The following is a 544,278-nucleotide window of genomic DNA, read 5'->3' on the forward strand; positions in this document are numbered from 1 at the left end:
GATGAGGTGGTTGGATGGCATCACCGACTCAATGGACATGGGTTTGGGTGGACTCCGGGAGTTGGTGATGGACACGGAGGCCTAGCGTGCTGCGATTCATGGGGCTGCAAACAGTCAGACATGACTAGCGACTGAACTGAATTGACGTGAACTGCTGGTTGAACAACACTATGTACTCGAAGTCACTGAACTGTACGTTTTTAATGACTAAAATGGTAGGTGTTATATTATGCTTATTTTACCTCAATAAAAAAATGTAAAGTGTAAATAATTTTTTTTTAAATAAGGATATCTGGGTCCCTTCCATCTCTCTGGGCTTCCCTGGTAGCTCAGTTGGTAAAGAATCCACCTGCAGTGCAGGGAACCCTGGTTCAATTCCTGGGTTGCGAAGATCTGCTGGAGAAGCGATAGGCTACCCACTCCAGTGTTCTTGGGCTTCCCTTGTGGCTCAGCTGGTAAAGTATCCACCTGCAATGCAGGAGACCTGGGTTTGATCCCTGGGTTGGGAAGATCCCCTGGAGAAGGAAAGGCTACCGACTCCAGTATTCTGGCCTGGAGAATTCCATGGACTGCAGTCCATGGGGTCGCCAAAAGTCAGACACGACTGAGCGACTTCCACTTTCCATCTCTCACCGCCACAGTCATCTTCCCAGTTGCTCAGCCAGTGGCGTCGACTACCTCGTGACTGCCCCCTGCAGCTTTGACCACGTCGCAGCTGCCCGCGGCTCCTCTGTGGTTTCCTGGGGCACTGGCCCTGCCACTCTGGGCTCACTGCTCATCTGACATCAGCCCTGTGGCCCACAGGCCCCTCAAAGGTGCCACCTGCTGTCCCCGAGCCCGACAGATGCGTCCACCCAGCAGATATAAGCCAGAGCCCACTCACCGGTGACCCCCGGCACTCACTGGCCTGCACTGGGCTCCCCCTGCCCTCACCCCATGGGGCACTCGTGGTGCCTGCCGCCCCATTTCAGTCATGGGGCTGCAGGCAGCACTTCGCTGCCAAGCGCTGCTGAGGGCCCACGGCCACCCCAGGCTGTGACGCCGCCTCTCTCTCCAGACCTGCAGGCGTCCGGGGCAGAGTCAGCCCCGCTAAGGGTCGCTCTATCCAGGTAGCTCCCAAACCTCGTCTCCAGGGCAGATGTCTCTCCTGAGCGCCAGACCTGGGGGTCCAACTGTTTTCTAGACATTTTCCCAGGAGAAATGGGAGTCTGAAAGGATGAAGGAAGGACACTGACAAATACGTAACAAAAGTTAATCTACAAGTGTGAATAAATAAAATGAGGACAAAGAATAAAAGAACAGTCCCAACAACACAAAAATGGACAATAAGTAGCCTGCACTGGGGAAGGCAATGGCAGCCCACTCCAGTGCTCTTGCCTGGAGAATCCCAGGGACGGGGGAGCCTGGTGGGCTGCTGTCTATGGGGTCACACAGAGGTGGACACGACTGAAGCGACTTAGCAGCCTATACAGCCCTGAAAGGAAGTTGTAGATACACTGATGTGAATACAAACCACCAGGAGAGCAAACACGGCTTTCGACCTTCGAGTGCAGGGACACCCACCGGGAAGCTGCGTGTGGCCGACAGCAGGGTCATCTGGAGACGACTCGCCAGCAACACTGCGTGGCCACGGGCTGAGAACTACAGACTCAAAGGAAAATGCTGCTAAACCAGACTGCAGAAGACAATGAAATTCTAGTAAGGCAGAAGCAATAAAGAACCTACAAGCTGATATACATTTTTTAAATAACCCATCATAAACAAAGTAAATAAACACATTTAGAAAATGTTATCGGACTTCCCTGCTGAACCAGTGGTTAGGAATCCACCTCCAACACTCTCCAACAGTAACTGCATCAATATCTTTTTTGATCCGTCTCCTAGAATAATGGAAATAAAACCAAAAATAAACAAATGGGACTTAAATTCAAAAGCTTTTGCACAGCAAAGGAAACAACACACAAAACAAAAAGACAAGGCACAGAGTCGGAGAAATATTTGCAAATGATGTGACCGACTAGGCATTAGTCACCAAAATTTACAAACAATTCCTGATGCTTAATAGCATCAAAGCGAACAACCTAATCAACAAATGGTCATAGGATCTAAATAGACATTTCTCCATAGAAAGAAATACAGATGGCCAAGAGGCACTTAAAAAGATGTTCAACATCACCAATTATTACGGAAACGCAAATCAAAACTACAATGAGACATCACCTCACATCAGCCAGAAAGGCTAAGATCAAAGAATCCACTAACAATAAATGCTGGAGAGAGTGTGAGAGGAAGGGAAGCCTCTTAAAACTATTGGTGGGAATGTAAGTTGGTACAGCCACTATGGAGACCAGTATGGAGGTTCCTTAAAAAAGTAAAAACAGAGCTACCATATGGCCCTGCAATACCACTCCTGGGCACATATCTGGAGAAATACCTGATCGGAAAGGGTGCATGTACCCCAGTGTTCACTGCAGCACTGTTTACGACAGCCAAGACACGGAAGCAACCTGAACATCCAATGGCAGAGGAATGGATAAAGAAGGTGTGGTCGGTCAGTCAGTCAGTCACTCAGTCATGTCCAACTCTTTGCAACCCCGTGAACCGCAGCACGCCAGGCTGCCCTGTCCATTACCAACTCCCGGAGTCCACCCAAACCCATGCCCATCGAGTCGGTGATGCCATCCAGCCATCTCATCATCTGTCGTCCCCTTCTCCTCCTGCCCTCAATCTTTCCCAGCATCAGGGTGGGAGTCAGTTCTTCGCATCAGGTGGCCAAAGTATTGGAGTTTCAGCTTCAACATCAGTCCCTCCAATGAACACCTAGGACTGATCTCCTTTAGGATGGACTGGTTGGATCTCCTTGCAGTCCAAGGGACTCTCAAGAGTCTTCTCCAACACCACAGTTCAAAAGCATCAATTCTTCAGCACTCAGCTTTCTTCCCAGTCCAACTCTCACATCCATACATGACCACTGGAAACCATAGCCTTGACTAGATGGACCTTTGTTGGCAAAGTAATGTCTCTGCTTTTTAATATGCTGTCGAGGTTGGTCATAATTTTCCTCCCAAGGAGTAAGCATCCTTTAATTTCATGGGTGCAGTCACCATCTGCAGTGATTTTGGAGCCCCCCAAAATAAAGTCAGCCCCTGTTTCCACTGTTTCCCCATCTATTTGCCAAGAAGTGTTGGGACCGGATGCCATGATCTTAGTTTTCTGAATGTTGAGCTTTAAGCCAACTTTGTCACTCTCCTCTTTCACTTTCGTCAAGAGGCTCTTTAGTTCTTCTTCACTTTCTGCCATAAGGGTGGTGTCATCTGCATATCGGAGAAGGCAATGGCACCCCACTCCGGTACTCTTGCCTGGAAAATCCCATGGATGGAGGAGCCTGGTGGGCTGCAGTCCATGGGATCGCTAAGACTCAGACATGACTGAGCGACTTCACTTTCACTTTTCACTTTCATACATTGGAGAAGGAAATGACAAGCCACTCCAGTGCTCTTGCCTGGAGAATCCCATGGACGGGGGAGCCTGGTGGGCTGCAGTCCATGGGTTCGCTCAGAGTGGGACACGACTGAGCGACTTCACTTTCACTTCTCACTTTAATGCATTGGAGAAGGAAATAGCAACGCACCCCAGTGTTCTTGCCTGGAGAATGCCAGGGATGGGGAAGCCTGGTGGGCTGCTGTCTATGGGGTCGCACAGAGTCGGCCATGACTGAAGCGACTTAGCAGCAGCAGCAGCAGCAGCAGCAGCAGCAGCCTGGGCCATGAGGCCCAGGGCAGGGCCCTTACTGTCTGTCTCATCATCTATTTTAGTTGGGGCGTGGGGACAACTCCCACCATATAGAATTCTCATGAATTAAATGGTCATGTATGTAAAGTACTTTAGAACAGTACCTGGACATAATAAGTGCTGTTTGTTTAAAAAACAGTAAGAGGTTTAAAAATATTATATATTATCATCACTACATTCTTTACATAAAATATCTGCAACAATATTCATGAAACTGTTAACAGTGATTAATCTGAGAAAGACACTGGAAGTGAGTTGAGTTTTAACTTTTCTCCTTTCCGTACTGTATCTATAATTGACTTTTTCTATTTAAAAGCATAAAATCATAAGGAAATAATACATCCATGAACAGAATAACATAACGGAACAATATAACGATAAAAAGGAGTGTGTGTGTGTGTGTGTGAACATAAATCTAGTGCATGAGATTTAAGATTTATGAGAAAGGAAAGACTAGTCAATAAATGATATTAAAATAATTTGGTATAGTTAAAGCTATGGTTTTTCCAGTAGTCAGGTATGGATGTGAGAGCTGGACACTAAATAAGGCTGAGTGCTGAAGAACTGATGCCTTCAAACTGTGGTCCTGGAGAAGACTCTTGAGAGTCCTTGGACAGCAAGGAGATCAAACCAGTCAATCCTAAAGGAAGTCAACCTTGACTATTCATCAGAAGGATTGATGCTGAAGCTCCAATAATTTGGCCACCTGATGGGACGAGCTGACTCACTGGAAAAGGCCCTGATGCTGGGAAAGACTGAAGGTGGGAGGAGAAGGGGGTGACAGAGGATGAGATGGTTGGGTGGCATCACCGACTCAATGGACATGAGTTTGAGTAAGCTCCGGGAGTTGGTGAAGGACAGGGAGGCCCGGCGTGCTGCAGTCCATGGGGACACAAAGAGTCAGACACGACTGAGTGACTGAATAACAAAAATAATTTGCTTTCAAGTTGGAAGAAAATATAATTCTATTATTCCTTTGCTTCTGGCCACAGTGAAATAGCGGGTACTAGATAACCATCCTGTCATAAAAACTGTAAAAATGAGCAAATGAGTGTGGAACTATTTTCAGGCATTGGACACCAGAGAGTCCGGGATACTGATTCCTGGAAAAAGGAAGACACGGCATGCAGCCCACGCTTGCCCTGGCCCAGCTGAAGGGGGCAACTTCCCGCCACAGCACAAGGAGCGGACCAAGCAGAGTCACGCTCTCCAGGCGAGACTACGAGACAGGAGTCAGAGTCTGGGGACCAGTGGGGCGGACACCAGAGGTGCAGGAGTGAGCGGATAAGGAGCTCCAGACATGCACACAGGGGGTCCGGGACCTCGGGCCGACAGACGCCCTGCACAGCACAGGCTCCACGTGACGGGGCGGCGCTCAGCAGCTGTGCCTGCACCACGCCCCACGCACCCCAGACCGCGGCCGTCCGAGTCCCAACACAAGCGGAAACCCGGCCTCCGCGCTCTGCAGAGGCCGAGAGCACGGAGCCACTCTTGCCCTAAATTAAAGGCCACTTTAGACCTTCCTCCAAAAAAGATGTAAAATAAAGACTTGAGATGATCAAGCTTATCTAAAAGTAAAGCCACCATTTGCTAATGCTTCCCAGAGAAAGACAACAAACTCCAGACCCTTACCACAGGATTCACACTGCCCATCATCCAATTAAAAAGTATCACCCACGAGAAGCAGTGTAGGAATATGACTAGGAGAAAGATCAGCCAACAGAGACAAACAGAAATGACAGGCTTAATGCAGACACACTGAAAAAGCCATCGTGAGCACTTTCCGAGAGTAGGGAAAACACGGGTACAATGAAGTCACAGAGAGTGAACCTCAAAAGAGAAACTGAGGCCATGAAGGAACCAAATGCCACCTCCAGAATGGGAGATCATGAGAAAGTCACGGACGGGTTCAACAGATGTGCCACTGCACAGCAGCCACGAACGTCTCATCAGAAACAAGGCAGGCCAGAAGGGAATGAAACGCATCCTTTCTGAAAAGGGAGAATGAACTTTCAACCTAGGACTTTAGGCCCACAGAAACCACCTTTAAAATTGAGATGAAACAAAGATACTTTGGACAAAGAAAAGATGAAAAAATTCTTTGCTAGGAAAATCTATGCTAAAATTTTTTTTAGATTTTTTCAGGCTAAAGACAATGACAGTAGCTGGAAATCTGGATTTGCAAAGAAAAGAAGAGCACTGGAAACTGTAAATGTATATGATGAAAAACACCTTTTCTCTCAGTTTTAAATTTCTTTAAAAGACACCGCACTTCCAGTTCCAGGTCTGACATGTAGACTTCTTAAGTGAACACTCCCAACATTACAGCAAGAAAAAGGCTGAAAAAACTGAAACCATTGGCTTTCCCTGAGAGGTCACAGCATGAACCACCTCCTGGATTCTGGACACAGGCAGGTGTAGACAGCCCTGGCCAAGACCCATCACTGGACCCGAAACCGCTGGAGCCATAAACTGGCGGGAACACCAAGTAACTCGGAAACGTCACAGTGGCAGGGAGTGCGCTTGGCTGGGAGTGGGAGGCTCTGGGGGCGGCGTCTTGGGGGCCTCACTCTCGGGGGCACCTCTGGGGGCTCCACCAGGCTCTCACAGCAAGGAACCAAGAGCACCCCTCACACTTCTCCTGGATGAAGGGGAAAGCAACCACCTGAAATACACACGGCGTGCTCCTCATAACAGCTCGGGAAGCTCAGAGAACACAACAAACAGATGCCAAAAAGCCACGTTTAGGCAGAAAACTAAAACCAAAGAGAAAACTTTGAGAGTAGCCAGGGGAGTTGGGGAGAGCACCGTAGCTACACAGGAACTAAGATAAGAATCACACCCAGCTTCTACTCTGAAACCACGCAAGTAAGAAGAGAGTGGAACAAAGAAGTGTTGAGAGTAAACTCCCTGCCAACCCAGAATTCTATTTTTGCTGTTGTTCAGTCGCTCGGTCGTGTCCGACTGAGCGACCCCATGGACTGCAGCACGCCAGGCTTGCCTGTCCTTTACCATCTCCCAGAGCTTGCTCAAACTCATGTCCATTGCGTCGGTGATGCCATCCAGCCATCACATCCTCTGCCGTGAAATAATCATTCAAAAGTGATGGAACGGGACTCCCCTGGTGGTCCAGGGGTTAAGAATCCATCTGCCAAAGCAGGGGACACGGGTTCAGTCCTTGACCCAGGAGGATCCCACGTCACAGAGCAACTAAGCCTGAGCACCGCAACTACTGAACCTGTGCTCTAGAGCCAGCGCTCTGCAACAAGAAGCCCACGCCCCACAACTAGAGGGGTGCCCCCACTCGACACTGGAGGAAAGCCTAGAGGGGCACCCCCACTCGACACTGGAGAAAAGCCTAGAGGGGTGCCCCCACTCGACACTGGAGGAAAGCCTAGAGAGGCACCCCAACTCGACACTAGAGAAAAGCGCTTGAGCAGCAAGAAGAGCCAGCACAGCCAAAAATACATCAATATTTTCTTAAAAACTGGAGAAATTAAGACTCCCATATGAATAAAACCAGAATTCGCCACCAGCAAGCCTTTGTGCCCTCTGATGGGTGAGGGTGAGAGGCTTGTGGAAGCTTCCTGATGGGAGGGATTGGCTGTGGAGGAAACTGGGACTTGCTCTGGTGGGCAAGGCCATGCTCAGTACATCGTTCATGCCATTTCCTGCTCACCGGTGGGGCTGTGTTCCCGCCCTGTAGCTTGCCCTGAGGCCAAACTACGGTAGGGGTAATGGCAACGTCCTCCAAAGGACCTACGCCAGCACGCATGCCTCCCAGGACTTCTGCAGTCAGTGCCCCTGACCCCGCGGCAGGCTACTGTCAACCACGCCTCCGCCAGAGACCCCAAACACGCCCAGGTGAGTCCGGCTCAGTCTCCCGTGGGGTCACTGCTCCTCTCTCTTGGGTGCTGCTGCACAAAATGTTTTTTTTGTGCCTCTTATCCTATCCATCAGAGGGAAGACAGAATGAAAACCACAATCACAGAAAACTAACCAAACTGATCACACGGACCACAGCCTCGTCTAACTCAATGAACCATGAGCCATGCCGTGTAGGGCCACCTACACGGGTGGGCCGTGGCGGAGGCTTCTGACAAAACGTGGTCCGCAGGGAAGGGAATGGCAAACCACTTCAGCGTCTTTGCCTGGAGGACAGCGTGAACTGTATGAAAAGGCGAAAGGGCATGACACTGCAGATGAACTCCCAGGCCTGTAGGCGCCCAACGTGCTACTGGAGGCGAGTGGAGAAACAGCCCCAGAAGGAACGGAGAGGAGCGGAGCGAAAACAATGCCCAGCTGTGGATGCATCTGCTCATGAAAGTAAAGCTCAATGCTGTAAAGAACAACATTGCCTAGGAACCCGGAATGTTACGTCCAGGAATCAAGGTAAATTGGAAGTGGTCAAACAGGAGATGCCAAGGCTGAACACCGACAGTTTAGGAATCAGTGAACTAAAATGGACGGGAATGGGAGAATGTAACTCAACGACCATTATATTACTGGTGGGCAAGAATCCCTTAGAAGAAATGGAGGAGCCCTCATAGTCAACAGAAGAATCCAAAATGCAGTACTTAGAGGCAACCTCAAAAATGACAGAATGATCTCCGTTTGTTTCCAAGGCAAACCATCCTATATCACAGTAATCAAAGTCTATGCCCCAACCACTAATACCGAAAAAGCTGAAGTTGAACGGTTCTGTGAAGACCTACAAGACCTTCTAGAACTAACACCCAAAAAACGTGTCCTTTTCATCATATGGGACTGGAATGCAAAAAAGTAGAAGTCAAGAAACACCTGGAGTAACAGGCAAATTTGGCCTTGGAGAACAGAATGAAGCAGGACAAAAGAGAATGCACTGGTCATAGCAAGCACCCTCTTCCAACAACACAAGACAAGACTACACATGAACGTCACCAGATGGTCCACACTGAAATCAGGCTGATTGTATTCTTTGCAGCCAAAGATGGAGAAGCTCTATACAGTCAACAAAAACAAGACCAGGAGCCGACTGTGGCTCAGATCATGAACTCCTTATTGCCAAATTCAGACTTAAATTGTAGAAAGTAGGGAAAATCACTAGGCCATTCAGGTATGACCTAAATCAAATCCCTTAGGATTATACAGTGGAAGTGAGAAATAGATTGAAGGGATTAGATCTGATAGAGTGCCTGAAGAACTATGGATAGAGGTTTGTAACACTGAAGAGGAGGTGGTGATCAAAACCATCCCCAAGAAAAAGAAATGCAAAAAGGCAAAATGGTTGTCTGAGGAGGCCTTACAAATAGCTGAGGAAAGCAGAGAAGTGAAAATCAAAGGAGAAAAAAAAAAGATAAACCCCTCTGAATGCAGAGGTTCAAAGAATAGCAAGGAGAGATAAGAAAGCCTTCCTAAGTGAACGCTGCAAAGAAATAGAGAAAAACAATAGAATGGGAAAGACTACTAGAGATCTCTTCAAGAAAATCGGAGATACCAAGGGAACATTTCATCCAAAAATAAGAATAAAGGACAGAAATGGTGAGGACCTAACAGAAGAAGAAGATATTAAGAAGAGGTCGCAGGAATACACAGAACCATACAAAAAAGATCTTAATGACCCAGATAACCACGATGGTGTGATCACTCACCTAGAGCCAGACATCCTGGAGTGCGAAATCAAGTGGGCCTTAGGAAGCATCACTACGAACAAAGCTAGTGGAAGTGATAGAATTCCAGTTGAGCTATTTCAAGTCCTAAGAAGTGATGCTGTGAAAGTGCTGCACTCAATATGCCAGCAAATTTGGAAAACTCAGCAGTGGCCACACGACTGGAAAATGTCAGTTTTCATTCCAATCCCAAAGAAAGGCAATGCCAAAGAATGCTCAAACGACCGCACAACTGCATGCATTTCACAATTCAGCAAGGTAATGTTCAAAATCTTTCCAGTTAGGCTTCAGCAGTATGTGAACTGAGAACTTCCAGATGTACAAACTGGATTTAGAAAAGGCAGAAGAACCAGAGATCAAATTGTCAACATTTGTTGGATCATAGAAAAAGTAAGAGAATTCCAGAAAAATATCTACTACTGCTTCATTGACTATACTAAAGCCTTTGACTGTGTGAATCACACAGAACTATGGAAAATTCTTCAAGAGACGGGAATACCAGACCACCTGACCTGCCTCCTGAGAAACCTGCCATGTGTATAAGGTGAGGAAGCAACAGTTAGAACTGGACATGGAACAAAGGACTGGCTCCGAATTGGGAAAGGAGTACGTCAAGGCTGTATGTTGTCATCCTGCTTATTTAACTTGTATGCGGAGTACACCATGTGAAATCCTGGGCTGGATGAAGCACAAGCTAGAATCAAGATTGTCAGGAGAAATAACAATAACCTCAGATATGCAGACGACACCACCCTCACAGCAGAAAGTGAAGAAGAACTAAGGAGCCTCTTGGTAAAAGTGAAAGAGGAGAATGAAGAAGCTGGCTTAAAACTCAACATTCAAAACTCTAAGATCATGGCATCCGGTTCCATCACTTCATAGCAAATAGATGGGGAAACAATGAAAAAAGTGACAGACTTTATTTTCTTGGGCTTCAAAAATCACTGCAGACGGTGACTGCAGCCATGAAATTAAAAGACGCTTGCCCCTTGGAAGAAAAGCTATGACAATCTTAGACAGTGTATTCAAAAGCAAAGACATTACTTTGTGGACAAAGGTCCATATAGTCGAAGCTCTGGTTTTTCCAGTAGTCGTGTATGGATGTGAGATTTGGACCATAAAGAAGGCTGAGTGCCAAAGAACTGATGCTTCTGAACTGTGGTGCTGGAGAAGACTCTTGAGAGTCCCTTGGACTGCACAGAGATGAAACCAGTCCATCCTGAAGGAGATCAACTCTGAATATTCATGGGAAAGACGGATACTGAAGCTGAATCTCCAGTACTTTGGCCACCTGATTTGACGAGCTGACTCACTGGAAAAGACCCTGATGCTGGGATAGACTGAAGGCAGGAGAAGGGGATGAGAGAGGATGAGATGGCTGGATGGCATCACCGACTCGATGGACACGAGTTTGGGTGAGCTCTGGGAGTTGGAGATGGACAGGGAGGCCTGGCGTGCTGCAGTCCATGGGGTCACAAAAAGTCAGATGTGACTGAGTGACTGAACAACAAAACTTTGTGCAATAAATGTTAAACGAAATTCTTCAGAGAAAAGAAAAATAGGACTAACTAGAAGGTCAAATCTACAGGATGAGAGTCAGAGAAGGAATAAATTAAGCGAAAGCACAAAACTGTAATTTTCTTAATCTTAGTTGTGATTTAACCGTGTAGTGGTGACTGCAGTACATGGAGACAGGAGATGAATGAGGACAGCAGTGCTGTGATAGGCGGGAGACGCGCGTGAGGATGCTCTGTCGTAAGGGGCGGGGGCTGGGGCAGCGGGGGCTGGGGTTCTTCCTGGGCGATGACAGCGTTAATACTGTGATGATGGCTGCATGCTGAGAACATGCTAAAACCCACTGGAAGGCAGACTGTGAAGGGCACGGGCTGCACGGAATGTCCTCATGTGTCCAAGAAGCTGTTACAGGGACAGCAACTGGCTAGCAGAGCAGGACCACCGCGACACCCAGGGTGCACTCGAGGGGCCGCAGTGAGCGACGCGGGGCAGCGGGCCTGTCCCGCTGGGAGGAGAGCCCGCACGCGAGCGGCGGCCTGGGTGACGCCGCCGGAGAGCGGGCTGCGGGCGCCCAAGCGTGACCCCGAGTGCAGCAAGAGACGGGGCAGAAGGGCCGTGGGCAGGGCCGACCACAGAACACTCAACCAAGAGGCAGCCTGCGAAGCAGGGACGGCTCAAAGAGAGGGCTAGACACGCAACGAACAGCGAACGGCAGGCTGGAGCGCGAGAAGACCAGCGGGATCGGACGCGGCAGGGAAGGCGCCAGCGAGCCCGGGGCGCCTCACGCCGGAAAGCGAGATGTGCTCCGCAGAGACATCTTGAGAGGGTGCCACCACATCCAACCGCTGACATTTCAGCTACTGAATGATGAGAGACGGACTGTGACCCACTGGATGTCACAGGAACGCCTGCATGTGCACCCCCAGGAGTAGCCGCAAAGCCTGATGAAGGATGGGATCTTTCTCCCACAAAGCATTTATGAATTACAACAAAACAGAAACTGTGGAGAAGGCTGAATCTCAGGCCAGTGATCTCAAGCTTCCATATCAATAAATGGACCAAACCCAACTCGTGGGCCACCCGGGATCCCGACCAAACCAGGACCCAGTACCATGTCTGATGTGTCCCTGCCAAGACGCAGCCCCAAACCCGGCCCCGAGGAGACAGGAACAGACTGAGGACTTTTGACGAGAGCACCAACCCATCCTCTTCACGGTCAAGTCCACGAAAACAGGCCGATGGGCCTGCTCTGGCTAAAATGACGGGAGGTCAGACAGCCAGAGAATGGCGGCTGAACAGGCAGGGGCTGCCCAGGGCCTGAGGGTCGCCAAGGGGAAGGAGCATCATCACCCAGGTACCGGCGGCACTGGGGCATCGAGGAGGAGGAAATCTGTTCCCTGACGACTCAGAGAGAAAACGTTGTCTGTATTATGCTCGCAGTTCTCCATAAATTTGAGATGGTTTCAAAAGTTTAAAGTATACATGAAGCCAAGGAAGATAGATACAATGGAACCCAAGGTGTATGATTCCAATTCTAGAAAGGTCTAGAGCAGGAGACATTGGTCTGAAGGGTCAGGGCAGGCAGGTGGACGACGAAGGGGCAGGAGGGAAGCCTGAGGCAACAAAGACAGTCAGCATGTCCTGACCGTGGACACGGCCATACAAGCACAGACGCTTGCCAGAACTCACGAAGCATACAGGGCTTCCCTGGTAGCTCAGCGGACAAAGAATCTGCCTGCGACACAGGAGGAAGTGAAAGTGAAGTCACTCAGTCGTGTCCGACTCTTTGGGACCCCGTGGACTGTAGCCCACCAGGCTCCTCCATCCATGGGATTCTCCAGGAGAGAATACTGGAGTGGGTTGCCATCTCCTTCTCCAGGGGAGCTTCCCAACCCAGGGATCAAACCCAGGTCTCCCACATTGCAGGCAGACGCTTTACCCTCTGAGCCACCAGGGACGCAGGAGACCCCAGTTCAATTCCTGGGTCAGGAAGATCCCCTGGACAAGGGATAGGCTACCCACTCCAGTATTCTTGGACTTCCCTGGTGGCTCAGATGGTAAATTCACCTGCAGCGTGGGAGACCTGGGTTCGATCCCTGGGGTGGGTAGATCCACATGGACAAAGGAGCCTGGCAGGGTACAGTCCACGGGGTCACAAAGAGTCAGACATGACTGAGCGACTTTCACTTTCAAGCAACACTTAAAATGGGTGCATTTTCTGATACGTCAACATATGCCAATAGACTGTTGAAGTTTAAAAAGAGGTTTCCAGGTGGCACAGTAGTAAAGAGTCTGCCCACCAGTGTAGGGGACCTGGGCTCAATCCCTGGTTCAGGAAGATCCCCTGGGAGCAGGACACGGCAACCCATTCTAGTACTCTCATCTGGGAAATCCCAAGGACAGAGGAGCAGTCCACGGGGTCACAAGAGTCAGACAGGACTGAGCGCCTAGACAGCAACCATGCGACAGAGGATGTGTACTGGGCCACGGAAGTGACCCCCACACTCGGTAATGGACAGACAGTCTGGTCACTCAGTCGTGTCTGACTCTGCAACCCCATGAATCAGAGCACGGCAGGCCTCCCTGTCCACCACCAACTCCCAGAGTCCAGCCAAACCCATGTCCATCGAGTTGGTGATGCCATCCAGCCATCTCATCCTGTCGTCCCCTTCTCCTCCTGCCCCCAATCCCTCCCAGCATCAGGGTCTTTTCCAGTGAGTCAACTCTTCGCATGAGGTGGCCAAAATACTGGAGTTTCAGCTTCAACATCAGACCTTCCAATGAGCACCCAGGGCTGATCTCCTTTAGGATGGACTGGTTGGGTCTCCTTGCAGTCCAAGGGACTCTCAAGAGTCTTCTAAAGCATCAATTCTTCGGAGCTCAGCTTTCTTCACCGTCCAACTCTCACATCCATACATGACCACTGGAAAAACCACAGCCTTGACTAGAGGCCAATTAAAAACATACACAAGACTTAACAGACACTTGGCAAAGGAAAACACACAGGCGGCAACAAGCTTCTGGAAAGTGCCCAGCATCACGAGTCAGCAGCAGATGCCAATCCAAACCACAGTGAGATCCTCAGGACAGGCAGACTCAAAGACCAGCATCAGGCTGACCCAACAAGCCCATTTCCAGATTCACCTGAGACACACGGAAGGCACAAGGATGCTCGCAGCGGCTGTAGCGACAAAAGCCTCCAAATGGAAATAGACAGGCGTGCACGCACAGGTGAAGGGCAGACAGCCTTGGTGATTCCTACTGCGGATACGCCTCAGGAAGAGAGAGACAGCTGAGCCAGTGCTTTATGAAACTCACTGGAAACCAGCTGAGCAGAGAAGCTTGACAGAAAGAGCAACCTGCAAGTCCGCAGATGTGAGGCTTAGAACAGGGAGTGCGTCTCAGAGGCGGGAGGAGGACGGGGAAGGGGAGGAGATCTCTGCACCTCCACAGGAGAGGGTCACTTGGGCAAAGGCACGGGTCAAAGCTTGCTCGGCCGTACACAAGAAAGCCACGTGCCTCACTGTACAGAGGTTAAGTGTGTCAGCCCCTCGTCGCATCTGAACCTTTGCAGCCCCGGGGACTGCAGCCCGCCGGGCTCCTCTGCCCATGCAATTCTCCAGGCAAGAACACTGGAGTGGGCTGTCAATCCCTTCTTCCGGGGCTCTTCCTGACCTAGGGATCAAACTCAGCTCTCCTACACGGGCAGGCAGATTCTTTACTCCCTGAATCGCCTGGGAAGATTATCCCTCCATATTCATACTTAAGATTTTTCACACCACATACCAAATAAATTCCACCTGGATTCAAGAGTTAAACTTGCATTAAAATACTGAACAGGTATTGGAGAATACTTTTATAATTTTTTTTTGGCTACACCACAGGCATGAAGGATCTTCCGACGGGTCATCAAACGTATACCCTGCAGCGGGTCATCAAACGTATACCCTGCAGTGGAAACACAGGCTCTTAACCACTGGACTGCTAGAGAAGTGGTAACATTTTTGCAATTTGGAGATGAAACTCTTTCTAAATATGGTACAAAATCGGAAATCACAACAGATTTTACCATATAAAAACGTAGGTTCACCATGAGTAAAAGGATACAATATATAAAGTGAAGTGAAAGTCGCTCAGTCGTGTCCGACTCCTTGCGACCCCATGGGCTACACAGTCCGTGGAATTCTCCAGGCCAGAATACTGGAGTGGGTAGCCTTTCCCTTCTCCAGCAGATCTTCCCAACCCAGCGATCAAACCAGGGTTTCCTGCATTGCAGGCAGATTTTTTACCAACTGAGCTACGAGGGAAGCCCTTACAATATATAAAGAGACAACACAAATCAATGAGAGAAATATAAACGACACAATTAAACGTTACAAGGCAACTCACACAGGAGGGAAGGCCCATCTGTCATTAATGAGATGTTCGGTATATCAGCAGCGAAGCTGCAGCTCTCAGGTCCTTTTCTTCTGACAGTCAGAGGGCGGTGCGGGTGGAGGGTAACTGCACAGGCAGAGAAAGATGAGGCTTGGAAGCCTCCTTTCTGCCCGTCTACATCAGTGGAAATGGGAGCAGCTGTCGGGAAGCGTGGAGGATGTCGCGGTCTGGACCTGGGCAGGGGCAGCCGCAGAGCTGGGCAGGCCAGGGCACAGGGACCCCCCAGGCAGGCGGGGGACTGACAGCTCTGCCTTGAAGAGTGAGTGGCCAGGTGAGCCCCTCACAGTCCACCCATGTGCCCCCCACCCCACGGGAGGCCTCTGGCCTGCCCCCATGCCCTGGGCAGCCCCTCACGGAGGCGTCTTGGTGGTGGGGGCACCGAGGGGCGGTGCAGACCCCACAGGACCAAGGAACACACACAGCTGCCCGGCACCCGCTGCCAGAACGCCCCGTGGGGAAGCCCGCCCCACAGGCCTCCCTTACACCCCAAAGTTTGTGACTGGACTGCATCTCGGGTCAACAAAGCTGTCTGGGCACTGGCCCTGCCCCAGCACAGAACCAGCAGACACCTCTGGCCCCCGGGTTCGGAGCCTGATCCGAGGGGCAAAGAAGGCTGTGATCTCAGCCTGAGGCCCAGCTGCAGGTAGGCCCTCCAGCCGGCACAGCCCCTGCTGGGGTCCAGGCGCCCCCAGAAGAGAAAGGCAGCAAGTCCCCAGGGAGGAGAGGGCTTCTCACACAGACCAGTCCCAGCTCAGTCCCCCGGCTCCACACACAGGGCCTCGGTCCCCGTCCACAGGGAAAACACCTTGCTTGGACTGTCTGCAAAATGCAAATTCTGGACAAATGTCTGAAAACGTCTTTCTGAATGATTTCTTTTTTGTTTATATTTTATTTTTTAACTTTACAACATTGTATTGGTTTTGCCATATATCGACATGAATCTATCTAAATGATTTCTGTGTATAAAAGGCAGAGCATTCAAGCTGCTTCCTGAGTTAGAAGGTGAGGTTTGGGACCAGAGGTTCCGTAGAAGCCGGCGTGCCCAGTAGGAGGGGGACAAGCCCAGCTCTGCCATCTCCAGCCTCCCCGCGCCCGTCCCCTGCCTCCCCGCGTCTGACTCCAGCGTCACCGCATCCGGAGATCCACTCCCAGCCTCTGGAGCGCTGGACACACACAGACGCCCCCACACACATGCACAGGGACACACCCCCCGTGAGGGCTGCCTGGGGAGGGGCGGCCGCATCCTCCTCCAGGGACGGGGTGCTGCAGGCCCACCTGCTCGGAGGCGGCTCAGCGCTGGGCCTGCCCGCTGGTCCCCAGGGCTGCGTGGGAACAAGCGCGCGTGACACTCACAGGAAGCGTGGGTGTCTCGCAGAAACCAGCTGAAACATGATACCATGATAAAGCCTCATTTAAAGTACTTCTTTTTTTTTTTTTTATTGATTTCATTGAAAACAGAACAAGAAATGGTCTGAGCCAAAAGACTGCTCTTAGAACTGTCAAAAACATTTTAACAGAAAAAATAAACATGACTGCATTATGAATGTTTTAGAAGAGTTGCACAAAAAAACCCACTGTTACTGCACTAATTACAGTATTTAAAAAAGTATATGCCAAAAAAAAGTATATGACCTGGCAGGCCATCACTCAAAAGGTGACGGCAATTTTATTCACACAAGACTAACGTTTTAAAAAAAGCTTTTCCTGCGTTTTATTCTAAAATCACTTTGTTCTCTTTATACAGTTGATAGTTTATTTTCACATGGTGAGTAGAAACCACACCAGAATCAGCACCGTTGTCTGTGTTTTTGTGTTTATTTTTTGTTTGTCCTAATGTCCAATAATGGCAGAAAATAAACCAGTTTGTTCATCATCATAGCATGTGGCTTAGAAATCAATAGGACGTGCGGTGCTCCGGGGCCATGGCCGTCCTGCGCCCCAAACCGCATCCTCGGAAAGAAGCACGTGAGAGGTCTGGTGTATAGGACTAGATATAGGATTTCTTTAAAAAGCAAACCCACGTTTTCTCCAAAGTCAGCAGTGGCTCGGCCCTGACCTCGCAGGGGCGGTGGGCACGGGGTCTGTGCCGCCCAGAGCCAGCACCGGCCATGCGGGCCGCGGCGGGCCACACGGAGAGTCCGGGCCGACAGGACGCAGCCCCCAGCCCGGCGGTGAGCCGGGAGCGACGACACGCGAGGGGAGACGAGAAACGTGGAGCAGAAAGACCTCCGTCGGGAACTCACAGCGAGGCCGGCAAGGAGCCCAGGCGTCCCCGCGCAGCCGGGCCCCGCCCCCGCGGCCCTGGGCAGGCCAGCCGGTCTCCTGCACGCCTCCGCGTCCTCCCCAAACCACAGCGAACGGCGTCCACTTGGGCGCCGGGCAGCGCTCTCATAGCGGGTCAGCGGGCGAGGAGCTGGTGTCGGGCAGCCCGTCCTCCTGGGCACCGGCCTGCCGCTGGGCCAGCGCGGCCCCGGAGTGCCGGCACTTGGGGGAGCCGCAGCGGCAGCTGAACAGCTTGCCCTTGATGTCCCAGAAGCGCTGCCCATAGTCGAAGCTGCGGAGAGAGAGCCGGGGTCTGGGCCTGCGCCCCCGGGGCCGCCCCCCACCCGCCCCCGCCCGGGCACCTACCCCAGCTGCTCCCCGGCCTCAATCAGGCGGGTGCTGAAGAAGGCGATCCGCGGGAAGCGCAGGTCCTGGTGGGACATGAACACACGCACGGGCACCAGATTGGGCTCGCAGTGGTGGTTGATGAAGCGGCTGACGTTGCCATAGAAACGCGCGTCGATGCAGTACAGCTCTCCGTCCTAGGGGAGAGACGCGACGCGCTGAGCATCGGGGGCAGGCGCGGGTGCCGCCCCTGCCCCCCCACCCAGCCCCGGGGCTCCCACTCGGTGAAAACGAGCACAGACCTGGGATTCACGTGGACGGCTCCGCAGACACCCAGAGAGGGGTCGGGGTCCATGGGGACCACGAGGCAGCATAGCCCCTCAGGGACCCAGTGACGGAGGGGGAGGAACACCACCCGAGAGGCAGGGCCAAGGGGCACTGGGCAGAGGGACAGACAGACAGGGAGACAGGGGGAAAGAGACGGGGGGACAGGGCAGAGGGACGTGGGGACGGGGAAAGAGGGACGAGGGGAGAGGGACGGGGGGACAGGGCAGAGGGACGTGGGGACGGGGAAAGAGGGTGGGGGGAGAGGGCGGGGGGACGGGGGAGAGGGACACAGGGGAGCGGGGGGAGAGGGCGGGGGGCTGCCAGGTCCCTCCTGAGGGGACTTAGCCAACAGCAGCCTTCAGGGCGGTGGTGACCCCGTGGGCAGACAGTGGCCAGGACCCAGGCCTGACCTGACCCTGAGAAGAGGTCTGGCCTCACTGCTGAGGCCTGAGAAAGCCGCATTTCCCCTGTAAAGACCCAGAAGGCAAGAGCGACGCTGCCCCGGGGACGGCCACGTGGCAAGGGCCCCCGGGGAGGGGCAGGGGCCCCGAGCACCGCCGTGTCTGCGGGCCCTGACCTCCCACAGCGGGTGCGGGCCACAACTGGGACAATTCTCCCCCCTTTCCTGTGGCTTTGTCCACAGAGGCAACAGACGGGAATCCTTGCGGGAAGGAAGCTTCCTGAGCTAAACCAGAGGCTCCGGGGCCACAGAAGGGGTCCTCACCCCAGGTGTGGGAGGAAGCAGCGCGGGCTCCGCAGACGCGGCATCCACCCCGGGACACGAGGCGGCCAGGCCCGCCTGAGCCTGCAGGACCTGGGCGGTCCCCAGGGACGCAGGACTCCTTGGGGACAAGCGGGGGTTCCTCTGCCCACCGGTCCCCAGTTCCAGCCCCGACACCCCCCACGCTTCCCACAAGGTGCATCCTGGGCGCTTGACCGCCCGTCCTGAAGGCCAGACTGCACGTCGGGTCCTGTAAATTCCCTCCACAAGAACCACCGTGGCCCTCCTGCAACAAACATTGCTCAGGTCTTTAAAACACGCCTTTTCAGATGAATGTATTGCTCTGCTCTTTCAAAGCGTCTCTGATCAAAAACCACCCACACCTGGTTCTGCAGCACAAACGTGGTGGGGAGGGAGCCTGTGCCCACTTGAACCCCTTGCATCACAGCTCTGAGGTGCTGGGTGTGGGCACCCAGGGAGCCAGGTGATGTGGGCAGAGGACAGGTGGGTGGACGCTTGGAAGGTTCCAGAACAGCAAGGAGATGGGCAGATCCGCAGCAGGAGGACCAGTGTTGTGACCCAGGAAACACCTGGATAGCAAGGCCAGAAAGTGCCCTGCTGCCTCGGACGACGGGGAGTGGGGTGGCGGTGGGTGTCCAGCAGGGGCAGGCATCCTGTACACCAGAGCTCCAGAACGCAGGCGCCCAGCGGGGCGGGCACTCAACACCAGCATTCGGGGACGCAGGCGCCCAGCGGGGCGGGCACTCTGAACGCCAGTGCTCGGGGACGCATGCGCCCAGCGGGGCGGGCACTCTGAACGTCAGTGCTCGGGGACACAGGCGCCCAGCGGGGCGGGCATTCTGTACACCAGCACTCCAGGATGCAGGCACCCAGCGGGGCGGGCACTCTGAACGCCAGTGCTCGGGGTCTCGGGCCTGAGCTGGAGCAGCGGGGACTGTGAGTGCATCCGTGCCCTGTCACATGCCCAGAATGAATGTGTCATAGGACCAAACACCCGGGCCCACACGGGCTAGGCGGAACAAGGAAGAGACCTCCGGGCGTGAGCATGGAGGGCCTGCAGGGCAGCCAGTCTCTCTGAGGGGCGCTCTGCCAGGAGCCACTGGGGCACCCAGATAGGCCCTCCTCCCATCTCCCGACAGTGACCACACACCCGCCTGCCAAGTGCTGTGACAATCAGACCAGCAGCCTGGTCAGCAGAGACAGAAGCAGCAGCAGACAGAGAACCCCAGGGGGTCGAGCTCCTGGCTGTGCCGTGGGCCAGGCGGCCAGGCTGGGCTCACCGCAGGGGCAGCTGAGCCAGACTCAGAGGGGGCAGCTGCACCTCGGTCCCCACAATGCAACCACGCGCTCCCAGAAGAGGGAGCCTACGCCCTGATGCCCTTCAGGCAGGTTTGGAACCCGAACTAAAACTAATCAGGATCAGGCGGCGACAGGCAAGCAGGATGAAGACCAGGAGGAACCCCTGACGCCAGACAGACCACAGGGACCCCAGACACAGACCCACCACAGGGACTCCAGACAGCGGACGGACCACAGGCAGGTGGGGGTGGTGCCCGGAAGTCATGCTGGGGCACGCGTGAGCCACTGCAGGCGACCATCGCAGCTAAGACGCACCGAGGAAGCGGTGTGAGAGTACAACCCAGGTGTGATGGCCCACAAAGTGGAAGTACCCTCTGTATTACTCCAGCAAGTACGGGACAGACTGCAGCAGCAGCAGGATTTCAACAGATGCAGAAAAGCACCGAATACGACCTCTAGCCAATCACATGACTCCTGGTGAACTTGCAGCAGAGCCCTGAGCACCCACAGCCCATGGGAGTCTGGGGTCTAAAAGCTTCCTTCATCCACGGCGGGAACAGTGACCCAGCCGGGAGGGGACCGTCTACTGATGAGGAGACCGTGTCCATTCAGCAGGGCGCTCGGAAGACACAGCCACGCTGGGCGGGCGTGGGAGTGAGTGCCTGGCTTCACCCGGACCCACAGAGCGGGGCTCAGAGGCTCAGGCTGCCGGGAAGGACCAAGCACTTGAGGGGCCCCGCTGGCAGCACCTGTGCGCTCCAGCAAGTTCCCAGGTCAGCCTTGACGAACCAAGGAGCAACTCGAGCCAGGGCAAGGCAGAGGGCAGCTGCGCCAGATCAGAAACCCCTGGAAACCAGGGCCCAGAGACGAGAAGCTGGAGTCCAGCGACCCCGCCAGCCCCTGAGAGGGAGCCGGGACACGGAGGACCGCCCTCCGGTCACGCTCGTGATCCTCGGTGCACACGGAAGCTCCTCCCGCGCACGGGGCCTCCACCCTTGCTGAGAGGCGGGCTCAGGCTACAGAGCTGCATCCCAGCCCCACGCTCAGTAGGCTGGCAGGACAGGCAAAGGGCCTCTGGGCCCGGTGACCCCACTGCACACGCCTGAGCCCAGCAGAAGCGCCAGCACCAGCCAGGGCAGCCGAGCCTCCGCACCGCCCGACCTTGCCTGTGGGCACCGCCACACCACAGTCCCACTGGCGCCACGCCCTACCCCTAGGGCTGCATTACCTTGTTGTCAAGATCAAAGAGATAAGAGTCTTCTTCCCGCACATCAGCTTCCGAGTCAGAGATAAGCTCCCCAACGTACCTGTGGGTCAGGGCAGGGCGGTGAGAACATGGCACCAGAGGACCTGAAGGAGCCCCACTCGAGGACGACCCGCTGTGGCTCAACAAGGACTGAGCCTGGGCCTCAGGATACGACACAGAAACCCTGTGACCAGGGGTCCAAAGTGATCATCCCTGGGAATCATGAGACCCTGACAGACCTTCTGAAACGAGCTCCAAGCTGGGGAGGAAGTGCAGGCCAAAGAGCAGATGGAGCAGGGGCTGCCCGCTGCATGTGCCACATGGTCAGCCTGGGCAGCCCCGCCTGGAGAGTCTGGGCCACAACGGCAGTAGACTCTCCTGGCGCCCCTCCCCGATGCTGCCCCACCCCCGAGACCGCAGGGGCAAGGCCCGGGAGATGTCCCCCCACGCACCCCGTGACCACGGAGGCAGGGCCAGAGAGACGCCCCCCCATCCACCCCGAGACCGCAGGGGCAGGGCCCGGGAGATGCACCCCCACCCACCCCGTGACCACGGGGGCAGGGCCAGAGAGATGCCCCCCATCCACCCCGAGACCACAGGGGCAAGGCCCGGGAGATGCGCCCCCACGCACCCCGTGACCACGGGGGCAGGGCCAGAGAGATGACCCCCCATCCACCCCGAGACCGCAGGGGCAGGGCCCGGGAGATGCACCCCCACCCACCCCGAGACCGCAGGGGCAGGGCCCGGGAGATGCCCCCCTACCCACTCCAAGACCGTGAGGGCAGGGCCTGGGAGAACAGCACTCACTTACTCGCAAACAAAGGTGCCCAGTGGGATGTCCTGCAGGGACCGGACGCCCCAGCCCATGTTCTGTGTCCGATAGAGCTGCAGCCTCGCCCTGGAAAACATGGGTACGTCCCAGGTCACTCCACTCACAAGTGACACTCGAGGTTCAGGAGTAAAGGACAGAGAAGACCACCTTCGTGTCTGGAGACGCTTCAGCGCCGGGTGAGGGAGCAACAGAGGCTCCGAGCGACCCCAGGCCCCGCCGCACCGCCCTTCACGCCCTCAGGACGCAGGGGACCTCAGCCCCGCCCGCTCGCCCTGTGACCCCAGCACCCACCACGGGACCAGGCTGGCCAAACCTCAGCTGTGACAAGGACCAGGCGGGTGAGCAGCCTGCTGGCCCCGACTGGAATGCAGCTAGGCGCAGGCGGCGTGCCAACGGCAAGGCTGAGCTGACCTCTGAGGGGCAGGGGGTACCCTCCCAGCCCCGAGAGTCAGGGCATCCGCCTACTGTCTGTGTTCCAGGGCCCTCGAGGGAGACGGGTATGTCTGTCCCCTCCCCAAGGACTTCCAGCCACACACAAGGACACAGAAGCGTGGGCTGCTCACAAGGTGCAGCCAAGTTACTTACTGTTAACAGGCCCCAAAACACTGAGCTCATTACGAAAATCTGCCCTTATGATCTTAGACTTTTCAACTCTTGAGCATTTCACAGAAAAAGCTCCATGACCACAGGCCCACAGTCTGGCTCTGGGTGGTCAGCAGACCAAACACACACATATCTAAGCGACAACAGGTGTTACACCCGACAGCACCTCCACGACACCCAGGGTGCAGCGCCAGGGGACCCAAGTGTGCACACAGCTCAAACTCGCGAGCCTGGACGGGCGGCTCATGGGAGGCCTGGCTCTCGCCTTCAGGCTGTGTGACCTGAACCCACATCTGAGCTGGGGGGCGACACGGCTTCTGCTCTTTACATCAGCGTGTAACACAGGCCGCGGCGCCAAAGAACACGCACATACACACGCACGCAGGCGCGCACACATACACACACACACACATACACAGCTTCTGCTCTTTACATCAACCTGAAACACAGGCCAAGGTGCCAAGGAACATGCACGCACACGCTAAACACACGTTCTCCCATCTGTGGACACACGGGGCGCCCCTGAACTGCCTGGGGCCCAGCCCTGCGCCCTTGGCTGCTGCAGGGGCTCACCTGAGGCCATTCTGCACCACGCGGTTGCGGCACGTCCTCCAGCAGGAGCAGGCGTGGTTGCACTCGAACAGCAGGGGCGGCTCTGCCATGTTGAACTCTGGCAGCAGCCGGCCGTCCTGGGGCAGACACGAGAAGCAGTCGCCACCCACAGCAAGGCCTCCACAGATGAGCACGCCCCCAGAACACTGGCTTCCGCCCGGGAGGACAGGGAAGGCCAGGGGAAGCCTCTGGCCAGGAGTCCACGTGGCTGGTTCTCCTGGTCCCTGCCTGGCACCCCTGCCCACCTTCCCGGCACCCTCTCAGCCTCCCGAGGCCCGTGCAGCCTGCCCTGTGGCCTCCTGCCAGGACCGCCAGCCCACACCTCCTGCCCCTCTGCAAATCCCCATTCTGGAGGGAGCCAGCATGCCATGAGCTGCTGGGCTACACCAGGCAGAGTCTGGGGCCCTGGCAACTTCAGAGACCATTCTGAGAGGTCTTCCCTAATGACGACCCTGTGCCAGCAGCCTCCATGTGGGGCCTATGTGCCCTCCCCACCCAGGACACCCCACTCCTGCCCCCAAACCAAAGTCGGGGGGTTCCTGCCTCAGCAGCGCCCTCCCAGCCCCACAGCTGCCTCCAGCCAGGCTGGGGATGCCGCCCTGGCCCCAGCCGCACCACCCCCTGCCCCGCCAGGACACAGGCTCCACCCTGCCCCCGGCCCTGGCTTCCGGTCGGCACCCTCTGAACCCCCGTCCCCAGCCTGCGGACTCACCTTGTCGTACCAGCAGCGCATGCTGAGCTGGCCACACATGCAGTTGCTGGAGGAGCAGTCGTCGATGCACACGCAGTACTGTGGGGAGAGTGTGTCAGACAGAGCCCCATCCCGCAGCCCCACGCTGTTCCCAGCCCCAGGGACCGTCCTCAGGACCCAGGGCCTGCAGCCTCCCCCAAGGGAGGTGGAGAGGACACCAGGGCCCCCACATGGGGCTTGCAGGAGAGGGGGAGGGCTGGGGGCCTGGGCACACGGGCCCAAGAGCGCAGGGAAGCGGGGCCGACGCTGGGGGGAGTGGCCACAGCCGAGCCAGCAGAGCCAATGGCAGCCCGAGCCTGGGCCCGAGCCTCCTGCCACCCAGCAACCCCTCCCACCACCCAGCAACTGCCCAGACCAGGGCCCCCTGCTGACCTGCAGGTGGGTGATGTTCCTATCGATGTTCATGGGGGACGTCACACAGTTCTGAGACACGTACTTGTAGTTGCTGGGGCACGGCTCGCCGTCCACACCATTGACGCAGGGGATGGGAATCCGCTCGTAGCCCCGAGCAATGTCCCTGCCGCAGGGGGCGCACGTCAGCTCTGGGCAAGCCCAGCTCCCTCCCGCGCCAGTGCCGCTCGCCCGGGCTGGTCCCAGCCGCTTCTCGCTCCTCACCTGCTCACCGTCTTCTCCACCGGGGTGGGCCTGTCAGGGGCCGCGTCCCGCAGCGCCTGGCTCACCTGCAGGGCGCTCCACACCTGTGAGTTGAGGCTGGCGCACTGCAGGGGAGTCTCCCCCTCCTTGTTCTTCAGAGTGACATCCGAGTCCCGGGACAGGAAGAGGCTGCACGGACAGCAAGTGCACAGGACACTCAGCCCTTCTGTCCCAGACTCAAGGACGAGACGCACGCAGCACGCCCACCCGTGAAAACAGGACCCGCCGTGCACTTCAAGACAGCACAGCCCGCAGACGGACGCCTCCAGCCACCATGCAGACGCAGCCGCCTCCCCACGAGCACGGTCCTTCGCAGGACGAGCACGGAAACTAGGGACAGCTCTCAACTTTGCTCAGCTCTTCCGTTCAAGGGCCCTCGGGATCAAAGGACAGCGACGCCTCTTGGCCACAAGCTCAGTCAGCACGTGGCAGGCGATGCCGTGGCCTGACCCAGGGAGGGGCCGACATGGCGCCAGAGCTCGGCGCCCCCAGGGACCCCATCCTAGAGGGCGCAGGCCCCGCAGCAGGGGCACCCCTCATCCCAGGCCCCCGTGCAGGGAGGACGGGGCTGCACGGCCCTGAGCTTCCGCCTGGAGCAGAGCAAAGGCTCTGGCAAGTGGGGCTCCCAGTAGCCCGTGTGCCCTCGTGAGGGTGCCGCTCCCGTGGCCCCGAGCTGGGAGCCACCAGGACGGCGGATTTTCACCGCAATCCTCCCAAGCTACACTGACCACAGGCCTGACGGGAGAGGCCCGTCCGCCGCAGGAAGTCCCCAGCGCCCCGGAGCCACTCACACGACACAGGCGTAGCGGTCCTCCCGGGCCGCGATGTGCAGGGGCGAGTCCCCGTGGATGTTCACCGCGTGCAGGTCGCACCTGGCGGCCAGCAGGATCTCGGCGATGTCCACACAGCCTGAGAAGGCCGCCCAGTGCAGGCAGATGTTTTCCTCCTGAGCGGGGGACACGGGGGTGAGCCCCAGGGCCCTGCGGCCACCCAACAAAGGCTTCCTGCCATTCTGTCTTGTTTTTATTAAAACGTACGTCGATATAGTGCAGAGTAGGTTAAAACAGAAAACATCCTCCTGAATTGGGCTACACCCTGCACGACATGCCATCGAGGGCCAATTTACCTGCTTTTTGAAATTACGTTCCTTTTGAAACACAGTTAGTTATGACTGTAGAATAGAGTGATGCTTGTATAAGATTTGAAAAAGGCAAATCTGACTAATTAAAACTTTATTTCACAAAAGACTAAAAACTCTACACGATGGAGTATTACTCAGCCATTAAAAAGAATACATTTGAATCAGTTCTAATGAGGTGGATGAAACTGGAGCCTATTATACAGAGTGAAGTAAGCCAGAAGGAAAAACATAAATACAGTATACTAACACATATATATGGAATTTAGAAAGATGGTAACAATAACCCAGTGTACGAGACAGCAAAAGAGACACTGATGTATAGAACAGTCTTATGGACTCTGTGGGAGAGGGAGAGGGTGGGAAGATTTGGGAGAATGACATTGAAACATGTAAAATATCATGTAAGAAACGAGATGCCAGTCCAGGTTCAATGCACGATACTGGATGCTTGGGGCTAGTGCACTGGGACGACCCAGAGGGATGGTAGGGGAGGGAGGAGGGAGGAGGGTTCAGGTTGGGAAATACATGTATACCTGTGGCGGATTCATTTTGATATTTGGCAAAACTAATACAATTATGTAAAGTTTAAAAATAAAGTTAAATTAAATTTTTTAAAAAAAGAAAAATAAATAAAAACAACTGAAAAAAAAAAAAAAAAAAACTCCAAATGAGGCAAAGAAAAATTTTGAAGTACCTGTGCCATATGTAAAATACACAATTTATCACATATAGATTATACATGTGATATAATCTACCATGTTGAGTCTGTTAGAAGACTACAATCTTAAAAAAAACACAAATGTGAAAAGGAAAGGTAAATAAAAAACAACATAGGGTAACAATGAGGAGCAAACCTAAAAGTCAAGACAACGTCTAAATGAGAACCACAGAACATCCGACCTGCCGCACATGGGCCCAGGCACAGAGAGCCGGCCACAGAGGCCCGAGCAGGCTCCCAGAGCAGGGCGCCCTGGCCCCGGCTGCGCCCCGGCCCCGCCTCCCTTGCAGACTCGCCCAGCGATGCTCCCGCTGCCCTTTCTGGCCACTGGCCTCAGGGCTGTGGCCTCCGCTCTCTGCTGTGTGGGCGGAGGGCGCAGCACGTCCTGGAGGCCGGGCCGTGCCCCCCAGCGCCCACCCCACAGCTTGGGCGCCCTAGGCCTCCGGCTCAGCCGCCTCAAGAGGACAGCAGTGGAGCAGGAGCTGAGGCCGGGCCTGCCCGCCTCGCTGAGTCCACAGAGGAAGCGAAGCGCCGACCCACTGTCTGTCCCAGGTTCCTCTCCCCACGTCGCTCTCAGAGGCCCCAGCCCCAGGGTCTACCCGCCGCACACCTGTGGGCTCCTCAGTGAATCGGAGCCGCCCAGGGGCCTATAGCGCCCACGACCTTATCAGCAGAACTGAGCCTGTCCCAGCTCCGAGGCCTGTGGTCAGAGAAGGTGCCCGGGCCCTGCTACCTTACGACAGGTCCACACGTCTGGTGGGTGTTTAGTGAACGAGGGGCAAGAGGGGCCACAACAGGTTTACCCCCACCCACACCTCGGTGGAAATGCGGCTGAACAGTTTTCAGGAGCTGGACATCAGGCAGTGAAGGGCTGCACCCAGAGCGGGGAGCGAAGTGGCCACTGGCTCACCGTCCGTCTCAGCTCCAGATCAGGCGGCCCCAGGCCAAGGCAGCTGGGGGTGAGGGCCAGCCGTGGGCTGAGAGGCCTCTGGAGGGCTGCACATTCCAAGCCCGGGCCTCCAGAAGGACATACCGGTGCACAAGGCTCAGTGCTGGCCCCACAGGGTAGGGATGACCAGCCTCAGCTGAGACCTGCTCGGACCACCTGACAAACTTAGAAAGCAAGGCCCCACGTGATCGGGCCATTCCCAGTAACACCGCTGCACTGGGAACGCGGCTAAAGACAGATTCCCAGCAGGGTGAGCTCATACGTCCTGCGTCGGGTCTCAGCTTACCATACGGGCAAAGGCTCGGGAAACCAGACCCATGAGCAGCAAAGCCAACTAACTACCCAAAGCCAGAAACGGCACACGGGGCAGACCAGCAAGCTCAGAGAAGCTGGACAACTGCGTTCAGGAGACACGCCTCAGGAAGTACCGAGAAGGCCCTGCAGAGGGTTCCAAGCTTCGGCCACAGTGCGCGAGGGGAGAGCACGCTGGGCAGAACCGACGCACAGCACAGTGGAGGAGGCCAGTGAGCTCGACACAGCCCAAGACCAGCGAGGCACACGTCCAGGGTGAAAAATAATCACAGCAAATGAGAAGCGCTTCAGTGAGCACTGCGACAGATTCTCAAACACACGGAACCAGACCCTCCCCAAGGGGGGTGGGGCAGAGGCAGCTCTGAAAGAAGTGAGCGGGAAGCTTCCAGGTTGGTAAAGCCCCCTACAACAGACCCAGGGGGGTCCATGAACCCTGAATGCACACTTGCATGCACACACCACCAGGCACCTTGTAGTAAGATCACCAAATCCCGGTAACAAAGAGACAACCTTAAAAAACCCGAGAGTAGAGAGGCACATGACACACGGAGAAACCAAGAACAGCCGCCAGCAAGGCCTTCCCGCTGGAGACAAGTGGAGCCAGGACTCAGGGAAGCGCTGAGACCAACCGCCATTGACAACTCTTCACCCAGAACACCTTTCAAAAGCGAGGGAAAGGACTCTGCAGGCATTAAGAAGCTGAGACTTCACCACCAGCCACCCAGCATGGCGGGAAATGCTGACGGACCTCAGACACACAGAAGGAAATGGCAGTGGACACACGGGCCTGAGGGAGAGGAGACTCCGGGAGCTGCACACCAGGCTCATCGCCACAGCCTCTCCCAGAGCCCACCGCTGCCTAAACAAAATTTAGTAAAGTACATGAGAGGAACAGCAGGAAGCTGGGGAGGGAGAAACGGAAGCGGCTCCTGGGAGGTTCTCCTCACAGGCCCTGAAGCGACGTTCGTCAGGAGGGCGCGGCCCAGAGCTCGGACAGGGCCCAGGCCCGGGGGGCCCAGCGCGGCCACAGGGCAGAGCCCATCGAGGAGGAAAGGCCGCTTCCTACGCACACTGCCGCAACAGTGAGACCCCCGCAAGCCAAGAAGAGAGCCCAACCCCACCTCCTACCCTGCACTAGCGTTAACACCCAACCTACAGAGTGTCTGGGTGGGGCAGGGATTTCACATGTGATAAAGAACCCACCCGCCAACGCAGGCGACATAAGAGACGTAGGTTCCATTCCCGGCAAGGAAAGATCCCCCGGAGAAGGAAATGGCAACCCACTCCAAGATCTTTGCCTGGGAAATCACACGGACAGAGGAGCCTGGTGGGCTATGGTCCACAGGGTCGCAGAGAGTCAACACAACTGAAGCAACTCAGCACACAGAGAAAATGACTGATAAACTGAACTGAGAGGGACAGAACGTACTATCTGACAAAGGACTTCCACCTAGAACATACAGAAACTCTCCAAACTTGAGAGTAAGACAAACAATCCAGTAAAAAATGATCAAAAGACCTGAAACGAAGAGAAAGACCCAGCATGTTGAGGAGAGCGTGGAGCAGTCACAGTCACCCACCAGGAAACACTCCCCCTGCAGGGCTGGCAGCGTCCGAGAGAGGCCGCAGCCCCACCAGGAGCCTGGCTGCGGCCCATACGCAGGACGGACGAGCAGGCAGCTCCATTCAGCCAGAGAGGCAGCCAGGCCGGCACCCGGGCGGGACTGCAAGGAGCAAGGCTGAGAGGCCCACTCGGGAACAGAAGGCAGAAGCCTGGCTGTGTCCGGTTTGGGGGCTGGTTATGTATCCCAGACAGAGGAGCCTGGAAGGCCGCAGGCCATGGGGTCGCAAAGAGTCGGACACGACTGAGCGTCTTCACTTTCACTTTCACGTCTGGTTAAGAAGAACCAGTTAAGTCTGCTAAAGACGGCTGGTTCTCAGGTATCTGGTATGTCTGGTTAAGAGCACTGGTTATGTCTGTGTATATTTTGTCTGTGTGGGTATTTCCAGTTAAAGGCGTATCTCTGGTCCTGGGGCCCAGCTCTGTGGAGCTGGCAGACACCCCCAGCCAGCACTGCCCTTGGTGGGGGTTACTGCTCCCAGTCTCTGTGGGGAGGGTCTTCTTGCAAAGCAGCCACCGCTCCCATCCTGTCTTCACATGGTCCACTCGGGGCTCTGAGCAGAGAAGTGGGTGAGCCTTCCTGCCTTAATCCATCATTAAAGCCATGAGCTTGTGGCCAGCTTCCTACTTACGGCTCTGGTAACTCTGCAAAGGTGGACACAGCTCCAGGAGTACAGCCCGTCCGTGTCCCGGGAACCCTGTCCCTCGCCTGGGAGGCAGCACACAGGTTCATGCCAGAACAGCCCCCCAGCTCTGCCAGCCCCACCACCCACTGCTCCTAGGACCCCCGAAGCCTTCCGGAGATCAGACTCCCCTTCAACTTCATCACAAGTGCCCGGTGCTGCCCGCAAGCAAACTGCCCCACCAACACACAGCCCAAGGCTATTTCCAGAGAGGCCGGTGCCTCAGCACCTCGGCCCAGGGGTGGCATGCCTTGGCCCGCCATCCCCACCACACACACAGGAGTCAGTGTCTCTACACCTCTGGAAACACGGCTCCACCCAGGGCGGGTCTCAGGGCCTATGCCGCTTGGGTCACACCTAACTCCTGACCGACACAGGAGGCCGCGCTGGGTCAGCACACGCTGGCGACTGGATGGGAAGAGGTCAGGGCAGGCGCTAGAACGAGGCCTCCACGAAGTGCCTGCAGCCACCCTGCGTCCGCCCCTCCTCCAGGGCCTCTGCCGGGGAGACTCACGTTGTCCCGGATGTTGATGTCAGACCCCTTGGAGAGCAACAGCTTCACGAGGTCCACGTGCTTGTACTCAGTGGCCCAGATCATGGGCGTCCAGCCACCATCATCCTAGTTTCAAAGAAAAAGGAAAACCTGTCACAGCCCCTGGATGTGTGAGGAGACACAGAGCCACCACTCAGGACCTGAGAAGTGGCCCCGGGGAGGGGGCAGGAGTGGGGGCCCCAACCCGAGGCCCCGTCCTGCTAAAGGAAACCGAGATTCACAGCACTGCCCGGGGACCCTGGTGAGTGCAGGCAGGCCACACACCTGCCCACCTGGTGGTCCCAGGACAGACCACGCATGAGGCATGAACTACAGACACCAGATCAGGGACCGAGGAGGCCGTGAGGAACGCAGGGGGCAGAAGCCCACCCAGCTGACCCTGCCCACCAGCGAGGCCACGGTCCTGCCCAGCCCGCTGCCCCTCTACCCTGCCCCCACCCCACTCGGTGGTCCTGGGGGTTTATTTAAACCAGGAGCGGCTCTGAGCCAACAAGGACCAAGTGGCCAATTCCTCCTCTGGTGGCCAGAGGCTGAGTTCCTGCCAACACAACTTGCCGCCTGCTCCAGTTGCCACGTCTTCCTGTGGACGCACTCGGCCTCCACGACTGAAGTGAGACGGTGCCCACAGGCCTGCGGCGGGACTGGGGACACGGCAGGGCAGCACAGCCCAGCCTGCCGGGCGGGAGACGGACCTGAGCCAGGGAACGGGGCCTGCAGGGGCACAAGCCGCACTTCGGGGAGCCGCGCCCACGGGCAGGGTCCCAGGGGTGGGAAGACGCCCCTGAGAGCTGGGAGGACCCTTCCCTGCACCCTCGCCTTCTCCCCCAGCCCCTCACAGGTCAGGAGACATACACGGGACCTGCTCTGTGCTGAGCACTGCAGGACACCCCAAGGTCCTGAGAGCAGCTGGACAGACAGACAGACGCAAAGCAAACACACGGGAAGAGACAGAACGTCCAACAACAGCCAGCGCTGGGAGGGAAGGCGAGAAGCCACAGGGCAGCTCGGCCCACGGAGGCTGGGCCCCGCTCGAGCAGCACTGCCTGAAGACGGGCCTCTAGGCGGCCGGGGAGCAGGCCAGGAGGCGGACGGGGCTGGGGAGAAGCGGCCAGGTCTCCAGGCCCTGCAGAGGTGGCCCCAGAGGACAGGCGGGGCCAGGACCACCTCGAGGCCTCGCCTTGGGTCCCGGGGCGGCATCACGAGCGGACGGGGTGCGCACCTGACAGTTGACGTCCATCTGTCCGTTTGAGAGCAAGTACTGAACCACGTCGTAGTGGCCTTTCTTGGCAGCCAGGTGCAAACAGGTCGAGCCCTCTGCGTCCTGTAACACGAGAGCCGCTGAGGTCCCAGGAGCCCCAGGGCGCTGAGTTCGCCCTGCCTGACGCCCCACGGCGACTGAGCTCAGAGCACGTCAGCCGGCGCGGCTGCTGGCTGGCCTTTGTCTCCACCTCCCAAGAACCTAAATCTACCTCAGCCACGGAACACCCAGCACCAGAGCCACCGCCCACCCCCCCACCCCACCCCCCGAGTTAAGGCAGACCGGGGGGAGCACCGGCCTGATCTACACTCGCAGGTGGGAGCCACCCGAGGCTCTCACTACACATGGCCGCCCTCCACCTGCAGGAGGCCCTCCACACTGCAGTCCCTCCCACCTCTCTGCATCTTCTGTCCCACAGAAATGTGGAAATCTCTTTTTCATTTTTTGCTATGGACCATTTTTAAAAGTCCTTATTGAATTCACTGCAACACTGCCTCTGTGTTACCGTCTCGTGGTTATGAGGTATGTGGGATCTCAGCTCCCTGACCAGGGGCTGGACCTGCACCCCTGCACTGGCAGGTCGAATCTTAACCACCGCACCTCCAGGGAAGGCCTGGAGATCCTGAATTCTAACGTTCTCAGCAGTGTCAGTCTCTTCTGTACTTTTTTGTGTCCTGCTGAAGAAACCGTTCCCAACACTAGAAACAAAGGCAACATCCCCTCTTGGCCTCTGAGTGCTCTGCGCCCTCGCCTGCCACGCCTGACTCCCGTTCACCACACGCCTGCCGCGCCCTCACCCTGCTCGCTCCCGCCTGGTGCGTGTGCTCTCCACGTGTTCACATGTGCTCTCCACATTAGCGTGTGGCCTACATGGTCACTGTGCTGTTAGGGTGTGCTCTCCATGTGTTCATGGGTTCTGTATTACTGTGTGCTCTCCGTGTGTTCACATGTGCTCTCCATGTTAGTGTGTGGCCTACATGGTCACTGTGCTGTGTCAGGGTGTGTTCATGGGTTCTGTGTTCACACGTGCTCTCCGTGTGTTCGCATGTGCTCTCCGTGTGTGTCAGTGTGTGCTCTCTGTGGAGGCAGGACTCGCTCTCATCTGTTCACCGGCTCAAACGTCTCCTCGGGCTGCAGGCCTTCATCCTCCGACGCTGGACGCAACTACGACGTGGTCAGGGTCAGACAACCATCTTGCTGTGGCCCCACCTGTTTTCACTCCTCTTTTCCTGCTTTCTAGTTACAAAAGTACTTTCTAAGATTCCATTTTACTTCCTCTACTACCTTTAAAAAATTTGTCCTTAAAGCTATGCCTCTTTTAAGTTACTCCCCAGTATTGTGCAAGATCACGACTTTCGACTGTCCACAGCTCAGAGCAGCACTGACCCCTCCCAGGACTGACCGCGAGGGCCATGCTCACGCCCCTCCGCTGTCCCCCAGCTCCTGCTGTCGTGTCGACATCCCCATCTGTGTAAACTCCATCTCACAATATTCTTCTTCCTTTAAACAGGCTTCACCTTTTAATAAATTTACAGAAAACAAGTTCTTCTAATTCACCATTTCTGGTATTTCCATTATTTCCAAGGATGAGATTTTCCTCCTGGCTTTACTATAAATCTGCTATTACGTTCCATCAGTTTTTGTACACCTGAAAATGTTTTATTTCACAATTGCTTCAGAAGGACACTTTTACTGGCTGTAGCATTCTGGGCGGACGTGTTTTTGGAGTTTTTCCCCTTTCAGCACAGTAAGAAAACCACTCCACGGCCTCCTGGCCCTGCGGCTTCAGATGGGGAGCTGGCGAGCACAGCACTGCTCACCTGCAGGTGCTACACCAGGACAGGCTGCTCCTCCTGGGCGCACGAGGCTCCCTGCAGTCTAACATGATGTGTTCTGGCGCAGCAGCCTGTGCATCTGTCCAGCTTGGGGCTTGCTGAGATTCTTGAACCTGGAGGTTATTTTTCATCAAATGTGGAAAATTTATGACCACTTTTCCTTCAATATATTTTCTTCCACTGGGTCTCCCTCCTCTCTGGGACTCTAACCACACAGACAGCTCAGTGTTATCCTACAGTCTTTCTCAGACAGAGTGTCTTCTGTGACTGGTCTTGGATTCAGCCCTTCTTTCCATGGCACCCAGAGTGCAGCTAGGCTCACCGGTGACCTGCCCACTCCAGACCTGCGCCAACCACTTGTTCTGCTGGTACAGCTACTCCTACAAAGCCCTCAACCCTGACCTGCCTCTGCAGCAGTGCTTTGCTTAGGCACTGGCTCCCGTGACAGGGCCATGAAACTGCTCCCTGGCCAAGCACTGGGCAGAACTCACGCGCCCGCCCTGATGGGGACTCTCACCTGCAGGTGTTTACAGAGCAGCTACCGGTGCCAGACCGCAAAGCCCACCAACGCAAAGGACCAGACGCTGCCCTGAAAACACCTCCACGGCTCACGCAACTGAGCTGCTGCTGTTTAGCTGTGGAGTCGTGCCCGACTCTGCGGCCCCATAAACTAGAGCACCCCAGGCTTCCCTGTCCTCCACCATCTCCCGGAGCTCAAGCTCATCTCCATCGGTTGGGTGGTGCCATCCAACCATCTCGTCCTCTGTTGTCCCCTTCTCCTCTTGCCCTCCATCTTTTCTAGCATCAGGGTCTTTTCTAACGGGTCAGCTCTTCACATCAGGTGGCCAAAGTATTGGGGCTTCAGCTTCAACATCAGTCCTTCCAATGAATATTCAGAGTTGATTTCCTTTAGGACTGACTGGTTGCATCTCCTTGCTGTCCAAGGACTCCCAAGAGTCTTCTCCAACACCAGAGTTTGAAAGCATCAATTCTTCAGCACTCAGCCTTCTTTTTGGTTCAACTCTCACATCTGTACATGACTACTGGAAAAACCATAGCTTTGACTATTCAGACCCTTGCTGGCAAAGGGATGTCTCTGCTTTTTACTATGTTCTCCAGGTTTGTCGTAGCTTTCCTTCCAAGGAGCAGGTGTCGTTTAACCTCATGACTGCAGTCACCCTCCACAGTGATTCTGGAGCCCAAGAAAATAAAACCTGCCCCTGCTTCCACTTTGTCCCCTTCTATTTGCCATGAAGCGATACAACTGGATGCCATGATCTTAGTTTTTTGAATGTTGAGTTTCAAGCCACATCTTTCACTCTCCTCTTTCACCTTCATCAAAAGGCTCTTTAGTTCCTCTTCACTTTCAGCCCTTACCGTGGTATCATCTGCATATCTGAAGTTATTGATATTTTTCCCAGTAATCTTGATTCCAGCTTGTGATTCATCCAGCTCAGCATTTCACATGGTGTACTCTGCATATGTAAATAACTATATACAAAAAACTATTTCTTTGACAGAAGCAAATTAAAATAGTAAAAAAAAAAACCCATTTTTGCAATCGAATTGTGTTTTTTTAACTGTAATGGTTGGTGTTGGTAAGAGTGCAGGGAAATGAGCGCTCACAAACTTCCAGATGCATTTAAAAAAGAGGGATCAAAAGCCTTAAAAAATCATTATATATCTTGATCCCCAAAATCCCTGTCCAGAAAAATCTGTCTTAAAACAAACATGTGAAAGACTTAGCTATGAAATGCCTGCTGAAGTACTGTGTATAATAAAAATTGATCATCCACATACTAAACTAGTGAATCTGGCAAAAATGATACAAATTATATCATGACATATAACACAGCCACTTGAAATAATGTTATAGAATAACATTTACATAGAAAAACAGAATTTGATGGGAAAAAGGAGTTCATAAATCAGTATGAACTGTGTGATGACTTTTTCAGGGGAAAAAAATGTGTATTAATGTGCAACGCTCTAAGATTTAACACTTTTATTGTTACTGTGTGTGTGTACCTGACCTAAAACTTGCCATTCTAACCATTTTCGAGCCACTCCGAGCCACACAACCGTCACCACTCTGTTCTCAGGACCTCCCAGCAGCCCAGCAGGAGCTCGGGCGGCACCACTCAGCCTGTGCCTGCCCGCACACCAGGGGGCCTCATCTCTAAACCTGCCTGGTCAGCTCCCTCTGGGGAGTGGAGTCACACACTATTGGTCCTGCGTCAGCTCCCTCTGGGAAGTGGAATTCCACAGGGGAGTGGAGTCCCATGCTATCCGTCCTGCGTCAGGTTCCTCAGGGGAGTGGAGTCACACAGTGCCCGTCCTCTGGCGTCACTCCCTCCTCTCAGTGTCGCGTTCCCAAGTTCACCCGTGTCGCAGCGTGTGCTGGACGCTCCTTCCCTTTTGAAGACGGAACAACACTCCGCCTCAGGGGTGGGTCACGTCTGGCTTACCCACCACGCGCCGCTGGAGCCTGGGCTGCTGCCCCTCTGGGAGCTGTAAGGTAACACGCCTGCAACGCAGAGAAGCAGGTGTGTGCACAGCTGTCTGTGTCCTTGCTTCCTGTCCCCTTGGGTACACACCCTGGACTGGAATCACTGGCTCATACAGTTAAAACTAAATACTTGATTTTTGAGGAACCACCAGACTGTCCCCACCAATACCGTATGGGAACCCCGACCTGCGCACACCTCTGCTGGCGCTTGTTTTCTGATCGTAGACAGCAGTGGTCCTCTGGGGTCTTGCTACAGCTTTGAATGCATTTCCCCAATGACTAATGATGTTGAGCATCTTTTTATGTGCCAACTGGCCATTCAATATAAGTATCTTCTCTGCAGAAATGTCTGCTCAAACTCCGCCCACTTCTGAGCTGGGCTACAGTCTAGCAGCAGGACATGTCTGTATGATTTGGAGAGTGAGGCCCAGCAGATACAGTACTGATGAATATTTCCCTCTCCTGGCGGGTGGTTTCTTCATTCTCCTTTAATGGACCAAAGTTTTAATTCTGATAAAGTTTAAGTTACCTACTTTCTTCTTATGGTCTGTGCTTTTGGTGTCGTGTCCAAGAAGCCACTGCAAGTCCCGTGTCACACAGATCTCCCTGCTTCCTGTCAGGTGCTTACAGTCTTAGCTCCTGGATGCAGGCCTTCGATCCCCTTGGGTTAACTTGTGAATACACAGTAAGGAAGGGGCCCAGACTCACTCTCCTGTGTGTGGAGTGCACTCTTCCCAGCACTTTCCTGCCACTGGCTGGTCTGGGCCCGTAACAGAAGTCATCCGATCGTGTCTGCAGGGTGCACTTCAGGCTCTCTCGGCGCCAGCCCACACGTCTGCCTCTGCACGGCTCTCCATCTGCTGCTTCATGCGTCCGTCTCCAGGCAGGTACCACACTCTTTGGATTACTGCAGCTCTGTCCTAAGTTTTGAAGTCAGCAAGTGTGAGGCCTCCAGGTTGCTCTTCGGCAAGACTATTTTGACTGTTCAGGTTTCTCTGTGGAGAACAGCGCTGGGACTCTGACGGGGGCTGCACTGACCTGTAGGTGGTTCTGGGCAGTAAGACTTTCCGGCAATACACTCAGCACTCGGCAGCCACAGACGCAGAGCCACAACACGGGGCTGACGGCCGCACGGTCGCGTCAGGGCACTGCAGCACTGGTGGGCTGGGATCTGCGGGGGTCCTGGAATCCAGCCCCTGCAGATAACAAGGGATCAAAGTACTGCCTGCTTCTACTCGATGAACACAGGATAATTTCCACTTATCAGTGCCTTTTTAAATTTCTTTCAGCATTGTTTTACTGTACAAATATTTTACCTCCTTGGTTAAGCTTATTCCAAAGTATTTTTTTCTTCTTGACGCTACTACGAATGGAACTGTATTCTTAATTTGCTTCTTGGATTGTTCACAAGCGTAGAAATACAACTGACACGTCTGTACTGACTTGATATATTAAACATTCTCAAACGTACTTATCAGTGCTGGCAAGTCCCCGTGTGGACTCTTCATGACTTTCTGCGTGTCGTCTGTGCACAGACGACTTTGCTTCCCCTTTCCAACATGGAGGCCTCTCTTCCTCGTTTTCCAGTTGTTGTCACTGTTCAGTTGCCAAGTCACGTCTGATTCTTTGTGACCCCATGGACGGCAGCACACCAGGCCCTGCCCCTCACCATCTCCCGGAGTCTGTCCAAGTTCATGTCCATTGAATCAGTGATGTCATCCAACCGTCTCATCCTCTGTTGTCCCCTTCTCATCCTGCCTTCAATCTTTCCCAGCATCAGGGTCTTTTCCAATGAGTTGGTTCTTCGCATCAGGTTGCCAAAGCATTAGAGTTTCAGCATCAGTCCTTCCAATGAATATTCAGGATTGATATCCTTTAAGATTAACTGGTTTGATCTCCTTGTTGTCCAAGGACTCTCAAGAGTCTTCTCCAGCACCACAATTCAAAAGCGTCAATTCTTTGGCGCTCAGCCCTCTTTACGGTCCAACTCTCACATCCATACACGACTACTGGAAAGACCATAGCCTTAACTATATGGGCCTTTGTCGGCAAAGTGATGTCTTTGCCTTTTAATACACTGTCTAGGTTTGTTATAGGCAATGGCAACCCACTCCAGTACTCTTGCCTGGAAAATCCCATGGACTGAGGAGCCTGGTAGGCTGTGGTCCATGGGGTCACTATGAGTCAGACACGACTGAGCGACTTCACTTTCACTTCCGTGCACTGGAGAAGGAAATGGAAATCCACTCCAGTGTTCTTGCCTGAGAATCCGAGCGATGGAGAGCCTGGTGGGCTGCCGTCTGTGAGGTCCCACAGAGTCGGACAGGACTGAAGCGCCTCAGCAGCAGCAGCAGGTTACAGCTTTCCTTCCAAGAAGCAACCCTCTTCTAACCCCAAGGCTGCAGTCGCCAAGCACAGTGGTTCCGGAGCCCAAGAGGAGACCTGCCACTGCTCCCACCTTTTCTCCTTCTATCTGCCATGCAGTGATGGGACCGTGTGACAGGATCTCAGTTTTTTTAACATTGAGTTTTAAGCCAGCTTTCTCACTCTCCGCTTTCACTCTCATTAAAAGGCTATTTAGTTCCTTTTCACTTTCTGCCCTTACAGTGGTATCATCTGCATAACTTGAGGTTGTTGATATTTGTCCCGGCAATCTTGATTCTAGCCTGTGCTTCGTCCAGCCTGGCACTTTGCATGATGACAACTTTCTTGAGTAAGGGCTCTGAACAGCACACGGAAGAGGGGAGGTGCTCACCATGAAGGGTGGAGCCGGACCCTCCACACACAAACCCTCGTGGGTGCTTGTCCGTGTCAGGCTCTGTGGAGCCAGTACTCACAGTGCTTCCCACGAGTAAACCGCCGCCAGGCAGGCTGCACTGCCTACTTCTAGACACCTGTGGGTGCCCAGTAGCCGCCAATCCCTAAAGGCGTCCCAGGGAAGCGGCTCTGCTCCTCCTCACAAGGAGTGCTACGGGGATCAGGGTGTGTGCGCCGAGTACCTTGGGATCCACGAGGGCCCCGGCCTTGATAAGGTACTTCACCGCATCCAAGTGGTTGTTCTCCGCGGCCTCCATCAGCGGGGTCCTCTGGTCCTCGGAGCAGGTGTCAATGTTGGCGCCCGCCTGGTGAGAAGAGGGACAGACACTCAGCCTGCAGCCACACCCAGGGAGGAAAGCCCCCGGACTCAGACAGCAGAGACCCCGGGAGGTCTCTCTGCCGTCTCCAAAGTGATGGTTCTATTTTCTGTCAAGAAGAGCGTTTCACTTTTCAGTTAACTTGGTAAAGATAGCAACATCACTGACAACCCCTCAGAAGTAAGAAAGTGAGACCCCAGCGCAGACAGAGAAGTGAGGAGAGGGTCTCCGCAAGGCGGGGCCAGGAGGCAAGGGGACCAGCTTGCAGTGACCTCAGAGCTCTTTCTGGGCTGTTCTAATGCTTGCTGAAATTAACTGAACAAAAATTCATCTCCAGCATTTTTTTTTCTAGTAGTGGGTGTACTTAAAAACTAATGAGCGAGCAGGAGGCCTTGGGTAAATTCTGCCTAAAACTGCAGACGCCCAAGGTGAGTTGTCCACTCAGAGCAAAGTGACTATTTGGCAGCTGAACCTTTTCTGTGTTTTGGGGGAGAAACTAATGTAGACTAATGCACAAAGAGCTAACACCTGCAAGATTGTTTTAATTATTAGCAATTAAAACATAAGAGTAACAGTTTAGTGAGAAACTTAAAAAGCACACAAAGAAGGGCCCACGGAAGCCAGGGGCTGAGCAGCAGGGGCTGGAAAGAGACCCGCTGGCCTCCAGGCGGAGCGGGGGCAGTGGGTGGGAAACGCGAGGGACACCGGTCCGAGCCCACCTGAGGGCGAGGTGGAGTCGGGACCCCACAGCAACCTGGAAGAGCACACAGGTGAGGGGCAGGCAGGGCGGAGGCAGCACAGAGCCCAGAATGCCAGCATGGGGCCAGCCACTCTGCCCGGGTGCACAGGCAGGATGAGCCTCTGCCGGCAGAAGGCCAGGCAGTGCCTGTGACTGGGGGCACGCACCTGGCAAGACTCCCCCAGACCCCCATCCACCCTGAGCCCTCAGGGGGTGGGCAGCCTCAAAGGGAGGGCCCAGGTCTGAGAGGGCTGCACAGGCTGATGGCCAAGAGTGGAGGCAGGGGCCACGCTGCAGAGGGTCAGGGTCAGAGGAACATCTCCCCCGCCCAACGCCAAAACCCCGGGACCGCGAGGACTGGTGCTCCATGCGCTTGTCTGAAACCCGAGCTAGTCAGTGACCCACCCAACCGGCGGAACGGAAGCCCCGCACAAGGACGTGTGGGCAGCCCTGGACCACAGCAGGGAAGCCAGCCGGAAGGTGAATGACCATCCCAGGGAGAGGTGGGGCACCCAGGAGATGACGCCAAGCCATCTGAGACTTGGGAGGAGGGGGACGGAGGGTGAGCCCCCAGAGAACAGGGCGGCACATGTCAGGGCAACGGCCACTGCTCTGCCCTTCCCTGGGCCCTGAGGCTGCGAGGACAGGCACCTTTCTAATCGGCCCACAGCCAGCACCAGATCAGAGCAGAGCAGGCTGGAGGACCTGATCAAACCTCCTAGAGGGACGGACGGGGACAGAACCAGGACAGACAGACGTGCAGGAGAGACGGAGGACCAGCAGGAGAGGCCAGAACAGGGGCCGGTGTGGGGACAACCGGGCGCGGCCAGAGGCTGGGACTGGCCCAGCCCGCGGCAGCGCGTGGGAGGCGGCCCATGCTTGGGCCTCGTTTAGTTCAATGGCCACAGTGCTGCAGCTGCCTAGTTGGAGCTGCTTCTACGGAGACCTCGGCATGGAAACGAGTCAGGCCAGGAATGACCAAAAACGCTCTTCACAGGCGGCCCCCACCCTGACCACATGGTAAGTAAGGGCGATTCCTGGCTGCCTGGGGCCAGGAGAGGGCACAGGGCCAGGGCCAGGGCCAGGGCCTGCCGGGAGGAGGGCACAGGAAGCAGGCACCCAGGAGAGCAGGGCCTCCAAGAAGCAGCACCGTGGGATCCAGGGCGAAGCAGAGTGAGCCCGCCCACCGCGCACACCGGGGCTCTGGGGAAGGGCGGCCCGCCTCGGGAGTGCACAGCCCTGGACACCACTCAACTGCGCGCTTGAGAACCTCACCTGAGAGGTGCCCAGCCGTCACACCCCCAGGCTCGGACAGACATGCAGAGTCGTAAAGATCGCCAACGTGTGAAGTGTTGTTTTTTCTAAACCAACACGTCACATTTTATTCTGCTACAGTTTATGACTCCAGAGAGGCTGCGAAACAGAACGCAACGCCTGTGCTCCCTCCAGGAATGGACAGTGAGTCACGAGTGGCCCCCAGGCCATGCTGGGCCCCCTGGGTCTGAACGACTCCTTATGTTGTTGCTGTTTGAACGAAAGAAGGCAAACAAGTCACACCGTGTGGAGTTAGAGGTGGACAGAGCTCAGCCGTGTGGCCGAGGATGCCTGCAGGGCAGTGAGCCCATAGAGACACACACATGGTCATGATGACGTCAACTTCAGAGCTGCTCAAGGAGGGGATACAGTGCTTCAGGGGAGAAGTAGCCCAGGCCAGTTCCCTCCAGAGCGATTAAAATGAACCAAGATGCTTACATTTTAGACTCTTCTTTATTAATCACACGGGCTTTCCTGGTGGCTCAGCGGTAAAGAATCCATCTGCCAATGCAGGACTCTTTACACGCTGGGTCAGAAAGATGCCCTGGAGAAGAAAATGGCAACCCGCTCCAGTATTTGTGCCTGGGAAACCTCATGGACAGAAAGGCCTGGTGGGTTACAGACCATGGGATCACAAAGACTGAAACACGACTTAGCAACTAAACAACAACAAACGTGTGCACGTGCACATACTCTAATGTTAGGGAAACAGTGGGGTCTTCCCCGGTGGCCGAGTGGTGGAGAATGCATCTGCCAGTGCAGGAGACACGGGTTCACCCCTCATCTGGGAAGATTCCGCACGCCACGGAGCCACTAAGCCCGGATGAGGCAACTGCTGAGCCTGAGCTCGAGAGCCCGGGAGCTGCAACGGCGGAGCCCACGCACCCAACTACCGAGGCCCGAACACTCAGAGCTCACGCTCCACGGTAAGAGGCCACCGCAGAGACACCTGAGCACCGCGACTAGAGAAAAGCCAGAGCAGCAGTGAAAACCCAGCTCAGCTCAGTGCAGTCTCGCTCAGTCGTGTCCGACTCTTTGCGACCCCGTGGACTGCAGCACGCCAGGCCTCCCTGTCCATCACCAACTCCCGGAGCTTACTCAGACTCACATCCATTGAGTCAGTACTGCCAAAACAAAAGATAAATAAATTTTTTCAAAAAGGTGGAATTTCCCTGGTGGTTCAAACGGTAAAGCATCTGCCTGCAGTGTGGGAGACCCGGGTTTGATCCCTGGGTCGGGAAGATCCCTTGGAGAAGCAAATGGCAACCCACTCCAGTATTCTTGCTTGGAAAATCCCCATGGACAGAGGAGCCTGGTTGGGCTACAGTCCCCGGGATCACAAAGAGTCGGACACAACTGAGCAAATTCACTTTCTTTTCTTTCTTTCAAAAAGGTTGGAGGAAATACGTCTTTTCAAAGGAGTGCAGAGCCACCTCCTCTAAAGGAAGAAGGAAGTCAGAAGAGGCGGCAGCAGAACCCGGCTGCACGCTATTTAAACAGGTCCGTCCAAACGAGCCTCTGTCGTGCCCAAGCCAAAGCTGAGAGGGATCTGACAAGCGGGTCTCAGGCGTCAGAAATCTAAGCCAACACGTAAACCTACTATAAACGTCGATGCAGAAGCTTCACCCTGACACACAACCCTACCCTGTGTGTGCAGCACCGGTGAGGGCAAGCAGACAGGACGGAGCCGCTGAGACCACACCCTGGAGGCCAGCGGGCAGCGACAGGGGCCCCGAGGCCCCGGCAGAGGCACACTGTGCTACCAGGCCCAGAGCCCTCCTGCGGCCCCCAGCACGAAAACTGCCAGGCCACAGGCCCAACCAAGAGCCCACCTCCGGCACTGCAGCCCTTTCCTTTTCACACAAACAAGCCAGCACCAGGCATCTGGGTAAAGCCTGAAATGAGAAAGACTGGAGCACAGCGTCCAACTGCAGGGAGACGCAGAGGCCACTGAGAAGGAGCTCTAGGGGAGCAAGAGAGGACCCAGGGATTCAAATGAGGCAGCACCTGTGAGCCCCCAAAAGGAGCTGAGGGTCACGTGGAGCAGCGCCTAAGAAGGTGGACTCGAAGGACGCAGAGCTGGAGAGAAGGTGCGCCAGGGAAACACAGGGTGGGCGCTCAGGGAGGGCCCCAGAGCCCAGACAGAAAACCCCCCAGACTGAGCTGGGGGCTGAGCAGCAAGTCTAGACCCACGAGCGAAAGGAGATTTCCTGAAGGATCCAGAGTTGAAGAACCAGCTGCAAGGTGGCCTCCAAAGAATAGAGGTCCCACAGGGGCCTGGGTTGGGGAGACCTCCCAGAGAGACAGTGCTGAGAGTGGGCGACGCACTTTCAGATAACACAGAGGCCAGTGTGCCTGCTGGGTGGGGGGTGCCCCTCATACAACCATGGAATATTCACAGGACCACAGGACATAAGCTCTCATTGCAGGAGGTGGGCAGAGTGGCACGTGTGCATGCCTCGGCTGGACCCCCAGCCTGGGAAGTCGGCAACATGAAAACCCAAAGTGAACAAGAACCAATCGGGAAACACCGAGAGGCACACAACCCTCAGGACAGCAGCGGCTAGGCCCTGGGCCCTCGCTGCCACCCACGGCCCACGGCCGACCTGGATCAGCATGTGGCAGATGTCCACGTGGCCAGCCTCCGCCGCGGCGTGCAGGGGCGAGCGCTTGTTCTGATGCTCCATCTTGAAGTTGGGGTCGATCCCGTCAACTGCAAACAAACAAGAGGTGCCACTCACTCATCAGGCACGACCCCAGCACCCAGGCGGGCCGGTCCGGGGTGGGGAGGCCCCGGGGGACGGCAGGCAGGCTGCAATCAAGGCCCCAGCAGCACTCCTAACTCTGGGCCCCTGGCCCTCCTGTGTCCCCCAGCCGGCCTCTGCCCCAACATGAGGCTGGAGGGGCCCCAGGATGGACACTCCATGGGAGCAGGACCCCCAGGCCAGGCCCGAAGGGGAGGCAATTACTGAGCGCAGCTCCCAGCCTGGCATGGACACGGATCATGAGTTAACCCCAGAACAGTGAGGCGACCTCAGTACTGCACAAGGTCTAACAGAAAAATGATAAAAATTGCCACCTTGGTCAACATAAAACCTTTTTTACCCCAGGACAAACTGCTACACTTGTTTCTTAACTTCCTATCAAGTAAAGAGATTCTGCGTCCACCTTCTCCAGCCCAAAAGTCAAGCCTAAGCTGTGAGCTCAGAAGCAAAGCGCTGCCTGCTCCTCAGCACCCGGCGGGTCAGAACCACAGCGGCAGGAGGCCGCTGACAGCACGGGTGTCCCGGGCTGCTCTCTGCACAGAAGACGCAGGCAGGTCCAAACGGCACGAGCCCGGCTCCTGACCATGCCCCTACTGACTCCACAGCACCTCTTAACCATCACACACCTCATTCCTGCTAATTCCAAGCAAGCACACCCACCGCCTTGACTGAGCGTGAACGTGACGAACAGGCTGAACCCCAGGAGCGGCCTGTATGCACCGACCAGAGCAATGGGACAGGGCGGGACACGGCGGGCCCTGCGACAACAGAGGCGTGCTCGCCCACCTACCCAACATGAGCAGCACCTTCTGCAGCTCCCCTTGCCGCGCCGAGAAGTACAGCTGCTTCGGGTGGAAGCGGAGCTTCTTGGGTCTGTGGAGAGAACACGGGTCAGCGGTAAGCACAGCTCCCCTACCACACACGTTCACGCGGACACACACACACGCACGCGTGCATGTACACACCCACACCCACACACACCACCTGCAGGCTGGGGAGGTCTGGGTGAGGCCCTTATGGCCAGCCTTCAAGGTGAAAGATGCCACATCCACCAGGCATCTCACAATAAAAACACTAAAAACACATGACCATCTCCTTCACCTACACATGGGAACGGTCCCTGAGGCCTCGGCATTCCACACGGGGCATAGAGGGACCCCTGAGGTGGTGGGGCAGGGTATCCCACCCAGCTACACCCACCCTGCTCAAGTAGAGTCTGGGCCTAATGAAGGGACAGGGCACCCAATAGTCACTGTGAGACCAGGATCAGAGACCAGGCTGGAGGCCAAAAGAGAGCCGTGGGGACTCGGGACCATGTCCCACAACACAACTACCCAAGAACAAGACAGGACCCTGATGCTCCAGGGAGGAGCCACACAGCCTGGCTGCAGCCCTGACCACAAGACCCTGTGCGCAGGGTCACCTGCACGCAGGGTCACTTGTGCGGCGGGTCACCCGTGCGGTCACGGGTCAGGGGCGCCAGGCCCTCCTGCAGACTCCCAGGTGGTGCAGGCAAGACCAAGAGGGTGCCTGCTCCAGACCCGCCCTCACAGACGAGCAGCGTCAGAGCAGTGGCGGCCCTCCGGTCCTGAGGTCAGAGCTCTGGCCGGCAGCGTCTGGGAAGCCTCACCGGCTTCCGGGACTACCCTCACCATGCCATCAGGGGGTGTGCCACGACAAGCTGCGACTGGTTTCCATGGCTTCCAGACTAACGAGGAGGTGTGTCAACAGCCGTCAGAGCGGCTTCAGCGACGCCTGGGAGCACCCGCGCCCCGGGGGAGCACATGGAGGGCACATGTGGCCTCGGTGCGCACAGACGCTGGCGGACGGGGACACCCAGCAACGCAGTGGGGGCCTTGTGCAGGAGGACAGGGGGGTGGAGGCTGCAAGAAGGGCTTACTTCTCGGAATCCAGGGCGATGAGTGCGCTCTCCAGGGTCTCCTTCCCAGGGCCCTGGGAGAGGCCTGGCGCCGGCTTCCCCAGCCCAGCCGGCCCTGTGGGGTCGAAGCCCTCCGGCACCTGGGGGGCCAGGCTCTGCGGCTTGTCCTCCTCTGAGAGCAGGGGGCCAGCAGCGCTTCGGGGAGGAGGAAATAAGTGGAATTCTGAGTTTTAGAGACATGCAAACTCCCCCTCTTACGGAAACCAATGAATACACAACACAGGACCCGCAGCCCCCCAGCTGTGCTGCTCCTCCGAGACGGAAAACGACCTCGGGCTCACTGTCTGTTCCGGCCCAGAGGGCAGTGCCCAGACGCAGACCAAGTCCCAGGGAGCACTCAGAAGTGAGGGCAGCCTTTCCTAGGCTTCTGGACCAGTGTTCAAATTTGCTTTAGAATCCACTCCAGGTTGAATCTCAAGTCCACTGCCTGACCAATACAAGAACACCTTGGAATTTTGACTCAAAGAGCATTAAACTTATAGACTAACATAATTAATTCACAAAAATATGATGGCATCAACACCATCCCCATACTAAGTTCTGAATGTTTACAATTTGAGCCTCTTAACCTTCAGCGGATTTTCAGTCACGGGTTAGGGTAGGTCGTGAGTTTGCTGCTGTTTTGAAGGCTCTCCTTCACCCTGGCTTCCAGCTGGACAGGCTGGTGAGGACAAGGCTTCTGACACCTTTTCTTAACTGATCATCTGGACGACTAATTCCAATTAGCTCTATGAGTTCTTCAGCTATTTCCACCTAATTCTCTTAGGAAGAAAACTATATGTTTGCAATACAAATCCTTCTCTTGTAGACTGTTTCTTGTGTATTCAGCTAGGGCGTCCTAAACATAGCACAGTAACAGCAGACCATACAGCAGCTGATGCTGACGCTCCACGTCATACACATACACACAGGTGCACGCAGGCAGGGACAGGCACGCACAGGCACCGCAGGCTCAGGGAGCACTGTGCTTCAACACAGAGCGCGGACAAACATCACGGAGGACGGTGTGACACAGGTCCACACACAGATGAATGAGTGTGCAGAGGAGACACGTGCACAGCGCAGCGAGCAAACACAAGTCACCGTGCCTCCCAGCCTCACGGGTCAGAGCTCATGGCGCGTGCGCCAGCAGGGAGACCCCTGGCGGCTGGGGGCACATACCTGCCCGTGGTGGTGTCGGCCCTGCCCTCTGCTGCACAGCTCTTCTCCTGCCCAGGGGCCAGGGTCACCGTGGACGTCGTGTCTGCCTTTGCAATGGTCACCTCTTTAGCCTTGGAGGTCTCCTCCCCACAGTGGGGACAGTAGCTGGCATTATTGACTCGAGAGGCACAGGCTTTGTGGAAACGATGAGAAATGCTGCTCTCAGGCTGACATTCCATAAAATTACCCTAAAGATGGGAAGGCAACAAGTCATTCTCACTGGGACTAAAATGCAGAAAAGCAAGTGAACCCGAGGTGCAGGCACATGTGGGGCAGGAAGCCGGCGTGGGGAGGAGAGAAGGCCTGTGGCCCTGCGCCCTGCTTGAAGCGGAGGGCATCCCCACCCCCGCGCCTCGCTCTGCGCCACGCTGCTCAGTGGGTGAGCCATGTATAAGACCAGGTCGACAGGAGACCCACGGAGGACGCACCCGGGAAGCAGACTCACAGCCCTGAGAGCCGGCAACAGCCCTCAGCAGAGTCCCCCAGCCGCAGGCGGGGCTCTGGGGCAGAAAGTGGGACCCGGGGCCATCTTTCAGCAGAGGTATGGAAGGATGTGGAGGACTGGGAGGACACAGAGCCGTGGCATCCGGAGAAGCCCCAGGAGAGAGGCTCTCGGCTGGGAGCACGAAGGGCCACGTGGAGCCCGTGAGCCCAGGAGAGGGCCTGGGAGCACCTGTGGCTGAGCCACCGAGGAGGACGGCCCGGGGCTCTGCAGGTGGCAACACGGGGCAGGCGGTCCTGCCGGGCAGCGCCAGGAGCAGTGGGGAGGGGCTGGGCGTGCCCGGGAGGCGGGCGGCACTCACGGCCGTGCAGAAGTAGCCGCAGCCGGGGCAGCACTGGTGCTTCACCATCCGGCCCCGGTGGTCCTCACACAGCACCAGCAGCGGCGCCTTGCTGGACGGACGCATCAGCTCATGCTTCACCACGCTGTTCGTGCACCTGCCCAGCTGCAATCGGGAGAGACCGGGTCAGCGCGCCACACCCAGCACGGGAGGGGGTCAGGAAAGCAAAGGGTGCAGGCGGTGCGGTCCTCCACATCCACCAGCCCACCAGAAGAAATAGGTCCAGTGAGAGTCGATGCCCCCCCACCCCCGCACAGAAATCAGGAGTGTGCTGACTGCACGACTGTGTGTGTCTGTCACACGTGTGACAGAGACGCATGCTGAGAGGCAACCTCAAGCACGTGGACGATGCCTCGGTAAAGTTCACGGGATGGAGATGAGGGAACCGGCTCTGAGGGCGTCAGCCGCTGAGGCCGAGGTGGCCTGGGTATTCAAAGAGAAGAAATATTTTTGGGAAAGTAACAGCAGCTTAAGAATTCGATGGAATCCCACAAAAAAACCAGAGCAATTAGACAGCAAAACCAAAACCAGAGATGACACTTAAAACCAAAGGCCACAGGATGCAGGTGGGTGGGGTGGGCCTTGAGACACCAGGGTGCGGGCAGTGACAGGGCAGTACCCTATGGACCCGGGACAGGTGGGAGCCAGACACCAGAAGGGCCTCCCTGTACCCCAGAAGAGCGGGCAGCCTGGGAGACGCTGCCCAACCCCAGCGGGTCCAGCTTGGGACCTGGGGCCAGCACAGGCCAGCTACAAGGAGCCCTCAAACCCAACCTCCAGTCAGGGCACAAGGAAACCTGGACAAAGCTGAGCTGAGAGAGAGCAGGACAGGGAGAGAGAGAGAGAGCAGAGGATGGAGAGCAGTGTCCTCAGAGTCCCCGCCTTCAGCATTCTTGTTCACTCTTAACAACGGCTGAAGGCCCAAAGAGCTTTGCCCAAGTACAGTACACCCATTCATACTGACCATGTTAGAATTTAAGAGAGAATTTAAATTTAATTTAAAATAACAATTAAACCTATCACATAAAGAACATATTTTACATACTAAGTAAAAAAACAGTCACTAAAGACCACATAATGTATGTTCCCATTTATATAGGCAAATCTATAGAGAAAGCAGAAAGTAGAGCTGGGGGGATGGGAGAATTTGGGCCTGACGCTAACATGTTAAGGGGATGTGGTTATTTTGGGGTGATGAAAATGTTGTAAAATTGATTGTAGTGATAGTTGCACAACTCTGACTTACTAAAAAACATTGAATTTTACTCTTTAAATGAAAAAAAAAAAAGATCATATTTTAAATAAAAATTATTTTTAAACTATTTAATGAGCAATGTGTCATTGTTTTGTTTTATATTGTTCACAAAATTCTTTAACATCTGGTTTAATAAGACAGCCCGGTCGTACATCTGCTTCTGCATTCGGAGCAGACGAGTGTGGACATTCTTCTCTGGCTCCACAAGGGGGTTCCTTAAAAGATCTGCTGCGATGTGCATGTCTCAGTCCACCACCCACTCATCTCGTACCCCTACCCCGAGACCATCCAGGTGTCCTGACTGTGAGTGACTCTGTAACACCATGGAAATCACTCGTGCAAACATACAAACGCTCCTGTGTGCTCTGTGAAGCAGCAAAGAGAGGCAGTTCACTTTCTGAGAATCATTTCAAAAATGGTCTTCATAATGGCATTTCAGTATCACTGTGAAATGATGCTCTGAGGCCAAGATGAATAGGGCCCTGCAGGCCCAGGGGTGCGGGGAAGCTGCAATAATACCAATAACACAAAGACTAAAACCTGCTGAATCTGTTTAAACACTTGAGTTCGTAATATCTTAGAAGCAGAACTGGTCAACCTCCAAAAAACAGAGAACAAACCCACGGCCTCAACGACCAGGAAATGAAGAGAAGGCTCTTCCTCTGGGGCTGTGCTGTGTAACGTGACGAGGTGAAATGACAAGTCCTCATGAAACCATCAGCTGCCAAGTGAACAGTGAGCAGCACAGATGCACACTGAAACTCTGAGGGGGTGCCAAGCACAGGCAGTGAGACCCCACAGCTCCAGCGTCAGAAGAAGAACCCAGAGACCACGCCTTGGCTGGGGTGCACCCCCGCCACTGAGCCAGGTCCACCTGTGTCTAAACTGCAGACAAGTGGGCTGGACGCCCTGCGCGTCTGGGAGCCGCTGACTCCAATCACAGGGTCCAACGGTCCTGCCGTTCCAGAGAGAAGCACAGAGGATGAATGGGCGGCGGAACACAGAAGCCAGGTGGCGGCTACCCGGGGCCAATCCTGCTTTCTGCCCCTGGTGTGGTTACTGGCGTGCCCGCCACCTGAGACAGACTCATCAAGCCCAACATCTGACCTGCATTGTTTTCTGGATCAATTTCCCAGGAAAAGACCCTGAGTCACTAAGACGAACTGCAGGGAATGGCAGTGGGGAGAGACAGCCGAAGCACCGGCTCATTACTCGGAAAAGCAGGAAGAGACGTCACTACTTGCTCTACGAACACAGGACGGGCCCGCTTCAGGGCCCAGCAGCCCTGCGGGTGAGGGGGGTGCCTGTCCCAGCAACACTTCAGTCGTGGCAGGAAGTATGGGAAGCTGCCCAACTGCTCACCGGGCAGCATTCGGCAGAGCTCTGAAGGCACAACTGCCCTGCAGGGAGCCTTAAGGAGCTGTGGGCAACGGGACCGACGCGTCCCTGAAGGCGCTCTGGCCAAACCAAGCTGGACGCAGGGACCGCCGCATAGCCCGGACGAGTGCCGGCCTCCAGCCCCGTGACCCAAGATAAAGGGGACCAACCGGCCGGGAACACCAGGCCACACGGACGCAGGGCCACAGGCGGTGGCGGAAGCTGCCTGCGTGTGGCCAGAGCAAAGGACACACACATCCAACCGTCCGCGACGTGTCACGTGACAGCAGGAGCCACTGCTGTTTCTGCTCCACGAGACATGCCGTGACCACTGGCTCAAAGCCAAGAGTGGCGGCGGCTGGCCCCGAGCAGCAGGGTCAGCAGTCAGCTGCGAGACTCTCTGTATGGGAAGCTCCTCTAAAGAAGGTGGGTGGGGCCTCAGCCTCTGCCATCCACGTTCAAGTGCACAGCCAAGCAGGAAAGCCTCTGGGAAGCGTGGCCTCAGCAGAGCAGTACCCACGGCCATGTCCGCCCCCAGCCTCAGCATGGCCACACAAACAGCCCGCCTCCCCAGGCAGCCTGGCGCCGCCGGGCAGGGCACCCCCCGACGCAGATGCGGCGGCTCACCTGGTGGTCCACACTCTCTGTGGCCATGCACTGGTTGTTGGCCAGAGTGGTGATCTCCCGGCTCTTTGGGGTCTCCATCCGGCAGCTGCAGAGGGGCACCTCCTGGAGGCCATCCGTCTCGCCTGCATCAGGACCGTTGGCCAGCCCTGCAGTCACAGCAGATGCGTTGAGTGTCACCGCCATGCCACCCGCCCAGACGCTCCGCTACACTTGGGTCACCGGCGACAGGGTCCCTGCAGACACGCTCACGGCAGCACACAGGGAACCCAGGCCAAGACTGCACTCCCCACGAGGGGAGCGCTCGTCCTCCCTGCTCCGCTCAGAGCTGCAGCCACAAATTAAATGCTTGGGCCACTCAGAAGGGGGGCTTCCCTGGTGGCTCAGGTGGTGGAGAACCTGCCTGCGACGCAGGAGACTGGGCTCCATCCCTGAGTTGGGAAGATCCCTTGGGGAAGGGAATGGCAACCCACTCCAGTGTTCTTGCCTGGAGAACTCCATGGACAGAGGAGCTTGGCAGGCTACAGTCCATGGGGTCACAAACAGTCTGACATGACGGAGCGTGATTCCTTTGCCTTCGAGACACTTGGTAGTATCTGGAGACATTTTGGGTTTTCCAGGTGGCGCTAAGTGGTAAAGAACCCGTCTGCCAATGCAGGAGACATAGAGACATGGGTTCAGTCCCTGGGTCAGGAGATTCCCCTGGAGGAGGGCATGGCAACCCACTCCAGTGTTCTTGCCTGGAGAATCCCATGGGCAGACGAGCCCGGTGGGCTACTGTCTATGGGGTTACCAAGAGTGGGACATGACTGAAGCAAGTTAGCACCACCTGGAAGGGTTTAGAGGCAGCCTGTTCAGTGATGACCCACTATAACCGCACAGAGAGCTTGCTTCTCCAGCTGAATGACGGACGTGTGGAGGAAAACAAAGAAGAAAACCAGGATCATGGCAAGCCTTTCGGGCACAGCAACATCACCCCGACCTGCCTGCAGGCAGGCGAGGGAGCAGCGCCAGGGAAAGGGGGCCCACGGTCAGGCTGGCTCCTGGTGGGGACACAGGCCAGTGGCCAGAAACAGCCCTCAACCCAGCTACGGCTTCCAAAGGAAGGCAAGTCCCTGTTCCTTCTCACAGCACAGTCCCATGGCCCACTCCCCTCCCTGCGCGGGAGCCAGGCTGGGCCCAGGACACTCGGGACCCAGACCCAGCCGTGCCCTGGCGGCAGGAGCAGCCGGCTCATGCGAGAACCAGACTGGAGGGCAACCCTGAGACCCCAGGGATCCCGCCCTCGCTGCCTCCCAAGAGCAAACGGAGGGGTGTGACCCACCTGCACTAACCCCGATGCTGCTCAGCTGACTGACTCTGAGCCCAGGACACGGGCCGCAAGGCCAGGGCGAGGGAAGGGCCGGCCAGCAGGCCAGGCAGAGGAGCTACAGGGCGCCAGACGGACAGGTCCCAGTGGACCCTGTACATGCCCCCCGGCTGTGGCCATCTGCCCACAGCCCCAGCCAGCCACCGGGGTCAGAGCAGCACCCAACCCCGGCTCGGCAGACCCGGGGGCACGGATGAGGGCCACTGCCCATCCCAACGCAAACGCTCTCTGGGCTGGAGCCGGGACCCCGTGACCAGGTCGGTCCTCGCCTTCCCGAGGGTCCAGGTCACAGGGCTCGCTGCCAAGGATCCCAGGCCGCTGCCCTCTCTCGAGGGTCTGAAACTCCAGGACTGAATACATACACCTGGAGACCCCGACTTGTCCCTGCAAAGAGCTGGCTCTCCAGATACCGCGTGACTGGGCGGCCCTGGCAGGGCTGGCACCGTGAGAAACACCCTCAGAGAAGCATCTCGCCCCGCGCCCGGCGGCTGCCTCTCCTCCTAATGCAGGGCTCCCACCAGCGTGGCCCTTACTTAGAGGAGCTGAACAGAAGCACGCGAAGGCAGAGGCCACCGCCCCTCAGCCCGGGGCTCAGCCTAGACAGGCACCCCCGCCGCACTGCCCTCACACCACCGACCATGCGCAATTTGGTAAAATAAGCACTACTTCCCGCAGGCGTCCAAGTCAGCACACTCCTGAGACAAAGCTAAGAACGTTTGGAAGCAGAGAACACACACGTCACGTCACTGGGAAGGAGGGCGTGAGGGGTCACTGGATGGTTTCTGCTAATTTGCAGCAAGAAGAAAAGCTGCTGTTTCTCTGATGGAGAAGCCTGTGACTTCCTTCCCAAGCTACAGATGTAGTTTCCTGAGGTGAACAAGCACCCAAACTCCCCTAGTGCTCACAGCCAAAGGCCATCCATCTATCCTTTCCACAACGTCTGGCTAAACCCTGCCGGAAGCCATACCCTTCAGCCACCAAAGTCCATGAGACAAAGTTAACAGGGGTTTTACATCATCCCCAGATTTCAAACTGATTTCCCACAAGGGCCAAATAGCTGTTAGCTCCTTTTCCAGATAAAGGTTTTTGGATGGTGGGAGTACACAGCCCCAGTGCCAGGACCCCAGCACCGTGGAGCAAGGACCTCGGTGAAGGGCCCAGCCCCAGACACGCACCACGGGGCATCTGAACACCAGCAGCTCAACCCCGACGTGGGCACACGTTTCTGCCAACACTGCTGGAGTCCAAGGCCATGAAACAGTCAGGTTACGCAGAACACTGCCACCTGCGGGCAGAGGCACCTCCCGCGGGGAGCCGACAAGAGCTCGTGTGGCCTGTGGGACCGCCACCCCAGCAGGTGTCTGCACCCAACCTCTGGGGCACGGTGACCGGCACCGTGTCCTGCCCACGCAGCATCCAATGTGCCCTCCCCCCACTGGCCCCACCACGCACGCGTTCACCTTCTGTGTCAGAGGTCAGCGCACCCTGGACATGGAGATTCAAGGAGTCCAGCGGCACCTCCATGTACCCCCCGCCGTCGCCAGGCGCCGTTGGCTCCACACTGCCCGAAGATGACGCAGAGGCTTCAGAACCTGCAACCAAAGGTGCCCTCATCAAACGGGGGGCTGGGGCCGCACCGCCACCTGCAGGCACAGAGCCTCGCCAGCCACGCAGATCCCACACATGCGCGTGCAGACCATACAGACGCTCGCAGGTACACAGATCGCACACACATGCACACGAGACACGTAGACACTTGCCAGACACAGATCACACACATGTACACGAGAGACATACAGATGCTAGCCAGCAACAAACATCTCACACACGCATGCGTGTCATACAGATGCTCGCCAGCAACAAAGATCACACACGCGCGCGAGAGACAGACGCTCACCAGCAACAAAGATCACACACGCGCGTGAGAGAGAGACAGACGCTTGCCAGGCACACGGATCACACACGCACGCCAAGTGTCATACAGACATGTGCAAGACATACAGACGCTCACCAGCAACAAACATCTCACACACACGCGTGTCATACAGATGCTCGCCGACAACAAAGATCACACACGCACGTTAGACACACGGATGCTCGCCAGCCACACAAATCACACACGCGCACATGCGAGACATACACTCACCAGCCGTGCGGATCACACACACACACCCGCCCACACTTCTCCTGCCTGGTCCCATTTCCACTCGGGCTCCCCGGGGATGGGGCAGCCTCGTCAAGGAGAGCAAAGGCACAGACACATGAAAACACCTTTCTCTACACCCTCGTGAGCTGGATTAAAGCTGATAAAACGATCTGAGGACACAAGTAGAAACACTGTACACACATTCCATGTTAAAGTAAGAGAAAAATCGAATGGCAGGTTTGAAAGACTAGCTGTTGTGCGGCAGCTAAAGACGCCTCAGACACACAGCATCACTGGGAACCTGTCCAGCTCAGGCAGTGGGCTCCAGGATCCACAGGGAAAGGCTGGAGGGAATGTCCATCCATGAGAACGGGGTTTAAGGAGCCCCTCACCCGCCAGAGGGTAACACACTCTGAACATGCCAACGAGAGGCGAGTATACAAGTGAGGAGCCATCACGGGGTGAGGAGCCATCACGGGGTGAGAGGTTCCTATCTACATGACCCAGGAAGCCACCTGGGTATCAGTCATCGTAAGGGCATCTCACTGAAGAAGCCTGTGAAAACGGGCGTTTACACAGCATAGTTAACACCTCCAGCAAAGGGCAAATGCCCACACTTCACAGACAAGCCACTGATGTTATTTCAATGATGGGAATTGAACAGGTATAATACAGAAGTTTGGTATCCAAAGACCCTGAGTCCAGGCCAGTCTGCACCCAAATCTCAGGCAGGAAGGAGCTGACCGCCTGCAGAAATCACCACCCACCTGAGGAACCCCAGTAGACTGTACAATTTTAAACACTTTACAAAGGGAATACAATTCAAAGTCCTGCTTGAATAAATATTCCGGCAGGCATTCTGCATGCTATACCCAAGATGGTGGCGATCAAGCTTTCATCCCAGGACCGGTGACTTTTAGTCTTGGGTCTACGACGGCTTGTCAGCCGACAACAGAAACACAGGGTGTGTGACCTCGGGTGATGATTCGAGGCAGAGAGACGAGGAACCGTGAGTGAAGGAGAGGAGCTTCAGGGACAACATGGTGCCTGGTGGGCCAACAAGCCCCACGCACCACCTGACCCAGACCCGAGCGCCCGCCACGCGGGGCCGCCAGCGGCCCTCTGCACTTCGAGGGCAGCTCCATGACCTGCTTCTCTATCAGAGAACTAAAGCTGTGCAGCACTGCCCACCAGCAACGACATGGGTGACCCAGTGACGCGTGGAGAAGCCAAAGAGAGGTGCCCTCCGTGAGTGGGCCCCACGGCGCCGGCCCCAGGCGAGGACCCGCAGAGCAGCTCGAGGGCTGACTAGGGAGGGGTCTCGGCCAGGCAAAGGGCGTGGCAGGACCTCCTGTCACAGGCGTGAGGGGGGCTCACCAGCCCTGCTCCAGAGTACTGCACACCCCCTGCGGCGTTCAGTCCTCCACAGCAAAGCTGCAGACAAGGGCTGGGCCCTTGAGCCTGAGGCCATTCCGCTCCCAGTCTGCCTGGGACAGAACCACCCCCGGATCAAGGGGACTGACCAAAGCACTGAGCAGCGCTTTGTGGCCCAGGGCCTGGCCCCAGGACACTGAGGGCAGGGCACAGGGTGTGTGGGGGTGCGGGCCGCGGGCAGGAGACCGCCGGGCAGCCCTTGCTAAAGCAGCTCCGATTAAGTCCCTTCTGGGGTGTTTGCTGTCCTAACAGTGGAGTCCTCCAGGTGAACGCAGCCCTGCACAGACCCCAGTGCCGAGGCACGCTCCCGCCCAGGCGTCGCGCGGCTCCGTGCCTACCTAACACAGAGCAGGGCTTCTTTTTGCTTCTCCGCCTCCTCTTCCTCGCTGGCTTGATCCAAGGGCTGTCAGGCTTCCCCTTCCTCTTGAGGAACTTCTTCTTGACGCTGGACTCAGAACTCTGGGGAGTGGGGAGAGGGCAGAAAGGCAGAGCCTGGGCTCCGGGCGCAGAGGCTCCAGCTCCTGCCCTATGGCCACCACTCACCCGCAAGACCCCGCTCACTCCCAGACGGTCCCTTCTAGGTCACATTCGTAAAGATGCCCATGCTTGTCCCTAAACACACTCCAAGCCGTTACTTGAGTTTCAGCACACACACAAAAAAATACATGGGAGAGTTCTACCAGACACTAAAGCAGCTCAGTAAGCGAGTCCACTTTCAATCACACGCACCCATTCACCGTGCTCAAAGGAAAAGGAGCAAAGCTTCAGTCTGCTTCAAGTCTACATCCAGGTTAGCCAGAGCCCAGAGAGCAAGAGGCTGTCACCGCTCATGACACGCCACGATTCGAGTGTCCGCATCTCACACCTCCACGCAGGCAGGGTCTAACTGCCTTGAGCCAGACAGACAGAAAGCCAGCCCACAGACCACGCTGCCAAGTCTGACACAAGGGTCTCGCAGCCTCGCTGGCCGTGGGTGAGAAGACACTTAAGGGCCTATAATTGCGAGACCCTCAGATACCGGGGCGGCTCAGCGCCTGCGCGAGAGCCGCCTGGGAGCCTGGGCCTGGAGCTGGGCCCCAGCGCCCTGTGCCCTCGCGCAGAGAAGGGAGCAGCGCAAGCTACACTGCACCAGGGCCAGGCCCCGGGGAGACACGCGCCTCGCCACAGCGCTGACCTCGCGCCCTCCTCTCAGCCCCCACGTGGCCACCGTCTCCCTCTCAGAGACCTGCTCTGGCTGGACGGACACGGCCACGAGCTCACCGAGCCCCGCCGCCCCGCCGCCCACCAGCCGAGCCTCCGACCCCGCCCTCAGCTCTGAGCCCCGCCCCGCTGGCCCGGAGGCCCCTCCCACTCTGCACGCAGGACCCAGGGATCCGCGCACGCCGGGGTTACCAGGTCGGACTCGTCCCCGTCCTCCTCCTCGTCCGCGGTGCCGGCCGACTCCTGCTCCTCTTCAGACTCGCCGTCCACCTAAGCGGCCACGCGGGGGCCCAAAAGAGAAGAGAAGCCAGTGACCCTCTGGGGGCAGGCACCCGGACCCCCGTGCTGAGGGGCTGCTGGGGGCGCCCGCGTTCCCGCTCCACACCAAGGGCCCACCTGGAGGGCGGCCCTGGCGTGGAGGAGGGCATCAACTGTACACAGATCAACGTGCGTGGCAGACAGCAATTAGGAAGGACCAGCGCACACGGCACAAACACAAAGTGTAAAACCGACCCGCCCCTGCCGAGGGCCCAGGCCGGCCCAGGCTGCAGCGAACACTCAGACCCCTTCCAGGTGGGCACGCGTGCCCAGCCTCCCAGCAGCAGCACCCTGCACACTTCTCTGAGTCACCTCCTTCTAACGAGAAGTGTGTTGCAGAACCCTCCCGTCACATAACAGAGGTGCCCGTGCTCACCGCCCCTACCTGCACAGTGACCCTGAAGCCCGTGTGCACCCGTGCCCTCCTCTGCCCTGCACACATGCCCACTGTGGCTCCTCCAGGGGCTACAAACCTCCACGATCGCACAGGATAGCTAAGACCACCCCCCCTCCACGGGAAACAGCAGACACGGGCTCCCACCGCGGCCGGCGCTGGGGGTGGGGGTGCCCACAGCCCCAAGCTCCCCCAGCCCTGCCCCTGTTTCTCCCTCTGAGTCCGGGAGACCACACCCCTGGCCCTTATCTCCCCTGGGTCCCTGCTTTCTAGTAACTGTGGGAGCTACACACCCACAGGAGAGATCTCCTCTGCCTGCTAAACATGTTACCAACATTTTCCTACCAAGTCTTATGAGCTTAGCTTCTCCTCTTTCTTTTTATATAAAACTTCTGAGATTCCAACCGGACGAGTCAAACCTCTCCACTTCCCACTTCACAGCTTCTGGGTTCATGTCTTACACCAGCAAGCCTTCATCGGAGATTAGAAGAAATGGTTTCCAAAGCTTTTTTCCCACAGTTGAGTATTTTGTGTTAACTCTTTCTAACTTCTGGCTGCACTACACGGCATGTGGTGTCTTAGTTCCCAGCTGAGGAATGAACCCTCGTCCCCACCCTGGAAGCACAGTCTTAACTACTGGACCACCAGGGAAGCCCCTGTGTGGACATTTTACATCTTCGTGTTTAACTCTTCGTGACCCCATGGACTGTAGCCCACCAGGCTCCTCTAGCCATGGGATTTCCCAGGCAAGAATACTGGAGTGGGCAGCCATTCCCTTCTCCGGGGTTCTTCCTGACCTGGGGGTCACACTGGGGTCTCCTGCGTCAGCAGGTGGGTCCTTTCATCACTGAGCTGCCAGGGAGGCCCTGACAGTGGCTATCCGCATCTTCTCTTCACTCGTGTTTGTGATGGTTTAAAACTTCCACCAACACATACAACTTTCTCCTGGTATCTTTAGTCAGCTTTATTTAAATATCTTTAAATTTCACTGGATAGTTTTTTATTTTAAAAACAGCGAGCAATGGAACTACCCACTAAAACAGGCAGATTAACACCTTCTGAAACTCCTGCCACATGACTGTCAAGGGAGGCGTAGGGGTCAGTGGACGAGAATGCACATGGCAGCCGCAGGGACCAGCTGAGGCCTGGGGACGGGCGGTGAGGGCAGCAGCGTGGCAGCGTCCAGGACGCAGATCGATGGACACCTGCGGGACCGCAGCAGGCAGAGGCCGCACGGGGCAGGGGCCCAGCCAGCAGGCCGGAGTGCGGGGGACAGCCGCACCCTCCCGCCCCATCCACCCAGTGCTAAGACCAGGGTGCCGAGCGTCGGTCACCAGTGAGAAGCAGGGGCAGCATGCTGGCCGCGTGCACAGGGGCTCCTTTCCTACAGATCGCTCTTTTAAGAAGACCAACAACCACACAGATGAACAGCTGAGTTCCCAGCAGGCATTTCACAAGAGAAGGCATCACGTGGCAAACGCTCCAGGACGCCCCCAACCTTCTCGGAGGCCAGGAAACGCGAGCCAGAACTGCAGCGTGGATGCGCTCGGCCCGAGGCACACGTGGGGCGCACAGCCCCCGGCAGATGCAGAGCACAGTGACAGCCAGGCTGGAGGGGGCAGCCCCACGTCACCCCCAGCGCCCCTCCTCCCCCAGAGACTCATCAGAACAGCCAAGGGCTTGGGGACAGCTGGCCGGGAACACATGTGCAGCGAGGCTTCCGCAGAGGAGAATGAGAAAGGCAAGCGAGTCCCAGAGCCATGACGACCCCAGAGGGGCTCAGGGACCCCAGAAAGCCCCAGGCAGAGCCGTTATGGCCCCGGAGGGGCTCAGGGACCCCAGTAAGCCCCAGCCAGAGCCGTGATGGCCCCGGAAGGGCTCGGGGACCCCGGTAAGCCCCAGAGCCGTAATGGCCCCGGAGGGGCTCAGGGACCCTGGTAAGCCCCAGCCAGAGCCGTGACAGCCCCAGAGGGGCTCGGGGACTCTGGTAAGCCCCAGCCAGAGCCATGACGGCCCCGGAGGAGCTCGGGGATCCCGGGCCACCTTCAGATGCCATCACACAATAGAAATGAACCAACAGCACGAGTGAAGCCCACAGTCACAACTGAGCCGCCAGCTCCTCAGAAACAGGGGCTGCAGCCCAGAGCAAGGCCGGAGCGGCCCCACCTGCAGGCTGGCCTGCACCCTGGCCCATCCACGCAGCAGCCAGCCAGACCCCAGCACACGGCCTCCAGCTCCCTCCCACCCGGGACGCCCGCAGGTCCTGGGAAGGCCCCCACCCCAGCCCTCTGAGGCGTGGCTGTGACTGACAGACGGGCAGTGGACTCGGTGTTTAAGCGCGCTCCGTCTCAGGCCCGGCCCGTGTGCCTCGCGTGCCTTGCGCCTCCCGAATCTGAGGAGCCGCGCGCGAGCCCACCGCAGTCTGTTTCCATCGCTGACCCGTGCAGGCCTGCTCCCACCAACTTACTGCACTTTCCACATTTTCGTCTCGATTCTGCTTTTATTTGTCTTCCCGATTCTTCCGTTAGCTTGATACTCATTTGACTTTTTCCCCTTTGTATTAACATCTAAACAGTGTTATTGAGTGTTAGATTCTTTCTGGAGGAGGAGAACTTCCATCAACACTGAGAATCCAGAGACAGACCCGAATTCAAGCGCGGTGCGCGTGTGACACAGGCGGTCTCGTCACCAGGGAAGCAACGGCAGTCCGCGGCCTCTGCCGGCCCCAGAGCCCAGCCTCGCGCCCGCCCGCCCAGAACCGCCTCACGGGGACGTGGCCCCCGGCCACGCGCCCGCCCACGCTGGCTCTACCCCACATTTTACCATGAGTTCTATACGAGTCAAACAATTACACATAAAATACAAAGCAATGAAAAAACAAGAGCTAGCTTACATCAACTTATTCAAAATTGCCAAGGACAAAGGCCTGTATGTTGTACTTAGAATCCAGAACCCAGAAATCACGCAGAAGCAGCCTAGTGTCCCTGAGCTCTGGTATCACAGCCAAGGCTGACAGCAGAGTCCTTCAAGCCATCGGTCAGCAATGCACTCACATCACACTGCCCAGGTCACAGGCCAGCAGAGAGGGGGTCACAGAATAAATCCTGATGGCTAGTGACCGTCAAGGGCTGCCTGGCCCGCCTGGAACAAAACACAGAGGTGCAGGGACACGCAGACGCAAATCCGCGCCTTCCCACGCACCGCAGCCAGCGCCCTGGTGACGCCACGTCCCACCGAAGGGGCGATCTGCCGAGTGTCCCCTGTGACACCAGGGAATGGCTCGGGGAGGGGAGCAGGGGGCAGACAACACCTGCTGAAGGGCCCAGAGTGGCACACGGTGCCACGAGGAGGAGCCTGGGCACCCAGGGTTCAATCCCACTGCGGGCAGCGGCGAACGCAGGCCTGAGAGCGCACCCTCCAAATACCGTTCTAGGGGCCAGGAGGGCTTCCCTGGTGGCTCAGCTGGTAAAGAATCCGCCTGCAATGCGGGAGACCTGGGTTCAGTCCCTGGGTCGGGAAGATCCCTTGGAGAAGGGAAAGGCTACCCACTCCAGCATTTTGGCCTGGAGAATTCCATGGACTATGTCCATAGGGTCACAAACAGTCGGACATGATTGAGAGACTTTCTCTCTCTCTCTCTCTCTCTCTCTCTCTCACACACACACACACACACACAAACAGGCTAGGAAACTGCTTCCTCCTATGCTTCTACAGGAGTGGGAGAAAATAACAAAAGATATCTTAAATGATTTTAAAATTTCCTTTAAATCTCTAGTGTTACCATTTTCTACCAATTTATTTTTGAATAATTACACCTCAGGGGCTGGGACAACATTTAAAATTTTGCCCCCAAAACTCCTAGACAAGTAGAACTGGCATAAGTGGCTACGATGATTCTGAAATTTAACAAACACTAGAAAAAGACAAGGGGCCGTCCCCTTCTGCTCACTGACTCCACTAAGGCCTTTGACTGTCTGGATCACAAGAAACCGAAACATTCTTCAAGAGATGGGAACACCAGACCACCTGACCTGCCTCCTGAGAAACCTGTAGCAGGTCAAGAAGCAACAGTTAGAACGGGACATGGGACAATGGACTGGTGCAAAATTGGGAAAGGAGTGCATTAAGGCTGTATATCATCATCCTGCTTATTTAAGTTATGTGTAGAGTACATCGTGCTTGGCTAGATGACTCACAAGCTAGAATCAAGAATGCTGGGAGAAATACCAACAACCTCAGATATGCAGATGATACCACTCAAATGGCAGAAAGCAAAGAGGATCTGAAGAGTCTCTTGATGAGGGTAAAAGAGGAGACTAAAAACACTGGCTTAAAACTAAGATCACGGCACCTGATCCCATCACTTCACAGAAAATAGACGGGGAAAAGTGGAAACAGCGGCAGACTTTACTGTCTTGAACTCCCAAATCACTGTGGGTGCTGACTGCAGCCGTGGAATTAAAAGACGCTTACTCCTTGGAAGAAAAGCTATAACAAATCTAGGCTGAGTATTAAAAAGCAGAGATATCACTTTGCTGACAAAGGTCCATAAAGTCAAAGGTATGGTTTTCCCTGTAGTCATGTATGGATGTGAGCATTGGACCATCAAGACGGCTGAGCGCTGAAGAATTGATGCTTTCGAACTGTGGTGCTGGAGAAGACTCTTGAAAGTCCCTTGGACTGCAAGGAGATCAGTCAGTCCTAAAGGAAATCAATCCCAAATATGCATTGGAACGACTGATGCTGAAGCTAAAACTCCCATACTTTGGCCACCTGATGCGAAGAGCCGACACACGGGAAAAGACCCTGATGCTGGGAAATTCTGAGGGCAACATGAGAAGTGGGCGACAGAGGATAAGATGGCACCATCGACTCCACAGACATGAATGTGAACAAACTCGGGGAGACAGTGGAAGACAGAAGAGCCTGGCTTGCAGCAGTCCATAAGGTTGCACAGAACTGGATACGACTGAGTGTCTAAACAATAAGACACTCCCGAACTCCAGAGGCTGGAAGAAAATCCTTTACACACATCAAAATCTATACCCACAGGGCTACTGCAAAGTGCAAAAGGCTAATCAACAAAATCATACACTTCCAAAAAGTCACTGCTGCAAGAAACTCACCACATCGTCTCTGCCCACCCTTAGTTCAGAGTAACTCGTCAAATATGGCATCTGTTTCACGCAAAGATGGCCCAGGGTTTCCTCAAACGGATCTGACACATGGCGGTGACGGCAAAACCACGGCTCTGCATCTGGCTGACTCTCAGCCACGGCTGCTGCTCCTCCTCCAATTCATCCGTCCCCCAGCTAGAAGGCCCAAACACCAAGAGCCGCTCTGCCCAGGTCTGCTCCCGCTGCCCCTGTGGGGACCCCCACACCACCCCGGACGGTGCACCGCCAGGACCACCACACGGCACACCCGAGCTTGTCAAGCACTCCCGCACACATAACCGCCCCACAGGCCTGTCACAGCTGGGCACTCGCCCCTCCGGGAGAACGGGGTCCTGGCTTGCAGGAAGACTGCACCCGGGGCAGGAGCCCAGGACACCAAGCCAGGGCCAAGGGCAGGCTACACAGGCACTGGTCAGCACAGCTGGCAGAGCAGTTCTTGACGACACTGTTCCTGTTACTCCACTGCCTAGAGACAAGACATTTACTCCAGGGAGCACTGCCCAGAAAGACAAGCACTGCTCTGATGAAAACAGACGGTCCAAAGACCCAAGGGAGATGAAACCCAAGAACCGCAGCCAGAAGCCAGCAGGGCTTTCTTAGGGCCCAAAAGTGCAGACGTCCTCCAGCCCCTCGCCCGGGACTGAGGTTGGGTGTACATGCCACCCACCTTCTGGCTGCAGTCAGGCGCCAACACGCCATCCTTGGAGGCCCTGCCATCCTCAGTAGGGAACGCAGCTGCTGGTGGGCCGCCCTGGTCCTCATCCTCGTCCAGCTCCTCCGAGTCATCCTCCTCCGAGTCCAGATCCAGGCTCTCACCGTTCACATGGAGGGAGCCATCGCTCAGATCCTTCTCACCCTGGAAGAGGGCAGACGCAGCGTCGGGACCCCCTGACTCCTCCCAGTGGGCATGGCAGGGGCTGCCCTGGAGCAGAGCAGAGAGGCAGAGGGCCCCCCCACAGCCTGGCACACCCCTTACCTTGGAACCCCCCGTGGAATGAGTTATGCTCTTAAACATCTCAATCACCGTCCTCTGCTTTAACACTTTGGTCTTTTTCTTAGGAACCAGGCTATAGGTTCCCATTCTTCGCTTTTTCTTCCGAGATACTGCAGCTGCTAAAACAAAAGGCAAGCAAGCTAAAAAGAAAAAAAAAGTCAAAAGGGGACAAGAGAAGAAAAGAAATGCCATTCAAACGTTTTTAAAGGCAGGCTGATCACCAAAGTACCATCAGCACCCACAATAGTGTCGCAAGTTGCACAGAGAAAGCAGAAAACCCACCATGGACCATGCGATCTGCTCACAAGGAAACACCAAGCTGCGCAGAAGGCACACCAAGCCGGCGGTGCCAGACAGGCCGTGGCCACCAGGACCCTCCGCCCTCGGCCAGAAGCCCACGACTGCTCAGCGCCCTGGCCCTGCACACGAGGGCGGGTGGGCGGTCCGGGAGCAGAGCTTCCAGGCAAGTGCAGCGGTCACGGGACCAAGCCAGGGCAGGGAGGGCTTGTGGCCACTGACGCTGTTCTGGGCAAGGCAGCCCCAGGTTCACTGCTTTGGAATGAGGGTTCCTATGATGTTTTCTTTTGTAAGAAGTTTCAAGAATTGTTTTCTAAAAAAACCTGAAAACCATTGCTTTCACATGGAGGAACTCCTCCAAAGGACTGAGAGAAATGCCTTATGTTTAAGTTCTATGAAACACGGGAAGGGGACACTGGAGAAACAGACGGCTGTGTACATGGGCGCCAGGACACAAGAGCCGTCGGCACGTGGGCCTGCAGGGGAGCACGTGGAGATACGATGCCACCCACACGCAGGACGGGCACAGGCAAGCCCCGAGCAGGCCTCCCGGCGATCTTGGGAGGCAGGCGGGTTGTGCACTTCGGGCAAATCTGGAGTTTGCCCAGCCTGTGCTGAGGCTGAATGGCACGCCCAGGCCCTCCAGGGTTCGCACCACCACGACTTAAAGTGGGAACAAGAAGGGACGAAGTGAAACCGTGAGTGTCCCGAGACAAGTCGAACACGGACAGGAGGCGGCACAGAGGAAGGAGGGGAGGCAGGTTTGAAGGACCAGGTGGACAGAGGCCGCGCGCTCCCAGGCCACACAGGCGCCGTCACAATCAGCCAGGGCCACGCGGCAGAAAAGCCACGGGAAGAGCAGGGGAGACCTGTACCCCCCGAGGAGCAGGGCCGCAGGCCGTGGGAGGGTCTGGGCGCCAGGACACATTTGTAATCCCAAGCCTGTGGGACCCCATCTTCAGCCTGCAGAGAAGGCAGGAAGGACTCCCGTGGGAAACCAGTACAGTCTAAGTGTTTCTGTTTAGAGAGCTTGTCCTGAACGGATGAGGAAATGACAGAGCTCAAACGAAAACAATCTGAACTCTTCCCACCCCTACCGCTCTCGCCCTCCCCACCAGCACCAATGGGCTTGCAGGATCTTACTTCCCTGACCAGGGATTGAACCCGTGCCCTCAGCAGTGAAAGCATCAAATCCTAACCACTGGACCATGAGGAAGTCCCCGATCTTAACTTTTCAACAGAAGCACCAGCTCCTGACATTGTCGCCGAGCCCTACACACACACGGGGGCCGTTTCACAGAGAGCTGCCAGTCTGTCTGGCTGAGACTCTATTATTATTTAACAATAGTACCAAGAAGTGGTGGGAAGACAGACTGACCCTGTTTTCTAACCAACCACTGCATTTCGACAAACAGAACATGAGCTCCCTGGAGATAAGGCTGGGCCCAGGACCAGGAAGGACAACACGCGACAGGTCCACCTGGAGAAGGCAGGGAGTCCTCAGAAGCGAGGGGGTCGTGTCGGAGGACTCAGGAGCCAGCCTAAAAGGCAGACCCGGGACAACGCAGGCATAACGGTGATGGACGGAGACGCACAGGAGGGCCCACGAGCTGAGACAGAGGCACGGCTGGAGAGGGAAGCCCTTCACTGCAGCAGAAGCGCCAAGAGAAGGCGGGAGGGGACGACGGAGGGGAAGCCACCCTGGCGGTCAGTCCCGGCGGATGTCCCCAGACACCTACGCTGCAAGTGGGAGGAGCAGACCACACAGTCCTTTAGGCCCCACCTCCCAAGACACACAGGACAGTGACCCGGGGGTCCCCAGCCCCCGGGGGACGCAGCGAGGACATGGGCCTCGGGGGCGGTCCAGAAGACAGCTGAGACCCCAGGGGCGCTCCAGATTGACCACATGCTCCAGGGGATGGCAGGAAACGCCTGGCCAGAAGCACCTCCCAGGCGACACGTGAGAGGGCGCCACGCGTGGCAAGCGCACGCCCAGGGGCCCAGGTCTGCAACCGCCACGAGGGGCAGAGGCGAGTGCCCCTCGCTGGGTGACTGCGCCCGTGGTGAAACGGGGGGTCCTCCACAGAGACTCGGGTCTGAAATCCAACTCCTGACAGGCACCAAGAGAGCGCCCCATCCCGCACCAGGGCCTCTCGCAGTCTGCGTCCCGCCTCGCGCGAACCCAGGGCCTGGCGGAGAGCCCATCTGTCCTGAGAAATCCAGTCTCCATAGGGAGCGGGCTCCACGGCTCTCCCCCCACAGCCCCCCAGGAGCCACCCCCTCTCCAGAAAGGCCCACCAGGGACCTGGTGTGCCCCGCTCCGATGCAGGAGGGGCCGTCCCATGCGCCAGGCCCTGGCACTCAGCCCCTGAACTGACCGCCACCCGAGACCTACATTGCCCACCCCACCGAACCACGGCCTCAGACCGTCAGACTGAAAGCGACCTTCGTCTGGGAGCTGGAGGCCAGCAGAGGCAGCGACACGGGCTGGGCGAGGGCGGAGCCGGCGGACACCCCGGAGCGCGGCGGGCCCCTTTTACCTGTCTGGGCCTTCGCGGTGGCCACGTAGCATTGGTTCTGAGGTAGCGACTGGTGAAGGGACGGGAAGGGGGGTGAAAGCTGCTGGCGTGCGAACTCCGAGGCGCCCCTGCTCAGCTCCTCCTTCGGCTCCTCGTGGTCGCGGGCGTCCCGGCCTTCCCTGGGGTCCTTACTCGCCGCGTGCTTCAAAACAGAGACAGCCGACAATGACACACAGGCGGCACTGACGCACAACCGACAGACGCACACCTGACAAGACACACAGGCGGCCCCAACACACAGCCGACACTGACGCACAAGCACAGAACCCGCTGCCCCGCCCCCCAGCCCCCAAGGACGGGCGGGCCGGGCGGAGCGCGGTGGCGACGCGAGGGGAGCAGGGCCTGCGTCTCCAGGGGAAGCGGCAGGGAGCTGGCCAGCCTGTGGCTCGGGTGCCGCGTGTGACCCGCGAGAGACGCCCAGGAAGCTCTGAGGAAGCGCCTTCCACTCGGGGCACCCCCAGCGGGTTTCACACCATGGCATCACCACGCCACGTCTTTAAGATTCTTTTGCTGAGTTTTACCCACTTGCTCGGTGTCCTGGCCTCAGCCTTCCCGGGCGACGAGGTCAACACCGGCAGCAACTGGCACCCCCACCTTCGCTCCAGACGCCACTCACGCGCCCCCACCGCACGCTCCCCGAGTCGCCAACAGCCTTCGGAGGCGCGCCCTTGGCCCGGCGCGGCTGCACCGCACGCGCCTGCACACGCAGCAGGCACTCTCCCTCAACACACAGGGCTGGGAAACGCGGGAGGACCCTCGCCTGACACCATTGGCAGAGGTGAACTCAGCGCATCAGAGGCCTCAGCGAGCCAAAGTGTAGGAAAAAGCAAAGTGCAGGCGTCACAACACTGGACTTGGTGATGACCCCTTCGATATTACAAGGGCACAAGCAACAAAAGAAAAAAAAAGATGAATTAGACTCTATTACGAATAAAATTTACTTATAGATCAAAACTACAATGAGATAGCCCCTCATGTCTGTCAGGATGGCCGTTATCAAAAGATGGCAACTCATACATGCTGGAGAGGACGTGTAGAAAATGGAACCCTAGGGCCCATCGACGGGAACGCCAACTGGTGCAACACTATGGGGATTCCTCAAAAAATTAAAAACAGAACTACAGTATGACCCAGAAATTCCACTCCTGGGTATTTATCCAAAAAACCCAAAAACAACAGTTCATGAAGGTAAATGCACCGCATGCTCACTGCAGCGCTAGTTACAACAGCAAGACGCGCAGGCAGCCCAGGCGCCACCAGCGGACGGACGGGTGAGGACACGGGGGTTCAGCACACACGGTGGAACTGCGCTTGGCGGTAAAGGAGAATGAAACCTCGCTGTCGGTGACAATACCGACAACACCTCTGGATCCAGAGGCACTCCCCTAAATGAAGAAGGGAAAAAGACAAATACCATGACTTCACTCATACGTAGAATCTAAAAAACAAAAACAACGAACAAACACAACAAAACAGACGCAGAGACGCAGAGAATAAACAGAGGGGAGGGGTGGGGGACAGACAAGACACGTGAAGGGGATTACGGGGCACAAACCTCCAGTTACGTAACAGGTAAACCATGGAGGCGTAATGTACAGCATGCAGAATACAGTCAACAGTAGTGTACAACAACTCTGCATGGTGACTGTGACTAGACTTACCCTGGTGATCATTTTGTAACATATAAAAACATTTAATCACTATGCTGTATACTTGAAACTAATATAATAATCACACGTCAATTATACTTCAATTAAGACTTTTTTAATTTCTGTGCCTCAAAAGACAACCAACAAAATGAAAAGGCAACCTACAGAAAGGGAGAAAACATTTCCAAAGCATGTATCTGATAGAGGATTCACATCTAGAATATATAATAACTCTACATCCCAACACAGAACTGAATTTAAAAACGGGCAAAGCACGTGAACAGAGATTTCTCCAAAGAAGACACACACAGGGTCAAAAAGCAGACGAAACGACACTCAGCATCACTGACCATCAGGAAAACAACTCAGAACTGCAGTAGGACCACCTCGCACTCCTGGGATGGCTGCTACCGAACGACAGAGAACACCACGTGCTGGCAAGGACCTCTGCGCGCTCTGCCTCCAGCGCACAGACACCACAGACAGCAGCCTGGCGGTTTCTCCAGAGGGAACAGAACTACCACACGATCCTGCGATCCCACTTCTGGGAGCACACTCTCAAGAACCGAAAGCAGAGGCCAGAAGAGCTCTTTGTACAAGTGGGTTCACAGCAGGTGAGGGAGGCGGCAGCCCAAGTGCCTGATATGGGAGAGTGGATAAACCAAGTGTGTATGTGTGGTGTGTACATGGACGCTCGTGCAGTGGAATATCACTCAGCCTTGAAAAGGAGGGATGCTCTGAGATAGTGTGGACGACTCTCGAAGACCCTGTACGGCATGGAATAAGCCAGACACAAAGGACAGACCCTTGTCTGAAGGACCTTTGTCCCACCGCTTCCTGGCAAACAGATGGAGAAGCAGTACAAACAGTGACAGACTCTTCTCGGCTCCAAACTCACTGCAGGTGGTGATCGCAGCCATGAAATTAAAGGACGCTCGCTCCTTGGAAGGAAACCTATGACCAACCTAGACAGCATATTCAAAAGCAGAGACATGACTTTGCCAACAAAGGTCCATCTAGTCAAAGCTAAGGTTTTTCCAGTAGTCATGTAGTCATGTATGGATGTGAGAGTTGGACTATAAAGAAAGCTGAGTGCCAAAGAACTGATGCTTTTGAACTGTGGTGCTGGAGAAGACTCTTGAGTCCCTTGGACTGCAAGGAGATCCAACCAGTCAATCCTAAAGGAAACCAGTCCTGAATATTCACTGGAAGGACTGATGTTGAAGCTGAAACTCTTAATACTTTGGCCATCTGATAACAAGAGCTGACTCATTGGAAAAGACTCTGATGCTGGGAAAGATTGAAGGCAAGAGGAGAAGGAGACGACAGAGGATGAGATGACTGGATGGCATCACCGACTCAATGGACATGAGTTGGAGCAAGCTCCGGGAGTTGGTGATAGACAGGGAAGCCTGGCATGCTGCAGTCCATGGGGTTGCAAAGAGTTGGACATAACTGAGCGACTGAACTTGAACTTGCTTGTATGAAGGACCAAGCACTGATTCTGTCAATCGGAGAGTACAGAGGTGTGTGTGTGTGTGGAGTGGGGGTGGGGCAGAGACAGAGCTGGAGGAAAGGAGGGGAGGGAAGTGAGTCTAGCAGGGACAGAGGGTCCATTTGGGGAGACGAGCAAGCTCTGGGATGACAGGGTGATGGCTGGGCACTTAAACATGGCTACGATGGTAAATTATATGTTATGTGCATTTTAATACTGTTTTAAAAAAGGCGCCCTCATCTCCTGGAGTCAACATCCAGGAGAGGTTGACAGGCCTGCCTGGGGGCAGCCCGGGACCCAGCTCCATGCCATGGCTCCTCGCAGCAGGACCGAGCATGCTCCGCCCTCTGGCTTCTCCAAAAGTTCCCCACCTGCCTGGGGGCCCCGCACAGGGCTCCTTTTGAAATATCTAAAAAATAAAGCTAAGAAGTGCTAAACTTGAATGAAGACTCTACATCTGGATAGGGCTCTATCCTCCGACCAAGCAAACCCACCGAGGCAGAGCAGCTAGGGCGGACTTTCAGGCGGTGCCCCTGCCAGGGCCGGGCCAGTCCCCCACGCGGGGAGAGGACTCGTACCCACATCTGCAGTCCCTGCACACGCCCGCACGGCCACCTATGACCAAAGTACCTGCGGACAACTGCCATCTGCCCCAGCCCAGCCTCTGCTCGCCACTCCCCACTCGATGCCCAGGCCAAGCCAGGTGCCCCCAGGGCAAGTTCTCACAGACCGGTGCCCCCCCTCCAGGGGAAGCAAACACCCACCCTACCTGGCCCACCTTCCTCTCCTGAACCCAGAGACCAAGACTGCTGTCGGGACACAGACACCCAAGGAGACAGCCAGGCCCACGCAGCACCTCCAAGAGCAAACACGAGTCAGTCAGGGAGCCAGTCTACACAGCGTGCCAGCGCGGGACACGAGGGCCTCCCTCACTTCCTTCGTGTGAACAAGGGCTGATGTAACCCTGAGCCGGGGAGTCTGATGGTGTGGACACCACCATCCAAGAGACAAGCTGGTTCTGCCTTGCGTGGGGACGAGAGGCCACCCGGCTGTGAAAAACCCTGCATTTTTAAACTTTTAATGGAAGATAGATTTCTTGTCATAAACATGCAACACGTTTGTTCTCAAAACTCAATTTTCAATACAACATGCTTTCCTAAGAAAATCGAACAAGACTGAGCAGGGTCTGGGGAGCAGAAAAGCCAGCAGTCAGGAGAGGCCAGGTCTGGGTCTAGGAGCCAGGAGGGCCCCCAGTCTCCACATCTCCAGTCCCCTCCTCTCGCAGGGGTCTGGGAAGCAGACTGAGTTACCAGTGTGCGAAGAAGGCGAGCATGGTCTTCAGCAAATCAGCTTCTGAAGCCTCAAAACCCTTCTCTCTCCTTTCCCTGCAACAGCCTGAGTGTGCTCAGTAATTGCCAACAGAATGATGAGCATTGCAACTGACTGTGTACTAATAACAATCATAGCAACTCCACCAGAACAAAGTTAACCCTTAGATAAATGTTACGGTCAGAGACATTTCTTGAAATTAAATTCCAAATTGCTTTTTTTTCCCTAGAGGAATACAACAGTGACAGTAAAAAACTTTCAAGAATAAACTATGTTAGAGCAGAATTCTAGAAGTGGGAATGGAGTGAAAGTGTAATTTCAATGAGATAAAGAAATAACGTAAAATTTTCTGACATGCATTTAAAAATCGATAATGGTGGTCCAAAAAATGGTAGGCAAATAAATAAACTTCACCTTAACCCTCAAGTCTAATACAAAAATTAATTCACAACAGGTCATATATTTAAGGCTTCCCTGGTGGCTCAGTTTGGTAAACAATCTGTCTGCAATTGGGAGACCCAGGTTCAATCCCTGGGTTGGAAGAGTCCCCTGGAAAAGGGAATGGCAATCTACTCCAGTATACTTGCCTGGAGAATCCCATGGACACAGGAGCCTGGCAGGCTATAGCCCATGGGGTCACAAAGAGTCGGACACAGTTGAGTGACTAACACACAACCCATATATTTAAAGTTCACATAAAACTAAAAAACTATGAAAATCAGAGAAAATCTTCAGGATTTAGGGCTGGCCAAAGAGCTTTTAGGCATGATACCAAAAGCACGGTCTTAATAGAAAAATACTGTATAAGTTCTATTTCTGCTTTATTGACTATGCCAAAGCTTTTGACTGTGTGGATCACAATAAACTGTGGAAAATTCTGAAATAGACGGGAATACCAGACCACCTGACCTGCCTCTTGAGAAATCTGTATGCAGGTCAGGAAACAACAGTTAGAACTGGACATGGAACAACAGACTGGTTCCAAATAGGAAAAGGAGCACATCAAGGCTGTACATTGTCACCCCGCTTATTTAACTTATACGCTGAGTACATCATGAGAAACACTGGGCTGGAGGAAGCACAAGCTGAAATGAAGACTGCCAGGAGAAATATCAATAACTTCAGATATGCAGATGACACCACCCTTATGGCAGAAAGTGAAGGAGAACTAAAGAGCCTCTTGATGAAAGTGAAAGAGGAGAGTGACAAAGTTGGCTTAAAGCTCAACGTTCAGAAAACTAAGATCGTGTCATCCAGTCCCATCACTTCATGGCAAATAGATGGGAAACAGTGGAAACAGTCACAGACTTTATTTTGGGGGGCTCCAAAATTACCACCACCATGAAATTGAAAGATGCTTACTACTTGGAAGGAAAGTTATGACCAACCTAGACAGCATATTAAAAGCAAAGACATTACTTTGCAAAGAAATGTCCATCTAGTCAAGGCTATGGTTTTTCCAGTGAGAGTTGGACTGTAAAGAAAGTTGAGTGCCAAAGAACTGATGCGTTTGAGCTGTGGTGTTGGAGAAGACTCTTGAGAGTCCCTTGAACTGCAAGGAGATCCAGCCAGTTCATCCTAAAGGAAATCAGTCCTAAGTGTTCATTGCAAAGACTGATATTGAAGCTGAAACTCCACTACTTTGGCCACCTGATGAGAAGAGCTGACTCATCTGAAAAGACCCTGATGCTGGGAAAGATTGAAGGGAGGAGGAAAAGGGGACGTCAGAGGATGAGATGGTTGGATGGATGGCATCACTGACTCAATGGACATGAGTTTGAGTGAACTCCAGGAGTTGGTGATGGACAGGCAGTCCATGGGGTCGTAAATAGTTGGACACAACTGAGCTGAACTGAACTGTATAAGTTAAACTTCATCAAAATGAACAACTTTTCCTTAAAGAGACCATAGGTCTTCGGAAGCGCAAGGATGAAGCCTGGCTGCAAGCCAGCACCTGACAAGGGAGCACACCCGAAACCCCCAGAGCAAGGGCTGCAGCCCAGACACAACACATACGAGGCGCAGCGAGGCTGTGACGGAGCAGCCCAGAACCGAGGGCCCCCCAAACACCCCGGGATGGGCAAGCGTTGCCACACACACACAACTTGTCAACGTGCAAAGGAGGGCCCTGCAGACACAGCCTGCCAAGGTTGGGGGTGCAGAGTGAGAAAAGAAAGCCCCAAATTCCATAACCCCGTGTTATGGACCATCTGAAATGATGCTCAACAGACATGCAGGATGGGGATGGTGGGGTGACCACAGAGGGGGCCTCATGGTGCCAGGCGGGCACATAAACCCACCGTGCTGTGCCCTGGGTAGGGGTCATGGGGTCTCTCTGCACCACCTGTGTGGCTTCCCATGAATAGTTATTTAAAAGTTTTTTAAGTTTTGGCACATACAAAAAGTACTGCAAAAAGTAGAAGCCATGCCAGGGCCAGCCACTGCATGGGTAGTGGTCCAGCTCCCAGCACCTCCGGCCCCAGGGGATGGGTCAGGCGACAGGGAGCCGTAGCACAAAGATGAGCACAATCCTGGCGGAAAGGTATTTCAGAGGAAAATCACCCGAATAAGAGGTGCCCAGTCCAAAGAGAACCCCATGTGAAGAAACCGCAGTTTCAACCCAGACTACAGAAGATTTGTAACTATCTTTTGAAGGATAAAACAAAAATGTAACTGAGAACACAGAGATTCTTAACTTAAAATCTAATCATATACACTGGATATGAAAAAAAAAAACTGTCAAAATGGAAAATATCAACGCGTGAAAGGACCAGCAAGACTGAAGCGCTGGGGACACAGGAGGGAGATGGACGGGGTAATGAGCTGCTGCAGAGGCGGGGCTCGGGGAGGAGCTGGGGGCGGGGCTCGGGGAGGAGCTGGGGGCGGGGCTCGGGGAGGAGGGATAGAGGGGGTGGAGCTCGGGGAAGAGGTGATGGAGGGGGCGGGGCTCAGGCGGAGGTGTTGGAAGGGGTGGGAGTTTCAGGAGAAGGTGCTGGGGCAGTGGATCTGGGGACCCCGCAGAACCCTCAGCCTCAGGTGTGCGTCAGGCCGCGGGGGCCCAGGGAAGGCCCTCAGGCACCAGCAGGCAACACGCCCAAGAAACTCCGGGGTGTAACTGCACACCTGGGAGCAGAGAGCTCAGCAGCTCCAGGCCTAACTGCCCTCCCCAATGCTTGCTCCCCAATGAGACGGGTGGGTGCTGAGCCTCCTAAGAAAGTGACTCCCAAAGAGGGGGAGGAGCAACCCGTGGGCTGGGCACACCAAGGGAAGCCTCAAAGACAGGCTGGCAATCACCCGCCAGGACCCAGCTGGCAACCCTGGCGAATGACCCCCTCTTCCCGGCCTCTCCCCTCCACGCAGAGAAGTCCACCTGCCGTCCAAACACGAAACCAACAGCAGACAGACAGGAGAGGCCCTCCCAACAGGGACGTGTTACCAGGCCCGGGATGGACTTCGGCATGGTCTTCCGAGCCCTGTGGACCTTGACGTCGGCGCCTGGGGCCGGGGCCTTCTTGTCCTCTGTGTCCTTGCTGCCCTCCCCAGGCTTGGCCGGCACAGCAGCCAGCGGCTGGGGAAAAGCACCGGGAGTCCTCCCTTTGCCAGCCCCGCCAGGGAGGGTCTTCGCCGCGTGGCCAGGCAGGGAGGAAGCCAGGGCGCTGGCCACCCGCAGTGGTGGCTCAGACAAGGGGGCCTTGCCAAGGAAGTAGCCGTTGCTCCCAATGACAGGATTCTGGGGGAAGCCATCAGAGCGGATGTGGTTCTGCTTCCCCACCTCGGGGTCTCTGTCCAAAATCCCATTTTCCGCTATCCGGGACCCCGGGCCGGCCCCTTCCTGAGGGCTGCCTCGTGTGCTCTCCTGAGGGTGCTTCACAGCAGCCGCGTGGCCACTGGCATCGCTCTGGTCACAGGACCCGTTGGTCTCCCCGTCTGCAGCCACCGGGGCCTCCCCTCCCTGCTGTTCTGCTGAGCCGTCATCAGCAGCCATGGGTGACCCTGCAGAAAGAGAACAAGAGTCAGGGGTGCCCACCTGAGACCCCAACAGAGTCCCACTGCTATGCTCACAGGAAACTGTCTTTACTTCATGACAAACATCTGACTTCAGATGGACTAAATACAAAGCACATCACAGTCACTGTGTCAACAGGGACTTGATGAAGTGGGGGACAACCTGTCCCCGGGAGGGAAGGCAGTCTGCCCTGAGCCCCAGCTGAGGAGTGGGTGGGGCCGTGGTCCTTGAAACAAACACCCAATTGTCTGTGAATTACTTCTTAAAAGGCTTCAAACACATGACACAGATTTAGTATCCTCCAGGAACAAAGTCACTGCTAGAAAACAAAACTGGGGAGGATTCAGACAGAAAACAAGGTCTCCGGAGCAGCTGCTCAAGAACAGACATAAAGAAAACAGGATGCGTTCAGTCTGTCAGTCAGGAGCTTAACAAACCTCTGGTCTCTGAAGCTCCTCTCCTCCACAACTCGATAAACAAAGAAACACACTTGCCACCGCAGGAGAAAGCCCACAGTTACAGCGCTGGGTGCAGGGGACAGTGGTCATGTCCAGGAGCCCAGCATCCACCAGCCCAGTCCCCGGGTAATAGCACAGCACCTCCACAACTCTGTCACGGCAGCACTGGCCCCTGGGCGAGGCCCGCAGTCACCACTATAGCCTGAGCACAGAAAGCTTGTAAGTGCAGCAAGTACGATCTCAATCGATAAATGGCTATTAATTTTTTTAAATCCTCAGCAAAACAGAATAGGTGAGAAACCTTCTCAGCTTGGAGAGGCCCGTGTGCCAATCTATGCAAACGTGTACTTACTCAGAAACGTTACACGAATTCCATGTAGGATCAGAAACAACGTCAGGACATCTAATCTATTAACACCACTAAGGTTCACACAAGAGTGAGGTCCCAGGCAGCCCCACAGGAGTAGAGATGAAGTGAGAGGCCTGGCAACAAGGGGTGAGCTCTCCCGCACCCCTGGGGCGCAGAGGCACGTCAATCAGGGGTGCAGAGAGGCTGCCAGACGTGAAATCAAGTGCAAATAACAAGGACATTTTTCTACGCCAGCCTTAACTTTGGGGAAGAAAACACGAGAAAAAATAAGATAGTATTCACAAAAGCAGAAAACTATAAAATAGGATATAAAATTTAACCGAGATCATGCAAAGCCTCTATGGAGATGGCAAAGATACAAAGATGCGTGTCACCTCAAATTAACTCTCTGAGTCCAATGATGCCCTAACTGGAGCTCCAATCAGTATATGGAGGAACTCCATAACCTTACTCTAAAATGCACAGGGCAAGTAACTTAAAGAAGGAAGTTGGACCCTTGACTCACACCATATACAAAAATTAACTGAAAAGGTATCCAAGATCTAACTATAAGATGAAAAACAGGCATAAATCTTTATGACTTTCTATTAAGCGATGGTTTCTTAGATGCTGTAACAAAAGCATAAGCAACAGAAGAAAAACAGATAAACTGGACTTTACTTTGTGCTTCCAAGAACACAGTCAAGAAAGTGAAAAGACAACCTATAGACTATTGTTGCTGTTCAGTCGCGAAGTCGTGTCTGACTCTTTGCGACCCCATGGACTACAGCACACCAGGCTCCCCTGTCCTTTACTATCTCCCAGAGTTTGCTCAAACGCACGCCCACTGAGTTGATGATGCTATCTAACCATTTTCTCCTCTGCGCATCAGGTGGCCAAAGTACAGACTGGAAGGCCGTGTTTGCAAATCATGCATTTGATAAGGAGCTTGTATTTTAAATGTATTTTGAAAAACCTCTGACAATTCATCAATAAAAATCAATAACCCACCATATGACCCAGCAACCCCACTCCTAATCAAGTACCTGAGGAAACCAAAACTGAAAAAGACACACATACCCCACTGCTCGCTGCAGCACTATTTACAACAGCTGGAGCATGGAAGCGCCCGACATGTCCATCGGCAGAGGAGCGGGTACAGAAGCCGCGGCACAGATGCACCACGGGGTATTCCTCAGCCATGAAAAGGGACACTCTCGAGTCAGGCCTAATGAGGTGGACGGACCCAGAGTGAAGTTACATCCGAAACAGAAATTCTAACACGTATATACGGAATCTAGAAAAATGGTACTAAAGAATTTATTTACAGGGCAGCAATGGAGAAACAGACATAGAGAACAGACTTACGGACATGGGGAAGGGGGGAGAGGGTGAGATGAATGGAAAGAGTAACGTGGAAACTTACATTAAGTATTAGTGTTAGTCGCTCAGTCGTGCCCGACTCTTTGCAACCCCATGGACTGCAGCCGACCAGGCTCCACTGTCCATGAGATTTTCCAGGCAAGGATACTGGAGTGGGTTGCCATTTCCTTCTCCAGGGGATCTTCCCAACCCAGGGTTCAAACCCGGGTCTTCTGCACTGCAGGCAGATTCTTTACTGACTGAGCTACAAGGGAATGGAAACTTACATTACCATATACAAAATAGATAGCCAACGGGAATTTGCTGTATGTCTCAGGGAACTCAAACAGGGGCTCTGTATCAACGTAGAGGGGTGGGGTGGGGTGGGGAGGGAGATGGGAGGCAGGTTCAAGAGGGAGGGGATATATGTATATCTATGGCTGATGCGTGTTGAAGTTTGACAGAAAACAACAACATTCTGTAAAGCAATTATCCTTCAATTAAAAAATAAATTTAAAAAAAATCAATAACCAATTTTATGGGCAAAGGATCTGAACTGACATTTCTGCCAAGAAGATATACAGAAGGCTAAGAAGCACACAAAGAAATGCTCAGTGTCAGCAGTCAGCAGAGAGACACACTAAACCCAGATGACTCTGACCAGAAAGACGGGGCCCACGAGCCGGTGCTGTGGGATGGGTGCGGGGCAGCCGCCTCGTCAACCAGTCTGGAGGCCCAGGGCTGGGCTCAGGGCCACACGTGTGGAGGAGCCCCGCACCTGGCAGCACTCACCCTCAGGCTCTTTATGAAAAGGCCTAGGAGGGTGGCGGGAGGGAGGAGCCCATGAACGGCAGCATGCCGGGGAGAGGAAAGCACAGCGCCAGAGGAGAGCGCCGAGGCAGGGCTTCAGGGGTCCCGCACGGGAGGAGAGGGGCAGCAGGACAGTGTGTAGGTGGCCGGGGACAGCAGAGAGGGGCTCTAGGCTGCACCCCTAGGCACGAGTGAGGCAGTAAGCAAGTCAGGGCCACGGACGTCCGTCCATCAGCGCATGGGACCGAAGGCAGACATGAACTGGCCCCCAGGACGGGCTTCCGACCTGGGAAGGGGTGGGGCTCCAGGAGAGTCTTGGGCAGCAAGGGCCCTCAAACCCCCAACCAGCCCCATAGGCTCTCCTGGGATCGGACGCGCTTCGATCATGTGCCACCGCCCACACGACCCCGCCCTGTGGCCTGTGCCCCGGGTCCTTCATCCCAGCGTGAGGCTGCCTGCCGCCAGCCCCGGCCCAGGGCCCACACTCTGCATCCCCAACAGGCACCCTCAGGCATGCACGCGTGGTCACAAAAGAGGACCCCATGGATGTGAAAGCTGACAGAGATGCTGCCCAGGAGGGAGCAGAGCCACCGGAGTCCCCATCACAGCTCAGGACACACATGAACGTGGCCACCAGCCTGGAGCACGAGGTGTTCCCTGCCAGCAGGCCACCTGAGGCCTCGTCCTGGGAGGCTCAGCCACCGGACCAGGCGCCCGGGCCCCGTCTCCCAGCACATCTGCCAAGATGGCCCAGCCTGCACCTGGCGGAGCGGCTGCCCACACGCAGCAGGCTCGACCCGGCATCTGCGTGCCCTCAGAGGCCAGGGCCCAGCTGGGCGTCTACAGCCGCAAGCTCGGCTGACCTCGGCCCCGACCTGGTCTCATCCCCAGCTGAGAGGCGGGCAGATGTGCGGGGCAGGAGTGCAGCGGGCCCCGGGTGGTGCCGTCCAGCCAGGATGCTGCTCTCAGGAGGACCACCGGCAGGCTCGGGTGGGACAGTGGGCTCACCTCCCACGGTCGTTCCCAGCGCGGCCCCACACAGGGCGGCCAGAGGCTCCCTGGGCACCAGGCCCTCACCAGCCTCGCTCCACCGCCGGGCAACTCGGGGGGCTTCCAAGCCCAGACACCTCACACAGCCGCCCCTGCTGGCCCCAGCGCCCTGGGGACCAGGACCTCTGCCTCCCAGCGGGCCGGGAGCCCGGGGCCCCGCTCACGGGACCACCCTGCAGGCCCGCAGCCCCGGCGCCCTTACCTTCGCTCGGCAGCTCAGCTCCCAGGCCGCAGTCCTGCTTGGTCTCCCCCTTCGCCGGAACCGCCTGCAGAAGAGAAGCAGTCGTCAGTCACACTCCACCAGAGGACCCCAGCCCATGGGCATCACACCCAGATGAAAACCAGCCCACCAAGGACGGCAGACCAGGCCCCTCAGGCCCGTGAGGACGCCCGTGACACAGGCTGCAGGGCGAGAGGCCGGTGCTCACACAGGCCCGGGAAACTCTGCGGCAACGGAGGGCCCCGCCCTCGCACTCCCAGGCTCCCTGTGTGTGGCCTGACCAGCGGTCTGAAACCCAGGGGTTTTCAAAGTGGGGGACTCTGGGGTCCCTGAGGACCCCCAAGGACCTAGGACCAACTGTTTTGAGTCACGTGCACACACATGGAGGGGCCGGCAGCACTACTGAGTCCTGGCCCCCAGATCACAGCTGCTGGCACCGGGGTGGTCAGCCGCTCCCATGGGACGCCCCATTACAGGGGCGAGCTCAGTCCACGGGCACAGGGCCCTGAAGGCCGGCCCCGTTCCCGAGCGCCTGTCCTGTGCCAGGGACGCCAGTCCAGGGGGCGCACTGCACAGCAGGGCCCAGGTGACAGGACCAGGGACAGCGGGTGTGACACCCCCCAGAGCCAGCAAACAGCAACAGGCGGCAAAGAGACCTCTGCGCTCGAAGCCACAGGGGCCTTTCTCAGCAAAGTCCTGGGAGCTGAGTTCCAGTCGGGGCTGAAGAGACAGACACATGAACTTCAGCAAGAGTGTGGGGGGCCGTGAGAGTGTGACAGAGGAGGGGCCGTGAGGGTGTGACAGAGGGGGGCTGTGAGGGTGTGACGGGTTGGAGGGGCCGTGAGGGTGTGACAGAGAGGGGGGCCGTGAGGGTGTGACAGAGAGGGGGGCCGTGAGGGTGTGACGGGTTGGAGGGGCTGTGAGGGTGTGACAGAGAGGGGGCCGTGAGGGTGTGACAGAGTGAGGCTGTGAGGGTGTCACAGAGTCGGGGGGGCTGTGAGGGTGACGGGTGGGGGCCGTGAGGGTGTGGGGGGGGGGCTGTGACGGTGTGAGGGGGGCTGTGAGGGTGTGACAGAGGGGGGCCGTGAGGGTGTGACAGAGGAGGGGCCGTGAGGGTGTGACGGGCGGGGGGGGGGTGCTGTGAGGGTGTCACCAAGGGGGTGGGGGCTGTGAGGGTATGACAGAGCAGGGGGCTGTGAGGGTGAGAGAGGGGGGCTTTGAGGGTGTCATAGAGTGGGGGGCTGTGAGGACAGAAGTAGGGGTGCACAGCTGTGGTGTCTTCCCCAGCCCTCTCAATAGCCTGCATTCACCCCATTCCGGGCCTGGATGACAGCCTGGTCTGCTGTCGCTGGCCAGCCGCACGGCCCCGCCGCAGTTAGGAAGTCGGAGCATGGCCAGGCACCAAGGAAAGCCGAGCAGCCCCAGACAGGCCTGACAGGCTCTCCTCATCAGGAGAACCAGCCTTCAGGGTGAACAGCCAACAGCCCCCTGCTCCGCACCCTGAGGCTGCCCCCAACCCACCCCCGCCACCTGCTACCAGCAGGAGGCCCAGCCACACCCCCTCAGGCGGCTGTACCTGTGTCCCCACCCGGCACACCGCCAGCACTCTGCCCCCAGCACCTGCACTCAGGGAACACAAACCGTAACAAAACCCAAACCACGCAACGTGGGCTGAGACCTGAGGCCTGCCTGCGACCCTCCAGGCAGAGGCTGTGACAATCCCCACGGGGAGAACTGGCTGGTAAGCCCGGCCCTGCTCTGCAGAAGGAGCCTCAGCACTGCAGCACGCTGGGCCTCCATGCCCATCACCAAGCCCTGGAGCTTGCTCAGACTCATGTCCATCAAGTGAACAGCAGCAGCAGTAGCTGACAGTCCAACAGGGACGCACCTCCTTAGCCGAGATTCCACCCACTGATGGCAGAGCACGCTGGAGGGGGAAGCCGTCACTACAATTCGTACAAGAGCTTCACGAGAAACACGACCTTTACAGAATCTCCCAGTATGTCCCGCAAGACTGTCCTCAGGTACCAGGGACACTTTCAGGCTCTCCTCACGCTGGGTTGTCATGGACAAAGGGGCAGGTCTCTGGTCTCCTGACACCCAACCCTGCTGCTGCTGCTGCTGCTAAGTCACTTCAGTCGTGTCTGACTCTGTGACCCCACAGACGGCAGCCCACCAGGCTCCCCCATCTCTGGGATTCTCCAGGCAAGAACACTGGAGTGGGTTGCCATTTCCCTCTCCAATGCATGAAAGTGAAAAGTGAAAGTGAAGGCGCTCAGTCGTGTCTGACCCTCAGCGACCCCATGGACTCCAGCCTTCCCAGCTCCTCCATCCATGGGATTTTCCAGGCAAGAGTACTGGAGTGGGGTGCCATTGCCTTCTCCGACACCCAACCCTAGGCTTCTGGAAAGCAGTGCAGGCCCTTGGATCAGGAAGACCAGGGAGCTGGAGACCAGAGGAGCCAGGAGTCCCCGCAAGTCCCTGGCCAGAGTGCAAAAGCACCCTGAGAGATTACCATGATGACTGTACACCCAGCAACCAGACACCATCTCTGTGTGCGACCACGCGACGGCTGTGCACACCCGGGACCGGGCACCATCTCTGCGTGACCACGCGACAGCCATGCACATGGCAACCAGACGCCGTGGCCACGTGACCACTGTGTATGCAATGAGTGGGGTGCTGTGTCCGGGGTGACCACGTGTGACCACGTGATGCCTGTACATACACTGACAGGTACTGTGTCCATGTCACGTGACTGTACACACAGTGACCACGTGCCGCATTCACAAGTAACCACGTGTGACCACGAGACTATACACACAGTGACCGGGTGCCCCATCCACGTGTAAGCACGTGTGGCGATGTAACAGCTGACTGGGGGCTGTGTCCTCGTGTGACCACGTGACAATACGACTGAATGTGCACACAGTGACCAGCATCGTGTCCACATGTAACCACGTGTGACGAGATGACTGTAAGCACAGCAACGACCAGACACCATGAACGTGTCCGCGTGTGACCACACGGCTGCACACACAGTGAACGGGTGCGGGGTCCATGTGCGATTAACGTGACAGTTGGGTGCAGACCAGACACCTGTGCCATCACCTTCTGACGCTTATTCAGGAGGACTGTCCTTGTCTGCGTAAGAGTCGACCTGACTCCGAGCGGTGCAGAGGAGACACGCTGCGCACATGTGCCTGTGGGTGTGTTCACATAGGGGCACATGTGAAGGACAGAGTGGAGGTTGGTGAAGACAGACGGGCATCACTGTGCTAACCTTGGAACTTTCTGCATGTTTGAAGTTATTTCAAAATAAACTGTTGTAAGAAGCAGCTAGAAAAGCCTTCAGACGAGAAGCAGGCCGTGCACTGCAGGCTCAGAGGCCAGAGCCGAGCATGAGGGCAGAGACGGCAGCGAGGACACGTGGCAGGAGCGCAGGCCCTGTCCCGAGGACCCTGGCGCACTGGGCAGCGGCTCCTGCGGCTGAGGGTGGGGCCCCGCCCCGGGCGGCCGGGGGTGAAAGGCCTGGCGCCCGACACAGGGCCAGCAGAGGGCGGGACCCGTGCCCCTGGGGCGGCCAGGGGTGAAGGGCCTGGCGCCCGACACAGGGCCAGCAGAGGGCGGGACCCGTGCCCCTGGGGCGGCCAGGGGTGAAGGGCCTGGCGCCTGACGCGGGGCCCACAGCCCAGGGTGCTCAGCGCTCACGCCACACCCACGTGCGTGGGGCTCCTCCGGCTTCTGCGCCTGCACCCCGTGTGCACGGGGGCTGGGACTGCAGGCACACACACAGGCCCCAGCGTGGCTGAGGGACCCGTGTCCCAGAAAGTGCAAGACCAGGACGTAGAGACGGGTGGGGCAGCAGGCCCAGGAGCCAGAAGCCATGGCTGTGTCCACCTCAGTCAGCACGGGGGTCTCAAAGTCTGCCTTTCCAGAGTCGGGAAGACGAGAAGCTTGGGCGACCCTGGGCTGGGGGAGGTGGCGCCCAGTCAGGCCCCTGGGGGGAGCTGGCCTCCAGACACCCAGGACCAGCACTGAGTCCGCACGTGGGTCCCGACCCACAAGATCTGGGCCATGAGCAACGCTCACACAGCTCACCCACCTGCCTCGACATCGGCACCTGACTTCAGGCGTCACCTCCCGGGAGCGTCCTTGGCTGCCCCTCTAAGTAACGCCACCATGACCCACCCCACCAGGTAGGGCGGGGGGCCAGCTGCCTCAGCCCAGGACACCAAAGTCCCACTGTCCACTGAGGGCGGGGTGGGCCACGCCTCGTCTCCAACCGTGGCCCCACATGGATGGACCCCGGCACCCCTCAGCCCATCACAGCTGCACCCCACCACCCACCACCCACACCCGTCAACCCTCCCTGCAACAGGAGGCCTTGGGGTCCCAAGGCCCTTCTAAGAGGTCCTTCCAGGACCTCGGCCGGCAGTTTCACCGATGCTGCCAGAGCTGTGCTGTCGGCGCCTGCGCAGGAGTCAGGACGGTGGCGCCGAGTGGCCGTCAGTGACCGAGCGCACCCCACTGCAGGCCCACCACTGACACCGCCTCTGGGCCCCGGGTTCTCGCTGGCGAGAAAGGGGCGTCTGGAGACGAACCAGAGTGGGCACAGCTGCACAGCCCAGCACTCCCACGAACTCAGCAAAAACCACCGACCTCCCATCACCACTACCAGCCACGTCTGCCCACAAAATTAAGGTTCATAACTCCCCCCGAAAAAGGTCTGTTTTAAGAATATCATGTAACACGCCTTCTAACAATGTCAGAGTGAGCACGTTTTATCCTGCATCTACCCGAGGGCACTCAGGAGCCACCGACACACAAAATGTGCCGGGCCCGGGCGAGCGCGAATCTCAGCTACACCCGTCCCCACTTAAAGCCCAAGCACTGCTGCTGGGGGCACGGGGCGGAAGGGGCACGCACGGGGGACGGGGGAGAGGACGGACAGGCAGGTGGGCAGGACGTGGCTACGAGAGGGCGAGGGTCCTCACGGGGCTGGAGCCTGAGGTGCTGGTGGGTCTCCAACGAAGGACAACCTAGCTCGTCAGATGAATAGAAAGAGACGCTCCAGAGAAAACGAATACTCTCTGGGCCTGAAATGTCTGCACAAGCCTCTACCTAACAAAGCCTGTTCTGAGCCTCTCCTCTAATGCCGCTGTGCCTTTAAAACTCAAGCCACCAGCGGCCAGTTTTGCATAAAAAGGAAGAGCAGCACTTAGTCACAAGCTCACAGAAAAGAAATGATTTCACTTCTCTCAACGTCCTCTAGCCTGGCAGGTTATCCTCTGTCCCAGATCGAAGCAAAACAAAATGATGGGTTAAAACAAAGTTTTCAGCTATGATCTGACTTTAAATTAGGACTTCTCCATTTATAATCATCTACCTGATTGACCTAACAGAAGCAGAAGATTTTAAGAAAAGGTGGCAAGAATATACAGAAGAACTATACAAAAAAGATCTTAATGATCCAGATAACCACGAAGGCATGATCACTCACAGACCCCAGACATCCTGGAGTGCAAAGTCAAGTGGGCCTTAGAAAGAATCACTACAAATAAAGCTAGTGGAGGTGATAGAATTCCACTTAAGCTATTTCAAATCCTTAAAGATCATTCTGTGAAACTACTGCACTCAATATGCCAGCAAATTTGGAAAACTCAGCAGCGGCCACAGGACTAAAAAAGGTCAGTTTTCACTCCAATCCCAAAAAAAGGCAATACCAAAGAATGTTCAAACTACCACACAACTGCACTCATCTCACATGCTATTAAAGTAATGCTCAAAATTCTCCAAGTGAGGCTCCAACAGTACATGAACCAAGAACTTCCAGATGTTAAGCTGGATTTAGAAAAGGCAGAGGAACAACAGATCAAATTGCCAACATCTGATGGATCATCAAAAAAGCAAGAGAGTTCCAGAAAAACATCTGCTTTCTTGACTACGCCAAAGCCTTTGACTGTGTGGATCACAACAAACTGTGGAAAATTCTTAAAGAGATGGGAATACCAGACCACCTTACCAACCTCCCGAAAAATCTGTAGGCAGGTCAAGAAGCAACAGTTAGAGTCAGACATGGAACAATGGACTGGTTCCAAACTGGGAAGAGAGTATGTCAAGACTGTATAATGTCACCCTGCTTATTTAATTTACATGCAGAGTATATCGTGCGAAATGTCGGGCTGGATAAAGTACAAGCTGGAATCAAGACTGCTGACAGAAATATCGATAACCTCAGATATGAAGACAACACCATCCTTATGGCAGAAAGCGAAGAGGAACTAAAGAGCCTCTTGATGAAATTGACAGAGGAGAGTGAAAAAGCTGGCTTAAAACTCAACATTCAAAAAACTAAGATCATGGCATCCGGTCCCATCACTTCATGCAAACAGATGGGGAAACAGTGGCAACAGTGACAGGCTTTACTCTCTCGGGCTCCAACGTCACTGCAGATGGCGACTGCAGCATGAAATTAAAAGACGCTTGCTCCTTGGAAGAAAAGCTATGACCATAAAAAGCAGAAACATTACTCTGCCGACAAAAGTCCATCTAGTCAAAGCTATGGTTTTTCCAGTAGTCATGTATGGATGTGAGGTATTGTCACTCAGTCATATCTGACTCTTTGCGACCCCATGGACTATAGCCCACTAGGCTCCTCTGTCCATGGGATTCTCCAGGCAAGAATACTGGAGTGGGTTGCCATTTCCTTCTCCATGGATGGGAGAGTTGGACCATAAAGAAAGCTGAGCGCCAAAGAATTGATGCTTTTGAAGTGTGGTGTTGCAGAAGACTCTTGAGAATCCCTTGGACTGCAAGATCAAACCAGTCAATCCTAAAAGAAATCAACCTTGAATATTCATTGGAAGGACTGATGCTGAAGCTACAATACTTTGGCCACCTGATGTGAAGAGCTGACTCACTGAAAAAGACCCTGATGCTGGGGAAGACTGAGGGCAAGAGAAGGGGGCAACATAGGATGAGATGGTTGGATGGCATCACCGACTCAATGGACATGGTTTGAGCAGACTCTGGAAGATGATGAAGGACAGGGAGGCCTGGCATGCTGCAGTCCATGGGGTGAGAAAGAGTGGGACACGACTGAGCGCCTGCACTGAACTGACGGAGTTGGCCGTAAGCGAGTGAAGCACGCTCACACATGTGAAGCACCAGCCGGCAGTGCAGGCTGTGACCATGTCACCATGGCCACAGACGCCAGGGCCCGAAAGGCCGCTCTCTCCGTGCAGAGACCACAAAACCAACACGGGTGGGGGCCTGCCGGCACTTCCCTTGTTTCCCAAAGCCTGGCCTTTTTCCTGGAAGAACCTCCAATGAAATGCTCTAAAGTCTCCCTCAGGCCTCGTCACTGACGGGTCACGGCTGCCCTACAGGCCTGTGACCCCGGCCCCATGGGCCCGGAAGCCCAGTGCCCCCGCCTCGGAAGGAGAGGCGCCCCCACTGGGGACAAGCCCTCCACTCTCCTCCCTTCCTTCCGCACCTGCTCACCTGTCCCACCTCCAGCCAAGACCCACGTGTCCCAAGAAAGAGGGGCCCTAGCTCCTTCACCTCCTCCCCGGGAGACAGACACAACCCAGAGTCAAACCCGCACAACCACCGGGAGCCCAGACCTGTGAGGCGTCTGCAGCATCAGACCTTCCGGTTGGCAAAGCACAAGCCTGAGCACAGTTAAGAGTGCACCGCACACAGCGGGAGCAGGCGGCCGTGTGCTCACTGGGTGTGCGCTCAGCACACACGCCGCTCGGCTCTCGTGCAGCACACCACCAAGACACGGCAGTCCCAGAAAGACAGCTCCCCCAAGGTCTGCTCACCGCCACCCACAGCACCCTGCCCAGACTCCAGGAACTCTGCGAGCAGACCTCCCCTCTAACTCCCAAGCCCAGACTGAAAACGGGATCTTCTCAGGGCCTGGGACTTGCGAGACTCTGGGGCTGCTTTCGGTCAAAGAGCCTTTTACACACAAACTTCCAAACAAGCAGACAGCTACAGGGTGGGAGCAGCGGAGAGCCTGAAAGGGTGACCGGGGTCCTGAGGGCGGGGTGCAGCGCCGCACCAACGACGCAGAGCTCACAGAGGCAGGGTCTCGGAGAAGGCAGGACTCCGCGGACAGCGCACCCGCTCTGGGCCACGGGAGAGCAGGCGGGCCCCGGCCTCATCCTCGGTCAAGCGCCGCAGGCTCAGCCCCGCACCTGGCTCCCACACAGTGACCCCCCGCTTCTGACAGTGAAACTGGAGCTGGCGCCCACGATGCCTGAACTGGCCTGGCAAGAGCCCCTCCACCAGCCTATCCAGACCCTCATTCAACCTCTTCACGCCTCCAACACAACTCCTATCAGACCTGGCTGAAAGGCACGGGGGAGGGGGACAAAGTCCGCCCAGGAGGGACCAGCGCAGACAGGGAGCAGAAGCGCACCCCTGGGGAAGGGCGCAGAGCCACCCCACACACGCCCGCCCCGCGCTGGGCCTGATGTCCTCTCCCAGGAGACCACACTCCACGCTTTGGAACATCCGCGTCAAATCCTATCTAAGGCACTGATGTGGCTGGAGAAAAAAAGACAGAAAGCTCTGTGAAGTTTCTTACTTGAATGCCAACGGGCAGATTTCGATATACACAAGCCTTTTCAGTTGGTAAGTCATGTCCAACTCTTTGCAACCCCATGGACCACAGCACACCAGGCTTCCCTGTCTTTCACTAGAAGCCCTTCACTATCTCCCAGGGTTTGCTCAAGCTCATGTCCATCGAGTCGGTGATGTCCTCCAAGCATCTCATCCTGTGTCGCCCTCTTCTCCTCCTGTCTTCAAGCTTTCCCATCAGGGTCTTTTTCAATGAGTTGGCTCTTTGCATCAGGTGGCCAAAGTACTGGAGCTTCAGCCTCAGCATCAGTCCTTCCAATGAATATTCAGGACTGATTTCCTTTAGGATGGACTGGTAGGATCTCCTTGCAGTCCAAGGGACTCTCAAGAGTCTTCTCCAACACCACAGTTCAAAAGCATCAATTCTTTGGCACTCAGCCTTCTTTATGGTCCAGCTCTCACATCCATACACGACTACTGGAAAAACCAAACCCTAAGGGGTTTGACATCACCAGATGGTCAACACCGAAATCAGACTGATTATATTCTTTGCAGCCAAAGATGGAGAAGCTCTATACAGTCAACAAAAATAAGACCAGGAGCTGACTGTGGCTCAGATCATGAACTCCTTATTGCCAAATTCAGACTTAAATTGAAGGAAGCAGGCCATTCAGGTATGACCTAAATCAAATCCCTTATGATTATACAGTGGAAGTGAGAAATAGATTTAAGGGCCTAGATCTGACAGATAGAGTGCCTGATGAACTATGGAATGAGGTTCGTGACATTGTACAGGAGACAGGGATCAAGACCATCCCCATGGAAAAGAAATGCAAAAAAGTAAAATGGCTGTCTGGGGAGGCCTTACAAATAGCTGAGAAAAGAAGAGAAGCAAAAGTCAAAGGAGAAAAGTAAAGATATAAGCATCTATATGCAAAGTTCCAAAGAATAGCAAGAAGAGATACGAAAGCTTTCCTCAGCGATCAATGCAAAGATATAGAGGAAAACAACAGAATGGGAAAGACTAGAGATCTCTTCAAGAAAATGAGATACCAAGGGAACATTTCATGCAAAGATGGGCTCGATAAAGGACAGAAATGGTATGGACCTAACAGAAGCAGAAGATATTAAGAAGAGGCGGCAAGAATACACAGAAGAACTGTACAAAAAAGATCTTCATGACCAAGATAATCACGACGGTGTGATCACTCACCTAGAGCCAGACATCCTGGAATGTGAAGTCAAGTGAGCCTTAGAAAGCATCACTACGAACAAAGCTAGTGGAGGTGATGAAATTCCAGTTGAGCTATTCCAAATCCTGAAAGATGATGCTGTGAAAGTGCTGCACTCAATATGCCAGCACATTTGGAAAACTCAGCAGTGGCCACAGGACTGGAAAAGGTCAGTTTTCATTCTGATCCCAAAGAAAGGCAATGCCAAAGAATGCTCAAACTACCACACAATTGCACTGATCTCACACGCTAGTCAAGTAATGCTCAAAATTCTCCAAGCCAGGCTTCAGCAATACATGAACCGTGAACTTCCTGATGTTCAAGCTGGTTTTAGAAAAGGCAAAGGAACCAGAGATCAAATTGCCAACATCCGCTGGATCATGGAAAAAGCAAGAGAGTTCCAGAAAAACATCTATTTCTGCTTTATTGACTATGCCAAAGCCTTTGACTGTGTGGATCACAATAAACTGTGGAAAATTCTGAGAGACAGGAATACTAGACCACCTGACCTGCCTCTTGAGAAACCTGTATGCAGGTCAGGAAGCAACAGTTAGAACTGGACATGGAACAGACTGGTTCCAAATAGGAAAAGGAGTACGTCAAGGCTGTATATTGTCACCCTGTTTATTTAACTTATATGCAGAGTAAATCATGCGAAACGTTGGGCTGGAAGAAGCACAAGCTGGAATCAAGATTGCCAGGGGAAACGTCAATAACCTCAGATATGCAGATGACACCACCCTTATGACAGAAAGTGAAGAGGAACTAAAAGGCCTCTTGATGAAAGTGAAAATGGAGAGTGAAAAAGTTGGCTTAAAGTTCAACATTCAGAAAATGCAGATCATGGCATCCAGTCCCATCACTTCATGGGAAATAGATGGGGAAACAGTGGAAACAGTGTCAGACTTTATTTTTTGGGGCTCCAAAATCACTGCAGATGGTGATTGCAGCCATCAAAATAAAAGACGCTTACTCCTTGGAAGAAAAGTTATGACCAACCTAGATAGCATATTCAAAAGCAGAGACATTACTTTGCCAACAAAGGTCCGTCTAGTCAAGGCTATGGTTTTTCCAGTGGTCATGTATGGATGTGAGAGTTGGACTGTGAAGAAGGCTGAGCGCCGAAGAATTGCTGCTTTTGAACTGTGGTGTTGGAGAAGACTCTTGAGAGTCCCTTGGACTGCAAGGAGATCCAACCAGTCCATTCTAAAGGAGATCAGCCCTGGGTGCTCTTTGGAAGGAATGATGCTAAAGGTGAAACTCCAGTACTTTGGCCACCTCATGCGAAGAGTTGACTCATTGGAAAAGACTCTGATGCTGGGAGGGACTGGGGGCAGGAGGAGAAGGGGATGACAGAGGATGAGATGGCTGGATGGCATCACTGACTCGATGGACGTGAGTCTCAGTAAACTCCGGGAGTTGGTGATGGACAGGGAGGCCTGGCGTGCTGCGATTCATGGGGTTGCAAAGAGTGGGACACGACTGAGCGACTGAACTGAACTGAACTGAAGGGGAAAAAAGCATCCCAGGAGGTGAGACAGAATCCAATCCCATGCTTGACGTGTAAATCCAACTGCAGGTCCAGCCACCAGGGCAACAGGCACTACCAGCTGCCCAACACAGGGACGTCCAGCGGTATCTGAAGGTTGGATAAGTGACAAGTCATGTTTCAGCATTAATAAGTGCACCTGAACTTCTAATGTAACTGGGCACCCTGTATCCTTACTTCCTGAACCCGGTAACCCTCCACTGAGTCTGTGAGAATCAGCAAGAGACAGAAGGACCCTGGGTTTCTGATATTCTGAGATGGTGATTTACATTTTCAAAAGGCAATATTCTCTGCCCTATAAAATCATACTCCTAAAACAAAAAGAGAAATATTAATCAAATAATTTCTTCATAAGAGAACAGAACACAGAAGAAAATAAAATTCAGAGAAAAAAAAAACAAAGGAATTATAAAGTCCTGCTCTAAGGTTGTCAGGTACCCTTACGTAAAACAAAGAACAGGCCCAGTCCGAGGTCCCTGCACAGGGTCCAGCCCAGCGGTGGCCTCTCCCCCGAGAACCATGCGGGCGCCAATGCCAGCTGGGCTGTGAGCACCAGACGGGTTTTCAAAGCTGGAGGCTTCTAGAGTGCTCCCCACCCACCCGCACTCCCTGATTTTAAACTATTTACCACATATCAATTTCACAAGCCAATTACCAAGACAGTTGGGAAAGAAAGAATGAATCCTTTCAACATCTCACATATTTTTTTCCCCTCTTTTGTCTGTTCTTCCCCTTGACAGAAAAAAAAGAGAGTTCCTAAATTTGGAGAACACAATTAATACCCAATGTGGCCGCATACAATGCGTATCAGTGACTCTGAAACAGACAGGCTCCTTGTTGTCTGCGGTTTCTCCTCAGCCGGCCTCTCTGCAAAGAGGCAATGGCAGCAGACGGCCGCTCTCCCGATGCCCGCTCTCCCGGTGCCCGCTCTCCCGGCCGCCCGCTCTCCCGGCCGCCTGCTCTCTCGATGCCCGCTCTCCCGGCCGCCCGCTCTCCCGGCTGCCCGCTCTCCCGATGCCCGCTCTCCCGATGCCTGCTCTCCTGATGCCCGCTCTCGGGGCTGCTCGCTCTCCCGGCTATGCATCTTCATCCGTCCTCCGCACCCTGCAAAGCCTCCGACCCAGGCTCCTCCCCAAGCCAACGCTTTGGACTGAACAGAACCCTCACCCGTGCACGGCAAGTACAGGCTGTGTTGGGACGCTGATCTGAACCAATCATCCATAAAGTGACATTCCGACAAGACTGGAGGAAAATCTTAAAATGGTTAGATGATGTGAATTACTGGAATTTTGTTAGGTCTCAGACAGCAAAGAACCTGCCTGCAATGTGGGAGACCCAGGTTCAATCCCTGGTTGGGGAAGATCCCCTGGAGGAGGGCGTGGCTACCCACTCCAGTGTTCTAGCCTGGAGAATCCCATGGACGGAGGAGCCTGGCGGGATACAGTCCATGGGGTCGCAAAGAGTCAGACACGACTGACCGACTAATATTTTCACATTCTCTCAGTAAATGACATGCAGTTACGTTTAAAATGCCTGCATTTAATAAAAAACAAAACACGCTCCAAGTACAGAGGTGGAAATTTCATGACCCCTAACGCATGTTGCCGAGACCTGCCCAGCCGCAGAAAGCAAGGGAGGCGCAGGCCGTGTGGTGAGGTCACTTTTGTCAGAGGTGGGAACTCGCTCTTCACGGGAGTCCGGAGCAACAGCAGAGACCCGCATAGAAGCAGAACTGCACGTGCCCCTTCACAGGGTCCAGCAACACCCCAGAACCCGGCCCTGCCCAGGCCCTGTGCCGTGGGATCGCCTACACCCTCCACCAGCCCAAGGAGACTGAGGAACGCCTGAAGCCAGGGGACACAAGCATGCCTGACAGACCCCAGCCAGTCTCACTGTTTAACACACACAAGTGCATCACAGACACATCTGCAGAGTCTGCTGTGAGCCAGACCAGTTCAGTCGCTCAGTCATGTCCGACTCTTTGCGACCCCCTGAACCGCAACACGCCAGGCCTCCCTGTCCATCACCAACTCCTGGAGTCCACCCAAATCCACGTCCATTGAGTCTGTGATGCCATCCAACCACCTCATCCTCTGTCATCCCCTTCTCCTGCCCTCAATCTTTCCCAGCATCAGGGTCTTTTCCAATGAGTCAACTCTTCACATGAGGTGGCCAAAGGACTGGAGTTTCAGCTTCAACATCAGTCCTTCCCATGAACACCCAGGACTGATCTCCTTTAGAATAGACTGGTTGGATCTCCTTGCAGTCCAAGGGACCCTCAAGAGTCTTCTCCAACACCACAGTTCAAAAGCAGCAATTCTTCGGCCCTCAGCTTTATAGACCAACTCTCACATCCATACACGACTACTGGAAAAACCATATCCTTGACTAGATGGACCTTTGTTGGCAAAGTAACGTCTCTGCTTTTTAATATGCTGTCTAGCTTGGTCATAACTTTCCTTCCAAGGAGTAAGCGTCTTTTAATTTCATGGCTGCAGTCACCATCTGCAGTGATTTTGGAGCCCAGAAAAATAAAGTCAGCCACTGTTTCCACTGTTTCCCCATCTATTTGCCATGAAGTGATGAGACCAGATGCCATGATCTTAGTCTTCTGAATGTTGAGCTTTAAGCCAGCTTTTTCATTCTCCTCTTTCACTTTCATCAAGAGGCTCTTTAGTTCTTCTTCACTTTCTGCCAGAAGGGTGGTATCATCTGCGTATCTGAGGTTATTGATATTTCTCCTGGCAATCTTGATTCCAGCTTGTGTTTCTTCCAGCCCAGCGTTTCTCATGATGTACTCTGCATGTAAGTTAAACAAGCCGGGTGACAATATACAGCCTTGACGTACTCCTTTCCCAATTTGGAACCAGTCTGTTGTTCCATGTCCAGTTCTAACTGTTGCTTCCTGACCTGCATACAGGTTTCTCAAGAGGCAGGTCAGGTGGTCTGGTATTCCCATCTCTTTCAGAATTTTCCACAGTTTATTGTGATCCACACAGTCAAAGGCTTTGGCATAGTCAATAAACCAGAGCCAGACAATCACCCCCAAATCCAGCTGTGCAAAGGCGAGGTCCCGCCACAGCCTGGCCCCAAGCCGCGGCTGGCCCAGGTGCCCGCCACTGCCCCCGCTTCTCCCGACCCTGACAGCAGCAGCAGCACTACATCTCTGTTAAAGCCCCGTCTCTGCCCCCTCCCACCCCGGCTGGCCCCACTCCTGAAGGCACGTGCAGGCCGGAGCCAGGTCCCGCCCCACCCCACCCTGCCGAGGCCACCAACTCGCAAACTTCAGACTGTCCTGGAGCTGCACACCCGTGTCCGCTTCGGAAAGCCACCTGGCCCTGTCCACACACACCCAGTCCCTCCCTCAGCGCCTCAGCCGCCACGAGGGCCCGAAGGCATGGCAGCCAGCAGCCACACCCCCGGCGCAGGAGCCCAGGCTTGACGCACACACACCTCACAGCAAGCATGCCCTGCGCACAGCCAGAGAGCCTGCAGCCACAGCTAAAACCCAACACGGCCAGAGAGGCACTCTTTAAACAGGAGTCTCGTTCAGGCTTCACTCCTGCGCACCATCAGCAAGCTCGACGCCTCCTCACCAAGCACACACACGACACTGCTCCCTTCCTGTTTCAACCCCTGAGGTCACGAGTAGCAGGAGCTGCCCATTAACTCCTGTTCACACTCCAGTCTCGCCCCTCTTCAACCTTCACGTCTGCCCTGCAGTTCAAAAGCCATCTTCTACAACTGTGCCTGCCCTGCATCTTCTCACAACACCCAGCGCCACCCCGTCCACGAGCTCACGCCCACATCTAGCAGCACGGAGAATCCCAAAGCAGCCACCGGCCAGCTCCAGACCCAGCCCATCCATGTGCTTCCAGCAGCTAAGAATGGCTTTCGTATGTGTAAGGTGTAAAAGTAAGAAAGTGTATGTATCAGAAACCGTGAGGAGCACGCACAGATGGCCTTGCCAGAAGAAGTTTGCTGACCCCTAATCCAGCGCCAACAATTTTCAGGTCCAAGTCAGCCTGCCAAACACCCTGAGGTGCCAACCTATGGCATCAAGCTACTCAGCACCCCCAGGTCAGAGCCTTGGTCTTGGGCTGCATGCCCTCCGCTCAGCTTTCACCCCGAAGGTCCAGCTCTGCACTGAGCCCCACAAGGAAGTACAACTCTGCCAACCTCACTGGACAGGGAGACCCCAGGAAACGCGGTGGACTGACTCCCCTGGGTAAGCCCTAACACCCAGCCTAACAATGCCCCAAGATACGTGTTCCCTGCCACGTGTCCCAAGACCGTTTGATGAACACATTTCAAGGAATGATGGACCACAAAGTGCAGTCCTGTAACATCAAGAGAGAAGTCACGCGGTCACACAAAGACTGCAGAAAGGAGAGCCCACCGCATCACACTGACCTGCACCTGCTCTTTGAGACGAAACAGGAAAACAAAGGAACAAAAAGAGATGCTCTGCAATGGGGGCAGGGAGCATTCTGGGCTCTCTGCCAAGGAAGATACTGCGTCTTGTGCAATGAGGGGCCTGGACGCGAGACGCTGGCGAGCGGCGAGGGGCCTGGACGTGAGATGCTGGTGAGCGGCGAGGGGCCTGGACCAGAGGCCCGGGAGGGTGGCACCACCACCACATGCTCTCTGACAGACGCCTGTCAAGACTGCACTCCTGCCTGCTGTCAGAAGACACTCAGAAGCTGCTTCCTAAACTGGCTCTGTAAAGAGACGGCACACAAAGCCCGTCCACCACGGCTCTGCTGCCTCCAGGGCCTGCACCTCTGCTCCAGGACGGGCACTGTGTCCTCAGAGGGGGGCCAGTGCGCCAGGACTCTCCCAGCGGGTGCCCCCCTGTGGCCACTGCTTCTTACAGCCCAAGCAAGGTCTCACGCTGGACCAATGGCACCTCCGGGAACAGTCACCAGGGACCCGCACTGGCCCGGGCCCCACGGCTGCCGTGGACACCAGGTGGGCGGTGCCGCCTCACTCGAGAGATGCTCCTTCCCACGGGCACAGCGAGAGTCCCAGGAACGGGGTCATTTTCTCTCCTCTCACCGGTGCATGCTTCTCCCCATTACTAACGTGACAGGAACGGCCTTCAAGTGTTTTAATGAGAAGAAAGTTTTCAATCCACTGAACAGCGGGCAGCACGAGCGTCCAGTAACTGACCACCTCCCCGGGCCAGGGCTCCGCAGCCCAGCTCCACACTCCCTGTAGAACAGGGGAAGGAAAACAAAGCTGGATGGAACTGATACATCAAGGAGGAGGAGACACCGGCTCCCCTCCGCAGACCTGAAGCACCTCCCACGAGACACCGGCGGGGAGGGGCACTATCCACCCCGGAGGGCCCTGCAGGGTGGCCAGGCAGACGGAGGTGGGCCGAGCCTCTGACGGGCAGGAGAGCCCCGAGCTTCCTGGGAGGAGGACCGGCCCCTGCTGAGCACTGACTCAGAGGGGGCCAGGGACCAGGGCCGGCGCCACCCACAGGAAGGCGGCGGACGTCCAACAGAGCCCCGGCTCGGCGGGACGGGCCGCCATCTGGTGGTGAGCAGCGGAAGTGCAGGCTATGTGCAGAACACCAGAGAAATTCACTACGTTTTCCTTCATCAGAAAGGTTCTTGCAAGAAGACTATGTTCCTAATCTGATTCGAGATTTTTTTCTAACCTTCCCACAATACTGCTCTATAATGGGACAGAAATAACATGGGAAAAACAAACACATTCACGGCTGAATTTCCTTCACAATCCCCATCTGACACAAGGATGGAGCACAGTGGAGACAGTAAACCAAGGCGGTGGCGCTGTGCAGCCGCGCGCAGCAGACACACGGAGCCCGCTCCCGTCAGAAGGAGCGCCTGCGAGACGGGTTCTGCGGGGTCCAGGCCCCTGCTGGCCCAGCACGCCCCCCAGCAACGCTGAGCGGCTCGGCCCGGGCCAGCTGACACCCGCTTGGGGCAGCCACAGACGGTCTCTCCCTGTGTCTCTGGTTACAGCCACTCCCTCCTACATCAGAAATCGGAACTGGGACAGTCCGCCACTGTCTTTCAAAATAACAAGAAACCCACATTAACATAAAATATATTTATGAAAAATAAAGTTAAGTCGCTCAGTCGTGTCCAACTCTTTGCGACCCCGTGGACTGTAACCTATCAGGCTCCTCTGTCCATGGGATTTTCCAGGCAAGTGTACTGGAGTGCGCTGCCATTTCCTTCTCCAAGGGATCTTCTCGACCCAGGGATCGAACCCCGGTCTCGCGCGTTGGACGCTAGGGAAGTCTACCACTTTTCAAAACAAAAGCACAGTTTTTTCAAAACAAAAACTCTACTCACTATCTTATAATAACCTGGAAAAGAACCGAAGAAGAATGAATAGATAACTGAACCATTTTGCTGTAAAAACAAAAACAGTAGAGACAAGAGCGGTGTCGCTTCACCTGCATGTTTACAACTTGCCCTCCTGGCTTCACAGAGCACACGCGCCTCCTGCACACTCGCCGCCTCTGCACACTCATCTCCTGCATGTTCATCTGCACACTCGTCTACTCAGCACACTCATCTGCACTCTCCTGCAAGCTCATCTCCTGTCCTCTCTCCTGCACACTCACCTCCTCTACAAGCTCATCTCCTGCATGTTCATCTGCACACTCGTCTACTCAGCACGCTCATCTCCTGCACTCTCTTCTGCACACTCGCCTCCTCTACAAGCTCATCTCCTGCACACTCGTCTGCATGCTCATCTCCTGCATGTTCATCTGCACACTCGTCTACTCAGCACGCTCATCTGCACTCTCGTCTACTCAGCACATTCATCTGCACTCTCCTGCATGCTCATCTCCTGCAGTCCCTTCTGCACACTCGCCTCCTCTACAAGCTCATCTCCCGCACACTCGTCTCCTGCACACTCATCACCCACAGGCCGCCGCCCTCAGAACCCGCGTTCTGTGCTCAGCACCGGGCAAGAGGGGAAGGCAGGTGACAGTGGGCCTGCGGCTGTGGCGGGCCCTGGGCCTCTGCTCTCACTACACAGGGCTGTGGACGGTGCTTCCTGCGTGGACGGACGGTGACCGAGCGGGGCTGGCGCTGAGGAGCCAGTGAAGGAAGGGTGGCTGGTGCAGCCTGATTGGGAGGAGGGGTGAGACCTGTGCCCGCACACAGCAGGGGTGACCTGATGCATCTCCTGGGGCAGCTCTGTTTCCACAGAGCATTATTCAACTCAGGGTCATCGTTCTATTAATTTCTTTTTCTACTATAAAACTAATAAATGTTCATTGTTTTTAAAAAAAACTTATATTCCAAAAAATATTTTTAAAACCACTATCAATCCCAATCCCATAATTCAAATACCTACGTTAACTATTGGTATAGTTCCATCTGTTTTTTTCCCCAAATTTCATAAGAAATTTAAATTTGGGTTCACCTGTAATGTACACAAAATACTAAAATCCTGTATGTAGGTCAAGAAGCAACAGTAAGAACCGGACATGGAACAATGGACTGGTTCCAAATTAGGAAAAGAGTAGGTCAAAGCTGTATATTGTCACCCTGCTTATTTAACTTCTATGCAGAGGACATCATGAGAAACGCTGGGCTGGAAGAAGCACAAGCTGGAATCAAGATTGCCGGGAGAAATATCAATAACCTCAGACATGCAGATGACACCACCCTTATGGCAGAAAGTGAAGAAGAACTAAAGAGCCTCTTGATGAAAGTGAAAGAGGAGAGTGAAAAAGTTGGCTTAAAGCTCAACATTCAGAAGACTAAGATCATGGCATCCGGTCCCATCACTTCATGGAAAATAGATGGGGAAACAGTGGAAACAGTGACAGACTTTGTTTTCTTGGGCTCCAAAATCACTGTGGACAGAGACTGCAGTCATGAAATTAGACGTGCTCCTCAGATGGAAAGCTATGACCAACCTAGACAGCACATTAAAAAACAAAGATAACACTTTGCCGACAAAGGTCCACATAGTCAAAGCTATGGTTTTCCAGTAGTCACATATGGATGTGAGAGGTGGACCATAAAGAAGGTTGAGCACCAAAGAATTGATGCCTTTGGACTGTGGTGTTAGAGAAGACTCTTGAGAGTCCCTTGGACTGCAGGGAGATCCAACCAGTCCATCCGAAAGGAAATCAGTCCTGACTGATGCTGAAGCTGAAACTCCAATACTCTGGCCACCTGATGTGAAGGGCTGACTCATTGGAAAAGACCCTGATGCTGGGAAAGATTGAAGGCAGAAGGAGAAGGGGATGACAGAGGATGAGATGGTTGGAAAGCATCACCAACTCAGTGGACATGAGTTTGAGCAAGCTCCAGGAGATTGTGAAGGACAGGGAACCCTGGCACACTTCAGTCCAAGGGGTTGCAAAGAGTCAGACATGACTGAGCAACTGAACATAATCACTCCTTCCTTGTTGAATGTGAATGTCACGTGCTATTGAGAGGCCAGTAAAGAAGGCTGAGGACCAACCAGGGGGGTTGGCAACACTCAGGTCAATGGTGTCCTGCTTGAACAGGTTCAAAGGGCAGGTATGGGAGGTCCTGGAAACAGCAAAGCGTTTCCAGGACGTCTAAGAAACTGGGATTTCATTTACAGGAAGGTCAAGAGAGTTGGACCATGAAGAATGCTGAGCACCAAAGAATTAATGCTTTCAAACTGTGGTGCTGGAGAAGACTTTTGAGAGTTTCTTTGACAGCACGGAGATCAAACCAGCCAACCCTAAAGGAAATCAACCCTGAATATTCATCAGAAGGACTGATGCTGAAGCTAAAGCTCCAATATTTTGGCCACCTGATTGATGCAAAAAGTCGACTCATTGGAAAAAACCCTGACGCTAGGAAAGATTGAAGGCAAAAGGAGAAGAGGGTGACGGTTAGGTAGCATCACGAACTCAATGGACATGAATTTGAGCAAACTCTGGGAGACAGTGAAGGACAGGGGCGCCTGCTGGGCCGCAGTCCACAGGGTTGCAGAGTCAGATGCGCCTTAAGGACTAAACAACAGCAAGAAGCACGTGTGCACAGACACCCGCGTCTCAAAGCCGGGGTGATGGGCGTTCAGGCTAAAAAGCAGCACAGGCCTCTGTGCTGGAGTCAGAAAGCAGAGCCGGAAGCCGCCATCCCCAGCACACGCACCGGGCAGGGCTGCAGACACAGACGGGAGCGTCTCACACGCCCCGCGGCTCTCAAGTTCCAACCCAGGCAGGTGGCACCAGCCCGCGTCCCAGCTGCCACCTCCTGTGCAAACTGGGCCCCTCACCTGCAGGCGCGCGGGCCCGCCGTCCACTAGGAGCCCTTCCTTTCTGGCCCTCTCCCTGGAGAATTAGCCTGTCTTTCTCCCACAGGCTGCAGGATTCTTTTCCAAGATGGACCAGAGTCAAGACAAACGTGAAAGGGTTTCAGCCCAGGGCAGCACTGTGCACAGTGATAGCAGGGCCAGCAGGAGCAGCTTTAAACTCTCCAGCAGCCCTGTTAGAGAGTGCGAAGAGGAGTGATTACTTTAAATAAACGTTATTTAACCCAATACACGTCCAAAATGTTACCAGTACAACACGTAACTAAGATTAAAAAAAAAAATAGTACCCTGCAAAAGCACAAAATGTCTCAATAAGCCTCTGAAATCCAATGTATACTTCACACATAAAGGGCATCTCAGTTGGGGTGGACCGATTTCAGATGTTCAAACATCACTTGGGGCTCACGGAAGGGAGTGGCAGCCAGCTCTCCACTCCAGCCTGAACAAGTGCACAGGCCAGCCCACCCCAAGATTCCACCTGCCTCCTGGAGTCGGAGCACTGGGTCTCCACCGGCAGCAGGAGGGGGCACCAGAAGCCTCCTCCAGCCGCCCCAACGGGCAGGCGCCTCCCCAGGGCTGCTTCCACACCTTCTCTCTCCGTTAACAGCAAGCGATTAAAACTAATAAAGCTAATAAAGCTGTGTAACCGTGAGACTTGCTCAAACTAGAACACAAGGACACCTTGACAGAGACAAGGCACCATATTCATTCCCCCCGACCCTCCGTCAGAAGCTGACACACAGAGGGAGTGAAATGCCTGCTACCAAAACCACCACAGGAACAAGGGACTGAATGCAGGGCTCCTGCCTGCACTCGAGGCCTGCAGGACTCAGCCTCGGCCACCATGGTCAAATTCACATACATATAAATAAGCCACCCAGTCTATCCATCCATAGGCCAGTTACACCTCCTCCTCCTATTATATGTTGTTATACAACAGAAATCACCTACAATTCTGCTGTGTAAAGTTAAGGTATTGGGAAACCAAGAAAACCTACAGTCCCAGCTTCGAAAAGTTTACAGTCCCATCAGTGAGACAATGATAAAGAAAGCTTGCATAAAGAAACCAGTAATCAAAATACAAAGTAAGTGTTCTGACACAGGACAGGGAGCCCGGGCTCAGTCAGCGGCCACAGACCCAGCGCACCGCCTGCTTCTGGAGAGCCTGCACGCCAAGGGTGGCTCCATGTTCTTAAATGCAGAAAAGGCCACGTGAGACTCCAACCCAGGAGCCACACGCAGCAGCGCACAGCCGGGCTCCCAGGCCCACACGCACCCGGGCTGCCTTCACGCCGCAGGCAGAGCTCAGCAACACCAGGCAAACGCCTCTCACCGAGCGCCACCTGGTCACCACGCCAGCTGAACTCGTCACGTAAACACGAGGAGAGGTGTGGCTTCAAACACTGAGCGCCAGGCTCCAACCCCTTGATCGCTGTGTGTATCTTCCAAAGACACTGGCCAGGGTAAAAGAGGGCGATGCGCTCTGCAGACAAAGCACTCGCCACAAAATTCACAACTCAAAGGAAAACAGCAATCAGAACTCAGAAAATTCTGAGAAGCTCAACAAACTCTAAGATAAACTCAAAGAGATCCTCACTTAGACACATGATCTAACTGCTGAAAGCCAAGGCAGAGAACCCCAAATGCAGCAAGACAGAAGCAACTCGTTGCGTACAGGGGGCCTCCCCAAGGCTGACCACTGACTGTATACAGGGGGCCCCACAAGGCTGCCATTGACTTCTCAACAAAGCCAAGAAGGCCAGAAGGCGGTGAAATGACTTCTAAAGTATCAAAAGAAAAAGACTGTCAACCAAGGCTTCTAGACACACCAAAGTATCTTCATAAATGAAACAGAAAATAAAGCATGCCAAGAAAAACAAGAGAGACTCGTCACCAGCAGACACAGCCTCCATGAAACATTAAGGAATCCCTTCATACTAAACGAAAGGACTTAGGCAGCAACACAAATCCACATGAAGAAACAAAGACCACCAGAAAAGGCGACCACACAGGGAAACATTAACGACAGTGACTTGCATTTCGGGGCATCACTCTTTGTCCTCCCACACGACTCAAAAGACAAGGGCACAGCGCAGCCACTGCCGGGCGGCGCGGACGGGACGCGGCGGCAGGGCTGTGACGTGTGTGGCGATGACAAAGCGAGCACGCATGCAGCGGGGCTGGAGGAAGGGATCCAAGTTTTCAAGTCGCTCAGTCGTGGCTGACTCTTTGGGTCCCCAGGGACAATACAGTTCACGGAGTTCTCCAGGTCAGAATACTGGAGCGGGTAGCATTCCCTTCTCCAGGGGATCTTCCCAAACCAGGGATGGAACCCAGGTCTACCACATTGCAGGCAGATTCTTTACCAGCTGAGGAACCAGGGAAGCACGTTTTTTCTGTATTTTATGTTTTATTGGAATACAGTTGATTAACAATATCATTAGTTTCAGTTGTATGACAAAGTGATTCAGCTATACATATACACGTGTTTATTCTTTTTCAAATTCTTTTCCCGCTTAGGTTGTCACGTAACACTGAGCACAGTTTCAGCTGCTGCACAGCACGTCCTTGTTGGTTATCCATTTTAAAGACAGCAGCACGTACACGTGATCCCAAATTCCCTAACTATCCGTTCTCCATACCCCAGGAGCAAATTTTTTGATATATACTATTTTAATAACACTAGTATAATACAAAGGAGATCGTTGTAAGTTAAAATATTAAATAATAATCCTCAGGGAAATAAAGAATAGTAACTACAGTCAGACAATAAGGGAATTAAAATGGCACACTGGGAAATATCTAACAAAAAGAAGAAACTAATGGAGGAAAAGGGGAACAAAAGGGGTAAGACATTCAGAAAACAAACACCAAACTATGTACATCCTGCCTTTTCAGTAATTACAATGAATGCAAATAGACTTTCTTAACGTTAATTAATTAATGAATTTGGCTGTGCCAGATCTCAGTCATTGACCCGAAACTGAACCCAGGCCCCTGCACTGGGAGCACAGTCGCAGCCACTGGGCCACCAGGGAGGTCCCGAAACAGCCTTTAAAACAAGAAATACTGCCAGAGACGAAGAGGGACATTTCACACAAGGAGAAACAACAGGTAGACGTAACAACATAAATATATGCGTAACTAACAACAAAGCAAGAGAGTTCCAGAAAACATCTATCTCTGCCTCAGTGACTATGCTGAAGCCTTTGACTGTGTGGACCACGACGGTGCAGCATTCTTAAAGAGACGGGAATACCATCTGACCTGCCTCCTGAGAAATCTGTATGCAGGTCAAGAAGCAACAATTTGAACCGGACATGGAACAATGGACTGGTTCCAAATCAGGAAAGGAGTACCTCAAAGCTGTGTATCATCACCCTGCTTATTTAACTTATAAGCAGAGTACAGCATGTGAAAGGCGGGGCTGGAGGAAGCACAAGCTGGAATCAAGACGGCTGGGAGAAATATCAGTAACCTCAGATATACAGGCGACACCATTATGGCAGAAAGCAAAAAAGAACTAAGAGCCTCTTGATGCAAGTGAAAGAGAAGTGTGAAAAAGCTGGTCTAAAACTCAACATTCAGAAGACGAAGACCATGGCACCCAGTGCAGTCCCAGCGCTTCACGGCACACAGACGGGGACAACAGAAACAGACTTTCCACTTTGTTTCCAAAACTAAAGTCACAGAGTTTACTTTGGGGGCTACAAAAATCACTGCAGACGGTGACTGCAGCCACGAAATTAGAAGATGCTTGCTCCTTGGGAAAAAAGCTATGCCCAACCTAGACAGCATATTTAAAAAGCAGAGACATTACTTTACCAACAAAGGTCCGTATAGTCAAAGCTGTGGTTTTTCCAGTAGTCATGTATGGACGTGAGAGTTGAACCGTAAAGAAGGTTGAGTGCCAAAGAATTGATGCTTTCGAACTGTGGTGTTGGAGAAGACTCTTGAGAGTCCCTTGGACTGCAAGGAAATCCAACCAGTCCATCCTAAAGGAGATCAGTCCTGAATATTCATTGGAAGGACTGATGCTGAGGCTCCCATACTTTGGCCACCTGACGCGAAGAGCTGACTCATTGGAAAAGACCCTGATGCTGGGAAAGACTGAGGGCAGGAGGAGAAGGGACGACAGAGGATGAGATGGCTGGATGGCATCAGCGACTTGGACCTAAATTTGAGCAAGCCCCGGGAGTTGGTGATGGACGGGGAAGCCTGGCATGCTGCAGTCCATGGGGGTGAAAAGAGCTGAGCACAACTGGGCGACTGAACTGACAACAAAGTCTCAAAATCTGTGATGCAAAACCTGGCAGAACTGAAAGGAGAAGGGAAGTGGCAGGAACAGCTGGCAATTCCAAAACCCTACCATTAGTAACCGACAGAATTACTAAAGGAAAAAAGAGGGGTGGGGAGAGAGGCTTAAGAAGACTCGAGACTGGGCGCCCCCACCTGACCCAGCGGCGCGGCCGCCTGGACGGCGCAGGCCATGCTCTGAGCGGGGCAGAGCAGACTCTGAGCCATTACAAGAGTCTAGCAGATTCAAACAAACCGATATGAAAGTACGTCCTCTGACCATAATGGAGCTAGGAATCAAGGGAACGGGGTAGTCCAGGAAATACCTGAACACTGAGAAATTAAACACTACAATTGTAAATAAGCCACGGGTCAGAGAAAACAGAACACATTTTGAGCTACAAAAACAGAAACCACAACATACCAAGACTCACAGGAAGCATCCTGCTCGTTACCGAGGGCTGCCATAACCGAACGCCATAAACCGGGTTGATTACAGCACGAGAGACTCACTATCTCACAGGTCTGGCGGCCAGAAGCCCAGCTGGGCCACGCCGGCTCTGATGACTCCAGGGGAGCTGCCTCTTGCCTGCCAGAGATGCTGGGCACTCACTCCGGGCAGACAGTCGCCTCCCCCAGGGACTGCCCACCTGGCCCTCGCTCTGTGCAGGCCTGTGCTCGCGGGGCACTCTCCTCTCCGAGGCTGACGCCAACCACACTGACACCTGGGCCCGCCCTGCTCAAGTCCAGCCTCATCTGAACGCATTTGCTGTGACCCTATTTCCAAACAAGGTCACGTTCTGAGATACTGGGAAGTCAGGACTTCAACATACCTTTTGAGGAAACGTTAAGTCAACCCAATAACACAGGAAAGAAACACTTTGAGGGAAATGATACAGTTTTAAACCCCTGTATCAGAAAAGAACTCAAGCCAAGATCCTAAGCTTCCACCTTAAGAAACTAGAAAAAAGAAAACGAATCCCAAAGCAAGCAAAAGGAAGGGAATAAAGACCGGAGTGAAAATACAATAGGGAACAGAAAAACAACCAGCAATCAATAAAATCAAAAGTTACTTCCTTGCAACTTCAACTTAACTCAAACCTCTGACTAGACTGATCAAGAAAGCGAGAAGACTCAAATACTAAAGTCAAGCAGGAAAGCGGGAGAACTCCCCTGTGGCCCAGTGGTTAAGAATCCACTGCCAACGACAGGACGCAAGCCCCCTCCCCGGCCCTGAAGACCCCACAAGCCTCAGAGCGACGAATCCCGTGCGCCACGACCTCTGAGCCCAAGGTCTGAGCCCATGCTCCACACCAAGAAGTCCTCGCGCCAAATCCAGGGCAGCGGCGCTGCCACGACTACAGAAAGGCCACGGCCGCAACGGAGGCCCAGCACAGCCAAAACAAGGCAATGAGCACAATTATTTCTGTATAAAAAGAAATTAGAGACTTAGCAAATGGAAGCATCACCCGAGTTCATGGACTGAAGACTTCAGATGGACACGCCCCAAACTGACCTACAGTCAGCACAGTCCTGATCACAGTCCCAGAAGGCTCTTCCGCAGGCACCAACCTGCTCCTGAATTCATAAGGAAGCAGGAGTCTGGGTAAGCCTGAAAATATCTTGAAAAAGAAGAACTAGGTCAGAGGGCTCATGCCTCCCCATTTGTTTCACTTATGACATGAGCACAGAAGCCAAGACCAGGTGGGACCGGCAGCGGGACAGACACACAGCTATACAAACTAGATCTGAGAATCCAGAAATGAGCCCTCACATTTGTGGTCAACTGATTGTCAACAAGGCTGTCTTCACAATTCAATGCGGAAAGAAGAGTCATCAGTAAACAGCGGTGGACCACCTGGAGAGCCAAGAGCACAGAAGAATCAAGTTGTGCTCCTGCCTCATATCAAATACCAAAAGCACCTCAGAGTAAAGACCTAAATGTTATAAAACCCTCAGAAGGAAACAAACTGCATGACATAGATTATGCAATAATATGGCACCAAAAGTTCAAGCAACCAAAGGAAAAAAAATTTTAACTGGACTTGTCAAAATTAAAAACTTTTGTGCTTCCAAGAACACCAAAAAAAAAAAAAAAATCAGAAAATGAAAGACAACCACAGAATGGAAAAATTTTTTTTGCAAATCATTATTACCTAGTAAGAGACCTGGGTCAGAACACAGAAAATCTCTTACAACTCAATAAGTAAAAGACAACCAAATTAAATGTGGGCGCAGGATATGAAGGCAAGGATGTGGAAAACCTGGATCCACCCACCGCGGGTGGGAACGCAAGAAGTGCAGTCAAACAGGTGAACGCCGAGTTACCGTCTGACCCAGCCACTCCAGCCCGAGGTACATGCCCAGGAGAACCGAATGAAGAGGCCACCGCACAGAAACTTATACTCAGATACGCCCAGCAGCCAAAAAGTGGAATCAAGCCCAAGTCCACGTGCTGAAGAACAGAAACAAACGTGCCACACCCACACCACACACCCCTCCCGGGCCATCACGACGGCATCCGGGGCCCACACGGCCTGCAACGCGGACGCCCTGTGCCACACGAGGAAAGACAATCACAGAAGGCGTTCGTGTATGAGTCCATCTGTAAATTCCCTGGTAGCTCAGCCAGTAAAGAATCTGCCTGCAGTGTAGGTGACCCCGGTTCAATTCCCGGGTCGGCAAGATCCCCTGGAAAAGGGACAGGCTACCCACTCCAGTATTCGTGGGCTTCCCTGACAGCTCAGACAGTAAAAACTCACCTGCAATTGGGAGACCTGGGTTTGATCCCTGGGTCGGGAAGATCCCCTAGAGGAAGGCATGGCAACCCACTCCAGCGTTCTTGCCTGGAGAATTCCCAAGGACAGAGGACCCTGGCAGGCTACAGTCCATGGGGTCGCTAAGGGTCGGACACGACTGAGACACTAAACACAAGCACGTGTGATTCCACCCAGAACACGCAAATCCGCAAGGACAGAAAGGAGAGCGGGGTGCCGGGGACTGTGGGGAGGGAACAGGGAGTGGCAGCTAATGGGCACAGGGTTTCTTTTCAGGGTGACAGAAATGTTCTGGAATTAGTCGTGATAGCTGCAAAAGGCAGGGGAAAGTACTAAACAGCACACTTCACAAACGTGCAGTTGGTGGTGCACGAATAATACCCTAAGTTCAACAAATCGTGCTTCTGGACTGATTCTGGCATTTGGCAAAACCTATCAGCATAGAGACATTTTCAAAGATGGGAACAGAAAACTGATCTTTGCTCAAGTTCAGCATGAGCAGATGAGCATTTCCAACAGATCCTGATGACAAGGGACCAACTCCAAACGCAAGCAAGTAAAACACCCATCCAAAACAGCCACTGCTCGTACATCTGTATCACCAGGAAGGCAGAAAAGAGCAGTCAATCATCAATATCGTATTCTGACTTTTGTCAATAAAAAATTACGAAATTATCTTTGATTTTGCTTCGTGGTGCCCAAAGCCTAAAATATTTACTATCCAACCTTTCCAACCTCTGAAACGAACTGTGCCTGGAGCTCACCTCAGCCCTGTCTGTGCCTGTTTTAATGACTGGCACCACCCTCCAGTCTGGAGCTCAAGCGGAAGCCAGCGTCCAGCTCAGGCCTGGGGCCCAGGAACCATCCTCAGCCACCTCAGCGCCCATGGAATCAGCTCTCACAGGGAAGGGCCTCTCCATCTCCCCAGGACTGCCGCCCCCACCGCCGCGGCCACTGCACAAGCCCCTCTGCACACAGCGGCCGGGAGACCTTCCCAGCACACACACCTGACCACGCCACCCCCTCCCGAAGCTCGCCACCGCCCTTGGGACAAGGACGACAATCTCTCTGGGCTTCTGATCGTGGACCAGCCACTTCGACTGCCCATGCACCGTGCTGGGCTGTGTCCAGGATGAGGAAGAAACTTCCACAAGGCATTTATTTACACAAGTGTCTAACACCATACACACTCATAACTGCCCAGCTGCTCCCAATTCATCCCGCTATTCCCACACAACGTCTTGCTGGATTCTCAAAACCAGAGGGCAGAGCACCCTGTCCCTCGGTGGGGGCTGACGCCGGGGTCAGCAGGACTCCCTCCCCACCCGCAGCAGCTCTCTGAGCTCCACTGCAGCACAGATTCGGTTTCATCCTGGTGACTCAGCTTCTCTGTGTGTTCCAGGACCAGGGTGGAGGGTGATTCTTCCCGCTGGCATCTCCAAAGTACCCTCTGCAATTTCTTCTTGACCTTGGGAGGCCCTGCACAGCACCTTCCCACATGGGCAGAAGAGGCTCCAACATCCCCAGTCACGTGAGGGAGCCCCGAACATCCAGAGCGGGTGGCAGCACCTGCCCCGCACACGCAGCACTCCAGCCGCGCCTCACTCGGCACCGGAGCGCACCCCGGGGCCACGCCCACTCGGGGCGTCCATCACCCCCGCGGCCGCCCTGCAGCCCGGCCGCCCGTCTTCCGCACCACTCAGCCCCACCCTGGCTTCCCAGCCCCGCAGCCGCCTTCGCAGCAGGCCGGCCTCTCTCCTGGACTCCGTGGACCACCGTCCCCCGCCCGACCTTCCCCTCTCAAAGTCCACCAGGCACCTGGCCCTCCCGTCTCAAGAAACGACAACTGTGGTCCCGTGGGTGCTCGCTTCCTCCACGCCTCCCTTCTTGCTCTTCTTTCAGACGCACAGTCGGGCCTATTCTTAGCACCTCAGCTGTTCCCACCCTCGCCTGAGCCCCACCGCTCACCAGCCGCCTCCAGCGTCTCCCGGCTGCTCCGGGCCCCCCACCCCGGCCCGCCCTAGGCCCCCCGTACTCCCCCCGTCTCTGTGCCCCAAGGCCCCTCCAGAGAACATCCTGCTACCAAAGGCCTTCAGGACGGTGAACAATGAGCCCCGTCCGGAGCTCACATCGGCCGCTACAGGGAAGGGCCCGCTGCCCAGAAGTGCTAAGCTCCTCACGTGCCGTCCACACTGGAGCGAACAGATGGCAGCGCCGCCTGCAAAGTGTGCACTGCCTGGATGTGGCAAAGAGCACGAAGCAAGAGCAGGCCAGCAGCGCTCCAGGGCAGAACGCACGCAAACCCACGGGAGCAGTTCGTTTGCTGACTCCCTCAACACGCTGGCGAACACTTCACACCCGTTCCTGAACGTCAGGATCTAGAAGTTCTGATCTTGATCTTAAAATCCACGCCAAAAAGTCCTACCTCCACTGGAGCACCCAAGAGTCTGCACTCACTGATTAGTTGCCCGTAAGTTAACACAAATCAGGACAAGGCAGCCCTTAGAGCATCGAAGCGACCAACAGAGCTTCTGTCCCCTGTGAAACCCACGGCGTGTTCACACACCAGACGGGCAGTATTCCACGGCTTGAGAGTCCATCCTAAGACACAAGGCAGGTAGGTAGACCTGGTCCGCAACGCCCAGCCTGCCTCCGTGCGACCTCCCTTCTGCTGACCAGTCCCTGAAGCCTCGGGGCGGACGGAAGGGCCCCTGCCTTCCCTTGGGCAGTGGGAGAGCTCAGGCATGTTCTCCCCTCACCCCGCCGTCCTGCTGAGTCCCCGGCTCCAGAGCACAGGGACCTCACGAGACCCTCAGGAGCCCGGCCTCGACCACACTTCAGGGACAGGGAGCCTCCCCACCGGGGGCTGGACGCAGTCCTGGTTTAGCCCTGAAGGCTCTCAGGCCCCTGGCTCTCTGCCCGGCAAACATGGATTCTTTCAGGTCCTGTCCTAACGACACCTCCCAGCAAAGTCCTTGCTCACCGCGGAGTCCAGCACCCCCGGACGAGGACACACGTGACCCCTGCCCCCTGACCCTCTGAGATACCCACCGCGCCGCTCCACCCTCGGGCGCCGGCACCCACGGGGAGCGCCACAGCAAGCCGGGGCTCCGAACCAGGAGGGGAGGCCGCCCCCAACCTCAGTTCAACACGACGAGTGATGACGGACAAAACCTAAAGAAACACACACACACCTAGAGGGAGGTCGGACCCGAGACGGGGAGGCGCTCCACATGGACAGGAGAGCGGAGCGGCCACGGGGCGGACCGCACCCTCACACGGGGGGCTCTGCCCAGGCCGCCGCGAGGGCCCTGGGTACTGCCGTCCCGCCTCCCCACAAAGCCAAGGCCGAGCACAGGCAGGAGGCACCGTGACTGCAGTCACAGCCGCGTCCACCGCCAACTGGGCTCCTTGAGCGGAGACTCGGGCCAGCTTCTCACGGTGGGTGCTCCGCAGAAGCTTCTCCGCCCCAGAAAGGGGGGAGACAAGGAGCCGAGAGCCACCCATTTCCTCCACACAGATGTTACCGGGCAAAAGTACATGATCTGAAACAAGAGAACCAGAAACATAACAGATACGGATAAAGGAGAAACCTGTGTCTGACGGCACCAAGTACCGGGAGCGCTCTGCATGAGGCCCAGACAGCTCACGGCTGGCGGCCAAGACAGAGCCAGACACGAGGAGACAGACACGGAGCAGCGAGGTCGGGGCGCTGCCGCGCGTGCAGGCCCTCGCCCCGCGTGCAGCGGCACACGCACACGCGGCACGGACTGTGCCCCCTCCGTCCCACACAGCTAGGACAGAGCGTGAGTAGGAAACCTGGATTTAACCGCTTCTCCGACCTTCAGAGGTCTCACCATTTACTGACCTTTGAACAAACTCCACAGCATCTGGCAAGCAACACAGACAAGACTCCTCTGTGAAGTGGAGAAGGTGGGACGGTGGCCCCATCTGATGGAGGAGCCGTTGGGACGGAGTGGAAAACCCCACGGAGCTCCTCAGTAGAGGCTGAATTCCTAATGCACACTAGAAAAGCAACGCTAGACAGCGCCAAAACGTGTGCCCTGCTCCGGCCCAACTAAAACCTTTTGAAAAGGTCCAAGTGCATTCACGTGACCAAGGAGACCCTTGCAGGCCCAACGGCAGGACCCACCTGGTCACAGAAGACTCACTTCCAGAAAACAGCAGCCCCACTACTGCTGGCGCCTGAGACGGGCCAAGCTGCCCCACCGGCCCCTGCGCCCACCAAGCAGACATCCACTGCAAACGCTCCCACGCCCCACAGCCGCGCCACAGCCCCACCCCCTCCCACGGGCACCCTACGGCCAGGGTGCTTCTCCCACAGCCGTCGCTTCTCCAGAACAGCCCTCAACCCGAGCACAGGGCCCTGCACGCTGCCGGAGAGCAAGCGGTGTGTGTGGAGAGGAGCCCAGAGGAGGGCGTGTGAGCGTCCACATACCTGCTCTGAGCCAAGTGCCTGGCACGTGCAGTCACCACAAACCCCAAGGAGGGGGCTGTCCCACATGGCGGGGAGCGGACAGCAGAGGCTGTGCCACGTGGTGGGGAGTGGACGGCAGGGGCTGTGCCAAGCGCCAGTGGTCAGCGTGCCGCTGGGGTGGCCACCGGCCGCCTGGCAAACAGCCCACCATCCCCACACGACACGGGGTCTCACTTCTGGGCGAACACCCACAACACCATGCAGGTCAGGCCGTGTGCTGCCCATCCACCTTCCCTGCCTCTGCACCCCATTACATGGTGGGGACACACCTTCAACCCTGAAGAAGTGAGCATGGCAGAAGGCAGGAAGGAGTTACTATGGGAGAGTCTTCGAGAGCCGCACAGCTGTGCTTCTCCTCATTTCTGCCAAAGCGACCCTGGACTACAAGGAGAACAGGGTGGTCTTTCCAGTAAATGACGCTGTTCCCGTGCACAGCCACACAGGGGGTAAGGGGTCCTGACCCCTACACCGCACACGTTACACACCCAAAAACAATTCCACCAAGTGCAAACTAAACCCAAAAGAAGCAGAAGAAGTAACAAAGGTTAGAGTGAAAATTTAAAAACAAAGACTAGCAAAACCGACTGGGTTCCCTGGCGGTCCACTGGTCGGAACCCCGAGCTTCCCGTGTGCGGGACACTGCTTCGGTCCCTGGCCGGAGAGCTAGGATCCCACATGCTGCAAGCAACCGCCTACCTCCCCCCAGACAAAACGAGAGAAGAAAATCAGAGACTGTCATCAAAACCAAAAGCTGATTCTTTGAAGCGATAACAAAACTGACATAAATTTCGCTAACCTGACTAAGGGGGAAAAAAAAGACTGAAAGAAGATAAAGATCTAAACAGATGGAAAGACACCCTGTGTTCGTGGACTATTAGACTAAGTATCATCACAACGGTAAGACTCCCTGACGTGAACCACAAGATCAAGACAGTCCCTACAAAAATCACGCAAGGCTTTCTGCATCTGTGGACAGTTCAGTTCAGTTCAGTTGCTCAGTCGTGTCCACTCTTTGCGACCCCATGAATCGCAGCACGCCAGGCCTCCCTGTCCATCACCAACTCCCGGAGTTCACTCAGATTCACGTCCATCGAGTCAGTGATGCCATCCAGCCATCTCATCCTCTGTCGTCCCCTTCTCCTCCTGCCCCCAATCCCTCCCAGCATCAGAGTCTTTTCCAATGAGTCAACTCTTTGCATGAGGTGGCCAAAGTAGTGGAGTTTCAGCTTTAGATGAAACTAGAAGTCACATTCCTTCCAAAGAGCACCCAGGGCTGATCTCCTTTAGAATGGACTGGTTAGATCTCCTTGCAGTCCAAGGGACTCTCAAGAGTCTTCTCCAACACCACATTTCAGAAGCATCAATTCTTCGGCGCTCAGCCTTCTTCACAGTCCAACTCTCACATCCATACTTGACCACTGGAAAAACCATAGCCTTGACTAGACGGACCTTTGTTGGCAAAGTAATGTCTCTGGTTTCGAATATGCTATTTAGGTTGGTCATAACTTTCCTTCCAAGGAGTAAGCATCTTTTAATTTCATGGCTGCAATCACCATCTGCAGTGACTTTGGAGCCCAAAAAAATAAAGTCTGACACTGTTTCCACTGTTTCCCCACCTAAAATTCACATGGAATTGCAAGGGACCCAGAGGAGCAAGAACACGGCTGGTGGACCCACACTTCCAAGGTACGGTTCAAGACGGTGTAGTACTGACATATAAACCAATGTGCAACAACTCAGAGTTCAGAAATGAGTCCCAGCGTCTGTGGTCCATCAATTTACAGCAAAGGTGTCCCAACAATCCTGAGGGGAGGATTTCAGCCAATGGTTCTAGGATAACTGCATCTCCACTAGCAAAGAATAAGGTTGGACACGCTACCTCACACCATACACAAAATGTAAGTCAAAATGGATCCCAGACCAAAATATAAGAGTTAAAACTCTAACATAAAACTCACAGGAAAACACAGTGCTAACTTCTTAACAATGGATCTGGCAACGGACTCCTAGATATGACACCAGAAACAACAAAGGAAGAGAGCAGACAAACTGATCTTCGTCAAAATCAAAAACGTCTGCGCTTCAAAGAACCCTATCAAGGGGCTTCCCTGGTGACCCAGTATTAGGAGTCCACCTGCCAACGCAGAACACATGGGTTTGGTCCCCGGTCCTGGAAGATTCCATATGCCAAGGGGAACTAAACCCCGGAGTCACACTACTGCGCACACGTGCCCACCGCCTGTGCTCCGCAACAGGAAAAGCCACTGCGATGGCGAGCCCGTGCACCGCAGAGCAGCCCCGCTCATGACACCAGGGAGAGCCCGTGAGCTGCAGCAAAGCCCAGCGCAGCCCAAAGCACACACTTCAAAAAGAACACCAACAAGAACCTGAAAACATGCCTACAAGATGGAGGGAAATGTTTCGTAATCATTTATCAATAAAGGATCTGTATCCATATTCTTCAATACATAGAAAATGTTTACCACTCATCACAGAAACAATCTAATTGAAACGGGCAAAGGATTTCTGCAGACATTTCTGTAAGGAAGATAACACAAACGGGGAACCCAAATCAGCAGCAGCGTGAGACACCCCACCAAATCCAAAAGGGCGGCCGTGACCAGTTAACAAGTGTCTGCGAGCACGTGGGGCAGCAGTGCGTCTCACACACTGCCGACAGGAATGGACGATGCGACAGCTGCCGTGTAACACAGGCGAGCGGCTCCTAAGCAGAGTGACCCCGCGCCCAGCAACTCCACTCCCTGACAGACACCCGCGAGAACGAACACACACACCCACACAAACACTCGGTCGTGACTGTCACGGCAGCGCTAGTCACCACAGCCAGAACGGGAGCAACTGATCAACGCGTAAACAAAACTCAGTACATTCCTACTGTGGAATATCATTTACCATATAAAGGAATCAAATATGCCCCCAGCAGGAAAAAACTTACATAGGCACGTTCCGAAAGTGTCTACACAACATAATTAAAAGCATACGGGGACTAGGGCCGCCCTGGTGGTGCAGTGGCTAAGAGACTGCCTGCCAAATGAGGGGACACGGGCTCAATCGCTGGTCCAGGAAGGTTCCACGTGCTGAGGGGAAACGAAGCCTGTGCACCGCGCCATTGAAGCCGGCACACCCCAGAGCCCGTGCTTCTCAACAGAGAGGCTACGCAACGAGCCGCCGTCACCACAGCCAGAGAGAGCGCCCACACACAGCAACAAAGACCCAGCACAGCCGGAAATAAAACAAATGAATATTTTTTTTAAAAAAACATACTAATGCTTCACATCAACAGTCATCAGGGAAATGCAAATTAAACCACAACTGGACACACTACACACCTACCAGAATGGTAAAAAGACAAACAATATCAAGTGTCCACAGGACTAGCCGCTGGGCTTCCTCACACCTGTCCTTGGGTACAACCCCTGGGACACGCACGCGCGTCCATGACTCGACACCCCCACTCCTGGCCACACCCCACAGAAACGTGCACCAGTGCTCACCAAAACATGTCCACACCACCTCAGCTCAAGACCCCAGACTGCAGACAGCTCAAAGAAGAAGGCCCATGACTGAAGACACGGGAATATTACAGAGTGATGGGGAAGCAGGCGACCCCAGGCCTCCACAGACAGACGAAGTCTAGAAGGCAGACGCGGGCACGCCCTGCACAGCGCCCTCACATCAGGCTCAGAGTCAGGGAAACAAGGAGGGTGTCAGGAGTCGGGGCAACAGTGACCTCTGGGCAAAGACAGGGCAGCCTGCCAGGGGCCAAGGGGGCTTCTACGGTTCTGGTAATGTCCCTGCTTGATCAAGGTCTAGGGACATGCATGGCATTAGACACATAAAGTGTGCATGTTTCTGTATGTATGTCATACATTAATACCATCTCCAAAAAAAGTCTTCATGCTTTGGTTAAATGTCTTATTGCTACTGAATCTGATACAGATAGTGACAGACAGTATGGAACCATGACAACAGATCTGAGCAGACCGTTTCTACGAGAAGGAAAACAGAAGGGCAGGCTGAGCCAGAGCTGGGGGAACTCCTGACCATTCAGTGGGCTACATGACAACTGGCATTCTATTTCACTGTGGTGTTCAAGGAGTTCACAAAGCACAAGCCAACAGCAAGGATGAGGAAGCAACCACGACTCTAGGTCCGAACGCCAGCCTTGGAGTCTGACAGGCAGAGAGGACCTGTGTTCCAAGGAGAGAAATCACTCAGCAGCCTGCTTAGCAGACAACTGTCAAATTACAGCACAGAGAACTCTCTGGTCCTTCTTAGGCAAGCACTTACCAAGAAGCTCCAGGGTATCAGCCCAAACAGTGTCAAGAACCTACACCTCCTTGCCCATATGAGCGTACTTCACGGGCAGTGAACAGCCTTCCTCTGTACAGCCTGCCATTCTGTAACCTAATGACCTAACAGCTCTCAGCAATGAACATCAACGACTGCTAACACCACCAAGCAAGAGCTACTATGTCTGATAGAAGCCTTAACACCAGTAATAACGTGTTTTTGCTTAGTTTTTAAAAAGACAAACCTGCAGGACTCCCATGGCGGTCCAGCGGCTAAGGCTCTACGCTCTTACTGCAGGGGGCCAGTTCGATCCCCGCTCAGGGGACTAAATCCCACATGCCACACCATGGCCAGAAAAACAAAGGAAAGAGAAACACAAATCGTGTGTAATAAATGTCATTTAACCTAACATACCCAAAGTAAGTACTTCAACATGCAGACAATGAGCTTAAAGCGTTCGTGTGACACTCCCCTCTCCCCTGCACCAAGCCTTGGGAATCCAGCGCGCACTCCACCTGCAGCGGGCTCCCGGCACAGCCCCCGTCTCACCGGCTGAGGAGCTGCCCGCGGCAAGCGGCTATCATGAAGGCAGGCTGCAGCTGCAGACCTCAGGCGTCGGTGGCGGGAGCAGAGCACAAGGGGCATGGTGCGCAGTGTCTTGGGGAGGGGCAGCAAGAGTGACTGTGGGGAACTTTGGGACAGACAGACCAATCTCTCCAAAACTCAAGTGCAAGGGGAAACAGCGACGTGGAAATCAGTGGACTGAGAATTAACAGATGCCTATCAAGGACAAAGAGACGAGATTTTGTTCCTAAGAAATCTGAACAGTGACTGAATATTTACTGACTGAAAGACTTACTTACTCTAACTGAAATACTCACATATGAAATATATCTGAGAACCGCTTAAAAATACTTAAGGATGGACTCAGGGGTGCTCATGAGGAGACAACGGCTGACTCGGGGACAGAAACATGGGGTGTGTCTGACCACCAGGTCTACATCTGAGTAGGTCGGAAGAAGGTCCACAACAGAAGTTCTAACGTATCCACGTGTGCACGTCTGCACACACAGTGATTACAATGCTGGTAGCCTGCCAAGAGAAGAACTGAGTATCCACGTGTGCACGTCTGCACACACAGTGATTACAATGCTGGTAGCCTGCCAAGAGAAGAGCCGAGTGCCTGGGGGACGAGAGAGGGGGATGCCTCACTCCATACTCCTAGAATCTGAACCATGAAACTAACTCATCTACTCAAAACAAACTCAAACACATGTGCCTGGACTCCACCCACCACGGGGCCAAGCATGTTCACTGGCCCCCTGCTCCCCTCCAGCTTTCACCCAGCCACCCTTCACACAGCAGCCAGGGTGGTCTTTTTAAAATGTGAATTCCTAAAACAATGCCCGCTGATGTCTACAGCACTCAGGAGACCACCAACATGTCACCAGTGACAAGGCCCTCAGTGACCCAGCCCCCGCCTGTCTGGCTTCAGCCAGTGCCGCTCGCCCCTCCTGACCACCTGTGTACAAAGGCTACAGATCCACCCAGCTCATAACCAAGGAAGCTGGGACGTCTATAAAGCAAACACCATCTGGCCACTGAAAACGTTAAAAGACACAAGCCCACAAGATGACCTGTGAAAGAAAAGTGCACACAGCACACGCTCCCTGCTTACCACCGCTGGAGGCACAGACTTGCACACTCGGATCAGAAACAAGTCGACGGTAAGTATCTGGCATTCTCATGTCTCTAGGGTCAACTTTTCTCTCAGCTGCTGTTGCTGCTGAGTCGCCCAGTCATGTCAGACTCTCTGCGACCCCAGGGACTGCAGCACGCCAGGCCTCCCTGTCCCTCACCATCTCCTGAAGTTTGCCCAAGTTCATGTCCATTGCATCAGTGGTGTCATCCAGCCGTCTCATCCTCTGACACCCTCTATTCCTTCTGCCCTCAGTCCTTCCCAGCATCGGGGACTTTTCCAATGGGACGGCTGTTTACATCAGATGACCAAAATACTGGAGCTTCAGCTTCAGCTTCAGTCCTTTCAATGAGCATTCAGGGTTGATTTCCCTTAAGATTGACTGGTTTGATCTCCTTGCTGTCCAAGGAACTTTCAGGAGTCTTCTCCAGCACCACAGTTCAAAGACATCAATTCTTTGGCACGCTCGCTGCCTTCTTTACAGTCCAGTTCTCACAACCGTACATGAGCACAGGGAAGGCCACAGCCTTAACTATACCGACCTTTGTCGGCAGAGTAATGTCTCTGCTTTTCAACTCCTTGTCTAGGTTTGCCATAGCTTTCCTGCCAAGAAGCGGTCGTCTTCTGATTTCATGACTGCCTCACCGTCCGCAATGATTCTGAGCGCAAGAAGAGGAAATCTGTCACTACTTCCACCTTTTCCCCTTCTATTTGCCATGAAGCAATGGGGCCGGATGCCACAATCTTAGTGTTTTTAAAGCTTACTTTTAAGCCGGCTTTTTCTCTCTCCTCCTTCACCCTCATCAAGAGGTTCTTTAGTTCCTCTTCGCTTTCTGCCATTACAGTGGTATTTTTCTAACTTTGCTAAAATGCCTAATTTTTTTCCTTCTGAAAGGTACAACCGAACTTCGCCCTTCCATTTCACGTCTTACCTCCTTAGGACCTTCAGCGGACTCATCTTCCTCAAGGAGCTTTTCCCAACGCGAGTCCGCCTGCAGCAAGCAGCACGGCAGCCGGGCCTCCTCTTGTTTACTCTCAGCTGATTCCATCTCATTTCCTGCTTGGTATTTGCTCTATTACACTGTTAAATTTTGTGAAATCAGATGCCAACCTCATAAGCTTGCATATCCTCTCACACAGCATCTAGACCAGCACCTCCCGGCTCCACGCTGCCTGCAGACCCCTCGGAAACGGCACTTTAAACACACCCTGATCAGAACTTACAAAGCTGTTAAACGTGGGATGCAGAAAGCAGTCCAAAGACCGTTCCAAAGTAAAATACCAACTGACAGTTATGTTAGTGGCAAAGTGACTTATACAGGAAGCGCCACCTTCGAAGAGTCAAAAGAACCACTTCAATTTTTGTTCTTTAAAATCCAAAACCGCTGAAGAGTTTTCTATTTTAATAAACGAAAATACCAGAAGTTAAGTAAAGTGGGACAGCAAGCGGGCAGCTCTGGAGTGATGCCCTCTGCAGCACACCTGCAGAGCCTGACAGCTGGGCCCCACTCGCCACTCCTTGTGTGGTCTGCTGGGAGCAAGGCCAACTGGACCCAGACCACCCGCTCACCGAGACAGCAGCATCCATCACACGTGCAAAGTCCAATGAATGGCAGAGAACATAAAGTTCCTGAAGAGGAGAGCCCAAAATATGGTTCCCGTAAGCTAAATCATTCTAAAAGACGAACTCAATTAAAATGTGGCCAAATATACAAACCGGTTAGCAAAGGCAGGAAGCGGGGCTCTGGCCCTGGTGCAGCACTGACCACGTGCGGGGTCTCCAACAGCCAAGCTGCCCACAGGTGTCCTTCTGGGCCTCAGGGCTGGGGTGCAAGTACTGCCCTTGACAACCTCTGTGATGATCCAGAACCACAACCTACACAGGAAGATCTGAGACGGGCAGCCCTTTCCACAGGAGAGCTGTTAGTATGGGTGAAACTTCACAAGATTTACTGTAAATATTTCTGATTGCTAGATGCAAAACAGACTCTCCACCCCTTCTCTTATCAAAGATCAATCCAAGACAAGAACAGGAAAGAGAAACATGCACCCCACCTAGGAAACACTTGGAACCACTACACAAAATACGGCTAGGAAGATGGAGGCGAAAGGAACCTGAACCACTCCACAGGGCAGAGGAAGGGGAGACCACGTGCAGGGCCGCTGCCGAGGAGCAGGCTGACCGGCGGAGCTGTGCAAAGGCCTGAGAAGGGCTGACCGGCGGAGCTGTGCAAAGGCCTGAGAAGGGCTGACCGGCGGAGCTGTGCAAAGGCCTGAGAAGGGCTGACCGGCGGAGCTGTGCAAAGGCCTGAGAAGGGCTGACCGGCGGAGCTGTGCAAAGGCCTGAGAAGGGCTGACCGGCGGAGCTGTGCAAAGGCCTGAGAAGGGCTGACCGGCGGAGCTGTGCAAAGGCCTGAGAAGGGCTGACCGGCGGAGCTGTGCAAAGGCCTGAGAAGGGCTGACCGGCGGAGCTGTGCAAAGGCCTGAGAAGGGCTGACCGGCGGAGCTGTGCAAAGGCCTGAGAAGGGATGACCGGCGGAGCTGTGCAAAGGCCTGAGAAGGGATGACCGGCGGAGCTGTGCAAAGGCCTGAGAAGGGCTGACCGGCGGAGCTGTGCAAAGGCCTGAGAAGGGCTGACCGGCGGAGCTGTGCAAAGGCCTGAGAAGGGATGACCGGCGGAGCTGTGCAAAGGCCTGAGAAGGGATGACCGGCGGAGCTGTGCAAAGGCCTGAGAAGGGATGACCGGCGGAGCTGTGCAAAGGCCTGAGAAGGGATGACCGGCGGAGCTGTGCAAAGGCCTGAGAAGGGGTGTGGCGCAAAGCTCCAAGCACGGGCCCAGCCCCTCCGCACACTCAGACAAGCACTTCTGCACAGCTACGGGCACCAGAAGGCACCACGCTCGGGGTGAGTGGCACACGGAGAGGCAGCGGTGGGCGCCGCAGGGAAAGCAGGGGGTCAGGAAGAGGGAAGCCCCTCACTGCCTCCCTGCCCCTTAATCCAGCTCCAACATCCATCCAACCAGGCAGACCGAAGGCTCCCCTCTAAGGAAACTAAACCAGCGGACAGCAACGTTTGGAGAAGAGCCAACAAAAAACATTAGTCATCACCCTGCAGTGAAAGCAACAAGGAAACAAGCCCCCGCTACACTCAGTTTTCCATTTTTAGTATTTTATTCATAAGGACGAATAAACAGCCAAGGAGCACTAGACACTGGGAGAAGGGTTTCCAGCATGAAAGAAAGAAACCAAAACATGTAAGAGCAAAGAGGAATGCATGGCAAACAGAAAACGTGCAGGAAACAAAATTTTTTTTAGTTTTCAAAATTTTAACTGTACTTTTAAAAACCGAAATTAAGAGATAAGCAAAGACGTTGTATACATAAAACAAGAACAGGAAGCATTTAAAAAGGAACAAAAAACAGTAAAGAACACGATAATATTAAAGAAGTTAAAATTTTTTAACAAATTGGAAAATTGTTAAAAATACTCTCAAAAAGAACAAAAAGATCAAGATATGATGAAAAGATTTAAAAATGAGAATATTAAGTACAGTAAGTCCAACGTTCCAAGAAACTGGAAAAAGAGAGCTGGTAGAGAACCATCTCAAACACATAACACAAAAACTCCTGTAAATTCAAGGACCTCGGTCCCCAGATCCCAGGCCTGCTGAGTGCTCTACAGGGTGAATGAAAATACACTACAACAAAGGCATTTCAGGCAAGTGAGGAAAATCAAGGATGCAAGGGTCCTAAAAGTTTGATGTGGGAATATGCTTACGAACGATTAATAATCAGGCTAGCAAGTTCCCTGGCAGTCCAGCAGTTAGGACTCCATGCTCTCACTGTGGAGGACTTGGGTTCAATTCCTGGTTGGGGAACTAAAATCCCACAAGCCATACAGAGCAGCCAAGAAAAAAAAAAATCAAACTATAGAGCTCTCAATAGCAACAACAAAGACTGTAAGATACTGAGATGCCAAGTCCGGCCAAACTGATTCTTTAAGTGTGGCAGCAGAATGAAAACATTTTCAGACAGGTGAGTCCCAAAGCCTTGGTCCCAGCAACTCCTGCAGACTGCTCACCGCCCCAAACAAGTGAGGCAGTGCCAGAGGCAAGGAGGCGGGCAGAGCCCCAGGGAGGAGGCATGCAGGCCTGGAAACAAGGTTCTGGGCTGGAGCACTGTGGCAAGGGCTGCTGAGCCGACAAGGCTGAGGGGTAAAAAATTAAATTAAGGAGCACTTTACAGAATGAAAGGTGCGGGAACATTATTCTGAGATTCAAAGGGAACCAGGCAAATGAAAAATAAAGCGATTATTAATTCCAGGGAAATAAAAATGTCTGTATAAGGAAAGAAATCGAATTGTGTGTGGTCCACCGTCCAGCTCAGCAGGGCACAGTAACGACCTGAACAGACTGATGAAGATCCTGACACGGATTTAACCACAACTGTGCGTTACCTAAACCAGAGAGAGTACAAGAAAACTGAAAACTTAGCGGGAGCCAGCAGATAACCCCTAAAACTGGTGAATAAAGATAAGACGACACAAGCATATTGCTTAGTAACACAAAGTGAAAGTGAAAGGCGCTCAGTCCTGGCGACTCTGCGAACCAGAACTCTCCAGGCCAGGGAGTGGGTGGCCATTTCCTTCTCCGCGGGATCTTCCCAACCCAGGGATCGAACCCAAGCCTCCCACATTGCAGGCAGACTCTTTACCAGCTGAGCCACCAGGGAAGCCCCATAAGGTAAATGCGCAGAGTCAAGGGGCTGCCACCTCTGGAGAGGACGCAGCTTCTTCGCCACCTTCAGGCACTGCCTGACTCTCAACCATGCACATGTGCGCATCTCTTAAGAAACACAAAAGGAGAGACACGCAGGATGCGAGAAATGCAGGGAACTTTCCTGGGAAGGCCCTCCTGCTGAAAGGTAGCATCTTGCTGGGTCAAAAGCCTGAGGTGACCTGAACACACACTACACTGAGGAGCCCCCACTCAGTAATCCACAAAACGAAGACAGACTCCAAAAGCGCGTTTCAGAATCCACAAACCAGGGGGCCTCTCTTCAGTGTGAAAAAGTGGTGACCTTTCTCTAGGCTGAGGAAAGAAGAAAGAGTCAATATGCAGCCAGATAAATTTCAATGTCCACCTTCCGGTTTAATCGTTTGGCCATTAGAGAACCCTGACACAGTAACCATTTCCCTGATTTAGTGGCCACACTTGACCCCAAGCCTAGCCACTGTCCAGGAGCCCCTCCCCGCCCTAACGTGCACCTCCATTATAAACACTGAGGACCGCCCACCAAAGCCCAGAGCTTTCATCAGCTTAAAGTGACCACCACAAATACAGCTCAAGGGGCTCTGCAGCCAGACCACTGCATCCATCTTCTGCACAAGTTCTGTAACCTGGGGCCTCACTGTGCCTGTTCCCTACTGTGCAAAAGGGGATGTAATTGTACCCACCTCAAAAACGGCTGTCAGACTTTAATGAAGGAATTCAGGCAGCTGAGGCAGGGTTGGACACAGGTAAGGCTTAGGAAACACAGGCTTGTCACTGCCACTGGCTCGGGCAAGCCCTGTAGTCAAGGCTGCCTGTGGAATCAGTGACATCTGGGGCAACGTGTTCATCAACTATTAATTAAACACCTACTATGTGCCAGACACCAAACAACTGCTAACTGGGTAACTGGCTGGGCCGAGTCACCCAATCGCTCCCAAATCTCGTTTCCCATGTCAGTTAAACAGGAAATGGCAGCACCTGCTGCACAGAGCAGAGCAAACTGGAGAGAACTTACCTAAGCGCCTGCAGTGCCCGGGACCCAGAAGACGCTCAATAAGCGGTATCGTGATCACTGCTCATCTTCTCTCCTACAAGTGACTGGCGGTTATCTAATTCACCTGTTCCGTTTTGCTCAGCCTAATACACTCCTTGAGTGTTGCAGGTGCTAACAAATACTCTTCACGTTGAATTCAAGAACTTTCTTGTACGTTCTCAGTTTACTTACATCCATACCCCCCAAAAATGCGAGAGAGAAGTAAAGAAACGTTAAAAGACTGTGCATTACCCGGATAAAAGTACAGGTCCTACACACCACATTACTGTAACAGGGTCTTATCACACACCTTGGCTTCCTGATCTTTAGAAGTCGCCGGGTTATTACTACACAGAAAACCTGGAGTAATTCCACAGAAAAACTGCTAGGTCATCACTTTCTTCCAAACTGGTCCCTCGTGTCAGCCCGGATAGCGCCGTTCCTGCCTTTCCCCAAGGCACACCGCCTCCCGCCGGCTTCTCCCTTCTGCGGGAAGCTACTGGCCCATCTCACAAGAGTTTGCTTTCTCTGCTGCCACGAGCCAGGGAAAACTATTCTCGAGAGCGAGCAAAGGGGAGGCCAGAAACATTAACAAAGGGAGGGCAACTTTTTACAGCCAAAGCCCGCGTGAGCGGTTTGCCTGGAAATAAACCGAAGTCGTGCGACCGTACTCCTGACAGCCACGGAGCCGGCAGCTTTGTCCGGGGAGAAGAGCGCCGGCCCGGCCAACTTTTCCTTCAAGACCCAGCCATCCTCTCCGGAACAAAGTGAAAGGTCAGCGGGCGCAGGAGCAGCGCCGGGAGCGCACGGCTTCGCGTCGCCCGCGCCGCCAACTTGGCGGGCTCGCCCCACTTTCCCTTTTGTCCTCCGCCCCTCCCGCGGAGCTCCCGGTCGCGGCCCGAGGCCCGGGGTCGCGGCGCGCCGGGCGGCGGCCCTCCCCGCGCCCCCGCCCCGCCCGCGCGCGCCCCTCGCCGCCCGCCCGCCCGCACAAAGCACGCCCCGCGCAGCGCGGCCCGGACGCCCGGCCGCCTCGGCCCGGCCTCGGCCTGAGGCGCGGCGGCGGCGGCGGGGAGGCGCCCGCCCGCGCGCCCCGCGCCCGCCCGCGCCCCTGCCCGCGCGCCCGCCGCGCCCGGCCCGCCGGCCCGCGCCGCCCCCACCGCGCCCGCGCCGCCCGCGCCCGCCGCCGGCCCGCTCCTCACCTCGGCATCGGCGGCGGCCATGGCCCGGGCCCGCAGCGTGGCCCCGCCCCTCCCGCGCGCCATCGCCCCGCCCGCTCCTCGCGGCCCGGGGCGGGGCGGGGCCGGCCGCCCGCGTCTGCGCCTGCGCGCGCCCCCGCGCCTGCGCACTGCGGCCCGGGAGCGGCGTCCGCAGCGCGGGCCTGTGCGGGCCGGAACCGGGTGGACGGCGGCTGCGGGGGCGGGGCCGCGCGGAGCCGGCTTCCGGGGTCGGCGCGGCTCCGGACGCCGGCCCGTCGCGGTCCTCCCGCTCGCGCGGTCCTCTTTCGCTCTGCGTAGGCGCTCTGGCGGACCGGCCGGGGTGCGGAAGGACCCCTGACCTCTCACCCCGGACACACATCGGTTCCGTCGGCCTTCGTAGAAGGCGGACCCCGGCTTGCGTCCTAGGGCGGTGCCCGCGCAGGGGGTTGTGCACGGGTGGGAGGGGTGCCCCAGTTGCGGCTGCGTCCGGTTAGGGACAAGCGCCCGGCTGCGGGCCGGGGGTGCTCCGGTGGTGGGGCGCGCCTGTCCTGACTGAGAAGGCGGCCCTGAGCGGGAGGGGTGAAGCCCCCCTGGGGAGGGCTGCCCCCGTTGGCGGTGCTGCCTCGGGGGAGGCGTCTGTTAGTGTGAATGCCCTTGCGCCGGGGTGCTCGGCCGGGGGCATTTCCGGACTGTGGGGATAGATGCTCTGATTCAGGAAGATGCCCCGTATACGGCTGCGCTTTGGCTGGGGACAGTGTACTGTTGGGGAAGAGTGGGCAGTGTCCCATTGCGGGGGGATTGGCTCTTTGGAGGGCGCTCTGGTTAAGGAAAATGCCTGGCTTGTACAAGGGAAGTGGGGTTCTCCAATTTGGAGGTGGCCCCGGTTGGGCAGCCTCTCGGATCACCCCAGCCTTCCTGCAGGCCACCCAGGGTGAGACCTTTCCTGCGCACCCAAGCAGCCTTTACTGGACAGCACCACACAAACTGGCCTGGGCCACCCACTCCACATGGCTCCACCCGTTTCTTCCATCCCTTGGGAGTTGAGAGAAGACTCATAAACTGAAATTGCGGTTCTCTGGCCGGTCTTCACGACAGGAACTGAGGAGGTCCCAAGTCAGAAGCTAATCTCTGGGCCTTGGGGCTGTGAGGGTTCAATCTCGTGGAAATGTGGCATTGAGAGGGCCCACAGCTGCAGAGGAGGCAGTGGACGACCCTAAGTACCAAGGAAGCCTTCCCCAGGTTTAGGGGCTGGGGGCAACCTAAGTCAACTTCCGACAGGCCGGGAACCCCAAGCTCTATCTGGAGCCTCAGGAGAGGCAGCTCAGGAGTTGTCCTCTGGCCTGCACAGCCAAGCTAGCCTTCACCTACACCTGCCTCTCTGGTGCCATCTCCGTCTCCACTCCTGCCTTGGGCCCTAGTCTGCCCCTTCTCTGAAACACTTTTTTCTCAGGTATCTGTGGCTCACTTCTTGACAATCCTTAGGTCTTAAACACCACCTCTTCAGGGAAGTGTATCCTTGCACCTACTTAAAAATACTACTGCACCCCAAAACTTCCTTCTTATTTTACTCCATAGCATTCCATTGCCATATTGTCTGTCTTCCCCACTAGAATTCAAGTCCAAAAGGTCAGAGATTTTTGTTTTGTGTGCCCTAGTACCTAGAACAATGTTTGGCAGGCAGGGGACAAATATTTGTTGAAAGAATAAAAGAGTTAAGATGTGGAAGAAAGTATTTTACTAGGCAAATATCGACCGTAAATGAATGTGTCAGAAGTAGGCAATGCTCCCATTTTGCACGGTCAGCCCAAGCCACCCTACATGGTGTTATCCCTGCTCACTGATGACGCATTACGCGCTGTCCCTGTGACTATCAGGTCAGTCCTCAGAGGTGGACGTCATTTTTATCCACGGTCTTGTCAGTGAGCAAAATAAAAGGGGGTGGGGGTGCCTTCCAGGTTAAGACTCTCAAGAAGCAGAGATGGGATTTGAAACGCAGTCTCGACTGTGAGGCTACAGCTTCTAGTAGCTGTTTCACAGGTCATCCTGCTTGAAGATGCTTTGTGTTTTTCTCCAGTATTCATCTTCTCCTTGTCCCACAAATAGTAAAGTCAAGTTTTAGGGTGCATAGCTGCCTGCACATTCCAGGTAGGATGGCCGATGGGATTTGCCAAAGTGATACTACTGTCCCCCAGAAAGTGGGAGGTGAAGCCTGGTAACCTGGATGACAGAACTGCCAGCCGTTTCACCCTCGACTTGAGAATGACAGCTATGCCATCTCCGGACTATTAAATGTGCAAGAAATAAACTTCTGTAATGTTGCGGGGCCGGGGGCTGGGGTGGGGGCACTCGACTTGTCCCCTTGTAGTCCCATGAGCTTATCATAAAGTTAACTGACACACCTAGCCAAAGTGACTCCTTCACCATATGGCAGAGCTAGAATTTGAACCTGAAGTAACACCACCTCCAGGGTCTCCCAAAGCACACCAGGATCCTGGCCCTGCAGGACTTTTACGGGCACTCTGGAACTCTGCAAAATACCCCTTTGGGAAAGCCTGCCTTTTTATTTGTTCCTGGGTTCCTTGCGTCCTAGACAACAGTCCTTTGCAGAGCTCGGGAGCGGGCTTGTGTGTTCACACACGGATGGGAGTCGAGAAGCTGAACCCCTCCGAACTAAGACTTGGCTGCGGTGCCAACAGGGACAGAGTTTGAGGGCAAGGGACTTGGGGAAGCCTCACCCTGACTGGATTTCCTAAACTGCATTGCCTGGAGCGATTGGTGCTAACAAAATGGAACAGCGGTGGCCTTCTCGCCTTATCACAAGGCCACTTTAACGCTGAGGCTCCAGACATGCAAACTGCCTCCGAAGTCAAATCCTGAAGCAGAACCGGGAGGCCAAACGCCAGCCCCAGCCCTTGTTAATCGGCACTGCTGCTTAGCCCGAAGCGACCAACAGCCATCGTCCGGACCAAGACGCCCGGAAGTATAAGGGACCCAGAGAGGAAAGGAGAGGCACGGAGGGCGAGGGCGGGGCCAAGGAGGGGCGTGTCCAGGGGAAGGGGTGTGGTGATAAGGGGCGTGTCCAGCGGGGGGCGGGCGTCGTGATGGGGGGCGGTGTACAGTGGGAAGGGCTGGGCACACCCCCAGGTCCGGGGGAGCCAACTCTTCATGACCCTGTAGACTAGCCCACCAGGCCCTTCTGTCCATGGGAATCGCCAGGCAAGAATACTGGAATGCGTTGCCATGCCCTGCTCTAGGGGATCTTCCCAACCGAGGGATCAAACCCATGGTCTCTTGCATCTCCTGCATTGGCAGGTGGTTCTTTACCACTAGAGCCACCTGGGAAGCCCAGTACCCCCTACTGGCGGGGAACACAGACCCCGCAGAGGAGGGCCCCAACAGGCCACTGTGCCCAGCGCTACAAATGAATCACTTTATTTACACCGCGTCTCTCTAGGCCCCAACCCCCTGGGAGAGGCCGACTGCTGGGGAGCTGAGGAGGCTGGCCGGGGCAGAGGCTGGTCCGGAGGTAGAGGCCACGGGAAGAGCGGGCAGCAGCGGGTCCTGAGTGGGCCGGGCCAGGCCAGGAGTGAAGGCACGAGGTCCTGGGAGCCCAGTCCCAGGGCAGAGGGCCGCCCATCCAGAGGAGGTGGCATGGGGTCAGCTCCCCGGGGTCAAGCCAGGGTCCACACCACCACAGCTCTGCTCATAGGACGGTGGGGCCTCTGCAGGGAGACAGCCAGGTCTGCACAGGGCCCGGGGCACTCCCTCCCCACCAGGCCCCAGGCCCCCACTCACCATAGGGGTAGCCCCACGAGCTGTACTCTGGGGGGAGGATCAGGGTGCTGGAGGTGGGCACCGGACCTCCAGAACCCTCTGCAAAGTAGGGCACGGTGGCACCTGTGGAGATGCACAAGGGAGGTGGCAGAGGGTGCGGGGCAGGGCTGCCATCCTGAGGATGGGGTTCTGGGGCACCATGGGGCACAGAGCCAAGGGCTGCATGCAGCTGCTGCTGCTGGGAGTGGCTCTTGGTGGAGAGAGAGACGGGATCCGAGAAGAAGTGAGGGCCGCTGGCCACAGCCTCCGCCTCCTCCTGGGGTGGCGCTGAGGGCACCACCAGGCCAGGGCCTGGCCGGGGGCTCAATGGAACATGGTTCACAGCAATGTTGCCGATGAAGACCGGCAGCGTCACGACAGCTTCCGGTTGTTTCAGGGAGACCTAGGGAGGTTGTGCATGTGAGGAGCCAGGCCTCGGCCCCTCCTCCCACCCCACCCCTGACCCCTACCACCTGCAGATAGTAGTCCACGTGGATAAGGCTACAGCCCGGCAGGGCGGACTGGGGCAGGGCGGGCACCAGAACCTGCTCTTGCCACTGAGCCCGCCGCCAGGCCTTGACGCCGGCTCCCTCCACCTCGGCGATGGTCCGCACGTCATAGATCCAGCGCCTGGCCTTGTAGGACACTTTCTGGGGAAGGGCCAGCCTGTGAGCCTGGGCGGCCAGCCACCCGCCCCTCCTCTGCCCCAAGGGACGGGGCCCAGCAGCCAGGGGACGCTGACCTGCAGCAGACTGGCCACCACCGGGCCGGTGTCCTTGCCTGACTGGTTCTCAATGTCTGCCTGCAGCCTCAGCACCTGCCCTACCACATAGCCTCGGAGGTCGGTGCTGGCCGTGAGGACCACGCTGCCCGTCTTCACCAGCTTGTAGGAGAACTTCTTGGTGGTGGAGGCCACATTGGGTTGCTTGGGAGGAAGGCAGGGAAGGGGTTTGGCGGGTGTGAGCAGACAGGATCCCTGGGTCAGCTCAGAACTGAGGCTGCTGCTTCCACAGGCCGCCTCACCTGTGCTGGGGACAGGGCATTGCACAAGTGTGGGAGCCACCCAGGAGGCCATTGCCCCAGCCTCACCTCGATGTCTGGGATGCTGTTCAGGTTCAGGGGGCTCAAGATGTAGAAGACACGGCTGCACTGGTGATCCTTGGAAAAACGTGGTGTGTCGATGGTGGCCCGTACCTGGTGTACAATCTTCCCAAAAGGGCCCTCGAAGGACGTGGGAGCCGTGGCTGGACAGAGAGCAGGGACTGAGGTCCCACTGTCCCCCACCTCCCACCCACCCTCACCCACTGCCACCGCCGGGCCGGGCCGGGCTCTCACCAGGAAGCAGGAACTGGAAGGGGAAGCTGTGCTCTCCAGCAGGCAGGCTCCCTGAGGACACGAGAGGTGGGAGAGGGGACAAGGCGCCATCACAGGGCCCAGAGCCGAAGCAGGCCCTGCAGCCGACAAGCTCCCACTGCACCCATCCAAACCTGGGAGGGACTGGCCCCTTCAGCCCCAAGCGCCCAGCAGGCAGTGCCCTGTTCCTGCCACAGAGAGAAACCCTGGGAGAGGGCGGGCCAGCCACGGGGAGGCCAGAGGCAGGTGGGAAAGCAGGGGGACAGACAGACCCATCTTAGTGGGAGGAGGGGAGGGGTGGGTTCCAGACTCACCCTTGTCGGCCAGAGACAGGGCACTGTTGAAGTAGCTCTCCTCCACCACCCAGGCCGAGTCGTTGGCCTTGTTGGAGACCCTGCAGGACCCCGTGCAGGTCACGCGGATGGCTGCAAGGTGGGGCCCGTGTGAGTCACAGGCAGGTGCTGGCCTTGGCCCCTCCCTAGCCCCAGCACAGGCATTCAGGCAAGACTAACGGGACCCAGGATCACCCAACTAGGCTCTGGGAAGGCCAGTGCACGGCCGGCTGCCCTCCAGAGGACACAGGCTGCCTCTCCCACATCCCGAGGTGCTCCCACCGAGCCAGGGTGCTGAGGCACAGGGCTCCACCCATCCCGCAGTCCAGAACAGGAAGGCCCCAACGGTCACCCAGTTGACCCCTGGGCAAACCCCAGCCCCTTGACCCCGCACCAGACCCTAGAAAACCCCTTCCCTACAGGGGAAGCTTAGGAAACCTTTGGTGAACAGAGGTGGGTGGGGCAGCTGACCTTCACCCCCACCTTCCTGCTGCCTCACCGGCATGTCAGTGAGGCTGGGAGCCACCCCTCCAGGCACCAGGAAGCTACCTATTAGCCCTTATGCAGCAGGAATGTGGTCAGACCTGCCTGAGAAAATAGACCAGCAGTCTGGCAGCCAGAGGGTGGGGACACCTTGGCCCCTGGGCCAGAACTGCCCAGGAGCGCTGATTTCTGCATTGAGGTGGCTGGGCCTTCCCCCTGCTCCCAGGGGAAGCCCGCAGACAGGCAGCAGGTCACTGCCCATGTCCAGGCCATGCTCAGGAACTTGAACTGCTCAGTCCAGAGCCCACTACTGCAGTCGGAAAGCTGTGGCTGGACCGGCCCCAGCCAAGGCTGGTCACCAGAGGGGACACCACAGCTGGAGGCCCGCAGGCCAGGGGGTGGGGATTCGGTGACAGGTAGCGCCGTGGCTCCCTCCTTTCCTTCCTCTCCCTGCAAGCTGAGTCAAGACCAAAGATTTAGCCTGTCTGCCAGCCGCCCTTCCTCCCCTGAACTGAGGGATTAGTGAAGGAAGGCGACTCGGAATCTGATACCTTCCTGACAGAGCCACCAGGCAGAAGGCGGCATCTCGAGTGCCCGGGCTGGGGGAGGCAGCGGCGCCGGCTCTGTCCCCGGCTCCCCAAGGCAAGCCCCACCTTGCTGACAGGGGACAGGCCTCCTGCGGGTCACCCACAGTGTGCTGGGCTGCCTTTCACGAACCCCTGGCTCCCCCTCCGCCCTGTCGGCACTTCCAGTGACTGGCCTCAGCCTCCGTGCCAGCCCAGCGTCACCACCAGGACCTCAGCCCTAATTTCTCATCTCTGCTCCACCGGCCATCCCCTCCAAGGGCCAGACCTGGAACTGTTCCCACTGGAAGTCCGAACACAAGCAGCGCACCTACAGACCAGCACAGCCCAGGAGACACAGCAAGGAACAGACAGAAAAGGGGAAGCCGGACTGGAAGGCTGACTGGAAGACACCCCAATGGAGTCCAGACACTACACTGCTTGAAACTCCCCGTGGAGAGGGTGTGCCCCCCACCCCGCCCCTGCAAATCAGGCTGCCCTGGGAACACTGGGAACAACAGAATATACTGGAAGAAGTGCAGTGGTCCCTGGGCTGGCCCGGTGCCGGCTGGGCCTGTCAAGTGACCCCAGTGGATGAACACGGAGCTGAAGAACCACCCAAAGACTTCTGCCCAAAGTCTTGACTCACAACAGCATGAGTTAAAATGGTTTTTTTAAACCACTTAGGTTAGGGGTGATTTGTTACTTAGGGGTGACTGTCGCATAGCAGCAGATAAAAGAATAGCTGTCTCACCTCACTAGAATTCAAGGAAACTCAGATGACTTACCATTTTAACCCATCAGGTTGGCAAATGTTGTTTGACGTGTTACAAGCAGGTATTAATAGAAAGACCCTTGCTTATGGCAGTCAGACTGTCGGCTGACACAGGGTCCTGGAGACAAAGCCAACAGATCTGTGCAAATTTTACACACAGGTTCCAGGGGTCCAGCAGTTCCCCTTAGAATCCCACCCTGTTTACTCAGGAGCCTCCAGCAACACTCCTCGTAACGGCAAACCATCTAGGCCCAGCCTCCAGGTCCAACAGCGGGGCGGATAAACCAGGCATGCGCTCAGCCAGAGCCCAGCTCCAGAATTAAGGTGAACAAGCCACGGTGGCACCTGGCCCCAGAAAAACAGACTGACCCTTGGTTATCCCAGGCGGGCCTGAACTGTTTAACCTTCCCCATGATCGTGCCATGGCCTCCTCTGCAAACAGGTTGAGCCCCCTTCGGGGACCCTGCCTGCGGGAAAGGCCCACCCCTATGCATGCTCTCCTCCTCAGGGGAGCGGTGGAGACGTAGGGAGATCCGCAGGTCTCCTCGGTCCTCCAAGGAGGACCGTTAAGTGGATCCTATGCCAGAGTGACCTCTGGAACTTCTTGAGCCAGCACGCTCACCTGCCAGCAGCCCTCCTCCCAGGCACGACCTGCAGTCTGACCATGACGATTTCTGTGTCCCTGCTTCCGCCAGCTCCCACAGACCTGGGGCGGCCCAGCCTCCGCCGCATCCTCTCACTGCAGCTCTGGCCGGAGAGCCACTTTCCTCTGTCCTGTTTCCAAATCTATAACACCAGAGGAATGACGACGCCCACCTCCCAGTGTTCCTGGAACTCGAGGACTCGTGGGTTGGTCCTTGGGAAGTGGGAAAGACCTCTGGCCCAGGGTGAGAGCCCAGTGAGTCGCCAGAGCCAGGGGCTGGCTGCTGCTGTCGTCCAGGCATTGCCCTCCCTTTTCGAGAGCAGAGCACAGGCCAGCCCTGCCTGACCCCCGGCCTGACCCTCTGACTGGGCTGGATCCAGGCTCCAGGAAAGCACCTCCTTCCCCAGCTGTCTTCCACATCAGCTCCCAGGGCTGACTGCAGATCATCACCGACTCTCCTCAGTCAGGTGCTTAGAGGCCCGCTGCCTCCCAGCCTCCATGTCCTGCTGGGGGCCTCCCTGTTGCACCACTGGCTGGTTACAGGAGCTCAGTTCAGTTCAGTTCAGTCTCTCAGTCGTGTCCGACTCTTGGTGACCCCAGGGACTGCAGCAGGCCAGGCTTCCCTGTCCATCACCAACTCCCGGAGTTTACTCAAACTCATGTCCATTGAGTCTGTGATGCATTCCAACCATCTCATCCTCTGTCGTCCCCTTCTCCTCCTGCCTTCAATCTTTCCCAGCATCAGGGTCTTTTCCAATGAGTCAGCTCTTCGCATCAGGTGGCCAAAGTATTGGAGTTTCAGCTTCAACATCAGTCCTTCCAATGAATATTCAGAACTGATTTCCTTTAGGATGATTCCCTTTAGGATGGAAATCCTAAGGATCCTGCTCCTATGGATGCAGGAGCTCAACAAGTATCTTTTGAGTGAATGTTTAAAAAACACTATGGGGGGCTTCCCTGGTGGCTCATTTGCTGAAGAACTCACCTGGAAATGCAGGAGATAAGGATTCGATGCCTGATCCATGAAGATCCCACTTGCCTCAGAGCAACTAAGCCTGAGCACTGCAACTACTGAGCCTATGCTCTAGAGGCCAAGAGCTGCAATTACTGAACCCCGTGCTCCCTAGAGCCTGTGCTCTTCAACAAGAGAAGCTGCCACAGTGAGAAGCCCGAGCACTGCAACTAGAGAGCAGCCCCTGCTCGCCACAAGTACAGCAAAGCCCGTGCAGCAATGAAGACCCAGCACAGCCATAGATAAATATAAAAAATTAAAATTAAAAAAAAAAAAAAAACACACAGTCTTTCCTCTCTCACCCCTGGGCCCGGCCAGAGGGCATCCCCTCTACCCCTGGGGGCAGCCTGAATAAAACCCTCTCTGGCCCGAGGACCCCCGCTCCTCTGGGAGCACCCTTACAGTCAGGACCATCAGCAGAGTCTCCTTCAGCCTGCTGTGACCCAGCTGTCCGTTTACCCACATCCCACCCACCATGTGGAGGCTGGGAGGCTCTGCCCCACCCAGGTTAGTCATGCACCGCTCAGGCCACTGCTCCACTGTAGACACCCTGGACCCCGGCTACAGGGGACGACAGGTCAGCAGGCCAGTTGGAGAGCTCCACGTGGGATCTCATAGGGTCTGTCCGTCCTCTGGCCTGCCTCTCCCTTCTGTGCCCCGCCGGCTGCACTCACCTCTCACCACCAGCTTATGCCCCAGAGAAAAGATGCGCCAGCTGCGGAGCCCCTGCCAACCACACCTACCCAAGCAGCCCAACCCCAAACTCCAAGTGTGGAGACATTAAAGAGGCCACGGGTTATGGGGAGGGGAGTCCCACCCGTCCAGGATGAGGCAGTGGCTGCCCAGAAAGGAGGACAGCGGCTCTCTGTCCTCAGGGGGCATCCCATGTGCTGGATGGTCAGCCCCAGGGGCGAGCCTGGAGGTCCAGAAGGAAGCCCCTGCAGCTATGGTTCTGGCCAATCAGCCCGAGGTAGAGAAGCGCCCCAGGACGGACACATCGCACAGCCTCACACTCAGCGCCAGGCTCAGGAAGAGGCCCAGCCACCGGCTGCGTCCTCGTCCACCACCCGGGTGTGAGGTCCCCCACAGGGCCCCGTCCACACCTCAGGCAGCAGACCAGGCCGGCGCCATCAGGGAGCCCTAGTAAGGGCCGCCGCAGCAACCGGATCCCGGGTCTCAAAGTCCCAGCTGTCTGCGCCAGCAGAGAGACCGGATCGGAGGGCTCAGGTTCGGGTCCCAGATGCTCCCTGGGCCGGGGGCCTGCGGCGCGCAGGGATTAGCAAGACCCTCTCAGCCCTCAGGGCCTGGCTGGGTGCGGGTACGGCCCCGCGGCCCGACCGGGGACCCGCACACTCGGGGGACTGCCTGAGTGTCTGGGGGAGAAAGCGAGCGCGGGCCGGGCTCGAGGGGAGGGCCCAGCAGGTGCGGGGCGTAGTGGATCTGAGACCCGACAGGGAAGGTCAGGTCGGAGGCGTCGCGGGTCCAGGTCAGAGCGGCCTTCGGCAAACCAGATGGGCTCGAAGCCCCGGCCCCGAGTCTGACCGCCCCTTGGCGGAAGGACAGGAAGGGCAGATGCGGAAGGACTGGGCCACCCTGGCTTCCCTGCTCCGCCCCGCCCGGCGCCTGCCTCCCACTCCGCGGCCCGCCGCCCGCCTGCCGGCCCGGCAGCCCTCCCCGCGGTCGGACGGGAGCCCCCGGCCTCAGAGGTCCCTGGCCCCGCGCCCGCTCGGCCGCTCCGGGGCGCCGCCCGCTCGCCGCAGGTGCGGCCCTCCCCGGACCCCGCGCCCACCTCGGAAGGGCAGCGGCGCCGCCAGGCGCACGCGCACGGCCCCCACCAGCGGTTCCCCCGGGCTGTAGACGACGCGGCCGTGGTTCAGGCGAACCTCGAAGAGCTGCACCCGCCCCATACCGCGGCCCTGCCGGGCGGCCGCACTGAGCCTCCTTCGCCCCCGCCCAGCCGGCGCCGTGGCCGCCGCGCTCCCAGCCCCGCCCTCCCGCCAGACACGCCCCCACCAGCCACACCCCCCGGCACGCCCCGTTCGCCCAGGCCACGCCCAATCATCGCCACGCCACGCCCCCATCAACGTTCGCACCCCACTCACCGCGCCCCCGCAACGCCACGCCCACGCCCACGCCACGCCCCCCGTCGCCACGCCCCCTCCCCTCCATCGTTGGCACCCCAGTCCCCGCGCCCCGCCCCCTAGCCTGCCAGGCCACTCCCCGGCCGTCCCCGCTTCTTGTCCCCAGCCCTCCCTCCCCCCGGGCTCCCCAACGCCCCCAGCCCGCTCCAGCCCTGCCCCCAGCCGCGCCTGGGTCGGTCCGCCCGGCATCTCCCCGCCCACCCCCTCGGCCAGCCTAGAGCAGCTCCAGCGCAGCTCGCGGGAGCCCGGCGCACCTGCGCCCCCTCCCGCCCCACCTGTCAAGGGGCCGCCCGGCCAACCCCAATCCCAGGCTCCTCCCAGGGGTCGCCCCCGCCCCGCCGGAGGTCTCCAGGCTGGGTTCGTGTCCTGGGCGGTGGGCGCTTGGGTCGGCCGCGAGGAGCGAGGGGGTGGTGAGGGGGTGAGGACAGAGAAGGCGGTGCTGGGCGCCTCCTGGCTGGGGAAATACCGGGTTGCTGTAAGGAGGGCGTCAGGATGATGCCACGTGTTTGTCCAGAACAGCTAGGCGAATGGGTGGCATTTTTTGATGGAGACACCGGCCTCGGTACAAGCTATTTTGGAAGAAAATCATGACCCGCAGAGGCAGAGGTGCCCGTTAGGCACCTGAGTGAACCGGCACTTCTAGGCATGAGTCTGGGGGGCGCGAAGGACGAAAGATTTGTCAGAGACATGTTTGTACCTGGTGACTCTATTCAGGACGCTGATGACATCAGAATCGGGGGTGAGAGCCGCAGAAACCTAATCTAGGCCTCCAGTGACAAGTTAGAGGCTGAGGGGTCCCCGGAGGCCAGGGAGATCCTGAAACCAGGGCTCTCGCAGGCTCCAGGCCCACCGGCCCACCTGGGACTCTGATGAGGCAAGAGGGAGCTTCTGATTGGCTGCTCTGACACTTTGCTGTCAGGGGCGTGCAAATGGGGGAATCCCTGAACCAGGAGTTTGGGATGCTGAGGGATGTGGGAAGCCCTAACATGCTAAATATCCATGGCAGAAATCAAAAAGGAAGTGTTGGAGGAAACAGGGAGAGAGGGTGTGCTGGCTGCTGCAGAGATGGAGGCAGAAACAGGGGGCCTTTATTTCCCGCAGTTGGCCCCCAATAGGGCTCTGCACACTCCTTACTCTGACCCTTCCCAACCCGTCCCCCTCCAGAAGCTCTGCTGCTGTGTCCTCATGTCCACCATCACCACCCTGACATCCCATTTCTCTAAACGCCTTTCGTCTTGCTCTCACAGAACCCAGGCTTCTCCTGGCAGCTCTAAAGTATAAATGTTTATTTTCAAACAATACCTCTGGGCCTGCAAGTAGGGTGAACTCCTGACTCTCTATGACTGCCTCCAGACCATTTCCCCCTTCACCCTACTAACTTCCAGCTTTAACCCTCATTTTCTCAGAGTAATAATTCCCCCCCACCCCAGCACTGTTACTGGTACCTTCAGAACCGAGGCCCACCTCCCCTTACTCTTTGGTGATTTCAGCGCCTGACTCGCTCCCTGTCGTTCTCTCTCCGGTACCACTGGTGCTGGAATTCTGACTTCAGAATCCGCATAGGCTTCCCTTCCATTTTCACTTCCTGGCCTATATCTGAACATGAACCTAGGATATGTTGTAATCAGCTATGGTAACGTGACAGACACAGAGCCAACTGCCTTGAAAGAAGAGTTCAAAGCTTACACTTCCCAAGAGGGGCAAGCCACTCAATGCAGGGCCACCTGGGGAAGCACCAGTATCAGCTGTGAGCAGAAGCAGGGACGAGAGCTTGGCCGGAGCCTTGCCTGTTTTTTCAGTGGGCAGGAGGCAGGCAGGCAAGCTTCTGTAAGCTGAGGACTGGGTGGTGAGTGATTTCAGTGAGTTACTGTTGTCCAGTGCCCGGCCTGGGTGGTTGGCCTGATGTGCAATTAAAGGAGGCGGGTGGGGTGTGGGCCCTGGACCGGTTGCTTTGCATGTGAAAGCTGTGATGGCAGGCGAGTTGTTTGCTCTCTAGGAATTAGCCAGCCTGGGAGGGGCAGTCTCTCCCCAGCCAGCAAGGCCCTCAAGATGTCAAAGCATCGAAGATACAGAAAATAAAAAACATGATCAGTGCAGTGCTCATCCCCATGACCCTGTCCTCCGAGAACCTTCCCCAGTAGCCTCTCCTGCAGCTTAACTTTTGTCTGAACAACGTCTCCGAACAACTCCTCACCCCTTCCCACTCTCACTGTTGCTCCCGTCAGCAGGTGGATTCCATCCCCTCTTGTTGAATAGGCCCGGGCCCTTGACTTGCTTGAACTGCCAGAGAGATGCCACGTGACTTTCAGGCTCTAAGGAGGGCTCGCAGCTTCTGCTTTCATTCCCTGAGGGTCCCGAGCTCCACGTGACAGTATCTGGCTACTGCTCTGGAGTGATCCCCTGGGGGTGGGGGAAGCCAGGACGTGAGAGTCAGACTTCCCACCTCACTCACACACCCTGACTGAGGCTGCAGGAGGGACCCTGACTGTCCCAGCTGTCTAACGAGCCACCCCATTTATTACTTACTCTGAAAACTAACGGTGATCTCCTTCAGAAGGTCCCGGGCACGCACTGCTGCACTCAGTGCCCCCGACCCTGCAGCAGGCCACTGCACACCCACAGCTCCGTCGGACACTGCTGGACACTCATAGGCAAGTCTGGATCAGTCTCTCGTGGGGTCACTGCTGCTTTCTCCTGGGTCCTGGTGTGCACAAGGTTCTGTTTGTGCCCTCCAAGAGTCTGTTTCCTGAGTCCTGTGTAAGTTCTGTAATCCAATCCCACTGGCCTCCAAAGTCAAATTCCCTGGGTGTTCTGAGTCCTTTGCCAGATTCCCAGGTTGGGAAATCTGTTGTGGGTCCTAGAACTTTATTAACAGTACGAGAATTTCTTCAGTATAATTGTTCTTCAGTTTGTGGGTCGTCTACTCGGTGGCTCTATGGTGGGTTAATGGTGACCTCCTCCAAGAGGCTTATGCCACAGGCTTTTTGACCCAGGTCTCCTGCACCCAGAGCCCTGCCCCTGTGGCAGGCCACTGCTGACCTGTACTTCTGCAGGAGACACTCAAACACAGTTCTGGCTCAGTCTCTGGGGTCTCTGGGTCCTGGTGCACGTAAGGTTTTGTTTGAGCCCTCCAAGCGTCTCTGGCGGATATGGGGTTTGATTCTAAATGAGATTTCACCCTCCTATCATCTTGCTGGGGCTTCTCCTTTGCCCGTGGATGTGGGGTATCTTTTTTTGCTGGGATCTGACATTCTCCTGTTGATGGTTGTTCAGCACTTCAGTTCAGTTGCTCAGTCCTGTCTGAGTCTGTGCAACCCTACGGACTGCAGCAGGCCAGGCCTCCCTGTACATCACCAACCCCCAGAGTATACTCAAACTCATGTCCACTGAGTCTGTGATGCCATCCAACCATCTCATCCTGTGTCGTCCCCTTCTCCTCCTGCCCTCAATCTTTCCCAACATCAGGGTCTTTTGCAATGAGTCACTTCTTTGCATCAGGTGGCCCAAGTATTGGAGTTTCACCTTCAGCCTCTGTCCTTCCAATGAATATTCAGAACTGATTTCCTTTAGAATGGACTGGTTGGATCTCCTTGCAGTCCAAGGGACTCAAGAGTCTTCTCCAACACCACAGTTCAAAAGCATCAAGTCTTCGGCTCTCAGCTTTCTTTCTCGTCCAACTCTCACATCCATACATGACTACTGGGAAAACCATAGCTTTGACTAGATGGACCTTTGTCAGCAAAGAAATGTCTCTGCTTTTTAATATGCTGTCTAGCTTGGTCATAACTTTTCTTCCAAGGAGCAGGTGTCATTTAATTTCATGGCTGCAGTATCCATCTAAGGTGATTTTGGAGCCAAAAAAAAATAAAGCCTGTCACTGTTTCTGTTGTTTCCCCATCTATTTGCCATGAAGTGATGGGACCAGATGCCCTTAGTTTTCCGAATGTTGAGTTTTAAGCCAAAATTTTCACTCTCCTCTTTCACTTTCATCAAGAGGCTCTTTAGTTCTTCAGTTTCTGCCCTAAGGGTAGTGTCATCTGCATATCTGAGGCTATTGATATTTCTCCTGGCAATCTTGATTCCAGCTTCATCCAGCAAAGCCTTTCTCATGATGTAGTCTGCATATAAGTTAAATAAGCAGGGTGACAATATACAGCCTTGACATACTCCTTTCCCTATTTGGAACCAGTCTGTTGTTCCATGTCCAGTTCTAACTGTTGCTTCAACAGTTAGAACTGGCTGTTCAGCACTGAGTTGTAATTGTGGAATTCTTGCAAGAGAAGATAAGCACACCTCCTTCTACTCTGCCATCTTAAGGGTTCACCTTAACTCCACCATAATTTGGTCTCAGGTCAAACAACAGGGAGGGAACACAGCCCCACCCATCAATAGAAAATTGGATTAGAGATTTACTGAGCAGGCCCTGCCCATTAGAACAAAACCTGGTTTCCCCTGAGTCAGTCTCTCCTAACAGGAACCTCCCTTATCTTAACCCTAAACCTCTTATCCTCCTCTGTCTGAGGGCAGACAGAATAAAAATCACAATCACAAAAAAACTAATCAAACTGATCACACAAGCCACCACCTTGTCTAACTCAATGAAAATATGAGCCATGCCATGTAGGGCCACCCAAGACGGGCGGGCCATGGTGGAGAAGTCTGACAAAACTTCAGTGGTCCACTGAGAAGGGAGTGGCAAACCACTTCAGTACTCTTGCCTTGAGAACCCCATGAACAGTATGAAAAGGCAAAAAGATAGGACACTGAAAGATGAACTCCCCAGGTCGGTAGGTGCCCAATATGCTACTGGAGATCAGTGGAGAAATAACTCCAGAAAGAATGAAGGGATGGAACCAAAGCAAAAACAACACCCAGTTGTGGATGTGACTGGTGATGGAAGCAAGGTTTGATGCTGTAAAGAGCAATATTGCATAGGAACCTGGAGTGTTAGGTCCATGAATCAGGGCAAATTAGAAATGGTCAAACAGGAGATGGCAAGAGTAAACATAGATATTTTAGGAATCAGTGAACTAAAATGGACTGGAATGCAGGAATTTAATTCAGATGATCATTATATCTACTACTGTGGGCAAGAATCCCTTAGAAGAAATGGAGCAGCCCTCATAGTCAACAAAAGAGTGTGAAATGCAGTACTTGGTGCAATCTCAAAAATGACTGATCTCAGTTCATTTCCAAGGCAAACCATTCAATATCACAATAATCCAAGTCTATGCCCCAACCAGTAACGCTGTAAAAGCTGAAGTTGAAAGTTTCTATGCAGACCTACAAGACCTTCTACAACTAACAGCCAAAAAAGAGGTCCTTTCATCATAGGATACTGGAATGCAAAAGTAGAAAGTCAAGAGATACCTGGAGTAACAGGGAATTTTGGCCTTGGAGTACAAAATGAAGCAGGATAAAGGCCAACGGAGTTTTGCAAAGAGAACGCACTGGTCATAACAAACAACCTCTTCCAACAACACAAGAGAAGACTCTACACATGGACATCACCAGATGGTCAATACTGAAATCAGACTGAGTATAGTCTTTGCAGCCAAAGATGGAGAAGCTTTATACAGTCAGCAAAAACAAGACGGGGAGCTGACTGTGGCTCAGAAGATGAACTCCTTATTGCCAAATTCAGGCTTAAATTGTAGAAAGTAGGGAAAACCACTAGACCATTCAGGTATGACCTAAATCAAATCCCTTACAATTATACAGTGGAAGTGAAAAATAGATTCAAGGGATTAGACCTGATAGAGTGCCTGAAGAACAATGGACAGAGGTTTGTAACACTGAATAGGAGGCAGTGATCAAGACCATCCCCAAGAAAAAGAAATGCAAGAAGGCAAAATGGTTGTCTGAGAAAGCCTTACAAATAGCTGAGAAAAGAATAGAAGTGAAAGGCAAAGGAGGAAAGGAAAGATACACCCATCTGAATGCAGAGTTCCAAAGAATAGCAAGGAGAGATATGAAAGCCTTCCTCAGCGATCAATGCAAAGAAATAGAGGAAAACAACAGAATGGGAAAGACTAGAGATCTCTTCAAGAAAATTAGAGATACCAAAGGAACATTTCATGCAAAGATGGGCACAATAAAGGACAGAAATGGTATAGACCTAACAGAAACAACAGATATTAAGAAAAGGTGGCAAGAATACACAGAAAAACTATACAAAAAAGATCTTCATGACCCAGATAATCATGATGGTGTGATCACTCACCTAGAGCCAGACATCCTGGAATGCACAGTTAAGTAGGCCTTAGGAAGCCTCACTATGAACAAAGCTAGTGGAGGTGATGGATTTCCAGTTGAGCTATTTCAAATTCTAAAAGATGGTGCTGTTAAAATGCTGCACTCAATATGCCAGAAAATTTGGAAAACTCAGCAGTAGCCAGAAGACTGGAAAAGGTCGGTTTTCATTCCAATCCCAAAGAAAGGCAATGCCAAAGAGTGTTCAAACTACTGCACAATTGCACTCATCTCACACACTAGCCAAGTAATGCTCAAAATTCTCCAAGCCAGGCTTCAACAGTACGTGAACCATGAACACCCAGATGTTGAAGCTGGATTTAGAAAAGGCAGAGGAATCAGAGATCAAATTGCCAACATCTGTTGGATCATCGAAAAAGCAAGAGAGTTCCATCAAAACATCTACTTCTGCTTTATTGACTATGCCAAAGCCTTTGACTGTATGAATCACAATAAACTGTGGAAAATTCTTAAAGACATGGGAATACCAGACCGCCTTACCTGCCTCCAGAGAAATCTGTATGCAGGTCAAGAAGCAACAGTTAGAACTGAACATGGAACAACAGACTGGTTCCAAATTGGGAAAGGAGTACGTTAAGGTCGTATATTGTCACCCTGCTTATTTAACTTATATACAGAGTACATCATGAGAAATGCTGGGCTGGAAGAAGCACAATCTGGAATCAAGATTGCCAGGAGAAATATCAATAGCCTCAGATATGCAGATGACACCACCCTTAAGGCAGAAACTGAAGAAGAGCTAAAGAGCCTCTTGATGAAAGTGAAAGAAGAGAGTGAAAAAGCTGGCTTAAAACTCAACACTCAATAAAATGAAGATCATGGCATCCAGTCCCATCACTTCATGGCAAGTAGATGTGGAAACAATGAAAACAGTGACAGACTTTATTTTCTTGGGCTCCAAAATCACCGCAAATGGTGACTGCAGCCATGAAATTAAAAGACGCTTGCTCCTTGGAAGAAACGCTATAACCAACCTAGACAGCATATTAAAAAGCAGGGACATTACTTTGCTGACAAAGGTCTGTCTAGTCAAAGCTATGGTTTTTCCAGTAGTCACGTATGGATGTGAGAGTTGGACTATAAAGAAGCTGAGCACCAAAGACTCTTGAACTGTGGTGTTGGAGAAGACTCTTGAGAGTCCTTTGGACTGCAAGGAGATCCACCCAGTCCATCCTAAAGGAAATCAGTCCTGAATATTCATTGGAAGGACCGGTGTTGAAGCTGACCCTCCAACACTTGGCCACCTGATGCGAAGAAATGACTCCTTGGAAAAGACCCTGATGCTGGGAAAGATTGAAAGTGGGAGGAGAAGGACGTGACAGAGGATGAGATGGTTGGATGGCATCACCTACTTGATGGATGTGAGTTTGAGTAAACTGGGAGTTGGTGTTGGACAGGGAGGCCTGGAGTGCTGCAGTCCATGGGGTCCCAAACAGTCAGACACTGAGAACTCGGTTGCGTTCAGCCAAGAGGCTCTCCTACTTTGGGTGGTGTCTGCCCACGTTAGAATGTCCTAGATACCTTTTTGCTGGTCTGACACTTTGACCCGGGTGGCTGGGATGGCGGGGGCTGGTCAGGTTCCCCTTCCCTGAGGCCTCCCCATATGATTTGCTTCAGGGTCTGCACAGAATGAGAATTTACAGGTAGTGAGACTGTTTACCTGTAGGCAGGCCCCCGAGACGGAGGAAGATGAAGCTGTCAGGCCTCAGACCTGGCCTCTGAAGTCCAAGAACTTTCTACCAGTTTATGTGCGTCAGAACAGTCAGAAGAGGGAGATCCCTGGCTGGGGTTCAGTCCCTGGTTGGGGAGCTAAGATTCCACAAGCTGTGAGTCACAGCCACCCCCTCAAAAAAAAAAAAAAAAAACAATCATAGGATTGGTACGGGAGGGAAAGAATTGAATTGATGGTGACAGTTTGAGACAAACCAGCACACCAGCCATCAGCAGGAGAGTCAACCAGCTGAACCCGATCTTACCATGGAATCATTAGAAAATCAACAGCTGTTTTAAGCTGCTGAGGTTTGGGGTTGTTTATTATGCAGCAGCATGTACCTGGACCAGACACTGACACTTAGAAGTGAGATGCTGCCAGTCACAAAAGTCTGAAATGTGGCTCTTTGGAGCCAGGCAGCAGGCGAACCTGGCAGGCAGTGAGGACTTCCATCCCCGGTGAAGGACAGAGAAGGGCAGGGCTGGGTCAGGATCGGTGGGGAAGTGGAAGACCACCGGCTGTGGTAACAGGGCAGACAGAGGCCAACTGGTTTCTTCAGTCATTTATGCTAAAGTAAAATAAAGAAAAGACAAATGAACCTTACAAGTAATGTTCCATGTCCCACCAGAAGCTGGAGGAAATATTTCAAGTCAGGTCTTACAATTGGAGAATAAAAAGATTTCTCAATCCCAGTCTTTCCAGGCAGCAAATGTCCTCAAGGTAAGAAATGGCATCCTGCGGAAGATTAAATCCAGGGCACTGCCAGCAAAGCACAACTTCAGGGTTAGAAGAAATCAAGGGCGTGGTATATGACCCTTTGTTAAAATTGCTGAAACATCCCTGGGGGAGCGGACCCTCCCAGACGCTCTGAGCCACACGAAAGGGCTTCCAAGTGTCTTGAGGAATTGAGCACACAGCTCGACCTTGATGTTCACAGCACAGAGGAGCCTCTCAAAGATGTTTGCAGGGTGGTTTTTGTCTAATAAAATGTGTTATAATTTGATACCTAGAAAATCTGCAGTTTTTTTTTTTAACGGTTGTATCTACTTAAACTAAAATGGATGATGTTCAAAATAAAAGGGGCTTCTGGGCCCTCAACTTTCTCCAGAAAAGAAGCAGGCTGAGGAAGCTACTTAGGCTGCAAAAATTTCCCCGTGGAAAAGGGAGGATGACTGAGGGGTAGGGCAAAGAGGCAGAGAGAGAAGCCCACCCCAGAAGAGGGAGGGGGAGGGCAGAGGAGCCCTTAAAGGAGCATTGTGACCATGTCCGCTGCATTTCAACCCTGTCGCGCGTGCCCGTGGCTACAGGGAGCACGCCCCCCTTTTCCTTTTTGAACCGGGTGTCTATTTACTTTTCCTGTGCTTCCCCATGGAATGTGGGTCTTGCAGGGGCAGATAACTTGCTTCTGGCTTTGCTGCGTGTCACAAGCCAAGAGCAGTAGTGAGATGTGGTTCTGGGATCTTCATGCAGGAGGAACTAAATCATTAGGGGCCAGAGTGTGGACGGGTGGCGGGCAGGTTGTTCCACTGGTTCCCACCGCCCCCCTGCACGAGCTGTGCTTTCCAGAACTCGTGCTGCTGTGCGCACCCTTCCCACACGGATTCCAGGCTCGCCTGCAGGACTTGCTGTGGCCAGTGGGATACCAGCAGGAGAGATTCAAGCAGAGGTCCAACAGGACCTGTCACGGAGAGCAGAGCCTCCACGTGGTAAGCGGTCCAGCTCTCCTGGCTAAATAACAGGACACCCCACCCAGGGCAGGTCACATGGAAGAGAAATGTGCTCCAGGTGAATTCTCAGCTGACTCCAAATAAAGGAAGGACCCCACCTGTAGCCCCTCGCACGTCTGCGCAGCTCTGAATCCCTTTCCATCTTTGCTCACCCCCCAACAGCGATCCTCTGAAGCCCCCTGAGTGCCCTGGGCAAGCACTGGGACCAGACCCTGAGACACCTCCCCCTGTCCCCCTTGCCCCTCCACACTCGCCCGGGATCGCCTCAGTCTTGGCTGCACCCAAACCTTCTTTCGCCTTGCTTTCTCAGGAGCAGCCTAGACAGGCTGGAGAAACGAGTCACACTGACGGGGCAGATGACACTGCCGGGCTCCCTGCTGTCTTCTGGTTCCATCCTCGTCCTCTCTCCTGGGACCGGCTCCCTTCTCACCTTCAACTGATGGCCTCCTTCTCATCAGAGGAGAGCCCTCCAGCTTCCTACATCCACACTCCCTTACCTCAGACTCCCCTTGGAGCTGTGGCTGAGCGAACCGCCTGAGCAGTTAGTTCCAGGCCAGCCCTCACACTCTCCTCTCGGCAATGGCTCGCCTCCTTCTCCTCCACGGGCTCATTCCCACTGGTGGAAAACCGGCTGTTTCCTTTCCCACTGCAAAACCAACAGTTTCTCCGGACTTGCCTTTCTTTCTCGCTTTCGTCGTTTCTCTGCTCCCTTTCAGCCAGAACACCCTGAAGAGTAGTCGGTCCCGAGGCCGTCCCTTCCATGTCGCCTCAGCCCCCTCAGTCGGGCTTGCTCCTCCGCCGCGTACACGTGAAGGTGACCGGCGCCTTCGTTGTGCCTTCTGTGCCCACCATTCGGATCTCTCAGCAGCACTGGACAAGGCCGATCTCTCCTTCTCAGCCTAGCACCGTCATCGCTTGGCCCACTGCCCTCTCCTGACACTCCTCCTACCTGACATCCTCATCCTCTGTACCAGCTCCTCCTTCCAGCCTCCCTTCCTCCTTAGCGTGAGAATACCCAGGGCTCAATCTTTTCCCTCTCTTTTTCTCTATTTGCATTTCCTCCCATGGTGAACTCATCCAGTTGTATGGCTTTAAGTACAACAAATACCCTCGTGAACATCAATCTATACTCATGTGTTCAGTTGCCTTATAACCTTAACCTGTGGCATGAGGAAGAAATACATTTTTATCTTGCTAAGCCACTGAGAATTTAGGGTTGTTTGTTACTGCAGCATAACCAGGGCTATCCTGACTGCTACAAAACACTGCCATCAAAGGTGAGCCCAACACCATCATTTCTTAGTTGGGTAAGCTTGCATTAGCTTCCTAAACATCCTGCCTGCTTTCACCCTTCCCTCACTGTCTACATCAGCTGCCATGATGCACTAAAAAGCTATTCCTCCTTTCCTATCCTCCAATGGCTCACTTTTCTGAGTGTAAAAGTCACAGTCCTCACCAGACGCCACACCCATCCCAACCTCCACCTCTCTGGCCATGTGCCGTGTTGCTCTGATGCACTCATTGGCTCACAGAGACCGCCTCCACTTTTCAAAAACGCCCAGTTGGGGCCAGATTAGGGCCTTGGCACTGGGCTCTCCCCGCTGCCGGGGATGCTCTTCCCCTGGACCCCGCATGGCTCACTCCCTCTCTCGCTCCCAGTTTGCTCAAGTTACTTGGCAGTGAGATCTACCCTGCCCCCACTTTCCCGGGACCTCCAACTCCCTGATGCTGGTCTACTTGTTTCCCCACAGCGTAGATCACTTTCTAACAAGGCGTGTAACTCGCTGGTCATGGGCCTTTTCTGTCTCCCTCGCTAGAACAGGAGCAGGGGTTTGCTTGGCGCACTGGTGTAGAGCGGTTTCATTGCGGGTTGGGAGTGAGAGCCAGATGGAGTTATTGCCAGGAGACAGGTGTACGCCCCCCACCCCCCACCCCAAATCGTCAGGTCTGGGAGTTCCTGTTCAGGAAGGATTTGGAGCAGGCTTTTCAGCGCCCCTTCTCGAAGCCCAGGGAAGGATCCTGTAGCACAAGCATGGGCTATGGAATCCTGATCCCGGCCCATGCGCGGAGGCGGCCAGGGAGAAGGGCGGCCCGGTGCCCGGTCAGCCAGCAGCACTCGCTGGGCTCCCACGTCCCGAGGGCACTGGATCCAGCCACGGAGTCATAGGGGCCCCGGGACTCCGGATCCGCGAATCCACCCCGGCTTCCTGCCCTCTGTCCACGGACTGTTCACAGGGAGCCGCAGCCAGCCCCGCACGGACCCCGACCTGCAGGGCCCGGACGGCCCAGGGTGCCCAGCCAAACCGCCTGCTGCGCGGGCCGAGGCCGGGCTCGGGGGTCTGCGCTGCGAGCGGGTGGCACAGCCTCCCGCACAAAGCTTCCCGCGAAACTGACGTAGCGCGGGGCGGCCGCGCAGGCTCCGCCCCCGGCCGCGCCCCTCCCCCGCGCGCTCGCGGCGCCCCAACGCGCCTGCGCACTCGCCCTCCCGCCACTGGCTGCGGCGTGGCGGCGCGCGCCGGCCGGCGCCCTGCGCGCCGCGTGATTGGCCGGGCGGCGGCGGGCGGGGGTGTGTCCGCCGCGCGCCCCGCCCCCGGCCCCGCTTGCTGAGGTGCGCGCGGCGGCGGTGGCGGCGGCGGCGGCGGCGCGTGGCAGGTCCGGCGGGCGCCCGGCGGCGGCGGCGGCGGCCCGACCCCGGCCCAGCCTCGTCCCGCCCGCCCGCCCGCCTGGCCCCGTTCCCGTCCCCCGTTCGCCCGCCCGGCGCGCCGCGGCCCCGCCCCGGCATCTCCCGAGGGAGCGGCGCCGCCGGCCGAGCACAGGCCCGGCCATGACCGACTTCAAATTGGGCATCGTGCGGCTCGGCCGGGTGGCCGGAAAGGTGCGCGGCGCAGCTTGGGGCCGGGGCCGGGCGGGAGGCGTGGGGCGCCGGGCCGGGGCCGAGGGCCGGGGCTGGTGTGAGGCTAGGGGCTGAGCGGCGCTGGGGGTCGCGGGCGCGGTCTGGGAGTCGGAGTCGGGGGTGCGAGGCTGGGGGCGTAGGGCCCGGCCAGGGCGGCTGGGCGCATGGGCACAGGCCCGTAGGTTCGCCGGCGGCCTGGTTCCTGGGGCAGCCTTGGTCCAGTGCCGGCTCCAGCCGTGCGCCGCGGGTCGGGGGCTGCGGCCGTGCCTGTGGCCGCGAGGAGCGCAGGCCCTTCCGGGGCAGCGCGCTCGCTCTCCGCTGGCCCTTGCGGGTCCATAGTGAGCTCCGCGCAGGGCTCGTGCTGCCCGAGGCGGCCCCCTCGGGCTGAGCCTCAGTTGGCCTCGGCCGAGCGGGGCCTCCCTCTGCTTCTCTCTCTTACCGGGCCCCGCCCTCCGCGTGTTCGAGGCTGGGCTTCCTGGCACCTGTGGGCATTGAGGCTTGGCTGTTTCCAGGAGCCGGCCGGCCGTGCAGCTGAACCAGCCACGGACCTTACCCTGGATGGGAACCCTGTTCCCATCACCAGCCGCGGAAGCTTCTGGTGGGAGAGAGGAGCAGAGGCAGTCAGATGAAGGTAAAGCCGGTTCAGATACTAGTAAAAAGCTCTCCAAGCGAAAGTGAGACTGGTCCATTTCGGGGACCGTTTCCTGCCCTCCCGCAAGGGGCAGTGACTGTCTAATTACGGAAGGGTGGGCTCCTTATTAGCGCTGAGATCTCTGCAACTCAGTGGTTGTCTGCAGTAATGCCATCCTTTAAAACTTTTACTTGGAACGTTTTAGACGAAGAGGTAGGAAGGACAATTCCGTGAGCACCTGTGTGCGGACTGCCTGATAGTTGAAACCTTCTGGATATTCTGCTTCAATCCCAGGGCCCTGCCTCTATTCCTGTGACATCGTGGTCTTGGACTGGGTTTATCAACACAATAAAACGTGCAGCTTAGTGGTTGAGCAGGTCTCAGGCACTTCTCGTGGCTAGTCGTGAGCAGATGCCAGGTGGAGCCTGGTGCCACAGCTGTGCGCAGTGCTGCGTGGGGAAAGAGCCGCCTTTGGCTACCTTCAGGGTGGACTGACCTCTCTGAGCCCATGAGGGCTGCTCCTGCTTATCGGTAGTGCCCTGTGCTGATTCCAAATGTAACGCCTTGAAACGTTAATTTCCAGACCAAGTATACACTGATAGATGAGCAGGACATCCCGCTGGTGGAGGGCTACTCGTTTGAGGTAAGGATTCTGTTCCTTTGCTGGCCTGCCTACGGTCGTGCCCGGGGGGTCACGAGGGGTGGGTTTTCGTCCGTGTGATGTGAGGCAGACCCTTGCACACGAGCTGCTCAAGCAGGCCAGTGAAGCCCTGTCCAAACCCTGGTCTCCAGGGAACCTGGCTGTCAATGTGGAGCCCCTCCCACCGCTTCCGTGATGCGTGCTGTCTTACTCACTTCCATGTTGCTTGCAGGCTCTTCCCAAAAAAGAGACAAATTGTGCCCTGTCTTTGATTGAGTTCAGTCAGATGAGCCGCTGTGCTCAGGGAGACTCCAGGGCTGCCCCGCCTCCTCTCATGCCTCGGGCTTCTGCAGGGCTGGGTGCCTTTGTCCCTACCTGGCTGTTTGGGCTCCAGTCCTCACCTGCCTGCTCCTCCCTCCACCCTGCAGACCCACCCCACTCCTATCTCAGCCTTCACCCTTTTACAGTTACTTGTTCCAGGGCTTATCTTTTTTACTGGATTAGGGACTTTTTTTTAAAGGTAGGGAGATTTATTTCTCTGTGTCCACAGTATTTTGCAAAGAGTGGTTCTTAAGTGTGTCTTGCCTTCACGTAGGCGGGTACTTCTCCATGCCACGTGTCTGGGAGCCTCCAGAGACCACCAAGGTCCCAGGAACAGGCCTGGCACTTGTCCCTCTGGCTTGCTTGTTTCATTCATTTTTCTAAGAGGAATTTGGAATGTTGTTGAGAATTGCAGGCTTTTTAACAGAGCTTTTTCTTATTTCTTCTCAGGCCCGGATGGAAGTAGACGCAGATGGAAATGGTGCTAAGATATTTGCATATGCCTTTGACAAGAACCGAGGAAGGGGGTCGGGAAGGCTCCTTCATGAGCTGCTGTGGTGGGTGTTTCCAAGCTGCTTGTTCCCCTTCTGGGTTTGCACCAGCCTTGCAGTGCAAGGGGCTCGGGCAGCCAGAGACCCTTCTGCCCTCATCGACAGATGATACCTTCCCCAGGTCTCCCAGTTACTTCTTTGTCATTGCCACTAACTGGGAGGATGGCTGCTCTGTGTCCTCTGGCACTGGCAGGGTAGCGTAAGAGTCTGTAAGCCCTGTGCCCTTCCTGCTCCCAGCACTTAGGCCACAGCGCCTCTGGAGGCGGGCGGGGTCTGGCCCCTCCTAGGTCCTTTTGAGCTTATCCGTGGGACATGGGGAGGGCCGCCCTCGCTTCCCTGTGAACGCTGAGGTTCCGAAGTACTTGGGCCCACTCTTGGGTGCCCGGCTGGTGTGAGGCAGTGCGGTGCCTTCCTTGCCCCCTGGCGCCGAGTGCTTCAGTCCAGGGGTTCCGAAGTACTTGGGCCCACTCGTGTGCCCCCGGCTGGTGTGAGGCAGTGCGGTGCCCTCCTTGCCCCCTGGCGCCGAGTGCTTCAGTCCAGGGGCTGGGCTGTCCCCTTTGGCCCACAGACTGGGTTCCCCTCTGCAGCCGTGCTCCCAGTGGGCCGAGGACCATTCAGCGCGCGTGGCTGAGACGAGCGGTCAGGGAGCCTGTCTGGAGCACTGTCTGTTTCCTAGGGAGCGGCACAGGGGGGGCATCGCCCCTGGGTTTCAGGTGGTGCATCTCAACGCCGTCACTGTGGACAACCGCCTGGACAACCTGCAGCTGGTGCCGTGGGGCTGGCGGCCCAGAGCCGAGGAGGCCTCCAGCAAGCAGAGGTGGGTCTTCCTGGGGCTGGCGACGTGGCCCCGCCAGGCTCACTGCCGAGAGAGGCCGGCTCGGCTCTGTGCTCTGCAGCTTCTGTGGGTTTGGGAATGCTAGTCATCTCCCCTCAAGGTGTGTGGTCAGGACAGTGGCTCAGAGGTCAGCTGGGCAGCCTTCACCTCTCCTTGGTCCAGACTCCATTGTTAGAGTCTGATCCTGGCTAAGGTGTCCTCACATGGCTCTTGAAGGAGGCTGAGCCTCACGACAGTTAGTTAGGATTCTTATCCTCCTGGGGATTATGGTAGTCTAGACTTGTGGTTGCAAGCGACAGAAACTGAGCCCAATTTGGCTGAAGCAAAAATAGGACCCTTGCTGGCTCCCCTGCTGAGATGTGGCAACCCACCAAACCACCTGGAGGTCTCGGGAGCTCCGCCGGGGCTGCGCACTGACTGACTGCTCAGCAGTGACCAGGGGCGCTGAGGAGTTGCTTGTCTTGAAGCACTTTTCTGCTCTGCTGGGGATAGCACGGTTCTTTCATCAACAAAAAGGAAGCTTGGGGAATTCTCTGGTGATCCAGTGGTTAGGACTTGGCACTTTCGCTGCTGTGGGCCCAGGTTTGAACCCTGGTTGGGGAACTTAGAACCCACAGGTTGCATTCTTGTTCATTCGAGAAGTCCTGTGTGACTCTGCAACCACATGGACCACAGCACGCCAGGCTCCTCAGTCCTCCACTGTCTCCTGGAGTTTGTTCAAACTCATGTCCACTGAGTCGGTGGTGCCATCTAACCATCTCATCCTCTGTCGGCCCCTTCACCTCCTGCCTTCAATCTTTCCAAGCATTGGAGTATTTTCCAATGAGTTGGCTCTTCGCATCAGGTGGCCAAAGTATTGGAGTTTTAGCTTCATCATCAGTCCTTTCAATGAATATTCAGGATTGACTTCCTTTAGGATGGACTGGTTGATCTCCTTGCAGTCCAAGGGACTCTCAAGAGTCTTCTTCTGCACCACAGTTCAAAAGCATCAATTCTTCAGTGCTCAGCCTTATGGTCCAACTCATCCATACATGACTATTGGAAAAACCATAACTTTCACTACAGACCTTTGTTGGCAAAGTACTGTCTCTGCTTTTGAATATGCTGTCTGGGTTGGTCGTAACTTTTCTCTTTTTTTGGTCGTAACTTTTCTTCCAGGGAGTGAGCGTCTTTTCCTTCTGTGGCTGCAGCCACCGTTGGCAGTGGTTTTGGAGCCCAAGAAAGTAAAACCTGTCACTGCTTCCACTGTTTCCCCTTCTATTTGCCATGAAGTGATGGGACCGGGTGCCATGATCTTAGTTTTCTGAATGTTCAGTTTTAAGCCAGCCTTTTCACTCTCTTTCACTTTCATCAAGAGATTCTTTAGTTCTTCTCTTTCTGCCGTAAGGGTGGTATTATCTGCATATCTGAAGTTATTGGTATTTCTCCCGGCAGTCTTGATTCCAGCTTGTGCTTCCTCCAGCCCAGCGATTCTCATGATGTACTCTACATATAAGTTAAATTAGCAGGGTGACAATATACAGCCTCGACGTACTTCTTTTCCTATTTGCAACCAGTCTGTTGTTCCATGTCCAGTTCTAACTGTTGCTTCCTGACCTGCATTCAGGTTTCTCAGGAGGCAGGTCAGGTGGTCTGGAATTCCCATCTCTTTAAGAATTTTCCCGTTTGTTGTGATCCACACAGTGAAAGGCTTTAGCTTTAGTCAGTGAAGCAGAAGTAGGTGTTTGTCTGGAATTCCTTTGCTTTTTGTATGATCCAGCAGGTGTCAGCAATTTAATCTCTGGTTCCTTTGCCTTTTATAAGTTTAACATCTGGAAATTCTTGGTTCATGTACTGTTGCCTCGCTTGAAGCGTTTTGAGCATTACCTTGCTAGCATGGGAAATGAGTGCAATTGTATGGTAGTTTGAATATTCTTTGGCATTGCCTTTCTTTGGGATTGGAATGAAAACTGACCTTTTCCAGTCCCGTGGCCACTGTTGAATTTTCAAACTTTGCTGGCATATTGAGTGGAGCACTTTAACAGTATCATCTCTTAGGACTTGGAATAGTTCAGCTGAAATTCTATCACTTCCACTAACTTTGTTCGTAGTGATGCTTCCTAAGGCCCACTTAACTTGGCACTCCAGGATGTTTGGCCCTAGGTGAGTGATCACACCATCGTGATTATCTGGGTCGTGAAGATCTTTTTTGTATAGTTCTTCTGTGTGTTCTTGCCGCCTCTTCTTAATCTCTTATGCTTCTGTTGGGCCCTTGACATTTCTGTCCTTCATTGTGCCCATCCTCACACAAAATGTTCCCTTGGCATCTCCAGTTTTCTTGACTAGCTCTCCAGTCTTTGCCGTTGTGTTGTTTTCCTCTGTTTCTTTGCGTTGTTCCTTTAAGAAGGCTTTCTTGTCTCTCCTTTTCTCTGGAACCCGGCATTCAGCTGGGTGTATCTTTTCTCCTTTGCCTTCCACTTCTCTTCTCTTCTCAGCTATTTGAAAGCCCTCCTCAGATGACCATGTTGCCTTACTGCATTTCTCTTTCTTGGGGATGGTTTTGCTCACTGCCTCCTGCACAGTGTGACAGACCTCCGTCCACAGTTCTTCAGGCACTCTGTCTATCGGATCTAACTCCTTGAATCTATTTCTCACTTCCACTGTATAATCGCAAGGGATTTGATTTAGGTCATACCTGAATGGTCTAGTGGTTTTCCCCACTTTCTACAATTTAAGTCTGAATTTGGCAATAAGGAGCTCATGATCTGAGCCACAGTCAGCTCCCCGTCTTGTTTTTGCTAACTGTATAGAGCTTCTCCATCTTTGGCTGCAAAGACTATAATCAGTCTGATTTCAGTATTGACCATCTGGTGATGTCCATGTGTAGAATAGTCTCTTGTGTTGTTGGAAGAGGGTGTTTGCTATGACCAGTGCGTTCTCTTGGCAAAACTCTGTTGCCCTTTGCCTGGTTTCATTCTATACTCTAAGGCCAAACTTGCCTTCAGGTTACTCCAGGAATCTCTTGACTTTCCACTTTAGCACTCCAATCCTCTTATAATAAAAAAGACATCTTTTTCTTGTCATTAGTTCTAGAAGGTCCTGTAGGTCTTTCTAGAACTGTTCAAATTCAGGTTCTTCAGCGTTACTGTTGGGGCAGACTTGGATTACTGTGGTATTGAGTGGTCTGCCTTGGAAACGAACTGTAATCATTCTGTCGTTTTTGAGATTGTTTCTAAGTACTGTGTTTCAGACTTTTTTGTTGACTGTGAGAGCTACTCCACTTCTTCTAAGGGATTATTGCCCACAGTAGTAGATATAATGGTCATCTGAATTACAGATGACCTATCCACAAGTTGCGTGGCACAGTAAAAAAAAAAAAAAAAAAGGTTGTGTCATCAGGACAAGTGTAGGGGCAGCTGAGCGGTCAGAAGGCGGGTGGCTCAGCACTTGCACAAGACCAGAGTGGACCTGGCCAGCTCTGCCACTGACCGCTGCAGTCGCTGGAGGGATGGTCCCATTCTGCTTCACACCGCTCTGGGGCCCCGCCCCGAGGTTCCTCCCTGTTGGTCATCCCAGGAGCCAGCTGGTCGGGGTTGCTGTGGCTTGCCAGCAGTGGTCAGCCTGTCCGCAGTGCTGCATGTGCTGGGGCCCAGCTGTCCGAGGGCGGCCTGAGCTCCCCGGCGCCACGTGTCCTCCCGCCTCATCTGTGGCCTCTGCCCGGTGGCTCGTGGTGGGAATCGGCCCCTGCGACTTGGGGGTCCCTGCACCCCTGCTTGCTGCCCTGGAGTCACCCCAGTGGGCACAGGGTGGCCCAGCCAGGTGGAAGGTGCTCTGAGCCAAGGGGCAGTGTCCTCCCTTCCCATCTTCAAACGCCGGCTGGGGCTGAACCTCCCCTCCTCTCGGTCTTCTAGGACCTCACTGAAGAGCTCGGAAAGCACCAGCATTCTCCCCCATCCTGACTTTCACCCTTTTCTTCCTTAAAGAAATCTTTGTATTGTGGTAAAATACGGATGACGTCGTTTTAACCACTTTGCAGTGTGTGTTCCTGTAGCGTTGAGCACTTACGCTGCAGTGCAGCCGTCACCACCACTGTCTCCGGAGCCATCTCCTCTTCCCAAATGAAGCTGTGTCCTGACAGAACACTGCGCGGCCCGCCCCCGGCCCCCAGATGCCCAGATCCCCCGACCCCCACCGCTCTGAGCCGCCAGGTCCTTGATCCCAGCTGAGGGGGCTCACGGCACTCGACCTCGGGTCTGGCTCCCTCCCGTCTGCTCATTTACGTCCTCAGGGCTCGTCGGCGTCGTGGCCTGTGTCAGAGCTTCCTTTTTAAGGTTAAATAGTGTTCCATTGTGTGTGTATGTGTGCACGTGTGTAGCGCACTTGGTTTATCCACTCTCCCGCGTCAGGCACTTGGGCTGCCGCCTCCCTCACCTGCTGTGAACCCACTTGTACAAAGAGCTCTTCTGGCCTCTGCTTTCGGTTCTTGAGAGTGTGCGCCCAGAAGTGGGATCGCAGGATCGTGTGGTAGTTCTGTTCCCTCTGGAGAAACCACCAGGCTGCTGTCTGTGGTGTCTGCGCGCTGGAGGCAGAGCGCGCAGAGGTCCTTGCCAGCACGTGGTGTTCTCTGTCGTTCGGTAGCAGCCATCCCAGGAGTGCGAGGTGGTCCTACTGCAGTTCTGAGTTGTTTTCCTGATGGTCAGTGATGCTGAGCGTCGTTTCATCTGCTTTTTGGCCCTGTGTGTGTCTTCTTTGGAGAAATCTCTGTTCAAAACTTGGTGGTTGGTTTTTCAGTTGAGCTGCAGAGCTCTTTATTCAGGGGATACATGGTTTGCAAATGTTCTCTCCCATTCTATAGATTGTCTTCTTCTTCTTCTGTTTTTTTTTTTTTTGATGTACAAAATACTTGAATTTTCATGTTTTTTTTTTTACAAAAAACTTTTTTTTTTCTTTTGTTACTGTGCCTTTGCTGTCATATCCCAGATCATTGCCATATCTGAGGCTGTGAAGCCTTCGTCCTGTGTTTTTCCTTGAGAGTTTTGTTGTTTGGGGTCTTATATTTAGGGCCCCGCCCTTTTTTTTAAACTCTTTTTTAAACTGAAGTATAGTAGATTTACTGAGGTGGCTCAGTGGTAGAGAATCCACCTGCCAGTGTAGGAGACATAGGTTCAGTCTCTGCCTGGGTCAGGAAGATCCGATGGAGGAGGGCCTGGCAACCCACTCCAGTATTCTTGCCTGGAGAATCCCATGGACAGAGGAGCCTGGTGGTTTGTGGGGTCGCAGAGTCAGACACGACTGAGCACGCACGCATAGCAGATTTCCAGTGCTGTGCCATACCCTTCCGTTTTTATCCAAGTCCCTCTCGGCCTGGCCTCCAGAGACAGCAGGCGGGTTGGAGGGGATGGACCACCCACCCCATTGCTCTCGCAGGGCAGCAGGTACCTCCTCTGAAGGCCAGCCCCAGGGGTGGGCTGCTCATCGCTTGGGGTTTGCCCCATCCACCTCTGCCTGTGGTGGTGGGGCAGGTGTGGGCAAGTACGAGCTTCTGGCCCCGTCTAGGCAGAGAAGCAGTCAGGAGGATGGAGAGCAACTGCAGCGCCCAGAGGGTGGGTCCCCCAGATCCCCAGATCTCTCCAGGGGCAGGTTTGAGCACTTCGGCTTACAAGCGGGAAGAGAGGCGGCCTGGTGTTGACCAGGCCGGGCTGAGCCTGCGGCTGAGACCATGTGGTCTCCATGCCTGTCGTGTGCCCGGCTCTCACAGTGTTGGGAAGACTGAGGGGCAAGATGCACACAGCCCTTTCTGTGCCTTTTAGTGAGAAGAGAAAAAGGCTGAACCATGGGTGTTGTGGGGAGGTGAGCCAGTGCAGCTGGTGGGCCAAAGGACAGACTGTTGGTCACAGCTGGGGAGGGGGTGTCCTGCGAAGGGGAGGCAGCTGGTCCACCCTGGGGTCACCTACTCTTACCTCTGTGCCTTGCCCCTTTGTGGCCAAGGGGATCTGAAACCCTGTTTCTTTTGTTAAGGGAGCAAAGCTTATACTGGCTGGCAATTCAGCAGCTGCCCACAGACCCCATAGAGGAGCAGTTCCCGGTCCTGAACGTGACGCGGTACTACAACGCCAACGGCGACGTGGTGGAGGAGGAGGAGACGTCCTGCGCCTACTACGAGTGCCACTACCCTCCTTGCACGCTGATCGAGAGGCAGGTGCGTGCCGGCCGCCCGGGGCTGCGCTTCTCCCCTGCGGGGCTGCCCGGCCGGAGCCGGGCCCCCCGCGTCCGCGTGTGACCGGATCGGGCTCCTCTGTGTCCTTTCAGCTCCGGGAGTTCAACATCTGCGGGCGCTGCCAGGTGGCGCGCTACTGCGGCTCGCAGTGCCAGCAGAAGGACTGGCCAGCCCACAAGAAGCACTGTCGGGAGAAGCGGCGCCCCTTCCCGCACGAGCTGGAGCCGGAGCGATGACGCAGCGGCCGCACGGCTCCTGGCTCCCCGGCGGCAGGTGCAGCAGCCAGCCGGCCGGTGGGCGTGGGGTTCACCCTGCACTGGCTCCTGCCCGCGTCCGGCAGCCAGAGGCTCCCCTGGAGCAGAGACAGCTGGGAGGGCCTGCCGGACGCTTCTCGTTATTTATATGTTAATATGTTTGTAAACTCATGTACAGTTTTTTTGGGGGGAAGGCGGGAGGGTTCAGAAGTACAAATAGGGTCGTTTGCTGTAACGCTCACCGGGCGGCCGGGCCGAGGCGGGCGGGGGACAGCAGGCACAGTAAAGTGGGGCCGCCCGCACCCTGGCCGCGCTCTGGTCTCTGCCTCAAGCGGCTTCCGAGCGCACAGATGATGAGGCTGCGCTCCACCGGAGCCCGGGCGGCGGGCGGGAGGAGACGCAGGCCTGCCCGGCCGGCAGGGGGCGCTGTTGTCCCCACACACTTGGGCGCTCAGGTCGGGTGGGTTGCCGGCCCTGCTGCGGGCCCCCATGACTTGGAGCTTGCCCTGGCGCCCAGCATCCTGAACACCTTGCTGAGCCCCCCAGGGCCCACAGGCAGCTGTGGCTGCGACCTTGGACCGTCCCGGCTCGCCCCCGGCCCCACGTGGCCCCACAGGCTCCCTGCTGTCTGCCGGGACACCCTGCGTGTGCCTCCCTGACCAGGGCCAGCTCATGGGTGGCCTTTGGTCTGTGAGCTGAACTTTCTGTGGCTGCCTTTGCAGGACTTGGAGGCTTCTTGGGCAGTGTGTCTGGAGAACAGGACTGGGGAGATGGGTGCTTGCAACATGTGGGGAGCAGGCGGGCACCTCAGTCCCAACACCGAGGGAGGGCTTTCCTTCAGGGGAAGGGACCCCAAGTGCCCACGGGTTTTTGCTGAGAACACCTGGCTGCCGTGGAGGTTGGCCGTGGTGCCTCTTCCAAGTTCAAGTCTTTGCTGCAAGGGGGTCTGCTCCAGGTGCCCCCAGACCGCAAGGGGGCTTAGCAAACGGTCGGGGAAGAGGATATATGTGATTCTGAGAGGCAGTCCTGCAGACCACAGCTGGCCTGAGGTCAGCTCTGGCCAGGGCGCAGGGTTGGGGAGTGCTGTGCAGCCAGTGTCCTGGGGTCTGGGGCCGCTTGTGCTTGATTCACCTTCAGAAACAGGCTCCTGGGATGAGCGCCAGCCTACAGGCTGTGTGTCCCGCCTGTGTGCTTGGGGGAGTGGCCAGGTTGGCCCTCCAGCCCGTCTCTGTTCCCCGACCAGCACTTAACTCCCCTGTGGTTAGCTGCTGCTGCTGCTAAGTCGCTTCAGTCGTGTCCGACTCTGTGCGACCCCATAGACGGCAGCCCACCAGGCTCCCCCGTCCCTGGGATTCTCCAGGCAAGAACATTGGAGTGGGTTGCCATTTCCTTCTCCAATGCGTGAAAGTGAAGCCACTCAGTCTTGTCTGACCCTCAGCGACCCGATGGACTGCAGTCTTCCAGGCTCCTCGGTCCATGGGATTTTCCAGGCAAGAGTACTGGAGTGGGGTGCCATTGGCTTCTCCGTGTGGTTAGCTAGTCCTCAGAAAATTCCATTGGAATGGAAGTGCCAGAGTCTCCACTGACCTGGAGGACGTCACGCTGGGTGCTGACCTTGGGTGCTCCTTGCTGTGACTCCTGGCTCACCTGGAACAGCCGTGCCCTGGGACTCACTGTCAACTGTGGCTGCGGGGGAGGGGGGTTGGGTGGGCATAGCTAGTGGCTGTGGCCTCCTGGTGGTGCTGCTTGTCAGACTCTGAGTCTGGGCTGGTGCAGGGCCCTGGGTGGAGCTGAAAGGGTGGCTGAGGGCTTGCTCTCACTGCCAAGGCCCCTGGAGTGGCCACCCAAGGGCCCACAGCCTGGCTGTATCCCCTTGCTTCCCCTGTCTTTTATTGGATATCTGGCCGCTGGCTCTGCTCTTCCGACCTCTTGACTTCTGTAGCCACACATCCGAGAGCGACTGAAAGTTCAACATTCATGGCTGTTACCTGTTAGGAGTGAGGCGGGGGGCTGCTTGGCCTGAGTGCCTTTTGCACCAGACTAGATCAAGGTGTGTGGCTCAGCCACTTCAGGGTACCCTCCAGTTTCCTGACCAACCTTTCTACTCTGCTTCAGCTGCCATCTGAACAGCTGACTTTTTCTAGCCATAGAAACCACCTCAGAAACCACAGGCTAACCACCCAGGTCTCCATGTGGATTTTGGTCTTGTCCCATTTCCTGCAGCTGCTGTAACAAAGGAACACAAGCTGGGTGGCTTAAAACGTAGGGTCTGGGTCCTGCACACCAGTCTCTCAGGTCAAGGTATGGGCAGGGCTGTGTTCCCTCTGAAGGCTCCAGGCTCTTCCAGTGGCTTCAGGCAGTCCTTGCCTTGTAGAGGCTTCATACCTCCCAGGCTTCTGTGGGTGTCTGTAATAGACCACATCTCCTCTTAAGGATGCCAGTGATCCTGGATTAGGGGTACACTAATGACCTTAACTGGATGGCGTCTGTGAAGACCCTGTTTCTGAAGGTCACATTCTATCATGTTGCAGATAAGACTTCAGCATATCTTTGGGGGAGGACACAATTCTGTCTGGGAGATAGTGAGGGACAGGGAAGCCTGGCGGGCTGCAGTCTGTGGGGTCGCAGAGACACAATTTTGCCACTGAGCAATAATAACAGCAGTTCATAACAATATCTAACACTTGGCTTCCCCAAACTTGTTCTGTAGAGTTCACTGGCTTTGTTGAATGGTGCCAGCACATAACTCAGTTTTCCAAGTCAGAGAGAGTGTGGTGGGTCCCTTCTCCTATATCCTATATCTAATGGGCACAGACCCCACCTGCCCCTGGAGCTCAGACACTGTCTTTTCTCCATGTCCTCTGTTCACCTTCCTGCTCATCGTTGGGCCCTGGGGCCCACCCTGTCTCCATTCTCTGCTGTCCTGGCAGGATTCTGCGTCCACAGATGCGCTGCACTTACTGCGCACAGGCAGCTAGCTCCCTGCGGTGGACGTGACCAGGGAGAGGGAGGGGAGCCTGTGCCCAGGCTCTTTGGGTCAGACCCTGGACTCTGCTCCCCTTTCAGAGTCCAGCCCTCAGGTGACTCCGTGCCGGACGCTCAGGTGCCCAGTCCCAGGCCGGCCTCGCCGCCGCACGGGGAACGTGGGGCGGGTTGAGATCTGCCGGCCAGCAGGGGTCGCGGCCTCGCGGGGATGTCAGTGGGGCAGGAAGTCCCTCCCCGGAAGAGGCCTGGCGTAGACGGCGGAAGTGGAAGCAGTGCCGTCCACCCGGCTGGGCGGCTCCTGTCGCAAAGCGCCCGCGCTCCGCGCTGTCAACGTGGGTACCTTACTCCGCCTCTGCCGCGCGCTACCCGCCACCACGGCCACCGCCGCGTCCTCCGGGTGTGCGGGGGCCGACGGCCGAGTCCAGCTGTTGCAGGCTGTGGACACGGAGCACACCGTGGACTCGGTAGAGTGGTGCCCGCTGGCCGGCTGCAGGCACTTGCTGGCGTGCGGCACCTACCAGCTGTGGAAGCCGGAGGACCGGCCCGCCGACGGGGAGTGCCAGGTGCGCGGGCCTCCTGGCCTCGGGCCTCGGGCGGTCTGCGGCCCCAGGTGGCCGTTCCCAAGCGGCTAGAGTCCCCGACACGACCTCCTCTGGAGAAGGGCGAGTGAGAGGCAGAACCGACCGCAAGCATCGAGACCCCTCTGGTCTGCAGCGGTGAGGCTGGCCAGGTTATGGGTGAAGTCTAGAGCAAAGAGAAACGGGGATGTCATAGGAGCTCTACCTAAAGCCTTGAAGGAGCTCTACCTAAAGCCTTGAAGGCATCCACTTATGCGGATCCAAACCTAAACATTTTTAAGAGTGAAAGCTGGCACTGGGACCGTCCTAGGCAGGCAAACTGTGTCCCATGGGAATCCGAACCACAGCTCCTTTCTGTTGGCCCCTTTAGAAGACACATTGTATCCTAATCCAACTACTCGTTAATCACTTACAAGAGAAAAGACTCCAGCTCAGAAAATCAGAGTTCCCGGGTCTTGGCAAACCTGTTCTTTCTCTGTCCCTTTTCCCATCCTTTGGGTTCCTCAGTGTGTGTTAAGGTATTCAGAGAACGTATCTGCATTTTTTTGTAGAGTGAACTGGATGTTGACGAGCCTCCAATTCGTTTGGGTCGTCTCTACCTGTATAGTTGGAATGAGGACAGGTCTCCTTGCCCCCTGGTTGAGGTCCAAAGAAAAGATACTTCTGCGATCCTGGACATGAAATGGTACACGTTTGGTAACAGTTCCCCTTGGTTGGAATTTGTCATGAAAACCTGATTGTTTAGTCAGAGGAGCCTGATGCCTGGCGGCCTTCAACAAGACAGGGAGGCATCTGCATTAAGTTGGGGTTCATTTCTCTCCTGTCCTGTCTTTCCTGCCTGTGGAGGCTGCTGTAACTTGGGGCTCATTTCCTCTTTCAGTTTCCAAGCTGTACAGGTACTGTTGGTCTGTCTGGGAAGCAGTGCTGATTTTCTGCTTCATAAACTGGAGGATCTTGTAGGAACAGAACTGTAGGCTCCAAACTGGCTTTGGAGCTGAAATCTATAGCAGTGAGTCACGGGGGTGCCTGTCGTTCTGTACCCCAGGCACATCCTGTGTTCTGAGCGGCACGTGCATTCTCTCCTAGGTGTCACGTTCCAGTGGCTGGCCATCCCCTCTTGGGTGTGGCAGATGCTTCTGGGTCCATAGAGCTCCTCCGCTTGTTGCCATCTGAGGTCAGTGACTGGGCCAGGCTTCATGACGGGTGCAAGGAACATGGAGGGAGGCTGTGCTGAGACGATCTGTTCAGTGGTGACCTTTATCGTGAAATGTTCTAAGGTAGCACACAGTCTCTTAAGTTCATGGGTTCTACATCTAACTCCAGGAGGAAGACACTTTGTGTGTCACCAGCAGAGAAGCTGAAGCAACAGGCAGGTCCTTTAACCTGACAAGGGACGTGAACACCCTGTTAGGAAAGCCTGGGCCAGCATTCTTGGGCTGACGGTGCTGGGGCAGGAAGAGCAGTGTTTCCTGGGTCGAAGTGGTGTTTATCATCTGTAATTAAGAGAGCATAGGATTTCTCTGGGCTTCCCCAAACACGGCTCAGTGGGTAAGGAATCCGCCTGCAGTTCAGGAGACGTGGGTTTGATCCCTGGGTCAGGAAGATCCCCTGGAGGAGGGCATGGCAACCCACTTCAATTTTCTTGCCTGGACGAGCCCATGGACAGGACCCTGGCAGACTACTCCATGGAGTCACAAAGAGGCGGACACGGCTGAGCAACTTAGTGATGTGTTGTCCCCCAGGCATCTGACAGCAATCCCACATCACACATTTGTAAAATGCCCACATGTTGGGGGACGGGAACAGGTGAAAGAAAGACCCCTGACCATGTCTTGACTCAGTGGGCGAGGGGAGTGGAGGGGGAGGCGCTGATGCAGGTGCTGCGAGTGGGCCTTGGAGCAGGTCCAGCTGTACGGTGCTGAGCGCTGGTGAGGGCGGCCTTGCTTCAGACCTGCTGAGAGCAGTGGCCCTGTCTCAGGAAAGATGGCAGGAATGCCTGAGGAGGACTGGGCTCAGAACCAGAGCTGGAGGCAAGAATAGGAAAACCCAGGAGACAGCACAGCTTCTGGGACCCTGCAGATAGAGTCAAGCCCAGGGAAATGGCATTTCCATGGCTGGCTGTGTCCGGGCGAAGCGAGTCCGGGGAAAGTTCCCTTTGTCTTGTCCCTGGAGGCCCTGGGTGATGGGAACCCACAGCAGCAGTGCTTCCAAGAGGCTGCGTGGGTGCTGCGCTAGTCTCCAGGAGGGCTTGCAGCTAGTCTCCAGGAGGGCTTGGGCAGCAGAAAGACCCGCTTCCCCTGAGGTCTTGTGTGTGGGCAGGCCCTCCTTCAGCGATGAGGACTCCTGGAGCTGGTTGGGCAGTGTTCTCAGGCTCTGCTCCGCAGGGTGCCTGAAGACACATGTCCCCTGGAGTAGACAGTGGTCTCCTCTGTGTGCCGGGGCCGCTCGTTCCCCTGTGATGGCTTCCTTCTCTCTAGCAGGACACTTGGACACTACAGCCCTGCTCCCGCTTGGCCCTGGAAAAGCAGTGTCTGGCCTTGTCCTTGGACTGGTCCACTGGGAAAGCTGGAAGGTGAGGGCCAGTGGTGGTGGGCCGGAGTCTTGGCTTTTTCGTGTGAGAGACAGAAGGAAAGCCACCTTGCTGGCTGTGACTGTGGCTCTCACGCCTGGGAGTGTCACTGCCAGTCCTTATCTTGAAAGAAAAAGGGAGCATGTTTTCACCAGGGGAAGCTGACCCTAGTTTATTTTGACAAGCTCATGGCAGCTTCGGTTTCTGCCCAGGCAAGCCTCTTAGGAAGCTTGTTCACATACCAGGGCCTGGAGAGCCTCTCTCTGCTGTGTCTTGGAGGCATAAAGTGTCCCTGCTTGGGAACCACAAGAGGTGAGGAGTTTAGGGCAGTGAATCGATTTCAGCCAGATTCTCCATTGGTTCCCTGTGTCCAGGGCCAGTGACCAGCCCTTGAAAATCATTAGCAGCGACTCCAAAGGGCAGCTCCACCTCCTGAAGATCCGCGAGGCGGGGCCCGGATTGCAGGCCGTGGTCACCTGGCGGGCCCATCAGTTCGAGGCCTGGGTTGCTGCTTTCAATTACTGGCAGACGGAAGTCGTGTACTCAGGTATCCTCCGCTGAGCGCCCCCCTGAAGACTTGCTGAGGGTGAGGGACGGGAGGGAGCAGAGGCGATGCAGGTCACGCGGCAGAGGCTGAGCTGGTGCTCACGGAGCTGTCCTTGGAGAGCGAAGCGGAGTTTGCCCAGGTCCGCGGGCTCTCGGGTTGCGCTGCTCCCCTGTGGAAGCTCCCCCGACACTCATTCCCTGGGAGGGGTCCTCGCTCTCCTTCAGAAGTCCTGTTGGAGACCCTTGCTTGCTGCCCGGTCGTCTGGGTCAGTGCTGAGCTGTCATGTTGGGTCTTAGGCTTGCCTGTGCCCTTTTGGAACGGCTTCCTTCCCAGGTCAGGCCGGCGGCAGGGAAGACGGGCTTCCTGGTGTTGTGCGTGGCGCGTGTGGACAGGGTGGTGACGTGGGCACCGGGAGCCCCTTCCACCCTGATGACCTCGGAGGGCACAGGGCTCTGAGGGAAGACAGCTGAGGGCTGCGGAACCCGCAGAGGCCGGAGAGCAGCCGAGGCCTTGTCTCCTGTCTGGGTGCCGGTGGCATGCCACACTCACCACGAGCGGTGCGGCCCCGGAGCCTCGTGTGGAGGAACAGCGTGCTGCCCAGCCCAGGGAGCAGGTCCACGGGCCTGCCTGGTCGTACCCCGCATCCCTCCCGGGCGTCAAGGCTGCGCAGTCCAGGCGCCGCTTCTCCCTGCAGCCACGCACCCTCCGCCCCGTGGGCTCGGCCCGCGCCAGCACGCCCTCCGCCCTGCGGGCTCATCCTGCGCCAGCCCCGCCTTGGCTCCGTGCTTGTCCCGCGCCAGCCTGCCCTCTGCTCCGCGGGCTCGTCCCGCGCCAGCGCGCTCGTGGTCCCGCCTGCGTCCTCTTCTCGCTCTGCGTTGTTGCTCTCCTGACTCCGTTACCGTGTCTCCACAGACACTGCGCTGGGAGCAGACCTTTCTTCTGAGCTCTGTCTGCGTTGTCTTGCCAGCTCCCCGCACTCATGCTGGGGTGCTCGCCAGCGCTTCCCTCCGCGGGCTCTGGCCATGCCTGTGCTCCCGTGTGGCCCTGCCACGCCCTGCGCCCCGGGACAGGGTCTGGGCACCCAAATCAGATGTCTCTGTCCACTCACCCTTTCTGAGAGTCTGTGTCTTGGTTTTGTCTTCTGAGCATTTCTCAGAATTTGCTGTATCTCTCCTACTCTCTTTCTGCTTGTCAGGACTACGGTCCCATGCTGTGGTCACGGCAGAGCACCGAGCAGTGGCCTGTGTTCATGCTCAACCTCTCCTGCCCAGCCTCCCATTCAAGGATAGAGCAGGTGGTTGAACACATTAGTTTCTTGCTCGCGCGGTCCTGAGCCTTCTGCAGCTCCCACCCAGGGTACCCAGCAGGGCCCCGGGTCTTATGTGACTGGGTTTCTGCCTACCTGGCTGGCCCTGTTTTGAGTGATTCTTCCTTGCTCTTAGTTTTCTTTTCCTCAACTCTTCTATGTTTTCTCTAATCTTAGTTTAATTTTTCACAGGTTAATTCTACTTTTCTGGCAGGGCCCAGCTTAAAATCTTGTCTTTAGAAACACTGTATGTTCAGTCCCTCACCATTGGTCTCATGGCACCCTGTCCTCATCCTATTTATTAATTTTTTGTCACATCACAAGGCACATGGGATCTTAATTCCCTGACAGTGATCGAACCTGCATCCCCTGCATTGCAAGGCAGATTCTTAACCACTGGACAGTCAGGGATGTCCTCAGACCACTTATGATTTTGTGTTTAATGCTTATTTTCCCCTGAAAGGAGATCTTTTCTGGAGTTTTTGCTGTTGCACCCTTGAACAGACTCAGGGAGAACAGTAAAGACTTATTTTTTGAGCTCTTGTTCATGGATTAATTCTTCTGCCTTGAGGCTTAGTTAATTCAAGCCACAGTGGAGTGAGACAATGTTTTAACAATTCGGGATCAATTCATTCATCCAACAAGTGTCTGTTGAGCACCTGCCACATGCCGAGCACTGTCCCAGGGGCTTGGGACTGTGATTTCTGTGAGGAAAACCAAGTCCCTGCTTTCACTGAGCTTCCAGTGCTTGATGGAGACAGACAGGGAATGCTGAGTGTAACGTGCTTGGTGGTGAATACACTTTGGAAGGAGGAAGGTGGGACAGGCACGGGTATCGGGTGCCGCGGGTGGCACAGACTGTCCTGCTGTGGAGCCTGTGTGTCTCACGTAGTTAGTATGGAACAGGAGGCAAGGGGTCACGGAGACAGGGCGCTGGCTGAGGCCCCGGGAGCACGCCGGCATTTGCTCAGAGTGGAAGGGAGCCATTGTGGGGTGTTGGACAGAGGAATGTTTCCTGACATAACATTTTAAAACTTAAGAGGATCCTTATCATTCTAATGAAGGAAAATGAAGAGGAACTAAAGAGGCTGTTGATGAAGGTGAAAGAGAAGAGTAAAAAAGCTGGCATAAAACTCAGCATTCAAAAAGCAAAGATCATGGCCTCTGGGCCCATCACTTCCTGGCAAATAGATGGGGGACAAAAGGGGAAGCAGTGACAGACTTTATTTTCTTGGGCTTCAGAATTGTTGCAGACAGTGGCTGCGGCCACGGAACTAAGACACCTGCTCCTTGGAAGGACAGCGTACTGAAAAGCAGGGGTGTCACTTTGCCAGCGGAGGTCGTATAGTCGAAGCTGTGGTTTTTCCAGTGGTCAAGTGTGCATGTGGACGTGAAAGTCGGACCATGAAGGCTGAGCACCAACAATCTGGTGCTTTTGAACTGTGGTGCTGGAGAAGACTCTTGAGAGTCCCTTGGACTGCAAGGAAATCCAACCAGTCCATCCTAAAGGAAATCAGTCCTGAATATTCATTGGAAGGACTGATGTTGAAGTTGAAACTCCAATACTTTGGCCACCTGATGCGAAGAGCTGACTCACTGGAAAAGACCTTGATGCTGGGAAAGACTGAAGGCAGAAGGAGGAGGAGGCGGCAGAGGATGAGATGGTTGCACAGCATCACTGACTCTGGGCATAAATCTGAGCAAACTCCAGGGGATAGTGGAGGACAGAGGAGCCTGGCATGCTGCAGTCCATGGGGTCACAGAGAGTCGGACACGACTTAGTGATTGGACAACAGCCTTAGCTACTGTGTTGAGTGTAGACTGCAGGGGGGTGAGGGTGTGGGTTAGAGACCTACTGTATGCAGGGGAGGGATGAGGTGGGGGCAGTGGAGAGGAGGAAGGGTGGGAAACTGCTGCGTGAAGGTCGATCAGTAGGAGCTCCTGGTGGAGCACGTGGAGTGTGAGAGAAGGGAGCCCAGAGTGTAAAGAAACCAGAGCCAGTTCTCTTTACGGATCTGCCATGGAATGGCAGCTTGTATTTGAGGCTCACCCACAGCTCAGTGCCGGGATGGTGGCTTCTGCTGGTCCAAGGACACAGGTCACGTTCACCGCCGTCCCCGTCTGTGGTGCGCCCAGGAAGTGCTGGTGGACGGGTGGTGGGCGGTGGGTGGAAGACGGTGGAGGAGCGCTGCGTTCAGCGCGGTTGGCTATGTGGTTGGTTTGCTCCTTTCCATCCTCTCTGCCCGTCTTCCTTCAGGACGCTGTGCCCTTCTCTCTCGGTGTTGCTTTTCTTCAAAGACTGGCTGTGCGTCAGGGCACCGACTCCCCTCTTGTTTCTGTCGCTTCAGTTTCCTCAAAAGAAGCCCTTTTCCTGCGAGGTTACCAGGGACCTTTCTCTTTAAAACACACGGAGATGTGTCGCCAGTTGCAGGCATCTGCGGAGCCTCCTGCAGACACGTCTGTTCCGAGCGCTCGGATGTGGCCACGCTGGCTCCAGGCGGCAGGAGCCGGAAGGGTTGAGTCCGTGTGGCTGGTCGCTCTGCACCCGTGCCTTTGTGTGCCCTTCTGCGGGTGTGGCCCCCGTCTTCCCCTTCTTCCCCACAGCGTGTGAAGGCATGGTGGTGGCACAGCTGGCTGCCTCTGGGGCTCGCGTGCCTGTGTGGGAACACCCTCACAGACGTGATTGCGCCCTGAGAAGCGGCCGGTGCCCGTCCTCAGCGTGCCTCCTGGCCAGCGGGGGCGGTTTCCATTTCCCTGCAGGTGGGGACGATGGCCTCCTGAAGGGCTGGGACACCAGGATGCCCGACACTGCTGCCTTCAGCAGCCGCAGGCAAGTCCTCGTGGGGCCAGCCCCCCCTGCCCCGCCCAGCCCCACCCCGCTTCTGCCTGCTCAGACCCCCACCCCGGGCTTCTGTTGGGGAGCTGCGGGGCACTTGCTCAGCCCCTACCCCGCCGCGCCCACCCCGGGCTTCTGTTGGGGAGCTGCAGGGCACCTGCTCACCACCCCCCCACCCCCTGCAGACACTCCATGGGCGTGTGCAGCATCCAGAGCAGCCCCCACCGTGAGAACGTCTTGGCCACGGGAAGGTGAGTCCTGGCTGTGGCACCGATTCCCCCTGTGGCTGCTGTGATGTCTGACCAGCCCGCTCTTTGAACCAGAGTGTGGGCATCGGGGGCTCAGGGAGGGACTGTGTCCTGGAGGGGTGGGGCCGGGTCTCCTTCGAGGCGTGTCCTGCCCGCGGAGCCCCGCTTCGCCGCACGCTGGTTGAGATCTGTGGGTTTCAGCTACGACGAGCATGTTCTCCTCTGGGACACGCGGAGCCTGCGGCAGCCACTGGCGGATGTGCCCGTGCAGGGAGGGGTGTGGAGGCTCAAGTGGCACCCGTTCCAGCGCGACCTGCTCCTGGCGGCCTGCATGCACGGCGGCTTTACGATCATCAACTACCAGATGGCAGCAGGTGAGCGGTTCCATGCCCCTGCCCACCAGGCTCCTCCTCTGTCCTGACACGTTCCCGAGTTACCCGGCCTTGCCATGAGGGTGACTCCAGAGCCTCAGCTTCGGCCACTGCTCTCTAACCGCGGTCCTCGCCTGACCGGCTCCGTTACCTGGGTGCCTCTGCACCCAGCGACGCCCAGCCCCAGCGGGGCCTACGGGGTGGTCACCACTGCTGACAGTTCGGGCTCAGCGGCCTGCGTTCCAGACCGCTTCAGCTGCTGCCCGGTTCCTTCTCCTGCTCCAGGCAGAACCCAGCAGGGCCCCGACCGGCAGGCGGACTGGCCTTCCTCTCACCAGGGGTCCCTCACATTTTCTTCTCTCGAAGCCCCACCCCGCTCTTGCCCCGCATCCCCGCCGGGGTCGTGTCCCCTCCTCCGTAGGAGCCCGCGCCCCTGCACGTTCCCGACCATGTCCGCCGGCGGTGGCCTCCAGGCTTTCTCTTCTGAGCCCTCGGCTCTGCTTCTGCGTGTTGCCGCCCTTTGTCCCGTGGATGCTGTGGCAGTTCTCTGCCCGCTCTTTCTCTCAGTGTAGGAGTTACAGTGATAGATTGCCTTCTAAACACTGCTTTCACTGTGTCCCATGAGTTTGGTATGTTGTATTTTTATTTTCGTTCATCTCAAAAAGTATTTTCCAACTTTGCGATTTCTTCTTTGACTCAATGGTTACCTTGTAGTGTGCTGTTAAATTTGCACGTTTTTGAGAGCATCCTGAATCTCTGTCACTGATTGGAGTTTTAGGGTCCCTGGGACTCACTGTGGCCTGTCTGTGGTCCGTCCGGGGAGGGCCGTGTGCTCTGTCCCGGCGGGGGAGGGCCCACTGTCTGCTCTTGTTGCTGTGTCCGGTCGTTCATTTCTCAAAGTGGGCAGTCAGTGTCTGCAGTCCTGCTCCTCTGGTAACTGGACCACAGTTGCTTGAGCGGTCGTTGCTGATTTAAGTCTGTTTCCTCCCTCGTTTCTGTCAGTTTTTGTTTCAGAGACTTGGGGGCTTGTTAGCTGTGTATATGTATGGTCGTGCTTGTGTGTTTTCCTGACTTGTTGACTCTTCTCATTACAGGATGTCCCTGTTTATCTCTAATAACATTTGTTTTAAGGCCTCCGTCGTCTGACCCTAGGAGAGGTGCTCACGCTTCCTCAGAGGTGCCGTTTGCTGTCAGCCTGCCCACGGCTGTGTGTCCGCAGCGTATGCAGTGCGGGTTATGCGCTGGTGTTGGGGCTCCCGGAAGAGGCGCTCTGCCCTCCGAGTGAGGGGTCAGCAGCCACGAGATGCCACTGTGTCCTTTTATTGCTGATGTTTCTTTTGGGCATGTGGTTGAGTGGCGCCGGGCTGGTCACTCTGGGCTCATTTTGGGCTGTCCCTCTCCACACCCTGGACAAGCTGCTTTTCCAGGAAGTCCTGGATCCTCTTAATAGCGAGTGTGTGTACACATATGTGTATGTGCGTCTGCATGCCTGCACAGACACGTGCATGTACACGTTTGCATATACACTTGTGCTCATGCTTCTGTAGGTGTGTGTGTGGATTTATGTGTGTACACGCGTGTGTGTCAGAACATGAGTTCATGCTGACACCTCTAACTCATTCCAGCAGCACGGCTTTCTCTCTGCTGCCCTGTTCTGCATCTCCCTGGCTCCCAGCAAGTCTTGACTCGTGTGCCCGAGCTTGTGGAGCGCTGTTGGTGCCACACCTCAAGCAAACCTGCACATTCAGTGGGTCCGACGCTCCTGCCATTCTGTGTGTCCCATTAGTTTGATTTAGTCACTGTGCTGTGTTCACAATTTACTTGGATTAGAGTTGTTTTGTCCTTCTGTATGGCAGTTATATTTGCAGTACAGTTAGGTTCGTTTCTTTTTTAAAGAATGTTTTTATTCATTCTCATTGATTTAATTTTGGTTTTGAATGTGTAAGAACATTAACAGTGTTCTAGAAATGAAATTACACTAGGAACTCCCCTGGTGGTCCGCCGCTGAAGACCCCACGCTCCCACTGCAGGAGGCGTAGGCTCAATCCCTGATTGGGAAGCAAAGATCCTGCGTGCCAAGGTGCAGCCAAAAAAAGAAAAAAAAATGTGTTAAAAGGCATGCTCAGATTCCGGGAGGTAGTGAAGGGCAGTGAAGCCTGGGGCACTGCAGTCCGTGGGGTCAGAGTCAGACACGACTGAGCAGCTGAACAGCTACACGCAGGCCAGACCTCTTCTCACACAGCTGCCATCACCTCTGGCAGGCAGCCTGTCCGTCAGCCTAGGGTTACAAATCTGTGTCTTTTTGCAAAAATTAGTGTGTATGTTTATATATCCATACTTCTCCTTTGGTACGGAAAAGATATTCTGTATAAATTCATGTTTTGTTTACTTCACTTTTAAAGCACATCCTGGAAATCACTCCTTATTGGTTCATAGAGTTTGTTTGTTTTTTTTAAGTTATATAGCACTCCATTTAGTGGGTATACTCTAGTTTTTTCTCCCAGTTTTCTATATGATTATTTGGGTTATTTCTAATATATTATAATTACAAGGAATGCTTCAATATGTTGTTTTGCGTATGTGTTTCTGCTTGTTGGAGGTGTGTCTTTAGGGTTACTGCCTAGATGTGGGATTGCAGGGTTCATAGACTGCTGTCTGCCTGACTTCACATCTCACCAGCCGCGGAGGAGAAGCCTGCTTCCCCGCAGCCTTGCCAGCAGAATGTGTCGCCAGTTGGAATTCTGCATCTGACGGGTGTGAAATAACATCGCGCAGTAGTTGAAATTTGCATGTCCCTAATTAGGAGTGAAACTGAATATATTTTCGCTTGCCTGAAGGGCTGGTTTTGTATTCCTGTTTTTCTTAATTGTGTTTTGCTTGTCTTTCTCTCTGACTTCTGGTCTTTTCTCCCTTGGTTTAAAGAGCTCCTGTGTATCAGCCCGCTTATTAGTGGCATCAGCCCTTAGTCTTTGGTTTACGTTGGAAATAATTTTTCTGTTTCTTACCTTGATTTTGCGTATAGTGTTTTTCCTCCCATACAAAAGTTGGGTTTTTTTTTAAGTGTAATTAAATTTATAGGTTTTTTCATTGAGTCTAGATTTTTGAATCTTAGTTAAAAAGACAGCCAGGTTCTAAAGGAACTCATCAGTGTTTTCTCATACATGTCGGATGTCATCTTTCTACAATTAGGATTTTGATCCAAGTCCTCCTGTCTGGTGTTTGGGACTGTCCCGACACTGTTGCCGGAACCCCGTCCTCCCCCCGCCCCTACCCCCACTGACTCGAGACACCAGCTCTCCTGTGCAGGCACTTCCCGAATGGACCCTGCACTTCTTGTCTTCTCTTCTGCCCCCCGGCCGTCTCAGTGTGTTCACACCTGCTCTTCAACCATGGAAACATTCAGTGCATTTGTTAGAGTGGGCTGCCTGCCTCCTCTAGGTCTTTCTCAAGGGCTTCCTGACTATTCTTACGTTTGAACTTAGTATCAACTTAGCTTGTCCCAGAAAAAAATGTTTATTGGTTTTTTTATAGGGATTGTGTTAAATACAAATTAACTTCCCAACTGACTTATTTGTCATCTAGGATCTTATTCAAGAAAAGGGCTACCTTTCCATTTGTTCAGATCTGTTCTTGTATCTTTTTGTAGTTGTTCATTCGCTAAGTCATGTCTGATTCTCTGTAATCCCATGGACTGCACCACGCCAGGCTCCTCTGTCCTTCACTATCTCCCGGAGTTTGCTCAAACTGGTTCATTGAGTTGGTGATGCCATCCAACCATCTCATCCTCTGTCATCCCCTTCCCCTCCTGCCCTCAATCTTTCCCAGCATCAGAGTCTTTTCCAGTGAGTCAGCTCTTGGCATCAGGTGGCCAAAGTATGGGAGCTTCAGCTTCAGCAGCAGTCCTTCCAATGAACATTTAGGGTTGATTTCCTTTAGGATTGACTGGTTTGATCTCCTTGCAGTCCAAAGGACTCTCAAGAGTCTTTTCCAGCACCACAATTCAAAAGCATCAATTTTTGATGCTCAGCCTTCTTCATGATCCAGTGTGACTACTGGAAAAACAATAGCTTTGACTATATGGACCTTTGTTGGCAAAGTGATGTCTCGTCCTTTTAATACACTGTTTAGGTTTGTCATAGCTTTTCTTCCAAGGAGCAAGTGTCTTTTAATTTCATGGCTACAGTCACCATCAGCAGTGATTTTGGAGTCCAAGAAAATAAAATCTCTCACTGTTTCCATTGTTTCCCCATCTATTTGCCATGAAGTGATGGTACCAGATGTCACGATGTTAGTTTTTCGAATGTTGAGTTTTAAGCCAGCTTTTTCACTCAACTCTTTCACCTTCATCTAGAGGCTCTTGAGTTTCTCTTCACTTTCTGCCTTCACGGTGGTGTCATGTGCATCCCTGGGGTTGTTGATATTTCTCCTGGCAGTCTTGATTCCAGCTTGTGATTCATGCAATCCAGCATTTCACATGATGTACTCTGCATATAAGTTAAATAAGCAGGGTGACAATATATAGCCTGTTGTATTCCTTTTCCAGTTTTGAACCAGTCCACAAGAACTGACTTTTCTTCTGTGTGCATTCATTGCACATTTCTTGTTAACTCTATTTCTCAGTGATCTAACATTTTTGTTGCTCTTGTAGGTGGGCATTCTTTTCATTGTATCTTCTAACTAAATTATTGTCTATTTGAACGTTGTTGGTTTTTTTGTTGGTAGTTTCATATTCTGCCAATATAAACGTGTGTTTCCGTTAGTTTTGCTATTGATTCCTTGGGTTTTGCAAGTAAATATTGTGTCATCTGCAAAAAGTAAGAGTTTTATTCTTTATTTTCCAAATTGAATGCCTTTAGTTATTTTCTCATTTAACTTCATTTACTGGTGTCTCCAGTACAATTTTAAAAAAGAGTGGAGGACATCTTGTCTTATTCCTGACCTTGAAGAGGGGCCCTGCTAGTTCCCATGATGGCACCCCACTCCAGTACTCTTGCCTGGAGAATCCCATGGACGGAGGAGCCTGGGAGGCTGCACTCCATGGGGTCGCCAAGAGTCGGACACGACTGAGCGACCTCACTCTCACTTTTCACTTTCCTGCATTGGAGAAGGAAATGGCAACCCACTCCAGTGTTCTTGCCTGGAGAATCCCAGGGACGAGGGAGCCTGGTGGGCTGCCATCTATGGGGTCGCACAGAGTCGGACACGACTGAAGCGACTCAGCAGCAAAGTGTGTCCTTGAAAGAAAAGTGAAAGTGTTAGTCATTCAGTCGTGTCTGAATCTTTGCAGCCCCTGGGCTGCAGTCTGCCAGGCTCCTCTGTCCATGGGGTTCTCCAGGCAAGAGCACTGGAGTGGGGAGCCATTCCCATCCCCAGGGCATCTATCCAACACAGCGATCGGACCTGGGTCTCTTAATCGCATGCAGACTCTTCACGTCTGAGCCGCCTGTCCTTAGTATTCATCAATTTCTGTTTTCTTGAGTATTTTTAAAATCAGGAATTGTTGATTTTTTTTTTGTCAAATGCTTTTATACTATCTGTTGAACTGTATTATTTTTCTCCTTGAATATATTTATATAGTAAATTTTGTTTATGGATTTTCTAATATGGAATATATATTCCTGGAATAAATCACACTTGGTTATGGTTTTGTTTTGTTTTAGTTGTCAAAGTAGTTTTTTTTTTAATTAAAAAAATTTTCTTTTATTGAGGTATGGTTAACTTACAATATTATGTTTCAGATATATAATATAGTGATTTACAATTTTTAAGAGTGATACTCTGTTTATAGTTACTATAAAATCTTGGCTGTACTCTCTGTGCTGCACAGTTCAGTTCAGTCGCTCAGTCGTGTCTGACTCTCTGCGACCCCATGGACTGCAGCACGCCAGGCCTCCCTGTCCATCACCAACTCATGCTCAAACTCATGTCCATCGAGTTGGTGATGCTGTCCAACCATGTCATCCTCTGTCTTCCTCTTTTCCTGCCCTCAATCTTTCCCAGCATCAGGGTCTTTTCCAGTGAGTCAGTTCTTTGCATCAGGTGGCCAAAATATTGGAATTTCAGCTTCAGCATCAGTCCTTCCAATGAATATTCAGGACTGATTGCTTTTAGGATGGACTGGTTGGATCTCCTTGCAGTCCAAGGGACTCTGAAGAGTCTTCTCCAACACCAGAGTTCAAAAGCATCAGTTCTTGGCTCTTAGCTTTCTTTATGGTCCAACTCTCACATCCATACATGACTACTGGAAAAACCATAGCTTTTACTATACGGACTTTTGTCAGCAAAATAATGTCTCTGGTTTTTAATATGCTGTTTAGGTCTGTCATAACTTTTCTTCCAAGGAGCAAGCATCTTGTAATTTCATGGCTGCATTTGCCAACTGCAGTGATTTTGGAGCCCAAGAAAGTAAAGTCTGTCACTGTTTCCACTGTTTCCCCATCTATTTGCCATGAAGTGATGGGACCAGATGCCATGATCTTAGTTTTTTGAGTGTTGAGTTTTAAGCCAGCTTTTTCACTCTCCTCTTTCCCTTTCATCAAGAGGCTCTTTAGTTCCTCTTTGCTCTCTGCCATAAGGGTGGTGTCATCTGCATATCTGAGGTTATTGATATGTCTCTTGGCAATCTAGATTCCAGCTTGTGCTTCATCCAGCCCAGTATTTCACATGTATATACTGAATATATCTATTTCAAATATATATATCTTGAATATATCCTTTTTTGGGGTGGGTTTGTTGCACGTCATGCAGGAACTCAGTTCCCCTACTGGGGATCGGACCTGCGCGCCATGCAGCGGAAGCACAGCGTCCTAACCACTGGACCACCGGGGAAGTCCCCGTGCAATATATCCTTGTAGCATATTTATTTTATATATGATAGTTTAGTTTGTAACTTGGCTTACCAGATCTCATAGCGGTAAAGAACCTGCCTGCCAGTGCAAAAGACAAAAGAGACGTGGGTTCAGTCCCTGGGTCGGGAAGATCCCCTGAAACAGGAAATGGCAACCCACTCTGGTATGCTTGCCTGTAAAATTCCCCTGCACAGAGGAGCCTGGTGGGCTACAGTCCAGGGGTCACGGAAAGTTGGACACAGTGAGCGACTGAGCACACACACATCGTTTGTATCTTCAACCCCCTGTCTCTATGTTGCCCTCCTGCCTCCCCTCTCCTCACTGGTAACCGCTAGCTCTCTGTGCTGTGCTTGGCGGCTTAGTCATGTCTGACTCTGTGACTGTGAATAATGCTGCTGTGAACATTAGAGGGCTTCCTTGGTGGCCCAGATGGTAAAGAATCTGCCTGGAATGTGGGATATCCAGGTTCAGTCCCTGGGTCAGGAAGATTCCCCTGAAGAAAGGAATGGCAACCCACTCCAGTATTCTTGCCTGGAAAATTCTATGGACAGAGGAGCCTGGCAGGCTACAGTTTGTGGGGTTGCAAAGAGTTGGACACGACTGAATGAATCTCTGCCTTCTGTCTGTATGAACATTAGAGGGGTTCCTAGGTGGTGCGGTGGTAAAGAATCTACCCACCAATGCAGGAGACGCAAGTGGTGTGGGTTCCATACCTGGTTCGGGAAGATCCCGTGGAGGAGGAAATGGTCACCCACTCCAGTATGCTTGCCTGGAAAACTCTATGGACAGAGCAGCCTGGTGGGCTACAGTCCGTAGGGCCTCAGAGTCGGGCATACGCACATATGAACACTGGGGTGCCTGTCCTTGAATTTTTTCACTTTCTTTGGACATGTACGTAGGAACAGAATTGCTAGATCGTGTGGTTGGTAGGCCCGTGCCCAGCTCCTTGAGGAACCTCCATGCCATTCTTCAGTGTCTGTGCCAGTTACGTTTCCACTGACGGTGTGGGAGAGTCCTCTCTCCTCCGCAGTCCCCCTAACGTGGTGTTTGTGGTCTTTTGGATGATGGCCATTTTGACAGGTGTCAAGTTATATCTCATTGTGATTTTTACTGCATTTCTCTGATGATTTTCAGGTGCCTTTTGACCACGTGTGTGTCTCCTTTGGAAGACAGGTTGTCTTCTTCAGTGTAGTGCTGCATCCTGGTGCATACTTTATTTGGGGTTTTCAATAATGTTCAAAGATGACGTGAAATTTTTTTATGCTATTTATCAGCATTATGTTTCGTTCATGTGAAAATCAAAACAAAAAATGTGAAAAAATTTTTATCATTTTATCATGTCTTGAATAATGTATATGTCATTTGAGTTATCTTTATATTCAAGATGCAGTGAAAATTCTCCTATCTGGGCCTGATTAATTTTTGAATGATGATTCTGTGTGAACTTTATATTTTTCTGTGAAAGTTGCTTTGTTTATGCTTTGTGTCTCTACTTGGGTCAAAATTTCCTAATAGTTACTCCCTTTATCATGTTTTACTTTGTATAGTTATACAAATACACAAATATGCGTGTTTCTGTCCTTAATTCAATCAGTTAGTAGTGTGTACACTTTAAGGAGGCTTTGACTTCTCGTTATCACCGCGTTGTTGCTCCTCTCCACCTCATCGACGTCTTTTACCTTTGTCGTTTCTCTCCTTCTGCCTCCTTAGTTCTTTTGAGTTGGGACTACGATTCACTTATGTTTGTTACTTTGCTTTGTATTAAGTGTTTTTATGTCTGAATTATTCTCTGATTTAAGCACAGTTTTAGGTTCTGATATGTGGTGATTCTGCTTTCATTTTTATGAAGAAATTCTGTGATTCAAGTTTGTGTTTCCCCTTTTATCCAAGTGTGGTTTAGTAGAAGGTTTTAAACTTCCCAGGTGGAAACACTGTTTTTGTCTTTTGACCACGATTGATTTTGTTTCGTGAGCTGTGGTCAGTGTTGCCTGTACTCCTTCTCCTTCATGGAGCCTTTTGACCGCCTGCTGCGCAGCGTGCTTGCTTAGCTCTTGCTGCGGTGGCCCTGAGCAGCAGGCATGCCGCGTTACCGTGCAGTGCTGCCCTGCGGCAGGAGGGTTCTGTGTCTGCCTGGACCACGAGTGGGCGCTGCCTGTGGTTGTGGGACGTGAAAGTGTCACGGGCCTTGGCTGTGCCAGCGACCCTGCCTCCCAGGCCCCCAGATGTTCACAGCGAGGGGCAGGGCGGTCTCCTTGGAGCTCCCTTCTGTGCTGGTGCCAGGTGCCTCTCTGCTCTCCGGGAGAGCTCGGCACCGGGCTTCTCTCTGGAGCCTCCTCTGCTCAGGCAAAGCCCTGGCTTGGGGAGGATCTCTGGTGCGTTGGTTGTATCCTTGGTCTGTTTCCTGATGCCAGCTTTGGCCTCTCCTCTTCACTGCTCACTCTGGTCATGGTTCAGAGTCTGACCACAATTCTGAGTGTTGTGGCCTTGATCCCTACACCGGGGACGCGGCTGGTGACAATTTTCACATCCCCAGTTTTCACATCCCCAGCTCACTGGCCACAAGTTTTCTGCAGCTGCTTTTACCAGCCTCAGCCTTGACCTGGACCCTTGACCAGCTCACGTTTGGAGACACCGCATCATGTTTATTTTTCAAATTTCTATTTGTTTATTTTTGGCTAGGTCTTCATTACAGTGCAGGCTTTTCTCTGGTTGCAGAGAGCAGGGCCCCTCTCTAGCTCTGTGTGGCGCTTCTGACTGTGGGGCTTCTCTTTCTGCGGGGCACCGGCTCTAGGGCACGCGGGCTCAGTGGTTGCGACGTGCAGGCTTAGCTGCTCCACGGCACTTGGGGTCCCCCAGACCCGGGGCTGAACCAGTTTACCCCGAACTGGCAGGCAGGTTCTTTACCACAGACCACCAGGGGGCCCTCATCATGTCTTCCCTGGTCACGTGTCACTTCTCATCCTTTCTCGGCAATGTTCTGTCCAGAACGAGGTCTAACATTTTCCAGTCTTGCCCTTCATCTTCAGAGTTGCCATAGCAACTCACCACAAGGACACCTGCTCAGGCAGTGAATGACTCCTTTCCCAGTTCAAATCCAGACTCTCTAAGGGAGCTCTGTGTGCCGGGACACTTCTGACATGTTGCCAGTTCCAGATGACAACTCACCACATCCACACCTGTGTGGTTTCTCACACACACCAAGCTTTCCTTGTGGTGTGCTTCACGTGTGCTTGTTCCCTTCATTTCTGATACACCCCATTCCCTCTGTCTGGCTCAGAGTCCTCAGGCGCCCTGGATGGGAGCTCCGTGGCGCAGGATGCCTCCTCTCTCAGGCACACAGAGCGCATTCACTGCAGGATGAAGGCCTGCCCTTCTCTCCTTGTCTGTCTGTGTCTCAGCAGTGCTCTGCGTGACACACGGTGGTTGCTCTTGGAAGTTTCTCTTTGAGGGTGGGCAGGGTCTGTTGCGGAGAAGGCAATGGCACCCCACTCCAGTACTCTTGCCTGGAAAATCCCATGGGCTGAGGAGCCTGGTAGGCTGCAGTCCATGGGGTCGCTAAGAGTCGGACACGACTGAGCGACTTCACTTTCACTTTCATGCATTGGAGAAGGAAATGGCACCCCACTCCAGTGTTCTTGCCTGGAGAATCCCAGGGATGGCGGGGCCTGGTGGGCTGCCGTCTATGGGGTCGCACAGAGTCGGACACGACTGAAGTGACTTAGTAGCAGCAGCAGGGTCTCTTGGGGGTGGGTGATGAGATTAACTCTGGCTAAGTTTCCTGTGTCCTCCCATCTCGCTCCAGAGGGAGAACAGGAAGCCATCTCTCTGTCCTGCCCCTTGCCCAACTCGCTGGTATATGGAATCGACTGGTCCTGGCTCTACTTCTGCCGTCTGCCACAGACCCAGCCGTCCTTCCCTGGCAGTGACCCAGAAGCCAGAACAGCAGACCAGGACCCTACCCTGAAGGTTGCAGACCCGTCACCAGCACCCTCTTCAGAGTGTTTAGCTGACAGTGATGGAGTGGGTGGCACCACACCCCAGAATGGAAGCAAGCTAGAGGCTCCTCTGCAGCCATCTGCAGAGGACAAGAAGGATGGCCGGCTGCCTACTACAGGGATCAAGATCTGTGACTGCGACCAGGATCTGGAGGCAGCAGACTTTAACATCAACCTTCTGGCCACTTGCTCTTTTTATAATCGTGTTCTTCACCTCTGGAAGTGGGAGAACATCTGAGCTGGGGAAGACCTTGCTTGGTTTGACATGGTAAAGACAATTTCCACAAATAAAACTTGAGTACATCTTTATCTTCTTTAAGAATGAAGTGACCCCAGACTGTCTCACTGATATTTTGGTTACATGTTTTCTGTATGGGGCTCAGTGCATCTGTGGAATTTTCTCAGTAAATAGAAAAGCTGTTGGCCTCTCAGATAAACCTTATCTACTGGGCCCTTCAAAATTGCAGCTCTGTGGCAGCAGGGGGTAGGGTGGAGGAGGGGCTTGGTTCCCAGCTAGCAAACTTGTCAGTTTCCTGTGTTTTGACTTTCAGTTCTTAGGACTTATATAAGCAACTATTTACATTAACTAAAATTTTTAAAGCTACTTTATAATACCAAAGTAGTTTTATATGAACATTAAAAAAGACCATGGCACCAGAAATGCTTGTATAGCTTCCTGTGCAAATAACCAAAAAGAAGGGTGTATTGCTTTAGCATACCATAAACTTGAAATATGTTAAGTCCTATGGTGGATTAGTCACGCTTCCTCACTGTGGCTTCAGTTAAACCTGGACACAGCTTAACTCCATAGTACTGGGCTTGTGACTGGTCTGACTCCAGTAGGTGAGTCCCTCCTCCTCTGGAGGAGCAGATGTAGAACTGCAGGTGTAGATGTAGAGCAGATGTAGATGCCACTGTGGCATCTGTCAGCGCCTCAGCATCCACTAATAGGACAGGCAAGTGTTCTGAGTCAGAAAACACAAGCTTCTATTCTTTATTTCCTGATACAACTGCCAGCACAGGTTAGAAGGTATTAATGTTGAACCCTCTTCCAGGGTTTAGTTTAGGGTATTTCGCTTAAGGATCAATTAAACAGAATTAGGATCTGAGGAATTATGCACTGAAACAGAACATAAAGAGGAAAGAAACCATAGATTATTAGGGACATAGCAGTTTGGCAGCAACTTCCCATGTGGCCTTATCTTTAGGTTTGCCCCAAGGCGGGGAGTTTCACCAAAATAAACTGCTTTGGGACCCATAAATGTGCTCATTGGTTGTTCCCTGGGGTGAGCTCGGGATGAATTACCCAGTGCTGTCACGTGGCTGGATCTGCCTTCTGAACTATCTCCCTCCTGCAAGCTGAGCCACATGTTCTTGCCTACTTCCCTCTCGGTAGGGGTTCTGGTTTGGCTGCAACCTGAGAACGTCGCCTAGGTCTCTACTCCTTAACCTAACACGTGGCGTGCTTCCTTTACACAGTGGCCAGATGCCCAAAACAACACCGTACGGTAGCAAGGTCTTTAATAGAAACGAAAACGAGGGAACCGCCTCTCCACCCGCCACCCCGGAACTAGGCTGGGCGAGGAGGGTCCAAGTCCTTGGTCGCAGGCACATCCGGCGCGGCCGCCGACCACTCCTAGCGCGGGAAGTTCTTGGGATACAGCTGGAAGAGCTTGCCTTCCTGCGTGGGCTCAAACCCGTACCGTTCCAGGTGCTCGGGGTCGAAAGTCCCGGCCTTAAAGTCCTTCTCGATAGCCGGCGCCGCCGTCTCCAGAAAGAGCTGCTTGGCCGTCAGGGGAACGTCTGTGCCCTCCGGGGCGCGGTAGTTCACGTAGGGCTTGAGCTTGAAGCCGGCCAGGTCGGGCACCACCAGCTCCGGGACCATTTCCTTGACCAGCACGAACTTGCCGCCGCGACCGTGGAAGCCGACGCCCTTGGCACCGCGGCTCTTGTGGAAGGTGCGCGGGCCCCGCTTGCTGGTCCACTTGCTCATACGGTCGGCGCCCCGCACCAGGGCGCGAGCCGCCCCGCTCAGGAGGCCCATGGCGAGGCCTGCGCACAGCCACCACGCCAATGCCCGCTCCAGCCGCCTCCGATTCCGGCCCCGCCGCGCTGCGCTTCCGGCGCCTTCGGTAGCTTCCGGCCCCACCGGCCCCCGCGCCGCAGGAAGAGCGGCTCCGATTGGCTGCGCCGTGTCGAATGTGCAGCCTCGGCCCCGGGAGGGGGCGGGACCGGAGGTAGCCCGGCCAATCCGCGGGGAGAGCCCTCGTCCCGGGGGGACGCCAGGAGCGCCGCCGTCGGGGGCGGGGCTTCGAGGCGGCGCCGGACGACGGGAGGTGGATATCGGGAGCGCGGACGTTGGGGGCGGGGCTTCGGGGAGGCGGGACGGGAGCGCGCGGTGCCGGTGAGTCGCCGTCTAGCGCCGCGAAGTGGCCAGCTTAGGGGTCTGAGTCTGTGAGGAGAGGTAGCCATCATCTCCCCCAGCCCGCGCACACTGCCCCCCAGGGCCGCCGGCGCCCCCAGCCAGACTGCTTCCAACCCGACGTCCGTCATCTCGACCCCCGCTTAACTCGACGCCTCCCAACCTCGACGCTCCCCCGCAACCCCGACACCCCTCAGCTCGACGCCCCTAAACCCGATGCCCACAACCCGGGTGCTCCTCAACCCGACACCCCTAAACCGAGTGCCCCCTACACCAGACGCCCCCCCAACCTGAGAGCCTTCAACCGGACGGCCCCTTAACCCCTACCCTCCAACCCTACGCCCTCCCTTAACCACGCCCTCCCTAAGCTCCAAGCCTTCAGCCCTGCTGCCCCCGGCTCCTCCAGGTCTCCTGGACTTGACCACCTTTCCTCTGGCCCCACGCTGTGGAGCAAGCGGAGCAGCTGACGGCGCTTCCGTCGTGTGGCAGGTGCTGGGGGCTTGAGCTTTTGTCCCCCTTGAGCCTAGTGGGCATCGGGAGATGGGACTGGGCAGGGCTGGGCGGTAGAGCTGGGGTCAAGGAACTGCTGGTCCTTGAAAAGACGTCTGAGAAGGAAGTTTCCCACAGGGCACAGACCAGTGAGCAAATGCAGGTGACTCTGCACCTGCGTTCTGCTCCCTGACTTGTCTGGGTGGGATTTTGGAAGAGATAAACCCTTCCTTACTGTGGCCCTTCTAAGAGACGTGGGAGCCACAGGGTAAAGGCCCTAGACATGGCTCCTCCTCCTGGCAGAGAGGTCAGGTGCGCAGGGCTGCTCCTCAAGTTCACCACAGCCGGGACCAGCACACCCACCTCCAGGGCTCCACCACACTGGTGGAAAATCCTGTGCCCAGCCCACTAGGCAGGGTCTGGCGCACAGCCTGCGGTGGCCACACACCCCTACCCCTACCCAGCTTCAGCCTCCTTGCCATGGTCCTGGAACTCCCAGCTGCACTAGGCCTTTGCCCAGATGCCCACACTTGTCTTTGACTGACTGGGAGAGGAGCCCGGGGCTTGGCTGCAGTTCCCGGTTCCTTGGGCAGCCACACAAGGGCTGTTTACAGAGAGGCAAGTGGCTCCCTTTGCTTGCTCCCTTTGTTTTCTCCATGGAGAGCACAGTGTTTCATCAGAGTTTTCCTGTCAATAGACATGTAACTTAACGTGGACAGGAATTTAGGGAAGGGCTGGGAGGCACTGCTTTGCACGTGAGCCTGAGGTGGTACAACCTGTGCCCTCCTCAGAACATGTCTTTCTTCTTTTGTTTCACTTTTTAGCCATGGAGCAAGAGGAGGACACTGGCCCAGAGGTACAGAACCTGAGGAGTCCAGTGAAGAATCAGCCTGAAAATTCCCAGTGTGGCCGCTTCTGGACAAGGAGAAAGCTGCCATGCAGCAGCTCCTTGAAGTTGGCTGCCTGTGGGAGTGGTGTGCGGGCCTCTCTTCCCCTGTCAGGACTGAACCCCTCCCTTCTGTTCCTCAAGGTCACACTTGTCAGTTCCTGCTTCCCTTTAGGAAGCCTGCTTGCTTTGAGGTAGGGCCTTTTTCCCGTGGAACATCTGTAGCCACATCACAAAGACTTTTATTCCTAAAACAGAAAATTAGATGCATTAAAACAGCAGTGAAAAGCTGAAAAGTCGGGGATGTCAACCAGTAGAGACTGTATGAATAGGTCTGGGTCACTCTTATAACTGTTCCCCTGGCTCCTCCCCTCCCCCGACCCCGGGGGTGGCTGAGCTCAGCGGACCCACTTATGAGGAGGGTGCTTGTCTGCCACCCCGTGGAGGTGGTCTCTAGCCAAGCACACAGCCTAGGCCAGGAGGGCCTGGGCACCTCACTCTGAGGCAGCAGCTCCCACTGCTTCCTCTGCTTTCTGAGCCAAGTTCAGAGGGTTGAGTCTTTGGATCACTTCCTTGTTCTGTCTTGATGTAACATTCTGCTTTTGAAACGCTTTTCTGAGTGCACTGAACTCCTCGGGTTTTCTGGCATCAGCACTGTGTGTGATCCTGGCTCTGAAGGATCAGGCAAGCTGCCTTAGTCCTTGGCACTCATGTAAAAGCTTGACAGAACTCTCACGCACACACCGCCCCCCCTCCATGCGTCCTGTTCCTGACGCTTGGAGGGCGTGAGGACCAGGAGGAGTGGAGCGCAGCTACTTGTTTGACTGGTTTCTTGTCTTTGCAGGGAGCCTGCCAGCATCCCTTGTATAGGAGGTCCAGGCCGTCTGCCCACTCACCGTTCCACACTCACTGTTTTCTCTTACCTTCCTGTCTTTCTCCCTGCGGTCTGGGATTCTGAAGCTCCTTGTTAACTCCCTCCCTGGGAGCCCTTTGCTGCTGTGTGCTGGATTTAATGTTCTCAAAATCCAGTTGGCTCGTTAGGGTTTCTCAGCACTGCTGCTGTGTGGGCGTGCGTCCGCCCTTGGGCCAGCAGCATGTGGTCCTGCTTGTGATGAGAGGGCACTGGAGAAGAGGCCTTTGCATGCCCCCACTAGCCAGGTTTGCTCCCTCTTGACTTGCACCCCGAGGAACAGGGAGGCTGAGAATGGAGGGCTCAGATGCCCAGAGCATTTGCTGTCAGTGCAGCGCAGCTGCTGGCCCTGCCCAGCCATCCTATGGGTGGGTAGCCCTTCTCCAGAGCAGACTGGGACTCAGGCCGTCTGCCTCCTGAAAGCCCGCTTCATTTTGGAGGTCTCCAGGGCTGCCAACTTTTTCCCTGACCCACAGCTCTGTTCTTGCTCCCTGAGAAGCTGGGGCGGTGCCCATCCTGGCCCTTCCTGACTGCAGGCTTCTCCCCTAGGTGGGCTTCTATCTGGCCACCCTATGGTCCTGGGGTCTGGAGCTGATGGAGCAGCATTCCCAGTCCACCATGGTAACCACCTCACTGCTCCCAGGTGATGGGCGGGCCCCAGAATCAGCGGCCCCCTTCACCCTTGGCCGCCCGGGGCCCTTTGTGTCCAGCCTGTGTTTGGGGTTGGGGGGTCTTGGTGCCTTGCTGATGGGTGCTCTGTCTATGACCTTGCCCAGCTGCTGGGGATTGTGATTGGAGTCCTCCTGGCCCTGGCCCTCATTGGCACCACCATCTTTTTTGTGTACAGAAGGGTTAGCCAATTCCGTGAGTATCTTGCTTGAGGCTGTGGCTCCAGTAGGGGAGGGAAAAGAGGGCTTGAGCGGGTGGGAGATTCGGGTGATTTCTCCCCATATTTTAAGCTCCCACAAATAGCTCTCAAGGCATAGTGGCTTTTGTTGAAAACTGCTGGCCTGTCGACAGCTCATCAGATCCATGGAATATAACTGTATCCTGAACTCTCTTGGCTCTCATTTCCAAGAAGAGATGAAGTACCGCTTCCTCTGCTTCGGTGTGTCACAGCCCAGAAACAAGATGCTGTGTGACACAGGGTGGGCAGGACAAGCTCAGTGTGCACACACAGATGGCCCACCTGTGCTCAGGCAGCCCCTTGGCGCCCCTTGGCCCCCCTTGCAGGACAGGTGCAGCCCAGTCCTCAGTACAGGTTCCGGAAGAGAGACAAGGTGATGTTCTACGGCAGGAAGATCATGAGGAAGGTAACTCACGCTGCGGGTCCCCTCCTCCCTCAGAGGGGTCGGCTTCAGACTGTGCCTAGGGTTGAGCAGGGCCCCGGGGTTTGGGGAAGGTCTGACCTAGAGAGGAAATGAGCCATGAAGGAGGGCAGAAGCCCCTCCCAGGAGCATCCCCGAGTGGGTCAAGCAGAAGGTCCTGGCTGCGGTGTAGATTGGTGGGCCTCCCATGATTTGGGGCCAGGCCCTGCAAGGTGGAAACTCCCAGGCCTTACTTTCTAGTGTCACAACCATCTTGGGGATGAGCAGCCTTTGCTGGTGGGCCCCACACCCTCCCACCCACTGAGGACAAAGGGCTCAGCAGACTCCCAGAGGCTTACTGTGCCGCAGAAGCATGCTTGAAACATTTGCTGACGTGTAAAAATATTTTGTTTGTTACTTTTCTCTAGATACACAGTTAGTTTGTATTCTTTGTAGAAGAACTTGAACTGTCAGACACATGGGTGTCCCTGGGTGGCTCCTTCTCCTCTTCAGGGTCAAGTGCTCTGAGAGGGAGGTTGGTTTGGGCTGCCGTGTCTGGCGGGGGCGGCCCTGGGACGTGGTGTGCGGGCTGCTGCAGTCTCGTGTGGGGCCACATGGGATGACCTGCGAGCAGGTCTCAAGGCGCTCGTGTGTGGCTGGACCTGGGGCTGTCCACGGATGACCCCACTGAGGACTGTGTGGTGGCAAGCTGGATTTGGTCTAAGGAAGACAGGAACATGGTCTGGTGGGGCCAGAACCCCTTGGGGGCAAGGAGGAGTCATGGTGACAACACCGACATCCACAGCCAGCACCATGGGGCAGACGCAGCTGGGGAGCTGCCCAAGGGGGCCGGCTGATGCCTGGGTAGGAGCCAGGCCCTTTGTCCTCCTCGGCAGCGCTGTTTGCAGCGGTCTAGTGGGCCTGGACTGTGAGGGGGACAAAGAGCTGTCCAGGCCGGGAGGGTGTGCAGGCACTGGGGTTGCGTGTACCAGCGTGACAGGTGTGAGGAGGAGGGCGCTGGCCAGCCTTCCAGGAGAAGGACGTAGGGCCGAGGACGTCAGAGCTCTCGGGGCACGGGCTGTCTGGGGATGTGGCCCTGTGTCCTCGCTGTCAGCAGCGCCAAGGAGGTTCCCTGTGTCCTGGGCAGGCGAGCAGGTGGGGCCAGGCCGGAATGCTGGTGTCAGGCCCGCAGGGGCCACGTCCTGAGGGCCGGAACCGACCCTGAGACTGGGAACTGGATCTCACAGGTCTCAGAGTCCAGACTTAGCCTCCCCCTCTCATTCTGCAGGTGACCACGCTTCCCCACACACTTGTGGGGAACACAGCTGCTCCCCGACAGCGGGTGAGGAAGAGGACCAAGGTGCTATCTTTGGCCAAGAGGTACTGGGAATGCCCTTCAGACCAGTCAGGTCCCAGCTGCCCTCCCCAGTGGGCTATCCGTGGCTTCCCTGCTATGGGTCTCACAGCCTAAATGCTCTTTTTTTTTTAATTTTTAAAATATTTAATTGATTAATTTGGGTGCATCAGATCTTAGTCATGGCACTCAGGCTTTGTTGCTCTGTGGCATGTGGGATCTTAGTTCCCCAGCCAGGGATCAAACCCACGTCCCCTGCATTGCAGGGTAGATTCCTAACCACTGGACCGCCAGGGAAGCTCCTTGCTGTCTGCTTTTGAGCCCCTTTGGGCCTCTGCTCCAGGTGTGTGCCTCTGCTTTGTAGGATCCTGCGGTTCAAGAAGGAATACCCTACCTTGCAGCCAAAGGAGCCCCCGCCCTCCCTGCTGGAGGCTGACCTCACAGAGTTTGATGTGAAGAATTCTCACCTGCCGTCAGAAGTTCTGTACATGCTGAAAAACGTCCGGTAAGAGAGAGGTGGGCCTGGAGGCTTTCTGTGTGCTCACCTGGCCTCCGAGGTGTCCTTTCCCTGCGGCCACTGATGGTTGCGTCGACAAAAAAAATCAGTAAACAGTGTGTAACAGGAATAGAAAAGAGTTTTATTGGAGCCAAACTGAGGACTGTAACCCAGAAGACAGCCTCTCAGACAGCTCTGAGGAGCTTCTCCAGAGAAGCGTGGTTTTCAGCACAGTTTTATATCTTGTCTGATGAAGAATATTAAACTAGTCACGGATACATTCCTTCAGGGTATCAGAAAGAAATCAAAACCAGATCAGCACGTACACGGCAAGTCAGTATGGCACTGACAGCTGGGAAGGGAGTCTTATCGTGGAAGGAGCACCAGGACTGATGGCCCAGGACGGGAGGTACTGAGCCCTTATCTTTAATGTGGGCGTTCTTCTGCTGAGTGTTCAGTTCAGATCAGTCGCTCAGTCGCATCCCCATGGACTACAGCATGCCTGTCCATCACCAACTCCCGGAGCTTGCTCAAACTCAGGTCCATTGAGTCAGTGATGCCATCCAACCATCTCATCCTCTGTCGTCCCCTTCTTCTCTTGCCCTCAATCTTTCCCAGCATCAGGGTCTTTTCCAATGAGTCAGTTCTTCACATCAGGTAGCCAAAGTGTTGGAGTTTCAGCTTCAGCATCAGTAAGTGTGAAGTGAAGTCATTCAGTTGTGTCTGACTCTTTGCGACCCCGTGGACTGTAGCCTACCAGGCTCCTCCGTCCATGGGATTCTCCAGGCAAGAATACTGGAGTGGGTTGCCATTTCCTTCTCCAGGGGATCTTCCTAACCCAGGGATTGAACCCAGGTCTCCTGCATTGCAGGCAGACGCTTTAACCTCTGAGCCACCAGGGAAGCCTCAGTAAGTGTGCCCTTTAATAATTAAAGCAGATGTACAGTGTGTGTTTGATCAGCCACAAATAGGATATTCTGTCTATTGAGCATAAAGTGGGTGTTCGCACATGTAGCAGCCAGAATGACCTCTCTGGATCTCAACCTGTGATCATTTCTTTTATCACTGGCAAAGCTTCTCTCCTCTGGCTGTCACTGCCCTCCTGGCGGTGAGCAGAGCCTCCTCGCTGGTTCTTTCCCATGTGTGTCTGCTTCTCAGGACGATGCAGAGCGAGTGTGGGAAGTGAGTGGCTGGATGGAAGATTGAAAGTCTGGCTCCCCGTCTCTCCCTGGAAGCCCCAACCCCTCTTTCCAGCACTTCACTAACTGCCCTTGGTTACAGACCTGGCTCAAACGCACAGGCACAGCCTGAGAGTTCTCTGAGCTCCTGGAACAGCAGCTGATGAGGATTCCTAAACCTCAGGCTCCTATCCTGCTGGTGACCAGGCGCTAGTGCTGCAGGCTCTGCGGCCCTTGGAAGCTCTCCCTGTGGTCTGGCCAGCAGGGACAGTGGCCTCTGCCCCTCCCCTCCTTCCTGAAGGTGTCCCACGTGTTCTGTTTTCTGTAGGGTCCTGGGTCACTTTGAGAAGCCGCTATTCCTGGAACTTTGCAAACACATGGTCTTTGTGCAGCTTCTGGAAGGGGAGTACATCTTCCGGCCGGGGGAGCTGGACAACAGCATCTATGTGGTGCAGGACGGGCGGCTGGAGGTCCGCGTCCAGGACTCGGTGAGAGCCCTCGGGCGGGGCGGGGCGGGGGTGCTGTTGTGTTGGCACTCAGTGGTCTGCCCTCTTGAAGATTTCTCAAGTTTTCCATTGAAAAGTTAGTGCAAAACGTATTTTATTTTATGTAGATAGGAGATTCATATTTTACTTCTCCAGCAACATATATACAGTTGAATATAAGTTAAAGGCTAGCTTGCACACCAAAACCAGGTCCTTTAGGTGGTTCAGTCAAAGAGGTAAGGCCTTCAGCTGGCTCACATGAGAAGTGTCCACTCCTTGGCCCACCTTTTGGGATTTTGCCAGTCCTGAGTTCATCAAAAATTTCTTCCATATTCTGAGGTGGCAGATCCTGTAGTAGTTGTCATGAATTGAACCACTGGTTCATTTATACAGATCCCTAAACACTCCATTCATGGTCAACAAAAGAGTCCGAAATGCACTACTTGGATGCAATCTCAAAAACGACAGAATGATCTCTGTTCGTTTCCAAGGCAAACCATTCAGTATCACAGTAATCCAAGTCTATGCCCCAACCAGTAACGCTGAAGAAGCTGAAGTTGAATGGTTCTGTGAAGACCTACAAGACCTTTTAGAACTAACACCCAAAAAAGATGTCCTTTTCATTATAGGTGACTGGAATGCAAAAGTAGGAAGTCAAGAAACACTTGGAGTAACAGGCAAATTTGGCCTTGGAATACGGAATGAAGCAGGGCAAAGACTAATAGAGTTTTGCCAAGAAAATGCACTGGTCATAACAAACACCCTCTTCCAACAACACAAGAGAAGACTCTATACATGGACATCACCAGATGGTCAACACCGAAATCAGATTGATTATATTCTTTGCAGCCAAAGATGGAGAAGCTCTATACAGTCAGCAAAAAAAAGACCAGGAGCTGACTGTGGCTCAGATCATGAACTCCTTATTGCCAAATTCATTCTTAAATTGAAGAAAGTGGGGAAAACCACTAGACCATTCAGGTATGACCTAAATCAAATCCCTTATGATTATACAGTGGAAGTGAGAAATAGATTTAAGGGCCTAGATCTGATAGATAGAGTGCCTGATGAGCTATGGAATGAGGTTCGTGACATTGTACAGGAGACAGGGATCAAGACCATCCCCATGGAAAAGAAATGCAAAAAAGCAAAATGGCTGTCTTAAGAGGCCTTACAAATAGCTGTGAAAAGAAGAGAAGCGAAAAGCAAAGGAGAAAAGGAAAGATTTAAACATCTGAACGCAGAGTTCCAAAGAATAGCAAGAAGAGATAAGAAAGCCTTCTTCAGTGATCAATGCAAAGAAATAGAGGAAAACAACAGAATGAGAAAGACTAGAGATCTCTTCAAGAAAATCAGAGATACCAAGGGAACATTTCATGCAAAGATGGGCTCGATAAAGGACAGAAATGGTATGGACCTAACAGAAGCAGAAGATATTAAGAAGAGATGGCAAGAATACACAGAAGAACTGTACAAAAAAGATCTTCATGACCCAGATAATCACGATGGTGTGATCACTGACCTAGAGCCAGACATCCTGGAATGTGAAGTCAAGTGGGCCTTAGAAAGCATCACTACGAACAAAGCTAGTGGAGGTGATGGAATTCCAGTTGAGCTATTCCAAATCCTGAAAGATGATGCTGTGAAAGTGCTGCACTCAATATGCCAGCAAATTTGGAAAACTCAGCAGTGGCCACAGGACTGGAAAAGGTCAGTTTTCATTCCAATCCCAAAGAAAGGCAATGCCAAAGAATGCTCAAACTACTGCACAATTGCACTCATCTCACACTCTAGTAAAGTAATGCTTAAAATTCTCCAAGCCAGGCTTCAGCAATATGTGAACCATGAACTAACATCCTGATGTTCAAGCTGGTTTTAGAAAAAGCAGAGGAACCAGAGATCAAATTGCCAACATCTGCTGGATCATGGAAAAAGCAAGAGAATTCCAGAAAAACATCTATTTCTGCTTTATTGACTATGCCAAAGCCTTTGACTGTGTGGATCACAATAAACTGTGGAAAATTCTGAAAGAGATGGAAATACCAGACCACCTGATCTGCCTCTTGAGAAATTTGTATGCAGGTCAGGAAGCAACAGTTAGAACTGGACATGGAACAACAGACTGGTTCCAAATAGGAAAAGGAGTACGTCAAAGGTGTATATTGTCACCCTGTTTATTTAACTTATATGCAGAGTTCATCATGAGAAACGCTGGACTGGAAGAAAAACAAGCTGGAATCAGGATAGCCAGGAGAAATATCAATAACCTCAGATATGCAGATGACACCACCCTTATGGCAGAAAGTGAAGAGGAACTAAAAAGCCTCTTGATGAAGGTGAAAGTGGAGAGTGAAAAAGTTGGCTTAAAGCTCAACATTCAGAAAATGAAGATCATGGCATCCGGTCCCATCACTGCATGGGAAATAGATGGGGAAACAGTGTCAGACTTTATTTTTCCAGGCTCCAAAATCACTGCAGATGGTGATTGCAGCCATGAAATTAAAAGACGCTTACTCCTTGGAAGGAAAGTTATGACCAACCTAGATAGCATATTCAAAAGCAGAGACATTCCTTTGCCAACAAAGGTTCGTCTAGTCAAGGCTATGGTTTTTCCTGTGGTCATGTATGGATGTGAGAGTTGGACTGTGAAGAAGGCTGAGCGCCAAAGAATTGATGCTTTTGAACTGTGGTGTTGGAGAAGACTCTTGAGAGTCCCTTGGACTGCAAGGAGATCCAACCAGTCCATCCTGAAGGAGATCAGCCCTGGGATTTCTTTGGAAGGAATGATGCTAAAGCTGAAACTCCAGTACTTTGGCCACCTCATGTGAAGAGTTGACTCATTGGAAAAGACTCTGATGCTGGGAGGGATTGGGGGCAGGAGGAGAAGGGGACGACAGAGGATGAGATGGCTGGATGGCATCACTGACTCGATGGACGTGAGTCTGAGTGAACTCCGGGAGTTGGTGATGGACAGGAAGGCCTGGCGTGCTGTGGTTCATGGGGTCGCAAAGAGTCAGACACGACTGAGCAACTGATCTGATCTAATCTGATCTGATCTGAAACACTTCATGGGGCCACAAAGAATCGGACACGACTGAGCGACTAAACTGAACTGAAGCACTCCAGCTAAGAGTGAAAAGTTTGCCATGAAGTTGTCCCCCTGCCTTTCTGCTGAGCATTCCTGAGTGATCGTCAGGATGTTGGTAGAGTTTGGAAGTGTGCGAGGTGGAGTAGTGCAGCCATGAATATGAGACTTCCAGTTGGCTTGCAATTATACGTTGTATGAGAAGTTGCCGATTCACATGCTCTCCCTGGAGGCACTTGTGAAACCTCTGCGCCTGGTCGTAGTGGAGCTGAGCAGCCACCCCTTCTGTCTTCAGGCTGGAAGCAGAGCTGCTGCTCTTTGCCCCTCTGGGTAGTTTTCTATAGTTGCTTCTGTCCTTTGCTAGTTTTATGGTGTGAAACCCAGTGGAGCATCTGGGTTATTCTCAGGAGTGCCTCTGGGCAGACTGAAGGCCCCTCCAGCTCCATTCTGCACAGCTGTCTTATGCAAATTCCTTCATGCCTTCCCCACTGGGTGGTGAGGCTGGCTTTGTGAGCCAAAGCACCTTGGAGATAAATGCGGAGGGCCAAGCTGAGGGCCTTCGGAGTGCAAAATCTCAAGTTTGAGTTCTTTGGAGGAAAAGACACACTGGACCACGGCTGCCCTTGACACGGCCTGTCTGCCTCCGCGACACGGGCTGCGCGGGGGCTCACATCACTCCTACTGCCATGGGGCCCCTCAGAGGGTGGGCACTGACCTGTAGTGGTCAGCTGCACACGTGTCTTATTTTCAGGTTTCAGGCTATAAATAGTTTTAACTGTAAGAAAATAATTAAGGTATTCAGCTGGAAGCTAACTCCTTGCTGCCTGCCTCTGTTGAATTATGTGCTTAAATCACAGTTGCTGGCTGAGGGGTGATCTCTAGACCAAGCCTCCTGGGTCCTTGGTTTGTTTGCCTGGTGGTAGGTGACCAGGCTTCCCACCGTAGACACTCAGTGAGCCCTGGACTGCACAAGGTTGCCCCGTCCCCGGCCACGTGAACTTCCCACCTGTTGGGCCCTGGGTGGACCTGACCCAGGACGGCTCCTGCATGTCCTTCCAGCTTTTAGATCACAGTGTTGTCGGGGCACAGGTCTCATGTGTAGCTTTGTCTGAGTGACCTGAGGAGATAATCAGAAAGGACATGCTTTCATCCAGCCTCCTCCGGGGGGCCTCCATGTCATCGGCCTGGCAGGCCTTCCCAAGATGGGAAGCCTTTGGCCCAGATGGGAGGGCTTCTGGACTGTGACCTGTGCCAGGTTTGAACAAGTTCAAAGGTATTTTTCTGGGTCACCCTGAGATGAAGTTCCTATCCTAAATCACCAGCATTGTATGCTTTCCTTTCTCCTTTAATCCAGTGGGAAAAAATAGGTCAAAATGCTATCATTTATACTAAGAATAACTGCGTTTGGTTCCCATAGCCTTTTCGTTAGGCCCACCAGCTCTCTCAGGCAGATCCTCCTGGTGCTGACAAGACACAAGGCTGAAGGCCAGGCTGGGCCTCCCTGTTCCTCTTAGTCACCCTTGTCTTCCTGCTCTCGTTCTGCGCGTCGACAGGGTGCAGCCTCTGCCCCGCGTGACCAGTGGTGGGTGGCGGTTTGCCTGGCCCCACCATGGGTGGCTCTCCTCTGCTTCCCAGGCGCAGGACGGCACTGAGGTGACGGTCAAAGAGGTTCTGGCTGGAGACAGCGTCCACAGCCTCCTCAGCATTCTGGACGTCATCACCGTGAGTATCTCTTCTCCCCCGGTCTGCCCGCACTCACTAGACGGCAGGTCCCTCGGCGCCCCGGCCAGCTCTCCAGTGACAGGAGGGTCACCCTAGTGGGTGGGGGGGTGTGCCTGGAGTGGCCTGGGAGCGCCTCTGACTGAGTGTCTGAGGGGAGCTCGGTGTTGGCTTATGGGTTTTGGCGTCTCTTGAATGATCGGTTTTTGGACTGAGGAGCATGTGCGTGGGCTCCACGCGTCACGTGCATATAACGTCACAGGATGAAGGCCACTTCTCCTGCCCTCAGGCCCTAAGGCCCCTTCCCAGGAGAGGCCCTTTCTGGATCTTCTGTGCTCACGTGTGTCCTTCAGTGATTTCTTCAGCTTTTGTGCTGTTCATCAATGCAGTGAATGGTCTTGTGTGGACATTGTTGCCTGTGTTTGAAGGCCAGTCTGTAGGGCAAATCCTTAGGAGACTCACTGGATCCAAGGGACCTGCCTCCCACCACAGAGACTGAACCGCCAGACCTATGAGGGCACCTCACCCGCTGGTGAGCTGTCTCGTAGCTGATGTTCGCTAGTTGTCTCACTGTATCTCACTGTTTGCTGAACCCGAGGTAGGCAAGGTGCAAGCGGGGAAGCTGAAAGAAGATGTTTTGATTTTCTTTTTAGCTGTGTACTGAGGCAACTTGTACTTCGGTTTCTCCAGACCCTGCACAGAGGGGTCTCTGGGGCAGGTCAGCAGAACCGTGGCAGGGGTGCCTCTGTGCGGGCCCAGGAGTCTAGGAGCCTGTGTGATGCTGACCGTGGATGGATCCCTGGCGGGTGTCCTCCAAGCCAGCCCTAAGTTGTTCTGCATGACGAGGGGGGACAGGCTCCAAATGGAGACCTCAGGGGTGTCTACTGTGCTCAGCCTGCCCCTGTCAGACCAGTACACTTGCTTCGAGCTGTGTGGGGGCCGGGGGTGGAGATACGCATGGGGCTCCGGGTCTCTGTCTGCCCCCAGGACCTGACCTGCCTTTAGCACATGCTTGGCCAGGGCTGAGAGGGACACCACCCACTCTGAGCAAACCTGCCTGCTTCCTGCCTGGGGGCAGCTCCTGCCTGGAACCTTGTGCTTGGAGAGGGCACTGGGTGTGCCCGTTGGGCCATAGGAGGGTGCTTCTGTGGGGTTCTGGCTTGAGTGTCTGAGTCTGTGAGGTGTGCTGTAGGCCTGGGAGGTCTAGACAGGCTATCCGTCATATGGAGGCTCCTGGATAAGAATGAGAGAGGGGCGGGGAGGCTCCTGTATTACCTCTTGGTCTGCTACTGATCCCGATCCTGTTGTGACTTCGGGGTTGAGCACCCTCTGTGGCAGCTCCGTGGGCTGTGTGCTGAGAGCAGGGCCGGCTGCTGCTGTCTCCCAGCCGCTGCGGCCCCCTCGGCCCGGGTGCCCGCGGGCTGCTGTCGTGTCCACACAGTGCCCCCAGGGCAGAGAGCCGGGAGGCGGGTGTTTGGAAAAAACAAGTGTGTACTGGGTTAAATGGTCATTTGGAAGGACATCATTTTTGCCTCACCAAATGTGTATTTGTGATTTAAAATTCTTTTTATTTGTTCTTATCAAAATAACCTGAACAAATTCCAGAAATGGTTTTGATGTTTTGGGAAGCGCAGTTGTCTGTCCCACCACCTCCCCCAAGAAAGGCCGCTTCTAGCTCTTTCAGTCTGCTGGCTACAGCTGCGGCTCTTGCTGTTTTATGATTCTCCTGTCTCGATTTTGTTTTGACTTGCCGCTGTAGAAAATGCCCTGCTTGCCTCACCATCCTGCTCCTCTCATCCCACCTTGTGGGCGTCGTTGGCAGCTGAGCCTGTGGAGCCTGGGTTAACAGTTGCCTCGCTTTTGGTCGCTTGGTTTTCTGTGCGTGGCATGCACTGCTGCCCTTGTCCAGGGCTCCGTGAGTCGGGCAGCGACCTCCAGGTCCGCAGGCTCTGTCCCCCTGTGAACTTCCGGGCCACTCGGTCCAGCCCCTGCCCCGGGCAGGGCTTCTTCCTTCCTAGGCAGGGCTCCCACCTCCTCTCCTGATCTGCCTGTTCAGGTGAAGCAGATCTTCTGTTGCTTCCTGAGAAGTGTGCAGGGAGGTTGGGTTTTGAAACCTTACAGACCTAGAATTGTCTTTATTCTGCACTCCCTTTCTCTTTCTATTGTACTTTTAAGGAGATTTTGTTAACTTTATTTTCCAGATCTTCCATTGAAATTTTAATTTCTGTCATCATTTTTTTTAATAGAAGTCTAGTTGACTTAAGTGTTGTTTTACTTTCACACATACAGCAAACTGATTCGGCAACATGTATATTATGTATATACTTTTTCAGATTCTTTTCCATAATGGTTTATTACAGGGTATTGAATGTACTTTCCTGTGCTATAGAGCAGGTCCTTGTTGGTTACCTATTTTAAATATGCTGTTGTTCAGTTGCTAAGTCACATCCAACTCTTTGTGACCCCATGGGCTGCAGCATGCCAGGATCCTCTGCCCTCCGCTATCTCCAGAAATTTGCTCAAATTCATGTCCATTGAGTCAGTGATGCCATCCAACCATCTCATCCTCTGCCTCCCCCTTCTCCTCTTGCCCTCAATCATTCCCAGCATCAGGGTCTTTTCCAGTGAGTTGGCTCTTCACATCAGGTGGCCCAAATATTGGACCTTCAGCTTCAGCATCAGTCCTTCCAATGAATATTCAGGGTTGATTTTCTTTAGGATTGACTGGTTTGATCTCCCTGGAGTCCAAGGGACTCTCAAGAGTCTTCTCCAGCACGACAGTTCAAAAGCATCAATTTTTTGGTGCCCAGCCATCTTTATGGTTTAACTCTCACATCCATACATGACTGCTGGAAAACCATAGCTTTGACTATACGAGCCTTTGTTGACAAAGTGATGTCTCTCTGCTTTTCTTTCAAGGAGCAAGCATCTTTTAATTCATGGCTGTAGTCACTGTCCACAGTGATTTTGGAGCCCAAGAAAATAAAATCTGCCACTGCTTCCGCTTTTTCACCCATCTATTTACCATGAAGTGATGGAACCAAATGCCATGATCTTAGGTTTTTGAGTATTGAGTTTTAAGCCAGCTTTTTCACTCTCCTCTTTCACTCTCATCAAGAGGCTCTTTAGTATCTCTTCACTTTCTGTTGTTAAGAGTGCTATCATCTGCATATCTGAGGTTATTGATATTTCTCCCAGAAATCCTGAATCCAGCTTTTGGTTCTTGCAGTCCAGCATTTTGAATGATGTACTCTACATATAAGTTAAATAAGCAGGGTGACAATATATAGCCTTGAGATACTCCTGTCCCAATTAGGAACCAGTCCATTGTTCCATATCTGGTTCTAACTGTTGCTTTTTGACCTGCATACAGGTTTCTCAGGGGACAGATACGGTGGTCTGATATTACCATCTCTCTAAGAATTTTCCACAGTTTGTTGTGATCCACACAGTCGAAGGCTTTAGCATAGTCCGTGAAGCAGAAGTAGATGTTTTTCTGGAACTTTCTTGCTTTCTCCATTTTCCAACCAATGTTGACAATTTAATCTCTGGTTCCTCTGCCTTCAAAACCCAGCTTGAACGTCTAGGAGTTCTCAGTTCATATACTGCTGAAGCCTGGCTTGAAGAATTTTGAGCATAATTTTGTTAGCATGTGAAATGAGCCCAATTGCAAGGTAGTTTGAACATTTTTTGACATTGCCCTTCTTTGGGATTGAAATGAAAACTGACCTTTTCCAGTCCTGTGGTCACTATTGAGTTTTCCAAACTTGCTGGCATATTGAGTGCAGCACTTTCACAGCACCATCTTTTAGAACTTGAAATAGCTCAGCTGGAATTCCATCACCTCCACCAGCTTTGTTCATAGTGGTGCTGCCGAAGGCCCACTTGACCTCACACTCTATGATGTCCAGCTCTAGGTGAGTGACCACACCACTGTTTATCTGGGTCATTAAGACTTTTTTTTATATAGTTCTTCTGTGTATTCTTGCCACCTTTTCTTAATCTTTTCTGCTTCTTTTAGGTCTTTACTGTTTCTGTCCTTCATTGTGGCCTTCTTTGCATGAAATGTTCTCTTGGTATCTCTAATTTTCATGAAGAGATCTCTAGTGTTTCCTATTCTATTATTTTCCTCTATTTCTTTGCACTGATCACTGAGGAAGGCTTTCTTATCTCTCCTTGCTGTTCTTTGGAACTCTGCATTCAGACGGGTATATCTTTCCCTTTCTCCCTTGCCTTTCGATTCTTTTCTTAGCTATTTGTATACTCTCCTCAGACAACCACTTTGCCTTCTTGCATTTCTTTTTATTTGGAATGGGTTTGGTCCCTGCCTCCTGTTGAGTTCAGTTCAGTCGCTCAGTTGTGTCTGACTCTTTGTGACCCCATGGACTGCAGCACGCCAGGCCTCCCTGTCTTATTATCACCAACTCCCGGAGCTTGCTCAAACTCATGTCCATTGAGTTGGTGTTGCCATCCAACCATCTCACCCTCTGTCGTCCTCTTCTCCTGCCCTCAATTTTTCTCAGCATCAGGGTCTTTTCAAATGAGTCAGCTCTTTGCATCAGGTGGCCAAAGTATTGGAGTTTCAGCTTCAATGTAAGTCCTTCCAGTGAACACCAGGACTGATCTCCTTTAGGATGGACAATGTCACGAACCTCCCTATAGTTCTTCAGGCACTCTGTCTACCAGATCTAACTCCTTGAATCTATCCGTCACCTCCGCTGTACAGTCATAAGGGATTTGATTTAGATCATACCTGAATGGTAGTGATTTTCCCTAAGGAGCTCATGATCTGAGCCACAGTCATCTCCCTGTCTTGTTTTTGCTGACTGACTGTATACACCTTCTCCATCTTCAGCTGCAGAGAATGTAATCAATCTGATTTCAGTATTGCCCATCTGGTGGTGTCCATGTGTAGAGTCATCTCTTAGGTTGTTGGGAAAGGATTTGTTATGACCAGTGTGTTCTCCTGATCAAACTTGTTAACCTTTGCCCTGCTTCATTTTGTACTCCAAGACCAAACTTGCCTGTTATTCCAGGTATCTCTTGACTTCCTACTTTTGCATTCCAGTCCTCTATGACGAAAAGGAAATCTTTTATTTTTTTGGTGTTAGTTCTAGATGGTCTTGTAGGCCTTCATGGAACTGGTCAATTGCAGCTTCTTTGGCTTCAGTGGTTGGGATATACCCAACCACTGAAGTTGGACTTGTATTTGTGGTATTTACAAATACCACAGTTGGATTACTGTGATGTTGAATGGTTTGCTTTGAAAACGAACAATCATTCTGTGGTATTTTAAATATAGTAGTATGTATATGTTACTCCCAAACTCCTAACCCCTCCGCCTTTTCCCTTTCCCATGTCTGTGCATCTGTTTCTGTTTGTAAATAAGCCCATTGGTGTCATTTTTTTGATTTCACATGTAAGTGATGCCATACGATATTTGTCTTTCCCCCTCTGAGTTCCTTCACTTAGCATGATCTTCTCTAGGTTCATCTGTGTTGCTGCTAATGGCATTGTTTTGCCCTTTCTTATGACTGAGTAATACTCTGTCTGTGTGTGTGTGTGAATACCGCACACTCCACATCTTCTGTAGCCGTTCATCTGCTGATGGACATTTAGGCTTCCCATGTCTTGGCTGCTGTGAACACTGGGGTGTGTATGTCTTTGCTAACCAGAGTTATCTCCAGATCTTTGGCCAAGAGTGGGATTACTGGATCATATGGTAGCTCTATTTTAGTTTTTAAGGAACCTCCATATGGTTCTCCATGGCAGCTGCACACTCGCATCCCCACCGACAGTGTGGGAGCGCCTGCACACTCGCATCCCCACCGACAGTGATACGGTTCCCCATGGCGCCTGCACAGTCGCCTCCCCACCAACAGTGTGGGGCTCCCTTTCTCCTGTCGTCATGTTTTTTATTTCGAGAGCTTTTTTTTCCTCTCAATATTTTTTTTACCGATGAAGTAAGACGAGATTTTCTTTGCTCCCTGTGTCACCACTGGCTTTTCTAAGTTTCTTGACTCTGCTTGTTTGCTTCCCTCTCTCAGATCTGGGCCTGTCGTGTTACCAACAGTCCAGTTATGTGAGAGGGAAATCCACCTCTGACCTGGCTACACAGCCAGTGCGTGTGAACTGTGGAAATGTGTGGTGCTCGTTTATCTTGTACGTGGAGTCTTGCACCTTTTGAACACTTTCCTCCAGTCCCACTGCCCCATTGTTTTAATTTTTACAAATGTGTTATGAAATATTTCAGATATATACAAAAGCACAATGCAGGAAGCGGGTGTGTCAGCTGTCAGCAGGTGAGACAGTGATGGCCCTGTAGCTCAGGGTGGCTGTAAGCTCTCAGTACCTTTCCGCTTCTCTCCACCCTTTCCTAGGAGGCAGCTGCTTTTCTGACTTGCCCTGATATTCTACAGAGTGTGGTATAACTGCCGTGACCAGCTCGCCGGCGGGGTCGTACTCTGCACGGTTCTGCAGCGCCCTGGTCTGTGGGGGTTACCATCCCTCCATGGAGACGTGTTGTTCCAGTTCCATTGTCTGCTCGCTACCCTTTGATCTGCTCGTTGTTCGCTGACGAGCTTTTGTGACTATTTCCCATGGTGGCCAGTGCCACAGGAGACATTTGTAGACATGTGTAGGTGTGTGCCACGCCTGTGCACACTCCTGCAGCTGTCTCACCTGTGCTTTTAAGGTTTCTTGGTGAGGTTGAGGGCAGTATTTTCCTAAGTAAACAAGTCCGTTTGAGCTGTTTTTAGTGTCAGCTGTTGAGTTGTCATTTTCTCTTCCCACCCTGCCCTTAAACACACAGACATACTCACAGATACAGACACACACACGCTTTTCTCCCTGATTCTGGAACTGATGAGAGTTGCTGTCTGTTAGGGCTTGTGGGGGTGGGGTTGTGGGGATGTCCGCCCCTGTTTCCCCCGGGGTCTCCTGGCTGCTTGGCTCCCTGGTGAGTGCGAGACATGCCGCCAGCACGGGTCTTGTAGAGCTGGCCTGGAGATGGAGTGAGGTCGCGTCTGAGAGCGACCCTCACCCCTGTCAGCCCACGCGGAGCGCGCCTGCTCCCCACAGAGCAGCCAGTGCTGCGTGCGCATCGAGGGCCGAGCCGTGACCTGGCTTGGCCTCTGCTGCTGCCTCCCGGGGCCTCTGGAGCTGGCCCCAAGGTCCTGTGTTGGACGCCTGGCAGGTGGCTGTTCTGTGTTGCTTAGGGCTCCTGCTTCTTGTGGTGTGGTCGTGGATCTTTTATGGATCAACCTCCTCTCTTTTTCTTATTGTTTTGAACTCAAAACTTTTTGGTTTTTATGGGCTTTTAAAAATTGAATTATGGTTAGTTGATTTACAACGTTGCATTAGTTTTAGCTGTGCAACAAAGTGACCCAGTTATACGTGTGTGTCCCTTTTTCTAGATGCCTTTTCCTCGTAGGTTATTGCAGCCTTTTGAGTATTGCTCCCTGGGCCGCAGAGTAGGACATTGCTTTATCTGTTTTGTACATAGGAGTGTGTCCGTGTTAACCCCAAGCCCCTGCTGTCCCCCTCCCCCATTTCCCCTTCTGCAATCGTAAGTTTGTTTTCTATGTCTATCTGTTTTCTGTGAGTCTGTTTCTGTTTTGTAAATAAGTTCATTCGTATCATTAAAAAAGAAATCCCACATATGTGTGGGATTCATCCACATGATAAAGTCCGTGATATTTGTCTCTGACTGACTTTACCTAGTAATCCCTGGTCCGTCCATGTTGCTGCAAGGCATTGCTTCACTCCTATTTTGTGGCTGAGCAGATTCCACTGTGGGCTTCCCGGGGGGCTCAGTGGTAAAGAATCAGCCTGCCAAGCAGGAGACACAGGTTCGCTCCCTGGTCTGGGAAAGTCCTCTGGACAAGGAAATGGCAACTCACTCTGGTATTCTTGCCTGGGAAATCCCATGGGCAGAGGAGCCTGGCAGACTGCACTCCTGGGGTTTCAAAGAGCTGGGCATGACCTGGTGACTAGGCAACAACAGCAGTGCCCACTGTGCGTGTGTACCCACAGCCTCATCCACTCACTTGTTGATGGCCGCTGAGGCTGCGTCTGTGGCCTGACTATTGTGAAGAGTGATGCTGTCAACATTGGGGTGCATGTATCTTTTTGAGTTTTGGCTTCTCTGGATTCGTACAAGGACAGCCTTCTCTGTATAAAGGATCTGAAGCAGGCAGAAAGGACTTCAAGGCAGAAGTGATATAACTAAGCCCAGAACACACCGAGGACCCCTTGAGCCAGAGCCCAGTGTTCCCGACCAGCAGGGCTGTCTGGAGGAAGGGGCATTTTCCATGTTCACTCATGGACAGTCACGTCAGGAGACTGGACATTCACTCGGTTTTATCTGTGTGAGTTCTTGTTTGCAGGGCCTTGCATACGAGTAAAGCAGGGCTGTCCAATAGCAGCAACAGTGAGCCTGACCACACGGGTGTGCTGCTCTCTGTGGCAGTTTATCAGGCTTCTTCATTCTGGCTTCCAAAGAAGAGAGACATTGAGATTTTATTTTTAATAAGAATGAAATAGAATTCCAGTTCTGCTGTGGCAGAATGATGCTATCATAGCCTCTCGCTCCTGCTGATTACAACAGGAACTCTGGGTAGAATGCAAAGCAGGTACCCAGGAAGCTAAAAATAAAAGTGGGGAGATCGCAGGTGGGAATTGAAAACAGGAAAAGCAGCCCAAGAATGGTCAGTTCCCTGGGTTTCCTCTTCTGTCTCAATACTCTGCCTCAGAGCAGCCCAGTCTTGGGCTCTCTCAGTATGGGAGAGAGTGTGCATGGGTCTTGAGAGTCTCAGGGCAGACAGAGAGCAGCATGGCACAGGCCAGGCACGGCCATGAGAACCAGGCTAAGATGCAGCCTCAGCCTCAGCCCAGGTTTCAGACTGAGGGGCGTTGGTGCCAGCGGAGCCAAGCACTTGAGGCATCACCCAAAAATCAGAGATGCTGGCACCCAGCCCCACACAGCAGTGGGATGAGGCAGGAAGTAAGACAGAACTTGTGGTTTGAACCCAGTCAGCTTGCTAAAAATGTCAACATTCCCCAGAAAATTGGAGCCTAACCCTAGATCAGATCAGATCAGATCAGTCGCTCAGTCGTGTCCGACTCTTTGCGACCCCATGAATCGCAGCACGCCAGGCCTCCCTGTCCATCACCAACTCCCAGAGTTCACTGAGACGTCCATTGAGTCAGTGATGCCATCCAGCCATCTCATCCTCTGTCGTCCCCTTCTCCTCCTGCCCCCAATCCCTCCCAGCATCACAGTCTTTTCCAGTGAGTCAACTGTTCGCATGAGGTGGCCAAAGTACTGGAGTTTCAGCTTTAGCATCATTCCTTCCAAAGAAATCCCAGGGCTGATCTCCTTCAGGATGGACTGGTTGGATCTCCTTGCAGTCCAAGGGACTCTCAAGAGTCTTTTCCAACACCACAGTTCAAAAGCATCAATTCTTTGACGCTCAGCCTTCTTCACAGTCCAACTCTCACATCCATACATGACCACAGGAAAAACCCTAGATACATCAGTAATAATGTTGTCATCAATTAATCATCAATTAAATGGTGATCAGTGTAGATAGAAATACCAATATCCAGCACATGCTGGCTTTATAAAACTACTATAGCTATAAAAACTTAAGTAGATTAAAAAGAAAACAATATGATAGACTATATCATGAAAACTCAAAACCGAAAGGCTGCATTAATGTTAGACAAAGTAGACTTCAGACCACAGAATGTTTCTGGGGTGAGGTATACCACTCACCAAGAAGATAGAGCAACCCCAAATGTGTGTTCTCCTAAGAATGGAATTTCAAAAGTGGAGCAGAAACTTATAGATGTGAAAGGAGAAATGGATCCCTAGTTATAGCTGATGACTTCACTCTTTCAGTAATCAGTAGGATAGGTAGACAGAAAGTCTACAGAGATGTAGAAAATCTAAACAGCACCATCAGCCTCCTTGCTTAATTAAGTGAACATTTATTGAACACTCATCCCAACAATAGCAAGTACATTCCTTTCATGTGGACATGGGGCACCCATAATACATACTGTTAATATATTGAGTCTTAAAGCAAATGGTAGTAAATGTCAGCAAATTTGGAAAACAGTAGTGACCGAAGGACTGAAAAAGGTCAGTTTTCATTCCAATCCCAAAGAAAGGCAACGCCAAAGAATGTTCAAACTACCCTACAATTGTGCTTATTTCACACACTAGGAAGGTAATGCTCAAAATCCTTCGAGCTAGGCTTCAACAGTACATGAATCGAGAACTTCCAGATGTGCAAGCTTTATTTAGAAAAGGCAGAGGAACCAGAGATTAAATTGCCAACATCCGTTGGATCATAGAAAAAGGGAATTCCAGAAAAACATCTCCTTCTCCCTCATTGGCTGTGCTAAAGCTTTGACTGTGTGGATCACAACAAACTGTGGAAAAATTCTTAGATAGGAATACCAGACTACCTTTCCTGCCTTCTGAGAAACCTGTGTGCAGGTCAAAAAGCAACAGTTAGAACCAGACATGGAACAGCAGACTGGTTCCAAATTGGGAAAGGAGTACATCAAGGCTGTATGTTGTTACCCTGCTTATTTAACTTATATGGAGAGTACATCATGTGAAATCCTGGGCTGGATGAATCACAACCTGGAATCAAGATTGCTGGGAGAAGTACTAACAGTGTCAAATATGCAGATGACACCACTCAAATGGCAGAAAGTGAGAAGGAACTAAAGAGCCTCTTGATAAAAGTGAAAGAGGAGAGTGAAAAAGCTGGCTTAAAACTCAGCATTCAAAAAACTAAGATCATGGCATCCAGTCTCACCACATCATGGCAAATAGAAGGGGAAAAATGGAATCAGTGACATATTTTCTTTTCTTGGGCTCCAAAATCACTGTGGATGATGACTGCAGCCATGAAGACATGCAGACACTTGCTCCTTGGAAGAAAAGCTATGACAAATCTAGACAGCGTATTAAAAAGCAGAGACATCACTTTGCCAACAAAGGTCCGTGTAACCAAAACTCTGGTTTTTCCAGTGGTCATGTACCAATCTGGGCTTCCCTGGTAGCTCAGCTGGTAAAGGATCTGTCTGCGATGTAGGAGACCCCTGTTCAATTCCTGGGTCGGAAAGATTCCCTGGAGAAGGGAACAGCTATCCACTCCAGTATTCTGACGTGGAGAATTCCATGGACTGCATAGTCCCTGGGGTCGCAAAGAGCTGGACACAACTGAGCAACTTTCACTTTCATGTACCAATACGGGAATTGGTCCATAAAGAAGGCTGAGTGCCAAAGAACCAATGCATTTGAACTGTGGTACTGGAGAAGACTTTTGAGAGCAAGTGTCTTGGATAGCAAGGAGCTCAAACTAGTCAATCCTAAAGGGAATCAACCTTGAGTATTCATTGGAAGGACTGTTGCTGAAACTGAAGCTCGAATACTTTGGCCACCTGATGCAAAGAGCTGACTCATTGGAAAAGACCCTGATGCTGGGAAAGACTGAGTGTGGGAGGAGAAGGGGCGACAGAGGACGAGGTGGCTGGATGTCATCAGTGGACTTGACTGGCTCAGTGGACTGGAGTGAGCAGACGCCAGGAGGTAGTGAAGGGCGGGGACCAGGCAGGCTGCCGTCCACGGGGTCGAGAAGTGTCGGAGCTTCAGCATCAGTCCTTCCAGTGAATACTCAGGGTTGATTTCCTTTAAGATTGACTGGTTTGATCTCCTTGCAGTCCGAGGGACTCTCAAGAGTCTTTTACAGTTGGAAAGCATCAGTTCTTCCGTGCTCAGCCTTATGGCCGGAGGACAGGTAGAGGCAAATTCCCAGCCAAGATGCAGGCAGAGGCCTCTTCGTCTCTCGGGTAACTGACGTGGGTGGTAACTGACATGGTGGTAGGTGTGAGCGCCCCGCTTACAGGTCAGCCCCCACTCCAACTCCAACTTTAGCTGTGGTTTTGGTAAATAATTCCACAGTATTTAGCAAGGAAAATGAAAACTTTGTTCACACAAAATCCGGTATGGAAATATTCATATTAGTTTTATCTGTAATTGCCAATACTGGGAACGATCCAAATGTCCTTCACCTGCTGGATGCATAGGGCTTCCCAGGTGGCTCAGTGGGTAAACAATCTGCCTGTAAGGTAAGAGACACAGGCAGTTGTGAGTTTGATTTCCAGTTCAGGAAGATCCCCTGTACCAGGACATGGCAGTCCACTCCAGTATTCTTGCCTGAGAACCCTGTGGACAGAGAATCTGGCGGGCTACAGTCCATGAGGCTGCAGAGTCAGATGTGACTGAAGCGACTGAGCATGCAAGCATGCATATGCTAGGTGCGTGAGGAAACTGATGCAGCCGTAGAACAGGCTGGTTCTCATCAGCAAACGGCACAGACTCCTGGTATACCAACAGCATGATGACCCTCAAGTGTGTTGTCTCAGTGGAAGGAGCCTGGCCCTGTGTGATTCCACTTATGTGATACTTTGACAAAGGAAAACATCAGTTCAGAAAAAAGCTAGTGGTTGCCTGGAAGCGGCACTCAGAGGAGAGGTGGTGGCAGGACTCAGAACTGCAAGCCAGAAAGGGCCAAGGTCACTGCCCAGGAATGATAACAGACCGAAAAAGTCAGCTTTGCTGTCGAGCACCCGCCAGTTCCCAAGTGGCGCCCAGTCGGTCCTTGGCCACCTGCAGCTGCGCTGGTGGCCAGGCAGGGCTCCGCAGGCTCGTTGGGTGGGTGATCCTGGCTCCAAGTGGCCTTGCCAGAGGCCTAGGAGAGCGGGGAGCTGAGAGCTGTGATGCTTGAGGCTGCATGAGGTCTAGGGGGACCAGGCTCTGCGTCTTGGGGCCGGCCGGCGCGGGCTGACTGGGGCTGTCGTTGCAGGGCCACGCCGCGCCGTACAAAACTGTGTCCGCCCGCGCTGCCGTCCCCTCCACCATCCTCCGGCTCCCGGCTACAGCTTTTCAAGGAGTGTTTGAGAGATACCCTGAAACGCTGGTGAGGGTGGTGCAGGTGAGCCACTTTTCCAGGCAGTCTGTCTGGTGCCCTGGCCGTCTCAGGGAGGGGCCCAGGGTCGAGGCCCTGAGTATCTCATCATCGGTTTACTGAGTCCCGGGGCCACAAGACAGGTCCACAGTAGTGGAAGTGACTTCACTGGCAGGACTGAGTGCTGGCGACATGGGGTTCAGGGTGAGTGTCGGAAGAACTAAGATTTTTTTTTAAAAACTTGTAATACATATTTTGCTATAAAAATTAATATTGATAGCTTCAATGAGGTCTTCAGATTACCTACCATGTCCCAAAAGAACTCTTGTTATTATTAAATGTCTTGAAGTAATTTTAGAAACTTGCAGAAGCAATGCAGGTTCCTTCTGGCCCGTGCCCACACCTTGCGTGCGGGTTGGGTTGTCTCCACCAGGGGCTCTCCGGCCCGCGAGGTCGGCTCAGCCCTTGGGGAGGCCCATCCCGCTCAGCTGGCCCGTCTCTCTGCAGATCATCATGGTGCGGCTGCAGAGGGTCACCTTTCTGGCTCTGCACAACTACCTGGGCCTGACCACGGAGCTCTTCAATCCCGTGAGTGTGCCGGCACCCACCACGGGTCCGCGGGACAGCCGCTTCTGCCTCAAGGGGCGGGCCAGCACGCAGGCCGGGGTGAGGTCTCCTGGGGCCCAATGCTGAGCCTGTCCCGCCCGTTGGGTCTTGGGGGCTTCCTGGGGATGCACTGCCTGTCTGTGGGCCCCATGCCCACACGGTTGCCCTCCAGGAGGGCCTGTGGTTTGGCCGAACTCCGCTTCTCTGCTCCCCCTGCTCTGTGCACGTGGCTGCCCTTCCAGCTCCTCACCCGACCTGCACCTAGACGACCCCCACCAGCGGAGTTGTGCCCCCTGCCTGCCCCTTGCCCTGGGCCCCTCCTGAGGGCCCCTGGGGCAGCGTGCCCTGCCCTCGACCCTGCCTCAGTTGAGGCCAATGGATTGAGCTGATGGCTTTGGGGTGGGAGAAGCTGCTTCGCCCCCTCAGTTCTGGTGAGCGATAAGCATGACGTGGGGGCCAGGGGGTCCCAGAGCCTCGTGAGCCACACTCCGACGGGCCCGTGGGCCTGCAGGCTGAGCGGGTGTTCACTTGGCCTCCACACCGCACTTGGGAACGCTCCCGGTTCTCACATCTCCCTTTGCTGATACATCAGGGCGTATCCTATGTTTCCCGCGTTATGTCTCATCTTAATGAAGCGTATTAAGGTTCTGACAGTTTTGACACTGTTTAAACATGATGGAGTTGTCAGGACAACAGCAAGCTGGGCCTTTCTTGCCTTAAACCCTCCTCTTTCTGCGTCGCCGGTGCCCTGGTTGGTTACTGCCTCCCTTCCAGTTGCCGAAGCCTGGTGTCTCCCCGCTCACAGGAGGCTGCCCCGGGAGCGCTCCTGAGGCAGCCCTGCCTTTCCCCATCTCAGGAGAGCCAGGCCATCCCGCTCGTGTCTGTGGCCAGCGTGGCTGCCGGGAAGGCCAAGAAGCTGACGAGCTGCAATCTGGAGGAGAGGCCACCTCGGCCCCAGGAGCCCTGCGGCCCAGGTCCTGCCCGCCCCGGGGCCAGCCTCCTGCCCTCGGGTCACCACCTGTCCCCCCCAACACACATCCTGCCCCCCCACTCCTCCTAGGAGGAAACCAGCGGGCCCCCAGCTGTGCCCTCTGAGCGCTCAGGGAGCGTGGGTTTGAGGAAGGAAACTGTTGGCTGGCCTTGTCTCCTGGGAGGCCCCTCTGGGATGATGGTGCCGTACAGGCACACTGACTGCTCTGGGCCCTACCTGTTTATGAATGACGAGCGGGGGCTGGGGGGGCAGACTGGCCAGGCTCTTCGGGGGTGCTCAGAGCTGGGCGGCAGACCTGGGAGGGCAGCCAGGGCTGGCGCTCACTTGCCACTTGCCTGAGCAGGTGGGCACGGGTGATGGGCCAGACAGGTGCGGGGGCAGGTGGCAGGGTCCACCGGGGGCTGTCCCCAGGCCTCCAGGCGTGTGGTCTGTGCACTCTGGGAACAGAGACCTTGCCTCATGCTGGCTCCTCCCAGCAGATCGTGGGGGCAGCCACGCCACAGTCTGTGGCCCTCTGCCCAAGAGGAGCCACTCCGTCCTGCTACCTTCTGTCCACGAAGAGGTGGCGGCCGAGCTCAGCCAGGCCCAGGCTGGCATCCAGGCCTCTTCGGCTCCCGCAGGTAAAGGACCCTCTGACCCACCCAGATGGCCAGCGTGCTCTGGGTCCAGGGGCCCCTGCACCTGCGTCCTGGCCTCCGTGGGAAGCCTCAGTGGCCCTGCATCCCTCCCTCAGCCTCGTGTCCAGGGTGTTTCCCCGGCTGGGCCCTGCACAGCCCTGCTGTAATCGCTGACTGCTGCCCTCCCTTTGCCCCTGATCTGGGCTGTGCTAGCAGGCTGCTGCCTCCACTGTCTCCTTGGTGCCCCAGCCATCGCTCAGCTTCCCTCCCCACGAGGTGCCCGCACCAGCCCTCTCTGCTGTCTGCTTTGTCTTCTTGTCGGGTCTCGGTTGCAGAGAGGGTTCATTGCGACCTCTGGTGAGCAGTGAGCTCTCTCCCCTCTCCCAGGCACCTCCCTGCTGGGGACCTCGCTGTGACCTCAGCTGGCCGATGAGGCCTGCAGCGCGTGATTGCCCTCCGTGTGTCCCGGCCGTGGGACGCTGATGGTGCCCCCGAGGATGGCTCTGTCCTGTCTTCCCTTGTGTGTCCTGGGTTGCTGGCAGCTTTACTCGCCTCCTGGTGTGTTGGAGAGCTGTTTGGGTTCCTCTTTAAGAACTGTCTGTTTATACTCTTTGCCCATTTTCTGCGGGTTTCCTGAATTTGTTTTGTTGGTTTGCATAAATTTTTCGTATGCTCCAGATAGAGATCTCCCATCAGTTTTAACGTCCACATGCCTTCTCCCGGCCTCTGTTTTTGGGACAGAGACCCTCGGTGTCCGTATCTGGAAACCAGCTGTTGCCCTGTGGCTGTGTTCTGGGCCTCACTTGCTTCCCCTTCTTATTGGATATAAACACACTCTTCTGGATTCTTGTCTGGTGGCTTTTCAGTTTCACTTCCCATGTGGAAGTCTTTCTTTCCTCATGGTTCCCTCTTACGTTATATTCAGGGTAGGAAATTTAGCTTTTTTTACCCAGCCCCATTCACAAAACAATCTTTCACTTTTCTGATGCGTTTTCCTAGGGCTATCTTCATTCGGTATCACCCTTCCTTTCTGTATCTACATAGAATTTTTTTTGGTCAACTGTCTTGAGGTAAAATTAACTTATCATAAAATTCACCCTTTTAATTATTTATTTTGGCCACGCCACATGGCTTGCAGGATCTTAGTTCCGAACCAGGGGGTCTGAACCTGTACCCTCTGCAGTGGAAGCGTGGAGTCCTAACCACTGGAATCCCTTTTAAAGTATACAATTTTAGTGGTTTTCAGTATTTTCACAAAGTTGAACATCAGCCTCCACTACCTAATTCCAACACATTTTCGTCACCTGGTAGAGAAACCCCCACCCGTCAGCCATCACTTCCCGGCTCCTGGCTGCTCGCTACCCACCTGCTTTTGTCTGGGGATATGCTTGTCCTGGATGCTTCATTACTTGGAGCTACTGTTGAGGAATCTCTACGTTCTGTTTGTGTATTTATCTGTTTCTTCACAATTAGCAAATTATTCTTTATTTTCATAAACTGTTTATGGTTGTGTAAAGTGCATACAGAATGTGCAAGCCCTCGGGGACTCTGGATGAATTTGCTTAAACTGAGCTCCCCTGTGAGGCCAGCAGCCAGAAGGGACCCCGGTTGGGGACCCTGCAGTTCCTTTCAGCAAAGTGCAGTTGTCATCCTGTGCCCTCGCATTCCCCTGACCTCTGAACCCTGAGACTGGCTTTGAGTCTGGCTTCTGCTCAGCCTGGTGTTTGTGGCCTCAAAGTGCCATGTGGCAACACACCATTCTCAGTGTGAAGCGTTGTCTCACTGTGAACACACACGGTACCCGTGTGTCCATGGGACATGTGTTATCTGTTTGTTTGGAACTGCCAAGTGACGAGGGCAGGTGTGCTGTGTTTAGCTTGGGAGGCGCTGCTGGGGGTTCCTAGTGCTCGCCTGTGACACAAGACAAAGACACCTCACCAGTGTCACAACACTGTCTGGTTGCTCCAGTCTGCACGGTCCAGGACGTGGCCACCTGCCACATGTGGTTGTTTGTATTTAAATTCCAGCAGTTTGGTTCTCAGCCCCACTCAGGTGCTCATTGGCCTCGTTTGCCGGAGAGTCAGCACACAGGCCACGCCGCTGGGGACCGTGCAGCTCAGAGGCCCCCGCGCTCCCAGGAAGCCTTCCTCTCTCACTTGGCGCCTGTGCGCGGCAGCCAGGCCTTGCTGTGGCTGCCGCCCCATCTTCCTGACGACCTGTGAATCTGAGGGTCTTCCATCTCCTTGGGGATAGGGTTTTTATTGCCTTTTGGCCTTTTTCACTTAGTTTACCTTTCATTTTCCTACTGATTTATAAGAGTTCTTTAGCTATTCTCTGTATGAGCTCTTTGTTGCATGTATGTATTAAAAATATTTTCTGCTCACTTTTCACTCTCTTAATAGTATTTTTTGATGAATAGAAATCTTTTAAGAATCCCATTGATCAAATTTTTTCTTTTGTGGTTAATATATTTTGTGTCCTGTCTAGGAAATCTGCCTGTAAGATTTGACATTTTATCTTTCATGTGAAAGTGAAAGTCGCTCGTGTCCGACTCTTTGCGACCCCATGGGATTCTCCAGGCCAGAATACTGGAGTGGGTAGCCTTTCCCTTCTCCTGGGGAATCTTCCCAACCCTGGGATCAAACCCAGGTCTCCCACATTGCAGGTGGATTCTTTACCAGCTGAGCCACAAGGAAAGCCTTTTGAATACTGGAGTGGGTAGCCTATCCCTTCTCCAGCCAGTCTTCCCAACCCAGGAATCAAACCGGGGTCTCCTGCATTGCAGGCAGATTCTTTACCAACTGAGCTATGAGGGAAGCCTTTATCTTTCATACTCACCTAGAATTGAATCCTTTGTCTGAAGTGGGTAGGGTTGGGATATATTTCTTCTATGTGTTATCCATTTGCTCCACCATATAAAAAACATGCTTAGTGATTTTTTTTTCAGATAAAATAAATAACAGATAACTAAAAATAATAGCAATCCATATATAACAAAACCTGAGTGTGAAGTATCCAGTTCCATGAATATATCTAGTTAACATCCACATAGGGACAGACTTACCTTTCCTGTGGTCTGTACAGATAATGCTCTCTTAGAGGACATGATTCTGGCAAAAATCTGAGATACACTCAGTCATCCCTTGGCTTCCATAGGGGATTGGTTAAAGAACCTGCAGTGGGTGCCAGGCCCAAGTCCCTCGTTTGAAGGGTGCAGTGCAGTCAGATGGCCTCAGGTAGGCCCTCAGGCTCCACATCCACAGACTTAACCAACTGCAGATCCAATTCCATAAACTGGCAAGCTATACTCAACATTTTAAAGTTTTATAGATTGTATGAGCAGAACAGCAGGTCAATGTAGAAATGTATGACTTTTCATATATGCATGTGTTTATCACGGGGAGCGTGGTTGGGTTTTATTTTTCAAATACTGGTATCATAATGCTTTGACTTATTAATAATAAATAATAGTACAGCATATTGGTATGTATATAATGTTATTATAATAAAATACTATGAGTGCACAGTTTCTTAGGATGGACAAAAGTAGTTATTAACTGCTGTGTTTGTTTTAAACATTTCAGAACCTTATTAATATAAGAAAATCTCTGTACAGATTTAAATATTTTCCTATGAAACATAATATTTAAAAAATTAGTGGATATTGGTCTTTGTAGGGGGCTTCCCTGGTGGCTCAGATGGTAAAGAATCTGCCTGCAATGCAGGAGACTCGGGTTCAATCCCTGACTCAGGAAGATTCCCTGGAGAAGGGAATAGCTGGTTCCTGTTAATAATCCATTTTTTACTTTTTCATACAAGTACAAACTGCATTCATTTGCCCCGTGAAGGGTGGTACTGAGGCAAAGTTGCTCTCAAACTGTAGGCAGACCCGCAGCTGCTCCTTCCCGCCTCCCGGGTCCCCCGCCCAGTGGGAGCGGACCGCCGTGCTCCTCCCGCTCTGCCTGGGGCTGGGCCTGGCCGTCCTTCGCATGCCGTGCGGTTGTGACCGCAGCTTTCTGCGAGGGCCTGAGGCTGCTCTTTCTCTAGCGTCACCTACGGGTCTGTGCACTCAGCCAGCCCTGCCCTGGGTGGGTGCCCAGGACCCGGTGTGTACAGGGCACCAGCGTGGCATCCTGAGTCTCCCCTCCATTTGCAGGGGCCACAGCAGGTGCCGCCTCAGATCTGAGGGTGGTGTGTGACCGAGCCCGGGTCCTGCCGCACACAGAGGAGCACCCCGGGGGCGCTGTGGCCAGCAAGGTAGGCAGCTCCCCGCCCTGCCCCCTGCGCTGGAGCTCCCTGCTGGCCCGTTTTGGGTCAGGTCCCAGGCTGGCCGGCCACCCGCACCCTTCTGATCACGCTGCCTGTGTTCTTCTCCAGCCCAAGAAGAGTGTGGTTGTTGCAGAGACCCCATCGGCTGTCCTCCCCAACTCGGACGGTACCTTGGACGAGTCTGTCACCAGCAAGAAGACAGACTCCATCCTCAGAGCCGCCACACAGGACCTGCTCACCCTGATGAAGCTGGATGTGCGTGACCCCGCTGCCTCCTCTGGTTGGGGTTGGTGGGGGGGCGTCTGCCTGTCCTAGAGACCCTGTCCTCAGAAGTCCCGCTTCTTCAGTCAGCTGTTCCAGCGTAGGAGTGGCCATGGCTACCCCTTCCCCCTGGCAGGGCTCAGGACGGCGTCCTGATGGTCCTGATGCTGGTGTTCCACAGACCCCCTCCCAGGGCAGTCTGGGGTCCTTGCCCTCCGGGTGCTCACAGGGAACAGGGCACCACTCACGATGCTAACAAAGGGTTAAAAACGTGCGTTCATCACTTACATGTTTTTTATTTATCTTTTTCCTTCACATAAAGAGCTGTGCATGCCTTCTAAACAGAAAAGCATGAAACCACCTTGTCCCAGACTAGACTGTTAGTGCTCCCCGGGGGACGGCTGCCCAGCGCCAACATGTGTGCTGGGTAAGAGGGACGCGTCCTGTGTGTCTTCCGAGTCTGCGCCCACGCTGCTGCCTGGGCCAGAGACTCCGTCCACGCCAGTGCTGAGCTCAGTCACACGTGGTCTGTGTCCTGTCCAAGCTAGTGGATGAGGGCTCTGTGCCAGCAGTCAGAATTCGGGGGCTTTTCCATTTTAGATAAAAGTGGGGATGTGGGCTTGGCTTTTAGCGTTAATTCGATCTCCTTGGTTGCTAGTGGGACTGGGTCTCTCACATCTTACTGTCTTTGCCTCTGGTGGGGGAGGCATGTGGAGCCTTCTGCCCATTTCTCTGTCATTTACTTTTAGGCTTCTGGGGTTTCTTTCCAGTTTCTGAACTAGAGTCCTGTGCTGCGTAGGTCTCGCACATGGTCGTCTCCTCTGGGATTTGCCTTTTTTTGCCTTCTGAATGGTCTTTTTGGTGGATGGAAGTTTGTAACCATAATGCAGTCAGCATCACTTTTTTCTCTTACGGTTAGTGCTTTTTGTGCCTAAGAAACATTTCCTTACTTGGGGTTCATAAATATTTTTATATATTGTTGTCAAAAAGCTTTACTGCTGCACCTTTCTTAGGTTTTAAAGCAGATGGGATTAATTTTTGTGCGGGATGCAGGGGAGGACTGGATTGATGTATTTTTGCTCACGACTACCTGGCTGGCTCAGAATCATGCTCTGTCTCCAGTGTCTCTGTTGGGATCTGGCCTGACTCCTCTGCGGTTTGTCTCTTACTTCTGGTGCCGCACAGGGCAGCGCAGCTCTGCAGCCGGACTGCCCTCCTTGAGCCTCAGAAAACAGGGATGGACGGGGCCTCCCACAGCCCTCAGCTCACGGGGCCTCCTTTCCTGGCCTCCCTGGGCGGGAACCGGGGGATTCCACCAAGGTTTTGCCGCCTGCACCCGCGCACAGCACAGCCCCCTGAGTGGGGCAGCTTTCGGGCCAGCGTTGGGCACACGGGCGCCTCCGCTGGCTGGTTCAGATGCTGACGCGTGCCAGTTCTTGGGCGCGGGGAGCTACCTTGCGTGCAGAGGGAGGCTGCGGCTGGTGCGCGACTCCTTCCTCCTGTGGGACTCAGCCTCCTGAGGGACAGCTCACGGCTCCTGGGCTGGGTCCCTGGTGGCAAGTCAGCGGCAGCACTCTGCCTCTGGCCCGAGCGTCTGCGGAGGAGAGCATGCTCGTCTTCTCCCTGTTGCTGCCAAGACAGGCTCTCTGGGATCAGGCGGTGTCGCTTTGACAGCACTGAGCACGGGTTTCTTGTTACTCATTGTGCCCGAGACTCTGTGGGCCTCTTCAGTCTGTCTCTCAGTCATTGTTGACCAATTGTCAGCATTCTCTCTCCAAGAATTGCCTCTGTCCATTTCCTCTCTTCTCCCTCAGAGACTCGAATGAATGTATGTTCTCATTTATCCATTATGAATCTTACCCTTTCTTCTGCCACTGCTGCTGCTAAGTCGCTTCAGTCGTGTCCGACTCTGTGCGATCCCACAGACAGCAGCCCACCAGGCTCCCCCGTCCCTGGGATTCTCCAGACAAGAATATTGGAGTGGGTTCCATTTCCTTCTCCAATGCGTGAAAGTGAAAAGTGAAAGTGAAGTCGCTCAGTCATGTCTGACTCCTAGCGACCCCATAGACTGCAGCCCACCAGGCTCCTCTGTCCATGGGATTTTCCAGGCTAGAGTACTGGAGTGGGGTGCCATTGCCTTTTCCGCTTTCTTCTGCATTTTCCTTATAAAAGTCTTTGAAAGAAATAGAAATGTTGATGTTTTTATTTAAGTTCACTAATTCTTCTGACGGAAGCAGGTCTGCTGGTAAAGCTGGGATTGAATTCTTGCGTCTGGCTCTCCATTGCCATGCTGGCAGCCGTTTCTTGGCTCTGCTGCCTCGAGCCCAGCTGCCATGTGCTTCAGCCGCGTGCGTGCGTGCTGCTGTGGAGGCCCTCCCTTGGAGTCGCTCTGCCTCCTGTGTCCCCTCTGGCCCTGGCTTGTGGGGTCTCACCTCTGACTGGACCTGGGTTTCCTTGGCAACTGTGCTATACATGGTGTTTATTTGTAGAAATTATATGAGACCAAAGGTGACATTGTTTCCTTCAGAAAGGCATTCTCTTTACTTTTGCCAGAAGTCTTGGCCAACCAGATGCCCCAAAGCTGGACTTCAGAATTCCTCAGTTATGCTTAAAATTTTATTTATCTAATCCATCAATAACATTTTCAGATTATTTTAGTTGATATTTTCTCAGTCTCATTTTAATAATTTTAAACAAACTTATTTGTATTATTTTATTTTTCATATTCAATAATTGGTACATCCAGAATTTATTTTTTATGTTCTTATTCATTATATAAAGCTTTAGACATGTAAAAAGATAGTGGAAATAACCTTATGCACCCCCAGGTATCTGTCACCCAACCGGTAATCCTCTGCTCACAGCTGGTCTTTTTACTACTTTGCTCCTAACCCCTCCTCCAGTTGTCTTCTGCCTGGAAAATTTCAGACACTGTATCGTTCCACATCATCCCTCTCTAAAGGTTAAGGACCCTGTTTCAAAACAGAGCCATAATATCATTCTCACAATTCAAGTGTTGAAAAGGCCTCAAAACATAATCCACTCAACCAGTTTTCATGTTTCCTCAACTATCATCATGAAATGTTTTTTTTCCACTATCAAAATTTTTTTAAAGCAGATTTTATTTTTTAGAGAAGAGCAGTTGTAGGTTTACAACAAAATGAAGCAGGTGCAGAGGTTTCCCATGTCCCTGCTGCCCCCCGGAGAGCACGCACCCCCTCCTCTGGAGTCACACTCGTCACAGTTGGGGCACCTGCCTGGAGACGTCATCCCCCAGAGCCCACAGCTCCCCGTGGGGCTCGCTGCGGCCGTGCCGTCTGTGGGCTTGGACAGGGTGGGCTGACACATGCCCACTGTTGCTGTTTCACGCGGAGCGGTGTTGCTGCCCCAAGGTCTCCCGTGCTTTCCTGCTCACCCCTCCCCAGCCTCCAGCAAGCCCTGACCTTTTACTGGTGCCGTAGTCCCGCCTTTTCCAGAACGCCGTGGAGCTGGAGTCATACGATGCACAGAGCATGCAGAGTAGGCCACCTTTTCAGACAGGCTTCTCTGACTTAGCGGTTTGCGTCCAAGTTTCTTCCATGTCTTTTCATACCTCAGTGGTTCATGTCTTTTTTTGTGCTTAATAATATTCCGCTGTCTGGAGGGGCCAGAGGTTATTTGTCCATTCATCAACTGGAGAACATCTTGCTTCCTTCTAACTTTAGGCAATTACGAATAAAGCTGCGCTATGCGCCTGTGTAGACCTAAGTTTTAAACTCATTTGGGTAAATACTAAGGGGATGTGGTGGCAGGATCATATGGTAAGAGTGTATCAAACGCTTATTTTGTAAGAAACTGCCGCAGCACCTTCCAGACTGGCTGTGCCGTCCCCACGTCCCCGCCAGCAGTGAACGAGCGCCCCATCCGTCCCCGTCCTCGCCGGCTCTCGGTGTCGTCACTGCCGCAGACCTTGGCCGAGTCTGGTAACCGTGTAGCGATATCTCACTGTTGTCGTTCGCATCTCTCTGATGACACGATGGGGAGAATCTTTCCACGTGCTCACTTGCCATTTGTGATTCTTCTTTGGTGAGAGGTCTGTTAAGGTCTTTGGCCCCTTTTTAAAAAAACATAGTGTTTTCTTATTGTTGAGTTTTAAGTATTCTTTATATTTTTAGATAAAAGTCCTTTATCAGCTGTGTCTTTTGCAAGTGTTTTCTCCCAGTCTCTGGTTTGTCTTTTCCTTCTCTTGACAGTGTCTTTCACCAAGCAGAAGCTTTTAATTTTAATAAAGTCCATCTTATGAATTCTTTCTTTCATGGATCGTGGCTTTGGTGTCACATATCTGTTGCCCATCACACAATCCCAGGTCATTTAGATTTTCTCCTTTGGTCATCTTTCTAGCATTTTTATAGCTTTACATTTTATATTTAGGTCTGTGATCCATTTTGAGTTAATTTTTTTTAAAGAGTAAAAGGTCTGTGTCTGGATTAATTTTTTGCACATGGATGTCCAGTTGTCCCAGTACCATCTGTTAACAAGGCTTTCTTTTCTCCATTTAACTACTGCCTTTGTTCCTGCATCAAAGACCACTTGACTGCACTTACTGGGGGTCTATTTGCAGTTCTGTGTTTTGTTGCATTGACCTCTTTGTCAGTATTTCTCCAGTGCCCCCCCCGCCCCCCGTCTTGGTAACTGCAGCTCCACAGTAAGTCTTGTAGGTGGACACTGTCAGCCCTCCGACTTTGCTCTCCTTCAATACTGTGTCGGCTGTCTGGGTCTTTTGCCTCTCCGTGTAGACCTTACAATCAGTTTCTCAATATCCACAGTATAACTTTTCCAATGAGTTGGCTCTTTGCATCAAGTGGTCAGCTTCAGCATCAGTCCTTCCAATGAATATTCACAGTTGATTTCCTTTAGGATGGACTGGTTTGATCTCCTTGCTGTCCATGGGCAGGAGGAGAAGAGGGTGACAGAGGATGAGATGGTTGGATGGCATCACGGACTCAATGGACATGAGTTTGAGCAAGCTCTGGGAGATAGTGAAGAACAGGGAAGCCTGGCATGCTGCAGTCCATGGGGTCTCAGAGTCGGACACGACTCAGCAGCTGAACGACAACAACAGAATAACTGGCAGTGGTCGTGACTGAGATGCACTGATCCGTAGGTCCAGTTGGAAGAGCTGACATCATGACAATATTGAGTCTTCTTTTCCATAAACATAAAATAGTTTTCTTCATAGAGATCTTGTACATATTTTGTTAGATTTATACTTAACTATTTCATTTTGAGGCGTGCTAATATAAATGTTATTGTGTTTTTAATCTCAAATCCCACTATCCATTGCTAGTATTTAGGGAAACAATTGACTTTTGTGTGTTAACTTTGCATCCTATAACCTTGCTAAAATTGCTTATTAGTTATAAGAATTTGTTGTTGTTGATTCTTCTTAAAATTTTTTCCTGTAGACAATCACGTTATCCATGAGCAAAAACAGTTTTATGTCTTCCTTACCAGTCCTTATGCCTTTTATTTCCTTTTCTTGTGTTACAAGAAATGTTGTATAATGTTGAAAAGGAAAGATGAGAGAGGACATCCTTGCCTTATACCTGATTTTAGTGGGAAGGCTTTGCTTTTCTCACCAGTGAGTATGATGTTAGCTGTAGTTTTTTTGGTAGATATTCTTTATCAGGTTGAGGAAATTCTCCTCCGTTATAGTTTACTTGTCATGAATGCACATTGCGTGTGTGCTTGCTCAGTCGCTTCAGTCATGTCTGGCCGTGTGCGACCCTGTGGACTGTAACCTGCCAGGCTCCTCTGTCCGGGGGGTTCTCCAGGCAAGAATGCTGGAGTGGGTTGCCGTGCTCTCCTCCAGGGGCTCTTCCTGATGCAGAGGTTGCACCCGAGTGTCTCTCGTCTCCTGCACCGGCGGGGCGTTCTTCACGCCTGCTGCCACCGTTCTGTCAGATGCTTCTCCTGCGTTTATTGGTCGGATCGTGCGACTCTCCTCCTTTAGCCTGTTGGTGTGGACGTTGGACCGGCCTTGTACACCTGGGATAAATCCTGCTTTCTTGTTGTGTATAATCCTTTCGGTATGTCGTTAGATTCAATGTGCTAAATGCTTTGCTGAGGATTTTTTGAATCTGTGTTCACGAGAGATATTGATCTGTGGTTTTCTTTTCTTGGAATGTCTTTGTCTGGTGTTTGTGTGAGGAAAATGCTGGCCTCATAGAGTAAGTTAAGTGGTATCCCTTCTGCTGCTGTTTTCTGACAGAGTTTGCAGAGAACTGGTACACTTTCTCCCTTGAATGTTTGGTAGAAGCTGCCAGTGGTCCTTCTGGGCCTGGTGCTTTCTGGTTTTGAGGGTTATTAATTGTTGACTTAATTCCCTAATAAATATAGGCCTATTCAGGTGGTCTCTCTTCTTGTGTGAATTTTGGCAGATTGTGTCTTCAGAGAATTGGCTGACTTAATCTAGGCGGTCAACTTTGTGGGCATAGAGCCGCTATAGTACTCCTTGACTATCCTTTTAATTTCCATGGCATCTGTAGTGATGGCACCTCTTTTGGTTATGATGTTAATAATTTGTTACCAATCTCTTTTTTTCTTGGTTAGCTGAGACAGAGGTTTGTCCATTTTTTTTGGTCACACCACTTGGCATGTGGGATCTTAATTCCCCAGCCAGGGGTCAAACCCACACTGCCTGTATTGCAAGTGCAGAGGCTTAGTCACTAGAAGTTTGAGGCTTATCAATTTTATTGATCTTTTCAAAGAACTAGCTTTCAGTTCTGCTGATCTTTCTCTATTGATTTCCTGTTTGCAGTTTCATTGATTTCTGCTCTCATTTTTATTATTTCTTTTTTCCTACTTACTTTGGATTTAATTTGCTTTTCTTTCTTTAGTTTCCTGAGGCGGAAGCTTATATTACTGAGTTCAACTACACTCTTACAGATTCTCTGTCTGCTGGGTCTGTCTGTCTCTGAGAGAAGGGTGTTGACGTTCCCAGCTGTGTAGTGGATCCAGCTGCCTTTCCTCACAGTTCTGTCAGTTTTCGTCTCGTGTGCTTTGATGGTCTGTGATTAAGCATTCATGCATTATGCGTTGGATTGTTACACAATGGAGAGAGTGGCAGACTTTGTTTTCTTGGGCTCCAAAATCACTGCAGATGGTGACTGCTGCCATGAAATTATAAGATGCCTGCTCCTTGGAAGAAAACCTGTGACAAACCTAGACAGCATATTAAAAAGCAGAGACATTACTTTGTCAACAGACATCCACGTAGTCAAAGCTATGGTTTTTCCAGTGGTCATGTATGGATGTGAGAGGTGGACCATAAAGAAGACTGAGTGCTGAAGGATTGATGCTTTTGAACTGTGGTGTTAGAGGAGACTTGAGAGTCCCGTGGACTGCAAGGAGATCAAACCAGTCAATCCTAAAGGAAATAAGTCCTGAATATTCATTGGAAGGATTGATGCTGAAGCTGAAGCTCCAATACTTGGGCCACCTGATGTGAAGAGCTGACTCATTAGAAAAGACCCTTATGCTGAGAAAGACTGAAGGCAGGAGGAGAAGGGGACAACAGAGGATGGGATGGTTGGATGGCATCACTGACTCAATGGACATGAGTTTGAGCAAAATCTGGGAGAGAGTGAAGGACAGGGAAGCCTGGCGTGCTGCAGTCCATGGGGTCAGAAAGAGTTGGACATGACTGAGTGACTGAACAACAACAACAACATTGGATTATTATGTCTTCTTGGAGAATTGCCTCCTTTATCATTATATGCGTATCATACCCTTCTTTATCCCCCAGAATATTCCTTTTCTGAAGTCTGAATGTTCCTGTCTGAGGTTCCTTTGGCTCCTCCTGCTTTCCTTTGACCAGTGTTGGTATGATGGGCTTTCCCTGCCCATCTGCTTTTTCTGTTTTGAATCTGTTTACGTGTTTGGCTGTGTCAGGTCTTGGTTGTGGCAAGGCCATCGATCTTTGTTGTGGCTCTTGGCGTCTGTGGTTGCGGCCTGTGGGATCTAGTCCCCTTACCAGGGGATGGAGCCGAGCCCCCTGCACTGGGAGCAGAGTCTTAGCCACTGGTCCACCAGATAACTGTCCCCCATCCATTTCAGTCCAGTTCAGTCGCTCAGTCGTGTCCGACTCTTTGTAGCCCCATCGACTGCAACACGACAGGCCTCCCTGTCCATCACCAACACCTGGAGTTCACTCAAACTCATGTCCATTGAGTTGGTGATGCCATCCAACCATCCCATCCTCTGTCATCCCCTTCTCCTCCTGCCCTCAATCTTTCCCAGCATTAGGGCCTTTTCCAGTGAGTCAGCTCTTTGCATCAGGTGGCCAAAGTATTGGAGTTTCAGCTTCAACATCAGTCCTTCCAATGAACACTCAGGACTGATTTCCATTAGCATGGACTGGTTGGATCTCCTTGCAGTCCAAGGGACTCTCAAGAGTCTTCTCCAACACCACAGTTCAAAGACATCAGTTCTTTGGTGCTCAGCTTTCTTTATAGTCAAACTCTCACATCCATACATGACTACTGGAAAAACTATAGCTTTGACTAGACGGACCTTTGTTGACAAAGTAGTGTCTTTGCTTTTTAATATGCTGTCCAGGTTGGTCATAGCTTTTCTTCCAAGGAGCAAGTGTCTTTTAATTTCATGGCTGCAATCACCATCTGCAGTGATTTTAGAGCCTCAAAAAATAAAGTCTGCTACTGTTTCCCCATCAATTTGCCATGAAGTGATGGGACCAGATGCCATGATCTTAGTTTTCTGAATATTGAGTTCTAAGCCAACTTTTTCACTCTCCTCTTTCACTTTCAACAAGAGGCTCTTTAGTTCTTCTTCACTTTCTGCCATAAGGGTGGTGTCATCTGCATATCTGAGGTTATTGATATTTCTCCCAGCAGTCTTGATTCCAGCTTGTGCTTCCTCCAGCCCAGCATTTCTCATGATGTACTCTGCATATAAATTAAATAAGCAGGGTGACAATACACAGCCTTGACGTACCCCTTTTCCTATTTGGAACCAGTCTGTTGTTCCATGTCCAGTTCTAACTGTTGCTTCCTGACCTGTATACAGATTTCTTAAGAGGCAGGTCAAGTGGTCTGGTATTCCCATCTCTTTAAGAATGTTCCACAATTTGTTGTGACCCACACAAAAGCTTTGGCTTTGTGTCAAAGGCTTTGCCATAGTCAATAAAGCAGAAATAGATGTTTTTCTGGAACTCTCTTGCATTTTCGATGATCCAGCAGATGTTGGCAATTTGACCTCTGGTTCCTCTGCCTTTTCTAAAACCAGCTTGAACATCTGGAAGTTCACGGTTCACATATTGCTGAAGCCTGGCTTGGAAAATTTTGAGCATTACTTTACTAGCGTGTGAGATGAGTGCAATTGTGCGGTAGTTTGAGCATTCTTTGGCCTTGCCTTTCTTTGGGATTGGAATGAAAACTGACCTTTTCCAGTCCTGTGGCTACTGCTGAGTTTTCCAAATTTGCTGGCATATTGAGTGCCCCACTTTGACAGCATCATTTTTTAGGATTTGAAATATTTAGTTTTTCTTAAAGTTTTTTTTTTTTTGGATGTGGACCATTTTTTAAAGTATTGAATTTGTTACAATATTTCTTGTTTTATGTTTTGGTTTTTTGACTGTGAGGCATGTGGGATCTTAGCTAAGAACATGCAATGGAGTTGCATATAAGAACATGTAAGGGCCATGGGGCAACTATTAAAGGTACAACATGCATAATGGGAATGCCAGAAAAGCGACTTTCACTTTCTCTGTGTCCACAGTATTCAACCAACCACAGATCATGTAGTATTATATGTATTTATTGAGAAAAATCCACATTTAAGTGGACCTATGCTTTCAAAGCCATGTTGTTCAAGGGTCAACTGTATAATGAACTAGTAAACATCAGTGTTTTCCTGAGTTATGTGAGCCATTCTGGCCAATTACAGTTGTGGGAACTCCTGATGTGTTGCCAGGTTGGACAGAAGCGTGGGCAGCCTGAGGACCCTCTTCTTGCAGTTGGTGTCTGAAGAAGGGGCAGTCTTGCGGGACTGAGCCCTTGACCTGTGGGTCTGGTGACAAAGCCAGGTAGTTAGTGTCAGAACTGAGTCTGGGACACGTCGCGCCTGAGGAGTTGGAGGAGGATGTGGTGTCAGAGGTATTCAGTGTGCAGCCAGAAAGAGAGTTTCCCTTTTAAACACTGTCTGCTTTGTGGGTAGTGTGAGTGCCTATAATAACAAAATAGTCCCGCTCTCCCTCCCATCCCTGTACGTATCACTGATGGCCTTCATTTCACGCTCATATAAGCCACATAATCTAAAGCATTGTTGCTAGTGTTATTTTAAACAAACTTCCCTGTGAGATTAAGAACAATTCAAGTTTTTATTTTATCTTCACTTTTCCTCTCCCAGCGTTCTCCCTTCTGTATTATGTAGATCTAAGGCTCTGACCTACAGCATTAGCTTCTCTCTAAGGAGCTTCTTCCAACATATCTAGGTCTACAGGTGGCATGTTCCCTCAGTCTCTGTTCCTCTGAGAGCACCTGTTTTTCCTTCACTTCTGAAGAATAGCTTCACAGGGCATAGACTTCTACGTTGATGGGTTTTTCTCTCAAACACTCTGCTGCTCTCCCCCTGCCTGCATGGTTTCCGAGAAGTCTGAAGTAAGTCTTATCTTTGTTCCTCTGCAAATCAAGTGCTACCTCTGGCTTCCTCCAGGGCTGTCTTCATCTTTGGTTTTCTGTAGTTTGCGTATGGGATGCCCAGTGTCGTTTTTTGACATTTATCCTGGTCGGTGTCCTCTGAGCTTCCTGGATCTGTGCCCTGGCCTGACACTAACCTCATTCATTATTGCTTCAGGCATTGCTTCTGTCCCTTTCTTTTCCTTCTGGATTCCCATTATGCACGTTGTACCTTTATAGTTGCTCCCTGGCCTCGCACTTCTGCTCTCGTTTTTATCAGTCGTTTTCCTGTTTCCTTTTCTGTTTGGAGCTTTCTGTTGATGTATCTTCGAGCTCAGCTTCTTCCCTCAGCTGTGTCAAGGCTGCTGATAAGCTCATCAGAAGCGCTCTTTGTTTCTATTAAGTGGTTTTGGCCTCCAGCATTTCCTTTTGTTCTTCTTTAGAGTTTTCATCTCTCTGTTTACAGTGCCCATCTGTTTTTACATGCTGTCTCCTTTCCCTTGAGAGCCTTAGCATATTCAGTTCAGTTCAGTTCAGTCGCTCAGTCGTGTCCAACTCTTTGCAACCCCATGAATTGCAGCACGCCAGGCCTCCCTGTCCATCACCAGCTCCCAGAGTTCACTCAGACTCACGTCCATCGAGTCAGTGATGCCATCCAGCCATCTCATCCTCTGTCGTCCCCTTCTCCTCTTGCCCCCAATCCCTCCCAGCATCAGGGTCTTTTCCATGGCGTCAACTCTTTGCTTGAGGTAGCCAAAGTACTGGAGTTTCAGCTTTAGCATCATTCCCTCCAAAGAACACCCAGGGCTGATCTCCTTCAGAATGGACTGGTTGGATCTCCTTGCAGTCCAAGGGACTCTCAAGAGTCTTAGCATATTAACCATAATTATTTTAAATTCCAGTCGGATAATTCCAACATCCTTGCCATGTCTGACCCTGGTGCTTGTTCTGTCTCTTCACATTATTTTTTTTTTTTTTGCCTTTTAGTATGCCATGTAATTTTTTCTTGATGGAAGACATGCTGCACCAGTTCTTTGGTGATGAGGTGGTGAGGCGTGTGGGCCGAGAGGTCTCCGTCTTTAGTGTGTCTGTGCTTCTGGACTGTGACCTTCCCTGGTCTCACCCCTGACCTCTCAAGGAGACAGGACGGTGGGAGAGGCTGGAGCTGGCGTTCTCTGCCCCCACCACTGGCAGTTAGGCTCAGATGGACTCTAGCATGTGGGGCTCTGGTCAACTAGTTTCCCCTGAGGGCAGGCCTTGTTGACCAGTTCACAGAGGTTCCTTTCCTCTCCCCTCCTGGAGGCCCGAGGCGATTTTTCTCTGCTGTTTCTGCGGAACCTGGTAGAGCGCCTGGAGGAGAACCTCACAAGGCTGAGGGCCTGTGACCTGTCCCTGGAGTTTTCATCTCTCAGACTTGTTCCTTGAGCCTCCACACTTGGGGCCCATGGAGGTTTCCCTCTGTGGGGTTCGTTACTGCACCCCACCTCTCCACGGGGGGAGGCGAGCACGTCTCTCGTGGGTCTGAGAGCTGTTGACCTTTCAGGGTTTTCAGCGTCCCTTATTAGGACTAGTGGAGTCTTCCCGGCTCCCTCCTTGCTGGCGCAGAGGCGGCGAGTCTCCGTGTTGTCTGCAGCTTCCTGTTCCCGGCTGCGAGTCAGGGCCACCCGTTCCCGCCTGCGAGTCAGGGTCTGAGTGAGTCCACGCGCTGTGGGTGGCGCTCTATCTCTTCAGTCTCTCTTGAAAGACAAAAAGCAACCAACTTGTATTATGAGACCGTACAAGACGGGCAGAGGAGAGGAGGGTGGGCCCCGCTGTCCTGCAGAGCCGATGAGCTCATGCAGCCCGTCTGCCCCCACGGCGTCCTGCGCAGCGCCCAGCGTCCCGTTTTAGCAACCGCTTCAGTATTCCTCCCGAAAAGACGCAGGCTGCTTAAACACAACGCAGGCTCCTGTCCCCCCAAAGGCAACAACAGTCCTTCAGTCTTTTCCTGTCCAGGTTGCTCCTGAAGGTGCTGAGTGGTGGGGGCTGGTGGGCTCTCCGGCCTCTTCTCTAAAGCCCCTGTCGTCCTTTATCCAGAGACTGCATCGTCCTCATGTCTGGCAGCTGGGCTGGCCCCCGCCCCCCGTGGTGGGGGCACCGGGCGCAGGTCTCGCTCTTGGTCAGGAGGCAGTGGCGTCCATCTTCCTCTGTGGGTGTCGGCTGGCAGCCCCAAAGCCCGGGCTTAGACTCCTGCCACCTTGGCTCTGCAGGGCTGGCACTGGTGATTTGGGTACCGTAGGTGTCCTCTCCCCAGGCAGCGCTAGTGGTAAAGAGCCCGCCTGCGCTTCAGGGGGCACGGGAGGCGCAGGTTCAGTCGCAGGTCGGGAACGCCCCGGAGGACGGCACGGCAGCCCACTCCAGTACTCTTCCTGGAGACTCCATGGGCAGAGGAGCCTGGCGGGCTGTGGTCCACAGGGTTGCAAAGAGCGGACACAGCTGCAGTGGCTTTGCACGCACGCACGCCTCTCCAGAGGCAACTAGTGCGTTTCCTCAATGTTTCTGTTCTACTGTCACCGTGAGCTGTGAGCACAGCTGGCGTTTCCACACCCTTGGTGCTCACTTGGCGGATTTCTCTCCTCACAAGACCCTGGGTGTGCTCCTGAGTATGCTGTGAAGGGCTCCTAGCGCAGCTGGTTGGGACAGGGCGCCCGACCAGGACGCTTGCCCGCCAGGCCTGCGCCTCACAGCCAGCCGGCCGCCCATCTCGTGGCTGCACGCAGTGGTGGCGCGCATGTCTATTTGCAGCTGTCGCACTGATGTCCGTCTGTCCTGCGCCAACAGTACCAGCTTGTCGCCGATGGCACCCTCCACGCCTGTCTCCACGGGTGGTCCTCCGAGGGCTGGCGACACCCTGTGGCCGTGCGTCCGCCTGGGGGCCGTGTGCAGCCTCCACATGAGCGTGTCTCTCTCTGCTCCCTGTCCTGACCCTGTGTTTCTGTTTCTAGGACCCTTCGCTGTTAGATGGCCGGGTGGCGCTTCTCCACGTCCCAGGGGGCACGGTGGTGTTGAGGCAGGGAGACCAGGTGAGGGAAGGCGGAGTCTGTGAGAGTGGCCCACCCGGACCCCAGACCTCCTGGACCCCAGCACTGGCACTGGGCGGAGCTCAGAGCAGGCAGCCTCCGCGTGGCCCTCTGGACCCAGTGGCCACACGGAGTGCGGTCCGCTGGCACTCAGAGCGGACGGGCTCTTGCCCTCAGGCCTGTGCAGCCGTCTGCAGGCCTATTGACGGTCAGTGAGCCCGCCCTCTTCCTGGGGTGGCTTTGTCCAGCCCAGCATGGGCGTGTCCATCTGCACATCCGCGTTGCTGTTGCCAGTCTCACTCAGGAAGTCAGGTGCAGGAGGAGCACTGTGTTTGCTCAGTCCTCAAACCTGATATAGATGAAAAATAATTTTGTTTCTCATAAATGAACGTGGGACTTCCCAGCTGAGGCTAGTAGCAAAGAATCTGCCTGCCAATGCAGCAGATGCAAGAGACCTGGGTTCAGTCCCTGGGTCGGAAAGATCCCCTAGAGCAGGAAGTGGCAACCATTCCAGTATTCTTGCCTGGGAAACCCTATGGACAGAGGAGCTTGGTGGGCTACAGTCCATGGGGCTGCGAAGTGTCAGACATGACTGAGTGAGCACAAATGCATGTAGTTCCTGCTCCCTAGAACCCTGCTTTGCCAGGCGGCAGAGGCTGTCTCTTCGGCCTCCTGTGGTGAGGCCGCCCCCCAGCCCTGTGCCAGCTGGGGGCAGGAGTCCTTCATCTGCCGGGCGAGCAGCAGTGCTGAGGAGGCCTTCCTTGTTGAGCGAGCAGGCTGACCTGGGTCCCCTTTCTGTGCGGTTCCCCAGAGCACGGCCACTGGGGCCAGTGCTGAGGAGGCAGACCACCTAGCAGCCCTGGGGGGCTGGGTGGGGGGCACGGAGAGCCAGCCTGGTGGGGACCCTCCCGGGCCTCTTCCCCTCCCCTCTGTCCTTTCTCTTGTTCTCTGGGGACAAGACAGGGGAAAGGCCTGTCCTTTTCCTGAGGGAGGCGGGCTGCTGGCTGGCCCCCGGCCATCGGGCCCTGTGGGAAAGCCTGTCCTGGGTCTTCCACAGCACCCAGTACCCTCAAGAGGCCATGCTGGAGCAGGGGCCGCCTCCGCCTGCCCCCAGCCCCTAGAGCCCTGCGGGGCCTGGCACAGCTGCTTTGCATTTTTTCCATTTCTGACACACCCCTTTCTGCTCAGACCAGGGAGAGGGGTCCCACGGGGTGGGGTGAGCACATGAGGAAGGGTCCTAACAGGGGTTGCTTCAGACTGGTTTCACAGGCACATCTGCGAACGCTGGGCCCTGAGAATATGTGCTGTGTGCCGGGCGGGGGAGGGGGGGTGTTGTACCGCAGGCTTTAGCCGCTTTCAGGGTCGAGCTCGTGTCTCCGCCTTGCGCAGTGCTGAGCTGCTGGCATGTTTGTGGGGAGCAACTCGATGTGTAGGTGCCTCCGGGGTGGGCGGCTGCCGTGGACCCGAGGCGCAGAGCGGGCTCGTGCCCTATGGCTGGTGATAAGTGACCAACATTCCCAGCGAGTCTGGGCCTGGGGCCGGTTGCCGGAGCCGTGCAGTGAAGGCAGCGTGGCGGCCTGCCCACTGCTGGCCCGGGCTCGGGGGCGCTGCCAGCTCCGCCCGTGCCTGTGTTTCGGCAGGACACGAGCATCCTCTTCGTGGTCTCGGGGCTGCTGCATGTGTACCAGCAGAAGATTGACAGCGAGGAGGACACGTTCCTGTTCACGGCACGGCCCGGTGAGATGGTGGGCCAGCTGGCAGTGCTCACGGGCGAGCCCCTCATCTTCACCGTCAGGGCCAACCGGGACTGCAGCTTCCTGTCCATCTCCAAGGCGCACTTCTACGAGTGAGTGCCCTGCTGGCCACCACTCTGCGCGGCTCCCTCATGGCCGCCTGCGCTTGTCTGCAGTGCGTGTGCGTGCCTCCAGGTGGGCCCGGGGCCTGCTTGTGATTGTATCTGTGCCATGTGCATGCGTGTGCGTGTACTTGTGTGTCTGCATGTGTCCGTGTGAGCGTCCGCGTGTGTGCGCTCACGGCGGTGCCTTGGCTGACGTCCCAAGGGACCCTGTGCACTAGTCCCTTCCCTCTGGAGGTGAGGCTTGTGTCAGCTGCTGTCCTGACATCCCCTGGGGTCCTCAGGGGCTCCCACATGTCACCTGAAGCAGAACTTTACGTTTCCCTGACCTGCCCCTGCTCCCGCCTTAGTCGTCTCAGAGACTGGTGACTTCATCTGCCCATTGCTTGGTGGAGTCCCGAGCCCCCCAGGCCCCGCATTCTCTGTGGCCCAGTGCAGCCAGGAGCTGAGCACTCCCCTGGTGCTGCCCTCCAGAGGCCTCCACACCATAGCAGGTACCTGCTTGGCTCCACAGCCCCAGCCTGGTTCACAGTGGCATCAGGGGACAGCAGCTGACGCTTCTGCTGGACCCAGTGGCTTTCCGGGTGCCAAGCCTCCACAGTCTCTGCCACTGACCCCTCAGCCACACCCTCCCGTGCACCCCCACTGCTCTAGTCTTCTGGCACATCCTGGGGGGCTGGGGTTTGACCCACTGCGAGCACTGGGCCCTTACACATGGCATGTGCTCCCAGGACACTGTGGGTGGTGATGACTACTGTGGAGGGGCTCCGACAGCCCTCCCAGGGTCGCTGGCCACTGGGCATACCCAGGGGGCCGGGGAACAGGTAGCTGACCAGAGTCTGTGCTCTGGTCTCACCCTTGGCTCAGTGGGCATTGTGATAAGTGGGGACGGGGGGCACCTGCTGCCTGGAGTGAAGGGGTGGAGGCTGGCGGGACCGGCCAGGGAGCTGGGGCAGGGAATGACTCCAGGATGCCCTGCAGCATCATGCGGAGGCAGCCGGCCGTGGTCCTGAGCGTGGCGCACACCGTGGTGAGGCGGGTGTCCTCCTTCGTGCGGCAGATCGACTTCGCCCTGGACTGGATGGAGGTGGAGGCCGGCCGCGCCATATACAGGTGAGGCCCGCCTTCCGGCCGCACCACGTCTGGGCAAGGCCCGCCTTTTGGCCGCGGGCACAGAGGAGGGCCGCTTTGCTCTGCCTCAGGGGTGGCACAAGCAGAGGCCTCACAGCGGCCTCCTAGCTTCCATGCGCACACTGCCCTCAGGCGCGCTGCCTCCTCACCTGCACGGTCTCCACGGGGCCCAGCGGAGCCGCGTGGAGGCCGCGTCCAGGAAGCTGTTCGTGTGCCAGGTGCGGGCTCAGATGGGCGGCCTCAGGCCCGTGTCCTAGCGGCTGAATTCAGGCGTCCACGCTCGCTGGGTCAGACCCAGCTTCAGTTCAGTTCAGTCGCTCAGTCGTGTCCGACTCTTTGCGACCCCATGAATCGCAGCATGCCAGGCCTCCCTGTCCATCACCAACTCCCGGAGTTCACTGAGACTCACGTCCATCGAGTCAGTGATGCCATCCAGCCATCTCATCCTCTGTCGTCCCCTTCTCCTCCTGCCCCCAATCCCTCCCAGCATCAGGGTCTTTTCCAATGAGTCAACTCAGACCCGGCTTAGAGCTACCAGTTTTCATGGTTTTAAAAATGAAAACTAAGATCATTATTGACCGTTTATTTAAAAATCACAATAAACCCTTTATATGTTAGTATACATGTTTTTTAATAGAAAATAACGATTTTCTAAAACAAAAACATGTAGTGAGAAGAATAGATTCCTTTTTCTGTTTCGCTGACTCTGGTAGCCAAGGGCTTCCAGCCAGGTGCCCCACCCACCCCCACAGCCTCTGTCCCGCAGGCAGGGGGACAAGTCCGACTGCACCTACATCGTGCTCAGCGGCCGCCTGCGCGCTGTGATCCAGAAGGACGACGGCAAGAAGCGCCTGGCGGGCGAGTACGGCCGAGGAGACCTCGTGGGCGTGGTAGGGCCGCCACGCCCTCCCCTCCCCTCCCCATGGCGCCCATCCTCCCCACCCCACCCCTCCTCTCCCCTCTCCCTTGCCTTTCCCGCCCCGCCCCTCCCCGCCCACTCCCTTTCTTGCTCCTCCCCCTACGCCCATCCCCTCACACCTTTTCTCTTCCCACCTTGGGTGCCCACCTGGGCAGAGGCACAGGCAGTAGAATATCCCAGGAGTTGCTTCCCACAGGCCGCCTCCCAGGAGAGCAGGCCTAGGGTGGGTTCGGCAGCCACCTTTGGGACGGTGGTTCCTCCGAGACCCCGAGGCCCTCGGTGGGGAGGATGAGGCCCTGGCCTATCTGGGCTGCTGGTGGCAGGCCCACAGCTCTCGCTGATGCTTCCTTCCTCAGCACAGGGTGCTGGGTGAGCCCCGTTTCCTCCTGCTCTGGAGGGGCCCTGGGACCCTGCTCTCAGGCCTGCCTCCGGGCCCTGGGGTCAGCCTGTGGCCATAGCACCAGTTCCCGTCCCCAGGTGGAGACACTCACCCACCAGGCCAGGGCAACCACAGTGCATGCTATTCGGGACTCAGAGCTGGCCAAGCTTCCCGAAGGAGCCCTGAACTCCATCAAGCGCCAGTACCCACAGGTGAGAGCTGTGAAATTGTGAAGTCAGAATGCCAGAACCGGGTCAAGACCAAGACTGCTGCCATCAGGCAGGCTGCAGGAGGAGGGCCGGCCCCCGCTTCCCCAGACAGCAGTCCCCGCCGGCTTCAGGGCAGGACTGCAGTGCCTGGCAGTCAGCCGGGAGGCAGAATGAGGGCAGCCTGCCCTGCTTCTGGTTTTCTGATGTCACTTCCCTGCTTCTGAGTCTTGAGAGTGCAGACAGGGAAATGGAGAGCCTGCACTTTAGCACTTTGGAGGAAGAGGCAGGGCTGCTACTGGAGAGTCACAGGAGTGGCCCCTCTGAAGGCTTAGGCCTGATCCGTCCCTGTGAGCCCGTGTGTGAACAAGTGAAGCAGCCCGCAGGTTATTTATGAAGTTAATGTGACTTTAATACCAAAACTTGATAAAAGTAACAGAAAATGGATCATTTCTTTTAGTACCATAGTTATAGCAGGTCAACTATTAATGCAATAAATATGTGTGATTGGAGTAAGCTGACAACGGCTTCTCTTTTCAAAACTGATTCTGTACAGCATGCAAGAGCCACAAAAGCAGGTTTCCTGTTTCCTTCTCTGCCATCTTGCAAACTGTAGCAATTAAAAAACTTTCAACCGACTTTATCCTCATGCAAAAGCGCTTAGAAGTAAATTATACATACTTTGACATTTCAACTTTATTTACTTGAGTCTGCAACTCAAAAAAATTAGAATTAATATAACCAAACTAGCATTATTATATTTAAAAGGTAGTTCTTCGTGGATGTCATGTAGTACCAGCCCATGTCTGGCCAGAGCTGGCACTCAGCAGCCCACAATGACCCTTGGCTCTGGGGACGTCCCTTGTGGTCTGCCTTTGGGGGTTGTGGCTTCCCCATTTGTCCGTTTCCTGCCTGGGGAAGACAGGGGCCCTCAGCCAGGGCAAGATCGCAGGCCACGTGCCTGCCCACCCGTCTGTGACCAGACAGCGGCCGTGTTACCATCCACTGCCCGGAGCAGTGTATAGCCGAGGCAGTTTTGAAACCATGGATCTAAGGTGCTTGGCTTTATGGTTTACAGTGTGTGGTTGAGGTCTCTGTTCTTTCTCTGCCCCCAGGTTGTGACTCGACTGATTCGCCTCTTGGGCGAGAAGATCCTGGGCAGCCTCCAGCAGGGAGCTGCGGCAGGTGTGTGCCCAGGCCTGGCACCTGGGAGCCCCACCCACCCCGCCTGGAGCCCCTGCTTACTTTGAAACTCCCCTTCACACAGCGTTAGTTTTGTTTTCAGCTGTCAGACCCGGTGTTTGAAACTATTCCCTCATCCTGGTGTTCCAGGCTTCCTCCTGGTGTCCTCTCCTTTCTGTGTAAAGAGTTGCTTTAATAATGGTTCTTAAATTCTCTGAGTTTTCCTATATCGAAGGATGTCTTTGCCTTTTTTCTGAAGGCTACATGTTGCTGGATGTACCATTCTGTCTTAACAGCCCTTTCATTTCAGCACTTGAAACATTGGCCACTTCCCTCTGGCCTCCATTGTGTCTAATGAGAAATCCGGACTTCGAATTGCTCTGAAGTAGGCGTGCATTGTTTCTGACTGTGTTCAAGATTTCCCGTCATCTTCAGTGTTTAGAAATTTGATTCTGGAATGTTTGGGCATGAATTCCTTTGAGTTTATCTTGTTTGGGGTTTTCTCATCTTCTTGAATCTGCGGGTTTATTTTACATATATGTCCGTATGTATGTTTTTACCACGTTTGGGAAGGTCTCAGCTTTATTTCTTCAAATACTCTCTTGGCCCTGTATTCTTTCTTCTCTTGTGGAAACTCACAGACGCAGGTGTTAGACCTCTTATTATCATCCCCAAAGTCTGGGACATCGCTTGTCTTTTAACCGTTTTTCTGCTCTGATGCTCAGATCAAGTAGCTTCTTTTGATCTGTCTTCAAGGTCTTTGGCTCTTTCCTCTGTCTTCTTGACTCGGCTCCTAACCCCACCCAGAGAGGTTTTTGTTTTAGTTATTTTATTTCTACATTTGCTTCAAGACTACCCGTGATGGCTGCTTCTGGCCGGCTGTGGACCCCTGTTTTGGTACCTTCCTGTGATGGCTGCTTCTGGCTGGCTGTGAACGGCCGCTTTGATACCTTGTCAAGGGCTTGCAGCGTCTGTGCCCTGGTGTCGTTTCTGTCTTCTCCTGTCCCAGTTGAGGCCTCCTGGCCTTTGGTGCGCCTGGTCGTTTTGGACTGTGTCCCATATTTCGGGATTTATGATGATCTGGTTCCCATTTACATCTCTTACTTTTGCAGGCTCAGTGTGCTGGTATTCAGAGCACGTCCTGGCCCTCTTCCCGGCTGCGTCTGAGTGCTAACCTAGTTCTCGAGGCCTCTGCCTCACTGCACTGGTCTGCTGCACTTGGGTGCTCCCCCGAGCCAGTGTGAAGGCTGGCGGGTGCACCACCGCCTTCTGTTCTCAGAGCCTCTGCTTGTGCTTCTGGCCAGTCTCCCACAGGGGCTCCTTGGGGGTGAGCCCAGCACTTCGCCCAGGGTTTAGGGGGCTCTGTTCTCCACATCCCCCTCTCTGGACAGGCTGCTGCTTCCGCTTGCTAGTGCTGGTTGGAGAGCTGGGGCTCCACTCTCTGTGTCTAGAGCCCAGGCAGGGCTTGCTTAGGGCAGGGGGCCCTGGAAAGTCTCCTAGGAGGCAGCAGCACTGGGGAGGGGAAGGAAGGGCTTACGTGGCGGTAGCTGGGTCAGGGTGTGACACTGCCGCTCTGCTGCAAGTGGAATGGTCTTCCCGTGCGCTGAGGCCCCTGGCCAGTTTGCCCTCCTCTCTGCGCCCCTCTGGGCCTCCTAAGAGCTGTGTCCAGGGGCTTCTTGTAGCTGGTGGCTGCGGGTAGGTGGGATGTGCCAGCTCCATCTCCTTGGCCAGAACCAGAGCATCTCATAGCTTTTCCTAAAAGCTAAACGAAAGCTATCAGGAGCTGGCAATAAATTCCCCCTCTGGGCCTACCGTAGATGGAGGGTTCTGATGTCACAGGTCACTGGGAAAGAGAGAGAGGAAGGGACTCCTCACAGAGAAGCTTCAGGAAAGCCAGGGACGGGCCCTCTGCTGCCTTGCGTGCAGCTAGCAGTGGGATCACAGCCCTCCCTCCTCTTTCCCTGTCCCACATTAGCTCTTGGGAGCCCTGTCTCTGCCTCCTGAGCCCCCACACTGACTTCTGGGTCATGCCTTGTGGGGGAACCCACCCTCCTCCATAGGGACAAGAGCAGCAGTCAGAAATGGACAGAACTGGGCCTTCCTGCATGGCCAGGGCCTGCACCTGTGAGGTCTTTGTGAGGTCTGTGTGGGAGCTGGGCTATGACAGCGGCCAGCCAGGGAAGCTGGGAAGAGAGCCCTCAGCGTGTCCGGGCCCCAGAAGACTGGAGCCTGGCTGGGATGTGGCCAGCAGGAAGGGTGAGGCTGCCCCCTCAGCCACCTCCATGAAAGGAGGAGATTCCACCCACCAAGAAGGAACTTTGTGATTGGAAGTAAGCTTCAGCTAGGGACGCGCTGGTGGAGGGTAATGACCTCGTGGACATAAGTGCCTGCAGATCCATTGCTGCTGCCGTGGGGCATCCTGGCCTCACAACTAGAGAATGGGGAGCCTGTGGTCCTGAGGACCCAGCCCTGACCTCCGGCGGGTGGTTCTGCGCCTCACCCCTGGGTCTGGAAACCTATGCAGATGAGACAGAAGAAAGGTGTCATTATCTAAGACTCAGGCTGTTCCCCGTCTCTGGAGGAGGCGCGGTCAGAGGACGGGTCCTCCCCGGCTGGCCCTTCATCTCTTTGCATTTTCTCTGGGCCCCACGGTCTTCTCTGAGTCTATGCCCGTGTCCCCTTCAGTGGGGCCGGTCCTGCTGTGTATGAGACGCAAGGGCGCCGCGGTGCGTTTCGCTTTCAGCAGGAAGGCTGGGAATCTAGTTGTGGAGACCAGGGCAGACCGGGTGCCCGTTCCCCCAGCCAGGCTGCTGGGGCCACGCAATCACCTGGAAACACTCAGGGACACTGAGCCTGTCCTGGCGGCAGCCGGCTCCTCAGGCTAGCACACACCCCTGTGCTCTGCAGGTCACCAGTTTGGGTTCCATACTGTGGGCAGCAAGTGGGACTCGGGGAACGCCGCCAGCAACCTCTCCACAGTGGCCGTCATGCCAGTGTCGGAGGACGTGCCCCTCACCGCCTTCACCCTGGAGCTCAAGCACGCCCTCAGCGCTATTGGTAAGCCCTGCCCAAGGCCACCTGAGGTCCCCTGGGCCCCCTCCTCCCCCTGCCTCTCAGTCCTTCCAGGTTCTCCTGAAAGAGCGCTCAGCGTTGCCCGCAAGGCTGGTAACCCTGGGTGGGGGTGGGGGTGGGGGTGCGGTGCTGGGGAGGGACCACCACAGTGCGACGGAGCCTCCGGACAGTCTTGATGGGGACCCGACGCCACAGGGGCTGGTGTGAGTCACACTGCACTCCTCCCAGCTGACCCCACAGAGCCCCTGCGCCCCCTGCAGAAGCCGTCTTGGGGTGGGCGCCTCCAGCTGCCCCACCACTTGGAGAGCATGCTGCAGTGGCCAGGGAGCTGGCTGACCACGTGGGAACACCCTCAGTGAGGGTCCGTCAGCTTAGGTCTTGCTGCCAAGATCCTGACAGCTGGGAAGTTTGGGGCTCAAGAACAAGAAACTGAAATTCTGGAGAATTCTTAGGAATTCTCCAAATCATAAAGCATTCCATATTCTTAACACTTTACTCATATGGTTTTATATAATTGTAAGTGATCATAGTAATAGACAACAAGTCAATTTTCTGAGACAGGGCTATTTTACTGGCTTCAAGGGGTAATAGAAGGCATTGAATAGATGCCAAACAAAAATGATTTACAAAATTGAGCTACTATTATAAATATTCAATATTTAAAAGTTATTCTCCAAGTGAAAATTTAAATCACAGAAAGCATTAATTTCCATTAGTCTTGGTCTCTGTTTCATAACAAACGTTCTGGATCTGGAAGCCTCCACTTGTTTTCAGTGAGGTTGGTCAGCCTGTCCAGGGCGCACCAAGAGACCTGCAGTTGTACAGTGCAGACGTACGGACTCATAATAGTGGCTTGTTCCCTTTGAAAAAATGACTTGTATTTTGAAATAATTATAGATTCATAGCAAGTTATAAAAATAGTAAAGAGAGAGCCATATGCCAGCCCCCACCCCTGGTTATGTAACCACAGCACAGCATCCAGACCAGGAAATCGGTGTCCGTGCGGTGCACTCATGCGACTGCATGTGTGTCCGTGTGAATTTCTGTTTCTGCGAGAAACGGGGGTCACGACAGGGACGGTACTGGACTGTCGGTGGCGCTGGGTGGCAGTGACGTCCAAGCGATGTGAGGACGAAGCAGCCTCCTGCCTCATTCCTGGTCTTGGGGAAAAGCTTTCAGTCTTTTGTCTTTGAGTAGGGTGTTAGCTGTCAGTCTCTCACGGATGGCCTCTAACTTAGGAAGGTTTCTTTCTATTCATATTTTGTTGAGGGTTTATATCATAAAAAGATGTTAAATTTTGTCAGTGCTTTCTTTTTCTGCAGCAATTGAGATGATCATATTTCCCCCCTTTGTTCTGTTGATGTGATTTATCACACTGATTGATACTCACGAATTGAGTCATTCTTGCACTCCAGGAGTAGCTCCCACTTGGTGGGGTGTGTAGGCCTTTTACTGCCCCTGGGTTTGGTCAGCTCCTCTCTCATTCACGAATTGAGTCATTCTTGCACTCCAGGAGTAGCTCCCACTTGGTGGGGTGTGTAGGCCTTTTACTGCCCCTGGGTTTGGTCAGCTCCTCTCTCATTCATGAATTGAGTCATTCTTGCACTCCAGGAGTAGCTCCCACTTGGTGGGGTATGTAGGCCTTTTACTGCCCCTGGGTTTGGTCAGCTCCTCTCTCATGGAGGGTTTCGCACTGTCAGGGTTGCCTGTCTGTAGTTTCTTGTGGTGTCCTGGTCCCACCGTGACTCTGGTAAGGGGGTACTGTTGCTAGCCCCATGGAATGAGTCAGGAAGTGTTCCCTCAGAGTCAGTATTTTGGAAGACTTTGAGGAGGACTGGTATTAATTTTTCTTTTAACGTTTGTTAGAGGATTTTCCCTGGTGGTTCAGTAGTTAAGAATTGGCCTGCCAGTGCAGGGGTGACAGGTTCCTCCCTGGTCTGGGAAGACTGTACGTGCCGCAAGGCAGCTCAGTCCATGCGCCACAGCTACTGAGCCCAAGCTCGGGCCTCAGTGCTGCAGCTCTCCAGCCTGCATCCTGTGGGGCCCACGCTGCACAACGAGGGAAGCCCGGGCCCCACAGCCGGAGAATGGCCCCGCCCGCCGCAGCTGGAGGAAGCCTGTGCCCGGGAGCACAGCCCCAGCGCGGCTCTGGCTCTGTGTTTAGTGTGAGATTCTTCTGTTACTTAAGGTACAAAGCCAGCTGTTGGTCAGAGATCTCTCTTCTTCCTCAGAGGAGGCATTCATAGCCATCAGCGTCCCTCCTCGAAGGGCTCTCGCTGTGTCCTTGTACATTCTGGAATGTTGTGCTTTTGTTTTCATTTGCTTCAAGTATTTCCTCGTTTCTTTGTGATTTCTTTGACTCATTGGTTGTTTAAACATTTAATTTCCATATATTTGTGAATTTTCCATTTTCATACCATTGTGATCAGAAAAGATACTTTATGTAAGTCCAGTCTTTACCTGCCTCCTGAGGAACTTGTATGCAGATCAAGAAGCAACAGTTAGAAGAACTGGATGTGGAACAACTGACTGGTTCAAAATTGGGAAGGAGTGCGTCAAGGCTGTGTATTCTTACCCTGCTTATTTAACTTATATGCAGAGTACATCATGCTAAATGCCAGGCTGGATGAACCACAAGCTGAAATCAAGATTGCCAGGAGAAATATCAACAAACTCAGATATGCAGATGACACAACTCTAATGGCAGAAAGTGAAGAGAAACTAAAGAGCCTCTTGATGAGGGTGAAAGAGGACAGTGAAAACGCTGGCTTAAAAGTCAGTATTCAAAAAACTAAGATCTTGGCATCTGATTCCATCACTTCATGGCAAATACATGGGGAAAAAGTGGAAACAGTGACAGACTTTAATTTCCTGGGCTCCAAAATCACTGCAGATGGTGACTGCAGCCATGAAATTGAAAGACACTTGCTCCTTGGAAGAAAAGTTATGACAAACATAGACAGCATGTTAAAAAGCAGAGACATCACTTTTCTGACAAAGATTCGTCTAGTCAGAGCTATGGTTTTTCCAGTAGTCATGTATGGATGTGAGAGTTGGACCATAACGAAGGCTGAACGCCCAGGAATTGATGCTTTCAAATTGTGATGCTGGAGAAGACCCTTGAGAGTCCCTTGGACTGCAAGGAGATCAAACTAGTCAAACCTAAAGGATATGAACCCTGAATATTCATTGGAAGGACTGATGTTGAAGCTCTAATAATTTGGCCACCTGATGGGAAGAGCCAACTCACCAGAAAAGACCCTGATGCTGGGAAAGATTGAAGGCGGGAAGAGAAGGGGGCAACAGAGGATGAGATGGGTTAACTCCAGGAGATAGTGAAAGATGGGGAAGCCTGCCTGACATGCTGCAATCCATGGAGCTGCAAAGAACTGGACCCAACTTAGCGACTGAACAACAGCAACCGAAGACTTGTGGCCCAGCATCCAGCCTCTTCTGGGGGAAAGGGAGAGTGTGTGGTGTGCTGGGCTGCTGGGCACTTGTGACTGTGAGGCAGTGTCCCATCTAGCTTGGATCTGCATTTCCCAGTAGCTGAAAAGTCTGTCTCGCGGCCACTGGGATCCCTTCTTCTGAGTGCCTGTCAAGTTGCCCACTGTTTTGTGGGGCTGTTATCTTTTCCTTGTCAATGGGCAGTCTGGATGCAGTTGCTTTTTTTTGGATGAAAATGCAGATATCTTTCCCTCTGTGGCTTGCTTTTTTATTCTTTTAATGATGTCTTTCGACAAATGCTTCCTAGGTGGCACCAGTGGTAAAGAATCCACCTGCAGTGCAGGAGACACAAGAGACACAGATTTCACCCAGGTCAGGAAGATACTGGAGAAGGAAATGGCAACCCACTCCAGTATTCTTGCCTGGAGAATCCCATGGACTGGTGGGCTGTAGTCCATGGGGTTGCAAAGAGCTGGACATGACAGCATGCATCTAGTTCACTGACTTTGACAAATGCAAGTTGTTAATTCTAATATGGACCAATTTATTTATCATTTTTTCCCTATATTGTTACTGAATTTTGCATTTTATTGAAGAAATTTCATCCTATCCCCAAGTCATGAAGAGGTTCTTTTAAAAACATTATTGTATTACCTGTCAAGTTTACAATCCATTGGGGATGATTTTGATTATGAAATAAATAGAGTCAGGATGCATTTTTCTGTAGGCTCCTCAGCTGACCCAGAGCCCTCACTCAGAACCAATGGACCCTGCCCTGAGGGTTCCTTTGCTGAAAGGTGATCACATCTGTGAAGGGTGTTTGTAGAGAGAGGATCTAGGCCGATGGCCTTGTCTTCCAGCTTCAGGGTTTCAGCCACTTCCTCTGGCTTCCACAGTTTGGAGGAGAGGCTGTGTAACAGCCAGGCTGACAGTGACTCTCCAGGCCTGAGCAGCCCCCACAGAGCCGACTCAGAGTAACTGGGAGTCACCCTGTATCCATGCACTACCCTGGCCCTGTCCATGGCTGGGCCTTAGGCAGACCCCTCCCAGGGACAGGCTAGTCACCACATTCCTAACTGGCCAGGACTGTAGCCAGCGCCTTGAGAGCCCAGGGCACTCCTAGGGGCTCCACACTTTCCCAAGGGCCTCCTCAGGACCCTCGAGTCCAGGCAGAGGCCTAGAGCAGATGTGCACCGAGGGTCAGAGAGAGCAGCCACCGTCTCCAGGGCCTCAGGCAGGGCTTCTCAGTGTTCCCGCAGCAGACATGGCCTGCCTGTCCCGTCTCGTCCTAGACTTCCAAGAGGTGAACGGAACTAGTCACTGCAGTGCCCAGGAGTGCCCGCCCTTGCAGGCTGAGAGCCCCTCCAGCCCCGAGAGGGGTCCCTCTCTGTCAGGCCCTTGTGGGTGCCCGACCCCCAAGGCAGGAGTGCGGCCTTAGTGGGACCAGCGCCCTCTGTCCCGACCCCCAGAGGAGTTGCTCCCCCACTTCCACAGGCTTCTGCCTTTGAGTCAGAGCTGCTCCCCTGCAGGTCAGACCAGCGGCCACCTCACAGGCACCACCCTGTGGTTCAATTCAGTCACTCATTCATGTCCGACTCTCTGCGACCCTGTGGACTACAGCATGCCAGGCCTCCCTGTCCATCACCAACTCCCAGAGCTTGCTCAAACTCATGTCCATCAAGTTGGTGATGCCATCCAGATATCTCATCCTCTGTCATTCCCTTCTCCTCCCGCCTTCAATCTTTCCCAGCATCAGGGTCTTTTCCAGTGAGTCAGTTCTTCGTATCAGGTGGCCAAAGTATTGGAGCTTCAGCTTCAGCATCAGTCCCGCCAATGAATAGTCAGGACTGATTTCCTTTAGGATTGACTGGTTGCATCTCCTTGCTGTCCAAGGGACTCAAGAGTTTTCTCTAGCACCACAGTTAAAAAGCATCAATTCTTTAGCACTCAGCTTTCTTTATGGTCCAATTCTCAGATCCATACATGACTACTGGAAAAACCATAGCTTTGACTAGACGAATCTTTGTCAGAAAAGTGATGTCTCTGCTTTTTATGGTCGTAACTTTTCTTCCAAGGAGCAAGTGTCTTTTAATTTCATGGCAGCGGTTACCATCTCCAGTGATTTGGAGCCCAAGAAAATAAAATCTGTCACTGATTCCACTATTTCGCCATCTGTTGGCCATGAAGTGATGGAACCGGATGCCATGATCTTAGTTTTTTGAATATTGACTTTTAAGCCAGCTTTTTCATTCTCCTCTTTCACTTTCATCAAGAGGCTCTTTAGTTCTTCCTTGTTTTCTGCCATAAGGGTGGTGTCATCTGCATATCTGAGGTTATTGATATTTCTCCCAACAATCTTGAGTCCAGCTTGTGTTTCATCCAGCCCAGTGTTTCTCATGATGTACTTTGCATGTGAGTTAAATAAGCAAGAGACAATATACAGCCTTGATGTACTCCTTCCCCAATTTGTAACCAGTCCATCGTTCCATGTCCAGTTCTAACTGTTGCTTCTTGACCTGCATGCAGATTTCTCAGGAGGCAGGTAAGGTGGTCTGCTATTCCCATCTCTTTCAGAATGTTCCACAGTTTGTTGTGATCCACACAGTCAAAGGCTTTGGCATAGTCAATAGAGCAGAAGTAGATGTTTTTCTGGAATTCTCTTGCTTTTTCTACATTCCAACGGATGATGGCAATTTGATCTCTGGTTCCTCTCCCTTTTCTAAATCCAGCTTAAACATCTGGAAGTTCTCAGTTCATGTACTGGCTTGGAGAATTTTGAGCATTGCTTTGCTAGTGTGTTGTGAGATGAATGCAATTGTGCGGTAGTTTAAGCAGTCTTTGGCATTACGTTTCTTTGGGATTGAAATGAAAACTGACCCTTTCCAGTCCTGCGGCCACTACTGAGTTTTCCAAATTTACTGGCATATTGAGTGCAACACTTTCACAGCATCACCTTTTAGGACTTGAAATAGCTCAGCTGGAATTCCATCACCTCTACTAGCTTTGTTTGTAGTGATGCTTCCTAAGGCCCACTTGAATTCCTGCTCCAGGATGTCTGGCTTTAGGTGAGCACTCCACTGTGTGGAACACGCTCTTATTCTGTGTGCTGTCAAGAAAGCAGACACCTCCAGTTAAACACAGGCAGTGATTTCCTGTCTCTCCCCTTCTAATCGTGAGCCCTCAGGGAAGTTCAGATGCCAGTGCAGGGGGAGCCTGGGCTTCTCTTGCTGCAGCAGGACTTCTTCATCCTCAGGGTAGTCCAGCAGCCTTCCTGACCCTGAGGGCCACTGTCTCAGCTTTTGTCCCCACCCCTGGCAGCCCTCCTGGTTGAGCAGATGTGTCGTTCGAACAGCAGCTCCCTTCTCCAACAGATCTTCCTGACCCAGGAATCGAACTGGGGTGTCCTTCATTGCATGCAGATTCTTTACCAGCTGAGCTATCAGGGAGGCCCAAAGGAAAGTGAAAGTCACTCAGTTGTGTCCAACTCTTTGCAACTCCGTGGACTCAGTCCATGGAATTCTCCAGGCCAGAATACTGGAGTGCGTAGCCTTTCCCTTCTCCGGGGGATCCGCCCAACCCAGGGATTGAACCCAGGCCTCCTACATTGCAGGTGGGTTATTTACCATCTGAGCCACCCTGTGGATGGAAGAACAAGCTGGCCTCAGAGACAGCGTGTGAAAGCGTGCGTCTCCATCCTGGTAGACCGCATCTGCTGGGATCCAGCCAGCCACTGACTTGGGTTGCGGAAGTTGTCTAATCTTGCATTTTACAAGCTTGTGCTTCCCCTGCCCCCAGCACACACACAGTTTCAGAGCTGCAGAAATTCAAGCCCAGTGTGTACAGAGGAGGAGACTGAGGTTCAGAGAGGCCGCCCGTCCCTGTGCCTGGCGCAGCCCTTCCCTTGGCACACCGCAGGCTCACCTGCCCGGAGGGTCTCCTTCAGGGCCACAGGCACTTTCTCGAGAGCTGTGAGAGGTTTCTGCTTTCCCGACAAGCAGATTCCAGGAGAAGGAAGGGCCTCACGTCTCCTCCGAGGTGGGCTGTGGCAGTTTTCTGCATCTGGTGGTTGTTTTTAGGCCCTGCCCTGCTGCTGACCAGTGACAGCATAAAACAGCGCCTTGGCTCTGCTGCTCTGGACAGGTATGAGGCCTCCACGTGGGAACAGCCTGGCCAAGTCCGGCTTCCTGCTCTCAGGGGGCCCCTGCCCAGCCATGAAATACACCAGGGTGTCTGTGCCTTCCAGTATCCACGAGTACCGGCTGTCCAGCTGGCTGGGGCAGCAGGAGGACATCCACCGGATCGTGCTCTACCAGGCGGACAGCACACTCACGCCCTGGACCCAGTGCTGCATCCGGCAGGCAGACTGCATCCTCATCGTGGGCCTGGGCGAGCAGGAGCCCACGGTTGGCGAGGTGAGCTGGCTGCGGAAGTGCGGCAGTGGGCGGGGCTTCGGCAGGTGGGGCCGAGTAGTGGGCGTGGTCTCTCGGCAGAAGGCTGGGCAGGTCCTGGCTAGCGTGGCCCTTTTTTCTCAGACCCGGTTTGTCTTTTTTCCTTTGAATGAAGTATTTCAAGGACTCAGGAAGGGATGAATAGTAAAAGCAAACACCCAGACATTTGCTCTCCACATTTTGAAAACATTTTGCTGTGTTTACCTCTGGCGTTGTTCTGGCAGGAGCAGGCAGATACCTATGGTTTTTCCAGTATCACTTATAGATGTGAGAGTTGGACTATAAAGAAATCTGAGTACCAAAGAATTGTTGCCTTTGAACTGTGGTGTTGGAGAAGACTCTTGAGAGTGGACTTCAAGGAGATCCAACCAGTCTATCCTAAAGGAAATCAGTCCTGACTATTCATTGGAAGGACTGATGCTGAAGCTGAAACTCCAGTACTTTGGCCACCTGATGTGAAGAACTGACTCATTGGAAAAGACCCTGATGCTGGGAAAGATTGAAGGCGGGAGGAGAAGGAAAGGACAGGATGAGATGGCTGGATGGGATCACCGACCAATGGACATGAGTTTGAGTGAGCTCCGGGAATTGCTGATGGACAGGGAAGCCTGGAGTGCTGCAGTTCACGGGGTCACAAAGAGTCGGACACGACTGAGCGACTGAACTGAGCTGAGACAGATACCGTGCGGTAGCCGGTAGCCCACCGCAGGTGGTGTCTTGTGAAGCCAGAGCCTCGTTTTACTGTGTGTGTGTCTCTGTTTTTTATGTAGATAGTGTTCTACTTTATTCCATCTTTGTTGCTTTATTGTTCAGTCACTAAGTTTTTTGTTCAATCACTAAATTGAGTCAGACCCTTTGCAACCCTGTGGACTGCAGCATGCCAGGCTTCCGTGTCCTTCAGTGTCTACTGGAGTTTGCTCAAATTCATGTCCATTGAGTTGGTGATGCTATCTAACTATCTCACCATCTACCACCTCCTCCTTTTGCTGTTTTCTTTCCCAGCATCAGAGTCTTTTCCAGTGAGTTGGCTCTTCCCATCAGATGGCCAAAGTATTGGAGCTTCAACATCAGCAACAGTCTTTCCAATGAATATTTAGGGTTGATTTCCTCTATGATTGATTAGTTTGATCTCCTTGCAGTTCAAAGGACTCTCGAGAGTCTTCTCCAGCACCACAATGTGACAGCATCAATTATTCAGCACCCAGCCTTCTTTATGCTCCAGCTCTCACATCTGTATGTGACTACTGGAAAAACCATAACTTTGACTAGACGGACCTTTGTTGGCAAAGTGATCTCTCTGCTTTTTAATACATTGCCTAGGTTTGTCATAGCTTTCTTTCCAAGGAGCAAGTGTCTTTTAATTTCACTGTCTGCAGTGATTTTGGAGCCCAAGAAAATAAGATCTGCCACTGCTTCTAGTTTTTCCCTTTCTGTTTGCCATGAACGGATGGGACTGGATGCCGTGATCTTAGTTTTTTTGAATATTGAGTTTCAAGCCAACTTTTTCACTCTCCTCTTTCACCCTCATCAAGAGGCTCTTTAGTTCCTCTTCACTTTCTGCCATTAGAGTGGTATCATCTGCATATCTGAGGCTGTTGATATTTCTCCTGGAAATCTTGATTCCAGCTTGTGATTCATCCAGTCCAGCATTTTGCATGATGAACTCTGCATATGGGCTTCCTGGGTGGCTCAGAGGTAAAGAATTCGCCTGCAATGCAGGAGCTACAGATTTGATCCCTAGGTCAGGAAGATCCCCTGGAGAAGGGCATTGCAACCCACTCCACTGTTCCTGCCTGGAGAATCCCATCGACAGAGGAGCTGCGTGGGCTATAGTTCTTGGGATCACAAAGGATCGTACGTGACTAAAGGGACTTAGCAAGCACGCACGACTCTGCATGTAAACTGAATAAGCCGGATGGCAGTACACAGCTTTGTGTTCCTTTCCCCATGTGGAAGGTCAGTTGTTCCGTATAAGGTTCTAACTGTTGTTTTTTGAACTGCATACTGGTTTCTCAGGGTGCGAGTAAAGTGGTCTGGTGTTCCCGTATCTTTTAAGAATTTTCCACAGCTTGTGTGGCCCACACCGTTAAGGGCTTTCGTGTGGTCTGTGAAGCAGAAGTAGATGGTTCTCTGGAGTTTCCTTGCTTTTTCTATGATCCAACGGATGTTGGCAATTTGATCTCTAGTTCCTCTGCCTTTTCTAAATCCAGCTTATACATCTGGAAGTTCTCCGTTCACATACTGCTGAAGCCTGTACCATCTTGAGATTTCCTTTTTCCCTCAGTGCTTACACTTCTGAGTTTTATCCATATTGTTTTACTCGTCTTATGGCTGTTTAGTTTCTATTTGTGAACGCCCCGCCATCTGTCTGTTCTGTCAGTGGACTGTGAAATTTCCTTACTACACGCGTGTGCAAGGGTGTCTTCAGGGCACCACCTAGAAAAGCTGCCGAGCCGGAGCCTGTGTATTCAGGTTCCCAGAGCTGCCAGACCCCACTCCAGTCAGCTGTGCTGCCGGGCAAGGCCTGGGGCTCCGTGCTCGTCGCCCTGCACCCGAAGCCCCACGTCTCCAGCTTCGGGTGTCAGGTGGAGTCGTCATCTCTTTGTTTTCTGTCCGTCCTCTTCTCACCTCACGTTCTGCCCCGTCCTGGGTCAGCTACAAACTCGTCATCTCTGCTGCGGGTTCCAGTTCTGCCAGGAGCGGTGCCCCTTTGCCGAAGATGGTTGCAGCATGTATTCACGAGGCCATGTTAGAGAAGCAGAGGGCGGTGCGCTCCCTGCCTGCAGGCCCGCAGAGCTTGGCGGGCACGCAGCCGCAACCCCTGGGGCCCGGCTTCACAGAGGAAGGGCCCAGCACACTACAGCCAGGCCGGTGCCGCAACCCCTGTGGGCTGATGGGCGAGGTGGCGTCCAGCCTGGGGCCGCCGTAAGCCGGGGCTCTGCTGCGCTGGCTGACTCGCGGCTCCACTCTCCCTCAGCTGGAGCGGATGCTGGAGACTTCGGCCGTGCGTGCCCAGAAGCAGCTGGTGCTGCTGCACCGGCAGGACGGGCCCGCGCCGGCCCGCACCGCGGAGTGGCTCAACATGCGGGGCTGGTGTTCTGGCCACCTGCACCTCTGCTGCCCTCGCCGCGTCTTCTCCAGGAGGAGCCTGCCCAAGCTGGTGAGGTGGGGCCCTGGGGCCTGCTTCCTGCCCTCCCTCCACTTCTGACCCCAGCCCGCAGCGCTGATGCGGCTCTCACTTCTGCTCGAGCCTGATTGTTGTGTGGCGGCACCTCTGATGGAGGAGCCCCGCTTGGTGCCAGAGCCGAGCCCAGGGGCCTCAGGTTGGCCCTGCCTCCTCCTTTGGACAGAAAAAGCCGCAAATCCTGAGGCACCTCTTCCTCGGGGTCCTCAGCCCTGGAGACTAGGCAGGGGCCGCAGTGGGAGCAGGGGCCCCGCAGCACGGTGGACTCAAACTGACCGTGGTGTCGATGCCCAGACATCCAGGCCCCGCACGCCCTCCACTTGGAGTGGCAGGTGTCGGCTAGGCTCAGGGCCGTGGCGCCCTCCCAGGCGAGCCCAGGCACTGAGGTGCTGACGGCGCAGCTCAGAACCACCGGCGTGTCCTGGAGACAGCTTTGGGTCAGGAGTCGGGGAGAGCAGCGGGTCAGGTTGGCCCTGTCTGCTGGCCTCTCTTGTAGGTGGAGCTGTACGAGCGGGTTTGCCAGAGGCCCCCGGACCGGCACTCGGACTTCTCCCGCCTGGCAAGAGTGCTGACCGGCAATGCCATCGCCTTGGTCCTTGGGGGAGGGGGAGCAAGGTGAGTACCTCTGCTTCCCATGCCCTTCCCTGCATGTGGGTGTGTGGGTGTGTGTAGGAGCGTGGGCAAGAGTGTGTGTGCGTGGCTGTGTGTGTGTAGGTGCAAGGGGCGTGGGTGTGTGTGCATGGGCGTGTACGTGTGCACATGGCCATGTATGTGTGTGCAAGGGCGTGGGTGTGTGTGTGGCTGTTTGTGCATGCATGGGTGTGGGTGTGTGTGCGTGGCTGTGTGTGTGTGTGCATGGGTGTGGCTGTGTGTGTGAAGGTGCAAGGGCATGTGTGTGTGTGTGTGGCTGTGTGTGTGTGCATGGGCGTGGGTGTGTGTGTGTGAAGGTGCAAGGGCATGGGCGTGTGTGTGTGGCTGTGTGTGTGTGTGTGTGCGTGGCTGTGTGTGTGTAGGTGCGTGGGCGTGGGTGTGTGTGCATGGCTCTGTGTATGTGTGCATGGGCGTGGGTGTGTGGCTGTGTGTGTGTGTGTGTGGCTGTGTGTGTGTGCACGTGGCTGTGTGTGTGTGCGTGGCTGTGTGTGTGTGTGCATGGGTGTGGCTGTGTGTGTGTAGGTGTGTGTGCGTGGCTGTGTGTGTGTGCGCGTGGCTGTGTGTGTGTAGGTGCGTGGGCGTGGGTGTGCGTGCATGGCTCTGTGTATGTGTGCATGGGCGTGTGTGCGTGGCTGTGTGTGTGTGTGCGTGGCTGTGTGTGTGTGTGCATGGGTGTGGCTGTGTGTGTGTGTGTGTGGCTGTGTGTGTGTGTGCGTGGCTGTGTGTGTGTAGGTGCGTGGGCGTGGGTGTGCGTGCATGGCTGTGTGTGTGTGCATGGACGTGGGCATGGGCCCCTGTGCGCTGCCCATGCACAGCTGTGGCCCCTCCACAAGGCTTCAGGAGAGCGTGTCTCTTCCTGGCTGTTCCCTCTTTCCTCTGGCCTGCAGGTGAGCTTCTCTCCGCTTTATGAAACAGGGATCTGCTCTGCTCACGACCCTCTGAAGCAGCCTTTAGCTCCTTGGGCTGGTGGGTGGGTTCCTTTAAGGATGTTGAGCCCAAACAACTTGAACCCAGGTTGTCCTGACACTTGCCGCCCTTCTCCTGACGTGTGTTAGAGAGAAATTTACACGCGGGGCAGAAATGGAGCGCGGGTGTGCGGTGAGCGTGCGACAGGCCCAGGCCACCGGGTGAAGCGGCGATGCGCGGAGGGGCAGGGCAGCACCTGTGCTGGATCCCTGCCCACCGAGCGTGGGTCCCAGGGCCGGGGCACCCTGCAGGCTGGAGCCCAGGCCCCTGGCCACAGTGGGCATCAGGGCACTCCCTGGGCTGGCCGCCTGTCCCTGGGGCCTGCTGGAGGGACCTGGCTCACCACCTCCCTTGGCTGTAGGACACTCCTTCTGGAGTGAGCTGAGGACAGAGGGTGGATGCCCTGCTCAGCTCCTGCACTCCTCGGCTAATCATAGCTGGATGAGGTCTGAGAGAGAATGCAGATGACCCTCAGAACTGCTTGTCTGACTGGACTCAACGCTCATTGCTTCCCTAGGACTGGAGATACTGGGGCTCGAAGCTCTGGCCCAAGACCCCTAGGGAAGGATGGAGCCTTCTTAGGGAAGGGAAAGTAGGGCGAAGCTGGTCCGCTGCTCTTCCCGGGGACCCTGCCCCTCACTCCAGCTTCCTCCCTGGTTTCATCTTCCTCACAGCGCGTGTTGCTGCCTGTTGCCGCCTCGCTCTGAGGGCTGGGCTGGGACCAGAGCCTCAGGCTGCCGGGAGGGACCCCTCGTGGTGACACTGGCGCCCTGAGTGTGGCCTGGCCGGGGGTGGGGGCTAGTGAGTACTGTGTCTGTTCATCTCGGGTAGTTCAGAGGCATCGTCAGCACCACGTTCTCACTTGAAAGCTGAACTAGTGGGCCTGGAAACCGGGCAGTTTGCTCAGAGTTGCCAGGTGAGGGGCACTCAGGCACTTTCTGTGGGCTGGGACAGTGAGGTGCTGGAGCAGCTGGTCTGCTACAGCATTTTTAGTGAAATTCGCTCAAAGTGGCGTTTACTAAGGCCCTGCAGTGTTCGTGGGACACACGGTGCCTGTCCGCAGGTCCAGAGCTGTCCCCAGACAGTGTCCTGCGGACGGTCATTTCAGCCGCTCCACAGCTGGTCCCCATTTACACTCTGTGTCTCACGCCAGAGCATAGCTGGTGTACAACACTGCACTGGTGTCGGGTGTATGCGGAGTGACTCAGCCACACACACGCACACGCCCCTTCCCTCTGTGGGTTCTTACAGGACAGTGAGCGTGGCTGCTTGTGCTGCAGTGGGACTCTGTTGTTTGCTTTTGTCTGCTTCATTCTTTTCAGTTCTAAATTGCTGAGCTCTAAGGCCAAACGCACAGTCAGACTCTGTCCACCCCCTGTCACCCATCCTCTGCCTCCTCCTCAGCTCAGGGTCCCAGGCGGCCCCTCCCCGGGGGCGGAGCCTGTCTCCTCTGGAGTGATGCAGCTCCACTGCTGTGGGCGCACAGTTCGCCGGCGCCCGCCGAACTCTGCTGGGCCGGGCAGCGGCTTCCTCCCGGGCACAGGGCTGAAGCACTGCCTTCAAGTTTCTGTCCCTGTGATCTGGGAGCTGCCCCATGTCTCCTGTTTGCAGCTCCATTTCTGGGTACTGTGTCTTCCTCTCTCTCGCTATATTCCTGATTCTGTTAGAGTTCATACTCTAGAAATTTCCTTGAGAGCACTGCCGGGAGAATGCTTGGCAGATAGTGTGCCGGTTCTGTGCGCACTTGCAGGACAGTCTGGCTGTGGGATTCTGGGTGGAAGTGGTTTCCCTGGGAGTTCTTTCTATTGTCCATGTAGCTTCTAGGATTGCTGTGAAGTCCAGTGCCATTTTGTTCCCAAGGTCTGTTCCCTCTGGGTCTTGCAGGCGAGTCTCTTCATTCTCGTGTTTCTCAAAGAACTTGGTGAAGTGCCTGGGTCTCGCAGTTTGAGTTTCTCTGAGAATATCGGTGCTCGCCTGCTGAGCTTTCCGCTCCGTGCTGGCCTGTGTCTGCTCGGTCCGTGAGCTCTGTGCACGTAGCATTGTCTGTGCCCCGGCTGCAGCTGTAGCAGCGCTGCCTGGACTCCGGGCTCCACACTGCGCTGGTCCTCCTCCTGTCAGCGACGTCCGGGTTGTGTTCTAGGTTTGGTTACTACGCACAGAGTGGCTGTCAGCATTTGCACACGAGTCTCCCTTGTGGGATAACACGTAGGAGCAGACCCCCTCTGCCTGGAGCGGTTGAATGTGCCCGACCCCAGGGCTGCGAGGGCCGCCTGCGCTTCTGCCACCCTTGACCCTGTCAGGGTGAGCGTGGCCGCTCCCGGTGCCGCTGGGACCTGGTCTGCATCCCCGAACTCGGGCTCCAGGGCCTCCTTTCCCGGTGGCCTGTCCTCTGCTGTTTGGTTGGAGGGGTTGTGGGTAGTCTGGATACAAGTCTTCTGCCAGATGTGTTCATTACTGATACTGTTTCCAGTCTTTGACTTTTGTTTCCTAGTGGCTTTTTTTGATGAACTCATTTTAGCCTGGTGAAGTGGGATTTCCCTGGTTCTTACAGTTTAACTTCTGGGGCTCAGGGGGCTCTTGCTGGGGTCTCATCTTCTCGAAGCTTGTACTTCTGGGCCTGCGATCCGCCCACAGCTGCCACCTCTGAGTGGCGGAGCTCTCGGTGGGTGAGGGTCTTCTCCCTCACATTGCTCACTCCCTGCTAAGCTGCCACGGCATCCAGCTCAGATGCCAGCACCTGCCCAGGTGTGGGCTGCGCTGGGGCCTGCTGTGCTGACCGCACTGCACGCCATCTCCCTTGCCCTGGCTTTGCAGGGAGCCTCTGTAGGAAATCATCAGGCAGTGTGATTCCTTCACCCTCCCTCTCCTTGAAATTATTTTGATCATCCTCATTCCTCTGCATCTCTGTGTAAATTTTAGAATCATCCAAGTATTTTATGGGTTTTTGCTATTGTAAATGGTCTGCTTTAAATTTCATTTTAAATTGTCTGTCGCCAATATGTAGAAATACAAACGATATTTGTAAATATGTCGTTTTACAGCCTTGGTAAACTCACTTCTTCTATTTCCTTTTTTGTAGTTCTTTTTCATTTTTTATGTATACAGTTAAGTCTTCCGAGAATAAAGATAGTATTTCCTCTTTCTTTTCCGTGACTTTGCTTCTCTTCCTCGTCTGTTGCGCTGGTTAGAGCTTCCCGCAGGTCTGAGCAGGTGTCGAGCGAGCCCTTGCCGTGCCCGCAGCATCAGGACTGCGCCCCCTCTAATGGCTGAGTGCCGCGCAGCTGCTGATCTCTGAGACGCTCTGTACCAGACTGAGGGCGTGCCTTCTGTTCTTAGCCAACCGAGTTTTTATCACGGGGGCTTGTTTTTCTGGGTCTGTGGGATTCTGTGATTTACTCCTTTACTCTGTTGATATGATGGATCACACTGAGTGATTCTAGCGTCACCTCCTTGGGACAGACTCGTTGGCCTGTGGCCCTATCGTGTCTGCCCGGCCCTCGGGTCTGCGGGAGGCGGGCTGCGCTTGTCCTCGCCTGAAACGCAGGCAGGTTTGTTTGCCGCTGCTTCTGTTGTCTGGAAGGTCTTACGTGGCTTGTGCTGTTCTTCTTTATGTTTAGTACAATTAACTAGTGAAACCATCTGGACATGAAATTTTGTAAGGATTCAAGAATTAAAAACTCACTTGTTTTGATGGTTGTAGGACTATCCAGGTTTTCTACTTCTAGTGTTGGGTCTGGTAAGCTGTGTTATTCGTAACTGGTGTTATGAATGTGTCCATTTTATCTGATTTTTCCTACTTAAGGCACAAAGTTACTACTAACTTCTTAACTGGAGCATCTCTGATGTTCCCTTTTTCAGTCCTGAGGTTAGTTATGACAACCGCCTGTCTCCCTCCTCCTCCTCCCTCCTTCTCTGTCCCACCCCCGCGTCTCTCTCCCCCTCTTTTTACTTTTCTGGATCAGTCTTACCAGGAACTATCAACTGAATTCATCTTTTCAAAGCACCTACTTGTAGCTTTCAGGGTCCTGTCTATTATGTTTGTTTTCTGGTTCGTTAATTTCCTGTCTTTATTATTTCCTTAATTTTGCCCTCTTTGATTTAAGCTGTTGTTTCTTTCCTGACTTACGGGCCAGCAGACGCTGTCTGAGAAGGGCCGGTGGCGAGGCCACAGCCTCCCAGACAGCGCGGCAGGCCGCGGCTCTGGGTGCTGCCCCTTGGAGGTAACGTGCCTTTTTGTTCTCAGTTTGGTCTGAAGTTTTCTTCACTTGGGTTTTCAACAGTGCAGGAATGGTTTGCTCTTTGAATTCACGCTCTGCGTTTAGAATTGAACCCAAGGCTCGATGTCAGTCGCAGGTTCTAGACCTTCCCGACCTCCCTGTCTCTCGGGTGTCGCTCTGTCTGCTCCTGCCGTCTGTCCCTATTCCTGCTGCAGTCCTGGGGTCTCTGCTCCTCCCAAGTGGTGTTTCTGGTTGTGTGGTGGACGCCCCGCAGAAGAGAGAGACAAGCCTTTGCCTGGCCCGGAGCCAGCCCCAGCGCCCCCACAGGAGGCTGAGCGCCGGCTGCCGCTCAGGAGCGCCGCTGCCCCGTCTGAATGCCACCGTTGCCCCGTCTCCTGTGACGGGTGCGGGGGGTGGGCGCTGGGGGGTGGGCAGGACAGGACGGCGGACCTGGGTTCTGGCGGGCAGAGTGGGTGCTGACTTCCTGCTCCTGTCGGTGTAGAGGCTGCGCGCAGGTGGGCATCATCCGGGCTCTGACGGAGTACGGCATCCCCGTGGACATGGTTGGAGGGACGTCCATCGGGGCCTTCATGGGCGCCCTGTACTCGGAGGAACGCAGCTACAGCCAGATCCGCATCCGGGCCAAGCAGTGGGCGGAGGTGAGGCCCTGTAGGCGCAGGCCGGCAGGGGCCTGGGGACAGGCGGCCCTGCAGGCAGCCTGCAGCGTGGCTGGGGAGCAGGGAGGGCGCAGCGAGGACTTCGCTGCCAGGGGCGGGGGCTCCGGTGCCTGGTCTTGTGAAGGTGACTGAGGACAGGTTAATGCACCCGCAGTGCGCCCACCAGGGCACCAGTGCTGGGAGGCGGGCGGGGGAGGCCTGGGCCTGGGGGTCTGTGTGGCACAGGCAGGGCAAGGCAGGGCACACAGCTTGAGACCTGCCCGTTCCAATAATTCCTGCAGATTTGGGGCTTCGGGGCTGTCCACTATTGTCTGGCATCTGGCCCTGAGATATGCAGGCTTGGCGTGTGGGGTAGATAGAGGGGGTTGGGTGTGGACTCTGGAAGGGCTGGGTGGGCCCTGGGCTGTCTCTCTCCCTGGGTGTGTGAGACCCCAAATGTCAGTAAGAAGTACACATTGTGGACACAGTGGGTCCTGTAGTGAACGGGTGCCAGAGGACAGCCCAGAACCTGGGCCCGGGCGGGGCAGAGGGACGGCAGGGGAGGGGCACATCACCCGCCCTCCTAAGGGCTCTGTCCAGGGGACGGGTGCTTCCCCCGCCCTCCTAAGGGCTCTGTCTGGGGAGGGGCACCTCCCCTGCCCTCCTGAGGGCTCTGTCTGTCTGGGCGAGCAGGACAGAGCCCTGGCTGAGGCTGTGAGAGGGCTCGGAAACGCATCTCATTTTTAAAAGAAAGGAGCCGGTCGCACTCTGTGCAGAAGCTGTCAGCGCGGGCCATCTGCCCAGTGCACATGTCCCCGAGGCTCCTGTCACTGAGGACAGCCTGTGAGGGCAGTGGCCCCAGGGGACAGTGAGGGTCCATCCTCAGTGAGGGACCAGAGACAACCGGGCAGGTCCCTGTCTTCTTCACCCTGCTGGTGTGGAGGTGTGGGAACAGCCATGGAGCTTTGGGCCTGATGGCCTGCCATCCTGAGTGTGTGCTGGGCCACGCGAGCCTGCTGGGCAGCCCCTGCGAGGGGGCATGGGGCTGGAACCTGCCGGCCGCCCTGCGGCCCTTGCCTTTGGGCCTGTGGAGGGGCGTGGGGGGCGGTGCTGAGCAGGGGCTTCCTCGGGAGGTAGGGGCTTGTTGGCCACAGAGGAGCCCTGGAATGCTGGGCCACCTGGGTCCCTGTCTCCACGAGCACGTGTGCTTCTGCTTGTCCTGGGCCCCGTGTGAATGCCTGCGCACGTGCCTCCCTCCACCTGCAGCCCCTGCCTGAGCTTTCCCCTCTCGGGTCTGTCTGGGGAGGGAGGAGGCCCCTTCCTCCTCACCCCGAGCCCTGAGGGGTCAGGCGCTCCTGGTCCTGTGCTCACAGGCCGAGCTGTCCAGCCTCAGTGAGGAGGGCGGACCTCTGTTCCACGGTATCCTGGGGCTTCGGCAGTCAGGCCCTCGGTAGGGCCCTGCTTCTGTCGGGGAGATGGAGTGCCTGCCCTGGCACCTGGGCATGGGCAGCAGTGGGCATGCAGCCAGCCCTGGGCCTAGATGGCCTCGTCCCAGCATGCCCAGAGCTGGCCCTTCTGAGCGGGTAGCAAGGGCCCAGTGAGTCAAGCCTGCCAGGGGCCAGCGGCTGCTCCAGGCCCTGCCACTCAGGCTGTGGTGTTTGCTCCCCCCAGGCCCTGGGTGCTTCCAGGAGGCCCCCGTTCTGCTTGCAGGAAGCAGGTGTGCCCGTGTGCCCACTCCCTTCTCCTGATACAGGCTCTTGGTGGTCCCGCGGGGGGGTTGCTGCCTGTGCCCATAGGCAGGGGTGTGCGCCCCTTTTCCTCTGCAGGGGCTCATGTGTGCCCTGTGTGCCCCCCAGGACATGATGTCGATGGTGAAGACCATGCTGGACCTGACCTACCCCATCACTTCCATGTTCTCGGGGGCTGGCTTCAACAGCAGCATCTCTAGCATCTTCAAGGACAGGCAGATCGAGGTGCCCCCCCTACCCCGCAGGGACTAACCTGGGAGCCCCAGCAGAGTCCGTGGCCTCCGCCTGCCTGGGTCTAGACGCCCTGGGCCCTGAGAATCGAGGGCTGGCAGCCTGGGTTGGTCCACCTGAGTCCTGTCCCCTCACAGGACCTGTGGATCCCATACTTCGCCATCACCACGGACATCTCCGCATCTGCCATGCGGGTCCACACGGACGGTGAGTGCCTCCTCCCAGGGCGCACGTTCCCAGCGGGGGCGGAGTGGCTCCAGGGAAGGGGTGCCCCCCAGAGGAGGCAAGGGACTTGGGGAGGTCTGAGCAAGATGACTCTGCTGCGGGCTTGAAGCCTGCAGGGTCAGTGGAGACAGGGGGCAGAGTGGAGCATGAGGGTCATGGCAGTGTACAGATCGCACTCAGGGTCTGGCACTGCTCGATGGGGATCCCGGGGAAAACCGACCCATGGGTGGGCAGCTGAGGGCCCTTTTCCAGGCCAGGGTGTTGGGGAGCCTCTTGAAATGAGTCTGGTTGGAAGTGAGTAGGGTGGCAGAGCCTGCAGAAGGGCGTGGCCAGGGGAGATGTGGGGCGCCCCGGAGCAAGTCCTGCCCCACCAGCTTCCTCCAAGGAGGAGGGTGCCCAGGAGGGGTGTCATCTGCCCGGCCTGGCACCCTCTGCCGGGCCAGGTGTGCAGGGGCCTCAGGACCTGTCTGGGCGAGGCTCTGAGCTCATGGCAGCGGAAGTCTGCTTCCTTCTCCCGGACTCCTCTGCACACCCTTCCAGGATCACTGTGGAGGTACGTGCGTGCCAGCATGTCCCTGTCGGGCTACATGCCCCCACTCTGCGACCCCAAAGATGGGCACCTGCTGATGGATGGGGGCTACATCAACAACCTCCCAGGTACTGGGTGGGTGGGGAGGGGCACCCACCTGCCTTGACCCCATGGCTCCGTGTGCCCCATGGCGGGGCAGTGCAGGAGGCATGCAGATACACTCCCAGCAGATGGCTCCATTGGCGGCTCCGCAGTGCTCAGAGCTCAGAGCAAGGCCAAGTGGCGGTCGGTGCAATTAGGGCCCATCTGTGCCCACAGCGAGAACTAACAGCCTGCAGGTGTCAGGGCTGCTGTGGGCACAGCCCCTCCTGGGGCACGCCAGCCACCTGTTGGACAGCTCTACACTTGCCAGGGCCTGCACAGGCCCCGGTGTGACAGTGGAGAGGAGACCCGCCCTGCAGGCCCATGTGCTCCCCCAGCGCCTCTCAGGCAGGCTCTGCCCCCACCCCTAGCTCTACCCCAGCCTCCCCTCAGCTGTGCTCCCACCCAGGGCTCTGCACACCTGTCCCCATTGGTCACCAGGCCACCTCCTCCCCAGCGGATGTGGCCAGGTCAATGGGGGCAAAGGTGGTGATCGCCATTGACGTGGGCAGCCGGGATGAGACAGACCTCACCAACTACGGGGATGCGCTCTCGGGATGGTGGCTCCTGTGGAAGCGCTGGAATCCCTTGGCCACGAAGGTCAAGGTGGGCCCAGCCTTGCCTGCTCTGGCCGCTCCTCCCCACGCCCTGGTGCCCACGTCCCTGAGACGGGCAGGGAGGGAGTAGTGTCTTCCAGGCTCTGGGTCTAGCCTGGGGGATGGTCCCTGCCTGCCCAGGACCAGCTCTGGGGAGGGGGACATGTGTAAAGACTCCAGACCCCCTGGTGGATGCCCAGCCCCCTCCCCCAGGTCCAGCAGAAATAGTCTCCCCATGGGGGAGGGGAGGGGCTGGAGGGGCCAGGGAGGAAACAGGGGCTGTGCCCAGACGGAGGCCAGGAGCTGCGTGGGGCCAGGACAGCCACACTCAGTGCTGCGGCCCGGCAGGTGCTGAACATGGCTGAGATCCAGACACGCCTGGCCTACGTGTGCTGTGTCCGGCAGCTGGAGATGGTGAAGAGCAGCGACTACTGCGAGTACCTGCGCCCTCCGATTGACAGCTATGGCACCCTGGAGTTCAGCAAGTTTGATGAGATTTGTGTGAGTGTCCAGGCCGGCTGCACCCCCGGGCCTCCCTGCGCTCCCATTCCCATCATGGGGTTCCCGTGTGTGTGCAGGAGGTGGGGTACCAGCATGGCCGGACAGTGTTTGACATCTGGGGTCGCAGCGGTGTGCTGGAGAAGATGCTGCAGGACCGGCAGGGGACAAGCAAGATGAAGGCGTGCGACGTGAGTGCCCGAGCAGGTGGCCGCTCCCCTGCTGAGACCCGTCCTCTGGTGCTGGGTCCTCACCCTGCGGCACCTGGCACCCCCACTCAGCCACTCAGGAGGGCAGGTGCCCCCTGTCCCTCCCAGGGGCCAGAAGGCACGGGCCTCTTCTGACTCTCCACCTGGGAAGTGCTCATGGTGGGAGGAAGGTACTGGGGTGGGGCTGCTCAGGACTCTACCCATCACCCACGCCCCCCTCTGACTCAGAGGCTGGGACCACAGGGTCACAGAGAGGGCGGGTGCAGTCAGGAGAAGTCAGATGTCTTCTTCACCTCCGCCCCCAGGTCCTCACCTGCCCCAACGCCTCCTTCACGGACCTTGCTGAGATTGTATCACGTATCGAGCCTGCCAAGGTGGCTGCAGGGGACGGTGAGTTGGATCCCGAGACATACATGCCCAACAGCTGGGAGCGGTGGTGGCAATGTCCCCTGCTGACCCTCACTCTCAATAAGCTGCCCTGGGCACCAGGCTGGCTCTGGCAGCCCCTAGACCTGGTTGGCTGCACAGCGGGACCCCTGCCTGTGTATGGCCCCTGCCCCTGCTCAGGAGGTGACCCACATGGCCCTGCTCTCTGCCCAGATGAATCTGACTACCAGACTGAGTATGAGGAGGTGCTGCTGGGAGGCCCCAAGGACGCGTACGTTGACTTCCAAAGCGCCCCAGCCGACCGGGGCTCCGACTCGGTGAGCTGCCTGGACACCCTGTGCCCCTTGGCTGAGCCACGCGCGCTGAGGGCTCCAAAGCAGGCCACTGCTCCCTCCCTGCTGCCCTCCAGGGTTGCCCCACCTTGACCTTGACCATGTGCTGTTTACTAACAGGAGAATGAGCCCTCGCTTCGGCATCAACACTGAGGTCTGGCTTCCCCCAAAACAGCCGAGGACTCCTCAGCACCCCAGCTCTCTGACTAAGATGGGTAGAAGTTTCCACCCTGAAGCCAGCACCTCCGTGGCTCCATCTCAGAGTGCCTAGCTCCTGCAGCTCTTCCAGCCTGCCAGGGGGACCCACTGGGGCCCTGTGTGGAGTGTCACTCTGGGGCCACTCTGCCCTGGCCTCTCCTGGAGGGCCACTGGTCCTGACATCCTCTGCACACGCAGCAGTCATCGGGGTTGTGTCAGCCCTTGGGGCCTCTCGTGCTGGAGCCCTCGTGTTTCTGCTTTGCCTGTCAATAAAGGTAGATCTGATTATGTGGGACATGTGGTCCCTGTGCCGAGGTCCCTGGGGCCGGGGGCCCCACCAAGATGGGCAGCTCACAGTCCTGACCCTGCAGGGTATAGGGTTGCCTGCCTGCCTGTGAGGTCACCGCGTGAGACCCTGGGACCCCAAGCCAGGCAGGCAGGGCACCCAAGGTTGGGATGGTGCTTGTATCCGCCCAACCAAGCATGAAGCCCCCGAGAGCTCTCAGGCGTTTTTCCTACTTTGTACACACAAAATTTTTCCCTAAGATGACGCGGGCACTTTGCTTTTCAGATCATTAAATAGCACCAGGGAGTCCTTTTGTACAAAAAAATAGATCTGTCAGGCCTTTGACTCTGGGGTCCACGGTCCCTGCAGGTTTCCGAGGCGGGCACGTGGGTCTGCGAGACCAGGGAGCCCCTTGACCAAAGGGCCTGGGACCCTGTATCCAGGGGACCGCAGGCCTCGGTTTCCGGGTTCCGGGGGCAGCGCCGAGAGGGCAGACCCGTGGTTGGTCCCGCCCATTGCCGGTGGGGCAGGCGGGGCTTCGCTGGGCCCCGCCCCTCTGACGCAAGGTGGGCGGGGTTTCCACCTCCCTGACGTCGCGGTGGGCGGAGCGCCACCCCCGGGCCTGGCAGTTCAGTCCGGTGCGGCGGGGCGCGTGGAGGGCCCCGGAGCTGCCATGCGGGTCCAGAGCCCGAACCCGAGCCCGAGCCTGATCCCAGTCCTCGGCGCGGCGCGGCACCCTCGACGGAGGCGGCGGGCGCGGGGCGCGCTCTGAGGCCTGGGGATGCGCCGCCGCCTCGATCATGGGCGCCGTCGCCTCCCGGAGGAGGGCGCTAAGAAGCGAGGCCATGTCTTCGGTGGCGGCCAAAGTGCGGTGAGTGCGGCGGGCCGCCCGCCGGGGCCAGCGCCGCCCCAGCCCCGTCCCGGTCCCTGCAGCATGCGCGTAGCCGGCGCCCGCCCCCACCTCCGTTCGGCTCCCCTCCCTGAGGTTGCGGTGGGCGAGGTGCCCGACCTCACGACCCCCACACGCACTGGGCGGCCGGGGCTGGAGGGAAAGCAGACCCGGGCCCCACCTGCAGGTCCGGCCAAGATGCGCGGGGTGCCAAGGGTCCCCGGAACTGCGACCTGTCAGCCCTGGGCGGTCTGAGGTGGGATGGGAGTGCTTGCTGGGGATGACCCCTGAGCCCTCCCTTGCGGGTGCAGAAGGCGTGGGTGGGGGGTGGGGGCGCCAGAGTGGGTGGTGTGCCCTGACGGCGCACCTCGCTGTCCACCCCCTCAGAGCAGCCCGAGCGTTTGGCGAGTACCTGTCCCAGAGTCACCCCGAAAACCGGAATGGTGCAGGTAGGGGCACGCGAGGCAGGGCCAGGACCTGGTCCACCCGTAGCTGCTAGTCTAGGGGAGGGCGTGCTGCTTGCTGCCCCGCAGACACGGCCCTTGCTTACTGTGTGCTGTGAGCGGGCAGCTACCGCCCTGCTGGGCTGGCTTCCTCACGCCCCCTGCCCTCCCTGGCCCAGAGCCCCAGGAGGAACTGCGAGTCACTCATCACCATGGCACCCACCCAGCCTGGGCCGTTGGCATGGCAACAGGCCTCCTGGCACCCCCCAGGGCTGGCACCACTGTCTCTGGGGGCCAGCTGGTGGGGGGGAGGGGAGAAGTTGGCACTGGGCACACGGGCGCGGTGGCAGGCTGGGAGGTGGCCTGCCTGTTCCTGCCCCCCATCACCCATAGGTAGCACAGTCTGTCACCCACACGGTGGAAGTGAAGTATGAACCTCTGGGGCATGGCACAGCTCAGAAAGCCCTTTTGTGAAGTTGTTCAGGCCCAGGGTTTGGTCAGTGGGCCAGGCACCCGCTGGGTGTCCATGCCCTGCCTCCAGAGCACCAGGAGACGGGAGGCAGGGCCAGCAGGCTGCGAGCTCACCTGGAGCCTCTCCCCAGACCACCTGCTGGCTGACGCCTGCTCTGGCCACGACGGGTCCCCCGAGATGCAGCCGGCCCCTCAGAACAAGCGCCGCCTTTCCCTCATCTCCAACGGCCGATATGAGGGCAGCCTTCCGGAGGAGGCTGCCAGCGGGAAGCCGGCTGGTGAGGGCCCCCAGCCCCGCGTGTACACCATCTCAGGGGAGCCGGCCCTGCTGCCCGGCCCGGAGGCCGAGGCCATCGAGCTGGCTGTGGTGAAGGGGCGGCGGCAACTGGAGCAGCACCCCCACCACCACAGCCAGCCCCTGCGCGCCAGCCCGGGCGGCAGTCACGAGGACGTCAGCAGGCCCTGCCAGAGCTGGGCGGGCAGCCGCCAGGGCTCCAAGGAGTGCCCCGGATGCGCCCAGCTCGCCCCCAGCCCCTCCCCTCAGGCCTTTGGGGTGGACCAGCCGCCTCTGCCTGAGGCTCCCGGCCGCCGCAAGAAGCTGGAGAGGATGTACAGCGTTGACCGAGTGTCTGGTGAGGGGCTGGGCGGGGGCCCGGGCAGCCCCCTCTGCAGCAGCAAGCGCCAGGAGGCCTGGACAGTGCGGGTGCCCCGGCCACCGCCCGCAGGTGGCGTCCTGCCACCACACCCCACGCCCAGCCAGGCTTCATGGTTGGCTTCAGGCTTGCCAGCACCAAGTCATGGCAGGCTTGCTTCCCCAGCACGGGGCTGGGAGGGTCTTCAGGGTGGAACGGGCAGCAAGCCTGGTTGAGTGGAAAGGTGGGGCTGCCTTCTGGGAGTGCTGGGGGACAGTCCCTCCCCTGGCACCCACCCAGTGGGACTCCTGCTCACCAAGGGGGCCTGGCCAGCTAGTGGGGCCCCCCACCAGAATTGTCGAGCAATGCGCATGGCTGAGGAGCCCTGGAGGCCTGCTGTCAGGAAGAAGCTGCCTGGGACATTCAGGTGGTCCCCATGCTTCTGGGCTCCGAGCCCATCACTTCCGGAAGAGCAGAATTCTACCTGGCAGACCCGCTGTGTGCTCTCCGGGCACCTCTTGAGCCTCCAAATCCACAGTCCAGCGGGGCATCAGGGCACAGGCCAGGGGTGCAGACATCGCCAGGTCCTCGTGCTCCTCTGAGGAACACAGGCCAGGTTCTGGAATGCGGTCAGGGAAGAGAATAGAGTGGCCTTCGACCACCCTGTCTGGTGGCTATAAGGCCTCTGGGAAGGGTCAATCTCCCTGCCTGGTGAGGGCCTCCACCAGGAAGGTCTGAGAGAGGGAAGGGCCGACCATGTGGACTCCAGAGTGTCTGGGCGGCAGAGAAAGCCCTGGAGCCCCAGGAGAGGCAGCCACGGTCCCTGCCCCGCCCCTCCGGCTTGAAGGCGACGAGTCAGTGCTTTTCCTGGGTGCCCTGGAGGCCGGCTGTGCTTTCCGGGAAACACGTGTCCGCTGTGGGCAGCAGGGGGAGAGCCAAGTGAAGACGAGCGTCACGAAGCCGCTGAGCTGTCGCGGCTTGAACAGCTGAGCGGGCCTCGGAGCCTGCTGGCGCGGTGCCAGGCCCCGCCCCCCTACCCCGGGATAGGTCTAGGGAATTCTGTGCTCAGGAACACCCCCAGCCCTGGGCAGGTGGGAAAGGGCTCAGGAACCCCTAAGCCACCCTAGTCACTGCCCCCTTGGCCTCTTCCAGATGACGTCCCCATCCGTACCTGGTTCCCCAAGGAAAACCTCTTCAGTTTCCAGACAGCAACCACAACTATGCAAGCGTGAGTTGTGTCTGCTGTGCGCGGGGCCCAGGCCAGGGGCCTCTTCCTGCTGTTCAGGAGCTACTGCCCGGAGCCCACTTGGGCGGCCGCTCCCGAGCGCCCCCATTCCACCCGCTCTGCCTGAGTGTCAGCCTGCAGGAAGGCGGGCCTGGCTGCTCGCACCCCACCCCCACCCCCACCCTGTCCTGTCCCCACTGCCCTGTCCCGCGCGGTGCCGTCTCCTGGGGAGCGGGCGGGGGGCTGCGGCTGATGTAGTCACCAGCAGGGGTGCTTCTCCCGGGCTGCTGCCCAGCTCTGCCCTGCGCACGCTCCAAACAGCAGCCTCCTTGCGTTTCCACGCACCGCGAGCCATCACAGCTTAGTCCTCTGGGGGGCGTGCTCTTGACCGTCACCCAGCTGGGTGAACGTTCTGTTGAGGAGTTCCCTCCAGGGCGGCACTCTGCTGCAGTGTCCCCTGCTCTGAAGATGCTCCCTGCAAGCTGCCTTGGGGCGTGCACTGCCGCCCTCAGGCTGAACAGGGGCCACTCTGCTGCGGGTCCCAGCAGGGCCAAGGCACACAGTCAGGCCTCTGAGCAGCCTGAGCAGCATCTGGTGGCCTGGGCCACCGTAACCTCAGCATCTGCTGCCCTTTCAAGGACTGGCCCGTGGCATAGCGGGCACCCTGGGGTGCCTGTGCGGGACCCTTCGAGTCAGGGACAAGAAGGAAACTAGCCCCGTGGGGTCAGAGGTCTGAGGGTCTCTGCTCACTGTGTCTTCTCCCTCACGCTGCCATTTCCCGCTGGGACTCCAGCATCTCGTAAGTACCAGGAGGACCTTGAGCCTGAGGGCGTGGTGGTGGTCCCTGGGGAACTCGCCCACCCGCACGTAGGTCGGGGCAGGCCAGGGACCTGGGCCCTGACCAGGAGGGCGTGCTGGGTCCTGGCGAGCAGCGAGCTGCACCAGGGCCTGTGGGGAGCTGGGCTGAGGACACGGCGAGGCAGGCTGGGACCCTCTGTCTGGCCCAGGGCCCTGGGTGCCTGCGGGCCCCGTTCTCGAGCCTCCGTCCCCACGTCTGTCCCTCCCGCCTGCGGCCAAGGGCAGTGCTGACTCGTGGCGGTTTCCCAGGGTGTTCAGGGGCTACGCGGAGAGGAAGCGCCGGAAACGGGAGAATGATTCCGCGTCTGTAATCCAGAGGTAGGGCCTGCCAGCCACTCGCCACCAGGGTCTGTCTCTTGTCTGTTCTGGTCTAGCCTGGGCCCCCCCAGTCCAGTGGACCTGATGGGGAAGGGCGGTGGCGACCACTGGCCTGGCCCTGCTCTGGGGACGCGTGCAGGCAGGAGGGGTCGTGTGGCCTGAGCTCCCAGGCCTGTGTGTTGGGGACACACTGAGCTGAACCGCAGCCAGTAGGCCCACGCATGCCTTTCTTGGGCCCTTGAAGCCCAGAGCTGTGGGATCAGCAGGCAGGCTTATCCTCCCAAACCCCACCTCAGATGTGTCCAGGAAGCTTGACTGTCTGTCTTGCAAATGGGGCCTTGGCAGGACACAAAGTTTGGAGTTCAAGAGACCTGCCTCTGAGGCGGCCTAGGGACACAACATCAGGAGTGGGGGCATCTGCTGGCCCCAGGCCCACCTTGCAGTGCGGCCCGCTGTGCTGCCTTGGCCATCGTGCGCGGGAAGCAGGAACTCTTGACTCCTTGAGAAGGGGGTTGGGGGTGGTCAGAGTGTGCCTGGGTGCACGGAGGGAAGGGAAGGGTGGGCAGCAGGGATGGGAGACCAAGTGCACAGGTCACCAAGGGAGCTGTCCTGGGAGGAGGGTGGGGGGCAACAGGAAGCTTGATAACCTTGCTTGTGTCCCAGCGGCCAATGGGCTGGGAGGCTCGAGGAAGAGAAGACCGGGTGGGATTGGCCTGTGGAAGAGCTGGGGGCGCCGGGAGGGCACCCCTCACGGAAAGGGACGAAGTCGGGGAGGGGAGCACGGAGGAGGAGCATGCCCAGCCCTCCTGGTGGCCCTCAGCAGCAGCCCTGTCCTTCCACCCCTAGGAACTTCCGCAAACACCTGCGCATGGTCGGCAGCCGGCGGGTGAAGGCCCAGAGTAAGGCCCAGAGTGAGGCGAACGGGTGGGCGGTGCTGCTCTTGGCCGACTGCGGCTTGGCGTGCTGCTCTCTGCGCCCCCAACCTTCCCACACCCAGGCTCCGCCCAAAGGACAGGGCCCCGCCCCTTCACGCAGACTCCGCCCTTGTCCCCCTACCCTGCCCGGTCCGCCTTTTGCCCCTCTCCTACCCGTCCCATTGCAGCGGCATCCTGCACCCTCCAGACCCCGCCGGCCCGCGTCCTGCCCAGCCGCCGATCCCAGCCACCTCCCGTGGCTGCAGGCCACGTCCCTAACGGGCTCTGCTCTCACTGCAGCGTTCGCCGAGCGGCGCGAGCGGAGCTTCAGCCGGTCCTGGAGCGACCCCACCCCCATGAAAGCCGACACCTCTCACGACTCCCGAGACAGTAGGTGCCCGGCACCGCAGGCCGGCCCACCTTCCCCAGAGGCTCCCCTAGGCCCCCAGCCCCACGCTTCCAGCACCCAGACGGCTGGGCTTCTGCGCTTCCGCTGGACCTCGGTTTATTGGGCTGAGGGGGGCGCTCTGACACCTCCAGTCTTCTGGGTAGGGGTTACTAAGGGCCAGGGTTCACTGGCTACCCTGCCTGGTGCCCCTAACGCCGGAAACCTGCAGTACCTGATTTCTCCTTGGCCCAGACGCCAGGCACACTGGGCTGGAGCTGACACTTGCACCTCGGCTCCCACTGGCCTTGCCCTAGGGCCCACAGCCTTCCCTGCCAGGCAGCCTCCAGCTGGTGGCAGCAGCCCGGCTTGCCCTCAGCTTGGCTCTCTTACCTGCCCTGGGTTTCTCACTGGCCTGGAGGGCCCTCTGGGACACGGCTTGCTGGCTCTGTCCCCTGCCCATCTCTGGGGTTGCAGCCAGGGCGGGTCGTACTCCAGATGGTCCTCAGCCTGGTGGCACGTCCTGCCCTCCAGGTAGTGACCTGCAGAGCTCCCATTGCACCTTGGGCGAGGCTTTCGAGGACCTGGACTGGGAGACTGAGAAGGGCCTGGAGGCTGTAGCCTGTGACACTGAGGGCTTCGTGCCACCCAAGGTCATGGTGAGGCCCGGTGCAGCTACTGCTCAGTGGTGGGGGCGGGGTGGGGGGCTCCAGGACGGCCAAGGCCCTGAGTGCCTCCCCTGTCCACAGCTCATTTCCTCCAAAGTGCCCAAAGCCGAGTACATCCCCACCATCATACGCAGGGACGACCCCGCCATCATCCCCATCCTCTACGTGAGTGCTTCTGTCTCGGGGTTGGGTGGGGGAGCACTGTCCCGATCCTTTATGTGAGTGCTCCCAGCCCTATCTTGGGTCGCGTGGGGGCACTATCCTTATCCTCTGTGTAAGTGCTCCCAGCCCCGTCTCAGGGTTGGGTGGGGGGCACTATCCCCATCCTCTATATGAGTGCTCCCAGCCCCGTCTTGGGGTCTGGTGGGGGCACTATCCCCATCCTCTATGTGAGTGCTCCCAGCCCCGTCTTGGGGTCGGGTGGGGCACTATCCTCATCCTCTGTGGGAGTGCTCCCAGCCCCGTCTCAGGGTCGGGTGGGGTGCTATCCCCCTCCTCTATGTGAGTGCTCCCAGCCCCGTTTAGGGTTGGGTGGGGGGGCACTATCCCCATCCTCTACGTGAGTGCTCCCAGCCCCATCTTGGGATCGGGTGGGGCGCTATCCCCCTCCTCTATGTGAGTGCTCCCAGCCCCGTCTCAGGGTTGGGTGGGGGGGCGCTATCCCCATCCTCTACGTGAGTGCTCCCAGCCCCGTCTCAGGGTTGGGTGGGGGGGCGCTATCCCCATCCTCTACGTGAGTGCTCCCAGCCCCGTCTCAGGTCGGGTGGGAAGCGCTATCCCCATCCTCTACGTGAGTGCTCCCAGCCCTGTCTCGGCGTCTGGTGGGGGCGCTATCCCCATCCTCTACGTGAGTGCTCCCAGCCCCGTCTCAGGTCGGGTGGGAAGCGCTATCCCCATCCTCTACGTGAATGCTCCCAGCCCCGTCTCGGGGTCTGGTGGGGGCGCTATCCCCATCCTCTACTTGAGTACTCCCAGCCCCATCTCGGGTCGAGTGGGTAGCACTGCCCGAGAGGGGCTCTAACCTGGGATCTTGTCTTCCCTAGGACCATGAGCATGCAACCTTCGAGGACATCCTGGGTATGTGCCCTCTGACCCCTCTGCCTTCTGATCTCCGAGGGGCGGGGGGGAGGGTGGGGGGAGGCGCAGACGGACGGTGGGGGCAGCATTCATACCCCTCCCTCCCCAGAGGAGATAGAGAAGAAGCTGAATATCTACCACAAGGGGGCCAAAATCTGGAAGATGCTGATTTTCTGCCAGGTAGGGCTCAGCCCTTCCTGCCCGGGAGTGGGGCCGGGGTGGAGGATGCCACCTCCAGAGATATGCACGTTTGCATCTGCACGTGTTGAGGGAACAGTGGTTGGACACCCCCAGCGTGCAGTCCCATCCCACTAACCGCAGACTCTCACAGGGTGGGCCAGGACACTTGTACCTGCTCAAGAACAAGGTGGCCACCTTTGCCAAAGTGGAGAAGGAAGAGGACATGATCCAGTGAGCAGGGGGTGCCCGGGGGGCTGGGGGGCAGGGGCCAGTGTCTGCTGGGGTACCATGTCCCCTCTCACTTGGCGGTCGGGCTGGAGGCTGCCTGTGACCACCCCTTCCCCACCAGCTTCTGGAAGCGGTTGAGCCGCTTAATGAGCAAAGTGAACCCTGAGCCGAACGTCATCCACGTCATGGGCTGCTACGTCCTGGGGAACCCCAATGGGGAGAAGGTACAGCACCCTGCTTCTCTGCAGACTCCCTTTCCGTCTCAGCCCTCCCATAGAGATCCCCGTGCCTGGCCTCACCAGCTGGGGCTTCTTGCTCCCCATCCCCGCTTCTCCCCGCCGCTGTCTTGCTCTGCCCTGCACTCAGAGTCCACTCCCTCCTTTCAGCTCTTCCAGAACCTCAGGACCCTCATGACTCCTTACAGGGTCATCTTCGAGTCGCCCCTGGAGCTGTCGGCTCAAGGTGAGCGCTGGGCTGGCCGGCCGGGGCGTGGTGTCCCCGCGGGCGAGGCGGGGCGGGGGGCGGGGCGGGGTGTCCCGGAGGCGGGGCTGAGCCCGCCCTCGCCCCTCCCGCCTCAGGGAAGCAGATGATCGAGACCTACTTTGACTTCCGGCTGTACCGCCTGTGGAAGAGCCGCCAGCACTCGAAGCTGCTGGACTTTGAGGACGTTCTGTGAGGGGCGGGACCGCCGCCCGGCCGCTCCCTCAGACCGGCGCCAGGCTGGGCCGCTGCGAGCTGCCCGGTGCCGCGTGGGTCCCGGTCTTCACGGCCACTTCAGGGCATCTCAGACGTCGCTCAGGTTCCCTCCCAGGGCTCCGGTCCTCACGGCACCACGGGTCTCAGCGGCCACCGCCCCCGCGCCCCGGAGGAGCCCCCGCGGCTGGCGGATGCTGCCCGGGCCTCGCCTGGAGGCTCAGCGCTGGGGCGGCGCCTCTGCAGGTTCATAGAAATAAGTGCAATTTTCTACAACCCCTGAGACAATTCAAAGGGAAGCAGCGTTACTAGTTAACTAGTTAAGTGCTGAGTTACTAGTCATGGCATAGATCACCCGGCTCAACGTGTGTCCAGGACCCTCTGCCTCAGCTCCCCAGCCCTGCCGTATCCGATCACCAGCACCAGGGCGGCCCGTCTGCCCGGCCTGGCTCCGTACCGGCCGAGTCCCTGATGGTCTGTGCTTGCGCTGCCCTCGCCCCTGCTTCCCTGACCGCGGCACCGGCTCGCGGGGGTGCCCAAGGGCAGCGGGGACACGCCTTCCTTTCACTCGGAGGGCGCCCTGGGTCGAGCCAGGCCCTGCCTGCTCCCCGGCCCCCTGTACCCAACCGGCTCCCCGCTGCTGTTCGGCTCAGCTTTTGGCAGCCGAGCTCTGAAGGCCTCTCCCGGTGCAGGGGCTTGGGTCTTGGCGGGGCCTGCCGGGGCTGGGTCCTGGCGGGTGAAACTCCTGCCGCCTGCCGCATGGGGGCCTGGACCCCCGCAGCCTGGCCCGAGGGAGGGCGGGGCAGCCGCTGGGCTGTGCACACGCAGCCTGCCGGTGGCCCAGTGGGCCGGCCCTTGTACATAGCTGGCGCTCGGGGGCTGGCCCCCCTGTGCAGAGTGTGGTCTGAGAAACCCGGCTGTGCCCCCCGTCGAGGGGAGAGGGGGGCTTGTGCCGGGCTATGAACAATGTACGACACCCTGTAGAGTGACCATTAAATCTGACCCTCTGCTGCGGCCACTGCGTGGGTCTCCTCTCTCAGCGCCGTGCACTGCCTCTCTGGACCCAGAAGATTCTGGGCCTGCTGATCTGAGCTTGTTGCTGTGGTGGCCGCCTGTGCACCCTGGCCCGGACTGAGGGGCACGGGCGGGTGGTCTGCAGATGAGGGCAGAGACGCCGCGCCCGCAGCCTCTGCCCCACCCCTGCACACAGAGCTGAGGGCCCCGTGGTCAGCAGTGTGGCCACAAGGGGAGCCCAGGAAGTGATCACAGGGCCGGCTGGCCACCCCGACGTGTGCCATGCCCCCTGTACCCAGTGACCAGGATGTTGTTGGGTCCAGCTGGGCCTGGCTTCCCTGGAGGTTTCTGGTCCAGTTGCCGGTGGGCAGATCAACAGGTGGCAGGTGGGTTCATCTAGGCTACCAAGGGCTGGGGAGGGTGGGAGGCTGCCCATGGTGGCCTGAGTGAGGGCTGGGAGGCTGGGGGTCCCGGGGACTTGGAGGCTGGTGGCCTGGAAGGGGGTGATGTTGCCAGGAGAACTCACGTCTAGATGAAAGTCTGGGCGAGGAGCCAGGCGGATAGCCCCCCAGTGCGACCCACCCACCTCTCCCTGGGCTTAGGCGGCACGACGGCCGTGTCACCTGCCGACCTGACCTGGGGCTGCCAGAAGCTTTGTCACGTGCCTCCGCCCCTCTCCCGACCTCCCACAGGGATGCTGGAGTCCATCTGGGCTGCTTCAGCAAGTAGACTTGCCCCACAGTCTTCAGGGTCAGCCTGGTGGATCAGGGCTGGCAGGGTCTGCCCTCGGAAGACTTGAGGTCTTGCATTTGGTCCACGAGCTTCCCTCCCTCACGCACAGAACCACCAGAAGCATGATGAGGGGGCGTCAAATCCAGAAGGCACCCAGGAGCAAAGCGGTGTAAACACAGAAAGCATTGTGGGAAAAGAACAGAGGGAGGGGGTGGCAGACGTGGAGGCAGGCTGGGTGGGGGTGCCGAAGCAACCTCAGGTCTGCAGCCTCTGCACACCCACCTCAGCTGGGAGCAGCAGCCACCAGGGGGGGCTGAGGAGAAGTGCTGGCACCTAGTGGGAGAGGTAAGGGCTCCCCTGGGGGCTCAATGGGTAACAGTCTGTCTGCCAAGAGACGTGGGTTCGATCCCTAGGTTGGGAAGATCCCCTGGAGTAGGAAATGGCAACCCACTCCAGCCTTCTTGTCTGGAAAATTCCATGGACAGAGGAGCCTGACAGGCTACCGTCCGTGGATTGCAAAGAGTTGAACACAGGTGAGCAACTGAGCAAGCATGCACATGAGGGATTGAGGTCCTTCCCATACGAAGGTTTATATTAACAAGAAAGAGACAGAGCCAACAGGGAGAGTGAGTGGAGGGCTGAATCGACACCTCACAGAGAAAGAAATCAAGCGGCCTATAAAAAGCCAGTGAAGGGAAAGAGATGTGTCCTGCCTGTTGGTTTTGCAAACATTTTAAAGGATCTGAGTCACCCTGTGCTGGTGACTGTGTGGGGAGGAGATCATGTTAATTGCTGTAGACTTCTTGGAAAGCAATCTGACAATAGCTCTTAAAACGTAATTGGTAAACATGGAGCCAGCACCTCCCAGGACCTGCATGGGTGTCCATGTGCCACAGCTCACGCCACTAATGGGGGCCAGCCAGGTCATGGGGACGGCCGTCCCAGAAGCAGCACATCATTCCCAAGTGGGGTTTTGAGGGAGAAAGATGGTTGGGCTCGCAAGAGGCCTGCACGTTCTCCGTTTAAACTGAAGAGGTCACACAGATGGGTGTGTGACCTCCCGTGACACGTGAACCCTTTTAATTACCCGGGCAGGCCTGCTGTCCAGCCCTCACCTCCTGGGACAGCATGGGCAGAGGTGGCCCCGGCCTGCCCTCTCTACCTTCCTGCTCTCTCCAAGCCTTGCAGCGTGCACACCCCAGCCTACATGGCCACGCTCACCCCCACAACCCCACACAGTGTCCCCCGCGCGCCTGATGCCCTGCTCTGGATGTGTGCCCCAGGGGACAGAGCCACAGCACATCTGCCTTGTTTAGAACCTTCCATCACCATCAGGATGAAACTCAGACCCACCATCTGCCCTGCTTCCAGAAAGGACACGCTGTACCAACAACTCCTTTAATAGGTTTGTGTCCAGAGTCTCATGTGAGTTCCCAGGGAGGAGTCAGAGATCAGGATTAGGAAGGCAATCATCAAAGCCACGGTGGGAGGCACCCTCCATTGGTTCCAGCCCTTGCAGTGGTCACTAGACTGGGCCAGGTCTGTCTGAGAACCAGGAAGACAGTCACGTGGACTAGACATGCTGTGTATATCAGATAGGCTCAAGGGCTGGGAAGGGAACTGTCGGTGGGGGTGGGAACCAGGATCTGTAAAGCACAGGAAAACCACCTGCAAAGGTATTTATGAGTCCTTGGCCTTGCTCCCAGGGCTGTGTGGGCTGAATCCAACCAGCACCTGCAGCAGCGGCCCAGCCCACTCCCAGACCCACCCTTAGAGTGTGGCTGAATCCCCAGCACTCTCCACAGGCCACAGACAAGACCTCAGTCTCATACAGGGTACTCGAAACATTACAGACCGGAAGAGCCATAGAGATCTTGACCAGCAGACACAGGCTGCCAGCAGGTGCCAAGGATGAGAAGCCGCGGTGTTGAAATTATCTGATGAAGACTTGGAAGAGCTGTTGTAAAGATGCTCAAATAATAAAACAGCCAGTTGTTACCAGCAATGTGGGTTTATTTGGGAACAGGAAATAATTGGAATGCAAGACGAGAAAACTAAGGTGAACCATAAGCAAGTACAGAGAACAAAAGAAAGAAAGCTCTATCATAGAGAAAGGGGGTTGGAAGGGCTGTTCTAAACAGAGAGCCCATTGGAGGAAGCCGGGAGCCCGAAGTGTGGCGGCTTTCCATGGGTCGCACGGCGACAGCCTCTCATTGGCTGAGCTGTTGCCGGCCGGGGAGAAAATCTCCCGCCTGGGGCGCAGGTCTGCACCTTCCCGTGGGGTCTGCGACCGAGGCTGCGCCGCAGGCCCTCGGGGCTTCCCGGGCGGCGCTGGTGGTAGAGAGTCGCCTTCCGGTATAGGAGACCTGGGTTTGCTCCCTGGACGGGAAGACCAAGGTCCCCACCCCAGTTCTGCCTGGAGAGTCCACGGACCGAGGAGCGGGCGCCGGTCCGGGGTCGCCAAGGGTCGGGCGTGACTGAGACCGACCCTCGGTAGGGCTGAGAGCGCCCCCTTCTGGCCTCGCGTTAAACAAGGTTTCTGCTTACTAATTTTCACATTTCCCCTCTTTGATGAAGATTTTCCTCTAAAAGTGTTGCTTATCAACACATTTTTTAAATGGATTCAGTGACTTTTTGTCAGTGCCAGGGAGGACCTTTCCTGGATATCATGTCCCTCTTGGAAGAGAGGTTGGAAAACTCTGGAGGCACATTCAAGTAACAGAGGGGTAGGCCAGAGGTCTCAGGGATTTCCCTTCTGAAGCGTGTCTTAGAACAGTGACTGCAGCAAGGGCACACGCGACTCGGAGAGAAACAAGCACTTGGAGAAGGCGCGGTACAGGAATGACATGAAGCAATAGCTGATGAACTCTCCCCCAAACAGGGAAACTGCAGGGACTTCTTGTTTATTTAAATTGAAGTATAGTTGATTTCCAATACTGGGTTATCAGAGACTTTCTCATTTGGGAAAGACTGTCAGTCACACAGCCTGCAGGTCACACATCCAGCCCGTAAATTTTGGTAAGATTGCAGAGTTAGTTAGTAGTCCAGATGAGAGAGGTGTGTGAATTTCAGACCATCTAACAAGCCTGATCTGGCGTCGGCTCAGATGTGGTCTGCTTCAGTTCCAGGAAGTCTTCACTTTCAGGTCTCCAGTTGGTGTGCAGGGGTGGGCACTCTCGGCGTGTCACCTGGATCCAGAGTCTCTTCCCTGGAGCCTGTAATAGCCCAATTGGGAAAAGAATTTGAAAAAGAACGACACGTGTGTAGGTATACCTGAATCACCTTGCTGTACCCTGAAACTAACACAACATTGTCAATCAACTATGTTTCAATATAAAACAAAACTTAAATACAGGGGCAGATTCTGAGAGGTTCAGAGCAGGAGGAAGTGGGGAGAGCTGCACGTACAAAGGCAGCTCAGTGAGAGAATTAGAAAGCGGCCGCCGAGGGCAAGGAGGAGGTGAAAGCTGAGCAGAAGAGCCCGAAGAAGGTGGGGGCGCGGAGAGGCCACTGAGCACACGGGGCTGCTGAGCACACGGGACTGCTGAGCACACGGGGCTGAGCACACGGGGCTGCTGAGCACACGGGGCTGCTGAGCGCACGGGGTGCTGAGCGCACGGGGTGCTGAGCACACGGGACTGCTGAGCGCACGGGACTGCTGAGCGCACGGGGTGCTGAGCGCACGGGGCTGAGCACACAGGGCTGCTGAGCAAACGGGGCTGCTGAGCACACGGGGCTGAGCACACGGGGCTGCTGAGCACACGGGGCTGCTGAGCACACGGGGCTGAGCACACGGGGCTGCTGAGCACACAAGGCTGCTGAGCACACGGGGCTGAGCACACGGGGTGCTGAGCACACGGGGCTGAGCACACGGGGCTGCTGAGCACACGGGGCTGCTGAGCGCACGGGGCTGCTGAGCGCACGGGGCTGCTGAGCGCACGGGGCTGAGCACACAGGGCTGCTGAGCACACGGGACTGCTGAGCACACGGGGCTGCTGAGCACACGGGGCTGCTGAGCACACGGGACTGCTGAGCACACGGGGCTGAGCACACGGGGTGCTGAGCACACGGGACTGCTGAGCGCACGGGACTGCTGAGCGCACGGGGCTGCTGAGCACACGAGACTGCTGAGCACACGGGGCTGAGCACACGGGGTGCTGAGCACACGGGACTGCTGAGCGCACGGGACTGCTGAGCGCACGGGGCTGAGCACACAGGGCTACTGAGCACACGGGACTGCTGAGCACACGGGGCTGCTGAGCACACGGGGCTGAGCACACGGGGCTGCTCAGCACACGGGACTGAGCACACGGGGCTGAGCACACGGGGCTGCTGAGCACACGGGGCTGCTGAGCACACGGGGCTGAGCACACAGGGTGCTGAGCACACGGGACTGCTGAGCGCACGGGACTGCTGAGCGCACGGGGCTGCTGAGCGCACGGGGTGCTGAGCGCACGGGGCTGCTGAGCACACGGGGCTGAGCACACAGGGCTGCTCAGCACACGGGGTGCTGAGCACACGGGGCTGCTGAGCACACGGGGCTGCTGAGCACATGGAGCTGAGCACACTGGACTGCTGAGCACACGGGACTGCTGAGCACACGGGGCTGCTGAGCACACGGGGCTGAGCACACGGGGCTGCTGAGCACATGGGGCTGAGCACACGGGACTGCTGAGCACACGGGGCTGCTGAGCGCACGGGGCTGCTGAGCACACGGGGTGCTGAGCGCACGGGGCTGAGGACACAGGGCTGCTGAGCACACGGGACTGCTGAGCACACGGGGCTGCTGAGCACACGGGGCTGAGCACACGGGGCTGAGCACACGGGGTGCTGAGCGCACGGGGCTGAGCACACGGGACTGCTGAGCGCACGGGGCTGAGCACACGGGGCTGCTGAGCACACGGGGCTGCTGAGCACATGGGGCTGCTGAATGCACGGGGCTGAGCACACGGGGTGCTGAGCGCACGGGGCTGAGCACACGGGGCTGCTGAGCACATGGGACTGCTGAGCACAGGGGGCTGCTGAGCGCACGGGGCTGAGCACACGGGGCTGAGCACACGGGACTGCTGAGCGCACAGGGCTGAGCACACCGGGCTGCTGAGCACACGGGACTGCTGAGCACACGGGGCTGCTGAGCGCACGGGGCTGAGCGCACCGGGCTGCTGAGCACACGGGACTGCTGAGCGCACGGGGCTGCTGAGCGCACGGGGTGCTGAGCGCACGGGGCTGCTGAGCACACGGGACTGCTGAGCACACGGGGCTGCTGAGCACACGGGGCTGAGCACACGGGGCTGCTCAGCACACGGGACTGAGCACACGGGGCTGCTGAGCACACGGGGCTGAGCACACGGGGCTGCTCAGCACACGGGACTGAGCACACGGGGCTGAGCACACGGGACTGCTGAGCACACGGGGCTGCTGAGCACACGGGGCTGAGCACACGGGGCTGCTCAGCACACGGGACTGAGCACACGGGGCTGAGCACACGGGGCTGAGCACACGGGGTGCTGAGCGCACGGGGCTGAGCACACGGGACTGCTGAGCGCACGGGGCTGAGCACACGGGGCTGCTGAGCACACGGGGCTGCTGAGCACATGGGGCTGCTGAATGCACGGGGCTGAGCACACGGGGTGCTGAGCGCACGGGGCTGAGCACACGGGGCTGCTGAGCACATGGGACTGCTGAGCACAGGGGGCTGCTGAGCGCACGGGGCTGAGCACACGGGGCTGAGCACACGGGACTGCTGAGCACACAGGGCTGAGCACACCGGGCTGCTGAGCACACGGGACTGCTGAGCACACGGGGCTGCTGAGCACACGGGGCTGAGCACACGGGGCTGCTCAGCACACGGGACTGAGCACACGGGGCTGAGCACACGGGACTGCTGAGCACACGGGGCTGCTGAGCACACGGGGCTGAGCACACGGGGCTGCTCAGCACACGGGACTGAGCACACGGGGCTGAGCACACGGGGTGCTGAGCGCACGGGGTGCTGAGCACACAGGGCTACTGAGCACACGGGACTGCTGAGCACACGGGGCTGCTGAGCACACGGGGCTGAGCACACAGGGCTGCTCAGCACACGGGGTGCTGAGCGCACGGGGCTGAGCACACGGGACTGCTGAGCACACGGGGCTGCTGAGCACACGGGGCTGCTGAGCACACGGGGCTGAGCACACGGGGCTGCTCAGCACACGGGACTGAGCACACGGGGCTGAGCACACGGGACTGCTGAGCACACGGGGCTGCTGAGCACACGGGGCTGAGCACACGGGGCTGCTCAGCACACGGGACTGAGCACACGGGGCTGAGCACACGGGGTGCTGAGCGCACGGGGTGCTGAGCACACAGGGCTACTGAGCACACGGGACTGCTGAGCACACGGGGCTGCTGAGCACACGGGGCTGAGCACACAGGGCTGCTCAGCACACGGGGTGCTGAGCACACGGGGCTGCTGAGCACACGGGGCTGCTGAGCACATGGAGCTGAGCACACGGGACTGCTGAGCACACGGGACTGCTGAGCACATGGGGCTGCTGAGCACACAGGGCTGCTCAGCACACGGGGTGCTGAGCACACGGGACTGAGCACACGGGGCTGCTGAGCACACAAGGCTGCTGAGCACACGGGGCTGAGCACACAGGGCTGAGCACACGGGGCTGCTGAGCACATGGGGCTGAGCACACGGGACTGCTGAGCACACGGGGCTGCTGAGCGCACGGGGCTGCTGAGCACACGGGGTGCTGAGCGCACGGGGCTGAGGACACAGGGCTGCTGAGCACACGGGACTGCTGAGCACACGGGGCTGCTGAGCACACGGGGCTGAGCACACGGGGCTGAGCACACGGGACTGCTGAGCGCTCGGGGCTGAGCACACGGGGCTGCTGAGCACACGGGACTGCTGAGCACATGGGGCTGCTGAACGCACGGGGCTGAGCACACGGGGTGCTGAGCGCATGGGGCTGAGCACACGGGGCTGCTGAGCACATGGGACTGCTGAGCACAGGGGGCTGCTGAGCGCACGGGGCTGAGCACACGGGGCTGAGCGCACGGGACTGCTGAGCACACAGGGCTGAGCACACCGGGCTGCTGAGCACACGGGACTGCTGAGCACACGGGGCTGCTGAGCGCACGGGGCTGAGCACATGGGGCTGAGCACACGGGACTGCTGAGCGCACGGGGCTGAGCACACCGGGCTGCTGAGCACACGGGACTGCTGAGCGCACGGGGCTGAGCACACCGGGCTGCTGAGCACACGGGACTGCTGAGCACATGGGGCTGAGCACACAGGGCTGCTGAGCACACGGGGCTGAGCACATGGGGCGGCTGAGCACACGGGGCGGCTGAGCACACGGGACTGCTGAACACACGGGACTGCTGAGCACACGAGACTGTTGAGCACACGGGGCTGCCGAGCACAGAGGCTGCTTTGTCCAGAGGCAGAGGAGGCAGGAGGGGAGAGGCCTCTGGACCCATTTTGTATATCTCAATTATCTGTTTGCCTCAGTTAATTTAAAAATTGTATTTTGCTAATAGGCAATTTTATAATCTTGATAACACTTAGAAACCTCAAAGTACCAATAATAATAGGAATTCCATATAGTTTTGAAAATTTTTAGAGCATGGCTGTCCAATTTATCTTTAAGAAAAGTAAACTTGGGAAGTTTAAGAGTTCCCCCTAATGACTGTTAGTGTTCTAAATTACTTTTGGTAAAGTTAGTCCATTTAATTAGAAGTGTGCCTGAGGAGGGACCACAATTTTTAAACATAAAGCTGTCTGAAGGGGGTAGAGGGGACACCATCAAAACATTTAAATGACTAGAATCCCTTATCTTAGAGATTTTTCTCTACAGCAAAGGAAAAAATTTTCTAAATAGCGCAGTTCCAATAGGAATCGCTCAGTTCCAAAGGAGGTGGACGAAAGGTCTAGCAGCTCGGTTTCAGTAGGAACACCCGGGAGTTGGACGAAAGATCTAGCAGCTCGGTTTCAGTAGAAACACCCTGGTTTCAAGAGATGTGCCACAGCACCAGACAAATGCTCTAAGAAAAGATGAACCTTTTAAATACAGGATGAAGGCTTCAAAAATGGTATATCTCCAATAACACCTGGAGAGCCTCAAAACTCAGAAAGAGTGGAACTTGAGTCCAGGAGAAAACTTACCTTAAACTCTAGGGTCAGCAAGAAAGCAGTGAGCTCCCTGGGCTCTGTGAGCTCACACTGGTTTGCTCACTACATTGGAGTTATCAGGGGTCCTTTCTGGATCCCACTTCTGACACCAAGTAATGTTGACCTAAAACAGTCAAACAGCCAGTTATTTTACCAGCAAAAATGGTTTATTTGGGACTAGCAAAGAGTTACAATTCAAGGTGTACATTCTGTGGTGAGCCATCGGTCAGCCCAGAGAACAGGAGAGGGACTGTCTTTTACAGAGAAGGGAAGTTGGGAGGGGCTGTTTAAAGCAAAGAATCCGTTGCAGGAAGCTGGGAGTTGAACGTGTGGAGATGGTGAAGTAAAGATAGTCTAAGATGAAGGAAAACCAAGAGGCTTTGAAGGCAGCACACGTGGACTAAAAGGCAATACAGGGAGATTCTTCAGACGTAATCAATCAGTTCAGTCTCTCAGTCGTGTCCGGCTCTGTGAACCCATGGACTGAGGCATGCCAAACTTCGCTGTCCGTCCCTATCTCCTGGACTTTGCTCAAACTCGTGTCCATGGAGTTGGTGATGCCATCCAACCATCTCATCCTCTGTCATCCCCTTCTCCTTCTGCCTTCAGTCTTCCCCAGTATCAGGGTCTTTTCCTATGAGTCAGTTCTTTGCATCAGGTGGCCAAAGTATTGCAGTTTGAGCTTCAGCATCAGTCCTTCCAATGAATATTCAGGACTGATTTCCTTTAGGATGGACTGGTTTGATTTCCTTGCAGTCCAAGGACTCTCAAGAGTCTTCTCCAGCACCGCAGTTTGAAGCATCAGTTCTTTGTCACTCAGCTTTCTTTATGGTCCACCCCTCACATCCATACATGACCACTGGAAAAACCAGTGTCCCAAGAAGGAAATCTGGAACACTGGGATTGAGGAAGAGCAACAGACGTGATGGTGTTTTCTCCTCTCAGGTTCTTTCAAATATGTTGGACAATAAAAGCAAAAGCTGTGGCGTTGTTCAGGGCAATTTCAGTGTCAGTCAGCGTGACACGCGAGACAGCTGCGGCACGAAAGGCGGAGGGAAGGCGGCTAAAGTGTCGCAGGAGACGGGTGCAGCCAGAGTCACAGCAGAAAGACCTAAGGCCACTCAGAAACGTTCCTGACGGCCCAGACGAAGGCCACTCAGAAACGTTCCTGACGACCCAGACGAAGGCCACTCAGAACTGCTCCTGACGACCCAGACGAAGGCAAGAAAGGTGAAAGGGAGAGATGAGACAGAACCCACCAAAATAATAAAATGCTAGGATAAATTCAAGTTACCATCTTGAATTGAATTCCCAATGTCAGTTGACTTACGTGATAGCTCAGCTGGTAAGGAATCCCCCTGCAATGCAGGAGACCCCAGTTCAATACCAGGGTTGGGAAGATCCCCTGGAGAAGGGAAAGCTACCGACTCCAGTATTCTAGCTTAGAGAATTCTATGGACTATATAGTCCCTGGGGTCACAAAGAGTCGGACATTTTCAGTTGACTTACCAAATTAAAATTATCCATAATTACAGCAGGTGTAAATGGATTTCTCTCATAGCCTAGGAAAATGCAGGGTTTTAGGAACTGAGAATCAGAAACAGATGAAGACCAAATATTTATTTCTCATTATAAATTACAATTTCTAAACCTTACTTCAAATATAATGATACATAGATTAAAGTAGAAGGATGAAAGATGATATACTTGCAAAACTAATAGGAAGAAGACAGGAGTGAGCGGTTTTGTTAATGCCACACAACAGAAGCTTTGGAACAAAGAGAATTACGGAGGATAAAGAGGATAATATATTGATAAAACTGACAATTCTTCAAGAAGCCATAACAATTCTAAAAGTATGCACCTAAAAAGAGAGCTTTAATAGAAAAAACTTTTTGAAGCACAAATGGACAGAACTAAAAGTAGAAATAGGGACTCCCTGGTGTCCCTGGCTAAGGCTCTGAGCTCCCAATGCAGAGGGCCTGAGGTTGATTCCTGGTCAGGGAACTGGATCCCACACGCTGCAAGTCAGAGCTTGTGTGCCACACTAAAGATCCCACGCGCCGCAAGGAAGACCCGGTGCAGCCAGAGGAGTAAAGGTTAACAAAGAAAGTAGAAGCAGACAACTCTAAGACTCCCCTCGTGGCCCAGCAGTTGCGACTCTGAGCTTCTCCTCCAAGAGGTGTGGGTTTGATGCCTGTTCAGGGAAATAAGATTCCACATGCTGTGTGGTGTGGCCAAAAAGTGAAAAAGAAAAGGAAGTAGATAAACTCTCAATTATAGTTGGAGTCAGCAGTTCTTTGGGCTTCCTCAGTGACTCAATGGTAAAGAATCTGCTTGCAATGCAGGAGACTCAAGACACATGGGTTCAATCCCTGGGTCGGGAAGATCCCTTGGAGGAAGGCTTAGCAACCCACTCCAGTATTCTTGCCTGGAGAATCCCATGGGCAGAGGAGCCTGGCGGGCTACAGTCCAGAGGGTCCCATACACACAGCAGTGCTTCCCCCTCAGTAATAGATAAAGCTTATAGACAGAAGAACAGCAAGGACATAAAATAAGTGAACAATACTATCAACCAACTGGACATAGTGTCACGCACAGCACGACCCACACAGCAGCAGCAGGGTGTGCGTCCTTCTCAAGTGCCCAAGGAACATCCAAATAAAGCACGTCCTGATTAAAAAAAAAAACCCGAGCAAATTTAAGATGGTCAAAAACATACAAAGCATGTCCTCTGACTATAACAGAATTAGAACAGAAATCAGTAAGAGAAGGATGTCAGAAAACTGTTTAATTAGTTAGGAATTAAACACCAAAATCCTAAATAATCCATGGATCAAAGAGGAAATCGAAAGAGGAACTTAAAATATTTTTAACAGAATGCAATTAAAATGGAGCATGTAAGAAAATTAAGAGATGCAGCTGAAACAGTGCTTAGAGGGAAATTTCTAGTACAAATGCTTACATTAGAAAAGAAGTCTCAAATCAGTAATCTAAGCTTCCACCTTAAATTAGAAAAGAAAAAGCAATGTAAACCCAAATCATGCAGAAAAGAGGAAAGACATGTAGTTTTTATCGTTCAGTCGCTAAGTTGTGTCCTACTCTTTGCAAAACCATGGAGCGCAGCACACCAGGCTCCTCTGGCTTCCGTCGTCTCCTGGAGTTTGCGCACGTTCCTGTCCATTGAGCTGGTGGTGCTGTTACTATTCCCCCTCTTCCACTCCCTTCTCCTCCTGCCCTCAATCTTTCCCAGCATCAAGGTCCTTTCTCCGGGTGGCCAGAGTATTGGAGCTTCAGCTTCTGTCAACAGCTCCAGTGAATATTCAGGGTTAATTTCTTTTAGGATTGACTGGTTTGGTCTCCTTGTAGTCCAAAGGACTCTTACGGGTCTTCTCCAGCATCACAATTCGAAAAGCATCCATTCTTCTGCACTGAGCCTCCTTTAGGGTCCAGCTCTCGCACCTGTACACGACAACTGGAAAAACCGTATCTGACTATACGGGCCTTTGTGGGCAAACTGATGTCTTGTTTTTTACACACTAACTTTTATACACTGTCTAACTTGTTTTTTACACACTGTCTAACTTTCCTTCCGAGGAGTGGCTGCTGTCACTGCACACAGTGGTTTTGGAGCCCCCCCACCAAAACAAAATCTTCCTGTTTCTACTTTTTCCCCATCTATTTGCCATGAATGATGGGACCAGATGTTATGATCTTAGTTTTTTGAATGTTGAATTTCAAGCTGGCTTTTTCACTCCCTCATCAAGAGGCTTTTCAGGTCGTCTGCACTTTCCGCCATTATAGTGGTGTGTCTGCATACCTGAGGTTGTTGACATTTCTCTTGGCAATCTTGATTCCAGCCTGTGATTCATCCAGCCCAGCATTTTGCATGAGGTACTCTACACACAAGTTAGATAAGCAGGGTGACAGTCATACAGCCTTGAAGTACTCCTTCCCCAGTTTCGAACCAGTCTGTCGTTCCACGTCTAGTTCTGTTGCTTTTTGACCTGCATACAGGTTTCTCAGGAGACAAGTAAGATGGCCTGGCACTCCAATCTTTTAAAGAATTTTCCACAGTTTGTTGTGATGCACACAGTCAAGGGCTTTAGCGTAGTTAATGAAGCAGAAGTAGATGGTTTTCTGGAACTCCCTTGCTTTCTCCATGATCTAAAGAATGTTGGTAATTTGATCTCTGGTTCTTCTGCCTTTTCTAAACCCAGGTTGTACGTCTGGAAGTTCTCATTTCACATACTGCTGAAGCCTAGCTTGAAGGATTTTGAGCATAATCTTACTAGCATGTGTAAGAGCAGAAATCAAAAGAATTTGGAAACCAAAAAAAAGAAAAAATTGTGAAACAAAAAAAATTGGTAGACGTCTAGCAACAGAACAGCAAAAAAAAAAAAAAATTGCAGGCCCAAAGACAGTATCAGGAATGAGAGAGGTCTGTCAGTGCAAACATGGCAAGCAGGTAGGGAAGGAAGGCTCTGGGTAATTCTGTTGACAGCAAGTCAATAACTGGAGTGACGCGGACCAAGTCCTCAAAAGCCACAAACCACCAAAACTCACGCGTCGTGAACCGGATAGCTCCATTAGCCTTATCACCATGGAAGAAATTGACTCTGCAATTAAATATCTTCTGAAAAAGCAAGTCTCAGATGGTTTCCCTGGAAATTACACAAAACATTTAAAGAAGGAGACTAGAAATCCCTTCCAGGAGATGAAGGGGGAAGGAAGCTTCCCCACCCATTCAGCATCAGCCCAGCACTGTGAACACAGCTGCAGAAATCCTCCAGATACACTTCTTCTGTTCTGTAGAGTCACTGCAAGCCCCAAGTCAGCCGACACTGAACCACTGCTCCCGGGGGAAATACAGGCTCAGATTCCCGAAAGCTCACAAGTACAAACAGATGGCTCGAAACTGACCGTGAAAGGGACACTTGTTCACAGCGGGAGCTGAAACAGGAAGGCAGTGTCGCCTCGTTGAACCTCGGCTGAGGACGGGCGGGCCAAGTCACTCGTGTTGGCTGCTCCGCTCGTGCCCACAAATGCCCACCAAGGGGATTACAAAAGCAGTTTGAGGTTGGTAGGCAACACTGCAAGTACAAAATCCACGAATAATGAGACCCGACTGTGTTAGTAAACAAAATCCAGTAATATAAAAAGAAAATAGCGCACCACAACCCGTGAAGTTTATCCCGGTTCAGTAGTCAAGAAAATCAACGCAATGCACCACACAGTGTTCAAAGAAAAACCACACGAATGTACGGATGGATGCAGACAAGCACGTGCTGAAATACAGAACTCATTCGTGATGGGAACTGGCAAAGGAGGCCCCTGCGGCGACGCCGTGCCTCAGGGCGCTTCAGGCCGGACGGGGCTCCCGCCTCCACGCGGCGGCGTCTTGGCTCACAGTCTGCGAGCAAGGGCAGGAAGAGCCACCACGCGGGGAGGCGGCGCCGCTGCCCCGGGTCCGTGACTGCCGCGCCCCAGGGAGCTACAGACTCCTAAACCCTAAATAGAGAGAAGATACACTGTGCTCGAGGATTGAGAGGCTCAAAATTGTAAAGACACCAATTTTCCACAAAGTGATCGTAGATTTTTGGCGTAACACCAACGAAACTTCCAGATTGTTCTGTACTTAGTGAGGGGCCGACTGTAAGTTTACATGGAAGGGCATAGGAACTACATGTTTCTTCTTTCAAGCATGGAGAATGTTTATTTCCATCCTGCTACCTCCAAAAGAGGGGCTTTCCTGACGGCTCAGCGGTAAAGTATCCCCCGGGAATGCAGGAAGCCCAGGAGATGAGGGTGCGATCCCTGGGTTGGGAAGATCCCTTGGAGGAGGAAATGGCAAGCCACTCCAGTATTCCTGCCTGAAAAATCCCGTGGACAGAGGATCTTGGTGGGCTACAGTCCCTAGGGTTTCACAGAGTCGTACACAGCTGAGGAGTAAGCATGCGGGAACTAGAACAGCTAAAACCATTTTGAAAAAGAAGATTGGAGTTGGAGGCTCATATTGCACAGTATTAACTGTGAGGCTGCGTAATCGAGACAGCCTCAGGGACGAGAGACGCAGCGGAGAAACGGGCCCTCCGCGCAGGGCTGTTTATACGGAGGTGCAGAGGCCGTCACAGAGAAAGGGTGGTTTTCTTAAATTTTATTGAAGTATTGTTGTTTGTGATGTTTCATTGTTTTTGATGCTGAGTACGACTCTATGTTATGTTTACCCTGATAGCTCAGTTGGTAAAGAATCCACCTGCAACGCAGGAGACCCTGGTTCGATTCCGGGGTCAGGAAGATCCCCTGGAGAAAGGAAAGGCTACCCGCTCCAGTATTCTGGCCTGGAGAATTCGACGGACTGTGCAGCCCATGGGGTCGCAGAGAGTCAGGCACGACTGAGCGACTTTCACTTCACTCACCGTTGTTTCCATTTTGTGTTACTTTCTCCTGCACAGCAGCGTGCCTCAGTTACACACACGGACAATCTTGGTCACACTCTTTTCCATTCTGGCTTATCACAGGATACTGAATACAGCTCCCTGGGGTGCGCAGCGGGACCTTGTTGTTTCTCTGTCCTGTAGGTAAGAGTTTCATCCACTGACCCCAAGCGCCCGGCCCTTCCCTCCCCGCTTGGCAACCATAGTTTGTTTGTGTTTCACAGGTTGACTCGTATTTCAGATCCCACATGAAGTGCTAGCGTGTAATACTTGTCTTTGCGTCTCTGACTCACTTCACTTAGTCTGATAATCTCCAGATCCATCCCTGTTGCTGCAAATGGCATCATTTCATTCTTTTTGATGCTGGGTACTACGCTACTGGATATATAAATATATGTGGGCACCACATCTTCTTTGGAAAGGATGGTGCCAGTGCCTCTGCCATCCACACGCAGAAGAGGTGGATGTGATGAAGTCACACCTCTTAGAATAATTCAGAATGGCTCATTGATCAAACCACATCATGAGACTAGGAGACTTAAGGAGAAAGAAATCTTCATGACCGGGGTTAGGCGAAGAGTTCTTGGTAACAACACAAAAAGACCATCCACAAAAGAACACGCTGATAAATTTGATTGCATCAAGAAGTTAGGAATTGCTCTGTGAAATACACAGCTGAGACAAGCTACAGACTGAGAAGGTGTTTGCAAACCTCATATAGGAGAAGGAGCTGCACGTAGAATATATAACTGCTGCTGCTGCTGAGTCGCTTCAGCGTGGCCGACTCTGTGCGACCCCACAGATGGCAGCCCACCAGGCCCCGCCGTCCCTGGGATTCTCCAGGCAAGAACACTGGAGTGGGGTGCCATTTCCTCCTCCAACGCATGTAAGTGAAAAGTGAAAGTGAAGTTGCTCAGTCGTATCTGACCCTCAGCGACCCCATGGACTGCAGCCTTCCAGGCTCCTCCATCCATAGGACTTTCCAGGCAAGAGTACTGGAGTGGGGTGTCATTGCCTTCTCCAAATATATAAAGAACTCTTTAAACTCAACAGGAAGCAATCAAATGGTCCAATTAAAAGACATGAGACTGCGCCCGAGAGGGTCACGGGTGCAGATGCAGATGTAGGGAGGCACTCGGTCCCCAGCCCCGTGTGAACGGAAGCCGCAGGAGGCCTGACTACACGTCAGATCGGCTGAGAGGAAGAGCTGTGACAGGGACGCCCGAAGGACACAGAGAAGCTGCAGAGGAGCGAGCTCTCTCATGGGAGAGCCTCTGGGCTTTTAAACCTGTTTTATTCGTCTGTTTGCTGCGTCGGGTCTCCGTTGCCACGTGTGGGAACTTTAGTTTCGGCGCACAGACTCTGCTTGTGGCTCGTGGCCTTAGCTGCCCGGTGGCATGTGGAACCTTAGTTCCCTGACCAGGGATCAAACCCCCGTGCCCTGGGGTCCGTGGGCAGTTCTGAGGTGAACCCAGTGGTCAGTCTCCAGGAGGGCAGTGAAGCACAGGTGCCGTGAAGCCTGCGTGTGCTCGTCCGTGGCCGCGCCTCGCAGCTGGGGAGTGGGATCCCGCGGCCTCCAGCGTGGGGGGCTCAGCTCCCTGGGGCAGCCCGGCTCCTCGCAGGCCCCGGGAGCTGCCGGGTCTCCCTCGAGCTGAGGGAAAAAGCCAGGCTTGGTCGTTTCTGACTCCCTCGCAAGGACAAATCATCAGCAAGGGGAGCCGAGAGCTGGGGGCTGGGCCGGGCCGTAGGGAGCGCTGGAGAACCTCGCCGGGCCGCTGTGGTCACACGAATGGACACGTGTGCACAGAAAAGCAGCAACTTCACTGCACGGGGGGGAACAGCCTGACCCTCCCCCTCCTGCCTTCCGGCCTTTGCGTGGGTTGAGTCCTGGGCCTCAGGCCTTTGCAGTCACCTGACTCCGACCTGCCCTTTGCCCAGTCCTGGCGCCATCCTCTGCTGGGGAAGGGTGGGGTCAGAGGCAAAGTCCGAGCAGCTCCCAGGAGGGACCCCTCTGTGCGGGGGCCAGGTGGTGACCCTGGGTGGGGGCAGGCAGCAGGGGCCGTCACCTGCTGGGTGGTGACCAGGCTGGGGGGGCGGTGATGGGGGTGGGGTGGCAGCAGGTGGACAGCGCCGGGCAGGCGCCCGAGAGCCAGCAGCCGGTCCAGCTCCCTCCTCACGGCCTCCCACTGCTCATCGACAGCCCAGGTGAGGGGCGCTCGGGCTGTGGGGGCATCCACCCAGCTCCTGCCCACCCCCGGGGGCTCAGGGCACTGTGTGCCCTGGAGGTGGGTGTGGGGTGGGGTCCTGGTGTCCCTGGTTCCTGCCCGTCTCTGACGTGGCCTGCGGCTCGGGGACAGAGGCTGGGTCCCGTGGGGACAGCGACTCAGGCAGGTCACCCGCCCTCTCTGATCCTTGGTCTTCGCCCCTTAAAACGGGAACATGACCTCGCTCGGAGGCCCCACTCCCGTGCTGGCCGGGGGCCCGGGGCCCGGCGATCGGCCAGGAGGAGGAAGCCTACGGGAGCATCTGCGTTCCTGCAGACATGGACGCGGCACAAAGTCCGCGACCTCAGGGTCCTGGTGACCTGATCACTTCCTCCGGCAGCACGGCCGCCGGCCCAAGGCTCCTGGTGACTCCTGTGCCCTGGCCCCGCTCAGGGACGTGGGGTAGGGCTGGCGAGGCCTCAGACGCTGAGCTGGTGTTCAGCCACCGGTGAACCTCTCTCCTGGGTCGGCCTGGGCCCACTGCCGAGGGTCAGTTGTGGGCCCACTGCCGAGGGTCAGTCGTGGGGCTGGGAAAAATGTCAGAATCAGATCAGAGAGGCGCAAGGTCGGGCTTTTAAACAGAAACCAGATGCCTCTGTTCAGAGCTCCTCGGCCCTTGGGAGAGACAACGCACTTCCCGGGACCCTCCTGACCTCATTCACCAGGCTCCAAGCGGGCAGCTTGGCAACAGTGGGGTGGCCAGGCAGTTTCCTGTCCCAGTGTGGTTCAGGCCTGACCTCAGGGCTCTTAGAAAACACCCTGGGAGAGGCCTGGGGTGGGGGCCTCAGGGAGGAGCCTGGTAGGTGGGAGAGGTGGGGTCCTGGGTCCCTGAGGTCAGTGTGGAGCTGGCAGTCCTGCCCGGTGGGGGATAGGAGGGGAGCGGGGTCCTAGGGGTGGGGGGAGAGGGGCTCCCAAACAACACGGGGGTGGCTCTCTGGCCCCTGGTGTGACCCCAGCGCCCCCTCTGCGCTGTATGTGGCCGGCTAGCTTGCCAGACCGGGCATCCTGGCGCCTGGCCCCTGCAGCCGTCTGATGCCATGCACGGGGCGGGCACCCCAGCTCTACAGCACGGTCCTTGGCCCTGCCTGTCGACCAGCAGGAGTGGGCTGCCTGAGCCCCGGGGAGGACAAGGGGCGCTCCAGCCAGTGGAGTCGGGGTGCCCCCGCGGCCCCACGGGTGCCAGTCCTGCCCCCCAGCATGGGGCTGACCTGGAAGCAACGGGTCTTCACGGCTCTGCTGGGCGCCGCAGCGGTCTCAGGCCTCACCGCGCTGCTTCTCGTCCTGGTGGGGACCATGAACGTCCTCCTGCCTCCAGACACCAAGGTGTGCCCCTGGGCCCTCCCGGAGAGGCTGGGCTGGGCTGCGCCTGCCCCCACGCCCTCCTGACCCCGGTGTCACCCCCAGTTTGGGATCGTGTTCGACGCTGGGTCCTCCCACACGTCCCTCTTTGTGTATCAGTGGCCGGCCAACAAGGAGAACGACACCGGCATAGTCAGCCAGGCCCTGGCCTGCCAGGCGGAAGGTCAGTGGACAGTCTGCCGGTGGTGGGCGGGGCTGGGAGCTGCCAGCCACTGCCCGACTGGGCTCTCAGCTGGACGGGGCTTTGGGAAGCGGTGGTGCAGGCTGGAGCCGGGCAGTAGGGAATCAACCTGACGGAAAAGGTCTCAGAGAGCTCTGTGAGTCTCCCAAGGGGCCCAGCTGGTCAGTGGGTGCTGGGCCGAGGCTCTGGCATGGGCTCTCCTGAGCCTCTCCCCGTGTGCCTCCAACCCCCTCCTCCATCTCTTGTAAGGACACTGGTCGTCGGGTTTAGGGCCCACCCAGGGAAGCCAGGTCATTTCGTCTTCAGACCCCTAACTTAATTACACCTGCAGGGACCTTTTTGCAAACACAGTCCCCTTTGCAGGCTCCGAGGGTGAGGACGGGGACTCGTCTTTGCAGGGCGACCTTTGCACCTCCCTCGGGCCTGCTCAGCTCCGCCAGCCTCGGGGCCTGGGGCCTCACCTTGGGTGCTGTGTTCCAGGGCCTGGAATCTCGTCTTACGCCTCCGACCCTGCGCGGGTTGGCGAGAGCCTGCAGGGCTGCCTGGAGGAGGCGCTAGCACTGATCCCAAAGGCCAAGCATCATGAGACACCCATGTTCCTGGGGGCCACTGCAGGCATGCGGCTGCTCAGGTGAGGGGCTGGCGTGGGGTCCACGTGCCCCTGGGGCTGAGGCACCACCCAGGTTGGTGAACAGGGGCAGCTCCCGCCAACTCTGCCCCACCCTCCCTGTGCAGCCGCAAGAATCGCTCCCAGGCGGAGGACGTGTTCGCCGCGGTCAGCCGGGCCCTGGGCCAGTCACCGGTGGACTTCCGGGGCGCAGAGCTCCTGACGGGGCAGGACGAAGGCGCCTTTGGTTGGATCACCATCAACTACATCCTTGGCCTGCTGGTGAAGGTGTCACAGGCGGCCCCAGGGCGGGAGGCCATGGGGGTGAGGCTGTGGCCCACGCGGCCGGGCAGGGACTCAGTGCCCCCGTCCGTGCCCAGTATTCCTTCTCTGGAGAGTGGATCCGGCCTCTGGAGGAGACGCTGGTGGGCGCCCTGGACATGGGTGGGGCCTCCACCCAGATTACCTTTGTACCTGGAGGCCCCATCCTGGACAAGACCGCCCAGGCCACCTTCCGCCTCTACGGTGCCGACCACACCGTCTACACCCACAGCTACCTCTGCTTCGGGCGCGACCAGGCGCTGAGCAGGCTGCTGGCCGAGCTGGTGCAGGTGGGCTTGCGTCCTGGGGCAGGGCGGGGGGCCGGCCCGGCCGGGGCTCTGAGCGGACCCGTCCTCCCGCAGGCCAGCACGGGCCTCCTGATCCGCCACCCCTGCTACCACAGCGGCTACCGGGGCACGCTGGCCCTGGCGTCCCTGTATGAGTCGCCCTGCGCCCCGGCAGCGCCCCCCGACCTCAGCCAGAACCTCACCGTGGAGGGCACGGGGAACCCCGGGGCCTGCGTCGAGGCCCTCCGGAAGCTCTTCAATTTCTCCAGCTGTGACGGCCGAGAAGACTGTGCCTTCGCCGGGGTCTACCAGCCCCCCGTGCAGGGCCAGTTCTACGTGAGCCCCCCGGCCTGCCCTTGGGACCCAGCTTCCTCCCGGAGGCTGAGGGTCCCAACCCCTGGCGCCCTTGGGGAGCCTGGGACCCCGGGTGGGGAGGGTTAGGGCTGCATCCGGCTCGTCCTGGGCCCCTGCCCCTGGGCACCACCCACAAGGGCACATCGCCCTTCCCCACAGGCTTTCTCCAACTTCTACTACACCTTCAACTTCCTGAACCTCACCTCCAAGCCGTCACTGAGTGGGGCCAACGCCACCATCTGGGAGTTCTGCCTGTGGCCCTGGAAGCTGGTGGGTGGGCCCCGGGCTGCAGACTCACCAAGGGGGGCGGGGGTGCCTCCGAGCGGGACCTTCCCTGGGCGGGGGTCAGGAGAGGGGCTCACTGGGCTCCCGGCCCACAGGTGGAGGCGAGCGCGCCCCCGGGCCAGGACCGCTGGCTGCGGGACTACTGTGCCTCGGGCCTATACATCCTCACGCTCCTGGTCGAGGGCTACGGGTTCAGTGAGGAGACCTGGGGAGGCATCGAGTTCCGCCAGCAGGTGACAGCTGGGGGCCTGGGGGGCTGGGGAAGGGTGGGCCTCCAGGGCCGAAGCCCCGCGGCCCTGACCTGAGCCCCGGCCGGGGTGTGGCCCGCAGGCAGGCGGCGCTGACATCGGCTGGACGCTGGGCTACATGCTGAACCTGACCAACCTGATCCCGGCCGAGGCGCCCGCCCAGGGTTGGGCACAGAGCTTCGGCATCTGGGTGGCCGGGGTCGTCTTCGTGGTGCTGACGCTCGCGGCCACCCTGGGTGCCGTGGCAGTGCAGGTCTTCTGGCTCCAGGACTAGGCCTGCGGCCCCTGCTGCCGCCACCGAGGCCCAGCGCCCTCCCCATCAGGAGCCTTGGCCTTCGTCCTGGGGGCTCCGGCCAGCCACCAGACGGCCCCCTTCTGCCCCCGGGGTCGCCCTGGCTGTGGAGGCTGTGGAGCCCCGACCACCGCCCCTGGCTCCCAGCACCCCAGCCTGTTTCCCGGGACCCTCTGCACAGAAACCAGGCTGTCGGGACCTGAGCGGCACCTGGATTGGTGGCGGCAGACTGACGGGTGTAGGGCCGGCTCTGGCCTGGGGTGGGGGTGCCTGCTGGAGCCAGAGCGGCTGGTTCTTTGGGAGGGGTTGGCCGTGGGCCATGGGGTCTCTGGCAGAGCCGGTGTCCAGCTCTGTGGGGTTCTCCTGAGCAGCCCACCTGCACCCCTGGAAGCCCAGTCAGGCCGAGACAGGTCACGTGTGGGAAGCAAATGCCTTTATTAAACCCTCCCCGCCACAGCCTCTTCCGCCGAGCTTCTCAGGCGCGCCACGCAGCTGGGACAGTGAAACTCTTGGGGAAGATGCCAATGTGGCCGTCACAGTGGCCCTCCAGCCACGCCTGGTCCACTGTGGGCGTTGGGTCGTTACTGCGTCTGCGTGCAGACCCTGGTCGGGCACCCCCCGGCCTGGGCAGCGCAGGCTCTACCTTCACACAGGACATCCACGGTGTCTCCTGGCTGCAAGGCCAGATCCTCGGGCCTCTGGGCAGAATAGACGTGCTGGGCCACCACCTGGTAGAGGACTGGCCGGCCGCCCACTCCCTGTGGCAGGATGAGGGCTGGAGGGTGAGCTCAGCCCCGGGAGAAGGGCCAGCCACCCCTGCGCCCACCCTGCTCACCCGGCACTGCAGCTGCAGACCCCCAGGGCCGGCCGCGTCCCGCCAGGCTCTCTGCAGTGCCTCCTCCCCAGAGAGGGGCACCCAACGCCCATCCTCGCTGGGGTCTTGGTAACTGCAAAGAGATGCCTCAGAGGGGGCCGCGCAGGCTAGGGGCTTCAGAGGGTGCTAAGCTCTGACCTCGAAAGCCTCTGACGGGCCGGGCCCTCCTGCAGGGCAAGGCCAAGAGGTGGCCAGCCTGGAGCCCCCTTCCCGCCCTGCACATCGTCCCAGCCCACCTGAGCTGGGCACGCTGGGCGTGGGGGGGCAGGGCCTGGCTCATCAGGGCCCGCAGACTGGACAGGTCAGCTCCTCTCGGGGCCGTCAGGCTCAGGGTGAGGGCACACTGCACGGTGACGGTCGCCAAGGACTCAGAGCGCCCCGGAGCCGCTCCCTGGGTGCAGGCAGAACGGTGTCTGGGCCCCAAGGCCCCAGGTCCGGCTGGGGTGGGCTTCCAGCCAAGGGGGCAGGGCAGGGGCGGAGAGGTGGCGGGGCGGGGCCACGACTTGGGAGGCTTCCTCGGCTGGATAGGAGAGGGGCCTGGCCTCGGGGAGTGAGGGTGACGTGAGAGCTGCTGGCTCTTACCCCTGTGCTCGCGGCCTCGGAGGAGGAGCCAGGGCTGGGCCCCCCGGCTGCCAGCAGCCCTGCAGGGAGAAAGGAGGGGGCAGCCAGGGAGTCAGGTGACTGCTGTCCCCTGAGGGGAGCAAGTCAGAGTGGGGGCTGCTGGCACCCCGCCCCGGGAACCACAAGGCCACCAGCTTCCTCTGTGGAGGACACAGCAGCTGCTCCCAGCACTCCCCCTAGACGCCTGCCTGGGCCCTGAGAGCACCCCGCCCTCCAGGGGGCCCTCACACCCGGCCCTGCACGGGGCCTCACCTGGAGGAACCTGCTGGCCAGCGTGTTCCCCGTGGGCACTCTGCAAGGAAAGCCACAAGCTGGGGCTCTGCTGGGCCTCAGGTCGGGGCAGAGGGTGGGGGCGGGGGCTCTGCTGGGCCCAGCAGACCCGGGAGGGTGAGGGGCACGGCCTGCAAGATGGCCCAGCCCGGCAGGAGGCCACCAGCTCAGCCCTGTCATGGGTCAGTCTGGAGCATGAACCAGATCCCTATGGACAGGAGATGACAGACAGGCCGCCGTGCCTGTGGGTGTGGACCTGTTTTCCCCTGGCCAGCCAGGAGGTGGCGGCTGCAGCTGAGGGGTCCCAGCCAGCCCCGGAGGCTAGGGCTGAAGTCAGGGACCCGCTGGACATCACTCTGTGCCAGGACTGCAAGCCGCGGGCGTGCTGCGGGCGGGACGACACAGAGTCCCCAGCCCAGGCCGCCTGACCCGCAGACGGAGACCCCGACTTCAGGGTGGGCCGAGAGGGCTGAGTTTGCACACGAAGCGTTTGGATTTCTATCAGATTTGCCGGCTGCTAAAAGCAGTCAGGGAGCTGCTGTCGTTCTGTCTGGAAGGCTAGCGCTAAGCACAGCGGTCATGAACCAACGGCTTTCAAGAACACCAATCAGCCCAGCGAGTGACCCGGCCGCTTTCTCTGTGGTTAACTCTAACTCCCTCATGGCGGCCTCACCGCTCCTGGCGCCCCAGCCCTCAAGGCACACCTGCCCTGAGGAGCCCCGGCCAACCCCTCCTCAGCTGCACACAGCCCCTGGGGCATCTCGGGGAGTCCTGCGCCCAGCAAGGAAGGCCGGGCGCCCCAGCTGAGGGGCGGAAGCCTCACGGCTCTGATGCATGCACTGCAGCCTCTCCCAGGTCTGGGCTGGGGAGCACCCCCCGCTCCCTTCTGAGCACCTGTGAACGTCTGTGTGTCCCCGACCCCTGGCATCTGGTTGCTGCGGCTGGCTCCCACCCGGCCCCTGGCCTGCCTAAGGAAGCCAAAGCCCTGTCCCCAGCAGGCGATGAGGCAAGCTGCCTGGCCTGAGACGCCCTGCTGGGGCTGGTCCCCCAAGCCCAGCCTGGGGTGGGGGTCTTGCAAATGCTGTGGCCCCTGCCTGCCCCACCGGGGCTCACCCACCTTGTGGGTGACCAGCGTGCCACGGTCGTGCTGCCTAGCCTGGCCGGAGCTGACCTCCATCTCGGTGTCAGTAGGTGTCCTGGGGCTGCAGGGGGTGTCAGCTCTGCCGGGGGCAGTGTCACGGGCCCTGGAGGGGAGGGGCCGTCATTCCCAGGCCTCACCCACGGGCAAGGCCTCGTGAAAGGTGGGCCTGCAGAGCCCCAAGCTGGAGAGGAGCACCCCACTCAGAGGGCCACCTGCAAAGCTGCGTCTGGTGGGCTTTTCCTGCAGCCTGTGGCCAGCTGCACCCCACCGGTGCCTCTGGTGCCCCCTGGCCTGAGCAAGGGTGGGCTCTCCCCCTGGGGGCAGGATGGGCTCGGGACAGATGGGAAGGCTGAGCAAGGCAGGACGCCCCCCACCACACTGGGACCCTGGACAGTCTGGAAAGGGGACAGGCCATGCTGGCCCCCGGTCCCTGGCCCTGAGTGGCCACAGCAGGTCTGCCCAGGAGCTCCAGCGTCAGGCTGGGAGGCAGGCCTCGCAGGGCCCCTGCTGATAGGAGAAGTGGGTGCCGACCCCTTCCTACCGTGCAGCAGCCCGAGGCCTGGCTTCACCACGCACGTCCAGAGCCTGTGGGCACAGATGACCCCTCCTCAGGACGCAGACCCCCCAGGAACCCCGGGGGCCAGGGGGCAAGGCTGCAGGGTTTCACAGGCTCTCACCAGGATGGGCTGCCCCCTAAGTCTAGATCGGAGGGACACAGGGAGCCCCGGGGAGGGTTCAGGCACCCTTAAGGGTAGAGAATTCAGGAGGCCCCGACCTGCAAATGCCAGAGGAGACGCGGGGGGCGGGAGGTGGCTCGCCTACCTGTGGCTGCGGCGGGGCGACCCCGTGGGAGTCGGTGGGGAGGGCGGAGGCCAGCACCTGTGAGCGTCAGCAGGGGCAGCCGCCTCAGCGGTGCCCGGCCCGCTGCCCACCTGCACCCCAAGTCCCCACCTGCCTGGTAGGCCTGCCGGAGCCGTGCTCATCTATATGACTTATTTCCAGTACCACTTTTAAAATGTTCTTATTTCATAGAAACAGTCACCTCCTGTGGTAAGGGCTCCAAGTGGGTGGATTAATGCCGCTCAGAAGCGCCTCCTCCAGGCAGCCCTCCAGCTAAGACACCCAGTGCCTGGCCCTGGGTGACTGGGGCGTCAGGGGCCCAGGCCACAGCTGGAGACCAGAGTGAGCCTTCCTTTGTGCACAGGGAGCCCTTTTTCCCCGCACACCAGCCCACCCTGGGGTGAGCTGCACCCCATCAGCCAGCAATTTTGCTGGTGCTGCTTGCCCGGACCCCAGGCTGGGCAGAGGTGGCAGTGCAAGACCACCCTGTTCCTCCAGGGTCCTGCCCCCTGAGGCCGAAACGCAGGGCGAGGTTGAAGCCAGGAGAGCGAGGCTGGGGCTGAGGCAGGCAGGGCCATGCTGGCTGGGGGTCCGCAGCGGCTTCCGGTGGCTCCGCCTCCAGGTCCCAGGACCCATCTGTGAGCCCGTCTAGAGGCACTGCTGACCCAGGAGCCTTGTGCCCACCTCCCACCCCAAGGCCTCGATGGCTCCAGCGCTCGGGACAGTGTGAGCTCAACAGGGCCTGGCCGCCCGCCCTGCGGCCTGCTGGCGCCGCTGGCCCTGAGCCCTGGGCCCAAGCAGCGAGAAGCTGCCTCCCTTACCTTGGCCTTGCCCAGGAAATCCACAGGCTCCAGGTGCTCCACGTGCCGCCTATGGGGCCGGAAGACCTCACCCCTGGGGACCTGCCGAGGCTGCAGGGGGACCTGCTTCTGGAGGGGGCCAGGGCAGCCCTGAGCGCCGGGAGCCACCCAGGGCCTCAGAGCAGGATGGCCCACTCCCCAGCTCCCATGGCCTGTGGGAAGCCAACCCCCTGCAAGGCACATGGGTCCCCTACCTCCAGACGTTTCTTTATCTCATATAGTTGGTCTTGGGGGGCTAGATGAATGTGAGCCCCAAACCTGCAGGCTGTGGGCCTGGCAAGCCCCCCGAGTCAGCTCAGGAGCCTGGCTCCCCTTGCCCGTCCCTTACCTGCACTTGGCCCAGGGCGACGTCCAGGCCGTTGCGGGCCCCTTCCGGCCCCTTGGAGATGGCGTCCCCCAGGCTGCAGGCAGCCTCTGCCCAGAGCCCCAGCTGGCTCTGCACCGCAGCCATGTTGAACAGCACCTGAGGGGGTGGGGAGGGGGGGCGGGGTGATGACAGGCCCAGCACTCCCCTCCCCCACAGGGCCACCACCTGGCCCCACCCGACCCTGCACTGGTCCAGCCCCTGAGCTGCCCAGACACAGTGGCCCAGGGCTCTTCCAGGTGCCCCCTGGCTCCCGCCCTGGGGTGGGCTCTGCCTGCCTGGTTTCTCTCTGGACCCCCCCAGCCAGAGCCGACCAGCCCTCCCTTCTTTTATTCTGCTCTGAACGTCAGGCCATGTCCCATCTCTGGAAGCATCTGCTCAGCCTTCACGCCTGTCCTGCGTTTAGCCTGACCCCTTCCTGCCTGTGCTGCCCTGTTCCCTGAAACCGCAAGAGTCTGGGGCGCTATCTGAGGGGCACCTCTTGTCCGGCCCTCCCCTCCCATGCTGGGCAATAGCAGTCAAGTCGTCCAGTGCTGCCGGGAGGACGGAGCACTGCCCGGGGCAGCCTCTGCCCCCGCGCTCTGCAGGGACTGTGCGCTCCTAGAGCCGCTGCCACGGGGCTGCCCGGGCCACAGACGCCAAGCCCAAACCCCGCCCTGCAAGCCAGGGCTGGGGCCTGGCCCACCCTGCTGGGACTCCCCCACGGCTGACCTACTGGACACTGTGGCTCCCAGAGGCTGCAAGGCGGTGTGTTTCTGGGAGCGGTGGGAGCACCTCCCAAGCCTTTCTGTCAGTGCCAGCCACTTCCCAGGAGGCCAGGAACTGAGCCAAGCACCAAGCCCAGGGCAGGAACGCCAGAGCCCACTGCCAGGCCAGCTCCTGCCCTGCCCACCCCGCCACCTCTCACTGACTTCTGACACTGCCCTCTCCTGCTGGGATTTTGGGGCCCCTCTGGCCAGAGGGAGCACCTCACTTAACTCGGGCCCACCTGCCTCGGTGACAAGACGACAGGGCCCAGAGGGCGGGGCCTGCAGCCCTGGAAGGACCTCCCCCAGGCTGCCCACCCACAGGCAGCCCCCAGGGCCCAGCCACACGGCCTCCTGGTGGCCTGCTCCCTGCACGCTCACCTCCCAGGCTTGCAGCTTGAACCGCAGGCCCAGCTGGGTGTAGTCGATGGCGGTGTTGTCCCTCAGCTGGGCCAGGGTGCGCTGAAAGTCGGACAGGGCCTCCATGAACCTGTGGGCAGTAGGGGAGCCTGGCATGGGGGCCCCGGGTGGCCCCAGGGTGAGGGCTCCACCTTGGCCCGGACTCGCCCCCCGCCCCAGCCCCTCCTGCAGCGCGGAGGCAGCGATGGTCGGCAGGCCTCAGCACACAGGGTCCACACAGATGGGCTGTGCAGCCCGTGGGCTCCTCCGCCTGCACCCCAGGCCCTCTCCCGAACCTCAGGGTGCAGAGTGCCCTAGGCGTGTCCTGCCTGCTTCCGGGGTCTCTGTCCCGCAGGCCTCCCCACCCAGACCCTGGCTGGAAGCCCCAGCCCCGACCAGGATTCTCATCGCCCCTGGGGAGGCTTCCAGGCTGATGAGAAGGAGGTCACCCTGGAGCCCAGCCACCCTGTGTAGGGCCTTCTATGGGCGCCAGGCCTGCCCTGCAGCTCTGATTCCTTCTCTGGGAAGGGCCTGGCGCAGAGAGCCGGGTGGGCAGAGGACCCTCCCCCCACACCGCCGAGTCCTGGGATGCGCCATTCCTCCATCCCTTTCCTGGGTTTCCCGAAGGCAGAATGGGCAGAATCATGCCGTCCCTGCAGTCCAGGGTGTTGGAACGGAGGAGGGGAGCCAGCAGAAGTGCTCTGTGACCCTCTTCCGCACAGAGCCCAGGGTCACTGTGCAGCCGGGTGTGGGGACAGAGAGACACGCCCCCATGTGACACAATCCTGTCCCCGGGCTCCAGGGAGCAGCCCAGGGGGAGCTGGCCAGAGGAGGTGACCATAGGCAGAGAGGAGCACAGGAAGGACTCTGCAGAGACAAAGGGCCGTCAGAAAAGGAAGAGGGGACGTCTGTGTTCACCTCTCCAGCTGGAAGTTGGCCACTCCGCGCTGGAGGAAGCCGACAGCCAAGCAGGCATCCTTGGTCACCGCCTGGTCAAATGCCTGCAGACAGAAATGTCTGTGGACTGCTCGGGCCTGTAATCCCATCACCCCCGTGTCACAGACGGGGATGCCCAGCAGTGGTCAAGGAAGCCCGTGGGCCACATGATGGTCACCTGCAAGAGAAAGTCTCCCTCGCCTGCCCAGGGCCCTCTGAGTCCAAGGGGCGCAGGTGTCACGGCCTCAGTGCAAGCCTGCCTGGACTCCCCAGGTGTTTTCTGGTGACCGCTCGGGGGTAGTTAGGTGGCAGCACAGACCAACATGTTAACCACGAGGACAAGGAAACGCCCAGCATGTTGACAATAGTTGCCTCCACGGGAGGGAGTCATGCTAAGACTGTTGTGTCCTTCAAGCCCTAGTTTTGGTAGTTCACACAAAAAGACACACGTCTCACCTGTTAGAATCAGAAAAGAACAGCACGAAAGTCTTAATATGTGCGTGAAGCCCAGCTCTTCCTGAAACTGAACTCAGAAATGATGTCGTCTATAAGGACAGCAGCCATCAGTTAAACACAAGCAAAAGGAGTGCATCCAGCAGCCATCAAGTTAACTACAGGCAACTGGAGGGTGTCATGGTCCCACTCTAACAAACCTGGCTGAGTGGGGGCTTGTTGAGCTGAGTCTGACCAAGGTTGAGGGTCAGCACTCGGGCACTGATGTGGCCGCTCAGCACAAGGGAAACCCTTTTATCCTGCCACATAGAGCGGCCAGATAGGAGCTTCTGGGGGGCTCCTGCCAGAGACAGAGCCCCAGCTCCCCCACTACCCGAGCGCTCCTGCCAGAGACGGAGCCCCAGCTCCCCTCACCCTGTCCAAATCAGCTTTATTGATTGTAGCTGTTCCATCTGCCTTTTAAAATTTTCCAACAAATATGCCTCTGCTACTCCATCTCCAATTAGGGTGGAGGAGAATTTAACGTGCACACCCTTGGCCGGGAACCTCTGTCCCCTCTCTGATTAAATCGATGTTTAGAGGAGGGAGTGGCTGGACTGGCCTCATTCCACTGACCCCGTGGCGTCCAGTGATGGCATCCCCATTGCTGGATAACATTTTAACACTGACATTGCTGCTGAGATAACTGTAGATTCGAACACATGTGAGGAACGACAGGGCAGGCCCCTTGGACCTGTTTTCGGTAGTCGTCGCCGTTGGCCTGAACGATGCGGGAACCTGGCTTTTTCTGGGGGCCCTTGGGGACACAAGCAGTGTGCAGGGTGCTACTGCTTTCTGTCATCGCCCATGGGATATGCACCACCGTGATGAACCTGGAGGCTTGAAGGGCAGGCATGGCCCTGCCAGGCCCTCAGCAGAGGCAGGTGTGTGCGTGCCCGTGCATACATCTGGCTCTCGGTTCTGCTTTGGGGAGTGGGTGGGGGACAGGTGAGCACACACATCTGGGGTTTAGGCACCAACCAGAGACTGTCTCCTGGCTGTCGCCACAGGTGTCTGCTGAAGATCTGACCCAAAGCTTGCACCTCAGCAACCCTCCCAGCCCCATCCAGCCTCGAGCCTCTGCAGGTACATTAGCACCTCCATCAAGAGCACCCGAGCCAGTGCGCACTCGGCCTTTCTGCAGGACAGCAGAGTGGGGCAAACGGTCCCCACAAGTGGAGGCCGTGCTGGAGCCTTGCGACCCCATCCTGGCCCTGACGCAGCTCAACAGGGTCCCCCCTGGACACACACAGGTCCCACTTGCATGGGTGTTCGCTGAAGCAGAATGCTGGGGTGGGGGGAGTCCCCAGGTCGCCATCAGGGAAGAAGGGTGGGAGCCCTGGGCTCACCCCTGCAGCTATGGCACCACGCATTGCCACCCCACCCCTCCAGCCCTGGCCACCAGGAGCAGAGAGCTGCATCCCCCGAGGTGGAGTCTCTGCGACCAAGCCTGGGGGCCCCCTGGCTCACCCGCAGCGCGGCCTCCGGGTCCCCGGCCAGCAGGTGCACGCAGCCCACGTTGAAGCTCACCCTGGCGGGCGGCTCCGAGATGCTCGAGAAGAGGCGAAGGGCGCAGTCCCAGTCCCCGCGCGCCACGGCCTGCGCGCCCTGGTGCCAGTCGCGCAGCAGGTCCCCGAGCGAGGCCATGGTGGAGTGGACCCCGCCTGGCCCCACGCGGAAGTCGGCGCTTCCCGGCCGGATCGCGGGAGGCGCAGGGGGCGGTCGTGAGGGTCCTGCCTCGGCCCGGGGGTGCTGGGGGCAGAGCACCGCGGGGCCGGGGCTCTGGAATCCGGAGACCAGCGCGGGCCGAGGGGGCCCTTCGAGGCGGACAGAAGGGGCGAGGACACGCTCCTGCGCCAGGTACTTGGTGCGGGCGGGGCGGAGCGCCAGGTGCGTCAGGGGCGCCAGGTAGGCCCGCAAGCCCCGCCCCTCCTGACCACGCCCCCACTGGAGGCCCGTCCCCGTCCCCGAGTCGGCCCCGCCCTCTGGACTTTAGCCCAGAGCTCCCGCGCCGGCGCTTTCCCGCCGCCGCTGACAGCTCGGAGTCGGCCTCGGTGCGCTGGGGAAAACCGTCCGGGCCCGCCTCTGGCGCCGCTGCCGCGGCCGCGCTAAGGTTCCGGGCGGACCCTGCCGTGTCAGGTAAGAGGCCCCGGGGCCGGGCCGTGAAGCGATCCTGGGGCCTCGCGGGCCGGCGCTGGACGCGGGCGCCGCTGGGAGGGGCCGGGAGCGGGTCACCCGTGGGCCCCGGGTCGGCGCCGGAGGGGCGGCTGGGGGCTCGGCGCGGAAGCTGGCCGTGGCCCGGGGCCGACGACCCTGTGCGGGCGTCTGTCAGGCCCTCAGCCCGCCGGGCTCGGCCCGCCGGCGGGGACGCGTGAGGGCCCCGAGCCTGCCCTGTGTCGGTGCCACACCGTGAACACCGGAAGCCCCTTCTTCTCCACAGGGAAAGCGGAAGCCGCCAGGGCTGTGCGCCCGCCCTCGGGGTGACGCGGGCCGCCCTCGGGGCGCTGGGGCTCTGTCCCGGCGGAGGCGGGGCCCTGCGGGTGCCCGGCCGCCCGGCGCCGCTCGCGTCCCGCGGGGCTCCCTCTGCGTCTCACGCGGCTCTCTCAGCCCCACGGTGCCCCAGGGCCTTCACAGAGGGTGGCCGGCGGGGAGGACGCGCTCCGGCAGCTGTGGGGGCTGCATCTGTCTGAGGCGCCCACAGGCTGGGAGAGCCGCAGCGTCCCTCCTCAGGGGCCTGTCTTCGCCCTTTCACCCCTGCCACGGAGGGTCTGCTTTCTATCGCTTTGTCTACTGTTTTAAATGTTAATCTCATCTGAAAAATGCTTTCACTGCAACATGTGACTCTTTGACCAAACACCTGGGCACCGCGGCCTTTCGATGCTGGCGCAGAAACGTTCCCATCACTGCACGAACCCTGGAAACTCTGCCGGACACAGGCTCTGCCCTTATGCCTGAGCATCCTCCAGGGTCCGGGGAGGTGTGTGTCCTGGGCGGCTGGCAGAGAGCCACCTGCCTCCGACTTTGGCCACCCTCCCTGCTCAGTTGGGGCTGTGACTCTGCTTCCTTCCCTGAGGACCAAAGTCACTGAGGACAAGCCAACAGGGCTGCGAGATGATGCTTGTCGACTGGGAAGCCCTCCTGGGCCGTGCGCCCCTGAGGAGGCTGCCCTCTCACCATTGGGGCACTGAGGTTCCCAAACTGTTGGTGTGGAGCTGGGCAGAGCCCCCACTTCTCACGTGCTTCTCTCCTCCCCGAATTCCCGTGTGGACGCTCCCTTCCTCAGACCAGACCTCCCAGCCCCAGGCCTCCCACCGCCCTGCCTGGTACAGCCTCAGGACCCTTGCAGCCCTGAGGGTCCCTGAGCTCAGCTGCACCCTCCCACCCGCCCACTTGGGCCTCCTCCTTCCTGCAGCCCCCCACCCACACCTGTCCTTGCAGCTCATGCCCTCTACCCACCAAGCCCCCACCGACCAGTTCAGTTCACTTCAGTTGCTAAATTGTGTCCGACTCTCTGCAACCCCATGGACTGCAGCATGCCAGGCTTCCCTGTCCATCACCAACTCCCAGAGCTTGCTCAAACTCATGTCCATCGAGTCGGTGATGCCATCCAACCATCTCTTCCTCTTCCCCTTCTCCTCCTGCCCTCAATCTTTCCCAGAATCAGGGTATTTTCCAATGAGTCAGTTCTTCACATCAGGTGGCCAAAGTATTAGAGTTTCAGCTTCAGCATCAGTCCTTTCAATGAATATTCAGGACTGATTTCCTTTAGGATTGAGTGGTTTGCTCTCCTTGCCGTCCAAGGGGCTCTCAAGAGTCTTCTCCAACACCACAGTTCAAAAGCATCAGTTCTTCGGTGCTCACCTTTCTTTATAGTCCAACTCTCACATCCATACATGACCACGGGAAAAACCATAGCTTTGACTAGACAGACCTTTGTTGGCAAAGTAATGTCTCTGTTGGCAAAGTAATATGCTGTCTAGGTTGGTCATAACTTTTCTTCCAAGGAGCGCCCCCCAAACTCTTGTCCAGGTCCTGGTCCCTCTGTCTCAGCAGGAGAAGCCTGGCCCCACTGGCCTGTCTCTGTCCACAATAACCTCAAGCCTCAGGTGGGTCACGTGGCTCATGCCCTGGGAGCTCGCCCCTCCCCGGCCCAGTCTCTTCCCTCCCCTCCTTGGCCTCACCTCCACCCATCCTGCCTCCCAGCTGGAAGGGATCCCCGGTGCCTGCACCCCAGATCTGCCTCCTCCCTGAGAACGTGCCTGCCCCTCGGAGCACTACCCCGTCCCCAGTGTGTCTCCCGGGGGCACTCCCCCCAGGTGTCATTTCCCCTCTATACGGATGTCCTGTGTTTCTTCCCACCTTGAACAGAAAGCCCCCGCCCTCAGCCCACGTGTCTCCTTGCTCCTTTACAGCCAGACTCCTTTTAAGAATCGGCAGGATTTAGCGTCTCCGTTTCCTTTGCCGGGTGATTTTTAGATACTGAGATGTGCTTCACAAATCATACAGCTCATTTTAAAATGTACAATTCTGTGTTTTTGTCAGATTCACAGAGCTGTGCCACCATCGCCCCTAATGCATCCCCCATTGCAGCACCACCACAGCTCCCCCTCCCCCCCCCCCCCCCCCCCCGTCATCCCTGCCTGAGGCAACCAGTCATCCAGTGTCTGGATTCACCTCTTCTGGACTATTCATATAAACACAATCACAAAGCATGTAGATTTCTATCTGGCATCTCCCCCTCAGCATCATGTGCTTGAGGTCCGCACACATTGCAGGAGGATCAGTGCTTCGTTCCTTTTCAGGCTGAGTCATTTCCATTGTGTGGACGGACCCATTTTGTTGATCAAACCGACCCCCGCTGGGGCACTCCAAGGGGCCCCGCTGTCTGGCTCTTGTGAGTCACACACTGTGGGTGTTTCTGTGGCCTTGTGTTCTCTGTGCTCTTGGGTGCACCCCCAGGAGTGGCTTTGCTGGGTCAGGCGGTCATTCGGCGTAGCTCTTTGACTGTCTTTCCATAATGCTTTTTATTCTTGATCCTGCCGGGGTGCTGCCCAAACTCCTGTCAGGGTTTCTGGCGGCCTCCTTTGACTCATCCCTCCTCGGTGCCTGGCCTCTGGGACACATGTCCTTTGGGTCTCCTGTGTTCCCTGCCCCTTCCACCTCCTCTGGGCACATGCTCCCCCAGGTCCCTTGAATTACCGTCTGGCTGTCCTCTGTGCCCACTAATCTTGTGTTTTTCTATTTTCACAATAAAAGAATGAAAAAAGGGACTTCCCTGGCAGGCCAGTGGTTAAGACTCCACACGTCCAATGCGGGGAGCACAGGTTCAATCCCTGGTCCAGGAACTGAAATCCCACATGCTCTGAGGCATGGCCCCCAAAAAATGAAGATGAAAGAAGTGACATCGCGGTGCCTGCCCCTGTGGCGCTGCAGCTCTGCCTCCTCACGGCCCAGAGCTGGAAGCAGACTAGACGCCCTTGGGGGTGCTTGCCAAGCGGCCCCTGCGTCCACACCACAGGAGCCCACTCTGCAAAAGGGTTGGGCCCTGGGCGCACACAGCGACTCGTGTGTGTCTTAGGGGAGTGTGCCAAGTGAGCGCAGATGCACAGAGGCCAGACTGTGTGGTTCCATCCGTGCAACTTTCCTGAAATGACAGACGGTGTGAACGGAGATGCGACCAGCGTTGCCAGGGCCGCTCGCAGATCAGGGCCTTGGGGCGACTGCAGAGGGCAGCGAGGGCTCCGTGGCACTGCCGTGCTCTGGCTCTCCTCTAATCCACACGATGCCCTGCTTGTGATTTGGGGTGAAAGGTAGATGGGACGTCTCTTTATTATTTCTTACAAGTACATGCATATCTATAGTCATCTCAAAATGAAATGTTTAATTAAAAAAATCCTTAAGAAGGTTTCAATTACAAGTTTTTCTGTTTTACAGATACTCTGAAAGTTGGAGTGATTCAGTGACCGCTAAGGTTCTTCCAGCTCTGAAGAAGGTGGTTCAGAAACACTTCATTGTGTCTGAGCTAAAATCTACTTCCCAGCAGCAGTGGAGGCGTTGGGAGCAGCTTCCGTCAGGACACTGTTCCACCTCTGGCCGTGAGAGCTCCCGGCCGCTCACGTCACCAGCACTGCTGAGACCGTTTGGAGCACACAGCTCACACGTGAGTGTGTGAGGGAACACACGCCGGAGGGAGCCCGGGAGAGGGAACCGGTTCCTGAGGTAAGGACTCAGCTCAGAGGCCAGCTTAGTGCTGGAACTTGCTTCCCAAGAAACTTAATAGCTGGTTAATTCTGGAGCTCAGGGGTCAATCAAATGGGCAGGAGTTTTGGATATTTGGGAATTGATTTTAGCCCAATACAAGTGGTTGGGGTTTTTTTTGTTTGTTTGTTTTTGTTTGTTTTTCCCCTTTTTAAACAATAGGCACGTCCAAGAAAAAAGCTAAATGCCAGATAAGATTTTTCTCTCAGAAAATAAATGTAGGCTCACACGTGACAGAGGCGCTTGGTGTCCATGGTCCCCGCGCGGAGCCTGGGTTCCTCAGGCTGTGCCCGTCACACGAGCCCGTGGAGAGCTCCTTGACCCAGTGCTGGGTGACCACAGTTCCTGGGGGCTCAGCACACCCGCCGCTTCCGCTGCTCAGGGACCGCCGACAGAGAACCTGGGTACTGAGGGCCAGTCCCGCCCCCCAGGAAGCCCTATGGAAGGAAAGGCAGCATGCCGGGAGGGGCGCGTTCAGACGCGAGCAGGGCTTCCCACCCGGGGCAGTCTGCACACCAGGGCAGCCATGCACGCAGGTGGCTCAGGATTCGTCTCCTGGAGGTTCGGAGCCGAAAGGAGACTATAAACAGGGGAACTTGTAGTTCTGTCCTGCAGGACGCTGTGGGGAAGGGCTGCGTCTCCAGGGAGCCGGGCGTCGGGTGCCCTGGACCTGCAGGCGGCTCCTCACCTGTCTCTGCTCTCACAGACGGAGCCCCTCATGCAGTTTCAGAGCAGAGGCCACGCTGCTGCTGCTCCCCGAGCCAGTTCCCACTCGCAGGCCCCCTGCACAGCCATGTGGCATCCTGCCCACGACAGCTCTGCGGCCAGGGCCCACCCCCAGGTTGTGCCCCATCTCCAGGAGAAGCCAGAGTGTGAGGAAGGGGGAGGAAACATGATGCGAACTGGCAGCGACAAACCTGGAGCCAGAAACAGCCTGAAAAGAAGAAGCGTGCGTCACGTGGAGCCAACAGAGCAGCCAGCGAGTGCTGCCCCAGACGGACAGTGCCCCAGAACCACTCCAGTGGCTTCTGGAGTCCAGAGGGAAGGGCCGGCCTGGGGGCCTCCAGGGAGGAGGGCCAGCCAGAGGGAAGAGGACCGTCAGGGCTGTTACAACAAAAGGCAAATCCAAGAAGCCTGCATTTAACCAGAAAGCATTCATCTCTGGTGGAGAGCAAACCAGCCCCCCCCCCACCAAAGTCAAAAATAAACAGAAGAAACGGAAGGAAGCAGGAGGAATTAATATAGAGGAAAACTTCGAATGAAATGATGCTGTTTGCAGCAGCATGGATGGACCTAGACATTATCATACTAAGTAAAGTAGGTCAACGGAGAAGGCGGTGGCACCCGCTCCAGTGCTCTTGCCTGGAGAATCCCGGATGGAGGAGCCTGGTTGGCTGCAGTCCATGGGGTCGCTGAGGGTCGGACACGACTGAGCGACTTCACTTTCACTTTTCACTTTCCTGCATTGGAGAAAGAAATGGCAACCCACTCCAGTGTTCTTGCCTGGAGAATCCCAGGGACGGGGGAGCCTGGTGGGCTGCCGTCTATGGGGTCGCACAGAGTCAGACACGACTGAAGTGACTTAGCAGCAGCAGCAAAGTAGGTCAAAGACAACAGCACACGATGTCTCTTACATGTGGAATCTAAAATATGACGTGAATGAACTTACCAGTGAAACAGAAACAGACGCAGATGTAGATGACAGACCTGTGACGACCCAAGCGGAAAGGGGGTATAGGTTAGGGTTCTGAATTGACGGGTACACACAACTCTATGTAAAACAGATAAACACCAAGCATCTATTTACTGTACAGCACAGAGAACTATATTCAATATCTTTTCATAATCTATATTGGAAAAGAATCTGAAAATATATATATATATCTGAAGAAAAAAAAGAGAAAAGTTAATTAAATACTTAAATCAGGAGATATAAAATTAGTAAAACCAGAAGCTAGTTCTTTTTAAATTTTTGGCCATGTCGTGCAACTTGAGTCCCAAAGAAAGGCAATGCCAGAGAATGTTCCAACTACCGCACAATTGCACTCATCTCACATGCCAGCAAAGTAATGCTCAAAATTCTCCAAGCTAGGCTTCAAGAGTACATGGATGGAGAACTTCCAGATGTTCAAGCTGGATTCGAAAAAGGCAGAGGAACCAGAGATCAAATTGCCAACATCTGCTGGATCATAGAAAAAGCAAGAGAATTCCAGAAAAACATCTACTTCTGCTTCTTTGACTACGCTAAAGCCTTTGACTGTGTGGATCAGAACAAACTGTGGGAAAATTCTTAAAAGAGATGGGAATACCAGACCACTTTACCTGCCTCCTGAGAAACCTGTATCCAGGTCAAGAAGCAACAGTTAGAACAGGATATGGAATAGCAGACTGGTTCCAAATTGAGAAAGGAGTATGTCAGGCGGTATATTGTCGTCCTGCTTATTTAACTTCTATGAAGAGTACATCATGTGAAATGCCAGGCAGGATGAATCACAAGCTGGAATCAAGATTGCCAGGAGAAATATCAATAACCTCAGATATGCAGATGACACCACCCTTATGGCAGAAAGTGAAGAAGAACTAAAGAGCCTTTTGATGAAAGTGAAAGAAGAGAGTGAAAAAGTTGGCTTAAAACTCAACATTCAGAAAACTAAGATCATGGCATCCGGGCCCATCAGTTCATGGCAAATAGATGGGGAAACAATGGAAATAATGACAGACTTTATTTTTGGGGGCTCCAAAATCACTGCAGATAGTGACTGCAGCAGTGAAATTAAAAGACGCTTGTTCCTTGGAAGAAAAGCTATGACCAACCTGGACAGCATATTAAAAAGCAGAGACATTACTTTGCTGACAAAGGTCCATCTAGTCAAAGCTATGGTTTTTCCAGTAGTCATGTATGGATGTGAGAGTTGGACTATAAGGAAAGCTGAACTCCAAAGAATTGATGCTTTTGAACTGCCGTGTAGGAGAAGACTCTTGAGAATCTGTTGGACTGCAAGGAGATCAAACCAGTCCATCCTAAATGAAATCAGTCCTGAATATTCATTGGAAGGACTGATGCTGAAGCTGAAGCTCCAATTCTTTGGCCACCTGATGCAAAGAACTGACTCATTGGAAAAGACCCTGATGCTAGAAAAATTGAAGGCAGGAGAAGAAGGGGACGACAGAGGATGAGATGGTTGGATGGCATCACCGACTCGATGGATGTGAGTTTGAGTAAACTCCGGGAGTTGGTGATGGACAGGGGAGTCTGGTGTGCTGCAGTCCATGGGGTCACAAAGAGTCAGACATGACTGAGTGACTGAACTGAACTGGTAGAGCTTGAGAGATCTTAGTTTCCCAACCAGGGATCGAACCCAGGCCACGGCAGTGACAGCACCAAGTCCTAATCACTGGGCCACCAGGGAAGTCCCCCAAAACTAGTTCTTTGAAAAGACCAATGATACAACCTTTTGCTAAGAGTAATTAAGGGAAAATGAAAGTGAAAAAAATTTTGAACACTCACGAAAGGTGAGAGCCACACACGTAAACGGCATATACACCGAACCCTGACGTTACAGTAATAAACATGGGAACCTCCTCAGAAATCAGGGCCTCCTGTCAGAACAGGCCTGGGGGAGGGGGGTTGGAGTAGGCGGTGGGCGAAGACCAGCTGGGCTCAGAAATGCTCGCTGTCTGGGCCTGGGGTCCCAGCCCCCAGCCCTGGCTGCAGCCTGGGTCACCCCGAGGCAGGACCACCAGCCGCCCCTCGAGACGGTAGGTGTGCCTGGCAGCATGGAGAGGCGGCGACAGGAGAGGCCCGCCTTGCAGCTCATAATCCTGGGTGCCCAGGTGGGTGCCCAACTCCTCTCTAGAGCTAAGAGTCCATCGTAGTTTAACTTTCAAAAATAACTTTGTGGTTTGATTACTTTTTCATGAATACGAGGTGGAGTGTGTTCATCGTGTAATATCTAGAAGATTCAGAGAGTGAAAGAGAAGACCCAGAGGGCCGGTAGGTGGCCCCAGTGCCGAGTGGGCCGGGGCCCGAGGCCCTTTATTCCCAGCAGCTGCTTTGGTGACAGCTTCGTGCCACATGGGGAGGCTTTGTCCCCGTGACATTAAATAGTCAATGTAAAATGCAATTTTTAAGGTGCTTCCCAGGTGGCTCAGTGGCAAAGAATCAGCCTGCAATGCAGGAGACTGGGGTTTGCTTGCTCCTTGGAAGAAAAGCTGTGACCAGCCTCAGTCAGAACAGGCAGGGAGCAGGAACCTCCACCCAGATGGTGGGGCTGCTGACCGCTGACCTCTGCCCCTGCTCCTGCCGCCGCCTGGCACCCAATGAGAAAGGGTACTGAAGAGCTTTGTGGCCGAGACTCCCAGGGCTGGTTCCTGTGTGCTGCAGGGAAAGCGCTGCGCCGTGGGAGGCCAGGGCGGTGATCCAGGGGGCCAGAGACCACCACCGCGGTGTCCCTGAAAGTCACTGTCTGTGTTTAGAGTTGATGAGTCTGATTTTTAAAGAAAGGAACAATCCTGAAGTCAAATCAAGAAGTTAAGAATCAAGCCCCTGGGAAAGAGGGAGTGAGAAGGACGGACTGCCCAGTATCGCCCAGTGTTGGCGAGGACGCTACGTGAAGACCCGCCTACGAGGGGAGTCTCCCGCAGCTGCTGCCCTGGAGGCGCCCACAGGTTCCCCAGAGTCGAATGCCAGCCGCGTCTGGCCTGGCACACTGCAGAGAGGCCGGCAGGCATCCACACGGGCCACGGCTGGGTCCACAGCAGATGCCCCGCGGTGTGGACAAGCCCTGTGCTGAGTGTACGGAGCTGGATGAGAAAGGATGGCTCTGTTTTCACAAGGTGTCCTGACCAGGTGGAGCTGCCAGGCCTGGGGCGGGGGCAGTGATCTTCGGGTAACGGTGGCTCTGGGTCAGGGGTGACGGTTGCCCATGCCTGAATATATTAGAGATGCTGAGTTGTCCACTTTAAGAAGTCAGTTCCACAGTCTGTGGATTACATCTCCATGAAGCTTTAAAAGCGTCACTGAGATGAACGCACACACGCTGAATTGTGTTTTAGGGGCGCCCCCGTCAGTGCTGTTGCTTCACTGAAGAGGCCTGAGCGGCCCCATCCGCAGGGGCCCGGCCTTCCGCCCCTGTGTCTCGGGGGTCCGGGGCGGCTCTGGCATGGTGACCGCGTCCTGCAGTGGGGACAGCAGGGTGACTCCTGCGGCCGTTACGCGGAGCAGTGGCTGAGGAGCCGGGCATCCGCCCGTCCTGCCGAGGCCCCGGTATCGCGGTGGGGAGGCAGTCGGGCCGCCAGGGCCACCCTCCTCCCTGGTCAGCGGCGTTTCTCCAGAGCAGTGTGTCCAGCAGAATTACCTGAGCCACAGGTGTGCCTTTAAATTTTCTGTGAAAGAGGCAAGCTAGTTTTCATGACACACTTTATGTACGCCTAGTGCGCCCTGCGCTCCTATTCCCGAGCGCAGCCGGCGTAGAGAAGCCGGCAGTTTCCTGCACTAGGCGGCCTGCCGGGTTGCGGGCGAGGAGCGGCCTCGGGCCGCCGGATCCCGCGCTGAGCCCCGCCCCGCCGAGCTCCTGCTCGGGTCCTCCCGGGGAGCCGGAGCCTGGGCCCGGCAGCCCCCTTGCCACGCCCGCGTGCCCCCTGGCCGCTGTGGAGGCGCAGGGAATGCCTGCGGGGACACGCAGCCAGCGCCCCGTGTTTGTGGAAACAACAGAGACGTAGCGACGGGAGCGGGACGGGGCCTCCCAGCCGGCGTGCGGCGCGGACCCCGTCACTCCCCGCGGGCGGAGAGAAGGCCTCCTGCTGCGCTCTCCTGGGCCGGCGGGTGGAGGGATGGACAGAGGCCTGGACCTGGGCAGCAGCGTGACTCCTGCGGGCCCTAAAGCCCTGCTGTCTGGCTGCTTGAAAGGCAGCTTGGGATCAGAAACTTGGGCCCTCCACTCCTCGCTGTGCCCCCCGAGCCAGGACTCGTCCTCTGGGCTCCCATGGGGTCTCAGGCTTCGAGGCTGGGGCACAACCCGTTCACAAAGCCGCTTTGAGGGGGACGACAGGCCCGAAGGACGCACCCCAACCTGGCCTCCTTTGGATGTGAGGGGTTGAAGGGCGGGGCGGGGGGGGGAAGCGGGGCCAGGAAGGGACACGCCCACGAGCACCTGCTCTGAGCCCCCTTCTGCCTCACACGGGGCTGGGGGCTCCGCTGGAGGCGGCAGCTTCCCCGAGGGTTAGGGCCTGCTGGTGTCCTCTTCCTCCTCTGGGTCTCCTCGGGCCTGACTGAGGGCAGAGTTCAGGACGCGTCTGCTTGGGGGGCCAGCCTGGTCAGCGTGCCAAGCAGGAGGATGGAGGCACAGCTGGGGGCCCTGATCGCCTGGAATTTGTGGCAGCACTGGCTGGCTCCCGGGAGGCTCCCAGGTAGATAATCCAGCCACCTCTCAGGAGGAAGCAGTCTGGCCGGGCTTCTCTCTGGAACCCCCCTGCCCCCTCCTCTCGTTTGAGTCCGTTTCGGTGGGTTTGGTGTCTGACAGGGGTTCCCCGCCCAGGTGTGGGGCGGAGCTGAGAAGCAGGAGCCTTGGGGGCGAGCAGGGATCTTTGAGGAGGACCTCCGGTCACATGCCAGGCCTCCCTGCAGGGATGTGGCTCAGCCTAGCCCCTTTCAGCAGAATCACAACCCTGAATGAGTTGTATTTGGTGACTGATTTAGAGAAAGTTAAAAAACTAGAGGAGGTGCGCGCCCAGGGCTCCCGTCCCGGGACGGCCTGTTTGCCTGGTGTGCGCTGCAAGCCCAGCACCACCACTGCAGCCTGCTTCATTTTCAAATGAGGTCAGTTTATAAGGGCTGCAGTGGGCTGAACTTGAACTTGGTAGCTGCCAGCTGTTTTCAATCTCAGAAGCACGTAGTTGCTGATTTCAGATTCTGGGGCTCGGGAACAGACCAGAGCTGAGCTCTGCTGGCCAAGGAAGGTCTGGGTCTGTCCGCCTGACCTGGGGCTGGCCTGAGAGCAGAGACCATCGCCTGCCTCACGTGGCCAGGCGGCACCATGCCCTGAAAGAAAGTGGGAAAGTGGCCCCGCAGAGGGAGGTGGAAATATACCCACAGAAAAACCTTGGAATTGTAGAGGTTAGCCCTAGTTGAGAAGATTGGAAAACACACCCTCCCACAGCAGAGCCGTTGGGTCATCTGCCCCCTTCCTGGTTGTTGATATTCAGTCATTCAGTCATGTCTGACTCTTTGTGACCCCATGGACTGCAGCATGCCACACTTCCCTGTCCTTCACTATCTCCCAGGGTTTGCTCAGACTCACGTCCATTGAGTCGATGATGCCATCCAACCATCTCATCCTGTAGCCACCTTCCGCTCTCAGTCTTTCCCAGCGTTAGAGTCTAATGAGGTGCCTCTTCGCATCAGGTGGCCAAAGTGTTGGAGCTTCAGCATCAGTGCTTCCAACGGATATTCAGGGTTGGTTTCCTTTAGGGTTTATCGGTTTGATCTCCTCGCAGTCCAGTGGGACTCTCAAGGGTCTTCTCTAGCACCACAATTTGAAAACATTCAGTTCTTCATTGCTCAGCCTTCTTTAGGTCCAACTCTCATGTCTGCACGTGACTACTGGGAAAACCATAGCTTTGACTATATGGACCTTTGTCGGCAAAGTAAAGTCTCTGCTTTTTAATACGCTGTCTAGGTTGGTCATAGCTTCTCTTCCAAAGAGCAAGCATCTTTTAATTCCATGGCTGCAGCCACCATCCGCAGTGATTTTGGAGCCCAAGAAAATAAAGTCTCTCACTGTTTTCATTTTTTCCCCACCTATTTGCCAAGAAGTGATGGAACTGGATGCCATAATTTTAGTTTTTTGAGTGTTGAGTTTTAAGCCAGGTTTTTCACTCTCCTCTTTCACTTTCATCAAGGCTCTTTAGTTCCTCTTCACCTTCTGCCGTTACAGTGGTATCATCTGCATATCTGACCAGCAAAGTGGATGCCTGCAGTGGAAAGAAGGCCATCGAGGCCTTGTGCTTGGACAAACCCTGACTGGCTCACATGGAAAGAGCATGCGGCGTGGGGCCCTGCTGGGCCCAGGTTCCCCTGGAGGGCGGAGGTTGGGCAGACGGGCCTTCGCTGCTGCTCGTCTTTACACGTGTTCCCTCCGTGTGCATGTTCACTTGTGTCCGACTGTAACCCTTTGGACTGTAGCTTGCCAGGCTCCTCTCTCTATCAGATTTTTTCATGCTGGTGGTCTTTACTACTAAAATAAAGCCTCCATCTTTTCACAGAGGAAATGTCCCTGGGGTCACACAAGGGTGGAGTGGCCTGGGGGCTGGACTGTGCTGGGACGGAGGGAGCTATGGGCTGGAGACCCTCTCAGAAGCCCCCACGGCAACCATGGGCCCTGCCTGCAGCAGACTGGAGGCCAGGAGAGGAGCCTGTTTGGAGTCTCCTAAAAGCAGCTGATTGCTCTCAGCCGTGCATGGGTCCCAACCCCAGCCCCACCAGGAGTTCGCTGCCTCAGGGCTCATTGGCTGGGTCGGTGGGTGGCCGTGGCTGTGTGCTGTGCAGGGTCAGGGGCTCCAGGAACAGCCAGCGACAGTGTTGACCACATGGAGCCTGCCTGGCCAGACGCGCACTCAGCCCAGGGCCCTGGGTGGGGCCTGGCCGATGGGGGTGACGTGAGGAGGAGCCAGGCTGGGCTCCTAGGGAGGGGCCCTGCACCGTCTCCAGCCCCTCCTGTTCGGGACCCTCTGGCTGGCCCCAGGGTCCCCCCCTGGGGACCTGTCTGACCTCAGGCCAGACAGGTCGCGGAGTTGGTGGGGTCACAGTGGGGTCACAGAGGCACAGCGGGCCATGAAGCTGGACCAGCCTTTGTGCCCAGCGCTGCTCCGGGGCCCCAGGGGACGGACAGACAGTGGACATGCCAGACAGGAGGGCGAGGGGTATGAGCGGCACTTGCCCACGCACAGGACGCGCTCGTCCTGTTGCGCCCTGGCCGGGCCCCAGTGTGGGCAGGACCCCGGGACGGCACTGCCTGCAGAGGGGCCCAGAGCCCGGCTCTGGCCTTGCCCGGCCACGCAGCACTGCCCTCCCCCTCCTGGTGCAAACACCTGCCTGCACCCACTCCATGGGTGCCCTGAGGGTGTGGCAGGTGGGAGAACCGGCCCCCCAGAGAGAGGGTGCTGTATCAGAGACCCCAGCCGCCGGGAGTGGCAGTCCTCCCAGGGTTGGGCCAGACTTGGGGTGGGAGGTGGGCAGAAGGCATCTGGGATTAGGTCCCAGCAAGGGGTAGGCAGGGGCGGGCAGCTGGGTTTTTCCCAGTGGTTCCTGGGCAAACAGGCTGGATTGCCTGCCTCACTCCAGGTCCATTCAGGTGACCGTAGACAGGAGGAAAGCAAACGCTGAGGACAGGGGGAGAGGCCTGTCACGAGTGAGGGCTGGCCCAGCCACTGCAGAGCCCGGGAGGCTGGAGCTGGAGACAGAGCCTCGGGGACATCTGCATGGGCTGGGCACCCAAGACCCCAGGTGGGGAGGGAGGGTTCCTTCCCGACAGACCGCTCCTCCAGGCACCGGTGCCCCCAGGGAGGCTCTTCCCAGGAGTGCCTTCCCCCCTGGCCCAGCAGCTGTCCAGGGCCTGCAGGGTAGGCCGCAGCCCTCAGACCTGAGGAAAGGGGCCGTGAAGGGAGGGAGGCATCCATACCGACCAACAAAGCACGCGGAAGCCACCGGGTCCTTGGGGGTGAAGGGAGACGGAACTCGTGGATGTTATTAAAATTCTGGTAGTAGGAATGAGTAATTAACGAAAGAGTGGCAAAATAAAAGTCAAGAAATCTCCCCCAAAGGCAGAGAAGAGGAGACATAAGAAAATTAGAGGTTCTTCCAGGAAGCCCAGCGTCCGAGTCAGAGTAACCCCAAGAGCAGAGAATCCAGGGGTGCCTAGCAGACCTTGCCCCGTCCGTCCCTCCTGGCACCTGCAGGCTGGCAGGGGAGGTGCCCCAGGAGGGGAGCAGAGTCCCAGCTGCAGTCAGGAGGCAGGTGGTTCAGAGCTCGCAGCACCACGGGAAGGACCATCACCACCACTCCTGGGGATGGCTCCTCACCCACAGCCAGGCCCAGCCAGGCTTCTAGCCAGGCTGGGGGCCTGTGAAGACACTTGCAGATAGCCGAGAGCAGTGGCACATCCCCCCCTTGCAGTTATTCTCAGGAAGCTTGTGGAGAATGTGCTCCTCTGGAGTCAGGAGGAGACAGAACATGGAGGCTTCGAGGTCAGGGATGCAGGACGCGCTGGGCAGAAGCGGGGCGGGAGGCGCCAGGCTGGAGAGCAGCCGTCCAGACCAAGACGGGCGGCAGAGGCTCGGCAGAAGCTCGGGAGGGGCTGCCCCCGGGAGCAGGCGGCCCTCCTCCAGCTTGTCTGAACTTCCTGGGGAGGGTTGTGGTGCTCAGTCCCGTTCGTGAAGGCTTTGCAAGGAATCAACAGGGAAGAAGTGGTGTCGCTTTTTTTTCTTTACTCTTCCGCCCTCTTTAGATACGATAATTTTGACTGCGTGCTTAGTTACTAAGTCGTGTCTGACTCTTTGCAACCCCATAAACGGTAGCCCACCAGGCTCCTCTGTCCATGGGAATCTCCAGGAAAGAATACTGGAGTGGGTTGCCATTCCCTTCTGCAGGGGATCTTCCTGACCAGGGATCAAACCCAGGTCTCCTGCATTGCAGGCGGATTCTTTACCGTCTGAGCCACCAGGGAGGCCCTAATTTCCATTGACCTGTCTTCAAATTCACTGACTCTTTAATCTGCCATCTCCAGTCTACTGTCAAGCCCAGTCAGTGGGTTTTCCGTTTGAGTCGTACTTGTATGTGTTTTATTGGAGAACTGCCATCTAGTTCTTTATTGTTGTTGTGGTTCAGTCCAGCTCACTTGCAGCCCCGTGGGCCGTAGCCCGCTCCGCTCCTCTGTCCATGGGATTTCCCAGGCAAGAAGGCTAGAGTGGGTTGCCGTTTTCTTTTCTAGGGATCTTCCTGATGCAGGGATGGAACTCACATCTCCTGCATTGGCAGGTGGATTCTTTACTGCTGAGCCGTCAGGGGCTCCCGTTCTTCTATGTAGGTTCATGTGATTTCCATTTCTGCCTCTCTGTTTCATGAAGATCGTATTATCCTGTAACTTTCTGAGCGTGATTTTCATTCGTCTTTTTAACACACTTATGATAGTTGTGTTACAGTCTTTGCTAAATCCAACCTCTGAGCCGCCTTCAGCTTGCTTTCTGTCAAGTGCTTTTCTGTATTCTTCCCCCTTACCTACAGGTTGCACTTTCCTTTGTGATTTTTATATTACCTCTGAACATCATGAATGATATGCTGCAGGGACTCTATTCTGTTACCTTCATCTGAAGAATGCTGAGTGTTGTTCCAGTGAGCAGGCAGTTTCTGATTACCTTGAGCTGGTGAGGGGGGCATAACTTGGCATTGCATTCAGTCAGTTCAGTTCACTCACTCAGCCGTGTTTGACTCTGTGACCCCATGGACTGCAGCACACCAGGGCTCTCTCTCCATCACCAACTCCTGCACCTTGCTCAGACTCTTGTCCATCGAGTCAGTGATGCCATCCGACCATCTCATCCTCTGTCGTCCCCTTCTCCTCCTGCCCTCAATCTTTCCCAGCATCAGGGTCTTTTCCAATGAGTCACTTCTTTGCATCAGGTGGCCAAAGTATTGGAGTTTCAGCTTCAGCCTCAGTCCTTCCAATGAATAGTCAGGACTGATCTCCTTTAGGATGGACTGGTAGAATCTCCTTGCAGTCGAAGAGACTCTCAAGAGTCTTCTCCAAAGCCACGGTTCAAAAGCATCAATTCTTCGGTGCTCAGCTTTCTTTATGGTCCAACTCACATCTGTGCATGACTACTGGAAAAACCATAGCTTTGACTAGATGGACCTGTGTTCGGGTAGATCTTTATCTTGGAGAGGTTCAGCCTACAAAGTGTCCCGTGGACTTGCTGGGGCTTAGGGGCCTGGTTACACGGTTGGGTTGGCAGCACGGGTCTACAGTGGGTCTCACTCGCTGTGGTCACTGGGATGGGTCCCTGAGTGAGCAGCATCGCTTGACCACTCGTGTCTCTGACGAACTCTCGGCCCAGGGACAGCTGCCTCTGGGAGCTCTGGGGGTCCTGCATTCTCACCTGCACTTCTGGCCCCAACAGCCCTTCCAGCTGGTGCCTGGGCTGCAGACTCCTCTACTCAGTGGGAGGCTCTGCTTGCCAGGCTCCAGGTCAGTGGTCTTAGCTGGGCTACTGCCACTAGCTGGGAACTGGCCCATCCCTCCCCAACCCTGGGCATCGCTCGATGGCAGGAAGCACATTTGTACATGGCCTCTCGTCCAGAAGCTGGCCTAAAACGTGTCCAGTGGACACTGTTTGCAGCAGGAGTTGCTCCGGCCTGACACAAGTCTGGAGCAAATGGACAAGGCAGAGAAGCACCTGGCGTTCACGCCAGCTCAGCCGGGCTCTGCCTGTGGCTCCCATGAAGACTCAGTGGAAACCCTCAGAGAGCTGTTTCCAGGCTCGTGGGCTGGGGGTGGGTTCTCACCTTGAGCTTGGTCAGTCAGTGTAAGACTGGAGAGTCAGCAAACAGCTGTATCAGCCTGTTAGAGAGAAGTTTGCCAGTAAACGTACAAAGCTTGTGGGAGTGGTGGCCTGCGGGGCGGCGGAGTGGGTTGGGGAGCAGACGACACGGGGGCAGATGGGGGACCCCTTGATCCAGGCCTGTGTCAGGACCCGGGTCTAAACAGAGGCGCTGCGACAGTCTCGTGATACAGACCACACCGCAAATGAGGACAAACTGGCCCGTTTCCCTAAATGTGGAAAAGCAAAATGCATGTTGTCAGGAGCCTGTTGGCCACCTGGGAACGGCAGTGCTTTGCTGTCAGCCTGGATGACCCAGAGCTGGCTGCGCCCGTGGGGCAGACTCCAGTAGGGAAGCTGCGGCCGCCCGAGACCTTGCCTCCCAACCACAGAAGTGGGCCCTGCGTGGCTGCCCTTCAGGGTCTCTCCCTTGTGTGTGGAGCCTGCAGCCTGACTGTCTCCACTGGTCTCCAGCAGCTCCTGCATCTTCCCTGAGAATGGACCCTGGAGACCCAGAAGAAAAGCCTGCTGCCGGTGACCCCGCTGGTGGTGAGTCCCGTGGGTCAGCGTGTGCCCCTCACGGCCCCAGGTCCAGCTGGGAAGTGCAGGGTGGGCCGGGGGTGGGTGTGTGGGGTCCGTGCACAGGGCAGGGACACCAGGTGGGAGGCATTGGGGTGGTGCGGGCCTGGGGCACGGAGAGCGGCCTCGGGTATGGGCGGGGGCAGGCCACTGGCTGCTGCCATGGCCTCCTGCCCTGGGGGCCGTGGGCTCACCTCCCGTTGCCTGGGAAACGTGAGCCCGTCGTCCCATGGAGGCCTGCCTGCTGGCCGCTTGCCTGATGACTAACACTGAAGGTCAGCCGTGACTGGACATAAACTTCTGGGAGGAGGACGGAGCCCAGGTGTGGGTGGAGCTGGGTGCGCAGGGGCAGGTGGATTTCTCTGGAGCCTTCACTGTGCCCCACACCAAATATGGACACAAGGCATCTCATCCGTCCGGCGGAGAAGGCAGAAGCAGGGGGACCGACAGGTGTCTGAAGAGCAGGAGCACCCACACTGGCCCCCACGTGGCCCCCAGCCCCAAGAGACCCCAGGCTCTCAGCCCTGGATTCTCCTCCAGAAACCCCGAACTCCTCTCGGGCAGTGTCTGCGGGCTCAGCAGGGCTTGCTTTCTGCGCATCTGCTGTGTTTGGTGATGTGGTTGGGGCAGACGCAGGGCCATGTGAAGTCTGATATGAAGTGCCCCCCCCCAGAAAGACAGATGGTGACACGGAGAGGAGACCGAGGCTGGAAAAGCAGGGGCTCCTCCCAGGCCAAGACCCTGTGTCCAGTTGAGAGTGGTCCCCTTCCTGCTACCCTGAGCATCCTGAGGGGCTGTCTCCATGCTGGGCTGGGTCCCTGAGTGGGCACACTATGGGAGGGGGAGCCTCCAACATGTGAGCAAAAGTGCAGTGCCTTCGGCAGGTGATGTGGACGGAGCTCTGGTCCAGCCTCTGTGCCCACACACCCAGGGCCCCGGGCATCTCCTTAGGGTCCTCTGAGGTATACATCCTGCTCCAACAGACTCTCCAAGGGGGCGACAGCAGGTGCCTAAACACTAAACCTAAAAAAAGGGCTGCCCTGCTGCCCAGGCGTCCTCAACACGAACACCACGCTTTTCCCAGAGGCCCCCATTATGTGAAGTCTTTGGGCCTTAAAGCCCACCCTACTGGAAAAAGGGGTAAGACACAGTCCCCCCATCAGACACAGTCCCCCCATCAGACACAGTCCCCCCGTCAGACACAGTCCCCCCATCAGAAACAGTCCCCCCGTCAGACAGTCCCCTCATCACACACAGTCCCCCCGTCACACACAGTAACCCCGTCACACACAGTACCCCCGTCAGACACAGTACCCCCGTCAGACACAGTCCTCCCCATCAGAAACAGTCCCCCCGTCAGACAGTCCCCCCATCACACACAGTCCCCCCGTCACACACAGTACCCCTGTCACGCACAGTACCCCCATCAGACACAGTCCTCCCCATCAGAAACAGTCCCCCCGTCAGACAGTCCCCCCATCACACACAGTGCCCCCATCAGACACAGTCCCCCCATCACACACAGTAACCCCGTCACACACAGTACCCCCGTCAGACACAGTCCTCCCCATCAAAAACAGTCCCCCCGTCACACACAGTCCCCCCATCACACACAGTCCCCCCGTCAGACACAGTCCCCCCATCAGAAACAGTCCCCCCGTCAGACAGTCCCCTCATCACACACAGTCCCCCCGTCACACACAGTAACCCCGTCACACACAGTACCCCCGTCAGACACAGTACCCCCGTCAGACACAGTCCTCCCCATCAAAAACAGTCCCCCCGTCACACACAGTCCCCCCGTCACACACAGTCCCCCCATCACACACAGTACCCCTGTCACGCACAGTACCCCCATCACACACAGTCCTCCCCATCAAAAACAGTCCCCCCGTCACACACAGTCCCCCCGTCACACACAGTTCCCCTGTCAGACACAGTCCTCCCCGTCAGAAACAGTCCCATCAGAAACAGGCCCCCATCACACACAGTCCCCCATCACACACAGTCCCATCAGATAGTCCCCCCATCAGACACAGTCCCCCCATCAGACAGTCCCCCCATCACACACAGTCCCCCATCACACACAGTCCCCCCATCAGACAGTCCCCCCATCAGACACAGTCCCCCCGTTAGACAGTCCCCCCATCACACACAGTCCCCCCATCAGACAGTCCCCCCATCACACACAGTCCCCCCATCAGACAGTCCCCCCATCACACACAGTCCCCCATCACACACAGTCCCCCCATCACACACAGTCCCCCCGTCACACACAGTACCCCCGTCAGACACAGTACCCCCATCAGACACAGTCCTCCCCATCACACACAGTCCCCCATCACACACAGTCCCCCCATCAGACAGTCCCCCCATCACACACAGTCCCCCCATCAGACAGTCCCCCCATCACACACAGTCCCCCCATCACACACAGTCCCCTCATCACACACAGTCCCCCATCACACACAGTCCCCCCATCACACACAGTCCCCCCGTCACACACAGTACCCCCGTCAGACACAGTACCCCCGTCAGACACAGTCCTCCCCATCACACACAGTCCCCCCATCACACACAGTACCCCCATCAGACACAGTCCTCCCCATCACACACAGTCCCCCCATCACACACAGTACCCCCGTCAGACACAGTACCCCCATCAGACACAGTCTTCCCCATCAGAAAGTCCCCCCATCACACACAGTCCCCCCATCACACACAGTCCCCCCATCACACACAGTCCCCCCGTCACACACAGTCCCCCTGTCACACACAGTACCCCCGTCAGACACAGTACCCCCGTCAGACACAGTCCCCCTGTTAGACAGTCCCCCCATCACACACAGTCCCCCCGTCACACACAGTAACCCCGTCACACACAGTCCCCCCATCAGAAACAGTCCCCCCATCACACACAGTCCCCCCGTCACACACAGTACCCCCGTCAGACACAGTACCCCCGTCAGACACAGTCCTCCCCATCAAAAACAGTCCCCCCGTCACACACAGTCCCCCCGTCAGACACAGTCCCCCCGTCACACACAGTCCCCCCATCAGAAACAGTCCCCCCGTCAGACAGTCCCCTCATCACACACAGTCCCCCCGTCACACACAGTAACCCCGTCACACACAGTACCCCCGTCAGACACAGTCCTCCCCATCAGAAACAGTCCCCCCGTCACACACAGTCCCCCCATCACACACAGTTCCCCCGTCAGACACAGTCCTCCCCGTCAGAAACAGTCCCATCAGAAACAGGCCCCCATCACACACAGTCCCCCCATCAGACAGTCCCCCCATCAGACACAGTCCCCCCATCAGACAGTCCCCCCATCACACACAGTCCCCCCATCAGACAGTCCCCCCATCACACACAGTCCCCCATCACACACAGTCCCCCCATCACACACAGTCCCCCCGTCACACACAGTACCCCCGTCAGACACAGTACCCCGATCAGACACAGTCCTCCCCATCACACACAGTCCCCCCATCAGACACAGTACCCCCATCAGACACAGTCCTCCCCATCACACACAGTCCCCCCATCACACACAGTCCCCCCATCAGACACAGTACCCCCGTCAGACACAGTCCTCCCCATCAGAAACAGTCCCCCCGTTAGACAGTCCCCCCATCACACACAGTCCCCCCGTCACACACAGTCCCCCTGTCACACACAGTACCCCCGTCAGACACAGTACCCCCGTCAGACACAGTCCTCCCCATCACACACAGTCCCCCCATCACACACAGTACCCCCGTCAGACACAGTACCCCCGTCAGACACAGTCCTCCCCATCAGAAACAGTCCCCCCGTTAGACAGTCCCCCCATCACACACAGTCCCCCCGTCACACACAGTACCCCCGTCACACACAGTCCCCCCATCAAACACAGTCCCCCCATCAGACAGTCCCCCATCACACACAGTCCCTTCATCAGACACTATCCACCCCCGTCACACACAGTCCCCCTTCACACACAGTCCCCCCATCAGGTGGAGCACCTCATAGAGTTAGGATCATCCTGTGTATAGAGGTGTCTCTCAGTAGCTTGTATGCAAGTTTCCTCCGTGTCTTCTCACAGCTTGATAGCTCATCCCTTCCTGCTTCAGACAGTCCATTGTCTGAAGGGAGCAGAGTGTATTTATCCGAGTGCCGATGTTTAATTTTCCTCTGAGTTCTTGGCCTTACACTTTCCTTCTGTCTGTCTGCACTGGCATCACCCCACACCATGTCAAGCAGACAGCGGGCTCCTCCTAGTGTTTCCGTTTCAGGGGGACGTTTTCATCACTGAGGCCTCTGTCTGCTGAGGGTTTTTATAGACACCTTTAATCTGCATGAGGACGTTCCTTCTCTTCCTAGTTTGCTGGGTTGTATCTTCAATTGTAACTAGAACTAGTCCTCACAAGTTATCGCAGTTACACGGGACACTGTGCGTCCGGGGAGAGGGTCGGGTGGCTTTCCTCCTGTACTGCAGAGTGAGCAGGGCAGACGCGCCTTCCGTGATCAGCCGGCCTTGCCTTCTGGGACAGACCCTCCTGTGGCCTCTGGGGTTCCCCACGGCCCCCGTCTTCTTTGCGAGGCTGCGTCCTCGGGGCCTGTGGCTTGGGTCTCCTGTCTTTCCATCCGTCCGTCCAGCTCCCTGAAGAGCAGCTGCTGCCCCTTGCCCCTTGACTCTCGAGTGGCCTCGCAGCTGCGGCCACCTGGGCTCCTGCTTCCCCAGATGTGGACCGACGGTCCGGAGTCCGACCCCGAGATCCTGGCTAAGGGCCAGATGGTCCTCCCACCTGGACTGGGGCGGGGGCACCCCAGGAGCACCGTCCCCGTTGGCGGGTCTCATGTCCACCCTCCCTGGGCTCTGGGCGACGGCCCCTGATGGGAAAGAACCAGGTCTGCAGCTTCTCGGGGGGCTGGCCAGGTGACAGCCCCACACCTGTGCAGCAGAACTTGCAACGCAAGATGCGCTGGGGCCGCAGGCTCAGGCTGGGGCAGGGGGGTGGAGGTGGGGTGGGTTGGCGGGGAGGTGCTGTGGAGGCTGGGGGGCTGCGGTGAGGGGGAGGGCATGGGGAGCAGGAGCCCTGCTGGCAGGGCAGAGGGTGAGGGAGAGGCCCAGGAGGCAGGCAGCCAGGGGGCGCTGGTGGCCACGGGCAGCTCAGAGCTGGTCCCCAGGCCCTGGCCTCAGAAGCGGCTTCCTTTCCCAAGCCCAGAGTAGGCAGCGGTGACCTTTCCCGGACAGCCGGCCCTTCTTGGCCCTAACCTGGGACCTGGCCTGAGGGCACCGACTCTTCCAGCTTGAGAGTGACCTGGACCCCCGCCGCCCCGGGCCGCACTGGGCTGAGCAGGCGCCCACTCTGGGACCCCACGCCCTGCTCTGCAGCAGGGGGTGGAGAGGCTTTGGGGCTCGGGCCTGGGTGGGACTCACCAGGGGCAGGACAGGGCAGAGGGAAGATGGGGAGGCAGAGGCCGGGACTACGTTGGGCCTCAGCAGGGGTCAGAGGCCAGACAGTGGGCCATGGATGGGGGTCGCCACCCAGCCGGGTCAGTACCGCAAGCCTCCCTGCTCACACAGACCAGGGGCCCACTGCAGTGGGAACGCGAGTCCGGGCTCCCTGAGCTGAGCTGGAAGCCCCCCAGCGGGCACTGTGGGAAGCCCCCCTGCCTGGGGAGCAGGCCAGCCCTAGGGAGAGGCCGCAGGGCCATGCTCCCCGCCACACGCAGCCTCTCCACAGCCCTTCCTTGTCCCCCCAGGCCAGGACCCGCGCCTGTTCCTGCAGACCCTGCAGACGCTGTGGTCTACTCGGGAGCTGCGACAGGTGAGCTGCCTCATCGAATGTTCTGCGGGTCACGTGGGGTTGGGGCCGGGAGACAAGGCCTGTTGGACGCACGGAGCAGGAGAAGGCAGTACCCACCACCAGCCTGCAGGCAGCAGGGGGCACCTGGCGGGCCTCGCGCTTTGCCTCCTCTGCCCGAAGGCTCAGAGGACAGCCGTGTGTGGTCTGGCCGGCAGGCAGCCAGGGCCTTCCGCGGCTCTGGGCCCCGCACACCGGTCCCACGGAGGCCCTGCAGGACGGCAGCTCTGCCTCAGCCCAGGTGGCGCCCATACTGGCCCTCGGCCGCTCCTCCCTGCACCGAGCTCCCTCGAGGCCCCAAGGACTGAGGCTGCCCTGGTCCCTGGGGGCGCGGGAACCACGTGTGGCTGGGGGGTGCCCATCCTCTCGGGCCAGCCTGGCCTCCCTACCCCCACCGCCCCCGCCCCCAGGACCCCAGGGCTGGTGAGCTCCAGGAAGGCCACGGGCCTTCAGGGGAGGCCTGCCTGTGAGCCTGAGAGGTTCACGGGGCTTCCCAGGGCACAGGGCAGCCTTCTGTCTGGACAAGCCCCTGCGGGCCAAGCTGCGTGGCCTCGGGCAGGTATCTGCCTGCCGCCTCCCCCGACCCGCACGGGCCTGTGAACAGCCGGCTCCGGTTGTTAGCTGGAGAAATACAGTGCTTCTGCAAAAGCCAGAAGTTTCTTGATTTCCCGGTTCCGTGCCTGTGGCTTTGAGGGCGACTCAGGAAGCTGGGCCGCGGGGCTGTGAGGCCTTCCCGCCTAGACGGGCCTGCCTGTTGTGGGGGGAGACTGCGTTTCCTGTGGGTGGAGCTGAAGCAGCTTGGGGGAGCCGCCTGTCTGTTCCCTGAGGCTGGGCGCTGAAGGGCTCCGCCTGGACTGGGCCAGGGGCTGGGAACGTGCTGTGAAACCCAGGTCTCCCTGGGGCGACTCCGGCAGAGTTTCCACTTCCGGACCTGTTTCCCAGGGGAGTGCCCGCTTCCTGTGCGTCAGCACAGCTTGGGCCCAGGCCCCTCCGGTTCTGCGACCCCGAGGGTGGCACGGCCCCTGCCCCCGCCCCTCTCCAGGACTGACCTCAAGCAGTGGGCCCAGGCGACTGTCGCCCATGCCGCCTCTCCCTCCCCACCTCCGCGTGAGCCTGTTGTCTTCGTTTGATGTCTGGGCTTCCGTCATCCTTCCTGCTGTCTGATTTTCACTGTGTCTCCTTGACCAGCGTGTTCTTCATTTCCAGAGAGACGCTGGGCCGTGTGTTGATATCCGTCAGCCCGCGTTCCTGGCTGGGAAGGCACCTGGTCTGTGCTCTGGCTTCTGTGGGGGCCGGGCTTGTTCTGTGGTCGTCTGTGTAACTGCTCCGAGTCCCCTGTTCATGACTGGTGTCCCACCAGGAGAGCACGCACGTCCTGGGCCCCTGCTCACGGCCAGCGCACACTGCCCAGTGTTGTGAGACATGCGTGAGGCCTGAGGCCCAGCAGCAAGGCGGGGGTGGGGTCCCTGCAGGGCCTCGAGGGATGGGACGGATGCCTGGGCTGGGCTGGGAGGGAGTGGGGGACGCTGAGCCCCAGGGGGTTCAGACGAGCAGGGGGCCCTGGAGGCCAGCGCAGCCCAGGGCAGGGGCCTCAGGATGCGAGGGGGTCGCAGGGCTGACCCTGCAGGACTCCTGGGAGCTTTGCCCTGTGGGGAAAGAACTGGGACCCAGCAGGGTCTATGGTCTAGCCTTTCAGAGGGGATCGGCCGGCGCTAGAGGAACAGGCAAAGGGCGGGAGGGGGCCAGGCAGGGGGCCTAAGAGCCCCCCAGGGGGGAACCGGGGTGGGGACAGGCAGGGGAGGGCGGCGCTCCCCACATGGGGCCAGGCCTGCACCCTGGAGACTACGGGGAACACTCACTCCTGGGCGCACCCCAGCCCCACGGGGAGGAACCCGACTGTGCTAACAGGCTCTCTGGGCTCTGGCCCAAGCCCACTGCAGTCGGGGGGCCGTGCCTTCACTCCTGAATGTGGGTAGGAAGGAGGGGCTGTGCCCAGGTCCCAGCTGGGTGGGGGTCAGGAAGGGGAGGGGGGCCAGAAGGCGGGAAGGAGGGAGGGAGGGGTCAGCGGGAGCCTCAGCGCCGGGCCTGAAGGGCCGTCGGCATGGACGCTGTGCCCAGCACGCCCGGGAGCAGGGCGAGGGGCCATTCGTGAGCCCGGGCCACGGGGCCACGTGGCTGGGGATGCCGGGCCCGGTGTGTGCGATCCCCCGAGGGCCGCAGCCTCAGGTTAGGGCCACTGTGTCTTATCCTTCACTTAGGGCTGATTGCTCTTCTCTCTCATAGTTTCAGACGTGTTTGTTTTCTGTCTTCATTCCCAAGCTGGTAGCTTGTCGTCCTTTGCTCTTGGAGCTTTGATCGCCCCGCGGTGGTCGTCTCGCCCCGTGGGTGCTCCTCGTGATTCCAGCGGTTTTCACAGGAGCTCATCTCAGTGCAGCTCTCCTTTCTGGTGGCCGAGGGCCAGGCCCAGAGGCGTCCCCAAGTCGGACCCCCTGAGCACAGGCGCAAACACCCTGGGGGCCCCTGCCCTGTGTGTCGGTACCCAAGGCAGGCTGGGGTCTCCCCTGTGCTCACTGTGCCTGGTGCCCCGCAGACCTGTCCCTTCCTGGGGTCTTTACAGACAGAGCATTCACTTGATGCTCGAGGGAGAGTCCGTGTTTCGTTCTCGAGAGCCCTGCTGAGTAGCCAGAGAACAGTGGTTTAAAGTCACAAAGACGTGAGTGGATGTCGCTCCAGGAGCATCCTGGGAGCCCGCCTGGGGGCCACGGCCATGTCCCTGCTGAGACCTGCCACCCGACGGTGGGCCCTGAGCCCCGGGCTGAGCACAGCAGAGGTGTTTGTGAGGGAAAGGCTCACACAGACAGGAAGCGGGTGACGCCAGGGGCCTTGGGCTGAAAGAACGCTTTCCCAGGTCAGAGCGTCAGAGAGCAAAGGGGCCCAGGTGAGAGCGTCAGAGGGCAGTGGGGCCCAGGTGAGAGCGTCAGAGGGCAGCGGGGCCCAGGTGAGACTGTCAGAGGGCAGCGGGGCCCCTGGCCTCGCTGATGACCATGTCTCCGCTGCTCAGTCACGTGGTGGGGGAACTGAGATGCGGCCCTTTGTCAGCAGGGCCCTGGGGAGCTCAAGGGGCTTCAGGGAGGTCTGTGCTCTCTGGGCCACACCAGAGCAGATCCGGGCGTTCATGATTGCACCGCGGGAGCCGGACCTGCAGACCCCCCCAGGGCTCAGCTGGGCCTGCAGACCCCCAGGGCGCAGCTCCTGTCTCGGCACCTGGCCGGGTGACAGCCATGTCCATGATGGTCTCAGGGAAGGTGGGGGGGACTGCCCACTCCTTGGGGGTCTTGGAGAAGGTGGGGGGGGACTGCCCGCTCCTTAGGGGTCTCAGGGAAGGTGTGGGGGTCTGCCTGCTCCTCAGGGGTCTCGGAGAAGGTGCGGGGGGACTGCCTGCTCCTCCGGGGTCTCAGGGAAGGTGGGGGGACTGCCCACTCCTCAGGGGTCTCGGGGAAGTTTGGGGGGGACTGCCCGCTCCTTAGTGGTCTTGGGGAAGGTGCCCGGCCGTTTCCGCTTCGGGTGTGAAGCAGTGTCTCTTCCCAGACCCCTTCTCTGAGTGCTTTAGGTCGAGGCCCCATGTCTAGTAGCAGCAGGACGGGGGCCCTGGAAGCCGCTGCTCTGCAGGGCTTTTTGGGGGAGGGTGAGCGAGCTGACCCCAGCTGTCGAGGGCAGAGCCCCGGGCCGGCCAGGGAGCAGGGCCTGACCTCCGGAGGACACGCCACCTCCCGTGCCCTTCCCAGGCCTCTGTGAGTCGGCACGGGAGAGTCCGTCCAGGGGAGACCGGACACCTCAGAGGGAAGAGCTGGCCCTGCGCTCTGCCCGTGTCCGGGAGGGGGGCTCCGCGGGCTCACAGGGTCCTCGAGGCAGCCCTCCCCCTGGCAACGCTCCGCACTCAGCGCCATGACACCCCGGTCCCAGGACAGGGGCCTCCTGGGAAAAGCCTTTCTTCTTTGGGGCCTTGAGCGGGGATTCTCTTCCTCCAGCCCCTGCCCTGGCCCATGGCTGCCTGCACAGCCTCTGTGGGGCTGGAGGTGAGGGGCTGGCCGTGCCCAGGGCCCCGCTGGTCACATGAAGGACACCGTGACGCTCGCTGTCCCCTGGACGTGGTGGTGGAGACACAGCTGCTCTTGTTCCGGTCGCTCAGCTCTCATGTGTCTCTAGAAAAGCAAACAAAAGGCGCTTTTCAGTTTGGGTTTTTCTTCCTTTTTTCTGTCTCCTGTCGTTTGTTGGGCCCACTGCCACATCCCATGCATGCCACGCGGGCGGTCAGGGTGCAGGGGGCTGCCACCCAGCTTCTGGCCCGGGGATCAAGCCTGGCCTTTGCGGGACCATCCGCCTGGCCGGCCCCTGTGCCCAGTCCCGGGGCAGCTGGCAGGGAAGGCGGGGCAGCTCCGTTCTGGTGGGAGGGCTGGCGGTGAGGACTCACCACAGTGGGGCCTTGCGTCTCCACAGCTCCGGGAGGAAGCCTGGAAATGGTTCGCTGCCCTGGACAACCCGCTCACCACTCTCCTGGACATGCTGGATGCCAGTCGGGGCTGTGGGGGACGGGACCCCTCGCTGGAGGCCTGGGTGGCCCGCGAGCTGGAGCGCTGGCTACAGGCACAGCCACACCCGGGGCCCGCCCAGGTGAGCCCCACCCTCGGCCCATGGCCTGTTCCCAAGTCGCACCCCTTCTCACCCCGTCCAGCCCTCCACACGGGGCCCCACACCCACCTGACCCTGCTCCGGCAGCCCACCGGGGGTCACCAATGGTGGATGGGGCTCTGGGCCTCTGACAGGCATGTGCCAGGCAGCCTCAACTCCCTTGTCTGTGCCCCTGCCCACCCGCAACGTCCACCCACCAGCCTGAGGCTGCAGGCACTGGCTGCCCCGCACCAGGCCCACCCAGGCCTCAAGACCCCAGCCACAGCTGCCGCCTCCACTGAGGTTGGGTCTGGGGCTTCCAGGGCGGCCGAGCACTGAAGCCGCTGCAGGCCCGTGCGGTCCGGCTGCTCACCGAGGGCCCCCCCAGCCTTGTGGAGCCACTGGTCAGCATCTTCCAGCTGCAGGACGCAGACCGGAGCCCCGTGCTGGCTCACATTCACCGGCTGCACCAGGAGGGCAAGTTCAAAGAGGTGAGCGAGCCCTTCCCTGTGGCTCTGGGCCTCTCTTCCACGGGCCGGGCCTCCACGTGGGTCAGCGGGCGGGGTGAGAGCCAGGCTGGGTGCGAGACGCCCACTCTGAAAGTGTCCCCTCCACCATGGGGGCTGTGTAGGGGCTGCAGGTATGGGGTGCGAGGGACCAGCCACCCCGGGATCAGCCCAGGTTCATGCCTGGCGTGAGGGTACTGGGCGCCCCTCACACTGACCATCTGAGAGGTCTGGGCACAGCCCCCCACATCCTGCCTGGTCTACAGTACCTGCCAGGGTCCTTCCTTCCCAGGTATGAGCAGGGGCAGGGGGCGGGGATGGGAGAAGCTCACCACAGCCTCTGCCCACCCAGGCCACCCCGGGGCCCAGGCCAGACCCTGGGCCTGCTCTCTCCTCCTGCCCCTGCCCAGACTTACTCCTGCTCACCCGGCCCCTGTTGGCACAGCCTGGAGGCAGGGAGCCCGCGGGCAGGAGCTGAGGCCTCTCTGCTTGAGGACAGGCCCTCCCTACAGCCACGGCCGCGGCGACGATGGGCTGGAGGACTGGCCACTTTGCTTCTGGGCCTCGGTGTGCAGGTGTCTGTAGGGTGTCTGCCTTGGAGCTGGGGGCCTGCACTCTGGGTGGGGTCCACCCGTGCCTGTTTGCTGGGCCACTCTGGACTGGGTCGGGGGAGTGGTGGGGACCCTGTGAGGGACAGACTCCCTCGGGCCCTGCCAGATCCCCGCTGTTACCATCCTGCCAGCCCCAACCCCCCAACCCCGCCGGCGACCAGCCCTGGCACAACACGTGTCCTTTTCAGAGGATCGGGTGTGGGGTGTCACGCCGGTGTGGGCCCAGACTCTCAGCCGTGTCCATCGGGTCAGGGCTCCCAGTGTGTGTGACGCGCGCGCGGCCGGGGGACTGAGGGCGGGCGTTTTGCTCCGCTGTAGGAGGTAGGGCTGGCTGTGGGCGGGGGTGGGGGGTTGGGGGCTTAGTAGCAGAGGCCTCTGGGAGGACTAGGGGGCGGCTTTTGGAAGCTCGGTGCTTTTGCTGATTCCTCTGTGAGCAGAGCTGGTTCTCACTTAACCCAGAAGGTTCCGAGATGAAGAGGGAGCCCTGAGGTGTGCTCTCGGTGTCCCGGGGCCCCGCGGGTGCTCTGGCGGTGACTCTCCGCGGGGTTGGTGGGCGGGGCGGCGGCGGGATGAGCGGCGCGGGGCGGGGGGCCGGGCGCCTGGCTGAGATCCAAGCGGCTGCTGCACCTGAGGTGCGGGCGCCGGCTCAGAGGGGCCGTCTCCTCGGGAGATGAGTCCAGCGTCCAGGAGTCCAGAGCCCGCCCAGGGCTCGCCTCCGCCGCTGCCTCGTGGGGCCCAGAGACGACCCCACACACCGGGGGACGGTGCTGCCGGCGCCCAGGCGGTCCCAGGCCCACCCCGCGCCCCCATCCCCGACGGGGAGGCTCCTTGGAATGGAGGCGCGCGGCGGGCGGAGGACGCGCGGGCACAACGCGGCGGTGCGGGGCCGGCCTGGCGGCCGGGCCGCGGGGGAAGAGGCAGGCTGGTGTGTCGCGTCTCCTGTTACACTCCGGCCTTTCAAAGAGCGTCTGGGCGGCTGAATGCGCCTCCCTCGCGCTCCGAGGCAGGGCTGGCACACAAAGAGCGCTCTTGTCCGGCGCAGGCCCCTCGTGCGGAGAAAGGCCATTGTCCCGAGCGGGCCGGCCCGGCAGGCGGTGCACGCTCCAGTGCCCGCGCCGCGCCGCCGAGGGGCCGCCTTCAGGCCTGTCCGCTCGGATTAGTGGGGACTCACGGCTTCATGTGCTGCGATATTTCATGTCGAGGGCGGCGGCGGGCTCTGGCCGCGTGAATGCCCGCTTTTGTCTGCTGAGTTATTTTATTTACGTTTTTTAAACAGCTTATCAAGGTAAAAAGATAGCTTTGCTTTAAAAAAAAGAAAAGAAAGAAAAAAGAAAAGGTCCCTTGGCGGAAAGCCCATGGCAAGCAGTGCAGGTGGGAGGCAGGTCGGTCCTGGGGTCTGGGACCCGGGTCTGGGCACCTCCCCCGGCCCCTGCTGGCCCATCAGGGTCCGGCATGCCTGCCCTTCCCACTGTCACTGCCCCAGCCCCTCTGGTCTTAGTTACTTTTCAGCAAAGCTGCAGCTCTGGGGCCTGAGCTGGTTCCCACTGCCCCACCCTGACCCCGCCCAGGGCAGCCCTCTTCTCAGCAGCCAGCTCTTGGCTTCCTGGGCAGAGGTCAGCGATGCCAGCAAGGTGCCGGGTGGCCCAGCCCTGGTCTCGTCCCCTACCCTCCTCCCACTGTGGCTGCCCAGCCTGATCTGGGGCAAGTCCCAGGCCCCTGGGTCAGCAGGCGATCCCCCCACCCTCAGGGCCTGTGTGACAGGTGAGCCATGAGCAGCCTGGCCCAACAGAACCGAGGTGGGGCTTCCTGGAGGAGATGATTCTGCTGCCAGCCCTCCCCCCAGTGACCATGGTGGCTGGGCAGTGCCATCAGGGCACTCTCCCGTGTCTGTATAAGGCCACACAGCCCCCTCTTCGTCCTGTGCCCCCCACAGCCTCCAGGCCACAGACCCCCCCCAGGGCGGGGGGGGCAGAGAGGACCCTTCTCAGCCAGTCCCTGGGGGAGTCCATGGCCTTCCAGCCCCTGTGCTCCAGCCACACCCTCATGTCCACGCAGGCCGCCTGGCCGAAAGAGGGCAGCCTGGGTGCACAGAGAGCTCTGGCGGGCCTGGTCAGGGGCTGGCTGCTGTGGAGGAAGCAGGCAGAAGAGAAGGGCACCCAGACCCTCTGGGGGCATCATCCTGTGCCCAGGGGTGTGCACCCCTCACAGGCGGGCTTGACCACACACCTGGGTGGGTGCCACCAGACTCTGAGCACTGCCTGCCCCGCTCCATGGCCCCCACACTCTGCCCTGCCGGTGGGCACCTTGTACCAGGGCCCTGACTGCAGGCCAGTGTGTGAGCCACCCAGGCCAGGTCGGCCCAGTGGGCCCCTGGGCCTTCCTGTCTCCTGGGAGGGGGAGGGAGGGGAGAAGGGTGGCAGGAGAGAAAAGAGGGAGGGAAAGGGGGTGCGGCGGACAGAGAAGGGCCTGGGGTGGGCGGGCTCTGCAGGTTGCCCTCCCGCTGCTCTGAGGGGCAGTGCCTGGCCTGCCCTTGCCCCCACCGGACCAAGACCCCGGCCACCACCCCAGGCTGCCCCTCCAGTCTGAGGCTGGCTCTGGGGCTCAGAGGAGTTCTTGGATGGGGGGTAGCCTGCTGAGGAGCCGGACCCTCGGGTGATGGAGGCCAGCCGCCCAGGAGAGTGGTGAGGAGTCAGGGGCTCCCTTTGCTGCCTCTGCTGTCCTCTACCGGGCCACTGCCTGGGGCCTGGCCTGGAGCACGGGAGGCTCCCAGGCCCCAGTCCTCCCACCCACGGCCCTTCTTCAACCGCCGCCTGGCCTGACTGAGCCCCGGTTCAGATGCTGGCCCTGCGGGAGCCTGGAAGCCGGGACGCTGGTGGCCGGGCTCTAACGGCCTGGGGTCTGAACGTGGGGTGCCCAGCGTGTGCACTCCGGCCTTCCTGGGCGGGTTGCAGAGCCCCTTCAACTTCCTGAGGGTCTCCTCCCCAAAAGAGGTCAGAGCATCCGGTGAGGCTGCAGGGACACCTGAGGAAGGAGCCCACCCGCAGGCACCTGGCCCCGCCCCCAGCCCCGCCCCCGCTCCCCCACCTGGGCCCGCCCCAGCCCCGCCCCCAGGCCTGCGTCCCCTTCCCTGGCCTCCCACCTCCCCCATTTCGCCTTTCCCCTCCCCCAAGCCCTGCACCCCTCTCCCCTGGCCCTGGGCCCCCCGGGGCCTGGCCCAGACTGAGTTCCTGGACTCCGGCCAGGCCGCGGGGCGCTGGGTCAGCGCCGCGCAGGGAGAGGCCCCCCAGCCCCGCGCCCCCGCCCCGTGATCCCTGCCTCCGCCGGAGCTGCCTTTCCCAGGCCGCTATTTTGGGCCTTTCTGTGAGTTGCGGGGGGCGGGGCCGGGCCGCCTGGCCAGTTATTTTTGCTCATAATGGGAGCGCGATGTATGGAAATTATTAATAGCAGCGCGGCCTGCGCTACGTGCGGGCGCTCAGGGCTGCCCAGTGTTTGCCGAGTCCGGGGAGGGTCGCGCGCCCAGGACAGGGCAGACCGTGCAGCGCGCACCCTGCCCCAACCGAGGGGCTGCCTGTGAGTCCGTGGCTTCAGTGCCTCTTGTTCTATGGATCCCAGGGCAGCTCTCTGCATGCCCCCGAGGCACCGACCGCCCTGCCTGCCGCCCTGGACCTGGGGTCAGCGCACTCCATCCAACAGACTCTGAGTCGCTTTGGGGCGCACGCTGTGGCTTGTGGAAAGCGCTCAGACTGGGTCCGGAGGAGCCCCGCAGGTCAGGGCTGCCATCCCTCAGGCGTCCAGAGCACACAGAGCCCCACCGGCCCTCCCCGGGGGTGCCCAGCACGCTCCTGGGCCTAGGGAGTTGGGAGAGCTCCCAGGAGCAGTGGGGAGAGCAGTCCACACCCCATCAGGCTCCATGGGTGGGTGATGGGGGCCCTGCTCCTCCCTCCATCCTCCACCCTCTCATCAGCAACCCCTGACCCAGGCCCCCTGCCCAGCAAGCACCTCGAGGCCCCGTCTATGTTAAACCCTAGCTGGGTGAGGGGGAACACAGGGGTTGTTCCAGCCACCCCACAGCACACATGGAGCCTGGCTTGGCACAGGGGCTTGTGGACTGGGACGCTTCCTGGTTCCAGGCCCCTCCACCTGAGGCCACGTGGCTGGAACTGCACAGGCCCGGTGGCTGTCCCTCCAGTGACCGGAGGCGACTGGGGGCTGCGGGGAGGGCGGGAGCCTCCTGTGCACACTCTGCGCAGAAGCACTGCTTGTCCCCTGGGCCCCGCACAACCCAGGCCCTCTGTGTTTCCCAGGCCATCGTGCTAGGCACGAAGCTGCAGCTGCAGGCAGATCTCGACGCTGAGAAGGTGAGAGTCTTTCTCACGTAGATCAGATCGTGTCCAGGCCCCCAGAAGCATGGTTTAGGGAGGGTCCCCACCACTGAGCTGTGGGCTTTGTTCACACAGGTGGAGCTCAGGTGCTGGAGGGCAGGAGTCACATGTGACCACCTGATTATGTGAGGAAGGCAGGGAGGGGCCCATGAGTGCCTGTGAGCTGTCAGCGGGCGCTGGTATAGCATGCTCACAAAGTGGCCAGTCACTGGCGGCATACCACACCGTCTTCTGCTCTGGGGTGGCCTGAAGGGTTCTCAGGAGTGGGAGCTCCCATGAGGACCGTGCACCTGGAGCCCTGGCCTGGCAGATGGGTCCACGTCCCGTCTGGTCTCCAGACAGCTTGGCCTATGTGACCACGTGGGGGAGGGGAGGGCAGGTGAGGAGACTTCTGTGGGTCCACTGGGAGGGGACCTTTTGAGATCTGGTTCTTTCAACGGGAGTGGCCAGTATCTCCCAAGGTCCAATACCATGGCCAGGTGCTCCCTTGGGGCCTCCCAGGGGCTTGGGCAGCTTAGGGGGTCTTGCAAGCATGCACCAGGCCATGTGCCGGTGCCATCTCAGCACGACAGGCATTTCTGGGCCACCAGGGCCGCGGTTGGTGGTTGATGTCCACCCTGCTCCTCCTCCCCAGCCTACAGCCCACCCACCGGCTCGGGGACAGCAGGGCCCCCCCAGGAGCCCCCAGGCCTGTTTGAGCCTCTAATCCTTCATGGTAGAGATGAGGGTGACCACAGAGCCCCCCAGGGATGGCCTAAGGAGCAGCAGGGCCTGTGTGTGCATATGTGTGTGAGCATGGGTGTGTGTGTACACACATGAATCTGTGTATGTACATGGGTGTGTGTGTGCGCACATGGGTGTGCATGTGAGCATGGATGTCTGTGCATGGGTATCTATGCACATGGATGTCTGTGTGCGCACATGGATGGGGGTGTGTGCATGCGTACTGGGGAGGGTGTGTACACACATGGATGTATGTGTATGTGTGTGCGTGCACTGGGATGTGTGTGTACACACATGGATGTGTGTGTGTGTGTGTGCAGGGGCCCGGGCATGGGGCACAGCTAGGAGCAGGGGGTGGGCCTTCACGAGGCCTTGAAACACGCGGCTGGGCCCCTGAGCTCTCCCAGGGAGGCGAGTTGCACAGACTGGCCTCTGGGCCCTTTGGCCCTGACGCCCTGGCCACTCCCTGTGCTGCGCTGGAAGTGAGTCCGGGTCCTGGCTGCAGAGCCGCGGCCTGAGGGGTGTCTCCCCGCAGATGTGTGTGCCCCTGCTCCTGCAGGACAAGGTGGGCCTCGCAGAGCGCTACATGGACAGCCTGCCCCACCTCCAGCAGAGGCTGCTTGCCCTCATGGACTCCTGGTGTCAGCCTGGCTTTGACATCAGGGTCGTTGCCAGGTGAGCTCCATGGGGCCCAGGGTGGGGGTGGGGCTCGTCGGGCAGCAGGCCCATGGGGGAACCACCACACACTCAGCCCGCCCTCACCCACCTGCGTCCCAGCCAGTCAGCAAGGGGCCTGCTTCTGGAGCCAAGGGCCTGACTCTGGCAGCATGGGCAGAGAGACTTAACTGCTCTGAATCAAACAGAAATTATTCTCCCCAGGGGCCCTTTGCTTACACAGTCCTGAGGTCGCACCTCTTATCCAGGTGCTGGCTCCTTCATTCCTTCCTTCATCTAATTAATCTGTCTGGAGTGCCGGCAGTTACAGAGAAAAGGCTGCATGCCAACAGGGAGCCCACATGTGTGTGTGTATGTGTGTGCATGTGTGTGTGTGCGTGTGCATGTGCCTGCGTGTGCATGTGTCTCTGTGTGTGTGCATGTGTGTATCAGAGACACAGGGTGTCACCTATGCGTGGGCATCTGAAAGAGGGCTTCCTTCCACCTCCCTGGGAGTGGGTGAGGGGAAGCGGTGCTGAGGCTGCCCAGGCTCCCTGGGCATCTGTCCGTCAGCAGGCGGCAGCATTGGCCCCACGTCTGGGTGCCCTGTCCTGGCACCACACAGCCCTGACCATCTCACCTGAGAGTCAGGCCTTGGACTCTGGTGGCAGGTCTCCCCGGGCCCTCCCTCTCCTGGAGCCATGGGCAAGCACTCCCATTTGTGGGTTTGTTTTCTCATCCATAAAATGGGGCTGATTCTGTCTCTAGGTGCTGCTGTGACTTCAGCTCCTATGGGACGGACGAAGCAGCAGGCCAGACACACGGCACGTGGCTGCCATTGCTCTCATTATGTGTCAGAAAAGAGAGAGAAACAGGTGGAGCAATAAGTGTATGCAGATGGGGAGGGAGGGAGACAAGGCAGAAAGTGGGAGGATCCTCAGGGTTAGATTTAACTGGAGATATGGTGACTGCAGCCATGAAATTAAAAGATGCTTACTCCTTGGAAGGAAAGTTATGACCAACCTAAATAGCATATTCAAAAGCAGAGATGTTACTTTGCCAACAAAGGTTCATCTAGTCAAGGCTATGGTTTTTCCTGTGGTCACGTATGGATGTGAGTTGGACTGTGAAGAAGGCTGAGTGCCGAAGAATTGATGCTTTTGAACTGTGGTGTTGGAGAAGACTCTTGAGAGTTCCTTGGACTGCAAGGATCTCCAACCAGTCCATTGTGAAGGAGATCAGCCCTGGGATTTCTTTGGAAGGAATGATGCTAAAGCTGAAACTCCAGTACTTTGGCCACCTCACGCGAAGAGTTGACTCATTGGAAAAGACTCTGATGCTGGGAGGGATTGGGGGCAGGAGGAGAAGGGGATGACAGAGGATGAGATGGCTGGATGGCATCACTGACTCGATGGACATGAGTCTTAGTGAACTCCTGGAGTTGGTGATGGCCAGGGAGGCCTGGCGTGCTGCGATTCATGCGGTCGCAAAGAGTCGGACACGACTGAGCGACTGATCTGATCTGATCAGCTGAACTTAATGATTTTTTAAAAGATGTTCTCATTCTGTGCCCTGAAAGGGTTCAGGAGCAGTGACACCCTGTAGGAATGATCACATCCAGCAACGAAATCTTGGCTCCTAGAGACCATTCTCCACTGAAAGAAACAAGGGCTCTGTAGGGAATAGACTAAGAATGAAAACAGGAATAGAGTATAAAAGATGGTAACAGAGCACAATACCCTAGATTTGTAACATGCGTGAGTCTTTAGGCTCAGATGGCTTCACTAGTGAATTCCTTCAGACATTTAAGGAAGAGACCGTACCAGTCTTACAAAAATTCTTTCAGAGACTATAAAAAGAAAGAGCACATCCCACCGTGTTTTATGCAGAAAAATGGGGAGGAAAAGCTCTCCTTTACGCTGTTGTGCCAGCTAATACATGGAAAGGAATGATCAAGTTCGGAATAGCCATCTTGTAACTCCCAATAAGATAACTGATTTAGGCACAGATCATAAAGAGATGCTCAGAAGTGAAAGTGAAGTCGCTCAGTCGTGTCTGACTCTTTGCAACCCCATGGACTGTAGCCTATCAGGCTCCTCCGTCTATGGGATTTTCCAGGCAAGAGTGCTGGAGTGGATTGCCATTTCCTTCTCCAGGGGATCCTCCTGACCCAGGAATTGAACCCTGGTCTCCCGAATTGCAGGCAGATGCTTTACCATCTGAGCCACCAGGGAAGCCCATCCCAGATGCTAAGAAAGGAAGATACAAATACAGATCGCCCGTATTGGAAATGAAAAGGATAACATCACTACAGACTCTACAGACAGTAAATGATAATAAATGTTTACAACAATGCAAGTATATTTAACAGCTTAGATGTAATAGACCAAATTCTTGCAAAGCATAGTTGACAAAACCAAAAAACAGAAAATTTGAGGAGTCCTGTGTAGCTGTTCAGTCACTCAGTCGTGTCCAGCTCTTTGTAGCACCATGGACTGCAGTGCGCCAGGCTTCCATGTCCTTCACCATCCAATTAAATAAATTGAATTGGTGGTTTAAAACTTCACCACAAAAAAACTTTAGGCTAAGATGGCTTCACTAGTGAATTCCTCCAAACATTTAAGGAAGAGAGCATATCAATCTTACAAAAATTTTTTTCAGAGACTATAAAAAGAAAGAGCACATCCCAGCATGTTTTATCAGCTAGTTTAAGCCTTGGTACTAAAACTTGAAAAGGACATTAGGAGAAAGGAAAGTTACAGTCCAGTGCGTCTCATGAGCACAGATGCAAAAATACTAAAAAAAAATTATCAATCAAATCAGTTGACATGTTAAAGTGTTAATCAAGAAAAATGATTATACAAGCTCAGAGTGTGAGATAATATTAGCAAACTCATATCTGATAAAGGACTGTTATCCAAAAATACAGAAAGTTCTCTTAAAACTTAGCAGTAAGAAAACAAACAACCTGATTTAAAAGATGAACCAAATCCCAAATAGACGCCTCACCAGAGAAGATACAGAGATGATGCATAAGCCCGTGAGGAGATGCCGTAGATCGTATGTCATCAGGGCAATGCAAATTGAATTATGAGCACGCACCCCTGCTAGCATGGACAGAAGCTGACACCATGCACCCCTGTTAGAATGGACAGAAGCTGACACCACGCAGCCCTGCCTGCATGGACAGAAGCTGACACCACGCAGCCCTGCCTGCATGGACAGAAGCTGACACCACGCAGCCCTGCCTGCATGGACAGAAGCTGACACCACGCAGCCCTGCCTGCATGGACAGAAGCTGACACCACGCACCCATGTTAGAATGGACAGAAGCTGACACCACGCAGCCTGCCTGCATGGATAGAAGCTGACGTCACCGAGGGTTGGTGAGGATGTGGAGCAACAGAAACTGTCATCACCGCAGGTGGGGATGCAGGACAGTGCGGCCACTTTGCAGGACAATGTGGTGGTTTCTTACAAAAGTAAGCACATTCTCTGTTAGGACAAGCCATCGTGTTCCTTGGTATTTACCCAAACGCACTGAAAACCCCTGTCCACACAAAAACTGCACTGGAGTGCTCATAGCAACACTGTTCATAGTTGTCAAAGCCTAGAGGGAACCAAGATGTCCTCCAGTAGCTGACATTTGGGTGTGCTAAGTCACTTCAGTCGTGTCCGACTCTTTGCAACCTTATGCCCATCAGGTGTGCATAAGGTGTAGCCCACCAGACTCCTCTGTCCATGGGATTCTCCAGGCAAGAATACTGGAGTGCGTTGCCATGCCCTCCTCCAGGGGATCTATCCAGCCCTCCTCCAGGGGATCTATCCAACCCAGGGATCAAACCTGCATCTCTTACATCTCCTGCATTGGTAGGCGGTTCTTTACCACTAGCACCACCTAAGAAACCCCCAGTAACTGGAGGGATAGGTAAACTGTGGTCCATCAAGACAGCTGAATACTGTTCAGAGCTAGAAGGACATGTGCCATTAAGTCATGAAAGGATACAGGGGAAACAGATGAAGATTACAAAGTGAGAGGAGATACCTGCTGCATGACAATCTGGAAAAGGGGCACACTGCGGAGACAATTAGAGGATTAGGGATTATGGCTTGTGGCTGGGGCTGGGGTCTCAGGTTTGCACATACACGTGGGTCTGTCAGGTGCGTACATGCGTGTGCCTCTGTCAGGTGTGCACGCGTGCATGGGCCCGTCATGTGTGCACGTGCGTGTGGGTCCGTCAGGTGTGCACATGCATGTGCCTGTGTCAGGTGTGCACGTGCTGTGGGTCTGTCAGGTGTGCACGCATGCATGGGCCTGTCATGTGCACGCGCGTGTGGTTCCATCAGGTGTGCAAATGCGTGTGTGCTTCTGTCAGGTGTGCGCGTGCGTGGTCTGTCAGGTGTGTACATACGTGTGCCTCCGTCAGGTGTGCACGCGCGCGTGGGTCCGTCAGGTGTGGCCGCGCATGTGGGTCCGTCAGGTGTGTACATACGTGTGCCTCCATCAGGTGTGCATGTGTGTGTGCCTCTGTCAGGTGTGCACGTGTGCATGGGCCCGTCAGGTGTGCACGCGCACGTGGGTCCGTCAGGTGTGTACATATGTGTGCCTCCGTCAGGTGTGCGTGTGTGTGTGTCTCTGTCAGGTGTGCACGCGTGCACAGGCCCGTCATGTGTGCACGTGCGTGTGGGTCCGTCAGGTGTGCACATGCATGTGCCTGTGTCAGGTGTGCACGTGCTGTGGGTCTGTCAGGTGTGCACGCATGCATGGGCCTGTCATGTGCACGTGCGTGTGGTTCCGTCAGGTGTGCAAATGCGTGTGTGCCTCCGTCAGGTGTGCACGTGCGTGGTCTGTCAGGTGTGTACATACGTGTGCCTCCGTCAGGTGTGCATGTGTGTGTGCCTCTGTCAGGTGTGCACGTGTGCATGGGCCCGTCAGGTGTGCACGCGCGCGTGGGTCCGTCAGGTGTGTACATACGTGTGCCTCCATCGGGTGTGCACGTGCGTGTGCCTGTCAGGTGTGTCCGTGTGCGTGGGCCCGTCAGGTGTGCATGAGCACTGGGTCTCTGGCGTGTTCCACTGCTCTGTCTGTGTCACCTGTTTGACCGCCGTGGCCTTGTAGCAGCCCTGAGTCAGACAGGTGAGCCTCCCATGCTTTTCTTTTCTGTCAAAGTTGTTCTTGTATTATTCTGGACCCTCTGCATGTGTATATGGATTTCAGAATCAGTTTGTCAGTTTCTACCCCAAAAACCTGCCTGTGCAGAGGGACCCAGTCAGGGCTCGGGGATCTCTGGCCAGCCTGCCTGGAGCCCAGAGGAAGTAGAAGAGCACTTGATGAGTATGAAAGCTGTAATTGAGAACTTCAGAGCGATTCCGTGTCCAGAATAAACCCCACAACTGTGCAAAGAGTGCCTTCGGGACTCAGAACAGACTTGTCCATAAGAACGTGATGGCAGGATGGGGCTGGAACTCTCAGTAAAATGTTTGGAAGATAAACCTGAAGATTCTTCCTAGCCTTTGCAAAGAAGGAAAATCAGAGAGGAAAGGGGTTTAAAAGAAAAAAAGCCAACAGATTCTGTCAAGAACACCCAGCATCCAAATAATGGGGATTCCAGAAAGAAACAGGGAAATGTGGAGGAATTCACTCCAGACACAGTCCTGAGAGGATGGAGAGAGACCCACACCAAGGACCAGGACCTTGAACCCTCAGAAAGAGCAGGAGTCGGGCCCTGGCTTCCTGGAGCAGCGGATTCCCAGTGCAAAGGGAGAGTTGCTTCAAACTACCAGCCCTCCAGTCCAGTGTGAGTTGAAGGGCACCATCCCCAGGTCCATTCCTGGCCCCTGGGAGCTGCGCACAGAGTCACTTTGCCGCAGCCTGGAGGCAGGAGAGGTGCAGTGCGACCTGGACAGGGAGGGGCCATCCGCTTTGCCGTGGGGAGGGGAGTGACTCCTCAGGACAGGTGGCCAAGGCAGCACTCAGACCCGCAAGCATTACCCACCGCCAGTCATACTTGCATGGCTATAATTCTGTGAAAGCAGCTGGTGCCCAACAAACTGGACCAAGGATGCCGTTGTCTGGGGAGGGGAGCCTTCCACGGTGAGGCCTCCGTGCAGAATGCCTAGAGCCGAATCCTCCAGAGGCCACAGTGCAAGGTGGTTCTTGGAAACACAGGGCAGATCTGAGTCATCTCAGAATTATTGAGCAGGGGGCTGTGATGGGCTGCCTTCCTCTGAGCCTTGTAGGAAAACTTGGCTTCTGAACTGTGCACATGTATGATGCTGATGAAAATTAAGACCTTGAAATGCATCAGCTGAGAGAAAGCAGTGCCCACCAGAGCTGTGTGTCTCCCACAGGCAGTACCCGCAGGCGACCCTGCGGCTGGAGAGGCTGAGCCCCAGAGCCCTGGGCCGGCATGTGCTGCGGCTGCTGGAGCAGTACAGCCTGGACCCCGGTGAGTGAGCCCCGCACGTGCTGCTTGGGGGCAGGAGCTGGGTGGGCGCTGCTGGGGTTCCGGGGCCCACTGCCCCCCAGCATTTGGTGTGGTCGGCGTCTGTTCCGGTCTTCTTGCTGCCCTTAGCAGCCTCTCTGCCCTTCTGGGGTGCCCCCGGGGAGTCTGGGCCTCATGGGTGAGGACCACCGAGCCTGCACAGCACTTCCACCCCTCCCCCACAGCGAGCTCAGCACCCTCATCCTGCATCTCAGGGGGGCAGACTTACTGACTGTCTTTAGCTTCACTTCATGAGATCATAGAAGTTCTTCTCACTTCCGGTCTGTGAGTGTTCATCAGAAATGGAGGTGGCATTGTGTCAGATCCTCTTTGCACGTCTTGGGAAGAGGCCGTGCGTTTCCCCCTTGGTCTGCTAATGTGGTGCGTTGACTGACTGCATAACGGTCCTCACGCGTCTGTCGTGGCCGAGTTTCGCCAGGTTGCACTGCCATCTACACTGCCAGGTCTGGCTTGCCAACCTTGCTTTAACCTAAAGGACACTGCATCTGTGTCCGCAGCTGAAGCTGGACACAAACTTCATCTTCCTGACATGTCTGTTTCTGGCTTTGTGTACAAGGTGATGCTGGCCTCTGAAAACACAGTGGATGTCCTTTCTTTTCACAGAGGATGTTTGTAAAAGTTGGAATTCTTTCTTCCTGAGAAGTTTGGTGGAAATGACCTATGAATCTCGATTGCCTTTCCATATGGAAACAGGACTCTTGACTCAGCTGTGGTTTTTTCAAGGACTTTGTCCGTTTCACTTATGGTTCCAAATGTACTGCCGTAAGGTGTCCCTAATACCCTTTGTTATGGCCGAGTAATATTCCACTGTGTGTTCATAACATGGCTGCTTTGTACACCCACCTGTGGATAGACACTCAGGTGGTTTCCGTGCCTCTGCTGTTGTGGATGAAGCTGCAGTCAATGTAGGGCTGCAGATGTCTCTTTGAGGTTTTGGCTCCATAGCCTTTGAATAAACACCCATAAGTGGAATGGCTGGATCGTATGGTAGTTTGGAGAAGGCGATGGCTCCCCACTCCAGTACTCCTGCCTGGAGAATCCCAGGGACGGGGGAGCCTGGTGGGCTGCAGTCCATGGGGTCGCTGAGGGTTGGACATGACTGAGCGACTTCGCTTTCACTTTTCACTTTCCTGCATTGGAGAAGGAGATGGCAGCCCACTCCAGTGTTCTGGCCTGGAGAATCCTGGGGACAGGGGAGCCTGGTGGGCTGCCGTCTACGGGGTCGCACAGAGTCGGACACAACTGAAGCAACGCAGCAGCATGGTAGCTCCGTCTAGCTTCTTTGAGGAACCTCTGCAGTGTTTTCCGTAACGGCCGCGGTGATTTGCGTTCCCATCAACAGTGCCCAGCGGGCTTCCCTGGTTGTGTGGCAGTAAAGACTACACCTCCACCGCAGAAGGCACAGCTCTGATCCCTGGTAGAAGAACTATGATCCTGTAGGCCGAGCAGCCAAAAAAATCAATGCACCAGGACTCCCTTTCCCCACATCCTCACCAGCATTTGTTATTTGTTGGTTTTGATGCGGCGGTTCTGACAGGTGGGAGGTGGTGCCTCTTTGTATTTTGACTTGCGTTCCCCTGGAGATTAGGGATGTTGAACATATTTTCTTGGCCTGTTGACCGTCTCTGTATCTTCCTTGGGAAAATGTCTCTTTAGTTCCTCTGCTTGTTTTTTAAATTCAGATTATTTGGGCTTTTTTTCACTACTAAGTTCTATGAGTTCTTTACATAGTTTGACTATTAATCTCCTATCGATACATAGTTTGCAAATATTTTCTCCCACTCCAGAGGTCTCCTTTCGTTTTGTTGCCCTGATTTTGGTGTTTTTGATCCTGTCAGTTGTATGCCCTGCTCAACCCACTAAACTGAATCTTAGGCCTTCTTTCTTCTTGAGTATATACCCCAAGTTCAGCATGTGTTATTGTTCAGCTCAAGACTTAATTTCCATTATAATTTTTTTCTTTTACCTATAGAGGAACTAGCAGTGTGTTTGTAATTTCCAAGCTGTGACATTTTTGGTTTTCCCTTCATCTCACTGTGATTAGAGGCCATGCTTGCTGTGATGTCAGCCCTCTGATTGCGTTGAAATGTGTTTTTGAGAAGAAATCTAGCTTCTCACCTTTGGAAGCATCTCTCTTCCTCTGGCCACTTTTAGTATCTTCTCTTTGTCTTTGGTGTTCTGCAGTTTCACTGTGAGGAGACTCATTAGAGGTTTCTCTTTATTGTTTTTACTTGGGATTTATGGGACTTTGGGATCTATGGATTGGTGTCTTCAATCCGTCCTGGGAGTTTTTGGTCATTATTTCTTTTGGATATCGCCTGTTCCCCCTTCCTTGCTCTGGTCTCTTCTCTGCATGTATGTTGAGTCCATGCTGTTTTTGCTGTGCGGCTGCCCTCCTGGTGTGGGCCTCTGAGTGGACAGACCCTGTGCCCTCCGTGGGAGGCCAGTCAGCCATGGTGCAGGGTGGGGACTGCTCGCCCCTCTGCCCTGCGTGCACCCAGCCCTCTCTTCCTGGGCCTGGATCTGGGTGGAGCCCCCAGGCATCTGGCAGAGTCAGCGGGACCCACCCAAGGTGGGTGGCTGAGTCTGGCTCACCTGCAGCTTTTCCTGTAAAAGATCTGTTTCCCAGAGGAGCGTGTGGGTGTAGATGAACCAGGCGGTCCAGAGGAGGCCTGAGGCTGACGCTGTGTCCGTGGGCTTTTGACAGAGCATCTTGTTGGCAAAACGATGTGTAACATCCTAGAGACCAGCTTCAGGAAAGCTGGTTTCCATCTCCACTGGAGGGACACTGAATTCTGCGGCAGTTCTGGCTGCCTTTTTTCCCCTTCCTGACCATCCTCTCCTGCCTTGAGCACTTCATTCATCCATCCCTTCCTCCTGCAGTCTTGTCCCCAGCAGCCTGTGGGGCTCGGGTCTGGAGCCCTTGGCATCCTGCATTCCTGCCTCGGCTGGAAAGGGGCGAGAAGGCTGCCGGGTGGTGGGCAGGCCCTGGCCCCAGGCAGCCCTGACCTCTGCACTCTTGGACAGCATCCCTGCAGTGAGGGTGCTCCCTGAGCTGGTTGCAGGGTGCTGGCTGGGGTGGCCACACCCCTCCAGAGCAGGGGGTCCTGGTCAGGGTCTGGTGGAGGCCTGCAGGTAGGCAGGCTCTGTGGTCAGCACCCGCCCCCAGACCACAAGGCTTCGAGGACAGCTGGCCCCAGGAGGGAGAAGCAGCAGCTGGTAGGAGGACAGGGGGTGAGTAGACAGTGGGCACCCTTCCCAGGCCCCCTTGGACTCTGAACAGAATGTGAAGGTGAAGCTGACAGGTCAGCATAGTTTGTAAACACAGAGCAAGACGGGCCCCTTTCTCAAGAAACTCATGTTGGGGCATGGGGAGAAACAAAAGCACCAGCTGCCTGGAAAAAATGCAGGAAAGCCCCAAGCAGTGGCAATCCAGGAGACCCCAAGGGAGGGCAGGCCAGGGGCTCCGGTGCCTGGCCCGGGGCGGGGCGCCCTCCTTTACAGCCAGAGTGAAGGCCTCTTGCGAGGAATGTGCCAGGTGCGGTGGGGCAAGAAGACAGCGGGAGCCCCCCAGCCCCGGCCTGCACTCGCTTGTCCACCCAGCCCGGCTGGAGCCCACCCTGTCTTTCAGCCCTGTGTCCCAACGCGGTCACTCAGCAGCGCCTGGCTGCCCTGCGGTACCTGTGCTACAAGCGGCTGGTGGAGGTGCGTGGCCCGGGGCAGGGCGGAGGGAGCTCTGAGCGAGGCCTGCTCTCTGCTCCCGGAGCTGCTGATAGAAAAGCTCACACTGGTGTCCACTTTTGCAGAGAAGCATGTCCCAGGAGAGCTGGGCTGAGCTGGTGCAGGTGAGCTCGGAGGTCCTGGCACATGATGATCCCCTGTGGGGCAGGGTGGGACACAGTTGGAACGGCCAAGAGTCCAGGATCCTCCTTCCCCCACCGCCTGTGGACAGAGCTCCCAGGTGCTAGAGGGAGAGAAGTTCAGAGAAAATTCTAGACTGTCCTTGGGCACCCTGCTTGCCATGGCTCTGTGATCCGAGGCCTGGGGCGCCCACAGACCCTGAGAAGGAGACAGCTGCCCCTTGGGGTGATACAGGGACACAGAGGGCCGGACTGAAGGTCCAGTCTCAGGCTGCCATCCCCTCAGGACACTGGCCTGCAGCCTGTGTCCCCAGTCCTGAGCTGGAGGCGGGGGTTGTCATGGTGCAGAACCGTCCCCAGCTCTGGGCGAAGTGGCCTGGGAGGAAGGTGGGCTCTCGGGGGCTGCTGGGGGGCCATGTGCGGGGCAGTCTGCAGTGGTCAGGAACCAGGGCTCTCCCTGCTGAGCGCCTTGCGGGGTCTGCCAGTGGGGGGCGGTGCTGAGCCACCCCTCCCCTGCCCTCCCCCCAACCCGAGTGACCGGCCAGGGCTGGTGAGTCATCATAGAGGAACGCGGACCCCCGGGCAAGGCCCGGAAGGCCGGTCCCCCCTGGGTGCCAAGGCCGAGCCGGCCGGAAGGGCAGCGGACATCCTGAAGAATGTGGAGGGGTTTCCACATATTGTCGTCCACGTGGGAACCCACAGCCTGCGGGAAGCGGCCACCGAGGCTGCTGGGGACAGAGCTGTGTGGGGAAGTGGCCCCGCCTGCCGGCCGGCACAGACTCCTCAGAAGGGTGGGGTCCACAGCGGCCTGTGGCCTCTAGGAGCCCCCACCCCCACCAGGACCTCTATAGGCCATGTGGGCCTTCAGACAGATGGACAGAGACAGGAGACGTGGCTTCATGAGCCCCCACGGCCCCTGCCTCCCCGAGGACAAGTGGAGGCCCTGCAGCCTCCCCCTCCCCCAGCACAGCGGTGCCAGGGGAAGGGGTGAGCAGGTGTGCAGGGGAGATGCAGGCAGAGAGCAGGGCCAAGAAGAGGGTGCCCTGGGAGGCGGTGCTGGTCCAAGCCAGCTCGGTCATGAGCCTCAGCCATGGGGACTGCTGGTCTCCAGAGGAAAGCCGCCTCCTTATGAAGAGCTTCAGGGCCTGACAGGGGAGGTTGGGACCAGGCGTGAGGGGGAGGCCGGAGCCAGGTGTGAGGGGGAGGCTGGACCCAGATGTGAGGGGAGGCCGGGACCAGGTGTGAGGGGGAGGTTGGGACCAGGTATGAGGGGGAGGCCAGAGCCAGGTGTGAGTGGGAGGCCGGAGCCAGGTGTGAGGGGAGGTCGGGACCAGGTGTGAGGGGGAGGCCGGAGCCAGGTGTAAGGGGGAGGCCAGAACCAGGTGTGAGGGGAAATGGGGACCAGGTGTGAGGGGGAGGCAGGAGACAGGTGTGAGGGGGAGGTGGGGGCCAGGTGTGAGGGGAGATGGGGACCAGGTGTGAAGGGGAGGCAGGAGCCAGGTGTGAGGGGGAGGTGGGGGCCAGGTGTGAGGGGAGGTCGGGGCTGGGTGTGAGGGGGAGGTGGGGGCCAGGTGTGAGGGGAGATGGGGACCAGGTGTGAAGGGGAGGCAGGAACCAGGTGTGAGGGGGAGGTGGGGGCCAGGTGTGAGGGGAGGTCGGGGCTGGGTGTGAGGGGGAGGTGGGGGCCAGGTGTGAGGGGGAGGCTGGAGCCAGGTGTGAGGGGAGGTCGGGACCAGGTGTGAGGGGAGATCAGGACCAGGTGTGAGGGGGAGGTCGGGGCCAGGTGTGAGGAGGAGGCTGGAGCCAGGTGTGAGGGGGATGCTGGAGCCAGGTGTGAGGAGAGGTCGGGACCAGGTGTGAGGGGGAGCCCGGGGCCAGGTGTGAGGGGAGGTCGGGGCCTGGTGTGAGGGAAGATAGGGACCAGGTCTGAGGGGGAGGCAGGAGCCAGGTGTGAGAGGAGATGGGGACCAGGTGTGAGGGGAGGTCGGGGCTGGGTGTGAGGGGGAGGCGGGGGCCAGATGTGAGGGGGAGGCGGGGGCCAGATGTGAGGGGAGATGGGGACCAGGTGTGAGGGGGAGGCGGGGACCAGGTGTGAGGGGGAGGCGGGAGCCAGGTGTGAGGGGGAGGTGGGGGCCAGGTGTGAAGAGAGGTTGGGGCTGGGTGTGAGGGGGAGGCGGGGGCCAGGTGTGAGGGGGAGGCTGGAGCCAGGTGTGAGGGGAGGTCCGGACCAGGTGTGAGGGGGAGGCAGGAGCCAGGTGTGAGGGGGAGATCAAAGCCAGGTGTGAGGGAGAGGCTGGAGCTAGGTGTGAGGGGAGGTCGGGACCAGGTGTGAGGGGAAGTTGGGGCTGGGTGTGAGGGGAGATGGGGACTAGGTGTGAGGGGGAGGTAGGGAGCCAGTTGTGAGGGGAGATGGGGCCAGGTGTGAGGGGGAGACGGGGGCCGGGTGTGAGGGGAGATGGGGGCCGGGTGTGAGTGGGATGCCGAGGCTGGGTCAGGGGGAGGTCGTGGCCGGGTGTGAGGGGGAGATGGGAACTGGGTGTGAGGGGGAGGTCAGGGCCAGATGTGAGGCGGGTGGTCTGGGCCAGGTGTGAGGGGGAATTCAGAGCCAGGTGTGAGAGGGAGGTTGGGGCCAGTCTGAGGGGAGGTCAGGGCCAGTCTGAGGGGTGGTCTTGGTCTGGGGCCTGACAGGATGGGCCCACCCCCTTGGGGCCAACCCTGTGGAGCAGCCCACATCCCGTCCCCCAGGGCCTGGTGGGGCAGGACGAGTGCCTGCAGGAGCAGCTGTTACAGCTGCTGGCCTCTCTGGAAGACGTGGCCATGGTCGCCCAGTGTGCCCTGGATCTCTCGTTGCCTGTGGAGCGACTCCCAGCCACAGTAGTGGCAGAAATGAGCCAACTCAGGCTCCAGGAGAGGTGAGCATCCCCCAGGCTCTGGGGGAGGGAGACCAGAAGGAGGACACGCCCTTGGGTCCCTACCCTCGGAAAGTGACTGGGGGCTGGGAGTTAGAAGTAGGGAGGGCCGAGGAGGGGGTGCAGGGCGCGTGAGCGGTGTGCAGACACACAGGCAGGTCCTGCTCCTCCTCAGGTTCCAGCAAAGACCCAGCAGCCGGGTGCCTCAGCCGGGCCACATAGCCCCAGGAGAGGACCCGGGGGGGGGGGGGCCTGGGGACCTGGCTGTCCCCAGTGTGCAAGGGCAGATGCGTAGGGAGCAGACCCCGAAGGCCCCGGGCACATAACGGCCTTGAGGGCTCCCCTGGCCCTGCAGCCAGCTGGGGATGTCAGGGGGGCAGCAGGGGCTCTGCAGCTCTGCTCCTCCCCAGGACAGCCAAGGCACCTTCAGAGGACAGGCGGGATGACTGCTACCAGCTGCCTATCTCCAGGGACGACATCTACTTCCTGGCCTCCTGGGAGGAGCTGGCCAGGCATGAGGACACGCTCCTGCAGGTGTGTGCCCAGCCCCCTTGGGCGGCCGGCGCCAGGGGCTGCTCACCACGGCCTCAGAGGGCTCCGGCCACACTGGCATGCACGGCTGGGCCAGCCCTTGCCACAGAGGCTGCCTCCCCTGGACTGCAGCACTTGCCTCGCTGCTCCAACCAGCCTCTCTGTCTGCAGCCGGGCCAGGTGGTCGGTGTGGACCTGGAGTGGAGACCATCTTTCGGCACAGGCGGCCGGCCCCGGGTGTCGCTCATGCAGGTGGCCGTGGAGGGCCGTGTGTTCCTGCTGGACCTGCCCCGGCTCTCAAGTCCCGCAGGAGGGCAGGGACCCCGCGCCTTCTCCCAGCTGGTGTCCCAGCTGCTCTCAGACCCCTCCATCACCAAGCTGGGTGAGTAGCACCCGCCCTCGCCCCAGCCCTGAGGGACCTGGGGGAGGGTGTGAGACTGGCCTCTCTCTTGGCCCCCGTCACAGCAGCATCCCCCAACTGCAGGTTATGGGATGGCGGGGGACCTGCGGAGCCTGGGTACGTCCTACCCAGCCCTGGCACAGGCTGGGCAGAAGCTGCAGGGCGGCCTGGACCTGCTGCAGGTGCACAGACAGGTCAGCACTGGGCGTGGGCTGGGGGCTCCCTGCTCTGCAGAGCTACCCGCACAGCAGCTCCCGGCAGCGGTCTCACTGAGGACTTGTTCCTGCCTGGCCCCAGCCCTGATCCCTGGCCACAGGTCACCAGGGACCCAGAGTACAGGGTCCCTCAGGAGAGAGTGTTGCCACACATCCCCACACTCCCCAGGGTGAGCCAAGCTCTGCCCCTGCCTCCAGGATTCTCAGCACACCCCTGGGGGTTAAGATGTGGGCCACAGAGCTGACTGGTGGGTGGGTGACCCCAGCCCTGAGGCCCTGAGACCCCGAGACAGCCTGCCTGGGCCTCCAGCATTGCCTCTCAGGACACTGTCCATCATGGCGGGCACAGGGCCTGTCCAGGGCCCCCCCGTGGGGCAGCCAGCCGTGTGCAGTGCTGTCTGCCCTCCAGGGCAAGCGCCTCACCCCCAGGGGGTGCTGTCTTACAGATGCGGGTGGCGGACAGGCCAGCCCCAGCTGTGGACGGGGCCGCAGGGCCGCGGGGCCTCAGCCTTCTGGTACAGCAGGTGCTGGGCAAGCCGCTGGACAAGACACAGCAGCTCTCCAACTGGGACCGGCGGCCGCTGGGAGAGGGGCAGCTGGTCTATGCAGGTGGGCGCCACCTCTCCCGTCCCGCGACCCCACACCCCCCACACTGGAGGCTGAGGCTGACCTTGCCCACCCTAGCTGCAGATGCCTACTGCCTGCTGGAGGTGTACTGGGCGCTGTGCAGAGAGCCTGCCCGCTTCCACCTGCCAGGGGCCCTGCCCTGGAGCCTGAGGCTGGGACGCAGCGAGAGACACGGGACTTGGGAGCCGCCCCTGCAGCAGGCCTCGGCCTCTCCCTGGCAAGTAGGTGAAGCCCCCTAGGCCCTTTATAAGGATTCTCATGGGAAGAACCATTCTCCTTAAGACTGGGACCTCACAGGGTTGGAGACCTGGAGTAGGGGTTGTGTCCATCCACACCGGACCCTCTGCCCCAAAGGAAAGCAGGCAGGGCAGGCGGTTAGTGTCCTACAAGAGGAGGGGTCCCCAGCCTGGCATGGCCCCCACCAACATCCAGGGCAGCCTCTGGCTATGTCCCCGTGTGCCCCCGCCCCCCGCCAACATCCGGGGCAGCCTCTGGCTATGTCCCCCTGTGCCCCTGAGACCCTGGCCCACTCCAGTATGCACCCCACCCCCAGGAGACATGTGCCAGCCCCCTGAGGTCCTGGGTGGTCTGGGGTTGTGTTCCCTGCTTCCCTGCTGTTTTCTGTACTGAGTACACATGGCTCACAGGCGCTGAGCGCCTGGGAGCCCTCCCTCCCCGCCTGCCCCCTGCCCCCTGCCCCAGACCCTGCCCGCCCGCGTGGGCCAGACGCCCGGCTGCTGAGCCAGGCTGTGTTGCAGGTGCTCTCGCCTGAGGACGCGGCCCCTGAGGTCCCGGCGCGGGCCTTCCGCGTGGTGTGTGACAGCATGCTGGGGGGGCTGGGGCGGACCCTCCGCTGTCTGGGCGTCGACGTGCGGGTGCTGCACTCTGGGGAGGACCACCGGCAGGCCGCCGAGGTGAGCGGGCGCGGGCCCCCTGCGTCCCTGCGCGGCCCCGGGGGTGGGGGGGGGTGTTCGTGGCGGCAGCAGCGCCCCAGCTACGTGACCCCCCATCCCGAGGTGGGGCAGGGCTCCCCCGGTTGCCGGGTTGGAGACGTTTGTAGCTGTCCAGCGCCTGTGGTCTGCAGGCTCCTTTGCAGGGTGGGCCTGGTGCGGGCAGACCCTGGGTGCTCCCGGCCCCGAAAACGCCGCAGCGTACCCTTGGGGCCCTTCTCTCCGAGAAGCTGGTGCTCACACCCGGGGAGGGGGCGAGGGGGAAACACAAGCCCCAGGGCCCTGCCGAACACAAGCAGAGGTCTCAGAATTCAGGAGTGAGGATGTGACCGGTAAACGTTCTTTACTGGGTTCACTGAGATGTGGTTCCCTCTCCCCACAATTCACGGTGTGCTTTGCGCAGCTATCTCCACTGGGGGTTCTAGACCGTTCATCCCCCCGCCCTCCCGTGAGGGGGCCCCCTCCAAGCCCCGCCCACTCCCGGCCAAGCTCCGCCCCCGACCAGGCTCCGCCCCTCCAGGCCCCGCCCCTGGCCCTGGCAGCCTGATTTCTGGCTGCTCTGGATATTGCATGCCAGCGGACTTGTGCTGATGGCCTCTTGGTCCTGGCTTCTTTCACGAGCGTGGTATTTCCCGGGCTCGTCTGTGTTGTAGCATCTGTCAGTGCTTCAATCCTTTTTACAACCAAATAACATTCCATCGGATGGACCACAGTGGATCCATCCACCGGCCACTGATGGACACCCAGGCTGTTGTAACTTGTGCAGCCACAAGAGAGCACAGAGGTGGCCAGGTCGAAATTACGTAACTATGTGTGGTTTCTTCTATGCATTTGGACACCTTCTTCTGGGAAGGGTCCCCAGGCTCAGCAGGCGGGCGACTGGGGCATGGGGCGGGGAGGGGATGATGGGAGGAGTGGGGTCTGAGCTTGGCAGGCAGCCCTTCCCTGAACACTGGACAGCCCGCTGGATGTTTCGGCAGCCTTCCCACCCTTGCTAACGAGGAAGCTGGGGCCAGAAGAACAGTGGGGCTTTCTGCCCAGGGATGCAGAGGTAGGGCTGAGCCAGGAGGAAGCATCTGCCTCCCGAACCAGCCCCCACGTCCACCTTCCTCAGCCCTGGCCCCTCACAGCCAGGTCTTCCGGAGGCCTGGTCCTGGATCCCAGGGAAGGAGGCGTGATCGTGTCAAGAGTGGCTCTGGCCGCCGTCCCTGTCGGAAATCCCTCAGTCCTCCCGCTGGGGTTGTTTCTAGCTTACAGAGGCTGAGACAAGAAGGCCAGCCTGGTTTCCTGAGGATCCCAGACGAGGTGTCAGCAGTCACAGGGGCCAGGGAGCACAGGGCACCCCCAGAGCCTGGCCACTCCCACCCCCGCAGAACTCAGTTTGAGTTCACACTTAAGTGGCTGCAGCCACAGAGGCAAACCAGTGGACACGGGAGCCAGGAATCGGTTTCTGTAACAGGCACCTCAGACGCAGCAGGGCCGCGGGAGGGGCAGAGTCTGGGGACCTGCTGGGGTCAGGATGGCCCAGATAGAGCAGGCGCTAAAGCCCAGCAGGACCTAGACTAGAGCCAGGGGGTTGGACCTCAGAACCTGGAACATCGCAGTCTTGAGGCCCCAGGCCCAGTGCCCTCCCGAGGGGTGTGGCAGGTGAGGTGCTTCTTCCTGGGAACACGGCTGCAGCTCCAGCCCGTGGCTACGGACTGACTCTGCCCACTTTCCCCTCGGCCTTGTGCTCGGAGCTCCCAGGGCCTGTCCTCACGGCTGCCATGCCATGGCGGGGTGGGGGGAGGCAGTAGTGTCACTCACGAAGCGTCCTGGGCAGCAGGCGATGTGCCCGCCTCTCTCACACCTGTGATGCTCTCTGGTGCGGGTGGAGCCCTCTGGCATTTTCTGGAGAGACTGTCTCTAGCCAGGGGACCTACCACATCCTGTTGATGTCTTCTCTTCTGTGGCTCTTTCCCAACCATGTGGTCCCTGTGCAGACTCCCGAGGAGGTGACCTGGCTGTGTTGTTCAGCAGGGTTACCCTGTGGGTTTTGTTTGCTATGATGAGCTCCGTTAACACTTATCAACATGCTTTTAAAGAAGGCCAGCAGCGCTGGCGAGGGAAGGGAGGAGGCTCCCGCCCCCGCAGCAGAAGCTCAGGGGCTATGTCCGCGCTTGCAGGGAGCAGACCTTTCAAGGATGAGCCAGGGTACCAGCCAAGGATCAGCCAGGCTGCACTAAGGTGCCTCCCAGTCGTCCTGCTGCTTGGGGTCAAGTGTGAGTGGGGCGGTAGAGTCCACCAAGCAAAGAGCCGTCCGTCTGGCAAAGAGGAACCGGGCGTGATGACGGGAGGTTCGCAGCCCATGCAGATGCAGCAAGAGGCCAAAGTTCAGTGATTGATGGCTCCCCGGGCACGGCAGGAGCTGAGGAACGTGCGGGCTCCCCGGGCACGGCAGGAGCTGAGGAGCGCGGTCTTGCTGAGCAGCCACCCGCCTGGCAGGAGCCCGCTCCGCTCAGGGTCTGCCTGATGGCCCCGCCCTCCCCCACCATCTGCGGCCAGTTCCTTGCAGCAAACCTCAGTGTGCCTCTGGCTGGCTCCACTGCCCCAGGGACCCGACAGACAGGGGCACCAGGACAGACACACATCCATGAGCGTCATCTGAACGGCTCCGGTGTTCTGCGCCTGGGCCACTAACCTGGTAGATTAGGGCACTAAGGACCTGTCTCCACGGGTAAAGGGGTCACCAGTGTCCCTGGGCTGTTGTGGCCTTGCTCCTCAGAACGTGGCCATGGGCTTCCCCGTGGAGGCCCTGCAGGAGAGCCGCAGGGCTGGCTGGTGGGCCGGGAACCATGCCCAGGGCTGTGTCCCGTGAGCGGCCGAGGTCGCCGCTTCACTGTCCTTCTCACCAGTCCTGTCAGCAGGCAGTCACGCCTCACAGTACTCTTGCTCACCTTTCTCCAGGTATCGGTGAAGCCGGGCATCCTTTCTTGTGCTTGCTCGCTGCCTGTGCCCCTGTGAAGGGCCCCTGGCGGAAACCCGCAGGCCTGACCCTGGCCTTGGAAGGCCCACTGGGCTGGCACAGTTGGTCTGCAACACATGATGCTGCCGTATTTTCTGCTGGTACACAGAACTGCACGGACCTTTAGCTCTCAGTTGCCTGAGAGTTGAGCTTACCTCTGGAAACCTCGCAGAAATCTCAGTTCTACTGAATTGGCTGTCAGTTCTTGGGGTCTCCTTTGCAGACAAACCATCTGTAGACAGGGATAGTTTCATTCCTTCCTCCCCAGGTTTTACGGGTCTCATTTCTGTCCCGTATCCTCTCACAGCAGTCAAGGCCTCCATGGTGGGGTTGAACAGATGGAACTGTGGCCGGCTGTCTCAGTTCTGACTTAACAGGGGCTGTTTCTCTATGACATGTGGTGCTTGCCAGGCCCCCACACCAGGATGCAGGCTCCATGTCTGCTGCACATCTTGCCATGAAAGAAGCTGAATTCTACCTGACATTGCCTCTGCAGCCACTGAGATCATCCTGGGATCTGTGCACGCGATGAGCCTTTTCAGTTTGGAGCCAGCCTTGCATGCCAGTTGTACCCAGCCTGCCAGCATGTCACGTGGCTGGACCTGTCTTCAGGACCATTCTGACACAGGACTTCTCCTGCTCACCATCTTCTCTTCTGTTTCATAAACAAGCTGGGGAGTTTTCCCTCCTCTCTGCCACTTTGAGTAATATTTGGATTTTTCTCTCAAACACTGGCTGAGTTCCTGCAAGGCCGCCTTAGCCTCGTGTTTTGGATGGAGGAATTTAGGAGTTTTGGATTCTTTTCACTAATGGTTTTAGGACTACTTAGTCGACTGCATCTTCTTGACTGCATCTTCTTGGGTCGCTCGGCAAGCCACGCCCTCCTCTGGAGCGCGTTCCCTCACTCAGTGCCTCGTGCACGCGGCCGGGTCTCGCTGCTCTGTGAAGCTCTGGCGTGCCTCGCGGCCATCAGTTTCCGATTGATGTTCACTTGGGCTTCACCTGTTTCCTGATCTTACAGAGTGTCTGTCACTTGAATAAGTCCCTTCAAATAACTGGTATTTGGCTTTGTTGATCCTTTCTGTTGCATTTTTGTGTTTTTTTAATTTCATTAATTTCTTTTTATCTTTATAGTTTCCTTCCTTTTGCTTACTTGGGGTTATTTCCAAGAGGAGGGCTTAGCTCTTTAATTTTCAGCCTCTTAAATCTTACGATGTAAACATTCAGGACAGTAACTTTTTCTTGAAGTAATATTTTCACTGCATTCCATCCATTTTGATATGTAGTATTTTCATTACTTTTCAGTGCTAATAATTTTTGAGTTTCGAATTTGAGTTCAAATTACTTATTTGAAAGGCTGTTTTTCAGTTTCAGAAAGCTTGGGGTTTGGGAGCTTTTTAGCATCTTTTACAAATCGATTTCTAACCTAAGTGAATTGTAGTCTATATACTGCCGATTTAGACATTTGTGAGGACTAGCTTTGTAGCCAAGCAGACCATGCTTTTTATAAACGTTCCACGTGGACTTAGAGAGGCCACAGTCTCTTCCGGTCACGTTCTCGTCCCTCTCTTGCTTTGGCACGCTCAGTAGGTCAAGCTTACTCAATATCTCCTCAAATCGTCTGTATCTTGTTTTGTTATTTTTCTGCCCGCTTCTATCAGTGACCAAGAGAGCTGTACTGAAGTCTCAGTGGACACTGGGTTTTTCAGGTTCTCCTTGTAGTTACGTATTTGCTTTACCTGTTTTAAAGTTGTTGTTAGTTGCATATGCACACAGCTTTTAGAATTCTTGTATCTTCCTGTTGAGTGAAATGTTTATGAGATGAACCTCTGGCTCTACTAACACTCTTTGCCATAAGGTCTATTTGGACTGATATTAATACCGTTACTCCAGCACCCTTTGGTTAGTATTTGTATATCACTTTCTCATCCTTTTGCGTTCAACCTTTCTTTGCTCTTGTTATAGTTTCCAGCTGTTTTTTAAAAAATCTAGTCTGACAGTCTTTGTTTTTCAACCTGTCAGTTTCATCCATTTACATCTGTGGTAATCGCTCATTTGGGTTCAGTTGTGATGTGCTAATTGCTCTTTCTACCTCTCCTACTTTTTCTGTTCTTTTTTCTCCTCTGTTGCTTATATTCTTTTCTCTTTTTTACCCTTGTTTCTATTTTTCCCTCTATTAATTTGAAAGTTATAAATCCTATTTCTGTTCTTTTAGGGGTTAGCCTGGAAATTTTAGCATGTATATTTGAGTTAACAATGTCTAAAGTTAAAATTAATCAGATCAGATCATTTTAGCTTTCTTACCTGCTTTCCATCTTACTTTTATTTTCCAGTATTTTCAGCACATTGTGGTTTTTCTTGGTTTTGCAAATTAGACATTACATTTCTTTTATATATTCAGTGACTCTTAGAATTTATGATGTATGGACATGCATAGGCACTCCGAGAAAAGGCAAACTTTTTTTATCAAAGGGATTTCCTTTGCTATGACCTTTCATTGGGGCCACTTTTCCTTGAAAATTGTGTTTCCTCTCTGTCCTGAAAGAGCGTGCTGGGTTTGTGACTGTGGCCTGACGGGCTCTGAGCAGAGTCCTCTGCTCTTCTCATTGCTGTTGGACAGCTGCCTTCTTGACTGCCCTCCTGCCTGGATCTTTCTTCATATTTACCTCAATTATGTGTGTTTGTTTTTGATTCTGTTTTTATTCATCACACAGATGTGTGTTTGTTTCCACTACAAAGTAACCACTTGCTTTATTGCTTTTATTCTTTTATTGTGGAAAATTGATCATCGTATCCGTATTTAAGTGTACAGCTCAGTGACGTTAAGTATGTTCACAGTGTGTGTAACCATTGCCACTATCTATTTCCACAACTTTTCTTCATCTCAGACTAAACTTCTATATGCATTAAATAATCATTCCTCATTTACCCCTCCCCAGCCCCTGGTAGGTACTGTTTTACTTTCTTTCTCTATGAATTTAGGCCCTCTAGGGGCCTCACTTAAGCAGCGTCATATAGAGTCTATCCTTCTGCGTCTGGCTGATCTCACTGAGCGCCATGTCTTCCAAGTGCATCCACGCTGCAGCCTGGATCAGACTTTACTTCCTTTTTAGGTCTGAGTAAGCTCCACCATGCACGTGTGTGTGTGTCATCTGCCGATGCACACTTGGGTTGCTTCCATTTGGCCGTTGTGACTAGTACTCCTGCGTTTACTGTGAGGTACACGCATCTGTTCACGTTTCTGCTCTCAGGTCCTTTGGACCTGTACCTGGCAGCGGAATCGCTCGATCATGCGCTAACTCTGTTTAATCTGAGGGACTGCAGCAGTCTTCCACAGGCAGCCGCACTTGACATTCCCGCCAGCAACGCGTAAAGCTTCCAGATTTCTGTACTTTCCTATCAACACTTATTTTCCTTTTTAAAAGTAAAGCCATCCTAAGAGATGTGAAGTGATTCCCAGTGTACCCCGTTTCCCTGATGACTCACGTTGAGCATCCTCACATGTGCATATTGGTCATTTGTGTGCCTTCCCTGGAGAAGTGTATTTTCTCCAGAGAAGAAGAAGGGCAAGGTCCCTTGCCCACATATTAACTGGTTTATCTGCTTTTCCTGCCATTGAGTTGTGGGAGTTATTTATATATTCTAGATGTTAATCCCTGATCAGATACATGATTTGCAAATATTCTTCCCCATTCTGTGGGTTGTTTTTTCACTTTCTTAGCAGTGTCCTGTGATGTACAAAAGTTTTTTAACTTTGACAAAGTCCAATTTATTTTTAATTGTGTTGTCTTTGCTTTCAGTGGCACAGCCAAGAAATTGTTGCCAAATACAACGTCATGACCATCCCTGGCGTTTCCTTCCCAGAGCTGCAGTGTTCAGCTCTCACGCTAGTCAGCTGGCCCCTCACACTCTCCAAAGATAACACACGAAAAGGAACCAAACTGGACATGTCACAGCTGTCACCTCATCAATGCGCACTGCGCCCCTCGTGGCACGTCGGCTGGCTCCTGAGCCCTTTTGACGTGATCCTTGTAAACTTTGATAACTTCTTCGCTGTCCCATCTAAAGAGACGCTCCAGCTCCTTAGATCTAGAATCAGCTATTCCTCCAAAGCTCCCCGGTTCCTTCTAGCACGAACCCTGTCTAGAAATCAGCCTGCATGAGGGCGCTCACAGCTGCAGGGTTGGTTCTCATTTCTAGGCCTTTGCGGTGGGCGGAGGGATGAAGTACCTCTAAATATATATAACACCCATCAAGGGAGTCAAGAAGATCCCCCGGAGAAGGCAATGGCCACTCACTCCAGTATTCCTGCCTGGAGAATCCCATGGAGAGAGGACCCTGGAGGGCTGCAGTCCATGGGGTTGCAAAGAGTTGGACATGACTGAGCAACTAATAAAACATCCATCAAATATATATAACACCCATCCGAAGTTTTCCATTCAGGTCTAGGGTTTATTGGGTGATCTGCTTAATTTTCTCCCTAATCTCCTTTCTCTGAGCTGAAAAATCCTACCACCACACCAGCATTACCCATCTGTTTTATGTCACAGTTCACACACAAACGTTTCAGAATAGCCATGTTGACGTGCCATCACCAACGGTGGTGTTACTGCAGGGTGTATTCCAGTTTGGTCTGTAGCCCCAGAGTTACCTGGTCAGTTCACGGTGGCTTCGTGGCATTTGCAGTATTTCTCTATTTGTGGTTCATTTGTTTCATCTTTTTTGGGTTTATCAGATCAGATCAGATCAGTCGTTCAATCGTGTCCGACTCTTTGCGACCCCGTGAATCGCAGCCCACCAGGCCTCCCTGTCCATCACCAACTCCCGGAGTTCACTGAAACTCACATCCATCGAGTCAGTGATGCCATCCAGCCATCTCATCCTCTGCCGTCCCCTTCTCCTCCTGCCCCCAATCCCTCCCAGCATCAGAGTCTTTTCCAATGAGTCAACTCTTCGCGTGAGGTGGCCAAAGTACTGGAGTTTCAGCTTTAGCATCATTCCTTCCAATGAACACCCAGGGTTGATCTCCTTCACAATGGACTGGTTGGAGATCCTTGCAGTCCAAGGCACTCTCAAGAGTCTTCTCCAACACCACAGTTCAAAAGCATCAATTCTTCGGCGCTCAGCCTTCTTCACAGTCCAACTCTCACATCCATACATGACCACAGGAAAAACCATAGCCTTGACTAGATGAACCTTTGTTGGCAAAGTAATGTCTCTGCTTTTGAATATGCTGTCTAGGTCATAACTTTCCTTCCAAGGAGTAAGCGTCTTTTAATTTCATGGCTGCAGTCACCATCTGCAGTGATTTTGGAGCCCAGAAAAAGAAAATCTGACACTGTTTCCACTGTTTCCCCATCTATTTCCCATGAAGTGATGGGACCGAGCTTTAACCCAACTTTTTCACTCTCCACTTTCACTTTCATCAAGAGGCTTTTGAGTTCCTCTTCACTTTCTGCCAGAAGGGTGGTGTCATCTGCATATCTGAGGTTATTGATATTTCTCCCGGCAATCTTGATTCCAGCTTGTGTTTTTTCCAGTCCAGCGTTTCTCATGATGTACTCTGCATATACGTTAAATAAACAGAGTGACAATATACAGCCTTGATGAACTCCTTTTCCTATTTGGAACCAGTCTATTGTTCCATGTCCAGTTCTAACTGTTGCTTCCTGACCTGCATACACATTTCTCAAGAGGCAGATCAGGTGGTCTGGTATTCCCATCTCTTTCAGAATTTTCCACAGTTTATTGTGATCCACACAGTCAAAGGCTTTGGCATAGTCAATAAAGCAGAAATAGATATTTTTCTGGAACTCTCTTGCTTTTTCCATGATCCAGTGGATATTGGCAATTTGATCTCTGGTTCCTCTGCCTTTTCTAAAACCAACTTGAACATCAGGACGTTCACAGTTCACATATTGCTGAAGCCTGGCTTGGAGAATTTTGAGCATTACTTTACTAGCGTGTGAGATAAGTGCAATTGTGTGGTAGTTTGAGCATTCTTTGGCATTACCTTTCTTTGGGATTGGAATGAAAACTGACCTTTCCCAGTCCTGTGGTCACTGCTGAGGTTTCCAAATTTGCTGGCATATTGAGTGCAGCACTTTCACAGCATCATCTTTCAGGTTTTGGAATAGCTCAACTGGAATTCCATCACCTCCACTAGCTTTGCTCGTAGTGATGCTTTCTAAGGCCCACTTGACTTCACATTCCAGGATGTCTAGCTCTAGATCAGTGATCACAGCATCGTGATTATCTGGGTCGTGAAGATCTTTTTTGTACAGTTCTTCTGTGTATTCTTGCCATCTCTTCTTAATATCTTCTGCTTCTGTTAGGTCCATACCATTTTTGTCCTTTATCAAGCCAATCTTTGCATGAAATGTTCCTTTGGTATCTCTGATTTTCTTGAAGAGATCTCTAGTCTTTCCCATTCTGTTGTTTTCCTCTATTTCTTTGCATTGATCGCTGAAGAAGGCTTTCTTATCTCTTCTTGCTATTTTTTGGAACTCTGCATTCATATGCTTATATCTTTCCTTTTCTCCTTTGCTTTTCGCTTCTCTTCTTGTCACAGCTATTTGTAAGGCCTCCCCAGACAGCCATTTTGCTTTTTTGGGTTTATAGAGATGGCTTTTTAAATTTAATTTTGTTAGCGATTCTGTTTGCATGACTCTAAGGCCAAATCTATCGCAGCACGCGATGCCCAGGCTCAGGCTATAGGAACCTGGTGGCTCAGATGGTAAAGAACCTACCAGCAATGCAGGAGACCTGGATCCGATCCCCAGGTCAGGAAGATCCCCTGGAGAAGGAAATGGCTACCCACCCCAATATTCTTGCCTGGACCAGAACTCCACAGACAGAGGAGCCCGGTGGGCTGCAGTCCATGGGCTCACAAAGAGTCGATCACGATTGTGTCACTAACACTTTGACTTACTTTCAGATTCGGGGAGGCAGTGATGGAGGAGTGGGAGTGGGTGGGGGCGGTGGCGGGGGGGGGGTGGGTGGCGAAGGTTGGGGCAGAGGGGCCTGGCCCTGGGAGTGGGCCTGCAGCCTCACCTGCCAACTTTTCCTCCTGCGCAGGTTGCCAGGCAGGAGGGGAGGGTCATCCTGACCTCGGGGCTGCCATACCACAAGGTGAGGACCTGCCGGCCCAGGCTGCCCCCCGCCCTGCCCCTGCCCCGGGCAGACTGGAGGCTCCAGGCTCACCTCAGCTGGTGGGTGGGGCCTAGCTTCTGCCCCGAGCAAAGGCTGCTTCTGCCCACAGCTCCGGGCCCAGGTCGGGGCTGGGCGCTGCCTGGCAGTGGACTGCTCCCTCAAGGCCCAGCAGCAGGCGAAGGCCATCCTCAGGCACTTCAACGTGCGTGTCACCCCCGCGGACATCTTCAGCCGCTGCCAGGTGGGTGCCGCATGCCCCAGGCTGGGCGAGGAGCCAGTGTGTGGGGCCCAGGCTCTGTGACTGGTGAGACCCCGCCATGTGGCTGGGCCTTGGTTTTGTGCTCGCCGGAGCAGTAGCCCGATCTGTGCATTTCCTCCCAGCCCCTTCCGCGGGAGGAGGGAAGGTGCACATGTGGTAAAGACCCCAGGGTGTCGGGGGGAGCCTGCGGGCATTTTTACCAGCTTTTCAGAACCTCTGCTGGTGCGTCGTCTTGAGAAAACGGAGTTGGGGAGCTGGGAGGACACCCCGCTGGCACCCCAGGGAGCCATGGAGCCTTCAGATCCGAGAGGGTGGTCACTGCCCTTCGCAGGAAGAGTCCGGGCCGCATCCCGGCACCGCTTCCCTGCCCTAGCGGGGGCCCTGTGGAGGGACCAGGCTGCAGGACACCCCAGAGGTGGCATGAGGCCAGTTCAAAGGAAGGGGGCAGAGCTGCACCCTGGTTGGTGCAGTCCTGGGGGTAGCAGGGCCCAGGGAGGCGCTGGCTCTGACCCGGCTGCTGTGGGTCGGACAGAGTTGGAGCATCCTCACCCTGAATGGGGAGGCAGGAGACCTGCAGTCAGTGGTGTATCTGCCCAGGTGAGCGGTGGCGGCAGCTGGGGGGCGAAAGTGGGGTGCAGAAGGTCCAGGACACGCCTCAGGGTGGGACCAGGATCCCAGGTTTCCGGCTAAGATCCAGGCCGTCGGCACGGCAGGTCTTGGGTCTGGGCTCTCAGGAGGCGGGTCTAGAGGGTGGGCCGGGTGCACCGGGCTCTCGGGGTGGGCACTGGGGAAAGAGGCTTCCTGCCCAGCTGGGGTCCTGCCAGCAGCGTCCCTGTGTGGTAGATGCACGTCCCACATGCGGTCAGCCGGGCAGTGAGGACAGAGGAAGGCGGCCACGGGGCTGCTGGGAGGGGACGGGCACCAGGCAGAGACCATGTGCCCGTTTGCGGCCGCGGTCCAGGAGGTAGGCGGGGCATCAGCACCCAGTGGGGCTTTGTTGGGAGGGGTCCCCTGCAGAGCCTCTGAGGCCCAGGGCTGTCCAGCGGCCTCCAGTGGGGCTCAGCTGCTGAGGAAGGTGGGCTGGGTGCACCCCAGGGCAGGCCCCCCCAGGTGGCAGACCGCTGTCCGGGGGCGCCCGCAGCTGTGCGCTGGGACCCCAGGAGGCAGGCATGGCCACATGCAAAGAGGGCTCCCTGAGAGCTAGGGTGCTTGAATCCGCGTGCAGCCTGTCAGCACGCGGGCATCGGGGGCCACGCCGGCGGCTCCCACCACCGTCCTCAGCGGCACCCGGTACCCGTGAGTGGAGAATGCTCCCAGGGCGGGGCGCCGCAGTCCACACACCCCACCTCCCCCGCCCAGAGCCCCTTAGCCACGACGCTCCCAGCCTCACCCAGGAGCTCAGCCCAGCGCAGTGGCTAGGAATGGCTTACCTTCCTGGCCCAGCTCAGCGGCCACCCCACTCCCTGTCTGAGCTCACTCCCAGTGCCTGAGCCAGCTGGCCTCAGGGCCTCCCACAAGTGGACAGGGAAGCCCAGGCTGCGTGGACACCCCCAGTTGATGGCCCGAGGCATGGTGACCAGTGGCTCCATGCGACTGTGGACCCTGCCCTGCCTGAGGCCACAGGCCTGGCCTGCATGGCCCCTGAGCCCATGTGGGCATCAGAGGGCACTGGCCACTGGCCAGCAGAGAGCTGCACGCATAGGACTGACCGAAGGAGCACCTCCGTGTGGTTCTTGGCCAGCAGGGTCCCATCCTGTGCCCCTGGGGCCCAAGCTCCCTGGACGCTGGCTCAGAGCCACCACCGCCCCTGCCCAGGCCAGAGCTTGGCCGCCTCCCTGGAGAGCTCCCGCCGCCAGGCTGAGTTTCCATTTTCTTTTCCTTCCTTCTGCTATTTTGGTGCTGTTCCCAGAGGGAAAACCCACTGGACACACGAAGCGTTCCCAGAGCCCGCCGCCGCTCTTGGGGCTGCACATCGGGGTGTGTGGCGGGAGCAAGTGAGGCTGGAGAGGGCGGTGGGCTTCGCCATGTGAAGGCGGCCCCTGGCAGTAGGGGGGCAGCCCACCCACCCCCGGTCCCAGAGGGCGAGGGGCACTGGATCCCTCCACCAGGGCAGGGTCGTGACCCCTGGAGCTGGTGACTGGGGCCTGGGACCGTCCATCGGGAACGTCCGCCAGGAGGACGTTCCCAGTGCCGTCCACCCTGGGAAAGGATCTTATCAAAGAAATTTAAGCTTAAAAAAGTCCCAGAGCAGGAACCCAGGCAAGATCGGGCATAACGTCTGTTTTACCATCCCTGCGGCCCCCTCTTCTGTGGTGGGGAGTGGGCTACGCCCCTATGAGGGGTGTCCTGGGGGTCAGTGACGTTGGCCCCTGGAAGTGGCCTCCAGGAAGACAGTCACCCCACCTCAGGGGGGTGCTCTCAGCAGGGGGTCCCCTCGACCCGGTGCTGGGGGAGGAGCCTGCAGCCAGGGGCGGGGCCTCGGGGCAGGGCCTCAGGGGCGGGTTCACAGCCTAGGAGCCCTGAGCTGGGCAGAGGCCGTGGGAGGGAGGAGGGTGCTGCCCGGGCTGATGTCTGGTGGGGAGCCAGAGGAGCGAGGGCTCTCAGGGCCTGAGCATGCGAGCGGGCCCTGGGCCAGCGGCCCCCAGCGCCCGCACCACACCTGGGAGCCCCGCAGTGACGGGGGCCTGGAGTCTGGACGCAGGGGCCAGTGGGTCACCGGTGCCCAGCCCGTCCCCAGGCGTGGAGACCCTCCCTGTGTCCTGAGGGGCAGCAACAGACGTGGGGACAGACAGGAAGAGGCGGCAGCCCTGACCCCGCCCCTCCCCGGCCTTTGTGCTCTATGGCCCCCAGCCCCGTTCCCACACTCCGTGCCCCCGGGGTCACGCAGGCACAAAGGCTGCGGGAGGAGGGGCCCCACCCTGTTCAGGCAGGGACCTGGGGCCACTGGCTCCCGAGGCCGCAGGAGGGGCCTGTCACAGGCCTCCAGGGCGGGGGTGCCGACGGTGGCCCAGCGTGCCCCCAGACTCGGGGTGCCAGCCAGGGTGCGGGGCCATTGGCAAGCTCAGCACAGCCCCCCAGGGCGGCACTCGGGTGGGCCCCACAGATCGCCCCAGGCCTCCCCACAGCCCACAGGGCAACCCTCCCGACGCACTCCTCCGCTTCCGGGAATGCCCCGGGTCCACTGGAGCCCAGCCTGGGTCCCAGCACTTGGCTCTTGGGGGACCTGGGGACCTGGCCCCCCGCGGCCCGGGCCCCTGGTCCTGGTGGCCCACTTCTTTAGGAAGGCCCCGTGGCTGGCATGACAGCGACGCCCACACCCTCGCACTGAAGCCGGCTGCCTCAGGCGCCGGCCGGCCAGTAGTCTGTCAGCGTACCCGCTCCATGTGGACCTCACATCCTCCCGCAGGGCTCCCAGGGGCCCGTGTTGTCCGAGACGTGTGAGGAGGCCCCTGAAGTGGCCAAGGCGGGGGGCCCGGCTCAGTGCCCAGGGAGGTCCCCGGCCCAGCTCACTGGAGATGCCCACCGAGCACCCACCTCCTAGCACCATTGTCCTAGGGCCACTCCTCCCTCTCTGGATCGCGGTCCTGACCATGTGCTCCTGAGAGGGGCTCCTACCCCTGTCTGGGGTCCCCCGGGATATACCTCCTGGACGTTGACAGATGTTCACTTTAAACAGAAATTTTGTTGTTGTTGCGCTGGGTCTCCGTTGCTGTGCACAGGGCCTGCTCTTAAGCTGCGGCCCTTGGACTTCCCTCTCGTTGGGGAGCACAGCATCTCGGCGTGCAGGCTTCAGTTGCTGTGCTGCGTGGGCTCCGCTGTCCCGAGGCCTGCAGGATCTCCCCAGACCAGGGACTGGACGGGTATGAGTATGTGCCCTGGGAGTTCCGACTTTAAGCGGCTCGGCCCTTTTCGAAAGTGAACATCTGGTGCTTCCCTGGAGGCCCAGATGGTAAAGAATCCGCCTGCAGTGCAGGAGACCCGGGTTCAATCCCTGGGTCAAGAAGTTTATCCCCTAGAAAAGGGAATGGCTGCCCACTCCAGTGTCTTGCCTTGAGAACTCCATGGACAGCGGAACCTGGCAGTCTGCAGTCCATGGGGTCACAAAGAATTGGACACGACTGAGCAACTAACACTTTCATTTCCCTTGCTTTGCAAGGCAGATTCTTAGCCACTGGACCACCGGGGAAGGCCCCAGAGGGTCACTTTTTTAAAAGGGCTTACCCGCTTAAAATGGGAACTCCGAGGGCACAGACTCACCTGACAGAAGACAGGCATGTCGCCCAGCGGGCCCCAGGGCCTGGGATGCCCAGCTCCCGGTACACAGACCTGTGAGGTGGACATGGTCCTCGGCCATGACCAGGACTGGCCCCCGCCAGGCCAGCGTGACGTGGGCCTGAGGGGAGCTGGTGTGGGCGGGAGAGGACAGGCCTCTGGGGGCCGCCTGGTACCCTTGGCTCCATCCTCAGGCCCGGTCAGTAAGGCACCTGGGGCAGCAGGAGGGCACCCGAGAGTCTGGGGGCTCCTGTTCCTCTGCACCCTCCCCCCAGCCCACGTCATTGCCTGAGCCAGCCACGGAGCCAGCAGGAGCCACTGGCCGGACGTGTCAAAGTGTCAGTCCCTTAGTCACGACTGACTCTTTGTGACCCACGGACTGTAGCCCCCCAGGCTCCTCTGTCCGTGGAAATCTCCAGGCGAGAATCCTGGAGTGGGTTGCCATACCTTTCCCCAGGGGATCTTCCCCACCCAGGGATCGAACCCAGGTCTCCTGCGTTTCAGGCAGATTCTTTAATGCCTGAGCCACCAGGGAAGCCCAGACATGTCAAAGGCCAGCTCTAAACCCACCGCTCAGTGAGCTCGAGAGGAACAGACAGGGAGGGCAGGGCACTGAGGACCTGCCTTCCTCAGGGTGAGGGGCACGCGGGCCCAGTCAGAGCAGCAGGGCGGGTGGAAGAGGGCCCATCTCAGTATGAGGGTCCTCCGCGGCCAGGATGGCTGCAGGGCGGGAGACACCCTCCCACAGAGGCCAAACTTCACAGCTGAGGAGCCAGAGCCTGTGAACACAGGCCTCGGGGTCTGCAGGGGGAGGCTCGTCGCCAGCAGCCCTGTGTGTCCAGTCGCTGCCCACAGATGCTTCTGCAGGGGACCCACCCCACCCCTGCTGCTGGGGCGAGGGCCAGACGGACCCAGGGGCCTGGCCATTGTCCCCTCAGCCCTGGATGGAGCAGGCAGGACAGGCTCGGGGCCTCGGGGTGGGCAGCCCTGGTTGGGTGCTGGAGGGTCCTTGGGGTGACAGAGTGGGGCCTGCCAGGCAGTGACAAGTCCATCCATGTGCTAACAGGGCAGTGGCCTTTGGCTAGATGGCCCGTGCAGGGGGCGCCCGCGGGTGGGCAGGCGCCAGGAGAGGCACATGTCACCCCACCCTACCTCGCCACCTTTCCCTCCCTGGCCACACAGAGTAGTTGGGGGGAGGAGAGCCCCTTCCCACCCCCTCCCAGGCAGCCCCTCCGCCCATCCACCGCCCTGAGCGGGCCAGTCGTTGGAGGCACATCTGGGGAAAGGGCGGACCCGAAGGGCTCCAAGGGGCCAGGACGGCTGGTGGGGTCTTGACCTGGGCAGGTGGGGGCCTTCGTGAGCCCACAGCCAGCCTGGAACAGGGCCGGGGGGTGCCTCAGGAGAAGGTGGGCAGTGGGCGGGGGAAGGTGCACTGTTGGGGTCCCTCCGAGAAGTGCAGGAGCTGGGCTGGGCAGAGCAGTTAGTGGTGGAAAGGGGTCCTCTCCGGCTTGGCCTGACTCAGTAGCCCTGGGAGAGACAGGAAGGGAAGGGCTGGGTACCCCCAGCTACCCAGCTCCTGCCAGCCTTTGTTGACCTCACTGGATCCCACATGTCACCCCAGCTGTGGCAGCACCTGAGCAGGCTCTCTGTCCACCAGGCCTGTCAAGCCCCAGTTTAGATGCCACCTCCTCCAGGAAGTCTTCCAGGCCCCTAGCCCAGTTCCCGGAGTACCACCATCCTTTGGAGGAGGACTCTGGGGCATGCCCTCCTTGGTCTGTGCTTGACAGGACCCCCGCTGTCTGAGGGCCAGGCCCCTCCCCGACTTCCCCAGCCCGCACCCCTCTCCCGCCCGCTGGCGCCCGCCCGCTCCCACACGGCCCTGGGCGGCTGGGGTCCCCCGCCCCACCTTGGCCCCGCCGGCGCGGGAAGGCGGGCGGGCGGGCGGGCGGCCGTTTGCTTTTGAATCCGGGCCGGGCGCCCTGAGTGGCCCTTTCAAAGGCCGGCGGGGGCGGGGGCCGTTCCCAGGCGCGCCCCGCCCCCCGCGCCGCCCCTCCGCCCGCTTTCCCACGCGCCCGCCGCCGGCGGTTCTCACGGCCGCGCCCCTCCCCCGTCTGGGAACTGCCCGCGCCTGCCGCGCCGGGGGTGCCGGGGAGCCCCGGGAAAGGGGTGCCACCCGGGCTCCTGGGGACGGCGGAGGGGCACGGCCGCCCGGGGGGACCGCTGGGAGGGCTGGGTGCCGACTGGGGTGGGAGGTGCTGAGGGAGGGGTCTCCTGTGCTCCCAGTGGGGTCCCGGGGGGCCTAGGGGCGCATAGTGCCCGGTGGAGTAACCGGGAGCCGCGGGAGGGGCTGTGTGCCGCCTCGGGCGTTGCTCGGGTGGGGGCCCAGGGACCCGCCGCCCAGGGGAGACTGAGGGGGCCCCAGGGGTGGGGAACCGCCCCAGGGCCCGAGTCCCGCCGCATTCTCTGACCCAGATTCTATTGAGTGAACCTGGGACCTGTGGCTTGCCCACCCGCCCTGGCCTCAGAGACACTGGGGGTCCTGGCCATGCCTGCCTGTACCCTGGGAACAGTGAGCTCTGCGACGCCACCTCCCCGCGTTGGGGCCCCCGGCATGGGAGCAGGTCCGGGGCAGCCCTCACTGCCGCTGCTCCTCCACAGGGCCTGGGCGGCCTGTCGCTGGACTTGGCAAAGGCGAGGACAGAGCCTGTGGACGGGAGCAGCCAGCACACTCCCACCAGTGGTCTGAGACCCGTGTGTCGGCCCCTGTGCGCCCCCCACCCCCAGGGCTGCGACTGTCCACTGTGAGGGGCCAGGGTATGAGGGGCCAGGGGGACTTCTCCACCCGTCTGGGCCATGCTCACAGCCCTCCGCGGGCCTGGGTGGACACGTGCATCCAGGTGAGCGGACGTGGAGTCTTATCCTGGCGGCCTGAGCTGTCAGCCCGCTGTCCCCACACAGTGGGACTGCGGCTGGGAGAGGAGGGGACGGCTTGAGAGGATCAAGGCACTAGTGAGGCGAGGAGGGACCCCGACCGACAGAAGCACAGCCTGCAGCCCGGCGGAGCCTGAGGGCGGGGCTCAGACCCACCCCAGCCCGGGGTGGGCGGGGCGACGCTGGCTGGGCTGACCCTACTCAGGCCCCTGTCGTGCAGGCTGCTTCTCGGACCCGTGCTTATCTTCCGCAGGACCAGACGTGCTTCCTCTCATTGTCCCCAGTGCCCGTCCCCTCCCCATCCGCCTGCGGAGGCAGTGCTCCCGTCACGGCTCCTCCCACCCCACAGTGGAGGCCCGGGACACACCTCTGCTCCCCGAGTGTGCGTGTGCGTGCACAGGAGGGCACCTCCACTCCTGCAGACTCGTGTCCTCACCTGACACATGGACACATGCACACACAGACACACGTGCACACAGGGGCACACGCACACATGGACACACGTGCGTACACGGACACACACAGCCGCGCTGAGGCGGGTGCTCTTGCACCTGGAGGACCTGGGTGCTTCCAAGGCGCCCTCGTGCAGAGAGGGTCCACGCGCCGGCCCAGACCTGGCCCCGTCGGGGTCTCCGGGCCCCCAACCTGGCCCTGCCCCCTGGGGTGCCGACAGCGCCGGAGGCCCGTCCTCCGCCACCCCGTCTGGTCTGCGGCCCCACAAAGGGGCCGGGCCGTGGCCGTGTGGGGGAGGGGCCGGGCCTGTGGGAACTGACCTCCCTGGGCCGGGGGGCGGGGCAGGCACGGAGCGGCCCCGCGGGGCTGCCAGCCTGGGTCTCCAGCAACGGGGACAGAGGCGCCGGCGGGGGGCTGGAGCCTGCTTCACGGGTCAGGAGAGCCCTGGCTGGGGTTTCAGACCTCCCCAAGCAGGCCCCACCCCAACCCCACACCTCCTGGGAGGCCTGGGCTGGGCCCTGCCGCCCCAAAGTGTGCCGGTGGGGAGGGGGTCGCCCCCCCCCCCAGCGCCTGAGGGCTCAGCCGGGGCGGGGGAGGGGCAGCAGGGTTCCCAGGCCCCAGCCCTGGGCCGCGGCTGGTCTGGAAGGAGGCGCGCAGCCCTGCCTGGGCGCTCGGAGCCGACAGATGACCCGGGGCCCCTCCAGAGCCGACGGACAGCGTGGGAGAGCGAGGTGGAGGGCAGACCCAGGCAGCGCCTAATCGCTTCCTCCCTCACCGCCAGTCCGTGCACAGGGTGTCAGGCCCGCCCCGCCCGCAGGGGTCTTTCATACCAGCCCTTTGTCCCTGCGCCCAGCACCATTTGTTGGGGCAGCTCTGGGGGGTCATGGTGCACAAACCGGCCCGAGGGGCCTCTGGACCCAGCGGTCTCAGGACCTCAGGCGAGGATGGGGGGCGGGGGACGCTTGGCAGGGAGCAAGTGGGGCCCGGGGCCTGGGAACACGCTGGTGTCCTGCAGCTGAGGCCCGCTGCGCCCCCAGGCCTCTGACGCGAGGGAAGACACTTGCCAAGTGCAGAGTGTGCGGAGAGGCGTTGGCAACCCCCTGCCCCACGCGTGCTTTTCTCGCCGCGTGGTTGTGCGAAGATGATGTTTATTTTTTTCTGCTTTTTTACGCTTTGCTGTAAATTTGCTGTAAATGAGTATGTAACGGGCATTATTCTAGAGCATGTCACAGCTTCTCAGCCCAAGCCCTCATCTTCCCTGCCTGTGGGGTCTCCAGGGCCTGGATACCAGCCTGACCACATCTCCCACCCTGGAGGGCCTGGCTCTCACTGGGGGTGGGCAGCGGGGCTTGTGGGGGTCCCCAGGACGCCAGCCTACAGGGAGCACAGTCCCAGCCTGCCGCTGGCAGGGCAGGGAGCCTTGCCCAGGTTCTCAGAAGTGGCTCCCTCCACTAGGCGCCCAGCCTGCGGTCCTGCCACCTCAGGAGCGCTGGTTTTGTCTCACGCCCTGTGCCCTGGCGGCACCCCCTCCCCAGCCCCTGACTTGGCCCAGGACTGGTGGAGGCCTGAGGGTGTTCACAGGCAGTTTGCACTGGGCTGTGCTCAGCCCGTGGGCAGGAGCATGGGTGAGGGTAAGGCCCCTGGCACCCACGCCTGGCCTTCCCGCTGGCTTCTGTGGCCCGGCCAGGCCTGCACTGGCAGCCCCCCGCCACCCCTGACACCAGTGCACCAGCGGTCCCCAGCCGGCGGCGCAGCACGCACTGTGGGCCATGGCGTGTGTGCACCCAGGTCTGGTGGGAGCAGGCGTGCCTGGAGACACACGGCTTGGGACAGACCCGGGACCTCCTCTCGGCAGACGCTGCTGGGTGCAGTCGCTGCCCCGCCGGTGCGGCCGGGATTCCTGGGCTCGGAGCTCAGAGCAGGCCTGCTCGCAGACAGGCTCCCAGCACCTCTTCAGCTGCCCCTCCCCAGCTCTGTCTCAGAAGCTCACAGACCCACCAGGCCCATCGAGGGCTCGGATGCCTCCCAGGGAAGTGGCTAGAGCAGCCCCTCGCCGCCCTCCTAGGGCTGTGGAGGGCGGGCTGCCCAGCGCACCTGCCTGGCTTTGGGTCCTGAGCCACCACCAGCCCCCTGGGCCGGTCCCTGCTGGCGGCCTCACCCCGGGGAGGCAGCCTCCCTGACGGTGGGCTCCAGACCCTGCCTAGGAGGGCCTCGGTCCTACTGGAGTCGGGCGGCTCAGTGGGCATGAGCTCGACAGCCTGGGCGCCGTGGGAACCAGGCCCAGGCGGACCCCGGGATGGGGGAGCCAGGAGCCTGCCCACTCCTCCTTCCCCCACTCACCCGCCTGACCAGGCTCTGGGGGTGGAGGCCCACCCTGCCCTCAGGCCCCCAGTCTGGATGGGGTCTCAGACACCTCAAGGGACCCAGGAGACCACTGTCCAGGGCATCCACAGCCCCCCGCTGGTGTCTGCCCAGATCTGCTGACATCTGAGCCTGGGGTCTGCACAGCCCCTGCAGGGAGTGGGCCCAGCTCAGATGTCACCTGCCTATGCCCGCACAGTGGGCTGAGGCCCTGCCAGGTGGGGGCGCCCGGCCACCGGATGGGTGACCGTGAGCAGGTTCCTCAGCCGCTGGGCAGCCCCTTCAGAACAGGGGGTTGGAGGAGCCATCCTCCCCCATGGGGCAGGGGGACGGGCCGTCAGCCCCTGACTGGGTGGGCGCTCAGCCCCCGGCTCCGCTCTGAGTGCCGGGCAAGGGCAGCTGGACCCTGTGGTGGACAGGAGATGGACAGGGAGGCCCTGAGTACGGGCCCTCCTACAGACAGAGACCGCAAGACGGGGCGGGCAGGCAGCTCAGAACCGGCTCTTCCAGCTGGGCGTGGCAGTGGGGGCAGGGGTGACCGCCAGGGCTGGCCGTGGGCAGCGGCCGTGGGAAAACCAGCACCAGCGCTTCCCGAGGGTGGGGCGGGCCTCGCGGGGCACCGGGCGTTTGTCTGCGCGTGACTCAGCGTGAGCTGGCGCCCCGCCCCAGGCGCATACCCCCGGGTGCTGGGAAGACCGCAGACCCCGTCAGAGGACCCCGCCCCACTGGGCTCCCGAACCTGCTGGTGCTGACCCTCGGGGGGCCCCGGGCAGAAGCCCGGCCCAGAGACCAGTTGGCCGGCCTCTTTCCAGCTCCTTCCTGGCTGGGCCTGGAGTCCCCACGGGCCTGACGTGCAGCCGGGACCCTGCCCACGCTCCTGCCCTGCTGGCCCTGGTACCTGCAGCCAGACAGGAGAAGCACCCAGGTGTCTCCCTGTGCCAGAGTCTGGCCTGGGAGGGGAGGCCCTTCGGGGGGCTCTGGGAAATCGGCCCTGCCCATCTGGCACCTGCCCACCCCTGGCTGTGATGCTGGAGGCCGAGCTCTGTGGTGAAAGGCTTGGGGGGAAAGAGGGCGTGTATGGGCGGGGCAGGAGCCCCCCACCATGGCTCCAGGGGCCCCCGCCGCTGCCCGCCCCAGGCACTCTACCTCCAGGGCACTGACAGGGCTCACCAGGTGAGGGGGGTGCCAGGAGCACCAAACAGGAGCCCTCCTCCCGTGGACCGGCTCACCCCCTGGCTAACAGGGCGCCTTTGTGTGCCCGTCTGGGAGCCAGCTGGTCAGTCCCCTGCCCCCCCAACCCTGCTCTCCTGTTTGGCCCACCTTGCCTGCCACGGGAATCCTGTGTCTAGACCCCTGCCAGGAAGTGGCCGTCATGAAATGATGGGGTAGCCGCATCGGGAAGCCCATGCCACCCCTGGGATGGTGAGATTGGGGGGGCTGAGCCAAGGTCTTCACAGGAGCTCACTGCACGTCCTAGACCAGGACCCTACGTGGCTGGGCTCCTACCCTGCACACACTCGGTGCCCAGCAGGCTCCAGATGGTGCCAGCCCCTGGGGGCAGGCGGGGCCAGGTGTCACAGAAGGATGGACACCGGAATGGCCCTGGCTTGCTCCAAAATGGGTTGAGGAGTCAGGGCAGCTGTAGGGCCGCCCCCCCTTGACTTTCTAATGCTGGACCTCCGTCCCCCACTAGTGTTGAGCCATCAGGGGCCCAGGCTTGGCTCTGGGGTTGGGGAGGACCTCTGGGTGGTGGCAGAGTCCTGCAGGGGCTCAGGAGTTGGAAGAGGCCGCCCAGGGCTGGCTTGGAGCCCACGCAGTGCAGGAGGGCTCCCGGGAGGTGCTGTGCCCCACGTCCTGCAGCGAGACGAAGGGAGATGTGTCTGTGAAACCCCCTGGGCCCGGCCAGAACCACAGGGAGCACAGGGCTAGGGGCAGAGGGGCTGTGAGAATGCCCCGCAGCCCCAGCGCCTCCTCTGCTCCCCAGGCCTGCAACTGTGACCAGTACCTGAAAGTCTCCAAGGACGTGATGAAACAGCTGGTGCGGCTCAGCGTCCACCTGGGAGGCCCTGGTGGTGCCAGTGAGTGGGGCTCCATGGGGTCTGTGGGCCGTGGCCCTGCCACTGGGTGCTCCTGGGCTGACCCACTTGGGCCGCCAGGGCAGTGCCTGCGGGCGGGGGGGGTGGCCAGTGCTCAGGGCCAGGAAGGGGACTGAGGCCTCTGGCCCACGGGACCTGCACGCGCAGGCCCTCTGGGCCCCTGGGCTCGTGGTCCCTACCTTCTCCCCAGTGGGCCCTGCTCAGTCACCCCGCCCCGCTCGTAGAGTGTACACGCACACATGCACCTTTCAGGCAAAGACACATGCTCAGTGGCACATGCACGCTCACACGCCTGCCTGTGCATGCTCAGCCATGTGCACACACATGTTCGCCTGCTGGCCCTTGCACCACGGGCCTCGCCAAGCAGCAGTCTGAACGTTGGGGAACCTGGGCGCCGGGAAGGCAGGCGAGCCCTGGGTGTCGGGATCAGGGGCCCAGCCTCACCTTCCCTGTGTGGAGGGCGGGCGGGAACAGAAGCAGGGCCTCTTGGGACAGCCCGAGGGGGGAGCCTGAGCACAGGGTGCCCCGGGCCCCTCTGCACAGTTGGTGCCCCTGGGTACCATCTTCTCTGCTGGTCGCACCTGCCCTGCCCGCATCCCTCAAAGGTTTTGGGCCACCCACACGGTGGATGTGCACTGGTGATGGCCAGTGTCCAGCCCTGAGCAGCTCTCTGCCCTCTGCAGCACGGTTGCAACTTGCTTGAGGCAGGGGGGAGGGGCAGGGCATGAGCAGTGGCCCCCATAGAGGGCCCCCAACACCCCGACCAGAGGTTCGCCCTGGCCCTGGGCAGCACCCCTCGGGCTGTCAGGTGAGGCCTGAGGTCATGGCCTTGCTGGGCCCCATGGAGGCAGCGGGACTGGGGCGGGGGGGCCACCTCCATTCAGACTCTGGCTGCGGTTAATCTGGAGCCATCTGCAGGGTGATGTTTGCTGAGCAAATTACCAGGGTCAGTGGGCCTGGGACCACTTCTCCCACCTGCTGGCTAGGGCCCTCTGCAGGGGTGGGGCCTCTTGCGGGGTCTCTCCTGCACCCCGAGCCTCCGCAGTCCCCTGGGCCTCTGCCCACCCCGCCCTGCCCCATGCTGGTTGATTGCGAAATGCGCTTCTTGGCAGTGGGCTTATCTGCTCATCGCCACGGATGGGCCGCCCCCGCCCCGCCCGGCCCGCGGTTCTCAGGCCCCCAAGTGCCCTAATCAGCCGATCTTGTGCCCAGAACTTGTTTCCCAAGGACCTTTGAGCCCCAAGAATGTCCCAAGGTGTGAGTTCCCATGGGAGGGAACTGGGCTGGCACAGAGCATCTTGGCCCCTGCTCTTTGCCCTCTCCCTGCAGGGTGGGGGCTGAGCACTCGGAGGTGCCTTGTGGGTGCTGGGGCCACCAGGCCTTCCCTGGGACTGACCCTGACATCCTTGATTGACAGGCAGTGAGTCCTCCCACAGTGATGGTGAGCAGGAGACAGGTGAGCCCTGGGCCACGTGCCAGGGACATGAGGGGCCCCAGCATCTGGAACCCCAGGATGGGGGAGAGGGAATGGGCCTGTGCCCCAAGGGGAGGGCAGTGCCAGGGAGGGCCGGGAAGAAAGAGGCCAGTCCCCCGTGACCCAGAGGGTTCCTAATAGGAGAGGCAGGGGCGGGCGGCTGGGGGCTGAGGGAGGAGCCACCAAGCAGAGTGGGTGGGGGCTGCCTGCCTGAGGGCGGGGCTCAGGGTTACCGCTTCCACGTCCAGACTCAGCCCCGGAGGAGGCCCCCGGGCACTGCTCCTACGACCCACCTTGCCGTTGGCTGGAGGACGCAGACCTACAGACCCACGTGCCGGCCACGCTGGCCAATGGCACCCGGCTGCAGCTGGCGGGCGTCCCGGCGGGCGTGCTGCGGCGGCCCGGGCTGCGGCACTTCTACTGCTGCCCCGGCTGTGGCAAAGTCTTCTGGGAAGGTACCCACCTGGCCCGAGTCACCAGCAACTTCCAAGAGATCCTGGAGGGCGCCCCCCGCCCAGCCAGCGGCCCCTCCTAAGAGCGGGGCCTAGGCTGCCCGGAGTAAAAGTGCAGAAGCTGCACAGGTGGTGGCCGTGGGCTCCTTCCTCTGGTCTCCCCTCACGCCCCGCCCTGCGCTCGCCAGCCCCTTGCAGCCTGAGGGTTGGACCCAGGTGGCCCCCCAAACCTGCTGGAGCTCAGTAGGTGGGAGGTGGGGGTCCCCCCACTGTGCTGTGGCCGTTCCCGTCGCCCCCTCCACCATGCACCCCCCAGGAGGAGGGCCAGGCCCCTAGGTCCCGGGGCAGGGTCTTCCCTGGTTTCCCCCAGCGAAACCGGCCGTGGGGCTCCCCCGGGACTTCAGACTCCAGCGAGCACAGGAGGGGGTCCTGGGGGACAGACAGGCCCCCGCCTAACCAAGCCGTGACCCTGCGGGGCCTCTGCCGTCAGGCTGGGCAGCCCCCGCTTGGGTCTTTGCCGTGTAGAAGGCCCTGAACACATGTGCATTGGAGCCTTGTCGTCACAAGGCAGAAAGTATCTGCCCTCTCGCCCAGGGAGACACAGGCTCAGACCCCGCGCTGACCCCCTGGGGGCCTGGGGCGGCACTCGGGGCGGGGGGCTCCTGCGAGCAGCAGGCCTGGGCCCAGACCACCTCCTGCCCTTGCCTGCCTCCCCCTGGCTCAGCCCCAGGAATGTGCACCCACCCTGGCCCACATCCCTTTCCTGTCCTTCCGCTCCCAGAGCGGAAACCAGCGCAGATTTGGCTGCGGGGCCGGGCGTCTGCACCCTCTGTCCCGCCCCGTGTTCCTGACCACACCAGGGACGGCTGTGGCCTCTGAGGCCCCTGGGGTGTAGCCCCGGCCATGTGCCGGGCATGGACCCACTCAGCCCCCCAGCAACGCTGGGCCTCGCTGGGCCAGGGCACACTCCACAGATGGGACAGCCCGCCCAGGGACGAGGGCGGTGTGTGGGGCCAGTCTGCCCACCTGGCTCTCGTCTCCCCTGAGGTCACGAGGCCTGGGCTGAGCAGGCGTGCCAGGGTGAACGGGCTCCCGTGGGGGCAGGGACCCTCTGCAGCCGGGGTCCTGCTTCCAGGACCCAGACCTCCGGCCCCACGTCCTGTCCTGGGACAGCAGCCTCGACCACTCCTCCCCCGCAGGGTTAAGAGGAAGTGGGGTTGGGGGTGGGTCCCAGCCAGCTGCGTCCTGGGGACTCTGCCCTGACCCACGGCCCTGGCTAGGGCCACAGGCTCGGGGCCAGGCCGTGTCCTTCCAGGCCCCCAGGCGCGTCTGCCCCAGCCCCGCTCAGCACTCCACGGAGAGGAGAGGACAGCTGAGCAGGACCCGGTCCTCAGGCCGCACGGCCCCGCCGGGCCTGCCTCCCGCCTCCCGCCCTCTGCTGCCAGGCTGGCTGTGTCCGTTGGTCCGTCTGTCCGGGGACTCACAGGCTCACTGCTAGCCCGTCCAAGCCCCGGCCCTCGGCCTGCGGGAAGCACCCTCCACGCCCTGTGACCGCCCGGGCCCACTTTGGGCTAGGGGTCAGACGCTGGGCCGGCAGGGTGGGCTGCGCCCGGGTGCCAGGCCACGGGGACTGTCTGCCGCAGTTCCTGCCCCGGGCTCCTTCCTCCGCGGCCGCTGGCCCGGGGCTGGTGTTTGTTATTTGATCTCTATCCTCGCGCCCTTCTACCAGGTGTCTGGGCTGCTGGGAAGAAACGCTCTCCTCTTTCCCACGCTCCCCGACACATTTTAATGAATTAGCTGGAGGCCCCGCCCCGTGGCCCGCGGCCGCTCAGCCTCCCTCCCCTGCCGAGCGCGTTAAGGTGGCCTCGGCCTCCTGGCTCCGGCCAGTGCCCCTTCTGCGCGGTCCTCCCCGCTGCCCCACCCAGCCCTCCCCAGCCGGGGAGCTTCCCAGTGCCCACTGCTCTGAGCCTCTAAAGGAAAGGGGTCCCCTGGGGGAGGAGGCCGCCCTCTCCAACCCTGGACTCCTTCTGGGGTCGCACCCCTGGGCCAGCTCCCAGGAGGACGTCGGTCCAGCCTTATAGTCAGCGTTGGGCCTGTCACCCCAGATCCAAGGTTGAGGGCTTCTCCTTCCCAGCCAGTGAGCCCCTTGCCTATTTGTGGAAGTGACAACATCACCAAGGAATGCCACAGACGTTGGGGGCTTCTCTGAGCTCCAGGACAGGGCCTGGTGGGGTCCCCAACCCCCGCCTCCCCGCCCAGCACATCATTTGGAACAAATGTCCTCCTTTTGGACACGTCCTTCAGCAAACATCAGGAAGTGCTTCCGGGAGCCAGCGCTCCCCACGCCCCTCTCCGGTCCTGTCCTTGGACAGGGCAGCTCTGGGCACATGGTGTGTGGACCACAGCCACCCCGGGCACAGTTCCCCTCGGCCACAAAGGAGCAGGAGCCATGGGCTCCCCGCAGACAGGTTGACCACAAATGAGCAGAGGGCTGGGGGCCGGGTGATCGCAGGGCTACACCTGTCTGACCCACGCTGAGGCCAGGAGGGTCTGGCAGTGACCTCAGGCTGGGCTCCTGTGGCCTCTCTGGCCGCACCGTCCCTGCCCGGGGGCACCGAGCTGACAATTTCATGCCCCGAGGTGGGGGCCTCACGTTCCCACACTGAGCTCACAGGGCCCCTTTGTCTGCCGCCCGCTGCGGGTGTCAATGGGACTTTTCTCCCAGGCTCTGCTCCCGGGCCCAGCGGGGTCTCCAGACGCTCTTCTCCAGGCCAGGGGGGCCTGAGCCCCCCACCTGGGTGGGGCCTCGCTCTGTGAACCCACCACCTTCTGGGGATGGGCCTGGGCACAGCCGAGCCCAGCGGATACACAAAAAGCACAGGCAACCAGGAGGAGGTCCTGCCTGCAGATCCGTCCTCAGAGTAGCCGCCCCTCTGTGCTGCTCCGGGCAGCGGGTGCGGGGTGGCTGGGGTCCCCCACAGGCCTTGGCTCTACACAGGGTCACCCCTCCCCACTCCGGAAGCGAACACAGGCCTGAGTACACAGAGCCCAGGGCCTCCCTCCCAACCACAGCTTGTCTCGGGCTGGTGGGGAGGATGGCTGGAAGTGGACAGGGACCCCCACTCTCAAGGTGATCAGCTCAGCAGCCACTGACCCCAGGCCCCTTTAGTAGGCCCAGGGACGTGTCTCTGCAGGATAAGTGGGCAAAGGAGGGGCTCCCCAAAGCAGCAGCACCCCAGTCACGCCAGGGCCAGGCTGATCACAGGGCCTGGGCTGGGTCTGTGCTCAGCTCAGGGCATAACCACCTGCGTAGTGGGGAGCAGAGCTGAGCAGAGGGGCTGGACCACCAGCCTCAGGAAGACAGAGCATGGGGCCTGGGTGGCCTTGGACACCAGAAGGACCCCAAGCAGGGGCAGCCAGGGTCTGAGGTCTTGCCTAGTTTCTCCAGTGGTTTGGCTGTGACTCCTCCCAGGTAACGGAGCGGGGGCAGGCGCCTCACCCACGTGGGTCTCCAGGCCTAGGGGACATGGGACAGACACCCACCGAGTTCATCACCAAACAGGGCCTAACAGGGTGGTCTCCCCAGCTGCCTCCTGGGAATACCAAGTGGCCTCTGAAGGAATTCCAGTGGCTGCGGAAGCACCACTGCCCCAGGCCGACTCTGAGGTTCATTCCTCCTTAATTTCCAGCGACCACAGCAGAGCTATAAACTGTGAAATTCTAATGAGGAAATTTGGCCGCACTGTTAGTGTGACAATAAAAAGCGGGTTTACTGCTTGGAAGTGAGTCATTTCAGAGTTCCCTTTCAGCGCAGCACTGGCACCTTACCTGGGACTGCTCACCTGCCCAGGCCTCACCCGGCCCAGTTCCTGCCGATGGGGTCGCCCCGGGAGAGGAGCCAGGCCTCTCCACAGCAGAGTAGCTGACTGCCAGACCGACCCCAGCCCCGGGCCGCAGACCCTCTTCTTCTGGGGCGGGGCTGAGAAAACCTCAGGGCCTGGCTCCTCTTGCCAGTCAAGTTAGGGAGCTAACGGGGTGACCGAGGCCCCCAGGGGAGCGATTCTCCAGCGGAAAGGCCCCGCGTGGTGTCCTGGAGTTGTCTCCCTCGGGGAAGTGTGTCCCACGGGCCGGGTTGGGCAGGCCTCGTCCCTGCGAGCGCCTGTGGTGCTGCGGATGTGGAGGGTCCGCGGCTAGCACTCCAGGAGCGGGGAGCCAGACTGGGGGTCTCCACCCGAGCCCCGCCCCCGCGCCCACCCAAGCAGAGGAGGCGGCCCTCGCGCCCCTCGGGGTCGCGCTCGGCCCCGGGCTGGGCCTGGTCTGTCCGCGCGCGGACCTTGGAATTCCCCGGGTGGCTAGAGGGAGCGTGGGAGGGGCGGCGGCGGAGACGCGGACCCCCGCCCACCCGCGGCCACCTGGCTCCCAGCCCCAAGCCACCGGCGGCCAGCGCCCCCTGCCGCGCGGCCGCCCTGCCGGACACGCCCCTCGCGGCCCCGCCCCGCGAGGGCGCTGCCCAATGGGCGGGCGGCGGGCGCGAGCGTCACGGGCGCCTATTGTCATGCAAATATAAAGGAGGTAAAAGGCGCCCGGGCGCGGCGGGCTGGCGAGTGCAGCGGCGCCTGGGGAGGCTCGTGGAGCCGCAGCCCGACAGCGCAGGGACCGGGAACGCGGCGCCGCTGCCCCGGCCGGGCCGGCCCCGCGAGCGCAGCGCCCGCCCCCGTTGCCCGCCCGCCGGGCGCGGCTGGATGTGGCGGGGGTCCCGAGTCGCCGGCCCCCGGCCCCCAGCGCCCGGAGCGCCCAGGGGTGGCGTGCGGGGCCCGGGGACGCCGCGCCTTCCATGCGCCGAGGCGCGCCCCGAGGCAGCCGGGGGCCCGCGCCGAAGCCGCCGCCCGCGCTGAGCCTCGGCCCGCGCCCGGCGGCAGCATGAGCCAAGCCGAGCTGTCCACCTGCTCGGCGCCGCAGACGCAGCGCATCTTCCAGGAGGCCGTGCGCAAGGGCAACACGCAGGAGCTGCAGTCGCTGCTGCAAAACATGACCAACTGCGAGTTCAACGTGAACTCGTTCGGGCCGGAGGGCCAGACTGCGTTGCACCAGTCGGTCATCGACGGCAACCTGGAGCTAGTGAAACTGCTGGTCAAGTTCGGCGCGGACATCCGCCTGGCAAACCGCGACGGCTGGAGCGCGCTGCACATCGCCGCGTTCGGCGGCCACCAGGACATCGTGCTCTATCTCATCACCAAGGCCAAGTACGCCGGCGGAGGCCGGTGATGCCGGTCCAGACCCCGGCCTGCACGCGGGCCCCGCGCGCGTCCTCCTTGCTGTACCTTCCCGCCAACTACCTCGGTGTGCGCCCGGCCCTCGGCGCCCGCGGCCACCACGAGTCCGGCGCGCACGTCCGTGCCCACGGTGGCCGCGCCCGCCCGCCCGCCCGCGGCCAGGGGCCGGGGCCGCCTCCCCCCCGCGGCCACCGGGGACCGGCCGGGGCGCTTCCCACGGCCCCGCCCGCCGCCGCGCGGGTGGGGGAGGAGCGCGGGCCCCAGCCCCTTTGAAATATGAGTCTCGCCACCAGCAAGTTCGGAATCCCGAGACACCGGATCCTCCTGCTCGAAAAGTTTTCTCCTGAGGGTGGAAGGACCCGTGGCCGACGCGCGACGGAGGAGACGCTCTGCTGTTCCCGGGGCTCTAAACTATTTATCACGTGTGTGCATATTTGTGGGTGATGTTTGTGCGCCTGAATTTTGTGTTTGGAAAATATTGTGCGTGGTCAATGTGGTTAAGGGGGGGGGGTGGTGGGCGGGGTGATGTACTTTTTTTTTTTAGTCTTAAAACTAAAAACTTGAGTCTTGTCATTTCTTGGTTGCACTGAAAATACCGCCCAGCCTGATGGTTCCCCGGCCCTGCTCCGTCCTCTCCGGCTTCTCCCCCTCAGCTCCCCTCCTCCGCCCGCCCCGCCTTCCCCTCTCACACACGATTCCGCGTGAGTTTTGGAAGCCCCGGGCCCCGCTCCGCCTTCTCCGGTGAGAGGCCGCCATCCGCCAAGCCTGCCGGTTTTCAGAGCTTCCGTGGGAGCCTGGGTGCTCGGGTGTGGCGGTGACGGAGGTGGGGATCAAGCCTTCCTAGTTAGTTCTATTATAGTTAACAGTCGATTGCACACTTTTTTAAAAAAAGTAAATGGATTTGCCACAATTAAATGTCATAACATTTATGACAATATAAAATATTAACATATTTTAAGCCAAGTTTTAGGTGTATTTTTTGAATCTTGGTTATAGACCCAATTTTAAAGGGCGTTGTATCCAGCGTTGTGAAGGCAACTGTACCCATATTTATATTTTTATAAAATGCCTATAAGACTGTGAATCTCTTGTGCTACTTGCCGAGTGAGCTGAAGGGCCGCTTTACCCCTCTTCAGCCTCCCAGAGCTTCCAGGACCCGATTCGAATCCGAAAGCCCTGCCAGGCGGGAGGGGCCGCGCGAGGACCCAGGCCGGAGGCCGTCCCTCTGCGTCACTCTTAGTCCCGAAAGGCGCCCTTCCTGGTCTCCGAGGTTCCAATTTTCTATGCAACCCCACACCCCGTGTTGTTTTGATCCTGAGAAATAAAAGGGAGGCTGAATTATTCAAATTTAAATGAGGCTTCCCCAGGGTAGAAGTGCTGCTGACCCTTCGTGCAAAAATGGGGAGCACTTGAGGACACAGGTGGGTGGAGGCCCTTTGTGCGTGGCTGGTCAGATTTGGGCAGTCATCTGTGGCTTTTTATAAAACCTTGTGTGAGAAGAATATATTGATAATGTCAGTGAAAAGCAGACATTGAAACAGGCACAGATTACTCCAAAAGGAGTTTTTCTGTATATTTTTTCTAGATGCAAATACCTTAATTATGTTAATTAATGTTAAGACTTTCTAGGCTTACGTGGAAGCTGTGTATGGGTCTCGGTGTGATCACTTCTAACTGGATGAAGTCTGCAGCACATTCCTGAGTGTACGATATAGACTTGTAGCCCAGCATGAAAAATTTATAAATAAATTTTTCATTGATCTTTTTATATTAAAAAAAAGTCTGTTGGTTCTTGGGCTTGGCACGGGATGAGAGTCAGGCTGCAACGTGCTGTTTGCAGAGACGACCGCGCAGCGCTTGGCTTGTCTCCACCGCAAGACAGAGCCTGGGAAGCTGGCTCTGGGCTGAGCTCAGAGGCACCGCAGTGGCCACGCACAGGGCTTGTGAGGACCCCGCCTGCCCACGTTCCAGCTGCGGGAGCACCCCAGGGCGCCCAGAGCCGCTTCCTCTGCTCCTGGCAAAGCAGCCAAGGCCTCCCCGTGGGAGTTCTACTTGAAACTCCCCCCCACCCACCCCCAAAGCCAGCCTGCCAAAGACGCCTCTTGTCTCCATGCCCCCAGTTACTGTGGGTTTCTTCTGCACCACCTGCTGCACGGAAAGGGTACCCTTTAAATGTGGGGGAGCTTCTGATGACTGTAAGGCCCCTTCTTCCCCTCTGATCCCTAGTGCCTCCTGAGAGTTAAGGCCAGCATGCCCCAAGCAGCCACTACCCCAGGGCACAGACCCTGAAGGCGAAGGCGACTCTGGTCCACCCCTGGGGCTGGTATAGGAGGGGCTGCAGGGGATGGACAACTACCTCCTACTCCCCCAGCCCTCCTCCCCCTGCAAGAGCAGCCTGCCCAGAGGGGACTGAAAGCCAGGCCTCGAAGTTTTAACTCGACTTCGATGCAGGAGTTACAAGGTGACTCGTTCTTGTAAATCTTTCAGACACCCCTTCCAGAAGCCTGAGGGTGTCGGCTTCCCCTCAGGAGGGTTGTAGCTACATTTTGTTCCCAAGACACAAAGACCCATTGTCATTCCCCTGTTCCTGCTTTGCATCTCGAGCTCTGTTCTGCCCTAAGGATTTTCCAAGGGAATTTTCAGTTGGTTAAACAGACATTCCCGGACCCCGGCTGGTATTGGGCCGATGGTCTGGCTCCCTCCTAAGACACCACAGAGACGGACGGAATATTTGACGCAAATGAGCTGCCAGGGGAGGTTGGTGTCTACCTGGCCACTCAGGCCAAGTGAGAAGATCTGCCCTGGGGGGAGGGGTGCCTGGCCCCAAAGGAAAAGGCGCTGCAGGAATTTGGACGCTGTTGGGGCATCTGGCCTGGGTACTACCTGGCCACCCAAGTGGCTGGAACACGTCTCCACTTCCCACGCTGACACCGCAGGAGAAAGAGTCAAAGCTATCAACAAACGGAGAAGGGAGGGCGCAGGCTCCTGATGCAGGCCCCCAGCTGAGTGGTCAGGGCCGGGCACTCACTGCGGGGGGTTGGCCAGCGCTTCACCTGGGGTCCCCACCACCCCGCCTCAGGCTTCGGATGTGGGAACAGCTCTTTAAGCCTCTTGGTGGCCCGGGTGACAAAGAGGTGCAGTGACCCCCGCAGCCCAGCCTCCAGGATCCCACGGTGCGTGTGAGGTGTGTGCGAGGAGGCCAGGCCTGCCGGCCAGGGCACCCCAGGGGGAGCGCTCTGGCAGGCAGCCCTTGGGCCTCTGGGAAGCCCCGGAGTGGCTGCCGTGGAGGAGGCAGACAGACCAGCGACCAAGGGCAGGGCCGGAGCCCTTCTCCCGGCCAGGACTGCTGGCAGCTCCTGGCCACTGTCAGGCTCTCTGACCTAAGCCCGGCGGAACTCAGGAAGTGTTTACTGTTGGAAGGGATGCCAGAGAGACCAGGAAATGCAGGCAAATGGTCAGCCAGAAAGAGTGATGTCCAAAGCCAGTGGGCGTGGGAGCCAGGACAGAGCCGGTCAGAGCTGAGAGCCCAGGCAGCCGGTGAGGAGGGCGAGGGGGCCGGGGGCCCTCCGGCTCTGCCCCGCAAAGGCCCTGCGGTCAGCACAGGGCGCTCAGCCGCGTGCACACGGGCAAGGGCCGCGGCCCGCAGCTCTGACCTGCCGGAGGCAAGTGCCTCCTCGGGCCGCATGGAGCCTGCCGGAGGAGGCCGGCCTACACCCGGCTTGCCAGGCTCTGGGGACAACTGGGAAACAAAGGCCGAGGCCAGAGTCTGCCCGCGCGGGCCGGGAGGTCTGGGAACCGCCGAGGGCTCCTCCGGAGGCCTCCCGGGCACCCCCTCCCGGGGCTCCTGGGTTTGGGGAGGCCCCTCCCCCACAGCCCCGCCGCGGCTGGCCCAGGCTCCCCTCCTCTCTGCCCGGCGCATTCTTCTGCTTGGCTGTACGTCGGGTCGTCGCGGCTCGCGTCCGTCTGTTGATCTTTCTTCTCGCGCCCCCTCCAAAGCCGCGGGCCCCATTCATTCCCGAGGCCTCTGCCCTTTCCTGCGCGCGGGTCCGCTCGGCGAGCAGCTGCTATGCTAATGAGGACGGGGCGGGGGGCGGCGGGGATCGGCGGGTGGGGGCGGCGAGGCTGCGGGGAGCGGGACGGGGGCACTCGCGGGGGGAGCCGGCGTGGCGAGGCAGTGGGGGGCGGCGGGGCAGTGGGGCCCGGCCGGGGCGGGGCGGGGGGCGGGCGCTCCCAGAGGCCCGATCTCTGCGTTCAGACCCCGCGGGGGCGCCTGCCCCGCGCACCCACTCGCGGGCCGAGGGGTGCGCGGGGTAGAGACCAGCTGTTATCTTGCTCTGGGGTCGCGGCCTGGGGAGGCCGGCTGGTTCTGGAGGCCCCCGACCCCGCGCCCACCGGTGTGCCCCTCGCAGGCGGGGGACTGGGCCGAGACGCGGAGCCGAACGGCCCCGCTGCCCCCCCGGCCCGGGTGGTTGGACGCGGCCCCCCCGGAGGCGGTGCCCCGGGGCCCGGGTCGCGGCGAAAGGGGACGGGGCGAGACGGCCGGAGAGGACGCGCGGCGTCCGAGGGGCGACGACGGCTGGAAGCGAGTGGCCTCTGAACCCGGCTCTCGGGGTCGGGGCGAAGCCGCCGGCGGCCGGGCGCCCACGAGCATGGACGGCGAGCAGCTCCGAAGGCCCGGCTCGGACCCGGGCGGGGAGGCCAGCGGCACGGGCTGTGCTGCCGCCCCGCGGCCGCCGCGGACACTGCGCCAGGGGCCGGGCTCCGGGGCCGCGCAACCTCCGCCTGCCGCGGACCCCGGGGGTCCTCTGCGCACCACCCTCGCGGGCCCGCAGCCCGCGACCTCGTCTTCTCCGAGGGGCCCGGGGCAGCTGAGGGCCGGGACTCGACGGTCAGGTTTCGAGCCGAAGGCGGTCGGGGTGGGCGCAGGCCTGGCTCGGGTGCCCGCGGCGGACAGCGCCCTGCAGCCCCCGGTCGGTCTCCGCTCCGGTGACAGCACCGGCCAGGCCGGGGGGCACCTTGTGGAGGGGAGGCCGCGGAGGGCCGCTGCCTGGCGGGTAGGGCGCTGGAGCAGGTCGGCGGTCCAAGGAAGGGGCAGCTGTGCTGACCCTATTGATGGACGTGAAAAATGCACAATTTTCAGTGTCCTGAGCTGAAGATAAGGGATCTTAGGGAGCACTGTAGCCCCGGAGACAGCTTCCCATAGCTCTGAGTGAGGGGCTGCTCCCTAACAGTGGGGGAGCAGCCACTATCCTTGTGACCTGGCGTGGGGGGTGGGGGGAGCCCCCTGGGGGGGATGGTGAACACTCGTAGTGCTGCAGCCAAGCACACATTTCAGTAGAAGGTAGCTGGCAGCACTGATGGTTTTCTTGTTTTTCTATGTATGGAAAGACGCAAGAATGTGTCCACAAGTTTTCCTGAAATATATCTAACTCTCTAAGGGGCTTGTTTTCCCAAAGCACAAAGGGCCTTATCCCGGCTTTCATCCTGAATTCCTTTCAGGGTGCACTGTAGGTCATGACTGCCGTGGCTGATGACTTGGTCTTGGTACAGTCCATCACGGCTTCTACAGGCCCTGGAAAGAGACCCGGACCAGGCCCCGGGGAAGTGAGCCCATCACGGGCCTGGTGGAGTGACTGGCTGTAGTGTGCTGTTCTCCTATTTATGGTCAAAAGGGGAAGGAAGGACATTCCAGAGCCCCGGGCCACAAAGAGCGGACAGTCAGCAGGACACAGGATGAGCCCAAGCCCCGTGGACAGGGCCACCACGTGACTCACTTCAAGACACAGACTGCTTCCATCAGAACCATCAGGTCCAGCTGTGGGTGCTAGTCGAGCATCCACAGAGCCTGGAGCCCTAGCAGAGGGGGCCGGTGGTGGGCACGGCTCCGGCGGTCAGGGGAGGCTGGCCCTGGGACGGCAATCTGCTGGCCATCTCCCTGCCCCGCCCTCCATTCCACAGAAAGGGTCTGTGCTGGGCATGACCGAGGAAAAGACTTCTCTCCCTGTCTGAACTCTTGCCTGGCTCAGAGGTGGGGCCTAGAGACCAGGTTTACCCCTGGTGGGTAAAATCTGCCTCTTCATGTCTGGGGGCCCCTCACTGGTACCCTGTGAACAAGAACACCCAAGGGAGCCAAGCCCAAACTGTCCTACAAACTTTCCAAAGGAATATAATATGTAAACAAGACAGAGTGTATTTCTCATCCTGAAGTTAGCGTAGCTGGTGTTGGGCTGGTATGTGGCATTAGGGTACAGACTGCTGTTCTGCTGGGTGGGCCTTTCATTCACATGGCTTAAAATGGCAGCCCTTATCCAGCCATCAAGACTACATTCTAGCCAACAGTCAGGGGCAGGGAGTGGGAGGGGAAGAGGCCTGGGCCTTCTCCTTCCAGGGCACTTTCTAGAAGCTGCTTTTGCTAAATCTCCTCACATGCCATTGGCTAGAACATAGTCACATGACCAACCTCACTGCAAGAGAGGCTGGGAAGGGTAGTCTTTATTTAGTGATGTGCCCGGCTTAACGCAGGGCCAGAGGAGGAAGAGCTGCAGCCTTAGGGGCGCTCTGTCTCTGCCCGTGACTGCAGCGTCTAGGCCGCGTCGTCAGGCAGGCTCGTCTGCGTCTTGTGCTCTGCCTTGTTCTTGCCCGACGGGAGGTTTGTGCTGAAGAACTTTCTAAGAATTAAAACTGTCCAACAGTGGCCTGAATAGATAAAAAGCGGAAGCACTCCTGGGTGTGGGCGAGAGCCAGCCTCGTGGGCACTAGGGATTACACCTCCGGGGCCTGGCAGATTACCCTCGCACCGCCCCTTGAGAACCCAGAAGCAGGGGCACCCGTCCCCTTCTCCAGCAGAGACCTGACGCTGCAGGGCAGGTGAGCAAGGTGCTGCTGTGTGGCCATCGGGAGGTGGGAGGCCGGGCCACGCTCGGGCACCCTGCTCCCCGAGTGCCCGGGGCAGGCCTGGGCACAGAGGAGGGTCAGCCTTTGCGCCCTGCTCCCTGTTCCCGGTTCGCCAGCCTCCCGCTCCCTTATCTCAGGGCAAAGTAATGAGTAACCCAGGACTTGGAGTTCTCAAGGTTATTTTGTCAATAAAGTTCTCCTTCTCAAGTGTCCCAAGACGTCTTTTGGGGCATGGCTTTTTTTCATTTTAATCAAGGTTGAAAGAAAATCGTTAAGTTTATCATTCACATTCCTAAAAATCAACTTTACTGTGGTGTAATCTACATACAATAAAATGCAGCCATTTAGAGTGTGATAAGTACGGACAGATGTGTGCACCCAGATAATCCACACAGCCCAAATACAGAGCATTCCCATCAGCCCCCACGTTTCTCGCAGCGGCTCCTCCTGCCCAGCCCCAGGTCACCGTAGCTCTCCCAGTGGGCTACAGGATCACCTACAACAGGCTGATGTGCACTTCCTGGATTTCTGAGCCCTCTACTGCACTCACCCAAGTTGTGGCAGTAACTTTGGAGAGGCGGGTAGGTCTTTTTTATTTTTTATTTTTCCACTAGAAAAATCTGGCTGGTACCACACAAAACACAGGATAGTTTTCATTGGTAGTATTTCTGTGAACAGAATTGTCCTAAATAAAAGTCCAGGCAGCACAGGGCCACCTCAGAGGGCCCAGGGAGGGTGGGCACGGACCCACCCCTTTCATTTTGAAAACACTCCATTCCTGTCTCTCGGGCACTGATCCTTAAGGACTGGGACTCTGACCCCAGGGTGCTTTTAGACAACCGTCTTATCAAGTTAACGTTTAGAAAATAAAACAGTACCCTGGGCATTTATCCAGAAAAGGTGAAAACTCTACTTCAAAAAGATGCACGCACCAGTGTCCTCAGCAGTGCCGCTATTTACACAACAGGGAAGGAGCCGCAGTGCTCACTGACGGTGGGGGGTTAAAGAAGGTGCCACACACACACGCGCGCGCGCACGCGCGCATGCACACATGCATGCACACACACGCACACACACGCACGCACGCGTGCACACACATGCATGCACACGCATGCATGCACACACGTGCACGCACGCACACACACGCATGCAGGCACACACATGCACACACTGGAACAGTACTCAGCCCTAAAGAAGGATGAAACAGTGTTATTTGCAGCGATGTGGATGCACCTAGAGATGATCAGACAGGGAAAGACAAATATCATGCGATGTCACTTACATGTGGAATCTGAAATATGACACAGCTGAACTCATTGACAAAACAGAAAGACTCAGTGGAGGCACTCGGTCGTGTCTGACTCTGTGTGACCCTAGGGACTGCAGCACGCCAGGCTTCCCTGTCCATCACCAATTCCCGGAGCTTGCTCGGACTCATCTCCACTGAGTCGGTGATGCCATCCAATCTCATCCTCTGTCGTCCGCCTCTCCTTTCCTTCAATCTTTCCCATCTTCAGGGTCTTTTCCAATGAGTCAGTTCTTTGCATCAGGTGACCAAAGTATTGGAGCTTCAGCTTCAGCATCAATCCTTCCAATGAATATTCAGGACTGATTTCCTTTAGATAGACTGTTTGATCTCCATGCTGTCCAAGGGACATGTCTCAAGAGTCTCCTCCAACACCACAGTTCAAAGGCATCAGTTATTCAGTGCTCAGCTTTCTTTATGGTCCAACTCTCACATCGATACATGACTACTGGAAAAACCATAGCTTTGACTAGACAGACTTGTGTCAGCAAAGTAATATCTCTGCTTTTTAATACACTGTCCAAGGTTGTCATAGTTTTTCTTCCAAGGAGCAAGTGTCTTAATTTCATGGCTGCAGTCACCATCTGCTGTGATTTTGGAGCCCCCAAAATAAAGTCTGTTTCCATTGTTTCCCCATCTATTTGTGATGGGACCGAATGTGATGATCTTAGTTTTTTGAATATTGAGTTTTAAGCCAGCTTTTTTACTCTCCTCTTTCACCAGCATTAACAGGTTCTTCAGTTCCTCTTTGCATTCTGCCATAAGGGTGGTGTCATCTGCATATCTCAGGTTATTGATATTTCTCCTGGCAATCTTGATTCCAGCTTGGGCTTCATCCAGCCTGGCGTATCTCATGATGTACTCTGCATATAAGTTAAATAAGCAGGGTGATGGTATACAGCCTGGATGTACCCCTTTCCCCATTTGGAACCAGTCTGCTGTTCCACGCCCAGATCTAACTGTTGCTTCTTGACCTGCATACAGATTTCTCAGGAGGCAGGTCAGGTGGTCTGGTATTCCCGTCTCTTTAAGAATTGTCCAGTTTGTTGTGATCCACACAAAGGCTATAGCATAGCCAATGAAGCAGAAGTAGATGATTTTCTGAAGCTCTCTTGCTTTTTCTATGATCCAACAGATGTTGGCAATTTGATCTCTGGTTCCTCTGCCTTTTCTAAATCCAGCTTGAATATCTGGAAGTTCTCAGTTCAGGTACTGTTGAAGCCTGGCTTGGAGAAGACGGGTGCAATTGTGTGGTAGTTTGAGCATTCTTTGGCATTGCCTTTCTTTGGGACTGGAATGAAAACTGACCTTTTCCAATCCTGTGGCCACTGCTGAGTTTTCCAAATTTGCTGGCATATTGAGTGCAGCACTTTCACAGCAACATCTTTTAGGATTTGAAATAGCTCAGCTGGAATCCCATCACCTCCACTAGCTTTGTTTGCAGTGATGCTTCCTAAGGCCCACTGGGCTTCACGCTCCTGGATGTCTGGCTCTAGGGGAGTGATCACACCATCGTGATTATCTGAGTCATTAAGATCTTTTTTGTATAGTTCCTCTATGAGACTCACAGACAGAAAATGAACTTGGGACTTCCCTGGTGGCCCAATGACTAAGACTTTGGGCTCCCAATTCCGGAGGATGGGGTTCGATCCCTGAGCCAGGGAACTAAACCCCACATGCCACAAATAAGAGTTCCCATGCAGCAACTAAGATCTGACACAGCCAAATGCATCATCACTTAATTTAAAAAAACAGAAGATGATCAACCATACTTCAATAAAAAGTAATTATTTTAAAAATAAGACAAACCCCTACAAACTATGCATGAATCGGATAACTAATCAGAACCTGCTATACACAACAGGGAATCCTACTCAGTGCTCTGTAATGGCCTATTTGGGAAAAGAATCTAAAAACATCACACACGGTGCTGTTGATATACGCGTGACTGACTCACCTCGCCAGACACCTGAGCCAACACACACGTAAATCAACTGCACTCCAATAAAAAAATGTACTAAAACTAAATAAAAAAGACAACCCCCCAACTTTTAAAATGGGTAGACCTGGAACAGACACTTCACACACACCTGTGCATACGTGCTGCACACGTGCTACGTCACTTCAGTCGTGTCGCACTCTTGTGACCCTGTGGACCGTCACCCGCCAGGCTCCTCTGTCCATGAGATTCTCCAGGCAAGAATACTGGAGTGGGTTGCCATGCTGTCCTCCAGGGGATCTTCCTGATCCAGGGATGAAACCTGTGGCTCCTGCACTGCAGGCAGATTCTTTACCGTTGAGCCCCCTGGGAAGCCCTCATAAACACACATCAATACCAATGTTCAACAGGCATGTGAGGAAGTGCTCAGCGTGATCAGTCAGCAGGGTGACACATATCGAAACAGCAATCAAACGCCACCTGAGGCTAGACTGACCAATGGAAAGGCCCAGAACACCCAGCATGCGGGGGCTGAGTCCACCGGATGCCCCACCCACGGCAGGAGGGTGTGCCAAACGGAGTGGTCACCACGGAAGTCCGTCCAGCAGTTCTCACAGAGGCAAGTATTCAGCTGCCCTTTGACCCCAAAGAAATAAAACATAAGAACACAAAATACATTCAAGAATCTTTGTAGAAGCTCTATTCCTTAGCACCCCAAACATCTGTCAAATTGTCATTTTAAAAATTGTGAGACTTTCCTAAAAAGGACCACAGTGGGAAGCTGGACATCGATGGTGACTTCATATAATTCCATTTCTACCAAGTTCTGGAGGTTTCATAACAGACAAAACCACCCTCTGGTGGAAAGTAGCTTCCCTGGTGTGGGGCGGGTGATGGGAAGGTGATGAGAATGTTCTCTAAGAGCGATGTGGGTCATAAACACACGGACTGTCACTGGTGTGTACACACTGGCATCTCACTGTCTGTGCATTAGTCCTCGATTTAAATGAAAACAGCAGAATGTGGTGAACCCACATAATAAAGTGCTGTTATTGTCAGTTCAGTTCAGCCGCTCAGTCGTGTCCGACTCTTTGGGACCCCATGGACGGCAGCACACCAGGCTTCCCTGTCCATCACCAACTCCTGGAGCTCGCTCACACTCACATCCATCAAGTCGGTGATGCAATCCAACCACCTCATCCTCTGTCACCTCTTCCTCCCACCTTCAATCTTGCTCAATATCAGGGTCTTTACCAATGTCAGTTCTTCTCATCAGGTGGCCAAAATATCGGCGCTTCAGCTTCAGCATCAGTCCTTCCGATGAATGTCAGGACTGATTTCCTTTAGGATTGACTCGTTTGATCTCCTTGCAGTCCAAGGGACTCTCAAGAGCCTCCTCCAACACCACAGTTCAAAAGCATCAATTCTTCAGAGCTCAGCTTTCTTTATAGTCCAACTCTCACATTCATATATGACCACTGGAAAAACTATAGCTTTGACTAGACGGACCTTTGTTGGCAAAGTAACGTCTCTGCTTTTTAAGATGCTGTCTAGGTTGGTCATACCTTCTCTTTTAAGGAGCAAGCGCCTTTTAATTTCATTGCTTCAGTCACCATCTGAAGTGGTTTTGGAGCCCAAAAAATAAAGTCTCTCACTATTTCCATTATTTCCCCATCTATTTTCTGTGAACTGATGAAACCCCATGCCATGATCTTAGTTTTCTGAATGTTGAGCTTTAAGCCAACTTTTTCACTCTTCCCTTTCATTTTCATCAAGAGGCTCTTTAGTTTTTCTTCGATTTCTACCATAAGGGTGGTGTCATCTGCATATTTCAGGTTATTGATATTTCTCCTGGCAATCTTGATTCCAGCTTGGGCTTCATCCAGCCCAGCGTTTTTCATGATGTACTCTGCATATAAGTCAAATAAGCAGGGTGACAATATACATCCTTGACATACTCCTGTCCCAATTTGGAACCAGTCTGTTTTTCCATGTCCAGTTCTAACTGTTGCTTCTTGACCTGCATACAGATTTCTCAGGAGGCATTAAGGTGGTCTGGTATTCCCATCTTTTTAAGAATTGTCCACAGTTTGTTGTGATCCACACAGTCAAAGGCGGTGGGTAGTCAATAAACAAGAAGTAAATATTTTCTGGGAACTCTCTTGCTTTTTTGATGATCCCCGGATGTTGGCAACTTGATCTCTGGTTCCTCTGCCTTTTCTAAATCCAGCTTGAACATATGGAAGTTCTCAGTTCACATGCTGTTGAAGCCTGGCTTGGAGAATTTTGAGCATTACTTTGCTAGTGTATGAGATGAGTGCAATTGTGCAGTAGTTTGAACATTCTTTGGCATTGCCTTTCTTTGGGATTGGAATGAAAACTGACCTTTTCCAGTCCTGTGGCCACTGCTGAGTTTTCCAAATTTGCTGGCATATTGAGTGCAGCACTTTCACAGCATCATCTTTCAGGATTTGAAATAGCTCAACTGGAATTCCATCACCTCCACTAGCTTTGTTCGTAGTGATGTTTCCTAAAGCCCACTTGACTTCGCATTCCAGGATATCTGGCTCTAGGTGAGTGATCACACCATCATGGTTATCTGAGTCATTAAGATCTTTTTTTGTACAGTTCTCTGTATTCTTGCCACCTCTTCTTAATATCTTCTGCTTCTGCTAGATCCCATACTGCTTCTGTCCTTTATTGTGCTCATCTTTGCATGAAATATTCCCTTCGTATCTCTAATTTTCTTGAAGAGATCTCTAGTCTTTCCCATTCTATTATTTTCCTCTATTTCTTTGCATTGATCACTGAGGAAGGCTTTCTTACCTCCTTCTATTCTTTGGAACTCTGCATTCAGATGGATAGATCTTTCCTTTTCTCCTTTGCCTTTAGCTTCTCTTCTTTTCTCAGCTATTTGTAAGGTCTCTTCAGACAACCATTTTGCCTCTTTGCATGTCTTTTTCTTGGGGATGGTCGTGATCCCTGTCTCCTGTACAATGTCACGAACCTCCATCCATAGTTCTTAAGGCACTCTGTCTATCAATCCTAATCCCTTGAATCTATTTGTCACTTCCAGGGTATAATCATAAGGGATTTGATTTAGGTCATACCTGAATGGTCTAGTGGTTTTCCCTACTTTCTTCAATTTAAGTCTGAATTTGACAATAAGGATTTCATGATCTGAGCCACAGTCAGCTCCCAGTCTTGTTTTTGTTTTTAAATTATTTTTAATGAAGAATAATTGCTTTATAGAATTTTGTTGTTTTCTGTCAAACCTCAACAGGAATCAGCCATAGGTATACATATATCCCCTTCCTTTTGCACCCCCTCCCATGTCCCACCCAATCCCACCCCTCTAGGTTGATACAGAGCCCCTCTTTGAATTTCCTGAGCCATACAGCAAATTCCTGTTGACTATTTTACAGATGGTAATGTAAGTTTCCATATAACTCTCCATACATCTCACCCCCTCCTCCCCTCTCCCCATCTCCATAAGTCTATTCTCTATGTCTGTTTCTCCATTGCTGCCCTGCAAATCAATTCTTCAGTACCATTTTTCTAGATTCCTATATATGCGATAGTATACGATGTTTCTCTTTCTCTTTCTGACTTACTTCATTCTGGATAATAGGCTCTAGGTTCGTCCGCCTCATTAGAACTGTCTCAAATGCGTCCCTTTACGACTGGGTAGCATCCCAGCGTGTATATGTGCCACTGCTTCTCTAGCCATCCCTCTGTTGATGGGCATCTAGTTGCTTCCGTGTTCCGGCTATTGCAAAGAGAGCTGCAGTGAACCAGGGGATGCCTGCGTCTCTTCCAGCCTCAGGGTGCATGCCTAGGAGTGGGACTACTGGCTCCTGTGGTGGTTTTACTACTAGTTCTTAAGGACTCTCCTCACCGTCTTCCATAGTGGCTGCCTCAATTTACATTCCCACCGACCGTGCAAGAGCATTCCCTTTTCTCCACCCTCTCTAGCATTTACTGTCTGTAGACTCTTTGATAATGGCCATTCTGATCAGTGTGAGGTGATATCTCATTGTAGTGTTGATTTGCATTTCTCTGACAATGAGCGATGCTGAACATCTTTTCATGGGTTTGTCAGCCACCTGAATGCCTTCTTTGGAGAAATGTCTGTTTAGGTCTTTTCCCCACTCTTTGATTGGGTTGTTTGTTTTTCTGGTATTGAGTTGTCTGAGCTGCTTGTATATTTTGGAAATTAATCCGTTGTCAGTTGTTTCCTTTGCTATTATGTCCTCCCGTTCTGAGGCTTGTCTTTTCACCTTGTTTGCAGTTTCCTTTGCTGTGCAAAAGCTCTTAAGTTTAATCAGGTCCCACTTGTTTATTTTTTATTTTATTTTCATTACTCTAGGAGGTGGATCATAAAAGATATTGCTTTATGTCATCAAGTGTTCTGCCTGTGTTCCCCTCTAAGGGTTTTATTGTTTCTGGTCTTACATTTAGGTCTTTAATGAATTTTGAGTTGATCTTGTGTAGGTGTTAGGAAGTGTTCTAATTTCATTCTTTTACATGTAGCTGTCCAGTTTTCCCAGCACCATTTACTGAGAGGCTGTCTTTGCGCCATTGTATATTCTTGCCTCCTTTGTCAAAAATAAGGTACCCATAGGTGCATGGGTTATTTCTGGGCTTCCCATCTGTTCTGTTGGTCTATATTTCTGTTTCTGTGCCAGTGCCATACTGTCTTGATGACTGTAGCTTTGTGGCATAATCTGAAGTCAGGAAGGTTGATTCCTCCAGCTCCATTCTTCCTTCTCAAGACTGCTTTGGCTATTTGGGGTCTTTTGTGTTTCCATATGAAGTGTGAAATTTTTTGTTCTAGTTCTGTGAAAAATGCCATTGGTAATTTGGTAGGGATCACATTGAATCTGTAGATTGCATTTGGTAGTACAGTCATTTCCCCAGGAACGTGGACTCTCTCTCCATCTGTTTATGTCATCTTTGATTTCTTTCATCAGTGTCTTATAATTTTCTGTGTACAGTTCTTTTGTCTCCTTAGGTAAGTTCATTCCTAGACATTTTATTCTTTTTGTTGCAATGGTGAATAGGATTGATTCCTTAATTTCTCTTTCTGATTTTTTATTGTTAGTATATAGAAATGAAAGTGATTTGTGTGTATTGATTTTGTATCCTGTGACTTTGCTAAATTCACTGATTAGCTCTAGTAATTTTCTGATAGTATCTTTAGGGTTTTCTATGTACAGTATCATGTCATCCGCAAGCAGGGATAGCTTTACTTCTTCTTTTCCAATATGGATTCCTTTAATTTCTTTTTATTCTCTGGTTGCTGTAGCTGGGACTTCCAAAACTATGCTGAATAATAGTGGTGAAGGTGGACACCCTTGTCTTGTTCCTGATCTTAGAGGGAATGCTTTCAGTTTTTCATCATTGAGAATAATGTTTGCTGTGGGCTTATCATATATGGCTTTTACTATGTTGAGGTAGGTTCCTTCTATGCCCATTTTTTGAAGAGTTTTAATCATAAATGGATGCTGAATTTTGTCAAAGGCTTTTTCTGCATCTATTGAGATTATCATATGGTTTTTACCTTTTAATTTGTTAATATGGTGTATCACATTGATTGATTTGCATATACTGAAGAATCCTTGCATCCCTGGAATAAACCTAACTTGATCATGGTTTATGAGCTTTTTAACGTGCTGTTGAATTCCATTTTCTCAGGTTTTGCTGAGGGTTTTTGCACCTCTGCTCATCATTGATGTTGGCCAGTAGTTTTCTTTTTTGTGTTGTCTTCACCTGGTTTTGGTATCAGGGTGATGGTGGCCTCGCAGAATGAGTTTAGAAGTGTTCCATCCTCTGCAATTTTTTGGAAGAGTTTTAGAGGGATAGGCATTAGCTCTTCTCTAAATGTTTGACAGAATTCTCCTGTGAAGCCATCTGGTCCTGGGCTTTTGTTTTTTGGGAGATTTTTTATCACAGCTTCAATATCAGTGCTTGTAATTGGGTTGTTCATAATTTCTATTTCTTCCTGGTTCATTCTTGAAAGATTGAACTTTTCTAAGAATCTGTCCATTTCTTCCAGGTTATCCATTTTATTGTGATATAGTTGTTCATAATGGTCTCTTATACACCTTGCTATTTCTGCAGTGTCTGTTGTAACATCTCCTTTTTCATTTCTAATTTTGTTGATTTGATTCTTCTCTCTTTTTTTCTTGATAAGTCTTGCTAAAGGTTTGTCAATTTTGGTTATCTTCTCAAAGAACCCGCTTTTAGTTTTATTAATCTTTACTATTCTTTCATTTATTTTTCCATTTGTTTCTGCTCTTTTATGATTTCCTTCCTTCTGCTATGGGGGGGGGGTTGTTGTTCTTTTTTCAGTTGTTTTAGGTGTAAAGTTAGGTTGTCTATTCAATGTTGTTCTTGTTTTTTGACGTAGGATTGCATTGCTATCAGCTTCCCTCTTAGAGCTGCTTTTGCTGCATCCCATAAGTTTTTGGTTGTCATGTTTTCATTACCATTTCTAGAAATTTATTTCCCTTTTTATTTCTTCAGTAACCTGTTATTTAGAAATGTGTTGTTTAATCTTCATGTGTTTGTGTTTTTACAGGTTTTTTTCTTGTAATTGATATCTAGTCTCATAGCATTGTGGCTGGAAAAGATGCTTGATACGATTTCAATTTTCTTAAATTTACTGAGGTTTGATTTGTGACCCAAGATGTGGTCTGTCCTGGAGAGTGTTTCATGTGCTCTTGAGAAGAAGGTATGTTCTGCATTTGGATGGAATGTCCTGAAGATATGAGATCCATCTCATCTAATGTGTCATTTAAGACTTGTGTTTCCTTATTAATTTTGTTTTGATGATCTGCCCACTGGCGTGAGTGGGTGGTAAAGTCTCCTGCTACTATTGTGTTACTGTTAATTTCTCCTTTTATGTCTGTTAGTGTTTGTCTTATGTACTGAGGTGCTCCTATGTTGGGTGCATAGATATTTACAATTGCTATGTCTTCCTCTTGGACTGATCCCTTGATCATTATATAGTGTCCTTCCTTATCTCTTGTACTCTTCTTTATTTTAAGGTCTATTTTGTCTGATATGAGGATTGCTACTCCAGCTTTCTTTTGCTTTCCATTTGCATGCAAGATATTTCTCCATCCTCTAACTTTCAGTTTATATGTGTCTTTAGGTCAGAAGTGGGTTTCTGGTCAGCATATATGAGGATCTTGTTCTTGTGTCCATTCAGCCAGTCCATGTCCTTTGGTTGGAGCATTTAATCCATTTACATTTAAAGTTATTATTGATATATATGGTCCTACTACCATTTTCTTTATTGTTTGGGGTTTGATTTTGTAGCTTTTACTTGTCTTGCATTTCTTGACTATAGAAGTCCCTTTAATATTTGTTGTAAAACTGGTTTGGTGGTACTGAATTCTCTCAACTTTTGCTTGTCTGAAAAGCTTTTGTTTTCTCCATCAATTTTGAATGAGATCCTTGCCAGGTAGAGTAATCATGGTTGCAGAATTTTCCCTTTCAGTACTTTAAATATATCCTGCCATTCCCTTCTGGCCTGCAGAGTTTCTGCTGAAAGATCAGCTGTTCAATGTATGGGGTTTCCCTTGTATATTACTTGTTGCTTTCCGTTGTTGCTTTTAATATTCTTTCTTTGTGTTGAGTCTTTGTTAGTTTGATTAGCGTGTGTCTTGGCATGTTTCTCCTTGGGTTTATCCTGTATGGGACTCTGTGCCTTTTGGACTTGATTGACTATTTCCTTTTCCATGTTGGGGAAATTTTCAACTACAATCTCTTCAAATATTTTCTCATACCCTTTCATTTCCTCTTCTTATTCTGAGACCCCTATAATACAAATGTTGGTGCATTTGATATTGTCCCAGAGGTCTCTGAGACTATCTTCAGTTCTTTTCATTCTTTCTACTTTATTCTGATCTGCAGAAGTTATTTGCACCATTTTATCTTCCAGCTCACCGATTCGTTCTCCTGCTTCAGATAGTCCGCTATTTATTCCTTCTAGAGTATTTTTAATTTCAGTGATTGTGTTGTCTGTCTCTGTGTGGTTATTCCTTAGTTGTTCTTGGTCTTTGTTAATTGATTCTTGCATTTTATCCATTCTGTTTTGAAGGTTTTGGATCATCTTTATTATCATTATTCTGAATTATTTTTCAAATAGTTTGCCTACTTCTTCCTCATTCCTTTGGACTTCTGTGTTTCTAGTTTGTTATTTCATTTGTGCAGTACTTCTCTGCCTTTTCATTACTTTTTTAACTTACTGTGTTTGAGGTCTCCTTTACCCAGGCTTCAAGGTTGGATTCTTTCTTCCTTTTGAAGAAAGATTGGTGCAGTGGTTTGTGTAAGCTTCTTATAGAGTGAGATTTGAGCTGAGTTTTTTTTTTTCCCTCCGATGGGCAAGGCTGAGAGAGGCGGTAATCTTGTCTGCTGATGATTGGTTTGTATTCTTGTTTTGTTTGCTGTTTGGATGAGGCGTCCTGCACGGCCTGCTGCTGGTGGTGGGGTGATGCTGGGTCTTGTGTTCAGGTGGTTTCCTTTGTGTGAGTTCTCACTATTTGATACTCCTTACGGTTAGTTCTCAGAGAAGGCGATGCACCCCACTCCAGTACTCTTGCCTGGAAAATCCCATGGGCGGAGGAGCCTGGTGGGCTGCATGCAGTCCATGGGGTCGCAAAGAGTCAGACATGGCTGAGCGACTTCACTTTCACTTTTCACTTTCATGCATTGGAGAAGGAAATGGCAACCCACTCCAGTGTTCTTGCCTGGAGAATCCCAGGGACGGGGGAGCCTGGTGGGCTGCCGTCTGTGGGGTCGCACAGAGTCGGACACGACTGAAGCGACTTAGCAGCAGCAGCAGCAGCAGGGCTAGTTCTCTGATAGTCTAGGGTCTTAGAGTCAGTGCTCCCACTCTAAAGGCTCAGGGCTTGATCTCTGGTCAGAAACAAAGATTCCACAAGTGGTTTGTTATGGCTTTAAGTGAGAGTAAAACAAATATCCAAAACCAAGAAACCAAAGATAAACCCCAGACAAATGGCAGTTACAAAATCAGGCAAATAATAATTAAAATAATGGAATATACACATATACTTATACACCTATAAGCAAAACCAAAAGAGTCCAACAAAAATAAAGCACAATAGATTGACCTGATGAACAAAGGAAACCAAAAGTTATATCTCCCAGTTAAGAACAAAGCTAACTAAGCACACACTGGAAAACAAAACTAAAGCAAGGTGCCAAGGCGGGGAATAAAGCAATGGAAACAAAAACTAAAAAATATGTTGAGGGGAAAGGAAAGAAAGAAAAGAAGGAAAGAATAGATATGCAAAGTTAAATAGAGGTAGATAAGATTTATATACATTAAAGATTAGCTTCAAGGAGAAAAGAACAGTAGGAAAAGCAAACAAGGGAATAAATGTAGAAAAAATAATAATAGGTTTGAAAAAAATTTTTTAAAGAGGAAGAGGAAAGAAAAAAAAAAAAGGAAAACTCCACAAAGCTGCAAAAGCCTAATGTAGAGGCAGAGATTTATAACGACAATAAAAAGTGTGATTGAAAAGAAAAAAAGAAACTCTAAAGTTTAATTAGATTTCATAGTGCCAATAAAACTGACAACTACAAGAAGGGGGAAAAAAAAAGAAAAGAAAAAGAAAAAAAATCCAAAAGAAACTACAGAACAAGTCAAAACATAAGAATAAGAAATGTTTTCTTGAGTCACTGCTGTCAGCGTCCTTCCCTCGCTGGGACTCACGGTCCACCCCACCTCGCTAGGACGCCCTCCAGCGCTGTGCTGGTCTCTGGACCTGCTGTGGGCAGCTCAGATTCTAAACTGGTCATACTCCTGTGTGTTCTTGCCTCCAGTGTCCACAGCTATCAGAACCGCATTTTCTTTTGTGGGAGCTCTCAGTGTCCTTTTATATATTCCGTAGACACAGAGTCTGCCTAGTTGATCGTGTGGATTTAACCTGCAGCTTGTACAGCTGGTGGGAAGGTTGTGGTTCTTCTTCCTTAGCCACACTGCCCCTGGGTTTCAACTGTGGTTTTATTCCCACCTCTGCATGTGGGTCATCCACTGGGGTTTGCTCCCGAGGCTGCCCTGGAGGACTTGGGTTTGCCCCTGTGAGGGCCCGGTGTAGAGGAGGTGCAGCTGCTTGGGTCGCAGGGTTCTGGCAGCACCAGGTACTCAGGGCGGGTGGCAGCCAGGGTAGTAGGAAATACAGTGCTCTAGACGGGTACAGCAAACAGTATCGGCCAATACACTCCAGGATTCTTGCCTGGACAACTCCCCTCCTCCCTGACAGAGATGCCTGGCAGGCCACAGTCCACAGGGCAGCAAAGAGTTGGACACAACTGAAGTGACCCCGTGTGAATACATGCAAGACATTTCGTGCTGGTGGCAGCTCTGCCCCAGTGAGGGCTGAGCGTGAAGGTGGCGCAGCTGCTTCGGTCGCAGGGACCCTGGTGGTGCCAGGTGTGCAGCGACACAGACTGCCTCCGCTGCAGGACTTATGGGCCAATCAGAGTCTTTTTTCGAGCCTCTTGTAGCTGGCGATCAGAAGGCCTCTTTGGCCAGTCTTTCTCCATAGCTCTGCCCATTCAGGCACTTAGAGGGCTCCCTCGCCTGGGGTCCTTCTCTGTTGTTTGGCGCGTCAGGCACATAGAGGGCCCCCCTGGGTGGGGTCCTACTCTGTAGATGGGTGCATCAGGCACTTAAAGGGGCACCCTGGGTGGGGTCCTGCTCTGTGGTTCCGTGCGTCAGGAGTTTGGTGGGCCAGCCTCTCTACTGTTCAGCTGCAGATGCTGGCTGTGGGGAGAGAGGCTATGGGGATGGCTCCACCCCCTACACATGACTCAGCAGTGTCGCCGTGCTTCCATGGCTGCCTGGCTTTCCTCCACAGGCATTTCCCCCCACGATCTCCTCCCTCACATCCCCTCGATCCATCTCTCCACAGTCAACAGCAGCCCTCGCCCTGGGGTTGCTCCACAGTCCCTAAGCTCCAGCTCCCAGCCACTGCACCTTCCAAGGGACCTGCGTCCCTGTCCGGGGTACGTAGGGCTGCGGCAAGGACTGTCGATTCTCATCCCACTTAGGCTGTCGCAGCTCAGCTGTTTCACTCTCAGCCTTAAATGTTTCTCCTCTGACTCAGACAATTGCCCCGATGCAGGGATCAGACCCCTGCTTCAGTCCCCCGACCCGCGAGGGCAGGTCCACTCCTAGTAACTCTCCTGTCTTCCCCGCTATTTCCTGCATCCTCCCGAGTTTTGCGTGGTTCTGTATATTCTTTTCTGCTGCTCGGGTCCTCCTGTTGGCTCTCAGCTGGTGCTCCACACGCACGTCTGTGTCTGAAGGTGTATTCCTGCTGTGTTCATGGAGAGAGACGTGCTCCACGTCCACCTACTCCTCCGCCATCTTGCACAGCCTGCTCTTTTTGCTGACTGTATAGAGCTTCTCCATCTTTGGCTGCAAAGAGTACGATCAATCTGATTTTGGTGTTGACCATCTGGTGATGTCCATGTGTAGTCTTCTCTTGTGTTGTTGGAAGAGGGCGTTTGGTGGCTCAGACGGTAAAGCATCTGCCTGCAATGCAGGAGACCCTGGTTCGATTCCTGGGTCGGGAAGATCCCCTGGAGAAGGAAACGGCAATCCACTCCAGCACTCTTGCCTGGAAAATCCCGTGGACGGAGGAGCCTCATAGGTTACAGTCCATGGGATCGCAAAGAGTCGGACACGACTGAGCGACTTCACTTTCACTTTCACAGTGCGTTCTCTTGGCAAAACTCTGTTAGCCTTTGTCCTGCTTCATTCTGTACTTCAAGGCCAAACTTGCCTGTTACTCCAGGTATCTCTTGACTTCCTACTTTTGCATTCCAGTCTCCTATGATGAAAAGGACATCTTTTTGGGGTGTTAGTTCTAGAAGGTCTTGTAGGTCTTCATAGAACCGTTCAGCTTCTTCAGCATTACTGGTTGGAGCATAGACTTGGATTACTGTGATATTGAATGGTTTGCCTTGGAAATGAACAGAGATCATTCTGTCGTTTTTGAGATTGCATCCAAGTACTGCATTTCGGACTCTTTTGTTGACTATGAGGGCTACTTCATTTCTTCTAAGGGATTCTTGCCCACAGTAGTAGATATAATGGCCATCTGACTCCAGTCCATCTTAGTTCACTGATTCCTAAAATGTTGATGTTCACTCTTGCTGTTACTATAGTCCATAATATTCTTGAAATATTTACACATATGAGGAAACAATGATTATCGAGTGTTTAAGCAAGAACAGCAGCCACGCTGCACACATATGGGCGTACATTTGTTTGCTTTTACCCTGGAAAATATACACCAAGACACAAAAAAGACTATCATATAAATGATTTAGAAATAAATATTAAAAAAAAAAAAAACTGTGTGAGCTCTCTACCTATGAAACAAGAAATCATTGCCGAGGAGTATTTTAAAAACATAGACTCACAGAAGCTAAGCCAAGCTCAGAGGTGAGAAGATTCGATATTACCATGATTCATAGGTTCCATGAAACCCTAACCAGAATCCTCAGGGTTCAGGAGGAACTTGTCAGGCTGACTCTAAAATTGTTGTGAAAAATACAAAGGACCGAGAACAGGTGGGGACTGGGTGGGAGTAGGTGCTGCCCGAGACCCCAGACTCAGCACTGCCCATGGTGGGCCTGAGAGGTGGCCCAGGGTCTGCGAGACCCGGCTGATGCCAGAAGCCGCCTGGCTCAGGGCGCACTGAAGAACACGTGGAAATTACAACAAAATTCAATCCCACGTCATGTGACACACAGAATTGACTTGGTCAGGGGAAGTCTGCAGGCCAACAGTTCTCGTTCTTGGCATAAGATGGGTGCCTGCCTTCCTGCCTTCAGGGGTAAAAAAGGGTTCTTAAAAAGGACACCAGAAGCCAAAAAAAGAAAAAAGTAACATACATGAAAACATTAAAATTGGGAAGGTGTGTTCGTCAGCTACAGGAGAGGAAAGACAAGGAGGAACATCCCATCGCCACACACACCATGAGCAGCAGGCTTGTCTCCAGAAGCTGTCAACGTGTGAAAAGGGGAAGTGTTCATCGCTCAGTCGTGTCTGGCTCTCTGTGACCCCATGGACTGGAGCCCGCCAGGCTCCTCTGTCCGTGGGATTCTCCAGGCAAGAACACTGGAGTGGGTGCCGTTTCCTTCTCCAGGGGAATCTTCTTGACCCAGGGATCGAACCTAGGTCTCCTGCACTGCAGGCAGATTCTTTACTGTCCAGGCCACCAGGGAAGCCCCCAGAATCATGAGGCATTTAGAAAACAGGAGGAAACAGACAACCTACTGTATAGCCCAGGGAGCCATACTCAGCATCCGGCAGTAACCTGCGATGGGAGAGAGCACCCTGGGAGAGGGCACGTGTCTACATACAGGCTGCTGTCCTCCGGACACTGACACGGCTTTGCAAATCAACAAGGTTTTAACAAAAAAAAAAATTTTTAAGAAAAAAGAAGAAGACAACCCACTTCTAAATGTTTAAGAAACTTGAACAGGCACTTGATAAAAGTCATCCAGGAAATGCAAGCTAAAACCTCCAGGAGACGCCTCTGACAACACCAACTGTCGGTGCGTCTGTGGTTCGAGAGGGACTCTCCTGGGTGCTGCCATGAGGGTGCATCTCTGGGGACAGTGCAGCTTAGTGACTGAGACCCCAAATTCCACCCCAAGGTATACACACGGTTCTCTCCCCTAGGGCTGCCCTGATAGCCCCCCAAACTGGGTGACTTAAACAAGCATGTTACCTCTCAGCCCTGGAGGCTCGACGTCCGGACACTGCTGCAGATGGCCGGCTTCCCCCTGGGCCTCCCTTCTGTGTAAGAGCTTCCCAGGTGGCACGGTGGTGAAGAACCCACTTGCAAACGCAGGAGACACAAGAGACACGGATGCCCTGAAGGGGGAAATGGCCACGCACTCCAGTGTTCTTGCCTGGAGAATCCCATGGACAGAGGAGCCTGGCAGGCTACAGTCCGTGAGGTTGCAGAGAGCAGGACACTCTGAGTGCTCCCCTCTGTGTATGTCTGCCTGGGTCTAAACTTCCCATTTTTATAAGGACACCAGTCACGCTGGATGAGGGCCCACCTCAAAGTCCTCAATTTAACTTGATTACCTCTGGAAAGACCTTTTCTCCAAATAAGGTCATATTCTGAGGTGCTGGGATTAATACCCAACATATTAATTTTGGGAGGACACAGTTCAAGGCATAAGAGTACCCAAACTGCTGTGCATGCCCCGTGCACAGAGATGTGTGCAGAAATACTTAGGGTGGTGTTACAACAGCAAAAATACTGCAAACGTCAAGTGCCGGTGGTGAGATGGATAAAGAAGACTCGGTAGATCCCTAAAACAGAACGCACCGCGGAAAATGGACACTACACTGCGCGTCACGGCAGGGGTGTGTCTCACGAGCACTGTGCTGATCCGAGACCAGACACAGAATAAACACGCCGCGTGGCTCCACGGGTGTGAGTCCTGCCCACAGGCAGAGTGAAGCAGAGATGGAGAGGCGTCCAGAGCGGAGGACTAAAGAGCTCAGAAAGCCTTTCCCGAGAAAGCTGGAACACAAGCGGAAATTTCAGGACCTTGGGAATTGATCAAAGGCATTGGGAATGCTTATTCAAGAAAAATGGTGGGAGCTCAGAGAGCACCCATGGAACCCTACAGCAATTTTGCCGGGGTCGTCCTGCCACACCTCCCCCCAACTGTCGTCAAACAGGAGAGGCAGCTGGACAGGCCGCCAGGCACAGCCGCCCCACTGCTGGGGCTGACCTCCCGGGGAGTGACCTGAGAAGATCTATTACCAGCCAGAGTGGCCGTGGCCACACTAAAGCCAGGAGACATGCAAACAAGAAAGTATAACACATACACAACGAGGAAAAGAGTCATAAAAAACTGTCTCTGAGGGAGTTCCCCTGTGGCCCACTGGCTAAGAATTCCGGGCTTTCACTGTCATGGCCCAGGTTCAATCCCTAGTCAGAGAACTAAGATCCTGCAAGCCATGTGACTTGGCCAAAAAAAGAAAACTATGTTTTTTATTAAAAACAACCCAAAAACTGTTTCTGACAGAGCATAGATGTTGGACTTAGCACAAAGGGACTTCAAAGCAGGTATTTTAAATATTTTCAAAAATGTAAATGATGAAAGAAGAATTATGTTTACATTTCTGAGTGTGTGTGTGTATGGGGGGGCGGTGCTTCCTGATGCTCAGCAGGTGAAGAAACTGCCTGCAATGCAGGAGATGCAGGAGATTCAGGTTTGACTCCTGGGTCAGGAAGATCTCTTGGAGGAGGAACTGGAAACCCACTCCAGTATTCTTGCCTGGAGAATCCATGGACAGGGGAGCCTGACAGGTTACAGTCGATGAGGTCGCAAAGAGTCAGACACAACTTAGCAACCAAAGCAGCAACAACAACATGTACTGAATTATTAACAAGCACAAAGAAGAGCTAAAAAGGGCACCTGCTCCCTTGCTGCCACCAGTCTGAGACTCGGAATGTCAGGGACCTAAGATACCACATGCCATGCAACTAAGCCAAAAATAAAATAAATAATGATTTTTAAAAGGCTACAGCACAAATGGAGGCCAGGTGGAGCAGACTGCGCTCCCCCACCTGACATCTTGTGCGTACCCCAGTGAGGCCGAAGCCCTCGAACTGGAACCACTTCAAGACCCACCTCGACGTCAGCCCGATAACTTTACCACCTGAATCCCAAATGTGTCGCCGGACTTGCCCTCAGCGACTGTGGACTATTTCAAAACCTGCAAAAGGAGACGTTCATTCCGAGAAAAACTCCACGCATTTTGTACATTCCTGGAAAAGGTACCCACACAATGCTCTTTTGGGTGCATAATCCCATCACTTCTAGAAAAAAAAATTGAGGAACCCTATAATGGCACCCCACTCCAGTACTCTTGCCTGGAAAGTCCCGTGGATGGAGGAGCCTGGTGGGCTGCAGTCCATGGGGGTCGCTAAGTCGGACACGACTGAGCGCCTTCACTTTCACTTTTCACTTTTATGCATTGGAGAAGGAAATGGCAACCCACTCCAGTGTTCTTGCCTGGAGAATCCCAAGGACGGGGGAGCCTGGTGGGCTGCCGTCTATGGGGTCGCACAGAGTCGGACACGACTGAAGTAACTTAGCAATAGCAATAGCAATAACCATCCAGTAGCCTCCAAAGGCGAGAGGGTGGAGACCACCAGTTCACACGCCCGGATAGTCACCAGGCGCTGGGCAAGTCTCCCTTCCTCTCCTCTGGCACATCGTGTAGCAGAAACGCTGCCGAAGGTCACGGACGAGCCCCAGAGCAACACGCGGAGGGCGCGTGTTCACCTACGGATGAATCTGCACAGCTTTGAGCGCGGAGGAATCTGGCTGCGGGCGCTCCTCTTCCCGGGCTGTACTGACCCCTTCTGGAAGCACTGAGTACTGCAACTGCCGCCGAAGGCTGCAGTTCGTCCGTCAAGGCTGCAGGGGACCCAAGCGCCCCCTCCGGCTGCCGTCTTCCCTGGCAGTCAGGGTTTGTGTGCAGAGCTTCACACCAGAAAGACCCAGGTGCGTCCCCAGGTTCCACTGCAGTCTCCATCGTTCTGGCTTTGACTGATCGTGCAGCAAGAGCTGACTCCCAGCTTGGCATTCTAAAGAAAACGTTGCTGTGCGACCCTTCATCTCAGCCACTGACGCTTCCAGAGCAAGTCTGAGGCTTCGCCTCTGGATCTTCAAAATGCTTTTGTGGACTGCCATCACTTTTCACTGTTTGCAAACATTTCTTCAGTCAGAGAAGATGCTTTGGTTCTAAAACTTTCAAGACTGAAAATAATATTTCTTTGTAATAAGTGATTCAAAGACAAAAAAAAAAATAAGCAAATGGAAAATCTGGAGATAAAAGACACAGCTGAAATGAAAAATCCACAAGATTCTGTCAAGAACAACTGGACATCCACATGAAAAGAAAAGTTAATCTAGACCCAAAACACACCCTTCATAAAAAGTAACTGATAATGGATCAGACCCCAAGGTAAAATGCAAAACTACGAAACTTCTTCCAGATAACACAGGAGGAAATCTAGATGACCTTTGGTTGGGCGATGACTTTTGATATACAAAACCAAAGGGACAATCCATGAAAGAAAGAATGGATAAACTCATTACTTCATTAAAATTAAAACCTTCTGTTCTGGGAAAAACACTGTCCAGATAATAAAAAGACGAGCCACAGACTGAGAGAATATCAGCAAGACTTACCTGATAAAGAACTCTTATGAAAAAAAGCCTGCTGTCTAAAACATACCAAGACGGACATCCTTTGTGGCCCAGTGGTTAAGAACCCGCCTGCCAGTGCAGGGGACACAAGTTCAGTTCCTGGCTGGGGAGGACTCCACATGCTGTGGAGCAGCTAAGCCCTCGTGCTGCAGCTAGAGAACCCGTGAGCCAGGATGGAAGGCCCTGCATAACACAACGCAGGCCTCTCATGCCGCAACTAAGACCCAAAGTGGCCCCAGCAAAGAAAATGCAAAAGATGCCGTTATCCCCATCCTGATCTCTAGACTCATTGCGATTTCCATCAAGACCTGGAAGCTTTTATTTCCCCAGAAATTGACAAGCGAAGTGAAAGTCACTCAGCGTGTCCGACTCTTTGCAACCCCATGGACTGTATAGTCCATGGAGTTCTCCAGGCCAGAATACTGGAGCAGATAGCCATTCCCTTGGCCAGGGGATCTTCCCAACCCAGGGATCTAACCCAGGTCTCCTGCACTGCGGGCAGATTCTTTACCAGCTGAGCCACTAGGGATGACCAGAAATTGACAAGCTGGCCCTTAAAATTGGGTTTCCCAGGTGGTGCTAGTGGTTAGGAACCCGGCTGCCAATGCAAGAGACTTAAGAGACCTGGGTTCGATCCCTGGGTTGGGAAGGTCCCCTGGAGGAGAGCACGGCAACCCACTCCAGTATTTTTGCCTGGAGGATCCCGTGGACAGAGGAGCCTGGCAGGTTATAGTCCATAGGGTTGCACAGAGTCAGACACGACTGAAGTGACTGACTTAGCACACACAACCTTAAAATTACATAGAAAGGCAAAGGACCCAGAACAACAACAACAACAAAAATCTTGAAAAGGAAGAACAAAGTGGAAGGACTCACATTTCCCGATTGGAAAATTGGCCACAAACTTAAAGAATCAAACAGATGCTCTTCTGGCATAAGGTCAGACATGCAGATCAATGGAAAAGAACTGAAATCCCAAAACCAAATCTGTACATTAACAGCCAATTAATTTTTTACGGAAGTAGCATGCCAGTTTGGTGGTTGTTTCTGTTCACTTTTTTGGTGGGGGCGCCACACCACATGGTCTGCTGGATCCTACCTCCCAGAGCAGGGGTCCGGCCCACACCCCTGCAGGGGGACTGTGCAGTCCTAACCACTAGACCACCAGGTGTCCCAGGAGAGACAGTACTGTGTCAGCTTGCTCGGGCTACAACCCCCAGTTATTCAATCAAAACATAACCTAACATAACCTAGGTGTTGCTGTGAAGGCAACTTGTAGATGACGTCCATAATCACTTGATTCCAGGTAAAGCAAAGGCTCCTGCATGACCTGTTATTATTTAGTCGCTCAGTCGTGTCTGACTCACCTGCAGCCTCCGTGGACTGTACCCACCAGGCTCCGTGGTCCGTAGGATTTCCCAGGCAAGAATACTGGAGTGGGTCCAATTCAGTTCTTTAAAAGCCCCTAAGAGAACAGCTGAGGCTTCTCTGAAAAATAAGAAATTCTATCCATGGATAACTCATGCCAGAGGTTCAGCCTGCCATTTCCAACACCTGCTCTAAGTTTTTTTAACTTGTCTAGTTAGCCATCTTGTAGCCGATTCCTAGAAACAAATACCTTAATACATATCCCCCACTGATTCTTTTTCTCTGGTTGAACCCTAAGTGACACAGGTGTCAAGATAAATCAATGAAGAAAGCATAGTCTTTTCAAAGAATGGTGCTGGGAAAATTGGATATCAACAGGGAAAAACATTAATTTAGACTCTCACTTCACAGTTCAGTTCAGTTCAGCCGCTCAGTCATATCCGACTCTGTGTGACTCCACGGACTGCAGTGTGCCAGGCCACCCTGTCCATCACCAACTCCCAGAGCTTGCTCAAACTCATGTCCATCGAATCAGTGATGCCATCCAACCATTTCATCCTCTGTTGTCCCCTTCTCCTCCTGCCCTCAATATTTCCCAGCATCAGGGTCTTTTCAAATGAGTCAGTTCTTCACATCACTAATTCTTCACATCAGTGGCCAAAGTATTGGAGTTTCAGCTTCAGCATCAGTCCTTCCAATGAATACTCAGGATTGATTTCCTTTAGGATGGACTGGTTGGATCTCCTTGCAGTCCAAGGGAATCTCAAGAGTCTTCTCCAACACCACAGTTCAAAAACATCAATTCTTCAGTGCTCAGCTTTCTTTATGGTTCAACTCTCACATCTATACATGACCACTGGAAAAACCATAGCCTTAACTAGATGAACCTTTGTTGGAAAAGTGATGTCTCTGATTTTTAATAAGCTGTCTAGGTTGGTCATAGCTTTTCTTCCAAGGAGTAGGCGTTTTTTAATTACAGATGGCTGTAATCACCATCTGCAGTGATTTTGTAGCCCCAAAAATAAAGTCTGTCACCGTTTCCACTGTTTCCCCATCTGTTTGCCATGAAGTGATGGGACCAGACGCCATGATCTTCGTTTTCTGAATGTTGAGTTTTAAGCCAACTTCTTCACTGTCCTCTTTTATTTTCATCAAGAGGCTCTTTAGTTCTTATTCACTTTCTGCCATGAGGGTGGTGTCATCTGTATATCTGAGGTTATTGATATTTCTCCCGGCAATCTTGATTCCAGCTTGTGCTTCATCCAGCCCAGCGTTTCTCATGATGTACTCTGCATATAAGTCAAATAAGCAGGGTGACAGTATACAGCCTTGACATACTCCTTTTCCTATTTGGAACCAGTCTGTTATTCCATGTCCAGTTCTAACTGTTGCTTCCTGACCTGCATACAGATTTCTCAAAAGGCAGGTCAAGTGGTCTGGTATTCCCATCTCTTGAAAATTTTTCCACAATTTGTTGTGATCCACACTGTCAAAGGCCTTGGCGTAGTCAATAAAGCAGAAGTAGATGATTTTCTGAAACTCTCTTGCTTTTTTGATGATCCAGCGGATGTTGGAAATTTGATCTCTGGTTCTTCTGCCTTTTCTAAATCCAGCTTGAACATCCGGAAGTTCATGGTTCACGTACTCTTGAAGCCTGGCTTGGAGAATTTTGACCATTACTTTGCTAGTGTGTGAGATGAGTGCAATTGTGCAGTACTTTGAGCATTCTTTGGCATTACCTTTCTTTGGGATTGGAATGAAAACTGACCCTTTCCAGTCCTTTGGCCACTGCTGAGTTTTCCAAGTTTGCTGGCATATTGAGTGCAGCACTTTCACAGCATCATCTTTTAGGATTTGAAATAGCTCAACTGGAATTCCATCACCTCCACTAGCTTTGTTCGTAATGATGCTTCCGAAGGCCCACTTGACTTCACACTCCTGGATGTCTGGCTCTAGGTGAGTGATCACACCATCGTGGTTATCTGGGTCATGAAGATCTTTTTTGTACAGTTCTTCTGTGTATTCTTGCCACTGCTTCTTAATATCTTTTGCTTCTGTTAAGTCCATACCATTTCTGTCCTTTATTGTGCCCATCTTTGCATGAAATGTCCCCTTGGTATCTCTAATTTTCTTGAAGAGATCTCTAGTCTTTCCCATTCTGTTGTTTTCCTCTATTTCTTTGCATTGATGGCTGAGGAAGGCTTTCTTATCTCTCCTTGCTATTCTTTGGAACTCTGCATTCAAATGTTTATATCTTTCCTTTTCTCCTTTGCTTTTCGCTTCTCTTCTTTTCTCAGCTATTTGTAAAGGCCTCCTCAACCATGTGGCCTTTTTGCACTTCTTTTCTTGAGGATGGTCTTGATCCTTGCCTCCTGTACATCACTAAACTCCATCCATAGTTCATCAGGCACTCTGTCTGTCAGATCTAAGCCCTTGAATCTGTTTCTCACTTCCACTGTATAATAGTAAGGGATTTGATTTAGATCATACCTGAATAGCCTAGTGATTTTCCCTACTTTCTTCAATTTAAGTCTGAATTTGGCAATAAGGAGTTCATGATCTGAGCCACAGTCAGCTCCCGGTCTTGTTTTTGCTGACTGTATAGAGCTTCTCCGGAGAAGGCAATGGCACCCCACTCCAGTACTCTTGCCTGGAGAATCCCATGGATGGAGGAGCCTGGTAGGCTGCAGTCCATGGGGTCGCTAAGAGTCAGACACGACTGAGCGACTTCACTTTCACTTTCACTTTCATGCATTGGAGAAGGAAATGGCAACCCACTCCAGTGTTCTTGCCTGGAGAATCCCAGGGACAGGGGAGCCTGGTAGGCTGCCATCTATGGGATCGCACAGAATCGGACATGACTGAAGCAACTTAGCAGAGCTTCTCCATCTTTGGCTGCAAAGAACATAATCAATCTGATTTTGGTGTTGGCCATCTGGTGATGTCCATGTGTAGACTCATCTCTTGTGCTGTTCAGAGAGGATGTTTGCTGTGACCGGTGTGTTCTCTTGGCAAAACTGTATTAGCTTTTGCCCTGCTTCATTCTTTACTCCAAGGTCAAATTTGCCTGTTACTCTCAGTATCTCTTGACTTTCTACTTTTGTGTTCCAGTCCCCTATAATGAAAAAGACATCTTTCTGGAGTGTTAGTTCTAGAAGATCTTGTAGGTCTTCATAGAACCGTTCAACTTCAGCTTCTTCAGCGTTAATGGTTGGGGCATAGACTTGGATTACTCACCTCACAGTATATACAAAAATTAGTACAGAAGTTATTCACAGACCTAAATATAAGAGCTAAAACCATAAAGCCACATGGAATAAAACAGCGAATCTTTACGATCCTGGATTAAGCATGATCCAGCATAGAAACAAATTAATAAATATCACTTTATAAAAATTAAAAACTTCTGTACTCCAAAAGACATTTTTAAGGGCACTACCCAGTATCTTGTAATAACCCTTAATGGGAGAGAATCTTAAAAAAGAATACACATATACTGAACCACTTTGCTGTCCATCTGAAACTAGCACAACATTGGAAATCAGCTATATTTCAAGAAAAATCTAAAAAACAAAACATTTTAAAATTATTTTAAAAAACTGAGAGAAAATATTTACAAATTATGTAGCTGGTAAAGAGACTTACAGCTAGACTATATGAAGACCCCTTGCAAGTCAATAATGAGGCAAACATCTCCAATGATAGGAATGGCTGATAAGCACATGGAAAATGGTCAGCAGCACTAGCTGTCAGGGGGATGCGAATTGAAGCCACACACTAGTATCAGCAACAAAAAAGACTGCCAGTAACAAGCTTTGGCAAGGACTCAGAGAAACCGTCACCTCACACGCTGCTGGTGGGATGAAGAACGGCAGTCACTTTGGAAAGCAGATAGGAAGTTTCTTTCAAAATGACACACACAAAAATTTATATGACTCAGAGTCCCACTCATTGATATTGGTTCAAGATAAATAAAAACACAGGTCCACACAAAGAAATTTTTGGCTAATGTTCCTTGCACCATTTATGCATAGAAGCCAAAAAATGGAAACAGTGCCGATGTCCATTAACTGGTGAGTGAGTAAAGGAAGTGCCTTTGATCCACTTAATGGAATCCTATTTAGCAATAGAAAGAAAGACAGCATCTGCCAGTATGTCCTAGGGCACGGGTGAACCTCAAAAACATGCTAAGTGAAAGAAATCAGACACAAAAAACCACAGAAGATTCCATTTGCATGAAATGCATTTTCAAAAGGGCAACCTGTAGGGACAGAAAGAGGATTAGTGGTTTTCAGAGAAACAGGTGGAAACAGGGACTCGTGGAAGATGAGCAGGATGGCTTTCTGGATGATGAAAACATTCTAAACCTGAATTGTGGTGATATTTGCACAATTCTGCAAACTTACTAAAAATCAATTCTTGCTGTTCAGTTGTTAAGTCGTGTCAGACTCTTTGACGCCACAGACTGCAGCACGCCAGGCTTCCCTGTCCTCCACCATCTCCCGGAGCTTGCTCAAACTCATGTCCATCAAGTTGGTGCTGCTAACCAACTGTATCTCATCCTCTGTCATCCCCTTCTCCTCCTACCTTCAATCTTTCCCAGCATCAGGATCTTTTCTATGAGTCAGTTCTTTGCATCAGGTGGCCAAAGTATTGCAGCTTCAGCTTCAGCATCAGTCCTTCCAATGAATATTCAGGATTGATTTCCTTTAGGATGGACTGGTTGGATCTCCTTGCAGTCCAAGGGACTCTCAAGAGTCCTCTCCAACACCACAGTTTGAAAGCATCAATTCTTCGGTGTTCAGCTTTCTTTATAGTCCAACTCTCACATCCATACATGACTACTGGAAAAACCACAGCTTTGACTAGATGGCCCTTTGTTGGCAAAGTAATGTTTCTGCTTTTTAATATGCTGTCTAGGTTAGTCATAATTTTTCTTCCAAGGAGTAAGCTTCTTTTAATTTCATGGCTGCAGTTACCATCTGCAGTGATTTTGGAGACCAAGATAATAAAATCTATCACTGTTTCCATTGCTTCCCCATCTATTTGCCATGAAAATGGGCCTGGATGCCATGATCTTAGTTTTTTGAATGTTGAGCTTTAAGCCAGCTTTTTCACTCTCCTATTTCATCTTCATCAAGAGGCTCTTTAGTTCTTCTTCACTTTCTGCATATCTGAGGTTATTGATATTTCTCCTGGCAATCTTGATTCCAGCTTGTGCTTCTTCCAGCCCAGCGTTTCTCATGATGTACTCTGCATATAAGTTAAATAAGCAGGGTGACAATATACAGCCTTGACATACTCCTTTTACTATTTGGAACCAGTCCGTTGTTTCATGTCCAGTTCTAACTGTTGCTTCCTGACCTGCATACAGGTTTCTCAGGAGGCAGGGAAGGTGGTCTGGTATTTCCATGACTTTAAGAATTTTCCAGTTTGTTGTGATCCACACAGTCGAAGGTTTTAGCATAGCCAATGAAGCAGACGTACATGCTTTTCTGGAACTCTCTTGCTTTTTCTATGATCCAGCAGATGTTGGCAATTTGATCTCTGGTTCCTCTGCCTTTTCTAAATCCAGCTTGAATACCTGGAAGTTCTTAGTTCATGTACTTTTGAAGCCTGGCTTGGAGAATTTTGAGCGTTACTTTACTAGCGTGTGAGATGAGTGCAATTGTGCGGTAGTTTGAGCATTCTTTGGCACTGCCTTTCTTTGAGATTGGAATGAATACAGACCTTTTCCAGTCCTGTGGCCACTGCTGAGTTTCCCAAATTTGCTGGCATACTGAATGCAACATTTTAAGAGTATCGTCTTTTATAATTTGAAATAGCTCAACTGGAATTCCATCACCTCCACTAACTTTGTTTGTAGTGATGCTTCCTAAGGCCCACTTGATTTCACACTCCAAGATGTCTGGCTCTAGGTGAGTGATCACACCATTGTGGTTATCAGGGTCATGAAGATCTGTTTTGTATAGTTTTTCTGTGTATTCTTGCCACCTCTTCTTTAACATCTTCTGCTTCTGTTAGGTCCATACCATTTCTGTCCTTTATTGTACCCATCATGGCATGAAATATTCCCTTGGTATCTCTAATTTTCTTGAAGAGATTTCTAGTCTCGCCCATTTTATTTTTAAAAATCAATTAATTGTCCACTTAAAATGGGTAAATTTTGTGGCATGATACCTCATTCAAACTGTTTTTTTTTAAATAAACAGACAAGAAAACTACAACATAAAATTCTCCAAGTCAGGCTTCAGCAATATGTGAACCGTGAACTTCCTGATGTTCAAGCTGGTTTTAGAAAAGGCAGAGGAACCAGAGATCAAATTGCCAACATCTGCTGGATCATGGAAAAAGCAAGAGAGTTCCAGAAAAACATCTATTTCTGCTTTATTGACTATGCCAAAGCCTTTGACTGTGTGGATCACAATAAACTGTGGAAAATTCTGAAAGAGATGGGAATACCAGACCACCTGATCTGCCTCTTGAGAAATTTGTATGCAGGTCAGGAAGCAACAGTTAGAATTGGACATGGAACAACAGACTGGTTCCAAATAGGAAAAGGAGTTCATCAAGGCTGTATATTGTCACCCTGCTTATTTAACTTATATGCAGGGTACATCATGAGAAACCCTGGACTGGAAGAAACACAAGCTGGAATCAACATTGCTGGGAGAAATATCAATAACCTCAGATATGCAGATGACACCACCCTTATGGCAGAAAGTGAAGAGGAACTAAAAAGCCTCTTGATGAAAGTGAAAGTGGAGAGTGAAAAAGTTGGCTTAAAGCTCAACATTCAGAAAATGAAGATCATGGCATCTGGTCCCATCACTTCATGGGAAATAGTGGAAACAGCGTCAGATTTTCTTTTTTTGGGCTCCAAAATCACTGCAGATGGTGATTGCAACCATGAAATTAAAAGACGCTTACTCCTTGGAAGGAAAGTTATGACCAACCTAGATAGCATATTCAAAAGCAGAGACATTACTTTGCCAACAAAGATCCGTCTAGTCAAGGCTATGGTTTTTCCTGTGGTCATGTATGGATGTGTGAAGAAGGCTGAGCGCCGAAGAATTGATGCTTTTGAACTGTGGTGTTGGAGAAGACTCTTGAGAGTCCCTTGGACTGCAAGGAGATCCAACCAGTCCATTCTGAAGATCAGTCCTGGGATTTCTTTGGAAGGAATGATGCTAAAGCTGAAACTCCAGTACTTTGGCCACCTCATGCGAAGAGTTGACGCATTGGAAAAGACTCTGATGCTGGGAGGGATTGGGGGCAGGAGGAGAAGGGGATGACAGAGGATGAGATGGCTGGATGGCATCACTGACTCGATGGACACGAGTCTCAGTGAACTCCGGGAGTTGGTGATGGCCAGGGAGGCCTGGCGTGCTGCGATTCATGGGGTCGCAAAGAGTCGGACACGACTGAGCGACTGATCTGATCTGATCTGATCTGAAAGTTCCCTGTAATGGCCATCTTAATTCCAGATTACTTTTAGTTTGTTTGGCCCACTTTATAAAAAATGAACATGTTGCGGGGGGAGAGCCTGTCAGGGTCCAAGCTTTTAAACATGGACCTGCTGGAGCCCCTGAGGGAGGGCCGCCCTCAGAGTTCGGATGCCCAGGATCCCTTTTCCCTGAGTTCTGGAAGCCCAAGAAAGTTGCTGGAGTCCTAGACCAGATTCCAAAAGGAATAAAACAAATCACTGGATTCCAGTTAGCTCATCCCCCAAATAATGTCACTGCCGCACTCCCCAGAAGACAGCAAAGTCCTCACCATGGATGAAGTTTCTGAAGCCTCAGGCTCCTTGAGATCCCTTCCCCCAGCGGGTTTGTCTCTGGCGCCCTCTTGTGTCTTCTCCACTTCCTTCTTCTCAGACTCCACCCGCTTTGTATCTGACCCCACCCCTTTGTCTCAGACTCCACCCCTTTGTGTCTGACTCCACCCCTTTGCATCTGACTCCACCCCTTAGTTTTGTCCTCTCCCGTCCGCTGTGGAAACCTGCTCCTTTAAAATCAATCTTCTTAGGATCCTACTGCTAAACCCCTAACTATGGAGCAAATAAATAACTAGAAAGAAACATTAAAATAGCAAATGCCCTCGATTTTTTATAATATAGAAATATACTCCAAAACTCCTAGGAGAAAACGTGCTTTCTGTTACTATTTGTTGAAATCTTGCTAAGTCATGCATTATGTTTGTAAAGGGGAATTTTGTTTTAAGTTAGTCCACCTTAAGGGGTGCCATTAAAATGGAGGATTCCAAACGTCCTGATGGACATCACCAGATGGTCAACACTGAAATCAGATTGATTACATTCTTTGCAGCCAAAGATGGAGAAGCTCTACACAGTCAGCAAAAACAAGACCGGGAGCTGACTGTGGCTCAGATCATGAACTCCTTATTGCCAAATTCAGACTTAAATTGAAGAAAGTGGGGAAAATCACTAGACCATTCAGATATGACCTAAATCAAATCACTTACGATTATACAGTGGAAATGACAAATAGATTCAAGGGATTAGATGTGATAGACAGACTGCCTGAAGAACTATGGAAAGAGAGATAAGAAAGTCTTCCTCAGGCCACCACATTCACCCTCTGCGATGGCCCACACTCTGTGGAGTGTGCTTCTCTCTGTATCTGAATAAATGCACTTCTTACCAAAAGAAAAAAGAAAAAAAAGAAAGCCTTCCTTAGTGATCAGTGCAAAGAAATAGAGGAAAACAACAGAATGGGAAAGACTAGAGATAGCTTCAAGAAAATCAGAGATACCAAGGGAACATTTCATGCAAAGATGAGCACAAAAAAGGACAGAAATGGTAGGGACCTAACAGAAGCAGAAGATATTAAGAAGAGGTGCCAAGAATACACAGAAGAACCATACAAAAAAGATCTTCATGACCCAGATAACCACGTTGGTGTGATCACTCACCTAGAGCCAGACATCCTGAAATGCAACATCAAGTGGGCCTTAGGAAGCACCACTTTGAACAGCTAGTGGAGGTGATGGAATTCCAGTTGAGCTATTTCAAATCCTAAAAGATGATGCTGTGAAAGTGCTGCACTCAATATGTCAGCAAACTTGGAAAATTCAGCAGTGGCCACAGGACTGGAAAAGGTCAGTTTTCATTCCAATCCCAAAGAAAGGCAATGCCAAAGAATGCTCAAAGTACTGCACAACTGCACTCATCTCACACACTAGCAAAGTAATGGTCAAAATTCTCCAAGCCAGGCTTCAAGAGTACGTGAACCGTGAACTTCCAGATGTTCAAGCTGGATTTAGAAATGGCAGAGGAGCCAGACAGAGATCAAATCGCCAACATCCTCTGGATCATTGAAAAAGCAAGAGAGTTCCAGAAAAATATTTATTTCTGCTTTATTGACTATGCCAAAGCCTTTGACTGTGTGGATCACAATAAACTGTGGAAAATTCTGAAAGAGATGGAAATACCAGACCACCCGACCTGCCTCCTGAGAAATCTGTATGCAGGTCAAGAAGCAGCAGTTAGAACTGGACATGGAACGACAGACTGGTTCCAAATGAGGAAAGAAGTACATCAAGGCTGTATATTGTCACCCTGATTATTTAACTTATATGCAGAGTACATCACAAGAAATGCCAGGCTGGATAAAGCACAAGCTGGAATCAAGATTGCTAGGAGAAATATTAATAACCTCAGATATGCAGATGACACCACACTTATGGCAGAAATTGAAGAAGAACTAAAGAGCCTCTTGATGAAAGTAAAAGAAGAGAGTGAAAAAGTTGGCTTAAAGCTCAGCATTCGGAAAACTAAGATCATGGCATCCAGTCCCATCACTTCACGGCAAATAGATGGGAAAACAGTGGAAACAGTGGCAAACTTGATTTTGGGGGGCTCCCAAATCACTGCATATGGTGATTGCAGCCATGAAATTAAAAGACGCTTACCTCTTGGAAGGGAAGTTATGACCAACCTAGACAGGATATTAAAAAGCAGAGACATTCCTTTGCCAACAAAGGTCTGTCTAGTCAAGGCTATGGTTTTTCCAGTGGTCATGTATGGATGTGAGAGTTGGACTATAAAGAAAAGTGAGCACCGAAAAATCGATGCTTTTGAACTGTGGTGTTGGAGAAGACTCTTGAGAGTCCCTTGGACAGCAGGGAGATCCAACCTGTGCATCCTAAAGGTAATCAGTCCTGAGTGTTCACTGGAAGGACTGATGCTGAAGCTGAAACTCCAGTACTTTGGCCACCTGGTTCGAAGAGCTGACATTTGAAAAGACCCTGATACTGGGAAAGATTGAAGGTGGGAGGAGAAGGGGACGACAGAGGATGAGATAGTTGGATGGCATCACTGACTCAATGGACATGAGTTTGAGTAAACTCCAGGAGTTGGTGATGGACAGGGAGGCCTGGTGTGTTGCAGTCCCTGGGGTTGCAAAGAGTTGGACACGACTGAGCGACTGAAATGAACTGAACTGAATTCATAGGACTGAACTGCGTAAGCGTTTGTAAAAGCCTCACGGAAAACCAACTGCCTTTATATTTTGTTTTCCAGACACCATGTGCCCCTTTCCCCTCTCCTTTAAGCTGTCTGCGTGTGCACGCGTGCTCAGTCGCTCGGTCGTGCCCCACTCTTTGCGACCCCACGGACTGTAGCCCGTCCGGTTCCTCTGTCCATGGGACTCTCTAGGCAAGAAGCCTGGAGTGGATTGCCATGCCCTCCTCCTGGGGTTCTTCCCGACCCAGGGATTGAATCTGAGTCCCCTGCGTCTCCTGCATTTGGCAGGCGGGTTCTTCACCACTAGCGCTACCTGGGAAGCCCTAAGCACTCTATACCTTACGCTTCGGTAAAGTGCATCCTTGCATCAAAGGTTGACATTTACATTTTTCTCCCTACCTGGTCCCTCAAGAGCTCTGAAACTCTTATTGAATATCAGCTTTTCATGACAGTGGACCTATCTGCACGGGTTTGATGTGGTCTGTTCTCCCCGGAACAGAACACCCAGCGCACGTGGCTCTGCCTCTCTGATCCGCAGCTGAGAAAGGGAGAAACGTTTCTGCACTGCCGCTGTTGAGAATAACCAGCAGGGGACTCCCTGGTCGTCCGGTGGTTAGAAATCCCCATTCTCACTGTCAAGGGCCTGGGTTCGACCTCTTGCTGGGGCACTAAGATCCCACGTGCCGCGTGGTGCAGCAAAAAAATAAAAAGTTTAAGAAGGTAACCAGTTGGAATTAACATACACACGACTGTACAGAAAATAGATCGCCAACAAGGACCTGCTCTAGCACAGAGAGCCACATTGTGCTGTGCCCCTGAAACCAACATATCGTCGTAAATCAATTATACATCAATTGACTTTTTAAAAAACTCAAAGAATAAAAATCACTGGGCTCTGGCAGAGCACCCCTTTTGCTGTGCCCTCTCGGAAGACCAAGACCCTCACACCATGCCCCAGAGGCCGGAGGTCCTAGAAAAGGCACCCCTAAAAGGACCCCCTCCAGCCTCGCCTGAAGGGCACTGCGAGGGCCTGGTGACTAGCCGTTGTGCCACCCAACTCCAGGGAGGAGGCTCCAGGTCCAGTGTCACGTCTAAAGGAAGCACCAAATCCCAGCTGCACCTGCACGCTGTCTGCAGACCTGAGGATAAACACCCATCAGGATCTGAAGCAGGGGGACACCAGCTTCCCCACAATGTCTGGATCCAGTCTGTGCACCTTCATTTCAACACAGCCCCTCACCTCGTCCCTCCCCCACAACTTCCTTCCTCGGAAGGACAACTCCCTCCTTCGTACTTCCCAATCCCTGGAGAAAGGGGGCTTCCCTGGCGGCTCAGACAGTAAAGAATCCGTCTGCAATGCAGGAGACCTGAGCTCGATCCCTGGGTTGGGAAGATCCCCCGGAGAAAGAAATGGCTACTCACTCCAGTATTCTTGCCTGGATAATCCCATGGACAGAGGAGCCTGGTGGGCTACAGTCCATGGGGTCACAAAGAGCTGGACGTGACTGAGTGACTAACACTTTCCTTTCTGGAGAAGGGGACCACCTCTCTGATTGCCCGATTTGCCATCGGAAGCCTCAGCCCACCCAACAAAGTGAGGACCCTTTGGTTCACTCTCTAGGTAATTTCACTGGGGCTCCAGACGCTGCTGTCTGTCCAGACTGCTCCTCGGGCCCACATGACACAGCTAGGAAGCCGAGCCCGCCTAAACGTATTCTGATAGAGTAGGGAGTTGAGCCCACTTAAACGTATTCCTTGCTTCAGTGCGACCTGACTCTGGGATGGGAAAACAAGAGCTTCTGAATACCTGCGTGGACAGTTCTGTGGGGCTGCCCATGCAAGCTGAGTCACCTGTAGACTTGCTGACACACGGGCACATCTAAGTAGCTTCCTGGTGTGTGATCACATCTCAGCCTCGGTGAAATGATGTCAGTGCCTCTGACTGGTGAAGGAATCCCAGGTTCCATCACACTGGTTGAAGCTTTGTGTATGCACACTCCCTGCGTGCACCTTCTTATGTGGAAGTTTGGGGGAGAGCCATTATGCGTGGGCAGCCTCTCGTCTTGATGGCTGGAAAACAGGACAGTGTGCCCTGCTGTGTTCACTGTTCTGTTCTCCCTGCATAACTGAACAGAAGCCTCACGTGGATCCATCCCATTAAACCTCTGTAACTGCCTTAAGCAGGAATTCGCAGGAGGCCCAAGGACTGCAAGGAGATCCAACCAGTCCATCCTAAAGGAGATCAGTCCTGGATGTTCATTGGAAGGACTGATGTTGAAGCTGAAACTCCAATACTTTGGCCACCCGATGCAAAGAGCTCACTCATTGGAAAAGACCCTGATGCTGGATAAGATTGAGGGCAGGAGGAGAAGGGGGCGACAGAGGATGAGATGGTTCGATGGCATCACCGACTCAATGGACATGGGTTTGGGTAATCTCCGGGAGTTGGTGATGGACAGGGACGCCTGGCGTGCTGCGGTTCATGGGGCTGCAAAGAGTCAGACACGACTGAGCAACTGAACTAAACTAAGAGATTCTGGCTTTGCCTCTGTAGGAAGACCCTTCCTCCCATGGACAGGAGTGAGCACCAGTGAACATGTGTGTGTGTGTTACTGATCCACTTTGCTGTACATCTTTCTCTCTGTCAAACGGTTAAGTGTCTGCCTGCAATGTGGGAGACCCAGGTTTGATCCCTGGGTCGGGAAGATCCCCTGGAGAAGGGAATGGCAACCCACTCCAGTGCTCTTGCCTGGGAAACCCCATGGATGGAGGAGCCTAGTAGGCTACAGTCCACGGGGCCGCAAAGAGTCGGACATGACTGAGCGACTTCCCTCTCGGTTTCCCTCTGTAGGGAGATCCTTCCTCCCATAGACAGGAGTGAGCACCAGCAAACGTATGATCAGGAATCCCTCCTGGACGCTAGGAGAGTTAGCCGACTCCAAGGCAGTCTCAGCTCAGCCACGGTCACTTAACACATTGGCCACAGTGGTTTTGGATAAACACATGCCTGTGATCACTACCTGCTGAGCAAGCAGGTGTCTGCAATAGCAAACTCCTCTTCCTGAAATGGTTAAAAGCCTCTGGGGAAGTAGAGACCCAATGACAGAAAATTAAAGAGCAAGCACGGCCGTCACCTGGAGTCCGGTCTTCCGGGTGTGTCCACTGGATGCCTGCAGGTCTGGCTTCCGGTTTAGAACCAGCTTGCAGACTGGGCGTCCCCGGGAGCCCCGGAGCTGGGAGGAGTACGGCCTTTCGGGGCACGACGTGCCCCCTCCCCATCCCTTCCTGCTGGGGCCCAGGGTCTGAGTGCTGGCTGGACAGGCTGACCACTTCCCTCTGCCGGGAGGGCCCCAATCCCCTCCTGGACAGATGGCTCACCGTCTGAAGCTGACCACCACGAAGGGCGGGTGAAGGAAAGGGCTCTGACCCTGGGGGACCCTCAGGGAGGGGGCCTGTCAGGGGCTCTAGAGACATCAGCCCCTGTGGGCCTTGAGGCCTCAGGAGGGCAGGGGCAAGGCTGAGTGCAGAGGTGGGGTCTGGAGCCCCGGCACAGCCCCCTCGCCGTTGGCAGCACCCCCGCCGGCCCCCCCGCCGCCCCCCTCTTGCGTCGATGCTGCTCCCCAGTTGTGCTCCAGGCCCCCTACCTCCCAGGTTGCTCCTTCCTCCCAGTGGGCTGCTCCAGGCTGACCCTGTGCCCATCAAGGAGCAGCGCTGAAACCACCGCACTGGCTCCCTTGGGAACCCAGCACAGGAGGTGCCCCAAAGTTCAGCGCTCACCGCCCCCCTCCCCTAGGAGCCACCAAGGCTCCTGCAGTCCTGCCCCTGCTCCGAGGCCGGAGCCTGGAGGGCCTGGGGCTGGGGAGGAGCCAGGCTGGCAGGAGCTGGGATGGCAGGCATGAGGCCCGGCCCCAGGCCTGGGATGCACTGGGGACCAGGGAGGGAGCCCTATTAGAGGCCTCCAGGGAGTTCCGCACCCTGGAGCCAGCGGGGTGCTGGGGTGCTCGGGTGGGCAGGACCCCCATGTGGGCCCACCACCTACTTGGGTCACCCTGAGGCCCCTTCTGGAGCATTCAGGGGGCTCCCCTGGATCAGCTCATTGGGTGGAGCGCCCACCCAGCCCTTTTCCTCTCGGGGACCCCGTGGGCCCAGGAGGCCATGAGAAGTCCAGGCCGGCCCAGGCGGTCCTGCCGGAAAAGTGGCGAGGAAGGTGGCGTGGGGTGGGGGGTTCGTGTGCGCGAGTGCGGGTGTGGCCACTGCGGGTGCTCTGGAGTCGTGCTCATATCCAGCTCTGCAGGGACCCCTGTGCGACCCTCGGGGGGCTGCTCGCTGTCTGTGGCCATCTGCCCACTAGACCACAGGGACAGATGGCCCACTCCTGGGGTGTGGGCTCCAGGGGACACACCGGCGTTGGGGATGCTGGCTGAGTTACGGACCAGCAGGTGGCAGATGGGGGCTGAGGGGCTTGGCACTGGCAGAAGAGGTCAGAACTGACCCGGCCCGGCCCCCCCACTCCAGGTCCCATCGTGAGCCGGCAGCAGGCGCTGCGGACAGATTTATTCGGGCCTCACAGGCCGCAGCATACCCACAGTTCCCCCCTCCAACGACCATGGCCACGCGGATGTCCCGTGGTGCCCGCGGCAAGCCACCGCGTCCAGGCGCGCCTGCGCTACAAGAGGTTGACCGCGGCCACCACCTGCTTACAGCCGTTGACGGCGAACTCGCGGCCGGCCACGCGGTAGTAGCTGAGCTGCGCGGCCAGCAGCTCGGCGCGGGCCTGCTCGGGGAAGAAGCCCTCCCCGGCCATCTCGTCCCGGAAGCAGTTGACCACGTCCCGCTTGTCCAGCAGCAGAAAGGGCACGATGGCCGCGGCCTCCCACAGCGGGTGCTGGCGGACCAGCAGTGCGTGCAGGCTGGCGCGCAGCTCCTCCTCGGCCGCGCGCAGCTCCTCCGCCCCGTCGGCGCGCCCCGCGCGGGACGCGTTCTGCAGCACGAAGCGCGTGACCTCAGCGCCGCCCGCGCCGCTGAGCAGCACGTAGACGGCGTTGTGGAAGCGCGGCGGCCGCTGCGGCTGCAGGAGGCCGTGCAGCTCGTCCAGCAGCGCCGGCGGCAGCAGCTCCGCGTCGTCCAGCACCAGAAGCGGGGTCTTCTCCTCCGCCTCGGCCCGCGCCAGCACATCGGCCACACGCCGCGCCAGCTCCTCGCGGCAGCCGGCGGCGGCGCGCGGCGCGGGGCAGTGGTGGCGCGTGTGGTACTGCAGCACAAGCGTGCCGTCCTCCAGCACTGCGCGGAAGTGGCGCGCCAGCAGGCGGCCCACGTGGCTCTTGCCCACGCCGCTAGGCCCGTGCAGCGCCAGGAGCAGCGGGCGGCTGTGCACGTGCGTGGCCAGGTAGTCCCGCAGCAGAGCCACGAGGCGGCCCACGGCCGCCGGCTGCCCGAACACAGCGCGCTGCAGCGTCTTCTCCAGCCCGTCGAGGTCATAGCGCAGCGCGTTGTCGTCCAGGTTCTCAATGGCGTTGAGCACCTGGAAGCCCACGATGGCCACAAGCAACAGCAGGCAGCGCTGGGCGCGGCTCTGGCGCTCGGCTCGCGGCCCGAACTTGCGCGAGGTCTCGGGGTAGAGCACCAGGCGGCTGCGCCGGCGCCGCTTCCGCGCGGATCTCGAGGCCCGCTCGGCCGGCCCGTCGAAGGTGAAGAACTGCGGCTGCTCCCGGGGGACGCGCAACGCCGCAGCCCCGGGGTCTGGCGCCACGGCCGGCGAGGGCGGCCGCCGCTTGCGCAGGAGGTGCACTTGGTGGCGCAAGCGGACGACGGCGCGCACGGGGGCGATCACGCTCGGGCTGGGGGCGACCGGGGCCGAGGGCTCGGGGCTGGACTGGCCGCGGTCCATGGCGCGGGGGCGGTGCTTGGCATGCAGGTCGCCCTCCCTGCAACCGGAAGGCGGGGATGGTCTGCAGACTTCCGCCTGGCAGACTGGGACCCTCCCTCGGGATCTCACCCCCGCTGCGAGGCCCCCCGGAGGGCGGCCCGCTGCCGGGAGACCGGGACCAGCCTCTTCCCAGGAAACGCCTCCCCACGGGGCCCCAATGCAAATCTCTCGGGTGCTTGCATAAACAGCCTCGGGCCTTGAGGAAGTGACTGCGCGGGGTGGGGGTGGGGGGCGCAGTTTATCGGCCGGCAGGCCTCCCGGGCTTCCTGGAGGAAGGGTTCGTGCCGGCCAGGCGCCAACTAGGGGTAAAGCAGGGTCAAGGCCGGCCCCGCCCCTGCTGCAGCTCGCCTGCCGGGCGCCTAGAGGGGCCAAGGCGAGCAGAGGTCCGAGCACCCCGGAGCTCGGAGGTGTCCCACACACGAACCCTGGGCTGGGGGGTACGGGGGGGGACTTCTCTCCAGATTGGGCTCGAGCCCCGTTCCCGAGCTGAGGCCAGGCCTCCCAGCCCCAAAGGAGGATCCTCCCAACATCCCTCCGGTGGACACACGAATCGGGGTGGGGGGCGCCGGGAAAAGAGACGGGTGGGGGTGGGGTGAAAAGATGGACAGAAAGACAAAACAAGGAGAAGGAGGGATAGTCCATGAGGAGATAGCTGGAGAAAGGTGGGGTGATGCCCTGGCCCACCCCAGTACCTGCAGCTGCGTCAGATCAGGCTCTCAACTGGCCCCCAGACCGGCACGCCTGCCCACGCCCGAGGCTGGGGCTGGCCACTCAGGAAGCCGACAGAGCGGGCTTCCCTGTGCAGGTCAGGGTGGTAAGGGGCCTCACTGGGTCAGCGACACCTGCGGGTACCCTGGGAGCGTCCGGACTGGAGAAAGCCCTGGGGAGGTTTCCGCTTCTTTGCAAAGGAAGTGAGTCAGGGGTGCGGCGCGGGCGGGACTTAGGCTGGACGGTGGCGCCAGAGGGGAGGCCTGGCGGGCTTGCCCAGGTCCCCAGCCGATGGGTCACCTACCCTCCTCAGCCCTGCAGACCTCCTAACTCTGCCCAGCCCAGGACACCCCCAGGACGCACCTCCCCTCCCCTGGGGCCACGGACCCCAAGCTCCCCAGGGATCTCTCGTCCTGCACCTGATGCCTCAGGGCCCGTGGTGAGGGGGATGGGTGTGTCCAGGCTGCCTGTTGGCAGGAGAGGAGGGGGTGGGAGGTCCTCTCCCCCTTCTGCTCCCTCAAGCCTAATCTGGGGGCCCTGCAAAATAGGGTTCATTTCTTTTTCCTCCCTCTTCTGCCAGGACCCGGTTCCGTTGCCCCCACCCATCTCTGCCTTTGTCCCCTGTACCCCAGTCTAAAGGCCCCCTAGAGACAGGGCAGCACACGGACAGAAGCCCTAGAACTGGGGAGAAAGCCCCACACTGGCTCCAGCCCTAGTGGGAGAGCAGATTCAACAAGAACTTGGGCCAAGAGTTGGCAGGTGGAGACTGGGTCCTTCCCCAGCCACCAGCTTCACGCGGCCCCACCCAAGCAGGCTGGCCAGCCTGGAGCGCCCTCTGCTCAGGAGCTTGTGTCTGCAGGCTGCCCGGGGCAGGTCTGCTAACCAGTAGAGCCTGCAAAACCACACTGGCTCTGAGCCCAGCTGTGTCCCATGGGCGCCGGCGGACCTGAGCCCCCCGATCCTGTCCTGCCCACGGCCCCTCATCCTCCCTGTCTTTCCTCCTCCACACGGGTCCCTCTGCCCAGCGCACCACCCCTCCCCTCTCCCTAGCTTCCCTCCACCTCCTTGCATGACCTGCATTCAGGGAAGTATTGGTCGTGGGCTGGGGGTTCCACCGTCCCCAGAAGACGGGGCCCCTGCCTGTCTACGTGTCTGCGCTCTCAGGCAGCCTCACTGAGAAGCCACAGCTGCTGCACACCCTCCCCCCAGCCTTGGACCTGCCCCTGTCACCTGCCTGCTGCCTCTGCGCTGAGCCAGGGACCCAGGCACCCCTTGGGCGTCCCCCATGTGGCCTCCACTCAGGGGGACAGGACAGAAAGGCGTTATCTGTTCAGGCCTCTGCTGGGCGTGGGGCCCTTCAGGATCTTCAGGCTTCCTGTAGTCTCTACACTTCTGCCTGAGGGGAGGGCAGAAGCCTTGAAGGGCAGATGCAGAAAAAGATTGGGGGGTAGGGAGGAGCGCTGCCAGGTCTGTCTTCAACCGGTCAGCAGCTGCCTCTACCAAATGCTGGCCTGCCAAAACTTCTGGGGTCCAGAGCCCCAGCACGGGGGTGAGGTGGGGTACGGGGTGTGGCAGGAGTCAAGTCAGGCCTTGGAGGGCCCAGGGCTAAGGCCTCTCCCCTGCCTCCAGGGGGGCGTCTCCCCTTCACCCCCACCCCACCCCACTGCACCCTCCCTGGGAAGTACTCCCACCCCTCCTCCAGCCCACGCCCCACCCAGCCCAGAATTCAGGTCCCTGTCTCTAACCTGGTCTCTGCAGACCCCTCCGCACCTTGCTGCCCACCCCGACCCCTCTGCCAGTCCAGTGGGGCGCTGAGGTTCCCAAACTGCTGGCCTGGAAGTGGGCAGAGCCCCCACCCCTCACGTGCTCCTCTCCTCCCCTAGTTCCCGCGAGGACGCTCCCTTCCTCAGACCAGACCTCCCAGCCCCCGGCCTCCCACTGCCCTGCCCAGTCCAGCCTCAGGACCCTCACAGTCCTGAGGGTCCCTGAACTCAGCTGCGCCCTCCCACCCGCCCACTTGGGCCTCCTCCTTCCTGCAGCCCTCCACCCACACCTGTCCTTACAGCTCGTGCCCTCTACCCACCAAGCCCCCACCCAGCAGGACGCCACCCACTCTCTTGTCCGGCCCCTGGCCCCTCTGTCTGGGCAGGAGCCTGGCCCCGCTGGCCTGTCTGTCCACACTGACCTTGAGCCTCAGGTGGGTCACTTGGGCCCTGCCTGGGTGCTCACCCCTCCCCAGGTCCAGTTCCTTCCCTTCCCTCCCGTCCTGATTTCCTGCCCAGGACCTGGCTCCCTGCTTCCTGGGCGAAAAGCAGCAGCTGGAAAGGATCCAGTGCCCGAAGCCCAGACTTGCCTCCTCCCTGAGAACCCTGTGCCTATGAGGGGTGCCTGGCACGGCCCCCCACCCACTCGGTGACACCCCAGCCTGTCCCTCCCACGCCCCTTCCCCATTCACTCATTAGACACCCGGGCTCCTCCTCACCGCCGATGCCCAGGCCCCCAGGCCTTGCCTCCCCGCCCCACAGAGAGCACCCGTCAACCCCACGGTGGCCTCCACAGCGCCTGGCCCTCGGCAACAGACCCCCCAGGGCCGACCGTCTCGAGTCCCGTGGCCCCCAGCGCCGCCAGGCCCAGGCCCCGCCATCCACAGCTCCTGTCCCCCAAGGGCCAGGCGTCACGGCCGTCCCCAGGGAGACAGAAACACGCCAGGAAAGCTGTCACTGGCCCGCACTGCCACCACGCCTGGGTGTGCACAGAAACCGCTCGGCTGCTGGATTTACCAAAACACCTTTTATTTACAAAAGTGAACTCGCACTGTGAGCAACAGCTGACCCTCGCCTGGCCACGTGCTCCAAGGGCAAACCGAGGCAGCGGGGCGGGGGCGGGGCGGGTTTTCCTCCCTAATGCGTGCTCCCCGGGGCTGTGGGCAGGGGCAGGAGCTCCTTGGAGAGAGCCAGGCTCCATCTGCAGACGCCCCTGCTGGCAAATTGCGTGATTCTGCCAATCGGTGCCAACCATCCTGGCCTGCCCTCTTCCCCGTGAGCCTCAGGCCCTGCCCCACCCCTGGAAAAATAGGCGACTTTTTCCCAGTCCCTGCTACTGCCCATCTGTCTGCCCAACAGCAGTGGAAGCCCCCGACTCGAGGAGGAACCAGGCAGCTTTCCACGGCGTGGGAGTGGGAGGGCCGGGTGGGGCGGGGAGGCCTGGAGCAGGGCTGGGGACCCGAGAGCAGCGGGGACGTGGGACCCCCCCCAGGAGGTGTACACCACCCAGGACCCAGTTCAGGGCAAGGCTGAGGTGCAGAGCAGGGGTGCCCTGCCCACAGGAGGCCCCAGGGTCTCGCTCAGCTGGCACCCCGTCCCAGGAACGGCCGATGCACCTCCAAGAGAGGGTCTGCTCGGGCAGGAATGCGGAGCCTCCTCTCCAGGCCGACTGGGGCCACACCCCCACCAGGGGCCCTGCCCGCCCTGAGCGGCCCCAAGCAGAGCCTCAGAGCACAGCCGGGGCGGGCACAGCCGGCAGAGGCAGCTCCAGGGCTGGCGTCTCTGGGGCCTGGGCTGGGCTAGGCTTCCGGTGGTCCAGCTGCTCGAGCTTCTCTCCAAGCTGGGAATACAGCTCCTTCACCGCCTCTCCACTCTGCGGGGGAGGCCCAGGGCGCGTGTGTGTGTCTGCACACACACACCCCCCCCACACACGGGCAGGCCAGCAAGGGGACACACACACGCGTGCACAGGTCAGGCCAGCACAGGCAGCGCAGCCTGAGTGCAGGCAGGTGGGCGCACCTGGCCCGTGGGCTCCAGCGCCTTCTGCAGCGCCTCCAGCTTGGACGGGGCCACCCGGTGGTGCAGGTGCAGCAGGAGCCGCAGGACGTGCCGCTGCACGCTCTCCTTCCTGGGGGAGAAGCAGGGGGCTGCAGGCTGCCCAGGCCCCGCCCCCGGCCCAGAGGCCCCGCCCCCGGCCCAGAGGCCCCGCCCCACCCCACCCCTCTTCCAGCGGCCAAGGACTGACCGAGAGGACTCACCTTGGGGAGGCGGTGAGGAGGAAGCCGTCGAAGAGGCTGCTGCAGAAGTCCTCCAGGGCGAACTCGTCGGCCAGCAGGGCCAGGCTGCCCGTGAGCAGGTGCAGGAAGATGTCCCCGAACGCCAGGTCGCCGAAGGTCTCCACTGCAAGCACAGCAGGCGTCCCCCAGCTGCCCCCACCTCCCCGGCCGGGCCTGAGCCTGAGCCGACTGGGGCAGGCAGGCAAGTGCTGGGGGAGCCCGGGCGGCCTGGGCCTAACTGGAGGCGGGTCCAGGGCGAGGTGGGGAGCGGACAGGATCCGATCGCAGGGTCCCGCCCAGCGGCCAGGGGATCGGGCTGCAGTGGACTCCAGCAGACACACGCGTGCCGAGGCGGCGGCCCCTCGAGCCCACCAGACTGCGGCGCTCCAGGGCAGAGAATGGAGCAAACGGGCCTTCTTTTAAAACCCAGGCTGTCAAACCCCAGGAGAGACAGCGATGGTAACTACCAGCAGGTCACCCCGTCACCGGGAGCTGCAACCTCGGAAACGTGGGCACCGCCGAGGCACAGAGCCCCGACTCGGCGGGAGGCACGGCCCCCACCACACCCGCCACAGCAGACGGAGGCCTCCACAGCCTCGCCGGCTCACACGCACCGAGGCAGGCGCACAGTGGGTGTGCCAAGGGATGTGGCCAGCAAAGCCCCAGCCAGGGACCCCCGACAAGCCGCACGAAGCCCTGCAGACCCCAAGACCTGAGGGGCAGCAGAAGTGAGCTGAAAGAAGGCCCCTGTCTGACTCCTGATCTGAACAGACCATCTGCACGAAAACATTACACGACAATGGGGGAAACCATCAGGGTCTGGACCCCGACTAACCGTGCCGCGGTCACGGCTTTAAAAGTCCACCTCCCATCAAGACACCTACTGGGCTGTTCCGACCTGGTCTGCTGGGGTCTGGGCTCTGTCCAGCCCGTCACTGACGGGACAGAAGCCACACAGAGCCCCCTGCAGGTGGCCAATGGGCCTTGGGCTTCACTAATCTGCACTTGAGTTCATAAAAAACTCCCACCAAAAAAACGTTGAAAAGCAAAAAGAATTTTTAAAAACCGACACCCATTTTTACTAGAACCTTGCAGTAACAGCAAAGCAGCAGCTTCCTCTCCAGAACGTGACCGGAGACCTGCCCAGTGGGCGGGGTCACACCTGCACCCAGCCCACCAGGCGGGCGATGCTGAGACTCCGCCTCCAGGATAGCCCACGTCCACACACATGCGGTTCAACAAGGAGGACAGAAAAGTTCCCAAATGAATAGGAAAAACGCCGTTAACCCAGGTCCCAAGAACTGTGCTTCTGGAAGGCCCCCAGCAGAGAACTCCCCCCTGGAGAACTCCCTGTGCTGATCCTGGAGCTGGCAAACTCGCCCCCATGGGGTACGGGCCCCGCGGGGAGAGTCGGTCCGGCGTGCCCCGGGCAGGCCCCTTAGGAGAGAGAGGGGGATGGCTAGAGGGCCAGGTCAGAGCCAAAGACACGAGAATGGGAGAAGCTGGGCGGATGAACGGCAAAGGGGCCAGGGCCAAGGACGGGGTTTCTGGGAGTTGGAGGGGACAAGAAGGGTCTTCTCCGGGGCCTCCAAGAGGAGCAAGCCCCACCCATACCTGCTTTAGCCCTGAGAGACCGACCCACTGTAGACATCTGGCTCCCGGAAACGTGAGAGTTAATTAAGTTCCCGTTCGCCAGTTGGGTGGTGGCTGTATAGAAACTAGCACCCACGACAGGCACCCTCCTCCATAAAGAAAAGCCTGGAAGCAACTCGTAGTATCAGACCCGCCAGTGCCACATGCACACTGAGGGGCAGTGTCATGCCCTCTCCAGAAGGCGCCACGCCCCGACAGGACCGAACCTGCAGAGGCCCTGCACCTGTGTGCGCTGGGCAGGCTGGGTGCCCCCGACTGGCGCCCGCACCCCGGCTCAGCCTGCAGCTGGCTCCTGAAGGGCCCCTGGATGCCCTCCCGTCTTCCTGGTTCGCAGGGTCCCTCCAGCGTGCAGAGCAAGGTTCCCCGGGGGAACTGGCCTCTGTGCCACCTCGGTGGGGAGCTCTCTCCCTGGTCTGACGGCTTGGGAAGCTCCAGGCCCCTCGCCCATTGGGAAAGATGGTGCTGGCTCTTGGGGACCGCAGGCTGTGGCGAGGGCAGAGGGCGTCTGGGAGGACAGTGGCGTCCCGCCGCGCGCACACTCACCGAGCCCCGGCAGCAGGCGCAGCAGTGCGTTCTTATTCCTCTGCTTGGTGATGTGCAGCACGTAGTACAGCCCCACCTCGCAGGCCATGCGCTGCTCCTGCAGGAACCTGCACCCCAGCGCCGTCAGCCCCCGAGCGGCCCGCGGGCCAGGGCCCTCCCCCGCCACGCCCGCAGCCGTACTTGGTGAAGCTCTCCGGCAGCGTGTTTGGGTACGTGACCGGGGCCTTCTCCTCGGCTGGGAGCTTCTGATCCACGTTGAAGGTGTGGTCGTCCACCACGAAGGACATGAGCATGGGCAGGAACCTGGTGACCAGCTCCACCTCCTGGGGCGCAGGCCCTAGAGCTGTCGCATGCTGCGCCCGCCCCCGGACCCCGGCCTCTGACCACCCACCAGCCGTAGGCCCGGCACCCCCAAGCCCCGCCACGGCCCCTCACGGTGGAGCCCGCCTGACCCTGTTACCATCTTGGGCTCCTTGAAGACCTGGCTGTCGATCATGTCCCACGCACCCTGGCCCAGCGCCAGCAGCCGGAGCAGCAGGAGGAGGTCCGGGCTGTCCTGCAGGGAAATGCAGGCCTCGGCGGCTCGCCCAGCGTCCCGCCCTGACCGCACGCACCCTCTGCCTGGAGGGGGCATGGGCTCACCCCAGGGTCACCCCTACACGCTCCCCAAGGGCAGTGTGCGGCTGGCCGGGGGCACTCACCCTGGGTAGCACCTCCTGGCCCACCAGCTCCTGCAGGTGCCTGACGGTGCTCAGAGACAGGGTGTTGATGGCGAAGGGGTCACACAGGATCATGGATAGGTCCCTGTGATGACACGCCCCAGCATCAGCCAGGGAGGCTCCCAGCCTGCAGAGCCACAGGCCTGGGAGCCAGCCCTTCCTGCAGACCAAGTCACTCCACTTTGGCCCACTTTTTAAAAGCTCACGGTTCACAACTTCCCCTTAACGTACTCAATAAACTGAAAAACCAGAGTTTTTTTAAAAAAGTTAAGGTCTCTTTTTGGTCGAGATTCTGATCCAGGCTCCATAAATTCAGTCAGGTTCTCTCAAGCCCGATCCCAGACTTGGGACAGGGGCCACCCAGACAGCACCTTGCTGGTAGCCAGACCGCCACCTCCGGACACAGCAGGCCTGTCTGCTCACAGGCAGGCCAGCTCAGGTGCCCGGCCCGGCCGAGGCGCCACAGCCTCACCCCAGCAGCCGGGCCTCTCAGTCACGGGCTCGGACACCAGGTGGTCCCCCTAAAACTCACGAGAAAAAACACCGCTCTCGATGGCGGCCACGGCGGGCTCGGGTGGACGCCCACGGACAGGCGCCCACCTCAAGCGGACCCTCACCCCAGAACTTGCTCCTGCCCCTTCTTCACTCCGTCAAGGAAGCCCTGCAGCTCGCGGGCCCTCTTGCTGTCCACAAACCGCTCTCGGATGCAAGCGTCCAGGCACCAGGTGAACTGTGGGGAGAAAGCAGGGTCAGGACTCGGCCAGAGACCGCGCCTCCAGGTCGCTCTCGCCACTGCCTGAGCGTTTGAGCCTGGCGTGAGCACAAGGACCCCCACCTCGTGTCGCCAAGGCCCTGCTTGGTGTGAGGAACAGGACGGCACAAAGCAAACAGGCCCAAGGACCCACGTCCCCACAGGCCAGGCAGCACGAGAAAGAGGCCAAGCGTGTCTGTTCTGAAACGGGCCTTCCCGGGGTCCCCACTGCACGGTGGGCAGTGCCAGGTCAGAGTGTATAATACCACAAAGCCCCTAGGGATGCCGTGGGGGTCACACCGCGTCCACGTCAGGACAGGGCAGTGCGGAAAGCCCTGTTCCAGAACACGGAGCTCACCACAAAGGCTCTGGAGCAGGGGGAGACAGACCCCGGGAAGAGCAGGGGGAGACAGACCCCGGGAAGAGCAGAGCAGTGGGGCTGGCCTGGCTGCTGTGGACAGACAGACCCTGCGGCTGGTAGCGGTGGGGGGTGGTGCAGCAGGGCAGTGGGCTTGGGGCTGGGGGCTCCGACACTGGGTCCCCCCGCTGGGGCAGGGGGCGGGTGAGCACACAAGCCCAGGGGCCGGGACCACAGCGGCCCAGGGGAGGAGGGAGGCCAAGGGGCGTCCACCTTGTGGCAGGGGTCCACGGAGCAGATGTCGCCGACGTCCAGGTCGTGCAGGGACATGAGCAGCTCGGCGCGCAGCGTGCAGTAGTGCACATTGCGCGTGCGCAGAAAGAGCGTGCGCAGGAACTGCAGGACCATGTCGTACAGCTTCACGTTGCGTCCCACCATCCGCGTCAGCCTCTGCACCACCTGCCGGGACGCCAGGCCTCACACCCCGCCCCTCACCCCCGCCCCGCGCGGCTGAGGCTTCTCTTTCACAGGACGCCGGCTCACACTGGGGGGCAACGACTCTGGTTTGGACGGTGAACCGTCAGGCCCCGAGGCTCCTCTGAGAGGGCGTCAGCCCGGGCCCCAGACTCCACATCGGGCCGGGCCTGCTGCGGCCGCCCTGCTCCCGCTTTCTCTATGTGACCGATGTGTGACATCTAACGTGTGGGGTCCACCCCTCAGGAGCCTGAGGAGCCCAGGAGGTGCCCTGATTTCTGGGGTCACTGAAGGGTCCAGGCACCCGTGGCAGTGAGTCAGTGCCCAAAAAACATTTGTTGCAGCAACAAACGAATCAGACACAGACACAGGGAGAACCCAGGGCTGAGAGCGGACAGAGAGCTGGCCAAAAAGGCCAGCCAAGCCACCCAGCGCGAAGAACGCAGAAAAGACAGAAAAATCCACACATAGGGAAGGTGCTGCGATGCCCCTTGCCAGCCCCACAGACGAGCCCAGGCCTTCAAGAGCAGACAGACGGGCATTCATGGGGAAGGGGCTGGCCAGGGAGGCCCGCACACAGCCCCGCCCCGCCTCACCTCACCCTGGCGCCTGGTCTTGGGGGAAGGGCTGAAGAAGTTGTGCAGGACTGAGAGCTCCGTGCTGAAGAGCGCGCTCTCCTTCTCCACGATGTACTGCTTCAGCAGCGGGGAGACCTCATCGCCAAAGAGCGCCTGGTTGTCCTGCCAAATCTGCCGCTTCACCTCCACTGCGCAGGCCCGGTACAGCTCCTTGTCAGCCATCACCAGCTTCAGCTTCTTCTCAGGAACCTACATAACCCACAGGCCACCGTCAGCAGCACCCTGCCCCGACGGTCTCCCTCAGACAACTGGCAGGCCTCAGCTTCCCCACAGCAGAGACCACATCCAGCCCAGCCCAACTGACGGGGACACCTGGGACCAGTCCCTCAGGCCGTGGCACGGGCAGGAACCACAGACAGCTTTTTCCCAGAAAGGGCTCCACACCCCGGAGCACATGACAAGCTTCAGTGTCTGCTTGGCTCAGGGAGAAGCCAGGGCAGGGAACCGTGCTCCGAAGCCGTCTTTACTGGAACAGGCAGCCCAGGAACCCTCCCCAGAGAGAGCCAGCCAGGCAGCTGTTACCTTGGGCAGGTGTTTCATGACACACATCACCACCGGCTGCAGAGATGGCATCTTCACCAGAGAAAAGCTCTTCTCCAGGAGGTCCTCCAGTTTCTTATACCTGGGAAAACTCACATTACTGAAAACGTGGCACAAGACCAAGGAGAAAGTAGCCACCTGCGGGTCCCCGGACTGGCGGTGTCACCGGCGGCCCCCTTTTCAGGATGGATGTGTAGCCACGGGGAGGTGAGTGCTGCTAACTGGGGGTTCCTGGCTGGGGATGGGCTTCCTGTCTCACTGACCTTTCCTCGGCCTTCCCCTCGGAAGCGATGGCTGACACACGCTCCAGCAGCTTGTCCCGAAGCTCATCAAAAACCGACTGGTGGAACTCCAGCCGCGGAGTCCCGTGCAGATCCAAGAAAGGCAAGGCCGACTGCAGGGAGGGCAGCAGCACGCCGTTCTCTGTCTAAGGAAGCAGAGGGCGGCGTTGCTTCCTCGGGGCGGCAAGAGAGACCTCAGCCGCTGCCGCTCGTGGGCAGGCGTCCTGGCTGACCCGAGCGGTCGAAGAGGCAGGCAGAAGGGTGTCCGCGCCGCGCCGGCTGTAGCAGCAGACGCTGGGAGCCGCCCGCCGGCCGTCGAAGCGGCCGGAGCTCGGCGTGTCCGGCCCCTCCGGGCCGCGGAGCAGACGGATACGCCCACTTCACACGCGCGCCCGCCCCCGGCCCCTCGCGCAGCCCCACCTGGAACTGCTCGATGGCCTTGAGCGGCTCCGTGCAGTTGGTCAGCGTCTCCTTTAGGTCCTCGCCGTTGGCCACACCCAGGTCCTGCAGCCCCGCAAATAGGGCCGAGGCCCCGGCCCCCACCCGGCCCGGCGCCCCATCCCCGCCGCGCTCCCCCGGCGCCGCCGCGCTCGCCACGGGCCCTGCAGCGGTCCTCTCGCCCGGGCCTCGGGGGCCGCCCGCGCTCCGCTCCCCGGCGCCCTCCAGCTCGGCCAGGTCCCGCCCGCAGCACCGCTCCGCTCGCTCCGCAGCCGCCCACTTCCGCTCCGCGCAGCCAGGTCCGCCCGCCAACGGGCTCCCCGGAAACGCCGCCGCCGTCGCGCAGGGGTTCCCGGGAGGAGCGCCGCGTCCCGCGCCCGGCAGAAACAGCGCGAAGGCGGTGCCCGGATGACGCACGGGTCGCCGGCGAAGCTCCGCCCACCGGGCCCGCCGCGCCCTCCTGCGCGGCCCCGCCTAGCCTCCCGGGGCCAGCTTCCTGTCGCCGACCAGAACGCGGTTGGCGAGCGGGCCCCTGGGAAGCAGGCACCGGAGCTGGGCTGGAACACCGGGGGCCGTTGCCACCAGCGGGTTGGCCTGCTTCAGGAGATTCAGAACTGATGCTTTAGCCGGGTGCGTTTTACTTAAGAAATTTTTGGCCGCGCGCCGTGGAGTTAAACCCGCACCCCCCTGCAGTAGAAGTGCCTTTTATTTTTTTTTTTAATATTTATTTGGTTGTGCCGTGTCTTTGCGGCTCCCAGGATCTGTGTTTTAATTATCATGAAAAATCCTTTTGCTGACCTTAGCGCCCACCAGCTGCAGGACCCTCTCATCCTGGAACTTGGCTTCTCCCTGTCCAAACTGATGAAGCCCGCGCCACAGAACTGTCGCAAAGACCAAACTAATGGGAAGTGCCTCAACGTAAAGTGCCTAGCAGAGACCTGGGCACGCAGTGACAGTGTGACAAAGACGGCTGTCCTCTCATTCCCTCGAGCATCTAACCCCCTGCCTAACCCAAAGGGCCAGGCCCTCAAGGCTAAGGTCCAGCCCCACTCCACAGCCCACCTTGCAACACAAGAAGCCCACACAGGGCGGGAGACACTGCCTGCTCTGCACCCTCTGCAGGCTCCCTTACTAAGCCTAAGCGTGCAAGTCCCTGGACTCGCACACAGCCCTCTGCAGCTTCTCGATCCCTCCAGCCCCCTCCTTCCGTCCCACCAGCCTTAGGCCCTCCCAAGCTTGGCCACACCAAGTGTAACATCTGCTCCATTTCCATGTGCCTTTGCTTCCAAGGTTTGCTCTGCCAGAAATTCCCTCCCTGCTGCCCAGCAAACTCGGGCTCATCCTTGAGAGCCTTCTCCCAGAAGCGCGCCCTCCTCAGCCCAGCTGGGGCACTGCTCCATCCTTCTGCTGGTCCCACTCCTAGCTTGGAGTCCTAGGAGTTGCTGGCGGTGCCCCTGTGAGCAGGGCTCCTAGTGCCCTGACCTTGGGCCAGACTCTAAAGGCCAGAGCTCCACAGCTCTGTCTCTGTTGCCCTCTGGCCCGCTGGGCAGCCCAGGGCCCAGTGCCAAAGCCTGCAGTCCCACTGTTCTGATTCCCAGGGCGCCGAGGCTTGACCCACAGCTCCTCGACCCTGGAGGAGGTCCCGGGTGCATGGCACTCATACTCCCTTGTTCTTGGCTTCCCTGTGGAAATGCGGTGATGCCAGCACCGTGGGAGTAGCTATCGTGGTACCTGTGGAAAGGGTTGAGCTTGGACAGAAGAGGCAGAGGAGGGGGTCTAGCCAAGGGCTTGGGGGACACGGGGAGGGCCTCTGGAGGAACTGGTGCGGTGACAGGAGCCACCGCAAGCTGCAGGAGGCCCCTGCAGGGAGGCAGTCTTGGGGCCGACCCCTGGGCAGGAGGGCGGGGCGATGGCGATGCGGAGCCTGTACCAGACCGCTGCTGTGGGTGGGGCAGGGCCTCACGGTGAAGCCCAGGGCATCTGTTGGCTGCAGCCTGGCCTGCACGACCCTAGCTGAGCTCACAGGGTCTTTGGGCAGCTGCAAGGAGAAGTGGAGCCAGGCCCTAACGAGCAGGTCCTCTGGGCCTTACCTGGCCGGGGAGCAGGCTGACCCCACCTCAGGATGGCAGCTGACTCCCACCCCCACCCCAACAGTTGGCTCCTCAGCTCGGCAAGCGGCCCAACCCTTAGGGAGCCCAGCAGCTGGACCCCTCCACTGGCTGGCACAGCTAGGTGGGGGCATCCGCATGGCCCACAGGGCCCCGTCCCACCCTGCCCCAGGCCAGGCAGGCTCAGGCTGCCACACCAGCCACTCTAGAGAAGAGAGCACTGAAGGGAAAGAGAAGGGGACCTGGCCAGGGGACAGCAGACGCAGCAGGTCAGCCGTGGGCCACTCTGCAGGACGGCTCAGGAAGGGCCAGCGGTCTCCAAGCACACACAACTCGGACGAACCAACAGCACCTCGGTATATAGCAAGAGGGTGGGCCCTCCTCGTCCACAGCTCAGAGGGGTTGGCTGGTCAGGAGGGTGGATCAGACGTGCCCAGAGAGTCAGAAGGCCAGGCCGGGGGTGGGGGGCACTGAGTTCCAGAGGGAGGCCCAGCAAGGCCCCCGGGGGGCAGGGTTTCATGTGCTGACCCGGCAGGCCGGGTGCACCCCGCAGGCTCTAGAGCGCACAGAAGGGGCCAGTGTTGTGGCGCTTGGGCCTCCGCACGCCTTGGATGACCACCCGGGCTGCCGAGGGGAACCGTGAGCTGTAGCAGTCCTCCACGTCGTAGGCGGCCGGGCCTGGGGTGCAGGCTGCAGAGGGGAGGCGGGTGCAGTCACTGTGCCCACCTGTGCCGCCCAGGTCCACCCCTCCCGCCCCCCGTCTCCCCCCACCTTACAGGAGCCCACCCAGGAGGCCAGCAGGGGCGAGCGGCCCATGGAGAAGGCGGGTGGGCACGGGCCCTTCAGACGGCAGCCCGGAAGGATGTTGTAGGTGCTGGGGCCAGGCCCTGTCTCGTCCCCTGTGGGCGGAGGGGCCTGCAGGAGGGGCTGGGCCCGGGGCCCTGCGCCCCCGCCCTGCAGCACCCCCTGGCGGGCTCGGGCCTCAGGCGGCCTGGAGGCAGGGCGGCCCCTGAAGCTGAAGGCTGGGCAGGCAGGCGGGCTGGGCAGCTGGTAGTCGGCAGGCGATGGCCACTGTGGGGAGACGCGGCTGCTGTAGGCCTGCCCCTCGGGGGGGCCCACCCACCCCACCCCACCCCACCCCACCCCACCCCACCCCACCCCGCCCAGGACCTGCAGGCTGGCCGCACCTTCTGCTCTTGGTTGAAGTCAGTTTTCTGGGTGAAGGGGCTGTCACTCTGGAACCACACAGTGTGCCACGCCCTGCGGCCTCCGCCTTCTGCAGTGGGCACAGGGTCACAGGGGTGCCTGTGGCCAGGGTCCCTCTCCAGGTGAGGGGGCGTGGGGAGGGGCACGCACCATGGGTGGGGTGTCTGCGGCCGATGCTGAAGTGGGGGTGTGGGGAGGACTCTCGCAGCGACGCGTCTGGCACCTGATACTTGGTGGGGCCGGGAACATGCAGGTCGGTCACGATGGGCGGGCGTTGCTCCAGCACTGGCGGGACAAGCCCTGGGCCTGGGTCCTCCCAGCGGCCCCCACCCGCCCCGCCTGCTGCCCCGACCAGCACGGGGCTGGGGAGCCCGAGCCCTCACTCACACAGCCCCCTCAGGTTCCGAGTGAGGGGCTCCTGGAGGGGGCTGGTTTGTGTCCTGAGCCCCACCTGGAGCTCCTGCACTGCTGGGGGCCACATCTCCTCCCAGGTGGCCCCCAGCCCTAGTTCCAGGCCCGACAACAGCACAGCAGCATTGAGCCTGCGAGAGACACGAGCAGCCACCATCCACGCAGCCTGAGGGCCACCCAGGCCACTGCCCCCCAGCCAGCCCACCGCGCGGGCAGTTACTGGGAAGTCACAGGTGGCTTCTGCTTCAGGGAGCCATGGGTCCAGTGTCTGCCTCCATTGATGTGAAAATTTGCCAGGAATTTCACCGCCTTCTGGTCAAAATTCATTATCAGGGTCTCTGGCTCCCCTCCCCTAGGGACATCACAGGGCTCTGTGACCTCACTGACTGGACATGGGTCCCCCGTTGCCAGGGACTCCCTGGGAAGCACTGTCCAGCCCTAAAGTGGCCTCTCCCCTGACCAGCGATGTGGGTTGCCCTGGGATCAGCTGCCCCCAGCAGGCCCCCGTGACTCTCAACTCCGCTGACCTTTCTCCTTCCTCCACTTTCTTGTTCCAACCCTTCTGATCTCCTGGACTTTTGGGTCTCCCGAGGCCCTAGGGCCCACTCTAGTAGTGCTTGGGAAGGACTGAGGCCCTGGCAGAGGGTAGAGAAGGGGGCAGGGGCTGTGGGCTGCTGAGCCTGCAGGGCCAGCCGAAGGAGACACAGGGGAGGGCAGAGGGGACTCCCCAGGGAAGGGGGAGGCAGGCCCGGCAGCTCAGGTGAGGCTGGGGGACACTGTCCTTGGGGGGGCGCAGAGCCTGGACGGGGCTGCTGAGGCTGAAACACGAAGCCACGATGAGGCCGGGTGGGCGCCAGGCCCCCGCAGCGCCTTCCGGAGCCGACCAGCTGACCGGCCCCGGCCCCGGCCTTGGCCTCACCCGGGCAGCACAGCCAAGGATGTCCTGTCCCCCAGTCCCCCACGCACGCCTGTTTCTCCCTCTCCAAGGCCCTCCCATCGGGCGCCTCCAGGCCTGCCTGGTGCTCCTGTCGGTAGCGACTTGCTTGAGGAAACACACCTTTAATCAGGGCGAGGGGCTCCCCGCCTGCTCCAGGGTCGCTCCCTGGGGAGCAGCTCGGGTTCCCCGGGACGAACCCTGCCATGGTGGGTGACGCGCACACCTGTGCCCCGCGTCTCCTCGGGACCGAGTGGGAGCCGCGGGGCAGAGCCCGGCCGCCGGTGTCCCCACGGGAGAGGTGGTCTCTGTGCTGGTGAGGAGCGTCAGGCCGCCAGAGCCCTCACTCGTTTAACCGAGGCTCTGTCCTCGCTGTGGGCACGTTTCACGTGCTTTTCTGTTGAGTGTTAACTTCTCATGGGTTTGCTTTGGGAGCTTGTTTCTACTGATACCATATCTGCACTCAACACTCCCTGGAGACGCTTCCCGCACTGTCACCTGTCTCTTGGTACTGATTATACTGTTTTTTGACATGTGCTTGAACCTGCTAACTGCCTCCTTTATGCCACCTTTCTTCATTGTTTGCTTAGAAAGTCCTCCCTACACCCCCGCCCCCCAAAAATCAGGATTTGTTTTAAATGGAAAATAGTGACAGATCAGGAGACGTGGGTTCGATCCCTGGGTCGGGAAGACCCCTTGGAGAAGGAAATGACAACCCTTTCCAGTCTTCTTGCCTGGGAAATCCCATGGACAGAGGAGCCTGTGGGCTACAGTTCCTGGGGTCACAAAGAACCGGACTTGACTTGGTGACTTAAACAGCAGTGCCGGCTCCAGGGCAAAGACCCCCGAGGACCGAGTCCCGGCGGCTCCCTGGCTCAGGAGGTCACTTGCTGAACCTCATGGCGGTGCCTCCAGAGTGGCCAGCGCCTCGTGTCTGAGGAGGGGGCTCAGGGTGGGGGCTCAGTTAGCCTCACCCCGAGGGGCTGCTTTTCACTGGGCCCCTGGCCTCCTGCGGGTTGTGAGCATCCTGGCCCAGGCCTGCCCCTCACTGCCCAGCGGGGCTGCCTGGGCTGCCACTGGGGCTCCTATTCTCCAAGTGCTAGGTCCCCAGTGTGACAGCCCCAGCCTGTGGCCCCACCTTGAGGGGGGAGTGCTCACCGGTGCGGGCAGGGCAGCTCAGCAGTCAGGCCTCCTCACAATGGTTGCCAGGCAACAGGGCTCCTCTCTGGATGGTGGCAGGCACAGGCGTGGGGCTGGAGGCAGCCCTGCAGAACTGAGGCGCGATGACAGCCCCTCAGAAGCACAACCTCTTCTCGCCAGAACCTCACTACATCCCTGGGTAAGCGCCACAGGCCTGGGCCGGGCCTGGGTCCCAGGGGGGTGGCGCAGCATGGCCAGGGCCCTGAGGGGATCCCAGAGCTGGGTCTCCAGGAAGCTGAGGCCGGAGCAGGGGCTCTTGGGCGGGAGCTGGGAACCGGGGTGCCCAGGGAGCGGGGTGAGGCTGCAGGCCAGTCAGGAGGGCTGGGGCAGGTTTGTGGGGGCCTGGCTGGCCCGCCCTGCCGGTGCAGCCGTGCCAGGTGGGCGCACGTCTGCGGAGAGCAGAGGCTGGGGTCGGCATGACAGCTGGGGGTGCTGGCCTCTCCCTCCAGAGTGCGTCCTGCTTTAACGAAGAGCTGAGCTGGGACAGCCCTGGCGGTCTGGGGGTTAGACACTCTGCTTCCACCGCAGGGAGCAAGGATTCAATCCCTGGCCCAGAAACTAAGACCTTGCATGCCTTGTGCCCCCAAAACATGAAAAAATAAATTAAAAAAATAAAGAGGACATGAGCTCCCAGAGTGAACTGATGGGCATGGCCTTCAGGCCGCCTTGCTAGGTGTCCCCACGTCAAAAACAGAAACGGGGAGTTCTCTGGGGGTCCAGCCGTTAAGACCGAGCTTCTGCTGCAGGGGGCACAGGTTCGATCCCTGGTTGGGGAACTAGGATCCTGCCTGCCCCACAGCAAGACCAAAAACAAACAGAAATGGGCCTCCTCACTGACGCAGCGTGCACACTGACACACACTCAGACCACATGCAAAAAAAGGCCAGTGAGAACAGAACCAACTCTGGTGACACTGAAGAGGCCCTGCCCTTCAGGCTCAGCCTCGCTCAGCTCGTGGACTGACCTGTATTCACTTGAGCAGGGTCTTTTTGATAGACTTTATTTTATATATGTATGTGTTAGTATTTGTTATTTCTGGCCATGCTGGGGCTCTGTGCAGGGGCTCCCCCTGGCCGTGGCGAGCGGAGGCCCCTCTCCACGGCAGTGCCCGGCTGCTCAGCGCAGTGCTGTCTGGCGGAGCAGAGGCTCTAGGTGCACAGGCTTCAGGAGCTGCAGCGGGCAGGCTCAGTGGTTGTGGGTTGCTTCGTGGCACGTGGAATCTTCCCAGACCAGGGACTGAGCCCGTGCCCCCTGCACTGTGCCACCAGGCAAGTTTTTAAAAAGAAAACAGCGCACACCCCTTGCTGTCACACAGGCCATTCCTCAGGGCTCAGCCGTAGCACCCACGCCACTTTCCCACAGGCCTGAACCTCCCCCACCAGCAGCGTCCTCCCACACCCTCCCCGTATCCTGCCAGCTCCCCTGTGCCTCAGCCCAAGGCCCAGCCTGTCTCCTCCCTGCAATGCTCTGGGGGGCAGAGCTCCCCATTCTCTCATCTTTCCACCCCTTGCTGGAAAATGGCTGGCGGACAGCGGGGAGGACGACGCAGCTCCCTTCCCACTGGCCAGGCCTGTTCTCGGTGCTTGGCCTGAGCTGCCCACTCGAGCCCCAGGAGCCCGATGGCGGGGCTGCCGTGACCGCGCTCTGCAGGCGTGTGGAGGCTCTCGTCTGCGGCCCGCAGGCCAGGTCCACACCTGCTGGTGGGGCCCGGCCTCGCCCTCTCGCCTCTGCAGCTATGCCGGCTTCTACCCGCAGCTGCGCTACCGGGTGGGGGACACCTACGGGCGCACCACGGCGCAGCTGCTCACAGACCCCAGCGTGCAGAAGAGCCCCTGCTCCGTGCTGGCCCCCGTGGCCAAGCCGAAGTTCATCGAGGACTTCAGCAAGCCCAAGCCACCGTTTGTGCCCTGCCGTGACCTGATCGAGCCCTACATACCCCACTACACTGGTAAGCCGTCTGCACCCCTGCACCTCGGCCCTGCCACACCCCAGGATGCCCTCCTGCCTGCTGTGGCTCAAAGCTGCCCTGTCCACACAGGTCTGAAGCCCTACAAGAACTTTGAGATGCTGGGCCGGTTCCCACCCCAGGAGGCGGATGCCCAGGGGTCCCTGGGGGGTGAGAATGTATCCAGGCAAGTCCCACTGCCTGCAGGCTTCATGCCCTATCCCCCTTACGCCCCCTGCCCTCCGGGCAGGAAGGGGGACTCCAGGGACCTTGGACACCCGGGGCTGCGGCTGGCATTAGGGGAAGAGGCCTGGAAGAGCACCGCCCCTGCCTGCGAGGCTCCCGGGCAATACCAGGTAACTGAGGGACACCCCAGGAACACGGGCACCAGGCCCCACCCCAGCCAGACCTGGCAGGGGCTGGGCAGTGACCTGCGCCTCCCCATTTCAGCTGTACCACTGCAGGAGGGACGAGTCCCCACCCCTCGCCCACTGGCAGGAGACACTCGACGTGGGCAGGTTCCACAGGCTGCCGCAGCTGGGCCACCCCAAGCTGATCCAGCGCAAGGCCATCTCAGGTGCGTGCCCTCCCCACCAAGGCCCCAAGGGCCCGGGGGAGAGCAAGTGAGGAGGCTGCCCCTGGGCCCTTCCCAAGGTGGGCACTCTGAGGGCCCATTCCTCTTTAGGAAGGGCGAGGAGACTGCACAGACTGCCCTGACACCCCCAGGGCAAGTGGGGACCTGCAGGGGACACTGACCTCCTCCTTCCCCAGGTTATGCAGGCTTTGTCCCTCAGTTTGCCTGGGTGATGGGGATGAATTATCGCGATGGGGTCACACAGGCTATGGACGAGTTCGACAAGAGCCAGGTGTGTGGACACCACCCCTGGGTGAGCAAGGCTGTCTCCACCCTCTGGCTTCCCTGGGGGAAGCTCTGCCTGGCCCAGAGGCTTTCCCTTGAGCTCCCCGCTACCCCCAAGCCATGTCCTTCTGACTAGGTCTTGGCTCCCAGGTCTGGAGTGCCGTGGGGAGGACAGACACGAGCCACTCACTTCCCAAAATGCCAGCCTTACACCGCCAGGACATTCTGCTCCATGGTTTCCAGCTCGGGAGGCAGGACATGGCAGCACTGACCTGCCTGTTTTCCCAGTTTCTGCTCAGAAATCCCATCTGTGCCCTGGGTGAGAGGCTGCCCAGCACACACTGGCCCAGCAACACCATCTACAGAAGCCAGGGCCTGATACCCTTCTACATGGGCTTCATACCCTGTGAGTGCCTCTTGGAAGATGTCACGGCGACAGGCCACTGTGGGGCGGGGCCAGGGGCTGGGCCCTCTTAGCCAGGCCTAACCTCAGGCAAGGTTCCCTTGGGACAGGACGACCCCAAATGACCCAAAGTTCCCTCAGTGTCCCAGCTTCCCCCAGTGCACAAGGGGCTCACTGACAGCCCTGACTAAAAGCCAAGAGGCCAAGTGCCTCCAGACCACGCTGGCCTCCTGGGGGGTTTCCCGTGCACAGGCTGGGCCCACCTCTGGGAGGCGACCCCCGGCTCCCCAGCCTGCATGTTCACAGGCCCCTGGCCCCTGCAGCAGCCCCGCGTGTGCTCTACGCGTGCAGTGAGCCCAGGGGCTCAGCAGCAGCGTTGCCCCTCACAGCCATGCAGGACAACTACGCACTGACCTTCGGCAACAGCACCCGCAAGGCCTATCAGAAGGAACTGGAGAGGCGCAGCCGGACACTATGAAAACGCTTTAATGGTGGTGGCTGTACAGCGCGTGATGTCAAGACAGGAAAGAACACACACACAGTGAGACAGACTATCAGAGCGGGCTGTGAGTGAATAAAGAGTTCCCACGGCCTCGGCCTTCTGGCTCCGGCGGCTCTAGGCCACCTCCTCCTCCGCCTCCTCCTCGAACTCGCCCTCCTCCTCGGCCGTGGCGTCCTGGTACTGCTGGTACTCGGACACCAGGTCGTTCATGTTGCTCTCGGCCTCGGTGAACTCCATCTCGTCCATGCCCTCGCCCGTGTACCAGTGCAGGAAGGCCTTGCGCCGGAACATGGCCGTGAACTGCTCCGAGATGCGCTTGAACAGCTCCTGGATGGCCGTGCTGTTGCCGATGAAGGTGGCCGACATCTTCAGGCCGCGGGGCGGGATGTCGCACACGGCCGTCTTCACATTGTTGGGGATCCACTCCACGAAGTAGCTGCTGTTCTTGTTCTGCACGTTGAGCATCTGCTCGTCCACCTCCTTCATGGACATGCGGCCCCGGAAGACGGCGGCCACGGTCAGGTAGCGGCCGTGGCGCGGGTCGCAGGCGGCCATCATGTTCTTGGCGTCAAACATCTGCTGGGTGAGCTCGGGCACCGTCAGTGCCCGGTACTGCTGGCTGCCCCGGCTGGTTAGCGGGGCAAAGCCGGGCATGAAGAAGTGCAGGCGGGGGAAGGGGACCATGTTGACAGCCAGCTTGCGCAGGTCAGCGTTGAGCTGGCCCGGGAAGCGCAGGCAGGTGGTGACCCCGCTCATGGTGGCCGACACCAGGTGGTTCAGGTCCCCGTAGGTGGGGGTGGTCAGCTTCAGGGTGCGGAAGCAGATGTCGTACAGCGCCTCGTTGTCAATGCAGTAGGTCTCGTCTGTGTTCTCTACGAGCTGGTGGACTGAGAGGGTGGCGTTGTAGGGCTCCACGACGGTGTCTGACACTTTGGGCGAGGGCACCACGCTGAAGGTGTTCATGATCCTGTCTGGATACTCCTCCCGAATCTTGCTGATGAGGAGGGTGCCCATCCCAGACCCAGTCCCCCCACCCAAGGAGTGGGTCAGCTGGAAGCCCTGCAGGCAGTCACAGCTCTCCGCCTCCTTCCTCACGACGTCCAGCACCGAGTCGACGAGCTCTGCGCCTTCCGTGTAGTGCCCCTTGGCCCAGTTGTTCCCGGCCCCGCTCTGACCTGCAAGAGAGGGCAGCCGGTTGCTATTCAGCCAGGCGTGTGCTCACCACCGATCACTCGTGCCAAAAAGGCCAAACGACACAGCGTGAGGTAACACACAAAACCCACCCTACAGGTACAGCAGATGGGCCCCCAGACTGATAAAGTAACGACGTAGGCGATGAAACACCACGGTGTCACGCTGACATGGTTAAACAACAAACCAGCCCCTCCCATGGGCAGCCTCTGCCAACTCCCAAGAGCAGACGAGCTGCCACTGCCTCCAGCTCAGCCTTCCCGGCAGGGAGATTACATCTGCCTGCTCCTTCCCGGCAGGCAGACAGCTGGGCCTTCTCGGCAAAGCCGCTTTAGGTGAGGGGATTGAATGACTCTAGAGAGAAGGAGGGCGTCCTGGAACCCAGCTTCTACTAAGAATAAAGAGTGGATCAGAACCTCGGCTCTGCGAGTCCTGAAGATGGCGACATTGGGCACCCCCTGACCTTTGCGCCGTCCTGGCTATCAGCCACCACCCACCCCGATCCGCGGCTCACCGAAGACAAAGTTGTCCGGCCTGAAGATCTGCCCGAAAGGCCCCGAGCGCACAGAGTCCATGGTGCCCGGCTCCAGGTCCACGAGCACCGCGCGGGGCACATACTTGCCACCTGGGGGGCGGGAGGGCGTCAGCGAGGGGAAGGCCGCGGGGCGGCATGGGGGTGGGGAAGGGGCGCGGGGTCTCACCGGTGGCCTCGTTGTAGTACACGTTGATTCGCTCCAGCTGCAGGTCGCTATCCCCGTGGTAGGTGCCGGTAGGATCGATGCCATGCTCGTCGCTGATCACCTCCCAAAACTACGGGAGACGCGGGCGGGCCGGGCCGGGGCTGAGTCACGCCGGAGGTGCCCGGAGCCGACCCCGCCCCGGACGGCGCGGCGCGGCCCGGCCCTCCCTTCCCCCGCCGCCCCCTCAGACCCCAGCCGCTGCCCGCTGCCCTAACCCCGGTTCCGGCCCCGCGAGGGGCCGCAATGCGGGGGCGCCGCCCGCCGGATGCCGCCATCTTTCCCGCCGCCAGCCCGCCCCGCCCGGAGGACCCGCGCCGGCCCAGACGTCCCCGCTCACCTTGGCGCCGATCTGGTTGCCGCACTGGCCGGCCTGCAGGTGCACGATCTCCCTCATGGCGGCGGCGGCGGCGGCGGCTGCTGCAGCGGGGGCGGCTGCGGAGGAAAGAGCCGAGCTAAAGCCGAAATGCGGGCGCGCAGAGTGCTACAACCGACGCTGCGCCGGCGCTTATATACCCGCCGCGCCCGCCCCCGCCAGCCTCTTATTGGGCGTCCAGAGCGAGGCTGGCAGGAGGCCTCGTTTGATTGGCTGTAGCCCTGTCAATCGGGCTGCCCAGGGCCCGCCTTCCCGACGCCGCTCGCCCTTTATTGGTCCGTCGCGGCCTCTGCGCTCCCTATCCAAGTCCCCCCCCTCGCTCTGCGGTCTTCTGACCATTGGCTGTTTCAAATGATTGATTTGTGCTCCCATTGGCCGGCTCCGCAGAGCACCCCGACAGCCTGCCGCTATTGGCTGGCGGGGCCGGCGTCCTGGTAACCGCCGCAGTGCCGCGGGGACCGGCGCGGGCGGGGCGCGGGCTCGGGCGGGGCGCTGCGGGGGCCGGCCGAGCCCGGGGCAGGCGGGCGGGGCGCGCCCCGTGGCCCTCGCGTGAGCCCGGGCCTCGCTGTGCGCCTTTTAGAGGGCGGCCGGGCTCATCTTGCGGAGTCTTAGAGCGGAGGAGGGGCTCGGGGCCGTTCACACGGACGCCCTCGGGGATCGGAGGCCGAGGGGCGGCGGCGCCGGGCCCGCCCCCTGAGCTTTGGGGGCCGCCTGCCCCCTTCCTCGGTCCTCAGGCCCGCATAGGTCGTGGGCAGGTGGGCGAGCGCGTGGGGCCGCGGCGCCCGGCCGGAGAGAGGTGGGCGCGGGGCGGGCGGGGCAGGATGGGGCCCTGCTCGGCAGCGGCTTGCGGCTTGTTGTGGAGACCGCGCTGGCCTGGCGCCTGTTGCCTTGGTGCCTTGGCCCCAGGAGCGCACAGAGCTGCGTGGAGACACGAGGGCCGCGCCCAGGCCTCTGGGCAACCACACATCGGTACACCTGGCTGAACAAATGCTTGTACTTTTCCTTGAATTTTGTTTGGAGAAAAAAAAAACAACTTATGAGAAAAAAAAAAAAACCCCAAAACAGTTAACTTGCATGTAGTCACACTTTTAATCAATCATTTTAAAAACAGTCCCCTTGCATTATATTTTCGTAATGTCCGCCGTGGACAGTCTGTCTCGCTGTGGCCTCGGGTCCTCTCTAGATTCTGGTTTTCTCAGTGAGGTTCTTGCCCTCCTCGCTCCCCAGCCCATGGATGTTGTGGGCAATACCTGGTGATTTCTACCTAAAGAGAGTGTGCTTGCTCTTCACCGTGTACTTCAGGACACCGCCGTTTCCTGGCGTGTTGCAGCGTTAGGGCACTTCATGGTATACTTAATCTGGGGATGAAATGGTTGGGAAGTAGCACACTGGCATAGGGATGAGTCTTAACATACCCTGAGAGTGGTCTGCAGCTGCAGTCCTGAACCTGACCTGAAGTGTGAGTCAGCATGTCAAAGTAATAGTCCTCGAAGGGCCTAGGGGACCAGCCCCTTCCCCTGCACCAGTCCAGGAAGGTGGGCCCGGCTGGTGCTGGCCACAGGCAGTGGCTTGTCGGATGTGCAGGGTCCCTGCCTGGTATCTAGGGTTCTCACAGTGCACTGCGAGGTAGCTTAGCTGCCCAAGCAGGCCTGCGAGGCCCTGGCACTGCAGCAGGGAGGCTCCAGGGTCTTGTAGCACTGAGTCGTCACAAATGAGTGAGAAACGGAATAGCTCAGACTTTGCTCCAAGTGAGCCAGTGAGTCGGGGCACTTTGAAATGTTTGTCAGAGCCTTCCCTCCTCGCCACCCACCCTGGGCTGAGACCCCCACTGGCAGAAGTCTCTGCTTCCTGTGACCAGTGCGCACAGGGCCGGGAGTTCAGCGTGGCCATGGCACCCCTGCTTTCCGGGTAACAAAACAGCTGTCACCCACCCAGGTGTGAGCCCCAGGGACCCTCGCGGCACCAGGTTGCCCACCTTGTCCTTCCGAAGTGAACACTGGCGGGAACGAGGCAGCAGGCCTCTCTGTGGCCCTCGGCCAAGGACCACAGTAGGCGCCGCTGCACGGGCCGGTGGTGGGGGAGGCCCTGCAGGTCCCCAGCCTTAACCAAGGGCGTTCCTGCCGCAGGGTGGCGGTGGGCTCCTGTGAGCCACCGGGTCCAGGCTGGGGGGAGGTCCGGGCCCAGTGGGGGTCTGTGGCCCAGCGGGACGCAGGGCAGAGTGGGTGGGGGCTGTGGGAGTGCCGGACACCTGGCCCTCCCGCCCGAGCCGGCAGCTGTTGAAGGCGTCCTCAGCGACAGCTCTGTTTACCGGTGGCCATGGTCCCAGCGGGAGGCTGCATTACCGCCTGGCGGGAGCAGCAGGCAGACAGTGGTTCACGGCCTCAAAAGACCCAGCAGTCAGCCTTTGTGGGTGGCCTCACCCGCCCCCGGAAGGAGAGGTGCACGCACTGGGTACTTGCTTCCCCTCTCACTGCCTTCCCACAATGGGGAGGGGGAGCCCCCCGCCCCTGTCCCTGGGGAAACAGCCAGGACCAGCCCCTCCTCAGGGACTTCCATGGGAGTCAGGCTGATGTCAGAAGGGCAGGTGTGTCCTGAGGTCACAAAAGTGGGGGGAAGCCAAAAATAGGTACATGGACCTGCCCCAGGGGTCTTGTTCGCACGAGGCCCCTTGTGGGTCTCAGAGCAGGTGGCTAGCTCTTCCGGAGGCCAGGGTGAGCCCCAGGCTCAGGAGATCTAGAAGCTTGTTGGGAGGATAGGAGACATGGGGGCGCTGAGAGGGGCTGGGGGACACGGGAAGGGGGGTCTATGAGAACCCGGGAACGAGGGAGATGACGCCACTGTGGACAGGAATTGGTTCTGAGGTCCCCGTCTCATCTTCCTGACCACTCACACCTGTCCCCCCACCGGGTTTGGCTAGGCACACCTGGGGGGCTGGGAAGGAAGGTGGCTCCCATCTTCAGGGCAGCATCCCTGGATCAGAAGGTGGTCACTGGTCGCAGCTGCAAACCGAGAAACCAGCCAACACACACACACCCCCAGCCCTCCCCGGATCCGAGCTGCCTAGGGGTCTGCACATGGGCACCCCAAAGTGCCCGAGTTCTGGGGGAGAGACTGGATCCGCCAACCCTCTCCTCTCAGGGCTGTGGCGGCACAGGGTCCGGCTGGTGTCGGGTTACCAGCGCCCGGCTCCGGACAAAAGCCTTGCTATGTGGAAACCCGCGGCGCGGGCACGGGGAGGGGGAGGGGAGCCAGTCCCGGGTGGGCACCTGGCCCAGAGATGTTTTACCTAGGTGCGGCCTCCAGGGGCGAGCTGCGCCGGGCGTGGCGGGCAGGATCCACTCCCTGGGGTGGGGGCACTGAGCACCTGCTCTGCCCAGGACGGCGGGGTGGCGCCCCTGGCCGCCCCGGTGCAGGCCGGCGGACATGGGTAACCGCGCACTGGTCCGCCGGCACCGCGCCCCCGACCCGCCGCCCCCGCAGCCCCCGCAGCCCCGTGCCCCGCAGCGGCGGGCGCCGCGCCGCGGGAGGAGAGCGGGGACGCGGGGGAGCGGGGCGCCTCGGGGCCACCCGGTCCTCACCCGTGCCCTCCCCACTCCGCGACGCACCTGCGGAATTCGGGGCCCCGCAGCGACCACGTGACTCCCTCCAGGCCGACCGCCGACAGGGGCTGCAGGGCGCCGGAGCTGCCCGCGCGTCCGCCCTCCCTCCCTGCACCACAGGGAAGGCCCCGGCCGCGTCCAGCCTCCCTGGACCCCGAGCTTCTTGCTGCGGGGTCTCCACGCTCCGGATCCGCGGCACTCAGGGCCTTCTGCCGCCAGCGGCCGCGGAGAGAGAGTCACAGCTCGGGCTTCGGCTGTTTGGCCGCACCTCCAGGGACTTCCAGCTCCTACTCGGGCTCGGCGCTGGCCCCCGAGTGTCCGCTGGAGGGCGGCAAAGGCACTGCCCCACCCCCAGCTCCCTACCGGGCTGGGTGGGGTGTAGGGTGGGGAAAGTTTGGGGTCGAAGCGGGGGTAGGGGGAAGTTGGGGGTCGAGGGTGCCCCTCCCCATGCAGCCCCGGATTGGAGAGAGAAGACCACCCACACCTGGGTACAGACTTTTTTTATTTGCAAAGAAGGCGACTCAGGTGACTCAGAAGTCCGCAGCTACTGGGATCCCCCAGGGCCGCCAGAGGTCAATGGGGCGAGGGGGTGAGGCACGTCCACCCTTCACAACTGCTGGGAGGCCAGAACCTGGGGGTTCTCATAGCAGTGAGCCTCCTTGGCCACAGCCTGAGGGGGGCTGCAGGCCTTGCAGGGGCAGCAGCGTCTCACCAGGAGGTCCCAGGGCTCCAGAGAGCGGAGCCAGAGGGGCAGCCAGACCCAGGAGCGCAGGCGGCGGGGCAGCCAGGCGGGCCGGTGCCGCTGCAGGACAGTGACCAGGGCGACGAGGAGCACCAGCACTACCAAGGGTGCCCCGACTGCAGCCAGCACTGCGCCCCCCGCCAGGGAGAGCCCGAAGGCGGCCAGTGGCAGCACCAGGAAGCAGAGCAGCAGGTAGGCGACAGCCACCCAGCGGTAGCTGGCGGTCAGGTTCCCAAAGTACTTGGCCAGCGGGACAGGCAGCCGGAGGATGGGCACCACATACCACAGCAGGATACCCGCCAGGTTGAAGAAGAAGTGGATGAGAGCGACCTGGAGGGAGGGAGGGAGGGCCTCAGGAGCCTGGGCTCCCTGGGAGGCATGCCCCTCCCTGATGGTCACTGTGGTGGGCACGCTCTTCCCACACCCCACAGTGCCCTGAGGCTCAGGAGCCTAGTACGGCATCGCCATGTGGTAACTATGTCTCTGATGGCCCTGTGGATTCCACCTTCCCCTGAGCTGGCTTCACTCGCCTATGCTTCATCCACAGCGACCCTACTCATGCTCATCCCTCAGTGGGCTTAGCCACCCAGCCCCAGGTTCTGGCCTGGCTCCTGTGAGGAGTTGCAGGGCTACACGTGGAGGGAACACAACTCTCTCCAGGGGTTGCTGGAGAAGTCGAGGAGTCGCTGTGGTGGGTGCATTCTGGAGGGCTTCCTGGAGGAGGGGATCAGGGCTCTGCACTGGGAGGTTCTAAATGGACAGAGACAGAACCGAGGCGAGAGAGCAGGTGGGAGTGGGGGAGCGCTGGGGTTTATCTCTTCTTGTGGGCAGCAGCCCAGTGAGATCCAGGCCTTCGAGAGCTGCACCTATTAGGGCGCTGGGATGGAGGCAGTGGGGCCCAAGGGCCAATCTGGAGAGAATCAGAGGGACTGAATGGGACTGGGCGTGGGGCTCAGAGCTGGGGGGCTGGCGGGAGGCGTCCTGGAGGCAGAATTGGGACTGGGTAGGGGAGAACGGAGGGAGCTGGGGAGTCGTCCAAGTGGGGACCTGTGCCATTTAGGCCGCTGGGGGTGGAGGGCATCCCAAGGCGGTGAGATGGAGGGGCTTGAGGCCACAGCGGTCCCTCAGGAGAGCCGCCAGCTGGAACCGGGAAGAAGACCTGGGGCTACAGGGTCCTGGAAATGACGAGGTTGCAGGGGAAGAGGGGAAGGCCTGGGACCCGGACAAGTCCCACAGGGTCCTTGGGGTCCCAGGAGGCGAGGCTGTGGGCTTGAGTGGGCAGCCAGAGGTGGAGTCCTGGAGAGCCAGGGCCTGAGGCCCCAGGACACACATCCCACCACCAGCCTACAGGACCGGACAGGAGGGGGACTGACCCAGAGCGGAAGTCCCAGGCCCGTGTTGGGAATGGAGGGGCCTGCAGGCCGGGGAGGGTGCGGGAGGGCGGTACCTGGACGGCGCTGAGCAGCATGTCCGAGGGGCTGGCCAGAGCTGCCAGCAGGGCCGTGGTGGTGGTGCCAGTGTTGGAGCCCAGGAAGAGAGGATATGCTCGCTCCAGGCTGATCACCCCGACCCCTGGGGGAGCCAGGGGTCATCACCGGCCCTGAGCCCACCCACTCCCCACCAAGGAAGAGAGGGTACGCTGGCTCCAGGCTGATCACCCCGACCCCTGGGGGAGCCAGGGGTCATCACGGGCCCTGAGTCCACCCACTCCCCACCAAGGAAGAGAGGGTACGCTGGCTCCAGGCTGATCACCCCGACCCCTGGGGGAGCCGGGGGTCACCACGGGCCCTGAGCCCACCCCCAGGCGCTGCGGGCTCTGCTCACCGATGAGCGGCACTGTGGCCGCGGTGAAGACGCTGCTGCTTTGGAGCGCGAAGGTCAGGCCGGCGCCCACGAGCATGGCCAGGTAGCCGCTGAGCCAGCCAAACGGGCGGGGGAAGTCTGCGGAGCGAGGGCCGGTGACCCCGAGTCCCGCTTCCCCGCCCCCACCCCCGCGGCGGCCCCGCTTCCCGCCGCACCGGCGTTGATGACTGTCCTCACGGCCTGGGCGACGCGGCCCCGCAGAGTGGAGTTGAGCAGCTTGACAATGAGGACGAGGCAGGAGCAGAGCACGAGCAGGGAGGCGGCCAGCAGGATGAGGCCCACGGCCAGGTCCGCGAGCGCCGTGCCCGCAAACAGGTGGCGGCCTGGGGCAGGGCGGGGGCAGGTGAGCCGCGAGCTGCACGGGGCGGCGGGGGCGCGCGGGGCGGCGGGGGCTGGCGGGGGCGCGCGGGGCGGCGCGCGGGGCGGCGCGCGGGGCCGGGCCTCACAGGGCAAGGGCTCCTCAGACGCAGAGCCGTTCTTCCCAGGGCAGGGGCCCCCCGCCGCCGCTCCGCAGTAGCTGCTGTTTCCCGCGGTCTGGGAAGGCAAGGCGGTGAGGCTCAGGACGGGCTCAGAGTAGGCGGGGCCGGGTAATTCGGCGGGTCTGGGGTCAGGGATTAGCGGCGCCTCACCGTCTGCTCCCTGGTGCCGCACCATCGCTTAATAAGGCTCCGGTTGGTGGTGTTGCCCGTGGCACTGCCCATAAGGACATCAGCGTCCAGCTGGGGACAGAGGATCCGGGTCTAGCGTCGGTTCTTCAGGGCTGGCCTGGGGCTTGGAGGACTGCAGCCAGGGCCACCGCGCTGGATCCCTCTCTTGCCCCGCCCGACCCCGGGCCCAGACCGGTCTCCCCAGCAAAGCCCTTCCAGCCAGGCCCTGGCCTGTGCGGCCTGCCGGAAAGGAGCCAGCCGCCTCACCTGCACGATGAGGTGTGTGAGCGGCCGGGTCAGCACCTTGAGGATGTCGGGCGCGTGCCCCCCGGGCTGCAGGCTGGCGGTGCCCAGGATCAGCGCACTGAGCCTCTCCAGGGGGGCCGCGGCACTCTCCAGCGGCAGCAGGACCAGCGCCGTGAGCCAGTTGAAGATGCCGTGCACAGCCGAGCCGCCGAAGGCTCTGGAGTCACACAGAGGCAGCTGGGTGCCGGTCTTGGCCACCATCCGGATCGCCGCCCCGGCCCCTGCCTGCCCCTTACCCCGCTCACCTCCGAAACTCGTCCCGGTCCCCTGACTGTGCCATCGAGACCAGGGTGCTGGTGATGGATGTGCCCACGTTGACACCCATGATGATGGGCACAGAGGCCCGGACGGTCAGCACTGTGGGGGCGCTGCGTCAGCCAGCCACTCCCACCCCCCCACCATCCCCGGAGGGGAGGGGCACTCACGCTTGGAGGCCACCATGCTGACCACGATGGAGGAGGACGTGCTGGAGCTCTGCACCAGGACTGTGACCAGCACGCCAATGACCAGTCCAGCCACAGGGTTGGACAGCACCACGTTATCCTTGAAGATGTCTCCGGTTACTTTGCCTGCATCCGGGAGACAGGTGTCCTGAGGCTGGGGAGGCCAGGCTGGCCACCAGCCCACAGCCACCTGGTGGGTCACTCACTGCCTAGCAGCTGGAAGGCGGAGCTGAGGATGTCCAGGGAGCAGATGAAGAGGTAGAGGCCGCCCAGCAGCCCACAGGCCTTGAGGAAGCCAGTGAGCACCCGCAGCGCCCTGCCGGCCGCACTGAGCTCTGAAGACACATTCCAGGGAGGTCCTTGGCGGGGCCTCCCGTGCACCCTTTTCCCAGGCCCCTTCTTTTTCTCCCCTTTCCCAGGGCAGGGCCTCAACCCCCCTTCTCTGTCCCTTGGCAGAATGCTGAGGCCGACAGCCCTCTGGGGTCTCCTGGGAGCCTGACTGCCCACAGGACAGAGGAGGAGGGCCAGCGCGGCCTGTAGCAGTCCCAGTGAAGGACCGGGTGCCCTGGTTGGGGTCTGTGGAGCGTTTCCATGTGGCCTGTTGGAGCAGAGCTCATCCTCGCTCTCTCCCCGAGAACCCTCTCCAGACTCACACCCAGCAAGGTGCAGCCATGCCGGGCCAGCCACCCGCTGCCTCCAGACCTACCTCTCCAGGCCTGTCCGGTGTCCTTCAGCTGAGGGAGGGCCCAGGGGTCCATGTCTCTGTCTTCCAGGAGGGAGGCAGAACCAGAGATCCCTGCAGGGGTTGGGGTCAGCTAGGGCCAGGGACCTAGCTGTTTCCTGGACACCTTCAGGTGGGGCCCACAACACAGGGGCTTGGGGTGAGGGACAGGAGCGGGAAGGAGGGGTCTGGCTCGTGGGCTCTCCTGGGGACCGGCTAGTACCCCTCGCCCAGCTTCCCCAGCGCGATGAGTCAGGGGCCAGGTGGGTGGGCAGGGATGCGGTGGAGGTTGGGCCCCTGGGTCTCTGGTACCTGCGTCTCCCAGCCTCTGGTCCAGCAGGCCAAGTGTGTCCAGAGGGGCGGGAGGGGCCGGGCCCCCGGTGAGGGGATGCGGCATGATTTCAGGCAGGAACGGACCCAGGCCCAGACCCAGACCTGCTGGCGAGAAGGGCAGTTCAACGCTGCCCCCTGCCCGCCAGCTCTCGGGGTGTCCTGGCCCGAGACCTTCCCACTGTCCCCCCTTCCCACCTGCTGTTGGCCTCAGTGGTCTCCCCCTTCCTCCGTCTGCAGGGGGATGGCTATAGTGACCCCAGGTGGCTGTCAGGCAAATTCAGTCTGGTTTGGGGGGACAGAGTGGAGGGATCCCTGGCTCGCTGCTGGTTCTGGCTGGAGGAAGGGCTAGTGGGTGACCCAGGGTACTAGGGTGTAGCCAGAAGTGGTCGGGACTCCGGGGCGTCTCCTATTGGGTGTCACAGAGACCATTGCAGACAGTCACAGCTTAGACTTTGGCATTTGGTACCAAACAGCAATGTCTCCACTTGATAAGGGTCCACTCCCAGTGGTGGGGAGCAGGACAAGGGGCTTGACGCCCTCCCACCTCAAGGCTCCTTCCTCAGCCTGCTGGGCCTGGACCCCCAGGGTCTAGGTCCTGGGGAGCCTGCGGTAACCCCTCGCTCTGGCTGCCCCCAAGCTGGTCGCTCAACCTCAGCTGCTGGAGAGTGAGGTGGGCGCTAAGCCCTGGGCCTGGAGGTCACCCAGCCCTGACCCCAGTGTCCTGGGCCCCCGCCTGGTTCTAGAAGCTCCTACCTGTGTGGGCAGTGAGGGGCACCTTCGGGGAGGAGACACGGGCCGAGAGCAGCTGCAGGTCAAAGATCCGCTGGGCGCACACATGACCTGCCGTGTACTGAGCCCATTAATGTTTACCAAGGAGCCAAGGGCCCCCCAGGGGTACCATCGCAGCCCTGGGTGCCGGCCTCTTCCAGGCCCCACCGTCACCCAGGGGTGAGCAGGGCTGGGCTGCTGGCCCCCAGAGCTGGGCTCTCGCACGTGGACGTCTGAGGGACATGACAGGATGCTGCGTGCTGGCCACCTGCGGCAGGCGGGATGCTGGCACTCTGGCCGGCCATCCTGGGGACCCCTCGGGAAGTCCGCCCTCGTCTCTGCAGGCCTTCTCGTGCCTGTCCTGCCGCTGTCACATGGCCAGAAGGAAGCTCTTTGCACCAGGTGGGCAGGGAGGGCAGCAACCCCCGAGGTCATCCAGTTCAGGGCTGGGCCTAGCAGAGCTCCCAAGCGGCGCAGCCCCAGAGGTGGCCAGCAACGGTCACAGTCACAGGTGTCACTGACTTCTCCTGCAAGTGGGAGGAGGGCCCACCCCAGGCCACACTGCTCTTCAGCCCGGCACCCGAGCCCACCTGTTTCTCTCCCCAGCTGAGTCCGGCCCCCTTGTTCACAGGTGCCTCTTTCTGGAGTCGGGCCCCTTCCCGCTCCGGAGATGCGGGGAGGGTGAGTGGCCCCGCGGGGGCCAGCCCCGCCCCAGCTGGCTGCTGTCTCGAGCCCCTGCCTGCTGTCCACCAACCGTCGGTGCTGGGGGACTTTGTCCTCGGGAAGGAGGAACTTTCTGACTGTCCTCTCAGCACATTCTTTGGCCCGTCCCTCCCATCCTGCCCCCCACGGCTGGGGCGGGCCCCTCGGCCCTTCCAGGGATCCTGAGCAGCAGCCCCTTCCCGAGCGGGGGTGGGCGTGTGGCAGTCTGACCTGTGGGGTCTGTCTCTGGTCCCTCTGAGGTCTGTGTGGCCGCCCCTGGAAGGCAGAGGACGCCACAGGCCCGGGGAGGGGCGGCTGTCGTGAGCGCCCGTCGGCAGCGCCCCCGGCTTGGAGCTCCCTGCACACCTACAGCAGCAGCCATCGTGCTTGTCCTCCCCAACAGCACCCGTCACGGCGGGAGCCGGGGGCACTGAGCAGGCGGGCTTCACAGGGGGTGAAGGCAGAGACCCTCCCGCTGGGCTCAGGGCTCTGTAAGGAGGGGGCCTCCTCGATCAGGCCAGGAGCGGCCTCTGCTGGGCCTGCCCCCCCAGCCTGCAGCCAAGGCCCGGACACCGGCCCCCAGACCCTTTCAGGAGCCGCCGCTGAGCCGCGTCCAGACCTGGGCTGGGCTCGCAGGCGACTCTGACAGCAGCGCCCCTGCAGTGCACGCAGACCACCGTGGGGCCTGGGGGTCCTGGCCCGGATTCCAGCTCCCGCAGGGGCGCACAGCGCTGTGGGCATAGCTCACGACCTTAGGTGGCGGCCCCGGGGCGAACACCAGAGCTGTTTCGGGAAGGCGGTGCCTCGTGCTGCAGGCCGAGGCTCCCTTCCGAGGGGCAGCGCTGAGCAGCGCTCAGAGCTGGGGGCTGCCTGAGGGATCCCAGCAGAGGCTGCGGCAGCCTGGGCAGCAGCCTCCGGGCTGGAGGAAGCGGGGCGGGGGGCCCGACGCGGGGAGGAGCCTGGCCGGCTGCTGAGTGACAGTGGGGCTGCCCTTGCAGGGCCCGGGGGGCTGTGGCTCCAGGCGAGACGGCCCCCGTCCGGCCCTGATGGCCAGGAAGGCGGCCAGGTCGAGGTCCAGCATGGCCACCCCTCCACGGGGCATGGGCGTGCTCTGGCGGCACTGCGGGCAGGGGACCCAGTGCTGCGCAGGGGCCGGCGTGGCCAGCCGCCGCACGCACGCCTGGCAGACAGTGTGGCCGCAGTAGAGGCGGCGGGGCAGGTGCCCGGCGAGGTCATAGGCCGAGTAGCAGACGATGCAGTCACCGCACTGGGGCCCAGCGGCTGCGGCCTCTTCAGAGGCTGAGTGCCCCTCCGGCAGCAGCATCCTGGGGAGGGATATGGAGGGGGCAAGGTATAGCCTCTGCAAGCATCCCCCGGGCTTGGGCTCCGCACGGGAAGTGCTCCCCCCGCCCCAGAGGACAGGAATCCAGGCCTCTGCAGACGTGGGAGGTGGGCAGTGGCCAGTGGGGCTGCCCGACACCGGGGCCTGGGCACAGCCTCAGTCCTCGTGACTGCCAGTGAGGCAGCACCCTGGCCTGCGGTCCTGTCTCGGTGGCCCTCGGGCACCCTCCCAGGCTCATACCCACCCCCCAGCCGCCTGCTCGAGCCCCAGGTCTGTCTTACCTGCGTCTGCTCTGCCAGGCGGCTGTGTCCAGATCGAGGGTGGCCGGGGGCGGGCTGGGGGGACCTGGGGCGCCTGGGGCTCCCTCCCTGGGGCTCACGTTACTGGCTGAACGTGGACCAGTCAGCGGGGAGGCAGGTGGTGGCTGCGGGCTGCGTGGGCTCCCCTTTCAGCCACAAAGCGCTTGCAACTGGATCCACCAACACTGCCAACTGGGCTGGAGACGCCCCTGCTCTGCCTGCCCCGCCCCCACCCACCCACGCTGCGCAGCGCTGCCCAGCTTCCTGCCTTGTGACCCGGATCTGCGCCCACTCATACTCGACCACCACTCACAACAGGAAAGCTTTCTGGCTTCCACCTGGGTGCTGCCTGCTCTTCAGCACTCGGTTCAGACGTCACCTCCTCCAGGAAACCTGCCAGGACCCCCACAAGCTCAGCGCCCTGAGGGGCCCCGCCACCCTGTGGCTCAGTCACTGTGTGCGTGTCCGTGCTGAACTGTCGCGGTGCCTTTCCATCCCCTCGGTGTTCCCATCACAAGCTAGCCCCACGAGGAGGCCCGTGAGCACAGGAGTGGAGAGACCACCCAGAAACTCCCAGCACAGGGCGCTATGGAAAGCCCCAGGCACCCCTTCAGAGGTCACCTCCCCCTGGCATACACCTGGCCGAGGCCCCAGGCCCAGCCCGGTGGCATAGCAGGATGGGGTGTGTCGGGGAGGGCTGGGAAGGAGTCAGACCCCAGAACCTCCCCCGCTGGAGGAGGCCAAGGGCCAGAGGGCCCCTCCTCACTCCCACCACTCTGGCAGTCCTCGGCCTCCTGGGCTGGTTGGACGGGTTTCTGTGGCTGCCCCGGGTGGGGTCATCTTCCTGTGGGGGCCAGCCAGGGGCCAGGGGCCGGGAACCTGGCATGCCTGAGTCCCCATGTAGTCAGGCCAATGACATGTCTGCCCACACCCAGAGACTGGTCCTGCCACGCGGCCAGTCACCAGGGGTCAGGGGAGGGCTGTCACCGGGACCCGTCTGTCCTGCGAGGCCAGCTCGCCTCCTCCAGCTGTCTGCCCCATCCCGGAAACATCAAGGCACCTGGTGCTGGCCTGGATGCTCCCCCTGCACATGCGCTTCCCTGCCTCACCCCAGGCCCGAGTGGCTCAGCGCCCCCGGCCTCCCACGCAGGCATGCCGTGCTGCCCAGACAGCTGGGAGACGGGTCTGGCCCAGCACTGTGTTCCCACCTCCACAGAGCCCGGGCCCCAGAGGCAGGGCAGTGGGGAACAGCACACGGCAGACATCGGGACCGGGGTGTTCTGTGGGAAACCAGGAAGACGCACTGGCCGAGGCAGGGCGGTGACTCACGGGTGGGCCGGGCCGGGTGCTGGGCCCTGGGCTCCCACCCCTGGAAACCTGCCCGCGCTGGCTCCACCCACCACGGTGCTGCCAACCGGGCCCTCCTCTGGGAGCTTGTCTCAGGCTTGGCACCCGGTTCCACGCACAGCATCTTCCTGCTGTCTAACCTGCCCCCAACTGGCCTTCTTGTCCAGCCCATGGGCCAACCTGAGGCCGCAGGTCAGGTTGTCCTGAAGCTGCCCCCACCGTGACTGTCCCACAGAGGCTGGCGGTCTCTGGTGGCGTTTAGCCTGGGACCCTCCCAAAGGGGACAGTGGCAAGGAAGAAGTGTCCAGAATGGAGCTCGCACAGCTTTATTGCTTGAGCCTGGGCCTCGAAGAGGTGGTCAAGGGAGTCCCCAGCACAGGCAGTGCCCAGGGCTCCGTTCCAGGGCCCTGGGCTGGCCTGTCAGCCTTCCCGGTGGGTTGGCTGCAGCTGTCCAGGGAGGGGAGTGGCCAGTGCCCGTGACAACGCCACAGTGGCAGTCCCAACCATCCAGGCCCTTGCCGTGGCCGCCTGAGCAGAGGCCGGCTGGCAGCGCCGGGCCTCGGGGCCAGTGGGGGCCGGGCTAGGAGACGACGCAGCAGCAGCTGTGGCAGCGGCAGAAGCGGGGGCAGTGGCAGCAGGAGCAGCAGGGGCAGCACCAGCAGTGATGGGCAATGTCGTCGCCGCGCTGGGCGGGCGGCGGGCCGGCGTAGGCCAGTCCTGCCGGGCGCTGCCCGCTGCCACAGGGCTTACAGGGCTGCTGACAGGCTGGCCGGCCCTGGATGGAGGCAGCCCCCTTGGTGCCCTTGGGTCCCGGGGCCTCCTCCAGAGGCTCCAGGGTGCAGGACCTCACAGGCAGAGGCTGCGACTCTGCAGAGGATGGGCCCGCCTTCCGCTGCTGCCCCAGCTCAGGCCGCAGGTGAGCCCTCGGAATGCTTATGTGGGCATATGGGTTCTTGACGAGCGTCTCATGGGGGTCCATGGCCCTGCCTGGCAAAGGTGAGCAAAGGAGACAAAGTCAGCTCCATGGAGGGCAACAGCTGCATCCCAAGGTAAGCCAGGTCGTGAAAGCGCCTGAGTGTGCAAGGCCTGTGTGTGTGTGTGTGCAAGATGGCAGAGTGCAGGGACCGTGAGGGACAGCATCTCTCAGCTGTCCCCAGGTGTCCTCCACCCTCCTTGAGTGGCAGGGCCTTGTGATGGAGCTGGAAGCGGGGTGGGGGTGGGGGGCTGGGAGACACAGCTAAGCTGGTCCTACCGCGGATGGGGAAGTCCCTCAGCCCAGGACCCACCTGGAGCGGTGGTGGCGGCGCGCTGTCCTCTTGCCCAGGTCCCCGCGCCTGTGAGCTGAGCCTCCGGTAGCTGCCTTTTCCCTCCTGGGGAGGGGTGGGGCCTTGGGCGGGGCTCAAAGACAGGGTTCCCAAGATGCCAGGAGGCCCCAGCTCCTCCAGCACAGTGGCCACCCACCCTTCCTTTCCTGGATGGGCGGTGGCCAGGCCTGGGCTCCCGGGGACCCTGCCAGCCTGGCTGATTCAGCCTTGACCCATCTGGGGCATGTCCTGGCCCTCAGGGAGCTGGCAGGTCACCGGAATGCAGGACAGGAGCCTGGGTCAGGCCCGCAGATGGTCTGGGGCCTGGCTGTCACCCACAGTCTCAAAGCCACCGCTTTGAAGTGGAGGGAGAGGCCTGCACGGTGACCTCAGCCTCTTCCCCGCAGGCAGAAACCAGGGCATTAGTGAGCACGCTGCTCTGCTCGGAGGCTTACGGTATTTCTAACTGATAAAAAATGTTTGGTTTGCATACCTTTGCCGATAAAACTTACTTATCTCTCTATTGGCAACATGAGTTTCATACACAAGTGGCGTTTCCTGCTCATTTCTGAAACTACAGTTTTGCTCTGGTCGGGGGTCCTGTGGACAGGCCCTCCGTCTCTCAGGGCCCCCATCCTTGGCCCTCCCACCTCCCCCAGCTTCAAGTCCTAGGTGGCGCTTGGCGCCTGCCATGCCCTGGGGTCGCTGTGTGCGGGGTCACAGTGGACGTGCGCTCTCGGCGCAGGGCCTGGCACTGGCGAGCTCCGCCTGGGGCGGCCGGGCCCGCACCCCTCGTCCTTCGCGCTCGGGGCGGCGCGGGGTGGGGGGGGCGCCTCCGGGAAGGGCAGCGTCCAATCAGACGTGGCCCAGAGGCCAGCTGACCCGCGCGGCTGGTGTGGGGCCAGTCAGACCGGTCTGGGCACAAGCTCTACCGATGCGGCACCGGATGCGGGGGGAACCGGGCCAGAGCCGGAATCGGGGGCCCCACGGCGCAAGCCCACCGCGCACGGCCCAACGTGCAGGTCAGAGCCCACCGCGCAGGCTCCGCGGGCCCCGCCCGCCGCCCCACAGCGTCCGCCTCGGCGGAGGGGCGGGGGCCGGCGCGTGCGCAAACCTGGCCTGGAAGGAAGCGGGCGGCTGGTGCGGACTGTAGTCCCCAGAAGCCTCCGCGCTCGAGGGTTTTCCCAAAGACCAGGCTCGGGGTCAGCCGGCCCCTTCCCGCCAGACCCGGGCTTGGGCCGCCCCGGCGCTGCGCTTCCAGGCCCGGGCGGGGCGGGGCCTCAGCCCAGGGGCGGGGCCTCGGGCACGGGGCGGGGCCTCGAGTTGGGGCAGGACGGGGCTGAGCAGAGCGGCTGCCCAGGCTGGACCCCCAGCCCTCCCTTGGCCGAGGCTGCCTCAGTTTCCCGGCCTTCGGGCCAGGGCCCCTCGCTGCCCCTCCCTTGGGCACCTGCTCACGTGCACAGCTCTCACACTGGAGTGGTGGGTGACACTGAAGGGCAGGCACTAGACTGAGGTCTCAGAGAGAGCAAAGTCGGGCCTGTGGGCCCAGAACACCTTTCCAGCCTCCTGCCCACGTGGGGCCCTTCGTCAGGAATGCCGACCACACTGGGCTCTGCTGCCCTGCAGGAGCTGGGCTTAGGGCTATAGCTAGGGGCACTCTGGCCTGTAACAGAGCAGAGCAGCTGTGGCCAGAGGGGCTGGGTCTGTCCAGGGTCAGAAGCAGGGCCCAGTGCTGGTCAAAGGAACGCCGGCAAGCCACGTCGTGGCCACGACAGGTTAAAGAAAGGCACTCTGGAGGCCCAGGCCACGTCAGTTCCCTGCCCTCCCTCTCACCTGACAGCTTCTCACAGGCAGAGGGTGTATCCTGGGGCACAGGGAAGTCTGGCCCGAGGAAGAAGCAGAAAGGAATGGGGCCTTGCTGGGTGGGATCAGGTTAGCACACAGCTGTGTGATGACCCGTGACCTGCCAGGGTGCCGGAAAGGCCACCCTGCCTGTACGTGTAGGTGCGTGTCCTCCGTGAGCTGCCCCATGGGGCCTGTCCTGCCGTCGGTCTGACCTGCTGCGTACCCCTTACACCACCCAGCGTCCTGTCCTTGGAGCACTCTCCCAGCCAGGGTTCCTCCATCGCCCACTCCTTCTATGTGTGCTTTGCCCACCCCTGCTCACCCTCTTCTGCCCTCAGCGGGCCTGAGCTGGGCACCTGTGAGCCGGAACAACCCGAGGCATTCTCTGGGGGCCGAGGGGAAGGACTGACAGAGACCCTGCCTCTGCAGAGGTCACACGGCAGTCTCACGGTGGGGGCCCCGGGGCCAGCTTTCCTGGGACCACCCTAGGGCTCCCTCTCCCCTTCCTCCCTCTGGTATTGTGAGATCTCAGAGCACTCCTTCCCTTCCGGAATCGGGCAGGGGGCTTGACCAGGACCCAGGGTCAGCAGGCGGCCCGGAGGTGGGGGAGACGGGAGGGGGCCTGCTGTGGGGATCCCGACCCCCACGGGGCCCGCGGCGGGAGGGGGAGGGCGACCCCCAGAGCGGGCGCCAGGCCCGCGGCGGATCGAGGGGCGGCAGAGAGACTGGCCCCGCCCCGCGGACCCCGCGCGGGTCCCCAGACGGGGGGTGGCGCTGCGGGCGCCGCGCGCACTGCGGTCCCCGCGCCTCCGCCGCAGAACGCGCCACGCTCCGCACGCACCTGCCGCCGCCGCCGCGCCGAGCCCCGCGCCCGCGCCCCACGCCCCCGGGAGCCGCCGCGGCCCGGCCATCGCCCGAGGTAGCCGCCGGAGCCTCCGGAGCCGCCGAGCCAAGGCTCGGGCGCCGCATCCAGGCCTGCCTTTGAGACAACCTCTGCGGAGGCGGCGGCGCGCGGCCCGGCCCGGGGACGCCAGGCTGGGGCAGGTGAGTGCGGGCGGGGCGGGACAGCGCGGGGTCTTCGCTCGCCTGCCCCCACTTCTGGGCAGAGGTCGGGCCTCGGGCGCGAGGGGCTGCGGAAGGGGCTGGGTTCCGAGTCTGGCGAGGGTCGGGGTCAGAGGTCGGGCGCCCGGTCTTTTGTGCAGGGTGAGGGTGGGCCCAGGTGCTGACCTCACGGCGTCTCTCACCTGCAGCTCCGGCCCAGCCCCGGCCTCTCCTGTGCTTCCGCCGCCAACCCCGAGCTTGCTGCCCGGGTCCTTTGGCGGCCAGCGCTCAGGCTAGCTGCCTTCCCTGGGCGCCCTGTCCTGGAGCCATGGGGCCCACCTAGCCCCTGCCTGCCCGGATGTCCGGGCCCCGGGACGGCTGATCTCGGCTGCAGGGGGACCTCCTGCAACGCCCCCTGGCCAGCCTCAGAGGCCAGAGACCCTGGGTGAGCCCCTGGGCCCGACCTCTGGCCCAGGGCAGCCGCCCACACCCCCGTGCCCCTCTCCTCCTCCCCCGCCCCTTCCTCCTCCCCCGCGCACCGGACCTGAGAAGCCACTGTGGCCTCTGGGGGGGGCCCTTCCCCCCAAGCTTTTGCCCGCCTCCCCCAGGAGTCCACAGGGCAACCAGGATGCTGTCCCCTCACTGCCCCCCCGGCCCCACCCAACGCCCCCCCCTACCCGAGCACCCAGTCTGACTGGAGACAGCCGGATGCCGGCTGACCCAGGGCCCGAGGTGGGCGGTGGCTGGCCAGGCTTCCTCATGTCCTGCCTGAAGGGCCCCCATGTCATCCTCAAGATGGAGGCCATGAAGATGGTCCACCCTGAGAAGTTCCCTGAGCTGCAGGCGGCCACCCCCTGCTTCCCACCTGCGCCCCGGCCTGCCCCGGCTCTGGCACCCAAGCGAGCCTGGCCCTCAGACACAGAGATCATCGTCAACCAGGCCTGTGGGGGGGACATGCCCGCCCTGGAAGGGGCACCCTGCACCCCGCCTCTACCACGGCGGCCCCGCAAGGGCAGCGCTGAGCTGGGCTTCCCCCGGGTGGCGCCAGCGGATGAGGTCATCGTGAACCAGTACGTGATCCGGCCCGGCCCTGCGGCCCCGGGGGCCCCTGCGGCAGCGGTGGCCGCGGCTGCCGGGGAGCCTCTGGAGTGCCCGACGTGCGGGCACACGTACAACGCCACGCAGAGGCGGCCCCGCGTGCTGTCCTGCCTGCACTCCGTGTGTGAGCAGTGCCTGCAGATTCTCTACGAGTCCTGCCCCAAGTACAAGTTCATCTCTTGTCCCACCTGCCGCCGTGAGACTGTGCTCTTCACTGACTACGGCCTGGCTGCGCTGGCTATCAACACGTCCATCCTGAGCCGCCTGCCACCCGAGGCGCTGACCGCCCCGTCGGGTGGCCAGTGGGGTGGCGAGCCCGAGGGCAGCTGCTACCAGACCTTCCGGCAGTACTGCGGGGCTGCGTGCACGTGCCACGCGCGGAACCCGCTGTCTGCCTGCTCCATCATGTAGCGCCCGCCTGCCCGCCCGCCCGCCGGTCTCTGCTCCCTGCTGCTTCAGGGATCTGGCCCTGCCCTGTTGCCCGCTAGCCCCTTGCCCACCACAGCTTCTGGCCCCACCCATGTGGCATTGTCGCTGCAGCCAGCTCTGCCATTAAAACTCTTTGCCAAAGCCTGCACCTCGTGCCCTGCACCGAAGCTGAGGCCTGCTCACGGCCCGGGCCGGGGGGAGTGGGCACCCAGAGCGGCAGCCCTGGTGGGGTCCAGGCTGAGGAGCCAGAGCGAAGCTGGATACTTGGGGTCAGCCTGCTCTGCTCAGTGGGGGCCAGGCGGGGCCTGTGTGTGCGTGTGTGTGCACCTGCGTGAGCCACCTGCGTGCTCCGGGCAGGACTGTGGGAGCAGCTGGGCAGAGCAGAGCTGGCTGGCAAAGGGAGGGACCTTCTCTGTGCTGGCCACTGGGTGTGAGCGCAGCGGGGACATGAGGCAGCCCACCTGAGCCCCGGAGCCTGCCTGACTCCCTGAGGCGCTGTGGGCACAGCCCTGGGGCCCGTCTGAGCTGGGGCTGGGACGAAGGCTGGCTGCAACCACAGTGGGGTACAGGGCCTGAGGGCCTCCTGTCCGGTACTGGATGACTGCATTTGGAGAAGGAACTGTCGCCCAGCTGGTGCAGGCAGGGGAGAGGGGAGGGCGATGCAGGAACGACAGCATGGGTAGCACTCCCTGTTTATTGAGAGCTGCCCCTTGTACTGACGAGCCCGTAAGGCGGGGCTGTGACAGTGTCCATCAGGTGCAGGCTGTGGGCTTGGAGGGGTGCTGCAGCATGGTCGGGAGGACAGGGCCCGGTTGGCAGGCTCGGAGGGGCGCTGCGGAGCGGTCGGGAGGACGGGGCCCGGTTGGCAGGCTCGGAGAGGCGCTGCGGAGCGGTCGGGAGGACGGGGCCCGGTTGGCAGGCTCGGAGGGGCGCTGCGCAGCAGTCGGGAGGACGGGGCCCGGTTGCCAGTCTCGGAGGGAGCGCTGTGGCGCGGTCGGGAGGACGGGTCCGGGTTGGCAGGCTCGGAGGGGTGCTGCGGAGTAGTCGGGAGGACGGGGCCGGGTTGGCAGTCTCGGAGGGGTGCTGTGGCGCGGTCGGGAGGACGGGGCCGGGTTGGCAGGCTCGGAGGGGTGCTGTGGCGCGGTCGGGAGGACGGGGCCTGGTTGGCAGTCTCGGAGGGGTGCTGCGGAGTGGTCGGGAGGACGGGGCCCCGTTGGCAGGCTCGGAGGAGCGCTGCAGAGCGGTCGGGAGGACGGGGCCCGGTTGGCAGTCTCTGGCTCCTGGACCCAGTGGGGCCCTGGACCCAGTGGGGCCCTGGGCCCTTGAGGTGGAGGGGCATGTGCTGACACCCAGCCTGCTCGGGGCCGCTGGGCTCCTGACAGCCCAAGTGAGGTGGCCCTTTGTGAGCTGGGCCTGTGCAGCAGGGGCCCCCCGGGCTGCCTGACCTTCAGGGAACACTCAGGTCCATGGCGCCCCCTCCTGCAGACCAGCCGGGTGGGAGGCCCAGCAGTGGGGTGGGGCCTGTCCATCGAGGGGCTCTCGGAGCCCTGGCCATGGACCTCCTCCAGTGCTGTGCTGCACACCGGTGGCTCGTGTCTGGGCAGTAGGCGTCTCAGGCTGGGTCAGAGGCTAAACGCAGGTTCTGGGGCGGCCCTGTCCAGGCCCTGGGATGAAGGCTAGCACCCCGGTCAGCCCTGGGTTCTTCAATCCTGGTCGTCGGGCCTCAGGGCAGGGTGCTGCCAGGGCCACCGGCACCAAGGCTTCCTGTCAGTCGGCAGCCGCTGCCCCAGGCCCAGGCCCAGGACGTGCCAGCAGCAGGCACGTGGCCGTCAGCGGCGGGAGCCATCCAGCAGCACGAACAGCAGCCCCAGCAGCAAGAGCGGGGTGAAGACAAGCAGCAGGCCGAGCAGCTCAAGTGCCAGCAGGCTCAGCAGTGCCAGGCGGCGGGCACAGGGCCCGTGTCCCCGTAGGGCCCACAGCCAGGCACCCAGGCAGGGCGGGCAGGGCAGGAAGGGCAGGCAGCCTCGGCCGCCCACGGCCTCTGGCAGGAAGCGCAGCTGGTAGCGGTGCTCCAGGGAGGCCCATGGCCCGCGGCCGTGGCGGGCAGGCAGGGGTGGGGTGGGGGGCGCGGGGCGTGGGGGCCCGTCGGCCCGCAGCAGCTCCTCTTGCAGCCGGCAGATCTCCCACTCGAGCACGGGGGTCTTCTGGCGACACAGCGGGCAGCACACGCGGCCCAGGTCGCCGGGGGCAGCGCCCAGCAGCCGGTGCAGACAGCCCATGCAGAGGCCGTGGCCACAGTTCAGCAGGGCCAGGCGCTGCTGCCCCGGCCCATAGGGCTCCGTGCAGATGGGGCACTCCTCCGCCTCCTGCTGCGCCTCCTCGTCCTCTGTGCGGCTGGCCCAGGGCGGGGCCGCGGCCGGGGCCCCCAGCAGGGGCTCACTGTCCGGAGTCCTGGCACCCTGGGGCTTCCCAAGGGCCCCGCTGCCCAACCCATCCTCTACCAGCACTTGGTGCAGTGGGTCCAAGTGCTCGGGGCCCAGAGACCGACTGGTGAACCCCGAGCCGCGGTCAGCAGGGCCACCAGCGGGGACCCCAGGGCACAGTTCAGGGGCGGTGCCTCCAGGGCAGGGGCTGGGATGGGTGGGTGGGGACCCCAGGGTGGCGGAGGGGTGGTTGAGGCCTTGAAGGTCAGCGTGGCCCTCCGCAGCCGGGGCAGGCTCTGGCACTGACCTTGCAGCAACCGCCGCCTCCTTCTGGCTCTGGGCCCCACTCGAGGAAACTTCACTTGGGTCCCCGTGCCCCTGCCAGCTCCCGGAGGCTCCTGGGCCCAGCGTGCCGTCCCCGACAGGATCTGCCCAAGCCCAGCCGCGGGCAAAGCAGTCCCTGTGTCAGCCAGAGACCGCCAGCTGGATTCCAGGCCAGGGCCTTGTGGGCAGGCCAGTCCAACTCCTCCAACAGGAATTCCCCTCCCAGGGGTGCGGACGCCACTCAGACCTCCCTCCCCACCAGTCTGAGCCACACCCCTTCCCTCCAACCCAGGCCACGCCCCCCCCTCCCTCCTGAGGGCCCTGGGCAGCTGTTCCCTGGGCTGGTAAGGGATGGTCAATGCCAGCCTGGCCGGGTGCTTTTCCTGCTTGGCCCTCAGGGCAAGAGCAGAGTCTGCACAAGGTGGGCAAACGGCTGGCACCCTCATCATCAGACTCAGGCACTGCATGCAGTGTGGACTGAGCCACGGTGCCCGTGCCCAGCAGAGCAGGCTATTCCATCCAGACCTGCTCTGGACCACCCACTGCCCGAGACCCACTTCCGCACAAAGAAGAGCAGGCAGGAAGCGGCCACCAAGAGCCCGGCGTTTATTGCTGAGGCTTTCCTGGAGCTGAGAGGGCAGGTGTGTGCTGCTCATGGCGTCCTCCCTCTGCTGGGGTCTGTGCAGGAGAGTCGACCACCCTCCCAGCTGGTAGCAGACAGGGCGAGAGCCAACGACAGCCCCCAGAGAGCGTCGGGCAGGGTGGCTGTGGCCAACGGCAGGATGGCCCTTCAGGCCCACGTCTCAGTCTGGAAACGCAGTGTCCGCTGCAGCTGAGCGAGGTAGGCGGCCGCATCGGGGTCAGAGAGCCCGCCCTCCTCCCGGAAGATGGACAGCAGGGTGTCACACACATCGGCCGGCATGTACTTGGCGTTGCTGGAAGGGCAGGCAGGACAGCGCTCAGCACAGCCGGCGTCCCCATGGGCCCGTCCCTCCAACCACCCGCGGCCCAGGCTCACCCTGCCAGGTAGAAATGGGCGCCCCGGCCGTCCAGCAGCTCCCACACCAGCGGCCCGAGCGCCCGGAGCCGGTGCTGCACATACACCTTCTGCTCCTGCGGGGCAGCGGGCGGGAGGCACTCTGAGTCTGCACCCTGGGCGTCCCGCCCCGCGCCCCTCCCCGCCCTTCCACACACACCTGCTCCCGGGAGAAGGCCGTGACCAGAGTCAGGCAGCCTCTCGCCTGCAGCTGCTCCCACTCGGCCTCCCAGTAGAAGTCCTGGTCCCGCCGGCGGCATCCAAAGAACAGCACATTTCCTGGGGGTGGGGGGGCAGGGAGCAGGGCCTGAGCCTGGGCCTGCACCCCTGGAGCTCAGCCGGCCGCCTCCCAGCCCCAGACTCTGCTCACCGGTCTCGCCCTGGGCCACTCGCTCCTGGATGGCTGCTCGGAAGGGGGCTACGCCGGTGCCGGGCCCCACCATGATCACAGGTACATGTGGCGTCTTTGGGAATGTCAGGCCCCCAGACCGCACCCACAGGGGCACCCGGACAGGTCCTATGGCGTGAGGGAGGCAGCTTGAAGAGGCTCGCAGGCCCAGGGCCCAACCCCCACCCCAAAGAGCCAGGGTCACCTTGCGCAGGGTCCAGGGATGCCAGCCAGCTGGAGCAGAGGCCACGGCGGGGCTCCCGGAGGCGGGTCTGGTACTGCACCACGGCCACCAGGATCTGCAGCCGCGAGGGGTGGGCCTGGGGAGGGGACAGTAGGCGCCCTGCCCCATGGGCCCCCCACCGCCTGGCCCCTTGTCCCCTTGCCCCCCACCCCACCAAGGCCAGCCCTCCTCTCTCACCCACAGAGAGGAGGCGATGGAGAAGGCCCGGGGCCGGATCAGGGGCAGCAGGTCCAGCAGGTAGTCTGGGGGGACAGCAGCAGCTGTGTGGGGGAAGTCGCACAGCACCTGGGGGGACAGCGGCAGGGGAGCCGTGGCTGGCAGGGCCACACATGGCTGCAGCAAAGGGCCCAGGCCCGTTTGCCAGCCAATGCCCACCTCCAGGGCCGTCCCGTGGGGCCCAGGTCCTCCCCCGGCCCCTGCCCACCTCCAGGGCCGTCCCGTGGGGCCCAGGCCCTCTCCCGGCCCCTGCCCACCTCCAGGGCTGTCCAGTGGGGCCCAGGCCCTCCCCTGGCCCCTGCCTTCCCCCAGCCCCTGCCCACCTCCAGGGCCATCCCGTGGGGCCCAGGTCCTCCCCTGGACCCTGCCCATCTCCAGGGCCGTCCTGTGGGGCCCAGGCTCTCTCCCGGCCCCTGCCCACCTCCAGGGCCGTCCTGTGGGGCCCAGGCCCTCCCCTGGCCCCTGGCCCCTGGCCCCGGGTCCAGGTCCTCCCCCGGACCCTACCCCCAGCCTCTGCCTACCTCCAGGGCCGTCCTGCGGGGCCGGGTGCAGTACTCGCAAAGCTCCTCCTGGCCCCGTGCAGAGCCGAATTCCCGAAGCTTCTCCCGCTCCAGCTCGTGGGGGGAGAGACAGGCCAGAAGTTCAAAGAAGGAGCGGCGGGGGACACTGGCGATGTCCAGGTACTGGGACACGAGGCGCCGCACGGAGCAGGGCTGGGGCAGCCGCGTAGGGCAGGTGACACCTGCAGGGGATGGGATGCTGTTGGGGGCGGGGACGCGGGGACAGGGTGCCAGGGGGCGTGGGGGAGCGCACAGCGCGAGCACCGTGGCCTCCGGGGCTCACCTGGCTCCCGGGGCTGCAGTGTGAAGTGCTGCTCGGGGTCCAGGCCCAGCGCCTGGCAGAACTGCTGGACGTGGCTGGCCGTGTTCTCGGGCTGGATCAGCACCAGGTCACCAGCTGCAAAGCTGTGTGGGAGGGACAGCCAGGGCCTGGGGAGGGGCTCGCCTGCGGGGGGAGGACGCTGGGGGCTCCGGGAAGCTGCAGAGGAAGGAGGCGAGGGCCAGGGAGGCTAGGGGGCCCCTGGACGGAGGGGTCCTGCCTCCCCGGCTGTCATCCCCGCTCTCGGCCCTGACGTGCACCCACTTCGGGAGAAGAGCGGCTGAAACCTGGACCAGGGCTCCTGCGCAGCCCTGCTCCCATGGGCCCCCGGCGCCGACCCGCACCTGATCCCAGAGCCCGAAATGTCGAACTCAATCAGCCGAACATCCTGGAAGTGCGAGGGCCCCGTGACCCTCTGATTGCTGACCATGGGTGCCAGGAACGGCTGTAGCTCTGAAGGGGGTCCCTGAGGGTCTGTTCCGGCCGCACACAGCTCCTCCGGGCCTGAGCTGGGGGTGTCCTTGAGGAACTGCAGGGTGAACTTGGAGGGCCAACTGTGAAGGGCCGGACACTCGTCAGACTGCTGGCCAGGTCTGCTGTGTGGGTGGGTGCCACCCCAAGGCCACACTTACAGGACTCCAGGAGGGCTCAGGTCAAGGTTCAGAGGCACAGGGTGCGGCCCCAGCACCTTCTCCCACAGATCCTGCAGCCAGGGGTCGATGGCGGCGTCGGGCCTGCAGAATCAGGTACACACCCCTCTGGGGACCTGCTCCCAGCTGGACCCGCAGGAGGGCACCCCCAACCCCCAACCCACTCACCCCAGTTCGTGCTGGTCATCGCCCAGGCACATGGGCAGGAGGGCGCTGCCCCCAAGCTGCAGCAGCCGGCGGTGCAGCTTCTTGGCCACGAAGTTGAACCTACAGAGAAGACAGAGCTGGTGCTGGCCCTGGCCCTGCACAGGCGGGAGGTACACGCCCAGCGGGCTGCATGGGGTGAGGCTCCCAAGGCTCCAAAGGTTCCTTTGCTGGCTCCCTAAGGGACAGAAGGGTCTCTCACCTGCCCCATGGGTGTGCCCGGCAGTGGGAACAGACGTCTACGTTTCACACTAAACAAAGCCCCCAGACCCTTCCCAGACGAGGGTCACAAGCCACCCACTTTCCGTCCTTTTCACCTGGACAACTCCAGACCTCAGGCTACGTCTATACCCAGAGACCCCCTCCCTCAGCTCCGAGCTGCAGAGTTAGGGGTTTTAATGTTGCAGGAGCCCCACGCCATGTGCACCCTTGAACACAAAGCCCTTGGTACTTCCCTGGGAAATAGTGCAAAGCGACAGCACTCTGCTCAGGACACAGATGTGCCGTGAAAACGGTGAATGAGAGCAAAGCGGAGGCAGGCAGCGGTGGCCACGGAACGGCTCCGGGGGCCGGGCCCTTTGCACCCTGCCTGCTCACACCTCCCGGTTCTCCGTGCTCATCGTAAGCTCGAACCCCTCCCCAAAGGCTGCTTATGAAGGCGGGCTGAGCCGGGCTCCCTTGTTGCCCTATGTTATGGGTTGACAGAGGACGCTGGCTCAGGCCCTGGGGTCTGGCTCTGGACACCAGTTCCTGCCTGGACCATGTCTCAGGCGTGGCCCCAGCCAGGCCCCCCACCCCGGCTGCCCTGCCCACTTCTTGCATGAACCACCCTATCCTTCAAGCCCAGGGCTTCTGGCCATGGAGAAGCTGCCACCAAGGAGCGTCTGTGGGGCCAGGAAGTGTGGCCAGGGCCATGGCCTCGAGGGGGTGCCCTGGGGGCTGGGTCACACATCCCTCTGTCAGGCCACTGTGTGCACGCGGGGGACAGGTCCACCCTCCCTTACTCACTTGGCGTAAGACGAGTCCCCGAGACCCAGCACAGCAAAGTCCATCTGACGGAGGGCAGTGGATGGCAGGCTCCTCCGGAAGATGAACCTCCAGAAACTCTGCAGCAGGAGAGGGGCGCTCAGGGCTTCTCCCGGCCACCGGGCCAGGCCTCCCCAGGGCTCAGGGCCTCTCCCGGCCACTGGGCCCGGGTCTCCCCAGGGCTCTGCTCTCCTAACACTTTTGTTATTACAAGTCCGCTTCTCGTTCTACTGTAGTAGTGAATGAGCTGGGAAAAGACAGAAAATGGTAAAGTGGAAGAAAGCTAGCCTGGCAGCAGTGCTGGAGCTGGGCTCCAGTGCTGCCCACAGAGTGGGGGGAGCCTGGCGGGGCTGTCACCAGCGGGCCATCTGCTGGCCACCCCTCTGCCCCCTGGTGTGCGGGCAGCACAGCCCTGGCAGCTCTCAGCCCCGCCTCGGGCCTCACAGCCACAAAGAGGCTCTGGGCCAGCACAGCAGACCCCGAGGCCCCTCTCTGTTCTGATTTCCCTACTCAGTGGAATCTTCCCTCCTGGGCCTGGAGCTACCGGCCATCAGGCTGCTCCGTGCCTGTTCCCTAACCCCACGGAGCCAGCCCACGTCCCACACCGTCCCCCTCACCTGGTGCGCCCTCACCTACATGCGGCCACTCATCCCAGGTGGCCCCCGGGTCGGAGCCCGAGTCCCTCTCCTTCCCTGACCCCAGGGTCACCACTGGGCAGCCTGTGCGGGAGCGCCTCCCATTCCAGGTCTTGGCCTGGCCTTCCCGCAGGCCCAGAGACGCTTCTGAGATCTCCTGCTTAGACCTTGTCTCCTGAAGGCTGTGGAAAGCCTCAAGGGTCCAGGGAAGATGCGATTCTCACTGCTGAGGTGTGAAGATGCTGGGCTTCCCCTTGCACCGCTGGCAGACAGTGGGGCACACTTCAGGTTGAAGCTGTCCTCTCCAAGCCCCTGAGAGTTTGCTCTGAGCTGGTCCAGCTGGGTGGTCGCTGCTGGGAAGCCGGTGTCCCTCTGTGGCCTGCTCTGATACCAGATGCCTGGGCGCTCTGCAAGCCCAACAGTCGAAACCCACACAAGTCAGGCGTCAGTGGGAGCCCGGTTCACATCCTGCCAGCCCTTCCTGGGCACATGGTGGGCTTGTGGCTGGACACCCAGCCTTTAGGCCTGTTACACTTTCCATGGTGATTCTCTCACCGTTCTCCTTCCTGTTGCACGGCTGCTGGGAAAATCTCGGTCTCCTGATGTCATCTTTCTTGTTCCCTAACTTTGTTATGGTTTCTGGGAGAACTTCTCAGCGTTGTCTTCTGATCTGGGATCATTTTACGGCGGTCTCCTCAGCTCGTGCTCTGCCCAGGCTTTGCGTTTGTGGCCCCAGGGCAGCAGGCTTGCCCACCCGTCGCAGGTGGAGCTCTGCTCGCTCTGTCCCTCTGGTTCTGTGTGCCTGTCTTGGTCCCTGCCCCTCACAGGGCTCTCTCCTCGAACATGGTCATTCTTTGTACTCTATCTGTGCTTCAGAAGATGACAGGAAACCTCAAGTTCAGGCCTGTCACCAGTGCGTTTCTTGGCCAAGAGAGGGGGCGAGGCCCTGGCTGCCTGGAGGGGCCTGCCCAGCCGGCGTCCTTCAGCATGGTGACAAGGAGGCTGGGGTCTCCTGCTCCTGTTCTGTGCTGGGTTGGGAGGGCCGCATCCTGACTGCCTCCGCGGTGTCCATCCTGGCATCCGGCCCTCCGGTAACTTCCCTCATCCCGGTGTGACTCACCACGCTCACGCTGTTAGCTTTCGCTGCGAAGTCAGGACCTCTGCCCAGCTGACCCCATGGAGGTCTTTATCCCCGGCCCCTTCCACACCCTGGTCTCTGGCATCCACCACACACCTCCTGCCTTGATCTCCCCAGACCTGCCTCCTCTCCTGTGCCTCCTCCCGTGCTGGTGTGCCCATTCCAAGCCTATTCTTCAGTCTTCTGCCTTTTGCACTTACCAGCATTTAAACAGGCCTGGGTTTCTCTGTCTCACAACCACTCTCCGTTTAACCCCTTCACCCCTCACAGCATAAGCGTTTTTGAGTTGTTTCACATGCAGACGTCCTTAAACGCTTCTGTGCCCGAGGTTGCCAGCCGTCCCTTTGCTGACCTTACTTCATTTCCTCGCAGCTTTGAGCACCAGAGACCATCCTCTGGACACAGTCACCCCTCTGCCCTCAGCCTTGGAGACGGCCCACTCCCTTCTCGATGCTGGGGCCACTTTCCTGCTCCTCACTGGTTTTTCTCCACCTTCCGCGCCTTTGTGTTTAAGGGCAGCCTGTCCTGGGGGAGGGAGGCACCTCCTTCCTCTCTCCTCCATATTTTGGCCACTGTGACATGTGCCTCCACTAAGGATCCTCACTGGAGCTCCAGGCTGACTGCGTGTCTCCACCTGGACAACGTCCGGGTACCTCACCCTCCCGATTCTCTTGCTTCTGTGCATGGAACCACCATCCATCCTAGTAGCTAGGCCCAAATCCCCATCTTAATTCTACCTTCTTTCTCATCTTTGAGATTCGATTGCACGATTCCATGTTCAACCAACTCTACCTTCTTAGCACCTCTGGAGGGCGTCTGCCCCACTCTGCTCTGCCACCAGCCTGCCCCAAGCCTCAGGCTCTCGGCTGCATTGTGCCCACCTCCCACCACCACCACCCCCATTCCTGCTGTCCTACAGCCTGCTCCCCCTGCAGAAAAGGGCTGGTTTTGCTAGAATACACATGTTACTGCATCACCCCATGGGTTCCATGGCCCTTTGTTTCAAATCCTTCTGCCTCCCCATGGCTGCTGACCTCTTTGGCATCCAACCTGGCTGCCTGCTCTTTTTCCCTCCAAGCCTGATTCATTCCTTGGTTTGACCATCCTGAACCGCGTTTGACTCTTCCACGGCTGGGCTCTTTTTCTCCTCTGCAGAGGCTGCTCCCTCTTGCCTGGTGCCTGGCTAGCCCCCACTTATCCTTCAAGACTTCGCCTAGCCTCTTTTCTTCCAGAAAGCTCTCTCTGAACCTCCAGATTGAGGGGGCAGCCCTTATTAACGCTCTCATTAACATCAAGCACTCTTGCAGCATGCATTTTTTTTGGATTGTAACTGCCCATTAAACTTTTGCTTTTTCTACGGTTTGAGTTTCACAAGAGTAGAACTGTGACTACTGGGCTCATAGCCGGATTCACAGCATTAGATTGTGCTTGGAATACAATGTGTGCTCAAAAGATGGTCAAAGAATGGAAAAATGTTCCCTGAACGTGAGCTTTGAAATACACACAAGACCCACACCAGATTGATATATGGCCCTGGAAAAACATGAAAAGTTAAAGCGGTGCAGAGTTTTTTAGGAAGGACGCCCAGAGCCCCCGCTCCACCCAAAGATCTCCTCCCAAATCCACAGGAGAACAATTATTCACTGTGCTTCTCAAGTCTTTCCAGGCAACGAATACAGGGTGAGGGCCAAGGGCAGGGATCTGAGCTCCTGAGCACACTTCAGGTCAGCCTTACCTTCATGTTGTCCGGGGGGTCTCCTTGGCCTGTAGTTGCACAAACAAATATCACCAGGGGCTCATTAATCAGATTCACCTCAACAAAAAGACACATATGTAAGGCCTCGGGCTGTAATGGCCAGGCATCCTCCCAGCAGCCTGGCTCCCCGCCTTCTCTCAGAGGAATGGGGCAAAGGGACTCAGCGCTCGCGAGCGGCCGGCCGGCCTTCTCTTTCAGGCTCCCCGGCAACTGCTCCCCTGTCTCCATGCGCTAAACTGGCCGCTGCTCCCAAGCGTTCCCGGCCCCTAAATCTGCCGTAATGGAAGGGCCCGCTCTCAGACGAAACGCAGCCCCCTGGGGTCCAGCGCTTTGGGGGCCGGCGCCCCAAGCCCGCCGGGTACCCCCGTCGAGGTCCGAGGAGCCCTCACCACGGGGTAGGAGTCCAGGGCTTCCACTCGGCAGCTGAGCTGCCGGCGTCGGGCCTCGCGGCCCAGCCTCTCCGACACATCCTGGGCTGTGCCCGTTTGGCTGCCGAAGAGCACCAGGAGCCGTGCGCTCGGCATGGGCTGACCCCGGGGAACCCCGCGCTCCTGACGTGACCCGCCGCACTCGCCGCCAGCCCTGACCCCCACGACAGGCTCCGACTTCCGGCTTCCGGCATCGGCCGGAAGTGACGCCCTAGGGCCGCGCCCGGCGGGGCATGGCGTCCGAGCGTGGCGGGCGTCGGTGGGTGGCCTGTGGGGGGTCCCGGGTCGGGGCCAGGGGGTCGGCCGCGCTACGGGGCCGAGGGCCGGGGCAGGCGGGACCGCTTGCTGCCTCTCGTTGGCCGCGGCGGCGGCAGGCGCCAGCGAGGCTAGGAGGGCGCGGCCGCGTAGCTCGGCAGCTGGGACGCTCGGCCGGGCCCTGGCCCGCGCCCAACCGGCGCGATGCTCTTCTCGCTCCGGGAGCTGGTGCAGTGGCTGGGCTTCGCCACCTTCGAGATCTTCGTGCACCTGCTGGCCCTACTGGTGTTCTCCGTGCTGCTGGCCCTGCGTGTGGACGGCCTGGCTCCTGGTCTCTCCTGGTGGAACGTCTTCGTGCCCTTCTTCGCTGCTGACGGGCTCAGCACCTACTTCACCACCATCGTCTCTGTGCGACTCTTCCAGGATGGAGAGAAGCGGCTGGCCGTGCTCCGCCTTTTCTGGGTCCTCACAGTTCTCAGTCTCAAGTTCGTCTTCGAGATGTTGTTGTGCCAGAAGCTGGTGGAGCAAACGCGAGAGCTCTGGTTCGGCCTGATCACGTCTCCGGTCTTCATTCTCCTGCAGCTACTCATGATCCGTGCCTGCCGGGTCAACTAGCCTCGCAGAAGATAGGCTGGAGTGCCGAGACCCACGCCGAGTCCCCATGTGTACCGCACCAGAGGAGAAATCTGAGTCTGAGAGCTAGCTTGTGCCCTGATGCGTGCCTGGTTTTCGATCAGTCATGTCTGAAATTGTTCCCTCAGCTGGGCTAAAAAGAGAAGCCTTGATTCTTAAAGTGTATTCTCTCTTATTTCATGCTTTGAATAGCTAATTTTGAACTGAGATCCCGAGAAGGATCCTGAGAAAGCCAGACAATCCTGAACTCCTGACAGAACTGCATATAAGTAAAATATCCTCATGGGCTCTTTTGAGTATTTTCATGGATCCTGGCAAAGTACGCCGTGTGCAAAGGCTACAAAGCTGGACTCGGGTTTGCCCTGGCCAGCAGTGCTGACCTGAGTGCTTGCTGTCCCCATCTCCCCAGACAAGACTTTCTTAGATGCTTGAGCTCTAAAAAGTGTAAACCAGCTTGTGTCTTCTTCCCAGTGGCACTGCGGAGGATGGCTTTTTCTTCATTCGAGCCCAGGCAGACAGGAGGATGTTAGATAAGCGTGACCCGGACCCTATCTGGAGATGTGTCGCCTGAGAAAAGAACTTGCTTTCAAGGCACTGCTTGGCTTCCTATCCCAGCTTTTCCACCACCTTGTGGCCGGCAGTGTTAGCGCACTTGAGACATTTAGGCCACTCTAAGGGACCAGAGAGAGGAACAGGTGTTGTGATGTGAATAGGCATTGAGACCTACACATGGGAAGTTTGTAGTTGTCTCAGCCCACGCTTGTCACTCTGAGGGCTTTGGTTTGATGCCGGTTAGGTGCCACATGAGCACATTTGCTGAGATGAAAATAAAATAAGGGAATGCCTTGCTGAGACACACAGTGGTCGCCTGGCCTTTTGAGGGTTGATGCTGAGACGCCCCTGCTGTGTGGTGCACGTGGTGCAGAGCTGAGGCTGTAAGAGAGGCTTGGAAGTTGGCTCGAGCCTTCTGCTTGGATGGCAGGGTAGTTCCCTCGGAGCATCCCTGCTCCCCTGCCTGGGGAGCCAGTGAAGACACCCCAGGGGTGGGCCCATGTTGAGGACTAACAGGCGGCTCATGTGCCATCAGAGTCCTTGTAGGCCTCGCTGATCTGCAGAGCAGGAGTCGGCAGGCTATGACCTGGGGCCTGTGTTTGTACTGCCCTTCAGCTAGAAATAACTTCCATTTTCAAAGGGTTGTGCAGACACCATGGCAGACAGTGAGTGTGGCCTGCAGTGCGGGGCTTGTGATCTGGCACGGTTGGCCTTTGGGTCAGATCACTTTTGGTTGTGTGCATGTGCAGGGAGAGGCTGTCCTGGGCATCATAGGGTGTTCAGTGGCACCCCTGACCCCCACTTACCAGATGCCAGGAGCACCCCTCACTTGTGACAGCCCAGTGTCTCCAGACATCGCCAGATCTCCTGGGGGACAAAGCTGTTCCTAGTAAGAACCACTGGACTAAATTACTCCCTGTCTCGCCCTTTACAGAACATGTTTTCTGGACTCTTGTTCTAGTGAAACAGCTTCAGGACCCTTGTCCTAGGATGGATGCTGCACGGCCTGAGCCACTGAGATGCTTGAGTCGGAGGCTGGTCTAGTTTGTGCCACAGCTACAGAAGCATCTCCTACCCAGCATCGGCATAACCTGTGTCAAAACCAGATACAAACTGACCCTTGGGGTTAGGTTTCCTTTTAATGTTATTTTTAGTTTGTATGTTTTGTCACTGCCCTGTTGAATTCTGGTAGTTCAGGATTAGGTAATCCTGTCAGCATACAAGGGATGAGCACAAGAATGTTCACCTTCCTTCTGGGAAGGTGATTTGAAGAGTCCTGAAGGAACACTTGAGCTCTGGAAGGCTGAAATCCAGTTTCTTTTCTCCAGCTGGATAGACTGGGCTGTTACAAGTACTGTTATTGTGGTGATAGCTGCAGACTGCCACGGGACACGAGTGGAGAAGGGCCCCGGGGTTGAAACCTGCCCTGGGTCTTTGGAGAGGCCCAGGTGCTCTTGGAGCCTTGTCTCTGAAAAGTGAGTGTAGTGGGAGGCAGTAGTGAGTCATTTGTGAACATCTGCTGACTGTAGAGAGGTGATGGAAAGGCAGGTGACAGTGGTCCTTGCCCATGCCCCCAATTTGTCCTTCTCTCCTTGGCTCCAGCAGGCCTGAAAGAATGTAGTGAACTCTGTGCAGCCCTCCAGGGGCAGTGAACTTCCTCATGGCAAGTACACGGAGGTGTGCCCTCAGTCAGCTTTGGGACTGGGCGGTTCATCAGGTGAATGGAATGTGCCTGGCTATTATTGCCTTGTCTGCCTTGGAGCGCTGTGGGCCTGCCTGTGTGCGTCGTGGGTTTCCACACTCCCGTCCGTGTTTGGTGGGCCCTGGATGACCAAGGGTAGATAGTTTCCACTACTCGTCTGGGCAACAAGAGTGGATTCTAGGGGCCAGCAAAAATCAGAGATTCCTGAGAAACCGATTACTCAGCACTGGGTGGGGCTTCAGCCGTTGCTATCTCCACTAAGTCCCGCAGGAGACCGAGGACCGCAGGTGGGCAGTCTTTGGACCCATAGGCACCTAGGCCAGGAAGAGGGAGGCTGGCGTACAACCGGCGCACCGCTCACGGGAGCGAGACAGCCTTCCAGTCCTGGGTTGGCCCTTCTCCCACCGCGCTTTACGCGGGATAACAGGCGGACAGACCAACCGCATCCAAGGTCAACCGCGACGCGGGGCCCGGGGGTCCAGACGGCCTGCGGGGCAGAACCCTCCCCTTCCTGGTTCCGCCGTCCGGGCGCGGCTGGCCTAGGGAGCAGAGGCGGAAGTGTGGGCCTCCCTTGCGGGGCGTGAGGCGTCACGGGCGTGTCCCAGGGGGCCTCCCCAATAGGGACCCACTCCGGTGCTGGGTCCCTGTCCACTGAGGTCGGCGGGAGGGCGGGGTCGGGGAGAACGCTCTCCAATCAGCGTGGTCGACTACCCTTCCTGCCATAGGTGGGGCCGCGGGGCTGGGGCGGGCCTGAACGGGCCTCTCCCCCAATGGGCGGCGGCCCGGGGGTGGGGCCGCTGCGCGAAGGCCGGCGGCGGGCGGTGGCTGCAGTCCCTGGCGAGCGCTGGCTCCGGCGGCCACTCCGCAGCATGGCCGGCTTGGGGCGGCCGGGCCCAGCGCCCCGCGCCGCGATGCCTGCCTGGAAGCGAGAGATCCTCGAACGAAAGCGGGCTAAGCTGGCGGCTTTGGGCGGGGGCGCGGCGCCGGTCGCTGGGGCGGGCGCGACGGAGACCGCGGGGCCGGCGACCGAGCCGCTGGTGCTGGCCGAGAGTCTGGGCCCGCTGCGCGAAAACCCGTTCATGCGGCTCGAGTCAGAGCGGCGGCACGGGCCGCGGCGCGGCGGGGGCGCGGGCGTGGCGGGGCCCGGAGCGCGGCCCGCGGAGCAGCTGCTGGAGCTGTACTGCTGCGTGCCGGGCTTGCGCACCATCCGAGCCGACAACATCCTCATCATCGAGTCGGCGCCCGGCTTTCCGCCCGCGCCCGCGCCCAACCCGGGCCTCGGTCCTGGCGGGACCGCCCGCATCCGCGCCGCGGAGGTGCTTGTGTACGAGGCACCGCCGCCGCCCGGCCGCGTCAGCCGCCTGCTCCAGAAGTTCGACCCGCCGGCCGCGCCGCGCCGCCGCGGGAGCCCGGAGCGCGTCCGTCCCACGCCGCCGCCCTCTTCGGGCCCGGCCGTTCCACGCGTGGGCGAGCGCGCCGCCTGCTTCCAGTCCGATCCGGAGCGCTGCGGCTCAGGCCTTGGCCCCAGGCCCCGGCGCAGCGACTTCTTGCACAAGACCAGCAACAACTCCTTCACTGTCCACCCGCGGGGCCTGCGCCATAGTGCGGGCACTTGCCCACTCCCCAACGGGCCCGGGGCCCCAGAGTCCCGGGCCGGCGCTGCCAAGGGCTTTGAGGACTCCGCGCCTGGGCCAGGCGAGTGGAAGCCAAAGGTGGAGTCGGGGGAGGCCCCCGCCCACCAGTCCCCCAGCCCGGGGACCCCCAGTGCCACTCCAGCCGCGGCTCCGGCCTTGCCCACGCTCAGCCCTTCCAGTGCCACTCCCAGCCAGCGCCAGTGGGTCTCCGCGGCCACCAGCGCCAATGACTCCTTTGAGATACGGCCAGCCCCCAAGCCAGACATGGGTAGGATCCCTGCCGGGGATCTCCAGGCCCGGGCTCTGGCTAGCCTTCGAGTGAACTCTCGAAACTCTTTCGTAGTCATCCCCAAGCGCAAGACCTCTGGGGCTCCTCCTGGGGAAGGGAGGCGGTCCGTGGCACCTCCAGAGGAAGAAGGCTGGGCCTCCCAGCACCCGGAGCCTGAAGCCCAGCTGGTGCCTGGAGTGAATGGTGTGTTTGCAGGGGAAAGGAGCCCCTCCAGGATCGAGGAGGGGGGCAGCCCCGCACCCACCACTGCCCTTGTGGACCCTGCCGTCAGGTGGCGAAGGCCACCCTCACCACCGCCGTCTCCACCGGCTGCTGCTGAAGCTGAGCCTGCCCAGGGCTTCCAGACTCCTGGCTTGGCCAAGAACGGCAGGGAGCCTGGGCGGCCAGGGCTGCCCATCACTTTCATTGATGAGGTGGACTCGGAGGACGAGGTTCCCCAAGAAGCCAAACTGCCCTGCTCCGGGGTTGGTGCGCCTCCCCAGTACCACCCACATCCAACCAGGCCTGGCCACTTGTCAGAGCTCCAGCGTCGGGGTGGCAACACCTTCACAGTGGTGCCTAAGAGGAAACCAGGGGCCGTGCAGGCCAACGGTGAGGCCAGGCCAAGGGAGGCTGAGGAAGAGGAACCAGGCAGAGTTTCGGAGCCCTCTGCTGCTGCGGGGACCTCGCTGAAGAAGCGCTACCCCACCGTGCACGAGATCGAGGTGATTGGCGGCTACCTGGCCCTGCAGAAGTCCTGTCTCACCAAGGCCGGCTCCTCAAGAAAGAAGGTGAGTGGGCAGGGGGCAGAGTCCCCAGCAGGGAGGGGGAGAGGTGGAAGGTCACAGATCTGTGGGTGTAGCATGTGGCCTGTTCTCAGGACACCTGGGCTGGGTGTGGGATGGCGTCTACGTGGACCAGAGGGGGCTGGTGGCTGTGCACGCTCCAGGAGAGTCTGGGCTGGGGGAGTCCCTGGCACGGGTTCCAGTGGGATCCTAGGGACCCAGGGGCTCAGTACATTGAGAGGCTGGTGGGGACGGTGGGTCTAGCCAGGGCCGTGTCTTCCTGTTGACTCTTGTGGCTCTCTCTGGAATTGGCTGGGCAGTCCTGTCCCAGGTGGGCCCTGGCTTCAAGGAGTGGCCTGGCGTGTTCTTCGGGTCCTGGCCTGTGCAGGTTGCAGGGGCCAGGGTGGAAGTGGGAAGGGGCAGGAAGCCCTTTGATTTGGATGGGGTGGGACTCCTACTCGCCTCCCCAGAAAGCATACCGGCTTCGTACTTAGCAGGACTTGGCTTTGAGTGACGGTTGACTGAGCCCTTGGTGTGTGGCAGGCTGGTCTGAGCCTGGGCTGAGCTGCTGGGGAGTGATGAAAAGGCTGCCCTCACTGGGGAGGCCTGGCACCCTCTGGGCACAAGGAGACGTTCCTCAGATTCTTCCTGGTCATTCCGGCAGCAGTGTGTTACCCCGGGGCAGATTCCAAGGCCAGCTCCACATGACTGTGATCAGCAGGTGCTGCTGGCAGATGCACTCTCCCTGGGTCGGCATCTCCTTCCCTGCCGTCCTGAGGCCGCCTCTGCCCTTCGCCTCAGTGTCTTTGGGGCCGTGGGGGGCGGTGGCGTGCTGGTGTCACGGAGCCCCCTCGCCCGCCATGCTGCTGGCGCTGTCTGATTAGACGTGGCACCTCGCCTGTCTGCTTCCTTTCGCCTTCCTGCCTCAGGGTCGGCCTTGGCACTGCCTCGCTCCCTGCGTCACTCTCTCCTGCCGTCACCCTCTCCTGCCACTCCATCTGCCCTATCAGGCATCCGTGCCCATCCCCCGCCGCTCTTCCGGCGCGCCCCCACCCCTGCCCGGTCCTGGCCACCTGACCTCGCCTCACCCTCTGTTCGGATCCGGCAGCCATGGTCACAGCCCCACCCCGATAGCTGTTCTCTCCTCTGTTCTGCTCCAGCGTCCTGACCCTTGGCCCCAACTGCTGCTGGAGGCTCCTTCCCCTGCTGGCCTCGGGCTGTGGAGGCGTTCGGAGGGTGGGCCTGAGGGCACTGGAGGTCGAGGAGCCCTCTGTTGAGCCCCTGTCCCAGCCCCACGGCCCTCATACTGGGAGCCTGCTGCTGCTTCCTGGGTCTGGAGGGCTGCAGCCCAAAGCCTGGGGGCAGGACTGTGGGGGTCACTGGTGGTTAAGTGGGGGTGAGAAGGACGCGAGGAAGTTTCGGGAGGAAGCAGGCCCCGGCCCGGCCTGGCCCTCAGACCGGCCTGGTCACTGTCCTGGTGCCAGCCTCAGGGGTTGGGGGTCCAGATGGATGGTGCTTAGCATGGTCGAGCAGTCTGGCTAGGGCCCTGCCGTAGCAGCATGAGCTGCTGGGGGCAGTTTCTGCCTGGGCAAGCACCAGCTGCCCTTTCCAGGAAGAGCGGAACGCCCATTGGGTGGGACGGAGGCGTGGGGCTGCCCGGCCCTTAACAGTGACCTGGGCCACCCCAGCCATGGCCGCCCTCTATGGCCCCGCTGCCCCTGTGCCCAGCCAGCCTGGGGCTTCATCGCTCTCCCGCCCCCGCTCCCACCCCGAAGTCCAGGGATGTGGGGGTCAGGAGGCTGGCAGGACATCGGGGGCCTCCCGGGTGGGGTGGGGGCTAGACCGCCGCCTCTTCCAGGGGACAGGAAGGCACAGCTCCTCACCCGGGCGGAGGCTGCCGGTGACACGTCCGTGGAGGGCACAGCCCTGCTCTGGGCTGTGGGTGCCCAGCCAGCCGCGCACCCTGGAGCCGTGCCCAGGGGGCACACACGGCCCCCAGTTAGTTATCTCTGGGCAGAGGCGCAGACGCCCTGCCTCCTCCTGGCTGCTGGGGGAGGGGGCGGCCACGCCCCTCTCGCCCCTGCCCCAGCCCCAGGCTCTCCGGGTTGGCACTGCGGGCCTCTCCCCCAGAAGGTGCCCGTCTGGCGGCTCCTCCCCTCCCCTCTGCACTCCTCACTTGCCCATCGCCCGCCCAGCCCAGCATGATGCCCAGAGGGCTTGAGCCTCCGTGTCCAAGCCCCCAACCAACCCACCCCTCTGGTCCTCGGGTCTTTCTAGAGCCTGGGACTGCTGGAGCAGGCCCGGACCCTCCTCTCAGCTTCCCCACTGATGGCGGGAAGGGGGAGTGGGTGGGGGTGGAGCCGTCATTGACTCAGGGCATCCCACCTGAGCCGTCCTGAGAACTCCTCTGGGGCCGTGTGGGGTGGTCCTGTGGCCCCCTGGAGCTTGGGCTGAGTGGGGGATGGTGGGTGCAGGGGTACGGGGTGAGGTGGGTGCTCAGCCCCGGCTGGGACTGCTGGAGCCCAGCTCCCAGCCCAGAGTGCAGGGTGGATACCCTCCGGTAACCAGCTGGGCATGCCAGACAGGCTGCTGCGGTGAGGGTGAAGTAGGTGGAGCCAGGACCCACCCACTGGCGACCTGGGGCAAAGTCCCCACCGCTCAGCTGGCCAGGCTTGTGCAGGTGCCTCTGGCTGCAGCCCTGCCCATTCTGTCCGCCTGGGGTCTGGAGACGGGTCCCCCCAGCGCACGAGTCACAGGGTGTCCTGTGACCCACAGACCTGAGCTCACGCAGAGCCTGGGGACTGAAGGGAGGTGGGACGTGACCCACTGCGTGCCCCAGCTGGCTGAGGCGGGCCTGTGGGCCCACCCCTCCTGCCGGCCGCTGCCTGGCCAGGCCGTGCCAGGCTCGAGGCCTGTTTGCGCCCAGCCCCCTTGGTGTCCTGCTCGCAGCTGGTCACGCGGACTAACAAGAGCGTGCTAATCCGCCGGGCCCTGGCAGCGGGCCCTTCCCTGTCCCCAGCGGTGGGGGATGGGCCCAGAGGGCCCGGGGTCCTCGGGATGACGCTGTGTATCCAGGGCACGCTCTCTGTGGGCCTGGGCCGGGCGGCCTCTGTGCCGGAAGCCACTTCATGCCTTGGGCTCCTCCTGGGGTCTTTGGCCCCAGGTCTCAGAGCGCCAGTTCCAGGGGCGGTGGAGGAGGGGTGGCCAGTTGACTCCATCCCCAGAAGGGATGGAGTCCTGTCTCGGGACAGAACACCTCGATCCCGCTTTTACCTGGCCATGGTGGTGGTCTGCCCGTCTCCCTGACCGCTTGTCTGTGTGGACAGCCGGGGCAAGGGCAGCAGCTCCTGGGCTCGGGACCTGCCCAGTTGGTGTCTGCGGGCCGGGCAGAGGCGGGCAAGGCTGCCCACAGCTGTATGTGCCCGTGGGAGGTGGCAGGAGCCCCGCCCTTCCTTCCGGACCCTGGCTCAGCAGGGCAGTGCCAGCCTGTCCTGGGCAGCCCTGCGTGTGTCCCCCAAGGCTGGGCCCTCTGCTGCCCAGGACCGCAAGCCCGGCTCTTCTGAGACCCCTCCCCTGCCCCCTGCTGTCCCCAGGCCCAAGGTTCTTCGCCCAGGGGCCTGGCTGCCTCCTCGGCTCCTTCCAGGGGAAGAGGAGGAACTTGAGCTGGCTGTGGTGTCCTGTGCCCTGGAGTTTAATATTTCGAGCTCCTGTAGGGCTGCTCGCATCTGCTGCTCGCAGGCGACTCCCGTATTCATTACCACCCTGCCTGGCTGGCCGAGCCCCACGAGCAGGCGGTGGGGGCCTGGCCCTGGGCCCCGGAGAGGGAGGGTCCGGACCCCATGGGCCTTCCCCGCCTGCAGCAGTCTGGGCTCCGAGGCCTCTGAGTGGAAAGCAGAGGACTTCCCCCAGCGTAGACTCCCAGGGCCTGCCGAGTAGACAGGGCAGGCAAAGACCGCATGGGCAGTCCGAGTGAGAAGAGGGTCACTGACCCCGCTCGGCGCAGCTTCTGGCTGCCTCAGTCTGCAGAATGGTGACAGCAGTTGGTGCGCCCTTCCTGGGCCTGGCAAGCTGCCTGATTTCATGTGGGCCCTTGGGGGCCTGGTTTTGGGCGTGCCAGGCCCTGGCCCACCCGTGGTGGTCTGTGCTGAGCAGGGCGGGTGGGATCATCCCGGTGCCTGGCAAGCTGGGCTGTGAACGCAGGCCTGGAGGAAGGCCCCAGCTGACAGGAAGGGCTTGCTGGAAGCACAGAGGTGGGCTCCCGGGTGTGGCCTCAGCTGGACCTGCTCCTGCCGGCAAGTCTCAGGCTGGGAGATATGGCTGGTGCCCTGCCTCCCTCGGGAGGCAGACCTGCGACCCTGGGGACCACCTTGGAGGCATCTGGAGACCCCCTGGCTTAGGGTTCCTGGTGCTGGCTGGGGTCTGGGCCTTGGGAGCGATGGTCACTAGGAGTGAGGGGACCGTGGGGTGGGAGGGGGCGGGCAGGGCCCAGGCTGCAGGCGGACATCTGTCTGAGGGTCCAGGTGGAGGGTCTTCTCTGATGAAGGGCAGCCCCTACCGCGGGGCCAATGGAGTGCTGGGCTCCTGCTCTGGTCTGACGTCCCCACTGCACCCTGGGGGGCCCTGCACCCAGCTCCGTCCAGCTGGAGGACCCCCAAGGCCCGCAGTGGGGCCTTCGCTGATGCGCCGCCTGCCCCCAGATGAAGATCTCCTTCAACGACAAGAGCCTGCAGACCACATTTGAGTACCCCCCTGAGAGCTCCCTGCAGGAGGCGGAGGCAGAGGAGGAGGAGGAGGGGGACGCAGAGGAGGATGCGGAGGCTTACAGCCCTGATGGTGCAGCGGAGAAGCCCCTCGCGCTCTTCCTGCCCCGGGCCACGTTTGTGAGCAGCGTGGGGCCCGAGAGCCCGCGGCTGCCAGACGGCAGCTCTGGTGAGTGCCCGTCGGGGCGGGCAGGCAGGACGGGGTGGGGCAGCCCAGGCCGTGGGACTGCAGCCACACGTGCGCCCGTTCGGCCTGCAGGCCTGTCCAGCTACACACCGAAGCACTCCGTGGCTTTCAGCAAGTGGCCGGAGCAGGTGCTGGAGAGGACTCCGAGCGCGGAGGAGGCCCCGTCCAAGGAGGTCATGGTGAGCAGGGCCAGGTGGTGGATGGGCACCCAGGGAAGGTGGGCAAGATGGGGGCTCCAACGCCTGGACATGCCCTTGACTGTCTCCACACCCCTCTCTCAGCTCACCCCCGCCGGTCAGAACGACCTCTCGGACTTCCGAAGCGAGCCAGCCCTCTACTTCTGACCTCCCACACCCCGACCAGCACGGCCAAGGCTGAGCCCTTGGTGCCCGGGGGTTGCACGCCCTCCAGCTTGCCAGGCTCTGCCCACTCACGTCCCGCTCGCCCTGCCTGGGGCCTCACGAGCGGGCTGGTGCTCAGGGCCCGAGCTTGGGGCACCCGGGACTCCTGACCCTGGTTTGCAGGCACTGCCTGTGGGGAGGGGTGGGTCCTGCTGTCCACTGTGTCCGGGTGGAGGCTGACAGGACTTGGATTTCCCCAGCCCACACCCCCACGTCAGCCACTGATGATCGGCAAGTCTCCCTGCCTCTGATGACGGACTCAATAAACACCACTGGATGAGCTGCCTCTGCCTTCCTGCACGGTCCTGGGCTGGGGAGGGGGCGCAGGGGTGTGGTCTGCTGCCTCTGCCTTCCTGCATGGTCCTGGGCTGGGGAGAGGGGGCACAGGGGTGCGGTCCGTGAGGCTACATTGAGGCAGCGTGGTGGAGGCCACCCACCCGGGGTCGGATGGAGGACCAGCATGGACTTTTGTGCCCAGGGAGGTGGCCCTGAATGATGCCCCACACAGCGTAGTGTGGCCCAGGCTCCTCCCCACCCCTGTGGCCCTCATTGCCCTGCTTCCCCTCCCAGCCACACTTTGGCTGGGCGAGGGTCTGCCCTGTGAGTACCCCGGTCTCTAGGGCTCCCCCTGCTCCCAGAAGCAGCTCAGTGAGAGCTGTGGTGGGAGGCGGGACGCCAGGCAAGCTTTGTGGGGGCTGGAACTCTATGGGCCTGGGAGCGGGGGCACTACAGCTGTCGGGTCTGAAGGTTTTCCGGAAGGTTTTCCTCTTGGAATGTCAAGCCCAGGAGAAATGCCACCTGGCCAGGCTTGGGAGGGAGGAAGATGTTTTCCTGGAAGGGGTGGGCCCAGACTTCTGTAGACCTTTTTTACTGACACATGCTTCCCAATCTGCCCGACCTCAAGAGACAGCAGTTGTGGGGTCCCCAGCGGGGCTGACAGGCCAAGGAGATGGGCCCAGAGGACTCAGGATGGAGGGCTGGGCCCCAGGCTGCACGGACGCCGCTTGTGACCAGAGAGAGTGGGAAGCAAGGGTGCTATGCTGCCCCGCAGCGTTCGGAGTCCCTGGGCTGGAGTGCAGCTCTTCCCGGGGGCTCTAAGGCCAAGAAGGTCCCCTAGACCCAGCCTTATGCTAGAGGCCAGGAGCAGTGGCACCTTCAGTGAAGTGTGGGCTGTGTGCTAGGCTCAGAGGAAGCGGGTGTGGCAGAGGTCACAGGAAATGCTCAGGGGCACCCTTACCTCTATCCCTGAGGCCAACAAGGCTGGACACAGGGAAAGCCACTCCAGGCCCTCTTCTCTCCTTCAAAAAGAACCACATGTCAGCTGGGCCAGGGTTTTGTGTTCTGACTTGGGCGGGGGGGGGGTGCGGTTTGCATCTGGCAGCCCCATACTCTACACAGGCAACAGGCTGGCATGGATCTTTACAAAAACAAACTTTATTGACAGTCACAGGCCTCCAGGGCAAGCTCTGAGGTGACGAAGGGCCCCGGCCCCTCCCCCACTTGCCTGGGCACCTACCAGCTGAGGGAGGAAGTCTGGGGACTCCTGCGGTGCTAAGTTTAGAAGCAGGGCCTTCCCTGCAGCCCGGGGGGTGTGGGGGCCCTGCACAGAGCTACCCTCCCCAGAGCCTGCGTGAGTGCAGGACTGGGACCCCCACTGGGTGGGCTACACCCAGGGCCATCCTGTCACCCAGAGCCAATGGAGCTTGGCAGTTGCCTCTCTTGGCACCAAAGACAACAAAAGGAGAAAGCTGCTTCCCTGAAGAACAAAGATGCTTTGAAGACAGGCTTGCGGGGGGCGCTGACCACAGGCAGGACCCCCACCCGCGGCCTCATCAGCTCTCCTTGCCTCCACTGCTCTTCTGCTCTGAGGCTGTGGCCTTTGTCAGGTTCCCCGCTTCTCGCTTCAGGACACTAAGCAGAGTCTGCGAGCTCTCCAGGATCTGCGGACAGAGACACCAGCCAGTTAACACTCTTCCTCCCGTCGGAAGGTTGCCACAGCCCGGCGCCCTCTCCTATGCCGGGCCCTGCTCCCCTCTGAGTATAGCCCAAAGCCCACTGCTCACACCCTGGGAAGCCGGCTCACACCTCCGGCTGCCGCTGCTGCTCAGTCTGGAGCCAGCGACACGGCGACAAGACGCCAACAGTAGGACCCAGGCCGCGCTGTCACTCCACGGGGGCCGACGACCTGTCTAGGCGCCTCAGGGCCAGCACCCGGACCCGAGCCCCACCTTGAGGTAGGCGGCTTCTGTCTCCGCGATGGTCCGATCGAACTCGTTCCGAGAGGCGATCTTACGCGCCAGGTTCTCGTTGACTCGGGCCAGCTTCTCCGTCAGCTGCCTCACCTCGTTCTGCAGCCTCTGCTTCTCCTCCTCCTCCTGCTGGATCTGCCGGCACAGCTCCTCCCGCTTCTGGCACAGCTCCTCGATGCCTGGGACGGGCGGGGAGCGGGCGCGGTGGGCGCCGGGGGCTGCGGCGGGAACGGGAGCGCCGGCCCCAGCGCGCGAGGCGAGAGGCCAGTGAAGGCCCGGGCGCCCAGACCAGGCCGGCGGCCGGCGTCCCAGGGCGTCTGGCGTCTCAGAAGGCCCCGCGCGAGCCCCCATGCTGTCTGAGGGGCCGAGCGCGCCCAGGCCCTCGCACCCTGCTCGCGCCACACACGCCGGCTCTCGGGGCGGCCACTCCGCGGCTCCGCCCGGAGTCCGGGCCGCTCCGGCCGGAACAACCGCGCGCTGCGGGCCAGCACCGGCCCGGGCCCGCAGGCCGGCGACCCCGCCGCCCTCCCAGCCTGCCCGCCGGCCTCGCCGCGCGGCCACTCACACTTGACCAGCTCGTTGTTGTAATTCTGCAGCGCCGCGCCTTGCTGGGTCATGGTCGCCGCCGTGCCTCGCCGCCCCAACCGCCGCTGCCGCCCCCCTCGGCGCCTGCGCACGATCTCCGCTCGCCCCGCCCCCAGCAGCGTCACCGCCCCTGCGCCTCTCGCCGCGCACCGTGTGCGTCATCGTCGCGCGTGCGCGCCCAGCCCGGCGTCATCGCGGCGCGCCTCGCCGAGCGGCTCTGGGGGCTGGTGGTCGCAGATGGCGGCGGCGGCGGAGGCGGGCCGTGACGCGGGGCCTGCGCAGGAGCTGCTGGCGGCCTGGAACACCGTGAGCACTGGGCTGGTGCCTCCGGCCGCGCTGGGACTGGTGAGGCCCGAGAAGAGGGCGTCCGTCCTGGCTTCCCTCCGTGTTCCACAGCCCTTCCCTCGCGTGGGCCTGCGTCCCTGCGACGAAGGGCGGCGGGGTTCCAGTGGCCTTCCGTCCGCGCTGTCCCTTTCCCGCTTGTCCTTACCTGTCTCCACCCTCTCCACCTCCGCGCTGCGTCCCCTCCTCCTCACGGTTTTCTGTACTGCAGGCGTCCTCCCGGACCAGCGGTGCCGTCCCTCCAAAAGAGGAGGAGCTCCGGGCGGCGGTGGAAGTGCTCAGGGGCCACGGTCTGCACTCGGTCCTGGAGGAGTGGTTCGTAGAGGTGCTGCAGACCGACCTGCAGGCCAACATCTCCCTCGAGTTCTGGAATGCCATCTCTCAGCGCGAGAACTGTGCGGACGAACCCCAGTGCCTTCTGTTGCTCCTCGATGCTTTCGGTCTGCTGGAGAGCCGCCTGGATCCCTACCTGCGTAGTCTAGAGCTCCTGGAGAAATGGACTCGCCTGGGCTTGCTGATGGGCACCGGTGCTCAGGGGCTTCGGGAGAAGGTCCACACCACGTTGCGAGGCGTCCTGTTCTTTTCGACTCCCAGAGCTTTTCAGGAGATGATCCAGCGCCTCTATGGGCGCTTCTTGAGAGTTTACATGCAGAGTAAGAGAAAGGGGGAAGGAGGCACAGACCCGGAACTGGAGGGGGAGTTGGACAGCAGGTATGCCCGCCGCCGGTACTACCGCCTTCTGCAGAGCCCGCTGTGCGCGGGCTGCGGCAGTGACAAGCAGCGGTGCTGGTGCCGCCAGGCGCTGGAGCAGTTCCACCGGCTCAGCCAGGTCCTGTGAGTACTGCGCCTGCGCGCCCTGCGTCCCTGTCCCTCTCGGCTCCTGCTCGCCCCTCTGGGTCCAGCCCGCCCCTGCAGAGAGCTGGATGGCTGGCCGGGGGTGGTCTCTGCCACTTGCCCTGGTTCCCAAGGGTTCTCAGGGTGTGTGTGCTCTATGAGTTTATGCTTCTTGTCCTTGCCATGGGTGCATTTGTCATTCACCCTGGCTCAGAACTTTGTACTTTGCTTACACTAAGACTACATGATTCTCAGTTTCACAGCAGAATTCTGTTGTGCCTATTGTAAGCTCTCAGAAGTGGAATGACGTTTGTCTGGGAATTGAGAAAAGTACGGTTGCTATTTCTTGTCTGTAGAGCAAGTCAGAGATTAGACCAGCATGCTGGGCAAAGTGCTGGCCTTTCTAGCCTTGTGAGGAGGGAAGGATTCTGTCGTCCGACCCAGGTCGTGTCATAGGGGTCCCTGACTTTCTGTGGATGCTTACTTCTATAAAATACCTACTTTCCCATTATTTACTTGGCTGTGTTGGGTCTTGGCTGTGGCACGTGGGCTCTCTTGCTGTGCTGCACGGGCTTCTCTCTGGTTGTGGCCTGTGGGCTCAGAAGCTGCGGCGTGGGGCTTAGTTGCCCCATGACATATGGGATCTTAGTTCCCCAACCAGGAATTGAACCTGTATCCTCTGCATTGGGAGGATTCTTAACCCCTGGGCCACTCGGGACGTCCCGTGGCCCCTTATGATGGTTTTGTCAGTTTGAGTGACGTGGCAGCTGCACAGCTGTCAGAGTCTTCTCACGGGACTGAGGGTGTGGCGTGTTCCACAGAAGCTTTGTTCTCTTGGGGTTTCTGCCATCACGGGTCAGGATCAGCACTGAGAAGCAGAGACTGCTACATCTGTGGTAAACAGATGTACGTAATAAAAGTGTACGTGGCCGGAGCAGTGACGTCTTTGTTTGAGGGCCGTTGTTAGGAGGTGGACGAGGCCTCCACCCCAGTAGCCAGAGACGCTGACCCCTTGGGGAGAGCGGGAGGTGCCTTACCGGTGCTCTGTCATCTCAGCGGCTTTGCCTTGAATTCCCCGATGCGGTTTTGCCCCAGCGGGAGGGCTGCAGGAGGCTGTGCTGAGGGTGTGGGGCGGGTGCGTGTGCCGTGTGCAACACGGGCAGGGCTCTCCTCCAGGCACAGGCTCAGTCTGCTGGAGCGGGTCAGCGCCGAGGCTGTGACCAGCACCCTGCACCAGGTGACCCGGGAGCGGATGGAGGACCGTTGTCGGGGGGAGTACGAACGCTCCTTCCTGCGAGAGTTCCATAAGGTGAGGCCCTGCCCCCCGCCCACAGACGAGAAGAGGCTGCTGGCAAAACTGACTAGGTGCCTTGGCTTTAGAAGTGGGCAGAGTGTGGTGACCTGGGTGAATCAGGGCGCTGCTGGTGACTGAAGCTGTCTTGGTGCTGGGTGGAGGCTGGTCATCCTGGGCCCACCCTGGCGCCAGTGAGGAAGAGCCTGTGACATGCTTGCTGAGATCTGTGCAGGGCCACATGGCTAGAGGCAGCCCTAAGGTCTGGGCTGTCCCAGCGAGGGGCCTTGGGGTGTCCATGCTGTTGGGGCGTGGCCTGGGGCCTGCCCTGGGCTGCACAACATTGTGGGAGAGCTGGGCCCAACCGTGGGGCTCTCAGCCTGCCTCACTTCCCACCTGCCCTCCTCTGCTACATCCTGCTGCCTGTCTCCTGAGGACGTGTGTGCGCTGCAGTGCTGAGGGTGGGGTGGTGTTCAGTGCTGGGGCCCCTGCAGCGGGGTGTAGCGCACGCCTGGAGGCCCGGGGATAGCTGTCCTGTCCCCAGGCGGCAGACTGTCCGGGCCGTCTTGCTGCTGGCCGGGTGCGCGGTCCCCAGGGTGTGTCCGTCCACTCAGACGCAGCGCTCTCTGTGAGAGCTAGTGTGGCCGGAGACGAGCCTGGTGCTGGTGTGTGTGGGGGGAGGCCCTGGGAGGCCCCTTCAGGCCCCCATCTGCTGATCTCACTGTGCTCCTGGTCTCGGACAGGTGGCCTGGGGCTCCCAAGGCCCAGCCCGTGGCAGGCAGCTGCACCTCTGCCCTGGGCTTGGGCCCTGGAGCCCCACACCTGTGCTCTCCCGACAGTGGATTGAGAGAGTGGTCGGCTGGCTGGGCAAGGTGTTCCTGCAGGACGGCCCCAGCAGGCCCGCGTCCCCAGAGCCGGGCACCACCCTGCGCCGCTGGCGGTGCCACGTGCAGAGGTTCTTCTACCGCATCTACGCCGGCCTGCGCATCGAGGAGCTCTTCAGCATCATCCGAGGTCAGCCCGCCCGCCGGGAGCCCCTGCGCTCGCCTCTGCCCTCAGCCTGCGATGGGGGTCAGGGACACCAGGACCCCTGCCTCTGGAGCACAGCCGGGCCCCACCCAGCATCCACATTGGGCAGGAGAGGCGCCTTGTCTGCCCCCTAGCTCTGCACTGGCCCTTGGGCTCTGCTCCGCCCATCTGCTCCTCGGGGTGGCTGTGCTCAAGGGTGCGGGCCCCTGAGGGCACAGGGGCCACACCTGGCCCCCCGCAGGGCCTCTCTCTGCAGCCTGTGGAGGTGTGGCCGCTCACCCTCCAGGCCTCCGTCCACCTGTCTGTGGGCACACCACGTGTGCACGTGCCAGGATCAGCCTTTCCCCACAGACTTCCCGGATTCCAGGCCCGCTGTGGAAGACCTCAAGTACTGCCTGGAGAGGACCGACCAGAGGCCGCAGCTGCTCGTGTCCCTCAAGGCTGCCCTGGAGACGCGGCTGCTCCACCCAGGTAGAGCCTGGGAGGGGTGAAGAAGCTTTTCTGTGGCCCTCGGGGGCGGGGTTCTGCCGCAGCCTGTGAGAACAGGTCCACTCTTCAGTACCGGCGGTGGGGCTGGAGGAGGGGCAGTACCGCAGATCACGTACTGGGGGTGACGGCGCAGTGGGACCTGTGGGTCACCTGACCGGGGTGTCTGTCTCCGCGTCACTGTGTTGCTCGGGGTCTCCTGTCCCGACCGCAGGCGTGAACACGTGTGACATCATCACCCTGTACATCTCTGCTATCAAGGCGCTGCGCGTGCTGGACCCATCCATGGTTGTCCTGGAGGTGGCCTGTGAGCCCATTCGCCGGTACCTGCGGTGAGCGCGGGGCAGCTGAGGGAACCCTCAGGGCCCCCAGCCCCACTTGTGCTGCTGAGCCCCTGCAGGCCTTGGTGGAGCAAAAGGACGTGGTCCCCTGGGCACCAGGCGTCCTCCCAGGTTGGGCAGCCCAGCTGGGCGCCTTCCTTTTGCCAGTGCTGGCCGTGGGCCTGCAGCCCAGGGTCACCACACCCGTGTGCCGGCCAAGAGCCAGGTCAGCGCAGATGGACACACAGGCTCAACTTTGCCTCTTTGCGAGCTGGCCCAGGGCTGATGGGAGGGACGGGTCTTGTGTTGGCCTTTTCACCCCGGGGAGCAGCCTCTTGACTGATGGCCAAGGAGCGCAGCCAGCCAGGAGCCCCTGGGGCAGTAGAGACTTGAGCCTGCTGGCCCCTGGCCCTGCGTGGCTTGGCCCGGATGTGTCTTGTCGTCTCAGCCCCTGATGCAGGACACAGTGGCTTTTTAAATTTGGGGGGTGGCAGTGGAGTCTGATGGCCTTGCCTTCAGCATGTGCCTGCTGGGTGCTGCCTGCGGGGGTCGGTGGGGTCACGGGGTTGGCTGGAGCAGGCGACGAGGGCTCGTGTTCACCAGGACGCGTGAGGACACAGTGCGGCAGATTGTGGCGGGGCTGACGGGGGACTCGGATGGGACGGGCGACTTGGCTGTTGAGCTGTCCAAGACGGACCCTGCGAGCCTAGAGACCGGGCAGGACAGTGAGGACGACTCTGGCGAGCCGGAGGACTGGGTCCCTGACCCTGTGGATGCAGATCCAGGTCAGCGTCAGGCAGCCCTGCGAGGCCTGGGGTCGTAGGGGGGCCCAGTCGGGTCGGAGCTCTGGCCTCCAGGTTGTCGCTGCATGCACTCGAGCTTTAGGAGGTCCTTGGTCCATGCCCGACCTGGCCTGGTTCCCCAGGGTGCTTCCCCTGGCTGGCTGGGCCCACGTGGACTGTGGCCCCCATCAGAGCCCTAGGGGGTGCCCTGCCTGCCCCCCCACCCCGCCCCCTGGCCCTGCTGCTTCCGCTGGAGGAGGGGCAGGTTTCGGCACGTCTGCACCAGGGACCCAGAGCCAGGCCTCACGCGGGGGTGCAGTGGGTAGGCTACTCGGCGCAGACGGTGCCGCTTCCACGTATGAGGTGCCCGTGTGCCTGGCCTCCAGGAAAGTCCAGCTCCAAGCGGCGCTCCTCAGACATCATCAGCCTGCTGGTCAGCATCTATGGCAGCAAGGACCTCTTCATCAATGAGTACCGTTCGCTGCTAGCCGACCGCCTGCTGCACCAATTCAGCTTCAGCCCTGAGCGGTGAGGCCTGCGGGGTCGCCCTGCGTCCAGGGAAGGCGTGGCCCTGACTCAGGACAGTTGTCCTCTGTCAGCTCCAGTGTACAGTGGAGACGAGCACGGTCCCCAGGCGCGGCAGGGACCAGCCTGTGCTGGACCGCTGCCTGGGTGCCTGGGGACGGCCCAAGAACTTGGAGTGGCCGCTCCTGGGGCCCCCGCCTGGACCCCCGGGCTGGGGGACGGGGGTGCAGGGCGCTGGGTGTCGCCCGCAGGGGCTGGCTGGGGCAGGGGCACTGAGCCCTCAGAGACGCGTGCTTGCAGGGAGATTCGCAACGTGGAGCTGCTGAAACTGCGCTTTGGCGAGGCCCCGATGCACTTCTGTGAGGTCATGCTCAAGGTAGGCGCCCGGGCTCCACGCAGCCGCCTGGTCCCCGCCCCCGCCCAGACCCTCAGGAGGCCCGTCTCCCCAGGACATGGCGGACTCGCGCCGCATCAACGCCAACATCCGGGAGGAGGACGAGAAGCGGCCCGCCGAGGAGCAGCCGCCCTTCGGAGTCTATGCCGTCATCCTGTCCAGCGAGTTCTGGCCGCCCTTCAAGGACGAGAAGCTGGAGGTCCCCGAGGACATCAGGGAGGCCCTGGAGGTCTACTGCCGGAAGTACGAGAAGCTGAAGGTAGGGCTGTGCTGCTGCGGCCGCGGGCGCCTCGGGCGAGTCCTGTGTCTGCTCTGGGATCCACGCCCTCTGGCTCTCCCTGGAGCCCATGTGTGCGCACGCTCCACGCTCTGCTGTGCCCGACGGTGCTGGCGCGAGTCTTGACCCTGGGCTGCCTCTGCAACGTCCGCCCGCTTGTTCTCAGAACCCAGGGCTGGTGGCAGTGCTTGGCCCAGGACACCCACTGTGTCGCCTCGGTGGGTGTCTCCAGGGAGTCTCCTGGCTTCTCTTGGGGTTTTTGGCGGCTCCTCTGGGTTTGCTGTGAGCCGGCGCCGGGGCGGGCTGGGTGTGGCTGTTAAGGTTGAAGACCTGAGGTCCTGAGTCGGGAGAGGCTCAGCGCTGGAGAGCTGATCATAGGGGCTTCCTTCCAGAGCCAGGGGAGGGCGGCGGGGGCCAGGGTCCTGGAGCCCGCCTGTGCTCCCCGCCTCAGCCGCACACACCCCTTCCTGGCTAAAGACATCTGAGGGGCCCTCCCCAGCCTCCCTCTGTGCCCCAGCACGCCTGTCAGGAGAGGCCCCACCAGCTTCCTCCAGGGCGTCCCCCTGGGTCCGAAGGCAGACTCAGACACGGCCCCCTTCTCAGGTTGGTGCGCCCAATGAGACAGCTGTCCTCCAGCTGGGTGCTGGAGCGCCTGGGGGGGCCTCTGCTCCCCCCAGCGGGTCTCCTGCCCGAGGGCGGTGCTGCATACATGGGGGTGGTCATGGCCTCTGCTGCTGGCCACACAGCTGTCCCGCTGCAGACCCGAGTTGGGGTTGAAAAGGTCACAGTTTGGAGCCACAGCGCCTGGTTAGGACCCGGCCAGCTGCTGACTGTGGAGAGCTTCAGCATCACGTTCCCTTCAGAGCCGTGGAGGCTGCGGGACTCGGGGCAGCGCTTGGCCCAGAGTCACCCTACCGGTGTCCCCGGTGGTGGCCGTAACAAAGACCACAGACAGGTGCCTTAAACACGACAGAGACCTGTTTTCTCAGTTGCAGCATCTGTCAAGGGCATCTGTGACATCAACAGAAACTCAATTCAGGGTGTTAGCAGGGCTGTGCCCCCTCCACAGGCTCCAAGAGAGGGTCCTCTGTCCTCTCGTGGTGGCCGAGCTCCAGGTGCTCCTGGCTGTGGGTGCGTCGCTCTGACCCCAGCTCGTGTTACCCGGCCTCTCCCAGTGTCTGGTGCAGAGTTCCCTCTTCCTCTGAGGACCCCAGGCCCCACTCCGTGTGACCGTACCTTAACAAGCTGCCTTTAGGGACCCAGGCCAGCATCTCTGCCCTGCTGCTGAGGCCTAAGCCTGTGGGCGTGCACGCAGGTCTCAGCGTCCAGTGCCCGGACCGGGGCTCCCGTGCCTCTCCTGCTCCCCCCCGTGCTGGTCCCGGGACGCTGCTGGCTGGTGTGGCTGTGACACAGCTCCCCTCTCGGGCCCCGTGGAGGTGCGCTCTGTCGCGGGGTGCGTGGCGTGGTGCGCTCCTTTGGGCTCGCCGGTCCTCCTTGGATTCCCCCTCGGTTCACACGAGCAGTGAGGAAGCTGCAGGCTGCACTTCCCACACTTCACTTGGAAATCTCAGCCCAGCATCCCGCGTCTCCCTCCAGCCCTCTCACCCCAGCGGAGCTGTCTCTGCTGTTCCTTCAGCGGCCGCCTTGCAGTCGTTTCCAGGGGCGCTGCGACAGGCCTCACCGGAAGGGCCTTTTGGGTTGTGTTTCTCCCTGTAGTCTCCCCAGGGCAACCCTGGCTTCACGAGCACGCAGCTCAGAACGTTCCAAGTCCTCCCCTCCCCCAGCGCCACAGCCAGAGCTGTGTTTCTGGGAAAGGTGCTTGCTCCAGCAGCACGCTCCGCCCGCACTGAGGTCTATCACCATTCCGCGGTGGCCGTGACAAAGCCTGCTCGCCAGGTGGCAGAGCGGTAGGACCTGCTCCTGGCCCTGTAGGCTGGGTCTGTGGTGGAGGGCTGGGCGGGGCTGCGGGCCTCCTGGAGGCTGCAGACCAGTCCCTCCCCCATCTTCCAGCTCCACTCTGCTTCCCGTGTCTGCGCACCCACCCTCTGACAGGTACACCGGTCTATTAGGTTAGGGCCCGCGTCCCTCCCAGACCTTGTCTTCCCTACCAACATCTGCAGGTCAGGTCACGTTCTGAGATCCTGGGATCAAGAAGTGGGCATGTCTCGTGGGGACACGGTGGCCTGGCTGTTGGGTGCTGCTTGCTGAGGGGAGGAAACTGGAACCCCACCGGGTGCTGGTTTGGCTGCCACTGCAGCTGCCACCCGCCGGGTGGGGGTGGAGCCCTTCCCCGCCTGCTCCCAGGTTGTAAAGCCTGGTCCAGCGGGACCCGCCGAACGGCCCGCGCTGACCCTGTCCTCCCCAGGCCATGCGGACGCTCAGCTGGAAGCACACCCTGGGCTTGGTGACAATGGACGTGGAGCTGGCTGACCGCACCCTGTCCGTGGCGGTGACCCCGGTGCAGGCTGTGGTCTTGCTGTATTTCCAGGACCAAGGTGAGCTCCCCAGCCGCGCCCACCCCCGACCCCACCCCACCCCACCCCAGCCGGCCCCGCCCCACCCCAGCCGGCCCCGCCTCAGCCACGCCCCTAGGAGGACACGCCCCGTTTCCCGAGGAGGGTGGGCGGGCCCGAGCGGCTCCCCGCCGCCAGCCCCTCCCCCAGGTCCTGCCGAGCTGGGCCCGCGAGGGGCACAGCGGAGCCCGCCCGCCCACGCCCGCCGCCTGCCCGCAGCCAGCTGGGGCCTGGAGGAGCTGAGCGAGGCGGTGAAGATGCCGGCCGCGCTGCTGCGGCGCCGCCTGTCCGTGTGGCTGCAGCAGGGCGTGCTGCGCGAGGAGCCGGCCGGCACCTTCTCGGTAGTGGAGGAAGAGCGGCCGCAGGACCGAGATAACATGGTGCTGGTCGACAGCGACGACGAGAGCGACTCGGGCCTGGCCTCGCAAGCCGACCAGAAGGAGGAGGAGCTGCTGGTGCGCCCGGCCCGCCCGCGGGGGCGGGGGGCGGGGGGCGGGGGTGGGGCGGGGCGGCCTGACCGTGGCTGTTCCCCCAGCTCTTCTGGACGTACATCCAGGCCATGCTGACCAACCTGGAGAGCCTGTCGCTGGAGCGCATCTACAGCATGCTGCGCATGTTCGTGGTCACCGGCCCCGCGCTGGCCGAGATCGACCTGCAGGAGCTCCAGGGCTTCCTGCAGAGGAAGGTGCGCGACCAGCAGCTCGTCTATTCCGCCGGCGTCTACCGCCTGCCCAAGAGTTGTGGCTGAGCCGCCGCCAGGCCCCGCCCGCGCCCCCCCAGAATGCGAGTAAAGAGATGGTTCTTCATGCTCCGTGTCGTGTCAGCTCTGTGGCCCCAGGGACACATGCTCAGGCCCTCCCCGCGCCGCCGACTCTGGGCGTGTGCTCCGGTTCTGCACATCTGGCCTCCTCGCATCCAGGCAGAGAGGGTCCCCCCAGCAGGTGGGGGCTGCACACCTGTGTGGGCTCCAGGCCGGGAGGAGTCCTGGCACATGAGTGTCCGGTCACCGTGGCTAACGAAAACCCACGTCAGGCTCGTGGCTCCGGCCAATGAGGGGCAGCCAACTGGGAAACAGACCTCCTGGATCTCTGCCCAAGGGCCCCCAGCCCTGGCCTCACCCCTCTGGCCTTGGAGAGAACTCGGGTCCCCCTCCCTCTACCCGGCCTGAGGGTCCAGACCCCAGTGCTGGGCTGAGAGCCCCAGGGCTCCTGTGGCCCCAGGGTGTTGTCAGAACGTGTGAGGCGGGTGGGCAGACAGGTGGCCCCTCGCATCTGCAGCGCGAGGGGCTGCCTGTGTCCCCGCTGTGGTCTAGCAGTCAGTGCTGGGGGCTGACAGTGAGGCGTGCTTTCTGAAAGACCCACCCCTCCCACGCCCCTGAGGTGTGCTTGGGGGTGCCCGGGGGCCAGGCTGTTCCCCCAAGGGAGAGGCCGGGCCCAGGGAGCCAGCCGCCCCCAGGGCTGCGCACAGGCCCCATCCAGCCGCTCTGGAGGCCCAGCACGGGCCCCGCCCCAGCTCCCAGGAGGCGGTGGGGTGGGTGTTGGTGCCAGGCCTGAGGCCTTCAAGCTGTGCTGAGCATCACAGGCACTGCAGCCCAACCTTCATTCATTCAGCTTGTCTGGCTGGACCCGCTCAATCCTGGTGGCACTGCCGCCCCAGGTGACAAAGGCCCTTCAGGACAAGCGTCTGCACTGCCCACCCCCTCCGCAGGGCGTCCCAGGCCCCCTGGCTCCCCCGGTCTCACCCCAGCGCCCCTCCTGTCCTGTTCTGCTTGAGGGCCCCAGTGCTGGCTTTGCTTCCAGGGCCCTTCCCTTTTTTTTGGCCACACCAAGGGTCATCTGGGGTCTCGATTCCCCGATCAGGGACTGAACCCCAGCCGTGGCAGGGGCACCCGGAGCCCTGACCGCAGGGCCACCAGGAGCTCGCTCTAAGACTCCTTACGCCCCAGGTTGGGGTTTGCCACGGGGTTTGAAGGAAGACGTGGAGGGCCTCGCAGAGCCTGAGGGGTCTGTGGATGGTGAGGGGCTGGCAGGTGTCCCCTTTGGACTCGGACCACCCGGGGGCTGTGCTGTGGTCACGGGAAGAGGACTTCCTGCCTGGCACTGGGCTGGGCCTGTCTTCGTTGTCCTAGCCTGGGTGAAACCGGCTGGACCGGCCTGGCAGGGTGGCATTGCCGGCCCCTGGGCATGGGCACACCTGCCCCAAGTCCCTCTGGACTCTGCACGAGCGTGTGAAACCCAGCGTCTCAAGTCACTGCCTCAGTCATCGGGTGCAGAGGTGTGCCAGGAGCCGCCCCCAGGAAGTGGCACCGTGCGAGGGTCAGGGAAGTCCCTGGCAACCAGGGTTTGGCTGCAGCCCCCAGTGCCTTGGAGGGTCAGGTGTGGGACAGGTATTTCCTCCTGCTGCCTGAGTTTGCTTGCCAGGTCCTTAGGGGAAGGGCTGAGGTTAACTTGGAGCTCCCACGAGCCGCACTTGTCTGGTGTGTGGGAAGGTCACACAGGGAACAGACCGCAGAGCTGGCCATGAGTTCTAACTAACAACACAACTAACCCAGAGCTCCAGACGCTGTCATAGTGGTTTAAGAGCCGCCTGCTCAAGGGTGTTCTGCGAACACTGCCAGGTCCCAGGCCCAGGCCTCCTGCTCTGGGGAGTGTGGGGACATTAGTCAGCTGCACCCCAGGCCAGCCTCCCTCCACCAAGCTGCTGCAGCCCTCATCCTGACAAACAGAGGCTGGGGCTTGCCCACTGTGGGCTTTCCAGGCCGCCGCCTCCCTGCCCCCAGGGGCCCCAGTACAGGTGGTACCGCTTCCCATGAAGTGGTCCTCCCCCAAGGCCAGGGCAGCCCCGCCGCCACCCTGCCTCAGACCTGGCCGGGGCACTCCAGGCCGCCCTATCAGCCCTGTCCATCCTGGGGACCAACTGCCCAGGGCTCCCCGAGGCCCCCAGCTCCCAGGGCAGCGAAGCTCCAGGAGAGGCCCTGCCCCCGCCCTCCCTGCCTCACAGCTCCATTGTGAGGTCAGCGCCTTCCGCCGAGCTCCGGCCAGAGGCGTGCGGCGGGCCGGGGGCTGGACATGGCCGCCTGTCCCCAGCCCGACTCCCGCCTGCTCGGCGGCCCCCTCGGCCTCATGTGCCTGTCCCTTTTGCTCATCCCTGCTGCAGGTGCGGCCTCCCCCAGCCCCGGCCATGCCCAGCCAGGCCCAGGGGCCGCGGGGGCGGGGTTCACGGGTCGGCCACTGGCAGGTGACTCGGGCCCCTTGGCTGCCCGGCCGTGTCTCTGCAGCTGGAGCCTACTGCGAGTGCAGCCTCGGCCTCAGCCGCGAGGCCCTCATCGCCCTGCTGGTGGTGCTGGCGGGCATCAGTGCTAGCTGCTTCTGCGCCCTGGTCATCGTGGCCGTTGGTGTCATTCGAGCCAAGGGGTGCGTGAATCCCAGGGCTGACCGGCGGGGGGCGGGTGGGGACTGTGGGTCAAGCTGTCCCCCCAGCCTCCCAGTCTCACCGGGTGAGGTCAGCAGGACTTGGGAAGGATGTCTCTCAGACTGGGTTAGGGAGAGGTGGAGGGGGGGCACCTCTGGACGCTTGGAGGCCAGCTGCGTTGTTCACAGACTCACGCCTCACCTTTATCCCCCCCACCCCAGTGAAACGTGCCCTGCACACATGGACAGCAGGTGAGTGACCCCAGGGGAGGGCCCCAAGGGTGAGCTGTGCCCCTGGGAGGTGGAGGCCCCCGGGAGGTGGAAGCCTGGGTGGCCGGGGCGGCCTGCAGCCGGCCTGACCAGGCCGTGCTGCGCAGGATGGTGGGGCACTTCGGGGTGCAGGAAGACCGCATGGACCTGCGCACGGTGCACGTGGAGTCCCACCTCATGGACCCCGACATGGCGGTCCCCATGATGCAGCCCCTGGAAGAGCATGGCCTCGTGACCATCACCATGGACCCGACCCTGGAGGAGCCGCCCCCCCCACCTGAGTAGGGCTTCGGGCGCTGGGGGGAGGGGAATTAAACAGTATTTAGTTACTCTGTGCTGTCCTCCCTGGGCCCCTCTGGGGAGTGTCTGCGGTGGGGGGGCCCTGCACGCATCTGGTCGCCCTCTTTCTCTTCAGTGGGGTGCCCGCTCTAGGCTCGCGCTGTCCACCCTCCGGGCAGGGGTCCACACCTCTGGGAGTCTGCACTTCCTGCACGCCTCAGCCCGGGTCCTCCCTGCCTCAGCCCGGGTCCTCCCTGCCTCTGCCTGCCGCTTCGTCCCGTGAAGCCCGCAGGCCTCCGCCCCTGCCCCTGCCCCACCCCGGGAAAATGCCAAGACAGGACCTGTGACTCGCCCGAGTCCAGAGAAGCAGCATGTGACCGGAGGACTTGGGCTGGTGGCCCTGCCCCACCCACGCGTCTCCTTGAGGTTCCGGGAGAGCCCTTGGGGGGCAGGAGAGGGGGGCAGGTGACTGCCTCCCCTTCCTCAGGGGTGCCGTCCTCCCCCTGCCCCCCACCACATCTCCTGGACCCTGGGCTCAGGGACCCCTCAACCGTCCACCATGGGGATGGGGCCGTGCTAGGTGGGGACTGCTGTGTGCGCCCTGGGATCACTTGCTGAGTGGAGACAGAGGGGGTGAGCAGCAGGGCGCACCGGCTCCCATGTTGTGTCGCTGTTGTGAGTTCGGCGAGGGAGAGATTGTGGGGGATGGCGTGGTCCAGTTGCTCAGGCCTCCTGGGGTCACAGGATGGCGAACCACACAGGTGAGGACTGGGCGCGGTCTTTACAGCGCTGCTGGCCCGGAGCCAAGTGGAGCTCAGAGCTTCGGGACAGGTGGCTGGCAGTGCCCTGCCTTTGGCTGTCTGCCCAGCCTCCGCCCTAGGCGCAGGACAAGCCGTGGGACAGGAACTGCCTGTGCTCAGGCCGGAGAGTTAATATTTGTGCGGGCACCGCACGGACGGACCGGCTCTGGTAACACCCGGGCAGCGGACCTCCACGATTGTCCCCATGTGGAGTCCCTCCTTTCCCTCGTGGGGGCCGCCGCCGCCGCTGCAGCTGCTACTGCTGCTGTTGCCGTGGCCAGTCTGGACCCAGGCGCCCGCCGCAGCCGCCTCCTGGGGAACCCCGGGCGCCCTGGACTGCCCCGAGGCGTGCGTGTGCGCGCCGGGGGGCCAGGCCAACTGCTCGGAGCGCGCGCTGCCCGCCGTGCCGGGGGGCTTGAACCGGCGCGTCCGCGTGCTGCTGCTGAACCACAACCGCGTGCACGCGCTGCCTCCCGGCGCCTTCGTGGATGCCGGCGCTCTGCTCCGCCTGGATCTGCGCGAGAACGGACTGCGCTGGGTGCACGCGCGGGCTTTCTGGGGCCTGGGCGCGCTGGAGCAGCTAGACCTCAGCGCCAACCAGTTAGAGGCGCTGCTGCCCGGCACTTTCGCGCCACTGCGCGCTCTGCGCGCCCTCTCGCTGGCTGAGAACCGGCTGGCACGCCTAGAGCCCGCGGTGCTGGGCGCGCTCCCGCTGCTGCGCGCGCTCAGCCTGCAGGACAACGACCTGCCTGCGCTCGCGTCCGGGCTCCTGGCTGGCCTGCCGGCTCTCAACACGCTGCGCCTGCGCGGCAACCCCTGGACTTGTGGCTGCGCGCTGCGCCCACTCTGCGCCTGGCTTCGCGGGCACCCGCGGCACGCGCCAGGTGAGCCCTCGCGGGCGCGGGCGGGACGGGCGGGCGGCTACCCCCGCGACCGTCTGACGCCGCGCCCGTGTCCCGCAGAGGCCGAGACGCTGCTTTGCGTGTCGCCGGGGCGCCTGACGCTCAGCCCCTTAACCGCCTTCCCGGACGCCGCCTTCAGCCACTGCGCGCGGCCCCTTGCCGCCCGGGATCTGGCCGTGATCTATGGTCTCGGGCCCGTCTCCTTCCTCGCTAGCCTGGCCGCCTGTCTGGCCCTGGGCTCCGCGTTCACTGCCTGCGGCGCTCGCCACCGCCGCCGCCGCCGCGCCGCCGCCCGCCGCCAGCAGACGAGGCAGCCGGATCCTGGCCCCGGCACGGCCTCGCCTGCGGCCACCGCCGCCCAAGCTTGAGGGGCCGCGGCCGCCCTCGAACCTCCCCCGACCCGCTTGCCCCTTCCGCATTCCTGACAGGCGTCAACAAGCGACACAGCTCGAAATTTTCGTGACATTCCTTTTGGCATCTCCACTGCACACACCGGGTGGGGCGGGGGTCGGCGCGCGCCGGGCCCTTGGGGTGGAGGGCACGGGCCGCACGGGGGAGGCGCGCCTGGACGCGGAAAGGCCGGGCCTGCACCTGGCGGGGCTGAGGATAGTCCCGAGCCAGCGTCTGCGAAGCCCACCCTGGGTGGCGGGCGGAGGAGGCAAAGAGAAGGCTCAGCCCTCGCAGGGTCCGGAGGTGGGAGGCAGTGGGGAGCCGGAGCGCGCCCCAGGGAGGCGCTGCCAGCGGATGGGGTTCAGGGTCTGCAGTCCAGGAAGGGCAGGGCCAGCTCAGAGGATGGGGTGAAGCGGAGAAGGGGTACAGGCAGGAAGGGGGAGGTGGGGCGGAGGCCGTGCGGCGCAGGGGCGTGGGAGGGGTGGCCCAGCCAGCCGGGGCCAAGGCCCACCGTGGCTCTGGGAGCGGCCAGGAAGGATGGGGCTCCAGTCTCTGCACCAAGCCCCTCTGCTGGGCTGAGTCAGATGCTCCCCCTGCCGCTCAGAGACCCCAGGGCCCTGCCTCTGCCGGAGCGCCCTGCGGCTCTGCCCAGCCAGCTCAGCTCTGGCCCGTCCTCAGCGGCTCTCGTCCGAGCCTCAGTCCAGCAGGGGCTGCCCACCAGCAGCAGGGTGGACGGATGGACGGGAGGCCCGGGGTGGGCAGTCTCTGGCAGGTGGGCTTCCCTCAGGCCTTCCCGAGCAGCAGGACCCCTCAGTGTCCTTGGCCGGGCTAACGGGGCGGGTGGGCGCCTCCGGGCGCCTCACACCACGGTGCTGACCGAGGGATCTGAGAGGTTGAGCGGGCCCGTGATATCAGTGGGATGGTACTGCTGCAAAATAGAAATACAGACAAGGCGCCCGTTAGCCCGGCCATCAGGGGCACACGCGGGGCCGGGACGGGTGGACCGGCCAGCCGGCCGACCGGCGGGCAGGCGGGCGCGGCCTGGGGGAGGCTGGGGGGCGCTCCTCCCCCTGACCCCGTCGTGCTCCGGGACTCTGCGTGGGCCGGGCCGCTGTCCCGTCCGTCTGTCTGTCTGTCTGCGGGGGAGGGGGGCAGAGGAGGGCGGGCAGGGCGTCTCAGCTCTCCCTATGCCGGGCACACATCTGCAGCTGGCCCTCCTCCCTCTCAATAGCGCGTCGCGGCAGCACTGTGTCTTTTTGGTTTTGCAAAGCGCCGCGTCCACCCCCGGTGCTCTATAAATAAGAACCAACAATCAATACCCGCTGGCCCCGCCGGCCGCCAGGGACCCCAGCCCTGAGCGCCCAGTGCCGCCCTGGCCCAGACCAGCCACGGGACAGGGGCAGCGCATCTCAGCAGCCGGACTGACCCCACCCCTCCCGACAGAGCCCCCCACCCAGGCCTCCCTCCGAGCAGGTGCCCAGCCTGAAACGGTGGGGGGCTGGGCTGCCCTCCCCCGCCCAGCCCCCAGCTGGCAGTGTCCCCAGTCACCCCTGCAGGGCCGGCCAGCCCCAGATGCCACGTGGCACCAGAGCTGGCCTGGAGGGTGGTCCCCGGGGAGGCTCGGGGCAAGGAGTCTGCTGGGAGCGTGTCCCGGGACAGGCACCCTGAGGGTCTCTGAGCTGCACCCAGGCCAGCTAAGGGCTTGTGAGTGGGCTCCGGGCCGGGACGGGGATGGAATTCTGCTGCCCTCGGAAAGTGGCCCCCTGCCTACGTGACTCCCCTGACCCTCCTTTCGCCTGCCTGTCCCCACAGCTCTGTCTGCTGGGCACCTCCTCCCTGGCTGCCCCACTGCTGCTCCTCTCTGGCCCTCCCAGCCCCCGGTGGGGCCCCTGGCTCAGGCCCCACCCAGTTCCCAGGCTGCACGGCGCCAGGCCTGTGCTCTCAGCCCCTCAGGCCACCCCTGTCCACCCACTCTGCCTGTGCTGAGCCCTAGGAGTGGAGTAGCCAGGCCTCAGGGGCCCCTTTGGGGCAGGTGGCGGCCTCACCCCAGACTCGGATGGCTCTGTGCCGCGCCCTGTCTGTCCTGTGTCTGCCCCTCTTCCCTTGTGCTGTGGGCAGGGCCTATAAATCCTGCTCCCGCCTGGACCGTAAGACTGTGGGGTAGTACTGCCTGTGAACTGGGGCTCCTGTGGACGGGAGGACAAGCCGCCTCCGAACCGCAGGGAGGCTGCTGGGCTGAGGGCTGTGCTGGCCCTGGGCGGGCCCTCCTCGCCTGGGGACGCTCCCAGCAGGGCTAGGCCAGTCTTGGAGGCCTGGGGTTCAAGCACACACACCCGGGACAGTGACAGGCTGCCCGGGCAGGAGGACAGGGAACCCTTGGCTCAGGCTCGGAAGGGGCTGGGGGTCAGGTGCTGAAGCACCGCTCCCCTCCGTGGGGGTCTCCCCTCCCTGAGCCTCGGTGCCCAAGGCTTGCCAGCCACAGCTTTCGGGCCCCCCCCGCCCTGTTCTCAGACCCCCGGGTGCTGCCCGCACACCTCCCGCAGGGCCCCTGCTCGGCCGGGGGTGGGAGCCGCCACCTCTGGTCCCACCCGTTCCCCATCCGACGGCCCCTGTGGCCAGGGGCCTGTGCCAACTCCAGGCCCCAGCCGTCCACCCAGGTGGAGCCGGGCCCGGCCCCCCAGCCCCGGCCCACACAGAGACCACATGGAGGGGATGCAACAGGCATGGCTCTGGTGAGACACGAGAGACAGGTGTCTGGGTGGCGGGGCTGGCGGCCAGACAGATGGACGGATGGGACATCACAGGCACCCCTCCACGGACGTCGCAGGGAGGGAGCGAGGGCAGTGGGCCTCTCCCTGGGAGAAGCTGGAGGAACGGACGCGACAGAGAGGTGGTGTGGCCTCCTGACGGCTGAGGAGCCCGGGATGGGGTGGCCCTGGGCGCCCGGGGCTGCGGGCACAGCCCCGAGTGGGGAGGCTGACCAGCTGACCAACGACATGACACGGCTTTAAGATGGCGCGTGGCGTCATGGCACGGGGGGCAGACTAACGCAGAGACACACGGGGAAGACGACCCGGCGGGCAGGCCCGCGGCAGAGGGCCGAGAGAGGGGCCCAGAGTCAGAGAGGCCCTAGTGTGCCGGGTGGGCAGCGGTGAGCGCAGAAGGGCCGCGCGGGCGGAGGCGGGTGGTGGGATGGCGAGGGCGGGCCTGATGCACGGGACACAGACACGGGGGCGAGGGGAGAGTCGGACACGTGGGACTGGGCGCTCTTCCCCTTACCGTGTCTTTGGAGGACCTACGTCTCTTGAAGCTGGAAGCCAGGGTGGAGGTGATAGCCCTAAATGTGGCTTTCTTTTTAGGGTCGGGTTCTGCTCTACCACTCTTTCTATCCTAAAATGAATATGTATAAGTGATTAGACGGCTGAGGGTGGCGGCCACACCTGCCCTCGCCTGCTCCTGGGGGCTGCTGCCCAGCCTGGCTGGCCACTCAGGCCCTCGCTCCTGCCTGCCTCCCTGTGCTGGATGGACCAGCCGCCGGCCCCATGCTCGCAGGCGGCCTCTGCTGCTGCCAGGGTCTCTGGCCTGACCGTCCTTGTGCTGGGACTGGGTTTGGGGAGGCGGGGTGGGGTCCTCAGCTGGCTCTCTTCCAGGAAAGGTCCGCCTGGTTCCCTGGCTCCAAGGTGCCCCTGGTGTACGGGTGCCCCAAGGAGGAGGAGCCCCCTGAACACTGGGTGAGTCACCCCCACAGGCCCCACCAGCCACTCTGACCCCAGATGAAGCGCACCGAGATTTAGGAAGGGGCTGAGGGGACCAAAGGCAGGTGGCGAGATGGATTGGAGTGACAGAGAGACAGTGGCAGCTCCTGGGACCCTGGCTTCGGGTCTGATGGCCAGAGTGGGCCCTGCGCCCGCCACTGGGAGCAGCAAGCCAGGTCCCAAGAGCAAGAGTGGGCAGATGAGAGGTGTGGGAACACTGGTGACCCCGTTCCCCCGGCCCTCCCTCTCTGCAACACCGGCTTCCTCCCAGGACACAGGCTCTGGGGAGGCACCCAGAGAAAGAGAAGAGATGGGGCAGCCTGGGGCTGGACCATGGGGCACGAGCCCGGCCCAGGTGGGCTGTGGGCAGCCCGTCCCCTGCTGCCGGCAAAGCCCCACGAGCACAGCCTGGGGTGCCCGGCGGGACCAGCTGACCAGCTCAGACTGCAGTTACATGGAGCACAGCAGGGTGGCAGGGAACCGGGTCCTTGGAGGGGCACGGGGCGGCGAGGGATGGCGGACTGTACCTTGGACTCACATGCTACACCCAGCTGGGTCCCTGTCTTACCCTGCCTCAGTCTGCCTTCCTACGGAATGGGCCTCGGTGGGCGACTCTGGAGACAGAGGGGCCAGGTGGACGCTTGGAGCCTGGCTTCGCAGAGGCAGCCACCCACAGGCGGCCCCCAGCACTGCGGCCTTGGCTGTGGCTCCCAGCTCCAGTCCTTGCCTCTTGGGCTCCTGGGAGCCAGAGCCAGCGCTTCCGCCTGCGGGGATGGAGGAGGGCCGGGCCGGGCCGGGCCATGGGCACCAGGCCTCGGAGGGCGGCCTGCCCTACCTGCAGGTTCTTCCTCCACACGTTCACGGCCGCAAACGCCAGCTGCATCTGCTTCCGCCGGGCGTCCTTGTGCCGTTTATAGGCGATCTCGATGAAGATCAGGAAGATCCCGGCCACGATGCCCCCAGCCACCAGCATGAAGACCCCTGGGGGCGACATCCTGTGCCTCAGCTGTGCCTGCTCCGGATGTGGCCCCTGGGGCGCCCATCTAGGGTCATCAGGGGCCTTGAAGTGGCGGGGGGAGGGGGCCCACCTGCCATATTCTCGAAGGTGAGGGTAGCAGGGGCGTTGCTGCGCGAATCGCACTCCTGGTACCGAACCCACGTCTTGTCCAGGTCTTCCATGAAGCCGTTCTCGTGGGACCTGGATGGGCGGGGCGTGTGAGCCCCGCGGGGCGGGGCGGGGCGGGGCGGGGCGGGGCGGGGTGTGCCTCGGGAGGGGCTCGCGGGGCGGGGCGGGGCGGAGAGGGGGCGGGTGAGGCCAGCTCACTTGAGGATGGACAGGGAGACGTTCTGCTTCCAGGGGCTGTCCTTGCGCATGCCGATGCCAAAGCCCGAGCGGAAGAAGAGCTCGCCCGTGGTCACCAGGTCGCATTTCTGCGAGGCCTCGAACTCCAGCACCGCCGAGTCCCAGATGAAAGCGTGCAGCTTGCTGCGGGCAAGGGCGGGGTCACGGCGGCCACGCTTCCAGGTGGCCCTGGCTCCCCGCGAGCCTTCCTCCTGCCAGCTGGGGACCCGCCGTCTGTCCCCCCTCCCCGTGGCTCCCACACGGCCGGGACACTGACTGTGGATGTGGACGCCCCCAGCTTGTCCTGCCGGCCCTTCACTCGCGCCCCGCCTGCCCCTCCCTCACTCGTCGCGCACGGCCCGGATGGCTCCGCCCCGCCCCCTCACAGGCCCCGCCCCTCATTGGTCGCGCGCGACCTGGGTGGCCCCGCCCCTCTCCCGCCCCGCCCCCTCACTTGTCGCGCACGGCTTGGATGGCTCCGCCCCGCCTCCACTGGCCCTGCCCCTCATTTGTCGGCGCGACCTGGGTGGCCCCGATCCGCCCTCGCTGGCCCCGCCCCCTCGCTGGCCCAGCCCCGCCCCTCACTTGTCGCGCACTGCCTGGATGGCCTCCGCTGCGCTCTCGTAGTTGTGCTTCTCCATATGCCGGTACATGGTGCTCAGCTCCACCTGCCGCCGGAAGTAGATGTCCACCGAGCTCTGCTTCACCGTCGCGTAGATGAACTTGTCCGAGGGATTCCTCAGCTGCGGGGCCAGAGAGCCAGGCTCGTGGCTGCTCCCCGGCCCCACCCCACCCCACCCCACGGGGCGGAGGGCCTGAGCGCCTCCCTCCCCAGCCCCCAGACGGGCCCGGCCTCACTCGCGGGTCGTTGATGCCGGTAATGCGCTCTTCGGGCCGGTCCAGCACCAGGAAGGCTGCCAGGTTGGCGGTGTAAGAGGCCACAATGATCATGGCGAACCCCGCCCACACCATGCCCAGGATGCGCGCCGAGAAGCTTCTGGGGGCGCCTGCGGGCAGAGGACCGTCAGCTCGGGGCGGGCGGCGGGGCAGGATGGGGCCCTGGCCTGGCGTCGCCTCACCTTCCCCGATGCCTGAATTGAGCAGGACGCCCCAGGAGAACCACATAGCCGAAGACAGGGTCAGCGCATCCTCCTCCTCCTCCTCGCTGTTCACTTTGAACCGGCCGAAGGGGCTGCGGGGGCGCAAAGGGCGGGCGGGAGAGGGCGGAAGGGGCAGCCTGCCCCGGCCCTCGCCCGCTCCGCCCGCCCGCAGGTAGAGGAGTCCGGTCCCCGGGCCGCACTCACCTGAAGCGGTCCAGCAGGTACAGCATCACGGCCACCACGTGCACGGACAGCCCCACCAGCAGCCACAGCGTGCTCTGGAAGGGCTGCATGAAGGAGTCCAGCGTGCTCCGGGGGATCTCCTGCGGGGCCACAGGCCGTCAGCGCCGCCCCGGCCCTCCCGGGACGCCCCTCCCGCCCCGCCGGGCCTCCACGCACCTTCTTGACCAGAATGGTCAGGCCCTGGTACTTGAAGGGCTTCGAGAACTCGATGTACTGCGCGCGCTCGTTGTTGATGGTCAGCGGGGCCACGATCATGTCCGCCTGCCCGCTGAGCAGCTCGCCCATCATCCCGTTCCACTCCTTCTTATTGCTGTTGTTCACCTGTGGGGCGACACCGCCGGTGGGGACGCGGACACCGCGGGCCCCACTCCCCATACAGGCTCCCGCCCCGACCCATCTCAGGGGTCACCCACTCCAGACTCCTCCCAGGCTCAGGCCCCGCCTACAGAAGACCCTCGGGGGAGCAGGACCCGGTCCTGCGCCGGCTCCTAGGAACCACTCCTACCCGCTCCTGAGTGCCGAACTTGCCGTCGGCCACCAGGTGAACCTCGTACGTGAAGTTCATGGTCCGCGCCAGCTTGATGAGCAGATCGACGCAGAAGCCGTAGCAGCACTGAGGCACCGTGTGGCGCGCTGGCGAGTGGGGGCGGGACGCGGTCAGCAGGGGCTCGCCGGCGCGCGGTCCCCGCCCCCCGAAGCCAGTGCCCCCGCCCCGCACTCACGGCTGCCCGGCGACGTGTCATTGGGCCCGGTGCAGATCACCTTCTTGACCGGGTCCCCGTTGACGGTGAACTCCTCCTTGCACGTGCCGTCGCTCAGCGTAGGCTTGACATACACGAAGGGCTCCTGGTGGATCGTCACGATCTGGGGACGCGGGGACACAGGGCCTGGACCACCAGCCCTGGGCTGTCCTGGGCGCTGCCCTCTTCTCAGCACACAGACTTCCCTGGAGCCCCCCTCCCCAGATCCCTGACATTTCCCGCACCACCCTCTACGGCCCCCTCTGGCAGCGATCAGCCTGCTGCCCCCAGGAGGGGCGCCAGAACCTAACGCTTCGCCCAGTGTGCAGAGGGTGCCTGGCCTCCTGGAACACTGTGCCTTCTCTCGGCCACTTTTCCTTCAGGTCCTGGCCTACGAAACAGTCCCTTGATCAGTGGAGCCTGCCAGACGTCCAGTCTGCCCTGAGCCCCTTCTCTGACTTCTTGAGGCTGAGGACCTCCCTGTCCCAGCCCAAAGCCTACCCCCTGCCCCCACCCACTGCCATGAAGACAGGGGCATGTTCACTCAGAGCCTGCCCAGGACTAGGGACATGCAGGGACTGCCCTTGTTGGCTCTTCCAGCTTCTCCTGGCCTCAGCCTCCACCCACAGGGAGTCGTTGTCTGATCATCTATCCTGCCTGCCTGCCTCTCCCCCAGTGAGGCTGCCCTTCTGCTGTGGCCTCTTCAATCCAGGGGCTCCTTGGGGCTCACGGTGGGCACTCTCTCCTCTCTGTCCTTCAGAGCTCTGAAGGCTGGGAGTAGGCAGGATAGACATAGGCAGCGGAGCTGAACCAATCACTGCACGGGATGAGAGGTCCCAGGGGACATAGTGCTGGGGTTGAGACTACGAGGTGAATGGGGTTGGTGAGAGAGGCCCCTTCTCCTGCAGGGTGACCAGCTCCCCCAAGGGCAGGGGATTGGGAGCCCCTGAAGGGGCTTATTTGCCTTTAAAACTTTCATCACCATTTCTATTATACAAGTAATATGCTCATGCTTTTAAAAAATCAGTGAGACAGAGAAGGGATAAACCAGGAGATTGGAATTGACATATACATACACTACTACACGTAAAATAGATAACTGATGCGATCTACTGCATAGCACAGGGAAGTGCGCTCAGTGACCCATATGGGGATAGAACCTAAAAAGAGTGGGTATATGTGCGTGTATAATTGAGTAACTTTGCTGTACAGAAGAAACAAACACTGTAAATCAACTATCCTCCAATGAGAACTAATTTGAAAATAAACAATTTTGTGTCAAAAAAATAAGAACACACACAAAAAGTTCTAAAAGGCCTTCTGGCTCTCAAAGCCTATAGGGGACCATCTTGGCCATCTGTTTTGTCTGTTTTACACTCAGACTTTTCAACACAAAGCGTCTTTCCTGAGCGTTGGCTTGGGGGAACTCCCTTCTGCCCATAGAGAGGGTTGGTGCCCTGTAGGCAAGTGCAGACAAAGAGGTCCAGGTGAGAGGCCACGGGGGTGGGGTAGCTCAGAAAGCAGAGGAGGTCAAGAGAGGACCTGGGGACACCACAAGAAGGACGGTGTAAGGCTCTTCGCCTTTGGTGAGCTCAGGTACCAGCCTGATGCTGGTGTGGGTCAGTGTGGGAGGGACTCTTGGGAGGCATCCTGGGATGAGCCTGAAGGAGTGTAGCAGAGTCGGGATGAGGAAGAGAAGCTGTGAGAGATGAGGTCCCGGGGAGGGGCTCCCAGAGGCCCAGTGAGTCACAGAGGGGCTGGCCAGCTCGGGGAGACCTGGTTCAGAAGGACAGTCTGAGCCAGTCCCAGCAGGAGGCCAGGAAGGCCAAGGGTGGGCGGTGGGCTGGGACCACCTGGAGGAGTGCCGAAGAGTGTGGGGGCATCATCTCTAGGACTGGGGCTCAGCACTCAGAGTACTGAAGTCCACAGAAAGACCAACCGTCTGTCCCTCGTCCCCAGGGGAGCCCAGGTCCACATGGCTGTCCCAGGCTTAAGCGGGATGGGGTCAGGAGGGGCCGGGGAGCTGGGCTTCCTCTCCTGCACCCACTCCCTCTCCCTGCCCCTCCGCCGCGCCAGGTGTGTGCAGTGGCTGTGGGTGCTGGGCTGGTCCCAGGACCTGTAGTCACTTTCAGGGCCCTCACTGTCCCCTCTGCACCCGCGGCACAGGATGGAGGCTACGGCATACAGAGACTGGGGCAGGGAGGCGGGGCCCCCACCTTCAACCTGGTGGACATCTGATAGCCGCGAGGTTTCTCAGTCTCTCCACCCGGCCAGATGATCTTCCTGTCATTGGGAATGACCTGGGGGTGGGAGTATGAGATGGAGGTGGCCACGCAGGGGTCTCGGCCCCAGGACCCTAAGGCCCCAGCCCCCACCCCCTCATGACCCCCACCTACATGAGTGCCGTTGTAGATGCCCACTTGTACCAGCTTGCGGTTCTGCAGGTTCATGATGCTGTAGTTGGCAAACTTCCGGTCCCCATCCTCATTGAATTCCACACGGCCGGTCACCCCGTCTGCATACTTGGAAGACATCAGAACCCTGGAGAGGGCAGTGTGGTTGGAACGATCAGGGATGCAATCCCCGCTCCCACCGTGAGCTGCCTGGATGGTGAGCCCGTCCGCCGGTGCCAGATGGACAGCACAGCCACATCAGCCAAGCAGCTCCTTGGCTCTAGACCCTGTTTTGAGGGGTTCCTGTGGGCTAGGATGTTTGATTCTCACAGCTTTACAGATGAGGTGGCAGAAGCCCAGGTAGGACTCGGTGGCCCATTCACCAGTGAGTGGAAGAGGCTGGGTTGAGGTCTCATCTTCCTGCATGTGCACACGTGAGTGTGTGTGTGTGTGGTGTGTCCACTGGGCCATATATGTGTGCACACACAAGATCTTTGTATGGGGTGCAGCCCTGTGCATGTACTTGTGGCACAGGTGTGATGTTCCATGAGCCTCTCCGAATCTGCATATACACGCATGCGCCTATGTGCACATATGCGGCATGTCTGCAGTTGTGTGTGCTCCTGCTGTGGGCACTATGGACCAGGACTCTTCACCTGCTCCTTGGGGGTGGGTGTTGGTGATGGACTGGGCCTCCCCATACTAGTGGCACAGTGTCCAGGGTTCTGTGTGTTAACTCCTGCCCTGCTGCAGCCACTCACTGTGTGTCTTGCCAACCCTGGCTCTCGGCAGACTTGGATGTGCTTAGTCACTCAGTCTGTCCAACTCTTTAAGACCCCATGGACTGTAGCCCTCCAGACTCCTCTGTCCATGGGGATTCTCCAGGCAAGAATACTGGAGTGAGTTGCCATGCCCTCCTGCAGGGGATCTTCCCAACCCAGGGATCGAACCCAGGTCTCCTGTATCGCAGACGGATTCTTTACCATCTGAGTCACCAGGGAAGCAGGCTTGGGTGCCATCCCCCAAATCCTTGTCTGACCTCCTGGGCCTGAGGAAGCTCCCAGTGCCCGCCTGAGGCAGGATCCTCTTCCCCAGGGCTATTAGTCATCCTGGTGGCTGGGGTGGCGTCTCAGGTTGGCTGCAGTGTTTAAAGGTGGGGACAGGGGCAATGGAGGCAGCCATGCTTCTGTGACATTTGAGGCGATGGTGTCAGTGTTGGAAATGGACCAGATGGTTATCACAGCGGGGATGGAGGTGAGGATGGAGACAAAGTGGGGACAGAGAGGAGCGGGGAAGGAGGCTGTGTTTGTAGCCGCAGCACGCTGGGCTGGAGCGACTCTTCGGGTGCCGGAACGGTGGCCCTCCCACCCTAGACGGACGGCCCCACCCACTCAGACGGAGCGGCCCCACCCCCTCAGACGGAGCGGCCCCGCCCACCTCAGAGCGACCCCGCCCACCCTGGAAGAGTGGCCCCTCCCGCTTCAGACGGATCAGACACGCCCACCCTGGAAGAGTGGCCCCGCCCACCTCTTGAAGAGCGGCCCCGCCCACCTTGGAACGGCGGTCCCACCCACTCAGAGAACGGCCCCGCCCACCCTGAGGGGCGGACCTGCCCACCTCTTGAAGAGAGGGACCACGTCCGCATTAGATCAGCTCGCGCACCCTGCAAGAGTGGCCCCGCCCACTCTGGAGGGCGGCCCCGCCCGCCCTGGAAGAGCGGCCCCGCCCATCTCCGGGGGCGGCCCCACCGGGTGGCCCCGCCCACCTCTTGGAGAGTGGCCCCGCCTACCTCTTGAAGAGCGGCCCGGTCTTCCAGATGTTGGTGTTGCCCACACAGCCCCGCGGCGGGTCGGTGATGTTCTCCTTCTCGAGCAGCTCGTGCACGGCCTGGGCCACCACGCCCACGGCGTCGCTGATGTGCGCCGACTCGTTCTTGCCGTTGATGAGCTGCAGCCCGATGATGCCTGGGGCGAGAGCTGGCTTAGAGCCCGCGGGGGACCCCTGCCCACCGGGATCCGGGAGCCCAGCACTCACCGTCCGGGGCGTAGCGCAGGGCGTTCCCCGAGATCTCGCGCTCCCCCACCAGCCACACGTACCCCGAGCCCGTCATGTTCAGCATCGCGGCTGCGCGGTACACGGTGGCAGCGTCGTCCTCGCTGTGGGGCAGAGCGGGGTGACGGCCAGGACTCCAGCTCTCCCCACCCGCGGCCGGCGGCGGCTGCTCGACTCCCAGGTCCCCCTCCACAGCGTGTCCTTCCCCTGCCTCTCCCCCCCCGCCCCTCGTCTGCAGGGAGCTCTGGAGGCACTGCAGAGATGGGGGCAGCCCCCATCCCGGCCCCTCACTCAGCCGGCACTGCACCTGGGCCCGAAGACTAGCCCCGAAGTGATGCGGTGGGGCCCAGACCCCCAGAGCTTGCCAGAGGTCTCTTGCTGGCCCCCTGCTCTTGTGGACAGGGTTAGGGTGACACGGATGGTGGTGGCTCATTATTGATGGATAACTTGCTCACCCGTACCAGACACTATTCTGAATGCTTTCCACGCACCTTTGTATTTAATTCTCAGAACCTCCCTGTGAGGCAGGCAGAACATGATCCCTGGCAGGACAGGGACTGAGGAGCCAAGGTACACGGTGGGAAGCGGAGGGTCAGGTCTATGTCTGATAATCCACCCCTGAGCCCGTGCTCCTGCAGTTTCCTGGGCAAACCACACCCCTCTTGTTCCATGCCTGAACTTGTGAACTGAAAGGCTGGGACCTTTCTGGATGCTGCTGGGACCAAGTGCCAGGGTGCTGCCCTGAGCCTTGCAGCAGAAGCCACTGAGGGGATGAGGGCACCTGCTCTCCCTTTTGGAGTCTGAACAAGCATCTCTGGGTGCCCAGCCCTGGGTGCTCTCCCTGCCAGCCAGGGCAGAGCCCCTGGCAGGACAGAGCACAGGCCTCACCTTGTAGGCACACGTTGCCCTGAGCTCTTGGTGTTTCCTCACAGCTGAGCCTCTGTGGACCCCGCCCCCTAGGGCTGGGCTCCCCCTGGTCAGGACAAGCACCCTGGGCCTGATGGCACTCCCACCTCCTCTTCCCTGCAGGGTGGAACTTGACCCCGGACACGACGGACACTTTGCTTCTCTAATGCATGGGCAGCGGGGGACAATGCAGTTCAGGAGATGGTCCGAGGGCGGGGTTATTTTTACAACGGCTGATGCAGAAAACCCAGGCAGCCCTAGGGACCCTAGGGGGTCAGCCCCAATTCTCTCAGGGAAAGATCCAAACCTTCAGTGTTTGCTTTAAACAAGAACGCCACCCAAAATAGAGGTGCTTCAGGCTGCACCCAGCCAAGACGGCCGGCAGCACCAGCGCGTGCATGTCGGGGCGCGGCACCCCCAAAGCCTGGTGGAGAGGCCCGTTTGCTTGACACCATCCAAGTCTGTGAGGTTGGACTTGGTGGTGAGCACACACCTATGCTTGTGTCTGTGTAAATCGATACCTTCAGGAAAGCAGTTGCAGACAAAAGCCTGATCGACGTCAAACGGTTTTATGGAAATAACTGATCCCAGTAAAGACAATTTCAGGAGGATTACTTTTAAAAAAAGTTTTGGAAACAAATTAGAAATTCTGACATGCTCAATAGAAAACTGGTCAAAAGTTAAGACTGGCTTAACGAGGTTTCTCTGCAAAATGCTCTCAACGAACTTCGTGAGGAGGAGACGGGGGTGTCGGGTTGGGGACAGGGTGAGCCAGGGCTGCAGCGGCCCTGCCCAGGGGACTGCTGGCATCCCTGGGCTCCAGGGGCGGACTGTGCCGGGCCGGCTGGTTTCCTCCTGCCGTGGGACTCTGGCCTCTCTGCTCCAAGGTCCTGTGTGTGAGGGCACGGATTCCTTCCCACTTGAAATCCAGAGGCCATGAGTGGATTCAAGAGGTGGGCATGTGGTTGGTGAACGCTGTGCCTCGGTGGGCAGTGTATGTGCATGCGCAGGGCCTGTGCGCTGTGTGGCACACACGTCTATGTTTGTGAGCACATGTGTGCCACTGTGGGGCGTGTGCCGGTGTGGTGTGTCTGCTCATGTGTCTAGGTGAGCACGTGTTTGTGAGTGTGTGTGTGTGGTGTGTGGCGGTGTGCCTGTGTGGGTACGAGTGTCTTGAGTGTGTGTGTGTGTGGTGTGTGGCGGTTGCCTGTGTGTGTGTGAGTGTCCTGTGAGTGTGTGTGCGTGTGTGGTGTGTGGCGGTGTGCCTGTGTGTGTGTGTGTGAGTGTCCTGTGAGTGTGTGTGTGTGTGGTGTGTGGCGGTGTGTCTGTGTGTGTGTGTGTGAGTGTCCTGTGAGTGTGTGTGTGTGTGATGTGTGGCGGTGTGCCTGTATGTGTTTAAGTGTCTTGTGAGTGCGTGTGTGTGTGGTGTGCCTGTGTGTGTGTGTGTGTGTGTGTGAGTGTCCTGTGAGTGTGTGGTGTGTGCCAGTGTGCCTGTGTGTATATGAGTGTCTTGTGTGTGCGTGTGTGTTTGGTGTGTGGCGGTTGCCTGTGTGTGTTCGAGTATCCTGTGAGTGTGTGTGTGTGTGGTGTGTGGCGGTGTGCCTGTGTGTATATGAGTGTCCTGTGAGTGTGTGTGTGTGTGGTGTGTGGCGGTGTGCCTGTGTGTGTTCGAGTGTCCTGTGAGTGTGTGTGTGTGGTGTGTGGCGGTGTGCCTGTGTGTGTTCGAGTGTCCTGTGAGTGCGTGTGTGTGTGGTGTGTGGCGGTGTGCCTGTGTGTATATGAGTGTCCTGTGAGTGTGTGTGTGTGTGGTGTGTGGCGGTGTGCCTGTGTATGGTCGAGTGTCCTGTGAGTGCATGTGTGTGTGGTGTGTGGCGGTGTGCCTGTGTGTGTTCGAGTGTCCTGTGAGTGTGTGTGTGTGTGGTGTGTGGCGGTGTGCCTGTGTGTGTTCGAGTGTCCTGTGAGTGTGTGTGTGTGGTGTGTGGCGGTGTGCCTGTGTGTGTTCGAGTGTCCTGTGAGTGTGTGTGTGTGTGGTGTGTGGTGGTGTGCCTGTGAGTGTTCAAGTGTCCTGTGAGTGCGTGTGTGTGTGGTGTGTGGCGGTGTGCCTGTGTGTGTGTGTGTGAGTGTCCTGTGAGTGTGTGTGTGTGGTGTGTGGCGGTGTGCCTGTATGTGTTCGAGTGTCTTGTGAGTGTGTGTGTGTGTGTGGTGTGTGGCGGTGTGCCTGTGTGTATATGAGTGTCCTGTGAGTGTGTGTGTGTGTGGTGTGTGGCGGTGTGCCTGTGTGTGTTCGAGTGTCCTGTGAGTGTGTGTGTGTGGTGTGTGGCGGTGTGCCTGTGTGTGTTCGAGTGTCCTGTGAGTGTGTGTGTGTGTGGTGTGTGGTGGTGTGCCTGTGTGTGTTCAAGTGTCCTGTGAGTGCGTGTGTGTGTGGTGTGTGGCGGTGTGCCTGTGTGTGTGTGTGTGAGTGTCCTGTGAGTGTGTGTGTGTGGTGTGTGGCGGTGTGCCTGTATGTGTTCGAGTGTCTTGTGAGTGTGTGTGTGTGTGTGGTGTGTGGCGGTGTGCCTGTGTGTATATGAGTGTCCTGTGAGTGTGTGTGTGTGTGGTGTGTGGCGGTGTGCCTGTGTATGGTCGAGTGTCCTGTGAGTGCGTGTGTGTGTGGTGTGTGGCGGTGTGCCTGTGTATGGTCGAGTATCCTGTGAGTGCATGTGTGTGTGGTGTGTGGCGTTGTGCCTGTGTGTGTTCGAGTATCCTGTGAGTGTGTGTGTGTGTGGTGTGTGGCGGTGTGCCTGTGTGTGTTCGAGTGTCCTGTGAGTGCGTGTGTGTGTGGTGTGTGGCGGTGTGCCTGTGTGTGTGTGTGTGTCCTGTGAGTGTGTGTGTGTGGTGTGTGGCGGTGTGCCTGTGTGTGTTCGAGTGTCTTGTGAGTGTGTGTGTGTGTGTGGTGTGTGGCGGTGTGCCTGTGTGTCTATGAGTGTCCTGTGAGTGTGTGTGTGTGGTGTGTTGAGGTGTGCCTGTTTGTGTGTTCGAGTGTCTTGTGAGTGTGTGTGTGTGTGGTGTGTGGCGGTGTGCCTGTGTGTATATGAGTGTCCTGTGAGTGTGTGTGTGTGTGGTGTGTGGCGGTTGCCTGTGTGTATATGAGTGTCCTGTGAGCGCGTGCGTGTGTGGTGTGTGGCGGTGTGCCTGTGTGTGTGTGTGTGCGAGTGTTCTGTGAGCGCGTGCGTGTGTGGTATGTGGCGGTGTGCCTGTGTGTGTGTGTGTGTTCTGTGAGTGCGTGCGTGTGTGGTGTGTGGCAGTTGCCTGTGTGTGTATATGAGTGTCCTGTGAGTGTGTGTGTGTGTGGTGTGTGGCGGTTGCCTGTGTGTGTGTGTGAGTGTCCTGTGAGTGTGTGTGTGTGTGGTGTGTGGCGGTGTGCCTGTGTGTGTGTGTGAGTGTCCTGTGAGTGTGTGTGTGTGTGGTGTGTGGTGGTTGCCTGTGTGTGTATGAGTGTCTTGTGAGTGCGTGTGTGTGTGGTGTGTTGTGGTGTGCCTGTGTGTGTGTGTGTGTGTGTGTGAGTGTCCTGTGAGTGCGTGCGTGTGTGGTGTGTGGCCGTTGCCTGTGTGTGTGTGTGAGTGTCCTGTGAGTATGTGTGTGTGGTGTGTGGCGGTTGCCTGTGTGTGTGAGTGTCCTGTGAGTGCGTGCGTGTGTGGTGTGTGGCGGTTGCCTGTGTGTGTGTGTGAGTGTCCTGTGAGTGCGTGCGTGTGTGGTGTGTGGCGGTTGCCTGTGTGTGTGTGTGAGTGTCCTGTGAGTGCGTGCGTGTGTGGTGTGTGGCGGTTGCCTGTGTGTGTGTGAGTGTCCTGTGAGTGCGTGCGTGTGTGGTGTGTGGCGGTTGCCTGTGTGTGTGTGAGTGTCCTGTGAGTGTGTGTGTGTGGTGTGTGGCGGTGTGCCTGTGTGTGTGTGTGAGTGTCCTGTGAGTATGTGTGTGTGTGGTGTGTGGCGGTGTGCCTGTATGTGTGTGTGAGTGTCCTGTGAGTGTGCGTGTGTGGTGTGTGGCGGTTGCCTATGTGTGTGTGAGTGTCCTGTGTATGTGGCACATACATGTGTACACGAGGGCAGAGAAGCGGGTCGCGTGCACATGTGTGTGCAGTGCATGTGTGGACAGCATGTGGGTGCTGTGTGTTCAGTGGATGTGTGTGAGTGCGTGTGCTGTGTGTGCCTGGTCGGGGATTAGTGCCTGCTCACTGCCTTCCAGCCCAAGGAGCAGGCTTCATCCCGGGGAGACGGGAGGCGGGGCACCCCGGGTCTCACCCCCACTGGAGCCTGCAAAGCTTCTGGGACAGGCGGACAGTGGGGTGGGTCTCCCAGGCCCCCCATGTCCCACGGGGCAGGGCACTGCCGTTTCCTATTTCTGGCGGCTTGGCCTTCCCTTCGCAGGACAGAGGCATTTGCACAAAGGCAGGCTTTTACTGGGGCTCAGCTCCAAGGTCACGGTGGGGCCAGGCCCCTCCAGCAGCAGCCAGGGGTTAGGTCCCTAACCGGTTCTCTTCTCATAGCTGCCTAGTCCGGCCGCTCCAACCCTTCCACCCCAGGGCCCCGGCCTCTCCCTGCCGTGGGCCTTCTCTGCAGGCCCCTCGTCCCCTCCCTGGGACCCCTCCCTGACCAGCTCCTGGAACCCCAGTCAGCCACTACTGCCCAGACCACCTCTGCCTTCTTAAGGGCAGGGGCTTATCTCTCTGCTGTCCTCAAGGCCCTGTGTGTGCGTGTGGGGGGCAGGGGGCGTTTGGGAGGCAAAGCCCTACATCAGCAGGGTGCACCCTGGGCCTGGCCCCGAGGGGGCCGGGGTGGACGGCCCAGCCTGGCCTCACCTGGCGGAGAGTATGATGACCCGGGCCTCCAGCTCCCGCGCCTCCAGCAGCAGCGCCGTCACGTTCTTGGTCCCCGGGTCGAACTGCAGCACCTTCTCCGCCTGCAGTGCGAGCAGGAGCGTTAGCGGGAGGCCGGGGCAGGGGACACAGCGCCTCAGGGGCGAGAGTCGAGCTGCAGCCGCTAGGAACCCCGAGGCCGCGCCCTAGGGCCGCCGCGGCCTGCCTGCCGCCTGCGCTGCCAGCTGCCTGCCCTGCTGCCGGCCTTCCTGCGTCCTCCGCTCGCGCTCCTGCTCGCTCTCTGCGCTCCGCGCTCTCCTCTCACTCCTGGCCTCACTTTTGCACTGAGCATGCAAGTTGAAGTGGACCGAGACTCAGAAAGAGGCGTGCAGCGGACAGGAAACAGGAAAGTTTTGGAACGCAATCCAAAACGGCGGAGACGGGCCGCCTTTTCCAAAACCTCGGGAGGTCCTCCGGGGCCTGTCCGCCGGCCCTGCGGGAGCGGCCCAGACTGGACTGCAGGCGGGCAGGCGGGCTCCCTCCTGGGTTCCGCGAGGAAACCCGGGGGCCCGGAGATTCACATGCACTCCCCAGAGAGCCGCTCCTCTGCGGGCCGCCTGCGGGCGGGGGCCCGGCGGCCAGCACTGGCCTCTCCTGCCTAGGCTGCCTGCTCTGGACCTGGCTCTCCTTCCTCTCTGCTCGGCCGCGGCGCGGCGGGCCCACGGCGCCCTGGTGGCCGGGGCGCCCGGCCGGGGCTCCCTGGTCGTGGGTGGCGTGCACGTCCATGCAAATATACCTTGGGTCCGCGCTTGTGGTCATAGGACAGTTGGTCGAGGCTTTCATAGTTCCTTTTTTTACTCTGATGAATAATGTGCACAGAGAAAATATGCAGACACAGAAGAAGATTATAAACGGTTGAAAATGACGGCGCTAAAGCAATCACACCACCTCCTCGGCACGTCTGCAGACGGGCACGTACCTGGAGCTCGCAAACACCTAGGCCGGGGCGGGGCTGGGGCTGGGACGGGGCAGGGGTGCGGGGTGAGGGGGCCACCAAGGCTCCCTGCCTGCGTGGAGTTGCACTCGTGGAAATGGTCAAGCTCAGGAGAGAAGGAAGCCCTGTCTGCGTCCAAACGAAACACACCCCCTGGGGATCCCTCCTGCCCCCAACCCTGCCATGCACCTGCCATGGGGTCCCCGCCGCACCCCCCCAGCCATGGGAGTCCTGAATGGGGTGGTGTCCCCTCCCCCAGCACCCCTTCTGCCCCTCTGGGAGGCCCAGGGTCCTGCCCTCGCTGACACGCGTGGCGGATGCCCTGCCGCCCCCGGGCACTGAGCAGTTAGGACGGGAGTTCGTGAGCACAGGTGCGTCTGTGGGCGTCCATGCGTGCATGTCGGCCTAGTGAGCCTGCGGCAGGGGCGGGGTGGGGGTCAGCGCGTCTAGCACGTGTGCGTGCAGGCACCTGAGTGTGAATTCGGGGTGAGCCTGCTCATGGGCACACGCCACTTGTGAGCCTGCTGGACCTCCGGGGGGCGGAGGGCCCCTGGGGCCTGAGTCTGGGACGGCGGGAGTGTGAGTGGATGGTCTTGGGAGCAACTGCATGCGCCTGAGAGAGGGAGCGTGTGTGTGTGAGCGTGCACTGGGCATGCGTGCAGCCACCCCGGGAGGGGACACGCCCGCCTACTGCGGCCCTGGGAGCCAGCCCTCCCTCCCAGGTTCAGCCCGTCCCCTAAAGCAAGACCCCCAGGGCCCTCTGGTTCTGCCCTCTGCTTCCCCCCAGCCAGTGCCCGCCCTTCCCTTCGGGGCCTATGGCACCTTGGGGGGAGCCTGGGTTGGCACTCAGCTTATTGAAGCCAACTCCGCCTCTGCACACAGCGCGTGCACCCGCCACCCCTTGGTCTGGCTTCCCGGGGCCCTCCCCAGCCTGGGCCTCTCTGCTCGGCTTGGCCACCACCCAACCCGGGAGGGGCACAGCCCGGGTGCGGAGCACCCAGGGCTGTGGGCTGGGTGGAGGCGGGACCCTGGGCTTCCTCTGGCAGTGCGGGTGGACAAGGGGGGGAGTCACCTGGACCCCCAGAAACACCACTCTGGTCTTGCCGCTGCCCTAGGGGTGGGGGTCAGCTGGACAAGAACAGTCATTTAGAAGCAGGCACCTAACTGGTCCCCAGGAGGGGTCCAGAGCCTGGGCGGGAAGGAGAGAAGGGGCCGAAGAGGGGCAGGGCCAAGACTGGGTGTGGGGCTGGCAGACTTCCCTGGATGGGGCTTCTGTGAGGTTGACAGGCAGCGGCTAGGCGGAGGGCAGCTGCGGCAGTGAGGCCAGCAAGAGGACACAGAGGGGTCACAGCAGAGGGGACGCGGCGCGTGGGGCCACCGCACTGAGGGGGAGCCCTAGGGGCTGTGTGGGGGCGAGATGGCGCCCCCGAGTGAGTTCAGAGCCTGGGGCCTGAGCGCGCTGGGGGAGGGGAGGGGGCGGGGCGGGGTGTTTGCGGAGCTCCAGGTGGTCCTGCCCTCGCCCCGCAGGGACTGACACGAAGGAGATTTCGACTAATGGCAAAAGCGAGTGAAATGAGCCGAGGACAGGCTGGGGCGGGCGCTCGCCAGACGGAGTGGTGCTGACCATGCACGATGGAAAGAGAAGGGTGTTCACACGGGCCACAGACACAGCGGCGGCTCGCCGGCTCCTGCTCCTGCGCGCGGCGCCCCGGCCCGGGCCTCACCTTGGACTCGCGCTCCTCCAGCAGCGTCTCCAGGCGTTTCTGCGCCGCCCGGCCCTCGTGGTCGTCGCTGACCAGGAGGATGACGTGGTTCCAGCTGTAGACGCGCATCATCTCGAACCACACGCTGGACTGGTGGGAGTAGGGCGGCACGGTGCGCAGGAAGCTCAGGTGGATGCTCTGCGGGGCACAGCAGGGCTGAGGCGCGGCCGGAGACCCCGCCAGGGCGCGCGCGTTCGAGACCCCGCCAGGGCGCGCGCGTTTGAGACCCCGCTTGGGCGCGCGGGCTGTAGAGGTGAGGGCGCGCTTTGGAGATCCCCGCCAGGGCGCGCGCTGGAGACCCCCGCCAGGGCGGGAGTTGGAGACCGCGCCAGGGCGCGCGCTTTCGAGACCCTGCCAGGGCTCTCGGGCCGTAGAAGTGAGGGCGCGCTTTGGAGAACCCCGCCAGAGCGCGCGGGGCTCGGACTGTCGCCAGGGCGCACGCGTTGGAGATCCCGCCAGGTCTCTGGTCCTGCTCGCGGCGTACAGTCCCCGGACCCGGGGGCCCCGCTTCCCCGACTCCTCCCCGCCCACTGTGACTTCTCCGCACCCATCATCTCATCTGAGAAACAGGCTCGGCTTGCCCACCAGCCCCCTGACTGAGACTGGGCAGGGGGTTTGTGGAATTTTTCCTGGGGTGACTCCCCACCTCTTCGCAGACACTCCAGCTCAGCTACTCGGGCTCAGAAAGTTCTTGCTGACGCCCAGCATCTCAGAGACCCCCACGGGTCCTTCTTGAATTTGTATAACCGTCTTTCTGAGGAAACCTCCCTCTTGGGGCTACACTGCTGTCTCTTGGCCTCGTTGGGGTTGTTGGTCTAGCCCACACCCTGCCCCGCCTGCTTCTCTGAGGGTGCCGCCTGTGGGCAGGGGATGAGCAGGCTCTACCCTCCTCAATGCAGAGCCTCTGCGTCTGTCCAGGGAGCAGGGCTCCTAGGGACCACCCTGAACCAGGGGTTCGTCTGCTCCCTCTTCGGGACTTGGAATCTGGGCTCAAGAACGCCCCTTTGCCTCTGTCTGTCCTCCGGCAGGTGACACGGCTGCCAGGGCGTTGTGGCTGGGGTGTCGGACTGGCTCTGACCCAGGTTGTTCTGGCCCGCTTGCTGGGCACAGACTCTAGAAGGGTCAGGGTGGAGCTCTAAGGTCCGGCCGCTAGGTGTGCCCTCGTGCTGGGCCATGGTCTGGATCTGGGGTGGGAGCCCATGAAGGCCCGCGTCCTGCCCGGGAGAGAGCTCCCCGCCCTGGCCTCTCTGGGCGCACGGCTGCTGTCCTCCCTGGAGGCACTTTTCGGGCCTGATGCCCAGAGAGGTGCGGAAGGCAGAGGCTGGAAGGCACAGGAGGGAGCCCTCCACTCACGGCTGAGGGGTACGTGCCTCTGAGCAGCTCGGGAGGCTCTGCTGTGACTGTGGTTTTCAGAGCCTCAGGAAGAGGGGCTGCCCCGGCCTCCGCCGGCCTCCTCCCGTGGGGGTCATCCCAGAGGCTCCCTCACTCTGCTCTCACTTTGCCGTTGCCCCGTTGTCCCTGACCTCCCTGGACACCCCGGGCCTGGCTGAGATGACCTCTGTGATTCAGCGGTGTTATCTAGAGCCTGGGGCTCTGGACAGGATGAATCTGGAGAAGATGGGGAGAGCTGGAAGGCTCCCAAGAGCCCAGCCCTCTGCCCCTCTGCTCAGACACCGAGCCAGAGTCCACAGTCTGTCTGCAGGTGGCCCACCCAGTGTTCTCGCCTGGAGGATCCCATGGACAGAGGAGCCAGGCAGACTGCAGTCCATGGGGTTGCAGAGTCGGACACGACTGAGCGACTGAGCACTCAGGAGGCCCCAGGCCTGGAGGGTAACGTGGAGCGGGCCGACCACCCCCCCAGCCTCTTGGTGGCATTTGCTCCCAGCTGACCGGTCCTCTCAGAGTTGGGGCAGGCCCTGCGGGAGAGCTTTGTGAGCCAGCGCACGTTCCCCACTGCTCTGGGGGCGAGTTTCCTGCCAGCCTGACTCGGGGACCTCTCGACTCTCCCAGCTGCTGCTCCACGATTAGACGGCTCCAGCCAGACCCCCAGCCCAAGGGCCACGAGGCAGCCCTGAGGACCGCAATCCCCAGACCGGCCCCCAGCCGTGAGCTGCCTCCTCGGTTCACCTGGCACCAAGTTCAACCCTCTTCCAGCTGCATCCTCTAGTGGGGGCTGGTCCCTGGCGTCGCAGCTGCATCCTCTAGTGGGGGCTGGTCCCTGGCGTCGCAGCTGCACCCTCTAGTGGGGGCTGGTCCCTGGCGTCGCTGCCCCTCTGGGCATCTCCTCCTCCTGGAGAACCCCTTTTCCAAGGGCCCCTGCTCTGCGGTCCACGAAGCTGCCCCATCTGTCCCTCTTCTGACCCACGAGGGCCTCTGCCGCTTCCCAGGGCTTGCTTTTGGCACCTGTCACCTGTCAGTGGGCTGTGTGCCTGAGTGTGTGCGGGCGTGTGTCACTGTGAGTGTGCATGTGAGTGTGTGTGAGTGTGGGCCTGGCACAGTGTGTGATGGGGCATGAGTGTGGGGGAGTGAACACAGTGGTTTTATGTGAGTGTGCAAACAAGCATGAATGAGTGGGTGATGGTGTGAGTACACGTGTGAACATCAGGGTATGCGTATGTAAGAGCAGGTGAATGTCCTTGTGACTGTGTGTGACTGTGTGTGTGTAGGCGTGAGTGTACAGATATGTTCGCATCTGTGAGTTTGTGTGAGTGTGAGTGCTATGAGTGTGTACTGGTGTGCATGTGTGTGGGTGAGTTTGTGTGTCTCTGTGAGACTGTATTCTGGTGTGAGTTGTGAGTGTGCCTGAATATATCATCTGGAGCCCAGAGCCCATGGTCTGAGCCCCTCTGCCTGTGCCCTGCACCCTCTCCCCGGGAAGCTGCTGGTGGCCCTGGGTCTGCCCACGGGGGCACAGCGGTCAGGCTTACCTTGTCTGAGTAGATGGACATGCGCGTGGTCAGCCCCAGGACAGGGATGCGGTAGAAGCCGGCCGTGTAGGAGACGGGGGTGGGTGTGAAGTGGTCGTTGGGGGTAGGTGGGTGGCTAACTAGGATGGCGTAGACCTGCGGGCACAGGGGACACAGTCAGCCCGAGCGGGAAGCGGGAGGCCCTGCCCCAGAGCCGCCGGCCAGCAGCAGCAGAGGTGGAGCTTGGCAGGCAGGGCTGTATCTGGGGGGCACTGGTGCCTCGTCTGGAGGCGGAGAGAGAGCAAGACTCCAGGGGCTTGGACTTCCCTGGTGGTGCAGTAGCTGGGACTTCACTCCCAGTGCAGGGGGCCTGGGTGCAAGCCCTGGTCAGGGAACCAGATCCCACATATCGCAACTAAAGATTCCAAGTGTCACAGCTAAGACCCAGCACAGCAAAACAAAAAACAACTTAAAAACAAGACTCCAAGGTCTAAGAAGACACACAGGGAGATGACAGACTGCTCCCCATGCTCCTACTGTCCGGGGCCTCCCCTCCTGCCCCTCACGCTGGGGGGCTGCCCTGAGCTGCACGGGAGGACGAAGGCCAGTCTTAGTCCTGTCTGGGGCTGTACGTGCCACCACGCTGTGGGCCGGGGAGACCCACACCCAGAGCTCCCACTGCCCCCCTTCCTGGGTCAGAGGTGGACAGAGGCTAATGCTCCAGAGATGGAGGGTGCCTCCAGAAGGCCTGCATGGAGCATTACAGACCAAGAATTAGGAATTAGTGGGAGAAGCTGGACAAGGAGCCATCCAGAGGCCCAGGCCTTTTGCTGATGTGTTCCAGCAGCAGGCTGAGCCCCACTTGGTTTGAGCTGGATGCAGTGCTGACTTGAGCACCGACCACATCCTCAAGGAGGCTTGGACTTCCCGCCTGGACCAGTGGCTCAGCGCCCGAGGCAGGGAGATGGAGCAGAAGGCCTGGTAGTTCTGAGCTGCCCTTGGACTGGAAGGCCCTGTCTGTCCCATTTGTGCCTTCCCCTGTCTGAGCCACAGGGCTCCCCTGCTTCTGCAAATGGGTGGGAGTGTGCTGGCCCCACGTGGTGGGGGTGATGGCTGCCATGCCCACGCCTGGCCCACAGCGTGTGACAGTGAGTGAAAGCTACTGCTGTCACCGTGGCTCCCGGCACTGGCTATTCCCTGGGAGAACGGTGCCCACAGGCAGCAAAGCTGTAAGTTGGAGGAGGGATCCCCATAAGGGCCCTACCCCATCTCCCTCCCTGACCCCATCTGCATCCAGAGGTGGCTGGTCAGTGTTTGCCTGAGCATGTGTGTGCATGAGTGTGACCATGCCGGTGCTCACGAGTGTGTGCTGGGGGTGTGTGTGTATACGGCATGCCCCAGCATGTCTACTTGTGTATGTGCATGTGTGTGCACGCTTGAGCATGTCTGAGCACGTGTTTGCATATCTGGCACAGGAATGCATGTGCCCATGGAGATGCGTGGGAGTGGGCATCTGTGTTAATGGGTGTGCAGTGGATTACCCAATGCCAACACGCATGAGTGAGCACTAGTTTAAGTCTACGCATCTCTGTGCACAAACGTGGATGAATATGTGCGCACATGTGAGCATGAGTGTCTGTGGATGTGGCACGCCTGTCAGGTGAGTGTGTATGAGCAGCACTTGGACCGGGGTCGGTCCGCCTCTTACATAAAGGGCTGCATTGCAGTGATTGGGCTGCCTCATTGGGATGCAGCAGGCGCGGAGCCGGGGGCGGACAGCTCTGCAGGCAAAATCCCCAGTTGTGTCCTCCCCCCCACAGTGCGGGCTGCCAGCCGCTGAGCCCTGGTGCCTCCCACACAGGTCGTCCCCATCCCCACCCCAGAGAGCACCCTGCTTCAACACGTGGGCCATTTCCCCTGTCAAGCAGTACTGTGGATGGGGGCAGGGGAGGGTGAAGGGATGGAGGTCTCCAAGAAGGAATAAAGATGGCCCCGGGCCCCATCTGGTTTAAAGCCCTGCACCCTGCGTGCGGCTAGGCCAGCACCTCGTGGGCGGCCCAGGATGCCCGCCACCACCCTGACAACACAGTGACCAAACAAACGGCCACACGTCCACACACACCAGCTGGACGCCTGGTGAGGGCAAGCCCCGGTGGCAGGCGGTTGGTCTGGGGCCGACACAGAGCTGACAAGACCAGCCCTCTGGGTCCTTTCTCAAGGGGAGCGAGAGGGCGACGGAAGGATGGAATGAAACGGGGACAGCGGCAGGGAAGGAGGGTGAAGCCAGGAGGATGGGGGGAAGGGTGGGGGAGGGGGAGGGGCCGGCACCGCGTGAGCCCGGCGGGGGGCGGGGGCGGGCACCTGGCTGGAGATGAGGTCTTCGCACACCGACAGGGCCATCTGGATGGCGTTGGGCTTGTGGGTGACGGAGGTGGCGTTGAGCTGGATCTTCCAGGAGCCATGCCGCTTGTTGGCCTGATTCACAGCCTCGCGGAACATCTGCTCGTGCTTCCGCGTGCTCAGAACCGCGCCAATGTTGACGATCTTGGGGTCGCAGGCGGCGCGGGCGAAGGAGCAGGAGAAAAGCAGGGCGAGAGTCAGCAGGCGCATGGTGCTCATGGGCTCCGGGCGGCGCCCTGACTCTGGGCAGCGAGAACACGGGGCCCTCGGTGCATCCCCAGCGGGAAGCCCCGGCCGTCCTGCGCGCGCCCGATCCCGTGGACGGAGGGCGCCGCGTCTTCCCCAGGAGCCTTAGTCCTGCGACACCCGCGAGAGGGACGCGTGCCGCGAGGCTTCGGCCAGCCGGGCGGCCCCCGGCGCGCGTGGGTCCCCGGCGCGCGGCCCGGGCGGCGGGCGCTGTCCGCGGTGCTGAAGCGGGTCTCGCTGCAGCTCCGGGTGCCCCGCGCCGCGAGGACACGGCGGCGGCAGCTCCTCCGCGGGCTTCGCTGGTCCCGGTTCCAATGCTGCGGCGGCTGCGGCGACTGCGGAGCAGCGAGCGGGACCAGCGTCGCCTGCCCCTCCTGCCGCCCCCGCTTCCCAACGCGGAGCCAGAGCGGGGGCGCCTCCCGCGCCAGATTGTGCGCCTGCGTTCGTGCGAGCGTTTTCCAGAGCACGCGCCAGAGGGGGACGTCTGTGCGCGCGCGTGTGTGCGCGCGTGTGGAGGGGTCGCTGAGACTGTGAGACCTGGGCTGTCTCGCACCTGTAGGGAGTCGAGCGTGAGGAGGTAAGAAGAGTTCGTGTCACCTCAGGCGGCCGCCTGTGTCCTTTAACAGGACCGAATGTGTTCGTGCCAGTTTATGTGTGTGTGTGTGTGCGCGCGCGCGCGTGCACGAGTCCGTACCCACAGTCAGTGATATTTCGGGGCCTGACTCTACCCGCTGGAAAGCAAGGCCTGCGAAGAGGCCCTGAGCCGCGCCCTTGGGGGAGGCAGAAGGCTCAAAAATGGGGGCGAGGCCCTGGCTGCCTGGCCATGTGACTCGGGCTCCCTCCTAGAGAGCTGAGAAGAATGGGGGGATGATAGTGATGGCCCCATGTTGAGCTGCATCTTCCAGGAGAGTCTGAGGGTCTGAACCCCAACCAGCTGTGGAGAGGCCATGCCAGAGGGGGTCAGGTATGCAGCAGGCGGGAGGAGGGCCAGGGGTGAGGAGGCCTTGCTGATGCAGACACCCTGTGCGCACCCTGTCTCCCTCTCCTAGTGCACTCCCGGCCCCCAGAACCCCCTCCTGCCCCTTGACACAACCGCCTTGTCCTTCCAGTCCTCAAGATCCCAAGTCTTTGTCCTAAGCCCCTCAACCCCCGCCTGTGCTTCCTTCTCCCTAACTCAAAGGATGACTGACGCTCCGCCCACTACCAGTGACATCAACCGTTTCCAATAGCAACTGAGGATTCTGCAGACCCAACAGCAGAAGCCCCCAGTGGGGACAAAGCAGGGTGGTCCCCACACCTAAGCGATGTCCTAAGCGGTGGAGAGGGGAGGGGCCAAGTCCCTCCCGACAGGGGCCTGGCCCCGTCCCCTGCCTTTCTCACCCCCATTCTGACTGGCCTGCCCCCAGTTCGACACAGACACTGCGGGAACCCTGGCTGCAAGGCGAGGGCTGCAGCGCTTGGCATGCTCTCTTTCTTGTCCCCTTCTCTCTCAACGCGAGGAAATCATTGCTTGGGGGCCACTGTACCCGCCTGCAGCTGCACCCACACATCCCTCTGCTCTGGGGGTGAGGTCCACAGCCTGCCGTGTGGTCTTAGGAGGGCTTGGGGGGTGTGCTCAGAGGCCCAGAGCCAGTCCCATCTTCACAGGGTCTGTGGCCTCTGGTGGCTCAGAGCTTGGAGTCTGCATGGATGCGTGGGGACAGGCAGCCAGCAATGCTGGCTCTGGTGTGGCCCTGACAGCTCCAGGTCAGTGCAGGGAGGAAGGAATTCACCAGGGGCCAAAGCCACCTGGGGGCCTGGCTCCTCCCATCCACCTCACTCCCCCAGGAGGGGGTGCTGGAGAGACTCCTATGGGGCCTGGAAAGAGAATTTCTACATATTCCCTGGCCCAGGGCTGGTGGCTACACAGCTGGAAGCTTGAACGTGGCCGTGGCTGGAGCACTCACACCATGGGCGCTGCCTGTGGCCGTCAGGGCTCTTCTTTCCCTTGAGGCCTCTTTACCAACCCAGCACTGCCTCCCCAGGCTGCCGGCATTCCAGCTTCTGCCCAGAGGCCCTCGCATGCCACCGGCCTCAGTCTTTCCCATGCTGAGTCTCTCCTGGGCTCTGCACCCCCTCTCACCTCGTGGGCTTCTTCCACACCCCCAGCAAGAGGGGTGCAGCTGCAGAAGGGCTCGACCCTGCTGCTTGCTGCGAAAGATCCTGCCGCGGGCTGAGGCTGCCTGAGCAGATGCCTGCCTGTACCAAGATGCTTCAAAGCCTTATTAAGAATATTTGGATCACCATGAAGTCCTACTATATGTAAGCTTACCAGGAGATTTGGGTAGGAATGGGGTTAATGGGCTTCCTTGCGCTAGTGGTAAAGAATCAGCCTGCAATGCAGGAGACACAGGAGACTGGGGTTCGATCCCTGGGTTGGGAAGATCCACTGGAGAAGAAAATGGCAATCTGTTCTAGGAGTCTTGCCTGGAAAATCCCAGGGACAGAGGAACCTGGTGGGCTACAGTCCATGGGGTCACAGAGAGTCGGACACGACTGAGTGACTAAGCAGCAGAGCAGCTTATAAAATCAGGAGTGCTGATAGAAGAAGTAAAGCCTGGGACTTCCCTGCTGGTCCAATGGTTAAAAGTCTGCCTTCCAACACAGGGGAAGGACTGTTCCATACCCCATGCTGCGGAGCAGAGCTCTGGAACCACAGCCAGAAAAGCCCTTGGGAACCACACAACGGAGCCCGTGAGAGCCTGAGCTCTGCAACCAGAGAAGCCCATGCACCACGCTGCATGCGGGTCCAGTGCAACTAAGAAGTGCATTTTTAAAAAGAAAAAAAGACGGGAAAAAAAAGTGAAAATAAAGGCTTGAAAGCTTCCAGGCCTGCGCCTGCTCACAGCCATCACTAACCAGCTTCACTGGGATGTCGGTCTGGCTGGGTTGTGGGAATGCGGGACGTGGTGTTGACTTGTGGCATTGCTGCTGCCCTAGGGCGAGATTGAATGTACCTGTGACTCACACACACACACAGACACACAAAGACACACACAGACACACACACACAGACACACAAAGATACACAGAGACACACACACAGACACACAAAGATACACACAGACACACACACACAGACACACGAAGACACACACAGACACACAGACACACAAAGACACACACAGACACACAAAGATACACACAGACACACACAGACACACAAAGACACACACAGACACACACACACAGACACACAAAGATACACACAGACACACACACACAGACACACAAAGATACAGACACACAGACACACAAAGATACACACAGACACACACACAGACACACACACACACAAAGACACACACACAGACACACACACACACAAAGACACACACAGACACACACACAGACACACACACAGACACACACAGACACACACACAGACACACAAAGACACACACAGACACACAAAGACACACACAGACACACACACAGACACACAAAGACACACACACACAGACACACAAAGACACACAGACACACAAAGACACACACAGACACACACACACACACAAAGACACACACAGACACACACACACACACAAAGACACACACACACAGACACACAAAGATACACAGAGACACACACACAGACACACAAAGACACACACAGACACACACACACACAAAGACACACACACACAGACACACAAAGATACACAGAGACACACACACAGACACACAAAGACAGACACAGACACACAAAGATACACACAGACACACACACAGACACACAAAGATACACACAGACACACACAAAGACACACACAGACACACACACAGACACACAAAGACACACACAGACACACAAAGACACACAGACACACAAAGACACACACAGACACACACACAGACACACAAAGACACACACAGACACACACACAGACACACAAAGACACACAAAGACACACACAGACACACACAGACACACAAAGACACACACAGACACACAGACACACACACAAAGACACACACAGACACACACACAGACACACACAGACACACACACAGACACACAAAGACACACACAGACACACACACAGACACACAAAGACACACACACACAGACACACAAAGACACACACAGACACACAAAGACACACACAGACACACACACACACAAAGACACACACAGACACACAAAGACACACACAGACACACACACACACAGACACACACACACAGACACACAAAGACACACACACAGACACACAAAGACACACACAGACACACAAAGACACACACAGACACACACAGACACACAAAGGCACACACAGACACACACACACAGACACACAAAGATACACACAGACACACACACAGAGACACAAAGATACACACACACAGACACACAAAGATACACACAGACACACACACACAGACACACAAAGACACACACAGACACACACACACAGACACACAAAGATACACACAGACACACACACACAGACACACAGACACTGCCAGGACTGGACCCCTGAGTCCGGCGTGTCAGATTCTGTGGTCAGGACAGAGGAATGCTGGGGTGCCGCCTCTGGCCCCCAGTGGGAGAGAGGTCCTGTCCATCCCAGGGGGAGGCGGGGAGCCTCCAGCTGCACTTCCAGGCCTGGGGCTCAACCGGAGCCCAACCTGGTTCCCCATGTGGAGGGAACGGCTTCCCCTCCTCCCTGACTCCAACCCAAGGGCTGTCAGTCACACATGCAGTCCCTCCTTGGCCTTGCCCATTGGCTGAGAGAGAGTCACGTGACTCAAGCAGAATTTCCCCCCAACCCCCACCCCAACCAAGGGATTTTCCCGAGGATTTTGACCAAATCGGACACCGGGTGATCTCTGAAGGCTGAGTCACTTGTGGACACTCTTCCGTCAGGAGGACGCTGACAGGCAGGTGGAGCTTTTGTGCAAGTGCTGCGTCCAGACTCCTGGCCTGCGGCCAGTCAAGGGCCTGCCTCCAGACCAGGCCTGGGGAGCTGGGGCTGGCCATCTGCAGGCCTGGCCCCTGGGATTCCGTCCTCGACCTGGGGGAGCCCGAGGGCTCTCACCAGCAAGGCTGCAGACGCCCATGGTGCCATCTTGCTTGCCCTCACGCTGATTTCCATCGCACACCTTCTCCAGATGGCTCTTCTGCCCGCCTCCCCCACAGGATCCCCCTGTCCCTGTCCTCACTGACTTTCCAAACCCTGACTTCTGGGAAGCCGGCCTTCCCAACAGGTTTCCCAGGAGGCGCAGTGGTAAAGAATCTGCCTGCCAATGCAGGAGACACAAAAGATGCGGGTTTGATCCCTGGGTTAGGAAGATCCCCTGGAGTAGGAAATGGCAACCCACTTCAACATTCTTGCTGGAAAATTCCATGGACAGAGGAGCCTGGTGGGCTACTGTCCATGGGATCGCAAAGAGTCAGACACGACTGAGCGACTGAGCATGCAGACACGCATCTTCTCAATACTACAATGTCCCCGCAGGTCCCACTGTAGGGGGGACTTTCACACTTCATTCACCCACAGACATTTGCTGGGCTCCCGTGGCGTGGCAGGCACTGCTCTAAATTACTGGAGTACAGCAGCGGGAAAGTGAGATTCCTGACTTAGCACACGGCAAGCAAATAAGGCTCTCAGACTGTTTCCCGCAGTGTCGCATGCTCCAAGGAAGAGAGAGGAGGGGAGGAGGGAGCTCGATGGGGTCGTGTGGTGGTCTCCGCACCCCTGCAACATCTTCGACATGCGCCCCTTCAGAGGACCCCCAGTCTCTCTCTTTGTATGTGGTGGGACCGGCGGACTGCTTCTGAGAGGGCTGTGGCAGAGGGACACGTGTGGCTCTCAAGGGGAGGTCCGAGGAACAGCTGTGCTCGGGCGCCGTCCTTCCGGGGTCACTGGCTCTGAGGGAGGCCAGTGTGGACAGGCCCTCCTGCCGGTGGCCAGCACCAACTCGCCAGCTGTGGACGTGAACCCCTGTGGAAACTCCAGGCGCCCTCTGGACCCATGTAGCCTTCGAGCGTGGCCAATGTCCTGACTGTCACCTCGTGAGGGAACGGGAGCCTGAGCCATTCTGCAAACTGCTCCAGAATTCCTGACGGTGGAAACAGAGATAATACATGTTTATTGTTGTTTTGATCAATGGATGGTTAAATAATCAATACAGGTTGCTTTTTTTCTGAATTAAATGAGAGAGCAAACCATGCAAATATCTGAGGAAAGAGTGTTTCAGGGACGGGGATGCCAGAGCTTGGAGCAGGGGAGCGATGGGGGAGGCAGGAAGGAGGCCGTGGAGGTGGGGAGCGTGGTCCTGTGTCCGGCCCGATGAGGGGCCGGCTTGATTCTATGTGAGATCGGAAGGATTAGACCAGGAGAGGGACATGGTTCAGTTTAGCTTTTAGAGAGGACCATCCGGCTGCTGTGTGGATAATGAGAGCAGAAGCGGGTGGCCACCCAGGAAGTTACTGGGATAATTCGTGTTCCAGTGTAGAGACACACATGCGACAAGATAGGGGACAAGAAGGTGAGGAGCCAAGAATAACTCCGGAGTTATTGTCCTGAGCAGCTGAGAGAATTGTGGTACTACCACGAGGAATGGACATACCCAGGTCTAGGAGGTGTTTAGAAGCAAGAATCAAGACTTTTCATTTTCTTATAAAGCTCCCACTAAGCCACAAATCCTGAATGCTTTGAAGGCTGTGTTTTTTGTTTTCATTAAGTTTCATGTTTTCCTAATTTCTCCTGTGATTTCTGCTTTGATTTATGGGTTATTTAGAAGTCTGTTGTTTAATTTTCAAATATTTGGAAATTCTCTGAATGTATTTCTGCTACGGATCACATATGTTACAGAGAACGTATATTGTATGATCTTAAATGTATTGAGACTTATTTTATGATTCATAAGGTGGTTTTTCTTGGTGAATATTCTATGAACCTGAAGGAAATTGTGCATTTTGCTGTTGTTGGGTGCAGAGTTTTAATAAATGTAAATGTTCCTCAGGGTGGTTTTATCGAGCGTGTTCCTTCATGACTGATCATGCTTACCATCTTTTCTGGTGCTTATTGGCCTTTTGCATGTTTTCTTTGGAGAGATGTTTATTCAAATATGTTGCCCATATTAACTGGGTTAATTTTCTTCTTCATATTGAGTTATAAGTGTCTTATATTCTAGATAAAGCTCTTTTATGTTTTTTCAATATTTTCTCCAAGTCTGTGACCTTAATGTGGCCTTTAACGTGCAAGAGTTTTAAATTTTGATGAAGTCCAGTTATCAAATTTTTTGGTAGTTGATTGCGCTCTGCTATGTGTAAAATATCTTTGCCCAATCCAAAGCCACAAAGATTTTATTTATGTTTCCATCCAAGAGTCATGTGGTTTGGGTTCTCACATTAGGTCTATGATCCGTTTTGAGTGCTTTTCTTTTTATGGTAGAAGGCCAGGGGTAAGGTCAGGGTACGGCCAGGGGTAAATTCATTCCTTTCATGCAGGTATCCAACGGACTCAGCACCATTTGTTGAAAAAAGCTGTCCTTTAATCACTGAATTTTCTTGCTGTCTTTGTAGGACACCAGTTGACCATGAGTGTAAGGGTTTGTTTCTAAACTCTCAGCGCTGTTCCGTTGATCCGCGTGTCTTGTTGGCTCGGACTGCGCAGTCGTGACTATTGCAGCTCTGCACACCTAGTGTTAGCTCTCCAGCTTCATTGTTTCTCAAGATTGCTTTGGCTAGTCTGGGTCCTTTGTAATTACAAATGTAATTTAGGATCATCTTGTCAATTTCTGCTAAGATTTGATAGAGATTGCAGTACATTTATATATTAAGACAACTGCAGTCTTAAAAAATGGAGTCTTTTAATCCATTATTAATATTTAGAATATCTTTATTTTCAGCAGTGTTTTGCAGATTTTAATGTACAAAAACTTACAGTTATTTCATTAAATTTATTCCCAAGTTTTTTTTTCTGCAATTTTGAATGAAATTATTTTCTTTATTTTTAGCCTGGTCATCAATAATATGCATGTAGAAATAAAACTGACTTTTGAGCATTGACCTTGTGTCTGTAAGCTTTCGGAACCTGTTTATTAGGTCTAGTAGGTTTTTGGTTGTTCTCAACTGCTGAGCATTTTGTAGGGATCACATTGTCTGTGTGTTAATAGACACTCTCCTTTCTTCCTTCCCAGTCTGGAAGCTGTTTGTGTCTTTCTTGGGAGAGTGAACAAGACAGAACCTCTCGTTCCAAGACTGAAATGGTGAGAGCAGACGTCTGTGCCGTACTCCTGATCTCGGAGGGAAAGCATCTGATTTTTCACTGTCAAGTACAATAGTAGCTATTGGGTTTTGCATGCAATTGTAGCAGGTTAGGGAGTTCTCTTCTTTCCTTAATTTGTTGAGAGCAAAGCTAGTGGAGGTGATGGAATTCCAGTGGAGCTATTCCAAATCCTGAAAGATGATGCTGTGAAAGTGCTGCACTCAATATGCCAGCACATTTGGAAAACTCAGCAGTGGCCACAGGACTGGAAAAGGTCAGTTTTCATTCCAATCCCAAAGAAAGGCAATGCCAAAGAATGCTCAAACTACCGCACAATTGCACTCATCTCACACGCTAGTAAAGTAATGCTCAAAATTCTCCAAGCCAGGCTTCAGCAATATGTGAACCGTGAACTCCTGAGGTTCAAGCTGGTTTTAGAAAAGGCAGAGGAACCAGAGATCAAATTGCCAACATCTGCTGGATCATGGAAAAAGCAAGAGAGTTCCAGAAAAGTATCTATTTCTGCTTTATTGACTATGCCAAAGCCTTTGACTGTGTGGATCACAATAAACTGTGGAAAATTCTGAAAGAGATGGAAATACCAGACCACCTGACCTGCCTCTTGAGAAATGTGTATGCAGGTCAGGAAGCAACAGTTAGAACTGGACATGGAACAACAGACTGGTTCCAAATAGGAAAAGGAGTTCGTCAAGGCTGTATATTGTCACCCTGCTTATTTAACTTCTATGCAGAGTACATCATGAGAAACCCTGGACTGGAAGAAACACAAGCTGGAATCAACATTGCCGGGAGAAAT

At 57.6% G+C, this 544,278-nt stretch overlaps 30 protein-coding genes, 4 long non-coding RNA genes and 1 pseudogene across 191 annotated transcripts; 18 read left to right on the plus strand and 17 right to left on the minus strand.

Annotated features, from left to right (window-relative positions):
• Positions 1–16,803: 16,803 nt before the first annotated feature.
• Positions 16,804–125,762, minus strand: EHMT1 (euchromatic histone lysine methyltransferase 1). 16 transcript variants are annotated; one of them, XM_086323935.1, is made up of 28 exons: positions 125,726–125,762; positions 80,452–80,515; positions 78,454–78,654; positions 75,651–76,207; positions 67,703–67,883; positions 64,848–64,984; positions 64,539–64,727; positions 58,175–58,252; positions 57,121–57,241; positions 54,663–54,794; positions 51,837–51,982; positions 48,539–48,682; positions 47,697–47,923; positions 46,497–46,670; positions 45,387–45,469; positions 44,438–44,544; positions 39,644–39,766; positions 32,262–32,363; positions 31,004–31,108; positions 25,857–26,011; positions 25,027–25,194; positions 24,784–24,928; positions 24,373–24,450; positions 23,622–23,737; positions 22,425–22,511; positions 21,596–21,674; positions 18,021–18,196; positions 16,804–17,946 (listed from the first exon to the last, which is right to left on the minus strand). In XM_086323935.1, exons 4-28 carry the CDS (start codon positions 76,197–76,199, stop codon positions 17,781–17,783), a joined length of 3,768 nt encoding a protein of 1,255 aa, XP_086180061.1. In that variant the 5' UTR covers positions 76,200–76,207; positions 78,454–78,654; positions 80,452–80,515; positions 125,726–125,762; the 3' UTR covers positions 16,804–17,780. The 16 variants fall into 16 exon arrangements, with proteins under 16 accessions (XP_086180061.1, XP_086180056.1, XP_086180053.1 ...); XM_086323930.1 differs by lacking the exon at positions 78,454–78,654 and having other exon boundaries at positions 54,687–54,794; positions 64,848–64,981; XM_086323927.1 differs by lacking the exon at positions 78,454–78,654 and having other exon boundaries at positions 64,848–64,981.
• Positions 125,763–129,138: 3,376 nt separating this feature from the next.
• ARRDC1 (arrestin domain containing 1) lies at positions 129,139–138,456 on the minus strand. 7 transcript variants are annotated; one of them, XM_086323946.1, is made up of 8 exons: positions 138,312–138,456; positions 131,203–131,313; positions 130,871–130,921; positions 130,625–130,779; positions 130,278–130,460; positions 130,009–130,185; positions 129,518–129,938; positions 129,139–129,444 (listed from the first exon to the last, which is right to left on the minus strand). In XM_086323946.1, exons 1-8 carry the CDS (start codon positions 138,439–138,441, stop codon positions 129,380–129,382), a joined length of 1,293 nt encoding a protein of 430 aa, XP_086180072.1. In that variant the 5' UTR covers positions 138,442–138,456; the 3' UTR covers positions 129,139–129,379. The 7 variants fall into 7 exon arrangements, with proteins under 7 accessions (XP_086180072.1, XP_086180069.1, XP_086180073.1 ...); XM_086323943.1 differs by having other exon boundaries at positions 130,625–130,797; XM_086323947.1 differs by lacking the exon at positions 138,312–138,456 and adding an exon at positions 136,486–136,681.
• A 6,658-nt stretch (positions 138,457–145,114) lies between these two features.
• LOC147362191 (uncharacterized) lies at positions 145,115–146,864 on the minus strand. 2 transcript variants are annotated; one of them, XR_015136011.1, is made up of 3 exons: positions 146,409–146,864; positions 145,483–145,580; positions 145,115–145,389 (listed from the first exon to the last, which is right to left on the minus strand). It is a non-coding gene; the product is annotated as an uncharacterized LOC147362191 (long non-coding RNA). The 2 variants fall into 2 exon arrangements; XR_015136012.1 differs by having other exon boundaries at positions 146,173–146,864.
• LOC147362192 (uncharacterized) lies at positions 146,391–148,875 on the plus strand. The gene is made up of 2 exons (XR_015136013.1): positions 146,391–146,527; positions 146,859–148,875. It is a non-coding gene; the product is annotated as an uncharacterized LOC147362192 (long non-coding RNA).
• A 323-nt stretch (positions 148,876–149,198) lies between these two features.
• ZMYND19 (zinc finger MYND-type containing 19) lies at positions 149,199–159,171 on the plus strand. Of its 3 annotated transcripts, XM_086323992.1 has the most exons (7): positions 149,199–149,423; positions 149,954–150,072; positions 150,656–150,715; positions 151,484–151,590; positions 152,261–152,401; positions 158,417–158,597; positions 158,708–159,171. In XM_086323992.1, the coding sequence occupies exons 2-7, from the start codon at positions 150,067–150,069 to the stop codon at positions 158,849–158,851; spliced, it is 639 nt and encodes a 212-aa protein (XP_086180118.1). In that variant the 5' UTR covers positions 149,199–149,423; positions 149,954–150,066; the 3' UTR covers positions 158,852–159,171. The 3 variants fall into 3 exon arrangements, with proteins under 3 accessions (XP_086180118.1, XP_086180117.1, XP_086180119.1); XM_086323991.1 differs by lacking the exon at positions 149,954–150,072; XM_086323993.1 differs by lacking the exons at positions 149,954–150,072; positions 152,261–152,401.
• A 2,831-nt stretch (positions 159,172–162,002) lies between these two features.
• Positions 162,003–181,471, plus strand: DPH7 (diphthamide biosynthesis 7). 14 transcript variants are annotated; one of them, XM_086323983.1, is made up of 9 exons: positions 162,155–162,570; positions 162,984–163,117; positions 163,519–163,709; positions 164,910–165,004; positions 165,376–165,548; positions 169,615–169,684; positions 169,876–169,941; positions 170,140–170,312; positions 180,960–181,471. In XM_086323983.1, the coding sequence occupies exons 3-9, from the start codon at positions 163,629–163,631 to the stop codon at positions 181,388–181,390; spliced, it is 1,089 nt and encodes a 362-aa protein (XP_086180109.1). In that variant the 5' UTR covers positions 162,155–162,570; positions 162,984–163,117; positions 163,519–163,628; the 3' UTR covers positions 181,391–181,471. The 14 variants fall into 14 exon arrangements, with proteins under 14 accessions (XP_086180107.1, XP_086180109.1, XP_086180104.1 ...); XM_086323978.1 differs by having other exon boundaries at positions 163,519–163,606; XM_086323980.1 differs by having other exon boundaries at positions 163,519–163,606; positions 164,913–165,004.
• LOC147362195 (uncharacterized) lies at positions 171,404–172,872 on the plus strand. The gene is made up of 2 exons (XR_015136020.1): positions 171,404–171,486; positions 171,938–172,872. It is a non-coding gene; the product is annotated as an uncharacterized LOC147362195 (long non-coding RNA).
• A 153-nt stretch (positions 181,472–181,624) lies between the features above and the next one.
• On the plus strand, positions 181,625–260,653 carry PNPLA7 (patatin like domain 7, lysophospholipase). Of its 30 annotated transcripts, none has more exons than XM_086323963.1 (37): positions 183,461–183,556; positions 183,981–184,063; positions 184,888–184,919; positions 186,409–186,480; positions 186,636–186,723; positions 187,093–187,172; positions 188,455–188,546; positions 188,885–189,025; positions 190,523–190,682; positions 195,400–195,486; positions 208,371–208,499; positions 208,980–209,060; positions 209,935–210,052; positions 210,549–210,689; positions 214,843–214,943; positions 215,064–215,210; positions 228,877–228,954; positions 230,592–230,797; positions 231,788–231,919; positions 232,704–232,827; positions 233,334–233,447; positions 234,557–234,626; positions 237,531–237,680; positions 245,219–245,282; positions 245,386–245,554; positions 248,568–248,750; positions 249,271–249,389; positions 255,111–255,267; positions 257,121–257,237; positions 257,381–257,450; positions 258,009–258,125; positions 258,596–258,744; positions 259,083–259,235; positions 259,313–259,423; positions 259,747–259,831; positions 260,042–260,145; positions 260,281–260,653. In XM_086323963.1, the coding sequence occupies exons 3-37, from the start codon at positions 184,890–184,892 to the stop codon at positions 260,311–260,313; spliced, it is 3,972 nt and encodes a 1,323-aa protein (XP_086180089.1). In that variant the 5' UTR covers positions 183,461–183,556; positions 183,981–184,063; positions 184,888–184,889; the 3' UTR covers positions 260,314–260,653. The 30 variants fall into 30 exon arrangements, 24 of the variants coding, with proteins under 24 accessions (XP_086180074.1, XP_086180075.1, XP_086180076.1 ...); XM_086323957.1 differs by having other exon boundaries at positions 183,500–183,556; positions 209,884–210,052; positions 258,548–258,744; XM_086323959.1 differs by having other exon boundaries at positions 183,500–183,556; positions 245,141–245,282.
• Positions 260,654–261,262: 609 nt separating this feature from the next.
• On the plus strand, positions 261,263–270,639 carry NSMF (NMDA receptor synaptonuclear signaling and neuronal migration factor). 4 transcript variants are annotated; one of them, XM_086323973.1, is made up of 15 exons: positions 261,263–261,515; positions 261,921–261,982; positions 262,579–263,079; positions 264,232–264,307; positions 265,412–265,480; positions 266,327–266,379; positions 266,695–266,784; positions 267,314–267,438; positions 267,529–267,612; positions 268,491–268,524; positions 268,634–268,704; positions 268,856–268,935; positions 269,054–269,156; positions 269,319–269,394; positions 269,511–270,639. In XM_086323973.1, exons 1-15 carry the CDS (start codon positions 261,445–261,447, stop codon positions 269,606–269,608), a joined length of 1,593 nt encoding a protein of 530 aa, XP_086180099.1. In that variant the 5' UTR covers positions 261,263–261,444; the 3' UTR covers positions 269,609–270,639. The 4 variants fall into 4 exon arrangements, with proteins under 4 accessions (XP_086180099.1, XP_086180101.1, XP_086180100.1 ...); XM_086323975.1 differs by having other exon boundaries at positions 269,357–269,394; XM_086323974.1 differs by lacking the exon at positions 266,695–266,784.
• A 17,310-nt stretch (positions 270,640–287,949) lies between these two features.
• Positions 287,950–292,629, plus strand: ENTPD8 (ectonucleoside triphosphate diphosphohydrolase 8). 11 transcript variants are annotated; one of them, XM_086324013.1, is made up of 11 exons: positions 288,083–288,180; positions 288,580–288,728; positions 289,299–289,562; positions 289,644–289,761; positions 290,260–290,410; positions 290,515–290,674; positions 290,767–290,997; positions 291,070–291,330; positions 291,508–291,618; positions 291,729–291,866; positions 291,964–292,629. In XM_086324013.1, exons 3-11 carry the CDS (start codon positions 289,437–289,439, stop codon positions 292,153–292,155), a joined length of 1,488 nt encoding a protein of 495 aa, XP_086180139.1. In that variant the 5' UTR covers positions 288,083–288,180; positions 288,580–288,728; positions 289,299–289,436; the 3' UTR covers positions 292,156–292,629. The 11 variants fall into 11 exon arrangements, with proteins under 11 accessions (XP_086180143.1, XP_086180139.1, XP_086180141.1 ...); XM_086324015.1 differs by having other exon boundaries at positions 289,698–289,761; XM_086324014.1 differs by having other exon boundaries at positions 289,339–289,562.
• On the minus strand, positions 292,585–301,596 carry NOXA1 (NADPH oxidase activator 1). Of its 24 annotated transcripts, none has more exons than XM_086324023.1 (14): positions 301,187–301,596; positions 299,207–299,289; positions 298,271–298,379; positions 297,108–297,242; positions 296,741–296,845; positions 295,902–295,958; positions 295,621–295,664; positions 295,056–295,182; positions 293,921–293,960; positions 293,630–293,688; positions 293,284–293,438; positions 293,009–293,120; positions 292,817–292,931; positions 292,590–292,737 (listed from the first exon to the last, which is right to left on the minus strand). In XM_086324023.1, the coding sequence occupies exons 1-14, from the start codon at positions 301,361–301,363 to the stop codon at positions 292,649–292,651; spliced, it is 1,407 nt and encodes a 468-aa protein (XP_086180149.1). In that variant the 5' UTR covers positions 301,364–301,596; the 3' UTR covers positions 292,590–292,648. The 24 variants fall into 24 exon arrangements, 22 of the variants coding, with proteins under 22 accessions (XP_086180152.1, XP_086180146.1, XP_086180162.1 ...); XM_086324022.1 differs by having other exon boundaries at positions 296,741–296,848; XM_086324026.1 differs by lacking the exon at positions 293,009–293,120 and having other exon boundaries at positions 292,585–292,737; positions 296,741–296,848.
• Positions 301,597–301,705: 109 nt separating this feature from the next.
• Positions 301,706–377,122, plus strand: EXD3 (exonuclease 3'-5' domain containing 3). Of its 13 annotated transcripts, none has more exons than XM_086323994.1 (23): positions 301,706–301,855; positions 305,651–305,935; positions 319,040–319,114; positions 324,900–324,964; positions 329,498–329,671; positions 329,992–330,159; positions 335,090–335,143; positions 336,426–336,565; positions 342,896–342,993; positions 346,682–346,755; positions 346,857–346,895; positions 349,656–349,822; positions 350,230–350,353; positions 350,522–350,732; positions 350,835–350,944; positions 351,412–351,574; positions 351,650–351,813; positions 352,351–352,506; positions 362,624–362,677; positions 362,808–362,939; positions 374,959–375,052; positions 376,488–376,526; positions 376,793–377,122. In XM_086323994.1, exons 3-23 carry the CDS (start codon positions 319,063–319,065, stop codon positions 377,077–377,079), a joined length of 2,565 nt encoding a protein of 854 aa, XP_086180120.1. In that variant the 5' UTR covers positions 301,706–301,855; positions 305,651–305,935; positions 319,040–319,062; the 3' UTR covers positions 377,080–377,122. The 13 variants fall into 13 exon arrangements, with proteins under 13 accessions (XP_086180120.1, XP_086180129.1, XP_086180122.1 ...); XM_086323996.1 differs by having other exon boundaries at positions 301,720–301,855; positions 351,656–351,813; XM_086323998.1 differs by having other exon boundaries at positions 301,720–301,855; positions 336,450–336,565.
• On the minus strand, positions 314,746–316,512 carry LOC147362201 (uncharacterized). The gene has a single exon (XM_086324040.1). The coding sequence runs from the start codon at positions 315,809–315,811 to the stop codon at positions 314,774–314,776; it is 1,038 nt and encodes a 345-aa protein (XP_086180166.1). The 5' UTR covers positions 315,812–316,512; the 3' UTR covers positions 314,746–314,773.
• A 4,276-nt stretch (positions 377,123–381,398) lies between the features above and the next one.
• NRARP (NOTCH regulated ankyrin repeat protein) lies at positions 381,399–382,406 on the plus strand. The gene has a single exon (XM_086324041.1). It carries the CDS (start codon positions 381,917–381,919, stop codon positions 382,259–382,261), a length of 345 nt encoding a protein of 114 aa, XP_086180167.1. The 5' UTR covers positions 381,399–381,916; the 3' UTR covers positions 382,262–382,406.
• Positions 382,407–389,605: 7,199 nt separating this feature from the next.
• Positions 389,606–417,396, plus strand: LOC147362203 (uncharacterized). The gene is made up of 2 exons (XR_015136030.1): positions 389,606–389,744; positions 417,290–417,396. It is a non-coding gene; the product is annotated as an uncharacterized LOC147362203 (long non-coding RNA).
• Positions 417,397–426,100: 8,704 nt separating this feature from the next.
• On the minus strand, positions 426,101–428,407 carry TOR4A (torsin family 4 member A). Its single transcript, XM_086324085.1, has 2 exons — positions 428,182–428,407; positions 426,101–427,487 (listed from the first exon to the last, which is right to left on the minus strand). The coding sequence occupies exon 2, from the start codon at positions 427,448–427,450 to the stop codon at positions 426,230–426,232; it is 1,221 nt and encodes a 406-aa protein (XP_086180211.1). The 5' UTR covers positions 427,451–427,487; positions 428,182–428,407; the 3' UTR covers positions 426,101–426,229.
• A 2,565-nt stretch (positions 428,408–430,972) lies between these two features.
• On the minus strand, positions 430,973–440,879 carry NELFB (negative elongation factor complex member B). Its single transcript, XM_086323907.1, has 15 exons — positions 440,778–440,879; positions 440,562–440,669; positions 438,614–439,105; positions 438,176–438,339; positions 437,895–437,994; positions 437,331–437,561; positions 436,534–436,719; positions 435,769–435,881; positions 435,134–435,236; positions 434,893–434,988; positions 434,613–434,755; positions 434,433–434,539; positions 432,219–432,360; positions 431,980–432,088; positions 430,973–431,833 (listed from the first exon to the last, which is right to left on the minus strand). Exons 1-15 carry the CDS (start codon positions 440,877–440,879, stop codon positions 431,687–431,689), a joined length of 2,343 nt encoding a protein of 780 aa, XP_086180033.1. The 3' UTR covers positions 430,973–431,686.
• A 196-nt stretch (positions 440,880–441,075) lies between these two features.
• Positions 441,076–442,686, minus strand: STPG3 (sperm-tail PG-rich repeat containing 3). Its single transcript, XM_086324095.1, has 6 exons — positions 442,577–442,686; positions 442,333–442,487; positions 442,096–442,230; positions 441,927–442,015; positions 441,516–441,810; positions 441,076–441,429 (listed from the first exon to the last, which is right to left on the minus strand). The coding sequence occupies exons 1-6, from the start codon at positions 442,681–442,683 to the stop codon at positions 441,296–441,298; spliced, it is 915 nt and encodes a 304-aa protein (XP_086180221.1). The 5' UTR covers positions 442,684–442,686; the 3' UTR covers positions 441,076–441,295.
• Positions 442,687–444,509: 1,823 nt separating this feature from the next.
• CIMIP2A (ciliary microtubule inner protein 2A) lies at positions 444,510–448,455 on the plus strand. The gene is made up of 7 exons (XM_086324094.1): positions 444,510–444,629; positions 446,224–446,438; positions 446,529–446,791; positions 446,886–447,012; positions 447,207–447,301; positions 447,583–447,700; positions 448,087–448,455. Exons 1-7 carry the CDS (start codon positions 444,574–444,576, stop codon positions 448,173–448,175), a joined length of 963 nt encoding a protein of 320 aa, XP_086180220.1. The 5' UTR covers positions 444,510–444,573; the 3' UTR covers positions 448,176–448,455.
• Positions 448,166–450,613, minus strand: TUBB4B (tubulin beta 4B class IVb). Its single transcript, XM_086324084.1, has 4 exons — positions 450,468–450,613; positions 450,092–450,200; positions 449,905–450,015; positions 448,166–449,374 (listed from the first exon to the last, which is right to left on the minus strand). Exons 1-4 carry the CDS (start codon positions 450,522–450,524, stop codon positions 448,314–448,316), a joined length of 1,338 nt encoding a protein of 445 aa, XP_086180210.1. The 5' UTR covers positions 450,525–450,613; the 3' UTR covers positions 448,166–448,313.
• A 3,974-nt stretch (positions 450,614–454,587) lies between these two features.
• SLC34A3 (solute carrier family 34 member 3) lies at positions 454,588–460,673 on the minus strand. 8 transcript variants are annotated; one of them, XR_015136027.1, is made up of 14 exons: positions 459,353–459,971; positions 459,137–459,259; positions 458,810–458,899; positions 458,310–458,438; positions 458,086–458,229; positions 457,906–458,017; positions 457,622–457,817; positions 457,337–457,426; positions 457,154–457,241; positions 456,863–457,030; positions 456,669–456,785; positions 456,292–456,416; positions 455,892–456,019; positions 455,037–455,174 (listed from the first exon to the last, which is right to left on the minus strand). XR_015136027.1 is itself a non-coding variant. In XM_086324068.1 (13 exons), the coding sequence occupies exons 2-13, from the start codon at positions 459,219–459,221 to the stop codon at positions 454,710–454,712; spliced, it is 1,809 nt and encodes a 602-aa protein (XP_086180194.1). In that variant the 5' UTR covers positions 459,222–459,259; positions 459,911–460,673; the 3' UTR covers positions 454,588–454,709. The 8 variants fall into 8 exon arrangements, 7 of the variants coding, with proteins under 7 accessions (XP_086180194.1, XP_086180199.1, XP_086180198.1 ...); XM_086324068.1 differs by lacking the exon at positions 455,892–456,019 and having other exon boundaries at positions 454,588–455,174; positions 459,911–460,673; XM_086324073.1 differs by lacking the exon at positions 455,892–456,019 and having other exon boundaries at positions 454,588–455,174; positions 459,137–459,262; positions 459,911–460,673.
• LOC147362210 (uncharacterized) lies at positions 460,017–461,368 on the minus strand (annotated as a pseudogene).
• Positions 461,332–462,381, minus strand: RNF224 (ring finger protein 224). The gene is made up of 2 exons (XM_086324090.1): positions 462,251–462,381; positions 461,332–461,952 (listed from the first exon to the last, which is right to left on the minus strand). Exon 2 carries the CDS (start codon positions 461,949–461,951, stop codon positions 461,481–461,483), a length of 471 nt encoding a protein of 156 aa, XP_086180216.1. The 5' UTR covers position 461,952; positions 462,251–462,381; the 3' UTR covers positions 461,332–461,480.
• Positions 462,382–463,925: 1,544 nt separating this feature from the next.
• Positions 463,926–466,356, minus strand: CYSRT1 (cysteine rich tail 1). The gene is made up of 2 exons (XM_086324092.1): positions 464,902–466,356; positions 463,926–464,602 (listed from the first exon to the last, which is right to left on the minus strand). Exon 2 carries the CDS (start codon positions 464,592–464,594, stop codon positions 464,196–464,198), a length of 399 nt encoding a protein of 132 aa, XP_086180218.1. The 5' UTR covers positions 464,595–464,602; positions 464,902–466,356; the 3' UTR covers positions 463,926–464,195.
• Positions 466,357–467,502: 1,146 nt separating this feature from the next.
• On the plus strand, positions 467,503–469,473 carry RNF208 (ring finger protein 208). The gene is made up of 2 exons (XM_086324089.1): positions 467,503–467,808; positions 468,015–469,473. The coding sequence occupies exon 2, from the start codon at positions 468,514–468,516 to the stop codon at positions 469,312–469,314; it is 801 nt and encodes a 266-aa protein (XP_086180215.1). The 5' UTR covers positions 467,503–467,808; positions 468,015–468,513; the 3' UTR covers positions 469,315–469,473.
• Positions 469,474–470,012: 539 nt separating this feature from the next.
• On the minus strand, positions 470,013–472,735 carry LOC147362214 (ring finger protein-like). Its single transcript, XM_086323908.1, has 2 exons — positions 472,645–472,735; positions 470,013–472,183 (listed from the first exon to the last, which is right to left on the minus strand). Exons 1-2 carry the CDS (start codon positions 472,733–472,735, stop codon positions 471,162–471,164), a joined length of 1,113 nt encoding a protein of 370 aa, XP_086180034.1. The 3' UTR covers positions 470,013–471,161.
• On the minus strand, positions 472,672–480,844 carry NDOR1 (NADPH dependent diflavin oxidoreductase 1). 8 transcript variants are annotated; one of them, XM_086324083.1, is made up of 14 exons: positions 480,641–480,844; positions 480,231–480,259; positions 476,705–476,969; positions 475,661–475,759; positions 475,475–475,576; positions 475,187–475,396; positions 474,807–474,928; positions 474,485–474,705; positions 473,925–474,032; positions 473,709–473,802; positions 473,486–473,632; positions 473,276–473,394; positions 473,098–473,192; positions 472,672–473,014 (listed from the first exon to the last, which is right to left on the minus strand). In XM_086324083.1, exons 3-14 carry the CDS (start codon positions 476,746–476,748, stop codon positions 472,870–472,872), a joined length of 1,506 nt encoding a protein of 501 aa, XP_086180209.1. In that variant the 5' UTR covers positions 476,749–476,969; positions 480,231–480,259; positions 480,641–480,844; the 3' UTR covers positions 472,672–472,869. The 8 variants fall into 8 exon arrangements, with proteins under 8 accessions (XP_086180209.1, XP_086180207.1, XP_086180205.1 ...); XM_086324081.1 differs by having other exon boundaries at positions 473,709–473,823; XM_086324079.1 differs by having other exon boundaries at positions 476,705–476,802; positions 480,231–480,308.
• Positions 480,845–480,884: 40 nt separating this feature from the next.
• Positions 480,885–482,423, plus strand: TMEM203 (transmembrane protein 203). The gene has a single exon (XM_086324091.1). The coding sequence runs from the start codon at positions 481,139–481,141 to the stop codon at positions 481,547–481,549; it is 411 nt and encodes a 136-aa protein (XP_086180217.1). The 5' UTR covers positions 480,885–481,138; the 3' UTR covers positions 481,550–482,423.
• A 2,059-nt stretch (positions 482,424–484,482) lies between these two features.
• TPRN (taperin) lies at positions 484,483–492,136 on the plus strand. Of its 2 annotated transcripts, none has more exons than XR_015136028.1 (4): positions 484,483–486,514; positions 491,139–491,437; positions 491,528–491,634; positions 491,737–492,136. XR_015136028.1 is itself a non-coding variant. In XM_086324075.1 (4 exons), the coding sequence occupies exons 1-4, from the start codon at positions 484,691–484,693 to the stop codon at positions 491,797–491,799; spliced, it is 2,226 nt and encodes a 741-aa protein (XP_086180201.1). In that variant the 5' UTR covers positions 484,621–484,690; the 3' UTR covers positions 491,800–492,136. The 2 variants fall into 2 exon arrangements, 1 of the variants encoding a protein (XP_086180201.1); XM_086324075.1 differs by having other exon boundaries at positions 484,621–486,514; positions 491,206–491,437.
• A 1,134-nt stretch (positions 492,137–493,270) lies between these two features.
• Positions 493,271–494,788, minus strand: SSNA1 (SS nuclear autoantigen 1). Of its 2 annotated transcripts, none has more exons than XR_015136029.1 (3): positions 494,671–494,788; positions 493,942–494,284; positions 493,271–493,796 (listed from the first exon to the last, which is right to left on the minus strand). XR_015136029.1 is itself a non-coding variant. In XM_086324093.1 (3 exons), the coding sequence occupies exons 1-3, from the start codon at positions 494,720–494,722 to the stop codon at positions 493,689–493,691; spliced, it is 360 nt and encodes a 119-aa protein (XP_086180219.1). In that variant the 5' UTR covers positions 494,723–494,788; the 3' UTR covers positions 493,271–493,688. The 2 variants fall into 2 exon arrangements, 1 of the variants encoding a protein (XP_086180219.1); XM_086324093.1 differs by having other exon boundaries at positions 494,085–494,284.
• ANAPC2 (anaphase promoting complex subunit 2) lies at positions 494,505–504,289 on the plus strand. The gene is made up of 13 exons (XM_086324067.1): positions 494,505–495,035; positions 495,244–495,866; positions 497,043–497,175; positions 497,997–498,171; positions 498,538–498,657; positions 498,887–499,004; positions 499,596–499,777; positions 500,161–500,302; positions 500,600–500,675; positions 500,749–500,952; positions 503,336–503,465; positions 503,703–503,938; positions 504,019–504,289. The coding sequence occupies exons 1-13, from the start codon at positions 494,721–494,723 to the stop codon at positions 504,229–504,231; spliced, it is 2,667 nt and encodes an 888-aa protein (XP_086180193.1). The 5' UTR covers positions 494,505–494,720; the 3' UTR covers positions 504,232–504,289.
• A 1,754-nt stretch (positions 504,290–506,043) lies between these two features.
• TMEM210 (transmembrane protein 210) lies at positions 506,044–507,492 on the plus strand. 2 transcript variants are annotated; one of them, XM_086324088.1, is made up of 4 exons: positions 506,523–506,639; positions 506,761–506,896; positions 507,116–507,145; positions 507,271–507,492. In XM_086324088.1, the coding sequence occupies exons 1-4, from the start codon at positions 506,552–506,554 to the stop codon at positions 507,446–507,448; spliced, it is 432 nt and encodes a 143-aa protein (XP_086180214.1). In that variant the 5' UTR covers positions 506,523–506,551; the 3' UTR covers positions 507,449–507,492. The 2 variants fall into 2 exon arrangements, with proteins under 2 accessions (XP_086180213.1, XP_086180214.1); XM_086324087.1 differs by having other exon boundaries at positions 506,044–506,896.
• A 310-nt stretch (positions 507,493–507,802) lies between these two features.
• LRRC26 (leucine rich repeat containing 26) lies at positions 507,803–509,598 on the plus strand. Its single transcript, XM_086324086.1, has 2 exons — positions 507,803–509,126; positions 509,205–509,598. Exons 1-2 carry the CDS (start codon positions 508,448–508,450, stop codon positions 509,510–509,512), a joined length of 987 nt encoding a protein of 328 aa, XP_086180212.1. The 5' UTR covers positions 507,803–508,447; the 3' UTR covers positions 509,513–509,598.
• GRIN1 (glutamate ionotropic receptor NMDA type subunit 1) lies at positions 509,596–535,485 on the minus strand. 27 transcript variants are annotated; one of them, XM_086324059.1, is made up of 21 exons: positions 534,919–535,485; positions 532,579–532,713; positions 529,613–529,789; positions 527,691–527,753; positions 526,898–526,998; positions 521,142–521,263; positions 520,897–521,071; positions 519,111–519,255; positions 518,931–519,014; positions 516,697–516,838; positions 516,480–516,607; positions 516,131–516,295; positions 515,936–516,054; positions 515,711–515,823; positions 515,490–515,638; positions 515,217–515,374; positions 514,614–514,775; positions 514,378–514,487; positions 514,125–514,270; positions 512,814–512,924; positions 509,596–510,462 (listed from the first exon to the last, which is right to left on the minus strand). In XM_086324059.1, exons 1-21 carry the CDS (start codon positions 535,174–535,176, stop codon positions 510,394–510,396), a joined length of 2,832 nt encoding a protein of 943 aa, XP_086180185.1. In that variant the 5' UTR covers positions 535,177–535,485; the 3' UTR covers positions 509,596–510,393. The 27 variants fall into 27 exon arrangements, 25 of the variants coding, with proteins under 25 accessions (XP_086180185.1, XP_086180182.1, XP_086180188.1 ...); XM_086324056.1 differs by having other exon boundaries at positions 509,596–510,826; XM_086324062.1 differs by lacking the exon at positions 527,691–527,753.
• LOC147362223 (uncharacterized) lies at positions 535,175–538,071 on the plus strand. The gene is made up of 3 exons (XM_086323910.1): positions 535,175–535,226; positions 535,333–535,780; positions 537,850–538,071. The coding sequence occupies exons 1-3, from the start codon at positions 535,175–535,177 to the stop codon at positions 537,938–537,940; spliced, it is 591 nt and encodes a 196-aa protein (XP_086180036.1). The 3' UTR covers positions 537,941–538,071.
• The last annotated feature ends 6,207 nt before the right edge of the window (positions 538,072–544,278 follow it).

This window comes from Bos grunniens, chromosome 11 (genome assembly GCF_055505025.1).
Source record: "Bos grunniens cultivar Pamir isolate PY7600 chromosome 11, Bosgru_T2T1.0, whole genome shotgun sequence".
NCBI lineage: Eukaryota > Metazoa > Chordata > Mammalia > Artiodactyla > Bovidae > Bos > Bos grunniens.

Excerpts from the sequence above, each read along its gene's own strand:
- RNF208 (XM_086324089.1), top strand. The coding sequence starts at position 468,514 with ATGCCGGCTGACCCAGGGCCCGAGGTGGGCGGTGGCTGGCCAGGCTTC.
- GRIN1 (XM_086324042.1), bottom strand. The coding sequence starts at position 535,176 with ATGAGCACCATGCGCCTGCTGACTCTCGCCCTGCTTTTCTCCTGCTCC. Across the intron at positions 526,999-527,690 it reads ACCACAAGCGCGGACCCAAG|GCGGAGAAGGTGCTGCAGTT; the intron begins GTATATTTGCAT and ends CTCGCACTGCAG. Across the intron at positions 519,256-520,896 it reads ACCGGGCCGCTCTTCAAGAG|GGTTCTGATGTCTTCCAAGT; the intron begins GTAGGCGGGGCC and ends TGCCCTCTCCAG.
- LRRC26 (XM_086324086.1), top strand. The coding sequence starts at position 508,448 with ATGTGGAGTCCCTCCTTTCCCTCGTGGGGGCCGCCGCCGCCGCTGCAG. Across the intron at positions 509,127-509,204 it reads GCACCCGCGGCACGCGCCAG|AGGCCGAGACGCTGCTTTGC; the intron begins GTGAGCCCTCGC and ends CGTGTCCCGCAG.
- ARRDC1 (XM_086323941.1), bottom strand. The coding sequence starts at position 133,985 with ATGCCTGGACGACAGCAGCAGCCAGCCCCTGGCTCTGGCGACTCACTG. Across the intron at positions 131,314-133,663 it reads GGGAGGAGGGCTGCTGGCAG|CCATCCGCGTGACCTGCACG; the intron begins GTGAGCGTGCTG and ends CCCACCTTGCAG. Across the intron at positions 130,186-130,277 it reads TGGTGGCCAGTCTGCTGCAG|AAAGTGTCCTACAAGGCCAG; the intron begins GTCAGCGTCCCC and ends GCCCTTCCCCAG.
- EHMT1 (XM_086323925.1), bottom strand. The coding sequence starts at position 125,746 with ATGGCCGCCGCCGATGCCGAG. Across the intron at positions 48,683-51,836 it reads CAGAGAGTGTGGACCACCAG|CTGGGCAGGTGCACGAACAG; the intron begins GTGAGCCGCCGC and ends TCCCGATTGCAG. Across the intron at positions 44,545-45,386 it reads GAAGGTGCTGCTCATGTTGG|TTGACGGGATCGACCCCAAC; the intron begins GTAGGTGGGCGA and ends GTTTGTTTGCAG.
- DPH7 (XM_086323978.1), top strand. Across the intron at positions 165,549-169,614 it reads GACGGAAGTCGTGTACTCAG|GTGGGGACGATGGCCTCCTG; the intron begins GTATCCTCCGCT and ends ATTTCCCTGCAG. Across the intron at positions 170,313-180,959 it reads CAACTACCAGATGGCAGCAG|AGGGAGAACAGGAAGCCATC; the intron begins GTGAGCGGTTCC and ends ATCTCGCTCCAG.
- EXD3 (XM_086323994.1), top strand. The coding sequence starts at position 319,063 with ATGGACCCTGGAGACCCAGAAGAAAAGCCTGCTGCCGGTGACCCCGCT. Across the intron at positions 351,814-352,350 it reads CCTCGGCCTCTCCCTGGCAA|GTGCTCTCGCCTGAGGACGC; the intron begins GTAGGTGAAGCC and ends GCTGTGTTGCAG. Across the intron at positions 376,527-376,792 it reads TGATGGTGAGCAGGAGACAG|ACTCAGCCCCGGAGGAGGCC; the intron begins GTGAGCCCTGGG and ends TTCCACGTCCAG.
- LOC147362223 (XM_086323910.1), top strand. The coding sequence starts at position 535,175 with ATGGGCTCCGGGCGGCGCCCTGACTCTGGGCAGCGAGAACACGGGGCC. Across the intron at positions 535,227-535,332 it reads GCGAGAACACGGGGCCCTCG|GGACGCGTGCCGCGAGGCTT; the intron begins GTGCATCCCCAG and ends CACCCGCGAGAG. Across the intron at positions 535,781-537,849 it reads AGGGAGTCGAGCGTGAGGAG|GGGAAGGACTGTTCCATACC; the intron begins GTAAGAAGAGTT and ends CTTCCAACACAG.
- ZMYND19 (XM_086323991.1), top strand. The coding sequence starts at position 149,373 with ATGACCGACTTCAAATTGGGCATCGTGCGGCTCGGCCGGGTGGCCGGA. Across the intron at positions 149,424-150,655 it reads TCGGCCGGGTGGCCGGAAAG|ACCAAGTATACACTGATAGA; the intron begins GTGCGCGGCGCA and ends GTTAATTTCCAG. Across the intron at positions 150,716-151,483 it reads TGGAGGGCTACTCGTTTGAG|GCCCGGATGGAAGTAGACGC; the intron begins GTAAGGATTCTG and ends ATTTCTTCTCAG.
- NOXA1 (XM_086324018.1), bottom strand. The coding sequence starts at position 301,363 with ATGGCCTCGCTCGGGGACCTGCTGCGCGACTGGCACCAGGGCGCGCAG. Across the intron at positions 295,959-296,740 it reads ATTTCCTGGGCAAGGCCAAG|GTGCTGGCCTCCGCCCTCCC; the intron begins GTAAGGGAGGCA and ends TGACGCTCACAG. Across the intron at positions 295,183-295,620 it reads AGGCCTCGGGCTGCTGCACG|GGCCCGTGACACTGCCCCCG; the intron begins GTAGGAAGGGGT and ends CCTCCCCTCCAG.
- CYSRT1 (XM_086324092.1), bottom strand. The coding sequence starts at position 464,594 with ATGGACCCCCATGAGACGCTCGTCAAGAACCCATATGCCCACATAAGC.
- ANAPC2 (XM_086324067.1), top strand. The coding sequence starts at position 494,721 with ATGGTCGCCGCCGTGCCTCGCCGCCCCAACCGCCGCTGCCGCCCCCCT. Across the intron at positions 500,303-500,599 it reads TTCAGCTTCAGCCCTGAGCG|GGAGATTCGCAACGTGGAGC; the intron begins GTGAGGCCTGCG and ends GCGTGCTTGCAG. Across the intron at positions 500,953-503,335 it reads GGAAGTACGAGAAGCTGAAG|GCCATGCGGACGCTCAGCTG; the intron begins GTAGGGCTGTGC and ends TGTCCTCCCCAG.
- SSNA1 (XM_086324093.1), bottom strand. The coding sequence starts at position 494,722 with ATGACCCAGCAAGGCGCGGCGCTGCAGAATTACAACAACGAGCTGGTC. Across the intron at positions 494,285-494,670 it reads CAACAACGAGCTGGTCAAGT|GCATCGAGGAGCTGTGCCAG; the intron begins GTGAGTGGCCGC and ends CGCCCGTCCCAG. Across the intron at positions 493,797-494,084 it reads CAGAAGCCGCCTACCTCAAG|ATCCTGGAGAGCTCGCAGAC; the intron begins GTGGGGCTCGGG and ends CTCTGTCCGCAG.
- TOR4A (XM_086324085.1), bottom strand. The coding sequence starts at position 427,450 with ATGGACCGCGGCCAGTCCAGCCCCGAGCCCTCGGCCCCGGTCGCCCCC.
- RNF224 (XM_086324090.1), bottom strand. The coding sequence starts at position 461,951 with ATGCTGCTGCCGGAGGGGCACTCAGCCTCTGAAGAGGCCGCAGCCGCT.
- NSMF (XM_086323973.1), top strand. The coding sequence starts at position 261,445 with ATGGGCGCCGTCGCCTCCCGGAGGAGGGCGCTAAGAAGCGAGGCCATG. Across the intron at positions 261,516-261,920 it reads TCGGTGGCGGCCAAAGTGCG|AGCAGCCCGAGCGTTTGGCG; the intron begins GTGAGTGCGGCG and ends CCACCCCCTCAG. Across the intron at positions 265,481-266,326 it reads TCCGCGTCTGTAATCCAGAG|GAACTTCCGCAAACACCTGC; the intron begins GTAGGGCCTGCC and ends TTCCACCCCTAG.
- NELFB (XM_086323907.1), bottom strand. The coding sequence starts at position 440,879 with ATGCGGATGCCCCCACCTAGCTGTGCCAGCCAGTGGAGGGGTCCAGCT. Across the intron at positions 436,720-437,330 it reads AGACCAGGCGCCAGGGTGAG|GTGGTGCAGAGGCTGACGCG; the intron begins GTGAGGCGGGGC and ends GCGTCCCGGCAG. Across the intron at positions 434,756-434,892 it reads TCTTCAAGGAGCCCAAGATG|GAGGTGGAGCTGGTCACCAG; the intron begins GTAACAGGGTCA and ends CCTGCGCCCCAG.
- CIMIP2A (XM_086324094.1), top strand. The coding sequence starts at position 444,574 with ATGACAGCCCCTCAGAAGCACAACCTCTTCTCGCCAGAACCTCACTAC. Across the intron at positions 447,013-447,206 it reads CCAGCGCAAGGCCATCTCAG|GTTATGCAGGCTTTGTCCCT; the intron begins GTGCGTGCCCTC and ends CTCCTTCCCCAG. Across the intron at positions 447,302-447,582 it reads ACGAGTTCGACAAGAGCCAG|TTTCTGCTCAGAAATCCCAT; the intron begins GTGTGTGGACAC and ends CTGTTTTCCCAG.
- TMEM210 (XM_086324087.1), top strand. The coding sequence starts at position 506,292 with ATGAAGTGGTCCTCCCCCAAGGCCAGGGCAGCCCCGCCGCCACCCTGC. Across the intron at positions 506,897-507,115 it reads GGTGTCATTCGAGCCAAGGG|TGAAACGTGCCCTGCACACA; the intron begins GTGCGTGAATCC and ends CCCCCACCCCAG. Across the intron at positions 507,146-507,270 it reads CCTGCACACATGGACAGCAG|GATGGTGGGGCACTTCGGGG; the intron begins GTGAGTGACCCC and ends CGTGCTGCGCAG.
- SLC34A3 (XM_086324071.1), bottom strand. The coding sequence starts at position 459,221 with ATGCCGCATCCCCTCACCGGGGGCCCGGCCCCTCCCGCCCCTCTGGAC. Across the intron at positions 457,242-457,336 it reads GCGGCACCAGGGAGCAGACG|ACCGCGGGAAACAGCAGCTA; the intron begins GTGAGGCGCCGC and ends TTGCCTTCCCAG. Across the intron at positions 456,786-456,862 it reads GAGGACAGTCATCAACGCCG|ACTTCCCCCGCCCGTTTGGC; the intron begins GTGCGGCGGGAA and ends CTCGCTCCGCAG.
- NDOR1 (XM_086324076.1), bottom strand. The coding sequence starts at position 480,479 with ATGGAGACAGGGGAGCAGTTGCCGGGGAGCCTGAAAGAGAAGGCCGGC. Across the intron at positions 475,577-475,660 it reads GATGACCAGCACGAACTGGG|GCCCGACGCCGCCATCGACC; the intron begins GTGAGTGGGTTG and ends CTGATTCTGCAG. Across the intron at positions 473,824-473,924 it reads CCATCGCCTCCTCTCTGTGG|GCCCACCCCTCGCGGCTGCA; the intron begins GTGAGAGAGGAG and ends TCCCCTCCCCAG.
- TMEM203 (XM_086324091.1), top strand. The coding sequence starts at position 481,139 with ATGCTCTTCTCGCTCCGGGAGCTGGTGCAGTGGCTGGGCTTCGCCACC.
- TPRN (XM_086324075.1), top strand. The coding sequence starts at position 484,691 with ATGGCCGGCTTGGGGCGGCCGGGCCCAGCGCCCCGCGCCGCGATGCCT. Across the intron at positions 486,515-491,205 it reads CCGGCTCCTCAAGAAAGAAG|ATGAAGATCTCCTTCAACGA; the intron begins GTGAGTGGGCAG and ends GCCTGCCCCCAG. Across the intron at positions 491,438-491,527 it reads GCTGCCAGACGGCAGCTCTG|GCCTGTCCAGCTACACACCG; the intron begins GTGAGTGCCCGT and ends TTCGGCCTGCAG.
- TUBB4B (XM_086324084.1), bottom strand. The coding sequence starts at position 450,524 with ATGAGGGAGATCGTGCACCTGCAGGCCGGCCAGTGCGGCAACCAGATC. Across the intron at positions 450,201-450,467 it reads GCAACCAGATCGGCGCCAAG|TTTTGGGAGGTGATCAGCGA; the intron begins GTGAGCGGGGAC and ends CGTCTCCCGTAG. Across the intron at positions 449,375-449,904 it reads GCCGGACAACTTTGTCTTCG|GTCAGAGCGGGGCCGGGAAC; the intron begins GTGAGCCGCGGA and ends CCTCTCTTGCAG.
- ENTPD8 (XM_086324009.1), top strand. The coding sequence starts at position 289,272 with ATGCCATGCACGGGGCGGGCACCCCAGCTCTACAGCACGGTCCTTGGC. Across the intron at positions 290,675-290,766 it reads TCCTTGGCCTGCTGGTGAAG|TATTCCTTCTCTGGAGAGTG; the intron begins GTGTCACAGGCG and ends GTCCGTGCCCAG. Across the intron at positions 290,998-291,069 it reads TGCTGGCCGAGCTGGTGCAG|GCCAGCACGGGCCTCCTGAT; the intron begins GTGGGCTTGCGT and ends GTCCTCCCGCAG.
- STPG3 (XM_086324095.1), bottom strand. The coding sequence starts at position 442,683 with ATGAATTTTGACCAGAAGGCGGTGAAATTCCTGGCAAATTTTCACATC. Across the intron at positions 441,811-441,926 it reads ACTTCAACCAAGAGCAGAAG|TGGCCATCGCCTGCCGACTA; the intron begins GTGCGGCCAGCC and ends GTCTCCCCACAG. Across the intron at positions 441,430-441,515 it reads GGCCTCCTGGGTGGGCTCCT|CCTGCACCCCAGGCCCGGCC; the intron begins GTAAGGTGGGGG and ends TCCCCTCTGCAG.
- NRARP (XM_086324041.1), top strand. The coding sequence starts at position 381,917 with ATGAGCCAAGCCGAGCTGTCCACCTGCTCGGCGCCGCAGACGCAGCGC.
- LOC147362201 (XM_086324040.1), bottom strand. The coding sequence starts at position 315,811 with ATGTCTCCTCTTCTCTGCCTTTGGGGGAGATTTCTTGACTTTTATTTT.
- PNPLA7 (XM_086323948.1), top strand. The coding sequence starts at position 182,639 with ATGCCCAAAACAACACCGTACGGTAGCAAGGTCTTTAATAGAAACGAA. Across the intron at positions 245,555-248,567 it reads AGGAGCCCACGGTTGGCGAG|CTGGAGCGGATGCTGGAGAC; the intron begins GTGAGCTGGCTG and ends ACTCTCCCTCAG. Across the intron at positions 248,751-249,270 it reads GGAGGAGCCTGCCCAAGCTG|GTGGAGCTGTACGAGCGGGT; the intron begins GTGAGGTGGGGC and ends CCTCTCTTGTAG.
- LOC147362214 (XM_086323908.1), bottom strand. The coding sequence starts at position 472,735 with ATGAGCAGCACACACCTGCCCTCTCAGCTCCAGGAAAGCCTCAGCAAT. Across the intron at positions 472,184-472,644 it reads CTTCCTGCCTGCTCTTCTTT|ATCCTGTCGGGGACGGCACG; the intron begins GTGCGGAAGTGG and ends GGGCTTGGGCAG.